This window comes from Hesperophylax consimilis, chromosome 16, assembly GCF_061612785.1.
Source record: "Hesperophylax consimilis isolate HC1 chromosome 16, BYU_Hcon_1.0, whole genome shotgun sequence".
In the NCBI taxonomy this organism is placed as follows: domain Eukaryota; kingdom Metazoa; phylum Arthropoda; class Insecta; order Trichoptera; family Limnephilidae; genus Hesperophylax; species Hesperophylax consimilis.
In genome coordinates, this window is record NC_142851.1 from 28,192,991 (window position 1) to 28,680,577 (window position 487,587).

The 487,587-nt window shown below is 35.5% G+C and overlaps 23 protein-coding genes and 2 long non-coding RNA genes across 34 annotated transcripts; 11 read left to right on the plus strand and 14 right to left on the minus strand.

Annotated features, from left to right (window-relative positions):
• The first annotated feature begins 12,300 nt into the window (after window positions 1-12,300).
• sro (SDR family oxidoreductase shroud) lies at window positions 12,301-20,992 on the plus strand. The gene is made up of 4 exons (XM_089640716.1): window positions 12,301-12,485; window positions 16,638-16,954; window positions 17,145-17,462; window positions 20,393-20,992. Exons 1-4 carry the CDS (start codon window positions 12,481-12,483, stop codon window positions 20,758-20,760), a joined length of 1,008 nt encoding a protein of 335 aa, XP_089496842.1. The 5' UTR covers window positions 12,301-12,480; the 3' UTR covers window positions 20,761-20,992.
• Window positions 20,993-32,574: 11,582 nt separating this feature from the next.
• TTLL15 (tubulin tyrosine ligase-like 15) lies at window positions 32,575-40,087 on the plus strand. Its single transcript, XM_089640717.1, has 7 exons — window positions 32,575-32,693; window positions 32,836-33,569; window positions 33,660-33,822; window positions 33,935-34,021; window positions 36,254-36,474; window positions 37,758-37,968; window positions 39,622-40,087. Exons 1-7 carry the CDS (start codon window positions 32,688-32,690, stop codon window positions 39,733-39,735), a joined length of 1,536 nt encoding a protein of 511 aa, XP_089496843.1. The 5' UTR covers window positions 32,575-32,687; the 3' UTR covers window positions 39,736-40,087.
• Window positions 40,088-40,821: 734 nt separating this feature from the next.
• On the minus strand, window positions 40,822-44,030 carry IntS11 (integrator complex subunit 11). Its single transcript, XM_089640718.1, has one exon. The coding sequence runs from the start codon at window positions 43,794-43,796 to the stop codon at window positions 42,009-42,011; it is 1,788 nt and encodes a 595-aa protein (XP_089496844.1). The 5' UTR covers window positions 43,797-44,030; the 3' UTR covers window positions 40,822-42,008.
• Window positions 44,031-47,096: 3,066 nt separating this feature from the next.
• On the plus strand, window positions 47,097-64,799 carry Atg14 (autophagy related protein 14). The gene is made up of 7 exons (XM_089640719.1): window positions 47,097-47,325; window positions 47,828-48,253; window positions 52,193-52,341; window positions 58,357-58,552; window positions 59,784-59,969; window positions 63,664-63,808; window positions 64,099-64,799. The coding sequence occupies exons 1-7, from the start codon at window positions 47,129-47,131 to the stop codon at window positions 64,225-64,227; spliced, it is 1,428 nt and encodes a 475-aa protein (XP_089496845.1). The 5' UTR covers window positions 47,097-47,128; the 3' UTR covers window positions 64,228-64,799.
• A 1,364-nt stretch (window positions 64,800-66,163) lies between these two features.
• LOC149416984 (uncharacterized) lies at window positions 66,164-67,777 on the minus strand. 2 transcript variants are annotated; one of them, XR_016303421.1, is made up of 4 exons: window positions 67,343-67,777; window positions 67,123-67,203; window positions 66,944-67,020; window positions 66,164-66,852 (listed from the first exon to the last, which is right to left on the minus strand). It is a non-coding gene; the product is annotated as an uncharacterized LOC149416984 (long non-coding RNA). The 2 variants fall into 2 exon arrangements; XR_016303420.1 differs by having other exon boundaries at window positions 66,164-67,020.
• Window positions 67,778-76,581: 8,804 nt separating this feature from the next.
• alph (protein phosphatase alphabet) lies at window positions 76,582-102,957 on the plus strand. The gene is made up of 4 exons (XM_089641115.1): window positions 76,582-77,814; window positions 82,900-83,017; window positions 94,519-94,612; window positions 97,408-102,957. Exons 1-4 carry the CDS (start codon window positions 77,011-77,013, stop codon window positions 97,484-97,486), a joined length of 1,095 nt encoding a protein of 364 aa, XP_089497241.1. The 5' UTR covers window positions 76,582-77,010; the 3' UTR covers window positions 97,487-102,957.
• A 4,999-nt stretch (window positions 102,958-107,956) lies between these two features.
• On the minus strand, window positions 107,957-125,049 carry LOC149416986 (microsomal glutathione S-transferase 1-like). Of its 3 annotated transcripts, none has more exons than XM_089641118.1 (3): window positions 124,824-125,049; window positions 109,635-109,711; window positions 107,957-108,820 (listed from the first exon to the last, which is right to left on the minus strand). In XM_089641118.1, the coding sequence occupies exons 1-3, from the start codon at window positions 124,953-124,955 to the stop codon at window positions 108,568-108,570; spliced, it is 462 nt and encodes a 153-aa protein (XP_089497244.1). In that variant the 5' UTR covers window positions 124,956-125,049; the 3' UTR covers window positions 107,957-108,567. The 3 variants fall into 3 exon arrangements, with proteins under 3 accessions (XP_089497244.1, XP_089497243.1, XP_089497242.1); XM_089641117.1 differs by lacking the exon at window positions 124,824-125,049 and adding an exon at window positions 123,028-123,305; XM_089641116.1 differs by lacking the exon at window positions 124,824-125,049 and adding an exon at window positions 110,479-110,769.
• Window positions 125,050-129,355: 4,306 nt separating this feature from the next.
• On the minus strand, window positions 129,356-135,967 carry LOC149416987 (microsomal glutathione S-transferase 1-like). The gene is made up of 3 exons (XM_089641120.1): window positions 135,725-135,967; window positions 133,852-133,928; window positions 129,356-130,657 (listed from the first exon to the last, which is right to left on the minus strand). Exons 1-3 carry the CDS (start codon window positions 135,857-135,859, stop codon window positions 130,405-130,407), a joined length of 465 nt encoding a protein of 154 aa, XP_089497246.1. The 5' UTR covers window positions 135,860-135,967; the 3' UTR covers window positions 129,356-130,404.
• Window positions 135,968-154,490: 18,523 nt separating this feature from the next.
• LOC149416988 (microsomal glutathione S-transferase 1-like) lies at window positions 154,491-165,468 on the minus strand. Its single transcript, XM_089641119.1, has 3 exons — window positions 165,281-165,468; window positions 156,089-156,183; window positions 154,491-155,865 (listed from the first exon to the last, which is right to left on the minus strand). The coding sequence occupies exons 1-3, from the start codon at window positions 165,401-165,403 to the stop codon at window positions 155,619-155,621; spliced, it is 465 nt and encodes a 154-aa protein (XP_089497245.1). The 5' UTR covers window positions 165,404-165,468; the 3' UTR covers window positions 154,491-155,618.
• A 7,782-nt stretch (window positions 165,469-173,250) lies between these two features.
• nac (GDP-fucose transporter nac) lies at window positions 173,251-194,537 on the minus strand. Its single transcript, XM_089641122.1, has 5 exons — window positions 194,371-194,537; window positions 190,553-190,754; window positions 185,335-185,560; window positions 184,134-184,426; window positions 173,251-177,752 (listed from the first exon to the last, which is right to left on the minus strand). Exons 1-5 carry the CDS (start codon window positions 194,457-194,459, stop codon window positions 177,528-177,530), a joined length of 1,035 nt encoding a protein of 344 aa, XP_089497248.1. The 5' UTR covers window positions 194,460-194,537; the 3' UTR covers window positions 173,251-177,527.
• A 3,400-nt stretch (window positions 194,538-197,937) lies between these two features.
• Window positions 197,938-212,739, minus strand: Mcm5 (Minichromosome maintenance 5). The gene is made up of 14 exons (XM_089640720.1): window positions 212,491-212,739; window positions 212,244-212,391; window positions 210,888-210,995; window positions 210,635-210,807; window positions 210,355-210,433; window positions 209,897-209,973; window positions 209,637-209,721; window positions 208,679-208,922; window positions 207,896-208,089; window positions 206,353-206,493; window positions 205,013-205,189; window positions 200,975-201,219; window positions 199,100-199,242; window positions 197,938-198,680 (listed from the first exon to the last, which is right to left on the minus strand). The coding sequence occupies exons 1-14, from the start codon at window positions 212,643-212,645 to the stop codon at window positions 198,451-198,453; spliced, it is 2,199 nt and encodes a 732-aa protein (XP_089496846.1). The 5' UTR covers window positions 212,646-212,739; the 3' UTR covers window positions 197,938-198,450.
• A 27,511-nt stretch (window positions 212,740-240,250) lies between these two features.
• On the plus strand, window positions 240,251-244,819 carry TBC1d7 (TBC1 domain family member 7). The gene is made up of 6 exons (XM_089640721.1): window positions 240,251-240,529; window positions 241,785-241,969; window positions 242,577-242,755; window positions 243,189-243,284; window positions 243,615-243,744; window positions 244,488-244,819. The coding sequence occupies exons 1-6, from the start codon at window positions 240,340-240,342 to the stop codon at window positions 244,614-244,616; spliced, it is 909 nt and encodes a 302-aa protein (XP_089496847.1). The 5' UTR covers window positions 240,251-240,339; the 3' UTR covers window positions 244,617-244,819.
• Window positions 244,820-246,108: 1,289 nt separating this feature from the next.
• LOC149416992 (G2/mitotic-specific cyclin-B-like) lies at window positions 246,109-251,626 on the minus strand. Its single transcript, XM_089641357.1, has 7 exons — window positions 251,500-251,626; window positions 249,675-249,902; window positions 249,172-249,332; window positions 247,985-248,140; window positions 247,026-247,187; window positions 246,638-246,801; window positions 246,109-246,280 (listed from the first exon to the last, which is right to left on the minus strand). Exons 1-7 carry the CDS (start codon window positions 251,624-251,626, stop codon window positions 246,109-246,111), a joined length of 1,170 nt encoding a protein of 389 aa, XP_089497483.1.
• A 561-nt stretch (window positions 251,627-252,187) lies between these two features.
• Bruce (BIR repeat containing ubiquitin-conjugating enzyme) lies at window positions 252,188-323,725 on the plus strand. 4 transcript variants are annotated; one of them, XM_089641123.1, is made up of 60 exons: window positions 252,188-252,412; window positions 254,267-254,454; window positions 256,897-257,031; window positions 257,628-257,878; window positions 258,928-259,129; window positions 260,750-260,996; window positions 261,743-264,761; window positions 264,926-265,180; window positions 266,254-266,432; window positions 267,150-267,322; window positions 268,065-268,271; window positions 268,740-268,889; window positions 268,986-269,144; window positions 269,239-269,393; window positions 269,602-269,731; window positions 272,463-272,699; window positions 277,261-277,472; window positions 279,138-279,376; window positions 279,612-279,814; window positions 281,364-281,489; window positions 284,386-284,652; window positions 286,066-286,197; window positions 286,558-286,762; window positions 287,644-287,785; window positions 288,427-288,688; window positions 290,206-290,366; window positions 291,603-291,675; window positions 291,749-291,877; window positions 292,716-292,959; window positions 294,748-294,998; window positions 296,667-296,808; window positions 297,479-297,565; window positions 297,657-297,779; window positions 298,517-298,789; window positions 300,442-300,693; window positions 301,675-301,811; window positions 302,256-302,380; window positions 302,778-303,007; window positions 303,484-303,879; window positions 304,403-304,535; window positions 305,882-306,090; window positions 306,211-306,333; window positions 306,706-306,862; window positions 308,275-308,423; window positions 309,083-309,322; window positions 310,491-310,754; window positions 311,788-311,937; window positions 313,036-313,238; window positions 313,616-313,802; window positions 314,425-314,624; window positions 315,526-315,696; window positions 316,661-316,868; window positions 317,717-317,891; window positions 320,514-320,631; window positions 321,170-321,305; window positions 321,535-321,752; window positions 321,872-322,111; window positions 322,230-322,418; window positions 322,627-322,761; window positions 322,851-323,725. In XM_089641123.1, exons 1-60 carry the CDS (start codon window positions 252,238-252,240, stop codon window positions 323,016-323,018), a joined length of 14,046 nt encoding a protein of 4,681 aa, XP_089497249.1. In that variant the 5' UTR covers window positions 252,188-252,237; the 3' UTR covers window positions 323,019-323,725. The 4 variants fall into 4 exon arrangements, with proteins under 4 accessions (XP_089497249.1, XP_089497250.1, XP_089497251.1 ...); XM_089641124.1 differs by having other exon boundaries at window positions 310,491-310,748; window positions 322,851-323,724; XM_089641125.1 differs by lacking the exon at window positions 281,364-281,489.
• A 59-nt stretch (window positions 323,726-323,784) lies between these two features.
• On the minus strand, window positions 323,785-331,460 carry LOC149416994 (WD repeat-containing protein 20). The gene is made up of 3 exons (XM_089641127.1): window positions 330,917-331,460; window positions 330,277-330,459; window positions 323,785-325,553 (listed from the first exon to the last, which is right to left on the minus strand). Exons 1-3 carry the CDS (start codon window positions 331,184-331,186, stop codon window positions 324,159-324,161), a joined length of 1,848 nt encoding a protein of 615 aa, XP_089497253.1. The 5' UTR covers window positions 331,187-331,460; the 3' UTR covers window positions 323,785-324,158.
• Window positions 331,461-335,135: 3,675 nt separating this feature from the next.
• LOC149416995 (uncharacterized) lies at window positions 335,136-336,871 on the minus strand. Of its 2 annotated transcripts, XR_016303398.1 has the most exons (4): window positions 336,786-336,871; window positions 336,399-336,618; window positions 336,089-336,239; window positions 335,136-335,649 (listed from the first exon to the last, which is right to left on the minus strand). It is a non-coding gene; the product is annotated as an uncharacterized LOC149416995 (long non-coding RNA). The 2 variants fall into 2 exon arrangements; XR_016303397.1 differs by having other exon boundaries at window positions 336,399-336,870.
• Window positions 336,872-336,957: 86 nt separating this feature from the next.
• On the plus strand, window positions 336,958-341,636 carry LOC149416996 (uncharacterized). The gene is made up of 3 exons (XM_089640722.1): window positions 336,958-337,288; window positions 339,693-339,843; window positions 340,013-341,636. Exons 1-3 carry the CDS (start codon window positions 337,106-337,108, stop codon window positions 340,984-340,986), a joined length of 1,308 nt encoding a protein of 435 aa, XP_089496848.1. The 5' UTR covers window positions 336,958-337,105; the 3' UTR covers window positions 340,987-341,636.
• A 105-nt stretch (window positions 341,637-341,741) lies between these two features.
• Window positions 341,742-365,607, minus strand: mIF2 (mitochondrial translation initiation factor 2). Its single transcript, XM_089640723.1, has 13 exons — window positions 365,556-365,607; window positions 365,254-365,395; window positions 365,029-365,155; window positions 364,621-364,781; window positions 362,770-362,953; window positions 356,464-356,640; window positions 355,005-355,054; window positions 352,252-352,466; window positions 347,742-347,946; window positions 346,721-346,946; window positions 343,761-344,066; window positions 343,098-343,238; window positions 341,742-342,427 (listed from the first exon to the last, which is right to left on the minus strand). The coding sequence occupies exons 1-13, from the start codon at window positions 365,588-365,590 to the stop codon at window positions 342,252-342,254; spliced, it is 2,145 nt and encodes a 714-aa protein (XP_089496849.1). The 5' UTR covers window positions 365,591-365,607; the 3' UTR covers window positions 341,742-342,251.
• Window positions 365,608-365,746: 139 nt separating this feature from the next.
• Window positions 365,747-373,237, plus strand: LOC149416998 (RRP15-like protein). The gene is made up of 4 exons (XM_089641130.1): window positions 365,747-365,960; window positions 367,568-367,998; window positions 371,471-371,799; window positions 373,092-373,237. Exons 1-4 carry the CDS (start codon window positions 365,921-365,923, stop codon window positions 373,192-373,194), a joined length of 903 nt encoding a protein of 300 aa, XP_089497256.1. The 5' UTR covers window positions 365,747-365,920; the 3' UTR covers window positions 373,195-373,237.
• Window positions 373,238-374,204: 967 nt separating this feature from the next.
• LOC149416999 (RAB6A-GEF complex partner protein 2) lies at window positions 374,205-379,812 on the minus strand. The gene is made up of 5 exons (XM_089641129.1): window positions 379,532-379,812; window positions 377,821-378,050; window positions 376,321-376,601; window positions 375,107-375,440; window positions 374,205-374,495 (listed from the first exon to the last, which is right to left on the minus strand). The coding sequence occupies exons 1-5, from the start codon at window positions 379,651-379,653 to the stop codon at window positions 374,284-374,286; spliced, it is 1,179 nt and encodes a 392-aa protein (XP_089497255.1). The 5' UTR covers window positions 379,654-379,812; the 3' UTR covers window positions 374,205-374,283.
• Window positions 379,813-380,957: 1,145 nt separating this feature from the next.
• On the plus strand, window positions 380,958-401,299 carry sip3 (septin interacting protein 3). The gene is made up of 10 exons (XM_089641128.1): window positions 380,958-381,211; window positions 383,323-383,415; window positions 385,762-385,914; window positions 387,072-387,266; window positions 392,304-392,488; window positions 393,237-393,379; window positions 393,945-394,334; window positions 396,149-396,267; window positions 396,800-397,266; window positions 398,139-401,299. Exons 1-10 carry the CDS (start codon window positions 381,083-381,085, stop codon window positions 398,200-398,202), a joined length of 1,938 nt encoding a protein of 645 aa, XP_089497254.1. The 5' UTR covers window positions 380,958-381,082; the 3' UTR covers window positions 398,203-401,299.
• A 1,522-nt stretch (window positions 401,300-402,821) lies between these two features.
• mRpL37 (mitochondrial ribosomal protein L37) lies at window positions 402,822-407,379 on the minus strand. The gene is made up of 5 exons (XM_089640724.1): window positions 407,067-407,379; window positions 405,156-405,503; window positions 404,641-404,930; window positions 404,041-404,210; window positions 402,822-403,419 (listed from the first exon to the last, which is right to left on the minus strand). The coding sequence occupies exons 1-5, from the start codon at window positions 407,237-407,239 to the stop codon at window positions 403,168-403,170; spliced, it is 1,233 nt and encodes a 410-aa protein (XP_089496850.1). The 5' UTR covers window positions 407,240-407,379; the 3' UTR covers window positions 402,822-403,167.
• Window positions 407,380-427,212: 19,833 nt separating this feature from the next.
• Window positions 427,213-452,736, plus strand: LOC149417002 (L-asparaginase-like). Of its 3 annotated transcripts, XM_089640726.1 has the most exons (15): window positions 427,213-427,378; window positions 429,733-429,757; window positions 437,066-437,525; window positions 438,242-438,364; window positions 438,732-438,844; window positions 442,281-442,406; window positions 442,885-443,009; window positions 443,568-443,797; window positions 444,938-445,092; window positions 445,312-445,425; window positions 445,882-445,935; window positions 446,876-447,023; window positions 447,525-447,654; window positions 448,677-448,902; window positions 449,159-452,736. In XM_089640726.1, exons 3-15 carry the CDS (start codon window positions 437,156-437,158, stop codon window positions 449,318-449,320), a joined length of 2,076 nt encoding a protein of 691 aa, XP_089496852.1. In that variant the 5' UTR covers window positions 427,213-427,378; window positions 429,733-429,757; window positions 437,066-437,155; the 3' UTR covers window positions 449,321-452,736. The 3 variants fall into 3 exon arrangements, with proteins under 3 accessions (XP_089496852.1, XP_089496851.1, XP_089496853.1); XM_089640725.1 differs by lacking the exon at window positions 429,733-429,757; XM_089640727.1 differs by lacking the exons at window positions 427,213-427,378; window positions 429,733-429,757; window positions 437,066-437,525; window positions 438,242-438,364 and having other exon boundaries at window positions 438,805-438,854.
• A 2,087-nt stretch (window positions 452,737-454,823) lies between these two features.
• LOC149417003 (uncharacterized) lies at window positions 454,824-475,537 on the minus strand. The gene is made up of 6 exons (XM_089641358.1): window positions 475,510-475,537; window positions 472,703-472,884; window positions 470,860-470,937; window positions 469,812-469,950; window positions 456,705-456,879; window positions 454,824-454,992 (listed from the first exon to the last, which is right to left on the minus strand). Exons 1-6 carry the CDS (start codon window positions 475,535-475,537, stop codon window positions 454,824-454,826), a joined length of 771 nt encoding a protein of 256 aa, XP_089497484.1.
• Window positions 475,538-475,563: 26 nt separating this feature from the next.
• Desi (DM4/DM12 domain-containing protein Desiccate) lies at window positions 475,564-485,376 on the plus strand. The gene is made up of 5 exons (XM_089641359.1): window positions 475,564-475,652; window positions 477,210-477,405; window positions 479,112-479,274; window positions 482,788-482,974; window positions 485,223-485,376. Exons 1-5 carry the CDS (start codon window positions 475,564-475,566, stop codon window positions 485,374-485,376), a joined length of 789 nt encoding a protein of 262 aa, XP_089497485.1.
• Window positions 485,377-487,587: the final 2,211 nt, after the last annotated feature.

The following is a 487,587-nucleotide window of genomic DNA, read 5'->3' on the forward strand; positions in this document are numbered from 1 at the left end:
TGAGATTAACGCGGATAAAAAAAGGGCGTTTCTGTTAAATCTTTTGGAGCCGGATACACTCTCTTTGTTGATAAATTTGTGTTTTCCACTTAGAGTTACGGACGTTTCATTTGAAAAATTATGGGCACTTCTTGAAAAACATTGTAGTAAAAAGCGTTCAGTATTCAAAGAACGCGAAGTATTTTTTTCAGCAAGACAAGAGGCGGGCGAATCCATTAAAGATTTTGGGGTTAGATTACGGTCTTTGTCAACTTATTGTGAGTTTGAAGCTAGGTTGGAGAAAAATTTAGTAGATATGTTTGCCATTGGATTATTACCGGGTCGCATTAAAGACAAGATTTATATGATTATATGTATACAGACGTAGAAACACAAGTAAGATGCACATCAGGGATGTCACCAACATTTCCAATTAAAGTGGGGGTACACCAAGGATCTGTCCTCAGCCCATTGCTATTCATAATGGTCATGAATTACCTAACGAGTCAAGAAATGAACAGTATTCTCAAGACTATGCTTTTTGCAGATGATGTAGTACTGATAGAAGAAAATCATTATGATCTACAAAATAGCCTGGAAAGGTGGAGAAAGATCCTGGAGGATAATGGACTAAAAATTAACAGGAAAAAGACGGAATATTTGTATTTACCATTTGAAGACCCAAATGCTGTAACTCCTTCGATGCAATTGGATGGAGTAACATTAGCCAACTGTGACTCATTTAAGTATCTGGGCTCACTCATCCACAGAGACGGAGGATGTGCAGCGGATGTCAACCATAGGATAGGAGTGGGATGGATGAAATTTAGATCCGTAACAGGAATTTTGTGCGACACGAAAATGCCAATAAAACTTAAAGGAAAGACATACCAGACTATTGTTAGACCCGCGATAATGTATGGCTCCGAATGCTGGACTATGTACAACTCTTACTCTAGGCAACTCGAATCAGCAGAAATGCGAATGCTTAGATGGACGGCAGGAGTATCATTAAAAGATAAAATTAAAAGCTCACGCATTCGTGGTAGCCTGGGTGTCACTGACATAAACAGTAAGCTAGAGGAACGACAGTTAAGATGGTATGGGCACATAAGACGGAGACCACCAGACCACACAGTGAAGCAGGCAATGTCTATAGAGCTTCAAAGACAGTCATCCAGAGGTAGACCAAAGAACTCCTGGATGATCCAATGCTCCAAAATCCTACAAAGAAACGGCCTAGATGAAAGCGACACTCAGAACCGAAGAAGCTATAACCTGAGAACGAGAAGAGCCGACCCCAACAGCCTACCTAGGCAATGAGTTGGGATAGTGCTAGGAAGAAGAAGAAGAAGAAGAAGAAGAAGAAGAAGCATTAAAGACAAGATTTACTTGGAAGGGCTGAAATTGTCACTTAGCGAACTAGAGGAAATAGCTAATAGTATGTCAGTTTTAGACGTTCCAAATAATTCAGTTAAATCAGAGGTTAACATCATCAGTAAGAATTCTAGCAATAGGCATTTTTCTAAGGGCAATAAACAAAAATTTGCCGCGAGTTCATCTGTAAACAAACCGACGTATACAGTACCATCGGGTGCGAAAACCCAGTGCCTAATTTGCAAGAAAACGAGTCATTGTACTAATTCATGCAAATTTCGCAATGCGAGATGCTACAAATGCAATGAAGTAGGTCATCTGCAAAAATTTTGTATGAATAATAACTTTTCAAATAGTGTAAATCCAATTGTTGAGGATTTTTGTTGTAATAATCATTTGATAGCTTCAATAAAACCGTTCACAGCAGACATTATAATTAACGACAAGCATTTTAGAGCGATGGTCGATTCGGGATCTTCGTTAAGTGTAATGCAGGAAGAAATCTTTAAGCGTCATTTTGGTTCATTAAAATTATTGGCGGATAACCGTATCATTACTGGGTACGCAGGGAATCCTTTGAAAGTTATTGGCAAAGTTATTTTTGACGTGAAGTTCAAAAATAAAAACAATAATGTTACATTTATAATTGTTGCGGGAGGTTCAGATCTAATTGTAGGTAGAGATTTCATGGATATTTTTGGGTTAGAAATCGCTTCAGTACAAAATACAATTAATTCGGTGGACCCTGAAGAGGAATATAAGGATAATTTTATTCGTGAATTTCCGGATGTTTTTACTGAAAAGCTGGGTAAATTTAATAAATTTAAGGTGTCTTTTAAGGTTAATAAAGATGCGAGTCCAATTTTTTTTAATGCTAGGCCGGTTCCCTTTTCAATTAAAGAAAAAATTGAGGCGGAATTAAAGTCTATGGTAAAAGACGGGATAATATCACCGGTAACGAGTAGCAATTTTGCATCACCGATAGTACCTGTCGTAAAGAAGAACGGTAACATTAGGGCTTGCGCTGACTTCAAAAGAAGTCTTAATCTGATTACGAATTTGGAAAAATATCCATTACCCAAGATAGAAGAGGTTATTCATAAGATAAGTTCAGGTAAATTATTTGCGAAACTGGATCTAAAACAAGCATACTGTCAGTTAGAATTGGAGGAACATTGTAAAAGATTTACATGCATTAATACGCATTTGGGATTATTCCAGTTTAATAGGCTGGTCTTCGGTTTTAAATCGGCACCGGCAATTTTTGCAAGAACTATAGCAAGTTGTTTGCAAGATTTAAAAGGCGTGGCATTTTATTTAGATGACATTATAATTTCAGGGATCAATGAGCGGGATCTCGAGAATAATATTCGCGCGGTGTGTAATCGCTTAAGAGAATGTGGTTTATGCGTCAATACGGAGAAATGTGAATTTTTTGTTAAAACAATTGATTTTTTAGGATACGTAATTTCGGAAAAGGGTATTCAACCTCAAAGTGACAAATTAGAAGCTATTAAAAAAGCACCGTATCCAGCAGATGTTCAACAATTAAAAAGTTTATTAGGATTTTTTAATTTTTGTAGGAATTTCATTCCGAATATGTCTTCAATCTGCGAACCGTTACATAATCTCTTAAAGAAAAATACGAGGTTTGAGTTCGATCAGAGGTGTTCAGACGCTGTGGACAAGATTAAATGCCTAATGAGTAGTAATAGGATACTAACGAATTACTTTCATAATTTACCTATTAAGCTATATACTGATGCAAGTAGCTCGGGGCTCGGAGCTTCCTTGTTCCATAGTTTCGCGGATGGATCGTCGAGACCAATTGAATTTGCGTCTAGAAGTTTAACAAGTGCGGAAAAAAAATACAGCATCCTTGATTTGGAAGCTTTGGCTATTGTTTTTGGGTTAAACAAGTTTTTTCGCTATTTATATGGAAGAGAATTTACATTATGTGTAGACAATATGCCACTAATGAGGATTTTAGGAGAAAATAAACATATACCGGTGTTAGCAGCTAATCGGTTGCAACGTTATGGGATCATCTTGGCAGGGTTCTCATACAAAATTGATTACGTCAAATCAGCTAATAATCATGCGGATTATTTATCGCGTTTGCCGTTGGAAAACTCAGAGGAAAAATCGGTAGACGATCTAGGTTCCGATTTCATAGGCTATATAGAAAAGTGTGAACACTTAGATGTAAAGCGTATAGTCGCAGCGACAGGCTCAGACCCAGAAATTAAAGGAATTTTAGGACATCTTCGTAGAGGGTGGCCCAAGTGGGTAAATCGCGATAGTTTTTTATGGAAATTCTGGATGAAAAGGAATGAATTATCTATTGAAAATGATTGTTTGTTTTGGCAACATAGAATTATAATTCCAAGTTCGCTTCAGAATATAGTTTTAGATTTGTTACACAGATCGCATTTGGGCATTGTAAAAATGAAGGGATTAGCCAAAGGTTATTTTTGGTGGCCGTCAATGAACAAGGACTTAGAGAAAATCGTTAAAAGTTGCAAAGATTGTGCAGCAGTTAGGCCGTTACCACCTAAGAGTCATTTATCAGTCTGGCCTAATTCAGGATCAGCATGGAAGAGGCTGCATCTGGATTATTGTTGGCCAATTTCGGGGAAAATGTTTTTAGTTATTTGCGACGCTTTCTCAAAATGGGTAGATTGCGTGGAAATACCGAAAGCAGACTCAAGTCATACGATTAATGAGTTGAAGAGAATTTTTTCAAATTTTGGGTACCCGGACTGTATTGTAACTGATAATGGAACCGTTTTTACTAGTCAGGAGTTCAAAGATTTCTTAGAGTATAATAATATTGAGTTTTTAACAACGCCAGTGCGTCATCCCCAAAGCAATGGGCAGGCAGAAAACTCGGTAAAAACAGTGAAGAATTTTTTAAAGAAAATTCTTGTTAATAACGAATTAAAGTCAAATTATAAAGATAGATTATATGAATTTTTAAGTGATTATAGAAATATTCCACATTCCACAACTGGAATTGAACCCTCAGTGCTAATGTTTGGTAGGAGATTAAAATCAACCTTTAGTAGCCTTTTACCTAAAAGTTTTGAAGGAAACGTAGCAACCTCGACAGAGAATTTAGCGAATGCGAATATTAATAAAGGTCAAGAAAATCAGTTTAGGAATTTCGGTGGGGTTGTTTGTAGAAGTTTTCAGATAGGTCAGAAGTGTTTAGCGAGAGACTTCAGACAAGTGAATAAATGTTCTTGGGCAAAAGGAATTGTTGAAAAAAGACTGGGAAAAAAACTGTATATTATTAAAATTGTGGGGACACAGATGTCGTGGAAAAGGCATATTGATCAACTGAGAGGATGTCCGCAGCATAGAGAGGAAGAGGCAGAGAGTGAACCTTTCGCGTCTGATATGACGAAATGCTGGGCAGATGAGGTTGACACGTCACTCCTTTTGAGAGATTTTAACCGGAGTTCTCTTGATTTCAGGTCTCCAGGGAGAAACAGAAGCCCACCACAAAATGAACCAGCACCATGGGCGGGACGACTTCGTCCCAGACGTCTTTGAAATGACCTCCAGGGAAATAATCAGCTACTTATAGAGTCAACATCTTTTTGGAGTAGAGTCAGTGCTTAATGAATTATTTAATTTTGTGTGTAATGATATATTTTCAAATATTTAGTTCTTGATTTTAATAATATTGATTTTAGTGACATCTGTTTGCGATTGTATAGATTCGTGATTTTAAAAATAATACTGTAACAATGAAATATCGTAGACAGGTTTCTAGTTAGCAGGGGGAAGATGTTGTGTATAAAGCTTCGGGCTTTTAGACACAGATGGCAGTGCTCTTAGTTTTAGCCTCCGACGACAGAGGGCGTCTCAGCTTCAGGTTAGGTTTCATTTGGAATCCCTCTGGCAGACCGAATCTAGCTAGGACCGATAAAGGTTGACCAACGCGGTTATATTGTACACGCGATATTCTAAATAAACCAGTTAATAACAAGTAACCTATTTATTACTGAAAGAGGTATCTTCCATCCAAGGAGTGTTGGAAGTCTGTGGCAAGAAGTCCACGGCTGACTACCCTGAAGGGTAGAACATCACACTAAACAAATTATCATAAAACTCTTTATCCATAACCAAATCCGCTTCGGTACGGTAATATTTATTTTATGTTATTTGGAGTATAACCAATTAAATTAAAATATTTATTTTATGTTATTTGGAGTAAAACCAATTAAATTAAAATATTTATTTTTTATTTATTTATTTCTATACACATATTACAGTGTCTACCAAATATTTACATTTGTATATAATACATAAATTTAGAACTGTTGTTAATATGGTGTTTTATGCTGGGTGTGAGGTAGGTTTGAGTAGGTGACACTGTGGTGGGTAATGTTATATGTTTCGTGAACACCTCACTGGGAGAACCTGTGCTGAGGTGTTTACGTGGTTATGATTAAATGGTACATGTATTTATGTGTATTGGTTAAATTTTCTTATATAAGTGTAAGTTGGGATTTTAAATAAAAAAAAATTTTAATGGTTATTGTACATTGTTATAGAAAAAGGAAAAGAATATTTATTTATATGCACATATATACATACACCCATGTATACATACATAAATACACATATATGCATGCATACACACATATAAGTAAACACATGCATACATACATGTATACACATTCATCCATGATTATGTTTGGTTTGGTGTTAATAATGTTTTGTATAAAATGGATATCTTGTTTTTTGATCCAGGCTGTGATCAGTTTTTTGTGAATGTTTGTGTATGTATTTCCCATTAGTAGTAGTTTCAGAGTGGTGGGCATACAATTAAAAAGTTTTGTAGCGTAATACTGGAAGTGTCCGTGTGTGGTGTATGTTATCGGTATGTTCAGGGTATTGTTTGTTGTCGACCTTGTTTTTATTGTTGTTTGAGGTGGCATTGAAATGTGTAATTTCTGTTGGAGGAAATTTAGTAGTGCAGATTTGGCATAAAGTTGTCTTATTGACTTGACGTCTAATGTTTTGAAAATTTCGCTTGAATTTGTGTAGAATGGTACTTGCAAGAATACTGGAAATACTGCGTAATACTGGAAGTGTCTTTGTCCGTGTGTGGTGTATGTTATCGGTATGTTCAGGGTATTGATTGTTGTCGACCTTGTTTTTATTGTTGTTTGAGGTGGCATTGGAATGTGTAGTTTCTGTCGGAGGAAATTTAGTAGTGCAGATTTGGCATAAAGTTGTCTTATTGACATGACGTCTAATGTTTTGCAAATTTCGCTTGAATTTGTGTAGAATGGTACTTGCAAGATGATTTTAATTATTGCCTTTTGAATTTTTTGTATTGGGTCGATTGCAGTGTGTGTAGCGCTTCCCCAAGCCAGTATGCCATATGTAACAATCGATTGACAGAGTGCGAAATATATAGATCTAAGTATTGAATGTGGGAAAATGTTTTTAATTGACTTTATTAGGTGCATGACTCATTTTAGTTTATTAGTAATGAAAGTTATGTGGTCAGTCCAGCGTAAGTGTGAATCAATAATGACCCCTAGGTATTTTGTTTGGTTTACCCTTTCTATATGCTCGCATTGGCAATTGTGTGAAGTTTGTTCACAGTCATGTAGAAACAGGTCTATGTTAGGTGGAGGTTGACCTCTTTGTGTAATACTATGTGTGATGTACTTTGTTTTTATTGTATTAACGGTAAGAGTATTACAGTTTAGCCATTTTTTGACAACTGATAGACTTTTTTCGGCAATTATAAATACATCTTTCCATGTGGCTGCTTGACAGAGAAGTACTGTGTCGTCAGCGAAGGTCTCGATTTTACCTTCAATTTCAATGTCACATAGTTCGTTTATGTAGATGAGGAACAATAGAGGGCCGAGTACACTCCCTTGTGGGACTCCGTACGTGATCAAAAGTGTATGACTTGTCTTGCTGTCAATTTTTACTTGTTGAGTTCTGTCAGACATGAAGCTTTTAATTAGATCGAATTCTATTCCATTAATGCCCATTTTTTTAGTTTTTTGAATAGTTTTTCGTGTGAAATTGTGTCGAAGGCTTTACATAGATCTAAGTAAATTGATATAACTTTTTTCTTTGTGTCTAGATTTTTTGTAATGAAGTCCGTTACAGTAGCTATTGCATGTTCTGTGCTCATGTTTTTCCTGAAGCCATGTTGGTTGATCGAGAGTATGTGATTTGATTCTAGATAGGGTTGAAGCTGTATTTTAATAGTTTTTTCAAGAATTTTCGAAATGGTATTTAGTAGCGTTATGGGTCTGTAGTTGTTTACATTATTTTTTGGTCCTGATTTGTAAATTGGAATAATAAGACCCTTTTTTAGTAAGCTAGGGAAGATTCCTTCTTTTAGACTAAGATTAATTAGGTATGTGAGTGGTTTTAGTAGTTGTTGACTTAGTGTTAAGATAGTTTTAGAGTCAACACCATCCGTTCCTGTAGTTGTGTTATTCTTTAATGATTGAATTATTTTATTAGTATCTTCTAGCGTAACATTATGTAATTTGAAATGTATATTGTAATTATCATTACTGATGTTTGTTGTTGTTCGCGCAATATATAGGGGATTGTTAGGTATGCATCCACAGGCTTAATGGACAAGTGTAATGTCAATACAAAATCCTGCAAATGTCCTACCCACCCTTTTACCCAACCCAAAATGTCACCATAATAAAATGATTGTTGCGACACACGTAAAATCGGACAAGTGGTGTCATTTGCTCATCAGAGTTCGTAGTGATAATTAATATCAGACAGGGCGATTATATATTTGTGAAGTGAAATCATCCAAAACTCCTGGAGACGTGTGATAATCTTCAACGGGTGAGTCCATCTTTCCTGCATTCCAATCTGGGCTTATCTTGTGCTCCAGAAGCCCAGATTTATACCTTTTTGACTATTGCACTGTCCATCGGGTTTGTCGGATGCATAAATCGTCCCATAACCAAGCATTCGGTGTAGTTTGGGACTGGTCCTTTGGGCGTGTGGCATAGGGCTTTGCTCTGCACCACCTTTAAAAATATACTGGAGTCGCAGCTTCGCGACACCAGTTGTATTGTTTTGAGGTTCCTGGATATCTCTGAGAGGAAACGTAGTTTTTATATTTTCAGCTAGGCTAACACCAATATTAGTGTAGTGTTTTTTTATAAAATTGAGGATACGTGTAGAATTTTCGTGGAAGTGGAGTTCTTCATCATCAATTAGTATTTTTTTTATGGTATCATCTTTGTTCTTCTGTGAATGCGTACTTTCCCTCAAAATTGACCATACGGTTTTAGGGTCATAATTTGCTGTTATCAGTTTGTTTCGGTAGTATAATTCTTTGGCTTTACGTATTGTAAGGGAACAAATATTTCTGTACCTTTTATAGAAGAAATAAAGTGAGGTATCATAAGGGTTCAGTTTAACTTGTTTGTGTAGTTTGTCTCTTTTTTTAATGCTATTTATGATGCTTTGAGTAATCCATTTTTTAAGTCTAACTTTGCGGTGTGGAATAGATGTGGATGTTTTTATGGTATTCTGTATAATGAGAGTTTGTAGATATGTTAAAAAATAATTCCAGGCTTCTTCTGTTGAGTTAATTTTTGTAAGATGTTCCCATGTCTGTTTTTCTAAACACTGTTTTAGGTTTACGTAGTTAATTTTTTTTTGCGGTGTTATTTTGGAAAGTTGATTTCATAGTTGGGGAAGTCAGGCCTATCATTGTTGTGTAGTGATCTGTGATTGTAGATTCGTATACTGCACTACTTATTGCTTTTTGATTTAACCATAATGTGGTCTATACATGATTCTGAGTCTTTGGTTACCCTGGTAGGAGTATTAATGGTGCTTATAATGCCATGTTCCAGAAGCATCAGTTTGTATTCAATGTTTTGAGGGTGACCATTAGGAAGTATGTTTATGTTTAGATCACCAGCTATGATGATATTTTTGAATGAAGTTAATTTTTTTAGGTGAGAATCCAGAGCCATTATAAATGGTGTAATATTGGGTATGGATGGTGATCTGTATAGGGCGAGGATACATGTATTACAGTCGGTGATTATTTGTAGACAGTTTGAATTTACTAAGTCAATTTCTGAAACAGAAGCGTTAATACTATCATTTATGTATACAACAATGCCATCATTTTGATTTTTATTATTTAATGTGTGAAATGAAGTATAATTTTTGAAATGAAATAATGTGTGAAATGAAGTATAATTTAATGTGTGATATGAAGTATAATTATTTTTGTATTTTTTTGTAAAAGTTGTTGAAATCCAACATTCTGTTAGGATTATAATTTTGAAATCTGTTTTAAAATTGCTTAAGAGTATGTCAAGTTCATCATAGTTTTTGTTCAGGGATCTTATATTTTGGTTAAATATTGTAAGAGAACCTGGGGTGTTAATAATAGAATCACATAGTTTTGTATCATTGGTTGTGTGATGTTGGTGTGTGCTATTTAAGTTCATTGTGAGTAGATCAGCCATGGTGGTATGTTAAATAAGAATAATGTTATTATGAGGTCTGAGTAACCTACAATAGTTACACCATTTTTTTAAAATCATTTTCATTTTTAATTTGTATAATTTTTTCCCCGGGACCTTTCCGGATTAGCAGTTTGCCACTTTTTGACACGTTTTTAAACCACACGAATTGGAATTTTTTTTCTTTGGCCGATTGTTTGGTTTTCCATAATAATTCTTTGTAGTACGGTGAAAGCACTTCACTAATGAAAATGGGAGAGTTTGTATTTAAAATCTTAGCCTTGTTTTTGAGTGATAAAATAGAATCTCTGGTTTTTAGGCTGAGGAAGGTAGCACGAAATAAGATTGTATCATTATATATTTAAAAAAAAAACAATTTCTTTTTCTGTCTTCTGTAACTCTGGTTCAATGAACTCTAGAACTCTAATGTGCTTTGAATTTAAGTGTCATTTTCAAAATTGGAAGGGTTTGTTTGGAGATTTTAGACAAGCGATAAAGTATTTACCTACATTCTAATATTTTCAACAAAAATTTATTTTAATTGTCATTTTAAAAATGAATGTAACTGATTTGTCGAAATCGACTATCCGTGATTTTTCGCGGGCCTGAGCTAGTAATTTATCTTCTATATATATATATACACAGGGTGTATCGGCACGTACCCGACAAACTTTAACCAGCTATTCCTTGGCATATTTGGAGTAAAAAATCCTATGTGCACTTTGCTGTCCGGTAACGTTTTTTTTTAATAAAAAATTTATTATTCATATTTTCACCACAAGTCACCACTGTTTTATCCTTTGTCAAAGTTTGAAAACCCATCTGGCAAATATTTTATTCGAATTCCGTTGAATAATGCACGATGTACCTATATTGGCGCACACTTACAATCACAACGAAATGGCACGGCACCATTCGTCTCATTTTTAACTATTATTATTTAGTGTGTGCGAAAGAGCGAAGACGCTTTTTGACATACTTGCTTATAACAGCTGTTGAACACGAAACGCAATGCCAATGACAGTGATGTAGTGTGGAAATTTTATTTTTTTTTGTTTTTAATTGAAAAAAAAAATGCTACTGGACAGCAAAGTGCCCATAACATTTTTTACTTCAAATGTGCTAAGGAATAGCTGGTTAAAGTTTGTCGGGTTAGTGCCGATACACCCTGTATAAATAAAAATATAAATGTTCGTTTGTTCAAAATGTTAAATCTCCGTGTTTTTATATACCTATATGTGACAGGTAAAAACATGCTTCTTTGCAAAACAGCGCCATCTGTTGGACAAACATATGCCACTTGTTGGACGTAAAAGCAACACACGCTATGTTTCTCTATCTGCACAGACAGACTGAGCCACAGCAATGCGTGACGGAGTAGTTTCTAGTAATATAATAATGGAAATGAATATGATAATGACAATGTCTTAGTAAATAAAACCTAATCATTAGACACGTGTCTGCTATTTGATATTTTAGTATAGTTGCCAGTGACCAGAGTCTACGACCAAAGTTAGTTGTGAGTCTTTCATGTTCGGGTATGATTTATTGTGCATTGAATTATTGAAAATAAACATTTTTTATCAACTTCCGCTGATTGTTGTGGCATCTCAATAAATGGGTACCTATTAATTTTCCTTACTAAACAATTCGATAAAATACATTTTAAAGGAAATTTTTATATACACATAAATAAATATTTGAATTTCACGTTCTTTTCTTGAGTGAATGAAGTGGAACCTTGGAAGAGGAAATTAACCCACTTTCTGACATCCATGGCAGATAGACTTGTTGTCGATGACAATGCATTCTATCAACTTTTGGTAGCAGTAACACCCATACGCTCGCGCACACACGCATTACTGTGAAAACTGGATGACATTTAAAAAAAAATAATGAAATTAATGTCGGTCCTACCCAATGGAGATTTGGCTCAGTTGTTAGCGCGGTTGACTCTGGTAAGACCAGAGATCCTGGGTTCAATTCCTAGTTGTGGCCGTTATATTTTTACGTTTCTGAGTCTTGTTCTGTTTCATGTTTCGTTTAGACTTCAATGATATATCTTTTCGTATTTTATAAATCAATACCAAAATTTCCTCTGCGCGTGCATTTAGCCTTGACGAAATGCAAAAATATTCGGATTTCATGAATACGTGTTCCGACACCGTTTTTTTTTAAGTTAAAGACATTTTACAAGTTCAAAGCAGTGAATAGCCCGTCCCTGGAGAGGATGGTTCAAACCTCAGTCAAACCAAAAAAACAATATATTTTTTTAAATGGTACATCTATTAATAAAATAGATGTATTCTATTTAAAAAAACTTAGTTTTTTACAGGTTACTTTGTGTTTACTTTGGTTACACAGCATTTCAGCTACTGTATAATACCTTCGAAGCAGTGTCGTGTTTCTGCTAGGCATGCATTATGGGCATCGTCAACGGAATTTGCATTAATTTACAAAAGGTCTACCTAAAAACAAGAGGTATTTGAGAATCACTTTGTATCCGATTTCATATATTATGTCTACCTTCAATTCGCGTTCAGTTCATAGTTGATATCAAGTCACAGCGGTGTGTTGACGGAACGTGGCTATCTGTGTGATCTCAAGTGCCAGCATTATGAGGTGAGATATTTTAATACTTTTTTCTACATTATATTATTACTTAAGCCCCCGCTCAAGTCTCGTCAACTCTTTAAGTTTTAGTTTCCAAATAAAATGTTACATTTGAAGATAATATCTATACAATTCATATATCATACGGCAAATATTCTGGTCTAGTAATGTGTAATTTCTATCACCTAAGAAATTCTAAAAAAAAGTACTATAAGATTCATATGTCTTATACTGATTTATAAATGTGGAAATTCTAACTATACAATTGTTAAATGCCTTGGAAAGAATCTCAGACTTGTGATGTCCCGAAAGAAAACAATCATCTATTCTGAATGCAATTACCAATGTTATCCAAATTGACCCTGGTAATAAATTACATCTTTGCGATTCTTTCAAGGATAAAGAAACCATCCTGTCACTTCGGATGCAATCAAAAATGTTCCCAAAATTTGTTTTGACAGCATCGCCATTCCATTGTAAGAATATTATGTACTAAATACACAATTTGGCTGTCCTGAAACGGGAATCCTTCCCAGTTGGACAGACAAAGGTTCATTTTGTTATGTATTATTTGTAATTTATGTGCATAAAATAAATAAAATAAATAAACATTTGGAATGCCGAAACGTTAATTATATGAAATTCCCTCAATAGAGAAAGATCGCAAAGTAAGCTACAAAAATTATTAAAAATACGTTTTGTTCTGTTACTTAAAATGTTATCGGCATGAAAAATTCACAGTGCAACTAAAGAATTTATCGAAAGATTTTTGCTTTATTTCAAACAATTCGTGTTAGATTAAATACTTTCAGCATTTTCGCTTAAATATTATCGTTTTTTTATTAGCGCGCTCCCTCTAACATTAGTATTTACATATCTCCCTCTCAAACCTTCTTTGAACGCTTACTACGGGGCCTTAAATTGGAGGTCTATCGAAATAGCGGCTTAGAACTAGTCCTTATGTGGACATTAGAGTCCTCGCGTCCAAAAAATTAGTTTTATAATTATATTTTCATTAATATTGTATTTGTATGCCTTTCTCGAAAGAATTGAGTGTTTTAACGAAGAAAACTATTTATTCATATTCATATTGCGTATGTACGGACGCAAATAAATAATTTGTCTTAATATTGTAAAGCAGTACCTTGCAAAAAGCGTATTTTAATAAAATAAATTTATTAACGCCATCTATGAAAACGTAGAATATAACGAGCGTAGCTTTTAACCTTAATTCTGAATTTGAAATATGCGCTTAATAAATAGGTCCCAATGGTCGAGTGGTTTAAGACGCCTATCCAGATAAGACAATTCTAGTTGTGACCGTTATCTTTTTATTTTTCTGTGTCTTGTTCTGTTTCATTTTTCATTTAGATTTATTAATATTATTTTCTACTTCGATGATATATTTTATGTTATTTAATAAATCAATACCAAAATTTCCTCTGTGCGTGCTTTTAGCCTTGATAATATATCACGACGAAATGCGAAAATATTCATGAACACGTGTTCCGACACCGTGATAATATATAATATATTACCTGATAATATATGTACACATGTTACGGCCTGCAATCCCGTGTTTAATCGGATTACCGATAATTTGAAGATATTATTAATAAATTGGCCATACTCATTTTTCTCCGTGTAGGTAGGTACCACAATATTGACAAAAATTCGAATAAGGAAGTCCAAATAAATATGAAGATATTACTTTTGAACATAGAATCTTTTCTGAACTATTGTCAAAGTTTAGTCAAATGAATGATAAAGTGGATCAAAGTGAGCAGCAGATTTTCGAAAACGGAAACAGAACTTGGCTAAATCAAATAAAATCAAACTTGGAATGTTTTAACAAGTAATTTTTTTTATATAACTATGATTGATAGGTAAGAAGCATAAATAAACCACTCACGTAGGAAGTTAGGAAGCTTAGGAAAGTACTAATCATAAATAAACCACTCGCTGTCTCTGGGCTTTTTGTATGAAACAAATTGGTCCTAAAAAACCATAGATATGCCAATATTTAGACAGTAAAGTTTTCATTCGGCCTACTTATTATACTGAAAATTCTGAAAGTTTATTCCATAGATTTTCAGAGTTTTTTCATTGGTGCATATAGTTAGGAAATCATATGACGTCACAATAATTCGGTTCCAATTTTCGATCGGAGTTATACCCCCTAATACTAATCATAATATTTTTATAAAACCAACCAGGAATTATTAAATTCCTGGTCAAATAAAATTTTACACGTAAAACACTTCAATTATCTCAACCAATCGTATGTTGACAAATTTTCGTCAAATAAATGGTTGAGTATAGAGTATTGAGGATAGAGTCATATTTATTATATAGTATAGATAGTTACTATCACTATTACTATCACTACAGAATTTCATTGTATCACATTCTAACTCATATTAACCACTGTTAAAATGATTGTACCTAATATTTTAATATTACTTGCGTGGCAACTTTTCCTCATCCCTCTCCTCCCCTTTCCCGTTCCAACCCAAGTCTATTTAAGTATAGTTAAAATCACTTTTATATATTGCTGTTTATGGTAGGCATATTATAGGTTTATCGTTTACAGGTTAGTTTTATGTTTCTATATATATCTGTGAACATTAATAATTGGTCTATTTTTTGTTATTCTCTTATGTACATTATATTACTAAGACTGTTTATGTTCCTAAAATAAGTAAAAAAAAAAATACTAAAAATTATAGGAAGCATATAATCAAAGATACAAATCAAATTGATGATTTATGTAGAAAATTTTTGGCTTTTCCGGAAACTATAGAACATATTATATCGGGATTGTTCTATATTAGCGCCGTCCGAGTATACATTTAGGCACAATCAAGTTTTAAAAATAATTCACCAAAGTTTGGTAATTAAACATAACTTGATTGACTACCGTAATATAATACCATATTATGAATACGAACCAAATTCACTTTCAGAAAATGAATTTTATATAATATATTATGATAAAACTATACTAACAGACCGAACGATTGGTCATAATAGACCCGATATTGTTTACATGACAAAAAAAAAAAAAACTTAAATCATTGATGTCGCTATTCCGAATTCCTGTAATATTCAAAAATCTGTTTCTGAAAAAATTCAGACTATAAAACTATTACCATTTGTTATTTCGGCTACTGGCATTATACCTAGTTCTCTCATTCAAAATTTAGGCCTATTAGATCTGTTAAAGAATTTATTAATTTATAAAAAACGGTCATTTTAATTAAATACATGTAGGATTACGAAAGATTTTTTTATATATTTATATTGAGGGATCAGTAGGATTTATAGGTCCAATTAGAAGTTCTACCGAGTCGAACCCTCTGATATGAAAATATCTGGAGTCGGTGAATTATTTTCCCATTTGATCTCTGGTGATTTGACGTGTTGTTTTTGTATTATTTTGTATTTATTATGCTTATATAATGCACTTGCAGAATGTGGATTGACTAGATGATCATTTGTGTGGAAGGGTTTAGTTTTTCCTGTGGGGAAGATTTAACCCGGACATAAAGTCGGAAAAAAACTAATTATAATCATAATCATCGTTTATAATAACTAGGCAATTAGGTACTTGCCTCCTGAAAATATATGCCATGTCTTTACTAAAACGTTTATAGCGAAATACCGGTAAAAAAGAACGATTATGATTTTAATTGACTATCCAATTTTATTGGTCTTGAAAAAAATATACATTAAGACAAATGACCGGGTTGCGTATGTAACAATATCTCACAAGAGTCTCAACTTCTCCCAGCCGTCAGGATCCAGCGGAACTATTGCATCCCCAAGTGGGGTATATTGGCAGTTAGAAGATAGGGGAAGGAGATGGAGAAGAGGAAGGTTGAGTAGTATCTGTCTTTTCAGATCTGGTCACCAATCACAGCTAAAGTAATTTCAAGCAATGTTTCGATTCTGATTGGTGGTCTTACCAGAGCGATACTGATAATGTGATAGTATATATACTGTCTACCAATCTGAGTATTACAGAAATAACAAATTTAAAATTTTATACTATGAAAGGTATAAGGTAGGTAGGTACAAGTATAATTTGATAAACAATGTTGAGAAAGAGTCGAAATTTCATGAATGTTTTTCAATGTGTTTGTCAATCCTTTCTTCCAGTTTAACAAAATGGATTTGGCGCCTCAGGTGCCTGCTGGGCACGCGCTCCGCGCTTGTGCGTGCTCATCCCGCCCTTGTGGTGGTCGTGTCGGGCTGCGACAGCGGACTGGGCTTCCAGTTGGCGAGGGCGGCGCGCGCGCGGGGGCTCACCGTGGTGGCCGGCCTGCTGCAGGGGCCCCAAGGACCAGGGGGACGGAGCCTCGGAGTCGCCAAGGACCCCCACCTGCATCTGGTACAGTTGGACGTCACCAGTGAGGAGAGTGTTGAGAACCTGAAGGACTATGTGGAGAAGCTGCTGATAAATAATCCGGACTATGGTGAGATGGTGCAGTTTATTTTACATACATCAGACCCCCACCTGCATCTGGCACAGCTGGTCGTCATCAGTGAGGAGTCACCATCGGCTCACAACGTCAATTAACTAGATGGCTAGACATAAAGAAGTATCCATTGTTGCAACTGTGTACACAATAGGAATGAAAAATTTACAAATTGTTTTGATTTCAGGGCTACACGCGGTGGTGAACAACGCGGGCGTCATGGTGATGGGCGAGTTCGAGTGGCAGCCCAGTGAGCTGTGGCAGCACCAGCTGGCAGTGAACGTGTGCGGGGCGATGCGCGTGTCCCGCGCGCTGTTGCCCGCCCTGCGCGCCTCCGGTCAGGGCGGGGCTCCCCGTCTGATCACCGTGGGCAGCCACTGTGCAACCCAGCCGCTGCGGGGCCTCGCACCCTACTCGGCCAGCAAGGCGGCACTAGCGGCCTGGGTGGAAGCGATCAGACCGGAGTTGAAACCGCACGGCATACACGTTGTGAACTTTATCCCCGGTAAACATCCCTTTATCTTTCGGATCTACACTGAACTTATTCCCTCCGGTATAGCACTCAGAATGGTCAGCGGAATTTCGTCACCAGTGACTGTTCTATGAAGATTAACAAAAATTCGATGTAAAGCCCATCTCATACGGACTTCTCATTCTATCCCATTTTCTTAATTCAGGCAGCTCATTCATCATCCTGATTTGGGAACTGCTGGGTTCCCATCTTATCTATTTTATGGTCTATTTCGTAGAAATTTAGAAAGTTGAATTCGATTCATTTTTCGGTTTCTATCACATAGAAAGCCCGTTATCACTGATCTACTAAAATTTCATAGATTCTCCGAATGGATCATAGAATAGATAGGGATGCGTGTGCGTGGAGCTATACACTGATTCATAAACTGCTGTAGTTATGTTCGGTATTATTTTTATTAATAAATAACTACGAAATAATACATCCGGAAATAATAAATAAACGTTGAAAATACAACGAAATGATTTACGAAAGGAAGGTTCGAGAATGTTCCGAAGCGCGTCACGTAGGCAAAATAATTCGATCTCGATGTCGCGGTTGCTTGTACTGTACTGACCATTTCGTTCACGTTTTCGCTCATCTAGGTGGAAAATAAAACATTCTCGAACATTTCAGTTACTACAGAAATAAATATTAAAAAAATAAAAGAAAATCCAAGAAGCTTCTTTAGAAACTTCTAGAATAATGTTCGAGTCAAGTAGTGGCGTACCACTACACTGCTATAACTTTGTCTCGTTATTATCTCTGCTTTCTGTATCACAGAGAGGACGCAGCAGGACAGCACCGCTTGCCGAACCTATTTTACAGCCATTTTATCGTCTAGCCCGCCATGAAGGGACGTCGCCAGCTTCCAATCTACAGAGAGGGGCAGCATAATTTTTTATAGAGTTTACAAGCAGAGGCGGATTTGCCCTTAGGCCTATGTAGGCCCGGGCCTAGGGCGGCCAGATATTAGGGGCGGCCAATCGTGACAAAAAAGTCACAGATGATAACAAGAAATTACTTCCTAAGTACCTAAATATTCTACGTACGAAATAGCGATATGCAAGAGCGTGTTCACACACAGCACACAGCGCACGACATACGACAATTATACAGTAATTGAACTAGCGAATTTAGCAAGCGTATTTTTTTACATTAATTCCACACAGGAGGCTTTGAGGAAAATATTTTCCCTCACGACCTATGTCATCTTAGGTGATGCTGTGTGGAGGGTCTTTTTAAGGAAGGGAAGGATAGGAAGTTCTGAAAAGGAAAATGTATGAGGGGTGGGTAGGAATCTGGAGATTAGTGTGTCCAGGAGTGACATACGTATGAATACATGCCTCCAACTACGGTGCAAGGCGATGGGTCAAGATAGTCCGGCTGGAAAGGTCAAAAGGCCTCCCTCACCCAGTCTCTCTCGATCCAGCCCGCCACGCAGCAGGTGGGCAGACGTATCCGCCGCCAAGACCTGGACAAATCTCACCCCATGAACCATGAATGATAATGGCAGGAAAATTAAAACGGTTTTGACCCTAGGAACTTACTGAAAAGTTTGGATACTCCTGGTCGATATGATGGGTACTGAGAAAGGGGCGGCTACATGGTCTGGGGCCTTAGGGCCTAGGGCGGCCAAGACTGCAAATCCGCCTCTGTTTACAAGGAAGGAACAAGGAGATTAGTCAGAATAAACTATGAAATAAACACAAGGTTACGTGTGCAAGCGTTGATCGGGGTTATGAACAGGGCAGTTTTAAGACGCGAAAGGCTCGTGAGCATACTAAGTTTGGGAACGTAAAAGAAAACAACAAAAAAATCAAAAATTTTATTAATTAGATTCGGGCGAGACAGTGCTATGCCACCTAATCGTGATTTGGAGATGTAACAGCATTTAAAAAATAAAACAGATTGTAAATACGGCTATTATAATTTTTGTGTATTACACAATTAAAATTTAATTGAATTTTCAATTCTATGAAAATATTATTTTGCATTTGAAAGTTAAATAGAAATTAGATGTATAAATTTGTTTTTAAAAATGTGTAGATAACCTACATAGATATAAAAAATATATTACCACACGTTAGTTAGTTTCAATTCTTCAATAACCTCGGAGCTTGTGGAACTATGGCATCCCCAACTCGAGTAAGTGACGAGAGCGAAGGGAATGGAAAATAATTTACTTAATTAATAAGTCTCACACATGGTATCCAAAATTGGGGTAGGTATGTGGTATGGGTAAAGGCAGTGGAATATGAATTATTGCATTATCAAACGCATGTAAGAAGCGCCGTAGGCGAAATTTTTTTGTAATTTTCGGAGAGTCAGTATTCCAAGTTCCAACAACATTTATACGAAAATCTTAACAGAAACCTAGCTTAGCCAGCTAATAGCCTAGTGGACAAACGCGTCGGATTCCCGGGCGTTCCCAGGCGTTGCGAGTTCAAACCACTGCTACCTAAGCCCCCCCATCATTACACAAGCAACATTTTTCCTCTTACATAATAGTGTGAAATTTTCCGTGTCCTCAATGTGTACCATTTTCATATCATAATAATAATAATATTTGGCTAATTTATATAGCGCCGTTTTCATGAGAAATCACCTCAAGGGCGCTGTCCTAAATCATCATGATATGTATCATCCCCAAAGATGACATATTATGCCTTAAAAGGAACTTATTTCCTATTTGGGCTTCCTGCGTGGAGTAAATGTTAAAATAAAATAAAAATCGGTCCCTGGCCCGAGACCCCACCCCAAGGTTGGAACCTAGGCCAGGGCCTCTCGGACCTAGAAGGAAGTCCGGACCTGTACGAGACGACGCGTTACGTTGTTTTCAACCGAATAATGTTTTATGCCCATCTCCCTTGATTCTATTACACATGAAACAAGTCAATAAATAAATAATTTTATTTGTCCAGGAAGAATGGTAGCTTCAACCAATCTGATAACGCAGCAGAACGCGTACTCCGAGATGATGAGATCATCGCTCACCCAGGAACAGAGCACGTTATACGGGGAGTACTTCGAGCGGTTCGTGCGGCACGTGGGCCAGGTAGGCGGCGAGGTGAAGGATCCTGACGCGCTTGAAGACCCTACCCTCGAGGAGATGTTCGCGGCCGCCCTACTGGAGGAGGTGCCCGCCCTGCAATACAAGCACGAGCCGCTGAGGTACACCATATTCTACAGCCTGATGAGGATGGCCCCGCTGGCAAGCCTGCGCTACTGGTTCATGGAGAAACTATTAATGATGCCGCGGTTTACTGCGCCCGAACGCAAATCCGAGTGAAGGACAATAATTATTATGTGTGATGGTAAACAATACAAAAACATGTCGTAGAAATGACACGTTCTCGTGAAGCCGTCATCAACTCACAGGGACCGTTGAGTTTAATTAAATTAAATAGTGTAAATTGAGTATATTTCTCCATGATTGTAATAAAACAATAAAAAAATTATAACTTTTCTGGGCTATTAAACTTTTTTAGGTGCACGGTGTCTGAAAAATCAAAGTATATGCAGGAAACTTGTAAATCAAAATTACATATAGAACCAAAAAATATATATATATATTTTGATCTGAGCATATCGATTTTTGTTTTTTTAGTTTTTTCCAATTTTTTCGGCAAATAAAAAAGCTTTGTCTGCGCTTCGAAGCAGTTTAAAAGATAACAAAAAGCTGAAACCCCTAGCCAATATTTTTTTTCAAATTAGGCCAGCAAAATTCCAATTTCGAACTCGAAAACGAAAGCTCAAATCAAAAAAGCTATGGTACAAAATCGACTTCAAATGTGATTTGAAGTCGATTCATTCAGACTTTACATTTAGATACACACAGACTCCCAAAACAGATCCTGATGGACCACGACCATACCTGGTCCGAATCAGTGTGGATAAGTAACGAACAGTAGGTATTTCCTAATATCCCGACTTCCCTCCCGAATATATTATTTTTAAATATCTATTTTTATAATATTTTATAATGTGGATGTTTATTCATTTTCTTCCCATAATTATATATTAACATAAAAACAGACACACACACACCTCAAAATGCAGAACATCATATACCGATGTTACTGAAGGCCGCCTCTGTTTCAAGTTGACAGACGGCCGTTTCCTCCTGGATATGGTTTTCTGCGATTTCCCATATTCCCACAGGCGAATTTGGAGGAATTCCCTACGATAAGGCGCAGCTGAATCTCCCCTCCGATCAAAACATAACACAAACATACACGTATTTATATATTATGTATGTATTATAGTATATGGCCGCTATCGGCTGCTAGTGATGCTGAAGAAAAGAATATGATGCTCCAAAACATGCAATTTTAGTAGGGTTTTTAAGGTAACAATTTTTTCCCTACCGAGAAAACACAAGGCCTCTAAGTCTATAAAAGCCAGGTAACATTTTAAACACCCATATGAGGTAAAAATTGTGAGGCGCATATGACGCCGCTCTATTTGTATAAAGAACATTAACTTTAAATTCAGTAAATTTAAATGATTCACCACTTCATGGAATATAAGAATCTAGAAAATCAAAAAAAAAAATACGTATTCGGCGGTTTGTGAAATTCAGATTTGAGATGAGTTGGCTGATAAACGACTGAACGAGATATTTGAAATTCAAACGAGTCTACACAAAAAAATATCCCCAGGCACGCTTACCTGAGTTATATAATGTAGGTAGGTAGCAGGCGCGGTTCGTCCATACCGCATCCCTTGCATTTTAGAGTAAAAATATTTGGACTTCTAGCCTGAAACAGCAATACTGCAATTTAAATATTTTAATATTTCTACAGCGACCTTCATGTGATATTTTTTTTACAAAAAACGTAAAAAAGGGAAAAAAATTTCTCGGTAGGGGAAAAAAATGCTGAATACGTAAATTGCTGTACATTATATAGCTTGTCCACTTGGTATACTGACTATACCTATACCGACTATACGTAGTTTTAATAATATTATTGTCCCACCACTGAGAACTCCTTCGTACCTCTCTTTGCGTTCGCATTGTTTACAACAGGGGTAGGGAACCTGCGGCCCGCGAGCCTCTTTAATAACGGTTTTTTCACGGTGTTTCAGATAAATATTTAAAGATCCATTGTTTGCCAATTACTGTATTTTTTATATCTTTCTAAAAATATTAGCACACACGACGATGTGAGCTAACTTAAGATTAATAAATAAATAACACAGGCCTGCAAATTGACACTTTTTGATGGTTTTTTTCACCGTAATGGGTGAATCGTATGTATTTTGGTGCGCTGAGTCCAAATATTCCCTCAGTTTTTCTCCAGCACGTAGGGATTTTCCGCAAAATGAAAATGAAAGTTATGCAAAACCCGCAGTACATATAGGTAAAAATGCATTTTGAAATGAAAAATAAATATTATTGTAGAAAGCAATCACTTTGTGGTTTGACATATTTAATAAAATAAAATACTTTTTTGTTTTAAAACCACGATATTTATTAATTTAAGAACCGACCGGTTTCGCTTTACTTAAGCATCATCAGGGTACAAATTAATACTAAACAAGAAGTACATAATGTGTGTATATATATAACAAAATATAGAGGGAGACAACATGATACAAATATAAGCAACACAAAGACGGTCATAAAATACATTAACATAAGTGCACAAGTAATGGAAAAATCGCTAGATAATTATGTAGACTAATGGGTTTTATCAATAAATCGGGAGAAACAAAGCATCAACTGGCATGGTGGTAAGGAGGTAAGGAGAACTGGGATTTTTTTATGGGTTTATTGGAAACAGACCTAATATTGGACTACTTGATATGTCTAATTGATTATTAAGTATCTGACTTTTGGTTTTTACAGCTTTTTTAATTTCTAGTGCCTCTAAGTTGTTTAGTCTGTTACCATGCCCGTTTTTATGTAAGATGTTAGCACCGGTGCTATGACAGAATGTATGATCTTTATCGATCAAATGATTTGTCGATATCATATCGAAATCATTTGATCGATAAAGATCATACATTCTGTCATAGCACCGGTGCTAACATCTTACATAAAAACGGGCATGGTAACAGACTAAACAACTTAGAGGCACTAGAAATTAAAAAAGCTGTAAAAACCAAAAGTCAGATACTTAATAATCAATTAGACATATCAAGTAGTCCAATATTAGGTCTGTTTCCAATAAACCCATAAAAAAATCCCAGTTCTCCTTACCTCCTTACCACCATGCCAGTTGATGCTTTGTTTCTCCCGATTTATTGATAAAACCCATTAGTCTACATAATTATCTAGCGATTTTTCCATTACTTGTGCACTTATGTTAATGTATTTTATGACCGTCTTTGTGTTGCTTATATTTGTATCATGTTGTCTCCCTCTATATTTTGTTATATATATACACACATTATGTACTTCTTGTTTAGTATTAATTTGTACCCTGATGATGCTTAAGTAAAGCGAAACCGGTCGGTTCTTAAATTAATAAATATCGTGGTTTTAAAACAAAAAAGTATTTTATTTTATGAAAAATAAATATATATTACTAGTGGTTTATTTACATTTTTAAATACAATTTGATAAAAATAATATGTATATACAATAAGGATTTATAATTCTCTATATTGTCTACATCTTTTTCCCTCAAAACTCCGTTTTGAGCTTTTCCGTTTGTGTGGGATGTCTGGAAGTTCTCTATGAAGCATCCAACAGTAGTCTCCCATCATATTCACATCCCATCGTCCTTGGTACCTCCGTTCCATATCTTTGATGTCTTGGTGGAACCTCTCGCCCTGATCTTCACTTACGGCACCAAGGTTTTCTGGGAAATAATTCAAATGGGAGTTCAAAAAGTGAAGTTTCAAGCTCATGGAGCACCCCAAGGTTTTAAAATATTTCAACATTTTATTTACAATTTATTCATAATCCGGGTCCTTATTGTTCCCCAAAAACTTAGTCACAACTTCTTTGAATGATATCCACGCCTCTTTCTCAGCTTTTTTCATCACCTTTTCAAACTGATTGTCTTTCATTAGTTTCCGAATTCCGGACCAACAAAAACACCCTCCTTTAACTTTGCCTCAGACAGTCCCAGGAATTTCTTTTCAAGGTACTTGAACGTTTCGCCATCTTTTGGCAATGCCTTGACAAACTGCTTCATCAGTCCAAGCTTGATGTGAAGTGGGGGTAAAAGCACTTTTTTGGGATCAACCAAAGACTCAAAGTGAACATTTTTTTCTCCAACCTTCAAAGTTCTCGTTGGCCACACTTTTTGGCTCCAGTGCTGTGCTTTTGCCCAGCTATCCCACTCACATAGGAAACAGGGGAATTTCGTATAGTCACCTTGTTGTCCAAGCACCATAGAGATGACTTTGAGAATCACCACAGATAGGCCATCCAAAATCCTTATATTTCAATTTATTAAGTATAAAAGCCATGTTGTCATACTTTTCTTTTAGATGCACAGAGTGCCCCACGGATACAGAAGCGTATTTATTGCCGTTGTGTAGCAAAACTGCTTTTAAACTTCTTTTTGATGAGTCAATAAAAAGCCTCCAATCATCTGACACATGTTGAATGTTAAACATCTACATCGACTTGGGAACATCAGAAGAATATACAAGTTCGCCATCTTGAGAAAAATTTGGCTCAAATACTGGGAAAATCCAGGTTTTACCATCTTAGTCACTAAGCAAGACACCTTTCTACTGGGTTTCCATGATTCATACGCTGACTAATACTGTTAAATATACTAATTTTTATCATATTTCATAGTTTCTGATATAAAACTATAAAGCCGAATAGGAAAAACAACTTTTTTCGGCATATTCATAAATGTACGCCTTAAGGTAGGCAATCCCGCAGAAAAATGCATTTTGCGGAAAATGCTTACGTGCTGGAAAAAAAACTGGTGGCATTTCTGAACTCAGCGCACTAAAATACATAAGAATCACCCATTATTTTAAAGAAAGCAATTTGGTCGCAGGCCTGTGTAATCTATAACATGGGTAGCCAACCTTTTCAGCAGACGGGCCAGATTTTAGAAATGAGATTTCCTACCCGGGCCGTACTAGAGGTGAGTCGTACTAGATCGTCTTGATACTTGGAACAACTGTTACAAGTATGACTAAATACCTAGTCCGAATACAGGTTCCATAGTATTTCGCACTTGTACTTACTTACAAGTAATGGTATGCCGAAAGGAATTATTGTATGAGGTATTGGGGTATTGCTCACTCGGTGCTGGATTCCCCACAATGATTTTTCAAAAATCCATGAGGGTAGCTGTTGGCACCTAGCATCGTGCTACCTACCTTTATATCCTTTATAAAATTATTGTGGCCTATCGACCTCTCCCCTCCTCTCCTCTCCTATGCCGACTTTAGTTGATTAAAAATATTCGTCCTGTCAACATCGTTTGATTACGGAGCCCCCTTTATCGACCGTGTCGAAATCAAAGCCATCGTGAGCTCGCGCATGGTGAAATTTGTGAATTGTTGTGAACCAGCGCAAAGAAGAATTGAAAACCGTGGAAGAATAGAAAAGGGTAAGTCGGCATTCCGAACCTTTTCCAATCCTATTGTTCCGCGTTGCGACGGTGCTATATCCGTCCCCAACATTGGTCATTCGAGCCTGATAATTTATATTAATTGAAAAAATTGTGGTTAATTTAATTATTTTCAGGTTAAATTGTTCATAAAAGTTGATCTATGTGTAAAATTCGCGTCAGCCGTGCTGTTCGCGAAAATTGCCTGTAGGTAGTAAAAAATACTTAACTGGTGACAAATTTGTTAATATTTAAAATAAATTGTTGTATTCACTCGGCATTTTTGTGCAGATTAATTTCTCAATACAATGGCTGAGAAAAAAGTACTTTTGTTGCAATCCCGACGTGAGCGAATAGTATCTCGTATTCGTATTACGCAAGAGCTCATAGCGAGCACTTATGATGATAGTAAGAAAAAAGATACGTTTCTTGCTAGATGTGAAAAGTTAAAAGATTGGTTACAAGAATTTGAATCAGTTCAAAACGAGATTGAGGAACAATTACTGTCATTAGACAAGATTACAGAAATGTCAGAACTAGGAAACATTGCGAATAATGTTGATTCAATGTATTTCGAGATCATGCAAATGAAAAGCGTTATCACTAGTAATAATCAAAATTCAATTCCTAAAACGGCAAGTAATTCGGTGATTCGTGCACCAGTGATAAAGCTGCCCACTTTTGATAGTAACATTAAAAGTTGGTGCTCATTTCATTCATTATTTAAAAGTCTTATACATGACAGCAATGCATATACTAATGTAGAAAAATACCATTATCTTTTATCGGTAATTACAGGGCCGGCACTGGCACGTATACAATCATTGCCTCTTATCGAAGAGAATTATGACATTGCCTGGAATATTCTGGTAAATCAATACCAAAATTCTAGAATTCTTTTCACGCATTATGTTGATGAAATTCTTAATTTCAAAATATTACAAAACGAGTCTGCGTCAGGTATAGCGCAGTTACTCAGTACGTTTCAAGAGAATTGCGCCGCTATAAAGGCGATGAAGATAGAAAATATCTTTGATAAATTTGTTGGTCATATTATGATACGATCGATGGATCTGACAACTAAACGTCAATTTGAATCCAAATTGCCCGGTGAAGGGATTCCAGAATTGGATTCAATTTTCGAGTTTCTGAGAAATCAAACGCGAATTTTAGAAATGTTATCTCCACATACTACAAAAGAGAAAAAAGGTTCGTTTAAAACATTGTTATCTGCCAATAAGAATTATAATAACCTTAATTGTCCATTATGTAAAGGTGCACATTTTCTTTACAAATGTGCATCTTTTACATCTTTAAGTCCCCATCAAAGGAGGGACAAAATTAAAACTTTAAACCGTTGTTTCAATTGTTTGAAACAACACCATGTAAAAGATTGTGTATCAAAATTCACATGCCAGGTTTGTAATAAAAAACACCATTCAATGTTGCACATTGCCGCCGAACCATCGGGCGAAAATGAATTTAATAATTCAAGTGCAACCCTGGCCGCAACAACGATTCCGAGCGTTTCTACCGTGTTGTTAGGAACTGTACAACTTGAGGTCCGAAATCAATATAATGATTATATACTTATCCGCGCCGTCGTAGATTGTGGGAGTCAAGTCTCTCTGATTACGGAAAGATGTGCTCAGCTTTTGGGTTTGTCAATTAAAAAACATCGTATTTCACTGAACGGTTTAGGAAATTCTAGTATAAATTCTTGTCATGGAAAAACAAAATGTTTTATAAAACCTCGAAATAAAAAAGGGCCTATTCTTCAATGTTAAACTGTCGTGATTACAGAAATCACTTCTAATCATCCGTCATATGATTTACCATCGAGTGGAACGTCACAATTTAAAAATTTAAAATTAGCTGATGAATCATATTACAAGTCGGGCAAAATAGACCTTTTGTTAGGAGCTGACGTATACTTGGATATATTTAATAGTGGCCATGAAATAATTCACGGCTCTCCATGTGCTGTAAACAGTGTATTCGGTTACATTATAATGGGGAAGATGGAAAACTCGTCATTTCAAACGCCTTCGTCTTTATTTGTTGAAACAAATTCGTTAAGCAATACTCTTAGAAAATTTTGGGAAATTGAAGAAACACCTTCAATTGTGACGAGTAATCCGGACGACGAATTAGCCGAAACAATGTACGCTTCGAATCACTATCGAGAATGTGATGGTAGATATGTTGTACCATTATTAACAAAATCTGAAATTATGCCTTCTCAAAATTCCTTAAAACTTGCGGAATCGCGATTGAACAAACTAGAAATTCGTTTTAAAAGGGATCCCATGTTAGCAATTAATTATGGAAATTTTATACAAGAATATGAGGGTCTGGGACACATGACACGGGTACCTCGGAATTTAGATGCATTCTATTTACCTCATCATTGTGTTTTGAATCCTGACAGTAAAACTACAAAACTACGTGTGGTTTTTGATGGGTCGGCAAAAACCCAACCAAATAACTTATCTCTAAATGACTTATTATTGAACGGTCCAAAATTGCAAACTGAAATTCCACGTATGATTTTAAATTTTCGTTTTCATAAGTATGTATTTACAGCTGATATTTGTAAGATGTATAGGCAAATATTAATTATTCCATCTCAGCGTAAATTCCAAAATATTTTGTGGAGAGAATCTCAGAATGAACCGGTTATTGATTTCGAGTTACAAACTGTAACGTACGGGTTGTCTAGTTCACCATTCTTGGCCATTCGTACCCTTCGCCAGCTAGCACAAGATGAAGGATCAAAGTATCCTGACGCTGCCAAGGTTCTATGCGATGATTTTTATGTAGATGATTTGGTAACAGGGACAGAAACGATTAGCACAGCCCTCAGACTAAAACAAGATATCATTGGATTGTTAAATCTTGGGAAATTAGAACTTAGTAAATGGCAATCTAATACACCGTCACTTTTGGATCACGTTTCGCAAGAGCACCAGCAAGATGGTCATTCTTTTGATAACGCCGGAACTGATCAAATTGTTAAAATATTAGGCATTCAGTGGAGTCCAACGACTGATAATTTTACCTACAAGGTTGATCTACCTTCAAATAAGATATGCACAAAAAGAACAATTTTATCAACGGTAGCTCGTTTATTCGACCCACTTGGGATCATCACCCCAGTGACATTTTTCGCAAAATGTCTATTACAGGAACTATGGAAGTTAGGTGTCGATTGGGACGATCGTGATGTTCCACCACATATTCATAATACGTGGAGTAAATTTGTAAGTCAACTTTCATTACTTCGAACATTGAATATTCTTAGATATTACAACACGGTGATGACAAGTCGTCTTTTCCTCGTAGGGTTCTGTGACGCTTCACAATTGGGTTATTCTGCAGTGGTATATTTATTAGAGCGTAATAGCAATACCACTCACATCTTAATGGGAAAATCGAAGGTCGCTCCTTTGAAAACCCTGTCAATTCCACGACTAGAATTATGTGGGGCCGTTCTTCTCACGAAACTTGTAAAGTATATTATGTCATCTGTAAAGTTTGCCGAACAAATAGAAAACGTTTTTCTATTTACAGATTCGACTATTGTACTAGCGTGGCTAAAAACGCCACCATATTTATTGAAAACATTTGTCGCTAATAGGGTTGTACAAATACTGGAAAATACACCAAATGCTGTTTGGAAGCATGTTGTCTCGGAGGAAAATTGTGCCGATTCTGGTTCAAGAGGGCTTTTCCCAGCAGACATTATATCACACCCTTTGTGGTTTACGGGACCAAAATGGCTTCACCAACCAATAGCACTCTGGCCTTGTTCAGCTGTGTACAATCAATCTGACGGAGAAATACCAGAACTCAAAACATGCAACCTTAAAACGTTTGTATCATCTCAAATAGTACCTAATTCGATTATTAGTAAATATTCTTCATTTTATAAATTGCAACGCGTCGTCGCTTGGATAATGCGTTTCGTAAATAATTGTCAGAAACGTCCTGGTAGTGGAAATTCAAACTCGACTTATCTAAGTTCTCGCGAATTAAATGATTCGCTTATGAAAATCGTACGCATTGAACAGGAAACGTATTTTTCTGTTGATATACGTAATATGCGAAATGGCAGTCCATGTTCAACGCAAATTCAAAATTTGAAACCGTTTCTTGATAGCCACGGTATTATCAGGGTGGGCGGTCGACTCAAGTATTCAAATTTGTCATATGAAAGTAAATTTCCGATCTTACTTCCGAAAATCTGTCATTTAGCTTATTTAATTATAGATTATTATCATAAACAATATCTTCATGTTGGGCCACGAAGCCTTCAATTCACTATTCAGCGTAAATTTTGGATAGTGGCTGCACGGAACAAAATTCGCTCACAACTGTCTAAATGCATTGTCTGCTATAAAATGAAATCTTCGGTGCTACCTCCCCTAATGGGTGATTTACCTCCCTCTCGAGTGCAACAAAGCCGTGCTTTTTCTCGAGTTGGTGTAGATTTCGGAGGACCTTTCACCTTGAAAGATCACAAACGTAGGGGAGCAAAAACGTCAAAGGGTTATTTATGTCTATTTGTATGTATGGCGACGAAAGCAGTTCATTTAGAGATCGTGTCTGATTTATCTTCTGAAGCATTTATTGCAGCCCTTAGCCGGTTTACAGATCGTCGAGGGTTATGTTCTGAAATCATAAGCGATAACGGAACCAATTTCGTCGGTGCAAATCGGTACCTACTCGGTATAAATAAATTCTTGGCATCACAGCGTGATGTTATATCTAATCATCTTATTCAGAGCGGCATTATTTGGTCTTTTAACCCTCCAGCAAGTCCTCATTTCGGAGGCTTATTTGAGGCAGGGATAAAATCTGTAAAATACCATTTAAAACGGGTGATAGGTGAGACCGTTCTAACTTATGAAGAATTTGCGACAGTTCTCACTAGAATTGAGGCCATCCTCAACTCCCGCCCTTTGTGTTCAATGAGCTCAGACCCCGAGGATGTGAATGGACTCACCCCGGGCCACTTTTTAATCGGTGGATTCCTACTAGGTTTGCCTGAATATGACTTTCTTGACACCACGTCTAATCGTTTAAGTAGGTGGCAACATCTCCAAAAGATGTCGCAACATTTCTGGAAACGTTGGCATTTAGAATATTTAAATACGCTTCAACAACGATCAAAGTGGTGCAAAATTAATCCAAACATTAAATTAGGTCAATTAGTGTTAATAAAGGACGATCGAATTCCACCGATGAAGTGGGTATTAGGACGAATTATCCACGTTCATCCCGGTAAGGATGGAATAGTTAGGGTAGCTACTGTTAAAACTCAATCTGGTTCGTTGGTTCGACCAGTGATAAAGCTTTGCCCGTTACCGGAAGAATAAAATTATTATTAGTGATAATTCTTAAGATATACATCTAAAATAGAATACGTTTTCATTTTCCAGTTTTGTTGTATTTTATTTTTATTTTATTTACCATTGGGATCTATATATATTTTTTTGTTGTTGTTTAGATGTATATACTCTAATTCTCGTTTTGTTTCTTACTCAGATTCTAGACCAAAGGAATATTACCAATTTTAAATATTTTTCAAAACCAAAATTTTTGTTATGGTCCAGGAACCATTCTTTGAAAAGTTATACTTAATTTAGTAAAGAGTTATTTTTTTTATTGTTTTCTGCGAGGCATTACGGATACAACTTGAATGAACAATTTACCCATGTATATATTTAAATTTACCTTTTATTAAATTTTGTATCATAATTATTAATTCGTTCAAATTAGGTGGGCGGAAATGTTGGCACCTAGCATCGTGCTACCTACCTTTATATCCTTTATAAAATTATTGTGGCCTATCGACCTCTCCCCTCCTCTCCTCTCCTATGCCGACTTTAGTTGATTAAAAATATTCGTCCTGTCAACATCGTTTAATTACGGAGCCCCCTTTATCGACCGTGTCGAAATCAAAGCCATCGTGAGCTCGCGCATGGTGAAATTTGTGAATTGTTGTGAACCAGCGCAAAGAAGAATTGAAAACCGTGGAAGAATAGAAAAGGGTAAGTCGGCATTCCGAACCTTTTCCAATCCTATTGTTCCGCGTTGCGACGGTGCTATATCCGTCCCCAACAGTAGCAGTACCCCACATTTTGTTCATGTCCTCTGGTGCATTTGGTTTACGGATAATCCGTATTTCGGTTAGAGGAACACCCTTCTCAACGTCATGCGGCTGGCGAGTATTGCGTATACGGGACGCAAAATATGTCTATGACTTGAAAGACTTCCAGTACTCGCAAGAAGCGCAATACTCGCAAAACATGCAATACTCGCAAGACGCGCAATACTGTCAAGACGCACAATACTCGTAAGACGCGCAATACTGATAGTTAAATCAACTGGAATGTTTTTTTGTGGTTTTATGTACACTAAAAGAAAAAAATATGTACATATGTCATTGTACCTATTGTGAATTTCATGTCGACCCGTGGGGGAGCCACCTTTATTCGAAGTGAGCATAGCAACAGAAACTTTGAGCATTGGTACCATACTTCAGGAAAGTGACAGTTGTTTACATTAATCGTAACGGGATTTTGCCGCTCCAAATTCTAGTTTGAGGAGATGAGATAAATATTTGGTTATTTAGTTATACGTGTTCGTGCGACTTTAATCGGATTGAATTTTCAAAATGCCGGTAAGCAAACTACAAATTCTGTTTAAATTTAACAAAACTTAAATTCTAAGCCCAATGTGATTGAATTAAGAAATAAATTTCCATATATTTTTTTGTTTTCTTACGAACTTCTCAATATTACTAAATTCTCATAAACTTGCAGGTTTCAAAAGCAACGAACACAGATGAAGACATTATTAACCGGACTAACAAACAAAAGTTTACTTTGCACATTGTTTTGTCATTATGCACATTATTTCTAAGTGTTCTGTTTGGCATTCACTTCAGTCAGAATCCAATGCAACAAAACTGTGATAAATTAGTACAAGAAATAAAAGTTGTAGAAAAGAAGCCAATATACTGGGTATTTAGTCAACATTCCAATGTGGAGAGCAAGTCTGGGATCCTAAAGCATGTGCATTTAGTTCTGGATAGAATCGGATTCGATTATGGTACAAATCAATCAGATTGGAATCTACTATGGTCACATGACTATCCGTTTCGCACTTTATACCAGCACATCAAGTCCATGAAACCAAATCAATTGGTGAATCATTTTCCTGGAACAGGATACATAACTAACAAAGTTGATTTCGCAACTTCCACTTCAAAATACATTCCAAAAGCATTCAAAATACCTCAAGACAATGAAAAATTACTAGAATACTCCACTTTGAAACCCGACGCGTTGTTCGTTCAGAAAGACAACCAGCACAGAGGAGTCACCATAGAAAAAATATCTGAAATAGATTTGAAAAAGGATGGAAACTTTGTTCAAGAGTATGTGCAAAAACCTTATTTGGTCGACGGGCATAAGTTTGATATTGGGGTTTATACCATTGTGACATCTGTAGATCCGTTGCGTGTTTATATTTATAAAGGAGACGTTCTCTTCAGGTAAAATCTCATTGCTATTAACTTATAAATTGGATTAAATTCTAATAAATATATTGCACAGTGGAAACTATATTTAACACATTTGTATAGGTACTGTCCATCGAAGTATTACCCGTTTGATGCAAAAGACCTGGACAAGTATGTGATCGGAGATGATTACCTCCCCACGTGGGAGGTTCCTTCCCTGGCCCCCCTCTACACTGCCATGGGCTACGGAATGAAGGATTCCTTCGAGGCTTACGTCAGGGAACAGGTTATTATGATATTGATCCCCGCTTTCACAGTAGTACAGCCCGTATATCTTTTGTGAGGTGTCGAATCATATTGAAGTGTGTGAAATTGAATGTTTGCTTTTCCTTTTGCAGGGCAAAGATCCATCAGTCATTTGGGAGCAAATAGACGAATTTATCGCAGAGATTTTCTTGGATAAGGAGCATTTAATTGTTTCTGCTGTAAGTAAAATGTGTTGACAGTCTTTACTATAAAATACTAATATTGTTTTCTGTTACATACTTTCTATAACACGCTGCAGGGGCGGTTCTACACTTTTCGTCAGCCGACTTATCAATTTTGGAAAAAATATAAATTTTTCAGCTACAACAATATCAATAATAATATTATGTCATATTTTTCAATCTTACCACTTTCACTGAAAAGTCACGGGCCGAAACTGTTACAGTGACAACTCTTCTATACTGCCATCATAAACAAAAAGGCAGCTAGGAATTTGTGTAGGTCACATTCTATTGTACTTTTTTATTATAATAGGTGAAAGGTCTTGTTTATCAGAATGTGACTTGCAAATTCCTAGCTGCCTTTTTGCTTATGACGGCAATATAAGCTTACAACAATGGCGCTGAATCTTACAATACCAATTATTACAATCATAAATAAACCACTCACATTAGAATTATTCTTAGGACGGGTTGTTTCGGAGAATCTGAACAATTCATCAAATTTCAACGTTCATTTTCAAGTTCTGTGAAAGATTTTTTCAAGTTCTGTTTTTATTTCAGTTTTGTCAAGCAACTAGCCTACAATGATATAAAAACAGAATTTGAATAAGTCTTTCACAGAACCCGAAAATGAACGCTGAAATTTAAATAATTTTTCAAATTCTCCGAAACAACCCGTCCTTAGTCTTCTTCATGATTATAAATATTATTTATATAATTGCAACAACAATATAAAAACTGTGACATTGTTGCCAGACACACCAATGTGAAAAATTTTACAGGAGTGTGGTAAAAACAATTTCAAAACAGGAAAATGATGATGGGCCTCCAAACAATATTTATTTGTATTAACTAAATAAATAAGAAGAAATGGAAGTTGCCCTTCATTTTTCTGCCTTAACCTATAAGATAGTGAGTTTCTTATAGAAGATAATGTTAAAAAATTAGATTTTTTGCTTAAAAAATTGTATTTCTAATATGTATTATAAAAAATCTATCTTTGTTCAAAAAATACATACATAATGTCAAAATAACTCAATTGTTTAGATATTAATATTATTATTAAAAAATAATATTATTAAGGCGAAGCTTAATGCTAAATCACTATTTTGATTAGTCTTTATAATAAATTGGTGTACATTATGAATACCAAAAAATATGCTTTAGATAAATTGAAGGTTTTCCTATCGTTACCCTTATGTAGAATGCAAATAAATAAAAAAAATTACTCATTTAAAAATATAATAAAATTTTTCAATAGAAATGTATGAACGCGTAAAGGAAACAACTTTAAAAAATACAGTATTATAGATAAGATTATCTGTCACAGTTTCCCTTGATTAACTTTTTTGCTTCATTATAAAAGTATTTACAAAATAAATAAAAACCACTTTTGTGCTTGAAATCGAACGTTTGTAGACTCCGTTTGTCAAGCGATTTTTATGACTATTACCTACATTCGTGACAATATAAGGCATATCAAGAATATACACGTTTTTGGCTTGTAACTTCCTCTTAAAGGAGGATTTCTAAAAGAAACTGCCATACAGTATATGTCCATATTCCTTTATGCATATTTTCTTATAGACGTACGCAGTACGGCCGTACCTCTCCCAAAGGTTATAATTTATTTTTCTCTATCCCGTAAATAAGCGACAACATGCCAATATGCAATTTATTCTACCTAAATTGCACAACATATGTATGCATACAGTAATTAATGCATTGCATTGCCAATTGCGCACACTGCCAATGCGTACACTGCCAATAAATACACAGAGGTAAAAGATCTACTGAATCTGATCATAAAAAGACTATATATAATATTACATGTATATTTGTTTTAGGTCATCTTTAATGGAATTAAATCTTTTGTTTATAACATTACTATTATGAATTACTATACTTTTCTTTTGGTGTTTTTATATTACCTCTACATTATGTTATTACATATAGAGGCTTTTTTTCTTCTTTATCGTATGTATTAATATATATTTATATTCAATAATGTTCAGATTGGTGTACTGTTTGCCCACCATGTTAGATATAATATAATATATAATCAAACCATGGTTGAAGCTAAAATATTGTCAATTGTAATTATTTTCAAAAACATGTTTCAACATATTTGGGTGTACTGTATAATTATGATACCTGTGTAATGTGGCAAATAAACCTTAAGTTTCCAGCATTTCCAACATTAATATAAATAAACATAAATAATTCCAGTTGAAGAACTTTCGCACCGGCGCCAACTTCTTCGAACTGATGCGCTTTGATTTTGTAATCGACGAGGACCTGAAGGTGTCAGCTTTGGAGGCCAACATGTCCCCAAACCTCAGCTCCGCGCACTACCCCCCCAACCAGCTGCTTTACGAGCAGGTCCTCTACAGCGTGTTGTCCCTCGTGGGGGCCGGCCGCTACACCAGAACTCCCTCACTGGCTGATAGGTAATGCTCATCACATGGGCGAAATTCATTCTTTCTTTCCTGCGCCAGATAACCTAGTATCATTGAGCAGACGCAACCTTCCCAGCAGGCCTTGCATTGATATTCTCGGTGTAACCTTAAATAACAGGCTCATGTATGGGGGTACATTGAAGCCTAAGTTAAGTTAAGTTAAGTTAAGTTAGCCTTAAATAGTTTGCAGACCGGCTGACGGCTAAGACAGAAATATAAATGTAATGTAGATCTAAAATGCAGCTACGAGACTCAACCAGTTCCAGCCAAGTAGGAACAACAGTCTTTTTCACAGTCGAACTTGCACTATGTTCCACTCTTCAAACAGTTTCCAACTATGTAATAGTGATAGTTACCACAGGCGGTTCCTTGGTATGTGCATTTGCATACTGCACTGCTTGTCTTCAGTCTTCACATAACTTATGACACATGTGCCCCAGTCATCGATATACGAAAGTACACTTTAGTCATAATTCCCGCCAAGCAGTTATTTAAACGAGTCATGCATATTCCGATGTGTAAAAAACTTTGTTTTACCATACTGTGGGAACAGCATCAGGCAGTATCGAGACAGCTCGGCCCGCCGAAACGCTGACATGAGCGAGACAGATTATACTCTAAACGTGGTAAAAGCAGATATATAACTCATCTCATGCTTTATTTACGCAAGCGTGAAGCTCCTTGAAGGCAAATGTATTTTGCACCACTTTGATCATGCTTAATCCATTGCATCTGGAGTTGATTCATTTAGAAATACTAATTTACAATGTTAGCACTACGACGCGGTAAATTTACAAAACAGTTTTGTGAGATTCAGTGATGATTTTGCGAACCCTGACAGAGCAGTATTATTTATTCAATTACTTAACAAATGTAACTTAACAAAGTTAATTAATTGCAGTACACCTATTAATTAATTATACCTATATTACATGCTAGGAATATTTTTAAAGCGAAATGCACGGCTGGTAATTTAAGTCACAGGTCGCCTCTGATTGTTAGGAAAAGCTACAAATAACCATGTTCTCATTTCTAAACCCAACATAATTTTATACACATAGTTATTATTCCATCTGAAAGTCAGTCCCTCCTTATTGGCGGATTCATTTGATACTTGTGAACATATTCTCCCCTACTTAAAATCTTAACTTATTATTTTATTACCGAAGTATAGTTAAACTGGCCTTAAGGTCTTATTAATTGCACCAACTCTGATCCAGCTCATAAGAATCTAAGAAGTAAGACGGCTTACCTTTGATTATTATCATACCCAGGAATCTCGGCGAGACTTCAATGCGCGTATCTGACAAGAACCTGGGTGTTTGGTCCAAGGAGTGCTCCAGTAGCGCATGCAGGGGCTCTTGTGATGGTACGTGCTCGGCCTGCAGACACTGCCTCACTCCCGCCACGAGGGCAATACTCACACGCGCCTACATAGAGCATGTCAACAGGAATGACTGTCGAAGAGTATACCCACCGCCAATGGTAAGGTCCGACGTTTCCTATAATTTTTTCATTGTATGTGCAGTCCATCAACTCATATGTGCGAGATATTAAAGGAAAAAGAGGCTGGCGTGCAAATACGCACATTCATGTGTAGATAATCAGGTTAATGTACCACAAAATAATGAACTAAATTTTTAAATATGTAGGTTATTAAAAAAATTATTTTCTTACCTAATAATGTTCCTTCATATTGGATTCCAGAAAGGTAATAATTTGCGATGCATTGGTACTAGTTAACTATGATTATTTTTGTAGCTATTGTTATATAATATATTATTTAATTATTGAAGACAATATAAGTGATTCCTAAACGAAAATCTGACCCAGAAAAATCAGAAAAAGATGCGGTTACATCTAGGACTCGAATCCAGGACCCTTGCCTTGCCGGGGCACCGCTCTACCAACAGAGCTAATGGGACACTATCTCCTTCGGTCATATTTAACTGTATCATAAATATAATATATTATATTCATCCTAGACTTGCAGAAAAGTCAATAGATGTCGCACATTAAAATAAAAATACGATATGTTTATCTAAAGACACTGTCTAGATTGCATTTAGTTCGGGTTGAATCTTGCAATCATACATAAAGATAGTTGCCAATAAATATGTGCGGTGAAAAAAAAAAAGACAATGTTGGTAGTTCTTATTCGAAGTATGATACAGTTAAATATGACCGAAGGAGATAGGGTCCCATTAGCTCAGCTGGTAGAGCGGTGCCCCGGCAAGGCAAGCGTCCTGGGTTCGAGTCTTAGATGTAACCGTATCTTTTTCTGATTTTTCTGTTTCAGATTTTCATTTAGGAATTGCTAATATTGTCTTCAATAATTAATAATAATAATAATAATAATAATATTTTATTCCAGGATGTGGGGAGGTTTGTGCAATCCCACACGTCCCATATAGATATACATTTTTTTTTTTGTACAATAGATATAATAAATTATCAAATAAGGAAAACTATGCAGGGTGTGGTCTTGAGTGCGCTTGGGCCCAGCGCTCACTCAGGAGTGGCGCTTGGTGCTGGTAGGCACCAGCATTACATTAAATATTACAATTTGAAGTTTTACTCATTAAGTTATTCAAAAAAATAAATATATTATTATGTTATTCCGGTTTATATCGATTCCTTATCGGCCCATGTAGGGGAAACATGTAACAAACTAAAGATTGATTAATTTTTCTTGAAATTATATTGCCTCGGAAGGATATGCATTGCTTCTCAGGTACACAAAATTGAAACAGTGATAGTTAAAAGAGATAGACAATAGGAAGGTCTTCAAGCAAGGGATAATTCATAAACTGTTTGTTCAAAATAACATATTGTCTAGTACATACGTCACGAAGTGTGCGAACCTATCATAAAATATTTGTAATTTTTGTGTACACTTGCGTAAAATAAAATTTTGGTGACATGTACCTTTCTTCGAGATGTGTGCGAAAGATGAAAACATGTATGCGGACAAGTTTTAACAGATGTGCCGCCGCACTCCCGCACACCTTAGAGGGGGGAACATTGGTAGTCTCTAACCTAACCTAACACATTGTTTTGTGTTCAGGAGTTTGTATAAACTTATACATAACCAAGACTACTTGGACTTGCGTGTTTCATGTTCATATTTAATTTCAGAAGCAGGGAGTTGAGTCTGACAAATTGGATCTCTCCCACTTGACGCCGAGGAATCAGCTGATGTACTTGTGGACTCAGGGAAAATGCAATATCGACATCACGTGGTGTCATTAATTGATATTATATACACATTCAAATTGTTTGCCAAAAACCTTGCACAATATTGATGAGATTATTTTATCCATATCGTATTATTTTTTGTCAACTAATTTTATGCATCGAATGTTTTTTCTTAATTCTTGTTACATATTATTTAGTTTTAGAATATTCTTTCGTACCTTTTCTTTATAACTGCTTTATTACCTGTAATTTATTTTCTCATAGTGGTAACTTAAAAACCAGTATCTAGTATTAGTGTATGTAGTTATTATTTGTATCAATAATCTCTTTTAGAGAATATAAAATTTCAGATCCGTCCAAAAAGGTGAAGCTTTATCCAATAGTGAAAAGACTGCTGTTATGCCTATTCTACTTAATCATGTATTATAGTTTATGTTAAAAGTTTTAATAAATTTTCTACACAAGTCATTATTATTTTAGATTTTATTTGTTAAAACCTTAATTGCCGGTGCTGTCAACTTAGACATGTCTGTAATAATAATTTCAATATCTGCTAATCGCAGAGTTCATATTTCAGGTGTTTTGCAGCAATACATTTATGTATCAGATAAAATAATTGAAATGTATGTATTAATTGAACGCAACAGAAAAAAATGTTACGTCGAAAAAACTCGTAAAAATTCATTAGTACCATGGAATTATGCGTACTTTGAAAACTTGAGTGGTGTGGTAGTGAGTGAGATGGGTACAGGATTTCGCAGGATACCGTGCCACGATGCGCGGTTGTCAGTAGTAGCCGGCGGTCTGCCGGCTGTAATGGATGTATCTTGCGTTTTATGCGTGGCCAATGTTTTTTCCGCATTTTCAGTACTAATACATAATATTTAGATGTGTCCATATTATGTATTATTAATAAAACGATTTACATAAGTAATAAATGTGAACTATTAATTTTCAACTTAAAAATGGCAAAATTCTAAAAATGTACCCTTTGTACTATTACACAGCACCGGAGCTCAAGTGATTTTCCAGCACCATAAGGGAAGAGTTAAAAATGCAAGACTGATTTTAAAATATTGTTTTCCATAATATAAAAAAAAAATCTGCAAGAAAACACAAATAATTTATAAAACATACCCACTTTATTCTTTGTAAATGTATAATACACATAGTTACAAAAATAAATGATTTTCACATCCCAGAGATAATCTTGTTCTCACCACATAATGTGTTACAATAAATTGTAACATACATACATAGAATAAAGCAGAACACAGATCCCATTTGGGCATGTTTTTTGATCCAAAAGTCCGACTGTTTTTTGCTTAAATTTCATATTCAGAAGTGTGTTCACATCACTGTGAAATTCAAATGAATGGCGATATACAGTGTCAAGAGATATATCCATGTGTTTCCATTCAAATACATAATATGGAAGGCTTTTCTAGTGTTCTTCTTTATTCTACGCCATGCACACAACTCATTCACTTCACCGTCTAATCTACTTAATAGTATTTATTTTCAAACTTAACAAAAAATATTATTGCTTTGGACATTAACAACATTTCCAAACAAAAAAAATTCTGCACTACTTTTTAGGGATGTATGTATATACTCTTGTGTGTATTGTAAAAGATTGGAAATAAAACTATAGGTATGTAAGTATTTCCAAAATGAAATATAGCATTCTTAGAAATCTCCTGTACAATAATACATAATGCAATGTTTTGGAATGCTTTAAAAATGAACAAGTGTTTGAAAATAAATTGTGCATGCAAAGTTTCAATGATTATTATTACTACATATTCAATTTTTATGTTTTCTAAAATCTTTGCACAAACACAGTACCAGAAAAAATTACAAAACATTATCACATTGTCAAATGCGATTGACTTGATTGACTTTCAACATGTTATCTGGACATTATAATCGCCCTGGCTTCCAAGAAATCTTCTCCACCAATAAAAATATTGTGAACACTCAAAAAAAAAATTTGTAAAACAGCTATCATCCATCCAATCCTAGGAAACACTTCCTTGCAAATAGAGTAGAGGATGCATGGAACAAACTTCCACAACATGTCATCAATTCTACTAATATTAATCAATTTAAAGCTCGATTGGATTCTTATTTGGGGAGAAGAAAGGTTTAACTTTTTTGTATTTAAAACAACTCAATTATGTACTGTTAAATTAATGTGAAATCAGATATGAGCGCGTCAGCAGAATACTGCCTGCTCATTAAATAATAATGATAAAATTAATTTAATCGTTTTACTTGATTATTGAATAACTGAATTGGCCGCACATCACACACAAGAGATATTCTCACTGGCAAATCGACTGCAACAGTCCTAAAATGTAACTTCCCAAGTCCTCGTCTTGATTGGTCCAAGATACATAAATGCTTTTATTCACATCTTCGTCCCCCTCGACTTTAATTAGTACAGATTCTACGGAGATGTTTCCATCAGTGAGGTGAATGGTCCAGGAGGGCAGTCTCTCAATCAGAAGCTGCAATAACCGCTGAGCAGTTCTAGAAGCAGGTCCCTGAGCCTCCAAGCGCACGGTGCTGGTAAACCTGATGGTGTGTCGGTTGATTCCCGCTTCTTCGCACACCTCATCTATATCCATCACAGACAGTTTGTTATCTCTCACGCACAATACTCCGTGCATTATTCTCCGTCTCTTGGGATCTGGGGGGTGCGCGTTGTATCTGACAGCTTCAGCCTTCAAAAGCCTCAAGGAGACATCCACGGGTATCTTGAGCGGTGTATTGATAACACACGTCTCTCCATTAGCCGGATTGTAACAGTTAATATTGAATTCTTCTTTAATTTTCTGCATCAAGAATTCCATTTTTTCCGCTTCTCCGTGTACCAGCATTACATTTTTGGGTTCGCAATATTGAATCAGTTGCATGATGCCTTTAGCATCCGCGTGCGCTGAAAAAGACATATATTCCACGGCCATTTTAACATCCACGACTTGTCCATTTTCAAATTCTACTCGCTTGGCTCCGTTGAGGATCTTGTGACCGACAGTTCCTTGTACGCAGAAGCCCGGCATGATGACCATGTTGTTCTCGTTGGGGGCCCATTTCTTGAAGATAGATAAAGAGAGACCGGCGTGCAACATACCGGGAGTGGCAAACACCACCATCGCTCCAGGGTTGTCTATATTGGACTTGTCAAAAGGTTTAATGTGTTTGAAATCAAACATGTTTCTCTGAACAAATGTTTTGCGAATCTTTTGATTTGTCCAGGTTATGAACATTTTGTAGTAGTTGTTGGCCTTTTCGGTAAGCCCTACGGCAAAGTATACTGGATACTTGAGGTTCATACGCTCCCAGTATGTCTCCAACAGAATGCAGAGCTCTTGCGCCCGCCCCAGAGCAAACACTGGGATGAGAACCTTTCCTCCATTCTCCACGCACTCGTGCACTTTCTTCAAGAAGTCTCTCTCTCGACATCTTTTAGAGTCTCGAATAGTAGTAGCATATGTGGACTCCGATATAAGCAGGTCTGGTCGGCACTTGTCTATCCAGGCAGCTCCCAAGTGACGGTCAGGAGTCATGTTATAATCCCCCGTATAAACGACTGACTGAGATCCAACCTTAATCCAAAACATAGCTGCACCCAAAACATGACCAGCATAATATGCTTTAATTTCCAAGTCGTTGTCCACCATAACTGATTGGTGTAGGGTGACCGCAGTTACCTTCTTCATGCAATCCTTGATCATTTGAGAGGTGAAGAAGTTCGATTCGCCCTTTCTTTCGACGGCTACTTTCCGCATATCCTCCAGCAGAATGGGAGCAATAGCCTTAGTAGGATGAGTCATGTAGATAGGACCCGAGTAGCCGACTATCTCAGACATGTATGGAAGGGCACCGCAGTGATCTAGGTGAAAGTGAGATATGATGACACAGTCGATCTGGCTAGTGATCGGACCTTCGGGGACGATGTAGGAAAAGTCTGGGAATCTCCTTTCGTCATTGTAGCCCATATGCATTCCACAATCGAGCATTATGTTCTTTCCCCCCATAGATAAGAGAATACAGCTCCTTCCAACATCTTGGCCGGCTCCAAGCGGCGTTATTTTGATATCAGGCATGTTCGATGTCAAAAGTTATTGCAACTAATATTAAATTAATTAAAGTGTTGCAAAGCAATATGGAAAATAATCGTTGTTATATAAAGCAGAAACTACGCATTCAAAAAAATATTGTAGAATAACCAGGTAGACTACCGTGCGTACTTTTCGCTCATTTTCGCTCTTCGCAAGTTCTTCACCTCCTGTTTCTCTTCATTATTATTTTCATAGAAAAATAATCCCATCATTTTTGACAGTCATAGACAATAGACAATGCACCTTAAGTGTTACCATAGATATACCAGTGACCAGCAGCTAAACAGTCATGGGCCTAAAAAGTTTTCAGCATTCAGATCATTATGATTCAGATTCATGTTCCAAGTTTTCAAGTTGTAACATTTATTTTTATGACGAAATGAACAACATATCGGCAATATTATGTTGTTTCAAACTGTAAACGTGAAGACAAGTGAAAACCAAAAATTTAGTTGGAAGATTGTTCACATAAATAAACCACTCTCATTGTTCAGTTGTGTAGTATGTACATGTGAGTTTAGTGGAGTGAGACAGAGATGCAAGAATGAGAGCACAAATGTGTTCATTTGGGGATAGGTGTGACAGGTTGGGTGTGTGTCGTATATTTAAGTCTTATATTGTGAATTGTTAAATATATGATTCAGAGAGAAATAATGATGGACGGTGAAGCTTTGAAAGAAGTGCTTGAAATAAATATTTAGAAGTAATATTAGACTCCCAACTAACTTGTTCTCAAAGCACAAAACATTTTTTTTTAATTCACTCTTGGGAAGAACAAGAAGATTTCTAAACAGTCTCCAATAAAAATGTATATATACAACTCTTCTTAGTCAACGATGGATTAATGAAACCAATGACAATACTACAAAATAGAGCAATGAGAAAAATACTGGATATACGAAAATCAAGGAAATGTCGAATTTTACAAAACTGCTATTATAATCAATTTTGGGAATAAATTTGGTTTAGGGGAGTCACTCGAATAACCGAAATTGAACTTGATTTAGACTAATTTAGGGCTGGGGAATCCGAATCTGAAAGAATTAGGTGGGGGTCGGCACTATTAACTGAGTTATAGGGTCAAGAGACAAATGCTGGAGCACGTGTTCGCTTTGGTCTTTCTGTGAATTCAAGTCATGTATATACCTAGGGACCACAGACATAGGAATTAATAGACGAGAAGATAATGGCGAGGGGTAAAATCAACTGTTGAAGAACGAAGGGGGTTAAGCTGACTGTGATTCGTCAATAAATCAATCTGACAGTAAATAGGCATCTCGCATTATAATATCACCATCTCGCATTATAATATCACCGGCGGAACCGCTCGTGCGGTGATCTTCTCGCGTATGTGACGCATGTTTGAGGGCGGTGCCTGGAACGTCACGGTGAGACCCAAACGGTCGCACTAGACATATCCAAGGCCTTTGACCGGGTCTGGCACCGAGGACTTGTCAACAAATTGCATTCTTACGGACTTCCCGCATCCCTGTGTACGTGGATTGCTGACTTTTTAAGGGATAGGTCGATTCAGGCGGTTGCTGACGGTTTCACCTCTTCCTCGCACTCCATAAATGCTGGCGTCCCACAGGGATCGGTTCTGTCTCCAACTTTGTTTTTGTTGCACATCAATGACCTTTTGACATGTGCACCGATTCATTGTTACGCGGATGACAGTACAGTTCATGATAGCTTTTTGTTTGACAAGCCCCCAAAGGGCACACAAACTCCAACGGCTCGGAGGGCTTTGAAGCAGAGAATGGACGGTTATCTCGAGAGTATTTCCTCCTGGGGTAAAAATAATCTCGTCGAATTTAATGTTTTAAAGACCCAATCCTGTCTGATTACGTCTAAAAGGGATCCAAATGATAATCTAGTCTCCTTCAACGGAAGCAATCTTCCGAACAGGCCTTCCATTGATATGCTTGGTGTAACTATAAGTGACCAGCTCAGGTACGGGGGCTCCATCGAAGCTAGAGTAAAGTTGGCCTCTCAGAAGCTGGGCGTACTGTACAGGGCCCGCAGATACTTTAATAGTACACAACTGCTCACCCTGTACAAATCGCAAGTGCGCCCTACTGTCGAATTTGGCAGCCATCTCTGGTCTGGAGCCCCTAAATACCTGAAAAAAACCCTTGACTATGTGCAGAAACGGGCGGTCCGTTTGATAGATTCCCCAATCTTAACAAACGGACTGCAATCTTTAGAGCACAGGCGTCAGGTAGGTATGCTGTCCTTGTTCTATCGGTATTACAATGGAAGATGCTCTGAAGAACTAGCGTCATTGATCCCTTCGGCACCGGTGCGTAGTCGGGATACACGCCAAACGCGCGCCCAACATTTGTACACAGTTGACACTTGTCACATGAGAACGGGTCGCTTCTACGATTCGTTCTTAAGTTCAACAGCTCGGCTGTGGAACGAACTGCCGGCCTCTGTGTTTCCTCCCTCCTACAACATGGGACTCTTCAAGACCCATGTTCACTCCTTCCTCTCCACAAAAAGACCCTCCACACAGCATCCCCAAAGATGACATAGGCCCTGAGGGAAATTATTTTCTTCAGGGCCTCCTGTGTGGAGTAAATATAAAAAAAAAAAAAAAAAATTAGTTCTTAAAAGTAAAATCTGCCTTTGAATGAATAGACATTTTTACATGGGAGCGCAAATTACTCGCCACGTTATGAACTAATTTGCGAAGTCCAAATTCGGCAAAGTAAATTTCTTCTGTTTGCAGAGTCGTAGTTAGTTTCAGAGTATTTAGTTAAGACACTTTTATAAATGTTCATAATTTACTTCCCAGCAACCCACCAGCTTTGTGTTTCGCGTCCAGACGTTTCTCGATGTGATAGTAACAACTGATTCATATTATACGATGTGAATATGCTTAAAATAAAGTAAAATAATGCTTATATATGGAATGTAATACGACAATTGGGTTTATTCTCTTTTTCACATCTATTTTTACAAGTTTTCATAGTACAAGTCAACATTTTGCCGTGTTATTTCGTAAAATGAACCGATGATGCCTCGACCATAGTTCGCACAAGAATGATGACGTCACGTTTTCAAATTTCACTTGAGGCCATATGCGAGCCCAGCCGGCTCAATGGAACCGGTATGGGGAGTGGGGATAATACGCTTTTAATCACTTAGGGCAGGTCTACTAATATTCATATGTCTATGCTAGGGACATATCAAGCTTTCAGTGGCTTTCAGTTAAAACATTCGTTGAAACATAAACAACCAAACCATAGACAAATTTTCTCCTGAAACTGGAAAATTGACAGAAGATTCTGAAATCAAATTCATAAATCGTTATGGCGGAAAGTCGATCAGATGATAGTTGTGAGGCTCCAAAAGATTTTCAATTATCGTCAATAGAAGGAAGCGAGAGTAGATTCAGTGCAACACATCGTAAATGTTATTTATGCTTTAATTTTAGAAAAGTTTTCTACTGCAAACAATGCATAAAAAACGGAGACTTCGTACATTCCACTTCCCACTTTTCCGAAAGGTACCCTTTGTGTTTACTAATAAAAATACTGATAAGTTCTTTGAATAGAATGATCGTCTACATACATGTTCGAATAATCTACATATAATTGCATTGATCTCTAATTTAGTTAATTTTATTTACTATTGGCATTATTTTAGACGTATATACGATTTTAATCGCTTGTGACATTTTACGCGTAATGTGTTTACCGATAATATTTTGTGTAAACAATAATATTATTATTCTATCGAAATTCGTAGTATAATTTTTTGAAACATTAGCAGGACTCCTTTCTAAAATATATGATAGCAACCATTCCAAAAACATTGTTTTTTCCTTTTAGACGTAATTTGACCTTCAACATGACTGATCTTTTCGTAATTGACGTAATTTAGTTTTCGTTGTAGTAGCTACGTTTTATTTAAAAATATTTCGTATAATCCGTGTCCAGCGATTCCGAATAATTACCAACTATTTATATTTCATGAATATTATAAACAATTTTGTTTTTGTTTTAAAGGTATGGAGACAAGCAGATAAGGTTGATTCAAACCAAATCGAACTGCCATATAGTTGAGGAGTCATGTGTATTCTTACTAAATAAGCGGTTAAAAAAAGAAAATGTTTTAACGGAGATAAATCGCTGCAAAGAGAAAGTGGAGCTGCTGAAATTGGCCATTCAGCAGAAGAAAGACAATATTAAAAACAATTCCGTGAAGTTAAAATCCTTGAAGGATGACAACTTTCAAGTGGCCATTAAGCTGCCCAAATATAAGGAGAAGATAGAGAAGGTCTGCAAACATGTTCACCACAAGAAGTCCATCATGGAGAGGCACGGCAGCCATATTGAGTTAGAGCAGGAGTCGCTAAAGGTCCTGCGGAGGCATCGTCTGAGGCAGTTGGTGGACTATATATTTCCAATCAAAGAGATACAAAATTCACACAGGTAAAACATTGCACATTTTAATTAAGGGTGATGAAATCGTTCTGATGTAATTTGTACGGAGTTTTCCTCATGCAATGTTTTTAATAGATGCTGTATGAGACTAGTGGTGGCGGTTGTACAGATACTGTATTTCAAAACGGGTGTAGGACACAATTGTCACACCAAGAGTCTTTTAGAGAGTTCAGCAGTGAAGCGGGATGAGTTTAAGTCATTTGCAGACAGGATCTGAATTCCAGATCTGGATTGAAAACGAATTTACTACTGGGCAAAAACTGATTTTAAATATACTGGGAAAGAATTGAATGTACAACTAAATAAAACACTTGTAAATATTTCAACTTGTAGACTTCGTTTGTAGGAGAGTTGTTATTTCTTCGGTGGTTGGTTTCAACTGACTTGTGAGGCCAGGCGTTTGTTGAGGTGAAACTCCCTCTTAATTGAGGTGGATTTAGTTAGGTATTTTTGTTAATTGTTGTGTGTTGCGACTAGAGGTACAGAAGTTGTATGCAATAGTTCTATCCAAGTCACTTCATCTCGCCTGAACCATCACCTCCAATCTTTTTTTATTAATTATATAATAAAATGTACAGTTTTATATATTAGATCCAATGCTCAACATTTTTGGAATAAACATTTTTTTCAAAGAGCAGAAAATACAGGAATATGTCAATTTTCAGGAGGCTATTATTTTATCATATGTACATTTTTTGGTGCTGATATTTATTTACTGTTATAATTACAGTCAGTTTTTCATAATTTAGTTCGACTTTATCAGAGATGGTCATTTTAAATCGTAATGAAGCTCGTCTTGAGATTATTATGGAGATTTTCTGTGATTGGCTGTCGTTTTTGGGCCAATTATAGTTCGTATTTTCGTCTTGTAGGTAGTGGTGGGGGAACAATGTAAATATTGAGGCAGTTTCTTAGTCGTGGTCATTTCCTCATCTGGTAGCTCCGGGTGAAGAGTGCGATGGTTATTTGGATGCGATTCAGAATCTGTTATTGCACGTAATATTCATTACCAATTACCAGTAGCGGCTCTCCTACGGGGGTCTTTTGGTCGATGACCTCCCAAAATATGCTGCAATAGTATTAATATTAAAAAAAGATTTGACAAACTACCCGATTATTAATTTAGTTTTAATATTCGTGCATATTTGTATGGTAAAAGCGGGTTCCAGTGCCATCTATCATCCAAATGAGAAGCTACTGTATGTATCTATCGTGGGTCACTTCAAGTTTTGTCCCCAAGCTATCTCCTTTCTTTCTCTTTGCTATAGTGACAAAGGAGGTAAACACTAGCATGTTTGATGTATGCTTAGTATCATACAAAATTTATTTTAAAGGGATTTTCGGACATGACCGCAGTGAGATGGAGATATCTACGACTTAAGATTATTAAGGTATTAGAGGGGGATGTGAAAAAATGTCAGTTAAAAGTTTTTTTTTGTGATAAGTGATAGCCTGAATGCTAGATTGAACTTGAATATTAGTTTGCTAAATTATTTTTATCATTGTTGACGTAATTTGTATGGAATAATTTAAAATGTTAAACTCTTTTGATATCATATCGAAAAAAATCGCAAACAATTCATTGAATCATTACAAAAGTATTAAAATAAAGTGACAATTATTTAATGTTACAAGAGAGAAAAATAAAGAGGTTGAAAACAAAAGTTATAATTTTTATCAGTGCATTTACGGGTGCAATAAAATGAATGTATAGGTACTTTTGCTTTCATTGTTTACTTTCTAAGTCTACTGATAAACAATGGACTGAGTTTGGCGTTGGTGATTAAAAAACTTTTAATAGGAAAAGATCTTTAAAGAAAAAAAAAACATTAATTAGTTATATGTGTAAATAATCTTAAATTAAACAATATTATGCCACATATCGGCTTCGGAATAAGTGAGTACCGGCAAATTAATTACATATACTGGTGTTTTATAATATTCACTACGCATTAGCAATATGTATTAACATTTCATTTTTTTCGACTGACCTTCCACTTCTGGACCCCTAGAGCCGTCTCTGCCAATTACATTATGTCCTTGTAATTGATAAAGTAAACTGAAGAAATATTAAAATGTGTCAGCGGCACGTTATCCCAGGGTAGAATGGGTGCGGGCGAGACAATATCCTTAAATTGCAGGGTCTGCTTTGTAGAACAGGCGCCGGCGAGACGGTATCCTCAAATTACAGGGTTTGGTTTACAGGATAGGGCCCAGCGGCATGGTATTGTATATTCACATAAATACATTTCATTTCAAAATAAGTTTAACAAAAATTGAGTTTTTTTAAATTTATTAAAGTTAATCCTTTTAAATTACAGCAGTTAATATTTATTTATTTATTTATTATTTATTAACGCCGATTATAGCGGCTTTTACAAAAAAATAACATTTGTTTTACATATTAATACAGAATATACATAGATAAAAAAAATATAAAATACATAAAAGAGAACAATAGAAATAGTTATTATAAATACAATACAACAATTGTTTATATATTTATATATATATATATAAATATATAAACAATTCATATACAATAAATCCCGGATAAATTAATACTTTAAAACTATATTTGATTATAATCAATCTGAGAAGCGCTGACATACAGTTTTAATTAAATAGTGTTTGTATGAGGTTAAGCTAGTAATGTTTATAGATTCATCCAAAACATATTTATTACCAAGTACATGTAGGCGATTTATTATGGAATTGAGTTCAGCGTTAGATCCTGTATTGTTGCAATGATAGGGTAATTTGAAACGAACTGATCGACTAGGTACATGGAAACATATTAACGAAAGAAGTTCAGGGGAGTTCAACAGGTTGGTAACGATTTTAAATAAATAAAATAGGTCAAAACAAATTCTTCTTTCTTTTAATGTATCGAGTCCCAATAATTGTAACAGAGAGGGGTAATTAATGTTTTCGACGAATATTCCCAATTTAAAATTAATATAACGTAAAAATTTATGTTGGACTCGCTCAAGGGAATTCTCATGTACACTGTAGTAAGGACTCCAAATGGTGGTGTTAAATTCTAGTTGGCTTCTAACAAGTGAAGTGTAAAGTAATTTGACAGTTTTTAAATTTTTAAAATCCTTTGAAATCCGTAAGACAAATCCTAACATTTGCATTGCTTTACTGGTTATATTATTAATGTGTTTAATGAATGTTAATTTAGTGTCAAATGTTATACCAAGGTCTCTTATTTCATCCACAGATAATAAGGTGTGATTATTGAGAAAGTAGGTGAACAAAAATGGGTTTTTTTTTCTGTGGAATCTCATAAGTTGACATTTTTTTACATTAAGAGTTAATTTGTTTTTAAGACACCAATCGTAAAAGCTATTAATATTAGATTGAAGTGTTAGACAGTCCTCGATATTGTCAATAATTCTATATATCTTCATATCATCAGCGAACATTAGAATGAGAACACGGGTGAATATGTTTGTTACGTCGTTAATGAATAAATTAAAAAGTAAAGGACCAAGATGCGAACCCTGGGGTACGCCACTGGTAGCTTCGAACATGTAGGATAAGTGATCATTAATACAGACAGTTAACTGACGCCTAAGTAGGTAACTCTTAAACCAAGATAAAAGGTTTCCATTAATGCCGAGTTTCAAAAGTTTATTAATGAGGATTTTATGACAGACCTTATCAAACGCCTTACTGCAACAAGTGTCAGTCTTATTCAATCGCGACTTGCCGTTTGGTAGAGTTGTCGACTCCAGTTCCTGGGTAGTTGTTTTTTACGGGTTGTTTTTTTTTATTAGTTAGGTACTTTGATATTACAATGTGTTATTTCAGGGTTTTTGGTTGTGTGATCCATAAAAATTCTCATTTGCGTGTAAAAAAACGCCACGTGATGTGAAGAGGCCTGCATTGAAAGTGATAAAATTTCCCTTTTAATTCCAGCATGGGTTTGGGCAGCGTGGGGTGCACAGAGCGGGCCCTGGCGGAGGCATCGAGACCCACGGAGGGGGGTCAGGCCTTGGCCTCCCTGCAGATCCTCTCCGCCTTGCTGCCCATAGACATTGCGGACTATGGGGCCTACTGTCACTGGGGTAAGATACCTACATACTGTTATCTGATTACTCTACAGCCGCAACCTACACTTTCCACACTACTTATTCTGTATTCATATACAGTTTATACTAGCAGTTTAGTGAACAGTAGACCTCACGTCCAATCAAGTATGTTTCTAATTTTCTCGTATTTAAAAAATCAATACCAAAATTTCCTCTGAAATTGCTAGATTTGTAAGTAGGTACTCAAATTTTTTTTTATATTTTTATTTTATATTAACTCCGCACAGGAGGCCCTGAAGAAAATAATTTCCCTCAGGGCCTATGTCATCTTTGGGGATGCTGTGTGGAGGGTCTTTTTGTGGAGAGGAAGGAGTGAACATGGGTCTTGAAGAGTCCCATGTTGTAGGAGGGAGGAAACACAGAGGCTGGCAGTTCGTTCCACAGCCGAGCTGTTGAACTTAAGAACGAATCGTAGAAGCGACCCGTTCTCATGGTGACAAATGTCAACTGTGTACAAATGTTGGGCGCGCGTTTGGCGTGTATCCCGACTACTCAAATGCCTGCGTACTTTTTTATATTTCAAACTAATGGATCCCCCGCAATGCTTTGCTATTGCTAATGTCTTTCTCGGGCGCCTCTGACTTCTTCCACCATTCACTATTGTATACCATAATGTTACTGTTAAAAAACTACACTACATGGACTTTAATTCGACTCCGTATCTCATTACGGTGCAGAGATATTGCGTTAAGTATTCCTCGGTCGTACCCGAATTCTTCTACCATTTAAACATCTCCAAACACTCCTGGCACTAATAACAACAAACTTTAAAATTTCCTGTGATATCGACTACTTTTCGAGTTTTGCGAGCACAAATATAAGCATGCTGAATTTTTACATATTAAGATTAGAAACCATTTTATAATATAATACTTTGTCCTGCTACAGACTGCCTTCTATGTAGGGAAGTTAAAATTTGTGGTTGCATGTATTTTTAGATAAGAAATCTGAAAATAAAAAGACTCGAAAACAGCGCCACTTATCGGGTCCAAAACTCTGATATTTCAAGTTGAAACCAACCGTACACATTCACAAAATTTCATTGAAATTAGTTGAGCAGTTTCAGAGATTAGCGTGTTCGTACACAAAGACATGTGATTTTTATATATTAAGATAAGGAATTATTCAATTTTTTCAAGGTTATGAAACTATCTCAATGAAAATTCTTTTCTCAAACTTTCTTCAGATAGGTAGGCAGGTACCATAATATTAAAAACTATTTCACATTTGAAAAAAGAATCCTTACTGAACCATTAAAACAGCCACCATCTTGAACTGGAAACGGAATGTACAAACAAATTTACTGACATTCGAAATGCAAAACGGTTGAGTTAAATAGAATCCTTCTTTATTTAGCCAACGTTTCGGACTACGTTACAGTGTCCATCATCAGGGCAGATGTGTGAGATGGACACTGTAATGTTGTCCGAAAAGTTGGCTAAAGAAGGAGTTAGCGCAACACGGCATAACACCCCAAAAACAAATAAGAAAAATACTTTTGGCCGTGAAAATCTTAAATCATATTTGAGTTAAATAGAACTTCTCTACGCTCAGTCAATTACGGCGTCTGTGGGATGCATGAGGAATAATAGTCTCGGACTTAACCTAATTCAGAGGTTGGTTTATTACAATGTAAATTACATTTAACAATTCAGATCAGTTTAACGATTAGAAGCAAGCGACGCGCACCAATACAGAGTTGGGTGGCAGTCTATCCTCTCTGCTTAGGGGCCGTTCAAGTATTATGTAAGCACTATAGGGGGGCAGGGGGGTCTTTGCTTTGCTTATTTTTGATGACATGGGGGGGTGGGGGGGTTGAGATAGTGATTACGTCAGCACTGCTCAGCAGTAGTTATTTTTTTTTACACATTGGCAACCCACACCCCTTACCTCTGCTCAAACGGCGTGATGGTTACTTAGTTAAGATTAATATAAATCTATAATTTAGATATCAGATACACGTGTAAGCAATGGAGGTAAAAAGAAGCAGCTCTTCCAAGTCTAGAGTCACGGAAGCCATTGTTTTTTAATAACTGCTTTCAGTACTGTTTCCACTATTGGCGCTACAGGCTGTGTTGTAGGCTGTTATTTGTTTTTGTCTGTGGCCAAGAGCGGCTACACAACAATAAAGTATAATTGAAAAGAAATATCCTTAAAATGATCTGTAATACTGATTTGAAAAAATCTGATGTTGCTAATTTGCATAAGACATTTTGACCCCAGGTCCCCAAACAGACCAATGAAAATATGAAACAGAAGAAGACAGTGAAAGCAAAAATATAAGTTTGATATTTTATAGTATTATCCCATTATTTGTTTGTTTAGTCAATTATTAACGCCCTTTTTAGAGGCCTTTGTAGGAACAGTAAAAATTATTCAGTTTTTTTTTCATTCTTACATATTGATTTGTGGAAAAATGGCGTAACATTTTGTAATAGCAGTTGAAAACACACAGGCCCAGTTGTTTTCCAGAAATTCAAATGTAACATTATCATCAAATGGCCATTCAGCACCATTTTGTTTTTTGTAATTTGAAAGGTCCCAGTTAAACGCCGATTCTATGTGCATTTCAGCTTTCTATCAAATTGTAATAAGCTGACAAGCTTAACAACAAGTTATCCTTTTCTGCTGTTCACATTTTGTTCAAAAGCTGAAACATACCTAGAATCGGCAAAAAAACATGATGGGGCTGAATTGCCTTGCCATGATGACTTTGCCACACGTGAATTTCTGCAAAACAACTGGGCCTTATTGATGAATTTGAATTAATGAACTTCAAAGGCAACATCACGCATTATTGTGCTCGATTTACAGGCATATAATATGTACACTTTACCGATTACTGAATTTACCAAATGCACCGAATTTACCGAATGTACTGAATCTACTAAATGCACTGAATGCACCAAATGTACTGAATGTACCAAATATACTGAATTTAATAAATGTACAGAATGTATTAAAAATACACAAGAAATAAATAAAACAGAAAGGCACAAATCAAATTTATAAAACTGGCTCATTGATTACAATTCATAATGAATAAATATTAACAAATAATGTCATTAATTACTCATATCTTTAAACAAATTGTTGTGTTAAAAAAACATTCTTCAAGTGTAAAATGATGAATTTACATTGGTAAATAATAATAAAATTTAATCACCTACGTTGGATGCAACAGGCAAAACTCTAGTGAAGTGTAAAGCTTCAGTAAGTGAACCCTAATTTAAATTAATATTATCTATCTGTTTAAAACATCATTTGCATATTTGAAAGTGCTTTGTCAATTACACCCAAAGTAAAATTAAATTGATCTTTCTCGGGGCATTGATGCAGGACAGTTATAAATAAATGACTTCACAATGTCAGATTGATATGCGTAACTACCAAAGATATTAGAAGAAAGAGATATGCTATGTTGGCCGCCGGACCGTAGCCGGAGTACTACCTAATTAGGGTACTTTGAACGGTATCGGGACGTGTACGCACAGAAATCTGTTCTATGTATTAGTGCGGATACCTTAGCGCAAGCGAAGGTGTGCAGTAGTATTGGTGAACAAAACCGGCGACACTCGGCAAAACAATTCCACTCAGTACGAACTGCGCGTAGCACATCTCGTTCTTCTAATATCTTTGGTAACTACCGATGATTTTATACCGATCCATCAAGCCCTATTTCAATACGATATTGATGAAATCTGTCATCTAGGGTCTGTAAGCGGTGTACGCAAGCAGGGTCAAAATATGATTCCGATAGTCTGTAGACAAAAGCCACTGCTTTTAGCGAGGCCTCCAAGGTGTTGGATAAGCTGTCAATATGCATGACTTTTTGGATAATGTCTTTCGTTATGCAAAATAACTGGCTAATTAATGAATGAAGGCGAACTAACAAAGTACTTAAGTTAAAAGAAATTGTATATACTCCATGGACGATCGAAACAATTGATTCCGTTCCAACTTGGGGGAACAAAAGTTGTTAGTCATACCTAAAGACCTCATGAATTAATTAACTCCCTCTTTTGTGTCAAAAAGTACATGCGGACTGCCATGCAGACAATGTATATTATAGTTATTATTCAAATTCGACATTGTAATTTATTTTTTTTACTTTTGCGTAGCCGTCTGACGTTAATTAATTTCCCTCGCCAGTATTGCGAGCATATATCAATTTTGCATTACGATATTGGTTGGCGTATCAATAGCTCAACCATGCTAGCTAAATCGCTACAAATTCGTTGGTAGTTCCGTCTGTTGATCCAATATTGTAAAGTTATTGATATATACTGGCAACACTAGAGTAATCATCAATCATCATATATGTATTTATGTAGAAATATTAACAAAATGGGAAATTTTAAATTGAAATACTAACCTTAATATGCATTGGCAGTCCGTATTTACTTTTTTGCATTAAAAAGGGAGTTAATTAGTTGATGAGGTCTTTAGCCATAGTACGAGATATACGAAACGAGTGTCTGAATTTCGGCTCCCCAAGTTCGAACGGATTTAATTGATTGCATAAATGACGTTTTTCAATCCTAGGAGCTTCGTTACTCTGCCTCCGTTCATTGACAGATTTGGCAAGGTTTCTTTGTCGGTATTTCTCATCAATCGTTGGTCGTGCTAGGGAATGTTACTAACTGACCATAGATCACGAATTTAGTCAATATCGTATTAACATAGGGCTTTATTGATCGTTCGTGCTAGACCTCTAGATATAACCTTCAGAGATAACTCTTCATTAAAAATGGAGCAACATCACTTCACATAAACGTTAGATCTTTTGCATTTAGTTTGTTAACAATTGTGTAAATAAAACTATTTTTATATTAAATCTGTTTACAAGTTGATAAAGACATCAAATTATTAAACATTGTATTCTTTAACGCAATTAATATTCACTAGTGCAGCTAGTAGCTATCCTGATCTTGAAGTTTTACGAGTATTTATCTATTCAAGTTGCTGAAATTCTTAAAAGATAAGTAACCTCATGCTTGGTGACCCCAGATAATAATGAGAATCAAACAAATCCACCTTCCAACAAACAATGTCAGATGTGCAAATTGTTTCCTTTGCATGAGAACTGTTAAAGTTGCCATAATATATCGAGCCTTTCCCGCGTAACATCGTAAGCGTAAAAATAGCATTTTACAGGAACAGGTTTTTTTCTAAAAATCTAAGGTTTGATATTATGGCAGGTCATTCCAAGAATCCTTCGTCTAGTAAATTACTCATTTGTATCAGGCACCAAGTCCACCGGCAACATTGTGTGTCCTGGGAAAGGGATACTTATTTCCTTCATAAATAGACCACTTTAGTGTAGGTCGAGTACAAGGTCAATACTAGTTAAAGTATTAACACATTTCTGGCGGATATTTTTTGCGCTGGCGCTACGCTGTCTCCGGGCGAAAATAAAACTCCCGCATGAATTTTTTAAATTTGTTTTGAATTGCTATATCTAAATATTTTAATAAAAATTTCTACATAGTAACTCAGCATACCCAAGCTATAAAATTACTAAACGAAAATCGAATATTATTCAACTCGATTAACTTTGTAATATGTTTATTACGGTTCGCCTATCGTTATTTGCCTATACCTACTTTCTTTAATTACGCCCAACATCTTTTGCTCGCTTGCACATAGGAGTTGAGTGGTTGTGGTTAGCCCTATGTCAGAGATAGAGGTCATAAAAACCCTCATTCCAAGAACTGAATTATAAAGAGATTGGTATATGATATTCACATAAAAACATTGAATAATTCCGTCTTTTTTGCCATTGAAATGAGACCGGCGAAAAAGGCAGAACTACCCTTCACGGCATTAAGCATCAATCGACCGAACGGGTAGTATTATCTTTCCCGGCCGAAGTGTGTTAATATAAATAAAGCTATCTTTATATTAAATCTGTTCACTAGTTGATCATAGTAAAATGCAACAAAATTTTATTTTTTGCAAAATATGAAACTTATTGTTTTGTATGTACAGTTGCAAACAACAAGTGCCTGGTGAACAAGCAGACAGGCGGGGGCGGGGGGCAACCGGGGCCGGGCGGGCAAGCCCCCGAGCCCGTGAAGCAGAACCCGGCGCACCGCATCAGCGCGGCGCTCGCCTACAGCGCGCAGCTGCTGCAGATCATGGCCTTCTACCTGGACGTCAGACTGCCCTTCAACATCTCCTACAAGTCAGTTCATTCTCTATATTAAACTTATAATTGGTTTATATTATGCACCGGTAAATGAACAAATACTCTCTCACTAATCCGCTACCCTAAAAACTGGGTAAGTGTCCAGTTTGCGAAAGCGGCGGATTATAGTGCATGCATACAAAATAATATGCTAAAATTTAAAACAGATTTTTCGTAAAAACAAACACCACTGTCGATCTATAACGAACATATTCAAACAAAAAACATAGTAGAATGAAACCAAAAGAAACATGTGCGACAGTTGCTAGAATACATAAAGGACTAACCCAAATGTTCTAAAACAACAATAATGCTAGAGTCTAGGCACGCGGCGGTCTACTGAATTAGACATACAAATACCAGTGAATTATAGAGCTTGATTTTGTGCTTTCAACTAGTCAAAATAAGGGCGGATTATTGTAGTTTTCAGATAATCAAGCGGCGGATTACTGAGAGAGTATGTATTACATATGTTAAGTCTATACACATCAAAAATGTTTGAGGCAAACTGACCTCACAATATGCAGCTTAACCAATGAGGTTTATCCGAGGTGCGATTTATTGCTAGTTGAAAACTTTGCTCATGGATTGCGGGAACTTGACGACAAATCCCCACAAGCATAACTCTCCTGCATACGTTTTCTGTCCTTTAACCACAAGGGGCTGGACCCCTGCGTTTGCAGGGCTGAAGAATCAGGGTATGAAGCACTGCAATTGCAGCGATGACCTTATGTGCTTATTTTGCCTTACTGGGTTAGTTAAAAACAAAAATAAAAATGATAACTTTAACAAAAATATTTTTTTATTCATTGAAGTTTCTTGTCAGCCTCTGTGGTTAAATAGTGCAATTATATGTGCAACTTCTGTCATTCAATAAATGACATACGCTTTTTTATAACACATAATGCGTGATTGAGTTTAAGTGCAGTTCACAATGGTTATCTTTCACCAGGGCGATACTGATAATTTCTGCCTCTCTGGAACGTACCGCAAATATTAACACTTACAAATGAAATAAAATTGCACACGCCGGGTTTCGAACCTGCAAATCCGAAGTCAAGGATGTTAACGGCTCGGCCATAGAGGTCGTAAAATTTTCATTTGCTTGAATCATGCATAAGTTTGGTTATGAAATTATCTAAATTTATTCACCTTCCTTCCGTCTACAAAAGATTTATGTTATGTACATATCTACTGTTGTTAAAGACTTACCATTTACTGTTTCTAGCGACTTGTGCAGTTCAGAGCTGGAAGAGCGACGCTTCAAACGGCGCGTGTGGCGCCTGCAGGGCTGCGCCGCGGCCGTGGCGGCAGGTGCGGGGCTGGGGGCCATAGGGGGCGCAGGGCCCGCAGGCGCCGGTCTGGAGCCCCCGCTACACGTGCTGCTTAGGGCATGTCCGCTGCAGCTCAACGGGTATGCTAAGCCATTTCAAATATAACTAACTGGTTAGGTTAGTTAGCCTTCACACCGTTTCAGTTCTCGCAGGGGTAAGCAGACAGAATGGACTGCCACACAACTCTCTGTCTTGGCGCACACTCCTTGCTTCAATTACATTCATACATCGTATTGTACAAACACTTCTGTTATTCTGATTCAAGTATTTAATTCACTTGGTCATGCCATGTCTTTTTCGAGTGTCCCCAACTTCTTCTACCATTCACTTTCGCATTGTATTTATATTCTTCTTACATTCCTCTCTTCGTTCATCCCTCTACACCTCTACACGCTCTGTACACAAATCATCAACATAGTCGTTACTTTCTTAATCTCATTTATTATGCCTACATCGGCCTTGTATTCTTTTCAAATGGCGAATGTCCACATTTTTAACAAAGTCGTGCACGGTTTTTCACACATATGCCTCAGGAATCTCATTTTTACAGCATTCAGTCTACTTTTATCCTTCCTGTGTCGGTTCCATGCCTCACTTCCATATCTCGGGGTTTGTATGACACAATGCTGATGCATTCCATTGTAACATTTTGAAGACATAAATATAAATATTTATGTGTTATTATATAAATATAATAACAAATGATAAATCGTCATTCAAAAACGATAACTGCTGATTGATCACAATCAGTCTGTGTGAGTAATACACCTTTGCCCCATAAAATCCACAGAAAGGTTGCTAATTCGTGGAGAATTCCCCAAATTCCAGGGAATCTCTAAGATTTTTCAAGAGTTGGATTTTTTGCGGGGAGAACATTTGTGTGTGTGTTTTATGTATCTATATTATGGTGACCGGATAAATCATCAAAATGATAATTCATCACATCTCTAAAAAATTATATAAAGTCATGGAAAGTGATGAAACAAAAACTTTTTTAACTGGGTTAAGTAGGTAAGGTTAGGTTTAAATTTTTTTTTTCATCATTTCTAATGACTTTATATCACCTTTTAAAGGTGTGTTGAATTGTCGTTGTGTTGATTTATCATGGAACCCTGTATTATGTAGATGGTAAAACAGGTAAAAACATGATTTAAAATTAAAAAAACAGCACCGTCTGTTGGATGTTAAAGCAAAATGCGCTATTGTTTCTCTATCTGCACAGACAGACTGAGCCACAGCAATGCGCGGCGGGGTACAGCTAGTCTTAAGAATAAAAAATCACGGGTCAGTCCACAGATTCAATGCGTTTTTTTGGAGACACGAAATGTTACAACTTTGTAAATTTTTTCACAAATTAAAACTTACTATAACAATTTTTTTTTTAATATACAGATATTTAGGTTAGAAGTTATATTATTTATAAAAAAAAAAAATTAAATTGACTACAGTTCGTCGTTCTCTTCCTGCACAGCCATGATATAAATATATTCAGTTAACCCTTGAAATGCCATCTATTTCATTTGTAGCTTACTAAAATAAAACTTTTTCGATTGACAAACAAAATAAACAATGTGATAAGAGTTTCATTTCGTAAAGAGCAGCCATTTAAAAATAATAACAAATTTAATATTGTGTTAATCGCTTAACTCGCAGTTTGTGTAGTTTATTTTACGTTTTATTTATTTTGTATTGTGAAAAACACTTCTTTAGCTTTACGGAAAATAAGATAAAACTATAAAATATTTTCGTATTTCTTTAAAATATATTTTCATAACATGAGAGAAAAAGACATTTCTCTGATTATATGTAGCTATTCTGGGAAAACTACTTATGGTAGCAGCGCCCTTGAGGTGTTTTTGCACAAAAACGGCGCTATAAAAGTCATCCAGGTATTTTTATTATTATATAATATTTTTAATAATATATGTATATAAACACAAGATCTTGTATGATGGTACAATTTACAAAAACATCATTTTGCAAAAACAAAAATTTCGTAAAAAAAGACTGTACACGACGGAGGTATTAGGTCGCAGGAGCTGGATGTTCCAAATGTGAAGGAGTAATTAACTACATCCAATGTTTTAGAAATTTTATTCAATAGCACCATTCTTCTTGTCTTGTTATGCTGTGTTAGAACATCTATTCTGCTATGTGGTATCTTGAGCAAGTCATGGCAATGACTACAGCTGCAGTTTTCAGGCACGTATATAATATGAGATGTAGTTAGCATTAAGCCTCCACTACTCTTTATACTCTTGTGGCGTTGAGAGAATAATCCAGACTAATTCATTATAGTAAAAAGCTCGACCTACTTAGGTACTTACAAATTACTACCAAGAATTAATCGTAAACAACGCGACCTACCTACGATAATACGTTGCGAGCAAATCATGCCAACTCGCTAGAAGGTTCTAGCCTATCGCCTATGCGTAACGGCAGCGCCGCCAAAAGTTCCCGAAAGGTCCAGACTGAGCGAGTGTCTCCGATTTATTTGCAATTCCACCTACCTACTGTTGCCGCCGGCTGTACCGTATAAATAAGCCCGACGCAGCGAGCAGTCAGTCAGTCATCAGTCAGCCGTCAGTTAACAAGGATCAACGAGTGATAACCCGCGCTCCTCTTACTCGCGCGTTAGGACAATATTCCCGGCTCTGCCCGTACTCAATCGTGGACTCCATCGGGACATCTTCATAGCGCCTTGGCCACCATCCCTGGCCAGTGCTACACGGATCATAGCGCCCTGGTTCCAGCGCCTCTGACCAGCGCTTCATCCACGCACCATGACCACCACGAGGACACGCAGCATCCTCACTAGTCTACGCACCTCCCGCTCAACTGCCTACAAGGTCCACCGCACCTTCGGCCTTCCCGTCAGCACTGGAGTACCTGAAGACCCACGTTCTTCGCCAGTGTCTGACCATCATCGAATCCGGTCACCAGCGCCCGGCGTCGACTCACTGATCCGCGCTTGACCAGCCATCACAGCCAGCATCCGGAGAATACTACATCTGTCCTACGTCCACTCTCATCACGGCTACCTGACTCATCAATAAACACTGTGACCTTCACGACCCGTCTTTCATTTCGTGCCTCTCACCTCAGATCCCCAAACTCTGAATACCAGAAAGCGACTTCCACGCAAAATACTGACGGCAATTCGACAACACAGATGATGATTCCACAGAGGATACTCTCAGTAGGTATTGCCCTGGTAAAAGACCACCGTTCGAAATCGAAATGTTACTTGAAATGGCAGCAGGCTTGTTTGGTGACCACCCACCTTCCTCTCCCCATCGCCTTCCGCTTCCCATACCCTTCAGCCTCACAACATACCCCGACTGGAGATGCCATAGTTTCGCTGGCCCATTGGACATCTCAGTGGCACTGCAGTATCGGGACAACCCAAAAAACATTCGGTACGAGTTGGGTGTATTGTACTTCCATTGTTTTTGGAGACACTTTATTATAGTAGCTCCGAGGTATATAAGCTGGTGCAGTATGTGTTAAAAGGTTGTTTTTTTAGCTTCTGGGCTACACTTAATAAATCTTTGAGAAATTATATTTGCCCTAATGCAGTGATATTCTGTGTCGCTCAATATCTGAATCATCATTGGCTCCGTTGTTAAGATGTGTCCTTGACCTTGGATTTTTCTGTCATTCTCGTATCTTTTAGGCTGATGGGTAATACTTCTGTAGGGCCTGCGTCCAGCAACACAGATATAGTATAGTTGTAAACTGTGTTATTTATATGTATTGTTTAATTGTTTCTAGAATTCACTGTGAGGACATCTACCAGCGCCAGCAGGCGGCCTGGCTGGAGCGGGAGTGGTGGGGGTGGGGGGGTGCTGATGCGGGTGCCGGCTCCGACGACGAGGAGCCCGAGCCCCCGGAGCACCTGCAGTGGGACTGGGAAACGGTGAGTGCCGCCATTATATTTATTTTACAATGATATTTGTATTTCAAGGTTATCTCAGAATGAAACTTTGAGTGAAGATTTATTAAGGTGGTTAAATTGCCCCAATATGTAAATTTTAAAAACAAAACGTACCTGAAATAAGTGATTTTCATGACTGAGCAAATTTCCATTCATTCTTAAATATAACACTTTTAGAACTACTACATTGAGTTTGACTAGTCTCAAATCAATATATTATAAAAACTTAAGTGTTAATGCAAGGAAATATTCAACTACTTGTTCGTTTTCAGCTGGGCGATGCGAATCAAGTCAACATCCGCTCCCCTGCGACGACGGCCTCCGTCCCCGTGGCCGCGGGGCTCGTGGCCAGCACGGCCGCCTCCATCGTCTCTTTGTGGCGGGGCTGGACCGCCAAGTAAACTAACTCCTCCCCTCTCCACCCGCACACACATCTTCCACTACCTAGACGAAGCTATAGATTGCCAGTACAATCATCATCATCATCATCTAGGCCCTGCATCCCAGGGTGGGATTTAACCTATTCAACAAATGTTCTCCACTGGTTCTGGTCCCTCGCCATCTGCTCCAATCCTCTTCCACGCATCCTGTTCACCTCTTCCTTCGTCTGCGTCATAATTTTCGGCGTCTAATATCAATATTTTCTATAATATTTGTTTTGATTTGCTACCAAAATGACATATTCAATTTTTATCGTGAATGTGGCGTAATTGATTGCACACCTCACAAGTCGGTGACAGACTCCTTACCAGCCAGTAGCGTTTTGTGCATCATAATGATGTTTTAGCCACCGACCGTTTCGAAATGCACGGTTTTAGATTGAGAGAGTATCATGTTCTGAATCAGAAAAATAAAATTTTGAACAATATTCATATTATATAGTTTGTGAAAACACCCCACTGCAGATGCTATTGTTTCACTGGCTCCGGATAGCAGGGAGCAGTTGGGACTATTGTGTGGTATTCATATAAAAATAATTGAAGACCCCAAGGCAAGAAGTTGTTAACTTACATTGAAGGCATTCTGAGATATTTAGACTTTTGCGTTTTGCCTTATAATTTTTTATTTGAATGTCATATACAATGTACTGATCCTTCATGGTGTAGTAAACAAACCAAATTTACATTACATCTAGTAATATTAAGTAGTTTTGCAGTCTAAAAGTTAAAATAAACATGTTTTCTACAAAAAAATGTAGTTAACATGTTCATGCCATCTTCAGGGATAGGTGAGGAAGATACAGAATTGAAAGGCAAGAACATGTTAAATTCTTGTTGTTTTATTTAATCAAACAAATTAAACATTTTTTTTATATAAAGTAACTAAATAATAATTATTATTGAAAAGAAAAGGTAGCAGAGCATGTGTCAATTTTTTTTTGAGACTTAAGTCTATCAATCCACGAAAAACCTCATCCAGGTATGGTAACAATTTTTGGATATCATTCCATTTGGCCGCATCGATTTCTTTGTTATCTCTCACTTTTGATGACAGCATTGGCGGGGAAGATAATGTTTCACACCTTTTTTTAAGATCCACTTCTTTCCAAGGCTCTTCTTCGGAGAGTGATTCGCGATATTTATAAATCCCGAATTCCTCCACTCTTATCCAGCGAATTCCTTTTTGAAAGTTAACCTTTTTCCGATAGTGTTTTTTGTATTGTGTATAAAGTTCAATTGCTGCCCTAATTCTTTAATATTAACAAACTTATCAGCCATCTTTGTCACGATGGGTATATTTTTTGTGTTAGCCGACATCATTAAATTTACATATTGGTCCACTGATTGAATGGACTGGCATCTATTAATTTTTTTTCTACCAATGCAAAATCTCTATCAGAGTCCATATATGAGTGACCAACCTCAGGAAATTTATGGTCAATTATTTTGAATTTTTTTGCTAGAATTAAATATGACGGCCGGCATAGTCCAGTGGTAACGCATTGGACTGCCATTCCGAAGGTCGCGGGTTCGAACCCGGCGTGCGCAAATAAATTTTATTTGATTAATTTGTGTTATTTCACAATTAATTAATTAAAATAATATATAGTATATTTGCGGCACGTTCCAGAGTGGAAGATACTACCAGTATCGCCCTGGTGTAAGACCACCATTCAGAATTGAAACGTTGCTCCAAATGGCTTTAGCCGTGTTTAGTGACTAGATCTGAATAGCCAGGTACTTCCCCACCTTCCTCTTTCCCTTCCCCACTTACCTTCAGCCTCACAACATCCCCCAATTGGGGATGCCATAGTCTCACTGGCTCCAGACGGGAGCAGTTGGGACTCTTGTGAGGTATTCACTATAAAAAAAAAAAAAAAAAAAAAATTCCAAAACATAATAAATTATATTTTGACCGGCACAAGAGTCACTCCTCGCAATAAGGTGAGACTTGTTGCTCTGAAGTTGCATGGTGTTGACAAAGGCCATTAAACAACTGGCAATTTCCTCGCTCCCTCTGCCCCCTTCGTTTTCACTCCAAACATGGAAATATGACCTATTTAACTCCTTTGTCACACAATGTAATCCCAAATTATAGAACCACAGTTTTCTTAAATAGAAAGCCACTTTGTGGATATCTTTGGGAGAGGTAGCGTCTTTTCCAAATCAAATGTGATGAAACAAGTTTCATCACATTCAGATGCCTTTTTCTTATCATGTTTTTGCATTTCAAATGCAGCTTTGTACATATTTACATGAATTTGGTCAGATTTTTTGCTAACGCAAGTCCCACAAGTGTCTGTCTTAGGCACACCAAACGACAAGTTGAAATCCTCTGTAAAGATTCTAGTGTAACGATTCAACGAAAGAGGGGCATACTCTTTTTCTCCACAAAACATATTATAGAGCTCATACAGTTTTGGGATTGACAAATCGGATGCGAGGTACAATTTACTCAATACTTTAAATCAAACTCACCAGTTTGATTTAAAGTATTGAGTATCTCATCTTGTTGTACGTATTCCAAAATTATATCTCCTGTACCAGTGGTAGTAGCGATATACTCTAGACTACTCTGATTATCTTCTGAAAATACAAAGTACAATAAAATAATCATTTTTAGTTCAATGTTCAAAAGAATTTAGTGTCACAATAAAGTATGTTTAAGTTTACCTACCATTAACATGACATCATATTGAGATATTCCTAATAATATCCCAAACTCAACATCAGTCAAAGAGTCTTGAACACTTTCTGAAACGAAATATTGTAAAGCATTAATGAAGGAATTTAAAACATAAGAAAACATAAAAGAATATTCAGAGTCACAGAGTAAAACTTTTTTTTTTCATTTACCATCCATTAAAATTACATTATTTTGGGGTATTTCTAAATGCTTCTCAGGTTGTACTAAATTAGTGGACTCTTGAACACTTCCTGAAACAAATTAATAAGCATTACAATAAAAAAATTGTTGACTTTTAGACAGAAAAACACCAAAACAAAAATGATTCACCCATTTTAAAACTACTTTAAGGATAAATTAAGATGAACAATAATGTTTTATACAGCTTACCTGATTCCCTGATCATCTTTTGACACATCTTCACCATTTTTTCACCTCTGGAACTCATTTTCGATGATTTTTAAATAAAAAAACACCCACTGCAAAACTTTTTAAAACCACCAAAGTAAACGTTAAAGTGAGTGAATAACATGTTAACCATAGAAATCTAAACCAATGTAGATGGGAAGAAGTTGTTAATTACATAATTACGGCAAGAACTTGCTAACTTAGTAGTTAACAAGTTCTTGCCCTGATTTTATCAACTTAATGTCACAGAAACACGTAGTTAACATGTTCATCACATTGATTTAAGCATGTTCTTGACGTTTTTAAGCTCTGGCATGGTGTTCATTGGAAAGAGCGTATGCGAATTAGTTTAGAGAGCATTCTAACTCATTTTTTACGAAAATGTAAGTTAACAACTTCTTGCCTTGGGGTCTTCAATTATTAACTTTTAAACCTAGGACTCTTTTCCACAAATTGAATTTTGTTTCAATTCACCAATAAAGTTTGCTCCGTTTTGACGAATTCGAGCTATGCACATACCAGTGGTTAAATGAAAGGACACGTGAATTCTTTGCAGTTTGCTTGCAATTGTCCTTAAATATTTTATTGCTGCGTTATTACAAATTGCGCTGGCTGCTATACATTTTTCGAATTTTGTGTCACAAAGTATTGGCATCTGTAATAAAAACACTGGCAGATTGTAGTATTATTTTTAGTTCCTATAAATAATTAATTATTATTACAAACATGCGGACAGTGAAATTTACACTACTCTGATCTGAAATGAACAAGTTTATATCGCTCGGGAAAATGATGATTATAAAATTTGCAGTGTTAATGTCAAAGTAAGGGGTTGAATAACCACTAATAATAATAGATTCCATTTTATATATTCTCAGAATTCATTTAATCACCGACATGTGATTTTCCGTGATTCCGTGATTGTGAAAAATGGTATGCGACTTTGGTAAATTATTCAAACAGCCAAATTTGGAGTATAGTAACAGGGTGGCCACATACCTGGAAAACCGGATATCATCAAGGAAATGTCAGGGCATTTATAAATATTTTTGGAATACAGTAGAACCCCGTTAATTCGAACCCTGATAATTCGAAAAAACGCCAAAAATATCCACAGAAATTTTTTTTAATAAAGTAATTCGAAAAAAATCGATTTTTGGGAAAATAAATCATAAAATTTCGTAAATCTGAATCTAAAAGACAGGCGTGGCGGAAAACGCCGAAAAATGTATTTTTATGTGGCTATACATCGACCTAATTAGTATTATTATTTTGTAAATCTGAATCGATTTACTCTGGAATGTTGTATTTTTCCCAATTTATTTTGAATATCCGAGTTTGAAGGGCCGAGAAAATTCATTTTACACCGAAATATATCTTAGTTTTACGAATTTACACCAAATATCTTAATTTAAAGGGTCGTCCGCGACGAAACTCGGCCACGAAATTTCGATTTACGCGTAAATATATCGTACTTTAGAAATATTTCGATTTAAAGGGTAGGCCGCGACCGAAATCGGCTGCGAAATTTCGATTTACCCGTAAATATATCGTATTTTTACGAATATCTGAAATTGAATGGTAGGCGGCGACTGAAATCGGCTGCGAAATTTCGATTTACGCGTAAATATATCATATTTTTACTGAATTTACTTCGAATATCAGAGTTAAAAGAACCGGCGCGACGGAAATCGGCCGAAAAATTTCGATTTATGCGGAAATACGACATATTTTTACGAATTTACTTCAAATATCTGAATATAAAAGGTCAGCCGCGGGGAAAATCTGCTGAGAAAATTCGATTTACGTGGAAATATATCATATTTTTACGAATTTACATCAAACATCTGAATTTAAAGAATCGGCCGCGATTTACGCGCAAATATATCCTATTTTTACGAATTTATTTACTAATTTCAAGAAAAAAAAAACTACTTACCCGAACACACCTTTAAATTTCGATAGGTATTGAAAGTAAATTAAAATTTTCATATGCGCCCCAAAATAAATCTCGAAATTTTTTTTAAATAAAATTTTGAATAATGCATTCTTTCAAATTTTTAAATTTATTCAAATCTTCTGGTGTGGGTGAAACTTTAGACAAATATTGCAGTTTCTAAAATAAATTTTTGAAAGATATACCTTTCCTAACTAATACTATACATATGAAAGTGTAATTGTTTTTAATTATTTATAAGCAATAATTATTAGCCTGAAACACTGAAAAATCTCCTGATAAAAGATACATGACGCCAATGGGACATGAACCCGTGTCCTTTCGATTTCCGGTCGACAGCTCTGACCACTGAGCTATGGCGGCTTATCTCTTATCCGCGAAATAATTCAATATATACTAGTGTTTCATTCAACAATTACTGCTTGTTACATTTTTTTCACCTGAAACAACCAACTTTATTTTATATGAGAAAGGCATTGTAAGTGCTAACTCTCTCACTAGATGGCGTCGAGACAAATTGTCTACATTTTTTGGTGAGAATACTAGAACTTGTCAAATATTAATTATTATTTTTTTTGGTAAACTAATGTTTAAGACAAGATTTTTTATGCATAGCACAAAGGGTAACAATTATTTTATAAGCAATAATTATTAGCCTGAAACACTCATCCACATTGAAAAATCTCCTGATAAAAGATACATGACGCCAACAGGACTTTATCAGGAGATTTTTCAATGTGGATGAGTGTTTCAAGCTAATAATTTTTGCTTAAAAATAATTGTTACCCTTTGTGCTATGCATAAAAAATCTTGTCTTAAACATCAGTTTACAAAAAAAAATAATAAGTAATTGTTTTTCTTTCACATTGCAACGGAGCGCCTGATCGACATGATTTTTTGCAAAAGGATAATTGGAGGAGTGGGAAGTGACATAGGCTACCTTCAACCCCGAAAAAAATTTCATTCTTTGTACAGTAATTTTTCCCTAATACCACACGAGAAAAGCCGCGGGAAAACGCTAATAAAAAAAAAAATATATCAGGAAAAAAAGTAAAAATGGCTCTCGAAAACTTGGAATTATCAAAGAATTTTCAAATCCGTTTACTGTGGCCACCCTGAGTAACACTTTGGAGGCTGCTCTCTAAATGCACTCCTTCGCTTGAGGGTGATAAGCACCAAATTCTGTTTATTCCCTTGCCGATATATCATTGTTCCTTGCAAGTTTGTAGAGTGCAGCTTTTCCTCTAATAAAAGCAGCAGAATTGTAAGCGGAACTACAATAATATATATAGTGTAATAAATTTTCCAAAGCACAATAAACAGTTTGTGGTTGCACCAGAAACATCTTTTAAATTATGTGATTAAAATAAATAAATAAAAGTGTATAAATTGTAGATAAGTTTGTGCTATCGTTTGAGATTTTTTGTTATGTGATAGTAGCAACAATCTTTGAATGAGAAAAAAATATGTTTTGTGAGTTGGCACATGTAATATCTGTTAAATATTTGTAAGTTGAAAGTGTAATTTAACAGGTATTACCGCTATGTTGATATGGTCCCTTTACAAGTCAAATTATGCACATATTGGCTATACTATTTTAATTATGGCACCATTGAATAAATACTTTCACTCAAAAAAGGAGTATATATATAACTGTAAACTTTTTGTCCGATATGATCAAAATAAAATTTCGCCTTATTGTCATTCTTTTAAAGTTAAAATTGCCTTACTTTAATTTTTAATCAATTATTTGTCAATCAAAAATTTACTACTTCAAAATGACAATATTTATTACAGAAAGATTGTAATCGTTTTTTAAAATTGTATGTTAATATGTATTATGAATGTGTTGAAATATTAATGATATTTATACAGGGCCGGGTCATGTTCGTTACGCTTATGTGTTGCCCCGTTTTGCCTCTCCCGACTGTATAAGTCCTAAGAAGCTAAATTAAACATATATAGTCACATTTGTGCATGCCTTTAATTCACTTCAACATAGTGTTCACAAAACCCATAGATAATAGAAATAAAGGGAGATATGGCATAGAAGCGTGCCGATGGTCGTCGGAAACGGTGGAGCCAATAAGAATTATGCATTTGATGTTTAGGTAGTAAAAGGCACTGCTGTGCATATATTATGCAATTCGTCATAGTATGTATGTGTAAAAATGTTGGTGACACTAGATATAAAATTATGTTAAATTTTATATATCTATATCATGCTAGGTATAAAGATTACGTGTCAAAAAAATTTAATTTTTGATTACATATTTAATGTTTTCCATCTTTGGGACAATGTCTTCACTTGGTATGAAAATAAAAAATCTCAAAAATATATTTCAATTAAAAATAGGCATTTGTTACTTAATCACCCAATAGAAGTAATCACAGTTTATACATTTGAAATGGCTTTCCTGATAAGTTGTTTTTGACTTGTACTCTTTATGCTTAGCATATACAGTAGAATCCCGTTAATTCGAACCCAGATAATTTGAAAAAACGCTTTACTCGAAATTTTCGCCAAAAAATATCCACAGAAAATATTTTTCGTACAAAATGGTTTTTTATTTATAAATTCGTTAATTCGTAATTTAATTCAATTTGAAGGGGCGGCCGAGGAACTCAATTTTCGGCAAATTTCGAATTACGTGGGAATTTGTTAATTCGAAATTTGATTTTTGATGTCCCGTGGATTTCAAATCAACGAGGTTCTACTGTATATCAAATATGGTTTATGGCCTATCTCCCTTGTTTCTCTATTATCTACGGAAAAACCATGTGAAAAATCAAACTAATTACCTATGTATGCATATATAAATCAAAAAGTATTTACGTATTTGTGATGAATGCTTTATTCTTTCAACGAAACTGATAAAAACAAGAATATATCTTTGAATTGCTGAATTTTATAATTGAAATTTAAGTGTGAATATAATTTTTATTTTGACATGCTTGCGTTTTACTGAGCATCCTTCAGCTCTGAAGTATTTGTGACATTTTCTAAATTGTATACATATTTGAAGTTTTTGACCGAAGCGTAGATATTATAATACATATTTCTTTTTAAAATTAAGTACGGGTTAGATATTTGAATGTGATAGCAATTTTTAAAACATGAAGATTGTAGTTTATATTAGTGATAAACACAAGGGAATCAATTTGGTTTATTGCAAACTAAAATTTGAATGCTTTTTATTTATGTATGTAACTGATTAACTTTTATTTTAGTTGTGCTTTTTTTCTTCTGATATTAGAAAAATAAGAATTATTTTTTTCACTCTATTATTTTACACACAACTTTAAATTCAAAACTTAAGCACACAATATTTTTAGTTTTATATTATTATAATGATTTGGGAGCAATACACAACTTGTTTTATTTTTCAAATGTCTTAACTCCTAAGGCTATTTTGTTTGGTTTTGGAACAAACAATTTTTACCCATAGAGTCAATTTGTTCGCTTTTGGGAACAGCTCATGTGTTCTCCCTTACTATCATAGTTAGAAATATAAACTAACCGGTGTGTCAGAAAGAGAAAGCACCATGCTTTATATTCAAATCTAGAAGTTAACCACAGAATAATTAAAATGTACACCTCTATGAAACCAAAGGTTCCGAACATAATTTGAGAGAAATTTTAGAAACTTTGTGAATTTTATTTAAAAACAATAATATGTTATGTCTGCTATTTTGCTGTGAAGGGAATTTGGTGAAAACTGGGTTGCATATCAATACACAAAGAAGAGACGGCTAATCAAGTACAGAGGACTTAGAACCAAAGGAGAAAAGTGCCATTCAAACAGAATGCTATCGCTATCTATTATATCTGAAGAAGATGTGGCTCGATGGAATTTGTAGTCTGTCAAAAAGTATAGAAATTTAATAAAATGGAACAGAAAAATTTTCATTACTGTGGCAACACCTATTTTAAAACAAATTATAGTAATGTGACAGATTGACAATGGACGGGAAAAATGACTATAACTCAATATTTCTGAAGGTTTTTTTGCAATGACCCCACATAGTAGGCCCTGAGGAAAATAATTTCCCTTGAGGCAAAGACATCTTTGGGGATGCTGTGTGGATTATTTGATATGGTTGTGAAATTCATTCAGTTGAACCATAATGCTTTTTTAAAGCTACGTTATTTTTCCTTTCAACTGTCTTGGTGTTGCCATAACCATTTAAACGATGGCAGTGCCCTCCATTTTTGTTTACAATTTCTTGACGGACTGTAATTATTTTACATGAAAATTAGTGTGAACTTCGTGCCTCCTGTTATGTTTTACACATCAGCGTGAGTGTGTGTGTCTCTGCTTGGTATTAGTCCGTGTAAAGTACCTAAAGGAGTTAAATGCCCACATGTGTGAATGAGTGTGGCTGTGTGACTTTTATTAATTAATTAACCTTAAGATCTCCGAAAAAAATAGTTCTGTAATTTTGGTAAATTTCTAATTTATTTATGGCCATCTGCTCTTGAAATTGTAATAATACTATTTTACCATAGATAGTTTATATCTTAGAACTATATTACATTTCTAATTATGTATTATAATTTAAATTGTTCAAACTATGTTTAATATGTTGAACGCCATGTAGGTCACCGGTGACCTCATAACGAAAATCGTCATTTTTTTCACATAGCGCCATTATAGTCACTGGTGACCGCAGTTAATTTTCTTGATTTTCATGGAAAATTTTGGTAAAAAAAAAAAGGAATACGTTTGGATGGTCGTCGATGCCATCTGAGTATTTTTTTTTTTCAAATTTAAAATGGTAATTTTTCTTCATTTCCACTATGGCGTTCAACGTGTTAATTAACAAAATGAGGATGCAATGCTGTGAAATTTTAGGATAAAACGTTGAGAAACATGATTTTAAATGTCTTATTGTATTTACCTATGTATTATTAAGTGTATAGAATAATTATTATTGTCTATTATATTATACAAATAAATTCCATATTTTTACATTCTTAGTTCTTGTTTTATTTCCTAGCCTTTTCAATTATAAAATTTTATGTCATACAGGATGTCCGGGGGTTAAGTGCACTAACTATGTGAGGTTATTTTATACATGATGGTAGAAGTAAATAAGGTAAATAATTTTTTTCAAATCAACTTTTTTTCCAATACTAAATTATTTTTCCATAGAAGAATATTTATTTTCCCATACAAACAATTCAACTTTTTAACCTAAAAAACTACCTTAAAATGTTGGAATTTCGAAAAAAAGTGTTTTTTTTCTACTTCGACAATCATGAAGAATCACCCCCTGAAGTTAGTGCACTTTACCTGCGGACACCCTGTATATATGTTGGTGTATGTATTTGCAAAATATGTGTATACCTGTATATTTTTTATGTGAATACCGCTCAAGGGTCCCAAGAGAGAGAGATTTATCCCCCTCTGGATCCCCTTCTCGGCAGCCCTGGGTCCATGGTATCCCCAATCAGGGCCAGTCAGTGCTAGGTGTTAGGTATTATGAGCGCCTTGGCAACTTGGCAAGTCGACACCCGGAGCGGACTGCTCCAATTGCATATGTTGTGAGGCTGAAGAGAGTGGGAAAGGGAAGGAGATGCAGGAGAGGAACACTGGGATGCACCTGACTGTTCTGATGTGGTCACTATACACGGTTGAAGCCATTTTAAGCAACATTTACGTTTTGAATGGTGGACATTCACCAGGGTAATAATTATAGTGTGCATCACTCTGGAATGTGCCGAAAATATAACTACATATTTTTTCAAATAAATAAAAATTGCGCACGGCGGAATTCGAACCTGCGATGTCTTGTAATTTATATTGCAGGTTCTAACTGCCTTGTTGAGCTATTCTCAGTCTTATTACCAGGGCCAGGAGTACCAGCCTAATTTACAAGTTGGACTGAAAATGAAATAAACTTGCCCAATCCGACTAGAATGAATTGATAATGAATTTGACTTGGAACTGGTGGATACTTATTATATAATATGATTTATATGTACATACATCCATGTTTGTTTCTTTGTTTGTTTTCTCTTGTTGTTTGTTCTACTTACCCTTTATTTTTTATTTTGTACTGTATTGCATGTGAAATTTTTTATTTATTTTTGTCTATTCTTGAATACACATTTTACAAATGATTACAGTGGTTTATATTGTAGTACAGAGAAAAAAGGTATAAAAAATAAAGAACGTAGGTTGATATAGGTAAAACTGTGTGTGGGTGATATTGTATGTTACGTGAACACCTCACTAGGAGAACCTGTTCTGAGGTGTTCACGTGTTTGTGAGTAAGGGTGACAGGTTTTTATGTGTTGTGGTAGAAAGTTATTATTATTTTTTTTTTTTACAGACATATTGAAACATGAAAACACACTTTTATGTGTGAGTGTATGTATTTTTGGATAATTCTTGAAGAACGTGTATAATATTTAATTTTACTTATTATATTTTAGTTATGTTTGGTTTGGAATTATAATCTTGATTTTTTATCCAGGCTACGATATATTTTTTGAGAAAGTTTGTAGATGTGTTTGTAATTAAAAACGCATCTGTAAAATTGTACCTACTACCTTCCACTTATGTATTGTAAGTTTTTTAAAATGAGTTTTGTAACTCATCAGGATTGCCTCTGGCTAGAAATAAAAAAAATATATGTATTTTTACTCACTGGGGAGTCCACTACATTGACCGACGGAAAATGCATTGCATTCGCATTCGCAGAAATAAATTTATTTGAGTATTATCCTATCGATGTAATTCTTTATTGTTTTATTACTATCAACTTCAAAAAATGATCGCATTATGATGCCCGAATTTACTTCCAAATTCTTTTATCACTCCAGCTAATTTCTAAGGTTGAATTAATAAAATATACAGCCTAAACATGAAGGGGAATATTTTTTTTGCCTTTTCAAATTAAATGAAAACATGGTTTTTAGTATTAGAGCAAAGCATAAGGCGTTTTTATTGAGTGTTATTTTTTGGCTTTCACCCTTTAGGGCCATCATGGCCATATTCATGAATAAACGTATTATTTTGATTGATGCATAAATAACATTTATTTGGGACTCTTCTATTCAAATTTCAAATATCAATGACAACTCATTCTTATCTATTTTTATTTTCGCGCATGCGTTTCTTGTTCAAGGTTCGTTCGCTTTTACTACGATCTACGTTTGAGATTGAATAAAATTGACCAATGGAGGAATGAGCCCACAGCCGTAGTCACTTCGACAGCCAATGAAACCACAGTACATTCCGCGAGTTAGCTCGAGCCTCGTAAGATCAAGCGACCGAACACAATATTGTATTTTTATTCGCCATTCACGTTTTCGATTTTATTTGTGTCGCTTTCGGTTTATCTCGCGTATGTGCGCGTATATGTGTGAATTATTTATTTAGGTTAGGTTGTTGTAATAGTTTTAGGTGAATTCGTGTATTTAGCTTATCCCATCTGACAAACGCCACCCGAGATTTCAGTGTTGGAGTGCTTTTGCTTCGGGAGTTGAAATAATATATTTTTGTAATCTGTGCATAATTCCTTTCCTGGCAGTTGTCGACTATTATTATCTCCTCGATGTGTCAAATCGCGAAACAGTCGCCAGTGAGAAATCACGCGTAGAAGTATTCATCTCCGAGTTTAAGATGTGTAGATAGTGAACGGTATCTTTAGGAGTCGCGGAAACGAGTTGGTCGGAGCCAGGATGGGGGTATGTTTAGATAAACCCATTACGGAGAAGTTCAACGAGCAAGGATCGGGTAACGGCTTGAGTTATGGAGTGGCCTCTATGCAAGGCTGGAGGGTCGAGATGGAGGACACTCACGTCGCCAAGACGGGGCTCGGGAACCTGCCCGACTGGTCGTTCTTCGCCGTGTTCGACGGGCACGCGGGGGCCAGTGCTTCTGCTTACTGCGCCTCCAACCTCCTAGAGACGGTATTACAGACTGAAGACTTCAAACACAACCAAATAGCCAAAGGTATTCGGTCGGGGTTCTTGAGATTCGATGAAGAGATGCGGGAGTTGCCCGAGGTGGCCAGGGGTTCCTCGGGCTCCACGGCCGTGTGCGCTTTTGTTTCTCCCGACAAAGTGTACATCGCTAACTGCGGAGACTCCCGCGCCATCATCTGCCGGGACGGGGTCCCCGCGCTCACCTCGCACGACCACAAGCCAGTGTTGCCCGAAGAGCGGGAGCGTATTCTGAACGCTGGGGGCTCCGTCATGATCAGCCGGGTCAACGGCAGCCTGGCCGTGAGCCGAGCGCTGGGGGATTACGCCTACAAAAGCGTGAAGAACCTGGGCCCCTGCGAGCAACTAGTGTCCCCCGATCCCGAGATCCTAGTGTGGGATAGAGACCTGGAGAGGGACGAGTTCCTAGTGTTGGCGTGTGATGGGGTATGGGACGTCATGTGTAATGAGGATGTGTGTTCGTACGTTCAGGCCTTGCTCAAGATCACCAACAACCTGCAAGAAGTTACCAACAGACTAATTGACACCTGTCTCGCCAAGGTATGGATAGAATAATTATTATCTTTTTGTTTTGTCAAATACCAGTCATTCATGTCAGATTATTGCAGCTTATTATATTCATTTGTTTAATGGAATCCTTGGAACACGCAGGTACCGATATATCATTTTTACTTGTTATGCTACTTCGGAGGTTGTGAAAACATCATAGTTGCATTGGGAAGTTCATGCTGATTTTGCTCATTTTATAGAACTCTTGAATGACCGCAATCATATTAAAAATAATTCTTGAAAGCCAATTTTGTTATTTAAATTGCATGCTGATTAGTCATTGGAAAAATACTACTCCTGATATTTAATTACAAAATTTTCCAGAAGTCATAATATTTGTAATTGAGGTTATGTTGGCCATGTTGTTTTTCCAATACAGGTAAGCCCCTACTATTGATTTGGAAGGTTTGTGATAAGGCAGTATATTTAGTGACTAAGGCTTGATTAATCTGGACCCCGCATGTTATGCAATTTTGTGAAAAAAAAACATGATTATGTAACTTACATATTACAGGTAATTTCTTAGCAATCTAAGATAATCACTATATTGTTATAAATTGTGGATTAAAAACCAACAATTATACTTTATATGTACTGTTATTACTTATTACACACTAACAAAAGATTTGTTTCATTTCTGATGGTCAGTCATATTTATTCAATAACACGGGCATGTGCCTAGCATGGTGGTCGAAAAATTCCTCAATGCATGTAACAAATAATTTCATTGAATAAAGAAACTTAAAAAAAAAAAATGGGTTCGTCCCATTCTGATATTTTTATCATTAGTAATGTGGAACATTGATTGAGATTTGCTGCAGCAAATGAACCCATAATATTTGTTGAGAACTAAACAAAAGTACCACGCCATTCAGTAAATTTAAATGATTCAATACTTCATGGAAAATAATAATCTAGAAAGTGAAAAAAAAAACCTTGCCATCAGTCCTACCTATATTGCTGACTTCTAACTGTTGGTATAAATGTGTGACGCATAGTCGAGCATGGTAACTCGGTGCCATAAAATAAGAAGAAGAAGAAATGCAATGCAATGTGGGCGTTTTTGATGTGCCAAAAGTATGTGAGATCTGACAATTCAGTCTCGGTACAAATTCAACTGTTGCCCTGTTTGTATGCTGCTGCGGTATCTGAAAACACTGGGTTTTTATTTACCATGAATGTATAGTCCAAAAATAAATGCAGGTTTCATTTTGGGAGGTGCATATGGGTACCACCGCCCCGGGAACCGTTCATTGGATAACCGATTCCTCTGCCATGGGTGGCTAGATTCATGGGGTGACATCTGTCCAGGTCTTGGCAGAGGATGCATTTGCCCACTAACTGCACCGCAGTGGAGGGATGGATTCACACGTCTATAACTCCTAGACACACTGACCTACCCACCCCTCATACGTTTTTCCTTCTCAGAACTTTTTTTTTTCCTTAAAAAGACCCTCCACACAGCATCCCCGAAGACAACATAGGCTTCCTCTGTGATAATATTAAAAGTACTTAAACTTAAAGATAGGTTGCATCTCATACCCCCGGTAAATAGAAGATATTGTTTTGTGTGTTTGGAGCTAAGGGATTTTTATTATCAGTGATTGATGCATTTGATTTTAGTTGCACATTACATAATAGAGTAAGTATGTGAAAAGGGGAGATCGTTTATGCTTTTTTTTCCAAACCGGGTACTAAACTTAAAACCTTCCAACAAATTTGGAATTTGTTGAGAAAATAATATTTTCTTCAAGTTTTGTATGACCTTTTTTATTGTTTCATAATTTACTCTTAACTAAATTCAGTTGTGTGCCATGCAGATAGTGCCAAATTCACTTGTTTTGTAATGTATATGACAATAACAATGGAAATTAACTTACGTAAACATCTGTGGTCTGTAGAGCAACCTTACCTTCTATTTTTGTTATTTTTATACATTTTGATTACACGGAATATTATAATTTATATCATACCTTTAAAATACGTAACATAACCTCCAAAAATGTAGCTGACTGCCACTATTTTTTTTTAATTTTGGCACAACCTAGTTGACAGCAAATGTGTGTATGCGTAGGAAGGATTTGCCCGCTGGTTTGAGTCTACGCTTCCTTTATTGTGTGAACCAAAACCTCGGTATTTAAAGCACTTAATAGTTAGAAAACCCTGGCGCAGTATCTAAATTCTGAACAGTGCCAAAGCTTATTTAATTTTGCACAACTCTCGTCTATACTTCCCGTCTCGATTTGAATGCTTCATTTATCATAAGATCTATCTCTCCATTTGCAGAGATCTCATCGTAGTTAATACTGCAGCCAACATAAATTGAAGTATAGTGGGATAATAAACTTTGAATTTTTGCATTTTACTGTGTATGTATGTGAATATTTTGTATAAACATGAAGATTTTTGAGTATTGATATAATATTTGAAAGTATGAATCGCTATTATACTAAAATAAAGTTGCTACCTGCATCTGTCTGTGCACTTAGTTCTTCTAAACTATGCAACGGATTTTGATAGGGTTTTCACTATCATTTAGAGAACTTCTTCTGGAATGCTAACATATATGATACATGCAAATTATATTTATAGAAAGTAGAGAAAAGTCGATGTTTTACAATCAAGATGTAAAAATATATATTTTCGGGCACTACATTGCTAACGCTGGCTAAACCTCATGAGATTCATCAAAATAATGTACTACGGAATTGTATATCTTAAAAAGGCCAACAGAAAAGTCTGTGATGAAATATGTCTATCTCCTAAAGGTAACCCCCAGTAACGCCGGGTACACATTAGCTAGTATGTAATAATATAATCCAGTGTTCAGTGCTCTAAATCAGCTCTCCGCAACGTTTTATCACCACAGCTCTTCCCAGAATTCCCTTGGCACAACAAAAGTAAAAACGTGTAAAAATTGGATACTCCAATTAAAGATTTTTATGTTTATTTGATAAATTATATACCTACATAAAATACATATGAGGAACTATAACTAGGTTACCCCCTTTTTTCAAAACGCGACAATGAGACAGGCTATGTTCAAAAAAGCCCTTTTGAACTCGCAGCGTAAAAATCCATTTCATTGTTCTTATTGAAGCTATTTGTATACGCAAAAAGTCATATTTATACAAACATGTGCTGAATCATTAATGCAATTATTACATCACTGAACGCAACTAGCCATGTTAGTATTATGATTCAATCTAGCCAAAAAAAATTCTGAGAAATGCTGATTACTTCTGTGTAAAACAATAAGGATTCATTCATTACAAGTTTAGTTGTCTTGTAGTTTGGTTTCTGTCTGTGAAATATTTATTATTTTGCGCACAGAACTTGTGATGTGGTTTAGCGTTATTGCGTCTCCGAGAACGGACAAATTAATATTATTTTTTGTTTGCAGAGCAGACATATAACTGTGTACTGTGACAGTCGATCAGAATTCAAACAAACAAATCTCAAATTTAACCATAGAATAAAGAATAACACAAGTGGGCCATGTTTTGTTATCCAAAAGTCGTCACATTCTTTGCTAAAATTAACAAATTAAAAATCGATTGGAATGGCAAATACAATATCGGGCAGTGTAAGAGAGACAGACTATGAAATGTTGATTGGATGGTAACCTGAGAACTCAGGACCGTGACTAATCAACAGGCTTTTGAAAAGTGATGTCGAAAAGTGAGCCGAAACAGAACATCACTTTTCATGACTATATCACCTCAAAAACTTGTTGATTTGTCACTGTCCTGAGTTGCTGGGTGTTCGGTCAAAGGTATGCATTTCATTTCAGTGTAGTCGTGGGAGTGTTACAAACTTAACACAAAAACAATAAAACCTGTGACAGACAACGCTATAAGCGCGCTATATTTTCGTCGCTTGGCCTCTATTTCAGTATATCGCTCGTCATACATTCCCATTGGTAGTGTATGGTATTGGGAGTGATATGCTAAAATAGCTATCTAAATAAAAAGTGTTGTGCAAAAGTCACCAAGCATTCCACAATAACAGTTTAAATGTATTTTTAGTTGTGTCGATTACTTATAATAATTTAACATGTCTCTTAAGAGGTTCATTTCCGATATACTATGGCTTCCTTCTAGCCTGGTATTTGTCGTTTCATAAACACACAGTAACATGCATTGTTTGCCCTCCATTTGATATTCATACATATTAGTAGGACTTCAGAAAAACTCAATACATAATTATTAATAATCTTTATGAATTGAATTACTGTGTCCTAATGTCTGCTTTTGTATGATGTATTTTATTATATCTTTCTGATTGTCCTATCAGACATATTTCACCTTTGCCAGAATCATCTGAAGGTGAGTTACATTAATTTGTATTATATCCAATTAAGTGATTTTTGGGGTATTATTCAAATTTGCAAAAACGTTTTGAGCGATTGATCGTCTTAATGTGCCAAATTTAAATAACCTAAAATTATGGGAAAAATGGAGAAATCAATGTGGATTCGTTGGCTTCAAACTGCAGTAAGCAGTTCATTTGTTTCCATATTATATAGAATGATATTAATTAAATATCATTCTATGGGATACGTATTTTTGATCACATTTAATAATAAAATAGTGCATTGTCTTGACAGAAAACCTGTGCAAATTTCAAGATCCCAGAACTCACTGTTAAAGAGATTTTTTGTGGGTCTTAGATTACCTGCTTTATAGATGCAATTATTAACAGTCGGATGGTATTGACATTGTCACAAATTAATGGGACTAGAACCGTTTAGTGGCTGAGTGCTCCACAGAGACAGGTTCTGAGCATTGTTATTTGTAACCCGGGAATGTTTGGCCAGGCGCGCACGGGTGACTTTTGACGCGGCAATAAGTTTGTCACTCTCAAAATCTACTGCAGTATTACATGGAGGTGCGCATGCGTGTAGGTGCTTGTAATTAGGGTAACTTTTTATCGATTTTGAAACTGTTGCCTGCCCTTGATCTTTCTTTTTATAGTAAGGTTATCGGCAAAAAGGGACTTCTTTTTGGAAGTACGATATTTATGTCATGTAACATTAGTTTTAATTTAACATGGATTTTGTTGGTTGTGTTCCAGGGGAGCTACGATAACATGACGGTGGTGCTGGTGAAGTTCCCGGGGGCGCCGGGCGCCTCCGCCGAGGGCCGCCAGGAGGACGGGCTACTGGAGGACGCCATCCGGACCCGCATCACAGGTTGCTATACCATGCTGCCCGGCCTGACGTTGAGGCGCCACCGCAAGCGCAAGGGGGAGCTCTGACAGCCCAACCTAACTAGCCCTCACCACAACCAACACCCTCACACACCCCACTGGACACTAACACTAACACCGTGGCCTTGCATGATACTCTACCCTGTTCACCCAGAAGGAAACTGTTACAAACAAATTAGAATTTATAATAGACACAAGGGAGATAAATCTTTATTAGTACTGAGCTGCGTGCACAGAAGTGTCGCCAACGTCTTTCACCTACTATTGCAAATCGCATCTCGGAACAATGGCACCCTGCCTTTATTTTTACCTACACAACACATAACTTACATTGGCTCCGCCGCTTTGATAATCCATACAGTTTGGTCCTAGCTCGGCCACAGTCAGTATGTTCCCATGCCATGTCTCCCTTTGTTTCTATTATCTATGGCCTGGCAATTCTACCAGGTTGACTCCAGCTGAATGTACAAGCGAGACCGTGAATATAACGACTATCTATTCCCTCGGCCTGAGCCATTCTGCTGGTGTCAATACCTATTCTTTTTACGGTTTACGTACGGGTTTTATTAGGATGTAAGTTACCCAAATTAAATATAGACTTGTTATTAATGGCAATATACATGCATTAGGTTATATTCCCTTAACGTTGCAAGGTATTTGATGCCTTATTATTCAGCCTTATGCCCTTTTGTGCCTAGTTTGTTTTTGGAAATGTTTTCTTCTTAGTAAACGGATCTAATATATTCAACCCTGTGCCTGTTTGTGCCTAGTTTGATTTTGAAAATATTTCCATCTCTGTGAACAAATCTAATGTATATAGCCCTGTGCCTAGGTTTTCTTTCGGTGAACAGCTTTGATTTATTCAGCCTTGTGCCTTTTTGTGCCTAGTTTGTTTTAGAAAATGTTTCCTTCTCGGTGGACAGATCACTAATATTAAGTTTTAGGGTGTATGGACCATTTGAATAACACATTCTAGAATAACATTGATGTTTAAGAAGATATTGACTGAAATGGCAGAAGTATAAAATTTTACATAGATGTGTCATATTTGCATTCTATTAACCCCTAAGGTTATTTGTTCACCTTTGGGAACAGAAATTGTTATGCCTTCCTTACCGTCATAGTGAGAAATATGATCTAGTGTTAGAAAAGAAAAAAACACTACGCTTTATATTCAAATCTAGAAGTTAACTACAGAAGAATTTAAATGTGCACCTGTAGGAAACCAAAGGTTCCAACTTTGGAAAACCTGGAATTATGAGGGAATTTTCAAATCTGTTTTCTGTGGCCACCCTGATTCTGAAATTATAATTTTCAAACATTCATGGGTAATTTATGACGATACTAGGGGAAAAAAATAACTTAATTGTTGGCTCTTGTTCGTAACACATTATCATACTTAATGGATATTTATTTTACCACAGCAAAATAAGCAAATGTAATGGTTATTGCTTCCTGCCTTTTCACCGTCAATAGGTCCATCAATATGGACACTTCAGAGCGACGAACAAAACGAACAGATCTTCCAGGCCGCCACGCAGAAAAGTTCACAGTGGACTGCGCTGTAAACTGTTACTTTTCTTTCGGACTTTACTTTTCTGCGCGGTGGTGTGGAGCGGCACGCGGTACCGTCACTCCGAAGTGGACGTGTAATAACCGCAATTATGTAGTCAAAGGAACTCTGGTCATTGTTCAGTAGCTTAAAGACAAACTGCCAGCCCTGTTTGTCCAGCTAATAATAATAATAATAATTGGATAAATTTGTATAGTGCCATTTTGGAAAAAATCGCCTCAAGGGCGCTAACAATCCATTCTTTGTCGAATTCTATTAATTAACACGCATCACCGTTTAAATCAAGGCGGTATGTAGAAAGAGTTAGATTTTTCATGGTCTGGGGGTTAATAAAACTTTATTTGAACAATAAATTCAGTGAGAGTAAATGCCACGGCAGAAATTTGCAGTTATGACGTTATGTCAGGGTCGAGCCGTTGCTACGCCATTAGCTTCGTCCAGACTCTGAGGGGTGTGCTACGTATAAACAGAATCAAGCAATAGTTGAACACTAATAGAAGTGTCCAAATATAATTTATTATTATATTTAATCACAATTGATTTCACACACTTTATTTCGCCCTTTTGGTGGCTTCACTATTTATTTACTCTGGACGAAGCAAATTATTGTTTTGTTTGCATGATACCACTTTACCTGTAATTACTAATATGTATATATATACACTTGTATGGCAAAGGGAATCCTATTTCTTTTTGAGATTAAACACTGGTTGAAATAATGTGCCTTAGTATTTAACTGTTGATAGCCGTTATCAGCTTCGTTCTTGTTTAAATGGAAAGTATAGTTGGTGACAAATAATATATAGTGGAAGAGGGATAATTTTACCTATCTGCATGAAAAATATTTACCAAAAAACCAAATTATTATATATTTTACCTTATCAGTTAACCACTTACCCATTAATCATATATGCTGACTTTTAATTGCGTATTGATTATCTGATATACATTAGATTGTTTTGTTTTAACCAAGTTGAACAACATCCAAATTTAATAATGTCCAGTAGGATTATTATTCAAATTATACACAGAACTGCAGAAGTTTTATAAGTATCCAGTTAATAAACCGTTAATATACCGGTCAGTGGTTGAGTGGGCATAGCGCTTGGGTCTCACCCGAGCGTCACGTGTTCGATTCCTCGGCTGGCTAAGTCCTCCATCACAACACAAGCAACATTTTCGGCTTTCTGTGGTGGTAGTAAGAGATTTTCAAACATTGTTGGGTTATTCGTAACCCGGGAATGTTTGTCTTTCTTTTAAAAAAAATAAAAAAAATATATATCAATTAGTTCTTCTCGCTGAAGAATCTTCAGAAAAAACTAATGATATTATCAAAATTGATTCTTCTCAATCGGCGCTCTGTCTGTCGCCATTTTGGTGTTGGCACCGTTTTGTCCCAAAATACTTTGTAGAAAATCTTAGGTAAAAAATAATGATTCATGCCCACGAAGCGCACATTCTGCCTATCGGTCAAAAATGATTTCTGGGTTATTTTTTAATGACATACACGCAACTTCATTTGGCCGATATAATATGTGGTTCCATGGTAACTCCGACTCTTCCAACCCGGGACAGTGGCAATTCAACACACCTTTTAAAAGTTAAATAGAGTCATTAAAAGTTATGAAAAAATGCCTATAAACCTAACCTAGCGTAAGCCGTTTAATTTTTTTTTTTTTCATCACTTTTCATGACTTATCACTTTTCAAGAGTGTGTTGAATTGCCACTATCCTGAGTTGCCCTGTTACCGTAATATGCACTGAATACATTGTATCCCGAACCATTTAATTATATTTATTTTCACCGTGTGATATATTCTGCTAAGCAGGGATTACAGCAAAAAAAAAAATTCTTAGAAAGGAATATTATTAACCAATACATAAATAAAATTCCTCAAGATCATTCTTTGACTACATCCTTAGTATTTTATCGTGATTAATTTTTAGGTTACTGTCCCCTGTTTCGCTTCCTTCTTCTTTAGGCCACTGTTTTGGACACCATTTTTGCCCTGATGATGGACACTGCAATGCTGTCCGAAACATTGGCTAAAGAAGGAGTTAGCGCAACACGGCATAATACCCTAAAAACAAATCACTATAACATTTAACCTGTTAATATTTTTGACATAATATGTCAATGTATTGCAATTTATTCCTTGCCCCAAATAAATAAATAAATATTATTATTATTATTATTATTTATGTAGTAGGTTACAGGTCTATTTGTGTAAAAGTGGCTAAAGTCGAACCAGTATAAATATGTTTATGACGTTTTCATATTGCTCAACCTTTTTCAGAGCAATAAAGACAGAAGATACACATGTGAATAGTGATGACTCATCATCACGAAAAAGCGGGTTCGACTAAAAATACTATAAATTTATACTAGTAAAATAGGTTACAAATAATGTTATTGTCAGTTGAAATTTTATTTTATATTATTATTTAGAAAACAGCTTATCATATTTTTAATGAAAGTAATGGATCAATACAAGTACATGGTTATTTCCGCTCTACATCTTCCTAACTACTTTTTAAAATTAATTATATTTATATTCTTTTCTTACCTCTTTCCCCGATTTTCAAAATTGTTTCCTCTCTGGGAATAGAGCATAGTTATAATACTGCTGTCTAATGAATAATAATATTGTATTCCCAATAATAATATGCGGGTTTGTTTACATTTAAAAATTTACTTAATCAATTAGGTAATATAATATGTAAAATTTTTTAAAATATTTTATACTTATCTATTCATTTACGGGTTATTAAAATAAGTCATTTTCTTTTTTGTATGTGCGTACCGCACATAAATCCCAACTGCTTCCAACCGTCTGGAGCCAGTGAGACTATGGCATCCCCAAATGGGGCATGTTGTGTGGCTGAAGGTAGTGGGGACGGGAAGGAGGTGGGAAAGTACCTGGCTATTCAGATCTGGTCACCAAACATGGCTAAAGCCATTTCAATTCTGAATGGTGGTCTTTCTCCAGGGCGATACTGAGAGCATCTACCGGATAATTTTATAGCTGAGATTAATTTTGAACAAATTTCTCTCTCTCTCTATCTCTATCTCTATATGTTTTTAATACAGTAGCAATCTAGTAATATAGTGCCTGCTACTTCTGCATGGTGGCAAAACTGATTTTTTCTTTTCAATGCTTTTGTCACCTCTCTCAGACCAAATGTATTGGGCTTGGAAATGTGGGCTACTACTTTAGTGTCACCTAACGTCTGATATATCTTATCGTCCTGAGATACCACAATTCAGAATCGAGAAGTTGCTTCAAATTATTTCAGTTATGTTCAGTAACTAGATCTGAAAAAAAAACTAGTTACTTGGAAATCTTCCTCTTTTCCTCCCCTGTTTAGTTTCACCTCAAAACACTTCCCAATTGGTAATGCCACGGTGCCGTTGCTCAAAGCGAGACTCCTGTATATATACTCATATTTAAATATACTTGGGAAGACAGATATTTAGTTCACTCCTCCGTCCAATGTAATGTTCCCAAGACCCAGCTTTCAATCCTTAATTTGATTTCTTTAAAAACATTTAGAAAAATATCTATTTTTCAACTGTTAATACTTACTTGGTGCTGTATTGATAAATCATAATTAAACCAATAATTTTTAACTTTATTAGACTGTTATTTATTTATAATCATGTCCATCTTCAGACTGGTACATTTTTGCTTAGAACTATGGTATTTATAAATACCAGTCTGAAGATAGCTTAACCTAATTGTCTGAAATCAGTCCGAAAAGAAATAAAAATGGAATAAAGTTGAAAAATTATTGATTTTATTATACTTTATTAAAAAAATTGTTTTTACTTTACATAAAATATATGTTGCCACTGACAAATAATTCTAATGCATTGTGCATTTTAACCACCACGTGATTACACTTTTGTTAATGAATAACATCTTGACTATGCAGATGTTAATTGTTCCTTGCCAATTAATTGAACTGCAACAGTTCATTTTTATTAATGCCATCAAGTTACTTTGAATGTCACATATTAGTTCAAAAAATATATCCCTTAAAAATATCTTATATTTTTTATTAAATTTATTGTTTGCTTAGGTATTTAATTAAAACTCTGATAATTTCAATTTAAACATTGTTAGGTAATCAATAATACTCATAATAATTGTCAAATTGACAAGGCTAGTGATAAACCTAGTTATTAAAAACACTTGCTTACAAGTTCTATATATCTCAGATTCAAATAAAAGTACTCAAAACAAATGGTGAAAAAATAATATCAATAACTTTGTTACAACCCAATCTCAAGAGGGTTATGAAGCAATACCCTGAAACAAAATAATTTCCAAAGGAATGTTAAATCTCAGTAACAAAGTATTCAATAAAGTACCAATGGAAAATGACAATAAAATACAATATATTTTTAATGGATTTATTTCAGACAAAGTTAATCCCACGTAATCCTATTTGCAAATAACTGATTCGTCCAAATCTTATTTGTATGAAACGGCTTGGAATTTAGGTGGGTCTATGTTATATATTTATTATTTTTTTCTTCAATAGTTGCAAAATTACTTAGTGACGTCTTACCTACTTGTCTACTTTGTATTTCATTTTAATATTATTTTTCTGTTTTGTGTTACTCGCTGTTATATGTTATTTATGATATTTTCCTAGTTAGATATACAATACATATTATTTCTAAAGTTACGACAGAATCCTTATATATTTTTTTAATGTTTTGTCGAAGATGTATCCATTCCATTGGTTTTGAGGAATCCAATATTCGTAATATGTGTTTGTACTTGTGATAATTGTCAATGTGCCAAAAAAAATAAAGTCAGAATTTATTAAAATAAAATATTACTTTAATATTTAAATTATTATAGGGTGTACCTTTTTGACACTTAGGGGGATCTAGATCTCATTATTAGATCCAGGTCAACCTAATTTCGTAAGTAAGAAGTTTATCAGTAGAATCCTTTTATCCTTGACCAAATAATTACGTTATCCTAGTGAGGAAAATCTACAATAGTTAGCTTGTTTTCCTCGTACTTTCTTCAAGTGCCAATGTATTATATTTAGGACAATAATTAAATTATTTTTAAATGTGTTATAATGTTACATTATTTGTGTTACTGTTGTCTTAGAAATTTATTGTGAAAGAGTCTGGCGTAATTGCAATCAATTCTATTGTTATTTTATTTTAATTTTTCAAGAGTCTTTGGTGTACTTGCAATAATTCTATTGTTATTTTATTTTAATTTTTCAAGAGTCTTTGGTGTACTTGCAATAATTCTATTGTTATTTTATTTTTTCAAGAGTCTTTGGTGTACTTGTAATAATTCTATTGTTATTTTATTTTTTCTAGAGTCTTTGGGGTAATTGCAAACAATTCTATGGTTATTTTATTTTAATTTTTCAAGAGTCTTTGGGGTTAATGGATGTTTATTACGCCTCTGTATGTTTTTTTTAAAATCTCCATTTGGGTTTACCGTGGATTATGGGATCTCATAATGCCACTTAACCTGAATGAAGATTGAAATCTTATTGGCTCCAGCTTGTTAAAATGCAATAAGATAGTTGTATTAACAGGTTAGTCCTACTTTGTTTGAATGTATTTTTATGTAATTATTATTGTAATACATGTAATGGTTTCCGAAGAAAACCAACTGCTTGGGCCAATGCAGTAGGTTTGCCACCATTTGTTTGTTATTTTATTGAATTATTTGCAAGTCCTCGGATATGTAGAGACCAAAATGCAATAAATTTTTTGATTAGCATGTCTGACTGCTGTTTTATTTTTGATGATTTTCGTAAACAAGTGGAGATCAAGAAACATACAGCTACCTGACGCATTGGCCCGAGGAAGTATTCTTATTATTTGAACGAAATCTCAAAAAAGTGATAGTAAACCAATTTTCAGTTTTAATTGAAAACACACAATCTATTTTAGCGCTATCATCTTTCATGACGCACTTGATAAGCGTTAGATACCTAATGTCAACAAAAAATAATATAATTAGATTTTTTATAATAAACTGATGATTTGTGCCTTCTCTGAACAAAGAATTTTTTTTTTTAAATTTTATAAATCGGCATTCCACAACGAGATTTTTTTTTTGTAGAAATGTTTAAAAAAAATATATATGGTTTTGGCGGCCTTGGTTGGAGTGGCTTCTGACATCATGATAAACAAAATCACAAGACTTTATGGGTCGATTTTAATTTGATATTAAATAGTATCTTTTCTACTTTTGGCAAAACTGAAAATTAATGTTGACTTTAAGCTCTATAATGGTGCACTACAAAAACAATTAGTGACGAGATGATGAAGTTTTATAATTGCTTCTTCAATTAAAAGCAGTTAAATTTAAGAATAAAAGACATCTCAAATTTGACATTCAAAATCCAGTACCATCCGATGACAAAATTCTTTTGCCGTGACGTCACACCTTAACCCACCTTTGGCGGGACTTGAAAAATGAAAACTTTGAAAATATTATAAATAACTATGAAAACTAACGTTAAAAAATTTATTATATATATGCTGGTATTTAAGTTAGAAGGTTTGAAGTTGATTAAAAAATATACATATAAACAACAGCCTTACTAAAAAACATGGTGTAAATATTATATTATTAAATATACAGTATAAAACTTAACTTATTACCACGGCGTTTGTTTGGTTAAAACGGTCTTAACCCAGGCTCAAGGCCGGCTTTAACACACCATCGTTGAACGGGCGTGGAAGAATCTAATTAGTAAGACAGATAATATATATGGAATGGAGTTCCTTATTTTAGAAAATTGACAATTGCTTTTTCCATACTTGCAAGTGTGTAGCTTTAAATATTCAAAAAGACAATTTTTATCAGACTACAGCCCTTTATGCATTCAGATCATTTGTAAAATCAAAGATAAAAATACATAAATAGGTATTCTGATTAGGTAAGCAAGCTAACAACTTATGTTTATCAGAAGCCAGCATGATTTATATCATATAACACTAACATCAGGAGTATGTCATTATAACTTTGCCAAACTTTTATCTCCTAATTAAATGTAATTAACAATCTCAGACTTTTCTGATAAATGTGATTGGCTTGCGATGATGACAGATTTGGTCTAGATCGGTGTCAATAAGTTTACAAACTATTTTTTCAGATTCCTCCATAGATAATTTTTCGCACTTCAAGACATCCGATCAAGCTAAAAGTCGGCAGATGACAATGCATTCTATCAAATTTTGGTGGCTATCATGCACACACACGAGTTTTAAAAGAGAAAATAGATATATGTAATATAGGAGGATTGTCATCACTTTAGTAAAAATTACGCTAGCAGAAAAAATAAAATGAAACCTTTTTAAAATCGAATGATTTCACTGTGTATATAAAACAAATATGTATTGCTTTATTTGGAATATCCGAAAATGAATAAAATAAAACATTACAATGTTTGTAATTTAATTATAATTAATTCACTGACAAATTAACAATATTATTATTCATTATTACTGTACTATTTGTTTCACCAATTATTAATTATATAATATGAGATTACCACACTTTAATAATTAAAAAAAAAAAAACAAATCTTATCACAAATTTTTTAAGTTAAATAAAAAAATTGAAAACAACACCATGGGGTGACCGAAGTTGATTAATTCTGCGAGATATGAATTTAAAAATGGACTTGTTGAAACGGAGTGCTGAACAAGAATGTCAGCACGTTGGCTTGTTTTGGCTCTAGTTGGTTGATTGAGTTTTGGCAAGCGGCCATACCTGATTGGCCGGACTCAGCAATAATAATGCCTTGGATGATATTTTCTTTCAAAGCCACTTGCCTGGCTTCCTAATTCTAGTAAGCCAAGGCTACCAACAAATACCTACACAACATGCCTATTGATTTTGTACTTATGGATGTGTAAATTGCTATGTACTTATTTGTAATAGAATAATAATAATTTAAATTCAACAACCAATGTGTGCCGTGGTTGTCACTATGTATTTGATTGATTTCCAGGAAAAGTTTTGGAAATATGAAAATAGTTCATTTTGCAGTTTATTTTTAAGGCGACGAATGCAAAATCATGTGTTTTTGGTTTGAAAATTTGGTCGCCTAGAAATGATTCAGATGCTTTAATTAAATACTGCGAGTAGAATACATCTTGGCCTTTGAAATAATCGAGTATTTTTTAGATAGGTAAGTCTTTTTATAAGCCCAGAAAAAAATAATGTAAAAGCCTATGAAAACTGCTTTAAAGTTCAAAATCTCCTACTTACGAACCCATTTTCGGTTATGATTTTATTGTATAATGTGGCAAATTAAGTTATTTATAAAATGATCGAAAAAAAATTAAATATTTATGCCTGAACATCCACAAAATAATATAAAATGCACTTTTTGGCCATGTTTTTTTCTTGCATAAATCAAAACATGCGGATGGTGTTAAGCGGGAATTTAAACCTTATCGCCATCTACGTAAGGGTTGTTATTGATGCCGGCTCAATTTAAAATATTACAAGACGTAGTGCATCGCCTTAATGTGAAACATCTTTTGGCGCTTCTAGGGGAGTAAAACCGATTCTTGCGAAGCAAACGTGGCAAGATGGGACTAAGCTCCTTCATGAAATTACGCTTCATTCAGCCAGCCTCATAACTTGTCGGCTCTTTCTCCCCTCTGCCAAAACTCTGCATGGAAGACCGATTCTTGTACGGCGTGATGAAACGACACTTCTTTCGGCCAGTCTCGTGATACGTCGGCTCGTTCCGCCCCGCCACCAAAACTCGGTGCTTTCCTCACTCCTCCTATATTGTCATTTCTTCTACTCCGCTTCATCTGTGTATATCGGAGTGAATTTAAAAACACAAGCGTCATTTCGAGCAGAGCGCTGTTTTCGTTTCTTAAAAGAAACGATTCGATTTTAAATATGAGTGACAGTGACATTAATATTGTCAGTGAAAATAAAAAAATCATCACAAGTAAATGCACTGCTCCCCGTTAAAAATAAAAATCATTTTCGGTGTTTTAGTCAGCCATCCCGTGACAGGTATTTTTTTTTTTTTTTTTTTTCTAACCACGAGTTGATATTTTAAAATACCGTTTAATGATAATAACAGCTTACAAAATTAGTGATATGTTATGTTAACTATAAAGAATTTTCACTTCATTTGTAATGAACTGCTTTTAAAACCCCAAGCTTAATGCTGTCTAACATCTATTGTATTTCTTTAAAAAAATAATCTGTTGCACAAGTCACATAACCAGTAAAACTAACAATTAACAAATATGTATTGCTTCCTGTTGAACTATTCAATTTATTGTTACAATACTCTAATTAAATTGTACATATTTTCAACCATCTGTTTGTCCCCTTGTCAGAAGGTTAAATTTATTATTATCTTGACTGATGCTATACTTATTGTGGTGTTGGTATTAATAATTGTAACATTGACGATTAACATCTTTACCGTCTCATTTAATTGTATGAATTATTGTATACCATGCCAATTTGCTCAACTTCTATCCCATATTTACTGATGAAATGAAGAAACTCAGACCATAGACCAATTTATATTATTCTCTTTACATTGAGAATTTCAAAGTTTGCCTTTAATGCCTGCTCTACACTCTCAGGCGCTCACCTCGAGTCGTACACGTGGCTCAAGAGCGAATGCCGCTTTTACTCAGGAGAGTGTAGAGCAGGTAAATATTAATGCCTGCTCTACACACTCGGTCAGACTATCCTAGACGCTCCCCTCGAGTCGTAAGACACGTGGCCGAAGAGCTAATGTAGCTTCTTCTCAGGAGAGTATAGAGCAGGCATATATTCTGAAATAAAATTGTTTTTGAGCATGATACTTAAAAAAATAATTAATGTATTGTCCGTGTGACTAATGTAATGGTTTATGTTTTTCAGAGCTGGTCAATCACAACCTGAAGAATCCGTCCACCATAGCAACTGAACTGCGGAACCTTCCTGGACTTCTCCCTGGCGGAGGAATTCACGACAAGTACTTATTACTCCTTTACTTGATTAACGTAGTTTATGGTAACCATAGTTAATAGAAGCAAAGAGCGATATACCGAGCTGCAACCAAACTCACGGACTATCAATTCAATTTTCAATGCTGGCGACACGGGCGTTTATTTTGTTATATTATTTATTTACATAGATACTTTATCCGCCTAAATAGACAGTCTGTTCCGAAGCGGGTAATTTACATATTTATTCTTGGGTAGAGTGTGTACAGTTGTTGCATGAGAGTTGGTTCGAGAATAAATTAATTGTGAAAATTCATAAATTTATGAGAACAAGCCTATGTATAAATTAGCCAAATATTATTATTATTTATAAAATCAAAGCAGCGGAGTCATTGAAAGTGTGGTAGTGTGTAGATAGAAACAAACACGGGATGTCACTGCGTAGATTCAATTTGCAGTGGAACAGTATAACAGAACAAGACAAAGAAAATAAAAAAGCTAACAGTAACAACTAGGAAAGTTAAATGTTATCTTTTTATTTTCTGTGATAACTTTCTAACTTAAATACCAGTATATTTTTTATTTTTATAGTTAAAATAATTTTTAAAAGTTTCAATTTTTCGGGTCTCCTGAAAACGCACCAATTCTGACGTGACCTGTGACGTCACCAGTCTCTAATAGCTTACTTTGTTTTTTATTCTTAAGATTACCCAAAATGTTAGCATGTCATCACTAATGTTATTGTATTGAACGAAAGTGCAAAAATACCGGTATTTAAAAACCTGTATTACAACATTTTTATAGGTTCTAATGTGAACCAGGGTTGCCAATGCATATGATCTACAAGCGATGAAGTGTAGTCGCACATTGCATGCGAATCAATATGTTTTGGTAACCTTTCAAGTTGACACAACTATTTGGGAAGCGGGTTAACATTTAGTTACAATTGGGAACAGATTTACCCCTGGTCTTTCCGAACACGTCTTGTGAGAGCACATATGTAAACTTTCCAGGTTCTTTTAGCAGACTTGATATTACTCGATACACTCCGAGGGTCACTTAAAGGTGGACACTGCGCGGTTTGTCTTAGTATAGTGGCAAGGTAATGATAAATTGTCACTGAGGTCGGTAAGTTTTTAGATTGTTGTCAGAACAGTATAGGTAATTGGGTAAGGGAAAATGAGGTGAGGGAATGCAGGAACATATGTTAGTGGGATATGCATAGTTGCGTCATGTTTCTAAATGAAACAAAATTAAGAATTTAATTTTTATTATACAGTATAATAATGTATGTATATATGTTTTATTATATTATTTAGTATATCTAGTAATTTTATGACTTTCTCTTTCGTTAAGGCTTTAAAAATAAAATTTGGAACTTCCTCACAATTATTGTAAATATTATTTTTCATATAAAATATCAATAATCAAGAAATGTTCAGAATCCACCCATTTTCCCCACAAAAGTGTTTTCCCGAAAAAAAACCATATTCTTGAAAAATCTTAGCAATTCTCTGCAATTTGGAGAATTCTCCACCAATTGGCAACCTTGATGTGGATATTCTATACCATAGATATATTCGTCACGTAGACTGGTTGTTATGAATGAGCAGATTCAGTTGTACCAATCAAACAATGTGTTTTAATATGCTGGTGTTTTGTTAGTTTTTAATTGACAATTTATAAATTCTACATATAATAAAACTTATATAGCGTTTGTTGATCGATCTGAATATTCTTTTTAAGCCATAATATTTTTCACCGGAGTTCCTTATTGTGTTCATGTGGGATATAATGTTTAATTTAGACTTGAAAATTATGCCCGTTAATTTTTTCGACAGAGAGAGTTAATAATTGGGTAATAAATAATTGGCCGACTTATTTAGCAAAATCTTATTGAATAACACTTATTTATGTTAAGAGTACACCAATCAATTATCTCGTTTAAGTTACTTTGTAGACAGATTCAATCTTCAGCGGTTATAATTATTTTTAAATTGTCTGCAAAAAGTAATACGTTAATATCTTTATCGAGTATATTAACACTTTCCTGGCCATGCTCGAAGCCTGTTCGGTGTGCATTTTTCTTCCAGTTGGCTGGCACTTTACTCACCTTTTATCGAGTACAAACTCCGTTCGTATAGATACTTTCGTCTAATTGGCCGAGTCCGAACTGTGTTCATGTTTGGTTTGCATATTTTTCCTATCTAAACTTCGTGTCATGTTTGTGAGGTGTTAAGTTTAGAGTCAAGTGGAATTCATAAATCACACATACACCCAAATCCTCGCTGTATAACAAACCGTTTCCATACAGCGAGAGTTCAAGTGATTCAGTTACCACGCAAGTTTAGCGTGTGATAGACATGTGCGACTTTTAGCGTGAAAATGGTTAAACAACAAAATTAAAACTAATTACAAACTACATTGTTTTATTTTGAAAATATAATAATGAAGAATCATTCTAACATATTCTTAAAGAATAACCTCAATTTAAATAATGGTTACGCAAATATGAATTATTGAATATGTGCCAGAAAGCCCGGCCGGATGGGGAATGATTACTCAAAGGAACCCGGCCAGTCAGGTGATAACTGCGTCATAAACTGCATTCGGACGTGGCCGGATACTCTTAGCACGCATGCAAATTCGCAGCCTGGAAAGTGTTAACAATATTGTTTATAAACAGTAAAAACAATATTGGGCCTAAATGAGACCCTTGTGGTACACCACTGATAGCAATAAATTGGTTGGAAAGATACAAATTACTTGATTAACGTAAGCTGATGAGAGCTACAGAAATAATCCAGTGTTTGTTGTGTTGCAGATGGGCCGTGATGGAGTCGCGCATGAACGAGCTGGGACTGTCTGACAATGAGGAGGAGGTTGGGGAGGAAAACAAATAAATTAATTTTTTATTATAATATTGTCAAATGTTAGTGGAGGAGATTTCTAGAATCTTTTCCTTCATTTTCAATGCAATTTTGTTTTTAAGTTTCCACTTCTTGTTAACTATTGTTATCTCGGTAATAGAATGATTATTATTATTATTATAAAAATTACCATGTAAATGCATTTCTAATCATGATTTTCTAATTTTATCTCTCGGGTTTTCATTTGAAAAAAAAAAAATTATATTTTTTAACCATTGACATTTTGTCTTCTGTATTATTTTTTATTGACTGAATAAAACCGATTGAATCATTTTATAATGGCGTAGTATGGAGAAGGGTAGTTCTGTAATATAACTTAAGACTAGTACAAACTTTCTACAAGTTGGGTGTTTAAACTAATATTATTCATAATAAATACCAACATGTTTTGATGTTCGGTGGAATGTCGTCAATGCTCTCCCGTGCCACATTCCTTAATAATGACAATTATTATTTCATCTTATGTATATAGTTGGACGATTTGAGTATTAATTTCATTATCTGCTCGTTGTCTGTGAAAATAGCGTTAGAGAATTGACGCCATTGCGCCGGGACCCGGGATCTGGAATCTTTCAAATACCAAATAAAAGCATAGCAGTTAGCACAAGGAGACCTCTCCGAGGCTCCGTGGTAGTTGTGTTAAAACTACATCTATATATTATTATATTAGAAAATTATTATTGTAATGTTAAGTATTTTTTATGCCAGTTGAATTTCCAAACTTTAATACCGAATACATTATATATTGATTATGGTTACCGTGTCGATGCATGTAATTCATATCTTAGAATAGATCTCCTAGAAAATAAAACTAACAGATTGGTTGAATAAAAAAATTATTACACAATCGCTGTTTGTTCAATGAAATGTTGTTAGAACAATGCCCCCTTTTGTTCTGGTTCTTCATTGACACGAGACAATGCCACGGTTATGAAAAACAATGAGGTTGATCATAAGCTGAGATGCAGACCGCGCAGCTCACTGCAAAGCAGGCAATGCAGATTTTGTAGTGTATGAACGAGTATATCTCTGTCCTGCGTTCAGTTGCGATCACGGCACAGTTTCAGCAGGATGTGTGCCTCGGCGGGCAATATTTTATTCTCACAAACGACCAGCGTCCAACCAGGCACAATGCTCCGACATTCCTACTCTGTACTGAGCTGTACGGTCTGCATTTCACCATATGCTCATCCTCAAACATGGAAATAACAACACTTTTATAATCACCGTTTGTTCAATGAAATGTTGTTAGAACAATGTCCCTTTTTGTTCTGGTTCTTCATTGACAAGAGACAATGCCACGGTTAAAAACAAAAAAGAAACACGGAAATAACAACACTCTTAAATAAATTATCAAACAATCGCTGTTTGTTTAATGAAATATTGTTAGAACATTGCCCTTTCTTAATAATAATTGGATAATTTGCGTAGCAACATATTTGTGAAACATCACCTCAAGAGCTCTGGGCTTTTGTTCTGTATCTCAGTGACACGAGACGATGTCACTGTTATGAACAACAATGAATATTGGAAATATACAAATTCTTTGCATTGTTTAGTATTTGTAGCTTGGAGCAGTGGGTCAGGTTTGTTTCAGAAGGATTATGTTTATTAGTCCTTTATTTGTAGAAAGCAATCATTTTGTAGTTTGAAATATGTAATATAATTCAAATATGCATTTGTTGCCTACCACTTTCACTTATCTTACTTATACTTATCAGTGCCGTGTTTGAGCTTAGTAGCTATCAATCAATTATTTTAATCAATCATAAACAGTCGCCCTTGGAAAATAAATGATTAAAAACATTTGCAAAGCTGAATTTCTCAAAGAATGATTGTCCCGTGTTAACGGAATGCTTTATTAAGATACTAGCTGACCGTTAAGAGACTGTACCCCGGCGTTGCTCGACTTTTCTCTACTTTCAATAAAAATAATATCCATGTATTATATATATAAACCTTCCGGAAGAAATTCTCTAAATGATAGTGAAAACCCTATCAAACTCCGTTGCATAGTTTAAAATAACTAAGCGCACAAACAGAAAGACGCGGATAGTGACTTTATTTTATACCATTTAGAGATTATAGATATGTCTTGTACATACCTGTTTGGGCATTTACTCAATGCCATGGATAGATTTTTTTTATCTGTCAGCTAATCATTGTTATAGTTAGACCAAAACAAAAGACCGTTGTCCACAATGAAGCGCGGTGTGGGAGACGAGTGTTTGGTTGCAAGCCACCAATGAACGCTAGCGAACTGCTAATAAATCACGCCCTTTGGCAAGAGACTTGCGTCTACTCACCTTTGCTTTCGGTTTAGCTATAATATCATATTTCATTGCTTGTTTCTTATTAATTTCACGTCTACCATATTAATTATGCAAAATTTTGAGCACGGTGCACATGCTCAAGAGTTGATTAACTTCTCCACTAGCAGTCTACAATGGAGTGCTGGTACCTACCCCGATGTATGAGGCATGGAACTGGCAGAGGAGGACGAAAGCAGACTGAATGCTGTAAAAATGAGATCCCTAAGGCATACGTGTGATAAAACCATGCATGATTGTGTGAGAAATGTGGAGATTCGCAAATAATGTAAGGCTGTTGTAAGTGTAAAGAGTAAGATTAAGAAAGGGACGCTTACGTGGTTTGGGCACGTAGAGCAAATGAACGAAGAAAGGAGTAAATGGAAGTTGGGGATGCCCGAGGAAGACATGGCAGATAAGATAGAAGTGAAGCAGATACTTGAGTCGGAATAATAGAAGAGTACGTATGAATGTGAATGAGACAAGGAGGGTGCGCCAATACTGAGTTGTTTGGCGGTCCGTCCTCTTGGGGTAGGCACCCCGGGCTGAGTGGCATCACGTCTGGGACCCATCCAGGCGTCATGAGTTCAATTCCTCAGCTGGCTAAGTCTTCCATCAAGACACAAGCAAAATTTTCCACTCATTGCGGTGTTAGTAGGAGATTTTAAAATTATTGTCAGGTTATTCGTGAACCGGAAGTTTGTCTTTCTATTTAAGAAAAAAATAAATACATAACAATATTTGATTTCCAATCTTCCATCAGGTGTTTTCCAACGTTGCGTTTCAACACATCTTGGTAGTCGTCAAACTAGTAAGTAATTACCTTTAGGTTTATAACCTGCGTCTATTTGAGATATCGCATTACGCGTGTCAATACATAAATATGTATGTAGAAAATCGAACAGTTAAAAAATTATTCTCTGTACAATGGGCCATGTTTCAATCAATACTATTAAATACCTTTAAAATAACAAGGAAAAGTTTTTGAATACATTCTCTGAATTAAATTATGTTCACTCACTTGTTGACTACTATGAGTTAGCTATAATGCAAATCTATTGTATATTCCTTATTGTCGTGGTGAGAAATATGATCTAAAATATTCAAATATATAAAAATTAAACACAGAAATATTTAGAAGTGCACCTTTTTGAAATCAAAGGTTCCAAACGCAATTAAACAAAAAATTATATCAAAAGCGAGGTGACATTATAATATTTGGCTAATTTATATAGCGCCGTTTTCGTGAGAAATCACCTCAAGGGCATTAAAGTTTGCAATACATTTGTCTAATAATTTTCTATATTTTTTCATTGTTCAAAATTTGAACATATCATAATTTTTATTTTTATTTATAATAATACATTTTGAAAGCGTATTTTATCACCTTTCAAACGCAGTTTTATGTTTTCGGATACGTTTAGAAATATTCTATTTATTTGGATTTTATTGCAAAACAGAAATACTCCGATCTTCTCTCAAAATATGGCAGAGGCCTGAAGAGTTAAAAAAACACTGTTATTGTACTTTTTTAACTAATTTAGTGCAGTTAATAAGTCTAGAAAGTTCTAAATACATGTCATGCATCTACAGTTAGTATAATTCAATTCAGAGCAGTTGACATAATTAAAAAAATATTTTTTCCCGTAAAAATTCCACGTGGTAATGGTTTCCAAAAACAATAATAGACACGGTAACAGTTTCCAGTTTCTACTATTTTAATAATCCACGGTAACTTTATGCTCCCGGTCTCGTAAATTATTTGTTTTTATTTTGTGTTATATATTCAGTTAGGAATGCTTTTGAAAGAGATTAGTGTTTTAGAAAATCAATAGAGATGCGCCATGAATGTGAATAGTACAAATGTTTATTTTTAATTATTATTTTTAACACGTCTTACTTAAATAGGATACACAGCCTGCTTTCGTGCCCAACGTGCGTTTGGCACAACTGCTTTAAATACCGCCACATAACTTGGTCAAATTAACCCGTTTTTTTTGTTAAAGTCAACACATAGACAATACTGTACTTGATAAAGCAACATGTTTATTTTTCATCTTTAACTAACAGTAGGCAGAATGAATGTATAAGGTTGACACTGCAATTGCAGTGCTTCATACGCTGAATAGACACAATTCTTCAACTCTGCAAATGCGGGGATCTGCCCCCTAGGGGTTAGGTACATTATAACCATAGACATTCAAATTAATAGACTTGCCCTGACATGAAATCTGGGCATGTCCATTGTGGAACTTTTCTACGCAGGATCTGAATATTCGTTCTTAAACGAATCGCCTGGCATAGCGACCCTCAAACTGAGTGAGGTGGCTAAATTATAACACATTTATAATAGTACCTTAAGTAAATAGTATAACAATATATCAATCTTTAGAAACAAGCCCTTTTTTTTTACCTGATTTGGGATATGCACCTGGTAAATTTTTTTACACGCCATTGTAAAAAGGACTAGTAATTCGTAAGCAGATTTTATTTTCGAAGACCGAATGATGATATTACAATGCGAGTTGCCTGTATACTGTCAGATTCATTTCTTGAAAAATCACCGAAAGTAGGACGGTGACGCCGCCTCCCGTGTTCTGCACACGTTGGTTTGTTCCCCTTTCCCAGATTGGCTCGTCTATTAATTTGGATGTCTATGGTTATAACACTGCTATACTGCCGTGGTAAGTAAAACACAGTAATGAATTGTCGAATTTTTACAGTTTTCTTTAACTTTTTAGCATATTTACAATTATTGGCCTAATGTACTAATTTTTTGCTAAAACATTTATTCTATATTATAATTTTTTTAAAGTTTGCTAAAAATAAAAATGTCTGTTGAAAATATGCATTTTTACTTACCGATGGTAAGTGCCAGTGGTAAGTAAAAAAAAAAGGTATTTTTTTTTACTTTGTTTATACTTACCAATGTTGAATTGATTGTGGTAAGAATAAAAGCAGTATTTAATATTGTGTTTTTATGCTAATCAAAAGTGGTTGCGGTCCTTAGCTACGAAACCGGAGGTGAAATTGCTATGACATCAAAATCTCACTTTTATTATTGCAAAAACACAAGTCATATTATATCTCTTTTGTAAAACAAATAGAATTAACCTCGCATATTCAACTCATTTTTGCTAAATACTGTGTTTTTGCTTACCACGGCAGTATAATGATTTAGAAATTCAATGTGGAGTTTGTGATTTGTCGAGTTTAAACCACGGAGTTAAATACTTCTGTCTGCCTAAGGGTAAAAATAAATCGTTGACTGCGGCAGAAACGAGAAAAAATGTTCCTCATAACAACAGGACTATTCGGTGCCCTTTTTCTTCACTTAATTCTCTCCATCAGAAATTTGAATGATTATGACCAAAGATATTAGAAGAACGAGATGTGCTATGAGCAGTTCATACTGTGTGGAATTGTTTTGCCCAGTGTCGCCGGTTTTGTTCACCAATACTACTGCACACCTTCGCTTACGCTAAGGTATCCGCACTAATACATAGAACAGATTTCTGTGCGTACACGTCCCGATAGTATTCAAAGTACCCTAATTAGGTAGTACTCCGCCTACGGTCCGGCGGCTAACATAGCATATCTCGTTCTTCTAATATCTTTGATTATGACCAACGGATTCTCGGAATTCTCGTTCCTAGGGAACCGCGATTTCGAGCAGAAAGGACATAAACGGAGAGCCGCTAGGATAGTGACTTATCTTTCTAGGTCTGCCCATATTTTGAGTTCCATAACGTAACAAAAATATGAAATATATTCTAAGCGTGAGCAATAAAAATTGTGTCACCGCTAAAACTAAAGCACTTCGTCTAGCAAATGCTATGACGCTCTGTTGTTTTTATTCCTCCGTGGTTTAATCCTTGCAAAATTGTCTTTACAGTTGCTCAGATGATAAACAAAATATTATTAATACAATACATATTGACAAACTGCAATTGCCCTACACCATCATAATATACATTAAAATGAAAACTAGCGATACAAAAGACACTGGTAAATGTACACATTTGGAGTTGATTTTGTGGTACCACATTTTTGAATTTTCGTTTTTGAGTAGTTAGTAAGTAAGTTGCAATTTTTTAAATCAAATTTGAAAAAAATCAGTTACTACCTATCAGCTATTTATTATATTTCAAAATGTGTTGAGGTGCAACCAACGAAAAAATAATTATTTTGATTTTTTACGTGATGTAGATTCACTAGTTTCCCGCTTGTACCACTTATTTCCATAGAGCTTTATATATTGGGATCGACATGTAACAATGTCTTGCAAGAAAACTTTGTTGATCGTTTGAGCATTTTAAAGTTGTTGTAAAGCCTGGTCTCCTGTACACAAAATGTTTTAAAAAATTTCATTGGCCATGCAAAGCAAAAATATTGTGTATGTATACAGGAATGTGTATAGCCACGCTACAAGGTTTCAATGGTTTGAAAACATTTTGTGCGCATGAGACCCGCTTTCAGGGACACTTAATTAAATAATCTGTATCCCGCCATTACATAATGTGTTATGTCCCTTCACATTGCATGTCACCAAGTTATTTGGCCAGGTACTTTAATGTATATGAATAGATACTTCTCTGTAATGTGCATTTTAGTGATTTTTTTCACATTTATGTATTTTCTGTGTGTCCTTGTTCCATTTTGTTTTTTCACCTCACTTGTTGGGCTTAATAAATGGTTTTTTGTTTGTTTTAATTTTATCATTGTTTTCTGTTTTTACACCCATTATTCTAAATGTCACGATGATGTATGTAAAATAGTAGATAGTGCATTATTTACAGCATTAACCTGTAGAAATGGAATGTTCTTTTATTATTTACTAGTAGTTACACTTCATCACTTCTCCCTAGTTTCAACACTATCTGAAATCTTTTTTTTCTATTTGAACAATTGAAAAATATGGAACAAGTAATATTGTCCCTAATATCTAATATTAAATCAACATTACGAAGCCCGTAGCTATTATTTAGCTCTTAAATTGACATTTATAAAGCCTATATCTATTATTTTGCTCTTAAATTGACATTTATAAAGCCTAAATCTATTATTTTGCTCTTAAATTGACATTTATAAAGCCTAAATCTATTATTTTGCTCTTAAATTGACATTTCCAAAGCCTATAGCTATTATTTAGCTCTTAAATTGACATTTCCAAAGCCTGTAGCTATTATTTAGTTCTTAAATTGACATTTATAAAGCCTATACAATCAATAGATTGTATATTAAAGCCTATACAATCAAATAATAATTTGGCACTTAAATTGACATTTCAAAGTCCCTTGCTATTATTTGGCTCTTAAATTGACAATTCTAAAGCCCATAGCTATTATTTGGCTCTTAAATTGACATTTCCAAAGTCCATTGCTATTATTTGGCTCTTAAATTGGCAATTCTAAAGCCCATAGCTATTATTTGGCTCTTAAATTGACATTTCCAAAGTCCATTGCTATTATTTGGCTCTTAAATTGACAATTCTAAAGCCCATAGCTATTATTTGGCTCTTAAATTGACATTTCCAAAGCCTGTAGCTATTGCTTGGCTGTTGAATTGCCAATGGAAATGACACTGCAAAATGTAGACCTATGAATTCCTGATTGAAAATTTAGTACAAATTTCGTGACGCCTTACTTACCGATTGTGTTTTTGCTATTTTAGATTACTCGGAGCTATGATTGTGTTAATAATATTAGAGAACTGAGTAGAGCATTACTCAATAATATTTGATATAATCTGTTTATTAGTATTTGGGAGGTATTTTCCCGCCTCTGAGTTCAACTATTGAGTAACTAATCGTCAAGTAAGATTACTCGGAAGTGGTGAAATACCACCTTAAGTTTTTACTTACATACACAAAACACTGCTAACGTCAAGTAGGTTCATCCTGTTTTGTAGTGGTGAAGTGAACATACATCTGCCCTGATGATGGACACTGTAACGCTGTCCGAAAGAAGGCGGAGGCACAACACGACATAATAACCTAAAAATTAATAACGATAATACTATTTGCCCTGAAAATCACAAATATCAAAAGATGTTAAAAAGAAAACTACCCTGCTGTAAGTATTAAACTTTTTTTATGAGGTCTGTAATTTTTCATCTTGCTTGAAAAGAAGAAAAAATCAATTATTTATCTGCTAAAAAAAAACTCTGTGTTAAAAACTGGTTATTATTATTATAATATATAGCCACTGCGTTCTTCTACCAATATTCAGCTGCTGTCGCTTCTTTTTGTTTTCAATGTGAATATGGCGTAAGAGTCCCAGCACTGGTGTGTTATTTCAGAACTTCGAGGAAAAACAGACATCCTTGTAAATGTAACCGGTTTACCATAAGGACTTTTACACAATAAATTTTAAAGTATTGATCAATCATCTGCCAAGTTTAAAATTATCACGCTCAAACCCTCCTCAAATGATATGATTATGGAAAATCTTGATTGTTTTTTCTCTTGTGATAATCTATAAAATTTCGTGGGCCTACTCTGTGCAGAAAATTAAGTTCTCTATAAGTAAGGTAACCGGTCTGCAGCACAGCTTAGTGTGGAACTTTTCTGCGCAGGGTCTTAGAGCATTTGGTTTATGTCAATTGCTTACTGACCCGTGGAACGACGGGCTAATTATATTAGGTTGTTTGATTTTGCATGTCTACACTTCTGTAAACATGACATAACATTGTTTTTGTTTGACAGTTTGAGTTGAATATCATTTTTTAAAGATTTAATGCAAATGTGTAGTGCATTGAAACGAAAGTGAAGCATTCAATTTGAAACAAATACCTATCCGACAAAATGTACTTGGTAACTATCATTATTGGCCTGTTGTTTCACAAAACTGAGATAATAACAGAACTTGAATTGAACCTCTATGAAACAAAAAATATTCTAATTGCTACCATTTTCGAAATAAACTTAAAAATCAGCTATTCGTAATTAAAAATCAATCAGATTGAAATTAAAAAGATATTCTTAAATGAACACACAATCATCATATCAATTTTATATCAACACAAAACTGCAATTTAATTTGATAAAAAAAGTTTGAAGTTGGTACAAAACTTAAATGTTTGTTTTCTCAAAACAGCAATTTTAGAGTTAATGTTTTTTGCCAGTGTAACCAAGATTTATTAAATCAATTTAGGTTGGAACTATTTAGCACTCAACAATTATCTGAATCTGTTGGTGAATGACTTGCAAAAGTATTATATTATGCCATCAGTGTTTTATTCAATGACGGTTGGCTACAACCTTTCCTCTAATTTTTTCATTGTGTGTGTGACCCGTCGAACTAATCTGTGCAAGATATTAAAGGAAGAAAGAGACTAGTGGTCAAATACACACATTCACTTGTAGATAAAAAAATAAGTAATCATGTTAATTTACCACAAAATAATAAATAATTTTTTTTTTAAATATGTTTGTTGTAATAAAATTGTTTTATAATTTTCCTTCGTATTGGAGTTTATTAGTTAATAATTGGTAATATGTTGGTAGTAGTTAACAACGATTTTTTGTGTATCTACTGTTATATAATGTACATCGCCTCGGAAGGATGTGCATTATTTCTCAGGAACACAACAGCCAAACACTAGTCACAGTAAAAAGAGATAATACCTCTGTTTATTCTTCTATACATGCAAAAAACATGAAGACCTTCGAACTTCACACAGGAGATAATTCATAAAGGGTTTGTTCGAAATACTTAACATTGCAAACACAGAATGTATCATAAACTCTCGGTTATATTTGTCATACGTTCCTTTCTTCAAGATGTGTACAGATGATGAAAACATGGGTACGGCTGCTCACCCACATGCCTTAGAGGGAAGATTGGTTGGCTCCCATATGAAAAGTTCTTTGTCCAACACTGACTATATTATACATGTTAATAAATATAGAAAATCTTCACAAAATCGTCTACAATATGGTAATCTTCTTTTTATGGCAAGCAAAGTTCCTTAAGATGTACTTTGTCCTGACAAAATTAATAATTTATGCCATGTTTGTGCAATTTTTATGTAAATACATAAATACACGTAATATGTTCATCACCTCCTTTGCCAAAAGGTGTCGTACGTAAAATGATACAAAAAAAACATTGATAAATAAATAAACTACGTATTTAAGTTGTAACAAAATTTTATTAAAATAACACTGATCTTCCCACTGAAAAATATGGGAATGTTTATAAAAAAAACTATTTATTTAATTAAAAGCAGTGAATATTCAGTCTTAGTGCTTAGGGTTTCTGTCCTTACAAAAATACAATAATTTATTCAAGCAAGCGTGAAATACACAAATACAAATCACAAGCGTATAACAATATTTTTTTTTTTGTAAAACTATTTTGTTCTTACTAATCTACCCTGTCATTAAGCGACATGTGCAGTCGTTATTATTTAAACATTGTAACCAAAATGTATGAAAGTAAAAACACCACTGACAACTTTGATTGAATTATGGCAGTAATTATCTTTGCTTATCTTTTGCAAATACTAATTTACTTTGAAACTGGCCAAAGGAATGTTTACTCGCAATAAGAACTCAACTCAAACATAAAATTATGGCCATTTTATTAGAATTAAATAGAATTGGATTCCCAAATTCCACATAATTCCCCAAGTGGGCTTTGGAAAAATAACGAGTCACTTATAATTTATTGTGCAATGTTATTTGACTCCGCACTCCCAACTGATTTTTGTTGTTGAAATGAGATATTTGGCTGATAATGTTTACATGCCAGATGCGAAGGAAAGCAGGGTGGAGATGGCCATGTAGAGGGTGATGGCCACTCCGGCTCCCCATGCGAGGCCGCGGGCGGGCTGGGGCACCACCACCACGGCATACACAATGGTGTACACAATCCTGGCGGCCGCAAAGGAGCGGAACAGCATGGTGGCTAAGCCCACGCTGGGGTTAGTCAGGATGTACAGCCCTGACACAAACAGGAACAGAGGAATGTTCTCGATATCGTTGAGGTGGGCCCTGAAAAACGACAATCAAATTTGACATGACTCTTTCACCATTTCTCCGCAGTGGATGGAACACCTGTTTTAGTAATTTGGTACTGCTGAAGAGAAGCGTTTTGGGGTCGTTTCCGTGTGACCAAAGTGAACTGATAATTAATTCCTTTGGGCTGTCTGGGGACTATCGAAAGGTATTTTATTTCAAATCAGTATAGTCGACACTTCCAGGGATTTTCTATTCAATGTCTTGTACACGCTTACAGGCCCACCGTTAGCCGCCTATGTAGGATAATTAACAAAATAGTAATTGCGATACTGCGCTTACAATAAATGTATTTACATTTACAATGCCGTACTGATTAATGAGTTTGAGCGTGATGAGATGGCTGTATTTGCTGCCCCTCTGAATGTGTCGCCTGCATGCACTCTTCTTGCTTTTTCATATTCTGTACTATTTTTAGTCCCGAAACCAGACCTTGCAAAAATATAACTTTGTAGCTTTTACAGGAAAATTAACACAAATAAACCATGAATATTAATAAATAATCTATAAAATCAACATTTAGGAGAAAGTAAAAATTCTTTCCATTGCAAAAGCATTCCGCCTGTTTTTTCAAAACAAAATAAATGCATAGTCATCATGATGCTGTATTAGTACCTACCTAACAAGGTGCTTAATATTATATAAATGTTTGTTTTGCAACTCACAGCTGAGTAAAATGTGAAGTGTGATAATAATTATCTAATCATTATTGTAATGTAAGTTATGATTTAATAGATTTTTGAACATGATAATACAAATCTCACAAATAATAAAATGTAATAAGTCTCACCTCCTGACACGTTCCACATCATCATCCAAACGGACCTTGCCTCCAGTGGACTTGGCGTCCTCGGGGTTTAAGAAAGCCTGCAAAATATCATTATATGTAGAGCAAAGCAGATGGTGATAGCAAGACGAAAATTTAATTGGATTTTTCAAATTTAATTTCATCACAAAGCATTAATTTTCTTGAATCAAACAGAAGTTCTAGAAATTTCTAGTAAGTAACCTAAAGAATAATACTAACTGAATCAACATAATTATTTGAATCGAGTATGAGGATGTTTTGCATCATATTATATTAATAAATCTTAAATCTACTTGTCCCTCCCGGTTTATTCTGGAGGCGGTTTTTAGTTATTTTTTTAATTCAAGCTTCGATTTTTCGAGTCTCATAATAATCGATAGTCTTATGGACTAACGGAATGTTTAGTTTCGATTCGAGTCGAGAGGAAATAAGGAGAAAACCGTTTTTTTATTACCTCCGAGAGGAAGATAACAACATAGTAATAAACTAAACTGACGAAATTTTCTGCTAATTTTAGAACCGGCCATATTGTCAACACCGATATCCACTGCCGCCGGTCATAGTAAACATGAAAACATAAGCATAGCAACAATTTAAAACTTCTTTCCATTTTTTTATTGACCGTTACGGGTTTCAGCCCATTACGGTCATCTTAAAAGTTTTCAATATATTATCACAATAATAGATTTCCACCTCATCAGTATCAACAACAGAAATATTTTAGTTATCCTTCTTTACAGAAAAAAGTAAGAATCAAAGGTTATCGGGAGGCATCAAAGTAATACAATAGCAACACACAGATATTTAAAAAATATATACTACTAACGAGTTTTTTGAACCTCATTCTGGCAGTCAAAAAGGACATCGACAGCATCTTTATTACCAAAACACAACTGTAAAAGATGTACGTTGAATACAGAGGATTGTTAAAAGAGATAATATCACCAATAGCCGCCATTTTCACTTAATTTTTGTAAAGGTTACTATGTGAGTTGTGAAAACGCCGACGGGGCAAAAAATCACGACCGAACGTGGCAAGGCAAAACGAAGAACGGAAGATATGATGTGTTATTAGTAATTATTAAAGGCGTTTCGGGATGTGACTTTGACCGGAGCACGTAACATCGAACATAAGCACACAGAGTAGCATCGCAATACGGGTTTTACCAGACGCGAACTGGGCGCTTACAACATGGGAAACTGATGATTCTACTTCATTCTTTTAAAGATTCTAGTTTGAATTTGATTTTTTAAACTGATCTTGAATTTATGTTTCGAATGAACATTTCGTTGATTGCATAATAATTATTTTCATTCAATAGGAATTTATACCCGCGAAGCAAATGAACCTTGCGCTAAGCTACTGGAAGTAGCTTGTCAGCAGATAATCAATTTAAATTATAATTTTCAATATGATCATAATAGAAAATCTACTTAAGGCGATGCACTACGTCGTGTAATATTTTGAATCAAGCCGCTATCAATAACACACCTTACGTAGATAAGATAGCGATAAGGCTTAAATTCCCGCTTAACACCATCCACCTGTTTTGATTTATGCAAAAAAAAAACATGGCCAAAAAGTGCCTATTGTTTTATTTTGTGGATGTTCATGCACAAATATTTAAATGTTTTTCGATCATTTTAAAAATAAATTAACTAGCCATATTATACAATAAAACCATAACCGAAAATGGGTACGTAAGTAGGAGATTTTGAACTTTAAAGCAGTTTTCATAGGCCTTATACATTTTTTTTTCTGGGCTGATAAAAAGACTTATCTAAAAAATACTCGATTATTTCAAAGGCCAGGATGTATTCTACTCGCAGTATTTAATTAAAGCATCTGAAACATTTCTAGGCCACCAAATTTTCAAACCAAAAACACATGATTTTGCATTGCTACGTAGTGAATCGCCTTATTTATTTTTAAACTTTAATTTTCTATTTGAATTTCACTTTTGTTTTCGTGAATGATTTAATGCATACCTATCTTGAAAATTGAAATTAACCCACTTTCCGACATCTGATCGAGATCTGAATCGATCAGCCGAAAGTCGGCAGATATACTGGCTGTCGATAACAATGCAATTGGGTTTAACCAAAGATATTAGAAGAACGAGATATGCTATGTTGGCCGCCGGACCGTAGCCGGAGTACTACCTAATTAGGGTACTTTGAACGGTATCGGGACGTGTACGCACAGAAATCTGTTCTATGCAGTGGCGGATTAACCCTAAGGCAAAGTAGGCACGTGCCTAGGGGCGCCAGTTACAAAGGGGCGCCGGCGGGCGCCCCTAGAATTAAAAAAAAATATATATATAAACTTAATTTTGTAAGTAAGTATGCACCTGCTTACACAATATAAAAGATTATTTACTTCTGTAGAGATGCAGAGCTTCCAAAGCATACTCGCCTTCTTGATTATTCCTCCATGCCTCCATCGCATGATTTTTTAATAGAAGACCGCTCGCTCGTGGATTCGTTCGCGGGCGTTGCTAGATTGCAGGGCAAAGGGCGCAGCGGGGGCAGGGGCTAAGCGGCCGGCACCGGACTTCCGAACGGATGACGGGGTGACAGTCACACTCATCACTTTCAGCTTGGATGTCGCCGGTTACGCGCGCTTCTATTGATTACGTACTCGCAGCGGTATTTGTGTGAATTAATTAGTACATTGCGTTTTAGTTCATTACCCAAATAATGAGTGAATTGAAGAAGAAACCTAGTGGTGCAGCTTATAAAAGGAAGGCTAAGGAAAAAGAAGAAAAAAATCAAAATATTATAAAGCATACGAAACATATTGAGACATTTTTTTCTAAATTAAAAAGTGATGATTCGGAATTTTCTAACGCAATTCACAGTGCGTCTTCTACCGAGTCTATTCAATGTGAAATTCCTACTAGTTCTAAACAACACGATTTGTCCATGCTGCCTACTCCGTCAGCCGTAGAAGTTGTGAGGCAGTCGCAAAATAGACTGTTTATCGTGGGATGTGACCCAGTCAAGTGGGATATCAATAACGAAACACAAGAATACATTGCAATTAATGGATTTAATCAAAATCAAAATGCAGATTTTTCATTGAGTAAGAGAATATATGAAGATAAAATCTCACGTTTTTTAACAAAAACAATGTTTGAAAGAAAGTTGTTAAATAGAGAAAAACTTCCAAGGAAATGGCTTATTTACTCTCCAAGCACAGGTAAAGTTTATTGTGGACCTTGTTTATTATTCGGTGGTGGAACTAGTTTTGGAAAACAAGATGTTGGTTTTAATGATTGGAAGAACGCATCGAATAGATTAGAAAGCCACGACAACTCATGTGAACATAAAACATGTATTTTGAGCTTGCAACGTAGATCTAACATTGACGGTCGTGTCGATCATGAGCTCGCCGCTCAATTTCTAGAAGAGATGACTTATTGGCGTGAAGTTTTAAAACGAGTGGTTGCCACTGTAAAATCTTTAGCATCGCGTGGTTTACCTTTTAGAGGACATGACGAAAAACTTGGCTCTCTTCATAACGGAAATTACTTAATGACGCTGGAACTCATAGCGGAGTTTGATCCGTTTTTAAGTAAACATATTGCTCAATATGGCGGCAAGGGAAAGGGATATACCAATTACTTAAGTTCTACAACGTGTGACGAATTTATTGAATTGATGGCAAACAAAATATTAACACAAATAAAACATGAAATCAAGATATCAAAATATTATTCAATAATAGTGGATTCAACACCAGATATTTTCCACATTGACCAATTAACTTTCGTGATCCGATACATTCAAACCGACGGTACGCCCGTTGAACGTTTTCTTAAGTTTATCGCAAATGTCGGTCACAAATCACAAGACATAGCAAATGCTATTATTAAAACATTGGACATGATTGAAATTAATATATTAGACTGTAGAGGCCAGTCGTATGATAATGCCGCAAATATGTCAGGCATTTACAATGGATTACAGGCCAAAATAAAAGAACTATGTCCCCTAGCAGAATATATACCCTGCTCTGCACATTCGCTTAACCTAGTGGGTGAATGTGCCGCTGAATGCGCTCAAGAAGCTTGTTGGTTCTTTGGTCTCCTTCAAGAAATCTACACATTTTTTACAGCTTCAACTCAAAGATGGCAAACTCTACAAGCACAAATAATCCTAGGTAATGATAAAAAAAATAAAACTACTGTCAAAAATCCACCTGACACACGCTGGTAAGCTCGAGCAGATGGATCAATGATGCTAGTTCCTTGGAGCATCTTCCATTGAAATACCGGTTAATAAATATTTTCCGTGTTTGATGTTTTTTCTTTAGGGAATTCTGAATTTGGAATATATTCGGTTTATGGGTGAAATTCCTAAAAATTAAAACTAGTTATTTTTATACTAACTTTGGGCCGGGGAATCCGAATCTGGAAGAATTAGGTGGCGGCAAGCAATATTAACTGAATTACACGACTTTAAAATTTCGACGCACAAAAAATTTAACTGGCCATTTTGAACGCTTTCTGACAATAAAACTAGTTATCTTTATACTAACTTTGGGACGGGGAATCCGAATCCGAAAGAATTAGGTTGGGGCAAGCAATATAAACTGAAATATACGACTTAAAAATTTTAGATGCAAACAATATACAACGGCATTGCCGATGCGTTTTTTTGACAGTAAATCCATAGAAAAATAACCAAAGATATATAAAATTAAGTGTTGCTAGTAAGCAATAATATCAATAACGTAAAATAACATGTTTATAATTTCAGTAATATTTCATATTCAAACAGTTAGATTTAGGTTTATTATCACGAAAGGTGAGTTTTTATGTCGGGGGAGACGAAAAAATATGCATTTTATATTTTAATTTTGCTAACATTATTTCAATTACGTAAGTATTTACGTATTTCAGTTTTCAAGTAGTTTAGCGGCTACGCTAGGTTTGTGTAACATGGTTTGTGATAGAAAAGAAAGTGCCCCCTTCGTAGCGCCTACTCGCGTCAAGGCAAGAAAACATCCCAGTTTCCAAGTAGTTTAGCGGCTACGCTAGGTTTGTGTAACATGGTTTGTGATAGAAAAGAAAGTGCCCCCTTCGTAGCGCCTACTCGCGTCAAGGCAGGAAAACATCCCAGTTTTCAAGTAGTTTAGCGGCTACGCTAGGTTTGTGTAACATGGTTTGTGATAGAAAAGAAAGTGCCCCCTTCTTAGCGCCTACTCGCGTCAAGGCAAGAAAACATCCCAGTTTTCAAGTAGTTTAGCGGCTACGCTAGGTTTGTGTAACATGGTTTGTGATAGAAAGGAAAGTGCCCCCTTCGTAGCGCCTACTCGCGTCAAGGCAGGAAAACATCCCAGTTTTCAAGTAGTTTAGCGGCTACGCTAGGTTTGTGTAACATGGTTTGTGATAGAAAGGAAAGTGCCCCCTTCGTAGCGCCTACTCGCGTCAAGGCAAGAAAACATCCCAGTTTTCAAGTAGTTTAGCGGCTACGCTAGGTTTGTGTAACATGGTTTGTGATACAAAAGTGAATAAAATGTATCTGAATACTTTACGTAAATGAAATAATGTTAGCAAAATTAAAATATAAAATGCATATATTTTCGTCTCCCCCGACATAAAAACTCACCTTTCGTGATAATAAACCTAAATCTAACTGTTTGAATATGAAATATTACTGAAATTATAAACATGTTATTTTACGTTATTGATATTATTGCTTACTAGCAACACTTAATTTTATATATCTTTGGTTATTTTTCTATGGATTTACTGTAAAAAAAACGCATCGGCAATGCCGTTGTATATTGTTTGCATCTAAAATTTTTAAGTCGTATATTTCAGTTTATATTGCTTGCCCCAACCTAATTCTTTCGGATTCGGATTCCCCGTCCCAAAGTTAGTATAAAGATAACTAGTTTTATTGTCAGAAAGCGTTCAAAATGGCCAGTTAAATTTTTTGTGCGTCGAAATTTTAAAGTCGTGTAATTCAGTTAATATTGCTTGCCGCCACCTAATTCTTCCAGATTCGGATTCCCCGGCCCAAAGTTAGTATAAAAATAACTAGTTTTAATTTTTAGGAATTTCACCCATAAACCGAAGCTTACCCCTGAATTTTAATAAAAACGTCCGTAGTTGTTATGGCGGTGTGTTTTCTTGCAAGTTTCAAATCATCAGGAATATCAAATAAATGTTCATCGGGTGACTCGATTGAAGTTATGCAGTTCACACCGGTTTTTCCACCCAATGCTGCTAACACTGTAAATGTGAATCGTAACTTTTCCATTTTTCTTCACTAAAAATATCGTTTCATAAGACAAATAAAACAATGCGTTGCTCTGAAGTACAAAGAAACGACATTTAAAGTTTATTTGTCGTCCTTTTTATATTAAAAAATTACATTATTTTTATTAGTCACTCAGTCAGCCACATAGCGAGTACACAATGCTGTTCATAAATAAATGCTGTTTAAGTGTAACCAAGACAACACATAAGTGACATTTGAAAAGTGCATAAAATAAAATTCGTAATTTAAACACAAAGGGATCCTAGGCATTTCTAGGTAGGTACTTATTAGTGAGTACTTATTCCTTTACTTAAATAATTGATCATTTAAATTTTTTATGTTTTATTAATTATCCCTATTAATATTATAACTGCGAAAGTGTATATGTGTGTGTTTGTATAGGTATATGTTACTTCTTCATGCAAAAAAACTACTGAACCGATTGTGATGAAACTTGGTATGTAAAATAAAGATAGCTGGCAGTGTTGCCAACGAGGGCGGTATATCGCCATTTAGGCTACTCAGAACGAGAATCGGCGCTGAAAAAATCTAAAAGGCGACTGGTCGGGCTACTTCAGAGTCAAGTTAAATACATAATTTTCACATAAAAACATCAATTTTAGCCACCCCCCCCCCCATGAATTTTTTTTTTCGGGACAAATTTTATTTTCTTGAAATTCTCTAGCCACCCCCCCCCCCTCCCACGAAATTTTTATTTTCACGTAAAACCCACCTAACTACAAATTCGGCTACTTTAGGTACTTGTTAAAATTTATAATATGTGGTCACTAGAGGGGCGCCGATGAGGTGCTTGCCTAGGGCGCTCTCAACAGTTAATCCGCCTCTGGTTCTATGTATTAGTGCGGATACCTTAGCGCAAGCGAAAGTGTGCAGTAGTATTGGTGAACAAAACCGGCGACACTCGGCAAAACAATTCCACTCAGTACGAACTGCTCATAGCACATCTCGTTCTTCTAATATCTTTGGGTTTAACAAACCAAATAGGAAAGTTTTGTGTGAAATCTTTTATTAGGAGTATGGTGGATACGAATCATAAGGAATGCGTTAGGGAACATAGTTATCGAAATCGGTAGGTTTCCAGGTAATGACAATGACCATAAATAAATCAATCACACAATGACTAACGACCTACAAACTACAAAGTATTTAATTACCTTCTACCACTCGCATTACAAAGTAGCTACCGGATTTTCCCAGGCGCGGACTGGGCAGTCGCAAGTTGAGCACTAAATGCGAGCGCCATTAGCAAGGTGGGTAACTGACAAATTCTTCAGTTTTTAATAAAATTATTTCATTACTATCTGTACCCCGCCACACGTTGCTGTGGCTCAGTCTATTATTTTTTTCGGGAAATCGACAGTTTAAATTTAATCAGTTTTTACATAAGTATTATATAGTAAAATAAAACCGATTATGGATTTCCTCCTTATGACTTTAACTGAGACAGCATAATATAGAATAAGTTATTTAAATTTGTGAGAAAGGAATATGAATTAAAAAATTTATACAAAACAAAAGATTATATAAAACGAAAAATGTACAAAACAATACATTTATAGCCATGGAGAGAGGTTGTAGATATAAATCAAATCACAATAGAGATATAAACAATAGAGACATAAACATTATTCACAAACCATCAGAGAAATTCTTTTATGGACCTCTTGTATTTGGTAAGTTCGCAACTGAAAATATCAACCTTAGATAAAATGCTATTGTAATGTAGTGTAGAGAAACAATAGCGCGTGTTGCTTTTAAGTCCAACAGATGGCGCAGTTTTTTAAAGCATGTTTAGTCCAACAGATGGCGCTTTTTTTCAAGTCACAGGAGACATCTATATTATTTTCTTAATGAATAAAAATCACGTGTCACTGTGTTCGTACACGCTAATCTCCGAAACCGCCCAACTGATTTCAATGAAATTTTGTGAATGTGTATAGTAGGTTCCAGCTTGAAATATAGGATAGTTTTGGACCCGATAGGTGGCGCAGAAATTACATTTAACAAGTTTTAACTTCACTACATAGAAGGCAACGACAAAATAAAATTAATTCCAACTGGTTGAATTAAATTCTAACTAGTTTCTAATCTCAATATATAAAAATTCAGCTCCGTATGTTTGTACTCGAAGAGTAGTCGACCGATATCGCTGAAAACTTCAAAGTTTGTTGTTAGCAGTGCCAGTGGTGTTTAGAGATTACTTTGCGATATTTTTCAATCTAAGTAATTTCATACAATTATCGTTTCGGCATAAAAAATGTATCGATATTATATTAAAAAATAACATATACATTTTTAAGAACTTATAAACTTAAAGAGTTAAATAGAAACTTGGAATTTAGGAATGCGGGGACTTAGGAAATCATTCTACATAATAATGTGAAAATTCTGCTACTGTTTAGGCGAATTGTATGATATGAAATGATCGACTTGTAGCTGAGTAATCCAAAGCGTTGCGTCCCCTCGGGAGTCCTAGTGAAATAAGGCGAGGCGATGCCGATCCGATGCCGAGCTGTTACGTATGCCATAACCTTTGTCGCCCTGGCACAAATATCAACATTTGACGGCTTATTTTGTCATCTACTTACACGACCAAATTTGGAATTAACTCCTTACAATACATTGCACATAAACAATATAACGCATTACCTAGTAATTTAAAACTTCCGGCAACGAACAAAAAAACATTGGCAAAAGCTCTTAAAAGCTATTTTCTTAGCAGTTTCATTAATGACTAACACAATCTTTCTCTGGAACTCCATAATGACATCTGCGTTTATTTATTTTAATGTATTTTATTTATTTGTCTTGTCCTTTCTAATGAGTTTTATAAACTCACTGGGAATAATACATTATTACTTTGTTATCATTTTGTAATGTGCTATCTTGTAATAAAATAAAATAAATAAATATATCTTTAGTTCCTAATATTCTGTATTTTCAAGACTCCTCGGAATTATTTAATTAATATGATATATTTGTAAAAATCATGAAATTTAGCTGTGGGAGACTTCACAATTTTGAACAAAATTCCCGCAATATTCCCTTTTTAAGATAAATCTCCGGGAATTTACCCTATAGTCTGAATGTATAAGTATCTATTTATCTATAATGAAGAATGTCTGTAGCTGGCGGCTGAGAGGATTTGATTTTCCTACAAATCTACAGTTTTATTCCGAAATTGATACTCGATGACCTTCAAAACAAGAGGAAGGTCACTGTCTACATCTGACTTCAGCCAGCATTAAATTTCAATTGAAAACAACTCGCGTAACGTGTTTCTAGTCAACAGGCGATAAGAAAAATAATAACACCGCGAGATACCTGTAACATAATTGGTTTTATTTTAATATACATATAATACTTATGTACAAACTAATTAAATGTAAACTGTCGATTTCCCGAAAATGAATAAATAAAAAAAAGTGGGTGTGTCAAGCCTACGCAAGACAGAAGTGAAACTTCTAGTTTCAGCTGATGCTTGGCGTGGCGCAGTTCGCTGGTGTCTGAGAGAGAGGAAAGAAGAGAAGAGAGAGAACGTTCGTGAGCGGCTCCCCCACCTCAACAAGGTTTCACTTCAAAAATGCCACAGCCGAGAATCGAACCTCGCTTAACTGATTGAAAGCCAACCACGCTGAGCACCAACTGTAAGCAAAGCCGCATAAATTGATTATATTATGTAGGTTCTGAAAATATGAGAGCTTGTTATGTTTTATAATGTTACCTACATCACACCCAAAATATAATATATTTTTAAAAATAATGTACAATGTACAGAAATAGAATCCCACACAAGATCGCGTAGTGCGCTCTAGCGAACGGATATTTTATCAGAGGGAGATAGTTTTAATTTTTTTTCTGTAAATTATTACATATTATCAAAATAAATAAATTAATTAAATAAATGTAATACAATTATCATAATATACGGATTAGATAATAATTTTAATCCAACACAATAACGCAAAGCGCGCTCTAGCGGAGTAATGTTTTATCACAGTGAGATAAGTGTTTTTATTATTTTGCAATATTATTTTCTTTAAAAAAATGTTCTGACCTACTAAAAAATAAGATATTGAATGAAAAAGGCGTTAAAAACAAAAAAATAATGTGCGATGGCCGAGAATCGAACTCGGATCAACTGCTTGGAAGGCAACTATGCTGACCATTACACCACCAACGCCAGTTGTCGGGATGAGCTAAGAAGCATTTATATGTTACTTCAAAACTTTGACTAGATCAAATGAACTTTAATCGGTGGTGGGGGTACCCGCATTTTCGTTTCGGTCATGAGTCGGTTTTACTCCGGTCCTCGAAATTGCATGACGCGCGTAAAGAAGTTTCACTTCAATAACACTTTAATCAGTTGTCGTTTTGATTGATGAACTTATTTATTTGATTCTTTGATTGCCTATGATAACGTTTTTGTGCTGATAATAATGATGGTCATAATCGAAACAAATGTATTTATCGTAGTAAGTATTCGTTTTAGAAACATTTTAACAGGGTAATTACAATAATAAAACGGAAATTTGTATAGCACCATTTTTGTGAAAAATCACCGTTGGATTGTTTCAAATCAATGGTTTCGATTCGGGTGGCGTTAATTTATATTATTGCGCACATAGAAAAAATGAAATGCCATTTTTGTATGTAAACAACCATAAAGCCTTTGACACATTACGCTATAAAACGATGACGAACTATGCTCGATAACAACACAATATCAACTAAATTCTTTTCGTATTAAAATCACGCTCAATGGACCGTTAACCGCCGTCGGTCGGGCATTTCTCACAGCATATTTCCTTGTTTTCTAATATCTTTGGTTTATAGTCAATAAAAATGTGGTTTTATCCGTTAAATATTATCATTGAACTTGTAAAATTGTGTGTGTGTTTTTTTTAAGTTCAAAAGTAATACAGAATATTTATTTTTATGTTATTCGAATGCGCTTCTTCGAGAAATCTGACTTATCCAAAACTGAAAAAAACCTTGACGGCCCGCCCTAGTAGGCATTGTGTCCAAACCCTAAGGTTCCTAGGATTCTGGAATGTTCCACCCTGCTCAATGGGTTATCGGGACTTTTTATTCCATTTTCAAATATTCAACGTGTAGTCACTTTACACCTTCTCTCTATTTGACATAAATAATAATAATAATAATTGGATAATTTGTAGATCGCCGTTTTTGTGAAAAATCACCTCAAGGGCGCATATTATTATATATAATATTTCATAATGCGTGATCGTCCTTACCAACCAAGAAAAATAAATTTTACTGTTCCGTCATATTTCGAATTTACAAATATCGGCAACATAAATAATATCTCACGGTGAATTTTTATTCATATTCTTTCTTTGTATTCACATTTATTAGGAAGAGTATGGATTTCTTTCTCCTGTGCCATTAGGAGTTGAAAATTTGAACACTTATATGTTTTCAAAGTTCACGTTCCATGTCGCATAATAAAAGTCGTTATAACAAAAAACCCATAGGTAATAATCCACATTGTACTTAGGTACAAAATATTTAGTATTTTTGTTTGCGAATTCCGGTATAGCTCTTCGAAGGGCTAAATATTTCTACTGGGGAATTCTAAATTTTGTTGAGACTAGCGTGACTTGTGAAAAATCAAGGTATATTATAATTATTGTAGGATTTAGAAATGCATATTAGCTCACGAAATCTATCTTGACTTGTCATGATCAACCCTAAGAAATTTAAAAATTAGAATTAGGCCTTAGACACATTACGCTATACATGCGCGCATAAATTGTAAATACGTATTATTTGTTGGGCTGACACACTACGCTATAATCTTCCTCAGTCTCCTGGGGGTCAAATCAATTAGGGAACTGCCGCAGAATATCATATCTTTGTATGGGATCTGTCACTTTGACAGATGACAGACGCAAAATTATGGCGCTTTTTTATTTTTAAATATCGCACGGCTAGCAGATCATGGCGCATGTCGTTGCAACGCCAACACTTAAAACACATCATTTTTTAGGTGTGACAGATCTGTATGGGATTATATGACGAGCAATAATATGGAGTTATATAAAACGCTTTGAACTTATAGCTTATAGCGCAATCTGGAAGCCCCCAATTATTTAGATTTCAAACATTTTTATAGACATCACACGGTGTACTCCAACTCAGTTACTTCACTACAAAAAATGCACCTCGGTAACATTAGGTATAATATCTATATTTCAATTGTTCGAGCTATCGTCGATTATTTTGAAATTAACTTCGATTGTTGTATAAAAATAATTCATCACTAGATAAACCTGCTTATAATGAAACCCTAGGTTTGCTTGAACCGTAACCACGTCACTATAAAAATACAAGCAAATTACCCATATCATGATTTTAACGCAGAAAATCTGTGTTTTGAAGCAGAAAAAACTCACGGTGTGCTGTGGCATTATTTATTAATAATTACGTGTCACAGAACACAAACATAATCAAACACTAGTAATAATTTAAACAATTAACTATGGAATTTGATCATAAAATGACGACAGAAAGTATAAAATTAATCATAAGTACACACAAAATATTATAAACAAGTATGAGTAGACTTAGGTTCAATTAATAATGATTTAGATTCTAAATTTTAGAAGATATAATAGTATAGCCTTTTGTACCTAGCTTCTGTTACATCTGCGTACCTATACTAACTTCATGCATTCTATGTACAAGCGAGTGTTTGAAATGCTCAGCTCAGTCCTGGAATTGTTACTTTAAACAGGGTTTTAGAACGAGTAGTTCTTATGGGTATATAGTTATGAAATTTGTACAGTTTTTCTGACTGAAATGTATGCTTCAACGCAACTTATAACTTCACTTCATCATGGGCAATATAGCTTTGATGTATCCCTGTCGATAGAACTGTCAAAAAAATTAAAGCCGCCCCGCCATGTTGTTTGTTTCATAATATAATTAGGTAGATCCATGTGGCATGTAGGTCATAGGCAATCGTAGGTCTGTTTCAATGATTTCTGAGTGAGAAAGTTAATAATAAACGTTATATTAACTGCACTCTTGATGGAAACTCAGAAAAAATACTTACTTTCTTGCTGTACCGCAGTCTGCCTGTCAGGAACGACATCGTCATCATTTTGATAATAAGAACACATGAGTAGAATACATATGTGGAGTACAGAGGATTGTTGAAAGAAATAATATCACCGACAGTCGTCATTTTCACAGAGTTTCACGTTATTCGGTTCTTTCCTGGATAATTATTATAAAATTTAGCTCACGAAGCACACCTGACGCAACTAACACAACAGAGAAGATGCCGATTTTTTATTATGTTTATTCCGCGATGTGGAATGTGTGGACGACGTGCCACGTCACACAAACGCCAAAATTTTATCAAGATATTAAAAAAGACAGGGTTGTCACAAATGTTTTTTTCTCATTAATTTAAGGATGAATTAACAAAAATTAAAAATGCACTGTAATGGCGGAATCATTTGTAGCCATGTACCTACACCAAATGATAACTAAACAGCCATGACGATTTTCAGACTTCAGTCATTATTTTAACAGACATACACGGTGAGTTGAACATGTCGGTCGAATATTATATGCTAAAGCGATCCATTCAGTACATTATAAAATTAAATTACGAAAAAAAAAACAAACAAAAGTTAATATTCGAGTTATGTGAAAGCCCCATTCAAGTTTTGTTTCTATACCACTTTGAAACAACGGGTCCATGTCGAAATATAACAGGAATTAAATATAACTTTTGAAATTTGATAAATTGTTCAAATTATTTGAAACAACCCGGAGAGTACCTACTTAATCATTATTTCAATTATTCCCAACACTTGCTCACCAAAATATCAAAGTATATGATCATGATGAGGTTCACAATATCAGATGTCCCGATTTCATCAGTCCTAGTTCTTTCTTCCATGGTTCTAGCCGAAGGAAACATGACGGAAGGTTCAGCTATCCGACCGTCCTCTCCAACCCTTGGAACCTAACCTAACCCGACCCTTAGAGAAGCCATTGGGCGGGTATTTCAGTTGCTTTTTAAGCTCGGCTTGTGAGATATTTAGGTAGGATTGCGGTAAGAGCCTCGGCAAGATAGATAATCCTACTGATAGTAGTGATACAGTTACTAAAAATGACTGATTTTACTAAAAAAAATTCATGTGATTACCGCACATTCATGTGAGTCACAACTGCTAACGACCGTCTGGAGTCAGTGAGACTATGGCATCCTCAATCCGGATATGTTGTGAGGCTGAAGGTAGTGGGGAGGGGAATAGGAAGGTGGGGAGTACCTGGTTATTCAGATCTAGTTACCAAACACGGCTGAAGCCATAACGAGCAACGTTTTAATTCTGAGTAGTGGTTTTACACCAGGGCGATAATGAGAGTATTTTAATGGAATCATGGAATGAGAAAGTGTTTTAATTAGTTGGCAAACACAAGTAAAAGCCAAGCAATAACTTCATTCGTAAATACCTTATTTATTAATTATAAAAAACTCAATTATTTCCCGAAGACTTTCACCACCACCAAGCACCACTATGGAGAAAGTGAGATATAGGACGTAGCAACACATAAGTGTAAGAAGGAAAACCTACTGGCAGGATGTCGTCTCATAGTCTCAACAGCATTGTCTCAATGTAAGCGAGAGTGTATCACATCAGTGACATATAGTATAGTATTCGACGCAACTCTTAAATTACGAAAACAACGCCCGGCCTACAATTTGTTTTCAATGTTTGAATTGAGAATTTTCTGGAAACATGAAAGTGTTTCTTACTTGCCACATTTTTCCACAATTTTGTGAGACAATGACAAATCTAGATGTATTGTAACGTTATTGCAAAAAATACTTACTTTCTTGCTGATTCTCTGCCTGGCTGTCAGGAACGACATCGTTAACATTTTGATTACGAGAACACATGAGTAGAATATGTATGTCGAGTAGAGAGGGTTGTTGAAGGAAACAATATCACCGATGACGGCCATTTTCACAGATTTTGACGTTTTTAATTTTTTTAAATAACCGTACGAGCGATACCTGACGCGACCAAACAAGGCAGGAAACACCGGTTTTTGATCTGCGATTTCCAATTCCACGAGGTATATGTAATCTATGCATATAACCTGTTTCGTCATGCAACCATGTTGATATTTTTTATTATCAGAGATGTTAAAAATAGGGATGTCTCTAAAATTTTAATAAAAAATTATAATGACATGAATCTTTTCTTCTTACCTGATTCTTTTGTGTGACTAGATTCCATAGGTCTATGCTAATTATTGATAAATTACACATTCAATTTTTTAATTAAAATATATACTATACATTTATCATACATGTTACATTATTAAGCAGGTACTAACGCAGACAGATAGTCATAGAGGCTCTAATGAGTACTAATATCTAGTCGAAACGTGTTCCACTATTAATTATCACGCGAGTAGCAGTGCACGGGGACCGGATTAAATCGTTTCCAATCGTTCGGAATTAGAACGTTGGAGGTCAAGTTGGACTAATTGGAAGTTCAAAAGTGTAACCAATGTTGTCGTTTCGTGTCATATCTAAATATAATATATCAATGAGGATAATCTGAATTCCCAACAAATCATTTGAATTTTTGAAAATGGCAATGGCGAAGCTTAAATTCAAAGCAAACCTTCTAGAGTTCATTGAACCAGGGTTACACACTAGCGATGGGTCATGACTCATTTTATTAAGAGCGGGAGCCAAGTTTTAGAGTTGGAGCTGGTACCCTAGCTCAATATTTTCGTACAGCTTAAAGAGTCGACTCAATTGAACGACGGCTCAATTTAACGGGAGCCGTGAGCTTAGATCATATGCGCAGTGAGAATACTGTGCTCGCTCAAAACGGCTCGCCCGATACGGCTCTCAGCTCCCAGTATATGAATGATCGTGCGATCAATACCGATACGCCGTCTCGTAACACGAGATAGATAGTACGGTTAACCGGGAATCGTACAAATACGGCTCATCAAAAAGAGCAAGCTCAATTGTGCGGCTCGCTCACATACAGAGGCATAATCGAAATTAGTATTTTTACTGAGTATAAACGTTTAATAGAAGTTATTTATATTCACAATCCTTACTAGGAATTCCTGTTCCGAGGTGGATTATAGATTGTTGTGTTCGTGTTTTTTTCCTCGTTATGTCTTCATCTTCACGCTAACTTAGACATATTTGAATGTTTAAAAAAAAAATTATCTTTATGATATTTTTGTACTTTTTATAATTTCCTGATCTTCATGTTTTCTTAGCCATATTACCAAACGAAAATGTAGCAGTGTATGTAAGTTTAGACATTTGTAAACTGTAGTTGTGTTGGTCAGTAAGGTAATATTTTTATCTTTCGAAGTTGAGTACTTATAGTACCGATTTTTCTTTTTTTTTTGATTATTTATACTATTAATTTTGTGTTATATGCGATGTTTGAGGCAGATACATCCAATAATCCTAAATTCTATTTGTGATTTGCAAATACATTTTGTTTTTACGACAATAATAACTAATACCTTTACAATAATAACTAAATTAGCTACAAACATATTATTCCAACCCTGTTTCGATATCGTCTAAGTATAGTAGCTACTGTGAGATTGCTGTGATGATAATGTAGTGGTAATCGAAATAATGATTAAGGTAGGTACCTAACTATGTCGATGTTAGTGAGGTACCTATTATGTAAGTTGTGTTGCCAGGTTTATCATCCCAGAGTATTTGACCATGACCTCAAGGTTCGTAGAAAATATATGCATAACAAGGTTGGCTGGGTAGAGCGGTGATTGGTTAGAATGTCGTGACGTAGCTTGAAGCCCATTTTCCACACGTTTATCACACGTTTCATCACTAGTTTCATCGCACGTTTCATTACCAGTTACATCGCATTTTTTCATCAGATGTTTCATCACTATGGGATAGACTTTGATCTACGCCAAAAGCTCGCGAACGGCCGTATGCGTTTTGTTCTTTTCGAAAAATGCCTGTATGAGCGAACCTCGTTAAATGCATTTTCTACCAACCTTGGTCATGACCATATTTTGTTAGCTTTTTGCTTCTAGCGATTATATTAGTCCGCGTGGAGTAAGTAGGTACCTAATTTGCAATTTTATTAGTATTTAATTTTTACAATGACAATCAGTTATTAAGTTGTTTTCGAAACACGTAATAACTGTAGGTATATTATAATACTTGATGCTGGGAGTTATCTTTAGGAGATAGAAATATACCATTGCTTACTTTTCTGTAGGCCTTTTTAAGATATACAATTCTGCAGTATACATTATTTTGATGTATCTCATAAGGTTTAGCCAGCGTTAGCAAAGAAAGCAGAAATTTTCTAAATGAAATTGAATAATTTATCAAAATATGTAACGTAGTTTAGAGAACTAAACGCACAAACAGACATACTTGGATGGCAACTTTATTTTATACTATTTAGAGATGATAAATGATAACTGATAAGTGATAACACTAATACGTATATATTTATTTTTTTCATTTTTATTATTCCATAAAGTGCAATCCCATTAAACCGCAATTAAGCAGTTTGTAAACAGGGTTCATGTTCAATTACAATAAAACATATGTACATAATATCATTACTAATTGAATTACAATACAACTAATACATAATATTTATCTCTAACCACTGCCATAATCAATAGTATTACTAATATAGAGTATCTGCTTAGTAGCCATTCAGATAGATTCAGCGTATTCTGAATCTCTTAGGTAATTCGCCATTTTTTATATTGCTTGGCAACATGTTGAATATTTTGGGCACGTTGTATTCCAGGGTTTGTTGTCCGTATTTATTGTTATATTTTGGTAAAAGCATTCTTTAATTTATTTATTTTTAAATACATCTATTTCAATTTCGATTTGGTTTTCGTGAACGAATGAACGAATGCAAATCTTGGAAGCGGAAATTAACCCACTTCCCGACATCTGATCGATCTGAAACTCGGCAGATAATTTCGCTGTTGATGACAATGCATTCTATCAATATACCTACACCCACACGGAAATTTACATTTTTTTTCTCTGAATATGGGCGACATTACATACAGATAGTATCAGTTAATACGTAATAAATTTCTGTCCTACCCAATCTGGATGTGGCGCATTTATTAGTGAGATTGTCCCCAGTCCCTGGGGAGGAGGGTTCATTCCTCAGTCAAACCAAAAAATAAAATTAAAAGTTCTTAGCAGTTTAATAACCTATCCGTGGGGAGAAAGTTTATATTTAATTACAACAAAATAAAAAAAGGAAATTGGCTACAAGCCGGCCCAAGAGATGACACAACTAGTGAAATAGATGTAGGTACTTATTATAGTGAACAAAACCTTTTTTATTCGGGCTATTAAATGGTAAGTCGTAGTTGAAATGAATATTATGGTTGGCTATTAGATCGGACCGTAAAATAATGTAAAGGAACCCCTATAAATAAGTGGAATTTTCTTATTAAATTTATTGAAAAATATGTTCCCAACCCAGACGAGTTCCTAGTGTGGAGGGCATTATACGCCGTGTACTTTATAAAAATATGTTCCCAACCCAGGCGAGTTCCTATTGTGGAGAACATTATATGCCATGTACCTACTTTGTAATATATTCCCAACGCAGGCGAATTCCTAGTGTGGAGGGCATTATACGCCATGTACTTTATAAAAATATGTTCCCAACCCAGGCGAGTTCCTATTGTGGAGAACATTATATGCCATGTACCTACTTTGTAATATATTCCCAACGCAGGCGAATTCCTAGTGTGGAGGGCATTATACGCCGTGTACTTTATAAAAATATGTTCCCAACCCAGGCGAGTTCCTATTGTGGAGAACATTATATGCCATGTACCTACTTTGTAATATATTCCCAACGCAGGCGAATTCCTAGTGTGGAGGGCATTATACGCCATGTACTTTATAAAAATATGTTCCCAACCCAGACGAGTTCCTAGTGTGGAGGGCATTATACGCCGTGTACTTTATAAAAATATGTTCCCAACCCAGGCGAGTTCCTATTGTGGAGAACATTATATGCCATGTACCTACTTTGTAATATATTCCCAACGCAGGCGAATTCCTAGTGTGGAGGGCATTATACGCCATGTACTTTATAAAAATATGTTCCCAACCCAGGCGAGTTCCTATTGTGGAGAACATTATATGCCATGTACCTACTTTGTAATATATTCCCAACGCAGGCGAATTCCTAGTGTGGAGGGCATTATACGCCATGTACTTAATAAAAATATGTTCCCAACCCAGGCGAGTTCCTATTGTGGAGAACATTATATGCCATGTACCTACTTTGTAATATATTCCCAACGCAGGCGAATTCCTAGTGTGGAGGGCATTATACGCCATGTACTTTATAAAAATATGTTCCCAACCCAGACGAGTTCCTAGTGTGGAGGGCATTATACGCCGTGTACTTTATAAAAATATGTTCCCAACCCAGGCGAGTTCCTATTGTGGAGAACATTATATGCCATGTACCTACTTTGTAATATATTCCCAACGCAGGCGAATTCCTAGTGTGGAGGGCATTATACGCCATGTACTTTATAAAAATATGTTCCCAACCCAGGCGAGTTCCTATTGTGGAGAAAATTATATTCCATGTACCTACTTTGTAATATATTCCCAACGCAGGCGAATTCCTAGTGTGGAGGACATTACACGCCATGTTCTTTATAAAAAAAGCAATGATCTAACAAATTGTTATGATTGTTAAATATCACAAAAACACAATGATTTTTATTTTTTTTATTTATTAATATTATTATGTTAATAATAAATCTAACCTTCATAAAGACATTTTTTGAAGCAATCGTCACAGGAACCTATCCTCGATTACATAATTATTCCCCCAGTAATTTGGTCAGCATCAAGCAATGGCAGTTCAAATAATATTAATAATTTATTTTATTTTATTATTTCATATATTTTTTACACATATTGCAATTTATTTGATTTCTCTCAACTACCATAACATGCCCGGATCATGGTAGTCGCACATAGATTATATGTATTATAATGTAAAAACTAGGATAATGATAATTTATAGTTTTTTTATTCAAATGACAAAATACATATTTAAACCATAATAAAAATTAAAACTGAATTATAAAAAAATATATTTTAAAGAAATAGAAATAAAAATATTTAAATAATATTTATTAAAGTCATATCGAAAAACATGCAAAAGCGTAGGTACCAAAGATATTAGAAGAACTTCTTTTAAAAAGTTTAAAAAGTTTAAAAAGTTCTTCTAATATCTTTGGTAGGTACCTAATAAAATATTGTATTACAAAATTTAAAAAAATATACTTATTATAACGCAGGTTAATATAGAAGATTACCTACGTGTTTATGGTCACATTGATTTATTAATGTATGTAATTATTAGTTTCACATTCCAGATATGAAGTGCAGTAGGGTGGCCCCCGCCATGTAGGTGGTAACCGTAATACTGCAGATGAAAACCAGGATCCTCGTTGGCTGGGGGGCCACCCAGATGGCGTAGACCAGGGTAAACACGATCCTTGAGATAGTGAACATCCTGAACAGGGCGGTGGCCAGGAACACTGAAGGCCCGGTGAGGATGTACAGCCCTGAAGTTATCAGGAACAGAGGGATGTTTTCAAGGTCATTTTGGTGGGCTCTAAACAGAGAAGGGTATATAATCAGGTTATTCCATAGATAATAGTCAATACTGTAGAATAGTTACAATACTCCAGATTTATGATATTTCCCATCATACATTCTGATAACAGTATGCTACAGCAGTAGTCTTGGCGGCACAAGCTCTGCGAGTTGGTTTTCATACATTTTGAATTGTATGCCATGCTACACTAGCGCCTCCAGCGGCCAGCGTTGTCAGTCAATACTAGTGTCTACTGTCAATATTTTAAGTAAGAAGGGAGATGGGCCATGAAACAATTTATTATTTACATTATAAGACGAACGCACATAGATTATCGACTCCCGGGTCTCACGACCTACTCTCATGATCTACTCTCACGACCCACTCTAGAAACCCACTCTCATGACCAAATATCGAATCCCGGGAGCCGATCGCCTTAGTGGCGAGGCGAACGCACATACATTGTCAGCTCCCGGGTCTCACGACCTACTCTCTTGACCTATTCTCGCAATCCGGATGCTGGCTATGGGAATGGCGTGGCAAGCGACTATATCTGATATAATAGAAGATGCATAAGTATGAATTTTCTAGACCGGAAATCGCGTCTCGACTCTTTCTCGCGACAGACAAATAGAGGCAGATTCCTTAAATCTAAAATACGCCATGGAATGACATTTAGGAATAAACGAAGTTCGATGAAACCTGAAAAAGCCTCACACGTATTGTTTTTAAACCATAATTTAAAATAAAATAACACCATTCTTATTTAAATCACTATACAAAAATCTATGTACTTGCGTGCAACAGGAAATGTTTATATTCTTATTATTATTAAACTTGAAATAAATTAATCGTTTCAAAAATGGTTAACCATCTCTATTTCTGTGTTGCGAGAATGATTTTCAAAGACTTGAGACGCCCGGTTTACATTTACAGCAGTTACAGTATCTACCTACTACCTAGTTATAGGGCATAATGGTGATTTGCTGGAAAACAGCTCCCTAAAACGGCTTAATACTACCTTTCGTATGTCATTCTCAGACTTCATATTTTTTTATACCAATTAATGGACTATTATTTTTCAGTCTGCCTATTTTTTTTTGTAGTTGTTGTAGGCATTCGACTATAAAAAATAAAAACATTGATACACCATACAACCCACTTTTAAAACTTCGATCCATGATTATCGCATTAAAAACGCTTTTACACAATATTTTTAATTTAAAATATGTATATAATACACACATCTGTAGAAGTACGGCCTCTTATTATCGTTATGATATCTGTGGATATTAACAATTAAATAAATACTTCATCTTGCACCAAATTTTCAAGACATTTCACAGTATTTTACTTATTACGGGTGAGAAGCCCCCGTGAACGGTACTGAAGCTATCGCTCCCTGTTTCACGGCGTATATATTTCGAAAATGCCATCAAAATGTTTCATTAATGGGTCTAAAAGTAGAATACCGACTCACTTGAAGCATTGCAATAATCTAATGAAGCTACAAAAACAGTAATTACTCACAAATTCTCTTTTTTCATGTAAATTTGACGTATTGTATTTTTTCAAGTGTCATATTTTAAAACTCAACATTTAATATGCGTTCCTTTTCCTAACGGTTAGCACTAACGTCATGTTGTTTACTGGCGGCATCTTTATGCAAGTGTGTGTGAGAGAATTCATTGTCTTTACGCGCTCTGACCAAGTGGGAGAGTGAACGTTTTATCATAGGGCACGTTTGGTAATTGAACCAAAAAATATATAAATAAAAAAATAAAATTTCTTTCATTTCTCGAGGTCAATTTATTAATGATGGTATTAATATGTATAGATATTCTATCAAATATAAAATTAAGAAATTTACCAAATAAATCCACCTTCGATTTTCTCGAAAACGAAAGCTCAAATAAAAAAGTCATAACCCAAAATTGACAATAAATGAATAACTGCTTTGATAATTTTAAAGAGAAACTGACCAGGACGCGATTTTCGTAAATTTACTCAACATGTGAGAACTTTGGGCGGTTGGTTCGATTCAAGACCTCTGTGCGTTACCTCAGAATGATTACAACCCAAGGGCTTATAACTTGTAAACATAAAGAAATATAAACCTTAATGTTGCAGGTTTCAAAACTATCCGTTTTTAGCTTATGACCTATAAAGGGTTTTACCGTTTATACCACGAGTTTCCGAACACCGTGTAAAACAAACTATATGTATCGGAAATGTTCCTCAACACTAATGACAACAGCAAGTGAATGATGAAACATTTATAAAAAATGTCAAATTAAATGCTTTACCAAAATAGTAGGTTCTGCAAATAAGTCATACTTTTTTACTAAGTTGTTTGTTTTACTTAATATTTCACATTCATATTATACGTTCATTGCTTTGCGACAAACGCACGTGTGACGTTATATTTTAACAAGTTCATTAATGTACAACTACCGCCCTCTAGTGACATAAAAATGAAGACATTTTGACAGTTTGCGAAATTTCGCTATCATATAACAAGCGCTTAAGTCAAACGAAAGTGAAAATAGCCGGATGACGGGTAACCCGGTTGCAGGTCGTGAATGACCCGAAATCCGATTAAGAGGAAGCTACAAGCCAAAAATTCGTATATTAATTCTTGGTATTATTTATACCTTATATTGTAGGCAATAGGCATTAAAATCGCTTGACAAAAAGAGTCTAGGAACGTTCGATTTCAGGAACAAAACTGGTTTTTATTTATTTTGCAAATAATTTAATAACAAAGTAAAAAGTTAATCAAGTGAAACTGTCACAGATAATTATCTGATAGATTATAATCTTAGCTATAATACTGTATTTTTTTAAAGTTGTTTCGTATATGCGTTCATACATTTCTATTGAAAAAAAATTTTTTTTAGTAGCTTACATTTACATTTTTTATTGAGTAATTTTTTTATTTTATTTGTTTTTTATTCAAGCGAAACGATAGGAAAACCTTCGATTTATCTAAAGCATATTTTTGGTATTCATAATATACACCAATTCGTTATAAAGATTAATCAAAATAGTGATTTGACATTGAGCTTCGCCTTAAATAGCGGGTTTACGCGACCCGCTCACCACACTAGTGGGTCGCGAGCGACCCGGGTCGTGTAAACGATCGATTGACCTAGCTCACAGGTCAAAAAAGATTGAGGAAAACTGCAAGTAAATTAAATAATTAACCTTACCTTCGAATACGTTCCACGTCATCGTCTAATCGCATCTTTCCTTTAAAAAATTCAGCATCCTCGACGTTTAACGTGGCCTGGAAAAGGTAAAATAATTATGGCCTGGAAATAATATTATTGTAGATTAAAGAAATCTTTTTTTGTTGGGGTATCCACTGAAAATATTTTTAATTAGTCCTCCCACGTAAACCGCGAACCGTGAACCAGCGTGCCTATATTGTTTGGTTTATTCTTTAGTACCTAGGTCCTACCGTGGTTCTCCTATAAATAATCGGGTTATATTTCAATAACACTTTCTTTCGGTAACATTTTAGAATAAATATGCATAATACGAATAGTTTGATTTTTAGATTCAACAAAAATAAACGTAATTTAAAAAATAACTTGTAAATATGTATTATTAGCTGACATATACCCGGCGTTGCTGGGAGTTATCCTTTGGAGATAGACATTTACCATCCTGAACTTTTCTGTAGGTATTTTTAAAACATACAATTCTGTACTACACACAGACATAGGAATTAATAGACGAGAAGATAATGGCGAGGGGTAAAATCAACTGTTGAAGAACGAAGGGAGTGAAGCTGACTGTGATTCGTCAATAAATCAATCTGACAGTAAATAGGCATCTCGCATTATAATATCACAATTTAGTTCTTAAAAGTAAAATCTGCTTTTGAATGAATAGACATTTTTACATGGGAGCGCAAATTACTCGCCACGTTATGAACTAATTTGCGAAGTCCAAATTCGGCAAAGTAAATTTCTTCTGTTTGCAGAGTCGTAGTTAGTTTCAGAGTATTTAGTTAAGACACTTTTACAAATGTTTCATAATTTACTTACCCCAGTAAACAACGATGAGCACACTTGAGAATCGCTACATTGTGATGTGATAGTATATGTTTCTAAAACTGATCCATATAATACGGTGTGAATAAGCTTAAAATAAAGTAAAATAATGCTTACTTATGGAATGTAATACGACAATTGGGTTTATTCTCTTTTTCACATCTATTTTTACAAGTTTTCATATCACAAGTCAACATTTTGCCGTGTTATTTCGTAAAATGAACCGATGATGCCTCGACCATAGTTCGCACAAGAATGATGACGTCACGTTTTCAAATTTCACTTGAGGCCATACGCGAGCCCAGCCGGCTCCAATGGAACCGGTATGGGGAGTGGGGATAATACGCTTTTAATCACTTAGGGCAGGTCTACTAATATTCATATGTCTATGGTACTACATTATTTTGATGTATCTCATTAGGTTTAGCCAGCGTTAGCAAAGTAAGCGCCCGAAAATATTATTTTTACGACTTTTACAAAACATCGACTTTTCTCTACTTTCAAAACATGTACATGTTTTATACATATGAACCTTCCAGAAGAAATTCTCTAAAAGATAGTGAAATACATATCAAAATCAGTTGCGTAGTTTAGAAGACCTAAGCGCACAAACAGACAGAGGCGGATAGCGACTTTATTTTATACTATTTAGACATTATTTTGAAAACAAAACTAAATATCAAAACAAAATCAACCTTTAACCCAAACAAAGTATTGGGCACGTCAAAAATACGATAAAATTATTGCATATTAACGATATCAATACACTTTATTGAAATGTTTCTGTTTGTCTGATGTCTGCGTTATCTTTCACAATTTTATCAAATAATCGTGAGGTAATTTTATTTGGAAATTCGTAATATGATTTTAAGATTTCACTACACTACAAATTTTACGCAGGTGTATTCACATTATTCAATTTATTTCACCTTATTATCTTAGCAATCAAGTTTTTTATTCTATGACCATAACATTGTCTTATTTTACACAAAGAAAAACAAATATAGGTAGGGTAGGTACTAACACGTTTGATTAACCGCATTCTTCCAGTCATAGGTGACATTGCTAACATCTTCAAAACGAGGACACAGGCATAGAATATGTATGTTTTGATGAGCGGATTCTCCAACGACAAGATAATATCACTGGTCACCACCATTTTCACTATTTTTCTTGTGGAAATTGTGCAGATCAGCGTAGATTAAATAAATAACACGACCACTCTGTACAGAGACCGAACGTGTTTGTGATCGGCAAACCGTAACCTCTCGTGTGCCAACGTCCTAATTGAAAGTGGTTAGGTTAGGTTAAAAATAAAATTGATAATAATGTTTCTAAGTAGGTACTTTTAGGTAGGTGTTTGAATATTTGTATCAATAGGCCACAGTCACTCTAGGTAAGTACTTTTAGGTAGGTGCTTGAATATTTGTATCTATAGGCCACAGTCATTCTAGGTAGGTAGGTGCTTGAATATTTGTATCAATAGGCCACAGTCATTCTAGGTAGGTGCTTGAATATTTGTATCTATAGGCCTAGTGATGTAGACCCGGGAATATTCCCCGACCTGAAATAAATTCCCGAAAACGGGGAATTTATTTCAGAAATTTTTAATAAAATGGTTTCTACACTTCTCTTGGATGCTTTATTGAGTGTTAGCGTGTAAAGTAAGCCTGCAAACATTTGCAGTAAACGAAGCTGCCTCATGATATGAAGAACAGCCTGTTGGATGATGATGTTTACTGGACAAGAGTGACATCATTAGCCGATGTTCTGCGACCAATTGTTTCCTGGATTACACAGCTAGAGGGAGACGATCCACTAATACACAAAGCATTGTATGCTTTTGAGGATATTGAGAGCAGTCTAAGTAAAACTCTTCCAGCGTCTCTACTGTCACATGCCGAAGAGAAGCAAATACTGGAAAAGGCGGCGCTGCGCAAAGAATTTGCTATTGCTCCAATACTGGTTGGTAGGGCTGCTGCCTTACTAGATCCGCGTTCCCAAGGACATCTGCTAAGCCACGCACATCAACTTGAAGCACTTGAATTCATTGACCAAGTAGCGAGTCATATGGAGGCTGTTGATAGTGCAAATGTTCTTGTTGATTTAGCCAATTATAGGACTAAAGAAGAATCATGGAGCAAGGCATTCCTATGGAAGTGTGTCGATAAAATCACGCCAGTGACCTGGTGGAAAGGGGTGTGCGCATGTTCTGATTTGTCACAGGTTGCCATAAGAATATTGACTGCTCCCATTACTTCAGCAGCCACTGAGAGATCTTTTAGCACGTTTAGTCGCATTCATACAACACGGAGGAATCGTGTTGTATGAATGCGACGACAACTCAAAGAGCAGGGAAAATAACATTTGTGGCACACAATTGGAAACTTCTTTCCTCTGAAAGAGGCTCTCAAGTTGCTCCTAAGAAAACCCTTTCTTCCGCGGATGAGCAGATTGCTTCGCATCATAACGTTTCAAACCTATCTGGTACTGAGGAAGAAGAAAACGTAGATAATTCTGAGTCGGCAACAACTTCGTCAGGGTCGGATGAAGAAGAAGAATTTGAAGGTGAAAGTGGAAGCGAAGTTGATAGTGTCGGTGTCCAATCGGTATCATCAGACGAACAGTAACGATCTGTGAAGTTGTGTCATTTTTACAGTTTTACGATTGATTTTTTATATGTACGGTTTACTACCATAAAGTATATACAGGGTGTATCGGCACTAACCCGACAAACTTTAACCAGCTATTCCTTAGCACATTTGGAGTAAAAAATGTTATGTGCACTTTGCTGTCCGGTAACGTTTTTTTTTAATAAAAAATTAATTAAACATATTTTCACCACATGTCACCACTGTTTTATCCTTTGTCAAAATTTGAAAGCAACATCGCAACTCTCGCGTGTTGCTGCGAACGAAGCCCGTATTACATAATCCAGTACCAGAAAAGAAATATTTTATTTAACAATAATGATTATTCACATTTTTCGTATGCGAATCACTGATTGTCTTCTTGTATTGTACACATCAGTTTTATTTTTGTATCTAAATTGTTTCACCTCTGGAATGCTTTGGTTTCACCTCTTACGCGTTTCACGTATTAAATAGTCTAATTTTGAAACTAAGAAACTAATTAGTAGATTTCCTGAATTTATAATCGAAGTCCAATAATTCTGAGCACTTTTAAAAACAATTTTCCTCACTTAGGTACTTATCAATAATAATAATTGGATTATTTGAACAGCGCCGTTGTTTTTTAAATCACCGTAAGTGCTCTGTCAAAATGTTACTTGCTAGGCTATCCTACAACGTATATTTTTTAATAAATTTAGTTATTTACAACTTCGCGGAATGTGATTTATGAATATTATTGCTTATGTTAAAAGCCTTCCAGAATTACCGGAATATAACGAGCAGCTTGACACACTTAAGTTTATTTCCACTAATTTGAAGGTACAAAGAATGTATAGTTTTAAAAACAATCCCGATGAATCAAAAAACGGTTCATATAAAACTGCTGCGCAACACACTGAGACAAAGGAAAGCACTCACACAAACGTCATGACTGCATTGGATTGACCACCTGCAAATGAATGCTGCCAGATTGCTAATTTATTTAAACAATAATTATTAAATTTTATTTAAAATATCGCAATTTTTTTAAAAAATCGACAATAAATTACAACTATAATTTAAAAAAAATATTCTTAACCCCACGCTTTTTCGTAATTGATTAATTAATTCAGAATTTAAACGTTGCTTGAAATGACTAGCCGTATTTGGTGACCAGATCTGAATATCCAGGTTCAGAATTTAAATGTTGCTTGAAATGACTAGCCGTATTTGGTGACCAGATCTGAATATCCAGGTTTAGAATTTAAACGTTGCTTGAAATGACTAGCCGTATTTGGTGACCAGATCTGAATATCCAGGTTCAGAATTTAAACGTTGCTTGAAATGACTAGCCGTATTTGGTGACCAGATCTGAATATCCAGGTTTAGAATTTAAACGTTGCTTGAAATGACTAGCCGTATTTGGTGACCAGATCTGAATATCCAGGTTCAGAATTTAAACGTTGCTTGAAATGACTAGCCGTATTTGGTGACCAGATCTGAATATCCAGGTTTAGAATTTAAACGTTACTTGAAATGACTAGCCGTATTTGGTGACCAGATCTGAATATCCAGGTTCAGAATTTAAACGTTGCTTGAAATGACTAGCCGTATTTGGTGACCAGATCTGAATATCCAGGTTTAGAATTTAAACGTTGCTTGAAATGACTAGCCGTATTTGGTGACCAGATCTGAATATCCAGGTACTTCCTCACCTTCCACTCCTTCCCTTAGCCATAAAACTTACCCCAATTCAACATAAAAATTGTTTAAATTATCGGATGTAATGAAATGCATAATAATTAGACCCCAAAATACTTAATTATTCAGGGAAATAAACCCCTGAGTCATCAGTTGGAAATACCAACGACATTAAGTGAAATTAACAATGCAATAATCCTATTATTGCATTGTTTAAAATTTCACTTAATTATTAGCATTAGCAAATAATATTGGGATTAGCAAATAATAATTTACGACAATTTACTCGGAAATCAATAAAGCCAGAATAATAAAAAAAGAAAGTTATCACTTACGTCGTCTGTAAGTGGCTTTACCAAAGTTTGATAATGCCGTCAGAAGGTGAAACAGCTGTCACGCGTAATAATAATTACAACTAGCAGAACTTGTTTATAAACACACTGTTTTTATAAATTTTTTAATAAGACTGTTAAAATAAAAAAAATCTCTAAATTGAAATGGAGTTCTACAAACTAAACTTAAAATCAAATAAATTTATTGCGAAGGTTCAAAGTACTGTACTGTAATATTATATTAAATAATTTTTACGTGTTTAATTATTGTTTAAAGTCAGATTAAAGCGATTAAAAAACCCACCTGGCAATTCTTATTCGAGTTTCGTTGTTTTTACGTATTGGCGCGCTTACAAGCATCAGTCGTCTCATTTTTAACCATTAATATTTAGTGTGTAGGAAAGAGAGAAGACGCTTTTCGACACACTTGTCGAAAAACTTGTTGAATGCCGACGGGCATACTCTTCTACAGATTTTATTAAATATTGATATGTAGGTAATATTGATGTGTAAATGAATGACATTGTGAGAATTTTACCAATAAATAATAAATGAAAATGCGGACATGTAGTTTATGTTAATTTTTTTATTGGAGCATTTGTTCGAAGTGACTACCATTATTTTCGATGCAAGCGTGTAGTCTTGTTATATTTTGATTATTTAAGTTTGCAGGATTTGCTTTAATTTCTGCAGCGGCTTCCATCACTCGTTCGAGCAGTTGCTCTCTTGAGGCTATTGGCTTAGCATACACTTTTTCCTTGAGAGCCCCCCACAGGTAGTAATCCAGGGGGGTCAGGTCGGGTGATCTTGGTGGCCAAGCAATGGCCGGACTTCCACGGCCTATCCAACGACCAGGAAACTCGACATCCAAGTAGTTCCGCACGGCAATCGAATAGTGTGGTGGGGCTCCATCGTGCTGGAACCACATTCTCCGTAGTAATTCGAGGTTCACATCTTCCAGAATCTCGCCCAGTTGCACTTGTAAGAACTCCAAATACATCGGTCCATTTAGTCTGGGAGGCAACTCGATTGGACCGAGTATTTGATTTCCCAGGATTCCTGCCCACATGTTGATGGAAAATCTGTCCTGGCTCGACGACTCCCGAACAAGCTTGGGGTTTTGTTCAGCCCAATGGTGCAAGTTGTGCACATTTAGCACTCCTGTTTTAGTGAACTGTGCTTCGTCGGTAAACAATATGTTTTTCATGAAGTCTGCATCTCTTATGACATTATGCAGCATTCTTCTGCAGTACACGACTCTGGAAAAGTGGTCATTCTCCATGAGGCCTTGGCAGCGCCTATAGTGAAAAGGTTTGAGCCCGTGCTTCTTCAGAACTCTCCATACCGCCATGTGTTCCCTGTGTCCTATCATCAGAGCGACCCGACGCACGGACAGCGTGGGGTCTTCGGTAATTAAGTTCAGGATTCTCTCCTCAACTGCCACAGGAACGATGTTGTGTCCTCCGCCGGCGCCTTCAATCCGTCCGATGCCACAGTCACGCAATTGTTGATACATCTGAAACAAAACAACAAATAACAACTGCTTTTATTATTCAGCTCAGTAATAATGTCAAATAAACAATCGCGGGCTTTTTCACTCATTTTATTTTTAAAGAACACTTATTTTAGGCACATATCAGAAAACTTACGTTTTCTCTTCATTTATTTCATTTTTTTATAGTAAAATGTATAACAAAGTGTTTTAAATTATAATTTTCTTAACTAGGTACGGTTGATATCTTGGATTCACAGGGGTGAAATTGAATTCAAGTAATTTAAATAATCCCATGGTGAGAAAGGGAGTGAATTCAATTGCAGTGAATGATGCATTTATTAGAGATTAAAATTAATTAACTTTTTAAAACGCCGTTTAGTGACCACTGAACACAAATCACCTAAAGTACAATTTACATTTTTAAAGTTGGTGGCCCCTTGTTATGTTTTTAATGTTCCCAGTTTAAATTTCAAAAGCGCTTTTTGGCATTATCAATGAATGTAAATAGTTTCAATAAACAATTGATAGGGTACAAACCTGGACAAAGGTAGCATGGTGTGGGACGCGTCTTCCAGGAAACCTCATGCGATACTCCCTTACGGCTGCTCGTGAATTTCCATTGCAAAATCCATAAACAAAAACAATATCTGCTTGCTCGGCAGGTGGATAATTGAGGGGCATATTTCAACAGTAAAAACTTAGATAACAAAACAAAAACGAAACTAGAAACTTGATGACATGCGAACTCCCAAAACAGCACTGACCACTGATACGAGACGGGGTGGCGGGAACCACACGGGACTTGAGACAGAATATGTGTGAAAGAGATGACAGTAGCGCGGCGTTGCCAATTATTTTACCCCTATACTGTGGGCAGTAGCGGAGTGTGGAAATTTTATTTATTTTTTGTTTTTAAAAGAAAAAAAATGTTACCGGACAGCAAAGTGTACATAACATTTTTTACTCCAAATGTGCTAAGGAATAGCTGGTTAAAGTTTGTCGGGTTAGTGCCGATACACCCTGTATAGGCTACTAATACTGTACAGTATACAATTATATAGAGATACTACTCACTTTAAAATAATTTTGATCGGTGTTTTTATGTTATTTTTCTCTTGGATCCTATTCCTATATATATGGGAATAGTTTTTATGGATCTATCCTGCTCTATATGTACCATATGTGTGAATATTTTATTTTTTATTTAATAAATATTATTCTTTTTGAGGTATTATGTTGTGACAATACCTACCGTCATTGATTACACAGATAGTGAATACGCTCCACATTAAAACTTCCAAAACATTAGAAAATTGCAAGTAAACACAACATAAAGTGTCGAAGTAGTTAAATCACTTCATCTTCGAAATATTCAATCAGTTAGATTTTTAAATTATCGTGTGTGCTGTGGAGTGCTGTGTTTTAAAAATATTAAAATAACAATTTTCAACTGGTAAACATACCAAACGCGCAGGCGCATTATCAGTCCGTCATTACTATCGCCATTGGTCGAAAGTGTCGTCACTTTTGAATAGTGCTAAACAGTTTGCGGGAAACAGGCGTTTGTGTATAAACTAATTACGAATAAAGTTAACATATTTTTAACTCTTTTTAAATAAATTTTAATATGGATTTAAACGAGAACTCTCTTAACTATATGACCAAGGCCAAGGATCTACTCTGTTCGCTGATAAAAATTATTAATGACCCCGGCAACAAATTTACGAAGGAGCAAATGGGTAAAATTACCCCGATAACAACGGATCTGTTAGGAACCACAGGATTGATGGCTGTTCGTATGGGAATGTTGGAAGGAGAATTGTCAACATTAAAAAGTGTAACGGATACTCAGTCTATTGTTACTAACCCGACAAATACTTCATCTTCAATAAATGATTTGCTCGCAGAGGCCGAGGAAAGAAAAACCCGGTCAAAGAACATTATTTTATTTAATGTTCCCGAAAGTATTTCAGAATCAACAACAACAATTATTAAAATGGACAGCGATAAAGTAGTTTCAGCGATTAGTGATATAAATAATGAATTAATACCGAGTGTGGTTAAGTCGTACAGACTTGGTGTAAAAAAGTCCAACAAAATTAGACCGATTAAGGTCGAATTCAATGACTCTGTCTCGGCTCGTGAGGTTTTGACCAGGAACGCAAAACTGAAAAACGGTATAAAGGCCAGTAACGACCAAACACCATTGCAGAGGACTCAACTTCTAGATTTACGCCAACAACTCGAGACGAGGAAGAACAACGGTGAAACCAATATAACTATCAAATATGTGAACTCTGTACCTAAAATTATTGAATGTGCGCCAAAAAACTGAAACAACAAAAAATAAAATGCTACTACCAAAATGTGAGAGGGATCCGCACTAAACTTCCCATGTTGCTGACTTCGGCGGCAACTATCAGCAGTGATATCTTCATTTTAACCGAAACATGGCTCGACTCAGGAATCAATTCCGCCGAATTAGGCTTCCCTAATTTCAACATCTACCGTATGGATAGGAATTCTAAAACAAGTGCCAAAACGAGAGGAGGTGGTGTAGCCATTGCTATCTCCAAAAATCTCAGTTCTTCAAAAATATCCACAAAAAACACATCCATCGAGCAACTATTTGTCAATGTGAACACTTCTAGAGGTAAAATAATAGTGGGATGTGCATACTTACCTCCGAATTCTGATGTCCAAAGCTACAGCAATCACTGCGACGAGGTTGAATCAATTTGTGCTAAATATCCTAATACTAAACTACTTCTAGTTGGTGATTACAATCTGCCACATTATGATTGGTGTAATATGAATTCTGTCAATTCTTGTTCTAATGTTAATATTCGTGTTATTAGAGATATGGCACTGTTCTTAGGTCTAACACAGTGTAATAATGTTCTTAATATAGGAGGTCGTACGTTGGATTTGGCACTGTCAAATGTGTCTGACATCTGTGTTGTGAGAAGTACCGAAATTCTATTACCTGTCGATGTTTACCATCCACCACTAGAAATATGCATGTCCAATCTTAAACCAATTCCTATCGTAAAAAAGGTAGTAGAAACTCGAAATTTCAAAAAAGCTGACTATGTTAAAATTTCAAATTTCCTTAAACAGACTGACTGGTCATTCTTTGATAGCGACGATGATATTAATGTACACCTTAAAAAATTTTACTTCATCGTTAATTCTGCAATTGAACAATTTGTTCCTTTAACGACTTACAGAGAAACTCTATACCCAAAATGGTTCTCAAAAGACCTTTAAAAGACCTTCAAAAGACCTTCAAAAGACTTAATTTACCTCAAAAAATTATCTCATAAGAGATTCAAACAAAGTCGCCTGGCCATCGATTATACTGCGTTTCAAAAATTGAGGGCAGAGTGCAATAAGCTCTCCGCAAAATGTTACAAAAATTACATTAGTGATGTCGAAGGCTCTATCACGGACGACTCAAATTTCTTTTGGAAATATGTTAAATCCCAAAAAGAAAATGGTACTTACATACCTAGTAGTGTGTCATTCGATTCTAAATTATCCCAAAATCTTCAGGAAACTGTTAATCTTTTTGCTGATTTTTTTAGCGGCGTTTACATTAATGCAAGTGAAGACAGCAATATTTCGTGCTTTGATTTGGTTGAAACTCTTGATATATCTGACTGTAATGTAACCATAGACGATATTATATCTAAGCTGAAGAGTCTTGATTCCCGAAAATCCGCAGGACCTGATAATGTTCCGCCCAGGTTTTTAGTAAATTGTATGCATACATTGTCATATCCTATTCATAAGTTATTTACAAAGTCACTCTCATCAGGTGTATTCCCGGACCTTTGGAAGTTTAGTCTTTTAACGCCCATTTTCAAAAAAGGTAATAAGAGCGAAGTAACAAATTATAGGCCAATATGTATAATGTCTACTTTACCCAAACTTTTTGAAAGCCTAGTACTAGATAAGTTGATATCCCGAATCAATCGAACCATCTCTCCCCTTCAACATGGATTCATTAAAGGTAGATCTACTCTTACCAATTTGATATTGTACACGAATGATATTGTTAATGCCCTTAATGCATCACATCAAACTGATTCCATATATACTGACTTCAGTAAGGCATTTGATAAAGTAAACCACAAAATATTATTACGTAAACTAAAATTGTTGGGAATAAGAGGGAGCATGTTGGAATGGTTTAAGAGTTATCTATTAGGAAGGTACTTAGCAGTCAAGATAGATTCGTTTACTTCTTATACATTTGCTGCCTCGAGCGGAGTACCACAGGGATCTCACTTGGGCCCAATATTATTTTGTTTGTTTATCAATGATATTGTTAATATTTTTACTAATGTTAAAGTCCTGTTATTTGCCGACGATCTGAAGATATACAGAATAATCAAAGACGATGACGATCGCGCAATTTTGCAGTTGAACCTTAATAAACTATGTGCGTGGTGTTCTGTCAATGATTTGCAACTAAATTTAGGTAAATGCCAGATTATCAGTTTTTACAAAGGCAAAAATCCACTTAATTTTTCCTATTTTATGAATGGTGCTAATCTTCTTCGTGTATCACAGATTCGTGATCTTGGTGTTATATTCCACGAGAGTCTACAGTTTAACGAACACATCGATGAAATAACAAGCGATGCGATGAGAATACTAGGTTTTATTTTGAGAATGGGAGCAAATTTTAAAAGTATGTCAACATTAAAACATCTGTATTGCTCGTTAGTACGAAGCAAATTAGAATACAATTCCACCGTATGGTCACCGTACTACAAGGTCCATTCTCAATCATTAGAAAAGGTACAAAATAAATTCCTTCGGTACATTAATTTTAAAATGAAAATTCCAATCGAATTTATAAATTACAATAACTTGCTTGCTGAAACTAAACTTCTTAAATTATCTGATAGAAGAGTGTTAATTGATTTGCAATTTTTATTCAAAATTATTAAATCTTTAATTGACAGCCCTAATTTGTTGGAACTTATTTGCATTAATGTTCCTGCTAGGCAAACTCGCAGTAAAGATACTTTTAAATTTAACAAGAACCTCAACACTAATTATTCTATTTTTTCACCAATTCCTAGAATTCACAACCTTGCGAATAAATACTGTGAACTTATAGATATGTTTGGTTTTGACAATTTTGTGAGCTTTAAAAGGCAACTTATTTCGATTCTATCGGCTAATAATTAACTTTTATAGCTTTAATAATTTTATTACATCTTCTCCCATTCGAAACCTTTCAAGTAAATTATATCCATATTTGTTTGTTTTTTATTTGCTCTACTATACACTTATAATTGTATGCATATACCTACTAACTAATTTTATTCATAACACTATGTTCCATCTCAGATCTTATTATTTCTTATTCATGTCGATATTGCTAAATTCTATTAGTTTTTGCTTTTTACAGGTGCAACTCTTATTTTGTTATTTTTTTTTTTTTTTTAAATCTCTGTTATAATGTTCTTTACCTCACGAGTAAGTTACACTCTAATTTATATTGGTTTATCGATTTGTTAAACTCACAATTAATACTGGGTTTAAACACACCCACTTACTTACTTTTTATGTTGAACTTTCTTTTACTTACTATTTCATGCTTGGGTATATTTTATATTGAATCCATCTTATTAGTGTTTTGCTAATTTGCACAAAATTTTATTATATGTGTTGCTTTCTTACAATTAACTCCATTTATCTTCTTATGTTCAATTATTGTAATCAATGTAAATGTATATTTTCATGTAAAAGCCCATTAGGGCGTAAATAAAATAATAAATAAATAAATAAATAAAAATCAAAATTCCCAAAATTTCCCGTCCAAGGGAATATTTCCGGGAATATTCCCGGGAATATTCCCCAGAAATAAATTCCCGCTAATTTATACATAACTATGCATAGCTAAGAAGTAGTGAAGATCGCAGGATCGTGTTTTGGTAGGCGCGAGCAATTGCGCCTTAAAATTCGAGTTCAGGTTTGCTGCTTAGCTAAGAAGTAGTAAAGATTGCAGGATCGTGTTTTGGTAGGCGTGTTTGGTATACGCGAGCAATTGCGCCTTAAAATTCGAGTTCAGGCTTACTGCTTAGCTAAGAAGTAGTGTAGATTGCAGGATCGTGTTTTGGTAGGCGTGTTTGGTATACGCGAGCAATTGCGCCTTAAAATTCGAGTTCAGGTTTGCTGCTTAGCTAAGAAGTAGTGAAGATTGCAGGATCGTGTTTTGGTAGGCGTGTTTGGTATACGCGAGCAATTGCGCCTTAAAATTCGAGTTCAGGTTTGCTGCTTAGCTAAGAAGTAGTGAAGATTGCAGGATCGTGTTTTGGTAGGCGTGTTTGGTATACGCGAGCAATTGCGCCTTAAAATTCGAGTTCAGGTTTGCTGCTTAGCTAAGAAGTAGTGTAGATTGCAGGATCGTGTTTTGGTAGGCGTGTTTGGTATACGCGAGCAATTGCGCCTTAAAATTCGAGTTCAGGTTTGCTGCTTAGCTAAGAAGTAGTGAAGATTGCAGGATCGTGTTTTGGTAGGCGTGTTTGGTATACGCGAGCAATTGCGCCTTAAAATTCGAGTTCTGGTTTGCTGCTTAGCTAAGAAGTAGTGTAGATTGCAGGATCGTGTTTTGGTAGGCGTGTTTGGTATACGCGAGCAATTGCGCCTTAAAATTCGAGTTCAGGTTTGCTGCTTAGCTAAGAAGTAGTGTAGATTGCAGGATCGTGTTTTGGTAGGCGTGTTTGGTATACGCGAGCAATTGCGCCTTAAAATTCGAGTTTTGGTTTGCTGCTTAGCTAAGAAGTAGTGTAGATTGCAGGATCGTGTTTTGGTAGGCGTGTTTGGTATACGCGAGCAATTGCGCCTTAAAATTCGAGTTCAGGTTTTCTGCTTAGCTAAGAAGTAGTGTAGATTGCAGGATCGTATTTTGGTAGGCGTGTTTGGTATACGCGGGCAATTGCGCCTTAAAATTCGAGTTCAGGTTTGCTGCTTAGCTAAGAAGTAGTGTAGATTGCAGGATCGTGTTTTGGTAGGCGTGTTTGGTATACGCGAGCAATTGCGCCTTAAAATTCGACTTCAGGTTTGCTGCTTAGCTAAGAAGTAGTGTAGATTGCAGGATCGTGTTTTGGTAGGCGTGTTTGGTATACGCGAGCAATTGCGCCTTAAAATTCGAGTTCAGGTTTGCTGCTTAGCTAAGAAGTAGTGTAGATTGCAGGATCGTGTTTTGGTAGGCGTGTTTGGTATACGCGAGCAATTGCGCCTTAAAATTCGAGTTCAGGTTTGCTGCTTAGCTAAGAAGTAGTGTAGATTGCAGGATCGTGTTTTGGTAGGCGTGTTTGGTATACGCGAGCAATTGCGCCTTAAAATTCGAGTTCAGGTTTGCTGCTTAGCTAAGAAGTAGTGAAGATTGCAGGATCGTGTTTTGGTAGGCGTGTTTGGTATACGCGAGCAATTGCGCCTTAAAATTCGAGTTCAGGTTTGCTGCTTAGCTAAGAAGTAGTGTAGATTGCAGGGTCGTGTTTTGGTAGGCGTGTTTGGTATACGCGAGCAATTGCGCCTTAAAATTCGAGTTTTGGTTTGCTGCTTAGCTAAGAAGTAGTGTAGATTGCAGGATCGTGTTTTGGTAGGCGTGTTTGGTATACGCGAGCAATTGCGCCTTAAAATTCGAGTTCAGGTTTTCTGCTTAGCTAAGAAGTAGTGTAGATTGCAGGATCGTGTTTTGGTAGGCGTGTTTGGTATACGCGGGCAATTGCGCCTTAAAATTCGAGTTCAGGTTTGCTGCTTAGCTAAGAAGTAGTGTAGATTGCAGGATCGTGTTTTGGTAGGCGTGTTTGGTATACGCGAGCAATTGCGCCTTAAAATTCGACTTCAGGTTTGCTGCTTAGCTAAGAAGTAGTGTAGATTGCAGGATCGTGTTTTGGTAGGCGTGTTTGGTATACGCGAGCAATTGCGCCTTAAAATTCGAGTTCAGGTTTGCTGCTTAGCTAAGAAGTAGTGTAGATTGCAGGATCGTGTTTTGGTAGGCGTGTTTGGTATACGCGAGCAATTGCGCCTTAAAATTCGAGTTCAGGTTTGCTGCTTAGCTAAGAAGTAGTGAAGATTGCAGGATCGTGTTTTGGTAGGCGTGTTTGGTATACGCGAGCAATTGCGCCTTAAAATTCGAGTTCAGGTTTGCTGCTTAGCTAAGAAGTAGTGTAGATTGCAGGGTCGTGTTTTGGTAGGCGTGTTTGGTATACGCGAGCAATTGCGCCTTAAAATTCGAGTTTTGGTTTGCTGCTTAGCTAAGAAGTAGTGTAGATTGCAGGATCGTGTTTTGGTAGGCGTGTTTGGTATACGCGAGCAATTGCGCCTTAAAATTCGAGTTCAGGTTTTCTGCTTAGCTAAGAAGTAGTGTAGATTGCAGGATCGTGTTTTGGTAGGCGTGTTTGGTATACGCGGGCAATTGCGCCTTAAAATTCGAGTTCAGGTTTGCTGCTTAGCTAAGAAGTAGTGTAGATTGCAGGATCGTGTTTTGGTAGGCGTGTTTGGTATACGCGAGCAATTGCGCCTTAAAATTCGAGTTCAGGTTTGCTGCTTAGCTAAGAAGTAGTGTAGATTGCAGGATCGTGTTTTGGTAGGCGTGTTTGGTATACGCGAGCAATTGCGCCTTAAAATTCGAGTTCAGGTTTGCTGCTTAGCTAAGAAGTAGTGTAGATTGCAGGATCGTGTTTTGGTAGGCGTGTTTGGTATACGCGAGCAATTGCGCCTTAAAATTCGAGTTCAGGTTTGCTGCTTAGCTAAGAAGTAGTGTAGATTGCAGGATCGTGTTTTGGTAGGCGTGTTTGGTATACGCGAGCAATTGCGCCTTAAAATTCGAGTTCAGGTTTGCTGCTTAGCTAAGAAGTAGTGTAGATTGCAGGATCGTGTTTTGGTAGGCGTGTTTGGTATACGCGAGCAATTGCGCCTTAAAATTCGAGTTCAGGTTTTCTGCTTAGCTAAGAAGTAGTGTAGATTGCAGGATCGTGTTTTGGTAGGCGTGTTTGGTATACGCGAGCAATTGCGCCTTAAAATTCGAGTTCAGGTTTGCTGCTTAGCTAAGAAGTAGTGTAGATTGCAGGATCGTGTTTTGGTAGGCGTGTTTGGTATACGCGAGCAATTGTGCCTTAAAATTCGAGTTCAGGTTTGCTGCTTAGCTAAGAAGTAGTGTAGATTGCAGGATCGTGTTTTGGTAGGCGTGTTTGGTATACGCGAGCAATTGCGCCTTAAAATTCGAGTTCAGGTTTGCTGCTTAGCTAAGAAGTAGTGTAGATTGCAGGATCGTGTTTTGGTAGGCGTGTTTGGTATACGCGAGCAATTGCGCCTTAAAATTCGAGTTCAGGTTTGCTGCTTAGCTAAGAAGTAGTGAAGATTGCAGGATCGTGTTTTGGTAGGCGTGTTTGGTATACGCGAGCAATTGCGCCTTAAAATTCGAGTTCAGGTTTGCTGCTTAGCTAAGAAGTAGTGTAGATTGCAGGATCGTGTTTTGGTAGGCGTGTTTGGTATACGCGAGCAATTGCGCCTTAAAATTCGAGTTCAGGTTTGCTGCTTAGCTAAGAAGTAGTGTAGATTGCAGGATCGTGTTTTGGTAGGCGTGTTTGGTATACGCGAGCAATTGCGCCTTAAAATTCGAGTTCAGGTTTGCTGCTTAGCTAAGAAGTAGTGTAGATTGCAGGATCGTGTTTTGGTAGGCGTGTTTGGTATACGCGAGCAATTGCGCCTTAAAATTCGAATTCTGGTTTGCTGCTTAGCTAGTGATGTAGACCCGGGAAGCCACCCACATCAACTTGAAGCACATGAATATTTGTATCAATAGGCCACAGTCATTCTAGGTAGGTGCTTTAATATTTGTATCTATAGGCCACAGTCATTCTAGGTAGGTGCTTTAATATTTGTATCAATAGGCCACAGTCATTCTAGGTAGATGCTTTAATATTTGTATCTATAGGCCACAGTCATTCTTGGTAGGTGCTTTAATATTTGTATATATAGGCCACAGTCATTCTAGGTAGGTAGGTGCTTGAATATTTGTATCAATAGGCCACAGTCATTCTAGGTAAGTACTTTTAGGTAGGTGCTTGAATATTTGTATCAATAGGCCACAGTCATTCTAGGTAGGTGCTTGAATATTTGTATCTATAGGCCACAGTCATTCTAGGTAGGTGCTTTAATATTTGTATCAATAGGCCACAGTCATTCTAGGTAGGTACTTTTAGGTAGGTGCTTGAATATTTGTACCAATAGGCCACAGTCATTCTAGGTAGATGCTTTAATATTTGTATCTATAGGCCACAGTCATTCTAGGTAGGTGCTTTAATATTTGTATCTATAGGCCACAGTCATTCTAGGTAGGTGCTTGAATATTTGTATCAATAGGCCACAGTCATTCTAGGTAGGTGCTTGAATATTTGTATCAATAGGCCACAGTCATTTTAGGTAGGTGCTTGAATATTTGTATCTATAGGCCACAGTCATTCTAGGTAGGTAGGTGCTTGAATATTTGTATCAATAGGCCACAGTCATTCTAGGTAAGTACTTTTAGGTAGGTGCTTGAATATTTGTATCAATAGGCCACAGTCATTCTAGTTAGGTGCTTGAATATTTGTATCAATAGGCCACAGTCATTCTAGGTAGGTGCTTGAATATTTGTATCAATAGGCCACAGTCATTCTAGGTAGGTGCTTGAATATTTGTATCAATAGGCCACAGTCATTCTAGGTAGGTGCTTGAATATTTGTATCTATAGGCCACAGTCATTCAAGGTAGGTATGTGCGTGAATATTTGTATCAATAGGCCACAGTCATTCTAGGTAGGTGCTTGAATATTTGTATCAATAGGCCACAGTCATTCTAGGTAGGTGCTTGAATATTTGTATCTATAGGCCACAGTCATTCAAGGTAGGTATGTGCGTGAATATTTGTATCAATAGGCCACAGTCATTCTAGGTAGGTGCTTGAATATTTGTATCAATAGGCCACAGTCATTTTAGGTAGGTTCTTGAATATTTGTATCTATAGGCCACAGTCATTCTAGGTAGGTAGGTGCTTGAATATTTGTATCAATAGGCCACAGTCATTCTAGGTAGGTGCTTGAATATTTGTATCAATAGGCCACAGTCATTTTAGGTAGGTGCTTGAATATTTGTATCTATAGGCCACAGTCATTCTAGGTAAGTACTTTTAGGTAGGTGCTTGAATATTTGTATCAATAGGCCACAGTCATTCTAGGTAGATGCTTTAATATTTGTATCTATAGGCCACAGTCATTCTTGGTAGGTGCTTTAATATTTGTATATATAGGCCACAGTCATTCTAGGTAGGTAGGTGCTTGAATATTTGTATCAGTAGGCCACAGTCATTCTAGGTAGGTGCTTTAATATTTGTATCTATAGGCCACAGTCATTCTAGGTAGGTGCTTTAATATTTGTATCTATAGGCCACAGTCATTCTAGGTAGGTGCTTTAATATTTGTATCAATAGGCCACAGTCATTCTAGGTAGATGCTTTAATATTTGTATCTATAGGCCACAGTCATTCTTGGTAGGTGCTTTAATATTTGTATATATAGGCCACAGTCATTCTAGGTAGGTGCTTTAATATTTGTATCTATAGGCCACAGTCATTCTAGGTAGGTGCTTTAATATTTGTATCTATAGGCCACAGTCATTCTAGGTAGGTGCTTTAATATTTGTATCTATAGGCCACAGTCATTCTAGGTAGGTGCTTTAATATTTGTATCTATAGGCCACAGTCATTCTAGGTAGGTGCATTAATATTTGTATCAATAGGCCACAGTCATTCTAGGTAGGTACTTATAGGTAGGTGCTTTAATATTTGTATCAATAGGCCACAGTCATTTCAGGTAGGTACTTTTAGGTAGGTGCTTGAATATTTGTATCAATAGGCCACAGTCATTTCAGGTAGGTACTTTTAGGTAGGTGCTTGAATATTTGTATCAATAGGCCACAGTCATTTCAGGTAGGTACTTTTAGGTAGGTGCTTGAATATTTGTATCAATAGGCCACAGTCATTTCAGGTAGGTACTTTTAGGTAGGTGCTTGAATATTTGTATCAATAGGCCACAGTCATTTCAGGTAGGTACTTTTAGGTAGGTGCTTGAATATTTGTATCAATAGCCACAGTCATTCAAATTCTATGTGTTGCTTTTAAAAACGACGTTAATAAAAATAAAAAAGGATTATATACCATTGAATAAAAAATACGTTCTGATATAAAAAAGTTTTTTGAATTTGCAACATACGAGTAACGTAGAAAACCTCAATTTGATTAAAAATTGACGTAACCAGTCAATAGGTAAGATAGAAACAACTTTTGATAGTAAAATTCAATGAGTGTTTCTAAGTTCATAGAATTTTCACTCTTATGCATTTAGTATATCGCTGTTTAAGCTATTAAACGCTATTATTTCAGCTGTGTATATGTTTTTGAAAAACATTTTAAAATACATAATTCTTAATATATGTAGTTGGTGATGTAAAATGGCTGGCACAGTTGCCCTCCAAGCAGTCGATAGGGGTTCGACTCTCGGCCAGGGAATTTTTTTTTATATGAAGGTATATTTTTTATTGTTTTCATTACGGATTGTCTGAACTTGTATTTAACCTAGCTGGTGTTGGGTTGAACACGATTTTAAAATGCAGTTCCTACCTCAAATATTTAAATGAGGTGTCCCAACTCAAATGAGGTAAGGTCTGCCTGGCTACTTTGAGGTTCAAAATACCAAATAAAAAATAAGGTGGCGAATTAAAATTTAAAAAATAAGCATCATATTAAATTACTTACATTATAAAATAAAACTCTTCCAAAACAAAAATAAAAATTAGGTAGGTACTACCTAGCTACTAGATGTAATTAATTAATTGTTTCTGTATTTAATTCGTAGAACTCCATTTCATGTTTAATAAATGAATATGAATCGAATTTAATAATATTATTATTAAGTTTCTGCAAGTATTTTGGTTTTCATTATTGTTACAGCTATTTCGGCTTTCAAGGCCATTTTCGAACTGTAATAGCTTAAAAAATATTAAATTTAAAAAAATAAATAAAAATAGAAGAGACAACACAAAATTAAATATAAGACCATTAGTAGAAAAATCCTCAAACTTTTTTTTTCAGCACTTTTTTACGCATTTTCAACCGGCTCGAAAAACCCCAAAATTCAACTCACAATGCCTGCTACTGTATTGTAGTCTACACTCTACTTGTTAAGAATTCCCGAGGGTAGTGTGTCGGTTTTTGTAACCTACTAAAATGTCGTGAGGCTAACCATAAATAAGAGTAATGGTACAGGGGGTAGTGGGTGAATGGATCCACTGCATAAAACTAATAATAAACCAAGAGCAATAACTGCTACAATTTGATTGTAGCAGTTAGTAGTACTCGTGAAAAGCCGTACTGAAATTGTAGAGCCGGCATTATAGGTAAAGGCTATATGACTGTCCTGAAACGGGAAACCTTTTCAGTTGGACAGTCAAAGATTAATTATTCTGTAATTGTATTTTTTAGAATCTAATAAATAAAAGCTAATATATAATACTAAGTAGTAAGTACTTCTAAATTAATGTCCTCTGACAGGTCACAGGAGTACCTAAAGACAATAATAAACGTTACTAAAGTGAGTTCTTTATTTTATAAAATTCATAAACACATAATATTATTAAAAATACATTTCACGAACGCTCACATGCAATATAGAAATAAAATGGATTTCAATTAAAGTCTCTGTAACAAATCCCGCCTCGACATTAAATGTCTCGACAAATTAGATTGGTTAGGCGGTTGTATATATTGGTTAGACTAATTTTGTCTAACCAATATATACAACCGCCTAACCAATCTAACATAAATTCATTCCGCTGATAGACCATTCTTTCTTCCTTCGGCCCTCCTTACATTTCGACGTTTTAATTTCAAACTTTCATTTTCCTAGATTTCAATGTTTTAATTTCTAACTTACAATTCCCTACATTTCGATGTTTTAATTTCAATCTCACCTTTTACTAGATTTCTTTTCTCAATTTATTACTTACATTTCCCTGGATTTCCATGTTTTTATTTCTAGCTTACATTTCCATGTTTTAATTTTTATCTTACATTTCCCTAGATTTCGATTTTTCAAATTCAAACTTACATTTCCCTAGATTTTAATGTTTCAATTTCTAACTTACATTTCCCTAGATTTCGATGATTCAATTTAAAACTTACAATCCGTTAGATTTCCATGTTTTAATTTCTAACTTACATTTCCCTACATTTCCATGTTTTAATTTCAATATCACATATTTATAGATTTTTATACATCAATTTATTACTTACATTTCACTAGATTTCGATTTTTCATTTTCTAACTTACATTTCCCTAGATTTCGAGGTTTTAATTTAAAACTTAATTTTCCTTAGATTTCTATGTGTGAAATTCTAACTTACATTTCCCTAGACTTCCATGTTTTAATCTACATTTTCGTAGAGTTCCATGATTTAATCATAAAATTTGTTAGCATGTTTTCCCAATAAAAATATTTAAAAAAGTAAAACATTTTAAAATATTATACATTGAAAGGTGGAAGGATTTAGAGATTAAGAGGCCAATTTAATCCAGGCACGGCTTAAGGTGGTTTTGATTACATACAGTCCCATATTTAGACCTACGCAACCCCAGGCAACTGATAGGGCGGCAAATTTTTGACAAAAATCGTTTTGTAATGTTAGATGAGTAAGATTTAATTATCACGTTCCTGTTCACAAGACGGCATGGATGGCCACTTGAGACGCCATGAAGAGGGTGATCGCGAAGCCGCCAGCGAAGCAGATCATTCGCGCGGGCTGCGGCTGCGGCCATACTGCATACACCAGGCTGTGTCCTACGCGGCACAAGGTGTAGGCAGAGAACAGTACGCTGGCCAGGAAGGGGTCCGGTTTGGTCACCACGTACAGCGCCCCCGTGAACAGGAACGCCGGGATGTTTTCCAGGTCATTGAGGTGAGCTCTGAAAAGGATAAAAGTTTATTTTATTTTTGTGTGTGCCAGTGAGACTGGAAAGATGAACCTGGATCAGATCTAGTCACAAAACAGGCTAAAGCCATTTCGAGCAACGCTTCAATTCAGAATGGTGGTCTTTTACCAAGGCGATACTGAGAGTAGATATCCTGAACTACAAAGATTTTTTTTTAACATGAAAACACTTTATTTTATTAAAGTATAGTTGTTACCTTCGAATCCTTTCGATGTCCACGTCATCGAGTTTAACTTTTCCAGCATCCTTGGTGGAGGAAAAATACTTAGCGTCCTCTTTATTAGCGAATATCTGAAATCATTATTATTATTTGCCACTTATATACAATAATATTGTTCGAAAATTATATCTAATTTTTGTTAAAGTGTTTGAAGGTCATTTTGAGAGTTGAATGATTTATTTACACATGCGATAATGTTTTTTTGCGCTGACCGCAACCTCTGAGATAGTCGGTTTAACAGGTTATTATTAGAACCGAATAACTATAGTACAACTTAAAAAATTATGTTACACAATCCATAATAAAAATTAGATAATACATTTTGTAGGCACCAATAAAATTGGGTGCGTTATTTTTACATTCAAACAAACATTTTTTTTACAGTTGCTAAGAATTATTTCATTTTCCGGTCCATGAAAATAGGAGATATTATATTATTATATTCGGTGTCCGGAAATTCGAGGTACAAGTGAATAAACTGGAGAATCTACATCATAGAAAACCCATAAAAAATATTCCGGCTCTAGAATTTTGATTCTTTTTTTCAGCAATAGGCCTCTTGCATCCCATTTTTTTATTTTATTTTCCGGTTTAGGCAAATATTCTAAGACATTCTGTATTTTTTTTTTTTTTTTAATCGTATTTTTGAAACCATGGCGATTTTTTGAAAATTTTAATCCGAAAAATCGGACCATTTTTTCATAAACCGGAAAGACGGAACATAATTTATGGGTGCGAAAACAAAATAATTACATAGCCCAAAAACATTTAAAAAAAAAACGACGCATTTCACACGAATGGCAGAGGAGAATAACGAGGCATACCAAAAATATTACATCTCATAAATATTTTTTTCCTTGAACCTTCTTATTGATCATTAATCCTTATTAATTTATTTAAAGTTTTATTCCAGCAGTACTGGGAGGATATTGCAATCTCAGTCTGCCATATTAAATGAGATGACATATAATATAAATATACTTATACACAATATTATAGGATTGATGAATATATACGATTATAATGTTCAGTCACTTAATCCAAATATTTTACAATAAAACCTAATGTACATAAAATTAAATGAATTAAAGGGGAAGGTTTATCAACAATATGAAATATATAAACAAGTATAAAGAAGGTTCTCATAAAATATATTTAGTTGGTCGAAGTACCTATATATTCTATATGTACCAAGGTTGGTTTTTGTTTTTGCAATGAGACTATTTTTAACAGCTGCACATTCTAGTTATATAACATATAACTTGATATTGTACCTCTTGTTTGATACTATCCAAATGTTGCGATTTAAATTATTCTTGTACTCATAAACTCATAATAATATATTATTAAATTTGATTTTGTTAAAATCAGGACCATCACCATTATACTTCTAAGACAGCCGCCACGGAAGGATAATCTGTACGATTTTCACATCATAACATCTGTCACTTCTGAATAATATCTGTCATGTCAAAACGAAGTACTTCCAATTCTAACGCTGCGTTTTGTTACTGTTTTGTTATTTAATTAAACATGGATTCGTGTAGTAACCGTAGGATCCGAGATCGTAAAAATAATTATAAATATTGTATGGTTCCTTTGTGCCCAAATACTTCGGCGACTACTAAGGAAAAAAGATTTTTCGTTGTACCGCGAATTTCAGCAATTAGAAAACAATGGTGTATTGCAATTCATAGGTCCAGTCAATTGGGTGAACTGTCAAATAAAACCGTACGATATGTCTGTGAAGATCATTTTAATGTAAGTATATTTTTTACAATATTATTGTTTGAACACAATATTTAAAAAATACATATTTTTCTTTGTTGCATGCTTCACGAATAGTTTGCTGTACAGTACAGTAGGTTGAGTAGGTGGGTCTATTACCTAGTGACAACAAGCCTACACACATTACAATATTGTTACACTTTTGCAGGCTATTCTCAAATGAAGATACTTATTATATTTGCATTGTTAAGTTTGTATTGAATAAATACAATGTCTCTTGATAAGTTGTATTTTTATTTTCAGTTAAGCGTGGATGCTCGGAAATGGCCCCAACATCTAAGTAAAAGGGTGCTTTTAAAAAAAGGAACCATTCCTCATAAATTTGAATGTCAAATTGGAGCTGATGGGCGAGATCTACTCAATGTGGTGGATCAGCATCCAAGCTCATCTAAAGGCGGTGAAGTGTTTGTTGCAAGTCTCGAGCCAATGTCTCCTTGCCTGTCTGATGTGGATGAGTCTGTGCCACAACAGATCATCAATCAACCTCAAGACTACGTTGAACTGGAAGTGTCGTTTCCTCTCGAGAAGCCTCAATGCTCTGGACTCCAAATACTTCAACAACATGTGGATGGACCACAAGATACATCAAGCTCCGAAGAAAACTTTCACATGTTGATAGTTGAGAACGCAACTGATTCGAAAGCCATTCAATGCAATTTGAAAAAGAAATTCAAAAGTAAATTGACAAATACAGGAAAAGAACACAGTAGGGGTCCAATCGAGTGTTTAACTACTCGTGACGTAAGTACTTCTCCTGTGAAGCATAATAAAAATACCAAGAATGTACAACTAAAGCATGTCACTCTTCAGCCAGACAGTTCTGCCTCGGAATCGGCATCTGGTTCAGAATACTCCCAACAAGCTACGTCAGATTCGTACGTTGATAGTAGTTCAAGTAGTGATTTCAAAAGTCTGTCATTGAAATTAACTCTGCAGCATATTGAAAACAAACCAAAGCTGTATTTAGGAATCCTTAAAGATTTTTATTGGATTGTTAAAACCCTAGCACTCCTTGAAAATATAAACATTTTAAATGTTTTAATCGTTTTAAAAAAAATTAAATTAAACTCTAGTTTCAGCATTTTAGGTGATGAATTTGGCCTTTCTGAGGCTCAAGCTTCAAGAATCTTTAAGCAAAGTTTACCGAAGTTATCTCGTCATCTTGCAGAACTGGTATTTTGGCCTAAGTCAGAAGCAATAGAAGCCTTACTACCAATTCCATTCAGAGCAAGATACAAACATGTCGTATCAATCATAGACTGTTTTGAAATTCAGATAGAGAAGCCATCAAATCCACTGCAGCAGGCACTAACTTGGTCAGAATATAAAAAATGCAATACACTCAAGTACCTAATATCAATCACTCCTGATGGCTTTATTAACTTCATTTCAAAGGGCTTTGGTGGACGTACTACAGATATGATGATTGTGGAAAAGTGCGGCTTCTTGGACAACTTGTCTGAAGGCATGTCGGTAATGGCAGATAGAGGTTTTAAGCAACTAGCTACTATTTTAGAAGGCAAACATTGTCAACTTGTGCGTCCACCAAGTGTTGTTACAGGTGTAAATAGCACTAAAAGAGAGGTGAAGTTATCCAAGCAAATAGCAGCCCTGCGTATACACGTTGAACGTGTAATAAGCCGGCTCAGAGAGTATAATATTCTAAAGCCACATTCTTGTATAGACTTCCATTTGACTCAACAAGTTGACCATATTGTTATGATTGCATGTGGACTCATAAATCTACAAAAACCAATAATTTGATCATATTAGTCTTATTAATATTATTAGTCTTTTAGTGTTTTGTGCTCTACGCTAATGTTTAGTTTAAAATGTTATGTGCGCTTCATTATCATATAAACTTTAACTTGAATATAAATATTCATAATATGTACCAGTGTAATTTTGTTTATCCTTCATGTAATGTATATAGAATAAGTCTAAAGTGTATAATATTATGTAATTATAGCGCCAGTATGTGTTTTTTATAAAAACATATGTTGGAGCTTTTACTTAGAGTTTATAGGCAATGAAGCCACCAAAAGGGATAATATCAAATACTGTAGAATAATTTATGTATAACACCTTCAACTTCTTACATTTACCATACATTCTGATTATGCTATACTAGCGCCTCCTAGCCCCGTGACTTCTGTGGGTTGGTTTTTTTTAATGCATGTTATTTGAAATGTTTTCTTTATTTTACGTTAATAAATTATATAAGTCGAAAATAAAATATTTAGTAACCTACATACGACCTTACTGTTCTTATGCTCACACGTAAAAAGAATATTAAAGCCCGCCATTAGGTTTGTTTGTATTGTCCCGAAGAAATGCAACATGCTACACTAGCGCCATCTAGCGGCCAGCGTTACCAGTCAGTGCAAGTACTGACTATAATAATGCTTCCAATATTTTACTGAGAGTGGATTGATTGCTATTCATTCATTACGCCTTACTTTTACATCAAGTTTATATAAATACAGTTGTGTTGTAGCAAAGTGATCATGTTCCACTTTTTAATACATTTCTATTTGTGTTAGAATTTCCACTTTGTAATCATTTTCTTACTTCCAATAATAAATACAAAAAAAATCTATGCGATAATACAATAACATGTGTACGTATTATCAAATAAATACTAGGTATAAATGTAAAAATATGTCTTATGTAAACTTTTTGTTTTTGTTTTTCTGTCACTTTATACAAATACATATTATACTATGGTGGATGGGATGAAAATAATATGATGCTATTGTACATAATCAATATAATCATGTATTATTATGAATAAAGAAGCGAGTGTAGTGCAGTAAATACGTGATTTATTTCAAATAATGTATACCTATACATTTTTTTTAAGTACAGGAAATATAGCTCTGGACCAAAACAGCATGGCTTTATTAATAGCTTCGACACAGAATTCTTCATCGTAATCGATGTGGAAAACATTTATTTTGCCAGATGATTCAAAGTTGGGTTCAGCAACACAAAACACTCCCTTGAATTTGTTCAGTACAAACATTTGTATTTGCATTTGTGCATAATACTTTCTGGCAACAACACCCTCAAAAAAGTAATTTTTCATTGTACTATGTTTGACTGGACACTTGACCTCAACAATATAATCATCAGTGACTGCATCCGGGGAGCCACCGATAATTGGTAATTTGCAACTGATTTTGAAACCACATTCTTTATATTTGTGTCCCAGTTGGTTTGCTAGTACCTTTAACACCAAAGGTTCTAAAAGCCGACCTCATTGCATAGCCTTTGTGTCTGGAATCTTGGCTGCCCCTAAGATGACTTCAGTCAATGTTCCATCCAATGTTTTGCAGTTAGCTGCCTCGTATAGTTTGGATGCAGTAATTCTGCCATATCGCATTTCGTACCATAACGGGCAGTTAGCCTGCTTTCTTGTTAATGAAAAAACTTCCTCGAAGATATTTGGAGGAATATTTAGATCACATGTAATAAAATTGATGAAATCTGTAGCACTTGTATTGTGCAGGTTTCGTGTTTTCTTAAAAGCAGAAATCATCCTGTGCATGGACAAACAGTCAGTGGGCTTCGGATCCATGTAAAGTTGAGTCAGTTGGCATCGAAGCCCCTCCTTAAGACTCCTTTGGAGTACTGCTGCCAGGAAATCTCCATTACCTTTTTCCACGCTTTTTACTGCGTTCTTGCCAACTTGGGATGCCAGAATGAACTTTTGGGAGGTTCCGACACACGATAACTTTGATTTTCTCCAATAACAGTCGACAGATGTCGACGCTGGTTCTTCACTTCTCCTATGGAGCCATGTTAGAAATGCCAGTGCATGTTTACAGCCACCTGAAAGCAAAATGTTCCAAATATAAATTATTTGTCAACAGGTAGCTGGCAGAGACCCTCGCAATGATTCTGTGTTTGTTACATCACACAAGAGTTTGCTCTTCCCCACATCTCCATAGGGTAGAAGAGTGTAGAGGTTAGAGGAGAGAAACATATTTTACAATATAGCGACATACAGTTCAACTAACCTCTAGAAGCTGCACAGTCTTGACATTCTAAGACTTGTATTTCATCTTCCATCTCATCACACAAAAGTACAACAGAGTATGCTTTTTGGCGGACACGGTGCTCGGGGGTTATTTTTGCTTTCACTGTGCAGATAGGACCTTCTCTTTTTACCTGCACATACCCGATAGCATTATCACCATAACTTTCACGTGCAGACCTTTAAAATATATAATAATAACACGTTGAAAACAAAAGACAGTTGCATATAACTGAATGTTAACAATTGTCTTAATAATAATAATTGATGGAAACATAATATATAAGTACATATTAAATGTTGTCAAAATATATAACATAATATTCGTATATTAGAAGATACAGAAAAAATACTAACCTTTTTGTTTTGACATTTCTAATTTCGCTTCCAATGAAATTCATATTATTACTTAGAAAAGTAGCCATCATAAATGAATCTATGTTCGGCAAATTGTCAGACTGACCCTGAACAAAACCTACTTCAATCATTTCCAAATAATATATGCTTAATTTCTCAACAAAGTTAGCGGACTACAATACAAACAGCCAAACCCCAAACAAGTGTCAATATTCAAATTCACAAGTCGCCGGAAATCAAGGTGTTGCCATATAAAAAAAATAATCAGTGTGGAATTTTACAAAAATTAATTCAATAATATTGGAGACGGAACATTTTCAAGTGGTGACGTCACAAGCCAAAAATAACAGATTTATTTATTTTATTTAAAAAAAACTATACATTTCAAAATTTTTTGAGTAACATTTTCGTAATCTTAGTAGAGAAATCTATCCACTCATTTTTTTCCAAGTCATTAGAAAATCCTTGCAAGTGGCCTATTAAAAGGGTTAAAAAAATCTTTTGGAGCCGGGTCCACGGTTCGACACATTTTAAAATACATTAAACAGCTGCTACTCCAAAACGATAGCTCAAATAAAATAAAAATTCACTACAAATTTGGCTCCAAATGTGATTTAGATTTAGGGCCGGCCCTGTACAGGCGCAATTGGAGCAATAGGCTCTTTGCGCCGACTCGCCAAGACGCCAAGAAGCTAAGGCGCTAATTATACCCAGCGCCCTTGAGATTTTAACTAGCGCCAGACGCCGTTTGATTCGGGGCCGGCCCTGTGTAGATTCACCAGTTTCCCGCTTGTACCACTAGTTGCCAGACACCGTACATATAATGTATGTTAGAGGGAATATTCAAGTCAAAGCCTGGACAAGGTTTTGGTAGAGTCCAATGATATAAATACGGGTGTAATATTCGTTGAAAACTTGTCATTCATTGAACACATCAACTATATAACTAATAAGGCTTTAAAGATGCTTGGCTTCCTTTGCAGAACTTTAACCGATTTTAAGTCCATAGATTGTATGAGAACCCTCTATACTTCATTAGTCAGAAGTCAATTGGAGTATAATTCACCTATTTGGTCCCCTTTACATAAAGTTCACTCCAATAATATAGAAAGAGTTCAGCACAAATTTCTTAAGTACGTAAATTTTAAGCTCGGAATTCCTATTGATTACATTAATTATGTCAGTTTGATGAATCAATTGCATCTAATAACACTGTCTGACAGGAGAATTATTTCAGACCTGGTTGTGTTACACAGAGTCATTAACAACTTAATTGATAGTCCTGCCATCCTTGCCACTATTAAACTACATGTGCCGACTAGGAATACAAGGCAAAATATAACATTCTTCTGTAATACATACTCGACCAACTATCAGACACACTCACTGACCAATAGGATGCATGATCTGGGCAACAAGTATGGGGGTGTTATTGATTTATTTATTGACTACATATATAGAATTAAGCATAATCTACATCAACACTTTGTTGAATCCTACAAATAAGAGTAGCTTTGGTAAATTAGTTTTAATGATTTGTTTTATATGTAATGTTGTTGTAATTTCTTTTTTACTTTATGTTATTTTTTTTCCTTCCTTAAAATGGATTACATCTATTTACTGTCAATATCTCCTGTATAATACATATTCTCTTATTGTACTGCATCATGTATCACTTCTGTGTAAAAGCCTTTTTAGGCGTATATATATATAAATAAATAAATAAAGATTTTTAAAGACCTACGAAGCTCATTTAGACTGACGACTGGCAACCAAGAATTGAGTTATCAAGTCTCGATATTCTGGACAGTGGCGAGTGGTACTTACCTATAATAATTAGTAGAGTATTGATTGACAAAAAGAAATTTAATGTTTCTAAGTGTACGGAAGGAATGTTGAACTGGACGAGTTGCACCAAAGAAGGAGAGTCAATATGAGAGATACAAGTCTTTTCTACGTTTTTCTAATAAAGACATGTTGTTAAAATTGTTGAATTCCGCCTTTGAACATTTGATTTCAACTTAATTACAGCAGTAATAGTAAATATCTATTTTATGTCGGGGATATGTAAAACATTTAACGGCTAATAAATTGGGACCGTATTTATATTGTCTATGGTAGTACCGTTTTTTTTTTTACTTTCCTCTATCTTTGGTCGATGGTTTGTGACGTCGTGACAACATATTCCCTTCTCTTTCTTTTTCTCTTAGTTCCAAAAAAATCCGTCGGACGAAATATGTTCAGTACTAAAAGCACGAAGATGACGATCTAGGTGTAGGTTCATTTATGGGCAAAGCTATGATGGGTATTGCGTAATGTGTCTCCACCCTATCCTCTTAAGGAACTTTCTCCTTAAGAGGAAGCTAAAAGCCAAAAATGTGTATATTCTTGGTATACCTTAAATCGTAGGTAATAGGCATTAAAATCGCTTGACAAACGGAGTCTAGAAACGTTCGATTTCAAGCAAAAAACTGGGTTTTATTTATTTTGTAAATAATTTTATAAGAAAGCAAAAAATTTAATCAAGTGAAACTGTCACAGATAATCTTGGCTATAGTACGGTATTTTTTAAAGTTGTTTCCTTTATGCGTTCATACATTTCTACTGAAAATTTTTTTTTTTAGTAGTGTACATTTATATTTTTTATTGAGTAATTTTTTTTATTTGTATTCTACTCAAGCGAAACGATAGGAAAAACTTCAATTTATCTAAAGCATATTTTTTGGTGTTCATAATTTACACCAATTCGATATAAAGATTAATCAAAATAGTTATTTGGCATTAAGCTTCGCCTTGGGTTTAAAACAGTCCCCGAGTCAAGAAATATTGTTTTCGGAATATTCAAAGTGATTTCCTCGAGTTCTATCAAATTCTCAAGTGTTTTAGATGTTACCCTTTAAGAATGATCTAAAGAGACAACTGTTTTGTGGTGAAATTCTACAAAACATACGAAAAACGAATACTTAGATTTATTTATAACTCACCCCTTTAGAAAGACGGTAGATGCTAGTAAAGGTAGACATTAATAACATTTTCACAAGCAAGATTGACGCATTTAGCATGAAACTTCGAACCACAGCCTCGTCTAATGAAACGTGGAGACCCATTCTAACTAAGTCAAAGATATTAATAGAATTTGATAAATATTGCACAGAATCTAACAGCTGATTGCGACGCCTATCAATAAATACTGACTCGAGTATTCTTCGAAGGTCTACAGGTAACAATAAACACGCACATAAACAGGTTCTGTAGTTGCGAAATGTCATAAAAACAATAGGTGAGTATAACCAAAACCTCCTAGATCACAAGGCATCATCAAGGATCACGTTGAATCAAATCAGCCTCCTAACTTGTATGAGAACCTCCAAAAAATGTATTATTATTTTTTTTTAAATTAACTAAAACATTTTAAGATTAAAACATCTTATAATCTTATAAACATCTAATAAGAATAAATTGAAAAAAAATTAAAGCGAAATTTTTTGTATAATCCCATACAAATTGGGAGGCTGATTTGATTCAGTGAAATATGATTTGGCCTTGTGATCTAGGAGGTTTTGGTACAACAATCTATGTGAACAGATTTAGAGTACAGAGGTTGCACGGTGACGGAGAGATGAACGTTCAAATAAAAAAAAGTTAACCAGTAAAAAACAATTTACTCATTTATTTAATAACAAACAAAAAGCAAAAAATTGGTTTGACTGAAGATTAAACCTCTCCAATGAATGGAATCAACAACGCTAATACCTAAGTCAAATTCTATTTGGATGGTACCGACATTTACTTCGTATATTAACTGTTGTAATTTTTTATTTATTAAATGTGTGTCATCTAATTTCGGTAAAATGTGTTTATGCGCGCGCGTGTGTGCACGAGTCCCAACAAAAGTTGATGGGATGCATTGTCATCGACAACGAGTTTCAGCTCTATCGGATTATGGGAAGTAGGCCAATTTCCATTTCTAAGATTCCTCTTCATTAATTCAATCATTCGTGCAATCAAGAAAAAAATATCGAAATTGAAATATAATATAAATATTTAAAAAAAAAATTAAATATTTATTTTGCTAAAAATTTAGTAAAAGCAATAAATACTTGGGTAATACCTCTATTAACGTACTCATTTGGCATAATTAAATGGTCCAATACAAATTTAGATAACTATAAATAAATTTAGAACGATTAATTAGAACTACTCTAAAAGAGTTTAATTGCAATCATCCAAATTCGGCTATAGAACGAACTAATTTACCTACAAATTTAGGAGGTAGGGGTATAGTCAAAATAACTTCTTTGAAACATAATCAGGTAGAAATTATAAGAACTTTTTTCCATAGGAAAGCTAATTGCTCATAAATGCGTAATATAATTTGCAAGGCAGATAGAAACATTACACCAGAGGTTCCCAAAGTGGTCTATATGGACCCCCAGGGATCGATTTCGGCTTGCTGGGGGTCTATTGTCAGCGAGAAAAAAATTTGGGGGTCCATGAGATTCAAATGGGGGTACATACGAGCGAACCCCCATTTACCTCAAGTCAACATTTAGGAGTTCCGTAAATGATACAATAGACCTAACACAAATATAATAGACTGAGAAATTACTTATTTGATATTTGTATTTTTATATTTCGTAAAGTTGTTAATTGAGGTATATAAATAGAGCCTACGTCCCTTTTCTCGTCAGAATTAATATATTCAAGCAAAAAATTGCACATTGGAAGCCGCGAATTTTCCTAGTTCCCCAACTTGTTTTTGGAAACGTCCAGGGTAATAATTTCTTCAGGACTTCAAAACTAAGTTTGAGGACATTTTGACTATGGAAATAGAACGTTGAAGAATCGGATATCATGTGACAAGAAGAACTAACCGGAATAAGCACTGACAAAGAACTTAAGGGTTAGTTCTGTAGGGCTACCTACAGAAAGAGATTCCCGTTGCTTATCCTGATTCATTTTCATTTGGTGTAATACCTCACCAGGGCTCATTCTAGGGCGCCCCTGTCTGCACAGTGTAAAGTCAGAAGAACTATACCACCACCCAGTTGTTGGACAGGCAATGATAGGGAATCTTTTTAAGATAAAAATAAATGATTATCACATGGGACGTTAATAGTTTTAGGAAAATTCAATATTCGACAAGCAGGGGGTCTACGGAAAAAAAAAATTTGGCAAGTGGTCTACGGGGCAAAAAAGTTTGGGAACCTCTGCATTAAACCTTTAAATTTATACGACGAGAATGCCAAAATTTTTATAAATTCCAACCAGGAATTATTAGATTCCTGGTCAAATAAAATTTTACACGAAAAACACTTCAATTATCTCAACCAAACGTATATTGACAAATTTTCGTCAAACAAATGGTTGAGTATTGGAGAATTAAGCGCAGAAATAGAAGGATTTATGCTTGCCATTACCATAGAGTCATTAATACTAAAAAATATAGGAAGCATATAATCAAACATACAAATCAAATTGATGATTTGTGTAAAAAATGTTTGGCTTTTCCGGAAACTATAGAACTTTATTTAGTATTTTCTGTAAATATTTTTTGCCCACGGGTACTGGACCCTTAGTTTGTTATTATAATAAAATTTTTAAGTGAAAACCTATCATTAGATATTATATGTATTTTTTATAAGTTGATTATTTAATAATGTAAAAAATCTGTTGGTTTTCCTAAATAAACAAAATAAAATAAAATATCGTGATGTTCTATATTAGCGCCGTCCGAGTATATATTTACGCATAATCTAGTTTTAAAAATAATTCACCAAAGTTTGGTAATTAAACATAATTTGATTGACTGCCGTAATATAGTACCATATTATGAATACGAACCAAATTCATTTTTAGAAAATGATTTTATAAAATATATTATGATAAAACTATACTAACAGACCGAACGATTAGTTTTACATGACAAAATTAAAAAAAATAACTTATATCATTGATTTCGCTATTCCAAATTCCTGTAATATTCAAGAATCTGTTTCTGAAAAAATAAGAAAATACACAGATTTAGGAAATGAAATTAAAATAATTTGGCATTCGCAGACTATAAAAATATTACAATTTCAATTTCAATTTCAGTGCCGGCAACCCGGGCGTTTATTTATTATTAGTTATGTACATACATGATTTTTCTCCTTACCCTCCTCACTAGACAAAGTCTGTTCTGAGGCTGGTAACTAACAATTTCTAATTACATAAAAACAAATAAGTGGTAAAAAAAAGGAAATATATATATTATAGTAAAAATAATAATAATAAAATAAGAGGAAAATCAGAATTTAAAAACAGAGTAGAAAAAAGAAAATATATAATTTTAGATATTAAGAATATTACTTATCTCTCTTCTTTCTTTGACATTCAACCAGTTTAAAAATCTTTTGAATACCCAATTCAAATTATTAGATGCGACGTAGGTCTTTGTTTGGGCTACAAACTTATTGAATATATGTGGTGCCAAGTAAGATTCATGTTTTTTTGCAAAATTTGATTTGATATATGGTACTTGTAATTGATTGTGTGTGTTTGCTCTTGTGTTTTGCGAGTGAGTTATGAAGTGTGGTGATATTTTTATGCAGTTTTTGTAGATGATCTTCTTTATGAATAGTTTATTTATGTCTAATAGGTTATTGTTGATCATTAGCTGTTCTGTCGGATGTTGATAAGGCTTTCTAAACATAATTCTGATTATTGTTTTATGATTGATTTTAAGTGATTTGAGATGAGTCTCTGCTGCTGCTCCCCATACTGAAATACCATACATAAGAATACTTTGACAGAGTGCAAAATATATATTTTTTAGCTGAGGTAGTGACATAATGTTTCGAATTGTTTTGAAGATGTAAGAGAGTTTCCGTATTTTTTTTGTAATTAGGTTGATTTGGAGATCCCATTTTAAGTTATTGTCAACAGTTAAACCGAGATATTTAATATTTTGCGCATAATCAATTTTGTCACAAACACAGCGTGAGTTACCATTGTTGAGTTACCATATTACCATTTGTTATTTCGGCTACTGGCATTATACCTAGCTCTCTCATTCAAAATTTAGGCATATTAGATCTGTCAAAGGATTTATACAATAAAAATGCAAAAATCAGTCATTTTAAATACCTACATGTAGGATTACGAAAGATTTTTAAAATATTTAAATTGAAACTGGACCAGCTGCTGCAGCGAGAAAGACCACCGTGTCAACCAACAGTACCAGCACGAGGTTCGTCATCCATCCAGGTATGTGTCTGCTGCTAATAAAGCGCTGACACAATATCCTCATTTAGATAACAGACCTTGGCATCACCGCTGTGACGTTCGGCGAGTCCATCATATTTAGTCTCTATTAATCTCTCCTAGTCTCTTTTATTCTCTTCTAGTCACTTCTTACCTATTCATGCATCTTACTGCATCTTCTCGACCCTTTTAGGTTAGTCTTGTCTCTTCTTGTTTCTTTTAGTCTCTCTTAGCCCTTCTAGTTTAATCTTGGATTTTCTCGCTTCCTCTTGCATCTTGTAATTTCTCGCCCCGTTTTGGCTAGTTTTGTCTCTTCCCGGCTCTTGCTGTGGCTAACGTATTAACGTCCTGGTGTATCAGTTGATTTTAAGCTCGGCTTGGTTGGAATGTCAAGCTCAGCGTGGCATGTAACATAATCCGTCCGTAGATCGTAAGCCTAGACATCACCAATATTACCATGGACCTGAAAAGCCCTGGACAGAGCATTAGTGCGATTTTATTTTAATCGCATTGAAGCCAAATATAGGATGATGGGAAATTGCCTGGCAGCCATCTTGTATGGCAAAATTTTGAAACGATTTGTATGCAAAGTGGTGCGTAATGAATTATTATAATTATATTTTTGTGTTGTTAATGCAGTTATGACGGCTTATATTTTTTGTTGGGTATTTGATGAGACAAGGAATGGGAAATATCATTAAAACATGCAGTTTTTGCATTTTTCATAAATCTTCCCCCTCACCCTGAGGTTTCAAATTGTTCTCAGATAGTATAAATATGTCCAGGGTTTTTTTAGGTTCATGAATAATTACACATATTATATACGATTTTAATAGAGAAATGTATTTCTTTTTTCTTTGCGAAACCAATTATCTGTATATATGAGTGGTAGGTATAACTATGCTATCTACTGTCATTGCCATCTTTCAAAATGTCAACAATAGCAGTTTATTTTTAGGCGGGTTTATTCTACGAGTTGATTTTTGGTAAAGTTCCCCACTTCATTCAGCATGGTGCATATGCTAATTTAAAAAAATATTTTTTTTGCTGGAGTTCAATCTTCATAAAATTATGAATCACTAACCGCTGAAAATAAACTGTTTTCTCGTTGAAGCTTTTAAAATCCCCCATAAAACACCTCACCAGACTAGATTGATAATAAATTAATAACACCAATATTCCTCAGAGCTCGATGTTGAGTGTTACTGCCTTGTTATTGCTAACGCCTCGGCTTCTGAAAAGGGAACTATTCTACGGCTTATCAGGGATTGAGCCGATTTAGCCCGCTTTTAATTGTGCGAGGAATGTCGTACATAGTAAGGTTACATTCCTCGCTCAAATTTAAGCGGGCTAAATCAGCAGCTGAATCCTTTACTGACATACTCACGGAACTCCAGTCAATTATTATTAATTATTTAAAAAAATCAATTTTGACCCTCTAACTTAAATTTATAGCTGACGTGTAACCAGCGTTGCTCGACTTTTCTCTACTTTCAATAAATATAATAACCATGTATTGACTATATATAAACCTTGAGGAAGATAATCCTCTAAATGATAGTGAAAACTCTATCAAACTCTGTTGCATAGTTTAGAAGAACTAAGCGCACAAACAGATAGACGCGGATAGTGACTTTGTTTTATACTATTTAGAGAGACTAATGTATTGTCACGATTACGAATTTACTAAAAGCTTATCAGGAAACGGCCTGTAATCCCGTTTTTAGTTCACTATGATCTGAAATGGGACTATTCCCGAACATTCCAGAATGTTCTGGGATGTTGTGAAATGTTGTGGAATGTTCTTGAATACTCTCAAATGTTCTGGACTGTTCTAGAAATTTCTAGAGGGCAAAACTTCCAGCCCTTATATCTTCAAAAGCACGCTCTTCAGGTAAAAATGGGAACTTTCTTCATGGATGGGGGATTGAGGGCTACCACTCCATTTAACTACCTTAATCGTACCGGAACTCGTTTCAGAGTTTTAGCAGCACACACATTACACTTACTTTTATAATATATGTTTATTATTTTTTTATTGTTATAGTTTTGATACTTAAAAAATAATTTTCAAATTCTAGTTTAATCTTGGATTTTCTCACTTCCTCTTGCATCTTTTAATTTATACTTATTATATTTATATTATTATAGGCGGCCCATTCTCGAGCAAACATATAGCAAAAATTGAATATAAAAAATAATTATTTTTATGCATAATTGTATTTATTGAAATAACTAATGATTTTTGAGTACATACGAATGGAAACAAACAACATCAGATTTGGTTTTTTCTCAAGAATGATTTGTGCACCTCTCAAAAGCACAGGAAGTCATTTTTCTCACAAAAAAGAGCCTAGAGCTATGTGTTTGTGGCTAATGAATCAAACACTATTTCTATTTGCGGTTATTACGAATAATGAGCACTAAGCTATAATGTTTCAATTCGCTTCTAAATATTTTTTGTTTTGGAATAAAAAATAGCAAGGAATATAATGTACAAACTTTATTTATTTCATCGTATTAGATTACATCATTTAGGATTTTTTAAATCTACAAAATGTATTATTATCACTGTACACAATAGTTTTCAACTCCTTAGTAACATTATGTAATACTGGCACAGAATACAATACACCTACACTTCATCCCACAAGACAAGGCTATAGAAAACAATAAGGAAGTTGAGTCCATTTTTTTTATTTTTTTTTATCAATGTTCGCATTCAAACTTAAATACTGGTATTTTTTTTTTTTTTTTAAAGTTTGTTTTCTTAATTAAATTAATTCTCAAAGTTTAAATTTTATTAAGCCCGCCAAAACGAGCGGAATCCGAGCGGTAAGAGGCGGGGTGTGGTGTGACGTCATTCGAACTGTGAAAACCACGTCGCATAAGCATTTTGTATCGAAAAATTTGTAATTCTTCAACAAGGAATTCCAGTAATTTTTTTACCAATGTTAACCGTCTATTAGAATTGATGTTATTAAAAAAAAAAGAAAATTGATTAAGATTTCATAGTTAAATTAATATTTTAAGTTAGAATATTTGCTTTTCTCGCCCGGTACGGTACTTGTACGGTATTGCCGTCGCTACTTGTTGACGTTCCCCGCGCGAATTCAGGACCACCGCGCAGAAAAGTAAAGACCAATAGTAAAATAACGGTTTACAGCCCAGTTCACTGTTTGACTTTTCTGGGCGGCCGGCGGCCTGAAGTGTATCACATGCTATGTGACATGTATAATAATAAAAACTTCTAAGTTATGCAATAAACAACATATTATTATAAAGCACTATACGAATATGTATCTTTAGAAATCCATTTCATATAATAATAACAACAAATACGTACATATATTTGACAAACCCAAATAAACCTTTGGCCTATACACCTCTCTCATCTAAACCGACCATCTCTCATGTAATAGAAAGAGATGCACCATAGGTGATCTGTTGTACGTACAATCACGACACATGTGACGTCAGAATTCTTTCGACCAATCGTGGAGCGTATACAGTCTATTGCTATTGAATGCTTTTTCAAGAACGTTTAACTAATTCTAAAAATAATAATATAGAAATATATTTATATATTTAGAATCGATATTTTTTGATCTACATGAACATATTTTTTATAAGTCAAAATATTTTTTACTCAACTTCCTTATTGGGATTAATTCTAATCTAATTAAGTGGCCATCTTGGAACACAGATAGGTTTTTCCAAAGGTTTATTGTAAAATGTTTATACGCTGGGACTCAAATAATCTATACAGTTTGGTCAATTAATTTTAAAAAAAATAATAAACTTTAAAAAATGTTGTCATTTTTTAAATTTTGAATTTTTTAGAAGTAGTTTTCTTAAGACCTCCGTGGTTGAAGCGTAAGGCTTTCGACTAGCAATCTGGAGGTCGCGGGTTCATATCCTGGCTTGTGCAAGTTAATTTTATTCTATGAAATTGTGTTATTTCACAATTTATTCATTTAAAATAATCTAAAAGCAGTGTTTGGTGACCAGATCTGACTGGCCAGTTACTTCCTTTTGCCTTTCTCTTTTTCCCTTCCCGCTACCTTCAGCCTCCAAACACACCCCAATTGGGGATATCAAAGTCTCACATACTCCAGAGAGTTGGGACTCTTGTGCGGTATATACATTAAATAAATAAGTTTTTAGACAGTTCTAAATATACATATACATCAAAATAACAGAGCCCTACCAGTCTTACCACAGTTTATTAACCGAGTTACTTTAATTTTAGTTTTTTTCTACATTATTAAAACACATACGTTTTTGGAATTTTTGCACAATTTGTGCTATGGATACAATGCTATAATAATAATTGAAGTTGATAATCATAAATAAAGTAAATTAATGTGAAAATTATCTTGTCAAATAAAACTAAAATAATAATAAAGCCAGTGGCGTAACGGTGAAGGCTTGAGTTCGGGGCAAGTTTTTCAACTAGGTCCTAAACCATTACGCGAGATGGGCCATGTACCATTATTAGTATAAAATGGGGCACAAAAGCATCGCCAACATCGTTCACGCATACTACAGCAGCGCCCAGCCTTTTTTCATACCTACACATCAAACGCACAACTATGACTATGCGGCATTGATAGGTCGGTACGCTACCATGCCATATCTCCCTATTATTATGATTACCACCAATGTAGATTGGTTGCACTATTCAAATTATTTATGAATGTTTAGCTTCGCTGCAGATGAAAAGCTGAAGGTAGATATTTAGGAAACAAACATTAGTAATGCATTCAAGTCAGTTTAAATCAAGAAAAGTGAAGTAAATTAACCTTTTGAACGCGTTAATTTGCTCCGTTTTATCTATACCCGTACGCGGTACATATTTTCAAATACCTATGCATGCGATTAAATGTCAAATTATAGCATTCTGGCATGATTTATTGGACTATATAGACAGAACAGATTATTCTCCACAATATGAAAACAAATCCTCGTGTGTCAACACTCTTAGATGTTTATAAAAACAAAAACATAAAATTTCATACAAAGACGTACCGTATCTTTTGAATGTGGTCCCGCCATTCACTCGGCGTCATAAATAAACCATTCTCGGTGTGTGTGTACTTAGGCCACTGTGTTTATAGACACAAGTGGGACACCATGATCACTTATCATTCTTAGTTATGAAAAGTTGTGAATGACAAACTAGTACTAACGCCATCCGTTGACAAAAATGTAAACTAAAGGACTAAAAGGCGCGAAGAGACGCACTTGGTTATCGATCTTTTTTTATGAAATACAATTTTATTTTTGAGAAATTCTTGTAGATGTCAGCATCGTGATAGTTCTACAAATGTCCAAGTGAGCAAGAAATACATTTATGACGAAAGAGAGCGGGAATATCGGCCGTCAAAGTTGCCGTATCAACTGTTGATACAGCCGCGTGTGAGTATAGACTTTTTGCCGTAACAACAGTTGATACGGCCGCGTGCAAAGAGTTAATAATGTAGAGAGTAAATTTACATGTTTTCAAATAATAATATAAACCAACTATTTGAATGGTATGGCACTGGGTCACTTGGAGGAGCGAAGAGTTGCCCTGGTTGCTGGCTGACGTTGCATCACTGACTTAGCTCTCTGTTTTAACGTGAGGCAACATAATACAGAATTAGTAAAAACTCAGAAATCTCAAAATTACTTCCACAATTTCAGCAATAAAAAATTGTAAATCTGCTGATCAGATTTTAAGTAGCAAGGTTAGTTGAAAAATAAACATTTAATTCTTATTAATTTTACGTGATATGAAAATAGCTGATCACTTATAAATGCTTTTTTAAATGCAAGCATTTGAGAAATTAAATGATAATTATATAAATAGGTATGTATATTAATTATTAAAAAATTAAAAAAATATATTCATCATAATTTTATTTATTTCTATTTTAAAATCCTATTTATTTATACGTAATACAATGCAGCCCAAAAGTCTTTAACAGAATAATCAATTGCACCAGTTGTGTTCCAGTTACATAATCTTTGGATAAAGTGCTCCCTTTTAATAAGAATTTTAAGTAAGCCTCTTAAAATAACAACACAACACACTTAAATATATATTCATTACATCCTATAGATATGCATTCCAACATTTGCACCTAAATATATCATAAAATATAAGTTTTTTTTCCGTATTACGCTATCGGGAATACACAAAGTTTACAGTCAAATAAAATATAAAACTATCATTACTCTTTCTGTTGTCACCATATTCCCGTAAAAAAACATTCTTGAAATTCACTTTGACAAACATTAAATTCCATAATCGGCATAATCGAAAACTTTCATGAATTATATAAAAGAAAATGACAAAAAAAACATCGGGGAAAAATTATTCAATATTTAGGTATCATTTACTGAAAGGGTTAAACGTTAAAGGTTTTCACTTATTGTTTTGTGTTTAATTCGTAGAACTCCATTTATTTATTTTTTTAAATTTAATCAAAATCAAATTTAATAATACATTATTAAATTCTGCAAGTATTTTTTGGTTTTTGTTATTGTTACAGCTGTTTCGGCTTTCAAGGCCATTTTCAAACTGTGGTTTTAACCACGTTTAGACAACTTATTTATATGATTCTATTTTACCCCCTCCCAATTTAAAATGATTTATTACTGGTTAATAGTAAGTTAGTTTAACCGGTAATAAATCATTTTTAAAATTGAATTATTACGGGTTAATAGTAAGTCGTTTAACCGGTAATAAATCATTTTAAATTGGGAGGGGGTAAAAAAAACAAAAAATTGTTGTCATGGTTTATTTAGGAATCTAATTCAATATTATCCAAGGTGTTAATTCAAAACATTATACGATTATACACACCATTGTGAATAGGGTTTAGAAGAACGAATAAATGGCATTTTTCATATGAAACTTAAATACATATAAAATTGTGGCCAAAAAACCCAATCAAACTGAATAATAATAATTTAATCATAAAAGTTGTAGCAAATATCTAGTACGGATATGAGCTATTTTTTTATTTTTTATTTGTGTTTTAAATTTGAAAATTCAAATTTTAATGATTTTAGAGGCAACTTTGTAAATTATTTGTGAGTTAATTTCAAATAAAATTTTAAAATTCAAAATTTTAAATATATAACTATTCCCTACCTACAATGGAAACATGAAGAAATATAAAATAAATAAATAAATGTTTTTAAAACGCATTTTGATAAGCTTAAATTTAAATTACAAATGACCCATTTTACATTGGAACACAAATTTGACATATTTTAATTTTATTTACATATTTACAATATTCATGGTATTTAATTGACATTTACAAGACATTGATAAATTGAATCACCATACTAGGCAACTGCCTGTTTCATTGTCATTTCAAGTGTCAACAATATAATGTAAGATGTTGGGCCTTACTAATAAACCCTACACAACCGATAACCAACCCTTAATGTAGAGTAATGGTTGTTTCTCAGCTGCACAAAATCTAAAACACGCCCATTAGTAAGGGGCCAAAAATATTTAAATTAAAATTCGAACCAACAAATGCTTCTTTTACAATGTTATTTTTTTAAATTTTATATTGCATTACATTATTAACATTAATGATTATTTTTTTTTAATAATTACCCTTAATTAACAAAAAAATGTCAGAGTTGTCTCTAAAACCATGAAAATAAAATTCTTTAATGGCCTATATGTGTTTTATAATTTACAATACAAACAAATAAATAGCTCACATCCGTACTAGATAATTGATATACCTTTTGATTTAAAAAATATATTATTTAGTTTGGCCTCACATCCAAATTTAAGTTGTATGATAAAGGCCACGCAGTCATTTCTCTTAACGTAAAAGCTTGCTGCCTATCACCAGAAAGGTGATGCTTTACATGGAGAATGCTTACTAGAGAATAATATGTTTATAAAGTGTATCCGGTACTTATGATTCGAGTAGGTTACGGGTGCTTATCTCCTGGCAATGTCCTCGGTCAGACTAAATTCTCTTTCTCCTCCTTGTCAGCGATGATGACTTTGGACGCCTCCTCCATCTCTAGCTGCTTGAAGCGGGCGTAGATGGCGCTCCCGCCCAGCACGAACGTGTTGGACATCCACCAGAGGAAGGGCTTATGCTCGTTGTACCAGTGCGTGGCCAGGACGGTCTGCGTGCACGCTTTGGCCGTGCCCGATATGTTGTGCGTCAACGGAGATGTTACCTGCAAAATGGAGAGTAAAAACATATTAACATTAAGGCTATGTTAGAAGCAAAAGTTACATTAAGTTATGATCAAAAAGAAAAAGAAGATTACTGAAGATCGACTGTTGTGAAAAGACTTGATACAAGAGGACTTATTTAAAATAGAGTAAAAATCTCTTGATATTTGAGTTCAGTAGCATTTAAAGAAATACTGTGAATTTTTTCACATCTATAACATGTTAAATAAAAGAACTAGATGTGCTTTTTTATAATTTCATATAATTATTTTCAATTAGGCATCTGAATAGAGATTATCTTAAGAAATAATGTTTTTTTTTTTTTAAGTGTTCAAGGGAAGTATGTTGAGGTGAGTTTGCACAAAAACGGGGCTATATAAATCATCCAAATATTATTATTACTATGTTATATCCCAGCCATACGAAAGAAGAAGAAAAAATACATAAATTCTGTTACAAGCTTTACCAATCAATAGCAAGATTATTTTTAAAAAATAAAGAAATTCAACATTTCCGGATTACAAATAACCTGACAATATTTGAAAAACTCATACTACCACCATCATCATAAGCGGAAGATGTTGCTTGTCCAATGATGGAGGACTTGAAATTGAACCCACGACTCCTGAGCATTTGTTAACCCAGTCACATAAAACTGGGAAGACTCTGCTAGGCAGGACATAAAGCACATCACCAAATAGGATTCTCTATAATAAGCAGAGATGTGCTTTATTTCAAATAAATCCATTTCAAATGGAAATGCAAAATGCAAAATGGGTATTTTTCATTTTGCATTTTAAATGCTTTTTTAAAAACCATTTTGCATTTTGCATTTTAAATGCTTTTCTCAATGCATTTTCCATTTTAAATGCTTTTTTGCAACATTCTTCCTACTATCTCCACTCATCTTTTTTTCATAAGCCCCAAATATCAGTCGGTCCTCAACCTCGCTTTGAGAGATAATTTACATTTGTCAAGTTGCTCCCTGGTAGGAGCCCTGGCAATTGAGTGATACCATTACAAAAAAAATACTGATTCAAATACTGAACATGGGGCCATGACGCTGTAATATTAAATGTTAGATAGCAGTTTCTATGTTTTTACGTTGGCAACATTAGTCCCGCGCAAATTTTTTGTGGTTTCATAATCTGTAGTCGTGGTGTTTTTGGATTTACCATCATGTAATATGTTTGTTCTACATTGATGTCCATTATTAAATGACAAAATTGTTTAAAAATTCTATAATTATTTTAATTGTTTGACCTTAGAAACCATTTTGCATTTTCAATGCATTTTGAAAATAGGTATTTTGCATTTTGCATTTGAAATGCTTTTCTAAAACCCATTTTGCATTTTCAAATGGAAAAGTTTTGACCCATTTCCATTTTGCATTTCAAATGGTTTTGGGTACCCATTTTGCACATCTCTGATAATAAGCCTGCAGGAGTAAGGAGTATTGGGAGGCCTAAGCTTGGGTGACTTTTGACAGTGTGAAAGTGACTCTAATGTACCCTTAAGCACAAGGAATTGAAGGGAGACAGCAAGAGTGGAGGCGGTCAATGATGAAGAATGTCTTCAATAGCAAAAAAACTGCTCAAATACAGCACTTAACACTGTCTCGATGTGAATTCATGTTTATATTTACGTCATCATGTTTGGACGGGAGTAATGATAAATTAATTTTATTAAATTAAAATAATGTGTGAGCAGCCATTAAAAATAAAATATGCAAGGAAGTAGCGTAATGGAAAGAAAAGCCAGTTTATTATCAGGTGGCGTTGATTAATTTGCATTTACACAGGTGACTAGATGTTTACGAAGCAGGCTTTGTTTAATTATGAAGACTGCTTAGACTAAAAAATCATTTCTTAATCTAGCGTAAAATAGATTTAAATAAAAAATTAAATAGAGCTAAATTATATTTTTATTATGTTCAAACTAATAGTTACTAACTACCTAGCTGTGCCTGATTTCTTATTGAAAAATTGAACATCGATGAAACAAACAGTATGGGCATATTGTCTATTTTTAGGTAAAATGGATATTTCAAAGCTCCATAGCTCATAATGAAATTGACATTTGGATGCTGAAAACAGTTTCTTAGAAATTCTAGACAGAAAAAATTGTGCATATTTCAAAACGCCACAGATCACCGTTCAGGAGTTTATGCTGCTTCTACACACATGTTTTCTGTTTTTTAGTTAAGATTATGACTTACATTAGAACAATGCTTATTATTTTTTCTTAACCCATAAACTGATTCATTAATTCCGCCGTGGTGAATTATTTTTCAGAACTACACGATTAGCAAACAAACATGTTTTTACCTTCCTGGAAGTCATCCAATATTCTATTTTAATGTTTACGAATAATACACCATTCATATCAAATATGTATACAGTTTTTGCACAGTACACCATAATAGTATAAGAATTGGATAATTTGTATAGCGCCGTTTTTCTGAAAAATCACCTCAAGGGCGCTGTACAAATATTACTAGCTAGGATTTATCTTAATATATACAAACAGATACAGAAACATACTTACCTTAACATGATTAACAATAATCATTCTTTATATTACATATTTAGTTACTTACAATATGGTGGACTGTGAAAAGTTTTAGGTTTTTTGTGTGTAAGTCAGTGTATCGCCCCACTCGTACATACAGTCACCAAATCTGGATGAGCATGGTGTATAAGTCAGTGTATCGCCCCACTCTTACATACGGTCATACAGTCACCAAATCTGGATGAGCATGGTGTATAAGTCAGTGTATCGCCCCACTCTTACATACGGTCATACAGTCACCAAATCTGGATGAGCATGGTGTATAAGTCAGTGTATCGCCCCACTCTTACATACAGTCACCAAATCTGGATGAGCATGGTGTATAAGTCAATGTATCACCCCACTCGTACATACAGTCACCAAATCTGGATGAGCATGGTGTATAAGTCAGTGTATCACCCCACTCGTACATACAGTCACCAAATCTGGATGAGCATGGTGTATAAGTCAGTTTATCGCCCCACTCTTACATACGGTCATACAGTCACCAAATCTGGATGAGCATGGTGTATAAGTCAGTGTATCGCCCCACTTTTACATACAGTCACCAAATCTGGATGAGCATGGTGTATAAGTCAATGTATCACCCCACTCGTACATACAGTCACCAAATCTGGATGAGCATGGTGTATAAGTCAGTTTATCGCCCCACTCTTACATACGGTCATACAGTCACCAAATCTGGATGAGCATGGTGTATAAGTCAGTGTATCGACCCACTCGTACATACAGTCATCAAATCTGGATAAGCATGGTGTATAAGTCAGTGTATCGCCCCACTTTTACATACAGTCACCAAATCTGGATGAGCATGGTGTATAAGTCAGTGTATCGCCCCACTCTTACATACAGTCACCAAATCTGGATGAGCATGGTGTATAAGTCAATGTATCACCCCACTCGTACATACAGTCACCAAATCTGGATGAGCATGGTGTATAAGTCAGTGTATCACCCCACTCGTACATACAGTCACCAAATCTGGATGAGCATGGTGTATAAGTCAGTTTATCGCCCCACTCTTACATACGGTCATACAGTCACCAAATCTGGATGAGCATGGTGTATAAGTCAGTGTATCGCCCCACTTTTACATACAGTCACCAAATCTGGATGAGCATGGTGTATAAGTCAATGTATCACCCCACTCGTACATACAGTCACCAAATCTGGATGAGCATGGTGTATAAGTCAGTTTATCGCCCCACTCTTACATACGGTCATACAGTCACCAAATCTGGATGAGCATGGTGTATAAGTCAGTGTATCGACCCACTCGTACATACAGTCATCAAATCTGGATAAGCATGGTGTATAAGTCAGTGTATCGCCCCACTTTTACATACAGTCACCAAATCTGGATGAGCATGGTGTATAAGTCAGTGTATCGCCCCACTTTTACATACAGTCACCAAATCTGGATGAGCATGGTGTATAAGTCAGTGTATCGCCCCAATCTTACATACAGTCACCAAATCTGGATGAGCATGGTGTATAAGTCAGTGTATCACCCCACTCGTACATACAGTCACCAAATCTGGATGAGCATTGTGTATAAGTCAGTTTATCGCCCCACTCTTACATACGGTCATACAGTCACCAAATCTGGATGAGCATGGTGTATAAGTCAGTGTATCACCCCACTCGTACATACAGTCACCAAATCTGGATGAGCATGGTGTATAAGTCAGTGTATCACCCCACTCGTACATACAGTCACCAAATCTGGATGAGCATGGTGTATAAGTCAGTGTACCACCCCACTCTTACATACAGTCACCAAATCTGGATGAGCATGGTGTATAAGTCAGTGTATCGCCCCACTCTTACATACGGTCATACAGTCACCAAATCTGGATGAGCATGGTGTATAAGTCAGTGTATCGCCCCACTCTTACATACAGTCACCAAATCTGGATGAGCATGGTGTATAAGTCAATGTATCACCCCACTCGTACATACAGTCACCAAATCTGGATGAGCATGGTGTATAAGTCAGTGTATCACCCCACTCGTACATACAGTCACCAAATCTGGATGAGCATGGTGTATAAGTCAGTTTATCGCCCCACTCTTACATACGGTCATACAGTCACCAAATCTGGATGAGCATGGTGTATAAGTCAGTGTATCGCCCCACTTTTACATACAGTCACCAAATCTGGATGAGCATGGTGTATAAGTCAATGTATCACCCCACTCGTACATACAGTCACCAAATCTGGATGAGCATGGTGTATAAGTCAGTTTATCGCCCCACTCTTACATACGGTCATACAGTCACCAAATCTGGATGAGCATGGTGTATAAGTCAGTGTATCGCCCCACTCGTACATACAGTCATCAAATCTGGATAAGCATGGTGTATAAGTCAGTGTATCGCCCCACTTTTACATACAGTCACCAAATCTGGATGAGCATGGTGTATAAGTCAGTGTATCGCCCCACTTTTACATACAGTCACCAAATCTGGATGAGCATGGTGTATAAGTCAGTGTATCGCCCCAATCTTACATACAGTCACCAAATCTGGATGAGCATGGTGTATAAGTCAGTGTATCACCCCACTCGTACATACAGTCACCAAATCTGGATGAGCATTGTGTATAAGTCAGTTTATCGCCCCACTCTTACATACGGTCATACAGTCACCAAATCTGGATGAGCATGGTGTATAAGTCAGTGTATCACCCCACTCGTACATACAGTCACCAAATCTGGATGAGCATGGTGTATAAGTCAGTGTATCACCCCACTCGTACATACAGTCACCAAATCTGGATGAGCATGGTGTATAAGTCAGTGTACCACCCCACTCTTACATACAGTCACCAAATCTGGATGAGCATGGTGTATAAGTCAGTTTATCGCCCCACTCTTACATACGGTCATACAGTCACCAAATCTGGATGAGCATGGTGTATAAGTCAGTGTATCGCCCCACTCTTACATACAGTCACCAAATCTGGATGAGCATGGTGTATAAGTCAGTGTATCACCCCACTCGTACATACAGTCACCAAATCTGGATGAGCATGGTGTATAAGTCAGTTTATCGCCCCACACTTACATACAGTCACCAAATCTAGATGAGGATGGTGTATACGTCAATTTATGATCCAAGCTGCCCAAATGAGATTTACGAGAAGAGTGACAAAATTTACAAAATGGGATCGAATAAGAAACACAACGATCCGAGATGTGCTTAACATCGTACCCCTGCTACTTTTCATAGAAAAATCGCAACAGCTTGCAGGTTAAACTGTAGAATAAAGAAGAAAACTAGAAATGCCTTCTAAACAAATGTTCTATTTAACCCAATAAGTTCTGTCTCACTTACACTCGCCTGACATCCCAGATTGAATTTTGTAAACACAGTTTTGAATTCACACCTCCGAATTGTTAAGATAAAAAAAATTGGCACTCACCTACAAATTAATTCTGTATCAAAACGCCGATCACTAACAAAACTTAATTTGTAAATATCAGGGAAAAACTTTACCAACGTATTATTGCCAATAATACAAAATGAATGCTTCATTATGTATAGAGCGATTGGAATTGAAAATTTGAAATACATATGTCACTTGTAAGTCCATTTTTCTTTTTTAAGCCATACTTCAGGCCTGCCGTGCTGGCGAGATTGAAGTTTAACAGCAATGCACCCACAGCGGGCCGGCGAGGTTCGAGGCCAATAGGTTAAGCCCCGATTGGATAAATATTTGATTACGAAACATGTCCACAAGGCATTTCTTATGTTCTTCATTACTCTATGGGTTAAACAATAAAAAAATACCTATTTATATACATACCTTAATTTGTAACGACGTCACATATCCTATTGCGAATCCGCAAACTCCACTGCCGAGCATCTGCAGCCAAAACACCGAGTCAGTGAGGTGCTTAAAGTTCACGATGGTGCTGAGTTCCCCGCTGAAGATGATCAGCGGCAGAAAGAGGAGGATGGAGTAGGCGTTGTTGTAGTAGGACAAAAGCCAGATCTCCTGGTTTACGTGCGGCAGGACTTGCTTCGTGTAAATAGAGTACAAGGAGAGCGTAAGTGACCCCAAAACTCCGAATATGGTCCCATATAATGATAATGTTCCTGTTAAAAAAATAATGTGTTAAAAAGATATGTAAAATTACCTAATATAAGATTCCAGGACAAGACAAAACTTAGGCCCAGTTGTTTCGCAAAAATTGAAATGTAACATTGTCATCAAATGGTCATTCAGCGTCATTTTGTTTTTTGACAGTTGAAAGGTTCCTGGAGAAGCAGTACACTAAAACTTAGTTAACTTAAAATTAAAAATAGTGATATTATAGACCTCTCTGGGAATTCTCGCATAGATCTAGCTCTGCAGGGAGTGACAATGAAATTCAGTCATCTGTGCATTTAAGCAGCTGGATTCATCTGAATTATATTGTTTGACAAGAGAGGGCACCACTAGTCCTGATTGTCATCTTCTGATTTTAACTTGAGAGCTTGTCGTGACAGATTATTTTATCATGGTGCGAATGCAAGTGTTATTGTGCTGATTGCCGTCCGCTGCCGAATTTGGAGATTAAGGAATCGCTGCCAATCTCAATGCGAGTAATATATTCGGTGAGTTCTCTGTTTTTTTGTATTTAGTGGCTGGATGATAAGTTGTTACGTTTAATGCAGAGTGAATTTTGTAATCAACCCATTTTTTTCATAGGGGATTATTTATTCCCTGATGGTCTGTGTGGCTTACAAGCCAGATCATCACCAGTTCCGGTTATTGCCTTAACGACCTTAAGTCAAATTTATATTCTCGATACGGTAATAACCATCAATAATTTCCGACAATTTACATAGAAATAAATAAGGGCATTGGTAATAAAATTAAAAGCAATTTTTGAAGGTCTCAATTCCATTTCGAAAAACTCTGCATAAAGCCCAGGAAATGCCAGGGACTTCAGCTAGTTAAATTAAAATGGAGTTCTTCAAAATAGACTAAATGAATTAAAAGAATATTTGAAATCTCTCACCAATCAGTTTTTCTTGATCTATCCCGAGCCAAAAGCCTGACACGATCAAGGCGCAGCTGGCAACGCACTTCATGGACGTCTTTTGGCCTAGGAGCATGTAGCCAAAGACCACGTTGAACACGGTGGTCAGCGACCGGCTGATCGTGTAAAACGCAACTCCCACATACTGAAGGCAGATGTTACTGGATGCAATCATGCCAGTAAACATGATGGACAATGGAAGAACCTGAAAAAAAATCATTAAGTTGTAAAGAATTCACTTCTTTAATAGTTGCAAAATTACTTTGTGGCGTCATTTTAATTATGTGTAGATGAAATACGTTGTATACACCACTTTTAATTAATAATAATCTACAGGAAGATCGTGTCTAGGAGAGTAATGGTGTTTGAAAGAGAGAGTACGAAAACAGTGTGCAATATAGTTGTGAATGAGGAATACTTGGAGCAGGTGGATGGGTTTGTGTATTTAGGAAGTATTTTTCTGATGAATGGGAAGGCTGACAGAGATATTGAAAGAAGGGTAAATGCAGGTAACTCGATTAATGGAGGACTGAATGCAGTTGGCGCTTAGAAAAAATTGGCCAAAGAAGCGAAGCTAGCAGTCCACAATGGATTGCTGGTACCTACCCTGATGTATGGAAGTGAGGCATGGAACTGGCAGAGGAAGGATGAAAGTAGACTGAATGCTGTAGAAATGAGATCCCTGAGGCGTATGTATGGTAAAACCATGTATGATCGTGTGAGAAATGTGGAGATCCGCAAAGAAAGCAACTCTAATGTAAATGTAATGAGTAAAATTAAAAAGGAACGCTTAGATGGTTTGAGCATGTAGAGCGAATGAGTGAAGAAAAGAGTGTAGGGAGAATATATAACGCAAATGTAAAGTGGTAGCAGATGTTGGGAACGCCCGATATAGACATGGCACGATCAAGTGAATCAGAACTTCAGTCGGCCCATGTCAAGAGTCAGAATAATAGAAGAGTATGAATGTGAATGAGGCAAGGAGTGTGTATAATACAAAGTATTTCATAATAATATAATTATTATCCTGACGAAGAAACCATTGACTTTGAAACGTGTAGATTATTATTATTTAAAAGTGGTGTATACAAAGAATTTCATTTTCATATAGTGTAAAGAATTCATTCGCAGTGTCAAAGACAAGTCAAAATTATTCCCGCTTTATATTACAACACGTAGATAGATCTGATCTATTGACAAATTTGTGTAATGGGACAAAAGATTTGGTTTATTCTAAGTCTGTACTTTCTTTGATTTGTAGGTGTTGTTTGAATGACTACATAACTGACTAACCATCATGCCGTTTCTCCACAGGGGTAAGCAAAGAGGACCCAGTCTTGGAACACACTCCTTGCTTCATTCACATTCATACATTGTCTCATACATACTCTTCTGTTATTCCAACTCTTGACATGACCGGACTCAAGCATATTTTTTATTTTTTTTATTTAATATATGTATATAAGTGGGTACAGGATATAATATGAGTACATAAAAAAATATATTTACATTACAAAATATATTTATGTTCGCAATCTCACCAATGAAGAAACTGGTTCTTGTGCTTGGCGAGAGAGTTACACTAATTATAAGAAAAATAGAATATCATTATGCTATAAGTAAGTATATATATATATATATATATATGATAGGAACAATATATAAAGAGACAAAATCTAAATACAGTGGCGATGAGTATAGACTGATAATAAATATCAATGAAGGGAAAAACAGGCAATTATTTAGTTAATTATTTCTGAAAGAGTAACTTCAGTTTTAGTTTGTATGTTAATATCCTTTAATTTCTTTATTTCAATCGGAAGGTTGTTGAAATACTTTATTCCTAAATATTTATAGTTATTTTGCATTTGTTTGGTATTACATTTTGGAATTTTGATATAGTATTGATATCTTTTAGATAAGTGGGTTTCAAATTTTTTGATTATATTAACTTTATAAATTTGGATAATTGCATTTTTCTTGAATATATCTTCTACTCGGGGCACCCCGAAATCTGTGAATAGCGTTTCTGTTGGATACGTGGAGGGTTTCTTGAGGATTACTTTGAGGATTAGCTTCTGGACCACTTTGATCGGGGTTAAAATCTTATTGTATGACCCCCCCCCATCCAATAATTCTGTATTGAACTAACGACTAAACGTCAATGGCTAGCGGCAGCCGCGTTCAGTCCTCCATTAAAGGAGTTTAATGAAAACACCCTTCTTTCAATTCTCAGCTTTTCCAATTCTCATCTACTGCTCATACACCCGATCCTAGTATTCATTATTAACAACTATATTGCACACTGTTTTTGTACTCTCTCTTTCAGAAAGGTAAGAATAAATCATATGAAATCAGAACTTTTAAAGCCATAGATGACTGAAAGATAGAAAGATTAAAATCTGGTTACTTAACATAGCTGAAGTAATTTCGAGCAATTTATTTATGGCAAATATTTAAAATACAAAAATTAACCTTTTCAATAATAAAACACGAATACCACTTTACCTATATTTTACCTTAAAAAATACTGCACCTCTTTTTAACTAAAGCAGTTACTTTTTATGTGCTATAAACAATTTACATGCTATCCATGGCAAAACTACTTAAATTAACATTGTTTAACACAGTCATAAAAAACGTTTCCCTGAGCAATTCTGTGGCAACTACTTATACTATTTTTATCAATACATAAACACATTATCTGGTTAGATTGTACAATTTACAAAATCATCATTTTTAAATTATTATCTTTCCGTCATCTATGGCTTTAAAAGTTCTGATTTCATATGATTTATTCTTATCTTTTTGAAAGAGAGAGTACGAAAACAGTGTGCAATATAGTTGTTAATAATGAATACTAGGGGTGGGTGTATGAGCAGTAGATGAGAATTGGAAAGATAGATTATATAATTATGTACATATAGTTGGAACCTTTACAAAGAGATTGGTATATAATATTGATATAAAAACATTGAATAATTCCGTCTTTTCTGCCATTGAAATGAGGTCAGCGCGAAAGGTAGAACTACCCTTCCCGGCATTAAGCATCAATAGACCGAACGGGTAGAACTACCTTTCCCGACAGATGTGTGTTAAAATTTAGGCAAATATCCATTATTTATCATGACGGAAAACAACATCGCCAGCAATTGCACAATAGCTATCCCAGCCTGTTTGACGTGTTCAATGCTCAATCCATCATGTTCTGCTGATGTTCCGGCTTTAGCGTGGTCCATTGCCGCTATTATGTATCATGTTCTCGGTAATCGAGAGGTCGATGTCTTCGTACGTGGTTGATGGTATTTCATTTGAAGAAGTGAACAGTGCTGGAATAGGGAAGGGTGTCTTGAAGATATTAGCATGGCTTCAGGGTTCGTCTCTCCATTTATGTTACTCGGAATTTACATAGATAAGCACCAGCGGCAGCTCGTCTACGGAGGTATTTTGGTCAATGACCTCCCAAAATATGCTACAATAGTATTAATATAAAAAAGGATTTAACAAACTAAACGATTATTAATTTATTTTTAATATTCATGCACATTTGTATGGTAATAGCGAGTTCCAGTGCCATCTAGAGTCCAAATGAGAAGCTGCTGTATGTACCTAGCGTGGGTCACTTCAAGTTTTGTCCCCAAGCTGTCTCCTTTCTTTCTCTTTGCTATACAGAGAAAGGAGGTAAACACTATCATGTCTGACATGTGCTTAGTATCATGACCGCGGTGAGATAGAGATATCTATGACATTAGATTATTATGGTATTAGAGAGAGTTGTGAAAAAATGTCAGTCGTAAGTTTTTTTTGTTATAAATTTTAGCCATCTTGAACTTGAATATTAGTTGGCGAAATTATGTTTATCCATTGTTGACATAATTTGCGTGGAATAATTTAAAATGTCAAATTCTGTAGATATCATATCGAAAGAAATCGCAAACAATTCATTGATTCATGACAAATGTATTCAAATGAAGTGACAATTAGTTTATGTTACAAAAGAGAAAAATAAAGAGGTTAAAAACAAAAGTTATTGTTTTTATCAGTGCATTTGCGGGTTCAATAAAATGAATATATAGGTACTTTTGATTTCATCGTTTACTATTTAAGTCTACTGATAAACAATGGACTGAGTTTGGAGTTAACACAAATTAAAATTAAAACTTTTAATACGAAAAGATCTTTTAAAGAAAAAAAACTAATTAGTTATATGTGTAAATAAATAACGTTAAATTAAACAATATTGTACTACCGGCTTCAGAAAAGGTGGGAACTGGCAAATTAATTAAATACATTGGCGTTTTTATAATATTCACTACGCATTAGCAATATGTATTAACATTTCATATTGATTTTTTTTCGTTTGACCTTCCACTTCTGGACCCCTGGAGCCGCCTCTGATAAGCACATACTTTACCACATCGATTATTATCTGCCCTGATGATAGATACTGTAATGCTGTCCGAAATGTTGGCTTAAGGAGGAGGTAACGCAACGTGGCATAATACCCCAAAAATGAATCATAGGGTTTAAATATAAAGGTTTTAAATTTTATGTAATGGAAATTTTAAAGTTTTATTTACCCACTTAACAATAGAAAAAAAAATTAAAACATTCAAATAAAAATGTTTCAGAAACAAATACATTAGATTCTCAAGTCCGGACTAGCTTTTGGAAACACAGTAAACATTTTAATTATTCAGCCTCGTTGTTCAGATAAGAATTTATTGATTTTCGTAACACGATTTTTAACAATGAGACATAATAATTGTTTACACTATAAAAGTGGAATTGCTACCAAAGCATTATTATTCTACTGCAGTTAGCATATTTGAAATAAAAACCTTATTAAAAGAAATTATGCATATTTTCAAACAATTATAATAAAGAAATAAATTATTACATTAGTTACGATACCATGTACCATAATTTTTGTTAATATTGTATAGATAAATTATTTCCGGAAATAAAAAGATAAGAATTATTGATATACAATAATCTGCTTTGCACAAGATTTACAAATGGCATTAAAAGATAATAAGCTCCAATATAGATAAGTAAACTATTTATCTAGGTTTAATCTAAGAGTGGAGGAGCCTTATTCACCAGGGAAAATGGAGAGCGGATCACAATGATCACAGTGCTATGTGGAAACAACCAAAGAAGAAGGCTTAATCTGGAAGTGCCTTAAGTGGCGTACCTTTTTAACGGTGTCCCAATTCCAGGGAGTTCCTTCGGGAAACTTGAACACCCCTGGAATCCCCTGAGTTTTGCTCATCACATAGCATATTGTGAAGGAGACCACGCACTGGAACCACGTGATGAACAGGGGCGCATTAAGGCCCAGAGTGTCGCTGCTCAGCAAAGTCTTGTTGATGAACACCGTCAATATGGAAATGACCCTAAAGAAATGAAAATAGGAAACTTAAAGAACATAATTTCATGTAGATCAACAAATGATGATTCTGAATATATAAGTTTTATTATATTTAGAATAATTAAAAAGGTTAAAACTGTAAGAGAGTTAAACGCCCTGTGATTGGTGGGCGGGTTCTGATAGACGTTACACCGCTACCTCACGGGTCGGTCGGCTATGTGTATTAAAATTTGGTCAATTTTGTGCCAAGTTGCACGGCGTAGACTCGCACATGGTTCACAACAGTGGTATATAAATTATTTCACGTTTTTTGGAAATACTTAAAATGGTATTTGTTGATTTCATTTGGAGTGATCTACGCCCAGCGGTTCCCTGCCTTTGTTTCTCTCTATACATCAAACTCATAACTTTCATTAGCTCCACTGCTTTGGTAGTCCGTGCAGTTTAGTTGTAGCTCGGCGACATATCTCCCTTTGTTTCTATTATCAATGCTGGCAACTGACAACAAGAGATTGGCCATGCTGGGATTGGGATTTTTATAATTTCTAATTTATTACTAAACTGCTAATCTGTGGTGATTTCATTTTTTAATAACAACATAATTACTGTGGTTTCTGATTTTTCTATAATCAATCACTCGGTGGCTAGACAATAATAAGATTTCAAACATCAAAGAGATTGGGAGAAAAAACTTACCAGGTCATAAACGTAAATAAACATGTAATGATAGTATTATTTGTAGCCCTGGATACAAAATGACCGTTTCCATACAAGCAAAACTTATACATGGTTCATGGAAACAAATAATTCAACATCATAGTTCGACACCAGTGTTGCAGTGAAAATGATGGAAAGACTTTTATACCTTTGAAAAACTTTCGGTAAAAATGCCAAGTAATTGCTTAGAAAGACTCAATTACAAATTCATTAGCTGGATTTAAAATCATTGAGTTTCATCAAGTGGTGACATCTATTCATTGGCCACCTGGATTTCGAAACTCAATTCCACAAGACTATGTCAAGGAAAGTATTTATGCTAATAATCCACAAACAATTCAAGAGCTGAAAGATAATATTCAAACACAGCGTCAAATGTCAAATGGAGAAAATGAAAATCTAAACTTCGTCAAAGAAGAATACTATTTCATAATATTTGATCTGGTCATAAATTTTGTGTTGAAATCTATATATGTAAAATACTATTATTAATTAAGATAGCGGCCCTAGGTTGTGGCAGCTCAAACAGATTTTGTTTAAAAAAAAACACAACATTATTTCTTCACCAGCTGTACTCCGCCACGCTTTGCTATGGCTCAGTCTGTCTGTGCAGATAGAAAAACAATAGCGCATGTTGTTTTTACGTCCAACAGATGGCACTGTTTTATTAAAAAAAAATGTTAGTCCAGCAGGTGATATCTATATAATATAGGTATATTAAAATACATGTGTATTGAAATGCATCGTTGTGTCAAAATTTGAAAGCAATCAATGAAGAACTTTCGGAGATTTAAGACTGTAAAGAAACAAACATTTACATTTTTATTTATATACGAGGGTGGTCTGAAAAGTTTCCCACCTCAACGCAAAAATGGCGGTACTCGTCAATAAAAGCTAGTGAATATAGTTGTGCATCTTTTGATAGTTACTCACCAAAGTTTCGGCCATTTTGGACGCGCAGTTTTTAGATGACAGTCGTTTGAGTGAGTCGATGTGAGTGTTTTTGTGAAAATGGAAAAATTGAGTATCGAGCTGTTATTAAATTTTTGTTTTTGAAAGGCAATACGCCTACGCAAATCAAAGATGAGTTGGACTCTGTGTATGGGGACTCTGCACCATCATTTACCACAGTAAAATTTTGGGCAGCTGAATTTAAACGAGTTTGGGAGACGATGAACGTTCGGGACGTCCAAAAACTGCAACTACTGACGATAAACTTCACCAAATAGTGTTAGACGACCGCCAAATTAAAATGAGAGAGCTAGCAGCGGTTATGAAAATGTCCAAAAAATGTGTCTGTCATATTAAATCAAGAATTAGACATGAGAAAGCTGTCCGCGCATTGGGTGCCGCGTTTGCTCACGTTAGACCAAAAACGTGTTCGAATGAACATTTCCAACGCTCTGTTGGCGCAGTTTAGGCGCAATGAATCCAAATTTTGGCGCCGATTAATTACAGTGGACAAAACTTGGATACACCATTATACGCCCGAAACAAAAATACAGTCAAAACAGTGGACTGCAAAGGGGGAACCGGCTCCAAAAAAAAGCAAAAACTGTTTTCTTGGCTGGGAAAGTGATGGCAACTGTTTTTTGGGATAGTCACGGAGTTATCTTAATTGATTATCTTCATAAAGGAAAAACTATAACAGCATACTACGCATCAATACTTGACAAGCTGAAGTCAGAAATTACGGAAAAACGGCCACATTTGCAGAAAAAGAAAATCCTATTTCACCAAGACAACGCACCGTCTCACACCTCAGCGGTTGCCATGGCAAAAATCCACGAATTACGGTTTGAACTGCTTGACCATCCGCCTTACTCACCAGATCTAGCCCCAAGAGACTTCCTTTTGTTCCCTAATCTAAAAACTGCCCTCGAAGGGCAGAGATTTTTGTCAATTATTTTGCAGAGAAAAACGCCGAGTACTACTTGGATGGGTTAGAGAGATGGGAGCATCGCTGGGAGAAGAGTGTAGAGTTACAAGAAGATTATGTAGAAAAATAAATAAAAAACTTAGGAAAAAAACCTTTTTTCATTCTTAGGTCGGAAACTTTTCAGACCACCCTCGTAGATCACCTGTGACGGGTAAAAAAAAGTCAGTTTTGGGCCATTTTTAAGTGTAAAAAATGTATACATTACAAAACATTAGTTTTCACTATTGCACAAATCATTACAAATAAAAATAACAATTTCCGCATCTCCTGTGCCACAAGTGCAAGAATTTATTACCCAATCTACTGGCTTAGTATAGTTTACTTTGATTAAATATTCTTCCTTACAAGAGACAATAAGATAATAAAATGGGAGACTTGTATTTATACATGTAAATATGTATAGTTGGGACCCTTACAAAAAGATTGGTATACAATATTCATTTGGAATTATTGGTCAGCACTGCCTTTACAGGAATTCAAGTAGGACCAGCGTAAAAGGTAGAAATACCCTACCTACCCAGAAAGTGGGTAGCCACCTAGTGTTAAGATATATGTATTTTTAAATTCAAACAATATATTTTTTATATTGTAAAATAAATTTGTATTAAATAAATACAAAAACAAAAAGGAATTTACTAACGACATCAATAAATTCAAGACAAAATTTAATTACGTTGGTGTGGTCAGTTTCAATCGAAACAACTTCGGATGGGGTTAAATGACATTAAATTTTTTCTTGTACACGTTTTTTTCACGGAAGGCGTGTGAAAAAAGAATACCATTTAAAAAAAGGATCTGGACATTTATATAAAATAATTTTACATATTTAATTATTTTGTAAACTAATGTACATATTTTCTAAAAATTAAGCAATGGAAAATTCGTTCTGCAAAAAAAAATCATAAAACACTTCAGGTTTAACAATTATTAATTCAGATTAGATAGATAATAATTTATTATTACTAATATTATGTAAATCACTCACCAATAAACAGAAACTACAACAAAAATGTGTAGATATCTAAATGCTAAACTTTTCTCTTTAGTCATTTTAGAATTTAATCTAATTTTCATTGGGGAAAACTAACACGTCAACTAGAAGTTGCAGTTTAGAAACATTTCCTTGAAAACCGACGATATTTTGCCGACAAATCAAACGCGAACGTCAAAAATGTGTGCGGTTCAGGGTTGGCATGCAGATGTGCTAAAATACCCACAAGAAATGTTCAAATTACGAACAAATTCCTTTAACTCAGAAATGAAACAAAATAGCAATTATTATGAAGTCATTTTCGGATTTTGTTTTTCATTCAGGCTTTAAAAATAAAAATATATTTGAAAATTTGTTGCGAAATAAAACGAATTTATCTTACATTCTGACAATTATTATAAATGTACTTAAAAATGAGGTTGGATAATAGGGTGACTCACGACTGTATAAGAATTTTGTTTTCTCTTCAGTATTGCTCTGTGTAACAGTGATAAAGGGTGTTAAAAGGACACATATAATGACCTATTTTTTTAATAATGTTTGCATATCATATTTTACCTTTGGATTGACATTGAAATTTCTCAATATATAGAAAAACCTATTCCAATAAAATCTTAAAAAGGGATTAGTTAAGCCATTCGAAATACACAATTTTATCGATAAACCTTAAAGGGGTGTGGGTTATCCAATAAATGGTTCCCGGGAGCCACAACCATCAAGATGTGCGAACAAATGCCGAAATGTTCGTTCATGTGAAGGAAGCAAAATATCCATTGTCAATGTTTATCCAAACGTTTTCCAAGCAAACTTACTATATCCCAATGTTTTCTGTCTATCAAAACTGGGACGCGTGGCTCATGACTTCGTAAATATTTACTATATTTGCTATAGAGATGACAAGAAAAAGTTTTGTTCGTCAGATTCATAGTAATAACTGTTATGCGCCCTAGAAATAAGCCCTAAAAATGTAAATTTTCAAAACTTGTGTGGTTAATCCTGAGTTAATTAGTTGTGTTAGAATTTCTAAAGAATTTAAACATATATTTATGTATATAATTTTGACCTCATTTGGCACCCTATTATTGCTATTAGAATTAGCGCATTTTTTTATAATGACTTACCTTATTGGAAAATGAAAAAAATACCCAGGATCCCCGAATTAAAATCTTAGAAATTCCCCAAAATTTAGGTAATTCTCCATAAATTGGCAACCCTGTTGCTGTCAAAATATGAACAGAACTTCTGATATGACTCTGTAAATGAATTGCAAAATAGTCTTACGAGAAAATATAATAAGAGCTATTTACGCATAGCAAATAATATTTTGGCCATCACATTGGTAACCCCGTCTACGGATTCTACGGAAAACAACTTGACCGATTAGAAAAGCGTGTCTACTTCGAAACGTCAAAACTGTCAAATAAATAATTTAACCTCGAAACGAAAACGAAAGTACGAAACAGATGTAAACAATGGAGGCTGTTAATGTTACGATTCTAAAAAGCTCAACAAAAGTTGTTGAAATATCTTCAAAAACCAATTTACTCGAAGCAATAAAAACAGTACAAGAGAAAACAAACAAGTTTTTAACCGAAATTATTGAAAGCGCCAAGAGCAATGGGGAAAATAACATGGAAAGTGGACCTGCCGACAACGGTACGATATTTTGTACAAAGATAAACCATTTTTTCATAATATGATATTTATGACCGGAAAATTGACAGTTGCTGTCTCAAGAAAACGCACAAATTCAATTTAAATATTTTATTTCTATTACTGTATGGTAAATCTAATATCACATTTACATCTTTCTACTCGAACAGCGTGAAAATTCTATTAATTTCTCTGTCAGACTCCATTTTTAATACCGTTATAATGTCACCTTGAGGTGGATGCTATGTCAACTCTTATTATATTTGGGTTCTTAGCTATATCGTCACTGTACCTAATTATAGTGTAATGGGAGGTTAAAGAATAGGAAAAGGGTTCTTAGCTACATCATCACTGTACCTAATTATAGTGTAATGGGAGGTTAAAGAAAATAATAGGAAAAGGGCTCTTAGCTACATCATCACTGTACCTAATTATAGTGTAATGGGAGGTTAAATAAAATAATGGGAAAAGGGCTCTTAGCTACATCATCACTGTACCTAATTATAGTGTAATGGGAGGTTAAATAAAATAATGGGAAAAGGGCTCTTAGCTACATCATCACTGTACCTAATTATAGTGTAATGGGAGGTTAAATAAAATAATGGGAAAAGGGCTCTTAGCTACATCATCACTGTACCTAATTATAGTGTAATGGGAGGTTAAAGAATAGGAAAAAGACTCTTAGCTACATCATCACTACCTAATTATAGTGTGTAATGGGAGGTTAAAGAATAGGAATAGGGCTCATAGCTATACCGTTACTATACACATTAATAGGAGATGAAAGAATAGAAGGAAATTAAATGCATAAATTAAGTTGTTAAGCGCCCATGAGGTGATTTTCTCACGAAAACGGCGCTATACAAATAATCCAATCATTATTATTTTTATTAAGGGAAGGTTGGGGATAGAATCTAGTTCCTTAACTTTAAGCAAGAAAAATATCCATTGGATATTGGTATCCGTATGATTTTCTGAAAATAATACTTTCTTCTTGTGGGATCTTTATCCTTGGCACGCTACAGAGGTATTGTTAGGCATTTCAAAGGTTAATGCAACAAAGCCATTATCATATCCAGTATCTTCTACAGAATGATGGCTGCGCACGAGGTGAGTGTGCACTGAAAGTATTGTACTAGCAGAACTTGCTTTTTTTTTTTAAATCGTAAAAGTCCTTGAAACTCTAACGAAATCACGCACTCCTTGTACCGGTCGTGCATGAGGTAAAATTGTCCATAAACAAACAAATGGTGTTACATTACCTACCTAAAAGATTTACAAAATTTTAATTTTCCAGGTGCAGAAGAAAGCGAAGATGATGATGATGATGCCGACCCCCTAAATAAGAAAATCAAGATGTCGTGATACCAACTTTCTCAAAAATAAATAATAATTAGAACTTAAGTAATCAATCATACCATTATGACGGCTTTCACCAATCAAAACTAAGCAAACAAAAGAGAAGTAAAAATATACAATTCTTTCACTTTTCATTTGCGCAATAATATATTGCTGATTGAAACTACTGCTAGCCGTGTCGGTGACATTGGAACTATTTTAACTTAGCCGTCACTCAGTTTGATTTCATGTATTATTTTTAATAACTTTTTTTAACCGTAATATTAAGAAAGGAAAATAAGAATGCTTATTAATGCTTATTTGACCGGTCAGTGGTTGAGTGGGCATAGCGCTTGGGTCTCACCCGAGCGTTGCGTGTTCGATTCCTCGGCTGGCTAAGTCCTCCATCACAACACAAGCAACATTTTCGGCTTTCTGTGGTGGTAGTAGGAGATTTTCAAACATTGTTGGGTTATTCGTAACCCGGGAATGTTTGTCTTTCTTTTTAAAAAAAAAAAAAAAAAAAAAAAAAAACAACTTTAAAAGGAAATAATAAAAACTTATGCAGAAGAAATCATTTAATTATAAAATTTGTACATAACATCATGTAATACAAAATGTGTAATAAAATTGGTAGGTAAGGTACAACCGAGTGAGAAAAATAATTAATTACGGTGAAACCCTCTTAAAATGTTTTTCAAGGGACCAAAAAAAAACCTCAAATGAAAACTTCTTCTTAGGGGACCCTTATAAGTTGGTTTCACTATAATGCAACTCTCTTATAAAGTTTTCCAAGGGACCAGAAAAAACTTTTTTATGGGAAAACCTTATATTATATGTTTGTTTATTCGGCTCATTTTTTTTTCTACAAGGGACTGAAAAAAATACAATCCTTTTTATATGGACCTTTAAGTGTACAAGGTTTTCCAAGGAACTGGAAAAACTTTCTTCTTATTTGGGTCTTTTTTCCTCAAAGGAGCGAAATATAAAACTACATATTTAAGAATAAAACTTGTTTTGTGGGTGAAGGTTTATAAGAGGGTTTCACTGTATTATTAGTGTCAAGAGATTCTAGAGAATATTTTAAGATAATCGGTAAAGCATCTTGCGCTGCATGCGATGTTGCAGCTCCCCCCGTCTGATCATTGTGTGGACCACCTTGAGGATGGAACGCTCAGGGTACTTTTGACGCAGGAAGTCTTGGATGATGCTCTGCTCCGAGACCTGGGATCCCACGGCGAAGCGGCGCTTCAGCTGCTTCTCAATGCGGGACAGGGTCTCGTGGTCTTCATCTGTGGTGAAACCCTCGGCACCTGAAATTATAATGGTTTTATGAATCTTCTTCATATCGTTGCCAAAAGCGAATGTATAACCGTATTGCTTTGAAGGAAATTTTATTGTAATGGTAATATCCATTCTAATTACACTGAGTCTTACGAAAACAAAGTCTAAGCAAATGCAAAAAATACTGATTTACAAAATTATAAGATTTATTTTGACAAAAATAGAATTTTATCGAATTAAACAATCAACATATCGTGCGTGGATCAAAATAAATTTCAAATTACGAATTTTGAGTAAAAAATTTTTGGGGCCTTTTTTTGGCGAATTTCGAATTATCAGGGTTCTTACTGTTTTGAATATGTTCTTTATTAATGGTAAGAAAAAGAGATTATTAAGATACATTAAAAAGAGAAGATTTAAGCTGGAGATATTGTAATGAAATAAATACCCGCTAAGCTGCCAGACATGGCAGCATCCAAGGTTGAGACTTGGAACAGTCGAAGAGCCTCGTTTACGTGGACTTCCGTGGCAAAAGGCTGCAGCTGCATCTTGGCCAGAGATTCCGAAATACGGATTATGGCTTCCAGTTGTCTGAAACAAATCGGTTGACATCCATGAGTTTTCCACCACAGATAATACATAGAAACAAGAGAGATGGGACATTAACCAATATTAGTATTAAACCGAGAGAGCAAGTGGTGCCAACATCGTTCACCCAAACTACTGTAAATCGCATCTACATCTACAACATATGGCGCCCAGGCTTAAAAAAAATAAATTATGTAAAACTGCACGAGAGTCCCAGCTGCTCCCAACCGTCTGGACAGCGAGACAATGGCATCCCCAATTGGGGCATGTTATGTAGCTGAAGGTAGTGGGGAGAGGAAGGATATAGGGAAGAGGAAGGTGGAGAAGTACCTGGCTATTCAGATCTGGTCACCAAACACTGCCAAAGCCGTTTCAAGGGCAATGCTGAAAGTATCTTCCACTATGGAATGTGCCACAAATATACTATATATTATTTCAAATGCGTAATTAAATTTACTTGCGCACTTAGGGATTTGAACCCGCGACCTCCAGCTTGCTAGTCGAGAGCCTTACCACTCAACCACGGAATGTGCCACATTTGTTTCTACCTACACACCCAACGGTTGACTTTCATTGGCTCCGTCGCTTTGATAGTCTATGCATTTTGGTCGTAGCTAACAGTTGGTACGCTTCCATGCTATGTTTCCCTCTGTTTCTATTATCTACAATTCCCACAGTGGAGAAAGAAAAAAAGAAGCACTCTTCACTAAGCATATTGTTTGGAATAATCTTCGTTACTAATAACTACTATCTCAGAGAAAGTTTTATTAATTTTTCCATACAGCTAAATAAGTGTTTATCACAATAAAATACACAACAAACTATACGAACTGCGCATTTCTTTTGCACATTTCTATAAACAAAATAATTTTACAAAAGCCAAAGTGTGTTGTATATCTGTAGATACTTGTATAACGAATTTCTAACGTCTGAGTTTTTAAAGCTTCTATTTATTTTACAAGGTGAATTGCCATTTGTTTGTGTCTGACAGTTGATCGTTTTTATGAGGCGCAGTGTAGTTTATCGCTTTTGTCGGATAGGGTTCTAACTCCACCTTACCATGTTCTGTGGTGTCAAAATTTGCAAAGACGAACTCTCATAATCTTCATTATTGTATTTAACAATTTCATGAGATTGAAGAGATTTCATGAGAAGAACACTTTACATGAGATTCAACCTCAAAATCAGTAAATAGATGGAACCTTGTCCAACTGAGGTGACATACTGTAAAAGGAATAATACTGTAATTGGAACGGGATTCCAAGTAAGAAAACATTAAACTTATTACACACCCACAACTGTCAGTTTATCTCTTAACTATCACGCCATTTAGCCGAAGAGGATAGATGATCACAAAACTCTGTCTTGGCACACACTCTTCGCTTCATTCACATGCATCCTCTCATGCCATGATCCGATTCAAGTTCCCGACTTCTATCATTCTTATATTCTCCTGGTACTCCTGTACATGCTCTACATGCCCAAACCATCTAAACATCCCTTTCTTAAACTTGTTCACTATGCCTTTTGCACTTTTGCCCCAGAAATTTTATTTCTAGAGCATTCAGTCCACTTTCCACTGCCAGTTCCATGCCTTACTGCCATACATCAGGGTTGTTAGGTAGAAACTTTAGGGATCATATATTATGCAGCATTCGCATACGGGGATAGGCCACCAATGGAATATGTGACAGTCACTTATTTCAGGTTAATAACACAAAATTGAGATACGCACCTCACAGTGATGGGAATGGAGAGCCTCTTTTCCGTGGCCTTCTCCTGCGCCAGGGTGCCGCTCCTCATCAGCACGTACCGGCTGCGCAGCTTCTCCCCGGCTGTGGCGGAGAGGCGGGGGCCGCAGCGCATCCGGCAGAAGCCCACCAGCCTCCGGAGTGTCTGCAGCGACAGTTCCCCTTCCTTTTGCTCCTCTGTTACCTGCCCGGCGTTCATGTGCACGTTCATTATGTGCTTGGCCAAGGTCTGGAAGTCATTTATTTATTTATTTATTAACGCCGATTATAGCAGCTTTTACAAAAGAATAACAATTGTTTTACATATGAATACAGAATATACATAGATAAAAAAAATATGTATAAATATAAAATACATAAAAGAGAACAATAGAAATAGTAGTATCAACATAAAAAAGTACAATGAGTAGGTTATTATAAATACAATACAACATATTATAAATCCCGGATATTATGTAATGAGTGTTAAGAAATTAATACTTTAAAACTATATTTGATTATAGTCAATCTGAGAAGCGCTGACAGACAGTTTTAATTAAGTAGTATGAGGTTAAACTAGCAATGTTCATCCAAAACATATTTATTTCCAAGTACGTGCAAGCGATTCATTATGGAATTGAGTTCAGCGTTAGATCCTGTATTGTTGCAATGATAGGGTAATTTGAAACGAACTGGTCGACTAGGTACATGGAAACATATTAACGAAAGAAGTTCAGGGGAGTTCAACAGGTTGGTAACGATTTTAAATAAATAAAATAGGTCAAAACAAATTCTTCTTTCCTATCTCAGAAGCAATAAAGGGCTTAGTGCCATAGTGACAATAAAGAAATATAGCAGCTGTTTTATCTTTCCATAATAGGGATGTGACAATGTTCAACAAGGCTATCGAATTTTTAATTTATTTATTTATTTATTTATTGTTTGTTTGTAAATATTACATAATACAATTAATGAACTTAAAATGTCAACTAGGCGATTGCCCGTTTTAGGACATTCCAATATGATAATGTTTTTACATGTAAATTATGGTACATTATAGTGTTGACTATTCTGTTGTTAAAAAAAAATACATATGTATATTCATATTCTAGAATACTTCCAGTTATATCACGACATATTTTACTATTATTTAGCTGACATAATAACTGAATTAACATAACATAAGCTGAATTAATAGATAAAAACAAGAAAATGAATTTGAAAATGAAACTGAATTGAAGAAATTCTGTTGGTAAAGTAATACAAATGTATATTCATTTTTTTTTTTTTTACTATTGTTTAGCTGATATATTAAACTAAAGAAATATTAATATATAAAAAAAGGAAATGAAAAATAACAAAAAATAAAAAATGAAAGTAAAGAAGGAACTTTTCCTTTAAGGAGAAATATCACGAAGAATTGAACAATTTTCGAACTTTCTTTATGTACATAATTACTATTTTATTCTCAAGATGTATTTTTTTAAATTCTATATAATGTTGTTGTAATGTTTGTGTTCTTGCGCATGCAAGTAAAGTATTAGATTCATGAGGTCTTTTTTATTTTCTTCAGTCCATTCTGTTTCTGCAATTCAGCGCGGGTAAAGAATAGTTCTTTAAATCAGATAACTTTATGATCTTTTTCAATAAGATTTTCCAGGGCTTCATAGATTTGTGGGTCTCTTCATTTTGACAACAAACGGGTAGTCGCTTATGAATTTCAAGCAATGAGCCTTCGTTAGCTGCATGGTAGTAGTATTTAAAAATGTTTCGGCAGCCATTTTGAAAATTGTCTGTTCTATTTTGTTGTAGGTATGTTATACATAATTAAATATTTCGTGTGAATTTCATGATATGTATTGACAAAAAATCACCAGCGCATGTCGAATGACAGGTAACCTAGTAGAGACAACATTCGAGGATCCCACCACTTACCCGCCCCGGTATAGGTAACTTATGGTTACCCCTTCAGGGCTCTTGCAAGGACGCTAATTTTTTTGTTAAGAACGACTCTACATTTAATAAGAACGAAGCTAAACCTCGAATGTCCCCGCATACGTTTTTAGGGAAGCAGTCTGCGAGTGCTTACTGTGTACAATGTTAGTTTGTTAGTAGAGTACTTGCCTCTGTTTCTATGTTAGTAGAAGGGGAAAAAAAATAAATACAAAAATAAAAACAACTGGTGTAGACTGTTTGTCTACATAGTATGTGCATAGTAATTTAGATAAAACAAAAGTACAAATGAAAAACATCTGGTGCTGGTCCGGAGAGGAATAATCCACATTCTTTTCGGCGGTCCCGAGGCGAGTCAGTTGGTGATTGGGTTGATCGGTTACGAAGTCAGGGGACCGCTCCCCTTAGCCGATTTCTCGGTGGTGCCCTGAAGAAAGTGTAACTGGGAGATGGGGGAATGGATACCCGAAGACCCTAGGGAGAGATGCGTCGAGTCGTCGGAGGTGGGGAGGAAGATTCCCTAAGGTCGACCGACCATCCCTCAAACCTGCTACTGTCCTCGGGGGAGGCGCGGTAGGTTTGTGGATATCCTGTTTCCGGGGTCTGTCCTTTGGCCGTATGAGGCGACGAGGTTTATCCACCCCCTTGTGGGGAAAATGGACATTGACAGAACATTGATGTTCAGTTTCATCCCGGACTCGTGTTGCCCCTAAAGGTTTCTTCTATATGGGTGTATAACCTGAATAACAAAATATAAGAAAAGAAAGCAGAAGAGAAATGTGAGGAAACAATAAAAAAAAATGTTTTAATGGGATGGTGTTTTATTCATTTTTAAATGACGATTTATAAAATCTATGCATAATAATATATAATAAAAGTTATATATTCAGAATCAGCATTTGTTGATCTATATCAGAGGTTCCCAAAGTGGTCTATATGGACCCCCAGGGGTCGATATAGGCTTGCTGGGGGTCTATGTCAGCGAGAAATAAAATTGGGAGTCCACGAGATTCAAATGGGGGTACATAGGGCGGACCCCCATTTACCTCAAGTCAACATTTAGTAGATGACACAATAGACCTAACACAAATATAATAGACTGAGAAATTACTTATTTGAGGTATATAAATAGAGTCTACGTTCCTCTTCTCGTCAAAATTAATATATTCAAGCATAACATTACACATTGGAAGCTAAGAATTTTCCTAGTTCCCCAACTTGATTTTGAAAAACGTCCAGGACGTTCAACATTTAAATGCACTTCACACAGACTTCAAAACTAAGTTTGAGGACATTTTGACTAAATGACTGGAAATGGAACGTTAAAGAATCGGATATCAAGTGACAAGAAGAACTGACCGCAATAAGCACCGACAAAGAACTTAAGGAGCAGTTCTGTAAGGCCAGCTACAGAAAGAAATTCCCGTTTCTTATCCTGCTTCATTTTCATTTGGTGTAATACCTCACAAGGGCACCCCTGTCTGCACAGTGTAAAGAAAGAGGAACTATACCGCCACCCGGTTGTTGGACAGGCAAGGGAAGGGAATCTTCTTACGAAAAAGAGAAATGATTATCACATGGGACGTTAATTGTTTGTGGAAAATTCAATATTCGGCAGACAGGGGGGGGGTCTACGGAAAAAAATATATTTGGCAAGTGGTCTACGGGGCCATAATATTTTTCAATGGAGTTCCTTATTGAGATATGTTGTGAAGCTGAAGATAGTTGGGAGGGGAAGGAATTGGAAAAGAGGAATGTTGGGAAGTACTTATTCAGGTCTGGTCACCAAACATGTCTAAAGTCATTTCAAGCAAAGTTTCGATTCGTGGTCTTTCACAAGGGCGATACTGAAAGTATTTACCACTCTAATAGTTTATACCTAGTCTGCTAGTTGAGTGATAATGTAATTTTTTCTAATCTGTATGCTAAATAATGTATTTTTCAAATGAGACTTGAAAGTTGAGTAATTGTTGAGTAATTTTACTGTAGGAGAGACAATATTTTTATCGGCAATGTTTGTCGGTAGTTTTTAGGAAGGTTGTCGCCTATGTATGCTTATTAACCGCAGATAAAAGGAGTTATCAGCTCACCATATCTCTCTGTTGATCGTGTTCATCCTTGACGATGAAGATCATGTCGAATCTGGAGAGGATGGTCGGCATGAAGTCGATGTTCTCCTCGCCCTTGGTGTCGTCCCAGCGCCCGAAGATGGAATTGGCGGCAGCCAAAACCGAACAGCGGGAGTTTAATGTTGTCGTTATTCCGGCCTAGGACAAAATATTTTATATAAATTGCACTGCATTGAAACAATAAAAGAAGAGTACGTAAAGAAAATATGTTTAGGTAACTGTATAAAACAGAACAGGTTAGGTTAGGTAAGGTTCGTTGTTTGTTTTTTATTCTAAAGGTAGGTGACACATAATACTATAAGCATAAACAAGCTAAAGCTGAATCTATCTAAGACTGAGTTTCTCTGGGTGGCCACAAACAAATGTCAACATTTCATAGACAATTCACCTATTTCTATTTCCGGCAGCGATATCATCCCAAAAACAACAGTCAAACTTCGCGGTGTTAATTTAGATTCGGACTTTTCATTTAAAGGTCAAATAAATCGGACTGTAAGCACCGGTTTTTTTCACCTAAGACAACTCAAGTCTGTCAGAAGAAACCTTCCTACAGAAGCAACAAAACTATTTATCAATACGTCTCGATTATTGCAACGGCATTTATGCCAGCCTTCCAAAATTTCAAATTGACAAACTTCAATCAGTGTTTAATGCAGCAGCACGGCTCATAACCGGGGTTTCTAAATATTCGCACATTTCATAACACCTTCGTAACCTTCACTGGCTCAAGTGCCCTAAAAGAATCCAGTACAAATTGTGCTGGATAGTGTTTAAATCCATCAATGAAATGGCCCCACCCTACATCTCTGAACTATGCGTCCCCGAAAACACTGGTCTGAGGAAGTCAACTCTTAGATCAGCAACATCAGCTATAGGCAGACTGATAACTGATGAGTGGAACCTAAGCGCAAGCCAAATACTAAGTTTGGTGATCGCGCTTTCGGAGCATCTGGGCCAAAGGCTTGGAATAAACTGCCTCCGGAACTAAGATCCATAACAAGTCCAACAGAATTCAGGTCTAAACTAAAAACTTACCTTTTTAAGCTATAAATTAAATATAACATTCCTGAGAGAAAGTCCAATTATATCCAATTTTCCAATTATGTCCTAAATCCTGTATCTAAATTTTGCTAATAAACAATTAGTTAATGTTAATTGTGTTAATCTCAAGTGACCTACCAGGTAACTATGGTACTGTATATTATCTCCGTAATAACATATATCATTGTAGAAATGTATTATATATTTGTACAAAGCCCTTGTGTCTAGTGTCAGGATCATATAAAAGTAGTTGAATTTACCTTAGCAATAGAGATAGTCTGCTGTTCCATGGCCTCGTGGATGGCAACACGGTCGTCTTCCCTCATCTTGTCAAACTCATCGATGCACACCACCCCTCCGTCGGCTAGCACCATGGCACCCCCTTCCATCACAAAATTACGCTGGAAAGGAACGCAATATACACAGATATTAAAATCCAAATAAACATAAGATTATGTAGGTAAGACCATCAGGAGCTAGCTTTAAGGCCTATTCAAATATAAGTGATATTCGCTGCCTCTGTGGGTAAAGAAAAACATTAAGCAGGATGCCACTAGCGCAAATCTAGAGCCCCGCCAACTCCGCCCGGGTAAGCGGTATCTTTTCGGTTGTTTTGCAAAACAGGTGTTATCGCTATCCATTTAAATAATAAGATGCATTTTTTTACTGGTCACCACAATTACAGTGTAGGTATTTCTTCACGGACGTCAGGAATGTGACTGACTAGACAAAAATCAATAACGTTTCACTACCCATAGCAGCAGCGAAATCCGCCTGGGTTTGTTGAACAGTGAGAATACTGCATACCAACTCGCTTTTCGCTACTCACAGCAGCAGCGAATATAACCTATATTTAAAAAGGCCTTTGATGGAAGTTGAAACAATAATATTTGGGCTGCTAAAAACTGAAGGCTTGCTTGCTGTAAATTTTTGTGTCCTATTTCACCAGGCATCAGTGTGACGCCACCAATTTAGGTGACATCGGCATCAACATGTGCCAACAATAAAATTTGTAGCGCTATTTGGCAGATTATTCGCTCAGTCAAGAGTGTCTGGGGGAATAGGGACCTTACTGTGTCAAATAAATGTAATTTTAGGTAGGTACTTCTAAAATTTATTTTTTAGATAGTTCTTACCTCTTACCTTACCATTGGTTTTTACAAAATACATATTTATAGAATTTTATTATTCGTACATACTAATTTAATTGTGTTACTGAATTTAGATCATTTAGTCCAGTTTCTTCACCACCTAAGATTCTTGCTGCAGAGTTTCCATCTTCTATCTTCATATCACCTGTTCCTGTACTTCATCACCTGTTCATGTACTTCATTTTATTTAACCCTTGGGACCTTCTAAGACCCAAACAGTCCCAAATGCCGTGCGCGCATTATACTCTCCTAAGACCATATTTGTCCCAGAACGACCGCACATTATTAAAATGCATATATCTCTCTTCCTCTCATCTAAAAATAAATTATTTCTTTTATGTCAGAAAGAGAACGAAATAGTGCTTGTTATTGTCTTTGAAAAAATGGAAGCTTGTAGAAGGTTCGATCCGTGCAAATCAACAACGTCTCAAGGGTTAACTTAAATTTACTTATTTTTTAATATTTATATTTTCGTCAACTGTAAAGCGCCCCTGAGGTGATATCTCACAAAAGTGGCGCTATACAAATTGTCTAGCGCCGCTTTTGATGAAGTTGAAGAAGTTAGGTTTACAATATAAAAAAACTCAAAGTTAAGTAATGTACATAAATTGGTCACAACTAGGAAGTAAAGTATAGTGATAAAGAAACTAACCGTGACGGGGTCCCTGATGACAGAGGCCGTCAGCCCGGCGGCGCTGGAGCCCTTGCCGGAGGTGTAGACTCCGATGGGGGACACCTTCTCCACGAACTTGAGCAGCTGTGACTTGGCCGTGCCGGGGTCCCCCAGCAGCAGCACGTTAATGTCTCCGCGCCGGGTCAGCCCATCGGGCAGGCGCTTCCTAGCACCTGAGGAGGAAATGGTGCACTTTAATTTAAATTAATTACTGGCAGATTAAAGTTGAACCTTGTCCTTTATGCATAGGTGGCGGTGAAGGTGCTGTGTTCTAATTGGCTACCGTTATTTCAAATCAGCTCTTGACTTAGGATCAGATCGTTTTGATAATTAAGGTATTTTATGTTAATTTACAACTTCACTGAACAGGGATGACACATCAGTAACAGGTGTTAAGTCTAGGATTCCGGCGATTTGCAAGACGGCGTACAGTACATCCTTCAGCAGGTAGTGGGAGTAAGGGCAACTATTCAGTGAACTGCAGAGTGTGTAACCAATCAGAGATCTATGTCGACTGTCGTTTGTAGAAAAGGATGGCACCTTAGGCAGTATCGAGAAAGCATTCAAAGCCGCACAGTTTGGTCGCGTTATGAGTTGCAATAGTTTTTCAAACATAGAATTTTTAATAATTCATTTGCCTATTAATATCTAGCAAGGATACAAAGGTGTTCTTATTTCTGATCATAAATAATTAAACTTAGGAATTCAAATAAAACTTATAAAATTTTCATTACTTTTTCATTGTTAACAAATAAATTGTACCTCCGAAAAGCAAACAAGCTATGGCCTTCTTGATGTCCTTAGCCCCGAAGATGCTGGGCGCAATGGAAGAGGCGATCCTGTCGTAGATATCGGGAGAGGCGGCCAGGCGGCGGAACTGCTCTTCCTCGGCGGCGGAGATGGGTTGGCTGGTCACCGTGCCTAGACCTTCGCCCTCCACCTTGATGCCCACCACCCGCAGGTAGGCAGAGCGGACACCCACGATCGCTTTCTCTTTTCCTTCGCGCTGGAAATTGAAAAGATATTCATGAAACAATCACAATGGCTCTACATTGCGGGATGCGATTTGGCCTCTTCCACGAATGTTCTCCACTGGCTGCGATCCCTCGCCATTCGCCTACGCCCTTCCCATCCTGCTCCAATCCTCCTCCACCCAGTCTTTCCACCTCTTCTTCGGTCTGTCTCTGGGTCACTTCCACCGGGATGACCTTAGACATGACGCAGTCTTTGGGACCTACAGAACCTTGAATAGTCGCATGATTCATCTTTACCCTGTAAGATCCAATATCTAGTGTAAGTCCATTCATCCACCATTAGCAGCCGTCAATGAAATGGATGGAGCTGGTAAGTTTTTAGATTTTCACGGCCAAAAGCATTTTTGTTGTTTGTTTTTGGGGTGTTATGCCGTGTTGCGCTAACTCCTTCTTTAGCCGACGTTTCGGACAGCGTTGCAGTGTCCATCAATGAAGGAAGGAGTTAGCGCAACACGGCATAACACCCCAAAAACAAACAACAAAAATGGATGGAGCTGTTTTTAAAAAAAGCATGTTATTACCTGTCACAGGTACCATCTATATAATATAGGTATACAAAACACATGCGTATTCGAATGCAATGTTGTGTCAAAATTTCAAAGCGATCGTTGAAAACTTTCAGAAATTTAAGATTTTGAACAAACGAACATTTACATTTTTATTTATAGAAATAGATAATCACTTACTCTGGTAGCATTGGAAACCTTCTTGATGGAATAAATAGCCAGGATACAGGCTCTGGTTCCTGGCACAGCTCTCTCACAAAGATATCTGGAATATTATACAACACAAATTAATTATTGTGAAATTAATGTATGCATCTATTTACATGGTTTGTACATTATTTCCTTTGTCGGCCATTTGAGTTAATTACATAAACGTTGCACATAATTTATTCTCTAGTATGAATGAATCTTCCCATGCCTAAAATGTGTTAATTTGGTACCTTTCGCAGTAAAGCTGGACATGTCGGGGAACTTCTCCTTGGGGAATGCTTTCAGGCAACTCTTGTAGTTTGAGGGTCTGAAAATATAACAAATCAGTATATTCACTCAGTCTTTTCGCAAAGTGTTTATTTACATATATGGCAACACTTTCAGGGCATCCCTGGAACCATAAATAAACCATTCACTAGATCTTCAAAAACCATAGATATGCCAATATATAGACAGTAAAATTCTCATCTGGAGCCTACTTATTATACTATACACCAATGAAAAAATGTGAAAGTTTATTCCATAGACATTCAGAGTTTTTCATGGGTGGATATAGTTAGGCAATCATATGACATCACAATATTTCAGTTCCAATTTTGATCAGAGTTATAACCCCATTACTGGAACTGATAAAGTCATTGAAATATTTTAAGAACTGAAAGATTAGTAATAAATTTAAAAAATGTACCTGATAGTCTACGCAGTGGCATTTGTCTGGAATGATGAAGTAAGGATCAAGGGGGCACTTTGGACGACCAGTTTGTTCTCTAAAAAAATTATATATTTTAATATCTACCTATTCAGTAAAAAAAAAAAGAAAAAATAAAAATCTCCTATTCAGCCAACGAAGATTTGAAAATAATATATTACGCTAAACATAGGTACCTACTTAACTATCAAACTTTTATGGGATTAAAATATTTGAAATTAAAGGAATAATGTTAAGGGCGGTTTCAACAACTACTTACATGTTGCATTTCCTAGGCATCAGGTACCCCTCTAGTCCAGGCTTGACTTGCAGGTTGGGAACTACATTCTTGCAAGACCGGCACTGGATGGAGATCTTGGTGGCTTTAGCCTTTATTCCTGACGCTGATACAATAATACCCGGAATTTTTACTAGGCGGGAAACTGTGTCAGACTGAAAAATTAAATAATTAAAGAAATTAATTTAATATTGTATTTTAATAATATTACACCTGTGAAATATAAATAGTTCACCTTCATATCTCGCAGAGACGCTGGGTTGGCATCTGAAGACAAGAGAACCTGAATATCTTCAACTTTCTCTTCTCCTTCAGGCCTGGGGGAAGTTATTTCATCTGCAACCTAAAAAATGTTTAAAAAAAAGTTTATTGAGGGGTACTTATGGCGTACCTGTAACGTACTCCCCATACTTAATAGGGTAGATTACCAATTAACGCTGGATGAATTTTGGAACACAGAATTCAAAATACCTATTAAGTCCAATTACCCTACTAGACATAGAGAAGCACAAATGTTTATAATTAATAAAGCACAAAATGTGTACGGAGATAGAACAAAGAGGCATAATATCCCTGAAATATTTAATGAATTACCTGAAGACATAAAAAGAGACATCTATCTCTAAAATAAAAACAAAAATCAGGTCTTTCTACCTCCGTAGAACATGAAAACGTATACCTAAGTTAAATGAATGTATAATACCTAATATGCAATATGTAAAAAGAGGTACTGTACTTATAAGATGGACATCGTAGAAATCAAACCTAGTTTCAGTATACTGCATAAATTTAGTATAATGCATCACATAAATTTTTTTATTATTTATGTAATTAAAACCTAAATCCAATTATCAAGATACAGTAAGTATCAATGAATAAATTAAAGTTAATGGTTAGAAAAAAACTTTATGATAATACCTTTGTATATTGAAAAATTGTAAGAATGAGAGATTTCTTACAATCAAACTGAATTCAATCAAACTGAAGTCAGTTTTGTAAGACAATACAAAAAATACATTTTGAAACATTTAAAAATTGGAACTGAGAGAAAGCGTTGAAAAATGGACTTCACTAAAATTTTACGTTAGGAACATGTTTGGAACTTGTTCTTTTTTACAATGAGTTAATTTATCAATTAATCGTTGGTGCAAATAAATTGTGGAGTAATCAATATAAAATGTATACCAAGCTTTATAACGTCACATGTTACTTGAAGTGCAAACGGGTGGATATGAAGCTAATAAACATAGAATAAAGAATAAGACAAGAAGTGCGTTGTGGGCGTGTTTCATGATCCTAATATTTAATATTTGCGTACACGAGGCTTAAATTTATAATACAAAACTGTGTTTACGAAATTCAAATCGGATGGAGATCTACGATGTAAGTGAGACAGAGCACTGGGCTACAAGGCTAAATGGAACATTTGTTTCCATTCAAATTTGTGTGGAAGGCACTTTTAGTGTTATTTTATTCTATCCTAATAACGATCGATGTTTGTTTTTTACATTAACTCCACATAGAAGGGCCTGAGGAAATCCTGTTGGATTTAAAATAGTATAATGCCTCCGGCGGCCATACAAAGACTAACCTCTTTTGCTGCATCTTCCAATATAGGCAAATGTTCGGCAGGTTGTTTGTATAATTTTTCAGCCAACATTTCATCGAAGCTCGATAGATCTTCGATGTTAATCTCGATCCAGAACTGCCCGAGGTTGTACTGGCGTTTCAAGGCATCTCTGAAGGAAGAAATAATAATAAATTTACAAAAATGAACATACATTACCAACAAATGTGTTTTTGAAATGTTATTTAGTCAACTTAATTTCATTATTAACCTGTATTTATAGTTGAAGTTGCCTTCGTGAAACTGCCTGATGAACTCTTTAAACTTTTTCTTTACACCTTGAAGATTGATATTGGATGCATTTGAATCTTCTTCTGCAGCAAAATTATCAGAGAAGAACACACCGGCATCATCAAAACCTTCCATTGTATCAACAAATTGAGAAAATGTAACACAAACTGTAGAAGCACGTAAATTATGATAAATAACCTATGATAACTGAAACAAGCACCCGACAAATTTTGACAGTACAGCACGTTTTGGCGCGAACTCCGCTGTCCGCGAACCATAAATAAACCACTCACCGCGAACAAACTTTAGTTCAAGTCAGGGGCATTTCTCTCAGCTTTGGCCATGAAACTCATTTGAAACCGCCACGCCCACCTCAAAATTCTTATAGAAAACGAATAATATGGCTAAAATCTCAGATCTCATTGGTGAGAGCAGAAGGATTGGTTTGATCTCTCGCTCTCTACCATAATGACTCGTGTAACAGAAAGAGATGACGGAATTTTGCCGTGAATGGTTTATTTATACACGCGGGTTGTCATTTGCTGCCGAAATACTATCATTTCCGTCGTTTTAAAGTTGTTCGTGATAAAAATACAATATAAGCTAGTATAGTGTTAGCGAGTTACAAACATATATTCAACCTACCTACGTAAGTTCAAGTTTAAAGTGAATTGACAGTTTTTAGGTTATTAAGTAACATACTTGGCATATGTCTTCCTCCACAACGTATAAATGTTATTTATTATATCGACCAACTTATTCATGTTATTGATTAGTGTTATCCTGTATTATCTTATTGTTTTGGTGAAATTAAAGATTTTTAAACATATGTAACCAGGAGTTCATGAGGCTAAAAAATGTCGGAATTCTTCGTCGTACTGTCGGACAATCATGTTTTGGAAATTTTCTTCAGTGTTGTTGCAAATTTCTTGTCATTTTGGGTTTCTTCTTCTCAGATTAACAAGTTTCATCTTAAGGAAATGCACTGTAAAAGTTTATTTTCTTAGTCAGATGAACCTTGCCCTTGGAAAACATTTCGACATTTTTCTGCTTCAAGGATATTTTTATTTTTAAAATATTTTTTTGGGCTAGTGAATGAATGGAGTAGGCCGAGAGCAATTATATTGTCTATGGTTGCATCTTACTTTTAGATGACCTTGAGTTTTTTCTATCTTGTCTACTGCTCTTTTCCGCACGGTAGGTACTGCTTGTATATCTGTGGTTAAGTACTGTATAATTCTGTTGTATACAAAAAGCCCGAAGATATCGATCTAGAGAGTGGTATATTTATGGTTCAAGTATTCCCTTCACTAAAAAATAATTAATACCAAAGTAGCATTTTTAAAAAAATTTTATTTATCAAGTGTTTTCAAAATAGAAGCTATTTTAAATTTTAATTATTAAAAAGGATTCGAACTTTGACAGTTGAAGAAATCTGTTGCTTTTTTCCGTTCGAATACGAAAAAATCTTTGTTTGTAGCCTTTTATAGGTTAAAGCTATATTTTTTGTCCTCTTTGAGTGCCTTTATTGCTGACCAAGTCCAGTAAGTGTTATTTTCTCTTAAAATACATTCTGTTTTGCCCCAATGGCTTTTGCCGTGGGAAAGAAGCCACCAGATGTCGTCCCCCCTGACCCTGACCCTATTAATTTTGAAAATGATATTGCTAGCGAGGTAGAAATAATGACGGATTCCTCTACTCCCAAAAAAAGAAAAGTTAGCGTCCTTCCGAAAAAATAATCTTTTTAGGTTACAATTCCTGTAGAGACTGTCGCTCCTCCACTCGTTTCACTGTAACCGACTTTAGCAAAAGCCCCCTTCATCGTGTATGTGCAAAACAACACACAAGGCTACTCACTGCATCCCCTTGATTTCGGTAAATTTGTAGGAAAAAACCCACTTGGCATTTCCCCAGGTGGTATCAGATCGGAGGGAAGATTCCGCATTTGTGTAGTGTTCACAACTGCACTCAATGCCAATAAATTCTACTGACTACCTCTCAATACAAGGCTTAAATCCCTTCATTTAATGTCTCGCGCATGGGTCTAGTGAGAGGTATCCCCACAGACCTATCCGAGGAAGAACTCATTGCGGAACTGATTATCCCAGCATCTGCGGGGAAAGTTTAAAGACTAGGCGGCTCAATTACAAAGATAGGACTTCCGATTCTATAGTTTGTACACCCTCCAAAACTGTAGTTCTTACATTTGAAGGCCAATCTCTTCCCTCTCATGTTTACCTTTTCCACAACTCTCTCCCAGTGGCAATTTATTCATACCCGACAATTCAGTGCTTTAACTGTTGTCTGTTCGGCCATTCCAAGCAATCGTGTCGTTCTTCTCCTCGCTGCTTTAAATGTGCAGAAAGTCATTAATCAGACCAATGCCCCTCCCCTTCCAATCCCCCTACTTGCATCAACTGCTCAGGCTCTGACACAGCTATAAATCCATCCAATATGGCTTCCAATAGCGTATCATACTTCCACGCTTCTAAAATAATAGCTCCCGCTAAAAAATCTTTTGCTGAAGTCGCCTCTCAACCTCAGCTATCTCAAAACATTACTCCTTCAAACTCATCATACAGGAAGACTGTAATGACAAAATCTGCTTCTCGTTCTCTTAAAACCCCTGGATATGATCATCTTGGCCATAACTCCCAGCTCTTGTTCACAAATGGTAACATCAGCTCCCCATTTCCACAAAATACCGTCTTTCCTAACAGCAATACTTTGAACTGCAATTCCTTTATCCCTGATTCAAATGGCAATTCTTTAAACAACATCATTTCTAATGACAATTCTAATATTATTCAAACTCTCATCATGTTACTTATCTCTATAATTAATAACAATGATTCCCTACCGTCCAACACTGCCTCTTTACTCTCCTACTTAAAATTCTCTTGTTTCCAATGGCTGCCCTGACAGCAGGGATTCTTCAGTGGAATAGTAGAAGCGCCTTCTCCAAAAAGGCCGACCACATCCGCCTTCTAAAATTACACACAATTTCTATTGCTGCCATCTCTGAGACTTGGTTTAAACCGTCTCAGCTCTTCAAGGTGAGTGGCTACCAATATCTGTGGGACGACCGCATTAATGGGAAGGGTGGTGCAGCCCTTCTAATCAAAAACTCCCTGTCCTTCACCCCTATTTCCATTAAACCCCCAGATTCAGCCTTCCAATTAGTGGCAGCTACTGTCTCTAATATTACATTTGTATCCCTCTACATTCCCCCTTCTACCCCATTTGACATTTCATTATGGATCCACATGTTTAGAAAAATATCTTCTCCCCTGGTCATTCTGGGTGACTTCAATGCCCACTCCCCTCTCTGGGGTTCTTCATCAACAGATCCCTCAGGAATCAAAATAATTGACCTTATGGACTCCTTGAACATATGCCTTCTAAATGACGGATCCCCAACAAGGTTAAGTCTACCTGGGCAGAGCCCTAGTGCGGTGGATATAACTCTTTGTTCCCCAAGTATATATCCACTAATTTCCCGGAGAACTTCATCAGACCCCTGCAGCAGTGACCACTATCCAATTATTCTAAATCTGGCTCAAGGGTTAAATACTAACCTCTTTAAAAGAAAGCCAAATTTATCACAAAAAAGTCGACTGGTGCCATTTTGGAGAATCTGTCCAGGGTCATACCCTTTTCCTACCTACTCCTTCTTCAGATAACTGCACCTCCTCTCTCCTCTTACAAATCTTCGTCTGATTCCATTCTAAAATCTGCTGACAAGTCTTGTATCAGACGTAATCGTATGACACACAAGACTGTAAATGGGGCCGGTGATCCCAATCTGTGGAGGCGTGAGATGTCTTCCTTCAGTGGCGTGGAGGGGTAGAGCGGGGCGTCTCTGTAGCCGTTGTAGCTGGTCCAATCGCTTGTCGCTTCTTCTTGATGCTGATTCCGAGTCTGGTCCGAAGGGGTAGGCAAGTCCGTGGTCCAGGGTGAGGCGGGGGTCAGAGTGAAAGAAGGCGAGCAGAGGCAGAAGTCGGAGCGAGGTAGAGGGCAGAGCAGAGAGAGAGGTGTAGAGCTGGTGGTGGTTTCTGGAGATCTGACGTTCGAGGGGATGTTTCACGTTTTATAGGCCACCGGCGGGCGCGCGACGCTTACACGGGCCCACTTTCTCTTTGATTCCTGGAATCGAGGGCCGTGTTTGTGACGCTATCGCGGCGCGCCGCCGGTGTGGTTACCGCCTCTCGGCCGGTAACTTCGGGCCCGTGGTCGAACGTGACCACGGCCTTTCTTTGTTCAGGCACGGTCCTCAGAATCGCGCCTGTGGAACGTTCTGACGGCGAATCACCTCGCACGCCATGACGGCGCACGGCCCTTTGCTTCGGGCCGGGGCCGAACGTTCCCTCTCGTATAGCACGATTCTCATAACCGTGCCCGAATTAAATGCTCTCATGATTTTACCAGCTCTCACAATACTTCTCTGTCCGTATACCTCTAGCCAAGCTCCGACGTTTCGTTTATTGTTTTTACAGTTTACATTACATTCTTACATAATTTTACATACAATTTAACATTTCGGCAGTATATTTAACATGAATTTTTATTTATATTTTTTAATTTAGAATTTTATTTTTGATCATTTTAACGTGTGCGACCGCGGCCGAACCCGGCGCAGTACGTCCGTTACAAGTCTATTCCCAAATCATCCCTGTAGGCACGAAGGCTCACCCTCACCCCTGGTGGGATGAAGAATGCCTTCGAGTGCTGAAGGAGAGGAAAGCGGCCAATAAGACATACTGCCAACAGATTACAATTGAAAATTTCTTGAAAGCTAAGAATGCCCAAGCTGTTGCTAAATGTACATTCCGTTTTAAAAAAAAAACAGCTAGCGTAATTTCTGCACTAATATATCCCCTGCTGCTCCAGCGGGGGAGGTTTGGTCCATGATTCTCAGGTTTAGGTCTTCTTTTTCCCTGTCGAAGTCATCTCACAATTCTGGTATTTGGATTTCTGACTTCTTAACAAAATAGCTCACCCTTATGTACATAATCTTGACGAAGTGCCTGTTTTATCTTACAACCCTAATTCTTCTTGCTTAGATGCTCCATTTTCCATAGACGAGTTAAAAAGAGCCACGGAAGACCTAAAAGACTCAGCTCCGGGCAATGACGAAATCTTGAACATATTCATCCGCCACACTGATGACGATTCCCTTTCCTACTTTCTCTCTCTCATCAATATCTTCCTGGACTCTGGTATTGGTTCCCCGGACTGGAAAATTCAAAAAATCGTTCCCATTTGCAAAAGTACCAAATATTCTAGTCTAGGCTCAAGTTACAGATCGATTGCTCGCTCTTCAACACTTTGCAAAATAGCTGGTTGTCAGGTTATTCGTAATCCGGTAATGTTTCTTTCTTTAAATAAAAAAAATATTTCGTCCAAATTCGAAAATCATTTGTTGAGGTTTTAACCCACTTGACATAATACATTTAATTTTATCCATTGGGTAAATTACTTGTACAACTGTGAGTAATTTCTAGTACTTTTGTGTAAAAATCTCATAAGTCCTTCAAAGGGATAGATATAGATGGTCCTTGTAAGAGGACATATAAGATTCTGCATGGTGGAATTTTGTATGTTCTCTAAGAAATTTATTAACCTCTCCTAATGTTTTTATAAAACGTATCACCAAATCATTTTCACCAAGTATTTGGCAGCCACCTCTGGTCTGAAGCTCAAAATACTTGAAAAACCCTTTAGACTCTGTGCAGAAATGCAAGTTCCATATAGATTCCCCTATGTTAACAAAGGGTTGGCAATCTTTATGGCACAGGCATCAGGTGGGAATGCTGTCCCTATTCTATCGGTATTTCAATGGAAGCTGATTTTAGGAATTAACGCAATTGATCCATTCGACACCGACGAATAGTCGCCCAACATTTGAACACGGTTGATATTTGTCACTAGATTGTGCACAATTTCCTAATTGTACTGTCAAAAGTAGGCTTACGACTGAAATGCTGATGCACGCTGCAGGAAAACCACTAACATTATCTAAATCCAATTATCAGTGATGGACATAATAAACGGAGAATTTAGAAATGGACCTTGTGACAAAAATCCTGTAGAGGAAGATTTAAAAAAAATCAAAATGCAAGAGACTGTTCAAAATGTTTATTTGAACATTAATATATCCATAATACGCATGTAAAAGCATTTATGAGTATGTAACGTTAAAGGTAAATATATATATGTACTATGATGATAACAATCAGTCCCTTGGCATAAAACATATTTATTTATATTAAATAGTTCCACTTCCAATATAAACACACATTTTTACATTTTAATATACATTTTGCTTATTTCTAAACTTATTACATACATAACTTTAAAATATTATCTTTAAATATGCTTATAATGGTGTATAAGACAAGTGGAACCCGCACCGGCATAGATGGGAGGTGCCTAAACACTGTAGGTTTTCGGAATTTGTAATGCGCCTAATAAAACTTTGGTTTTTTTTAAGTGTGTTGTTTTTCTAATTATGTATATTCACAAAGCGTTAGCTACATGTGAAAATTTCATAATTATTACGCCCGCTCAGTGCATATAACCTCAAAAACTCCTGCGATGCCTACAATATTTGTCAATGGGTTTATAGTAATAATCTACACAGTACTGCTATACAAATGACCAAAATAAAATAATATGATTTTTTATAAATTAGCAATGATAATACTTCATTTTATTAGAATGACTTTTGAATGTTATACCCATCAATGATAGTTAATATTAATAGTATTAATAAATAGGAGTTAGGAGTTCTACCGAGCCGAACCCTCTGGTATGAAAATATCTGGAGTATCTTTTCCAAGGGTTGTTGTCGATGTTATTGGGTTCCTGTTTGGTAACCACCGTTGTAGTAGACTTTTTGTTTTCCCAAACAGAACACTGAGTTGCGCCGCATGCTCCGTTCTAGATGTGATTGTTGTGTGGGTAGATCTGCAGTACTGCTTGCAGATAACCTATAACAATAACATTCATAATGACATCTTAAATTAATCTTTTAAACTATAAAATATAATACCTAGGACCTGCTGTCAAAGCTGAGGAGTGTATACTGATATCTTATATGAATCTTTTACATAAAATTGACACAGGGATGATTTCTACGAAAGAAAAATAAATTACAATTACGAGATACACGGGCATGGAATAAGAAACGCTAAACTAGTTAGATTGCCAACAAGGAATAACACTAGGTACCATAGAATAAACAATATAACACTTGAAAATGAAACAAGTTTTACAAGTAGCCCAACCACCCAGCATTCTGTCTCTCTTACACTAGCCTGACAGTAAATCTCCATCCCATTTGAATTTCGAAAGCACAGTTTTGTATCAGTTCAGGCACCGATTAGGCAAATATTTGGATCATGAAACACGCCCACAAGCCACTTCTTTTGTTATTATTTATTCTATGCTAGGTAACATCATAAAAACTGTAACTCGGTAAACAAATGAAAATATAATTACAATTAATAATAAACCAGGTAAAATAATGGAACTGTTTTGTTGAGGCAGAACCAACCAACAACGTAGAAGTGATTTGATAAGGGTTATAATTGATTACAATTATATTTTGATTATCAATTATTAAGAAATCGGAAAATCAACAGTTAGGCTTTTGTAACGAGTTTTGCATGAATTAATGAAAATGTCAAAGTTGTGGAGTTTACTTAGGCATTTCATTCATCAATCTTGATGTTCTTGGTATGAAATTATTTATTTATTCAAACGCCATAAAATGGCTTTTGGGTCAATCCGCACCAAATCATCCAGAAAATTTTGGATTTGTCACCCACCATCTCAGATTTTGATGAAACTTTAAATTTTTAATCCTTCCATATAGATAAGAAAATATACCAAATTTTACCTTCCTACCTCAACTCGTTTTTTTTTATGGGCAGTTGAAGTTTGGGCAAAATAAGCGTTTTTACATATTCCGAGCACTCCGGAAGAGCTTGTACCTTCAATGAAAAAAAATTGTATCTTTGTCATTTATAGTGCAAATGCAATGAAAATTTTCAATATTATCAAGAAAACTATGCTGATTGCAGAAAAAAATAAATAAACCCTTTACATTTATCTACTTGACTTTAAAAAATTACCAAAAGTAATTTTTTAAGTAATTTTTGGGACGGAAAAGGTACTTTACAAAAAAGCAATATCTCGGGAAGGTACAGTGTTAATGAAGTAATTTTTTTTTTTATTCATATCTACAAATAGCATAGAATCACATACAAAAATAAAATTCATGGCATTTTACTTGCTTCAATAAATAAAATCCATTTTAAACTTTTTGTATTTTTTTTTTTATTCTTATCTACAATAAACATAGTACAACCTAAAAAAATAAAACTCCTGGTATTTTGTGTGCTTCACAGTGTAGAAACGTTTTTAAAATGAGAAATCTTAATCATACAGAATTGTTCCAAGTTTTTAAAAATCTAGATACTGTATTTGCAAATAAAAAAAGTCAAACTTATTCGATCCTTTACAACATGCTGGTAAGCTTGCAATGTAAGCTTAAGGCACCAACAAAATAATGTACCTTGTTCCTTACCCTGAATGCATACACCATAGCAATATTTTATAACAAGATCAACTTTTTAACTCTTTTCAATACAAAGTTAACTCTTTAAAAAACAAATACAATAAAAATAAAACAGGCAATGTAGGATTAGGTTAAATGAAAGTACATTACAATAATATTGTTTACAAATAAATGTTCAAGTTCATTTTTTACTTTTATTCTTGATCTGACCCATAAGATGGTTGAACTTTTGATCAGCATGATGAACGTCTTTTTCAAGAAAGTAGTAAGCTCTTCCTGAACCTTTTGTTGTGGGAGGGTCAACGATATTAAAAATATTTTGTAGTGGAACAAAACAAATATCTTCTTTTTGATGTGGCCAGTAAAAGGATGGAGCTGGGCCAAAAGGATGCATAAACTTGATTGATACATTTATTTATTTATTTATTTATTGTAAGAAACAAACAGCAATTTTATACAGGATAATTTATACAAGAGGTTAAATATGAGGTAAGCCAAAATAGTTTCTTATGCTAATGTTGGTTAATGTGATATAATACAAAATTGTAATTGGTTATAACCATTAACTGAAAATGAAATTAACAAAAAAATCATATAAATATATTAGAAGGAAGAAGGAATAGGAAAGGGCAAGAGGCAGAGGAAGATGGGATGGGGACAGGAGACGCTCATGTTGTACCTTTTCTATTACTGTACATTAATTTAATTAATATTTGTGGTCGTGCGCTTGACTTCGTTTCGGTATTTCACAAGAGTATTATTAAGAATATCGATATTGTTAAATTGCGTGTTATATTGCGCGCATATACGGGGGATTGGAGAATTTTTTCTAAGGTTGGTTCTGCACGCGGGCAAATGAAAAAAATGGTTTTGTCTGGTTGGCCTTGTTGGTATGCGAATTCTTAAATAATTTACGAGTTCTGGAGAGTCCAGGCCGTTATTCAGAATTTTGTATAAAAATATTTGATCAGATATTAATCTACGTGTTTGAAGTGGAGTAAAGTTGTGAAATTTTAAGGATTCGGTGTTATTTGCAAAGAGTAATTTAAATTTATAATTTATGTGTTTAAAAAATTTGTTTTGCACACTTTCGATTCTGTCAATATGGCATTGGTAGAACGGTGCCCAAATTAGTGTGCCGTATTCTAAGTGGGGGCGGATATACGTGGTGTAAAGGGAATACATGGTTTTAATGTTGCGAAAAGGTTTAGATATGCGAATTATAAATCCCAACATTTTATTGGCTTTGTTGATTACTTCGTTAATGTGTTTGATAAAATTTAGTTTTACATCCAGTACTACCCCAAGGTCACGGATTGATTCTATTTCATTGATATGTGTATCATGAAAGTTATAATTAAAATAAATTTTATTTTTGTTGCGCGTAAAAGATAATTTGTTGCACTTAGAAATGTTTATGATTAATTTGTTTAATTTACAGTATGCAAAAAGACGATTTAGGTCTTCTTGAAGTTTTATGCAGTCATTGATAGATTTGATTACTAAGTATATTTTTTTGTCATCTGCATATGCAAGGTAGTTAGCATGTAAAAAACATTTATAAATATCAAATATATATACATTAAACAGTAATGGTCCCAGATGGGAACCCTGCGGTACGCCAGAGGGCACAGTTAAGAAACTAGACTTAGTTCCCTCAACTGATACGCACTGTAGTCTTTTCTGCAGATATGAAGTTAGCCACCGAAGTAAGTCGCCATGGATTCCTAATTGGTGTAATTTTTTAATGAGGATAGAGTGGTTAACTTTATCGAAAGCTTTCGAGTAATCTGTGTAGATAACATCTACTTGGTGTCCATTATCCATATTGCTTGTTAAGTATTCAGTAAAGTTGACTAAGTTTGTTATTACTGACCTTTTTTGTAAAAAGCCATGTTGTTGATTTTGTATGCTGCGGACAATAGATATATAAATTTGATCGTACACAATGCGCTCAAAGAGTTTACTAAATACTGTGAGTATTGAGATTGGGCGATAGTTTGCAATGTTACTTTTTGAGCCAGTTTTATGGATGGGGATTATAATGGCTTCTTTGAATTTTGTAGGAAATATTCCTTTTTTTAAAGACATGTTAAATAAGTTAGTTAAAGGAAATGCAAGATTTTTGGCACATTTTGAGATAAAATATGGCGAGATACCATCACTGCCCGCACCCTTTGTAACATCCAATTCATTCAAGTATTTATTGACCAATGAGTTGTTTATTTGTACGTCCCCGATCGGGTTAACATTATTAACGCAGGTGGAATTATCTATATTACTGGGATCATCCGTGCCCTCATCGCTTACGTAAGTAGATTGGAAGTGTTTACAGAACAGTTGGCACACTTGATGAGCACCGGTGCCTGACTCGTCTTTTAGGTTCATGATTTGTGGTATGCCATTTGTCCTATTTTTGTTCTTAGCGTAATTCCAGAGACTTTTATTGTTAGTTGGAATACTAGACTCAACTGAATTTATATATTGGGTGTAACAATGTTTCTGTAAGTGTTTTTGTTGTATTCGTTTGATAGAAAACTCTATGTAATCTACTGGATTATTACTTGATTTCCATTTTTTGTGTAGTCTTTGTTTCTCATTTATAATTTTGATTAGGGGAGGTGAGTACCAGTTGGGAAATTTTTTCTTTTTGATGAAACGTTTAGGGACAAACTGGTTAATGGTGTTATTTAAAATGTCATAAAAAGTATAAATTGCTTCGTCAACGTCAGCATTATCGTGAGTAAAAGACCAGTCTGTTTTAGACAGGTGTTGGTTTATTAAATCATAATCAGCTTTATCATACCGATAAATTTCTTTTGGTGGAGCATTGATAGTTGGAAGTGTGTCTAATTGTAGTATGATTTTGAGCGATGGATGGTGTAAATCCTCTTTGACAAGAGGGTTGTATGCTTGAGATACAAGGCATTCCTCATTACAGATAACTAAATCTAGTATACGTTTATTGGTATTTTCGATGGAATTGTATTGGTTCAGTTCAGAGTAATGGATTGTGTCAGTAAGTAAGGAAGTAATTGAATTTAAATTTTCAGGTGTTAAGTGTGAATTTTTATCTTGTGGTTTCCATGTTATGGTGGGCATATTAAAGTCTCCAATTACGAGAATAATATCATCTGGGTTTTGATCTTTGACGTTAGCAAGCAAACAAAGGAATGAACTGAGAGCATTTTCATATTTATGTCCCTGTGGTAAGTATAGACAAGAAACATGGATGGTACGTTTTGAAGTATAGTTAGACGGGGGAATAGTTACCCAGATGCATTCAGCATTACAGACCAAGTCTTCGCGAGGGATACATCACACTCGTCTTCATCTTTGGAAACCACAAGTCCAAAAAACCAATGGTTGTCATATACGCAAGCTACATAAGAGTTTGTACAAATTTGTACCATACTTAGTTGCTCAGAGCGATTTCGTTCCCCACTGAAGTTAAAAATCAAAGCATAATCTGAATCTGAACTTATCCTTTTTGTGCCAACTTCATTTTCAGACAGAGGAACAAAGCAGTGGAAACCTCGAGTGCCTGGTATTGTTTTAGCTTGTGAAAAACGCTGCTGTAATTGTTGCCTGCAAGTGAATAAGCTTTCTTTTCTCAGCAAGTAAAAATATATATTTTCTACTCTCGACTGACAAAACTTAAAAGTTTTGTCTACAGTTGTGATAGTGTTGCCAGGGCCAAGTTGCAAACTTTCTCTAGTTAGAAGACGTTTTACTGTTCCACCTATTCCATCACAGGGAGATTTCCCATGACTCGTAGCAAAAAACGACCAACATGCTTTCAAGTTGAAGTCTTTTTGATGGTGACACAGATTTAAAAAGTTTTTGCAGTTTTTATATTGCGCTGCGCAACCATCAGTAAAATAATGAACACTTTGAATTTGGGGAAATTTTTGATTTAAAAATTGAGCAACAATTTTTTGAGTTTCGTAAACGAAACTTACATCATGTTCCAAGTCATCTGAAATTACACACAAGCTTGACACTGTGAGATCTTTGCCAGGCTCTTCACAAGTGTAAATTACCACTGGGTGGAGTGAACAACTGTCTTGCGTCCAGTGGTAACCCTGGACTTCATTCTGGATAACATAGGAGAAGTTTTCACTGAAGTCTAATAACACAACAGCTTCATTTATCTGAAGCTGTGCTTTTAGGGACTCTTTGAGATATTTTGATTGAGACTTTGTTATAAAAGAATGAGGAAGAAGTTTTACAAGACTCTTCACAAGATGTTCTACATATTCATGAAAGGGAACTGTAACTGAAACCTGCTGTGTTCTATCAGTAGTTACCCATGCACTGTATGTAATTTCATCTTCTTGGTCCCATTCTTCAAATTTTTCTAACAAATGTTTCTTAAGATTTTCACTAGATGTTGAACACTTATCGCAATGTCGAAGCATACAGTCTCTATTGTTCTTTGAGCACACTAAGTAGTCCATTAAATCATTGTACGTTTCTTCACTGTCACAAGCATTAAGAAGCAACACTACATTTTGATGAATTGCACAAACGCAGACAGAATGAGAGCCTGGAGAACCTACTGGCACACACCATTTGGGACGCAACCAACAAAATTTCGAAATCCCAATTTTTGAAGCAGGGTTTTCAAACTTGAAGGTAGCATAAAGTTCATTCAGGTTACAAAGCAATAGTCTTTTTTGTTCATAAACATTTTTGGTTATGCTAACTTTATCTTTTTTCCCTGGCATAACACGAGAAAATTCATCGTTTTGGTAGAAATTTTTAACCAAAGTAACTGTTCCTTGGTCTAATGGTTTTCCTTTTTTTGGATCAGGTAAAGCAATGATACCATTTTCATTTAGTAGCTCTCGTGCTTTACGAACTGAGTATTCACCAACACTGAATTCTTCAGCAACCTTTTTTCTACTCCACGAAGTTGGAGCGAGAGTTAGAAGCTGAATTCTCTCACGGCGTGTAACTTGTGTTTCCAATTTTTTTTTAACCAACTCAACAAGCCTGTCCATGTCATTAGCTTTTTCTTGAATACATCTTGGTATTTTTGCATCACATTTTACTGGGGAAAATTCTTTTTCTAAAACTTTACTTACTTTTTTCTTTAAGGTTGAACAAGCAGAATCTAACTTCCGTTTAGCGTAACTAGACTTACTGTGGGGTGGTATTGTATGTAGTTTAAATGGAGATTCTCCAATGTCAGTTAAAGAAGTGTTGATTTCTTGTAAAAAAATTTCTTTGTTTAAAACATTTTCAACTTCACTTATGTCTTCTTGAAAAGTGTTAAGCTCTTCAATTTCATTGTTAAGGTTTTGGCTCTTACTAATTTTTGCTCTGCATGCATTACAAATTTTTTGTCCAGGGATTGCTTTATTAGTTACTTTTAGAATGGTATTAATGTTCTCTGAAAATTCCAAGGATACTGTTCTTAAAGTTTTTGTAATTTTCCTTTTGTGGCTTTGGGACGGGTCAAAACAAGCTTTTTGAAATGTTTCATATTTATTTAGGTTAAATATTCTGTGGTGCTCACAAATGTTGAAAACCAAGTCTGTAGATACAAAACTTCTTTGTTGAATAAGCTTTATTTCAAATTCACTTAACAAATCCACACTCGTTAATTTCTCTGACTTAGTATAACTTTTTTTGTGACATTCAGTACCATTATGTTGTCCCACACTACATTTAACTAAACTTGTTTCGATTAGAGACATTTTAACAACGTACACCATAACATGAAACAACTACTGTATTTATATAGATGATCACTGCTTTGAAGCTGACTCAGAACTAAGCATGTCAGAGGAAACAAAGCATGTAGTATCCTGCAAACTTAGTGATGAGGCAGATAGTAATTTTCATGTTCTGTCTTGTTCTTGTTGCAGATACATCATTTCCATGTAGTGACTTGTCTCTAGGACTGTTTCTTTGATATTAGTCCATTCATTCAACCTATATTACTAGCTATATTACTAGCTATATACCTAAACTATAACTTGCCCAATTACAAACTAAAAATAGATATAAAAAAAATCACAAAAAGTTTGAAAAAAGTTTAAAATGGATTTTATTTATTTTTGTATCTAGATTTAAAAAAACCTAGAACAATTCTGTATGATAAAGATTTCTTATTTTAAAAACGTTTCTACACTGTGAAGCACACAAAATACCAGGAGTTTTATTTTTTTAGGTTGTACTATGTTTATTGTAGATAAGAATAAAAAAAAATTACAAAAAGTTTGAAAAAAGTTTAAAATGGATTTTATTTATTGAAGCAAGTAAAATGCCATGAATTTTATTTTTGTATGTGATTCTATGCTATTTGTAGATATGAATAAAAAAAAAATTACTTCATTAACACTGTACCTTCCCGAGATATTGCTTTTTTGTAAAGTACCTTTTCCGTCCCAAAAATTACTTAAAAAATTACTTTTGGTAATTTTTTAAAGTCAAGTAGATAAATGTAAAGGGTTTATTTATTTTTTTCTGCAATCAGCATAGTTTTCTTGATAATATTGAAAATTTTCATTGCATTTGCACTATAAATGACAAAGATACAATTTTTTTTCATTGAAGGTACAAGCTCTTCCGGAGTGCTCGGATTATGTAAAAACGCTTATTTTGCCCAAACTTCAACTGCCCATAAAAAAAAAACGAGTTGAGGTAGGAAGGTAAAATTTGGTATATTTTCTTATCTATATGGAAGGATTAAAAATTTAAAGTTTCATCAAAATCTGAGATGGTGGGTGACATGGCCTGGATGATTTGGTGCGGATTGACCCTTTTACAATACAGTGATAATTGAATTACAAGCGTACAGTGGAACACAGGATAATAATAGCAATAAATTACACATCAATTAATGTGTACACAAAAACACTATTGCAAGTGATGCAGTTATTAATATAAGTGCAGTAAGACAATGCATAATTCGAAATAAATATATACCAGTGTAACAATAGTTACTAATTTATACTAGGCTTGTATAAGACCTGTCATAAGTCGAAGGTGTCTATGAGGTGTCTATGATAATAGTCAGTAGTGAGTTTATTGTTATCCACAAAATTAATTGTACTTGGAATAGCTGAGTAGGCATCGCAACTTGGCATTAACAATTCAGGGCTGTCAGCGATTCAATGGTACTTATGGATAAGAAATAATAATTTTATTATGAATTATAATTTTTTTTAAATTTAGGCGTATTGGATCTATCAAAAAATTTATATACAAAGATGCAAAAGTCGGTCATTTTGAATACATGTAGGATAACGAAAGATTTTTAAATATTTATGTTGAGGGATCAGTAGGATTTATAGGCCCTGTTAGGAGTTCTACAGAGCCGAACCCTCTGATATGAAAATATCTGGAGTCGGTGAATTATTTTCCCATTTGATCTCTGGTGAGTTGACGTGTTGTTCTTGTATTGTTTTGTATTTATTTTACTTATATGTATAATGCACTTGCATAATGTTGATTAACTAGATGATCATTTGTGGAAAAGTGTGTGGAAGGGTTTAGTTTTTCCTATGGGGAAGATTTAACCCGGACATAAAATCGGAAGTTTAAAAAAAAAGTTATAATATGTATATATGTTAGCTAATACTATAAGATATCTGAAGTTAATAGTTTAGGTGTATTTATTTATTTCACATATACGGCACAACATGTGCCATTCACATACTAATTTACAGAGAATAGTACAGCAACATAAGGAATGCAACAATATAAATGTAAGTATAATGGTATAATCAGTAAATAGTAAGTAAGGTTAAAAGTATGAAAAAAAGAGATATGAATATAATATAAGTAGCAATCTGTAGTATATTAATAAGTCAAAGTAAGATATGTAGTAAAATATGATAGGATAGGAGCCATGCAGAAGAATATTATCATTCCTGACATTGATTATTGTGATTGAGGTGTGTTATTATAGCCTTCTTATAACTATATTCCGTGCAGTTTAACACATCTACTACTTCTGAGAAAACATTGCCAACTGCATGCAGATCAGGTATAAGCGAGTATCTAAATGACTCAGTCCTGATATTTTTGTTGCAATTAAAAATAATTTTGTATCGACTAGTTCTTATAGGTAGATGGAATTATGATATACCGAGTTATTTTAGTGTATATCTAATCTGTCCAGAACAAATCTAAATTTCTTGTACATCTTGGTACGTCATTAGGGTAAATGGCAATATTTCCAGGTTACTTGGATTATGCGAATTCGTTAATAGCACATTGAAGTGCCTATATTGCACGATTATCAAAATGTTTCTTTCACTGGACAAGTTAACTACCTTTGTTTTATTCAATTTTAAATACAGCTGTAGTAACATCTTGAATTTGAAGCGAGAAATGTTGACATATCGCGCCAAACATGCCGAATCGTCCCAATTATGCATTTTATTACGCGAAACATAAAACAAGCAAATAAATTGACTGAAGAACATTTAGGGGAAAAGGCTTTAGTCGGACGATGGTCGGACGCATGTCAGCATAAATAAACCACTCATGTCGGTGACAGTTGGCTTGGAGTTGTTATGGTATTGTTTGGCATATTTTTTTGAGTTATCTGATCACCGTACCTTATAATATATCGTATTGAGATTTATGTAGATTTGCAGCGGTTTTCACTTCGGTAAATAACTCTTCAATCATAATCTTCAATTTTGAGTCGATAACGGTCATGTGACGGTTGATTGCTTCCATAAGGGCCGGTTTTATAACCATTTATAACCATCCGTTAGTCACGCTTGATACCATTTTTAACAAATATTTGGTCTACTGCTTGATTTCGCCGTTTTATAAACATTCGCCAGGCTACCGGTCGGTTAAGTAGCGGTTAACGCTTTACCGACTGATTTCGGGCAGTTAAATGGATAACGATCCGTTTGCTGTTCATTATGCTGACGTTTTTTGACAGTTCTGTTATCAGTAGTTGTTCCCGGCGCTCACTTATTTGGAACCGTGCACTATTTTTTTTAAATAATATTACTATATAATTTGTGTTTGTGCAATGGATTCCTCATCGAGCAGTGAAAGTGAAGATGGGCGATTGATAATTCTCGAAGATAGTTCATCGAGCAGCAGTGAAGACGAAGTTGCAAGACGCAGACAACCGCGTGTTTTTATGCATAGACTGGACTATTTTAATTATTTCGCAGATATAGATTTCAAAATGAGATTTCGTTTGTCAAAGAGGACCGTTCCTCAAATTTTAAATATAATTGGAGCTCAATTAATGCCGGCGACATATCGAAATCAGCCAGTTACGCGAGCCCAGCAGTTATTATTAACACTACGATTCTACGCTCTGGGATCAATGCTTCAAGCAGCCGGCGATTTTACAGGAGTCTCCAAGTCGACGGCGTGCATTGTTGTATGGAGAGTGACGCAATTAATAGCCTCCATGAGAAACGTATACATAAACATGAATAGTGACGGAGTTCAAGACTTGTACAGGATAGCAAGATTCCCAAAGGTCATCGGTGCCATTGACTGCACCCATGTCAGGATCCAGTCACCCGGAGGAGACCAAGCGGAAACTTATCGTAACCGCAAAGGTTATTTTTCTTTGAATGTGCAAGCTGTGTGTGATGCTAAACTTGTGCTTAGGAATGTGATGGCCAGGTTCTGCTCATGATTCAAGTATATTCAATAACTCCTCTCTTAAAGCCAGATTTGAACAAGGTGAATTTGGCGACAAGACCTTGGTAGGTGACAGCGGTTATCCACGAACCAAGTATTTAAGGAAACCACTGAGCAATCCTTTAACAGAAGTGGAACGATTGTATAATGAGTCCCAAATAAGAACCCGAAATTGTATCGAGCGTTGCTTTGGTGTGTGGAAACGTAGGTTCCCTGTGTTATTCTTACCAATAAGGGTGTCGTCGTGGCTACTGCAGTACTGCACAATATTGCAAGAAAGGAAAATGAAGACGACTATCCCATGGAAGCACCCCAACCACCGGACCAACAAGATCCTGCCAATATTGTTGATGAGGATATGACTATTGATAATGAACTATATAACTTCATTAATACTTATTTTGGGAGTCTGCTTTAATAGTGCATCTGTGTGTATTGTGTACTTCTAGCTACTAGGAGTTTCGTTGGTATGAATGACGCTAAACGTTTCCCTAGATCAAAGCAAAATTCTGTACAATCATTTCCAGGCCTTCAACGTTATTCACAAAAAGTCACCACTGGTATGTCTTAGCAAGCATTCATTGAAGGCCCTTGAATTATTGCTATTTAAATATATATATATTATTTATAGATGACATTATTTGACTTTTAAGTCCTCGATTTGTGGTCCTAATTTGAATCTGACGCTATCTGAAAAGTGAACTAGACTGGCCACCTCGCCACTGCATTTCCAATAATTAAAATGATATAACTAAATCACCAACAATTACCGCATGTAATCACTTACCAGCTTATCATGGATGTGAGATTATGATGACTGAAGGAACATTATATTTTTTAATTTTTAGTTTCGCAGAAAGCTAATGTACCCAAAAAATGGCTCTAATATATTGTAAAATGCTATTTTTCATCCAATGTTTCACATTACTTCTAAATATATTGTAAAATATAACATTCTTTTGCAACACATACACAACCAACTATCAATCAGTAATCACACTCACTTACTAATAGGATGCATGATTTATGCAACAAGTTTGGTGGTATTGTAGATATATTCGCTGATTCCCTTTATAATCTAAAATGCAATTTAAACAAACACTTTGTGAATTCCTACAAATTATTGTAACGAGGGTATAATGTATTTAATAATTTGATGTGTTATTATAATGTTTTATATTTTATTTTGTTCTATGTTATTGTCAAACATTATATTGTTTAAAATATGTCACGGTTATTCACTCTATATTCTTCAAAAACATATCACTGACAACACTGATTTCTATATTTTTCAAAAACTACTTGTATATTCTTAAAATTTTTCACTTTTATAACTTTTGGTATAAATTCTATGTATGTGTAATCCTCGATAACTTATATAATATTGTTTTATAATCTATGTAAAAGCCCCTATGGGCGTATAACAACAATAAATAAAATGCTATTTTTCATCCAATGTTTCACATTACTTCTAAATACATATATTGTAAAATGTTGTTCTTCATCCAATATTTCACATTACTTCTAATGCTATAATATAATTACAGCATGGCTCATATTTTTATAAAGAAATATATTATTTCAGACAGACTATAGTTTTATTAAAAGAAAAATTCTCTACCTTATATACCCCTATTAATTTAGCCTTAAAAATAGTTCAAATTTGAATGTTACATTCAATACTCACTTTAAATCCCTCTCCTCCGGGTAATCTAATTGTATATAATAAAATAATTCATCTTCAATAAACTTACTTTTTATTTTCAAATACAAAGTATACAAGCGAAGAAAATAAATCTTAATCAACATATATTTTAAAAGAAAGTGTTGTACAATGTGCGTGCCGATAAAACGCTAAAGTAAGATACAATTGTAGAAGATAGAATTTTCAGAAGATCATCGACTCGTGTTGGAATAGACGTTGCATTGGACAGGAAACGATAAAAGACTAAAAATCAAATAGTTGAAGGGCCTCAAAGATCCTCGAGATCAGAAATAACATCACAAGCAACAGGGGGTGACAGCACTTGCTCAAGTGGGATGGTTGGTATCTTCTTTAATTTCTTCTTGCTCTGCTTTAATTTGGCGTTAACCGGAGTCTTCAGAATTGTAGGATTCCAACAATCCCACTTATTACCTCCAACAACTGTTGCCACCGCTACTCTTGGTGTTTATGTTTATTTCTGAAAAATTACAATAATTTCATTAAACACGATAAAATCACGATAGTGTAAAAATATGTCAACCTTTTTAATATACGTAGGTTAGTTTACGCGCACATAAAACTATAAAATAATGTTGATCAACACTATATGCATTCGTATCCACTGTATTATAAATATAAACTTACTTATTTTTGATGTATATTGAAGATTTATAAAGTTATTTAAACTTATAGCTTAACAACGATTGGCAACGATCTTGACAGCCATTTGACAGCTGACTAAATCCATAGATGAAAATAGTATCACAGACAATTATTTACCAAAAACATTGCCAGTAAAAAAACTTTCGGACTAAATGTAACCGATGACCGCTAGTAATGCAAATATGTTTATAGAACGCAAAATAAGATAACGAACGGATAGCGGCCCGTTAAAGAAAAACGGTTCGTTACGTAACCGAAATTTGGTACTTCGTTTATAAAACCGGCCCTAAATGAACAACTCACTAGATCAATATCTTCGGGTTTTTAGTACTGAGCCCATGGGTCCTAATGTTTGCCATAGATAAAAGTCTGTAACTGAAAAATATACGTCACTACTACACATACTCACCATCGACTAGGATAGAAACTATAAAAAAGGCGTAACCATAGACAATATAATTCTCATTCGGAGCCAACCCATTGGCTAGCCTAAAATCGGCCAATGACAGTGGCCTATAAACATGCATGAAGTTCGTACTGGTTTGTGGAAAATATACGTCACAAGTTAGCCATAGAGATTTACGTGTCTTTTTTTCTGACCCACTTTTTTCTCGGAGTTATACCCCCCTGATTGCTTCTTTCCCATAAATAATGTTCTTTGTTCTTTTCATAAATAAACCAAGATGCATAAATATACCACTCTCTAGATCGATATCTTCGGGCTTTTTGTCATAAATCAACTATCTCTTTTTGTATCCAACAGAATTATACAGTACTTAACCACAGATATACAAGCAGTACCTACCGTGCGGAGCAGAGCAGTAGACAAGGTAGAGGAAACTCAAGGCCATTTAAAAAAAGATGCGACCATAGACAACATAATTGCTCTCAGCCTACTCTATTCATTCACTAGCCCAAAAAAACTATTATAAAAATGTCCTTGAAGCAGAAAAATGTCGAAATGTTTTCCAAGGGCAAGGTTCATCTGACTAAGAAAATAAACTTTTACAGTGCATTTCCTTAAGATGAAACTTGTTAATCTGAGAAGAAGAAACCCAAAATGACAAGAAATTTGCAAAAACACTGAAGAAAATTTCCAAAACATGATTGTCCGACAGTACGACGAAAAATTCCGACATTTTTCAGCCTCATGAACTCATGGTTACATTTGTTTAAAAATCTTTAATTTCACCAAAACAATAAGATAATACAGGATAACACTAATCAATAACATGAATAAGTTTATCGATATAATAAATAACATTTATACGTTGTGGAGGAAGACATATGTCAAGTATGAAGCATTGTTCAAAAAACCGAACGAATAACCTAAAACTGTTAATTCACTTTAAACTTGAACTTACGTAGGTAGGTTGAATATAATATGTTTGTAACTCGCTAACACTATACCGGCTTATATTGTATTTTTATGACGAACAACTTTAACACGCAATATTTTCGACGGAAATGATAGTATTTCGGCAGCAAATGACAACCCGCGTGTATAAATAAACCACTCTCATTTTGTTTGAATGATTTGAAACTGTCAAACGCCAAAATTCCGTCATCTCTTTCTGTTACACGAGTCATTATGGTAGAGAGCGAGAGATCAAACCAATCCTTCTGTTCTCACCAATGAGATCTGAGCTTTTAGCCATATTATTCGTTTTCTATAAGAATTTTGAGGTGGGCGTGGCGGTTTCAAATGAGTTTCAAGGCCAAAGCTTAGTTAAATCCCCCTGCCAAGATGCTTCCTTGCCGCATTTTTCGCTAGGTGTCATCTAGGACCATAAATAATCTACAAAAAGAAGTACAAAAATCAAGCGTGGAGTTTGAATTTCTACCCTATGGTTAGCGGGAGCATAACAAATGACAATAACAAAGCTAATAATGTGGCGTAGACAGAAAAAATATTTTTTATATTATTTATTTAACGCCCAGAGGGCTTTTACATGTAGGTGGGGTAAAATTTTGTAACATAAGAAAGAAATAATAAAAATTACATTCAAACATTCGTACAAGAAATAAAAATAAAAACAAGAACAAAACATTAAAAAAATACAGCGATTTGACTGGTTTACAAAAATACAATTACTGTTTAGGAATGGTGTTGGAATAAATCTTTTACGTGATCCACAAAATTCGCAAAGTTAAAAAGGGTTAATATTAAATATATCGACATCACCCAAGTATTGGTTTCCCATCGTGTGATTTGATATTTTTAATACAAAAGTTAAGTCGTTTATTTTACGCCTGTCTTCCGATGTGTGTATTTTTAGAGTATTTAATAAGAAATTATATTGTAAGTCTTCTAGTGGGATATTTAATTTAAAATTTATAAAACGTAGAATTTTTTGTATTCACTCAATGTTATTAATGTGAATTTTGTAAGAGGGAGACCAAACTACTGAGTTGTATTCAATAAAGGAGGAAACACATTATTAAAACGCGACGCGACGCCACGTCTCGACACCCGATGTGCACCGTGCACATTACCAACACGCGACGCCACGACATACTAGCAATTTCTGAATACAGTTAGCTAACAGCAGTGGAAGTGAATGGTTTTGTACTATGGATTTAATAAATAACGAGTCAGATGAAGACTTTGAAGAAGATTTGATGCAAATTATGGGTACATATATGATACTTAAACGACTCAAGAAAAAGAGAATAACTAGGCGTTACTGGGTTCATGAAATAAATCAAAGGAGAAGTATGTGTGGTGAATATCATACTCTGTATCCAGACTTACTTCAAGATAGTGAAAGATTTCATATGTATTTTCGGGTTACTAAAACACAATTTGAAGAAATACACGAATTTATTCAAAGTGACATACACTACACAAGAAAGATAAGATAACATAAGATCCCTGTATATAGCTAAACTCATGTCATATATAACAGGATATCGTTTTACCAACTCAATTAATTGTTCGTCGGTCATTTCGCTAAATAAATGCAAAAATAATATTAAATTGGCATAAATTCCTTATATGCTCTGTGACAGTTCTCGAACGACTGACGCGTGGCGTCGGGTGTTGTCTAGAAACATACTGCGCAGGCCGCGTCGGGTAGCGTGTTTACCCCCACCATGGGCAACACACCGACCTGGCACGTCTGGATCGGATGTCGTGTGCGCGCATGGCGTCGCGTCGGATGTTCATAGTGTGATTCTGGTCTATAGAAAACAATACATTTGATTCGACTCAACACGCATCGCGTTTCATCGGGTCGCGTCGGGTTTTAATAATGTGTTTCCACCTTAATGCTTTTAACTAGAGATATGTATAACAGTTTAATGGATTGTATGGAGTTAAAGTTTTTAGTTGTTCTTTAAGAAGCCTAGTGTTTTCATGAAACTTAGTTTTTCATCCAAAATATTTCCGAGATCTCTCATTTCCGTGACTCTTTCTAAGGCTGTATTATGAAAGGAATATTCAAATTAAACAGGATTTTTATTTCTGTAGAAAGTCAAGGTTTTGCATTTTTGTACATTTAAAAATAGATTATTTTGTATGCACCAATCTTTAAACTTACTAATATTTGTATTTGGCAATGATTTACATAATTTATTTTTTGTATAGCTTGATGTCATCAGCAAAGAGCAAAAATGACAAACGTCGTAACGGAACAACATGAATTAAATAATTAATTATAAGATTCATAATCTGGAAAACAAAATGGTCCCTTAGACAAGTGATTAAAAAATGTATTGTAATGTATTCTTGAGCATCGTCCTGTATAAATGCACGTTTATTGCAGTGGGGACTTTATGCGAATTACCGGAGAATCGTTGCTTTTCCTTGGTTGAACCTGACCGTCCCTGGTTCAAAAATCAAATAGATTTCGTGGACTTAGCTAACCAGGGAAGTTGCTTGTTTGCTTGTTTAGTTTTTCATTAATGTACATTTTCTTTCTCTGTGGAGTCCGATATTTTATTTCTTTTGGAATCCTTTAATTTTTTCTTTGTTTTACAACTATTTCCTTATGATAGTTCTTTATGGAGTTGTTTTTTTTTACTCTGTCTTCATTTTTCTTCACAGCAATTCCTTGGATTTTTTTTATTGGAGCAAACACAGATACAGACAGTATTAAAAGGAAAGCTTTTTTCAGCCACATATATACAGAGATGTGCAAAATGGGTACCCAAAACCATTTGAAATCAAAATGGAAATGGGTCAAAACTTTTCCATTTGAAAATGCAAAATGGTTTTTAGAAAAGCATTTCAAATGCAAAATACCTATTTTCAAAATGCATTGAAAATGCAAAATGGTTTCTCAGGTCAAACAATTAAAATAATTATAGAATTTTTAACAATTTTGCCATTAATGGACATCAATGTAGAACAAACATATTACATGGTGGTAAATCCAAAAACACCACGAATACAGATTATGAAACCACAACAAAATGCGCGGGACTAATGTTTTTTTTTTTTTTTTTTACAGTATTACCGCACAAGAGTCCCAACTGCTCCCGTCTGGAGCCAGTGAGACTATGGCATCCCCAATTGGGGTATGTTGTGAGGCTGAGGGTATTGTGGAGGGGAGGGAGATGGGGAGGAGGAAGGTGGGGAAGTACCTGGCTATTCAGATCTGGTCACCAAACACGGCTAAAGCCATTTCAAGCAACGTTTCAATTCTGAATGGTGGTCTTACACCAGGGCGATACTGAGAGTATCTTCCACTCTGGAACGTGCCGCAAATATACTATATATTATTTTAAATTAATTTAAATTAATTAATTGTGAAATAACACAAATTAATCAAATAAAATTTATTTGCGCACGCCGGGTTCGAACCCGCGACCTTCGGATCTGTAGTCAAAAGCGTATACCACTAGACCACGCCGGCCGTCAAACGTAAAAACATAGAAACTGCTATCTAACATTTAATATCACAGCGTCACGGCCCCATGTTCAGTATTAAATCAGTATTTTTTGTAATGGTATCACTCAATTGCCAGGGCTCCTACCAGGGAGCAACTTGACATATGTAAATTATCTCCCATAGCGAGGTTGAGGACAGACTGATATTTGGGGCTTATGAAAAAAAGATGAGTGGAGATAGTAGGAAGAATGTTGCTAAAAGGCATTTAAAATGGAAAATGCATTGAGAAAAGCATTTAAAATGCAAAATGGTTTTTAGAAAAGTATTTGAAATGCAAAATGGAAAATACCCATTTTGCATTTCCATTTCAAATGGATTTATTTGAAATAAAACACATCTCTGCATATATATTATATATGAAGGCCACTTCACAATAAAACGAAGTATCAACCTCCAACGTGAAGCCAGAAAAAATGTCGCAACGGTATATCGAATTGCAAAAATATTGAACCTTCTGTCCGGAACGTGGGTTTTCTCAGGGCCACCTGTTACAGCCGACGGATGTAATTTTCTATTACCGAGAGCAGTTAAGCAATATATTTATATCAAATCTAATCTAATATGTATTATGCGGGTAGGGAAACCCGTGTTTCCCTACCCGCCTAATTTTCTTCACAACCAGCCACTGTCACCCACCTGTAGTGATTTTAATTTTATTTTTTTAGGAAACAAACAGTCATTTATATATTTAGCAAAAACAGCAATTATTTACATGATCTAGACCAATAATTTTCCATTAAGTCTAGTCGTTGATTCAATATTTGCGCCCCCACAATACATTTATAAATGACAAAGAAATATAAAAAATAAACAAAATAAGAAATTAGAAAATGCTATAAAACAAGTAAAGGCAGTTAGTAGTAATACAGTTTTCGCATGATTATACTAAAAACAATAAAATAAACTAAGATATAATAAATTAAGATGATAGGATTATTTCACAAAAAAAAAAATAAGTTTAGTAAGTACCTTTTTATATATTTTCAAGTTACACTTGAAAATGTCTACATCTCGTAAGGCATTGTGAGTTTTACAGATACGTCCTATTAAAGAGTTTTGCGCATATTTGGCTTTACAGTTTGGTGTTCTAAATAAGTCGTTCGATCTGGTGTTGTGTTCAGGGCAACGAAATGCATTCTTTTCTAGCAGATGTGATGAATCAACAAGATTGTTCATGATTTTGTATAAGAATATGGCATCAGAAAGTTTTCTGCGTTTATATAAAGCAGTAGGGTCAAACCGGTCACTAATGCGATGCGAAAGGTGTTTAATAAATTTGGATTGTATATTTTCAATACGATCAATCATAGACTAATATTAGTCTATGTGCTATATACATTTTGTTTATTTCTTACTTTATAATTTTTTTTTATTCTTTTCTTTACCCTATGTATATTGTAATGGCACTACTCCCCAACTCAAACACGAGAAACGTTTTTCTCTGTTGAATTGGGTAGTTACGTTAAAAAGAAAACATTTTTATTGTAATTAGTTTTTTTAGTATAACATATTTATGTTTTTTATATAAAAGAAATATATTTTTAAATGAGAAAAACAAAAAAAAACTCACCCGCTCACTGCAGGCGTGTTTTTCGATCAGCAGTCAAACGAGAAATAATCGGACGAACTCTGGTAACTAACAGGACGCTTCAACCTCCCCCCCCCCCTTTTTAATTAGGAACGTTACCGGTAGGGTTGCCTACCTTTAAATAATACCCACAATACAAGCTCAAAATCCCCAGATTGAGGAGAAGAAAATAACAATTTCCCGAAAAATGGGAAATTTTTGAATAATTTAAACAGCATTCAGTCTACTTTTCCTCATTCTGCTAGTTCCATGTATCACTGTCGGACATCAAGGTAGATACCAGTACTCCTTTGTAGACAGCTAGCTTCACTTCTTTGGACAATGTTTGGTTAGCTCCAACTGCATTCAGTCCTTAAAATTCGTCAATTCGTTACTCCTTATAATCCATTTTCTGGCACACATACCACGTTTTTTTACGCTTTTTCATATTCTCAAGTTCGTTCCGTAAAAGGTCCGAAATTATAGGCACGTACGCAGCGATAATTTCACTTGACGCCATCTTGATTTACAATATCGGTTCAAGTTAAACTGAAACGTCTGAATAGAATCTTGTTTAATTTTTGTCGTTCCATAAATCGCTGTGTCTGAATCGGACAATGGAGGTGAGTGGTTTGTTTATGGATTAGAGTATGGCAACACCATCCTTTAGCTGTCAGTGTGACATTTGTGTCAAACAAAGTTATTTGTGCAAAAATAATATAATTTCTCTTCTGTTTTAGAAAAGTTAAATATTAAGCTAAATTATATACAAAATGGCAAACGACGAGAGAAACTTCAGATCTTCTTACTATGAAAAAGTCGGCTGCCGAAGCGTCGAGGAAAAGAAGTCTCTAGAAATATTACTAAAAGAAAAACCATGGGACAAAGTGAAATTAAAACAGTTCGGATTGAGATTTACAATCCCAGCTACATATAGGAATTTGCTATGGAAAGTTCAACTAGGTGGGGAATAGAACGACCCATTTAATATTTTTTATGCATGCAAAAAATCTTCTTACCCACCTAATAATATCATGGGATAATTAAGCCTTTTCATGTTATTTATTAAAGTTGTCGAATTTTGCTTCATGCAAAGGCTCTTTAAAAAAACACCACTTGATTTCAACCTAAATATCTAATGGACACAACTATTTAAGTCGGTGGTTTAAGTGAACATGCACAAAATAGGTTTAAGTTTGGGTTATTTTAATAATTAATGCATATTTCCTAATCTTCAAATCTAAGTTTTATTTTATTTATATACCATCTCCCAAGCATGAATAGTTGTTTCTTGTAGTAATTAAATTGAAACCAAGGGCTATTTATAATTTTTTTGCGTATTAATCGTGAAGCGGAATTCAACGAGTTTATTTGTATTTTTTCAAACAATTATCGGTAAAGTTGCCAAATTCCACTGTACGCTTACAAAAAAATTAAAATAGCATTAAATTTCAACTTACTTACAATTGGAAACAACTATTAAAGTAGGGGGTGCTGGAAGACGTTCACAAAATAGCTTATTAGGTTCTTAGTCAAAATTGTGTCGTCAAGATCAATTGAAGAGCTGAATGCAATAACAACTATGTGCAAGCTGTTTTTGCTCCAATCGCCTTTTTGGTATCTCCAATCTCTTCTTTATCTGCTGTTTAAATATTACTTATGCAGGTTTTGAAAAATGTACACAAAATAGCCCGCTAGATTAGCTAAAACTAGATTTTAAATCGCTATGTCTTCAAAAATAATGTATATATTTGAATGTACATTACAATTTTTCTACTTACTACTCACCATAACCAAGTTATAAAAGTATAGTTAGGACTTTTCCAAATAAATTCGTATACAATATTCATACAGCATCCCTTTTACACTGTTAAAGTAGAACCGGCATAAAAGGAAGATCTACCCTTTCCGCTGTCGAGCACCAGAAGATCCAACCGATAGAACTACCTTTCCGGCACAAAGTGTGTTATGATTTTTTAACAAAATAGCTACCAAAATGAATTATTTTACAATTCTGGAAACTGAAATACTTCCTTTTCGTTATTATCTAACTGACACAAAGTGTTTTTAAAATAAAATGTGCGTAATAAGCGTGTGCCTCTTTTCTGTACATTTACCCAGGTTTGAAGGTTAAATCCCCTCCCCCTGGAGTCCAACAGTGATGTCCTTGCCACTTCAAGCATTTTCCTAAATTGATATAACTCATTTGACATTTCAGGTGTTCTCCCAGTGTACACAGATTCTCATGTATTTGTGACCTCTCAGAGACAGACGCAGTTTAATGACCTCTTTCACGCACTTAAAGTGATGAGAATAGTCGATGACAACACTCCCAAACCACAGTTGTTTATGGCCATGTTCTTTCTAGAGATGGGGCGACTGCACTATGATTTTAATTTGCAGGTTTGTATTTAACTCATTGAGTGCCGCAAGTATCCATCCGCCATGAAAAATTAGTATTTTATCTGTACGCGGCTGCTGTGGCCGATAGGCACATTCCAAACTTTCTTTTCATGAGATTTTGCACTGTAAAAAATCTTGTTAACTTATTAAACTAAATTGGCAACAAAATAAACAATGAGACGAGATACTTGTGGATGGAAGAGGAGTGTACATTTGGAAAAAAATACAGATTTACAATACATGTTACATGCATATTTTGTGAAATAATTAACATTTTTGTTTGAATCAAGCATTAAAAAAAATATATATATATATATATTTATATATATATAAAAAATCATGATTATGAAATTAAAAGACATTCATATTAATGTATTAAGAAGAAAATAATGATTATGGAGGATAAATAGAATATTATAGGATAATTTCTGTGATTTTCAGGTGGAAATAGGGAAGTAGTTTTTTGTTAATAATTTAACAAATATTTTTGATATTGTAATCTGTATTCTTCTTCTAGTTCCCTATCCTATCGGAGGCTTGTTTTAATCAAGGCAAAATATAAAAAAAGTCCACACATTGGAAAGGTTTTTGATTTTTTTCTTTTCAGATGGAAAGTGGAATAGTCCCGATATCGGAGACACTTTTGCAGATGTATGATGATGACATAGATGTTTATTGGCTAGCCAAGGGATTCTATAATTTAGTTCAACAGTTTGGAAAGGATATCCCAAGACTTATTGAATCCACCAAGAATTTATTAGAAAAGGAAGATCAGGATCTTTACAGGTTATTATAACATCATCAATGTAAGTCCAATACTGCATAAAAATCATTTGTAAAAATGTTCAGGAGGGATAAAAACTGTCTAAGGATGTATACGGTCTTGCTACCTTATGTACTACGGGTGGTTCATTGGCAGTATTGACCTATTACAAGTAGTCTACTAGTCTTATGCGTTATTGAACTTACATAGACGATATATTATAAGATAATGTTCTGTTTACCGAAATTCCATCTTTTACTGACCTATAACATTACTAGACAGTAGTGTTTTGAAGTTATCTTAGTTTTTGTATTTTATTGGTCTGTTTTCGGTTGTCATATTTTGTGATTTTCCTATGCTCACGTCAATTTTATCATCAAAGTAGTATTACAGATGACATTTATGTTCAATGCCACTTAGGTTATAATATTAATAAGTTACCTTCTATGCTTTCAGATACTTGAATGAGAAGCATTCATTAGATTCCATTCCCTTGGATAAATGGTTTAGCAGTTGCTTCGCTGGCGTCCTCGATGAATCTGCTTTGGTCAAGTAAGTCTTCATTTGGTTTCTATTTTAGTTTACTTAGAAACACGGTTACTTAGGTTGGGTTGGGTTGTTTCAAACTTCTTCACAATTGATATCCATTGAGTCGACGACTAGTGTCATTTAGAATTTTAGACAATTTTGAACCCGTTTCAATTGAAATTGTGATCTGATAACAAGCACAACAACACAATGTTTATGCTTGGCAGTTGATCGCAAATTCATCAAATAACTGAAACGCACCGAGAATCAGAAAATGAAAAAGGTGAATACTACAATAAAATTGTTTAGAAAATAAATGGAAAACCACTGATTGTAATCTTTTTTCTGTTCTAGAATATGGGATAAAGTGTGTGGAGGATCATCCAATATTCTAGTGTATGTAGCAGTCACATTAATAGTCACGCTAAGAAGAAATCTACTCAAATGTAAAAACTGTGAACAAATCATAAAATGTCTCCAGGATGTAAGTAAACTTCAATTATATAAGAAAAAGGCAATGTTTGTATATTTATGTCCCATAGACTCAAAACTACTCGACAGATTTCGCTGAAAATTTCAAAGTTTGTGCCAGTGTTTTGAATGGTAGAAGAAGACGGGAATGCCCGAGGAATAACAAAATATCTCTGCACTCGAATAAGATACGGAGTCGAATCAAGAGACCGGTCGGTGGCCGAGTTGACATCGAGCTTGGGTCCCACTCGGGCGTAGTGTGTTCAATTCCTCGGCTGGCTAAGTCTTCCATCACAACACAAGCAACATTTTCAGCTTACTGTGGTGGTAGTAGGAGATTTTCAAATATTGTCAGGTTATTAGTAACCCGGGAATGTTTGTCTTTCTTTTAAAAAAAAAAAAAATAAAATCAAAAAAAAAAGTCCATATAATATTTTTAATTGTAATATTAATGTAAACAATATATATAGTGAATGGTGGAAAAAATCAGAGATGCCCGAGGTAGATATTCGCAATAGTGAAGTATTACCGGGTTCGTTAGTATTTAATATAATATTTATAATACACTCTTCCTTTGATAATACTATTAAGAGATTTGAAAAGATTCTGAATACCTTATAAATTCTTCTTGAATCAAAAACATTAAGTTAAAAATCGCCACGCCGGAGACTCAATAGTATATAATTATATGTAATAATATTTGTACTACTAAATATTGGGCTTAGAATTTAATTGGTGTCATTGTATTTGTTTAAGATCCCCGAAGAAACAGAAGAAGTGATAGCTAACAAAGCTGTAGAACTCTGGCAGCATTATGGTTATAATTTGCCTTCTCAAAATGATCTCAGTCAATCCAAGAGCAAGCCAGACATTCACCTGCGTTGAAATTTACGTCACAATAAGATGTTTAATTATATGTTATTTATCAATTGTCATTGAACTTGCAAAGCTGAAGAAATTTTATCATACAAGCTATTTTTAATGTTATGCAGATATTTTTTTATACTGTGCTTGTTAATTGCAAATTTATTTTAAAAATCAACAAAAAACACATTTTGTTTATATGTATAACTACCTATTATTTTTTAATGCATTTTTATTAATAAAATCAATTATAATCATTATTTCTAATTCTTAACCCCTCCAGCGTTTGAGGGTCATATATTACCGATCGTCCATATTTTATAAAAGTATTTTTATATTTTTTCTATCATGCGAAAGTGCATAATTATTTGACGTTAGAAAGAAAAATAATAATTTTTTACACATTGCCTCAAATATTTATAATGGAATCCATTAATAAAATCCTAAAAATAGTCAAAATAAATAATTCATATGTCGCGTCGATATCGTAACAAACTTGAGTTTGAGTTTAAAATAGTTTTTTTTTTTATATGAACGAAATAAAAGTGAAGGCACAGTTTTTTTACAAATTCTTCAAAAAAAAACGAATGTGTTTTTGAAATATCGAGTTCTTTTAATCTTTCTATGATTGGAGTAAAAAATTAAGTACCATCGTTTTTGACATTTTCCACGTTTGATATTAAAATTTTATTATTTAGAAACAGTAATGTTTTTTTAAAATGCATACACCAGAAAGATAATTTTATCTAATTTCTAAAACAGTATTTTTTTACAGAAAATTTTAAATAAGATGCATACAATAAATACACAGAAAACATTGCGAACTGAACAAATGTGATGAAAGTACTGAAGGGTTAAAACTCTTTTTTCATTTAATTTGAATGATATTAGAGCATTATTGCTGTAAGATTGTAAGTACTTCAAGAGTGGAAGGTATTCTCAGCACCGCACTGGCAAAAGACCACTATTCAGAATCCAAACACTGCTTGCCCTTATTATACGTTTGGAAAGGGATTTTCAAGTTTCAAATTGATAAAATATCCGCTGTATCAAAACTTTTGACAACTGCATAATTTTTTCATGGCTTGCTTTACTGAAAAATTATGATCAAATAAAAATAAAACCAACTTTCAACTTTTTTTATACTTTTAGTGATCATGAAAAAAATTCAAATATAAATTATAAAATACAAAAATATAAAATTAGGTTACATTCTCCTCATTAACTTACAGACATACCATTTATCAATTGTAAAAAAAAAAAACAAAATTTTCTGAATGTTGACAAATTATTATGGCATGCTCTGCTATTTTTACTAAAAGATTTTTTTTTCCAGCAAAAATTATAAATCTTTCAATAAATATAATACTATATTATGTTTAATATTTGTTGTGGGAATTTGACTTCAATATTTTAATACAGGTTTTCAAACACACATTATAACACAATAATAGTATGTATATGGGTAAACTGAGAGTGAAATCAAAAAGGTTTTTTTATCTTGTGGTTCCATTCACAAATCAAGCTCAAAAAGGACATCCAAAATGATGTTTGAAACTCCACAATAACGGCTGCTACAGTATTTGTAATAAGGTTCCCTACAAGGGAAGGAAGGATTATTTACTTCTTTTAATACCTCAATAAGATGTTTTTTAATTGTTCTCAGTTCATCGGGTGGATAATAACTGCAAAGAAGCATAAATAAATTTATATGAATAAAAATGTAAATGTTCGTTTGTTCAAAATCTTAAATCTCCACCGATTGCTTGGGAATTTTGACACAACGTTGCATTTAAATACACGTGTGGTTTTATATATCTATATATTATATAGATGTCACCTGTGACAGGTAAAAACTGCGGATTGTTGGAAAAAACTGCACCATCTGTTGGACATAAAAGCAATACACGCTATTGTTATTCTATCTGCACAGATTTAGCCACAGCAATGTGTGGCGTGGTACAGCTAGTTAGATGAAGTTTGCAACAAAGCCCTTATCAAGTTAAATAAAGTTATTTTTATAAAACTATTTGGTTTCTTACCCGCAATAAAAGCTTAAGTTCATCCATAGTTTATCAGTGTATTGTTTCATCAAGTGTAAGGATGTATAGACAGCTGCAGAGGCCATCACAGAAGGCAATATGCGGACAAATCGGCTGCTAAGTAGTGCGCAATCTAACAAGTAGTGGGCGCATTGCGCTATTATCTACAAATCAGAAAAGACAATCACAGACATACTTTCACTAGTATAATAAACAGGGTTACTGAAAACTGCGGGACGGCAGAAAAATGTGACAATTTAAACAGCTCCCCATGGGGACCGAGTTTTTTAAATTTTCCCTGTAAAACTCAACTTCGAAAGTGATTTACTCCAAAGCGAAAGCTGAAATCCAAAACATTTGTATCCACCGAAGAGAATATTTTTCTTACACTCGCATTTGGAAGCTCCAATTTCAGAACATAGTAATGTATCAATGTGCTTGGATCCAAAGCGTATACATCTAATTTGTTTGCTTGAAAAACTTTTTGTTCCATGTTTATGAGTTCACCTGCGGTATATGCACCACCGGTTTGTTTTACCATCCATTTCACCTATGAAGAAAATGTTTTATTTTATTTATTGTAATGCAGAGAAAGCTATTATATTTATACAATACTAAAAAATCATAAAATATATATTCATGTTATCATATTATATTGTCACGTCATATAATTGCCTAACTACATCCACCAATGAAAAACTCTGAAAGTCTATGGAATAAACTTTCAGAGTTTTTCATTGGTGTATAGTATAATAAGTAGGCTCCGTATGAGAATTTTACTGTCTATATATTGGCATATCTATGTTTTTTTAGGACCAATTCGTTTCATACAAAAAGCCCCAAGATATCGACCTAGTGAGTGGTTTATTTATGGAGATTATTCTACCTCATATTCTAAGGAAATTTAATATTCGAATTCATTTTTTGACGCTTCTTCATTTAAGTCGTTTTTTTGTTTTTACCAATAACTTTAATTATGTACTTTCTTCCTAACCTGTAACCATAAAAAATATTGTAAATGGAACTTAACTGGTTTATTTTATATTCAACTTAAATGTAAAATTAAATCAAATGCACAACTGTCTGCTTCCTAAATAAACTTAAATAAAAAATTAACATCAAATAACCTAAAATAATTTGTTCTAATATCAGCGTTGCCACAGTATTGAAATTTTTTTGTTCTATTATTTTTAAATTTCTAGATTATGTTGATGGACTCTTATCTACAATGTAATCTTATCTGTTAGATACTTACATAATAATATACATTAGCTGGAATAGTTTTGAATAGGTTAGGTTAGGTTTTTAATTACGAGTATGTATATAAGTAACTCTTGTTATAATTACCTCCTTTTGATCTACAGAGTGATATTTAATGGATAACCAGAAGGAAGCGAGGGCCACCAGTTGTAATTCATTTAGTTTTATCTCCATTGAATCTATCATGTGATCCATCATCCTTACAGCAGTGTAAACTAAAACATGCTGCACTCTCATGTATGTCTGCAGGAAAATAAAAAGTTATGCGGAGTAACTGGTTCTTGCTACGAATCATTGAAGGATGTAAAATTAGGTTAATATGCAAGTTTATGAAATAAACTCTGAAAGTCTATGGAATAAACTTTCAGAGTTTTTCATTGGTGTATAGTATAATAAGTAGGCTCCGAATGAGAATTTTACTGTCTATATATTGTCATATCTATGTTTTTTTAGGACCAATTTGTTTCATACAAAAAGCCCCAAGATATTGTATCAGAAAATATTGAAATATTTATATCAGTATCCGAAAATAACCCACCTGATGAGTGAACAAGGAAGAATCTGTGGGATTGACAAACTTTCCCAATCCCATCTTGCTCTCTTCCAACAAATCATTTTTTCCATCAACAAATAGTATACATATATGATTAAATTTTAAAACATTTTATGTAGTAAAATCCAAAGAATAAATAAGAACACATGAAATGCGATGGGGCGTGTTTTGTAATCCAAAAGTATGAATATTCTTTGCAATTTCAAATACAGACCTTTGTTTCACCATCACTGTGAAATTTTCATATCAATAAAATGAGATGGTGATATTCAATGTCAGGCAAGCGTAGGAGAGACAGAGCGCATGCCAAATGGGCTATAACCAAAAAGTACTAACTATGGTGATATTATGCCTAATTATGGAGGCAATTGAAATCCACAAAAAGGATGATGTGTGATGGGGTTAAGCTTAACACTTTTTGGTATGTGGTACTTGACGGTTAATTTATTATACTGAAATACCGGTCCTAAAGGATTAACGCACGCAACACTGTATTACTTCTACATACATAAACACACCATTCGCCACAATCTACACAATATCCCACCCTTATGAAGGACACTGTAACGCTTTCCAAAAAAATATCACCATAAGTAAGGAGGATTCCCATTTTCCACTGCTAGCATCAAGAGTGTTATTAGTTTTTCCTATTTTTTTTCTATCTACATGGAAGGCATTACTAGTGTTCTTCTCATTCTATATTTAAAAAAAAACCACTTACCTGCAGTTTTATCAACCAATTTACAACTATTGAACGATTTAAGTCAGTTATTAAAGACTTCTTTAAGAAATTGCACGAGAGCTGGTATTTTGTCTCTTTTTGCAACAGATATTTGACTATACTCTTCAAATAAGTTGATGAATACAATACTTGGTGGAAAACTGAAAGCATAAAAAAATTGTTAATAATCTGGGAAACTTAATTGGAAACTTGGAAAAATTATGCGTATTATAAGTTATTTTGTTATTATAGCAATCAAATGTCGGATTATATTATACATTTTCATATTTTAGCTGACGAGACTATGACACATGTGAAGATTATATTGCTGTTTAATTAATGAATGAATAAATATTAAATTTGAAGTTATTCAATAGTTAAAATAGGATAATGGCCATAAGGGTCGTAATCTCGTCAAATGCATATAATCCGATGTCTAATAATAATTAAATACAAGTCAAGAATTTAATCACTTTTACATATCAACTAAAATGAATAAATACCAAAATTTTCCTGATTATCCAAATAGATAGCCCCCGGTACTTTGTAAAATGATGTAATAAATGAGTCAGCTTTTTGTTGTTTATCAATATATATAAGTGGAGACGGCACATTTCTATTGATGAATAGGGTATTTTGTGTTCCAAATTGTTTATTTTTAAAATTTGTGATCAGAGTGTTGTAATGAAGATTATTGTTTTTAACTATGGCGTTGGAAGTTTCTGGCAATGCTGAATTAACGTTATCTGTATTAAAAGGTTGAGATAGAAAATTCTTCCGTGTTAGCTTAATTGCTTGAAACTCTGGGAGACCATGTGCATTTGCGGGTGTGCTTTCAATTTCTTCACACTTTGGTATTTCTAGAACCATGCATTCCAATTCCTTTGTTGATTTTTGTTTAGATTCTTCTTTATCCTTGGGTTTCTGAGTGTCCTCAGAAAAGTTATAACTCTCATCGAAGAACAGGCTATCGTCTTCAAAGTTAGAAAAACTAAATGAATCATCTTTTAATAAAGGTTCAAATTTTCTTTCCCAAGTTACATATTTGTAATCGGGATTTGTATTGACCTCATCTTCCGAAGCCTTGACAATGTGCAATTGCTTATGTGAGAGTGAAAAAGTTTCCTTGGGATCTTTGAAGGATAGTTCTTCCGGAGGAAACTCAACATTTTTTAATCGTTTAAGCGAGAGTGGTAAAGAATCCCTGGACACATGTTGTTTGATGTGTGGTTCTTTGTTCAATCGTTTGTATGAGAGTAACAAAGAATCCTTGCTTATTGAAACAAGCTTAGAACATTCCCCACTGTGCAATGAAGACCTTTCATTTGATAATAACTCAGCTGGTTCTACGATGTGATGAGCCTTGTGTTTTTCTTTATGCAGTTGATTTTTGTCAGTTTTAAACGTTTCATACCTGAATTCTATGTTGGAAAGAGAATTTTGTGATGGCATATTATTGATGTCTTGCAAAGGAACTCTTCTGACTGACGCACTTTCAACATAATTTTTGTCTTGCTTCGTTCCTTTGATTATATCTTCGTCTCGCTTACTGCTTGAAAATAATTGACTGTAGGTTTGTTTCCCCTTCTTCATTTTATTCTGATCTAAAATATTTTCTTTGTTTGGGTCACTTTTAATATTCGAAAAAGTTTTTAAAATACTATTTTTTTCAGTTTTGATTATTTCCTTTCTATTTGTTTCCATCATAAATAAACAATAACAATTGCAGTTGATATAAAAAAAAAACAATTGTTACAACCACATATTAAATGTCAGTATTTTTATGTCCTATTCGATGAGACGATAGACAATATTTTTTATTGTCACAAAAATAAATATATTCCGTGTAGTAATCTTTTTTATATTACAAAAGCAAAACCTGGATACTGTAAGTTTTTTTTTGTGGTAAGTACTAAAAAATACTGTAATATGAAAATAATGATAATAATGTAATATTCATATAATAATTAATAAATAACATGACATTGCAATAATAAATGAGTTTATTTTGCCTCTATGACAAATTGGCCCATTTAAAATAAAATATTTCATCGCTATAAACTTACCAAGATAGAAATAAAGTTACGAATACACCAATCAATTGAAAATAATGTTTTATTTTTAAATCAGGTACCTACCCGTTTTTTAAATATTTTTTGTCAATTTGGGAGGTAGGTTGTGGGTACTGCCATTTATTGAATAGCCAACACTTCTGCCGTAGGTCTCCCCGAGTGGTTTGCTACGTTTGGTGACTTATCAGGGGGTGCCCGGGTTCATGAGGGGTGAGGTTTGTCTAAGTCTTGACGGTGGATGCGTTTGCCCACCTACTGCGTGGCTGGTTGAATGAGACCTTTTGACTTCTCCTGCCGGACTCTAACAACCCGTCACTCCTGGACACATTGACCACCAGATTCCTACTCACTGGACTCCTCATACCCTTTCTTTCCCAGAACATCCTCTCCTTTCTTTCACTAAAAAGATCCCCAACACAGCATCCCCAAAGATGACATAGGCCCTAAGGGATTTTTTCCCTCGGGGAAAAATCCCTTAGGGCCTATGTCATTTTTCCAGCTGTGTGGAACTAATGTAAAAAACATCAAAACCTTATAGCGCTCCAGGAAAACCAAAAGGGAGTGGGGCTCCCATTCTAACTAACATAAATATTATAAAAGGTGTATTTCGGAATTTGTATCCTGTGAAAAACTATGAAGCCGCGTGTGAACCGGCATTAACGTGTGCGAGGCGGGGCATATTTTTATAGGGCCGCATGTATGTGGTGCGGTAGGCGCTAGGTAGTGATGAACGTGTAAAGTCTTACGACGGAAAAATCCCATTGTAATATTTTCGTAGAAAAAGTTTTACATCCTAAATTAATATTTTGTGCAAACAGCGCTGGAAAAATAATTTAACCTGTTTTTTGCAAGTAGGTACCATAGCATGACTATTTTTAAAATAACTAATTCCAAAAATGTCTATGAATAGTCGCACCTCTTTATTTCTCGCTGTTTGTCTTTGCGTGAAACAAATGGCGATTTCTCGCGGCCGTCAAATGTATTTATAAGCATAATGGCTGATGATTCCTGGTTGCTGCGAGAAGACGGCTATTTGAACATCGATACCAGTACTTCCAGTATTATTTACCATCCAAATTTAAATGTTATATTGTTATCTACCGAATCTGGAGAAGTGCATGTATTGGACGTCAACTCTGGAGTCATTCTTCAGTCAAGTTCTTTATCAGGTGGGATTCAAGGTTATAAATCGCGACAACCTTAAATATTATTCTTTTCCCGTACATCCTTTTCATAAATATTCAAGCTGCTTGGAATTCTTTTATTTAAACATAACAAAAATGTCCCCTTTCTAATGATTTAGTACATGCTCTTTCATAATGTTTTTGTTTTGTGTTCACTTTTTATACAATAATCCGTGTCGTGAAAAGTTTGCAACGTAGTTTTGTACAAAATTTCATTTTTAACAGTTTTTTCAATCAATTCCTCGATTTTTTCTCAGTTGACCCGTGCCCCAATACGTAGACAGACGATTCCCTTCGATACCTAAATCATAATAATTGCGTATATCTGGATGAAAGACTGGATGTGAAACTTTGTAATTCAAATTACCCTGTTCGTAATCTGCATCACATTATGTTGGAATAATCAATGAACGAAGCGCTTTATTTCTGTGTTGTCTACTTGCTTTTACTTACAACTATTTTCGAGTATTTTTTTTCAATAATTTTTATCTAAATTCCGAGCACTCACAAAAGTAATCAGTTAATCGCGATAAATTACATTGTCATACAAATCTAAACAAAACGAATCATTAAAAAATATATTTCAATACTTGTAAAAAGTACAACAATATTTCGCAAATACAATAATATTGTGCAATTTAAAAATATATCTTTGAAGGTATTTGTCATTTTCCGAAATAAGTAGTGTTTTATTTATTCTGTGTCACACTCAAAGGCATTACATTTCATTATTTATTTGGTGAAACAGATGCAAACAAATTTTGTAAAAAAATCACAAAATTTATAGTTCTGGAAAAAAATAATCAAATGCTATTTTTTTCTGTATAAGTTTAGTTGGCCCTGTAAACAATATCTTCTATCGTTTACGAAATATCATGGTACAAAATCTAAGCAAACGTATCTGAACAATTTTTCCTTTGTTTGATAGAAATAGTCACACTGTATTATATTATATGACTCAGATCTAGCTTCATTCGATTGTTGATAAAAATATAAACCTTATGTTATATATTAAAAATATCTTAAATTCCCGCCACATCAGTATTAGTGAAATATAACAACAAGTATTTATTGTATTTGATCAGAATTGTTTTATTATATAAATAATACTAGCTGAGGTGTTCCTGGCGTTGCTCGGGGTTTGTTAATGATTTGGAGTAAAGTTTGAGGTTGTGAACTCTAGGATAGACATGGACTCTTCTCTACTTAATATGCATGTATTTTATATATAAACCTTCCGGAAGAAATTCTCTAAATGATTGTGAAAACTTATTGAAATCCGTTGCGTAGTTTAGAAGAACTAAGCTCACAAACTTTATTTTATACTATTTAGAGATTACTGCCAAAAGTAAGTAGGTCCAATGTTTTTATGAAACTGTGATGTCTGTATCTTGGTAAAATTTTACCAACCTAATTGCATAAATGATTTTGACTTACATACTCATCAATACCTACAATATTGCAATGTTTAGCTAGATAATAAAATATGGTATCTGTGAAAAAATGTGATTATTTGAAAGTAATTACAGTTTCAAAGATTTTGAATTTTGATACTGAAAATATTCTCAAAACATGATAATGTAATACATATCTAGATAAGGTCTGTAGTAAAGTATTCGTTACATGTGTTGTTATGAGAAAGAGATTATAAAGAAGCTTTTATGAGAAAGAGGAGGAGATTATAAAGGAGCTATCAGCGGCCAACGGGCAATTTTTGTAACAATTAAAACATTTGTTAACATACATAAGTTGACCGAAATACATGGCAGAATTTTTTTGTTTACTAATAAATTCCTTTTTTTCAATTGATTTCTAACACTGGTTGTGTTTGTATTCCAGGCGAAGGAAATGGCCCGATTGGAATACAATACTTGCCCGGTTCTGATCGAATAGTGTTTTGGGATGGCAATGGTTTGGGAGTACGCTCTGACTACAATGGAGTACTCCTCCTTCACACGGTATTGCAACAACCACTTAAACCATCGAACCCGGACCAGATAGTAAAGATTGAACTGTTTCTCTCGGAAGTAAGTTTCTGTTATTTATTTATGTTGTAATATTATTTGATTAGATACACCGTACTTATCAATTTAAAAAGGTTTGAGTCTTTCAAACTCGCATTTGATGACCATTAAATTGTCAATCAGTGATTCTTTGACATTGAACGGTCCCTTTAAAACGCTGATTCTTAGTTTATTTCAGCTTTTGAATATATTGCTATGATTTTTATTAAGCTTGACAGCTGTTAATTTGATCAAAATTTTCTTCATTTTCCCCATCTCATTCCCCTCCCCATTACATTCAGCCCCAATTGGAGATGCCATGGTCTCACAGGCTCCAGACCGTTGGGAGCGGTTGCGACTCTTGTGTGGTATTCACATTAAAATAAATGAAGCCCAAAAAGTCATGAAAATTATTCTCAATATCCCCGAAAGAACTCACTCAACCTCACTTAAGAATAATATTAATAAAACATGTTACAAGTAAAGAGACATTCTATGTTACAGTAGTTTAACAGGATAGCTTTTTTTATTAATAGTAGTGGCTATTAACTACTGTTGAAATAAATAAACTTGACTCCAATTTCATATGTTAAGATGTGTAGTGCCAACTACATTCTTCTGTATTTACTTAGATTTGCTTGATATTTGTGGTGCTAATATTACAAAAAATACCATTATTGATGTTGTAGCTGAAAACGATTTTTTTTTCGAAAATTCGATTTTTTGTATTAAAATTTTCAGAATATTTTAGTTTGGCTGTGAGCCGCACGGATTTCATGAAAATCTTCATACAAAAAATCGTTTTCGGCTACAACAACATAAATAATACCATTTTAGTAATATTAGCACTCTAGTACACCCAGAAGTCACGAGCCGCCACTGTTTGTGGGTATCCACAATTTTCTTCTGTTTTGTTTTTCGTTTGTGTTTTGTAATAATAAATATAATACTCATATTGGAACTGTGAATTATTTGTGGTAGAATTCTATTATACGATTTGAATGTTAAGAATAGTACAAAATCTCATATATATTGTCAATCCTCTTTCCGTTTTTTTTTTATTTAACCCCCAAAAGATTTCTGGGCGTTTTGGATTCGGCCGCCCTTATTCTAAAAATCATAACTCTGAACAATAATACCGAAACATATTGACATAAATATAAAGACGCATTATTTTATTTATTTATTGTTTCTTTATATTGTATCTTTTTTTGCGTTAGAATTTTTAACCTCACTAGGACAAGCCTGTGTTGAGTTACGTTTATACTGGTAAGTTTTTAGATTCTCACGGCCAAAAGCATTTTTGTTGTTTGTTTTTGGGGTGTTATGCCGTGTTGCGCTAACTCCTTCTTTAGCCGACGTTTCGGACAGCGTTGCAGTGTCCATCATCAGGGCAGATCCGGTAGATCACAGATAACACATCTTCGGATCTACCGGATCTGCCCTGATGATGGACACTGCAACGCTGTCCGAAACGTCAGCTAAAGAAGGAGTTAGCGCAACACGGCATAACACCCCAAAAACAAACAACAAAAATACGTTTATACTGTTTCTAGATTGAAATCGAATAACGAAACGCATGAGAAAAGAATAGCTACAACGAATTTGAAAATGTGAGAATGAATGAAATGGCTACAAATAACATCATACATAGCTAAATGAACGGTATGCATTAGAAAGAGATAGCCATGGGTCACAGTGGGCCTATTTCTTGACGACCAAACGAGCGAGCAGAGTAGTAGAATATGATGTACTGCCACTAGGTTGTCCTTATATGTTTCTGCATTCGCTGTCTCACTTTATTTTATTCGAAAAGCATTGTGAATAATTGTATTTATTGAAATAATAAGTGATTTTTGAGTACATGCGAAAGGAAAGAATCTCAGGCTTAGGTTCAGATTAGGTTTTTGTTCGAGAATGATTTGTGCACATCTCAAAAGCACAGGAAGGCATTTTTTCACAAAAAAGAGCCTAGAGCGACATGTTTGTGGCAGCCGGTGACGGCTTGTCTGACCGACGGACTTATGTGCGATACTAAATACAGTAAATCACCAGTTTGTCCACTGGACCCAGTTCAGCAAAACCACTAGCGCTGTCTCAGTAAACTATCTTCCTTTTTAATTCATCTAAGATATAAACTTCTTATTGTGGTTTAAAGTCAATGATTCCACTTATATTTCAGCATTGATCCCATATTTTTAGGTTTTATAAATAAATAAAAATTGTAAAATTTACAAATGATTAATTTTTTTTTTGTTATTTGCTACTACACTACACACACTTTCCCAGTTAGTTGCAAATTCTCAGCCTATCTCAGCATTTCATCAAATGCCTTATTAATAGCCAAAAAATGATTCTTTTCTTGGTTTTATGTGCAGAATAAATAAATTACTTGGTTTTCACTACTAGTATGTTGCCGCTGCGTCTGTAAACTTGAATATGTATAACGTTTGTTTATTTTTATAGGCCGTTCTTCTGTACCAATGCCTTCAAAGCATTGAATTGATATCAGTAGAATGTTCCGGGGAGGTGGTGAAGGCGTTAGGAGAAGCCATTGAGCAAGCAAACGACCAGCCAAAGAAGGGTATAAAAGCTCAGAAAGTAAGTTCTTCGTTTATTTAAATTACAGTGAAACCCCCTTATAAGGTTTAAACTTAGAAGTTTTGTTTTTTGATCCATTGAAGAATGAAATTAAAAGAGCCCAATAATTTGTCCCAAGTGTCATTTTGAAAATGCATTTATATTGAAATATTGATACTCCATCCACTACTGTTGTGGGAAATACCACAAATTGGTTTATATTAAGCCCGTGACAGACCACGCTATAAGCCCGCCATATTTTCAGGGCTTGGCCTATTTCAGCATATTGCTCGCCATACACTACCAATGGGAATGTATGGTTGTATCTCTATCTCTGTTCCGCACCCACTCAACTCCTATGTGCAAGTGAGCGAGAGATGTCGGGAGTATTTAAAGAAAGTAGGTATGTATGGGCAAATACTGATAGGCGGACCGTAATAAACATATTACAAGGTTAATTGAGTTGCATTTCAAATATTATTCGATTTTCGTTTAGCTTGGGTATGCTGAGTTACCAGGTAGAAATTTTTATTAAAAATATTTTGATTATTTTCGCATTATTACACATTTAACGAGTTAAGAATGTAAATAATATGAGATATCCCTGTAATTTTCAGTGGAGCACCATATGTCTGGAACTGCCGCACCTGTCCCTGAAGCTGGTGGCGAGCAACATAGTCTCAGAGCTGAAGAGGCACAACCGACACGTGCCGGCGCTGGCCATCGCCTCGGCCCTAAACCAGAGGATCTCCGACCTGATGCCCGACTCCCAGAGTGGTTCCAAGCAGGACGCCAATGACCGCGGCCTCATGTTCTCAGAGGCGGCGCGCAGAGAGACCTTCAAGCGATGGCCGCATATGGATTATAAGTGAGTGGGATATCAACAGAAAAGGCAGAACCCGCACTTTATAAATTGTAACAAACTATTCAGTAATACCCTCATATAAGGTTTCCCCATAGTTTTCATGCTTAAAAAATGTTTTTTGATCCCTTGAAAACTGAAATAACCAATATTAGATTTTATCATGTCTTCGGTTCCTTGAAAAACCTTATATGAAAAATCTTCAATGTTATAAATGGACTTTAACTTATAATAATGAAACCCTTAGTTTTAACCACTGTTTTTAACGGTAAAAATTAATTTGTTTCTGAACCAATTACAAAGTATACTTTTTATCCTATATTTATACTACAATATTTTTATATTAAATTTTTTTTGTTACAAAAAACGGAAGATAATAAAAAATGTATTATTATTATTACTTTGTATCCTGATGACCGAAACAAGTTGATTTGTATAATTAAAAACAGTCGTTAAAACCAAGTGTTTCGGTATTATTTCATTAAAAATGGTGCCACAAAAGTATTTCTACTAAGGACGGGTTGTTTCGGAGAATTTGAACAATTCATCAAATTTCAATGTTCATTTTCGGGTTCTGTGAAAGTCCTATTCAAGTTCTGTTATTATATCATTGTAGGCTCTAGTTGTTTGACAAAACTGAAATAAAAACAGAACTTGAAAAAATCTTTCACAGAACTTGAAAATGAACGTTGAAATTTGATGAATTGTTCAAATTCTCCGAAACAACCCATCCTAAGTATTTTAAACAACTCAAACCTTATTATGAATTAGTTAGTGAAGTTTTACTTATTTCTCAACATTTTCTACAAGGAACAGAAAGAAATGTAAAATCTTAGTGATTGGTACATTTAAAAAAAATAAATTTAAAAGACTTCAATTTACGAAGAGTAATTATTTTCACAAGAAATTTCTAATAATGACACTTAAAGGTTCAAGTGATTGCTAATTTTGATGCAGAATTAAGCGTTTGGCCAAAAACCGCTTAAATCAAAATAGCATAAGTTGCATTTCACCAAAAGTCTTGTAATTGAATAATTGATGTTGTTGTGTTGCAGATGGGCCCTGCCATCCCAGATGGCCCAGGCAGGCTTCTACCACCAGCCTTCCTCCAGCGGGGACGACCGCGCCATGTGCTTCACCTGCTTCGTGTGCCTCGTCTGCTGGGAGCGCACCGACGAGCCGTGGAGTGAGCATGAGCGCCACTCGCCCAACTGCCCCCTCGTCAAGGGGGAGTACACGCACAACGTTCCGCTCTCGGTTAGTAACGCACCCCTGCTTTTGTTCTAGTGATAAATACTGGAATTTCTTCATTCTCTTTTCTACTTTATGTTAGTAAACAATCAAATTTCTGGAATATCAAAAAAGGGTTTTCCATTCTAGAATAAAGAAAAGATTTAAATTCCTCCAGATTTTTAAGCATCTACACAATAATTACATTTCTTTTAGTTTGTTTATTATTGAATTTGAATCGGTTTAACTCTCGGGCCTCTGGCATAGTCACCCGTTATGTTTCTTAAAGACGCTGTCAGAAAGTTTCATCAAACTCCTCAAATCAAAAACCTTTTCTGGAAAGAATTCACCTGTGAACCTTCAATGAACCTGTGTAAACAAATATTTTCTTTTTTTGACTGGAAATATTTACATGACATTAAATCTGTTGATGTTGCACTGGAATATTTTTACTCTGTATTTAGTATTTTTGATCTATGTGCACCCATAAAAAAACCACGCAAAGTAAATGTCAACTATCCGGTGTGGTTTGACAAATGTATAATTGATAAAATTAAATTCAAGGAATCTCTTTGCAGAAAATATAAAGCAACTAAAAAGCAATTTAGATTACTCATTATTCTCTGCAAAAAGATCTGAACTAAAAAAAGACATGTTTTTAAAAAAGAAACTTTACTTGGCTAATGTTGAAAATGGGATTAAAAGCGATGTCAAAAACTTTTGGCAATATATCAGGTCACAAAAATCAAGTGAGGGTACTTCTATAGAACTCATGGACGCGGATGAAATCATCCAGTGTCTCAGAAATTTGCAGACTACTTTAAATCGGTCTACAACCGAGTATGTCCCAACTTAGATGCGGAAAGTCTCCGGCAAGAGGTGCCGAAATTTATAGATTCAATCTCTCTTGAAAAATTTAGACCCGAGGAAGTAAAAATATGCATTAAAAACCAAAAACCCGACAAGGCTACGGGATCGGATGGAATTCCACCTCATGTAATTATCATGTTAGGGGAATATTTATACAAACCTTTATGCTTCATAATCAACCTCAGTATTGCTAATTCCACCTTTCCCCAATCTTGGAAACTCACCAAGGTGAGCCCAATATACGAGTCGGGTTGCAAAACTGAGGTACATAATTATAGACCGGTAGCGGTCTTACCATCTTTTCCAAAAAAATTTGAAACACTAATTTGTGAAAAACTGACAAATAAAATAAAACCATTTTTAGGAGGAAATCAGCATGGTTTTCTGTCAAAAAAATCTACTGTTTCCAATCTCCTCGAACTTTCACATAAAGTAGCAAAAGGATTGGACGCACAATATCAAACTGACGTGATTTATACTGACATTGCAAAAGCATTCGACCGTGTAGATCACGACGTACTCTTACTAAAGATCCATAGAATAGGCTTTGACCAACTTCTAATACAATTTCTTGCAACGTATTTAAAAAACAGAACACAATATGTATGCATTGGTGGCCATGAGTCCAGGGAATTCCCGGCATTTTCAGGAATACCACAGGAATCAAACTTGGGACCTCTACTATTCTTGATATTAATAGATGATATTCAAGAATGCATCCAAAGTACCACTTGCTTGGATGTTTACTTGGATGACCACTATGTTTGTTTTGTCCAGGTTACATACGCAACAAGTCCTGCGTTATCCCACCCGGCTATATCAATAGTTTCAAGAGGCAATTCTGGAGATATCTTCCTGACTGGTACCAGAGATGGAAAAGTATCCATTTGGAATATAGACTGCAAACTTAAACAGCAACAAGATTTTACAATTACTTTAGAAGAACCTTTACTAAAAAGTAAATGCTATGGACCATATTCCAATGTTAAAATTTCTTGGGATGAAGATTTCGATAAGGAAGAAGGTATTTATTAATCTGGTTTCCTTATATAATATATAAATATTTATTTTGCTAATGTAGCTGAGGTTTTTAATATGCCTCTATAAATAGATAAAGCTGTACTTATTATTATTAACCTTTTCGAACCGTATGTATATTTGAAAATACATAGATCTAAGAATTTTTTCCTCCCTGTCTAGAAGTGAATAAAAATTGCCAGTATTCGTTTTCCAATTAGTAGCCATTTTTATGTTTAGAAATGTGGTTTTTTGTTCAATCTAGACTGAATTTAAAAAAAAAATTGAATTTTTTTTTCTATGTTTAATTTTTATATAATTTTTTTTTTATTGTATTGTATAATATGTTATATTTTTTTCACACAGTGTACGATTTTTATTTTATGTGAAACACACACCACTAATGTTCTTTCAAATGAAATTAGCAATAACTTCTAAACTAGGAATTGAAAAAAAAAATAAGAAAACAAATAATTTCAAATGACTACCACTTTAGCAGTGCATATTTTAATGAAGTCACAGCATAACAGGTTTTTTGTTTTTCTTCATCAATTAATTCATTTACTATACTAATGTATATTCTTTTTTGTTTTGTTCTGTTTACTTATACATTTAATCTATTTGATAATTTTTCTTTTCTTTCATTCTATACTTCAAATTATTTGTTCTGTGACTGTCAACTATGTACTGCTGTATAATTATCTAAATGGCATTTTTAATATGTTTAACCTAATCAATGGTGAATAATTTCAGATGTGGAGCTTCAGTTGTCATCTGTAGCAATAGTAGGAAGATGTCAGAATAAGGATCAGCCATGCTCCAAGAGCTCTACGGCCAGCAGTAGCAGCAGCAGCGGCCAGCAGGCTGTGGAAGGCAAGGAGGGCAGGGAGAACAAGTGCCGAGTGCGCCCCGCCATTGTGTGCGCAGTCAATATGAACTGCCCCGACTTGGGCTCCAAGGGCTCTATCTGGGCCAAGGTCAACAGCGACTCAGATGTTATCACCACCAAAGCTCTCGTGCATTCCAGTCAAGTAGTTAAAGCTATGAACCATCACAACGAAGCCAAAAGCAATAGTTTGAAGAGTAGTTCCTTCCTCCTAGTGTATGATTTTCAGGGCAAGTGCGCACAAACCGTCTCCCCCCTTACCAACGGTAATGGGTGTGTTAGCTTGAAGAATACTAGTGGTAAATCTGGTGGAAGCAAGAAGTGTGCCGGCGTAGCCAACCCCAACTGTCGGAGCGGAGACCCAAACATCTACGACGACATCTACCTCTCCAAGTATATGTGTCTGGAGGATGAGCCCGAGCTGTCTCCCGAGGTGGCCTTCGTTACCGGCCTCAACGACCAAGTCACAGTCATAGATTTCAAGAGTCTCGTCGGCTCTTCCAGTAAGGATCTAGTGGGGCAAGTCAATGATATGCTTCCCAAGAACTCATTAAAATCCATGAATGGGAGCAATATTATGCCAAAGTCTATAGAATTTCTTTCAACCGTGCTCCCTAGTAACATGCAACACCCTATCGCAATTCACCCCGCTGGTGATATTGAATCCAACTTTGAGACCTATACTTTGGAATCCACTAAGAAAATTAGCATTCCTCAGTACAGCCCATATGAAGAAACTTCCGAAGCGGACTTCAAAAAAATTACTGACGAAATTGATGCCCACAATGTGAAACACAATGAAACTCTGAATTACCATGATCATTCGTTTTTAGGAATTTCGGACATTCTTTATGAGTTCAAAAATAGTGGAATAAAGATGAAAGTGCCATACAGTAAGCCTTCCACGGCTAAAAGTAGCAATGCCAAGAGCGCATCCAATGAGTCGACGGAGAGTGAAGCGCTGCTGGTGGAGTACAGCCCCCCGGCGGCCTGCAGCGCCGTGCAGTGCGTGGCTCTGCCCAGCGAGCTCTCGGCTCGTAGCGACCTCTCTATCACGCACGTGGTGCCCACTAATGACGGAGACCATTTACTTGTGGTTCTCTCCAGTAATGATCCAGGCAAAAGTGCATTCCTAGCTAATGGCTTTGACGATGGAATGGAATTAGGAATAGAAGAAATCGACCTAGAAAGTGAACCCTTTAAGAAAATGACTTCCTTCTTAGTTATGTACTCCTTAAAGTTTGATTCCACTGTAACTTTGATAGACGAACTACCAGAATGTGTTCAAGAAATATATTGGGAAGAAACACCTTTAGAAGTGTGTTTGCTGCCAAATCTCGAAGGAAATGTTCCTGGCATCGGCTTGGCCGCCACAATAGGCCGCGATGGAGCCTTGAGGCTGCTGGAGCTTACCACCCTAGAATCCATTGCAGAAGCAAAAGTAGACTCATCCAAGTTCATTTCTGTGGCGTTCTGCTCCAGTTTGGAGAAACTGTGCGCTTGTACTGAGAAAGGAGCTATGTACTTTTATGCAGTGAGAGACAGTGAAGGTGACTCGACAGAAGAATTGGACGAAGAAGAGGCGACGTCAGAGAATTGGCTCAACCAGCAGGCTGCTCAAGGCACCGCTGAAGACCCCGCTCATCCGCCTCTGAATCCATCCAATCTAATTGCCCAAAAGTCAACATTGGACGGTGAAGACTTGGAAAACTTAGTTCAGTTAGCCGGAGTCGGTGGTAAAGGAGACAATATAGTTGCTTATAGTGCCGTTGTTCCAAGCTGCTGGTGTGAACTGTTGCCTGCTCAACGACCTCGCTCGGAGAACCAAAACCTGAGTAGAACTTGGAGGTTGCAGAATACCGCCTCCACGTGGGATGAACACGTTCTGGAGCTAACCCTGCCGTGGAGTCTATCCATAGCCCACGTAGAACTACGCTTTACATTGCATTCTCCCTGTCCAACCCCACCCAACATTCAGGTCACCCTCCTGAAACAGCATTTACATGGCATTGGCCACAGAAAGGAATCTTCTAAATGCTTCTCCAAGGTTGATGACCAAATTAACTTTCATTTAATAGACTCTGAACATAAAGGACCTGTGGAAAACCCAGTAAGGAGCACAGAATATCTGAGGGCTCATAATGCCGAGATACTAGCCGGACCACTCTCCTTAGCTCAAGGTCTTGATCTTACTCAACAGTCTGGAACACTGACCCTGACTAGTCCCCGTCTGTTCAAAGCACGCGGAAGGACTTTACTCCTGCATATTAAGACCCTCTTCGATCCATCCAAAGAAATGAGCTCTGGGAAAATTTCATCATCGAAAAAAAGTAAAACTTCGGAGAGTTCAGATCAGCTTTTCACTCTTCCGGGATCGACGGTAGAACGCTTCGCAATGCCTGCAAATAATAAGAAAGTTGAATTCTACATCGGCTGTGACTGGTTACATGAAATTTCAATAACCGTCCGAAGTAACAAACACACAGATCTCCCTCTAGAAAGAGTACAACGTATTGCAATGTTAGAATTTAATGGGTTTTTAGAAAATCTTCTAGGCATAGCGTCAACCAATTCTGATAAAGAGGCACAGTCCAATGCACTGGACCTGCTGATCTGGGTGGTATCTATCCGCCTGGCTAGATTCAGGAACGCCAAACCGGAGACTGCAACCGAAGCAGAGTTCCAAAATATGAACGAGGATTGCTCTCCCTCTGATAGAGATAAACCAAAGAATTCATTCAGCTCCCGGACTGACTCCGAAAACCAGCAATTTGAATGTGTGAAGATTGTGCAGCAAAATGTGTCGGCTTTAGTGAAAAATTGCATTCTGCTCTCCAAAAGAAGCATCGCCAAAAAATGCATCAAATTGATCTTGATATGCAGCGAGTAAGTCACTTTTATTTATCATTGTCTATTACATAACACCTTTGTATTCTAAAATGTGACATTATAATTCTCCAACTTGCCATCGCTCAATGGGTGAGATATCCTTTTAGAAATAACTTGTTAGATTACAACCCTAAAAATTAAACACACCGCCTGCTTTTCAGGGGTGCCAAAAATCTGGACGAAGAGACATCCTCCCAACTGGAACTGGCCATAATGGAGAGTGTTACTTTGTGCCTGCCCCTGATTGGGGCTGTGCGTTCTGCCGGCTCTCTGCGTTGGTTCACGCAGCTCGCCATGCGTGCCGCACACCTCGACACGGACATGCGGTGCGCCAACGTGTGTGTGCAGCTGCTAAGGGACATCGCGGCCATCATGAGGGATCTGGCCAATCCGTATCATCTCATCTTGAGATCCAGGTATTTTAAGTTTTTAGTAGTTCCCCTCTATTCCAATTTTCGTTGCAAATTCTCTATTCAAATTTCATCCAATTTCAAATGTTTTCTGTGCGGGTGGTGCCCGCTTGCTCAAACTTTCAACTTTCTTTTTTCTGAACGATTATTGAAAAATATGAAACAATTTTTGAATTGTATAACTCCATTTTAATTTGAGTTTAAAAAAAAAAAACGATACAATAATGGATCTTTTCTTATTTTTAAAGCTTCATAACTCATGATGGAAATGATGTTGGGACGTACATTGACTAATAGCTACATTGACATAGAAATTAGTGTAAAAATTTCATTTTTTTAATTTTCAGATGAGCATATTTTCTGCTTTATACTTATGTTATTATTGCTCCTTAATAAAGCCATTTTCACTTGAACCTTATCCAGGCTGCCAGCTCCAGTAAATTAAATGAAATATTATGTTTATAATGTGTCCATATAATTTTGATTTTGCATTATCTCAACTCAATAAAATATGTACATCATGAACATGTTGAAAAAGTAAAAAAAAAAGGCAGGCTAGTATTTTCAGAATCGCACGCTAATTACTATGAAGAAAAATATCATTATGTACATTATTATTTACATTTATTTCATGTTTAATCGTAAGACATTTCTTCAGAATACTTAACTTTATAGAAGAAAAAAAATCTCCGATTTCAGAGACAACTGTCAAAAAAATATATTTATACGAATATATAAACAGCTTTTATTATTTCTACGTATACCTCAATACATTTCCTACATGAAAGCAACCATCAAAAAGTGTTTTCAAAGAAATAATTAACTTTATACAACTTTGAAAACACTATTTGGCCACGCCTTTTTATGTAAACGAATTTTGATTAAATTCCATCCTAATTAGCTCCGGCACGGATGGTACTAGAGCTCACACATGTGCGCAATCGCCAAACACGGTCATGAAAAGTGGAGCACGCATGTGTGTAAAAAACAGTCCACTGGTTAATCTTGCCACATTCCTGACCATCAATGCAAAAATAGTTTAATTGAATTCCTTTTAATGTTATTATTTAAACTTTCAGGTTTGGACTGTACGGCTTGCCGATGGAATCAACGATATTTGACATAGAGGCCCCTGTACTGGGCAAGTCTTCCTCTATTACCCTAACCTACGCCAGCATTGTGGCGGGAGACGCGGTGGGGGGTAGCAGCAGCAACACTAACCAGGAAATTGATCTCAGAGACCTCTACAACTATACAGGTACATACAAATTCTGAAATTTCTCTCTCCAACCTTACCAAACCACTACTACCGTGGCCTAGATTTTATTTCCGATAGAATGAGTAATGACGGGTTGTTTCGCAGAATTTGAACAATTCATCAAATTTCAAAGTTGAAATTCGAGTTTTGTTAGTATTTCACAGTACTAAACAGGATTTGAACTTGAATATTAACTTTGAAATTTGAAGAATTGTTCAAATTCTGTGAAACAACCTGTCATAAGTTGTTCATGTACCATTGGTGTTTTGTAAGAAGGACGAATAAGCCATTTAAAAAAAAATACATCCTCCACTCATGTTGCATAAAAATAACGAATTTGTATCTAGCAAGGTACATCAGAAATACCAGTTTTGGAGATATCATTGTTGCCAAATAACCGCAAAGATCGAAACCAGAAAAATGTTCCTTAGTGGATTTTGCGACACCGCAACTATTTTCGATGTGGTTCAACATCATTAAGTTAGTGTGAAGCAACAAGTCTTTGAATGACAAAAAAAAACTATTCCATTATAATGTATTGTATCTGCATGAGTATGCAAATGAACAATATTATGGCGGTCACTTAACCTTTGGAATGCCTGATTCCCGTGAGCTACGACTTCCGTTATGTTCGGCCATAAAAGGCATTCTGTGCGCTTACTGACAATAATTTTGTAATAACCTTCCGACCAATCTTACGTAATCTTTTTGTCCCAGGCAAGAGCAGCGCCGGCTGGTGGTGGCGAGAGCGCGGAGGCGGTACCGGGGGGGTGGCGGGGCTGGGTGAGGTGACGGCGCTGCGCGTGTCGTGCCACTCCGCCTCGGACGGCACGCAGCTCGAATCCGCCCCCCACCAGGGAGTCATCACACCAGCCGCAGATCACTCGCAGGTATTATTCTATGCACTTTGTCGATTGTGTTTTATTGTGCAGTTGGTTTTATCATGTAGGTGCTGTTTTGAGTAATTCTCTCTAGTCCTCCATCATGACACAAGCAACATTTCCGCTTAGTGTGATGGTAGTAGAAGATTTTCAAATATTGTCAGGTTATTCGTAACCCGGCAATGATTTGTCTTTTTAAAAAAAAATTGTAGTTTTGTTCATTGTTATTGCTGGTCCCGGACCACAATAGCTTCGTCCAGACTATCCCCACAACGCACGTGAGCCAATCCCAACTAACAAATAAATAATTAAGCCGTAGAAGGGCAAAATAAGGTGTATGAAATCATTTGTGGGACCAAAATAAAATATTCAGATATTTCCATAATCTTCAACTATTGCTAGACATTCGTTCGCACTTGTCTATCTTATGCGTCACATGCCTCTCAGAGTCTGGACTAAGCTAATGAAGCATCGACAATCGAACCGCTTGCATGAATACTTATTTGAAATGAATAAATGGAAAAAAAGGCTTTTGTATGTACGGCAAATATTGTATTTGTGCACACTGATGGTATCGCTAGCAAGAATCTCTTTATTCTGATTTACCTGTAAATAGCTCTGTGATTACATCTAATTTTTAACCCTTTGCACTTCCCAATGTGTACGTAGTACGTGGGTTAGATTCTCAACTAACATTACTGATTGTGTAATTCTTCACCTACTAATCCTCTTTACCCTCTCACTATTTTAGTTTTGGGACCTGATGGGACCGAAAGAATTTACCGATTACCTACGCGCTTCGGCCGAAACGGACGCGATGAAAAACGTAGCTTCAGAAATGAACCAAAATGACAATACCGAATGTCCCCTGATGGACTGCGAGTCCGCCTGGCCGGACCAAGCCAAGCCTCCCCAACGAGCAGACGGCTCTCCCTTTCATTATAAAGATGGCTCAAAGGTTCCAAACATTCTTATTTGGAAATACATTTACTTGGACATCACAATTCTAGTTTTATCCATTTTTCAAAATTATCTTTCATTTCTTTGTGCTTTTTATTATTATTTTTCATTTGTTAAAAAAAAAATACTTTTTTTCCCACTTCTAACCTGGGTTGGTGTTAACTAAATTTTACGTAATATTTTGTTTTGTATCATTATTGTTCATGCATCCTGTTCTGTACTAACATTGTGATGTCCTATTCCTAATCATTCTAACACTTGAATCCCGGTGGAATATTTAATTAAAATTAAAACTAACAGTTATTTTTTGTTTACCACTGAAATATGTTTTTGTCAATTGATTTACCTATAAAGACAATTCAGCTTGCTACTCTTATCGGTAAAGGCAAATGAATTAATCATATTAGTCGAGTGAAATACGTAGATTGAGAATGAATTTCTTGAATGTATTTGTTGAATGTTTCAGTGCACTAACGGCAATGGGACAGGTTCCATTCCCTGGCAGCAGTTGGTTCAGCAGCCTCCTCAGCAAATACTTGTCATAAAGCGAATGCATTCCGGAGCCAGGCACTTTGTGGTCTTAGACTTTGGATATCCCGTTAAACTAACAGACTTGGTAAGACTTGAAATCCCCCTCAATTAATACACGCTACTATGCAACCATAAACACTACAACATAATATCATGCTGTCAATGTTTTATCTGATTCCAGATTATTCCGGCGTGTCCAGAACTAGTAACCTTAAGCATCCATATATGGCTAACCAGTGAAGACCAGGATAGCACAAGGCTGGTTATGGCACCAGATATATCTGCCAAGAACCTCATCATGACGGACATCCAACCACCGCCGTTATGCCGATATTTGAAGGTTTGATAACGCATTCCCCTCAGCATTTGTAACACTCTAAGCAAAGCAGGCTATTTCATCAATATAGTATTACATTTATTGGTAAATGTTTTAGATAACTACCATCGGTCGGTACAATATGTCGACCACCAGGTGTAAAATACCACTAGGCTGGTTCTACGGAGAAGTAGCCGACTCGGTTTCCAACTGTGAACAACCCCACATCAACACTCTCACTGCCTTGCATCAGGATTTAACTTGCAGATTCAGGTAAACAAACAATCTTCTTCAACCCTTTAACCTTATCTATGCCGCTGCCGCGTAAGTATCCCTTGCCGTATGCCACAGATGTCACCATGATCAGATATAATCCATGAAGTTACACTAAAACATGGGATAGATTGCGTTGTAAAGGTTAATACAATATTGCGAATTGTAACAACAACAACATAATGGATTGCCGTATTCTTTCTGACAGATTGGCAGTTGGCAAGCTGACAGATTCATTGGACCCGTATTTGGATATGTCTGGAGGAAATGCAGCTCACATGACAGCTTATTTAGACCAACAAAATGACACCGATCCTCGTGTTCTGTCCGCCTACCAGGTAAAACTGCATTACTTAAAAATTACAGAGAAACAACTATGCTTATTCCTTGTTGTTTTTAGCGCAAGAGGGATAACAATTGTTTGACATATATTTACAAATTTGAATACAGTACTCTCTCAGTAATCCTCCATTCTAACCGACAACTACTACAGTAGAATCTCGTCCAAAATCAACGGGACATCAAAAATTATATTTCAAATTAACGAATTCCCGCGTAATAAAAAAATAAAATCGCCGAAAATCAAGTTCGAGTCCGCCCCTTCAAACTCAGGTAGTATCTTTGGAGTAAATTCATAATAATACGAATTATTCCCGTGTATATCGAATTTTCGCAGCCAATTACCGCCGCTTCAAGTTCAGTTATTCAAAGTAAATTTGTAAAAATACAATGTATTTCCGCATAAATGGCGATTTCGCGGCCGATTTCCGTCGCAGCCGGCCCTTCAAGTTCAGTTATTCAAAGTAAATTCATAAAAATATGGTATATTTCCGCTTAAATTGAAATTTCGCAGATGAATTCTATCGCGACCGACCCTTTAAATTCGGATATTTGGTGTAAATTCATAAAAATACGACCTATTCCCGCGCAAAACGAATTTTCTCGGCCCTTGAAACTCTAATATTCAAAATAAATTTGAAAAATATGACATTCCAGTGTAAATCAATTCACATTTACAATAATAATACTTTTATTTATTTTTCGGAATGACTTTATTGAGTAAAACCTCATATTGTAATATTTAAATATTGAAGACAATATTAGTGATTTCTAAACGAAAATCTGAAACAGAAAAATCAGAAAAGGAAACGGTCACATCTGGGACTCGAACCCAGGACCCTTGGCTTTCCGTGACAGTGCTCTACCAACTGAGCTAATGGGACCCTATTCCCCTCGGTCATTTTTAACTGTATCATACTTCGAATAAGAACTACTAACATTGTCTTCATTTTCGTCGATCATACATAAAGATAGTTGCCAGTAAAAATGTGCGGTGAAAAAATGAAGACAATGTTAGTAGTTCTTATTCGAAGTATGATCATACATAAAGATAGTTGCCAGTAAAAATGTGCGGTGAAAAAATGAAGACAATGTTAGTAGTTCTTATTCGAAGTATGATACAGTTAAAAATGACCGAGGGGAATAGGGTCCCATTAGCTCAGTTGGTAGAGCACTGTCACGGAAAGACAAGGGTCCTGGGTTCGAGTCCCAGATGTGACCGTTTCCTTTTCTGATTTTTCTGTTTCAGATTTTCGTTTAGAAATCACTAATATTGTCTTCAATATTTAAATAATAATACTAATTAGGACGATTTATAACCTGAGTGAGCGCTGGGCCCAAGCGCACTCAAGACCACACCCTGCTTAGTTGTCCTTATTTGATAATTTATTATATCTATTATACAAAAAAAAAAAATGTATATCTATATGGGATTGCACTAACCTACCCCCACATTCTGGAATAAAATAATAATAATTATTATTATAACCATGTAAAACTACATTTTTCGTCATTTTACCACCACGCCCGTCTTTCCGATTCAAATTATTATATTAATTATCGGGGTTCGAATTAACAGGGTTCTCCCTAACAGTCCGCTGTTATTTTTACTATATAGTTGAAAACTCAAAATCAAAAAACCATAATTCCCCTGTATTCGTATGTCAAATTCAGTAATACGCCGCATGCCCAGACTTGAGTGCCAAGCTTTGTACAGCGACGGGATAGATTATCTAACTCCTACACACTCAATTACTATACTTACTACCGTCTAGCTTGTTCTAGCTGACTATTTTACCAGCCACCGTGGTTAATTGTTGTTTTAGGATATTTCGGTTAGTCCTCTGTGTACTCTAGCAACTGTCTTAGGAAATTAATCAACTGCAAGCTGCGTTTCGCGCCATTTTACGGTTGCTTTGTTTCTTTCCCGTAAGTTGAGGTTGAGTTCAGCAGTTCGGCTCGCGGATGTATACGTAGCATTATGTGTTTTCATTCTGCCACGTTTTTTGTTTGAACAAGTTTTTCAAAATGGTGTCTTCTCGTAAGCGTAAACATGACACTTACCTTTAACGAGTGCAGTGCCGATTGTACTCCGGTGGTATTTTATTTTTACGACTGAGCGTGCCCATGGGTCCGGTGACTGCCCGAATATCATCCGTGCTGGAATTTTTTGATCTCGGCCTCACAAAAATGAAATTATTTGAGTTTACAAAGTAGTTTAAAGGACATTATTTGTTTGAAAACACCTTTTGTTTTTCCTTTAGCAGTATTATAGAAATAATAAAACCAGTTTATATATTTGTATCTATAATTTTTTTTTTGACAGTTGTCTGCCAAATGGATTTTTTTTTAGTTGAAGTTAGCTATTCTAGGGAAACGTCTTATGATGTTAACATGAAACAAATATGATAACACTATCTGCAGAAAAACAGAAAACAATAACAAAAATAAATAAATCATTGTTTTGTTCCGATATTTGAGCAAACCTCATCAAGGTAATTTTTGCCCAGCTCTGCGTATTTTCATCTGACAATGATGTGTATTCTGTATTTTTTTTGGATAAGTGAGAGAGTACTGAATTTTAAAAGTTTTACTGTTCTGCAAAGTGTTATTTTTATCATATAAATATATTTTTTCCATTTCACCATAATTTTCTTTACTGAAGTTGTATAACGAGTTAGAAACACATCTGTGTTGCAATAACTAAGACACTTGTAATTATTTCCCCAGGAATGCCTAGAGCTCCAGCAGCAGATGAACACCGTGGAAAGGATAATGGAAAGGTTCAGGACTTCTTCCCGACGCAATTCCGATGACATAGAAAACACAATATTCGAAGACTTGCAGAAACACCCGCCCGCAGCTCTGCTAAAGCAGGCGTCCACAGACAAACTTAGAACGATAGCCGAAGAAATCACAGATATTCTTCTCTATATTTGTTTCGAGTGCGAAAATAATCTTGCCAAAGTAAGTTATAACATTAATCTTCGAGAATACAATCTCTGTGGTTCAATGACAAATAGAATGTTTAACATAGGACGTAGCTAACCTAACCTATTATTTTATTATGTTGGGTCTAGCATGTTTAAATTTATAACTTAACAATATCGGATCGAAAGACTTAACTTCCAATATCGATGTCCTGAGCATGGTTGCGCTGTCGATAGCCAAACAGATACAAAATAAATAAGAATTTGTTTTACAATGGCAACACTGACGGATCTGTCTATGGATAAGCATTCCTAAACTACGGCTATTTAAAAATACAAATAAATTGACAATGTTGAGTTGATATACTAACTTTAACCTCTCAGACAAAGACTTTTATTTACTTTGCGAACTGTCAAAACGTGAAAATTTTCGTGTTATTTACGAGTTTTGTTAAAAGCTTCATAACTCACGTTTTGGGAAACGTAGCCTCATTCTAAAAAATGTTTTGGAAAGATTATGAAATTCACTATCGTATTGTATTGTTATACGTAAATATTTGCATTTCTAAATATACATTTTCTGAAAACGTCAAAAATATGTAAAAATCGCTGACCATTATTTCAAAGCTGTGAAAAATGTATTTTTTTCTGAGTATCATAAAGAAATAACACTTTATATATTGAAGAAATATAATTAAAAACTATTAGTCACCTCAAAATATTAACCGTCCAAACTAAAATATTTTTAATAAATTATTTAGAAACGCAATAAATTATGAACGAACAAGATGACAGATCCAATCGACTTAGATAATGCACCTCTACATTCCATAGATATTCTTGAATACAGACGCGTAGCGTTATTCATTATCGATACTCTGTTTTTTAAATCATGGCAGTCCGTATACTAGTGATGGAAATAAATCGATTTTTGTAAAATCTCGCGCGTTTACGTGAAAAGACGTTCTAATGTCTTGACCGCTATTATCATATTTACGTCTTTTGACGTTCTAATGTTCTGAGGTTAATCCATGATGGTTAATATGGATTGCCAGTCCTCATATACTTTTTGAGTCTAAAAGGGAGTTAATTAGTTCTTTAGCCACAATTGTTTTATTCAAACAACTTTCGTTTCTCCAAGCCCGGACCAATGTAACATCATTGGCCTGATCGTATTCAACTGACCGCGTACACAACTTCTTTCAATACTAAAAGCTTTATTAAATCAACTCCATTCATTAACACGTTGAACGCCATGTAGGTCACCGGTGACCTCATAACGAAAATCGTAATTTTTCTCCCATAGCGCCATGACGGTCACCGGTGACCGCAGTTAATTTTCTTGATTTTCATGGAAAATTTTGGTAAAAAAAAAGGTATACGTTTTGATGGTCGCCGATGCCATCGTATTTTTTTTTTCAAATTTTAAATAGTAATTTTTCTTCATTTCCACAATGGCGTTTAACGTGTTAATAAGCCAGTAATAATAATAATATTTGGCTAATTTACATAGCGCCGTTTTCGTGAAAAATCAACACAACACTTGAACGGACGATAGGATAATTATTAAAAAAGATGTGCATATTGACAGTTAACCGAAGCTTATCTGACCCTTTGGAGGCCGGCATAAAATTTGTCTATCGACGGTCTGTTTTTACATTTCTTATCAATTGTTGACTGTGTTCGTAAATATCGCTAACTCATATAGATGTCGATATCGTATTGATATAGGGTTTTACCGACCGTGCTGGATGCCCTGTTTTCTCACTGTTCTTTTTTTTTTTTATCTGGTTACCGATCACTTTGCATCAATTAAAAATTAAACCTCTCACATAGCTCCATTATTATAAATGTTGCACTATTATCATGCGAGTAGCAGTCCGCGGTGACCGGATTATACCTCTCACATACCTCTATTATTATTAGTGTGTATCAGTGCAGACCTGTGAAAAATCACGGGATATTTATATTCACTATTGCATACAAATATCATTGAAAAGTGTTTCACTATTATCATGCGAGTAGCAGTCCTCGGAGACCGGATACGTTAGTTTCTGGTTGTTTGCGTTATAGCATTGTAAGGGTTGGAGTTCGAATTGGATTAATTAGAGGTAAAAAAGTGGATCCAATTTTTTTCACTTTGTGTCTCATCTAAATATAATACATCAATGGGGATAGTCTCAATTCTCGACAGATCAGTTCCAATTTTGAAAACGGCAATTTGCAAACTCAACACACTTTTAAAAAGTGATATAAAGTAATTAAAAACGAAGAAAAAAAAAATTTAACCTAACTTAACCTACTTAACCCAGTTAATAAAGTTTTTGTTTTATCACTTTCCATGACTTTATATAACTTTTTAAAGATGTGATGAATTATCATTTTGATGATTTATCCTGTCACCGAAATTACGTCCTTCGTAGATCGTCAAATTGTGATGAACTAAATTTTATACTGAACTAAATAATTTTTGTGTGTAATAACTTATTAAGTAAAACGTCAAATTGTAATATTTAGTCATTGAAGACAATATTAACAACTCTCAAATGAAAAATGTGAAACAGAAAAATCAAAAAAAGTTTCAGTCCCATCTAGGAATTGGACCCAGGACCTCAGCCTTATTGGGGCTGACTTTGCTCTCTGAATCCTTTTCTGATTTTCCGTTTAAGAGTTGTATATTATGTTTAACCGGTCAGCAACGTAAGCAGATATACACGATAAAATAACGATAGCAGTCAAGTACAATAAGCGTGTTTACACGTCAACGCGTGTGTTTCCACAAAAATCGTCATAACTCCGTTATTCTTCTAGTGACATCCCTAAAACAAAAGTAGAATATTCGTATTGAATGAAGCTTCACATCTCTATTCAAAGTTATCCATAGAAACCCGTAAAAAGACCTACTCAGTGGAAGCAAATTTTACCCGCCAAATCGTAAAACGACGCCAAGAAAGCCGTTTGACGTGCCGACCCGCCTCGCAAGTTTAATTATTTTTTTAAAAATATATTTTGTATGAAATGGTCAAAAAGTGAAGTGACAGAATTGTTTATTGTACATTTGTACGATGAAATAAGTGTTTTTTTTTTTTACATTATCCGTGATTTTAGTATCGTTTTTACATAAAACATTACAGGTGAGTCATTTTTACAGTTTTTTCATGTTTCCATTCTAAATTTAAATATTTACAAATGTTAATATTTATTTATGATACAACAATTTGAAAGCCTATTTTGTAACCTTTCTAAAACAGTTTTTACTATTCGGCTCCGTTCAGTAATGTTTCATTTATAGAGCTTTGATTGTGAGGCGGTAATAACACAACGTTTTCGTGAAATTGACATTTCGATAAAGACATTTTAGCTTCAAGTTCGCGAAAAGTCGGAGGGGTTAATGATTAAATAAATAATTTGGCTTCTTGTCTTATATTTTGACTGCTAAGTGAATAGTTCAAAAATGCATAGCTCATGATAGAAAAAAATTATGCTGTGATCTGAAAATAGTTCTAGAAATTTTAGACAGGAAAACTTTTGCAAAATTTCATGATGCCAGTGTTCACCGTCCAAGAGTTTTTTTCTGCGTCTTTCTTCATAGTAAAAATCTGAGCATCATATTTCACTTAACCTTGGACATGCCAAGATGCAAAACAAAACTCATGAGGGGTCACTGAAGTACTCCACGTATTTTATTAGATTGGATTTCTAATTAACGGGGTTCTAATGTAATGCCATCAGACATAAATTAAATTTCGAAATAACGAATTCCAAATTAATTCAAAATTTTAAAAAGAAAAATAAATAATTGGGAAAATCGGGTTCCTCGGCCGCCCCTTCTATTTTGAATTCGGGTCGGTTGTTCGGAATAAATTTATTATAATAATTAATTAATTGATTACCGCCGCACTCGGCCTACCAAGTTTAGTTGTTTGAAGTAAATTCATTTTTTGACATTTTTCTGCGGAAATCGAAATTTCGGTCAATTATCGTTGCAACCGGCCCTTCAAATTCAGTCTTCAAAGTGATTTCGTAAAAATACTACACATTTCCGCATAAATCAAATTTTCGCTGCCAAATATCGCCGCGGTCGGCCCTTTAAATACAGATATTCAAAGTAAATTAGTAAAAATAGGTATATTTCAGTGTAAATCGAAATTTCGCTGCCGATTACCGTCCACAGGTTCACGTTTTGACATTTATTTCATGTATAAAGTACCTAATGCAGACCCGTGAAAAAACGCTAGATATTATAATTCCAATTTCGAAGAAAAAAAGTTAGGTTGGTACCTACTTTATCGTTTGAAATTAAAATGACGATTAAATTCAAAGCAAATGCAAGTTCTAGAGTTCTTTGAACTGAAGTTACAGACACACAACTTTTGATTTTAGAGATTTTGTATACCCCCTGTTGGCAATGGGGTGTGGGGGTCACAATCTTTAGAAATCAAGAAACGTCAAAAGAAGAAGTTTTCAACGGGAAGATTAAAAGCTTATGCTTATTCTGACTTTCCTCATGGCGAGATTTTATTTTACAATAGTTCTTGTTTAACCTGATGCATGTATTGAAGTCATTCCACTTGTACTAATCATATATGATGTTCCAGCGCCCCCTGGTGAGCATCAGCATGTCTTCATGTGCCCTGATGGTGCGCTGGCTGGTGGTGGTGGGGGGCAACGCGGGCCCCCGCCTGCAGGCTGCCCTGGCCTCGGTGCTGGCGCGCCTGTGCTGCACCCAGCCCTGGTGGGGCTCCTTCCTGGCCGACACCACCGCCCACTTGTACAGCCCCGACAATACGCTGATATTCCCGCAGGACAGGTAACTAACAGCACACATTTATTACTATAAACATTGGATTATACAGGGTGTCCCAAAAATTACGACTCGTGACAGACCAGAATATGGCTAGTATGACTGTAATAATAATAATAATATTTGGCTAATTTATATAGCGCCGTTTTCGTGAGAAATCACCTCAAGGGCGCTGTACAAATATATTTCTTAAATAGTTAATACTAGAACTACTGACTTATCTCTAAGACTTATATCTAGTGACTTACGACTAAGGCCTATACATCTTAACGACATATATACGAGTATTTACATATTTAGCAACTTACACTGTAGTAATATGCTTAATGCTTACTTGACTGTAGTAATACATATGTCCTCAGTTTTATGAATTTGTGAAAATCGACACATTAAATCAGTTTTTTGAGTGCCACAGTTACGAAATTCCATATTCTGATTTTAAGATTCTAATTTTTACTATGCAACTCTGAATAACCCTGCAGTGAAACTAAAAATAACACCCACAGTGCCTTTACCTTTGGAAAGTAAAAACTTTTTGCCTGATTCATGAGTTATATTATATTAAATGAAATCTTCGACAATCTTAATATATTAAATGAAAACTTCGACAATCTTAACATCATCAATTAAACAATTCTATTCTAAAACAATACTTCTTTATATTAAAATAATCAGGAACCCTGCCCTAAACTGACAAAAAAGTGGTTAATAAATGAACAAAACGTTTATCTATCCTAAACATTATATTTGGTATTAATATTTTTACTTAAGCTAATGTGTATTATATTATAACATTAAATGGTAGAACCTACAGACAAGCTGATTGTCACAGCTTTGTGGGACTACCCATATCTTATATTGTATTAAATGTAATTATATTCAATTTAATATATAAATTTAAAAAATATTCATAAATAAAAACTAACACATTTATTAGAAACACTTGATCTCTAGGTCAATAACAGATCCTACAAGCATCTACAAATAAAACATTTGGGCAAAAAAGTTTCTTATACTATGGTACTAAACTCTACAACAAAATCCCACTCTTATTTAACCTTTCTGGGAGTAAGTTACGTAATGCTGGCCGTGCTCTGGGGAGTGAGTTTTTTTTACATAAATAATTTTTTTTTTTTTTGATTATATGTATGCTTTATGCAAAATAAATAACAGTCGATATGTCTGTCGATAATGATGTAAAATGTTTAAAATTAGTGTAAAGTTACAGGAATATGCCCATTGATGGCAATACGATGCATATTTACAGAATATGCATCGAATATGAATATGCGACGCCTGTCGTCCATAGCCGTCCATACTCTTTTGGCAAAAGTGTGTACCGTCGTTCATTAGCGTCCATACTCCCGGAAAGGTTAAAACTCACAATAATATTATAACATTTAAATCTCAAAGAAAAAGCTGGATATATAACATAGGGAGATTAGAAAAAAAAAGATATTTCATCAAAATGACAATTAAACATACCTTTGAAAAGTGATATACAGTCATTAAAAATGATGAAACAAAAACTAGGTTAAATAGTTACCTATGTAACATATTAAATGAAATCGTCAGAACAGAAATCCCAGTGATTTATTTATTTTTTAAACTTTAATCCGATGTAATAAGTACTTATGCTAATGATATATTTAACTGTAAAACAATTTCCAGGGTGCTCATCCTGCTGGTGTACATGGGCCGCAAGAGCCTGTGGCGCGGCGGGGTGGTGGAGTGCGTGTCGCGCCTGGTGTCGCGCCTGCTGCCGCCACCTCTGCCCGCGCCATCGCCGCCGTCCACACCCGCGGCACCGCCGCCACCGCCCGTCTGGCAGCAGGCCGACTTGTCGCTGCTGGCCTGGCTGCTGGTGTACCTGGCCGCCCTGTTGGACACCGCCCAGCCTAAAGATGCATGTTAGTACACCCACATTCATGTCGAGATTCTTTGATACTTTGATAGTGATATGAATATGAACATATTAAAATATATTTAAAAAAAAACTTTTTTCGGCAACTAAAGGGTTGAAAAAAACTTTTGAAGCCATGTCTTTGATTCTTTTTTTTTTGGTTTGTTTCCCTTTTGTACTATGAGTTTCCAGATACCGTGTATTCAGTATTCACAGAGACTAACTGCTTTGTTCCATTACAGCTGTGAATGCCTGGGCCCGGTGGGACTTCCTCTCGGGCAGCAGTGGCTCGGGCGCCCCCTCTGGACCGGGCGCCGGGGGCTTGGCTGGCGTGGGGCGCGCCGGGGGTCCGGCCGCGCGTCTGCACCGCCGCAAGTTACACAAGCGACTCTTCCATCACCGCCTCGAAGAGCTGGAGGCTGTGCGCAAGGCTTTTCAAGTGCAAGTATGTAATCCAAATAATTCAAATACATCCCGTATTAAAAATCTTTATCCAAGTAAAAGTATTCATTTTTATTAGTATTTACCAGTGGCGACTCGAGCACTATCACTATCCGAAGAATATATAAAATTTCTCTAACAAAAATGTTTACAGATAGTCACGCACCTAATCAGCTGTCTAAACACAAATAATTTATAATACCGAATAATAAAAATAATCCCATATCTTGCAAGATTATCATCAAACTTAATTACAACATGCGCGATTCCCACCCGAAACTAGCAGGCCTTCTAATTCTTGCAAGAGGATTTTCTAAGACTCTCCTCAAACTCAATGAGATTTACATACTAGTTGCGCATGCACGGTAGGGTGTAATTTCTAGCGAACGAATCCAAATGCACTAAATACGAATTTCAAGCGAAAAACACGGTGACATCCCCTCACTGTGCATGGCCATTAGCTTCAGCGCCTTGAGCTCTATTATATTATACTTCTGTTTGAATAGTTCATTTATTTTGATGAAGACACTTTTCAACTATTTTTCTCTTTAAATAGGTTTCGGTAAAATCTGGTGAGGATAAACCCCATCGTCCCCCTATGAAGAACCGCTACTGGTTTAATAAAAATATATTTTTTAAAATCATAATTTTTTGCTTGGTACTTTAACTTATCCCTGGAATAATATAGTTGTGCCACAACTGAATTTCACCACGTACAAGTCTGAAACTGTTCATCGACTTATTGGTCACTATCCCCTGTTTTTGATCAACCTATACGCTGCTACGCGCACATATGTATGCACAATTAAATTACGTATCCAGTTCTGTGTGCATATATTTATGCGTTTGACTTTTGCGGCTGTATACTACGTAAAAATATGTGAACCAAAAATAGTTTGAAATTTTATCTTATTGACATCTGGTTAAAATTTTCTTATATTAATACGGAAGTGGGCCTGAGCGGTTCTAGGATGATTTAAAAGAAAAACGAACATTCCTGGGTTACGAATAATCTGACAATATTTGAAAATCTACTACCACCACAGTAGGCCGAAAATGTTGTTTGTGTTGTGATAGAGGACTTACCCAGCCGAGGAATTTAACACACTACGCCTGGGTGGGACCCAAACGCGATGCCAACTGGGCCGCTGACCGGATAATGATGCATGATTATTTGTTGTGCCCCACTGTTTATAAAATTATAACCGTATCCTGCATCTTATCGTTTATTTATATATTTCAATAATATGGGCGAATCAATGAACCTTTTAAGATAAGCAATTCATAAAACCGTTGAGAAATTGGAGAGTTAAGCAGTTTAAAAATTGAGTTTTATAGTCAAAAAGAGTGCCTTGTACAAGCGATATTGAATGTACACCAAGTAGTGAGTGAAAAGGTTAATGTAGAGATATTGTCCTAAGTAAGTAAATAAAGGGTAAAGGAATAGTAAAAGAGTTGAGTCCCAATTTAGTTGCATCATTTGGCTTGTAATCTCACTAGTGGCTTTTTGTCTTGATTGAAATGAATACCGAACCATGTTTGTCTTTTGGCAGGCTCTCTCTGCACTTTCGAGTCAAGCCGCTAGCCTGACGCTGCAGCATGCTGCAAGTGATCTGTCCCACGCCATCAAGACTCAAGAAAATATTTTCAAAACAACTCTCAAGCAACATTGGGTCAAGGTATCTATCTCTCTTTTATATTCCTGAATCCTCCCGAGCACACTTCAATCAAGCCATTCTGTACTTGCACCCTCCTCCACTTTCAAGTCATTGTTGATGTTGTTTTCAAATAATGATCATCTCTCTACCAACCACAGTATAACCCCATTGATGCTAAATCCACGGGACGGGACGTGGAAATTCTAATTTCGAATTAACAAACTCTTAGGACGGGTTGTTTCGGAGAATTTGAACAATTCATCAAATTTCAACGTTCATTTCCGGGTTCTGTGAACGTCTTATTCAAGTTCTGTTATTATATCATTATAGGCTAGTTGCTTGACAAAACTGAAATTAAAACAGAACTTGAAAAAATCTTTCACAGAACTGGAAAATGAACGTTGAAATTTGATGAATTGTTCAAATTCTCCCAAACAACCCGTCCTTAATATAATTCGAAATTGTAAAATTCAGGTAGATAGATATTAGTAGTAAATTCGTGATAGTACGGCTAATTCTCACCGAATTTTCGCAGCCGATTACCGTCGCGGCCGGCTCTTCAAATTCAGATATTGAAAGTAAATTTGTAAAAAATACAACATATTTTCATGTAAATCGAAATATTTCATTTTACCTTTCTTCGTAAAACGTCAGCCTGTCTGATTGAGAATTACGAAGTAATATGATATATTTTCGCACAAACTGAATTTTTTCGAATTACAGTTACAAATTTTCACATGTAGACAGAAATAAATTATAAGGAATTATACTTTATTTTAAATTATCAAGGTTCAAATTAATTGGGATTGAAACATTTTATTTCTGTTTCCTATGAAAAAGATGGTTCCCATATTTGGAGATCAAAATTTTATACAAGCATTACCCTCGTCTCCATAACCGTTCACAAATCTTTCTGACTGCCCCCTTTGTTCCCCTCTCTTCTATTATACATGTAATATTGCGGGGTTTAGGATCACAGGGGCCTCTCTACAAAAACATAGTTTTGAGATAAACGCAAGCAAAGATTGGAATGATCATATGCCCAACTGACACGAGATTTGTGTCACTTTTAAATATGATTATGGCATTACTGAAACCAAGCTTAACTCAAAACACTTGTTTTTGTAGTTAGGCCCCTGTGATCCTAAGTCTCTGATTGAATAGTATGCTCTATATCTCTTATTATTTTTTTAATGATAAAGTAATGTTTATAAGACAAGGTTTTTTTATGAATAGCATAAAAGATAACAAATTATTATAAGCAATAATTAGTTACCTGAAATATCCATATAAATTGAAAATATCTCGAGAGTAAAAATAAGTGCCGCCGACGGGAAATAAGCCGACGTAGCTCAGTGGTCCAGAGCACCTGACCGGATATCAGAAGGTGCGGGTTCATTTCCCGTCGGCGGCATTTATTTTTACTCTCGAGATATTTTCAATTTATATGGATATTTCAGGTAACTAATTATTGCTTATAATAATTTGTTATCTATACCTCTTGTTAATATTTCAACATGTTTGTGGGCAATTTCGCCAAAGTTTGTAAACATATTGCGTTTTTGTCATATCGTGCATGTTTGTGGTTTTTTCATAAAAGAATTATAGAATATTCTAACATCTATTTTTAAAATGCAAATTAACTAATTATTTTCTTTATGTAGTCAGTTAAATACAGCTGCCGAACTTGTGTACATTTTTAATCAATTATTTAAATCAACAGGAAGTGTTTTTTTTTCACCATGTCCCATCTCTACATTCATTTAAAGAAAGTCTATTTTCGTAATTCTTTTTAGATGCATATGATTAAATTTGTGGTGTCTTAAATAGATTACTTAATATATTTTTGGAAATATACAGTTTTTAAGTAAATTTGGACCAATCCTTTAACATTTCTGAAATAGAATCTGTTACTTCCATTCCGTGATTATATTTATTTATCACCTTTTTTACTGGCTTTTACATAGGAATACAGTGGTACCTCGACATACGAGTTTAATTCGTTCCGCAACTTTGCTCGTATCTTGAATTACTCATATATCGATACAGATTTCCCCATACAAAACAATTAGACTACCATTAATCCGTTCCAACCCCCAAAATGTCACCCCAGTTATTTTTGTTACGTGGTTTTGAATAATAAAAACGTATTTATAAATGACAAATATTTATTGTACAAAAACAAAAAAAGAGAATGTAAATAAATAAATTAGATATCCTTACTGGTCTTTGCTCTTTTCGCTACATTTTTCTCGCTTTCACCTGTAGGCCGTTTAGAAAAAAACATGTCCAAGGAGGTTTGTTTCTTCCAGCTATAACAGCGGGAGCATGCTGCTAACTGATTCACTGGCCGTGGTGGGCGTGGCCGCGCACGCGCGCTACCGGCCGACCTGTTAAACCGAACTCGTATCTTGAATTTCGCTCGTAACTCAAAGCAAAAAATCACTCGCTCGCCGGCTCGTATCTCGAAAAACTCGTATGTTGGGGCACTCGTATGTCGAGGTACCACTGTAGTTTATAAAATTGTACTGAATTCTATTGCTATTATACAGTTTTTTGTTTAATCTATGCATAGCTGAACTGTCCCAGCACCAATCTTTTGTATTTATTAAGTGGTAAATTGAAGATGTCCACTGACTCAGTATAATTATTACCATCCATTAGTATTATGGTAGTTAGTCCCTGAATTTCTGCACTGAAAAAAAATCCCATCTTCTAGTAATCTAGTATTGGTGGAAACCTATAAGCGAAACGTAAAAGTAACAGAATGAAATGCGTCAAAATGATAAAAACTTTGCCAAAAATGTCCTTGTGTAAAGTCAGCTATTTTTGACCAGAAAAGATTGAGGATTATAAGTTAATTAGTATCACACTCTCCATAAAGTAGAGTCTTGACCTTGATTCTGTTCCATTCCAGCGCTTCGAAGACTTCATCCAGAACCGCATATCCGTGCTGAACAAGCGGGTGTCCAGCGGGGGCTCGGGAGGCTCCAGCCGCGCAGGGGGTGCTGGTGGCTCGGGCGCCGGCCCCGGTGGAAGAGAGGAGCCGGCCCCGGGGGCAGAGCCCCGCCTACCACCCATACTGCCGCAGGCCCTAGCTCTGCAGCTGTCCAGAGGACTGATCTCACTTATACTGTCCATGGACTTCACTTGCAATACGGACCTGCTGCTTCTTGCTTGCAAGGTAAATTATATTCAATTTTATGTTCTATTAACAAATTGATTAGTAAAAAAATAAGCTTTTTTGAACAATAATAAACCTAATCCTAGACTTAATAAATAACACCGACAAAAACCGAGTTATAGCATACACTATAATAGTTATAATAACTCCAGATTCTGACATTTCCCGTTCACTATGCTACACTATTGCCCCCTGGCGTGTGTTCTGCTTTTTGATTTTCCTTCATACTTTTGATGGACTTAATGCCATTTTTTTTATTTGTTACACCTCACAAGAACGCCCCCGTCTGTACAGTGTAAAGGCAGGGGAGCTATGTCGCCACCCGGTTGGGCAGTGTTGTGAGGTGGGTTAAAGTAGGGGGTGTAGAAAGGCTTTATTAATGCGGGTCTTGAACAGGCCCGGATTATATGAAGGAGGAAAAACACAAAAACGAATCGAAGATTCAGCTGTTTTCATGAGCCCACATCAACTGTGAATGGGTGTCCTGCTCGTGTACATTGAGTTTCACGGACGTGCATTGAGGATCAATGCTGCTAGCTTCTTAGAGCAGGCTCCATTAAAATACCTGTAGAACAGACTCAGCTTGCTCACATTGCGTCTGTGCATTAGAGATGGCAATCAGTCTGTTAACAAATGATTGTCAATCATACGTCCGCCCACCTTTGCCCAGAATCAAGTAGGTTAATCAAGTATTGTGGGGCTCCAGCCTAGAGGTGGCTCCCAAATTCAATTGTTGGGCGTACTAGAGATTTGTATACGGTTAGCAGCTGGTTACAATTGAAGAATCTGCTAGCCTTATACAAGACACCCAGTTTCTTGGAAGACAGATTTAGGCTTCTTTAGAACCCTTACATACTTACTCCAAGCATTTCAATGGAGCCATGTTGCTCTAGTGCCTCTAGTGGCCAGCGTTGCCAGCCAATACAAGTAAATACTGCCATTATTTTAATGGAGTTGGGCGCACTATTAAAATTCTAGGGTATTTGGCTGTAGTGCCCATAATTGAAGAAATGGTTTTCTATTGAATTCAATAAAGATTATTTCTTTACGACTATTGCGCTTCCTCCTTCGTGAGCTAACGTTTTGCATAGCCTTGCAGTGTCAACAATCAGAACAGATGTAATGAAGGAAGCCTAAAACCACTCAAAATACCCCAAAAGTAAAAACACGATAATGTTGCACACAAGTACATTTTTTTTTTTTCAATTTAGTTAATATTTTCTAAATTTTCTGTTCACTGTTCTAAAGACTTGCCTCTGATAGCTCCACTGTAACCTCTGCCTCTCTCTCTTAAACGAGGCATGTAACAGAAAGATAGGTTACAACGGAGATCTCAGTAGCTGGTCCTTAATTATTAATCTTCATCCATCTGCTTGCTTGCGTAGTATTTTAAATAATAATTTTCCATTGCAGGTCGTCGGTCGGCTGAGTGGTGTGTGCGGAGGCCTGCCAAACGTGGTGAGGGAACACGAGGTTCTCGGCCTGCTGAGGGCCGCATGCTCGCCCGCCCCGTGGCACCAGCACACCATCCTCACCCTTCTTCAGGTAACTAAAAACTACTTTAACCCCTTTTTTGGGTATTTTTGTGCCGTTTAGTACACGGTACTTTACATCATAAACTGAGACTTGCTCATAAAAGTCGTTCTCCTTTTATATTACATAAGGTATATGATATAAGCAGTGTTAGAAAGTGGCAACACCACGCTTTATATTTTACCGTGGACTCTTTCAAATGTAATACATATATATATTCCAAAAAGTCATCGACCACCATTTCTTACATGTTTGCGAAAGATTTGTGAATTTTTTTACTAATTTCATTTATGTACAAATTGAAAGAAAAAGTGAAGTGAAAGTAAAAATGTTTTAGGTATTGTCGCTTAACACTACGTTTTCCAATTCCAGGATCTCGTAGAATATGACCGCACAGGCTGGCGGGGTCCCGTATTACCGCCGTCCATCCTGCCCCTCATACAAACAGAGGCGCCCGATGGCACCATCCAGTGGCACACTGCACAGAACATCCCCATATCCTTTGCCCATGACCTCGGCAGCGAGCCAGTCGACACGGAGATGGCTACCTCTCCATCCAACAAAGAAGACAGTGCAGGTATGCTATTAATTTATTTAACGATACCACTCTTGACACCTTCCTTGCAAACACAATCAGGGCTACAACCTTGAAGAGTCTTTAGTGAGTTGAAGAAATGTCTCCACTACTGCGGGCATAGGTAGCAGTTTCCTCCACACATCCAGCCACCTAAGTTTTGACCTCCCGAGAATCTTTTGTCTAGCAGTTTTTTTTATATATTTATTATTTATACAATTACTTTACATATTATAAAAGATTATTTAACAATGTATGCCAAACGGACAAATGGACAAACAATCCAGAACCCAGTGACCAAGTGACCAGTTAAAATCTGTTTATTTTAGCTTTGGTGAAACAGACAATGCAAATACATACATTGAAACCCATATTTAAGGTTCCCACGTAAGAAGTTTTCTTGCTTTTTGGTTCCTTTAAAAACTTTATGAGATTGTTTCTTGTACAGTCAAATCTGAAGTTCTTGTTTGTTGTGTTTTTCAGCCTAAAATAGTCCTGTTTTTAACCCCAAAAATTCCCATACAAATGAAATAATTAATTAATGCTGATGTTTCTTATGTTGAGACAACTATTCTTGTGTATGTAATTATTACATTTGATTGTATTTGATTAGTACCATATTATGAGAACATTTAAAACCCTCTGACACACTTTGAGCGGGAAAGATAGTTCTACCCGTTCGATCCATTGGTGTCCGACAGCAGGAAGGGTAGATCTACCTTTTTCACCGGTTCTACTTTAATAGCGTAAAAGATATAGCTATCCGATATTTCTATATGAATATTGTTTACCAGTCTCTTTGGAAAGGTCTCAACTATACTATTATAGTTGGGGGGGAAGGGGGTTTCAGTGTGTTTTTTTAATACAAATCTATTTGTTTTCAGCCTCTGGTAGTGCAGAACTACTGCCATCGCTCATAGAATCAGATGATTCTGATATGGAAGAGTTCCTTGACGAAATACGTGAAATACGCTCCACGTCACAAAAGAAGGTCGTTCCTAAGCCTCCGTTGAATACAAGCAATGGGTAAGGATGCATTGTTTAAGCCTGATGTTTATTAAATGTTAGGAGTTATTTTTTCCTTAATTTTGTTGGGCAAAACAGTAGGTATAGTTATGAAATGCATTCCCTTGGTGGTTTTCTTGAATCGAATCCTCATTTTTGAGCTTTATGACCACTCCAATTCCCTGGTGGACACGGCTCCTCCACTCCTCTCTGTCATGTGCTGCGCGGAGAGCCAAGGACAACGATGCTGCTATGTATATTTTATGAATTTATCTAATTTTCAAATCATAAACAGTGAAACCCTTTTGTTTTTCTGTTTGTTCGAAAAATTATGAGAGAGTTTCAACTAACTATTAACTGAAAATGTTAATATTTTTACTGAATAAGCAGGCAGCATCCTGCTGCTGCGCTCATGTCTGATTTCACAATAAACAGTAATTGAGTTGTTTTAAATTTTAAAATAAGTTATTCCTTTTCTCCGAATAAGAATTCAATGGAACTTTAAATTCGTTTATATTAGTACGTATGATGATGTGTTGTGGAAGTTTATATTCAAATTCTGTTTTAGTGTCAATCTTATCTAACGCTTCGGCAACTTGCTCTTGGCACACACTCCTTGCCTCATTCACATTCATACATCAATATTTAAGTATTTGCTCCAGGACTTCCATCGCCGTTGACGCCCGTCTGGAATCAGGCATCGAACTTTCCGGAGAGGTATTAGTCCGCAGGCTAGCACTCCTCGGTGGTGGGGCCCTTGCGGCCGCTGTCCACACACCGGCGCCCCCGCCCTCATCTCAGTCTTCTAATCAGGGGTCTACTGCTGCGGCCCCCGAGGTCTCTACGGAGCCCCCGCCTAACAAGGATCTCACTGCGATGCTGAAGCAGTCATTCCATTTACTGTTCACAGAGCTGAATCAACAGGTAATAAATTCAGCACTATATAAATTTTCAGAGTAATGTTATTATTAAATTGTTCACGTCTTTGTATTCAATCTAAAAGCATTTTTTAAATTTAAAAATATACTTATTTATTTTATTTTAAAATACATAGTATATTCACAGTCCTTCTCACTAGTAATTCTTGTTCCGAGGACTCTGGATTCTTGTTATTCCTTCTTCCTCATCTTCATGTTTGTCGATTTCCTCCACTTCATGTTTAATTAATAGAAAAAATCCTCTCACTTTAGAATACTAACTTGATTAAGGGCCGTCTGTTTCAACAGAATGCTAAATCGTGAGCTAAGTTAAAAATTTAACTGTCAGTTAAAGTAACAAGAATGTTAAATCGGATCGCGCGCTGTTTCAAGTGCCTTTATGCAAAAGTAACAGTTACTAGTGTGGCCAGTCTAAAAAGCAGAATATTCCTCGAAATTACGTGGAAAAACGCACGGCATTATTTTTTGGTACGGCCACACCAAAGATTAAATATGATCTCTGGTTAAGTGACTGTCAAAATACAGAAGTTTGTTGTGCGTCATTATAACCTCTTCTGACTTATTGTTTGTTTTTGTGTACGAATTTTTTATTTCAGAATTTAATTTTTACTTACATGATGAAGATCGATTTATAGTTTTAGGAATAATTTCTTGAGAGTATTGGAGGGGCTAGTTTCCTTTGATTAATAATTCCAACCAAACTTTGTAATAAAAGTTATATATTTATTACATAGTTTATTTTCAATTATAATATGTATATTGAAACATTATATACAGGGTTTAATATAATAATAAGTTTTATACCAAAGTTTATGAAAAAAGATATACTTTTATTACATTGTTTTGTTCCTAGAAAAATATTTCTGTGAGTATTTAAAAATAAATGACGAGCTGTTATAATATATACGATATTACACGGAAAAAATATAATTTACCTTCCAGTAGTCGTAATATCTCCCTTAATTTGATCCGTCACAAATTTTGCAAGCTCTTTCGACATGCGATACCGTGCCAAAAATTCGGAATCATCCCAAATGACCATATTATTGACACGGGGTCGAAATGTTTTTGGGTTTCGCTGTAAAACATATTGCATGACGAATTCATCTTCACTACTGTCATCTTCGATAATATTAATCATGATTAATAATCGTTTCGTAACAACACTCAACAGAAGAACCTTACGTATAGAACTGTCAAATATGTCAAAATGGTGGAGTAACTCGAGAATCACGAATAACTCGCGAGTAACTCTCGGATTTCGGGAAGTTAAAACTAAAGTTAAAAGTGACGTAAAACCAGGAGTTAAATTGATTGAAAAACGCATTTTGGTGAAATTTAACTTTAGCATTTACTTTTATTCTTACTTTTACTATAGCTAGCGTTGAAACAGACGGCCCTAGAACAGCCGGCATTAGCTATTGTGTGTTATAAAATTAAAATTATTAGAAAATTTTACTACCAGATTAATCTAATTTTTCTAATTGTTATTTTCTTCAATAGGACGACAGCAGTTACCTAGAACGAGTCCTCCAGCTCTGGATAACCCTGAACGGCTGCAGCTGGGGCGTGTCCAACACCACGCCACCGGCAGACTGTGTCCTCACACCCAAGATCAAGCTGTCCACGCAGGCGGTCATGGCCCTCGTTCAGGCACTAAACCAGTGAGTCCGTAATGGAATATCATCATTATTACAAACTTTAAAAAATTACTTCAATTCTATGGTAAAAGTAATTCAGTGGTCTTAGGTCAAGGTAATGACTGGTTTACAGTGAGTAACTAAAATACTGTCCTTGTGTGTCCAGTGACCGCTTGCCACTAAACGTACTGTTTACACAGTGAAAACGGTTTGGTTACCACTTACAACTGTCCATATGAGCAAAATTGGTAATTTTGTAATAAGTATGTCATTTTGTAATCCACACAAATGGTCTACCAAAGTAGTGTAAATTATTATTTTTCGATTTTAAAGTTTCAAACCTATTTATTGATAATTTCCATTTTTACACATTTCATATTGGATAACAAATTATTATAAGCAATAATTAGTCGCCAGAAATATCCATACAAATTGAAAAAATTTCCCGAGTAAAAATAAATGCCGCCGACGAGAATTGAACCCGCACCTTCTGATGTCCGGTCAGGTGCTCTGGACCACTGAGCTACGTCGCTTATTTCCAAAATGCCAAATAATTCAATACTAATACTCCAATCAAAAATTACTGCTGATATATATATTTTTTTAATTCCATTTAAAGATCGAACGGTAATAAACCTAATTCCTTGCGACTGGGTGCGGGCAGGTTGCAGGTTCGGGATGAAGTGGGGGACATGTCGGAACGACAAGGCGACAAATGTGAACAGCTCATACAAACCTGGGAACAAAAGTGTGAAGTGGTGTCAAAGCTGAACTAGCTTGTGAAGTTTTGATGGGTAATTTTGTACTTTTTGACGGCCGGCATAGTCCAGTGGTAACGCATTGGACTGCCATTCCGAAGGTCGCGGGTTCGAACCCGGCGTGCGCAAATAAATTTTATTTGATTAATTTGTGTTATTTCACAATTAATTAATTAAAATAATATATAGTATATTTGCGGCACGTTCCAGAGTGGAAGATACTACCAGTATCGCCCTGGTGTAAGACCACCATTCAAAATTGAAACGTTGCTCCAAATGGCTTTAGCCGTGTTTAGTGACTAGATCTGAATAGCCAGGTACTTCCCCACCTTCCTCTTTCCCTTCCCCACTTACCTTCAGCCTCACAACATCCCCCAATTGGGGATGCCATAGTCTCACTGGCTCCAGACGGGAGCAGTTGGGACTCTTGTGAGGTATTCACTATAAAAAAAAAAAAACTTTCAGTGCCATTTATTAAAAGACCTTTCCTACTTTTTTCTAGGCAAACAAACATCTCGTTGAGATGCTGGGTGCTGGCCTTCCAGTGCTTGTCTTGGGTTGCTAACTCTCCAATGGTAAATATAATAACTCAATAATAAATTATTTTATTTAAAGCGATGTCTTCAACCCATGTGTTATTATTTGTAGGATAATGCGATCCCTGATGTCATGGCTGGCATGGTGATTGAGGGGACACAGTTCAGTGAAATGCTGGTCAAGTTCCTGTCATCAAACCTCTCCAGTGATTTGTCATCGGCTGGTGGAGAAAAATCATGTGTAAGTTTTATTTAAACATCTCTTTGCTAATAAAAAACTCAATTTGAAAGATCCTAGTTTTTAAATAACGAAAAAACTTTCCCGGCTTATGACTAACACGACAAACTGATGATGAAAGACTTAGCTTCCGGAGGATTGAACCTAGGACCCCTGGGTGAGAATCCGATGCTGTGGACCAAGCAGCTTCCAAATCGTCAAATGTTAAATACAGTAGGATTGTAATAATACAGCAAAAAATTCGTTCGTTCGCAATTCACGGGGCAGAATTTAATGATGTTAGTTCTTCAGAGCACCTCACATTGAAATAACGGTAAAACAAACGGAGCATGTCCACCTGACAAGTTTGTTCTAAATTACAATCCATCAAGCAAGTGGCAGATACTATTTGTATCGCCCTGGTGAAAGACCACGAAATGTTGCTTGAAATGGTTTTAACTTTGTTTGGTGACCAGATACTATCTGTATCGCCCTGGTGAAAGACCACGAAATGTTGCTTGAAATGGTTTTAACTTTGTTTGGTGACCAGATACTATCTGTATCGCCCTGGTGAAAGACCACGAAATGTTGCTTGAAATGGTTTTAACTTTGTTTGGTGACCAGATCTGAATAGCCAGCTACTTCCCAACCTTCCTCTACCCATCTCCTTCCCTTGGTCAATCCCTCCAACCTCACAAGATACCTCAATTCGTGATGCAATGGTTCCACTATCCTGTGCAGTATTCACATTAAAAAAAAATCCGTTAAGATTTAATCGATCAGTCAGTTTGCCCGTTTTTGCATAGTCTAAATATTGTTTATTGTATAATTTGCAATATTTTATTATATTTTTATATTCCAGGTGGGCCCAGTAGCCTGTGCCATGCTGTCTTGTCTTCTGGGACGCATAGTTTCACGGGCCCCCGTGGTGGGGCGCACGGCCCTAATTGGCTGCGTGCGTTCGCTGGCGGGACCCAACGGGGCGTTGCGCACCAGTACCGGTCCCATCGACGCACAGCGGGAGTTGCTAAGAGTGGCGCATTCGCATGTCTACTCCTACAGCAATGAACACCTCGAAGATGCGCTGAGCCTCGTGGAGAGCATAGGTACAGATTAATTTCAGTACCGCATGAGAGTAACAACTGCTCTCGACCGTCTGGAGCCAGTGAGACTAGGTCTTCATTTCCAATGAGATCTATCCATCATTGTGGTAGAGATTAATTCCGAAAACCTATTACATCGAAGGTAATGAAGACTTGGCTCATCAGTTTTGGCCCCCGAGATTTCCTGATCTCGTGCCTGTGACTTTTCTTGTGGGGTTTCATAAAAGAAGCACTTCATGTACCACCTTTATTAATTTTCTCCTATTCCGCTTCACTCTTAATACGCAATATTTCACTTTCAAATAAATGGATTTAGCTTTATTAATTCAAAACATGATTTATTATGTCGGGGGAGACGGTAATGTACGCACTTTTAATTTTAATTTCGTTTATTAAGTCACTTACGAGATATGTCAATTAGTATGCGGCGCCGCCGAAAGCGACTATGTTCATATCAAGAGTTGGATTATATTCATAATATCGTAATTCATACCTACAAAATATTTCATAGATATTGCTGCCAACCAAAAAAATTAGTATTGCCATATTAAATAAATAATATCATCGTGTATAATTAATCCATATTAATATGTAAGTCAATGTATTATTTATAACAAATAATCAACAGATAATTAAATAAAATAACCCGAATAACAAACAAATAGAATAAAATGTGATTAAACGTATTCCGTTTAGGTTAGGTTAGGTTAGAACATGGAAAATAGGTATTAGAATTAAATCACAAACCAGTCTATACAAACCTAGCGTAGCCCACATACTATTTGAAAACTGGGATGTAACTCTAAAGGGGACGCGAGCAGGCGTTATTAAAGGGGCATTTTTTGCTATAGAAAATCACAGTTAGATTAGGTTAGGTTATATATATATTAATTTAATATTTTCAAGATTTTATTTTCTTTAACTGAATTAGTTAGTAGGTAGGTACTGTACCTAACCCGCGCACTGGCTAGGTAAATAACTAGTTGTGGTATTTCCGGCAAATGTCACATTATTTTGTTTCTTTGAAATCTCGTGTGACATATCGCGTAAGTGACTTAATAAACGAAATTAAAATTAAAAGTGCTTATTTTTCCGTCTCCCCCGACATAATAAATCATGTTTTGAATTAATAAAGCTAAATCCATTTATTTGAAAGTGAAATATTGCGTATTAAGAGTGAAGCGGAATTCGTAACCTTTACCCCACCTTTACCAGCAACTGCGGTGAACTCATTAACACAAGACATTTTATTTTAAAGAAAGACAAAACATTCCAAGGTTACGAATAACCTGACAATAGACGTGATGCCAACTCAGCCACTTACCGTTCATGTTTCTCTGGGCACTGGAAGAGTTCAGCTACCGATTTGCAGTGAAGTCAACAAGGGTCATATAATGTTTATAAACTGTATTTATTAACTGTATTGTTAGTATTATCAAATGTAATTTACTTCATATTTTGTCACTAGTTCACAGTTTAAAATATGAAGTTACAAAAGTAACTTATGGATAAAGTTACTAAAATATAAAGTTACGAAAGTGAGTCCATCATTTTGAATAACCCTATATTAATATCTCTGCCTGGTCTGGAGTGGTCTCAGTATCGTTTTTCAGAATTGAAACATTGTTTGAATTGGCTTAGGCCATGTTTTGTGGCAAGATCTTAATAGCCATTCTTCAACCTCACGCTCTTTTCAATCTCGCAACATACACCAATGTTGTTGCCTTCAATTTGTAGGGACTAAAAAATTTTAACTTACTAAATACGAATCAATCAATTTTTTTTTTTCAGGTATAATAGCCCAGTCCACCTGCGCCACGTCGGGCGTGGATTCCTACGGCATTGGCGAGTCAGTGTCCGGTGCGGGGTCGTCGAGTGACTCGAGTGGGGGAGCGGGGCTGGGAGGCATGCTGGCCGAGGCGCTCAGCGGCGCCGACAACACAAGGCCGGCACGGCCACCTGACCGCCGCGAGCTGGTGGTGGCGCTCATCGGATTTGCAAGAGCGCTTCTGGCCATGCCCCTGCAGACGGAACAGAATCAGGTAATAATAATAATAAATAATAACCACTTTTTAGACAACATCAGTATGCTCAATCTTTCCAATATCCTTTCTCAGCTCAGGCACGGTTAACCTTTTGAACGTGTTAATTTGCTCCGTTTTATCTATACCCGTACACGGTACATATTTTCCAATACCTATGCACGCAATTAAATGTCAAATTATAGCATTCTGGCATGATTTATTGGACTATATAGACAGGACAGATTATTCTCCACAATATGAAAACAAATCCTCGTGTGTCAACACTCTAAGATGTTTATAAAAACAAAAACATAAAATTTCATACAAAGACGTACCGTATCTTTTGAATATGACATACTAGTACTAACGCCATCCGTTGACAAAAATGTAAACTAAAGGACTAAAAGGCGCGAAGAGGCGCACTTGATTATCAATCTTTTTTTATGAAATACAATTTTATTTTTAGAAATTCTTGTAGATGTCAGCATCGTGATAGCTCTACGAATGTCCAAGTGAGAAAGAAATACATTTATGACGAAAGAGCGCTGGAATATCGGCCGTCAAAGTTTCCGTATCAATTGTTGATACAGCCGCGTGTGAGTATAGACTTTTTGCCGTAACAACAGTTGATACGGCCGCGTGCAAAGAGTTAAGTTGGCAAGAGTCAAATTAGCCTCTCAGAATTTGGGCGTACTGTTCAGGGCTCGCAGATATTACACAACTGTTGACTCTGTAAATCGCAAGTGTTGAATTTGTCAACCACCTGTTGTGGAATATGTGTACTCTGTGCAGAAACGGGTGGTCCGTTTGACAGATTTGTACATGGTTGTTATTTGTCACTTGAGAATGGGTCATTTCTACAACTCGTTCTCGAGTTCAACAGCTCGGCTGCTTCTTTGTTTCCTCCTTCCTTTAATTCTCATAAAGCTACACAAGTAGTATGTATAGCAACTTGAGTGAAAAAGATTTCCGTGTGTTCAGTCTTCGATTCAGCCATTCGATTTAATCAATACCATACCTCCAAATATTTATACGCCTAAAACGGCTTTCACATATTTTTAAGGTTTTTAAATTATTATTTTCTTTAAATCGATAAATTTATATTTTCTTAAAAATCCCCTTCCTAAATTTTGGTAGCCATTGCTAACTAGTAGATAACTAATGTGAATCTAAATAAATATTGTAATATGACTAACAAAACAAGAAGACCGTTGCAAAGTCGATGACACTTCCACAGATAAAAAAAAGTATGTTGGCTAGTCAAAATATTATAAAGTAAAAATAATATTGTATTCTAATGATAATTATTATAAATTTTTCCTTCCCAAGCGAATAAAATATATTTTAGTATGCTAGGAGCGTTTTTTAAAGTACAAAATCCAAAATTTGAAATTGCTAGTAGGAGTTCAACGAATAAAAATTTAACATTGCCGAAAGGAGTCAAGCTTTAAGCTTCGGGCTTCAAGGAATTGTGAAAAGTACCTAGTTTATTTATCAACTGTACACAAATGTTGAGAACACATTTGGCAAATCTTAGGACTGCACCGGAGAGGCCTACGGTGCTAGTTCTTTAGAGCACCTTCAATAGAAATACCTCGTTAACAATAATACGTTGTTAGTTTTAAAAGTCTGGTCTTTTCAATTTGATTGTGCATATCATCTAATGGTTTAATATGTTATTATCAGACGGATCCCATGGAACAAGTGACTGAACCCTCGACTGCCGAGAGCCAAACTGACGAGAGCAAAGCTTCGCAGCAGACGGCTTCCGATGGGGCGAGCACTTCTGCATCCACCACCAATGCCATCCCCTGCTTGGCCGATCGAGGTATTTATTGTTCCACATTCTGACACAAGCATTCCCAAAGGAGCAGGATAGAGATCCTACTGTGAAAAGATGATTTCCCTTATGAGGAAGAGAGATCTTGCAGTGGAGTTATCAATGATGTATCTTATTAATGCATACCATTTCTATATAAGTATTAATAATTACTTTTTTAGTACAGTGAAACCTCAATATAACGGACTAATGCAGGTGAGGGGTGTCCGTATGCTAGTGAAGTTTCCGTAAATTAATTGAAAATGTAATGAGAGATTATGAACAATGATGGTGTAAAACGAAAATACACTGTATTTCTATATATGTATAAAGTAAAAAAATTATAAAAACACAAACCAAATCCTGTTTATTATTCGTCTTCGGGTGATTCATCTTGCTTTCTGTAATCCAGCTTCAAAAAAAGAATCGGTTTTGATTGCACTTTTTGTTTATAATCAACTCTCTAAAATTATGGAAATGCATGTAGACGAATAGTCAATAAATTCTGTCAAGTCATCGAGGTGCGATTTTAGAATTGATATCTTTTTTTGCTATCTTCACTTCCATCCTGATTTTTCAAAATCATAACTTCATCTAATATTTCACTTTCAGACATTTTGTCCAATATATCCGAGGTCCGTTATATCGAGGTTTTAAGCCTGTTCGTTCTTCTTTTCAGTGTTGCAACTCTATCCAACGATGAAACGGATTTTCAAGACATTATCTACCTGCTCTGCGCCAAATGTTGCACTTCTTTCGAATTATGGTAAATAAAATCTATATAAAATTTACATGATAATTGTCATTTGACATTCTATGATATTTGAATGGTTTTTATAATGTTGGTTGCTTTCTAGCCATCAATGCAGACCACGTGGACAACTTATCAGTGGGGGATGCCCTGTTCAAGTTTGTGTCCGCATTAGCCGACTCTACCACTCATCCCAGTTTGATGTTGATCCCCCTGCTTGACTTTATTGGTGAGAATATAATATATTAATTTAATTTTTAAAAAGAATAATCTGACAATATTTGAAAAAATCCTACTATCATCTTATAAGTGGAAAATGTTGCGGACTTAGCTAGCGGAGGAATTGAATCCACAAAGCCAGAGTGGGATACCTGATGCGTTTGTCAACTAGGCTACTAACTGGACAAATAGTATTATATTTACAGTAAAATCCTATTATAAGTTTTCTAAAATGACCTGTCTTAAACCAGCTTATCCTCTTTTTACAATGCAGTTTCATTTGAATTTTATACACTTTTTGTCATTTTATTTTAACTGGTACATTCATATTCAAAAAAAAAAGTTGTATTTTTTTCCTGTATTCTTTTGAAAGTCAAAATCATGATTCAAAATGGTAGTCTTTTACCAGGGCGATACTGAAACATTCCAGCAACACTAGAAATATCAAATAAATTGCCTTTTCTATGAACTGCTAAAATTTGTACAGTCCGAGGCAGTTCCTAACAAACAAATCATTTTTCCAAAAGGGTGATTGAAATCAATTGTGTCTATGAATATATTTTGGCCTTTGAATTAAATTGCTTGATACTTGCTCGCAGTTTTCTTGCGCATTCGTTGCACTCTTCTCGGAGTCTGGGTGAAGCTATTTATCACAGCACATTCAATATTGAATTCGGAAAACAGAAATTTTACAAGTAATAAACATTATATGAATAATTCAAAATTAAATGAATAATTCTTTTCCAGGAAACGAGCGAGGTAGCCTCTCGGAAGCGCTCGTGTCGCTCCTCCTTCGTTACCTGGAAAACAGCTCAGCCCTCCAGTGCTGGGTAGGGCTGGGGGGCTGCGAGGCCCTCTGCGCCCGCCTCGTGGGGGCGCAGCGGTCCGCCCCGGGTCCCCGTGCGGGGCTTGTGGCCGCGCTGCACACACATCTTCGAAGGCCACTTCAGCCGCCCACCCTGAGCGACAAGCAGCCGGCCACCGACCTGCCCGAAGGATTGATCAATTACGCCCCACTGAGTAAGTGATAAATTTATTCATTTATGACTAACTTAACCTAACCTTACCTAACTACAACATTGTCTGTATTATGTTGGTACAGTATTTCCCACAGTATTACCAGACCGGTAAATTTTACTTAAAACTATCACAGTCCTCCTCATACATAACTACTACTATTTAACCCCTCGGGTATTTTTGTGTTCTTTAAGGTACAAACTGAGACGGACTCATAAAGATCCTTCTATCTCCTTTTGTACCACAGTGAGATATTTGATTTCAACACTGCTAGAAAGAGGCAACACCACACATTGTATTTTCATCTAAAAGTTTACAATATGCTTTCAAATAATTTATTGTAATATATTCCAATATGTCATCGGCTGTAAAATTTTAAAGTTTACAAAACATTTTTTAAAGTTTGTGAAATTTTTGGTGACCGGGTATTTCATCAAAATGACAATTCAACACACCTCCAAAAAGTGATATAGTCATGAAAAGTGATGAAATAAAAATTAGGTTAAATAGGTTACATAAGTAACTATTAAACCTAGTTTTTGTTTAATCACTTTTACTGACTCGTATATCACTTTTTAAAGGTGTGTTGTATTTTCATTTTGATGAAATATCAAGGAACCGAATTTTTAATTTTTATATAAAAGCTGAAGTAAGTTAAGGGACAACAACCTTTATAATACGTATGTGTAATTAAATATGTTTTTTAGTTTCGTATAAATTGGTATTAGCCAGTACTCAGCTGTCAAACAGTTTTTTCTAAAGACATTCAGAGTTTTTCATTGGTGGATGTGGTTAGTCAATAATTTGACGTCGTAAGCAATGGAGATTACCGTGTCTTTTCTAAGGTTCCAATTTTCGATCAGAGTTATACCCCCCTGGTATGACAGTTTTTCCAACCTTATGGGACCGTCTTTCATAGTGCGGCACCTAGCGGCGAAGATCGTGCGAAAACAGCTTATTCTAAAAAAATTCCCTGTATTTTTTAAATCAGAATTTTTATTTGCATTATGACCGTTTTTAATATTAAAATCTGAAGTTTTTCACATGCTTTCAAAAACAGTATTTCATTTTGTATACATTAAAAAAAACGAATCTCCTCACATACATACTCTTGTATTCTGACTCTCTACATGGCCCGACTTTGTATTTGATTCACTTGATCGTGCCATGTCTTCTTCTCCCATTAACTTCCTCACATTGATCATATATTGTCCGAATTCATATTTCAACTGCCTCTGCAATCATCTTCTGAGATTAAAAAATATAATGTAGTTTCTTCATTTTTACTTAACGGTTTGAGTGCCAATCGTCGATTTTCGTTGATTCGTGTTTTAACGAAGATTGCCGATCGTCGATTTCCGTCGATTGCGTCAGTCGTGTTCTGATTCGCGCATACGTCGGTACGTAAAAATCTCATTTTTTCGAAACGCCTGGACTTCGGGATCCTCCTCCGCGTGATTCTAAACCAATATTCTTTAATAAAACACCGAAAAAATCATCGAAATCCTTGAAAATTCAAAGAATTTATGGGGTTTTAAAAAAATATATAGTTTCATAAAAAATAATGTTTTTTTGGTGGCATTTTCCAAGCAACTGCATGAATTTTTTTGGCACTCAAACGGTTAATCTAACTGGCTCTAATGTTTCTTTTCCAGGCACCATAAGCTCAAGCAACCCCAGCACTCAGTCTGCGGAGGCCCTCCTAGGGGGCGGCGCTGGGGGCACAGCCGGCCCCGGGGGCGCGACGAGTGGCGGGGGCGGTGGTGGCGCCCACCGGAGAACCAGATCCGCCGCCTGGTCGCACCACTTCTGCCGGGCCGAAGGCTCTGTGGACCTGGCCGTGAGGTTGCCGCACGCGGTGCTGCTACATGAAGTGCAGTTACAGCCCCATCTGACAACACTCTCGAGTAAGTTAAAGGGTAATTATAATTTTATACATCCCCTGTATTGACGTATTGTTTTTTTTACACTACTACTACTATGTGATCCTGACGGCCTCCATGGTCGAGTGGAAAGGCCCTCGACTAGCAATCCGGAGGTCGCGGGTTCAAATCCCGGCGTGAAAAAGTTCATTTTATTTGAATAATTTGTGTTATTTCACAATTTATTCCTTTAAAATAATGTATAGTACACGTTCCACAGCAGAAGATACTCTTAATATTGTCTTGGTGTAAGACCACTGTTCAGAATTGAAACAATGCTTGAATTGGCTTTAGCCGTGTTTGGTGACTAGATATAAATATCCAGGTACTCCCCCACCTTCCTCTACCCCATCTCTTTCCCCTCCCCATTACTTTCAGCTTCACAACATACCCTAATTAGGGATGTCGTCTTACTGGCTCCAGGCATTATACAAACGTGGGTTGAAGAAACAACTTGTTCATTGAACAGGTTTTTGGGGATTGCGGCTATTCAAGGGATGAATGTTGCTAATTTCAGCAGTCAACATTGTAATATCAGTAACAGACGCAGCATGCCTACATTTCATCTGTATTAGGTGATTGTGATGTATATTACATTCTCGTATCGTATAATGATACCAGAAAGTATAAAGTGAATACTAGCTCTTGAAGAATATAAAAGTACATACAAAACATAAGGTTAGGTTAAATTAATATTGATTGAAAAGATACAATAGTTTAGCCTTCTCGTGGATACCTTCCGTGCAGTTAAATAGACCCATCATGTAATCTAGGTACAAGTGAGTGTTTGAAACGCTTAGTTCTGGTATTGTTACACTTAAACAGGATTTTGGAATGAATAGCACTCGTAGGTAAATAAAATTCAACGAGGTTAAGTAAATCAGGGCTGTCTGTACTAACATTTACAATTTTGGTTTACAACATAAAAATAAGATCAGTGATAATGTATTTTGTAATTAATTTCAGCATGTCCCAGTGCTGTGAGCCTGGAGATGTGCGCTCAGGGCTGTGTTATGACCCCCTTGGGACCCCCACAACCTACGGCCGGCATGACTTATATCCGCCTCAAACTGGTGCAGCCGCAGGTTGTCAACACCGTGCTGGTAAGCTTATGCATTTTTATTTTTTTAAATGATAAACTAATGTTTATAAGACAAGGTTTTTATGCATAGCACAAAGGATAATAAATTTTTGTAAGCAATAATTAGTCGCCTGTAATACCAATAATAATAATGTTGCTTTGCATAAACTCGCACTCTGGTATACAAATTATTTAAAACTAATTGTTTTTTGGAGATGTTAAAATTATTATTTTAAATATTTAAATTGGGTATTGTTGACTTCATACCTACCCGACTGGGAATGACCTTAGTGTTAACCGACAAAACTGAGGTACGTACAACGTCACTCGTGCCCTGTCAAATTTCAATCGTTTTGCGGGCTTTGAAAATTGCAAACTTTTTTGAAAATTCCTTATTGAGCAGAAATGTACAATTTTATATACGATTAGCCGTGAATGGGGCTAATAATTGTTTTTTTTTTTTCAGATTCGATTGTACAGACCGAGAGACAGCTCCAATATGGGTTTACTGAACATTCGCATTCTGGGGACAGCTGCTTTTGCAGCTCCTTCTTCACCAGAGCGCTTTGATGAAAAGTTAGCGGGAACCAGGTTTGTAGCCTAATCTTTTTTAGATTTATAATATAGAATCCTTCCTGCTTAAAAATTTCTCTAAAACATTTCAAATGAAAAATTATAGGATAAAGATCTGTCCGATAAAGTCCTCTGATAAGGGAGGACTAACAGCAATAGACAAATAATTATAATTAACCTGACTAAAATTTTTATTACTTTGATAACTTGTGCTTGAAAAACTTTTCTGCTAATGACAAAACCATAGGAAAAAGAACAGTGACTAAATATAACATGATAGAATAATAGTTTAGGTTTGTGTGTTTATTTAATTTTTTTTAATCATTCATTCATTATTTTTGTTCACTTTTCTTCAATGTTCTCTACTACTGCATAAACAATATGACTACTATAGTAATTTTATAATTATTTGTAGCGTGGGCTGGGCGCGCGTGCTCGTCTCGTGCGTGCTGGGCTCGGCCGAAGCTCGTGCGCGGGCCGCCTGTTCCCCCGGGCTGGCCGAGGCCGCTGCGGGACTGCTGCTGGGCGGGGCTGCCCCCCCCTCTGTCACGGGCCCGCTGCTGAGAGCCCTCGGAGCCGAGCCGCCTGCCGCTCTGCACGTGCTGGATCTGGTGCTGCGAAATGCACATATTCCAGCCCATCATGGTAAGTTCATTCACTTTTACTAATAAATGGTTTTTAATACTAACATGGCCACTGTGCCTGTCAGAGGACAATATTTTTTCAATGGCTGGAACGGGCCTACATTCGTCATTTAACTACTTATCACCAATGCTATATTTTCACTGTGCGTCTATTTTCGTAATACGTTGTTTTTTTTTTTCAAAATTATTTTTTTGTAAATTGTACCATCTTAGTATCCTTCAGGATACGCTGGCGAACAAGAGGTTAAGAAGGACTGTTAAAATGTCAAGAAAATAAAAAAGTCGTTAAATAAAATTTAACATTTGTATTGTTACATTTGAATGTAAGGCCCAAAGGTACTAAGAAAAGTCAATCGAGTAATTTGGGACTCCAGCCAAGTCACCAAAAATATTTGTGTTTGATTTTGAATGTAATACATTTTGTTTAAACAGGCTCTTGTTGAATTGCTTTTTACTAAAGTATTATTTGTTTTGCAGGATACCACTACTCCTCGCAGCTCTCGGTGAACACCAACTCGGCCATAGACGCCGCTTGTGACCTGCTCTACCAGCTGTGCACCCTGCAGAACGAGCTGTCCTCGCAGCGCATCAAGCGCTACATCGACTGGCTCCAGGACTGTGGCGAGTCCGCCATCACCCACGCCGAGCAGCGCAGCTCCGACACCAGCTTCTCATCCACCAACTTCACCTACAACACCAAGTACCTGAGTAGTGTCTACATACAGTGCCTGTCCTCGGTGCTGTGGTCCGCCAAGGAGCAGCAAGTTCAGTACGAACTGGAGCCGCTCATCACCATACAGTTGTTTGACACTGTCTACAAATGGATTGCCATTCTGCCCAAAGACGCCGCTATTAAGAAGGCACTCGATGCAGGTTTGTTTCTTTCTTACTCTTTCAATATTTTAAAATGTTTTACACCACTCAATAATTTGCTGCCCAGAAGCAGTAGAATTACGCTCGAAGGAAACGTGGGATGGGAAGAGATGTCTGTTTATTAAACAAATAATTCACTCTCCGGGATAATACTCTGAAGTGTCTCGTACTCTCGAATGAAAAGGAAAAATATTGTTTTTAATTTATTTAAATTGTATTCGCAGGGGTTGGAATTAAACCCGTGTAACTCACTTCTAATCAATAATGGAGTTATCTCATCCAAAGTATGAAAAACCATTAAGCTCCCAGTTACATATTTTTTGCCAAGAGAACTGCTTGAATGGTCCTGAATGGTCTTTTTGTTAAATTTTTATGCTGTGGCCTCAGGACCCAGAGCCAAAGATCTTACGATGATTGTGCTTTGTTATTCCGCAACTAAAACATCATAATACATATGCATATTCCTCTCAGTTTCTATTGAATCACAGCTCTTATAATGTATTTTGTTTTTTTACTGTTTCAGTAATGTGTTCAATATGCTACATAAGACCAGAACTATTTACAATGATGCTAGAGAAAATGGGCGTTCTCACGCTGGATACTCGACCGTCATCGTTCAACACCGTGAACGTGGAAGCCTCCATATCTGACGACAGGTTAGTCCACGAATCAACAACTATTTTCTCACACAGTGAAACAAGTCTCCTAGCTTCCCTAGCTCAGTACAAGCCACAAGATGGGTTCAATGTTGATGGTTGTGGATTGTTTTAATTGCTTCCTGACGAGTGTTACGGAGGAAAAAGAAGCAAAGAAAGAATCTCTGTTCTAGAAAAGAGGCCTATACTCATAGAGGGTAAAGCATAAATAATAATAAGAGTTTATTCCAGAATGTATGTAGGGGTAGTGCAATGCAATAGATTCCATATTTTGAAATAAAACAAAATAACAATACATAGATATCTTGCCGTTTTAATACTTGAGGACAATCAGCAATTCCTCTGCGTGAATTATGTGCGAATTTTCCATCAATTTCTTCTGATTGTGGATAGGAAGATGGTTGAAGTGACTGGAAAGTGTTATATTTTTTTGGATTAGAGTGCTGCAAACCGTAACAATGTTTCGCTCCTACATAATGTGCAGGTTGCGTATTAATCTGTAAATATGATATCAATTTTGAAGCCTTGGACCAAGGAATTATACAGTCTCCGATGGAGATTTTCAGAAAAAAAAATGTTTGTAGGCTGCTGCAAATGTTAACAGAGACCCCCTTAAGGTTCAAAATAAATATTCGCTACAATATTTGCTTCCTGTCTTCGTTGTGGAGTGGAGTTAATTCAACTCATTCATTCGTTCAACTTGGAGAGACTTCCAGAATAATGAATCTCACAATGTCATTTCATGATTTTTTTCGTGTAGTCCAGGCTGTGATACTTTATATCTTGATGAATCTTGGATCCAGAAAAAACCCATCCCTAAATGCACAAACCCTGCAGTTATTAGACGACTTTTAAACTCATTTAAATGAAGTGATAATCTGGAAAACTGTTGTGTTCCCACAAACAGTTCTCCAACTCGTTGTGGAAGGAGATTTTAAATAATAGGTTCTTTGTGTTAAATCAGGAATTTATTAATACTTACGTATTACAATGGTGACTCGATAGTCGACCTAACTAGGAGCTGGCTAAATGAGATTTGATAACACCAAATTTGTCTGGGAGCATTCTAACTGGTCCTGGCGACTACTGGCTACTAGCTGCCATCTTGCGGACTTCCACGCAAGCTCTATGCACTGCCCTCTATGAGTGCATCTGTGAAGCTCTTACTTCCCAACATCAACATTCTAAAGTAAATGCGTGAGTTGGAAAGTTTCAACAAATAAATGAAAACCCTCGAGGTTTTCCCCCTTAAAATGTTTTTTTTTGGCTGGTTCCTTGAAAAACTTCTTTACAAAGACTGACTGTATTCTTAGTAATATTATCTTTTTTTTTATTTAACCCAACAGGAAAGATGTTGAAGGCATGTCCAGTATGACAGACGACACCAAAGTGTGCCGAGTCCCAAGTCACCAGAGTCTGAAGCCGACATCCCTGGAGGACCTGATTCTGACACCAGCACAGCTGATGACCATCGCTGCGGCCTGCATGTCTCCAGATGCCATCAAGACCCTCATGAAGTCGGATCTTCCACTCAACGTCGCGGAAGCTATCAAACGTATGTAATAATAATGAATTTAATTAGGTACTTACTACTTATGTAAGTTGGTTGGCCTCATTGCCAAGAATATGAATATAATGACCCAGCGCAACATCATGTAATTTTATCATGTTTCAGAATTCTGTCTTCACCAGTGTCAAGTAGACAGAAGAAGTAGCAGTAGTGACTCATCTCTGACTGACTCCGACAAGGCTAACACAAGAGAATCATTCTCCCGCTACTACCAGAATGCAGACACAGGTAACAATAACAAATAAACACCTGCTGTCTTAACTCAAACCTCCTACTCCTAAAGTCCTAAAAACTCAGTGCACCCTGCCCTGCATAAAATACACTTTCTGGAAATATACTATGCTTTAAAAGAGGACAGCTAATTTGGAGTAAAAATGTAGATGTCATTTTGCTGTCCAGTGACATTTTTTTCAATTAAAAACAAACAAAAAAATGTTGCCTTATGGTCCCACTGGTTAAAATTTAACGCAACATGAAGTATATGCTCCGTCTCGTCTGAACAGCAAAAAGGCATCTACAGTTTTACTTTAAATAAGCTCGGGAATCGCAGGTTGTTGAGTGTCGTCTACATCCTGATACAAATTTGTAAATATTTTAAAGGAGGTCTTGGGTCACTGGAAATGATGCCCATCCTTGTGGAATGGCTCTCCTGCCTTTGTATGGACGCCGAGCTGAAGAACTGGCTCGGGGGACCCCAGGGGTCCTGCTTCTGGAGCCCCCTGCTACTGATGCTCTGTCTTCCTCAATCCAATTCCAGGTAAACAAAACTCACTGAATATATGACCAACAAATTCCACACATAATAATAACCTGCTCTATAATTGAGCCCTTACTACAGTAATTGTCAATATGCTTTATATATTTTAATCAATCTCTAAATAGTATAAAATAAAGTCGCTATCCGCATCTGTCTGTTTGTGCGCTTAGTTCTTCTAAACCAGAGGTTCCCAAAGTGGTCTATGTCAGCGAGAAAAAAATTTGGGGGTCCACGAGATTCAAATGGTGGTACATACTAGCGGACCCCCATTTACCTCAACTCAATATTTAAGTACTGATCGGAATAAGCGCTAACAAAGAACTTAAGGGGCGGTTCAGTAGGGCCAGCTACAGAAAGAAATTCCCGTTGCTTATCCTGCTCCATTTTCATTTGGTGTAATACCTCACAAGGGCGCCCCTGTCTGCAAAATGCAAAAACAGAGGAACAATATCACCACCCGGTTGAAGGGCAGGCAAGGGAAGGGAATCTTTTAACGAGATTATCACATGGGACATTAATAGTTTTAGGAAAATTCAATATTCGGCACGCAAGGGGTCTACGGAAAAAAAATATTTGGCAAGTGGTCTACGGGGAAAAAAGTTTGGGAACCTCTATTCTAAACTAAGCAACAGATTTAGATAGTGTTTTCATTATCATTTAGAGAATTTCTTCCGGAAGGTTTATATATATAATACATGCATGTAACACTTATAGAATGTTTTGTAATCAAGTCGTAAAAAAATATTTTCATACGCGTACATTGCTAACGCTGGCTAAACCTTATGAGATACATCAAAATGATTTAGGACGGAATTGTATATCTTAAAAAGGCCTACAGAAAAGTCAGTGATGGTTTATGTCTATCTCCTAAAGATAACCCCCAGCAACGCCGGGTATATGTCAGCTAGTTTATTCATAAGTTTTTAGTACAATAAATGTAAAAAAACGAAAAGCTTTTTAGTTTTCCATCAATCAACATTAATTTGCGATTTCTTAACATTGTGTTTCCATAAAATTCAATAGCTCACTAGGTATATTTTGTCCTTAAATCCATGTAAAAGCCTAGCTGGGCGTAAAACCAAATAAAGTAATTTATTCAGTGTCAGTGCTTAGTTTATTAGGATCATTTTCATTAGTAATTGGATTAGCAACTAGCATATAAGCATACTAGCACTGCCCGCACAAACCGTCAGTTTCTAATAGACTTGACTCGACAATTGTACTGAAAAGGAGCATGCGCACGCTACTGGATGTAACTCTAGGCCTTTTACTGCCATCTGTGGTTGGAGATTTTAAAATGATTTTTTGTGTGAACAAATGGCGTGTAATTTGAATTTATGTGCATAAATGTATTTTTTGTTATTTCGATTAGGGATCAATTGATGTTTAATTAATCTTTTTGTGGATTGCAGAATTTGGCAGAGAAACGAGTTTTACACACAGTTAGAAGAGAAAACAATTCGCTTCTTCGGCTCCGTAATGACCTGCCATCTTCCCAACCAACAACTGTTTGCCACCACTCTATATCATGTCATCAATTCACACCCCGATAGTTCACCAGGTGAGCTTCCCTTCAATCATAATTCACTTCTACTTACTTGCAGTTGTCATGCCATTATCTGTAAGAGAATTAGAAAGGGTATCTCCACCTTGGGATAATATTGCACTAAACTGCTGAACAATATAAATTTTGTCATCTCAAAGATGCCTAGTTTAAATGCTGATTTTTATTTATTGTTGGCTAATTTATATAACGCAGCTTTTGTGAGACATCACCTCAGGGGCTGAGGTGCTGAGGTGGTGGGCTGATTTGCCTGATATCCACTTGAACAGACTGCGAAGTGTTGTTCAACTAAGCAACCTGCATTACATACAGCACCCCCAAATCGCTCCTCTACGAATAGTAATGCAGTAACTCTGAGATCATAAGAATTATAATGATTGATTTTTGAGATTAAAAAAGCTTTACTGCTCTAACTCCTCCATTAGTAAAAATTTCGGAAAGCTTTGCAGTGTTCACCATCCCTGTCCATAATTGTCGACACCCTGATGATGGATACTGCAAAGCTATCCAAAACATTGGCTAAAGGAGGAAGAAGTGCTATTACCCAGAAAATCAATCATCGTAAAATTCTCTTGGCCGTAAAAATATTATAATCGTATCTAATTTTTAATGGAGTACAAAAAATTACCTTCATTGTATTTTTGTGATATTTCCAGGAGTAGGCGCTCCAATCGGCGGTTTCACCCGTGGTCTTTTGCTCCGTCTGGTTCTCAGGGGGGAGCGTGTCAGCGTGGGAGTGCAGGGAGCGGCCGGCAAGCCAGCCCCCCTGTCCCGGGGGCCCCCGGTATCAGCGCCTCCGGCCCTGGCCGCTCACCCCGCACTTAGAGGGCGCATGCTGCTAGCGCTACCGCACCACACGAGGCTGGCCGACCTAGTCACACAGCATCTGAGTTTTAGTGAGTTGAAAAGATGGACTAATATTCGATTTAATGTTTTCATAAAACTTTAAATCTCTTCTTCATTAGAGGAAAGAAAGTTGTGGAAATTCGTAACTTTGTGTTGTATTTTATTTGAAAAAATTATTTAATGTGCATGACTGATATTTTGACAGAACTGCCTTCTGAAATTATGCATTTAATAATCACAATAGCAAGTGCTAAAAGATAGACTTAAACCAATGAAATGGGGATCTAGGATTTCTAGGTAAAGTCTTCTATAATCGAAGTAAGTGCTATCAACATCTTTGTCCAGACGGTCCACACGACGTACAACAAACATTCCCAACTAGCAAACAAATAGTTAAGCCTTCATAAAGATAAAATAAAGTGTAAGAAATCATATTTGACTATACAGTAGAACCCCGATAATTATAAAAAAATATGCAAACCGAATTGTTTGTCAAAAATTCTCAGAAAAGGATTTGGTGTAATATTTTCTATATTATTCATAATTATTTATTTTGGTCAACACACGAAAATTTGCACGGGTATTTCGAAAAAATTCAATTTGTGTGAAAAAAATAAATCATATAAGTTCGAATCTGACAGGCCGTAAAATGTTGATATGCTCATCTCTATACATCGTCCTGTTTCATATTATTATTTCCGAATCTAATAGGCCGGCTGCGAAAATTTCCATTTACGTGGGAATAAGTCATTTTACTTTAAATACATACCAGAATCTGAAGAACCCTCTATGAAACACAACTTTTCGGTGAATAAGGAATTTGAGTCTATTTTTTTAAATTAATATTATCTATGTCCACATTCAAACTTAAATACCAGTATTTTTTTAAGTTCATTTTCATAATTAAATTGATTCTCAAAGTTTGATTTTTTTTAAACCCGCCAAAACGATCATAACCCGAGCGGTAAGAGGTAGATGGGTGCGTGACGTCATCTGTGCTCTGCACGTCTACCGTGGGTTAGTACTGGGTAGGCATTTTGTAAGGAGATTTTCTTTATTCTTCATTAAGGAATTTCAGTAATTTTTTTTATCAATCATAATAATAATAATATTTCGATGATTTGTATAGTGCCGTTTTTGTGCAAAATCACCTCAATGTTAACCATCTAAGTAAATTAAGGGTATTTAAAAAAAAATCATTTTCAATGTTTTTTCCAGGTGGCAGCGTGTGGATAAGTGGTGATGCCGCGGCCGCCAGCAAGAAATCCAGTGCCATGGCACGCGGCGCCAGCGTGGAGTCAGGCGGCCAGGAGGCAGATCCCTGGGGCCTGACCGTGGCCGCTGCCAACACTGCGAAAGACAAGCGCAGTAAGGACGTGAGGAACCTGTGCGCCAAGCAAGCCATGCTCAGCAAGAAGAAGGGAAAGAAGGAGGAGCAGCCCAGCGGATCCACGTCCAACGCTAACAGCTCGCAAGGTGGGGGTTTGTACCTTTTTCTTAACTTACTGGGTAATGAAATACGAACCTAGACTCTACCAAGATACATTACAGGCATCTAACTGCAAAAACTGGCGTTTTGAGTTAAGCTTGGTTTCGCTAATGCCATAATCATATTCGTTAGTGACACAAGTTCTTGACATCTCGTACATACAGTCGGGCATTCCAATCTTTATTTGCGTTTACCTCTAAACTATAGATAGGGCCTTTGATCGTAAACCCCCGTTATATAACTTTGTTTGATGACTCCACAGCCGTCGTAAGAAACTTTAACCCCTTTGGAGTCGGTCATTTTTTACAACATTTAATTTTAATTTGGAAAAATTTTACAAATTGTTTTAATTTTTTTTAAATGTTATTGTCTTTTATTTTATTGTACAAATCGGCTCTGTGAAGTTTTTAGCTTATTTTAGGTGCGGCGCTATCGGCACTTTAAGGTTATAAAGGTTAAAGAAAAAATAAAATAACTACACATGGTGTCCGGAAACTCGTAGTACAAGCGGGAAACTGGTGAATTTACATCACATTTGGATTTTGTGCTATAACTTTTATTGATTTGAGTTTTCGTTTTCGAGTATGTAGGAATTTTTTAGGTCAAATTTGAAAAAGAAATGGTTGGTAGGGGATTAATATCAGCTGTTTAATGTATTTTAAAATGCGTTGCAGCATAGACCTGTATCAAAAGTTTTGTTAACCCTCTAGTTAAAAATGGAATAAAGTTTAACAACAACAAAAAAATGCTCAGATCGATAAAAAAAAAAAAAAAAATGAGTTCTCTATGTAATTTAGATTCACCAAGTTTCCCGCTTTACTCCGAGTTTCCGGACACTGTATATTATGAGATTTTCTTACAATAAGTTTGTAAACATGAACCCAGTGCCATTTTTTTACACAGTGAAATTTTTCTTCTTCTATTTGAACTTTTTGTGTGAAAAAAACTCTGATTCATATCCTTTGAAGTTTTCGATACAGAAAGTTAACATAGGAAAGTATCTACAATAAAATCATTTACTTTCAGATTCGTGGAGTCTGCATGGAGTGAAGGTGTATGTGGATGGGCTAGAAGGACCCGTCTCGCTCAACACAACTCTAGGAACATTGTGCGCTGTCACCGAACACAAGTTTGGGCCGAGCCTCAACCTGACAGTTATACCGCAATCCAGCAATGGTGAGTCTGCATTTTTAGTTTACGATCAGGCATTGTCATTTCTCAATGAAGTTGAATATATATCCAAGAAAGAATTTAAATACATATTATTTGAAAACGTTTGATTAATTTCACCCAAAGTTTATTTATTTATTGTTTATTTGCAAAAACAGTATAAACCAGAACATTGCAATATCGATAATTAAAATTTACAAAAAAGTGAATAACAAATACATTTACAAGTGGGACAAAGAAAAAAGTTTCAAATTTAGGTTTACAATGTTAAGTCTTGAATCTGAAATATTTCACGTTTAAATACGTTGTAGGACATGTGGAAAATATCCACATTTCCTGCGAGGCAGTTAATTAACCTAGTGATTCTTCCCAAGGGCATCACCATTTATACCCTCTGCAGTCCGCCTGTTGCCGGCTGCTGGAATCTAGCCTAAAACTTTGGTGAGTGGTGCAAAGGCACTGAAAAGATAAAACACTAGAAGTGTGTTGTTAGCGTGTCTGTGTGCCCAGAGTGGAAGATACTCTCCAGTATCCCCCTGGTGAATTAGCTTTATCCTTTATACTTCTCCTCTTCCTCTTCCCCTCCATAATACCCTCACCCTCACAACATACCCCAATTGGAGAGTCCCACTGGCTCCAGATAGTTTGGAGCTGTTTTTTAATCTGGACCTACTCGAAATTTCTTGCTGAAAACTCACTTTTTGACATTAACCAGCACACACGAGGTTAGAGGTCTAAGGAAAATAATTTATCAGGACCTATATCATCTTAGGGGATGCTGAGTAGAGGGTCTTTTAAGGAAAGAAAGGAGAGGAATATCTGGGAAGGAAAAGGGTGTGAGGGATGGGTAGGAATCCGGGGTCAGTGAGTCCAGGAATGACGTATGAATCCATCCCTCCTACTGCGGTACGGTTGGTGGGCAGATGCCTCCACTGCCAAGACCTGAACAAGCCTCACCCCATGAACCCGGGCACCCCTGCTAAGTAACCTACCAGGTGACCTACGGTAGAGGTTTTGGTTATCCAATTAATGTTTCTCAGGGCAGCGGTACCCATACCCACCTCCCAAATTGTATAAACTTATTTGAATGTATTATTTTACTAGACGGCTGGTCAGAAAACTCCCTGGAAGGGGTGCAGTGCCGACCCCCACTGCTGGGCGTGTTCGCCGGGGCGGGCGGACTGGCCCTCCTAGCGCGCCACCTGCCGCCCGTGTGCCCTGCCCCACCGGCCCCCGCTCCACCACCACCGCCTTCCACCTCCAACAATGCCGACACCGACTGGGTCAAGCTTGATGAGATCTACGAGGTAACCCTAAAGTAACCTAAACTAAAACTGATCCAAAACAAATAATAGGACTAAATATTCAATATACTTACATACCAGTTCTTCACGACTGGGTCAGATGTCCGGTAAAACGATAGGTACATAGTAACTAATAACTGAGTGTTACTGGAAGAGGCAAAGGGAATATTAAGAGAGCCGATTACTTCGCGATATATGGGGGACACTAGCGACCCCCTTCGAGTGATTTTTTCCAGTATTCCATAATTTTAATTTAAAAAATTACACATTGCATGTAGGTGATCTGGAGCTAGTATTTTGTAGTTCGTAATATGATTTGAACTATCTCACCCAGCGTTCGTTGTATTTATTCTTTTTAATTTTAGAACATGTCATTTCAGGACGTGGGCGAGACGAGCGGCAACACGGCAAGCGAGGAGGCTAGCAACACGGTGCCAACGCACTCGCTCGTGGCACTGGGGCTGCTGCTGCGCCTACCCGGGTATGCCGAGGCGCTTCTGAAGGAAGGGCACAGAGCCGTGCACCTGCTGAGATTGCTGCTCGGAGTCACAGACGACGGGGAAGGAAGTAAGTATTTTATTACCTAACCTATCTGTCCTGGGCCAACTATTTACTAAATATGGTTTTCTTCTTTTAATCCTTGCTTACCTGATTTACCTTATTTGAAGAATTTTAGTGCTGTTTTTTTTTCAGGATTTTAGAAGTTATTCCTACTTTTATTTGAAATAACACTAGGACTCAAAGGGCGTATTCAATTAAAATGACAAATCTTACTATGTATACCAAAAGTATAACATTTTATTCAATTTAAAAAAATGAAATAAAAAATATACATTGAAAAAATACCCTCAAAACTTACATTACAAAAATATCGGGGGAAAAAATCAATCTAAAAATTAAATAAAAAATATAGCAGCAAAGCCAGTTATACCAGCAATTGTAAAATGAAAACTACTAAATTTTCTAGATAGTAAAGAAAAAATTCTCAAATCTATGTATTTTCAAAAATTCACACTGTATGAAAGGTTTAATAATGGCAATAGAAGTTTTTCAAATATTGTCAAGTAAAAAGAATTTCGTTAGTGTAAAACGAAACTAAATCAATTTTATTCGCTTTATTTGTCCAACCTGTCCTGTGACCAGAGCATCATTGATCTACCTACATAATTGATATTTCCAATCATTCCAGAAGACATAATGATGGTGTGCGGGCCGGGGCTGGGCACGCTGGCCTTCCGTGTGCTGGTGGCCCTCCTGGACGGCTCCCCGCTGCACACGGATGACGGGCAGCTGTTGCGGGGCACGCTCCTGCGCTCTGGCAGCATGCGGCTGCTGCTCGCCTGCCTAGCCGTCTTCACGCACCAGCAACCCGACTCTCCGCCGCAGGAGGTAATCACATATCCTTATTCTCCACTCCCGCAAGTAGACTTCACCCATTCCAGAAGACTTAATGGTATGCGGGCTGGGCTGGGCACACTGAGAACGAGAATCACATATACTTCTTACTACTGCAGCATAATTCTTTTGCGAATGTATCAAAACCAGCAGAATTTTCCGTGGCGCGTTTAGCAACTCCACGACTCATAGCTTCAGAGAGTTTATTTTTGTGTTTAAGGTGACGCACTGTGTTGCAGAACATTCGGAATCAGGTGAAATCACGAAGTCCTTCTGTAGATGAGGTTGAAATTCCCAATTAACTCCAGTCAGTCAGTCGCCTGTTTTGATTTATGCATAAAAAACATTACCAGAAAGCATGTTTGTTTTATTTTGGGAAGTTCAGACAAAAATATTAAAATGTTTACCAATGATTTTTTAAGAGGACTTACTTTATACAATAAAACCGGTTCCATGGTAACTCCTCAAAATGACAATTCAACACACCTATAAAAAGTGCTACAAAGTTATGAAACAAATACTAGATAAAATAGTTACATGTGTAATCTATTTAACCTAGTTTTTGTTTCATCATTTTTCATAACTCTATAGCACTTTTTATAGGTGTGTTGAATTGTCATTTTGATGAGTTATCCGGTCACCAATAAAACCACATCCAAAAAGGGGTTCGTAAGTAGGAGATTTGCACTTTAAATGGCATTTTTTATGGGCCAGATACTTTATTTGGGCTTACAAACAGACTTTTAAAAAATGTTCAATTGTTTCAAAGGCCAAGATGTATTCTATTTGCCTTAATTATAAAATATAGGTCACATTAAATGCCCATTTTTTAATGATTTAAATGGCAACTTTGGCAATGACTTGTGACTAAAGGTGTGTAACTTGGTATTTGCAGGCTAACAATGCAAACGGATCCTCGTCCAAAGCCAAGGCGGAGGAAAAGAGCAAGCTGTACTGGGCCAAGGGAACCGGCTTCGGCACTGGCTCCACCCAGCAATCCTGGAACGTGGAGCAATCCCTCATGAGGCAAAAGACTGAAGAGGAGCATGTCACAGTATTACTGCAGGTACTTACATAGGCTTATTATATCTGTACTCAAGAAGCAAATGGACTCGAGTCTAAAACACAAAATGTTCAGGAGAGCCAGAAAACTATGTATTTTTTGCAAATCTCTCATAATTTCCACAAATATTAAGATAGATAATTATTGTAAACACACAATATTAATTTATTTCAATTATATATCAAGAGTTTTGCTAAAAAAACATTGTTTTTTGACTTGAGACTTGAGTTTGTATGCTTCTCGGGTACAGATATTAATTCTTTCAATGCTGGCCTTTTCAACGCAGTCTATCCCTCCAAGCGGCACATTTTATACCATACACATGTATCTGGGGGTAAAGTGCACTAACTTCGGGAGAATTCTCACCACAACAGTAAAAGAGACTACGATTTCTGTGAAACCAAATGAGTTGTTCCCAAAAAATTGCCTGAAGGGTTGAGGTAGTTTTCAGGTAAAAAGCGTTGAATTGATTTTATGGTTAACTAAATATTTTTCTGTGGGAAATAAGTTATTTATGTTTTTTACTTCTTCCATCATGTAGAATCACCTCCCGAACTGTATTATTTATTAATTGTTATTGGAACCGTATTATTTATTAATTTAATTTTTTTATTTTATTACTAGCTATGATTTTATTCTGACTTATTATAATCATAAAAAGGTATTATGTTTTCGTGTTAATATGTATTAAAAAAATGTTAAAAGGTGGCATTCTAATCTCAATTTGATAAATAAAATCTAATTTAATCACAAATTAAACTGATAATATTTGAACCATCAGCGAATATACGCATTCAAGGTTATCGAATAATATGTGATTCACGAAGTTTCATCACTAAAACACATACATTGTGTCAAAACATGTTGCATGATAGGGTAGATTGCATTGAAAAGGCCAGCGTTGTCAAGGTTTAGTGGGAGTGATGTTGAAAAAAGTATATGTACTAGTTATGTGTTATAATTTCAGGTTATAGCGTCGTACATCCAGCCCGGAGAGCAGTGGGGTCGAAGACAGTCCGAGGGTTCGGAAGCCGGCTCCTCGGAGTCCTCGTCTCCCTCCACCAGCTCCTCGCAGGGACAGCAGCAGGCGCCGGCACTCCCGCCCGACTTCACGCAGATGCTCCAGCGCTCCGCCCTGCTGCCCGCCATATCCTCCTACCTGAGAAACGACTCGGGTAAAACAATCAATTCTCTTTAGCTAATGCAATCTCACACATCCCATAGGGAGTATAAATACGTAGGTAAAGCATTCCTAGGCAGAGCTCATATCCACATCATCATGGCGCATTCAAAAGGAACGTACGTCGTAACTTGCTTCTTATGATATTGATGGGCGACGTTGACCATTCTTCTATAATTGACAGGACCTTTACAATATAATATATATTTATGTTATTAACGTAGTAACAATAAGTACCTACATCGATGATTCATATATGTAATATTTTATTGGTAGACATACATTAATAAAAATGTAGAATCGAAAAAAAAACGCAAGTCAGTACAAGAATTTTATTTATTAACGTGCAGATATTTACTTGTTCAGTTGAAAATGTATGTCTGAAGAAATAATTATGAATACCGTAGAACCCCAATAGTTCATGGGAATTAAATTTCGAATTAATGAATTTCCACGAAAATTTAAACAAAAATCGTGTTCCTCGGCGGCACCTTCAAATTCAGCTATTCAAATTGAATTCATAAAAATACAATATTTTACCATGGAGAAATTTCCATGTAAAATCGTAATTTTTTAAAACTTTTTTCGAATTTGTAATTTTGTGTGCGATTTTTCATTTTATGTAAAACATGCCCCCTGAGACCTAATATTATTTCAAATGAAAGTAGCAATAACTTGTTATAAGTCACTGCCAGTTTGCCACTTGTTATATATCACTGCTAGTTTTAATTCAAGTCTGAAAGGCGAAGGGCAGTTCTGTATATTTATTACTACTAGTTCTGTATATTTGTTATTCAACATTATTTATTGATGTTTGAAGTAATGTGTGTAACGTTTGTGCAGTGCTGGATATGTCCCGCCACATCCCGCTGTACCTGTCCGTGATGCGAGTGGTGCGCGCCGTCATGTCCTCAGGGGTCCTGGCGGGCCCTGAGCCTCCCGCGCCCGCACTGCAGGCCATCCCGCCCCTGCTGCATCAGATGAGCCGCACCGTCGACACCTACGCCACCAAACTCAAGTGAGACACAAAACACATCATCAACATTAATCATATTATGAATAAATATTATTAACGTTGATTGATCTTTTGCCGTAACCTGTTGCTTGTTATACACGGTGTCCAGAAACTAGTGGTATAAGCGGACTGGAGGCATCACTGTGGCCCGCACCCCCACCCACACATATACGCTTTTCTGAGGTAGCGCAAACGCAAATCATATTTGATGGGAGATTCGTGGCAACTTAACTTATATAGAAGGTGTTGTGTTCGTACAAATAGGGTATCTATTCCCCAGTCTCGATCGCTCGCAATTTCCGCCGAAAGTACATACACTGGTAGAGTTTGTTATTCTTGAGTCTCACCGAAAGTACATACTACACGCCATACGTCAAAATTCATTCGACTTAAACAACGAGTGGGTCGAAGCAGTAGAGATCGGCAAAACTGTCAAATTGCATCCTGGTGAATTGCCTTATACAAAAACAAAAATATCGTTTCCCGCGCGCTTTTCGAAGTTGGTATCGGATTCGTTTAGTTCTGCAAAGTTGTTTTAACCATTTTTCTGACATTTCGATATGTATCCACCACCGCCATTCATTTCAGAAAAAGTGCGGTAGCAAATAAAAACGTTGACAGAACGACGCGGCAACGGTTTGTTTTGACATTTCAAATTAACTCCATAGAAACCTCAAACACATCAGAAACATAGACAATATTCACAGGGTTGCCAACACAGTCATCTCTTCAACCGTGCGACACTCAAGAATGTATAAATATAGAACTTATGACAAAAGTCGTAGAGATTTTCGTTCGTAGATGGCGCATAGCGAGTAATTCGTGGTAGAGACTCTGGAATAGATACCCAGGTCTCCAACTCGTCTTGGAAGGAGTTTATAAATAATAGGTTCTTTTAGATTAATCAGGAATTTATTATTACTCCGCGTATTATAAAGGAGACTCGATAGTCGACCTTACTAGAAGCTGGCCAATTGGAATCTGAGACAGTAAGTTTCTCTGAGATCCTTCCCACTGGCCCTGGCGACTACTGGCCACTGGCTCCATCTTGCGGACTTCCACGCAAGCTCTATGCACTGCCATCTGTGCGTGTTTCTATGAAGCTCTTACTTCCCAACAGAAGGGTTATGTCTGGTTATTAGATTAAAAATTATGATGTTATCAAACTTTAAGAAACACACTGATTAAAAATGAATGTAATAATAATGATATGGAACATGGCAGCTGCACAACACCATTAGGAATACCTAATGACCAAAGCTATTCTAAATATAAAAAACTAAGTTTTTTTTACTATAATACATCTATCAAAACTTTAAAAAAATGTTTTGGCTGAGGATTGAATCTTCCTTCCCAGGGACCGGAGTCAACTGCGCTACCGACCTTACCCGCTACCGACCTTACCCGATACCGACCTTACCCGATACCGACCTTACCCGCTACCGACCTTACCCGATACCGATTGTGTAGGACCGACATTTATTTTGCATGTTAACTTCTGTAATATCGTCAAATTTCAGTAAAATGTGTATATTTTTCCATTTGTGTGTACGTGATTGACACCAAAAGTTGATAGAATGCATTGTCATCGATAACGAGTCTATCTGCCGAGTTTCGGCTCGATCAGATGTCCGGAAGTTGGTTAATTTCCACTTCCAAGATTTGCATTAATTCATTATCGAAAACAAAAGTGAAATTCAAATAGATGTATTTAAAAAAAAACATTCATGTTACGTTTTTACCCAAAACCACAGATTGAGTGGTATTTTACCCATTATTTTCAGATATATTCCGTTGCTGTTTTCACTTATTCATTTATTGTCCAATATTTTAGATACTGGAATTTATTTTTAACTGCAAAGGGGTACCCAAAAGAAACTGAACTGATTTTGTGGTGGGCGGAGTTTTTGTAAAACCGCGCTCTATTGCTAGGAGCGTATAGAGCTATCATTTCTGAGTCGAAACCAACCAACGAAGGTTCTGTTCGGCTTGTCTTGATTTTTTAGTGACCGTTGTTTTATGTGCTCGGCGTTTTTGCAATGGCTGATTCTCGTGAACAGCAAACTGCCGTAAAGTTTTGATTCTTGCTCGGAAGAACTGGCACAGAAACTCTTGAAATTTTAAAAGGATGATGCTATCGGGAAAACACAAGAATGGTGTTCCTGATTCAAAAGAGGTGAAATATCATTTGATGACAAACCTCGCTTTGGGCTCTTTCCACAACCCGAACTGATTTGTGAAATCATCCTAAAAGATCGACGACGGACCATTGAAGAAGTGAGCTGTCTGGAGTGACTTGGAGTTCCATTCCATTCCCGAATGAACAGAGACATGAAAGGAAGGTGTTTTTCCGACATTGTTGAAGAAAAAAACGACGAAGTCAATGTCGGGTATCACAGAAGTGGAGAGTACTTCGAGGGGGAAGGAGTTTTTGTTAAAAATTAAAAAAAAAAAAAATTTCCAAAAATTAGTTTTTTTAGGTACCCCTTGTATACCTACTATATTTAAGCAATACCTTTTGGCGGAGTTGGAACTCGGTTTGAGATTTCACGAAAGCAATATAAATTAATGCACACCTATAAATTAGTGATATAATGGTGACTCATTCATGTATCTTATGCTTAGGATGAACAAAAAGACGATTTACGGAAAATCCAGCTACAGCCACAGGTTTGGTACTGCCACCACTACCGACGGGGGAGAAGATGATGAAGGTCTAGCAATGCTCATTCCGGATATACAGGTAATAATTCCTTCCTATTCATTAATGATACCACATGTTCATACATGCAAATGTCCTGAGTGACAGCCGATTGAGCGGTGGACAGGGCGTTCTTGCCCGTGTTCAGCGGGGTGTACGCGTTAATGTCTAATTAAATTTTCTTCTGAATACATATCGATAATATCATATGAAGCCATGATGGGAATTTCAATTACGTGTGTTTCCTCAACTGCTGACTGTTCAATGAGGCCAAGCAGCGAACGCTCGATGGTCGCACGCTCTGGTCGCTGCTCGCCCCGCAAAACGCTCTACCACTCAGGCCTTACACTTACTATTATCATAAACTCGATACCAAACAGTCACAATAAAATAAAAACAGAAACAAATCGTATAAGAAAATGAAAACGTATTATTATTAATTGTTGTGCGGCTGAATAAAATGAGTAATAATTTTGGAAAGAGGAAGGTTGAAAAGTAGCCTAGCTATTGAGATTCGGCCACAAGTCCAGTATAATATTGTATAAAGTATGTATCAATAAATGGTGATTGAATTCCTCAGGAAACCTCCGCTCTGGTGCAGGCCCGGTTAGGACTGAGCGAAGAGGGCACGGCTCTGGTGCCCTCCATCCCCCGCGCACCCTCAGCCGCCACCAGAGAAGCCCGCTACCTTGAAGTTATGAAGCGACTACAGTTTGGTGAGTTTAAATCCACCTTCCCAACATACAATACGCCATCTTGTTTTACTTTTAATGCGATCAATTAATAATTGTATGGTCAATTTAAGTAAATAATCATTTAGTTTAATGGGGGCTAATTGAAAATAATTATTTCAAATAAGGATTAATTATTTTCATAACAGGGTCTGAAGTCATTAAATCTATCTGTCATCATAATAAATAAAACAATATTGTTTTTGAATTCTAGAAACATTTGAGATGATATCCGAATGCCCCGACAATGGCTACAAGTTCACGGTGGCGTACCACTTCGAGGGCACAGTGCGCGCGGCGGGTGAGCGATCCCACCCGGCGCGCATGAAGCGCCTCGCGCAGGAGGCCGTCACCCTCTCCACCTCCCTGCCCCTGTCCTACAGCAGCTCCGTCTTTGTCAGGACGGATCAGGACAGGCTCGATGTCATGAAGGTAACCCCAGCAACACATGCCTGCTATTATTAGCTCGAAAGGCAATATTGCCAATCTAACTAAAAGCGTATTTATCCTGCTGTCTCCCAGACTTGACAATACTATCTATTTGGTTCCAGGTACTCATCACCGGCCCCTCAGACACGCCATACGCCAACGGCTGCTTTGAGCTGGACGTGTACTTCCCGGTGGACTATCCCAACACGCCCATGCTCATCAACCTTGAGACCACGGGGCGTCACTCCGTGCGCTTCAACCCTAATTTGTACCTGGACGGCAAGGTGTGCCTGTCCGTGCTCAACACCTGGCACGGCCGGCCTGAGGAGCAGTGGAATGCGCAAACCTCCAGCTTCTTGCAGGTACAACAAATAGGTTTCAAATAACCGCAATGACTAATGTATATGAATATAATATTATTATCCTATCAGTGTCGTCAGATAAATATATAATGCTCTGAACATTTTCTTTCCATTCCAGGTGTTAGTCTCCATCCAGAGTCTGATCTTGGTGCCGGAGCCTTACTTCAATGAGCCAGGCTTTGAGCGCAGTCGGGGCACCCCGGGGGGCACCCACCACAGCCTGGAGTACAACTCTAACATCTACCAGGCCTGCGTACGCTGGGCTATGCTGGAGCAGCTGAGGAACCCCACCTCGTGCTTCCAACAGGTCAACATTTTATATTCTATTTATATCAAAATTTTATGTATACGGACGGGTGGGTCAGAATAATTTATTATGGATCAGGTCTTCTTATCCTGAGATAAAGTAACCTCGAGTTAAATACTGTTTGCGAAAGCCATACATTCTAGTGAATCATTATTATTATAGTATAATTGTTATTGATATACCTAATAATTATTTGTTATATCGACAGGTCATTCAAACTCACTTTTGGCTGAAGAGGGACGAAATATGTTCAGTGATTGAAGGATGGATTGCCGAACTGGAGATGCAATCTGGTGATAAGAGAACGCAGAGAAATATATGCTTAAATGCCATTTCATTGAAGGTACGCAATCCTGCTATCATTAACTTTTTAAACTGACTTTAATTTATTGGTTTTCGGATTATAATAATGAATTATAATTGTGTTTACAGCGCCACTACAGCAACCTGCGCGAGGAGCTGGCCAAGCTGCCCGTGCCGGTGGGGCTCGAGGAGCTGGAGACGCCCTTCAGCGCCGCGCCCTCACCTCCGCCCAGCGCTCCCCCCCCACAGGACATGGACCAGGATATGGAGAAGCTGGTGACGCAGGTCTGCGAGTGAAGCAAACACCACAGCTCCAGCACACCCTACGCCACCCCGAATGCATTTATGCCCAAATATTATGTCATTCTTTTCTCCTCTATTTATTTAGCGCTTAGAATTAAATTATTGCAGTAAAAATATTCCGTTTGCAGCCGCGACAACCATCGCGGCGGGCACTTTTAACCAATCTCGTGAGAATCTTTCCTTTGAATTATTTATGACCGTGTGATGTTTGTAAAGCTGTTTCTTTTTTTAATTTTTTTTTTCAAATTATTTTATCACATTTAACATTATATAGCATGTGTAATCTTTATACTGTTTTTATTTCCAATGTTACGATTGGGCTTCGGAAGTTCGCCAGTGCAATTCCGAGCTTAGAAAGGCAATTTTATACATGCTGTTGTTGTTTGAGTGGTTGCTGCAAACATTGATAGGTCACGTAGAAGCAGCGGACCACACAAATCCACATTCTAATATTTTATATTTTGATTGGAATGATTATTTCATTAACAACCATATATTATATTATATATATATTTATCGTGAATTAGTTACAAGTTACAGTTTTCTTACAACAGTTTGTAATTACTCTGTGAATATAGCAAGAATTACGCCCCATTATTTTAAGAATTGATTGTGCCCTCTTGGATTTGGGCACAAAATACTTGTGAAAATCTTACCTAAATTATCTGTTAATGTAACCAGGTAATTGTAAATAAATTTATGTATGGAAACATGTGTGTTATTTATTTAGTTGATATTTGAGGAAAATAATGCACAGAGAAAATTCATTGAATCATTTGATGAGCAAGTTTTTATTACTATTTTAGACCATAGTATAAAATCTCAAACAATTGTACAGCAGTAAGACTGATGAGCCAACAGACGGGCTCGGATATTATGCATTAATTAATATAATAGTAAACAGATCCCAAACACGTTGGGAAGTAACACAGTCCGATCATCACGCAGATATATTATTGTACACAGTTCTGTTCAATTTAACCCACAACAAAACTATTAAACAATCGTTATTATTACATCTGGCTTTCTCATTAAATATTTTACATAAAGAACGCATCGATAAAAATTATATAGTATTTAACTCAAATATTCAACAATTAAAAACAAAACAATAATTTAGATTTCAGTGACGGGTCAGTCAACCAAGTCAATTCTTTCAAAATGTCTATCTCTTTCAAAGAGGTGCGACGTGTCAGGGGCATCCGGCGGGGGCGGCGGCAGGCCAGGCCGGGCCCACGTGTACACGCCCCCGTCCTGGCATGCCGTCAGAAGGCAATCCTGGCGGAACAACAGTGCCGTTAGCCGCTCGTGCGCCACCTTCTTGCACACCAGCGGCTCCAGCAGGGGGCACTCTTCCAGGCGGGGGCAGGCCGCTGTCCCTATTAGCCGCATGGGGTCGCTGCCGCTGCCCAGCTTCATGCGCAAGGCCACCGAATTTGATATGGAATTATTTTTGCTATCTGTCGTAGAATTACCACTTTTGGAAGTGAGACTAAAATTACGACGATGGGAATTATCTTTGCGATCTCCGAAAGAGAATCCCGCCAGCCGTTGGGTCACGGAGCTGAGCGTTCCGGCCTCGCTGGGCGGGGGGCTCCTCCCTCCCACCGTAATGTTGACCGTGGTCACGCTGTTGGATTTGCTAGCCTTATTCATAACCTTGATGTCGTGGCCATTAGTTCCGGGATTCTCAGTGCTGACCTTGCTGGCTGCGGGGGTATTGGTCCCTGTTTCCCAGAGTTTAAGTCCTATTTTATTATTTTTTAAACACTTTACAGGGGGTTTACCTAGAGCACCATTAGGTGAAGACGGGTGGGTATTGGAAGAAATGTGAGCTGAAACTCTGCTCTTCGGGGGTCTCAAAATGTCTTCGGTAATATCCCAAAGGCAGAGTTGCGTATCTTGCGACACACTTCCTAAGCGATAGCAGACCCCCGGTCGGTCGGTCTTCAGAGGACGCACTTCATCATCAGAGCAGGCCGCTTCGTCGGATTCAAAGATGCATGACGTATATGGATCAAATGCCACCACAGACACCCAGGAGCGGTGACCTTGCCCTCGTGCCACCACTTTGCTTTCACTGAAGGACCAAATAGTAACTAGATCGTCTTCACCGCCAACCACCACGTACCTTCCGTCAGGCGACCAGCACACACACAAAAAACCACCAAAATATGATCTGGCATGACCAATTAGTTCCATAGTATCGTAGTGAAACACTCTAAGAAAACCATCCTGGGAAGCGACGGCTAGGTGAGCGCCGCACGGAGAGAAGGCGAATTCATTAATGCAGCAACCGTCGGAGCCAACCACCCACCGGTACAGCGGGTTCCTGGTGGACTTGGTCTTGCAGGTGTGTATGGCGTAGCCCTCACCCTGCTTGAAGGGCTGGTAGTGCGGTGCTGCGGGTCCACAGGCCAGCTCTTCGTTGTACACATACAGCTGTCCAGAGGCGTGCGCCGCCACAAACAGGTTACACGAGCCCGGTACCCAGCGGATGCATGTTACTCTGCTCTTGTCTATTAGCCTCTGAAACATTACACAGATTGTCATCATTCAAAATGATCAAATAACTTGTATGAAATCATTGGCTAAATAAGGCCTTGCCGGGTGAGGCAAGTTGGCCTATTACCAAAATAGTGCAATTATTTATAATAAAATATGCAGAAATTTACTAATGTTTGATATGGGTAATTTGAAATTCAGGTTTATCACGCTGCTAAAAAGAAACAATATTCACACAGTTCTGATAATATTATATAGTTTAAGCTCATTGAAGTTTGAAGACGCTACATCGTTTTTGTTTGACAGTCAATTTTTAAACATGGAATAGATTGGTCATCGTTTCGTGATACAATACTTTCATTGGAAAGGTCTCAGTCCAACCAAAATCAAATCCAAGCTAGATCTACTCTAGGGGAGTCTGCTTTTTCATTTACAACAATAAAATATTGGGTGGCAGAGTTTAAACGAGGCCGTACCAGCTGCCAAGATGAACATCGCAGTTGTGGCCAAATGAGGGTGACCTAGCCAAAAATGGTGAAAATCCAGAAAATGGTATTGGATGACCGTCGACTGAAAGTACGCAAGCTAGCAGACATGGTAGGCATTTCAAAAGTGCTGTACATCGCATATTGAATGAAAATTTGGACATTAGAAAGCTGTGCGCAAGATTGGTGCCGCATCCATGCCAACAAAATCAGCGTCATGAGGATGTTTCAAATGAGTGTTTGGCGATGTTGCGTCGCAATAAAGCTGAATTTTTGCATCTATTCATAACCATGGATGAAACGTGGGTTCATCACTGAGATGAAAGAACAATCAAAACAATGGGCTGAAAGGGGAGAATCGGCTCCAAAGAAGGCGAAGACAGTTCAGTTGATTATCTTCAAAAAGGAAAAACAATCAATGGCAAGTATTATGCGAACTTATTGCAGCGTTTAAGTGATGAAATCATAAAACGGCCACATTTGGCGAAAAAGAAAGTGTTGTTTCATCAAGACAGTGCACCAGTTCGCACAAGAGTTATAGCGATGACCAATATCAATAAGTTAAAATTCGAATTGCTTCCTCACGCCCCCTATTTGCCAGATTTAGAACCTTAGGATTATTTTCTCTTTCCAAACTTGAAAAAATGACTGGTAAAAAAGATTTGCCAACAATGAAGAGGTGGAGTCTGCAGTAGATGGATATTTTGAGGAGCTCGATGGTTCTCACTATAAACAGGGTATCGAAGCTATTGAACATCGCTGGGAAAAGTGTATCAAGCTAAAAGGAGACTACGTTGAGAAGTAAAGAGTTTTTCCCAAATTTTTTTGTGTTTTCTTTGTTAGGTCGGGTACTTCTGGGACAACCGTCCTAAATGTTTCACTGAGTTCTTTCTGTCCTATTTATTATAGCTTAGCAGACACAAATTTTAATATATGAAAATTCAACCTGCGTATGTTTGCCCTCGCAAAACTCGAAAAGTAGTCCACCTATATTGCCAAAGTTTGATCTTATTAGTGCGAGGAGTTTTTAGAGAGTGGTTTGAATGGTAGAAGAATTCGGAGACACCTGAGGAATACTTAACGCAACATTTCTGCATCGGAATGAGATATGGAGTCGAATTTAAATTAAATTTTAAAAAAGAAAGACAAACATCCCGGAATATGAGTAACATGACAATATTTGAAAATCTCCTACTACCACCACACTAAGCAGAAAATGTTGCTCGTGTTGTGATGGAGGACTTAGCCAACCGAGGAATTGAACACACTACGCCTTGGGAACCAAACGTGATGCCAACTCAGCCATCATTCACATTGTGGTATACAGTAGTGAAAGGTAGAAGAAGTTGGAGACGCCCCAGAAAGTAGCAGTAGCGAAGAAGCATTGTGGTGTCCCTCGTTAGGTATATTATCTAAACAATATTATTATGCAAATAATTTAACAAAAACAGCAATAAAATAAAGTGTCAATGCCAATATTTGAGTAGGGATTCAAACCCTTGAACATTAAAATTAATCTAAAGTTTTTTTAGCACATTGGTCAAACCTAGTCATAGAAAATTACTTTTTAATTATTATATAAGATAACTAGCTGACGTGTACCCGGCGATGCTGGGGCGTTATCCTTAGGACTTAGACATAAACCATCGCAAACTTTTCTGTAGGTCTTTTTAATATCATTATTTTGATGTATCTCGTAAGGTTTAGCCAGCGTTAACGAAAATATAATAGAGTCTGAAAATATATTTTTACGACTTGATTACAAAACGTTGACTTTTCTCTACTTTCTATAAATATAATATGCATGTATTATAGATGTAAACCTTCCTCTAAATGATAGTGAAAACCTTATCAAAAATCGTTCCGTACTTTAGAAGAACTAAGCGCACAAACAGACAGACGCCGATAGCGACTCTATTTTATACTATTTATAGATATGAATTTTTGTTAATTAATTTGAGAATTTAAAAGCTCAGTGACTTATGGCAAAACTACCAATGTAAGTTACCAGCTTACTGTAACTTATAGCAACTTACAGATGTCAAAGTGGCATGAGTTCTTCATAGGTCTAGTGTGTCTGCGCAAACTTACAGCTTATGAAATCAGTTTGATGAGTTGAGACGCTTACCGTGGGAAATGGTACCTAAACGTGCTGATGCGAGATACTAAAAATTAAAGGACTTTTTTCTTTAAAAACCTGTATTTTTATTATTTTAACTAAAATCGAATTAGGATACGAAATGATCTCCCAAAAAATTTTAAGAATTTTTTTTTTCTGAATCCAATCATTTTATAGGTGGTAAAAAGCTTTCCGAAAATAAACATCCATCTTTTTGATTAGCGGTCCAATCCTTTCTAACCTTAATTCCAAGTCGTTTGCTGTTATTTGGATAAAATTAAAAAAACTGCTATTGGTCCTCCATTCTTAATTCTTTTTTTATACTTATTTATCTATACGCCTAAAAAGGCGTTTTAATTAATTCATTAATACTAATTCTGCCGCTAACGGAACGAAAGTATCTAGAGATTTTTACTCTCAAGTCAACTTCTGTTCAAACACTCTTTGGGCCCTTTGGTCTTTATTGACAACATTGCGTAAATTATGATAGTAGCTACTCGTTGATGGGAAGCCATCTTACCGCAAATAAACTTATAAATGTATCAGTCACTGTGAACACTTGCATAAGTGTTAAATTCCTGTAAGCATTAATTACCGTAAGTTGAATGAATTTGTAAAATCTCAGTAAAATCCAAGTAAATGGGATATTTCTGAATGTATCCGAAAACTAAAAACTGTTTTTAAAAGGTGATAAAACATGCTTTCGAATTTTGTTATTAGAAAGAGTAATATAATTTTTTTGATATTAAAATTTGAAATCAAAACAAAACATGTTTTATATATGGCGCACCTTATGTTTTTTACATCTAAACACTGAATTAAAACTACTGATAATGCATAAAAACACTTATTGTATTAGAGAAATATATGTATTATCAACATTACGGCCTCCTCACTTTTTTGACGTTTCATATAAAAATAATTCATAAATTTTTCTGAAATTACAGCCAGAAGATTTGGTTTCATAGAAGTGTACATTTTAATTCTTCTGTAGTTATTTTCATGATTTGAATATAAAGCGTGGTGTTTTCTCTTTCCAACACTGTTTAGATCATATTTCTAACCATAGCAGTAAGGGAGACAACAATTTTTATGAGATCGTATGAGCTGTTCCGAAAAGCGAACAAAATTACTCTACAGGACCCACAGACATAGGAATTAATAGACGAGAAGCTAATGGCGAGGGGTAAAATCAACTGTTGAAGAACGAAGGGAGTAAGGCTGACTGTGATTCGTCAATAAATCAATCTGACAGTAAATAGGCATCTCGCATTATAATATCACCATTTAGTTCTTAAAAGTAAAATCTGCTTTTGAATGAATAGACATTTCTACATGGGAGGGCAAATTACTCGCCACGTTATGAACTAATTTGCGAAGTCCAAATTCGGCAAAGTAAGGCAGCTTCTATTTTCAGAGTCGTAGTTAGTTTCAGAGTATTTAGTTAAGACACTTTTACAAATGTCTCATAATTTACTTACCCCAGTAAACAACGATGAGCACACTTGAGAATCGCTACATTGAGATGTGATAGTATATGTTTCTAAAACTGATCCATATAATACGGTGTGAATAAGCTTAAAATAAAGTAAAATAATGCTTACTTATGGAATGTAATACGACAATTGGGTTTATTCTCTTTTTCACATCTATTTTTACAAGTTTTCATATCACAAGTCAACATTTTGCCGTTTTATTTCGTAAAATGAACCGATGATGCCTCGACCATAGTTCGCACAAGAATGATGACGTCACGTTTTCAAATTTCACTTGAGGCCATATGCGAGTCCAGCCGGCTCAATGGAACCGGTATGGGGAGTGGGGATAATACGCTTTTAATCACTTAGGGCAGGTCTACTAATATTCATATGTCTATGACAGGACCTGTTTTTTCACAAAACCGAAAAAATTAGCCCGGGGAGTTAAAACTTACAAAAGTTGTAAATTTAAGTTAGGAATGTGAAGCTAGCCTAAAATTAATTATTAATCTAGTATCAACTCAACAGACACCTCGCCTATAAACCATCCATCCATATCACCAATGTTGACAATAATAAAGTGAGATGACGATGAGCGTGTGACACTAGGGTAGGGAGGGCTGACCTCAGGTTCAATGCAAGCAATTAAGTGAATGATTACTTACTTCCTCGTTGTACAGTTTACTAATCTCCTTCTTAATTGGATCTAATATTTGTATTTGTCCTGTAGAAAATCCTATCAATAATGAGACACTATCAGGTGTCGGTGTCACCGAGTTGAAATCATGACATGTCGGATTGGTTCCTTTATATATCTTCTTATCCACTGGATTCTTCAGATCGGCCGCCTGGAAAACACAAAAACAATCAGTGTCTAACCATAAATCAGGCTTTCAGATTATTTTTGCCTTGTGCAAAAATAAATCAATACATGTCAGAAGCCGTTTTACATCAAAAAGTTCTCAGTTGTATCGTTAACAATATGATTACATTGTTTTTATTGATAACCCAACCCAAATAGGATATTGTTGATTCGACTCAGGGTCGGGCTTTGTTATCAATGAAATGTTTAGGACGCAGAATAATAACACTTTGATAATAAACATTTGTTTTTACTAGATTAGAACAATATCAATATCTGAGTGACATTACAATACGCAGACTACCGTCTAAGCAAATGTTTCTTTATTGATCTTAAAATTAAATAAATAGCTAAAGAATAAAATATTTGGAAAATTTGGTAAGTAATTTATGAAATTTGTAAATACTGGAAGGAAAACAGAAAATGTTTAGTAAGGAATTTACCTTTTTGACGCCTTTGTAAACATAAACATACAGCTCCTTGCCGTAGTTGAAACAAATCCTGTCGTCACTGACGGAGGCGTCAGCATTAGGGGAGCCGGGCGGCAATGTGACCAGGGACACTCGGACCTGGGAGGACCCTTGGGTGTTGGTATAACCAACTCTATTAGGACGGGAATATTCCGATAACGTCATCAGCCTGTATGTACCTTCCCTTGTGACGAATTGGGTTTTTAAATCGTCCTTTCCACCAGTATCTGCCTGCACAGCCATTTTTTCTTACGAAATATCGTTTTCCTGTTGAAATTCATGGGAGTATGCACTCTTCACAAACGCATTCAAAAACAGTGACACTATTTTCGCAGAGCTTGGCGCCGTAAAACGTTAAAATAAATAAATCATAAATACAGTTTCACATGGAATCATCTTTAAATTAATTGATAAAACTAAATAACAGAACCCCAACATCGGTTAAAGAGTGCAAAGTAGACCGCCCTATCATGTGTAATTTTTGACAATCTAGTAAGTAAGTAAGCATCCTGTCGTATTTTATTTGTCAAGAATCGCTATTTCAAACATAGACAATTAACGTGCCAGCACATATATTTTTAATTATTTATCGGCTACTCATCACGTCTATCTATTATTGCGGGGTGTTTTTGAACTATTACGAAAAACAACTAACGGAAGAATTCTTATTTCGCGGTGAAAATAATGGTCGAGACTCGATATTTTTCCCTCCAATTAAAAAAACTGAAATCACAAAATTTGAAATCAGAGAATTTTTCACTGAATTCCGGTGGCATAATACACCAAGGAAATATTTTGACTCGGGTAGTATTATCAGGATAAATAATAGTTGCTCAGTGTCGTAGAGTACTCAAAATTAATTAAAATATGTTAATTTTTATTGGAATAACCTTTGAAGGTTAAACCCATCAATGTAATATATCATTGAAGAAGATAATACTCGTAAATCTAAATGAAATATGACACGGAAAAATAAATAACTGGTCTTAATTGGGAATCGAACCCAGGATCTTGGTCTGGTCGGGACAACGCCTCTAACCACTCGGCCACTCCAACGTTATCTCCAACTAATTTTTCCCATATTTTTCGCTATCTTTTTGAATAATTACAAAGTTCTAAAGAATTTGTACGTAACCTAGATAGTGTTTCGAATTATTTATGGTATACGCTGACTACGAGCAACTACGAGTGCCCAATAAAATTTAACACTTTCCCGACATGATTACTAATTCCTGATGATCTCAAACTGTGCCCGTGGTATTGTTCTCAGGTGCAAAGCTTTCACTTAGAACAAATTTCACTCCAACGTTATCTCCAACTAATTTTTCCCATATTTTTCGCTATCTTTTTGAATAATTACAAAGTTCTAAAGAATTTGTACGTAACCTAGATAGTTTTTCGAATTATTTATGGTATACGCTGACTACGAGTGCCCAATAAAATTTAACACTTTCCCGAAATGATTACTAATTCCTGATGATCTCAAACTGTGCCCGTGGTATTGTTCTCAGGTGCAAAGCTTTCACTTAGAACAAATTTCACTTCGTTTCATTTTTACACTCAAAATAAATATGACATATTTATCAAAATATCCCACAGGTTAGGTTAGGTTAGGTAGTATAGTAAACTTGTAAAAATAATTACATCATTAGAAATCAACATGGCCGCTTATAATTTGTTAATAAATGTCTATCTCAAGCTATTTTCTGTTTTTTTCCATGTTTTTCCTTTATTATTTCAACTAAAATGAAGCATAATACGTTTGCCCCAAGGTAAGTTCATAATTACTTCTCATACCGTCGAGATTTGGCTTAATTTGACAATTTTAGCGCAAAAACAGTGAGGGCACTGCTAGATGGCAAGTTCCTTATTTATATGGGTCACCTAATGATTTTTTCTTAGTCTAAATACATTGCCTTGTTATTTTTCTGCGTCTTGTTCTATTTCATGTTTCGTTAAGATTTATTAGTATTATCTACTTCTTCAATAAAATATATTATTTAAGTTTAGCAAGTAACTTTTTAAATTCCAATATGCTCAGAATCTCAGTTGCTCTTTAAGCTCGCTATTCATCTTTTGTATGGTGGGGGCGTTCAGAGTGGGACATATAGGTCTACGAGCCGGTCTAGTGCCTCAGGCGTCGCTTTGTAGACGTTATTAATTTTGCTGGGGAATGATTAGAGCGGGCATCACATTGCAGACTCTTTAAAGCTCCTACCATGCATCCTGTGGGGACAACAGCTGCAGGAGCACTTATTCTTATTGATGAAGAAACAGAGTTTACGAGGCAGTGAGAACCCAGGCTGTCTCTCAGTGGGTTCATGTACGAGATGGGCATTTCTCACATCAGCCACTCAAGGTTCCATCTATCTTCTTGATCAAGGCTATCTGGAGGAATCCTTTCCATCCAGAATGGTTTTCGGAAATTAAAGCCAAATAAAACAGTAGGACAGCTTTCCATTTTAGAAATTCAAAGGCGAATGACAAACTACGTGTTCAGTTTAATGGAAAAAATATTTATCATGATGCCCATCCCCTGATATCTTGGAGCTCGCTGTGAAGAAATATTTACATCCATCATGTTGCTCTCTGGTAGGAGCCCTGTGACAAGATAAGCTGACCGATATCATTACAAAAAGTAGTGAAATACTGACAGATAAACAGATAGCGTCACCATACTGCAAAAACTGTAGGTATCATTGATGTATTAGTCTATGCAAGTCTATGGTAGGTATACATAACTACCAATAATTTATAATTGGGTTTTTGTATAATTGAGTTCCAAATGCTTGCTAAAAATGTCTCATGGATATTAGCCGCCTAAAGTTGATATTAGCTGACTAAAGTTACATATTTTGGTTTTACCTTTGTTACCTTTTTTTCTTTATCAATGAGTGGACCCCGCAATGTTTCGCTATTGCTAATGTCTTTCACGGGCATCTCCGACTTCTTCCACCATTCGCCACTGTATTGTATACCACAATATTACTGTTAGAAAACTACATTACATCGACTTTAATTCAACTCCGTATCTCATTCTGGTGCAGAGATATTGCCTTAAGTATTCCTCAAGCGTCCCCAACTTCTTCTTCCATTCAAACAACACTCCTGGCACTAATAAGAACAAACTTTGCAATTATCAGCAATATCGGTTGACTACTTTTTGAGTTTTGTGAGCGCAAACAAACGCAGGCTGAATTTTTGTATACCTATTAAGATTATAAAAAATATGTATTGTTTTGAATAAACCAAAGACATTTTTAATTATGTATGACGAATATGATCAATTTCATGCAAACAAGAAAAAAGAATTTTAGTGTAATACCTGAAATAATTCCTAAGATGTTGTAAAGAGCAAAATGTTTAAATCGCCGTCCTGTATAATTTGTCAATTTTAGCGACGATATATTTATTAGATTCATACCATTTAAAAAATACACCAGTAAGCAAGAATATATGGTTATGGCAAAATATAATTCAACTTATTTTTTTTTTAGCATAAAACTTTTGGTCTAGGAGATTAGTAATAAATAAGCAAGTTTTGAGAAATTCATTAGTTTAATCTTCTTGGTGTGTTTTTATATGAGCATTAAAAATACATTTATTTGGGAATGATTCATCACAGAGAGAACACACATGTTCCTCAACATCGGTGTGCGTGCTAATGTGCTTAGTCAAATCATATTTCTTATAAAAAGTCTTCATGCAAATTTCACATTGGAATCTTCTATCCCCTCGGTGTCTCAATATATGTTCTTTTAACCAAGTGCTGGTAAAAAATGCCTTCCCACATTCTGTACACGCGTGATTCCTCTCTTGCAGATGGTGCTTACGGACATGCGCAGCTCTGTGGTGCGGAAGACTGTAGTTCTTAGGGCACATTTTACACTGGTATCTTTTCCTCTGTATACCGTGCACCTCTAATAAGTGTTGCAGCTTCACCCCATAGGAAGCAAACCTCTCTGGACAGTGTGGGCAGGTCATGTTATCTGTTTGTCCGTTGTGCTTCTTCATGTGTTTCAACATATAACGAGGTATGAGTTTCACATTACAGATTTCACAAGACACTTTGTCTGTTGCGTGAATTGTTATATGATTTTTAAGATTATATAAGAATAAAAATGCTTTTCCGCAAATACTACATAAGAAATTGGGAAAATGTGTTGGTGCGTGAGATACTAGTTCTCTGTGAGAAGAAAAGGTCTCCATACATCTGTCGCAAGTAGAAGCTGATTTATCTAGAACATATTTTGGAATTTTAATTTTATTCTTTCCTGATTTCAGGATTTTCACAGAATCATCAACATCGCTATCACTGAAGTCAGTCTTTAGTTGATCCATTTCATTTTTTCGGAGAATTTTTTTGGATTTTGGTGGTTTTAAAATATTAAGTGAATTGTAAATTTCTCCCTTGATTATTTCGCAGCTTGGATTTGTTTTCTGTGAATTTACCATATCTCCCGGCGCTAGTTTCCTGCTTTTTCCAGGTCTAAAAATTACAGTTGAATCATCAATATCACCATAAATTATTTCACAAGTGGTTTTTGGTTTTGTTCCTATGAATTTGATTGGTTTAATAATTCTGGGACCTATTTCATCAATTTCAACAGCATATTTTCTAGTTGACCCTTTTTTCAGTTCTTTTCTTATGGAGATATTTTCTTGATCGTATATCGAATACCCATCCTCTCGTTTCACATGTATATCTAGAATATATTTTAATTATTTATTAGTGAAGGGGAATGCTATTGCTGAACAATGAGAGTATTGCACAAACATTCGCAAACACCTTCTTATCCCTTTTACACATTGATATTTTTTGGAATACATTACATATACATTACTGGATAATTTATATAATGCCATGGTTGCTAGGTATTGTTTTGATATGATGAAACTTGTAAGGTAATGACATTATGCTGTAAAAATTCTATATATTTTATACAGGGTGTCCAGGGGTAAAAAGCGCTAACTTCGGGGGGTGATTTTACATGATTTTAGAAGTAAAAAAAGATAAATAACTTTTTAACAAAATCATTTTTAAAAGAGTGGAAGAAAATTGAAATGCGACCGGCAAGCCTGGATATAGTTTATAAATATGACAGCTGGGTTGAATCCTGTGAAATATATTCAAAAGTATAGTACCTTCTGACAGGAAAGCTTGATAAACAGTGTTCTTCAATTTTAACTGCACTTCTTCTAATAGCTTACGGAATGCGTAACTATCTCTAAGTTTTATAACACACGAGTCACAAATCAGATATAAGACATCATTTTTTCCCATATCCTTAATCAACTAAAACAAAAAAATTACATATAGGTACATATATGATGTTTGGCAAGTTATTTGTTTGTTTTAGCATGCTGAGTGACCAAAATATACTCTAGGTTATTCCACTACATTAATTTATTGTCAAAATTTGGATGTGCTACAAGAAGATGTTTAATTAATTACCTCCGTTGAAAAACAAAAGTTTATCATTTCGGCATAATCTTCAAACATCTCATCACATTTATGGGGCTGTAGCATGCTTCTCAAGTTGTTTTCTGATAAACAACATTGACAAAATCCTTCCAACGATTCAGCCTTTAAATTGTATTCAGTTTTAGTTTTACAGTGGCGTGAGGAACTCATCTTAGAAATATTTTCGTGCTTTGCATTAAATCCTAGAAACCTTCAAACCGCACGTGAAATATACACATTACAAGACATTAGAGAATTAATAGCAAAGATTTAATAATTTAAAGGGTTTCTTGCATGTACGTGATGTGCATAAATATTTTATTTTTGAAACTGATCAAAAAAGTTGGAAATAATGATACACTGATAAAACTTATTTACATTGGCAGATTTGACATCGACGTTTGACAGCATCTTGACAGATTTGAAAGCATAAATAAACCACTCCATAGATATACCACTCACTGTCACCCATAAATAAACCACTCACTCTTTGAATGACCATGTGACCATGGAAAAATATCTGAATTTCGTATTGTCGTTGATTTTATTCTAGATTTTGACATAAGTTTATTTATGATAAGTTCATTCATGGCGAATGCCTACATAAATATTTTTATAATTATAATTTACGTAGATTGGTCTACGTTAATCTAAATTCATTTGTATTATTGTACATAATCTTGTTTTCCAAAGGAAAAATGAGTAACTTAACTTGTAAACCTGAAATTGAATCCAAAATAAAAAGTGAAGGTTTGGGTTTGGAAGGATTTTGTCAATGTTGTTTATCAGAAAATAACCTGAGGAGCATGCTTCAGTCTTACGAATGTAACGGTGGTGTTGAAATTTATATTGAAATGGTCAATTCTTGTTTCTCGATTGCAGTAAGTAGTTATAATAATATTGAACCTTATCTTTTTGGTGATTTTATTTGCAAAATAATCTCTTACATACTAAGTTGCCTGTAATAAGAAGGCTAATTTTTATTTAAAAAAATTTCCGTACTCCGCATCTAAATAGCCCAAATTATTGAAATATTACTTGGTTTCAACTTAGAGCAAGAAACAACTATTGACGTCGAGGGAGATGGAAAAATATACGCTAAATAGGTTCTTAGTTTGTATTATTTAAATAATTTGTGTACAGTAATCTATCCACCGCCCCAAAACCGGGCAAGTGTCCAATTGGTGAAAGTGACGGATTATAGTGCATACAAACATATGCTGAAAATTAAGACAGGTATTTCATTAAAACGAAAACCGCTATCGATCTTTAAAGTAAAGGTGTCATGGTGTATCATGTTTACGCTTGCAAGAATACTCCATTTTGTAAAGTTATTCAAACAAAATTGTGCTAGAACGAAACGAACAGAAACGAATGCGACAGTTGCTCGAATACACAGAGGACTAGCCGAAATGTCCTACAACAACACCCCCGGTGATGGGTAAAATGGTCAGCTCTAGCAAGCTAGACAGTGGTATCCTGATTGTGTGAGAGTAAAATAACCCAACCTGTCGGCGAACAAGGCTTCTCACTCGAGTCTAAGCAAGCGACGGATTACTGAATTTGACGTAAGAATACCGGAGAATTATAGAGTTTCATTTTGTGCTTTTAACTAGTAAAAATAACAGCGGACAATTGAGCAGCGTTTTACTGAGAGAGTACTATTTAGATTGAAGCGGAACCTTACAGCAAACATCACAATCATACTAACAACATAAACATGGGAAATTTTGAACTTTATAAAACAATTGAATTTTAAAACTCTAACGCAGAGGTTCCCAAACTTTTTTGCCCCGTAGACCACTTGCCAAATATATTTTTTTCCGTAGACCCCCTGCCTGCCGAATATTGAATTTTCCTAAAAATATTAACGTCCCATGTGATAATCATTTCTCTTTTTCGTAAGAAGATTCCCTTACCTTGCCTGTCCAACAACCGGGTGGCGGGTATAGTTACTCTGTCTTTACTTTGTGCACAGGGGCGCACTTGTGAGGTATTACACCAAATGAAAATGGAGCAGGATAAGCAACGAGAATTTCTTTCTGTAGCTGGCCCTACAGAACTGCGCCTTAAGTTCTTTGTTAGCGCTTATTCTGATCAGTTATTCTTGTCATATAATATCTGATTCTTCAACATTCCACTTCCACAGTCAAAATGTCCTCAAACTTAGTTTTGAAGTCTATGTGAAGTACATTTAAATGTTGAACGTCATTATTACCCTGGACGTTTTTCAAAAAAAAGTTTGGAATCTAGGAAAATTCGCGGCTTCCGATGTGCAATGTTTTGCTTCAATATATTAATACTGACGAGGAAAACATCGTATAATTTTATTCATATACCTCAATAAACAACTTTACAAATATCAAATAAGTAATTTCTCAGTCTATTATTAGTATTACGTAAACTGTGTTATTTGTGTTATGTATATTGTGTCATTTACGGAACTCCTAAATGTTGACTTGAGGTAAATGGGGGTCCGCTCGTATGTACCCCCATTTGAATCTCGTGGACCCCCAAATTTTTTTCTCGCTGACATAGACCCTCAGCAAGCCGATATCGACCCCTGGGGGTCTATATAGACCACTTTGGGAACCTCTGCTCTAACGGGAACTAACTAGTTGTAATTAAATTCAAACAAAGTGTTATAATAAATAATTTGTGCATATAAAGAAGCGAGCAGAGTACTGAAATTTTATCAAAATTATTTTTGTCGATCTAAAATATTTGTATGTTTGTACTTTAATATTATTTACTTTTACACTGATTTCATGGAGATGTAAACCCAACCTCGATATTGAATGTACCTTATAGAGCTGGGTCGATCGATCATTTTACATGACCCGGGTTGTACTGTACTTGTACCTGTACTGGCGAAGTGGTCGGGTCGAGAAGAGAGATCGGGTTCCATGATAACTCGTCAAAATGACAATTCAACACACCTTTAAAAGGTGATATAAAGTCATTAAAAGTGATGAAACAAAAACTAGGTTACATATGTAAACTATTTTTAACCATGTTTTTGTTTCATCACTTTTCATAACTTTATAACACTTCTTATAGGTGTGTTGAATTGTCATTTGATGAGTTATCCAGTCACCGAGAGATCGATGAGAATAGTCCGCTCCAGGCACCGACTTGCCAAGGAGCCAAGACGCTGATTATAACCTAATACAGTGCCCTTGAGGTTTTTCTGGCACCAGGCGACGTTTGGCTCAGAGCCGGCGTTGAAAACAATATGTGTAGTACGATACTTAATCATTTATCTTATGCTCTGGTTGCTTTCAGTTAATCAATGAGATGGAAAATCATGATGTCCTTTATCTGATTTGCGACTCTTGTGTTGGAAAACTTCGAGACAGCTTTTCCTTCAGAAAGCAAATAGAAGAAGTACAATTGAAATTGAAAAAATCTCTCGAAGGTGTTGTCCTCCATGAAGGTATGTTTCTTTATAATCTTCCCTTGCCCAAGCTATATACTTCATGTCATAAAATATTCTTCGTGTATTCTGCTTGTCACTGTTGTATTTGCCATTTTTCCTTCTTTGTCTTTAAAAATTCTACATTAATTTTGAATTCAAGAATTAAATTTTGATTTACGTTCTTTAGGTATGTATGTGAAAAAAGAGGAGCTATTGCTGAGTGACGGTTCATGGGAAGCAGACGTTATGGAGCCTCAAGACAATTTCAAAAAGTTCAAATTGGAATCTAAATCAAAACATATTAGAAATTTAAAGAAGCCAAAAAGTAAAAGCAAAAAAAGAATAAAGTCAGAAAGTAAAAAACTAAAACACAATGAGACAATATTCGATAAATCGAAAACATCAAAAATTACCGTCCCAAAATGTGCACTGGATAAATCAGCCGTTACATGTGAGATTTGTATAGAATCTTTTCTTTCTCATAAGGATCTATTATCTCATATGGCCACTCACTTTCCTAACTTTGTGTGCGATCTGTGTGGCAAACAATTCTTATTGTTGAATGGATTGAAGAATCATCTCAGAAGCCACGTCGAAGACAAAATCACTTGTGAAGTTTGCCATAAATCTCTTAAAATCAACAGTATGCGGAGACATGTGAAAACACATAATGGAGAAACAGATATCTACGCCTGTCCATATTGTACTAATAGATTTTCAACCTTTGGTCTGCGGCTTCAGCACTTGTCAGATGCGCACAACATAACAAGAAGAAGATATAACTGTAATCTCTGTCCTAAAACCTTCAGCCTGTCGCATCACCGCTCGGCACACGTGAGGCAGGAGCACCTTCAGGAGAGGAATCACGTCTGTTCAGAATGTGGAAAAGCATTCTTCTCCAGTTCCGGGTTAAAAGAACATACATTGTCACACACGGGAGAAAAGAATTTCCAATGCGAAGTTTGTCTAAAGTTTTTTAACAGGAAGTTTTCTTTGACAGAGCACTTGAAAATACACAACAATGTCAAGAACCACGTGTGTCCCATTTGCGACAAAGCTTTCATACAGAAATGTACGTTGAAGGGGCATCTGAAAACACACAATAAAGAATATTCTCGATTGATTCTCAAAGATTGCCCTGGCACTATACTCAATGACTAATTACCTCTATTTATTCTAAAATAGAACCCAGGATATTACCATAAACTTCAATTAGGGCATCCAATTTGAAAACATCTACCCCACAAGTCTCAATTTCAATTGAGACTACGGCATCCCCAATGTCTGAGGCTGGTGGTAGTGGGGAAGTACCTGACTATTCATAACCAAACACGACTTCGAGCAACATTTCAATTCTGAATGATGGTCTTTCGACAGGGTGAAACTCTTCTACTCTGTATCTTGTATCTTCTAAATATTATTTTTACTTAATGAATTGTGAAACAACCAAATTTACTTTCGCCCGCCGGGATTTGAACCCGCAAATTAGTCAAGAGCCTTACCCTTTAACCAAGAAGGTCATCATTGCAACTCTGATGACATGATTTGAGATACATGCTCGAAATATAATATTATATAAGTGTTTGGTTAGAATTGTGCTGTCCTTATATAAGTTCATATATATTTGTTCCCTAGTGAAAGTTCTGTGTATATTCCAATAATTTTGTGAATACGTATCACACAAAAATTAAATATGTAGCAGATAGCAAATGTACAAATTTATTTCAAAATATACCTCCAAACATGGTCTCTCTTTCCCTCACAAGACGGTAAAGTATTTTTTTCTTTATGTCTATATACATACTACAATATTATATGTACTACAATATTATATATACTATAATATTTTAAATCAATGAAATCAATTTATGAAAAACTAAACAAATTAAATAAATTTAAAAATAAATAGTCTTATTTATGTATGCACAGTACTCTCTCAGTAATCCGCTGTTCAATTATCCGATGACAATTACTATAATCCGCCATTGTTTTTTACTAGTAGAAAGCACAAAATCAAGCTCTATAATTTGTGTGTTAAATTCAGCAGTCTGCCGCGTGTCTAGGTTGGGTTATTTCACTCTTACACAGTTACTATTCCGTCGTCTAGCTTGCTAGAGCTGACTGGTTTATCCGTTACCAGGTTTGATTATTGTTGTTTTATTAATTTCGATTAGTCTTATCATTAGATAAGTTTAAAAAATCCTTCTCACGGAGTATGTACCTGTTGCGCCCTATAATCTGACATTTGGCTGGTTGTTGGGGTAACAGATTACCGAGAGATTATTGTACTTGTATTCTTTCTGTTCGAATAAGAATTTTCATAATAGGCACAGTATCATAAATAAACACTCTAGAAACAATTAACATTTAACTCTTATATTTGTATAACTTGCATTCTACCTATGCATATAATTTTAACAAAGTTCCTAGAATCCTGGAGGATTCCAGTTGGTTTCATTTTTAACATCAACCATCTCGTAGCAGACTATTGTATCTCCGGGTTTCACTTCAACAGAACTGTCGGATAGCTTTAAACCACATTCCACATCTTTCTTTATGGTGTCTACTTCATTCTTTAGATGTCGCATTGATTCCAGTGTTCCTGCAAACATACCAAATGTGTACATAAATATACTTCCTTACTTTTAACAAGTTATCTTTGAAAGGAGAGACGGCTTTTGATACCAACAATGCAATGCGTATGTGTAGAAGTTCAATAAAATTATAATTACTATCTCTAAGTAGTGTGTGATAGAATTTATGCACTTTTCGTAATATTTATATTTTTTATTGCTGGTTTTAGTGAGTTTTTTTTAACTTGAATTAGAACAGGCACGGCCAATTTGTTCTCTATTGAAAGTACTGTGTATATTCAAATAATTTTGTGAATACGTATCATACAAAAATTAGCAGATAGCAAATTTACCAATTTGAACACACATTTATTTCAAAACTAGCTGTACCCCGCTACACGTTGCTGTGGCTCAGTCCGTCTGTTCAGATAGAGAAACAATAGCGCGTGTTAGTTTAACGTCCAACAGATGGCGTGTTTAAAAAAAAATGCATATTTGTCCAAGAGATGGCTCTGTTTTAGGTGACAAAAAGCAGGATTTTACCTGTCATAGGTGACATCTATATAATATAGGTATATAAAAACACACGCATATTCGAATGCAACGTTGTGTCAAAATTTCAAAGCAATCGTGAAGAACTTTCGGAGATTTAAGATTTTGAACAAACGAACATTTACATTTTTATTTATATAGATATACCTTCAAACACGGTCTCTCTTTCCCTCACAAGACGGTAAAGTAATTTTTTCTTTAAAATTCCTTTTGTGCACCGACTTCCAGCAACGTAGCTCTTCTTCCTGCCTTCATTAATCTGGAACCCTTGCAGAACGTTTGCTTCTCCTGGAAATAAAAAAAAATAGTTAAAATAGAGACACGTTTTATATCTTGCAGTGTAAAAAAATTGGCACATACTATTGTTCTCAATCAAGGGTTTTATTAGAACATGTACATATCATTGTTGTCCTTGCAAAAGCTATGTACCAGATTTCAAAAAAAAATTTTTTTCACCAAAAATTTCTTAAATTAAGGAATCGGGCCCAATCTCGGCTATGTGCATAAGTTTAACCGTTATCGCACAAAACTCATCCAAACTTTGTTTGTTGACGCATTTGAATAGAAAACTGGAAAGTTTTTTTACTTCCCCTATAAATTTTGGTAAAACTCACAAAGCCAACTTGAAAGCACAACGACGATATGTAGTATTTTTATTTTGTCAGTCACTGCTGTCATAAATTTAATAAATTAATCCGTGGTGAAAAACGGTCGGGTAAAGCCAAATGTCCGACTCATCACTTTAGTTGCCGCTATGGACAGATTGGATACAGCTGCAGATAAGATAAGATAGCTTGAAACAGTGCTTACCGACTAGCTGTTCTTCTTGTGTTATAGGAATGCGGATGTTCAGCTCATTTTTGATATCTTCAACCATCTTGTAAATGATGTTGTGTTCTTTAAGGGTTACATTCTTCTGTTTAATTAATTGTTGAATACTCTTGGGACAATCGACATTAAAGGCATAAATGACGCCCTTGAAGGCTTCAGCCATCTCCACATCAGTCTCGTTGACATTTCCGACTCCGTAGTGGATGATGTCGAATTTGCAGTTCTCTTGGTCATCGTAGGTATCCAGCACATCTAGAATGGCTTCCACCGAGCCATCAACATCCCCTGGAAAAATTAAAGAAACTTTGTAGCGACATTACGAAATGTTAGAATGTTTAAATTTAGGTTATTTCAGTAGAAAATCACACACTATTTATTAACACCATTTTTTCAAAACTCATAAAGTTTATGCCCAAACGCAAAAGGTAAAGGGTCTTAACCGTTTGAATCATAGACATATGAATATTAGTAGACCTGCCCTAAGTGATTAAAAGCGTATTATCCCCACTCCCCATACCGGTTCCATTGGAGCCGGCTGTGCTCGCATATGGCCTCAAGTGAAATTTGAAAACGTGACGTCATCATTCTTGTGCGAACTATGGTCGAGGCATCATCGGTTCATTTTACGAAATAACACGGCAAAATGTTGACTTGTGCTATGAAAACTTGTAAAAATAGATGTGAAAAAGAGAATAAACCCAATTGTCGTATTACATTCCATATATAAGCATTATTTTACTTTATTTTAAGCATATTCACATCGTATAATATGGATCAGTTGTAGAAACATAATATACTAACACATCGAGAAACGTCTGGACGCGAAACACAAAGCTGGTTGGTTGCTGGGAAGTAAATTATGAACATTTATAAAAGTGTCTTAACTAAATACTTGAACGAAATATTCGACTCTGAAAATAGAACCGAATTTTTTTGCCGAATTTGGACTTCGCAAATTTGTTCATAACGTGGCGAGTAATTTGCGCTCCCATGTAAAAATGTCTATTCATTCAAAAGCAGATTTTACTTTTAAGAAGTAAATGGTGATATTATAATGCGAGATGCCTATTTACTGTCAGATTGATTTATTGACGAATCAGTCAGCTTCACCCCCTTCGTTCTTCAACAGTTGATTTTACCCCTCGCCATTATCTTCTCGTCTATTAATTCCTATGTCTGTGGTTTGAATGCATGATATCCTTTTTTAACCTACAAAAAATTTTATACGAGTAACAATAGTTGCCTCTTCTAAAATTTGTTTATGTAATAATATAAAGAAATTAACACTGTAGCGAATTTGCTAGGAACTCTCCACACTGCCTCAATTTTATGGTATTTTGAACCTTAAAATATGCCCCTAGCATACTATAATAAATTTTAATCAATTGGCAAGAAATTAATATATCTTAATATTATTCTAGCTTGTCGTTTTCACTTGTAAACATTGAATTTTATCTGTGAAAAAGCGCAACATAAATTTCGTGTCAAACTGTCATAATTTTCATAAAAATTCCATGTAATAATTTTTCCTTTTCAAAAGTCACAGTACTGTATTTATTTACAGAAAAGTCTCATAATATGACTTATTTTTATTGTAAAGAAGGCTTGTAGCTGGAAAATATAATACAGCTCAAAAATGTTTTTGTATTTCTTCATTATATTTATTGATAGACATCCAAATTGATTTACTAGCCCATCAGCGAAAGGGGAACAAAAAAAGTTGCGTGGAGGGTGCATTTGTCAAAAAATGAATCTGGCTTTGAACAGGCAACTCGCATTGTTGTATCACCATTCAGTCTGCCAAAAATAAAATCTGCTCACGAATTACTAGTCTTTTTTAGAATGGCGTGCAAATTGCAGGCTGCATAAAAAACTTAACTACAAATCCCAAATCGGGTGAACAAAAGTTCGGGCAAAAAATATTTTGTTAGACACTTTTACAATTGTGTTTACAATTTACCCACCTCACTCATTTTTAGCATCGCTATGCAACCATTTTACGAACATTCTGAACCTGCACAGAAAAGTCTCACAATAGACTGTGCTGCAAACAGTTGCCTTACTTTTCTGCGCAGGTTCTGGTTATTTGAATGTGCGCTCTTTGGCGATCAACATACGACTGACGTTGTAGACTATTCAAAGCATTCTCAAAACCTCCTGGTGCCAAAAATATGGTCACGTGGTTTGCCTCCAGCTAGTCGAAACGGTACCCGAATTTCATGCTAGGGCAAGTCTTTCAAATTGGATATCTACAATTATATTATTTTTTACAAGATTAGAGAAAAAAAAAACATTTCCCAGATATACAGGGGAAAGTACACAGAATATATTAATACGATTTTTATAAATAAACTAGCAGAATTCCCCAGCTTTGCCACATTTTATACAAAGTTTTTCAAAATCGGTACAGTAATTTTCTTCTTATTTTGAACGTTAAGTGTGCAAAATTTCATTAATGAGTATCAAAATACATACTGCTTTTAGGGGTGGGAAAAGGGGATGGGGTGGTTTTTCGAAATCTTATGTAGACAAAAACAAGTAAGTTATTAAGAAAATATTGTCGGCGCATGGCGGGCCGCTTGGAATTTTAGCAGTCACACTAGGGGTAAAGAAAGGATTGTTAAGAGAATACACAAAGCGCAAATAAATGGAAGAAGTCTGGAACGCCCCGGGAAAATGTGGCAACTATTGAGTGGAATTATATCGGTATGACAGTTTTAAGTTGGTTATAGTAGAGCGCACTTGAAGTGAAATGACTCTAAACTGCGCTATATAAATGCTATGTTATTATTATTAATATTATTACAGAAGAATAATATGTATAAATGTGACTGAAGCAATGAGTCAGTGCCCAGCAGAAATTTTACACGGTGACTGCTGTTTAGTTAGTACATATATGTTTTCAATGGAGGAATGATAATACAAAATAATGAAGGTACCTTTGACGACAACACTGAGGGTGGGGTCAGTGGAATCGGTGTACAGTTTCTGCCTGGGACCCTCCGGCCTTATCCGGAACCTTCCCAGGAGCCGCTTCTTCTCCAGCCGGGCCCGGTACTCTGCCTCATGCTCCGCCTCCTTGGTAGCGATGATCTGCTTGTCCATCTCTTGTTTGTCTTGCATGCGCATATTCAAACGCCATTTCATGACTTCCAAGGCCCGTCTCTGCAATTTAAATACCATTATTTTTATTGGTTTGTTATTTCTTTAGTAGTCTGAGTAACATTACCTTTTTATTAGTATGACTTAACTATGTAACAAAAATAGCTCATATAATTCAAAAGAACCACATGTGCGAAAATCGCGATTTTTAGTTAAAAATGCTAAATACATTTCTGTTTATTCACTGACTTTGTTGTGTAAAAAGACCGCATCTGCTATTATCTAATTTCACCGTTATTGTTAGATATTTCTTAGCAGTTATTACAAATTTAATGTATTTTTTTTTATTTAAAAAAGCTTTTATACTGATTACAGAAAGAAACATCTGTGTGTTGCAGTTGATTAGTTTTTGAAAGCTATAATATACTTAAAACTACAGTTAAAATATAATACTTTTAACATTCTACTATATTATTGATGCTTTCAATGAAATATACAGAACTAGCGTCATTGATCACTCGGCACCAATACGCAACCGGGAAATACTTCAAAGGCGCGTAAAAATTTGTACACTGTTGAGATTAATTTTCCACACAAGAATGGATCGTTTCTACAACTCGTTCTTGTCTTCAACAGTTCGACTGTGAAATGATTTGCCTAAATAACCACAGCCACAGTAACCGACTTAATTTCCTTTGCTTTGTGAAAAGGTTCTTTACTATAATACATAATGTAACCTTATGGTTTAATCTTCTTTAGTCGTTTCCTCATTGCCGAGGTTTGCTTTGCCAGTGACCATGAGTTTCTCCAGGTTTGAGGAGTTGAGTAAGAGAAACGTATAAGAGTACGAAAGCTCACCTCAGATTGCACTTCGATCATGTCGTCTCCGGCCGCAGGCAAGTCCCTCCAGCCCAGCAGCTGCACGGGCGTGGCGGGCGGGGCCTCCTCGATCGGGGCCCCGGCCTCAGAGAACATGGTGCGTGCCTTGGCCCAACCCAGCCCCGCCACCACCACGGTGCCCCGTCGCAGTGTGCCCCGCTGGATTATCACCGTGGCCAGTTTTCTGCAAATGGATAGGAAGGTTATTACAATAGTTAGAATATATTATGTTGTGTAGATGGTTGATCTTAAAACTTGAAATTGACTGAGCATATGTTTAGATTATTAACCACTTAATGCTTTTGAACGAGCGGTGTTCGCAGACGGCGCGTGTATCATACTGCGACAACCCGAACACTGCTCTTGTCTTTTGACTTGTATAAACAAACGAACTGCGCTCGCCAGATTTTTGTATTTTTTATTATAGTTAGTCTTGTTTTATTTTTTTAAATATGGTTAAGTTTTTTTACATTTTTTATTGCTTCTGTTTTGTTTTTTTTTTGAACTGGTCAATTTTAAATTATATTAACTCTTTATAAAAAATAAAAAAACCTGATGTTTTAAATTTCATTTTTGTTAAAAAAAAAACGAGTATTAAGTGGTTAAGGCAGTAAAGTTAAGTTAAAACTATGTTTAAAGTAAAAACATTATTGAAGACTTGCTGAAGTCTACGGCTTTGCACAATCGGATGGTTTTTCGAAATAAGATGTAAACAGTAACCTTCCTCTTGTTTCGAAATTCAATTGTGTAAAATTTCATCAATCTCGGAATAAAACTGTAGATTTGTGTACACATCAAATCCATGCCGCCCACTTGCCCAAGATTTTCTTCTTTATAATATAAAAAATACATTGATTCAATAATATATCCCTTTCAGACCCGAAGACGAAAAAAAGGTTTATGTCCAGAATTTTGTTGTTTTAATAATAATAAGATCCCACAAATGCACAGAAAAATTCGGAAAATTCAATTTTCCCAGTAAACTCACCCGTACGATAGTGGAGGTCGGGACTTTATACAAACCAAAATTATTTTTTTCGTAAAAATTACTAAAATATTTTTGTAAAATGAAGATTTACTATGGAAGAACATGAAAACAACAAAAACTACTTGGATTTAGTGTGAAATAATTTAAAACAGTGTTTATTTTGTGAAAGAAACAGGTAGGTTTTACATTTTTCACTCAAAATTTTCATTCTGATTTTATAATTTTCCATTAGACAAATTCTTGGTGTAACAATATTATTATCAAATATTTCCAAATGGTCATAACCGTTATATCTCATATCTGTAAATGGCAAATTCACAGCCTTGTATTGTTTTCTTTGGTTATGCTCACACTCTTCTCGCTCAGATATTTTTCCTTCTGGAGTTCTGGTAAGCGCTTCATCAACCTTCAAATGATATTTTAATTTAAGTCCAAAGGCTTTTTATTTGTAGTTTTCTTGGCCTTTTCACGATACAGCAACCAAGAATTTACCAGAACCAAGTCTAAAAAGTGTGTTACGGGTTTTAGGTTCCATTTTTGGATTTGATTCAAGTGCAATCCAAAGTGCTCCATTTGCTGGTCGCAAAGATCTACACCTATCAGCAACACGGTCCTTATCTTCAACTCGAATATCCTTCTATCTCAGAAACGTTTCCGTCTCCAATACCATTAATGTCAGATCATTTATCAAGTGGTGATATTTCAGTAACTTCACCTTTAAAAATTGTATAAAAAAATAAAAATATACTCGAACACAATGACATTACGTGCTCAAACATGGCTAAAATTAATATCTGTTATTATTAGAGTGACATTATCAAATTGAAAATTTAAAAAGATGAGAAAAACATACAGTGAATCCAGCATGTCTAGAAATGTATTAAATTGGAACTAAATTTTTCATTACTATGGCAACACCGAATTAGTTGCTTTGTCTATGACGTTTCGTATGTCTGTCATGTTATGGTCATGTTGCTCCGATTTACTGTCTTAAATCCGTGTATGATCCGCTCATTTAATAATTATTTTTTCATTGTTTGCCTGTATATTGTTTGAATTTAATTAAAATGAACAAACCGATACGTAGTGGTGCAAGAGAAGTTATATACAGCGTTTTTCAACGCTGCCTAGCCGAATATCGCGCGAAGATGCTCCTATCTAATTTAGAAGATGTTTACAAACGAACTGCAGAAATGACTGGTACGTAGTATAGTTTTTTTAATAAATTTCATTAGTATTAGAAGATTTATGCCAATTTTCGAGCGATTATAACCGTTACAATCTGATTTGAGGTTATGCTTAACAATCCGAATTTGACATTTCCTTTTGACAGTTCATATGAGGCCACAGGAAAAAGGGAATAACTCAATTAAAAAAAAAAATTTGCAACTTCTTTAAACTCATAGAAAAGTAACTTTTTTCTTAATTTTATCTTTCTTTCTTTCTTTCTAAATGAATATTATCTAGTATGTGTTTTTTTAACTATAATTTTTTTCTATAATACTAATTTTAATGATGTTTTTCACACACAGGAAAATCTGAATCAACGGTAAGACGAATCGTCAAGGAAGGGGAAAAGGCAGACGGAAAATTTGAAACACCGGGAAAACGGAAAATAGGACGCCCTAAAAAAGAGTTGGATGATTTTGATATTTGTGCCATTCGACAAAAAATTCATTTTTTTTACATAGTGCGAAAAGAAGTCCCAACTTTAAGAACATTACTAACTGTACTCAAAGAAGACATTGGATTTGATGGTAGCCGGGAATATTTAAGAAGAATTTTGCATTCCATCGGCTTTGTTTATAAAAAGTGCAAAACAAACAGAAGTGCTCTTATTGAAAAAACAAATATTGCGGCGAAAAGAGAGCATTACTTAAAAATTATCATGGATAACCGAAATTTACCTGAAGAACTGCAAAAAAATATTATTTACTTGGATGAAAGTTATATCCATTCATCCTACAAGCTAAAGAAATGCTGGCAATCTATGGATGTGACAGGAGTTCAACACGATATTTCAAAAGGTAAGCGCTGGATCATTGTTCACGCTGGAAGTGAAATGGGTTTTGTCCCTAATGCCCTATTAATTTTTAGTGGAACAAACAAAAAAGAGGATTACCATTCTGAAATGAATGCACATAATTTTAAAAAGTGGGTTGTTGAGAAGCTCATACCCAATATAGCAGAGCCCTCCATTATTGTCATGGATAATGCGCCTTATCACAGTGTTGTGAGAAACAAGGCACCAACAACCTCAACGAGAGTTAATGACATAAAAGCATGGTTATTACATAACAACATTGTTTTTGACAATTCATTAAGGAAACCATCATTGTTGGCTCTGGTTAAAATGCATAAGCCAGAGCCTGTATATGATATTGATGAAGTATTAGGAGAGCATGGTCACACGGTTGTAAGGCTTCCCCCTTACCACTGCGACCTTAACCCGATTGAGCTAATTTGGGCACAGGCCAAACGAAAAGTTGCATCTCAGAATATTGGAAACACGGTCAATATAAAAGAGCTGACAGAAAATGCTTTTAATAGCATAAGTGCTGATGATTGGAAAAATTGTTGCAAACACGTGATGAAAATTGAGGCAGAATATTATGCACGAGGCAGTACTCTGTATGATGATATCGATGAACTGATAATACGTTTAGATGAAGATGAAGATACGGAAGAAGAAGAATCGCATGAGGACGAAGATAATAATTACATGTCAGGTGTTGAATTAATAGACTCAGATTTTTAAATACCTTTTGTACCTACGTTTTTATAGCGAAATAAACGCCCACTTAAGACTTGTTTTGTTTTATTTTACTTCCATTTAAATTACAGTTTTTTGTGCAAAATTTTTGAAAATACAAATACGTTATGAAATATGCATTTTGGCTGAAGTGTTTTTTTTTTAACATACATTCATTGTCCTATGAGCCATCTTGGTGTTGCCATTTAAAACCTAGAAAACGATTGCAGCGCCATCATTTGTTTTCTACACTTAAATGTCGAGCTGTAACATAACACATCGCAAATATTTATCACACAAAATTGGTATGAAATGTATGAGTTTAATCCTGACCGGCACGCTCGTATAGAGGTTGGCTTCATTGTTGGCGCAACATTTTGACAGCTTGTAACGATGCCCCTAGCGGGTAATTTCGAAAACATAGGCCAGTACGGTTTAGATATGAACCCGCACGGTCATTGTGGGTGGGAATAACGCAGAAATTTAAAACCGTTTTCGAGAAATATTTTTATAAAGGGACCCTCACAATCGTATTAGCCAGTTCTGAAAGATATATATAAATATCAAATATCAGTATAGAGCCACCATGCAATATACATTGTAACTAATGTCATAGCTGTAAAGTCACAAGGAAATAATTAATTAAAAAACAGTTATGTTTCAACCTATTAATCATATGATCAACCTACATATTTATCTCTAGTTATAATAAGTCTTTAACAGTGCTACAGTCCATAGAATAAGCTTACCCTCTGCGGGGGTCTGTCTGTGCCTCCACCACCACCCCCTCCACGGGCCCCGTAGGGTCTGCCCGGAGGTCCATCAGTTGCGCCTGCAGCACCACGGCCTCCACCAGCTGGTCAAGATTGGTGCCCTTCAGAGCCGACACCGGTACCGCTTGCACGTCACCGCCCAGGTCCTCCACCATCACTCCGTGCTGCGACAGCATCTGCTTGGTGGCCTCCTGCAAGTTTCACAGTGTTGGGTCATGGGGAAAGGGAAACAGACTCTCAGTTACTTTCACAATGTTGGGTCACTGGGAAAGGGAAATATACCCACTGTGCTAGTTTCACAGTGTTGTGTCACGGGGAAAGAGAAATATATTCTGTGTTATTTTCACAGTGTAGGGTCACGGCAAAAGGGAAATAGATTCTTTGTGTTAGTTTCACAGTGTTGGGTCACGGGGAAAGGGAAACAGACTATGTGGAAGCAATGATGAATGACAACTTCTGAGGTCGCCTCTTGCAAATTTCATTCACTCTTACTTATTAGAGTCTTAAGCACCGGTTCAACTTTGGCATAGTTAGCCTCAAGCCTGGTTTAACTGGTTTGGTAATAAGTCAAGCTTTCACTATTCTGACCTTACGCGCAGCATAATATTTACACCGCGTTTATAAGTGGGGTTGTGTTGTGTCGTGGGGAAAGGGAGACAGATTCTCCTTGTTTGGCAATGCGGAATGCCACCAGGTGTTTGCTTATAATTTAGGAACTTGTGATGCAAAACGAGACATAAGGTTTAGAGCCTGACTTGTATTTCGAATAGGAAATTTTAAAATACAAAACAAACAACATGATCTTGATCGCTATTATTAGATCTGTATTGGGTAAGGGGCACTGTAGGAATAATTTTAAGAACATGTACTAAATTACCTTTTTTAAGTTTGTTATAGTAAAGCGCACATGAAGTGAAATGACACTAAACTGCGCTATATAAATGCTATGTTATTATTATTATTATAGAGATAAACCGATAGAAGCGTGTTATGGGCGTTTATGATTTGCTTGAAGTAAGGTTGAATTTCTCTTACTTCAGTCGAAATTGAAATTTTTTTTCGAAAAACCAAAATTCCTTCTACGTAATGTATACACGGTGTCCGGAAACTCGTAGTACAAGCGGGAAACTGGAGAATCTACACCACATGGGGAACCCAAAAAAACATAAAGTTTTTTGATTTGAGCATTTTCAAAAAAAAAAAAAAAAAAACCAAAAAAAAATATTTTTCGGCTATTTTAGGGTTAAAGTTTTTTCTGGTGTTTAGGGTTGAATAACAGATGTTTTAACCCTGCAGAGCAGAAATATTTTATGATTACACCGGGTTAAATGAAGGGTGAATTCAAAATAATGCTTCAAATCCGAGTTTCTTCATTTGTTTTACTTTCAAATAGTTTTAATTAGTTGGGTACTTTGATCTTAAGTAATAATTTATAAGAATTTGATTAAAAAAAAAAAAAAAAAAAAAAAAAAAATCAACTTCAAACTTGATTTACTCGATAACGAAAGCTCAAATAAAAAAAAAATATACTACAAAATCGACTCCAAATGTGATGTAGATTCACCAGTTTCCCGCTTGTACTACGAGTTTCCGGACACCCTGTATATAAATTCCTTCTAATGAATACAAAATAAATTTCATTGGCCTCTCTTTCATATAGGTATACAGAACCCATTTCTAAGGATTTTCTATTCAGTAGTTTTGATGATGATTTCTGCTCTATGGTAAAGATTCGTAATGAGGAATCTTAATATGGAATCATATGCTACTTAGAAACTTTCAATTTTGTTAATAACAGTGGCATTAATATCATGTTACAACTAACAGCCGCTTTCAGCAATCAAACAGGACGATCTCTAATTTTAAAAGCTCAACAATAACATGACTGAGCACAAATTTCGTTCAGGTTTGTGGCAAGCGAAAACTTCACGAACATAACAGCTCGCTATTGGCGAAGCGTTAACCAATGAGAAAGATCATTGCGACAATCAGAGCTAGCCGAAGACGAACCATTCCCTTCTTAACTGCCGGTAATGAACAGTTTAGATCGTGTTAATGCTAATCATAATAAAACCTGTAAGTAACTGAACTTTTGTATTTTATTTGTATTTATTGATGAGCACTATCAACTAAGTGATAAAACTAAACTTCAGGCTAATTTGTTTGCTTTTGGGAACAACTCAAATGGACTCATAGAAATCGTTGTATCTCCCTTACTCTCATGGTGGGAAATATGATCTAAACAGTGTTAGAAAGAGAAAACACCATGCTTTATATTCTAATTTAGAAGTTAACCACAGAAGAATTAAAATGCGCACCTTTATGAAACCAAAGATTTCGAACGCAATTTGGAAAAAAAAAATTGTGAATTTTTCATTAATTATTTTTATATGAAACGGCAAAAATGCCAGTAACATTTGTATTGTGCTTTTATATAATTTTTTCATTAACAGTAATTTTAGTTACAAAAAACGTGGGGTAAGCTATTAAAAAAATAAATTTATGTTGGCGTATTTATCACCTTTCAAAGGCAGTTTTTAGTTTTCAGATAAGTTCAGAAATATTCAATTTATTTTATTCAAGAGGAAATATTCCAAACTCGTGTGAAAATTGGCAAAGGCCTCAGGGATATATTTTCTATATTAATTGGCCCTGCGTGTGATTGGTGAAAGCGGCTGAAAGAAATTTAGATATAACTCAAGAAAAGGAGTTTTAACATGTTTACCTACAATGTCTGCTCCTGGCTTGTCGATCTTGTTGATGGCCACAATAATAGGAACTGTAAAAGACAAATATTCATTATTATTAAACTATTATTTTTGTGGCCATCAACAAGATGGTCAAGCCATCTTGGCATTTTGCCGTCCATCTTGTTGATGGTCACAATAATAGGAACTATAAAAGACAAATATTCATTATTATTAATGAATAAAACATATTTTTAATGATAAACTACTGTTTACAAGACAAGATTTTTTTATGCATAGCACAAAGGATAACAAATTATTATAAGCAATAATTTTTAGCCTGAAACACCCATACAATATGAAAAACTCTTCAAAGAAAAATGACATAGCGTAATGGTAGAGCAGCTGACCGGCAATCAGAAATCTGCGGGTTCGATTCCCGTCGGCGGCATGTGTTTTTTCCCAGAAGATTTTTTCAATTTGTATGGGTGTTTCAGCCTAATAATTTTTGCTTATAATAATTAATTATTAAACATTTTCATTTCCGATGTGATGTACGTAACATTCTAAATTCAAAAATAAATAATTATTTTATTTTTAGTACATATTACAATGAATTTATGTACAATAGTTTGTGGTGTAATGGTTAGCATAGTTGTCTTCCAAGAGGTTGATCGGGGTTCAATTCTCAGCAGTGGAATTTTTTTATATACTGTTATATTTCATGGGTCTGCGCTAGTTATTAAATAGAAAATAGGCTCTGTAAACAAGTCACACTTTTTAACTAGGTTTTAATTATTATTTATGTAAGTCTAAATGATTTTTGCTGGTCGTTATGCAATTAAGTACAAGTTCTGTAAACAGTAGACCTCGCATCCAAAGTGAATGTCTCCAATTTTCTCTTACTTTATCAAAAAAGAAAATTTCTCTGAAATCATAAGATTTGTAAGTAGGTACATAAGTACCTACCTAATAATAGACATGATGATTTCTCATTTGAAAAAAGAATCTTTACTGAAACATTAAAACGGACACCATCTTGAACAGGAACATAAGAAACTAATCTACAGACAAATGGTTGAGTGAATATAGGACTTTGCTACTCAAAATCAATTACAATTTTAATATATTAAAACTCAATTTTCAATTGAATTCTTTATCAATCCCTTGATCTGGACTTGACTTGACATTATCTTCTTTAGGTATATATTTATGTGCTCTCCTTTCGGTGTCATCACTTCCGTTTGTGTGATGTTATATTGTTAACGGACAATTTGTCCGTAAAATAATAAATAATTATTTCCGAATTGTGATTGTGTATGTTTTTATGTCCTTTCATGGGAGTAATAATGAATGTTTAACAAAATATTTTTAAACTTTGTAAAATGATGTAAATGCATTATTTCCGGTTTTGTTTGACCGTATAACACATATAATGAGAAAGTTTATTATGTGGGAACGTTATATTATTAACTGTAATAATTAAAGTAAGTTTAGTAACCTTGGGCTTCCTTGGCCATCCGAATGGACTCGATAGTCTGCTCCATAACTCCATCATCAGCTGCCACCACCAGGATGACCATGTCGGTGACGTTGGCTCCTCTTGCTCGCATAGCGGTGAAGGCTGCATGACCAGGGGTATCCAGGAATGTCACTGGTTCCCCACTTGGAAGCTTTACTGCAGAGTAACATACATTTCATTTTTACCTCCTCAATACTCTAATTTTCTTATTCAACAGTTGAAAAATATGGAACAAATAATACGGCGACATGTCTCACTTTTTTTAATTGATGTTCTAATGCAGGGGTCTCCAAACTTTTCAGCCGGAGGGCCACATTGACTACTCCAGTAAGTTCGGAGGGCCAAAACTGTTTTAATTTCTAGACACCCATATTTTCGTCCACGGGGAGGGGGGGGGCGGGGGGGGGGAGTAAAAGTAAAAAGTGGAGAATAAAATTTCCAGGGATCATATTTCTTCATAAATCATTTCACGTGATATGACGTGAAATCCGTTAAGTTGGCAACACTGCGCTTACGCTAGTGTTCAATTACTAAATTGTGTTGTATTGTATTGTCACAAGTGCGACGCTTGCGACATCTCGTGGTTACACGCGGAAGTAAGTAGTGGTAGTACCCTATATCCATCGCTAGCGGCGAGACCGGCGACCGCGAGTCAGTCCACCTGGGGAAACCGAATGAAGCGGACCCAAATATATTAGAAGAACGAGATGTGCTATGAGCAGTTCATACTGTGTGGAATTGTTTTGCCGAGTGTCGCCGGTTTTGTTCACCAATACTACTGCACACCTTCGCTTACGCTAAGGTATCCGCACTAATACATAGAACAGATTTCTGTGCGTACACGTCCCGATACCGTTCAAAGTACCCTAATTAGGTAGTACTCCGCCTACGGTCCGGCGGCCAACATAGCATATCTCGTTCTTCTAATATCTTTGAGCGGACCTGTCAGTGAGGTAGTGCGTAACTCCTTTAAACGTGTTTGTGTGTTTTTAAAAGACATCTGTGTAACAGTTTTTTGATTAGACTGTTTTTTTGGTGTGATTTACTATGGCAAAGAAGCGAAAAGTAGACCGCGAGTGCAGAGCATTCAAAGATCAATGGAACTTTCAATATTTCGTAATTGAGTCCAATAAGAAAGCGCTATGTTTGATTTGCAATGAAGCCATAGCCGTTCTCAAAGAGTATAATGTTAAACGTCATTATGAAACGAAACATTTTCAAAAATACTCACAATATACGGGAAGTTTGCGGACAGAAAAATTTGAAGCTTTGAAGCGTGGATTAAAATCGCAGCAATCTTCGTTTACGAAACTCAATAATGAACAAGAGGCTGTAACTCTTGCCAGTTTTCGTGTGGCTCTTGAAATCGCAAAACGTGGAAAACCTTTCACCGATGGAGAAATGATCAAAGAATGTGTAATTGCAGTAGCCGAAGAAATGTGCCCTGAAAAGGTAAATTTATATAAAACTCTCAGTTTGTCAGCAAATACTGTAGCGCGGAGGGTAGAAGACCTCGCAGAAAATATATCATCTCAACTGTCTGACAAAAATGGACATCTTGAGTGGTATTCTCTGGCTTTGTATGAATCAACGGATGTGTCAGATACTGCTCAGGTGTTGATTTTTATTTGAGGAGTGGATAAAAGCTATGAAGTGTATGAATAACTTCTTGATATTGATAGTATTCACGGCACAACTACTGGTGAAAATATTTTTAAGGGTGTTGAAAATGCCATTATTAAAAAGAATCTTCGATGGAAAAACTTGAAATCTATCACAACTGACGGAGGAAAAAACATGTTTGGTAAAAATAAAGGAGTAGTGGCTCTTGTGTCAAAGGCTGTAGAAAATGATGGTGGTTCAAAACCATTAGTCTTACATTGTGTCATTCATCAACAGTCTCTATGCGGAAAATGTTTGGATATATCCGAAGTTCTAAAACCAGTCATATCAATTGTTAATTTCATCAGATCCACTGGGCTGAATCACCGAGAATTCCGCGAATTTATTAAAGAGATCGGAGAAAATGATTTGCCATATCATACTGCCGTACGCTGGCTAAGTTGCGGACAAGTCCTTCAGCGCTTCTTTGAACTTCGATCAGTGATCGAAATTTTTTTGAATGAAAAGCATCGCCCTCTTACCGAATTGCTAAATAGCGAATGGCTGTGGAAGTTAGCATTCTATGTCGATTTGACAAAACATATGAACGAACTGAATTTGAGATTGCAAGGAGAAAATCAGCTTCTCCCTGATTTATATACTAATGTCAAATCCTTCCGGCAGAAAATAATGCTGTTTCAATCACAATTAAATAAAAAATGTTTCACACAATTTAAAACATCTGAAATATTTAGCCACACTACTGAGACTGAGTTTCCCGTCGATTTTGCAATCGGAGCTTTGAGTGCTTTGAAGATAAATTTTGATACTCGTGTCTCAGACCTTGATATCATTGCGAATCAAATCAAGATTTTTCAAAATGCTCTTGATATCGACATTGAAACCTTGACCCCGGAACTTCAAATGTAAATTATTGATTTACAATGCAGTGATATAATTAAGAACAAATTTCAAAACTAATCTTTGTTGGAATTTTACAAGAGTCTTCCTCTGGCACAATTTGATAATTTGCATAAATTTGCTCGTGGGCTATTTTCTGTTTGTGGTACTACTTACTTGTGTGAGAAAACATTCTCCAAAATGAAGTACACAAAGAATGTTTACAGATCTAAGTTAACCGATGAGCATCTTAAAGCTCTTTTGATAATTGCTACCACTAAGGGCGTGAGCACACAGAGAGCGGTCAGAGTTCTGCGTTCTAGTGACCGTTGACCGCTCAAGAGTTCCAACGCACACAAGCGGCGTTCAAATTCTCGCGTTCTACTTTCGTTTGGGTCTTTGCATATGCAACATGTCACTAGAAAGTTCATCATCAGTGAAAATATATTGCTCTTGTGGAGCTTAACAGCTTCTAAAAAGAAAAGAAAGTATTGGGTGCACCCAATCAACACAACGCGAGAAGAACAAGGCGAATTTACTAATAATAAAATTTAATTAAAATTTAAATTTACTAGTAGCAATTTCAAAACAAGCTTCGACTTTTTTTTCGCGTTTGTTATAATTTACATCACTTAAATCGTATAAAAAACTCCTTTCCCTAACCAATTCAATTAACTTTTCTGTGTTTGTAACCTCAAACATCGCGGCGTTCTGGCGTTCTCTGCCTCGGCGGCAAAAGAACTCTTAGAACGCGGCGTTCCGTTTTGACCGCCGCGGTCTGACTGCCCGCTGTGTGCGTTGTTGTTATAGTATCAGTACATTCTAATGAACGCCGAACGCGGAACTCGGAACTCCTGACCGCTCTCTGTGTGCTCACGCTCTAAAATTGATCCACAACTACAAATTATCGTCAGTGGAAAATCACAATTACATAAATCCCATTAGTATTTTATATGTTTATGTGTTTATACTCGTATGTTATAATGTTTTTATATGTTTATGTGTTTATACTCGTATGTCATAATGTTTTTATATGTTTATAAAGTTAGTAAGATTCATTACACTTATTTGTTAGTTACTATGCTTTAGTGAGTCTTCTTTTTTTTAAATTTAATATAAAACATTACAGGTTACATTTTGACGAGCTAAAGGGGAGCTCTTGTGCCTGATAAGGGAGCCACGATTCTTACATAAGTTACATTTTAAAATAAATTTTGTATAAAATATTTATTTTTTAATGTAAGTTTTTTTTTGAAAAATTGTTTAATTTTATTTATTTTTTCTGATTGGTTGAAAATACAGCGCAATTCAGAAAGAAGGTTATTATAGTTTTTTATAGCTTGGTAAATATAACGGTTGTGCATTTGTGTTGTTTTAAAATTTGGTGTAATAAATTGATTTCCATTTCTCATTAGTGTGTAAAATTCTTCATATTCTTTATTATTATTTTTTTCTTTACACATTTTGATAAAAGAAGATTGCTTAAATATGTCATCGACATTTGGTACTGGAAATAATTTAAATAGTGATTCTGTTGAGAATGTAGATTTTTTTAAGGATTACTTTAATTATGGTTCTTTGTGAAACTTTTACTGAGTTTAGATTGTTTTTGTAAGAACCTCCCCAACCTAAAATTCCGTAGATAAGCAAGGAGTGAACAAGCGTATTCTGCGTATTATACTTATCACTAAGCTTTGCCTAGTATGTAAATAAAACCAAGATACTATCATTCTTGATATCGAGTTTTTTATCCACCTTATCACAATCACAATTAAAACAATAAAACCAGGGGGCGATTTTGCCAAGTATCGTTTCGCGCGTATATTGCATCCAGAAGGAGCGTGAAACGCGCGAGCATTTGGAACCATTCCTTGTCACAATTTTGCCGCTCCATTTCCCTTGATACGTGTACTCGCTCTGCAGTTCCCGCGTAAACTGGACGTAAGTCTGGCGAACTACACACGATTTGCGCCCGTATTTTTCGCGCGATACTTGTGGACGCAATGTATTGGTGCCCAGTACCTCGCCAATGAGCATATATATTCGCACGAAAAAATTCGCGGTGAATTCGCCCCTTCTGAGTAAGGTCTTAGCCATTAGTTGTCGCGGGCCTGATTGATGAAAGTGGTCATAAGATGTCGCGGGCCGGATGGATGACACTGGCAGGCCGGACACGGCCCGCGGGCCGTAGTTTGGAGACCCCTGTTCTAATGCATTATAGCTTATGAAGACAACTACATTGCGAGTTGATAATAGTTGCAATTAGCTAAAAATTGGAGACAAAAAAACTGTGCTAATTTCAAGATGTCAACTCATTTTTCAAGAGTTTCTAAAGGTACATAAAAACAGGTTTTCTACTACTAGAATTCTTCAAGGGGAATCTTAAAAAAATTCAGCAACAAGCATATTTTAATATGAATGAATGCATGGCCCTGCCATTGAGAGCTCCATTATGGCCACTCTTTCTGTTACATGCATAATTTAGATTTAGAGGGAGGTAACAATGGAGTTATCATGCAGCATTTAAAAAAATGTTATAATGGAAACAATATTATTTCCTATAACCAGGTGGTGGATGAGGACACTCGGCTAGTGGTTGGACAGATTAAGTTCAATACTCTCTCTTCAACACAAGTGATGTTTAGTGAAAAGGTCTGTACAGACTATCCTACACCTTCTTTGTTGTTTGTTTTTGGGGTGTTATGCCGTGTTGCGCTAACTCCTTCTTTAGCCGACGTTTCGGACAGCGTTGCAGTGTCCATCATCAGGGCAGATCCGGTACAGAACTTAGCGCAACACGGCATAACACCCCAAAAACAAACAACAAAAATGCTTTTGGCCGTGAGAATCTAAAAACTTACCTATCCTACACCTATTTGGTCCCCTTTCTTTAAAGTTCACTACAATAATATAGTAAGAGTTCAGCACAAATTTCTTAAGTACGTAAATTTTAAGCTCAGAATTCCTATTGATTACATTAATTCTGTCAGTTTGACGAATCAATTGCATCTAATAACACTGTCTGACAGGAGAATTATTTCAGACCTGGTTGTGTTACACAGAGTCATTAACAACTTAATTGATAGTCCTGCCATCCTTGCCACTATTAAACTCCATGTGCCGACTAGGAATACAAGACAAAATATAACATTCTTCTGCAATACATACACAACCAACTATCAGACACACTCACTGACCAATAGGATGCATGACCTGGGCAACAAGTATGGGGGTACTATTGATTTATTTATTGACTCCATTTATAGAATTAAGCATAATCTATACCAACACTTTGTCGAATCCTACAAATTAGAGTAGCGTTGTTAAATTAGTTTTAATGATTTGTCTTATATGTAGTGTTGTTGTAATTTCTTTTTTACTTTATGTTACTCTTACGTTTTACTAATATTGCTTCATATTAAGTTTTTTTTTTTAAATTATTTCTTAATATTTTCTCATTATACTTGTAATCACAATTTTACAATTGTGTATTTTGTACCTTCTTTATAATGGATGACATCTATTTACTGTCAGTATCTCCTGTATAATACAGATATTCTCCTATGTACACTGCATCATGTATCACTTTTATGTAAAAGCCTTTTTATAAATAAATATACTATAAATGTTAAGGTATATTCTTTTTCAGTCATTTCTTCATTGCTGAAGATCGTGACCCCCACTCCAATTAACTGTAATTGGTCCTCCACCCCCCGCAGTCTTGCGATTGATCATCCTCTACTTCTCTTCCCTTCCTGGGGTTTACAGCTTCTTAAACAATACCTGAGAAGGCCCCAATGTGTTGTGTGATGCCCCCAAACTCGCGCTCTACCACGCTGGTATTCCTCAAGGTGTCCAGCAGCGTGGTCTTGCCGTGATCCACGTGCCCCATCACCGTGACTACCGGGGGCCTCTGCATCAGCTGTTCCTCGGGGGCGGGGGGACTGCGAACTGCATCCTTGTTTACCTGAAATTTTCATTTAATCAATTCTCTGCATAATTATTTGTTAAAGTACAATAAAGTGACCTCCGCGGCAGAGCAGTAAAACTCAAATTGGTAAATAAATTAATATTATATTGAATTTTTGAACCTGGTTTCAGAATGAAAGATACTCTCAGTAAGAGACCAGTATTCAGAATGTAAACATCGTTTGGAACGTTTAGTTACCAGACCTGAAGAGTAAGAGAGGAGTACTTCCCAGCCACCCACACCCTTCCTTCAGCCTCACAGCATTCGTTAACCTCTTGTTCGCCAGCATAAACTTTTTTTAAAACTTTTTGATATAGTGTTACACAGAGCTCCGGCCCATAAAGGCCCCTTTCTCTTTCATCATGAGTTTGAATTATGGTTTTTGGAAAATATTTGATTTAGTTTTTGTGAAAAATTATTTACAATGGTACATGACTGCAGTTAGGGGGGTGCTTTACGTAGGATTGAAGATGTGGTCTTTAAGGAGAGGGACTTCAGAGTCCTGGTGGATCTGGGAAACCCTCATCCACTTGGGGGCTCCCAGGACTGTGCGAATGGCTTTATTTTGGAGTGTTTGTAGTCTTTTTATTTGGGTTTTTGAAGCGTGGGCCCAGAATGGGCTTGCATAGGTAATTTTGGTCTTATCGTGGATTTGTATACTAAAAGTTTATTTCTTGTTTCTTATGCATATCATGGGGTAAAGGGCTGCAAGGGTTTTATTAGCTGAGTTTAGTGTTTCAGTGATATGCTTTACTCAAGTTAATGTTACTATCAAGGGTAATTCCGAGGTATTTAATGTTTTTTAATAAAAAAATAATTTTTAAGGGACGTTTTCTCCGAATGGGTGGATATTGGGAGGTCTTTTAGGGCGTCTAAGGGAGAAAACACAGGCGGCGCTTTTCGAGGCATTTATACTAATTAGCAATTTTTTTTTAAATGATTCTAGTTCTGAGGCGTGGGCTTGGACGCGTTGTGCTGCGGTTATTTCGCTTGTTGAAGTCGACATGACTTCAGTGTTGTCTGCAAATTTGCCGATTTTTGTTTTTTTTTGCGATGGTCGTAGATACTGGGGCGGGGGATATCGCTTAAGTAGATTTTGAAGAGGGCTGGCGAGAAAATAGAGCCTTGAGGGACACCAGCTCCATCTAATTTGATTTTAAATTCACGGTCTTTTATAAAATTGGCTTTGAGTTGAAGCATTGGCAGGGGGATACTGAGGAGGTACATTTTATAAATGAGACTTATGTGCCAGACTTGTCAAATGCTTTGCAGACGTCTAGGGAGAGGAGTACTGCGTGTTGGCGATCATTAAAACCGTTAGCATATCCAAGGATACTATTAAAAAATCATTTCTGTGAATATTAATATTATTTATTTATTGGATGATTTTTATAGCGCCGCTTTTGCGAAATATCACCTCAGGGGCGCTATACTAGCTATTCTGGGGAAACTACTCATGGTAGATTATATATTAATTTTATAAATATATGTACAAACAAATTATCTGGTAAGACTCTTTTAAGAAAATTAAGCATCAGGGATCACGTAGTTAAACCTAGTTTCACTGATTCTGACCAATTTTGTGCGATATCACATAATGCAGTGCCACGAAGTCACCCCCAATACAAAATTACAATATAATGGTATATATAGTCATCTATTACCTTTTGAGTAGTGTCAACTTCATCAGGTCTCTGAACTGAGCGGGCCTTATGGCCGGATATTCTGACGACTTCTCGGATAACTTTAGGATTATCGATAACTGACGATCCCTTCGTATAGCTGGCAGAGTTGTCCACATAGACCATGCAATCCAACACGTGATCTGTAAAAAACAACATTACATTGCAAATGGTAATGGCCAAAGCCCGAAGAACGACCGGGGCTCGAGATAATGTTTCAGAAATGATAATGCAGCAAGGGTGAAACTTCACCCCAGTTAATATATTCATGAAAGTAAATACCACTTGGAAAATGTTATCTCATTTTCAATCAACGCCCAAGTTTTATAATGAATGCAAATTAGATGTTCTCAGTAGAACCCGTATTTTATGAAGAAGTCAGTCACATACCTATATTTTTTCCAAGGGCTTTGGCTAATTCCAATACTGTCATATTTCGCCATATATCTATGACTTGCGAGGCAGCTTTAGATTTGGGTGTGTATCGTATGATCCTTCTTCCAGAGTTTTCCATGGTCTAAAACAAAATGAAACGTTTTGTGTCATGCACACAGATACACATAATTATGCATGGCATAACGTTGAACTTGCCAATTGGCATGAAAATTGCCTTACCTTTTCATCTTCTGTTTTCCTCTTCTTGAACAAAAAACTTGAAGTGTGAAAATTCTTACAAACGACACAATTGAAGACGCTTGTCGGAATGACATTTTTGTATTTTGGATAAACCAAAATATCTTTTAACACGGACGATGCCCTGAAAGAAAATAATTGTAACCTCAAATTGTAAATACTTATTTTTTCTTAATTTTGAGACGGCATTACGCCGGAGAAGATTTAATTACAATAAAACATTATAGGTTGACATTACCATAAGTAAAATGTCACATATTATAACGTTTAAAATATTAATTTACCTAAAAATTACTTGTCCTCTAATGACAGATGCCATTTTAAAGTGTTGCCATAGATATCATAGATCCATAAATATACCACTCTCCATAGATCATAGCTTACATTGCAATATGATTGCAATACAGTTATTTTACCCCAAAACATGGTTTTTCATTTTTGGGAATTGGCATCACTGATCCGAACTGTCAAAGAGACTGCGTCAAAGCATGGTCAAAGCGCGTCACATAACCTGAAAGTCCTGAAATATTACGACAAAAACACGCATGTGTTTCCTGTTTACGTCCGTTTGTGGTGTTATTTTATGTTAAAATAAACTGCAACTGTTATAAAATATCCCCATTCAAGTGAAATTCACAGTTGTTTTACAATGACGTCTTATAAAAATATAAAAACGGCTCTAATAGAAGGTAAACACAATTTTTAAACATATTTCAAAACTTACCCCGAAAGTTGGCGAGCAGTAGTTTTATAGAACCGTACATCAGTGGTATTCTGTTACTAATTACTTGATATTTTCAGCTTGCTTATGTTTATTTTCACCCTAATCTTAACACACAACATACGAGTGATTTGATTTGAGGACCGGATAGGTTAGAACTCGACGGTTGTATTTTATAGTTTGGAGAACGCACGCATAATGCCTCCTTATTTAACAAGAAAACAAAAAATTGCCTTCATGTTAGCAGTGTTAGCTGCTACTTGTGGTATGTTATATTATTATGTGTTATAGTAGAACTTGTTATGTTATCAAATACTGCAATGAAGAATTGATTTCATTCCTTCATGTCTGGTTCTATCTATCTAATAGTAAAGTTTTGGTTATTTAATTACTTTAACTAAGAAAAATCTTTGAAATCCTTTGGAAAAATTATAAACTTTTACCTACAACTACCGTTTTTAATATGCATTTAAAAAATAATGAACCTTTTATTCAACTTAATGACGGTAAACAACAACTTTTTGCATTAAAGATTTTGAAAAATAGTGCTATTTAAGATTTTTTATGTAAATATTAATTTACCTGAAAATCTGCAAACTGACTAATACCTCCGTAGTGTGCTAACTAACTAACCATCACGCATTCAGTGATTAAAACCTTCATTGCCTTGTGTTATAACAACATTGTATCTTTAGTAAGCGCATTTACCTGAAATCACAGCGCTTATACCATTTTACATAATCTTTTCCATCCCCTTCAAGTAAGGCTCCTAACCTTTGGAATGTCGAGCTCCTGTGACTTAATACCTCCGTAGTGTGCCCTGCTATGCATCGGCCGAGTCTATTTTCGTAACAACTTTTATTTTTTTTACTACTCATAGCTACTTATGTTCAAATAAATTATTATTTCTCCCTCCTTGGTAATTTTTTACTGACTACCACACTTAATATGCAAACAAACAATATTTCTATATGTTATAGAAATATCGTAATTATATGTTATAGTTATATCAACATAACAGTTGGCCGCCATAATAATGCCGTAAAATATTAATTTTGAATTGAAGGAAATTGCACTATGTTTCATAATTTAAATGCAAAAAGTTGTTGTTTATTGTCATGAAGTTGAATCGAAGGATTGTTTTTTTTATTTAATTCGTTTTATAAATGGTAGTCTTAGATAAAAATTTACAGCCTTATTTTATATACAACAGTGAAATAAAGGAATCTAAAGATGTTTTTATAGTTTATTATATTTTCATAAAGTTAAATAAGTATCCTTTACAAAGAATCTAAATAAATGCAGTAAAATAATATGACAAACAAAAACCAGAAGACTGTTGCAAGGTCTATGACGCTTCCACAATGGCGGCACACTTTTTCACAGATAAAATAAATATGTTGGCAAGTCAAAACGACAGGATAGAATATATTATATCCTTACCAAGCTAATACAATGTATTTTAGTATGCTAGGAAAATTTTCTATGGTATAAAATTTCAGGCCGATAAGCAATGTGGTTGCACAAGCGGTTAAACTAACCTAATTAATGAAATGTTTATTTCTATGGTTGTAGATGTTGAAGACAATGACAGCGATTCATCAGTTGAAGTAGAAGAAGCAGAAGTAAACGATGAAGAGAACTCAGATTCATCTCAAAATGCTGAATCAATGGATGAAGATGATGTTGAATCAATGGATGAAGAAGATGATGATCAATCTGGAAGTACAGAGGAAGGTGGGGATAGCAAAGACGACCCAAATGAAAACGCAGGATGGGCAGACTCTTTAGCCAAGATTTTAAAGACAAATAAACCCAAAGGAAAGAGGTCCTTAGTGCTATCAAGAGCCAAAAAAATCTCTGACATTAAGAAGGCCAAGATTGCAGAGAAGGATGCTTTTGAAGTTATCGTAGATGGAGAAATCAAGGAAGAAAAACCTGACATTGATACTTTGAAGTTACTTATTCCTGGTGAGGAAGAGGAGGACTCAAAAGACAATATTAAGGTGAGAAATACAGTTTCTTATTTTGCCTCATTTAACATGTGGTTTACGCAAGTGGCCACCTGAAAATTGTCGCTTCCCCGTTGCTAATATAACATTAGGATTTATAAATGTTTATACTAAACGTATATAAAAAATACCATAGATATTGTAGCAAAGTTTATTAACTATGCAAGTTATGTGCATAAAATCAATTTAGTATAGAAATAAGGTGAAAACGGAGAATCGAAAAAATTCTGGTTTCTGGTCGAGAAATATAAGGATTGCATAGATACTATTTCGTTATTTTCATAAACACGAGAACTCGCAATGCGTTGAATAATGACACCGAATTAATGTTTTTTTTTTCTAAAACCTTTGTGGCAATAATTTGAAATACATTGGCCTATAGCCATTTGAGCCATAGAGATTTTCGGGTGTTCGGTTTTCAATTCGGCCATTCGATTTAATTAATATCATATCTCCAAACACTAATACAGAAACATATGAACTGCTTACTTCTCTTTAAATCCAATACGTAGATTTCACTGTTTATCCCATATTTTTAAGTTTTATAAAAAATAAATAGTTAATTTTATAATTCATAAAAATCACCTAGTTAAATTTGGGTAGCTACCTCTCGAGTGGATAAGAATGTTCCATTTAACAGGCCGTATCTCTGAACCAAACATACTTTAGAATGAAATTCCTGTTCCAACCAATCAATGAAATTTAAAAGTACTTATCAGGGCTCGAATTTGAAAGAGTAAATTTTAACAACTCTGATTGGAGTTGCGTGCTATGTGGTTTGCACATCAACCTTATCATTAAAGTTCTAATGATCTGAAATGCTAGTTTCAGAATATGATAATCATTTGGCTGCGCTTGCTACGAACTATCGATTCTAGTAACCTCCCTATCTTAACCCATTCCTCAGAACCACAACAATTTAGGGCCTCTCTCTTAGAAGCCTTTCCCCTCCGGGCCTCCATAATTTTTGCCTCTTGACAAAATGTTTATTTTTACGTAAATAGTAGAATGCATCATCTTATAGATTTTTTAAATAATTTTTTTATTTTTATTATTTAGTATAGAGTGCCACAAGGCTCTCATTTAGGGCCCATTTTGTTTATTATATTCTTAAATGACATTGTTGATATATTTACTAACATAAAAGTATTACTTTTTGCTGATGATATGAAACTTTATAAAGAGATTAATAACATAAATGATTGCATTATATTACAAACTAATTTGAGAAATCTTTTTGAATGGTGCTCTATCAACAAACTTGCATTGAACATAAAGAAATGTCAGTTCATTAATTTTTACAGAATAAATAATCCAATATATTTTCAATATACATTAAATGATAAAAACTTAAATTGCGTCAGTGAAATTATTGACCTAGGTATATTGTTCGATAGCAAACTAACTTTTGTGTATCATATTAATAACATTATCAATAAGGCTCTTAGGACTCTTGGATTTGTTTTGAGAGTTTCAAAAGACTTCAATAATTTAGGCACATTTATCATGTTGTACAAAACCCTTGTTAGATGCCAACTAGAGCCTCTACGTTATGGTCCCCCTTTTACAATATTCATTCCGATAACATTGAAAGGATTCAACATAAGTTCCTGAAGTATATAAACTATAGATTGCATATTCCTGTAGAAAACATTGATTATAACTACTTACTAGATAAATTTTCCCTATTAAAATTTTCTGAAAGAAAAATAAACACAGATTTAATAGTATTACATAAAATACTTCATTACAAAATTGACTGTCCTGAGTTACTCCAATTAATCAGCATCCACATACCCAAAAGATCTTGCCGAAATTTACTACCCTTTTATTTTTACAACACCAGGACACTGTCTTATCAAAATTCCCCGATTCCAAGACTTCACAGTCTCGGAAATAAATATTCTGATCTGGGAGATATATTTCATCTTAAAAATAATCAATATAAATATTGTTTATTTCAATTCTTTTATATATCGAGACACAAATAGACATCTATAATTTCCGCAATATATATATTTTTAAATATTGAAGACAATAATAGTGATTTCTAAACGAAAATCTGAAACAGAAAAATCAGAAAAGGAAACGGTCACATCTGGGACTCGAACCCAGGACCCTTGTCTTTCCGGGACAGTGCTCTACCAACTGAGCTAATGGGACCCTATTCCCCTCGGTCACTTTTAACTGTATCATACTTCGAATAAGAACCACTAACATTGTCTTCATTTTTCACCGCACATTTTTATTTTTATTGACAACTATCTTTATGTATTATTATGTGTCTTCAATATTTAAATATTACAATTTGAGGTTTTACTCAATAAAGTTATTCCGAAAAATAAAATATTCATTCTAGACTTGCAGAAAAGTCAACAGATGTCGCACATTAAAAAATAAAAAAATAAGATAGGTTTATCTAAAAAGACGCTGTCTGGATTGCATTTAGTTCGGGTTGAATCTTGCGATCATACATAAAGATAGTTGCCAATAAAAATAAAAATGTGCGGTGAAAAAATGAAGACAATGTTAGTGGTTCTTATTCGAAGTATGATACAGTTAAAAGTGACCGAGGGGAATAGGGTCCCATTAGCTCAGTTGGTAGAGCACTGTCCCGGAAAGACAAGGGTCCTGGGTTCGAGTCCCAGATGTGACCGTTTCCTTTTCTGATTTTTCTGTTTCAGATTTTCGTTTAGAAATCACTAATATTGTCTTCAATATTTAAATATTACAATTTGAGGTTTTACTCAATAAAGTTATTCCGAAAAATAAAATATATATTTTTATTTTTTATTTTGAATATCTATTTATATGAGATTTCTTATCATTTTCACTAGTGTATCTTATTTTATTATATGCTTTTGTTGTAACATTAAATATTTTTTTCTTTTTTCGTTGTATTATGTTTCCTTTATTGTTTTAATTTTGTAGAATTTATATTATTTAGCATCGGTGAAGCTGCCTTTAAAAAGCAAGCTCTGTTGATGCTGGTATAGTTTATACACCGCTAACTATTATGTAATACCATTTTACAAATGTACTTAAAAACGAAATAAAATGTAATTTTGTAATGTTTTTAAAGGAATAAACAAATTGAATTGAATTGAATAACTGTGATACTCAACTATTAAACTTTGTAGTGTGTAAAAGCCCATTAGGGAGTGTAATAAATAAATAAATAAATAAAAAATTTCTATTAATTCAAAAACAAAAGGTTATGCCATTCTTCACAAAATTTAATTCAGTTTTTGAGGTCAGTTTCAATCAAAATAACTTTGGCTGGGATGGGTTAACAATCTTTCCTTTGACAACATTATAAAATAAACTTGTCTTTCATTTCTCTGCTCTTTAAATAAATGGCTAAGAACATTCTTGAATAGTGAAGACCAAATACCTGCCCTAGTAAAAATCTCTTGTTTAATAATTCACATATTTCAATTAGTTAATTTTGTATTTTTGTTTTTAGCGACGAGACAATCTTCCAAACTTCAGAGTAAAACCCACAGTCCTTGAAAAGGAAAGAGAAAAAATCTTATCTAAAACTGCCACCCGAGGTGTTGTGCAGTTATTCAATGCCGTCCGAAATCAACAAAAGGATATTGAAAGGAAAATGTCCGATGCGGGACCTCTGGAACGTAAAAAGGATAAGGTTATGAAATCCCTAGACAAAACGAAATTCTTAGATAAACTAATGGGACAAAGTAAATCAGATAATGTTAATCAGTCAGAAAGTTTAAAGAGAGAAGCTAAAAAAGAAGTTAAAAAGGAAGAACCATCGACGTGGAATGTATTTAGGTGAGTTTAACATTTACTATAACTAACGAGCCACCACATGTTATCATGGAATGCAATATACCTCTGTCCTAGCACATTCCTTGCTACTTTCGGTTGCATGACCGACCAGAACATTGAAGAAAATAAAGTAACAAACCTAATCTATTCTTTTATCTTGTTCTGTTATCCGGTTACCGCTACATTCATACACAAGCCTATTATAATATATATATTGCATGATATTTGTTCATAATTAAATTTTTTTGTAACTTTGATGTAATATTAATTTTCTTATAATTAAATTATACATAATATGTAAATGAAATCCTCAGCACGGAGATCCCAGTGAGGATATCATTATATCTATTTGTTACACAAAAAAAAAGATAATAAAACACTTATTATTATTATTATATTATTATTATTATCCTATATATCCAGTAGCGGCTGGCGCTAAGGAGCGGTAGAGCGAAGCACTTCCTGAATTTCAGTCAATCTAAATAAAATATATAAATGTAATATTATCTAAGTATATAAATGTAATACTGGGGAGTTTTTCTTCCTCGGTTAATTTTGGGCCTCACTTCTATACAACAGGACTAATTTCAGAATTCTGCTGTGTTCTGTTCACCCCTTTCCTTTGATAAAATCTTATTATTGGTTACTGCATTCAGTCCTAATTGGTGGACTTAAGATGATTCGAAAAAAACCATTACTTTAAAGGCAATTAATTCTTCCACAGGTATACACAAGTATCCAATACTCCTGTTGTGTATTCACATTGCAAGTTGTTGTGCACAGTCCATACATGACACTACTGAAATCACGAGACCCACGTCACCACCTATCATTGTTGAATTCTCGAAACGTCAAAACTAGAATGCTCACATAACCTCACTCACAACCAAACAGTTGCTTTAGCTGTCATTTTTATATCCTTTCATTTTTTGTTGACTGTTCACACACATTGTTACAAAAGATCTGACACAAGTGACGCCATGTTTAAAGTCTCGGATCAAATTGCTGACGAGTTTACGATGTACGGCGGATGTCGCCAAGACACTTGAATCGTCGAGTATAGGATACTAGCGTATCCCCGTGGAAAGGGGGCCGAACCCAGTGCCTGTTTTTGTGATTGTTAAAATGTCACATTGTTTCATCTTAAGTCTTGCCAGAAGGCAAAATGATGAAGAGCGAGTTTTACAAAAATTAAAACCATTCATTATAATGCTAAGTTTTGTGTACGTTTCCCAAATTAATCTTTCCATTATTTACATAAATTGTGATGTTTCTTATTTCCTTACCTTTTTCAGAGAGGACTTCATGATGGGAGCTAAACTGAAGGATTGGGATAAGAAAGAAAAGAAAAATGAAGAAGAAGAGATGTCTAGCTTAAGTGATTCTGATTCCGATTAAAATTATTTTACCTGGAAAAAAACGTATTTTAATCTTAAAAGGAACAGCTGCGCAATCTTCCTCATACTAAACTTAAATTAAAGGAACTGAGACCAATATATTTGAACAAACGGAGAATTATTTTTTCAATCAAAATATATGGCAAATTTGTAGTACGGATATTTGCTGTTTTGAATTAGAAAATAAAGACCATAAAAGAATTAAATTTTTTACCATTTTAGAGGGAACTTGGATAATTTTTTGTGAGTTAAAGATAATTATAAAAAAATAAAAAATTCTGAAAACAGGTTTTTTTGTGTCGGAAATTAAAATGTATGTATGTCAAATATGTGCTCTAACGTAAATCGGTCGTTTGAAAGTTAAATTTAAACCCATCAAAAAAGTTTTTTTAATAATTCATATTTTCGTAGTAAAAAAGGTATAAATAAAGTTGCACTTATCCGTACTAGATTTTTGCTCCACCCTTTAACTAAAAAAATAAATATTGTAATAAAGGGCTGCGCAACCGTTCCCCTTAATAACACTAGAAACGCCTTGACAAGATTTGAATGGAAGCCAATGTTCCGCAACTGACTTTGTATCTTTGGTTTCTAGCCCATTTAGTATGCGCTGTCTCTCTTACACTTGCCTGACATATATCGCCATCCCATTTGAATTTCATAATGATGGTGAAACACATTTCCGCGTGTGAAATTTAAGCTAAGAATGGTCAGACTTTGGTATTTCTTGTGTTCTTTATTCTATGATAGCTGAAGTTCCCGGCATTTCCCGGGCTTTATCACAGACTTCTCCTACCATTCTCTAAACACTCCTAATAAGAACAAACTTTGAAATTGGTAGAGTAGTTTTGAGTCTATAGTAAACCCACATACGAACATTGCTTTTTATTTACGCTGGTAGAAGAAGAAAACAGGGACAGAAATTTTATAATAATAATATCCTCTTTGTGGAAGGTATTTACGATATTAAAAAATTGCTAAGTTTAATAAAGCCAGCAATAAAAAAATGTATTTGATAGATAAACTATATTTTTAATACTTATTTTCATAGAATTGTTAGAGCATATTAATTAATTAAGGTTATAATATATTATTTTATAATTAGAGTACAGACATTGCTGGGTTGGCAAAAGTGTGGAATTTGTTTTGGAATTGTAGGGTAAATCCGTACGGGTAAATTCCAAACCATCGTCTCAATGGGAACGTTTATGGGGGCGTTCCAATCACCTCCGTCTTCAGATAGATTCAGTTCCTGGCAAGTACTGGTCACAAACTCAAAGTGGAGCTTCCACTTCAATGAAACTGAAAAAGAGAATGCTTATTACATGTCAACTTATTCATAATTTTTTTTTTACCGCACAAGAGGTTCCATTATCCGAAGCCAGCATTCTCAATTTGGATGTTTTGCGAGGCTGGAGGGAGTGGAGATGGAGAAGAGAAAAGTTCTGGCTATTCAGATCTTCACACTTAATGGCTAAAGCCATTTCAAGCAACGCTTCGATTCTGAATGATGGTCTTTCACCAGGGCGATACTGAGAGTATCTACCACTATATTGCTGATTCTCTCTAGTATTTAGAATTATACATCATATTATTTGACACCCATATTACGTAGCAATTAATAACATCCACAAAGAAATTAAGTTTGGCCGCCATATTGGCTGGTCAGTCTATGGGCCTTTTATACAGGCGACATTGGAAAAGTCACAGGCCTCTCAAGTCCCAGTGGTTACAAATGGGGCAGCTGATGTAATCCTGCTAATTAATTATTACGAGCAGACAAAAAGTCTTAAAGGCATACCACTGGTAGCTCCATTGTAAGCTCTCGCTCTCTCATAAACAATGCATGTGACAAAAAGAGAATTTACAATGGTGCTCTCATTAGACAGACTATATTACAAAGTATAGGTTACCTATGTCAGTATCGAACGCAGGTGTGATATGCAGAGGAATGGGCAATATAAGCTGTGATCTGCTCAGTCCAAGAGTGACCTCGTGGTGTCTTGCAAAGGTGATGGCTCTCAGAGCACCCTCCGCTCCGTTGGGGACGTCCTTGTTCTTCAGCTCCTCTTCCGACTGTAGGGCCACCGACACCTGCATACACTTAACGGTGCCGATGGAGAAGTCAAACGTGCCCACAATGTCCTCGCCCAGTTTGTAGGCAGATTTGAAGAGACAGAATCGAGCCACCTTGCCTCGAGCGTTGGATATCATGTAGAAGTTCGGACTTCTTCTGGCTGTGATGTTCTGGAAATATTAAACATAATATATAATCATAATCAATGTCATAATCACAATAATATATAATCAATGGATTTTCCAATAAGAGCAGCTTTGCATTGTGCGCCATTTTCGATTTCTCAAACGCATTGCAGATTTACAAAATTGCTGTGCAAGAGTCCAAAAGTGGAACAAATAAACTAGATTGTTTTGCACAAGTAATCACAAACATACAGTAGCGATCAACTGCCCTAGTTCACATCTGTGACTGCATGTTCTCAATAACATATTCAGGATATTTGAGGATTCATCCAGTCCACCCTTTTTGATTTGCCGAATTATTTTGATAATGCTTTATGTTCATCTTTACATTGTGTTACCTTTCGAAATGTTTTTAAATTATTAGAAATTTCTGGTTCAGCCGTCATGTTTTAGTAAGCTAAAAAATGAGTAAAATATAACATCGTTGTTGGTTCCTTCAGACTGACATTATTGTCACCCAGAGAATATGAAATGCGAATTCAAGGTGCAAACAATGTGAGTATTCAAACTGTCTTAACCAAAACCAACTTGGCAGTGGAAAATTGTGTTGGGTTCCCAAACAGGCATCAATTTCTACGCTAGCGAAGTCCTTCAAATCTTACACAAGCAACATTTTCCACTTATAATGATGGTACATAGTAGGGGGAATTCAAATATTTTCAGGTTATTCATAACCCTGGAATCCGTATGTTTGCAGTGTTAAAGAATCGTTGCCCACGCACTACAATTGCAATGTACACCTTACACATTCATTTTGCCTTCGGATATTATCTCTACTGGATTAGGTAAAGGCAGTGTTGCCTTTAACAAAAATATCTTTTTATTTATTGAAGTTTGTTGTCAGTCTTAAATAAAATTAAATTACCTGTAATACTTGCAGTGCAATATCCAATGGAGTCTCAACTTTTCTCTCTTCCAAGAACGGGTTCGCCGGCTGAAGTTCCTCCGTGGTTTCATTGCAGCACAGACCCGCCACGTCCGGCATGTTGGTGATGGGGCTCACGGACAGCACCCTCAGAGGGATCCTTATCATCTTTATGGGGGAGTTCACTCGCTGCGTGGCTATGGTGATTTTGTAGGAGTACTTGGCGCTGAAGCCTCGGTAGGATGGGGGTGCTTCCATGGGTAATACTTCGCGATATACAACTGGAATTTAATACACAAATATATTATTCTTGTAGTGCTCTGCGGGTTTTTCGCTGCTAGGCCCTGCGGGTGGCTAGTAGTTTTGTTACAAACTTCACATTTAAAATTGAAAACTTATATGATTATTTTAGAAAATAACAGAGGACGCCACTTCCATTTACAACAATGCAAACTGTACAGTCATTAAGATATTTATGTTACAAATTTACTATGTAGTAAAGTAATAACAAATATAAGGTGATGCACCTCGGCGTGTAACATTTGAAATCAGACGAAGTCACGCACCCCTTATGCAGATGGCGACAAGGTTGAAATTCGTACTTAACACCAGCCTGCATGTTTTGATTTATGCAAAAAAAACCATCACCAAAACGATTATTTTGTGAAGTTCAGGCATAAATATTAAAATGTTTTCTGATCATAATCTAAAGAACTTAATTTGCCACATTTTACAATAAAACCATATTCGAAAAGGGGTTCTTAAATAGGAGATATTGCACGTTTTATAGGGCTGATTTAGACTTTATTTTTTTCTAAGCTTAACGTTTTTTTACATTACATAAACTATAATTTAGGCAATCCTAGAAGAACTTTTCGGTAATTAAAAAAAAATTTCCTGTTACTATTTTTTAATATCTATCCAAGTCCAATGAAATTACTCTTCCCTCAGTCCTCCCTCCGCATCCCTATTACTTATGAAAATTCCTGGCCGCGAACAAGCCACGAGTATGGATGTAAAAGCGCATTTTACTGGAAAGGGCTACAATAATATATTATGTAATTGAGTTACGCTCGATTTGCAAGTACCTCTTTTACCATTTTGCATTACTTAATGATTGACTGCTGGGTGATAATAGGCCTCTTCCAGTTACATAAAAGGTATAAAAAATAAAATTGTGACCAATAATATCCGAGTGTTACATGAAAGGGCAAAAGGAATATTAAGAGTACAGACAGTAAAAAACACGGGAGCACTGACAGTAAAATTGGTGAATATCTTTTGGGATCGCTGGCCATGCTTAATACAAATATTTTTTTAAACACTTGATTCAACATAATTACTATTTCCATCCGAGAGAATGGAAAATACTGCATTAAAGTAAATTTTTTGTCAATCAAAGTAACAAATTTGACTGCGATTTGACAGTTCGGCCATGTTTTTTGATGTATTTGTATTGAGCATGGCCAGCGATTCTTAAAGTTTACCAATAAAACTTACATGATCTGGTTTCACCAACAGGAATGGTCAGGTCGCAGAACAATATCTTGGGATTGGTCTGCAGCACCAGCTGTCCCAGGTTCCCGTTTGAGGTCTGCAGCGAGGTGCTGGTGCTGCCAATGGAGCCCACTCGGTGTAGTCCTTTCGGAGACAGCGGCTCATTTTTATCTTTAGTGGAATAATAGCAGTGGATCTGCGCTGATGCCCATCCTAGATTCTCCAAAATGTCACTAGAACAAAAATTGATAATGAATTTAATTAGGAAGAGTAAAATACAACTAAACTAACTTTCCACCTTCACTGCATGGTCTAGGGGGGTAGGCAGAGAGGATAGAACACCACATAACTAAGTTGGCATACACTCCTAGCACCATTTATGTTCACTCACCGTCTCATATTTACTATTCTGTTATTCTGACTCTTTGTCATGACCCGATTCAACAATTTGATTCGCTGGTAAAATTTTTAAAACTGGTAAATGTTTGTTTGTTAAAAATCTTAAATCTCCAAAAGTTCTTCACCAATTGCTTTGAAATTTTGACACAACGTTGCATTTGAATATGTGTGTTTTTATATACCTATATTATATAGATGTGACAGGTAAATACCTTTTTTTTATTTTTTAAACAGCGCCATCTGTTGGACGTGAAAGCAATACACGCTATTGTTTCTCTATCTGCACAGACAGACTGTGCCACAGCAACGTGTGGCGGGATACAACTAGTATTTGAAAACTATAATAATAATATTTGGATGATTTGTGCAAAATCACCTCAAGGGCGCTGTAGAAATATATAATACATTTCTACAGTGATCTATGTTATTACTAACTATATATGGAGATAATATACAGTACCATACTTACCTGGTAGGTCACTTAATATTAACACTTAATTAACATTAACTAATTGTTTATTAGCGAAATTTGTATGCAGGATTTAGGACATAATTAGATATAATTGGACTTTCTCTCGGGAATGGTATATTTAATTTAAGGGTGTGACAGCTTAGAAGTTTTTAGTTTAGACCTAAATTCTGTTGCACTTGTTATGGATCTTAGTTCCGGAGAGAGTTTATTCCAAGACTTCGGCCCAGATGCTCCGAAAGCGCGATCACCAAACTTAGTATTTGGCTTGCACTTTGGTTCCATCAGTCTGCCTACACCTGACGACGTTTCTGATTTAAGAGTTGACTGCCTCAGACCAGTGTTTTCCGGGAAACATAGTTCAGACATGTAGGGTGGGGCCATTTCATTGATGGATTTAAACACCATCCAGCACAATTTGTCCTAGATTCTTTCGGGGCACTTGAGCCAGAGAAGGTAACGAAGGTGTTCTGAAATATGCAAATATTTAGAAACCCCGGTTATTAGCCGTGCTACTGCATTAAACAATGATTGAAGTTTGACAATTTCATATTTTGGAAGGCTGGCATAAATGCCATTGCAGTAATCGAGACGTGAGACTACGTAAGAGTTGATTAGTAGTTTTGTTGATTCTGTAGGAAGGTTTCTTCGGACAGACTTGAGTTTTCTCAGGTGAAAAAAACCGGTGCTTACAGTCCTATTTATTTGACTTTTAAACGAAAAGTCAAATTAATAGGATAGATAGGATGAAGATATAATGCTTATTAAATGTATTGTACCACTTAAAAAATTATAGGTAAATACATATATAATACGGACAAAAAAAGCAGTAAAAGGGTGCTCTACCTGTGGCTTTGAGAGATTTTGTGTTCCGGTTGAGTTGTGTGGTAGAATGTTATAAGACATTCCACCAGTTCCCCTGATAAATACACTGAACCATTCAATAACTTTGCAGTTATTTCTATCATTTTGTTTTTATTGTAAAATTATCATTATCAATATGTAATATAGGTAAATACTGTGGTTAATAGTATATAAGATAAAAAAAAACTAAACAATTTTAACAATAAAATAATAGGATTATGACAGTCCGATTTGACACTTTTGGAACCTGTAAATATCATAGAGAAACACGTCATAAAAGTGGTGCTGCCAACTCCATTTTTAAAGTAAAGCTAACAAAAATAGCCGGTTCCTCAAGAAGACACCTAGTTTTCGAGGTTGGGTACTGTATAAAAAAAGAGCTAAAATATCTGAAAAAGTGTTATGTAGCTAAACTACTTATTTTGGAGCTGACAATCACAATTTAGAGCTAAATATAGCACTAAGAGTTAGCAGCACTGCATAAAAGGCCAGCTGAAAAAAACCAGCTCTGAGTCGAGTCTAATTAGCAACTAAAAATATGCAACAGATTTCGTCAATATTGCGCATTACAAATACTTAATATTAACCATCAAAAATAGTCACACGATGTCGGGTATAAGTCTATTTTTTTAATACTGCACAAGTCCCGACTTTTCCCATCTATCTGGAGTCAGTGGGACTATGGAACCTACAATTATTTTGGCACCGTGTTTTGAGGCTGAAGGGCGGGGAGAAGGCGATGGGAGAGAGGAAGGTTGGGAAGTACCTGGCCATTAAATACGGCTAAAGTCATTTCAAGCAACATTTCGATTCTAAATGTGTTCAGTAGAACATCTACATTCTGGACTCTGGGACGTACCACGAGTATTCTAGGTACTAAGGTATTATTTTATATTCATTAAAGTTGACAAAACAAAAATTTATTCTTTTGTGTTATGTATAATGCTCATAATAATTTAGAATTTTCTTAATCTAATTTTCCCATCTCAAACACAATTTAGCCAATCTATGAGAAAACATATTCCCATTTCTTTTAACTTACATTCTTACTTCTATCTTCCCGCTAGATTCGGGCACGATTCTTGTGTAGTTGAATATTAGAGCAAATACAAAAATGGCCAAGCGTTTTATGTTTTAAATTAATTTTACTATAGTACACGAGCTAATCAAAAACTTTTCGGTTTCCTAAAAATCCATGTTAGGCGCCCCGGAGTACTTTCAGCAAGCAAAAGTTTGTGGTATTAATTGGGTAGAAATAAATAAATAATGTTGTGTTAAATAAATACTAATAATTTTAATTTTCCGCGCGATTTCAAACACACCTCAACCAAATGGCCAATGAGAATTGATCCACGTAACAACCTTAATGTCATTGGTCTGAGTCTCTCTGCGATTATTTGTCGTTTTGTCTGTGGATTAGCCTTTTTGTATTTGTGTGGCTGACATTTGACAACTAGGAAAAGTGAAATTGTGTTGTGCCAATCTGATGAGTTTTATACAATAACTAGGTTTTTATATCGGAAAAACATCAAAATGAGGGCACTAGGATTAACGATGTTAAGCCTGACGCTAACGGCGGGCGTGATTGGAAATGCATACATCCAAAAGAAACAGTTTTATCCATCTGTCGTTTATATCACCAAATCTAATCTTAGCATGGCTGTAAGTAAAACTGCTTTTAACGGAATGTAAAAAATATTTAGACGTTTAAAAAAATATTAATCGGTTCCCTTAAATGTCTGAAAAGAAAATATTTTGTCGTATGGTACAAAAATGTTTACAATACCCTTCTAAAAATCCCTATCTTCTTGATGCCAAAATCGGAAAAATTTCTGCCGATTTCATCTAGTTTTGATTTTAAATGACAATATCAAACTATATTATGAAATACAGTACAATGTTTCTTTCGATCATGGTACAGCATTATCTTATTTATAGTTACTGTGCAGCAAAATGATATAAAGTGATCCACATCCACATATTGTTATTTTCCTTCATATGTTGCATTTTCAAGAAGTACCTACCATCAATTCTTTTACATTTTCATGTTGAAACACCAAACACCCATCAATGTTAATAGTTTCTTATTGCTCCAATAGGAATTGTTTAAAACACCATGGTCCGTAATCTGGAAAGATAGGAAATGGGAATCATTTTCAGAATAACATTCGGATTTGCATTGATGGGAAGAATATTGTGTTTGATAGGCCTCTCTGATTCGCATTAAATATGAAGAGAGTGACAATATTGATGACCTCTTTCAAATTTGCAAACCCATCGGAAGTTCAGAATTTAATAGGATAAAGTTTCCGAATTCCGCCTCACGCTTAATACGCAAAAAATATCGCTTGGTTTCACCTTCATTACAACAAAAACAACTATTTATGTTGGGGAAAATGGTAAAAGACGCATTAAAGTTACATTTTTCTCAATCAAAGTTAAGTTTATGGTTAGGAGGTATTCATAAATTATTAAAATAACCCAAACTAGCAACCTAAAAAACCATTTGGTACATGTTTTACATCTCCCCTGACTTAAATAGTTGTTTTCCAGTAGTAATTAAATTGAAATAAAGAAATGTTTTAAAAAAAAATTTGTATACCTGAAGCGAAATTAGGCAACATGCCATATCAAGAATCAAGAAATTTAAAAAAAGAAATAGAATAAAAAAATAATGAAACTTCGCGATTTTTTACTAATTATTTTTATACCAAACAACAAAAAAGTGAGGTAGCAATAAAGTTTGTTGTACATTTGTCTAATAAAATCTTTACCTCAGAAGCCAAAAGTCTGTTGTCCAGTTTTTTGTGAAAATGAGTTAAGTATGAGACCTTTATAGTTTTTTCAGTATCTATACAGAGGTATAAAGACGGTTGTTCTACGACAATGTGAAACTAAGTTAGGTCAACATAAAAGGTCTGCTATCCCCACAATGTTCAAAGGAAATTTTTGACTATTTTCTCTCTCCTGAAAAATTTCAAAAATGTGATAACCAACCTTTGACTTCCGAGGTACAGAAATGCATGTGTTTTATATACATATTTTTCATTATCAGTAATTTTAGTTACAAAAATTTAAGGTGAGCCATTTAATTTTTTTTTATGATCCCATTCAATATTTTAGTACATCACAAATTAATTTTTATTTGCAATAATAAAATTTTAAACTGTATTTTATCATCTTTTAAAAGCATTGATTAGTTTTCCGATACATTCAGAAATATTCCATTAATTTGGATTTTATTGCAATGCTCCGACCTTATGTCAAAATATGGCAGAGGCCTGAGGAGTTAAGGAATATTAGACATTATAATAAAAAATTATTAATATTGTAATTTAAAAACCGATGAGACCAAAAATGACAACATTGTGTGAGTCAGAAGTCTGGATAATATACAGGACAAAAAATAAGTTTTTTTATATAGGTACATCAAAGTCCAAGAATATGAATAATTTCACATTTTTCTGCAAAGTTCATTAAATAACTTAGGAAAATGCTGAATTAGTTTGTGGCTCAATTTTACCGCTATTGAGAATTTCTGCTATTTCCTTATTTATTTGAAATATTAGAAACGATTATACAAAATAATTTTTTTTACTTTGGAATTTTCATGGACATTAACGAAATGCATTCAAAACTTATAAAACCTAGCTCAACACACTGCACACTGCAGTGCATCTCATGGTAGTGCTAATTTCACTGGACTGCAAATGTAGCCAGCCGCACAATAAGGGTTAAGGCACTGCTAAACAATAATATATTAAACATTTCAGGTAATCTACATACAGGCATTTATAATGGTTTTTCTGATGGGAAAATTAATGAAGAAAGTGTTCTTTGGTCAATTGAGAGCCGCAGAGTTTGAGGTAAGTTGTGATTTAGTGATTTATTTTAATGCTTATTCATGTGTTTACTACGCAATTCATGAGTTGTATTTATTTCGTAAAATATTGCAAAATATCTCAACATCTTGCCGAGTAAGCTAAAACTGCATGAACTACCACGGCTTGAAGCTTGGAAAAATTATAAAATTGGTTAATCCGTAATGGAGTGTAGTTTTATTATCCATTAATGTTATTAAAAGCTTTTATGATAATCAGTAATCACAATATCTTCAGATATCTAGTTTCTAGTATTTTATGTAAATGACTAGTACCTACCTAGTTACTATCCAGCTTCGCTTGAATTTGAACTTTTTTTTAATTGAAGCTCACCATATGATGGTTTGTTTTATTTTTTGACAGTTTAATGAATGTTTATAAAATTTCACGTTGGATATCGGGCAGAAATCCAGGCAGAACATGATGCCAGAGCTCAGTTTTTCTGTTTTATCACTAACCCTCAGGCTAATTTGTTCACCTTTGGGAAATCGTTGGAAATCTCCCTTACTGTCATGGTGAGAAATATGATATTAACTGTGTTAGAAAGAGAAAACATGCTTTATATTTAAATTGAGAAGTTAAACACAGAAGAATTATAATGTACTCCTCTTTGAAACCAAAGGTTCTGACCACAATTTAAATTTTTTAATTAATTGTTTTTATACTAAAAGACAAAAAAGTTACGTGATAGCAACATTTGTCTGATAAAATATGTGTGTTTTTTTATTATTTATTTCTTCATCATCAGTAATTTTAGCTACAAAAAAACCTAAAGTGAGCCACTTAAAAAAAAAATAATTTTAATTTATGAAAAATTATATGTTAATTTCTGACAATAAAATTTGGAAGCGTATTTCAACACCCTTTAAAACAGTTTTTAGTTACATTCAGAAATATTCCATTTATTTGGATTTTATTTAAAAGGGGAAATACTCAGACCTTCTAACAGAAATTGCCAGAGGCCTGGGGGTTAAAGTGATGGCCAAGTACACACATATTGTGGAAGATTTTACTATGATATTGATTGTTGCATTATTTTTTTTTCAATAAGGAAAAGATTTAGAAAAAAATGTGGCTAATAAATAATAAACTTAACACATTTCTGGTGGGTATTTTTTGCGCTGGCGCTATGCTCTCTCCGGGTGAAAATAAAGGTACCACACGAATTTCTTTAATTTTTTTTAAATCGTTATATCTTCGAAAATAATTAAAATATTTTAGTAAAAATTTCTACATAGTAACTCAGCATACCCAAGTTATAAAACAACGAAACGAAAATTGAATATTATTTCAAATACTAATTAACCTTGTAATATGTTTATTATCTCTCTCTCACTTGCACATAGGAGATGAGTGGGGCGGAACAGAGATAGAGATTCAAATCGGGTTTCACGGTCATAAAAACACTCATTCCAGGAATTGAAGTATTACAATAACAAATAATATAATATCCTTTTGTTCAAATACCGATGTAAATGAAAGGCTCAAAGATAAATATAAAAAGAAGACTTGCATTACGATTTGATAATTATGCACATATAGTTAGGGCTTTTACAAAGAGATTGGTATATAATATTCATATAAAGACATTGAATAATTCCGGCTAGAAAAGATAGAACTACCCTTCCCGGCGTTAAGCATCATTCGACCAAACTGGTAGAACTACTTTTCTTAATAGAAAGAATTCAAAAAAAATTTTTTAAACACATAAATTATAAACTAAACTTACACTTCTCAAATTATACCGAATCCATTTAATTTCATAATTTTAACTCCCTCCAAACACAACCTCTAATTTTTGATCAAATCTTATTATTTAAAATCCTAAATAATTGTCTGGACTCACCAGAACTTACCAATTTAATAAATCTTCATATTCCGTCTAGATCAACCCGACAATCTGATTTATTTTATCTACCCTTGTGTAGAACAAACATTCGAAAAAATTCCCCAATTCCTCGTATTTGTGCACAATATAATACAAAATTTTACAGCATTGACATTTTTGGTAATAACCTAAAGAAATATCGATATGATGTAATGCGTACGATCGATTATTAATATGAGAGTATGGAATGTATCGGCAGCATCACCTATCCTCTTCCTATTTTCCTCTTCCTCTCCCCTTCCTTTAACACCAAATTAATTTTAAGATACTAAAACTTCATTTCTAATGCACTTTAACATTAGAAACTTCTGTGGCTTGACTTCAGTTAACTTGTATATTTATATCTATCATTGTATATTATATAAAAGCTGTTTGTTTCTTACAAAATAAATAAATATTTTGTTTAGCATGTATTTGATTGAGCTTTGTGTATTTAATTTTAGCACTTGATGGAAAGATCCTGGTATGCCATCACAGAAACCTGTCTGGCTTTCACCGTTCTGAGAGATGACTTCAACCCCCAGTTTGTGGCTTTCTTCACGATGCTGCTCTTCCTCAAGTCCTTCCACTGGCTTGCGGAGGACCGAGTTGATTTTGTAAGTAACTTGTGTAAGGGTTAATATTTTTACATACTGCCAGACACACAGTGGTGACATGAAACTGAAAAGTGTAGATTCAAAAATAATTTTTACACATCTATATATATATATAGAATATTCGCAAAAAATCATAAAACTGGCGCATGTAAATATTGTGAATAATATTTATTATTCATAATATGATTCAAACATCTGGGTCAAACATATTCAGTGGTGCTCTGATTTTAATAATTCATCATTTGGACTGAATTATTACTTAAAACACTAAATTGAAATTATTTAAACTTGATTTCACGATGCCATTCTTCAAGACAGTTGATGCTGTTTTTGAAACCTAAATATTGAAAGTCACTAGCTGTACCCCGCCACTCAGTCTGTCCTTGCAGATAGAGAAACAATAGCGTATGTAGCTTTTACGTAGTCTAACAGATGGCGCCTGTTTAAAAAATAAGCATGTTTTTACCTGTCACAGGTGACATCTATATAATATCTTAAAATATAAAAATCATGTGTCACTGTGTTTGTACACGCTAATCTCCGAAACCACCCAAACGATTTCAATGAAATTTTGTGAATGTATATGGTTGGTTCCAGCTTGAACATAGAATAGTTTTGGATCCGATAGGTGGCGCTGTTGTCGAGATCAAATTTTTTATTTTTAATGAATTTTTTTTTTTTAGATCTCATCCAAAAATACATACAACTACAAATTTACACCCCCTCAATATTTTTTAATGGGATTTTTTTGTAGGAAAATAGTGTTGTTATTAATTTTTAAGTTGTATAAGCTTTCAATAGATTGCGGTCTGTGGCAGGACAACGTCTGCCCGGGCCCACTATTAGGTATATAAAAACACATGCGTATTCAAGTGCAACATTGTGTCAAAATTTCAAAGAAATTGGTGGAGAACTTTCGTAGAGTTAAGATTTTGAACAAAAAAACATTTATATTTTTATTTATATAGATAGATATATTTGTTTTATTTATAATTTGATAATAAGTAAGAAACATTTAGAATTTTTTTTTCTATTGAATATTGTTATTACATTCAAAGTCCCGATAACCTGAATCATAGGGGCTGATAGATCATATGCAACAGCGGCATAGATAAGGTTAATAGATTGTTATATTCAAACAAACATAACATTTTCAGATGGAACGAAGCCCCGTAATCGGCCTGCTCTTCCACATCAGAGTGCAGAGTCTCCTGCTGGTGCTGGCCGCTCTGGACCTCTTCTTCATCTACTACGCGTACCAGTCCACCATCGCCAAGGGAGCCTCGGTCCAACTGGTCTTCGGGTTCGAGTATGCCATACTCCTCATCATGATATTCAACATCTCCGTCAAGGTAAGCTCAGTTTAGAAATTTTAGTACTAGTAACTCTATGTAATTTCCCTTAACCCATAGGGGCCAGCAAGAAACTTCAATAAATCAAAAGTTTTTTTTAAAGCCAACACGTATACAATACCATACTTGATAAAAATACATTTTTATTTTTGTCTTTAACTAACTCAGTACTATCCAAAGGCAAAATGAATGTACAAGGTCGACACTGCAATTGCAGTGCTTCGCACTGTGCATGGGTACGATTCTTCAACACTGCAAATGCATTGCTCCGGCCCCTAGCGGTTAATATAATAATAATAATAAAATGTTTGGCTTTTCCGGACTCTATAGAACATATTATATCGGGATGTTCTATATTAGCGCCGTCCGAGTATACATTTAGGCACAATCAAGTTTTAAAAATAATTCACCAAAGTTTGGTAATTAAACATTACTTGATTGACTGCCGTAATATAGTACCATATTATGAATACGAAATATTTTTAGAAAATGAATTTTATAAAATATGTTATGATAAAACTATATTAACAGACCAAATGATTAGTCACAATAGACTCAATATAGTTTTACATGACAAAATTAAAAAAATAACTTATATCATTGATGTCGCTATTACAAATTACTGAAATATTAAAAAATCTGTTTCTGAAAAAATAAGAAAATACACAGATTTAGGAAATGAGATTAAAAGAATTTGGCATTCTCAGGCTATAAAAATATTACCATTTGTTATTTCGGCTACTGGCATTATACCTAGCTCTCTAATTCAAAATTTAAGCGTATTAGATCTGCCAAAGAATTTATATACAAAAATGAAAAATCAGTCATTTTAAATGCATGTAGGATTACGAAAGATTTTTAAAATATTTATGTTGAGGGATCAGTAGGATTTATAGGTCCAGTTAGAAGTTCTACCGAGCCGAACCCTCTGATATGAAAATATCTGGAGTCGGTGAATTATTTTTCCATTTGATCTCTGGTGAGTTGACGTGTTGTTCTTGTATTGTTTTGTATTTATTATGCTTATATAATGCACTTGCAGAATGTGGATTGACTAGATGATCATTTGTGGAAAAGTGTGTGGAAGGGTTTAGTTTTTCCTGTGGGTAAGATTTAACCCGGACATAAAGTCGAAAAAAAAAAGATTTATTCCAGAATTAAATGTCTTTATAACATAATTATTCATACTATTGTTTATTAATGGGCATTGTTGATAATTCAAAATAATGTCAACAGCCACTATCGTTGGCGATTGTCAACTGTTTGGAATAACGCCGACTTTGGATTCAATTCGATATCTTTTGATATAGTACTACTATGAATTGTTATTTTTAAATTATAGTCTATAGGTTGTAATCAACACAATGTATTATCTCGAGTAGCAGGTGATAAGGAAGCGACATTGGACAAAGGTTCACACTCATTTATGGTATTTTCTTCTCACTCTCTCCATAATTGGATAACTTGTATGGTGTCGTTTTTGAGAAAAATCGCCTCAAGGGTGCTGTACAATTTATTACGAATTCCTAATCTTTATCTAATTTTATTATATACAAACAGATTCAGAAAAACATACATATTATTTACAAACAAATATAGAAAACATACTTACCTGGCTGGTCACTTCAGATAAACACACTTTTCTTAAAAAAAGTTTACAACTTTGCACACAGAGGACACTATAAGTAAACACACTGGACATTTATTTTACATTTGCTATTTTACCCTCCATTACTAATGATATTACATTTATTAGAATATTAGTGGCAAGAGTAGAGTTGATACAGTTGAACTTGATTATAACGATTACGGCAATAGCGAGTTCATGGCTATAATAAGAAATTACAAAACGATATTTTAGTTTGGGCTTATCTTCATATAATTGTTGACCGTTGTTGAGGTCGATTCATTGATATACCGAGCAAATAATTTTGTCAACACAATTTCTGGGTCATTGGGTCATTGGGAAAATATTCTCGAAGTAAGTAAAGTAGGAACAAACGAAGATGCTGCATAGCACGGCGCGCAACGGTGGCTGGCAGGAATTTCCTATCCCATTAGGGACGGATTCATATTTTTATCGCACTACCTGTGTAAGGTGTATCTGCAACAAACACCAAGTTTGTCTGGAAGCAGCCTAACTGGCCCTAGCGACTACTGGCTACTAGCTGCCATCTTGCAGACTTCCAACCAAGCTCTTTTCACTGCCCTCTATGAGTGCATCTGTGAAGCTCTTAGCTAACTCACTTCCCAACACAACTCATCGTGAATTTTGTTTTAAAAATCAATAAATATGTTTATGAACGTACCTAGTTACGAGTACCTACATCCCTGCACGGGGTAAATTTATGATAGTGATTCACAACTTTTTTAGCAGACGGGCCGCTTTGCGTATTTCTCAAACAGGCCGCAACCAACATGCGGTTTTTTTTTTTCTTTGAGAGGGAGGGGGTTGACAGTGAAATTCAGGAGTTTAGGTTTCTGTTGAATTTTGTGTTATACAAACCGGTTCTTCAAATTTGGTTCCATTTAGGAAATGCAACGTAAATTAACCAAAACTCTATAACGCCAGGGTTTACAAGAATTACCCCAAATATTTAGATTTTTCTCTAGCCAACAGTGGCTCGACTTTTGAGTGTACTAGAGTGCTAGTTTTCAGCTACAAACACATCAATAATGCCATTTTTGTAATATTAGCACTCTAGTACACTCAAAAGTCACGAGCCGCCACTGATAGCCAAGTGGGCCGTATGAAATTGACATGCGGTCCACAAGAATGGAGCTGCAAGTTGTGTATCACTGGTTTGTACATAAGTAAAATTTTACAGCCGAAAACCAAAACAATCCCGCAAGCTAGTTATTTATGACAAGTGCGATTTTACAAGCGGTAGGTACAGTACGCACAAGGTAGTGATAATAAGATGGACAATTTAGTGATATTTTTCTTGGAAGCCTTGAACCAGGTGACGATTGTTATAATGCGTTGATTGTTTTGAAGAGGAAATTGAGAAGCATGAAAGCGAAATCTTTAAAACAATCATTGATAATTAATTTGAGTAATAAAAGTGTATTTTTCTAATTTATTTTTTTAATGAGTAACACCTACTCTAATTTTGAAAATATACCGTACTTTTGTGAATATATTAATAGTAGAGGCAGATAGGTAGGTAGGTACATACGACTTTTAAAAACCTATTTTGAATATAAAGATAAATGGCTATAAGGAGCAAATTTAGTCAGTCCCCTCGTGCTCGTTATAACTAAGTTTGACTGTATTTCTTTCAAAAGACTGGAGAATTAGTTTAGTCGTTGCGAACTCCAAACTGACTCTTTAGGACTGGAAAATTTTAATAAAATGACCTTTAAAAGCTTACAAAATATATTTTCATTTTTTATACATTTAGTTATTTACATTTAGTTGTTGCGAACTGTGAAGGTGAAAAGTTTCTGACTCTGGATATGATAAAAAGGTGAGTTTTGAGTTTTGCTCTGAACTCTGTCTTCTGTCTCTGAGTCTGTAATCATTCTCAAATTATGTGACAGTCCATTCCAGGCTTCACTTCCTGACACTCCGAAAGCAAGCTCACCAAACTTAGTATTTGGTTTCTTCAACCTTCTGAACATGTAATCTCTTTCGTACTGGAATCAGTCGCACGGTTATTACACACTCTACATGAAATTACTAGAAAGAGTTTATGTTTTTATGAGTTTATAATGTGTGAGAAAATGTATTACGAGTATTGAAATAATTTTTAAAAACAAATTAACTTGCCTTATCAATATTTCTATTTATAAGTCCTCTATCAGTGATTTATTATTTCAGCAGAAAACCATTTTAATACCATACTTTTATTTAATTTATTTTTATTGAATTAAATATTTAAAGTTCTGCTAGGTGTGTATTACTATAATGGTAATAGTTTCGCCTTAGAAAGGCTGGAAAGGGAGTTAACAGGAAGAAGAAGGTTAGGAAGAACCTGGCAATTCAGATCTCATCACTAATCACTGCTATAACCATTTTGAGCAATAATTCGATTCTAAGTTGGTGGTTTCTCATCAAGGCATTAATGAGAATATCTTTCACTTTGAAATGTGGTGCAAACACATTATTTTCTTCTAGATTTGATAGGTGATTTGCTTTCATCAGGGCAATCTTCATCCATCGAATCGAAAATTCGCATCCAGGCATCCCCAGCGGCCTCCGTCCATAGCAGACCCAGCCTGTGGATTTGTTTCTCCCAAATATATATGGGGCAGCCCACTGCCATACTCGTAAATACCAGATGCATTATTCATTCTGGATATTTCTTCAGCGCTCCGGAACTCAGTAAATGCCCAACGTCTCGTGACGGTACGTCAGCTATTTACCTCTTTTAATCAGTATGGTTTTAAAGTTCAAAGGTCGTGTGTTGTTTTTAACGGAAAGAGTAAATAATAAATATGCATGTATTATTATAATACGTTTGTTAATAAATCATAATAATTTTTTTAATAAACAATCATAAAAAATGTATACGAATTTGCGAACTGAAGAGCGAGCCGAATCATGAACCACGGGAAAGGAACGAATCAAATACAAGCGGCGTTTCGCAGCGCAGTTCCGCAAATGTACACATTAGATATAAACAAACAAAAATTGCTTGTTTAATAGGCCAATTGACAAAAATTGCTTGTTTAATAGGCCAATTCACAAAAATTGCTTGTTTAATAGGCCAATTGACAAAAATAAGTAATTAATTTAGGATCAAATCAACTGGAGCCTTTTTGACAAATTTTTACAAAATATTTATATTTAAAAAGGCATTCAACCTTAACGCACATGCATATTTTTATTTATTTACTTTTCACTTTACAAACAATGGACGACCTTTGAACTTGCTAAATAGCTGACATGTCATCACGATACGTCAGGCATTTACCGAGAGCCTGAGCGATGCCGAAATATCCCAAATAAATAACGTGTCTGGTATTTGCGAGTATGCGGCCCACTGGACGTATGATGCATAAAATAAATAATTATTCTAATTTGTTTTCCAGTATTTGCTGCACGCTATAGACGCCCGCTGGGAGAGCCCGTGGGAGAACAAGGCGGTGGTGCTGCTGTACACAGAGCTGATTGTGGGCTTCTTCAAAGTGCTGCTGTACGTGTCCTTCGTGGCCATCATGGTGCGCAAGTACACCCTGCCGCTGTTTGCCTTCAGACCCATGTACTACACCATGAGGTAGGAGAACCGATTCCATGACTAAACGGAACAGAGACAAAACAGAACATTGAAGAAAAGTCGAGGAAACTAACAAACAAATAACATACCTAAACTAACCTTACCTACCCTTTTACCGTGTTCTGTTTTATCTAATAAATAAATAATCTGTATACGAGGAGGTACCCAAAAGAAACCAAACTGATAAAAGATAGTAATATTTGAATTAATTAATTAACAATTATTGCCATTTTCATGGATAGACATGTGTTAAAAACTTCTAAAATGTAGCTCTACTGTACGTAGCTCTGCTCTATCTATACAAATGAAAATATTCATTTGTTCAAAATCTTAAATTTCTGAAATTCTTCACCGATTGCTTTCAAATTTTGACACAACGTTGCATTCGAATACGCATGTGTTTTTATATACCTATATTATATAGATATCACCAGTAACAGGTAAATAAATGTTTTAAAAAAAAAACAGCGCCATCTGTTTTACGTAAAAGCAACATTCACTTTTGTTTCTCTATCTGCACAGACAGACTTAGCCACAGCAACGCGTAGCGGGGATACAGCTAGTAGTGGAATAAATTAGTACTAAACATTAAGAATCGTTTACTTTCTATAGAATGCGCTGGAGACTTCGATTTTATTTTATTGCTTTCTCTAACATAAATATTTTTTTTTTCTAACTTAGAAATATTATTTCTAAACTAAACACTAAAATGGACAAATGAAATTGAAATTTATTTAAATATTTTCAGAAATTTCAAGAAGGCGTTCAATGATGTAATATTATCTCGGCGTGCGATACGCAACATGAACACGCTGTACCCGGATGCTACCCGTGCCGAACTTGCGGCAGTGGACAATGTCTGCATCATTTGCCGTGAAGAGATGAATACAGGTATGTTGATTAGTTTTGAATAGTACTTACATATCGGAGAGTTCAATGGCGGAATGGTAAACACCTTGATTTTCAACTCAGAAGTCACTGGCTCTCCAAACTGGGGATGTTGGGGATGCTATGGTTCATGTCGTTGTTTGGCATCTCAATAATAAAATAAATTGTATCTAGTTTTTATAATCATTTCTTTAAGATCTAATTGGGATTAATTAGGGCATTGTTACTCATATTCCAAGGGCCACATTAAAGGGCCCAGAATAATAAGTGCAATGAATGTGCGACTAAAATTGCATGAGAGAGACAGCATTAAAGAAAGGCAACAGTGTAGGTGTATATGATCGTGCAAGTTCCGGCATCCCAATATTACAGTAAGTCTCAAATACAAAAGGCAGGTTATGTTTATGTTCTTTGTAAAAATTGGAGATCTGTCCCTGTAAATCGTGAATACATTGCAAACGCTGTTCCACAATTTTATTTATTTACATATTTACAGCATCTATTATCTTATCTCTCCAAATATATACATAAAATTGAATTAAATATTATTCCATCAAATTTATTCCAGGTGCTAAGAAGCTGCCGTGCAACCACATATTCCACGCTGCCTGCCTACGTTCCTGGTTCCAGCGCCAGCAGACCTGCCCGACCTGCCGCCTGAACATCCTGCAGGGCACGGCCCCCGCTGCTCCTGCCGCCCCCGCTCCCCGCCCTGCTGGAGAGGGGGGGCCCGCACCTCCCCACCCACCCCCAGCCGCCCCACAGGCCCAGGCACCCCGCAACCTGCAGCAGTTCAGGGTGCAGCAGGGGCCGTTCGGGGCCATCCCTACCATGCCCAATCCCAACATACCCAGCATGCCCGGAATACCGGGGATGGGCATGCCGGGAATGCCGGGTCTGACGGGTATGCCAGGCATGCCGGGAATGCCAGGTGTGGCTAACATGGCTAATTTACCACGTGAGTTACGTTGATATTTACCCATAAATAAACCAATCACTAGATTGATAACTCCGAGCTTTTGTAGGGGGAAATTTTGTCCACTATTTTTTAACCGATGACGTCATTACAGCCTTTGATTTCATAGACAAGGTAGCCGAAACAATAAAAAAAAAAGGCGCGGCCATAGACAATATGATCTTTCCTAGGTGCCTACCTAGGAAAGATCATATTGCCATTCATCAGCCTAAAATATTATTTTAAAAATAAATGTTAGAAATGTTAACAAATTCTCTCAGGACGACAAGGTTCCAACTCACAAAGTGCGGTCCTGCAAAAATGAGCTATAAGGTATCTTTCCTTACGGCACATTTTCTCAGGACGGCGCTTTGTAAGTTGAAAATCTGTCGTCCCGAGGCCGTCGTAAAAATAGCTTCAAATTACTAGAAATTTGAATTCCTTTACTTTAAAAGGAAAAACATTTTCAAACAATTATTGTGCTTTTCTACGACAGTGTTGAATGTTAACATTTCTCTGTTTATCAGAAAAATGAAAAACTTTGTTACATGTGAAGTATTTTTATTTTATTTCACTAATATGACAGAAACAATAATGATTATCAAACAAGAAACTATAAATATTCTTACACAAGGAAGCATTGTTTTTTCGTGTGGCGACTGAATTACTACCGCTGGGTCCTACAGGAACACTTGAATCTGAAAAAAAATTATCTTTTAGATCGAGGAAAGGAATTAAGATCTGCATAATGGATGAAGACATTTTCGAATATTTTCAAGTAACATAGAACAGATGTTTACCTTCATAATCTTCCTTAATCCTTTTGGAAGAAGGATTCATATCTCGCAAGACGTAATATGGTCTTTGGTGACATCACACGGTCCTGTAATGTAGGGTCCTGGCGGAACATGATTAGCACTTGTATTTTCGTCACAACGGGTCCGATACTGTCGTAAATCTGGATAACTACCAATGCCGGGAAGATTTAAAGTCGGCAGTGCGGAACTTCGAAGTGATCCATTCGGCTTTTTGTTTCTGATGGAGAAATGGCAGCCACAAACGAATATAGGTTAAGATACGAATTCGATTCTGTCGATTCTACAGGCCCATTCGCCGAACCTGCGCTCCTCAAAGCTTCCGTGTTTTGGATATTTATGTCGAGTCGATTGTCTGTCAGTATAGCCCTTCACACAACACGGCTTGATAACTTTTAACTTTACTTTCAGACATTTCACATATCAAACAACTCAAAACAACAATATGAACTGTCAAGATGGCGTCACATTCACATCCGTCACATGGTTTTAGGCATTTCCGGGGAGGTGGAACGTAGCCTCTCTTTCTGTTACACGGGTCTTATGCTAGAGAGAGTGAGAGATCAAACCACGACGGCTTTTCATTGGTCGGGCTGTAGCGACGTCATCAAAAACCAAAAAAAGTATCGGAGTTATACCCCCCTGTATTTACCTATATACTGGTTTTACCTCATAATTTGTATCTCACTACATGATACATCTGTCAGAAGTAATTCTATTGCTTTTATTTTTACAAATTTTAAAAATGGAAACAAATTCAAATTTGCTGGTAAAATTTTACAGAAAAGTACCTACCTCAATTTATTATTTTATTCCATTCGCTTATCGACCTACCACAACTTACTGTATTGCCTAAAATTTCCATTAGTAGAAATAAAACACATTTGAATTAGATGGAAAATATGAATGTAGGTACTTACATCAATTTTGTTACATAATACACCCATAATGTAGGAAATAACAAATCACTGCATCACACATATTTTTTATTGTTCTTTCTAGCCTTTATGGGATTCCCGTTCCCGCCCCCGGTCATGCCTCCAAATCTTAATACCCTCACCCCGGCTGAGCTGGCTCGCATGGAGGGCAGAGGGAGAGAACACATTGAAGCTAGAATTCAGGTAATAATAACGTTCTAAGTTTCATGTTAAAAATCAAATCAGATGTGGCACAGTACTAGAAGCTTGCAAGACATTAGGTATGATCTTTGAAAAAATTAAATACCAAAGTACATCAAAGAGGGACTGGCCCGTATTTATAAATTCACAGTTGATGGCAGTAAATTAGCTCTAACATCAAATGGGAGAGTATATTTCAGAAAATTGTGAATGCAAACTTGAAAAAGGTCTTGTTGTTTTTGCACATTGGTTCAAGCATATGATAGAGCCTTAATATTATTATAAGAAGATTTAATATTGTTTGAGGAATAATTATTGCATTTAAAGCCGCGTCTGTCTAGTTCTTCTTGTACTAATTCTTGTTTAGTGCATAAGATGAAATCATTTTTACAATATAATAGAAATACTGGTCTATTATATATTGTGATGATATAGGCGTACCGCTCATAGGTTCATTCCCTCTTTCTAATATGTGAATAATGTAAAGCATTATTTTACATGAATTCTACCAATTTGGACATTTCTTTTATTTCAGTGCTTGCAAAACATACAAACAATGCTGGATGCATCCGTGATGATGATGCAGCAGTACTCTTCCATCGCCAATCGTTACCCGACGATATGCAAAGAAGTCGGCACTCAAACTGCCACTGAGGAGGCGGCCGCCGCAGCCGCCGCATCTGCCCCTCCGTCCGCCAGTGATCCGGTAGACCCCGGGCCTTCCGGTGTCAGCTCCGAAGCTCCTCATGCAGAACCTAAAGATGCCAAAGAGGCGGAAAGTCATGTATCTGTCAACGATGTTCCCGGCACTTCAGGAGTGCAGAAAGAGGAGGAGGTGAAAGGGATGGTGTTGAATAAGGAGTCTGGTGATGCAGAGGTGGTGCGCGCGGCGGTGGAGACTATTGAAAACAAAGCGGAGGAGGTTTCTGAAGGACAGATGCTGGAAGAGAGCTCAGAAATTAAAGCTGCTCAAAATATAGATGATAGTCTTAATTCAAAAAGGTAATTGACACATATCCACCATAATATTATTTCCGAAAATTTTTCATGACGGTTTTGACATATTCAACATGCTATAACTTTGAAACTAGAGTAGGTAGTAAAAAAATACATACGAACAACGCTTTAAGATTCACTGAAGCACAGGGTCATCATAAAAACAACAAATAGTTACCAGATTTTCACTGATTATTGAAAGATTTATTGACGCACGCGCCATTTGGCGGGTTCTGAGTTTCTTCAAACATTCCAACTCCCAAATGGCAGAGTTGCCAGTGAACATGTTAATGCTAAACTTACACATATTTGAAAATTAAATAATATATAGTAAAGAATAAAAGGTAGATGTTGTCGTAAGCATGATCATTTGTATCTTATTAAGGACGGGTTGTTTCGGAAAATTTGAACAATTCATCAAATTTCAACGTTGATTTTCAAGTTCTGTGAAGGATTTTTTCAAGTTCTGTTTTTATTTCAGTTCTGCCAAGCAACTAGCCTATAATGATATAATATCAGAACTTGAATAGTACTTTCACAGATCCCGAAAATGAAAGTTGAAATTTGATGAATTGTTCAAATTCTCCGAAACAACCCGTCCTAACACTAACAGTAGACCATAGCTCACAGTAAACATTTCTTGCTAGGTACCCCCTAACTTTAAAGGGCTAAAACTTTGAATTTTCAAGCTGTAATTAATATATCCCACACTGTGTGATAATCAATATTTAATAGAATATCACCAATACACTTCACGTCTGCCCCGGTGATGAATCACGGCAAGGTTGTCCTTCTAATAACTTAATTATACAATAAGTAATTTCAATTGTAATTTAAAATGTACCGTTTTTACTTTATTCTTCATTTTAATTTTCTAGTGATGATGATGAAGCCAATGAATTGAGGCGACGCAGGGTAGAGAAATTCACCCCGGAGCATTGAAGTTCGCCACATAAGTGCACCGCATCTCAAATTATACAATGGACCTTAAACTGAATTATATAAGTGATCGCGTCAAGTTCGTCTCAAAAGAATTTACATGTCGATTTATCGTACTAATGACAGGTCTTTTCCATGGAATTTGAAAATATCTAGGATGAAATCTAAAGCAGTTGAAAATACATTATGAACTGTCAAGGAAATTCTTAGAGAAGATGTGTTAAGTGCCGAGATCTCAGGTGCTTGTGGAAGTGACAGCTATTACGCAAGCCCTTATTCCTTAAAGGAATACCTTCTTTCATCACTGCCAATCATTTCCTGAATCGTAACGCTTTCCTTTCCCGCAACTGTGAATCTTTGAGACTTAGCGTGTCTACATTTAACAATGTCGTCGACTGTATTCAACCTTCAGAAAAGATTATATTAAAAAAGAATTTATATTGAGCTTTAGGAAATGCTTGAGGGACATAACATGCAATTTGTTTCAGAAATGATTTGTTATTTATTACTTAGTTTAATGTCGAGTTTTAGTGAACAGAAAACTGCAGAGCTATATTTTAAATCAGTTTTTAAATTACGTACTTCTTATGTCCAAAATATTATTCAATCCAAGCAAATTCCTCTATTTTCAATGTACAGAAGTGTTCTAAAAGATATATCACTAATTTTGAGATTCTTCTTGGGGCAAAGCCAGGTAATTCAGAGGGTAGTGCGAAATATGTCTGACAAACTATATACTTATACATAATTATTATATTTAACTTTGTTTTCCTGGCAGCAATGTTGCCAATAGATGGATTAATTAGCTAATAGACCAGAGCTACCCTTAAAAGTACCAAGTGAAATACGGAGATATCAGCAACATGGAATGGAAATTCATCAGACCCTAATTAATTTGTAATGATTCATATATATTTTTGTAAATAAAATATTAAATAGGGTGTTTAGAAAGATAGATTGTTTTTTCCAATTTTATGTCCTGTGTCAAAGAGAATGCAGGTATCTCATTTGGTTATATTTTTTATTTGAGAAATGATAGAATTAAATAATTACATATTAACTACGGATGTTTTTGTTGGCTGGTGAGCTGAAAATTGAGAAATGTGTCGATTGGGAGTCAAGCAGTACATACAGGTATCGCAATCAGAGTTGATTCGAACATAGTACGAATAGATGCATTCCTTGCATACAGCATGTTTTATATATGCACCAGTACACACAATCCTTGGTTTGGGTCAACTCTATTTGCGCAACCTATATCTATGTAATGATGTATTCAAGTTTTAAAGGAATCAAGACATTCCACTGTCAAGCAGCAAATACATACTAAGGATTCTGTAAAATATTCTAGTAGATCGATCAAGTCCTCTACAGCATTATAAATATGTTTTAAATTCGTTTTTCGTTGTGTAGTTTTAAGGGGATTATTTATTTTGATTTTAATTTGTATCTTAACCCATAGCATTCGGTTCAAGGCAATTGACACTAAAATCGATACTTGTTGTTTTCTTGATTAATAAATTACATTTTAAATGTTAATACTGACTTGTGTCGAGGTACAACCATTTTCTGACTTGAAAATGTCTTCACACATAAAGGGCATCATTTGGTGCTTGATGTGAAATATTGAATAAAATACATGGACCTCAAATAATATATCTTCTCTAAAATACCGTTCAATGTTAGATATTGAATATCTACTACATAATCACACCATAGACAATAATTATGTCTTCTCTACAAGGCCCTTCAATATTTCAAATCAAGAACATACCTACTAATAATCACCTCATAGATATCAAATACGTCTTCTCTATTTTACATCAAGTAAGTACTAATCTTGTAGGTGTCAAATATGTCTTCTCCACAATGCCCTTCTCTATTTTACATCAAGTAAGTACCAATCTTGTAGGCATGAAATATGTCTTCTCCACAACGCCCTTCAATATTTCAAATTGGGTTTTAGTAGGTATGTATGCATATTTAATAAGTAAATGTTATGAAACTTACAACTGGGAATTACAACAGAGTATTTTAAACTGAAATTTTTGATGTATTTGTTTGGAGGCTGGTGACTGCATAGGTAATATTATCATTACATAAATCTTTCATTTAAAAATATTCAACAACCTAGTTTTATTGGGCCTAAAATATGTAAGATTACAATTAATAAATGTTCCCTTGAACCCAATTTATAAAAAAATGTTAAATGCATTTATCTAGTCAACCACCACTTGAGACTGGAAAACAAACTACATAATCCACCCTTTTGAGAGTTATATAAACCAGCCTGTTATTGTTTGGGATTACATGCTTCTATGATTATCATAGAATAAAGAAGAACACTTTGAACGCCAGAAATGCCTTTCGTATAGATTTAACTGTTTCCATTGACTTGATACCATTTAGTTCTAGCCATAGTCATTCAAATTAACAGACGATCCAATCAGGATGCGCAGGAGATTTTTTCACTTTCGGTGATTTGTCAATAAATGAATCCGACAGTATACAGGCAACTCACATTGTAATATCACTATTTGGTCCTCATAAATAAAATTTGCTTATGAAACACTAGTCCCAAATCGGCTAAACAAAAGTTTAGGCTTATTTCCAAAATTGAATATTTTCTTACACTATTCAATTAAGACACTTTTTACAATGTGTTATAAATTATCCACCTCACTCGTTTTTAGCGTCTGATGATAGCGTCATTTGCCTGTCATTGTATATCGCCCATTTAATTTCATAATGATGTTGGAACACATTCCTGCATGTGAAATTTAAACAGAATCCTGACTTTTGGATCATGAAATACGCCCACATGGCATTTCTTATGATCTTCTTTATTCTATGATCATCATAATTAAAGAGGGTTTTACAAAGATAAAACAGTTTATTTAAAATGATCCTCCTAGAACTGATATTAAGAGACGTGCAGAATCCATTTGTAGAGGTTATAAAGTTGTATAAAACAATAATAAATAAGATGTGTGGTCATTTCCTAAATATTGTTTAATAATTTATAAATCAATATCACATTTATGAACTACAGATTTTTTAAATTATACTGTTTTCTTTAATAAAGAAATAATGAAAACAATTATTTACTTATTCCATAATCGACTGTAGTTTGGTAAAATCCTTCAAGCAACATAATAAAAATTTTCAAAGAGATTATATATTTTTTATATATATAAAAAATCAAATGCTTAAATTTAGTTTTAAGTATTAAAAAAAAGCAAAAATTACTTTATCATGTTTGAATACTATTCCTTATGAAACAACCGAAAAGAATATTCCTAAAAAATGTGGCTTGAGAGGTTTTACCAAAACACAGTTGAATATATATATAATATGAATTACAATTATGTATACAGTGAAACTCACAAGTTTTGTTTTTTGGTCCCTTGAAATTCCATACAAAAAACACCTTTTTTCCCAGATAAGAATTTTTAGTTCAAACTGCTTCCTGCCTAAGAAGTTTTAATAGTTCGGCGGTGAATGCATCACAAACGAAAACTAGTGGCAAAATATACCTGAAAATATCCCCTTTTCCCGAAAGTCATAAAATTTATCACTTTACTAGCTGTACCCCGCCACGAGTTGCTGTGGCTCAGTAAGTCTGTGCAGATAGAGAAACAATAGAAAGTTACATCCAACAGATGGAGCTGTTTTTTTTTTTCAAAAAAGCATGTTTTTACCTCACCTTTTTGTCACAGGTGACATCAGCATAATATAGTTATATAAAAACACACGCGTATTCGAATGCAATATTGTGTCAAAATTTCAAAGCAATTGGTGAAGAACATTCGGAGGCTTAAGATTTTGCACAAACAAACATTTACATTTTTATTTTTCACTTTATTTTTGTCGGAATCCATCATAAACCACAACTAGTGTCACAACATAGGTATCTGAAATGAACTTTTTTCAACAGCCATAAAATGTACAACTTTGTTGAAACAAAATACTCAAATTACACAGCTCAAGATTTTTGTGTTTGCTATGATTGAAAAAAAAAACAAAAGTATTATTGATGTTTTTGTTAGCAGGAAATAATAATATATTTTTAATTCAATTTACCTCCGAAATTTAAAAAAACTTACATATTACTAATAACTATACAATACTAGAAAAAATCTTCATTTAAAAAATTGCCACTTAAGAAGCTTTTTTGTTCTTCCTTGGAAACTTCTTAAGAGAGTTTCACATGTAGTATTAATGGAGCACAATGACAAAGAATGTCTCCTTCACCAGTTTCCCGGAGGCACTTCTGTGGTGAACCGAGTGACTCCTGATGCCGTTTATTGGCCGAATAACCTCAGCATCCCACTTTGAGCTCCACCGACTACTCTGCCCCACCATACGAACTAAGTAACTTGTTATCCGCTGCCATGAAACTTGAACAGTTTTTTCCTGTTTGGGGAATAGAACAAATGATCTAATTTTAATTTAGAAACGAAGATGTTTATAAATCTAAGGCGAAGCCTGAACTATTTTACTACGCATAAAATATAATACATATATTATGGTGATAGTTTTTACTATTTGATAGGGATTAAAAAAAAAACAAACAAAATTATCTTTAAAACATTTGCTTTATTTTCAAATAGAAACCAGTGATACTCTTTACACGGTAGAGTATTACAAAGATTCAGATTATTTAGCCTATTTGATACCAAAACATTAAAAATTATGACAATATCTTACAATGTTAAAACTAGAGTCAGACTATGTATTTAAAAAAAAAAACAATTTAATTGTAAAAATGCCACTTTTGTACAATGTTAATTATTTATTGTACAGAACCATTGATTCTTGTACAGAATCATTGGTTCTTATATACAATCATTGGGTTTTGCATAGAATCATTGGTTTTTGTACAGAATCATTGGTACTTTTACAGAAACATTGGTTATTATACAGAATCATTGATTTTTATACAAAATCATCGGTTCTTGTAAAGAATTATTGGTTCTTGTACATTGCATGTAGGTAATTGTACACTTCGGGATTGTAACCTTCCAGCACAGGTATGGCTTTGGAATATCCGGAGTTCTCATATAATTTCATGATCGGTGCCTTGTACCACACATTCTTAGTTCCATCGTTTCCATTCACGTCTAGATTGTTCAGCTGCAAAACTCCTAAGTAGAAATTGCACCCATCAGTTTGTACGCACTGAATTGTAACTGGTTTTGGGAGTAAGGTGACGTCTTTCTGGAATTAGATAAATCATAATCTTTAGGATACAAGGATGACATTTAACAAGTGATAATGCAGTTATTGTGTTGAAATTTTTAAACATCTCTTTAAAAATTCAAAATAGAAGTAAGAAATTTGTGTGATATAATATAATATGTATAAGGTTGCTTTAAAATCGTTGAATTGGGTGAAGCCTACAGAGGGTAACAATGAATAATAAAAGAAAAGACCGCCATCCCGGGAACCATTTAATGGATAACCAACACCTCTGCCATAAGTCACCTCAAGTGGTTTGCTATGTTTGGTGATTTAGCAGGGGAGCGCGGGTTCATCGGGTGAGGTGTGTTCAGGTTGCCCCTGCCCACCAACTGGGTAGCGAGCCAGATGAGACCTATAGACCTCTCCAACTGGTATCTCTTGATCCATCGCCTTGCAGAGAGATAAATTCATAATTCCGTCACTCCTGGATACACAGATTCCTAGATTCCTACCCACCCCTCATATTTTTTCCTTCACAGAACTTTGTATCATTAAAGACCACCACACAGCATCCCCAAAGATGACATAGGCCCTGAGGAAATTATGTGCCTCGTGGTATCCTGCGTGAGGTAATGAAAAAAAAAAAAAGTAACTTACTCCGTATAAAGCCTTGGCATAGGCAGAAGCAATAGTGAAAGAGTGAATGAGACTTCTCCCCAATATCTGATCTTCTGATACCTTGGATCCATGAAGATTCCTTACTTGGCTTTTGTTGTAATGCAGGAAAGTTGTGTGCGGGTGGTATGACTTGATGCTTTCTTCAATGGCTGTAAAATATCAAACATTGAGTTAGTGAAAACATTAAAGTTATAACTTCTTTCAATGTCACAAGTCTGCTACAGGCACAACAGTGTCATATATCTATCTACCCTGGAAAAGTTGTGACTGCAAAAAGTTTGCTTCAATCAAAATAAAGTGGTGCTAACGATAAGTTAATGTAATAACAAGATTACATTATACTTAGATGAATGCTAAGGAGCCATACAGTAAAATGGTGGTCAGCAGGCAAAGTATTTCACTGTACAGAACAGTAGGGACAGCCTATCACCAAAGTGGCGCCTATAAGAAGCCTGCAGGACGAAGGGTTATTGAGAGGCTAAATTTAGTAAGCCGGACAGTGTGGAGGCGAACAATGCATCCTTCAGAATAAGGAAATGACAGGAGACCAAGTGTGGAGAAAAGTGTTAAAATACTTACGATAAAAGTCTTCAAATTCATAGAAATGGTATTTGGCAATTGATATCGAATGGTGAATCGGATACAGATCTGGTATTTGTGCATCATTGAAAGTTTCTATGTTGCGTACAGCCGGCTTTAACGGCTTGGTGGACGTGAGGAGGACATCCGACTTGAACTGGAACTGAAAAAGGTCTCCATCTTTTTCGAAGCTAGTCACAATGTTAGGGTCTCGAGATACAAATCTCTCCTTTGCAATGCCGTCAGAATTTCTTTCCAAAATGGTCAAAAGTCTATTGGTTGTTATGATGCTGGAATCAAATTAAAATAAATATTAATAACAGGTAAAAACAAATCATCTTATGAAGAAACAATATTTTAATAACAGTATTTTTGTAACAGAAAAGCGAAAATATACATATTTGTACTTTATGTCATTTTCCTCTATCAGTGCTTTGTTTCAAGTACCACCTAGCGGCAGTACAGATTTTTTTGGGAAACACAGGTTTCAATTATTAAACATTTTCTATACTAACTTTTTCCTAATATCACCAATGCCCAAAGTTCTTGCAAAATTGTAAGCAGGCCTCAGAGGATCTTTGATTTTGGGCAGTCTGACCTGCTCACAATCAAATACGTTTGCCATTAGGATGGCTTTCTTCACCTGACTGTGAACCTCATCTGGCTGTGGAATCCGCGCCGCATCTTCAATTGCTTCGGGAAGGGTATCTTCGATAGTTACAGTCTTGGTGAGGACTTGTGCTTGCTTTAATGCTTCTAGCAGGGCATTATTTTCATTGTAAATGTGGCACTCAGTCTCCTTCCAGTCAGGGTGGGTGTGGTCTCGGAGGACAGGGGGGTCAAACATACCGACTACATTGTACCTGTTAACAAATATTTATTTATTACACGGCCTGGTGGGCTTTTACATAATAATTTTGTTTTATCTCCTTTTTATGCTGTCCACATTCGACGCATTGAATCTGTTCAACATTGGTTCTTAAGAGGGATTGCTAGGAGGCTAGGATTAGAAAAAGGCAAATACTCATATGATGATATTGAACTAACTCTAAACCTCTCTCCTTTGGAAGTCCATCGGGAAAGAAATGACCTCATTTGCTTCTTCAAAATTATAAATGGTATTATTGATTCACCTACTCTACTGCAACTCATTCCCTTCAATATCCCCTCGCACAGACTCAGAAATAATGAACTGCTCTTCCTCAACCATCATTCCACAAATTATGGATATTATTCACCATTGTCAAGAATGTTTAGACTGGTCAACTCAAGTCAAAACCTTAACTTTTTTGGGATGAGTCTGAATGATTTTTGCCGGTCGCTAAACAAGTGACGGAATATTATAAGTGTCCCGTGGTCCTGACCCACGGCGTAGTCCTGACTTGATTCGACTTGTCACTTTATTTTCTTATATTATATCTGCCTTATGGCTTTGCTTTCATGTACCTTTGTCTACTCCTGTATTTTTCATTTTACTGTATTTGTGTTATTATTTTGTAATTTGGACGATGTCCGTTAATAAATAAATAAATAAATTTGCAAGCTACTTGTATCAATGTAAATACTTACAAATTAAAACAATAAAGGAAAAAAAAACTAAACAACAAAAACATTAAAAAATATATATATAGGTAATAATTTTAACCGAAAATAAGAATCCACATACGGATAATTGAATTTAAAAGATTCTAAACAAAAATAGAAAAGAGTAGAAGATATGTACCTACATAGATCTATTTGTGTCTAGAAAAATAATTATATTGACTAATTTTAAAATAAAATATATCTCCCAGATCAGAATATTTATTTCCGAGACGGAGAAGTCTCGGAATCGGGGAATTTTGATTAACTAGTGTCCTGGTGTTGTTAAAATAAATAAATTGGCAAACAGTAGCACGTTTATGTCAGTAAACACCTCGACAATATTGTTTATGAATATTATAAACAAAATGGGCCCTGCATGGCAGCCTTGCGGAACTCCACTTGTAGCTATAAATTCGTATAAATTTGCTCCATTTATTTTTATTCTTAAGACTTCTTTCGGACAAATAACTAACAAACCATTTTAGTAAATTACCATAAACTAATTTATTAATTAATATTTTGTGGCACACCTTGTCAAAGGCCTTGCTAAAGTCAGTATATACTGAGTCTACCTGGCATATGTTTGCTAGAGAGTTAGATATAAAGTTGTTGTATATTAGTAAATTAGTTAATTGAAAGTACCAGTCTGTTGTACAACATGAAATTTTTGGAAAATTTACATCGTACATCGATAAGCTAAAACCGGTCACGGTCAAAAAGTAAAAAAAAGTTTTAAATTTGTAAAACAAAAAAATATATTTACTGTACAAATAAAATATAATAAAGAATATGAAACCGATTAATTAAGAATATATCGCGATAAAAACTTAAAAATAACTTACTTGATAGGTGAAAATTTCTCTTCAACGAATTTGTTAGCATCAAGAACTTCAATTCCTTTAGATTTAATGTAATCAACTCCATGTTCTACTGGTACCCTTTTTCCCTGATAAATCCAATGCTTTTTGAACATAAACCCTATGTGTTGTTTGCATAATACTTTTGTCAGGCGCATCTTGAATCAAGCAAGGCTCTGTTATACTTGTTTATTTAAATTAAGCAGGCTATCATTAATATTAAACCTAGTAAATAGCACACAGCCCGTCACAGCGTAACCTCAAAAAAACTTCCCGATTTGACGTTTGGCGAGATCGGCCATAGATCGGCATAAATAAAATCGGGAATCATAGATATACACTCGTACCAAAATAACATCTGACAGTGGCATAGCTGGGGCAGGTTGTTGCGTGAAAATGGTTGATCCAAAAAACCTGAGTGGTACCTATATAAATAAGGTACCTACGTAATTAGGTAGAAAAAAAAAATCAATGGTGTACAAATATATAATTGACCTAAAAAGTCCTGGACAGAGCATTAGTGCGATTTTGTATAAATGGCATTGAAGCCAAATTTAGGGTGAGGGGAAATTGCCTGGCAGCAGCCATGTTGTATGATTTACTTAACTGATTTGTATGGAAAGTGATTTATAATTTATAACGTGTGCATAATGAACTACCATTCTTTTATTTTTGTGTTGTTAATGCAGTTATAACGGCGTATGTTTTTTCGCGCTATTTTATGATACAAGGAATGGGATACGCCATTTAAAAACTTATGTAAGTTTTTGCATTTTTTTACATCTTTCTCCTCGAATAAGGAATTTCAGTAATAAATATTTACTTCTTCTAACTCAGCAAACTTATTTTGTGGCACCATTTTAATTAAAAATTAATAAAATACTTCGTTTTAACCACTTTTATTGTTTATTACCAACATGTTTCATGAGCAACGCTCACTTCTTCAAAAAAACCCTGAAGAAGTGAGCAAAGAAACAAAGGTGAGTTGAAACAGTACCGATTTCTCCAAACTTAAAACCGTTGACGAATTGGCAACGTCACTTTTCAACCGTTTACCTCCGCCTGCTGGCTCGTCAGTTCGCTTCGGTGCCGATAGTCGAGCGGTTGTGGAGTTGTGCGTGCCGTGTCACAAAAATCGTCAAAAGTAAGTTTTTAACGTTTTTTTACGATGCCTATATTTTGATAATGGTTTTGTATTTTGGTTTAAGTTATATGTGTTTCGAAAGCTCATTAACTAACGATTTATTACATATGTTTGGTACAATTGATTTTTGTGTATTTACTTCTTGATTGTGGATTAAATAAAAAATGGGAGGTTTTTTCGGACTGAGGAGATTTGAAACAGACTGTTTCAACTTTCCTCGTTTTCAATTTTATTTGTTTTTATTTTACGGGCACAAAATAAAATGTTTTTTTGTGTTGATTTAATTTGCTTATTTTTTTTCAGAATGCCTACTTTTTATAAAAGAAAGACTGACAGAGGTATGACGAGTCTCGAAATATATGATCTCGCAGCAGAAGAAGTAACTTTGCGACAGAAAAGTCTCCGTGACGCGACTTCGAGCTACAACCTGAACCATACTTCCCTCTACAGGTATATTAATAAAAACTTCTTATGAAGCTAAGGAAATGGCGACTGCTCCAACGGTTGGATATCCCGAAAAGACCGTTTTTTTAAATCTTCAATTTACCGGCTACTCCTCCTCAAATCAGCTACGAAATAGAAGACGTACCCAAGTCTGCAGAAAACTCTGATAAGAATTCACCTGATCTGGCGATATCTGAAGTAATGCTTAATACTTTCACGATGCCTTCAACCACTGAGGATATAATACCTGTAGCATCTACATCACGAGATACTTCAGTTACTGTGACAGCAATTCCATTCTCACCTGAAACTCTTAGACCCTTGCCAAAAGCTCCACCAAGGAAAGGAAATCAAACAAACAGACGCAAAGTGAAATCCGCTGTCTTAACTGACACTCCCGTAAAGGATGAACCAGCTGCAATCGAAGCAGCTAGAACGACTAAGAAAAAGGTGAAAAAACCTAACTTTAAAGAAACAAAAACAACAGAGATATCAAAACCAGGCACTAAAATTAAAAAGGTCAAGGTTGTCAAGAAACGAAGAGGAAACGAAGACAATGCAGAAGAAGAAGAATCCCTTTGCCTTTGTTGTTTAGAGCCATATTCAAATAGCAGAGCCAAAGAAAAGTGGGTGCAATGTCTGGAATGCAGCAACTGGGCTCATGAAGCTTGCACTAGTGGGGAACTTTCTTATGTTTGCCACAACTGCTTTTCAGACTGACGTTTTTTTATTTTCATAATATTTTTATTTCTGTTTGTTTGTTTTGTACTTGAAAAGTTTAATTTTTATTAGTAGGAATGAGGAACTTTCTTATGTTTGCCACAACTGCTTTTCAGATTGACGTTTTTTTTTCATAAGATTTTTATTTTTGTCAGTTTGTTTTGTACCTACTTGAAAAGTTTAATTTTAATAAATACCTTTAAATTATATCATCATTTTTATTTTAAAGCCCTTAATACTTCTCAAAAATCATATGTTTCAACTCTCCTCGACCCCTGTTTCATCTTACCTCGGTATGAGGGGAGTTGAAACAAGTTGACTTGTTACGGTTAAGTCGATTTTTAACCACAATATTTAACGCTTACAATTTCTTTATGTTAGTCATTCGCAAGTGTAAAGAATGACCTATCGATTGGTATTAATATCATACGATTTCTGTCTATAGTATTTGGTGTATGAAACAAAATGTGAAAATTGTTTCAACTCCCCTCGGTCTCCCCTACACTTATATATTTCTATATTTTTACTCCCAGAATTAATAAATCGTTCTTGAAAAATGATTTAAAAGCTATACTTGTGTTTGTCTTTTTAGTTTTATCGCTCGTTTCAACTTACATTCTAGTATCTCCTGATATTTTAGATTTTTTTTTTAAATGTTAAAGCAGTAAAATTGAAGCAATTCCACAATATAATGTAACTCAAACAACTAGCGCGACCGCGAATAAAATCACCTACATGACAATTTAATAGGAACTCATTTAAAATTTACGTAAAAGCAATGACAATAACCCTGCTGTTACGTAGGTACATCGATTATACCGTGTAGACTTCAGTGAACGGCTTTTCTGGCGATGTTTTGGGCAAGAATCACAAATTCTATCGTTGACAACTAATTTCAGTATGAAATTCTTATATTAAAAACAAACAAAAAAAATACCCTTAATTTAGTTAGACAGTAAACATTGATAAAGAATGTACTGGAAGTCCTTACTAGAGAATAAAAAAACTCCCTACAAAATGCACTACCCACAGGAAGTTCAGCGCACCGATGACGTCACGCACCCTCCCACTTCTTACCGCTCGGATTGCGATCGTTTTGGCGGGCTAAAAAATATTCAAACTTGGAGAATTAATTACCATGAATATAACTCATTCCGGCTAAATCTACACACTGCCACTGTGGTCACTAATTGGATGGGTTGTTTAGGAGAATTTGAACAATTCTTCAAATTTCAAGTTCTGTAAAAGTTATTTTCAAGTTCTGTCACTATTTCAGTTCTGTCAAGTAACTGGCCTATAATTATAGAATAACAGAACTTGAATCATTCACAGAACTCGTAAATGAACGTTGAACTTGAATTGTTCAAATTCTATGAAACAACCCATCCAAGTGTGTCGATCTGTAACAAATGATTGTTATTTTTATGAAAGGGATTAAAAGCAGAAGTCCAAATATTCGAAAGATGTTTAATTCGGCTATTAAAATGACGAGAAAGTAGCGACAATGAAATGACTTATTAATTCTAACTCTTAATTTATTCAATATTAATTTAATAATTTACGTGTTAGAGGGTATTAGTTCGCCGGTTCGAGGCTTGGGGTTGGCGAATATTTTAGGTATTTAATTTTTCTTAATTAATTCACATACCTCCATATACACACTGAAGGGAAAATCGTTGAATCGAGTGGAATTAATAAAATTGCAGGTGTCGGTATTTTTCGTTACTTTTTTTAACTTCTTCAAATGCAATTTGTTTTTTTTTATTTGCTTGTTTGGGGCCTAGGAGTTGAAAGGTCTTTTGTAAATTTGGTGTAAATCAGTTAAAATTTCAAATCGGTAAATACCACACTTATAGGGAATTCTGATCAATTGTTCAGTGGCTACATAATATACTACTGGTACAGGCTACTGATATATTTTTCAGAGAAAAATATATCAGTATCACCAACAGAATTAAAGTATTGCTTGAAATGGCTTAGCTATGTTGATATAATAGATCTGAATTGCCAGGTACTTTTTAACTTTCTTTTCCCCGTCTCCTTCACCTCATCAGTTTTTTTTTTGTTTTTGTTTTTTCCACATCACACAGGAGGCTTTGAGGAAAATTATTTCCCTTAGGGCCTATCCCATCTTTGGGGTTGCTGAGTGAAGGGTCTTCTTCCTTCACATGTAGCAATCTTTCAACATGTCCCGTCGCAGTCATTGTAACCTAGAACATACAGAATCTTACGCTAGTCTCGTGCTCTATTTTGTAGTTTATTTTTAACTAGCTGTGCCCCGCTACGCGTACTGTGGTCTGCGTACTCAGTCTGTCTGCGCAGATGGATAAACAATAGAATGTGTTGCTTTTACGTCTAACAGATGGCGCTGTTTTTCATACAGCATGTTTCTCAAAGATATGGCGTTATTTAAAAAAAACATGTTTTACCTGTCGCAGATGACATCTATATAATATAGGTATATAAAAACACACGTCCGTCGATGAGGCCGTCGAAATTTAAACTTAAGGCGATGCCATACGTAGTAATGCAAAATCATGTGTTTTTAGTTTGAAAATTTGGTCGCCTAGAAATGTTTCAGATGCCTTAATTAAATACTGCAAGAAGAATACATCTTGGCCTTTGAAATAATCGAGTATTTTTAGATAAGTCTTTTTATTAGCCCAGAAAAAAATAATGTATATGGCCTATGAAAACTGCTTTAAAGTTCAAAATCTTCTACTTACGAACCTATTTTCGGTTATGATGTTATTGTATAATGTGACAAATTAAGTTATCTATAAAATGATCGAAAAAAAAATATTTATGTCTGAACATCCACAAAATAAAATAAAAGGCACTTTTTGGCCATGTTTTTTTCTTGCATAAATCAAAACAGATAGATGGTGTTAAGCGGGAATTTAAACCTTACCGCCATCTACGTAAGGGTTGTTATTGATAGCGGCTCAATTTAAAATATTACACGACGTAGTGCATCGCCTTCCATCATCACCTACTTCATACATTTCGTTTTCGCATTCAAACATCGTTCGATTTACGAGTACCATACACATTAACAATGCCTTTCTTTCAAATTCCATTTTTTCAACAGAAATTTAATATTATTAATAATCATAATGTAGAAGTGGGAACTTTAGATCACATATTTTTTGGTTGTCCCTCTCTTAACAAATATCCTCTCTTCTATCAAGCCTTATCTAAAATTGCCTCCCCTCCATTCAACATCTCATCTCTTCTAAGTCTGAACACGATTCCAATTTTCATTATAATTTTGAAATTTGCCAATTTAAATAAAATTAATATTTAAATTCACCTTTCATTTCTCAATAATTTTAAATGATGGCCAAGAACACCCTTGAAGGGTGAAAGCCAGAAATAATGGAAAAAAAATAATCATAGAGGTATATTTTTAATATTATTGGTAGTGAGTTAAATAACAGCATGTACTCCTGACCAGAGATGTGTTTTATTTCAAATAAATCCATTTCAAATGGAAATGCAAAATGCAAAATGGGTATTTTCCATTTTGCATTTTAAATACTTTTCTAAAAACCATTTTGCATTTTAAATGCTTTTCTCAATGCATTTTCCATTTTTATTTATTTTTTATTTTTTTATTTATTTAACGCTCAGAGGGCTTTTACATGGTTGGTAGTATAATTTTAATTTGACAAATACTTTCAAACATAAAAAATAAGAATAAAATTACATTTGATAAAAGCTATGTAACAAGTTATACAAACACAAGAAACAAAAACAGAAAATTACAGCTATTTGTTGGTTTACATGATGTGTTTAGGAGTATTGTTAAAATAAATGTTTTAAATGATCCACAAAACTTGCCAAGTTGGTATTGAATATGTCAATATCACCCAAGTAATGATTTCCCATGGTGTGAAGTCGTTGTATCGGAGAGTGGGCAATGTAGTTACGCTTATGTGTGCTGCTGTAGAATATTGTATTTTGTCGTGTTGTTACTGTGGGTGTATGTATGTTTATAAGTTGCAGGAGTTCACAACAGTCGAATTTAGAGTTAAGTATTTTGAATAAGAACGTTAAATCGTTTATTTTACGTCTATCTTCTAATGTATGTATTTTTAGAGTATTTAATAAGAAATTGTATTTTAAGTCTTCGACAGGGATATTTAATTTAAAATTTATAAAACGTAGAAATTTTTTTTGTATTCGCTCAATGTTGTTAATGTGAATTGTATAAGATGGAGACCAAACTACTGAGTTATATTCAATTAGACTTCTTACTAGAGATACGTATAATAGTTTAATGTCTTGCAAAGAATTAAAGTTTTTAGTTGTTCTTAATACGAAGCCTAGTGTTTTCATACCTTTGTTCACAATTTGATGGATATGATTGGTGAAACTTAGTTTTTCGTCCAAAATAATTTCAAGATCTCTCATTTCCGTGACTCTTTCTAAAGCTATGTTATGGATGGAATATTCGAATAAAACAGGATTTTTGTTTCTGAAGAAAGTCAAGGTTTTGCACTTTACTACATTTAAAAATAAATTATTTTGAACGCACCAATCTCTAAACTTACTAATATTTGACTGTAGTATATGGCAATGATTTATATCAGTTATTTTCTTGTATAGTTTGACGTCATCTGCAAAGAGCAATACCTCGACATCGTTGAAGCAATTGGTTATATCGTTGATGAAAATGAGGAACAAAACCGGGCCAAGGTGACTACCTTGCGGTAGGCCACTGGTAGCCCGGAAAGCTTTCGACATCCAAGATTTTATTTTAACGAACAGTTTACGATTTGACAAATAGCTACTAAACCATTTTAGCATGTTATCCCTTATTCCTAGAGCAAATAGTTTTTGGATTAGTAGTTTATGGGATACTTTGTCGAATGCCTTCGAAAAGTCTGTATATATACAGTCGACTTGTTTATTTTCTGCAAATGATTGTATAGTGAAGTTTTGAAATACCGTTAAGTTAGTTGCGGTGGATCTTCCTTTGATAAAACCGTGCTGTTTTTGATTAATTAATTTTATTAATTTGGGATAGATTTCATCAAGGACCAATGATTCAAAAAGCTTTGGCAGTACTGACTGTATACAAATGGGGCGATAATTAGCTATGTCAGTATCGTCTCCTTTTTTGTAGATCGGTGTAATGAAGCTAGATTTTCAGCGGTCTGGAAAATGTCCAAGGGACAAGAGACGGTTAAATAGTAATGTAAGTGGTTTAGATAATGTATTAGAGCATGTTTTGAGGAATATTGGTGGAATGTTGTCTGGGCCAGCGGATTTGTCAGTGTCTAAGGAAAGTAATTTTTGTTCGCAACACTTTTGTGTGATTTGGCAGTTTGTTAAGTTTGTGGTCATATTAAATTTGTATTCGGGTATTTTATCATCTGGAGTGTCTTCATCATATACATTTTTGAAGAAGTCCGAAAAAAGGTTTACAATATCCTGTGTATTGTTTGCACTGATTCCATTCATATGCATTATTGGCAGGTAGTCTGTGTTTTCATTGTTCATTTTTTTAAGAAATTTCCAAAGGTTTTTGGATTTAAAGACAGTGTCCTCGACAGAGGTTATGTACATTTTGTAACATTGTTTGGAAAGATCTTTACATTTTTTCCTAGTTTCGCTAAAGATTATATAATCATTTATGGATTTACTTTGTTTGAATTTTTAGTGTTGACTCTTTTTTGGTGAAGAGAGGCTGTAAGCTCTGATGAAAACCAAACCGGGTAGGTATAGCTTCTTGGTGTGTAAAAAGGTACATAGGATTCAATAGTATTAGAAAAATATAAATAAAGTTTATCTAACGATTCATCAACGCTTTCATCGGATAAAAAAGACCAGTCTGTATTTGAGAAATGGGAGTTAATTGAGTTGAAGTCGGCTCGTTTAAAGTTTAGGACGCTTTGTGAAAGTTTCCTTTCATTATCACATATCATTTTAAATGCTTTTTTGCAACATTCTTCGATTCTTCCTACTATCTCCACTCATCTTATATTCATAAGCCCCAAATATCAGTCGGTCCTCAACCTCGCTATGAGAGATAATTTATATTTGTCAAGTTGCTCCCTGGTAGGAGCCCTGGCAATTGAGTGATACTATTACAAAAATACTGATTCAAGTACTGAACATGGAGCCATGACGCTGTAATATTAAATTTTAGATAACAGTTTCTATGTTTTTACGTTGGCAACATTAGTCCCGCGCAAATTTTTTGTGGTTTCATAATCTGTCGTGGTGTTTTTGGATTTACCATCATGTAATATGTTTGTTCTACATTGATGTCCATTATTAAATGACAAAATTGTTTAAAAATTCTATAATTATTTTAATTGTTTGACCTGAGAAACCATTTTGCATTTTCAATGCATTTTGAAAATAGGTATTTTGCATTTTGCATTTGAAATGCTTTTCTAAAAACCATTTTGCATTTTGCATTTTCAAATGGAAAAGTTTTGACCCATTTCCATTTTGCATTTCAAATGGTTTTGGGTACCCATTTTGCAAATCTCTGCTCCTGACCATATTTGGAGTAAAAAATGTAGACAATTTTGATATCCTATGATCACACGTCGAACCACTGATCACATTAATAAAGGCGCGACCCGATAAGCTACACCCAAAGTTTGATGAAAAAAATATAAATTTTTTGTTTTCAAAAAAACTTTTCGTCATACAGCAAATTGACAACTACTCTTTTTTACTCCAAATATGTTACAGGAATTCATGGTTCGTTGTTAAATTCTGCGTGATCCTTGGAGGAATTTTTGAGGAATGTGGTGTGATTCATTTTCATTAACCCATCTATCTATGGACTGTCATTGGACCAATTTTATTTATAACTAACGTTAATCAAATGTTTAAATTATCACTTCATGGTAAACTCATATAGTTTGCTGACGTCACTGCAATCACTATCGAAAACAATACTTGGACCGAGATTACCAATTCAGCCAATCAAGACTTGAAGATTATTAAAAAATGGTTCGATAGCAATCTATTATCACTCAACACAGAAAAAACTTATTATATTCCAATAAAACACAAATAACTTTGTTTATATCTCTTAATTATATACAACCTCTGAATGTTTCATGAACGAAGTTCACCTCATCAGGAGTAAGTATACATTACTCTTACCTACTCCTGACGAAGTTCACCTCATCAGGAGTAAGTATACACTACTCTTACCTACTCCTGACGAAGTTCACCCCATCAGGAGTAAGTATACACTACTCTTACCTACTCCTGATGAGGTGAACTTCGTTCATGAAACATGTAGAGGTGGTATATAATAAAGTGATCTAAAGAAAGTTATTTGTGTTTTAATAAAATAAATAATGCCATCACAAAGTGATAAGGTTTCAGAAGAAATTTTCTTCGAAAAAATGTTATATTCCCTTCTCTCTACAAGAAGACGAACCAAAAAAATAATTTATATGACCATTCATTCAAAAATTGTATAAATGACATTAAAATAGGTAATACAGACTCCGGTAAACTAAATCATAAATCTAATGTTAAAATCTTAGAATCTTAACAGATAAAAATGTTGAATGGAAAGACCATAAAAATCTCACAGTAGAAAGAATAAGAAAACTTATCTGTCTTCTATGTATAACCAGGGCTGGCCCTTTACGGGCACAATCGGAGCAATCCGCGCCGGGCGCCGAATTGCCAAGGCGATGGATAATACCTAAGTGGATAATACCCTTGAGATTATTTTTCATATAAACAGCGATATACAAAAATACAAATCATCATCTACCTTACCTAGCGTCTCCTGCTTTTGACAAGGAACACCAAAATTTTACTCGCGCCAGGTGCCGTTTGGCTCGCGGCCGGCATTGTAACAGCCTATAACATACGTAACATGTTAACCATGAAAACTATCAAAGTTGTATATTATACATTAATCCAGTTCCTATTGCAGTATGACATCATTTGGTGGTGTGGGGCCCTTAAAGTTACCTTACAGTCCATAATAACAATTAAAAAAATAATTATTAAAGTTATCCCTAGGAAACCAAACTTTAGAGATATTTCGGGAATTTCATGTACCAACTATCACAGAATTGTACCAAAGAAACGCAAATCAAATTTATTAATAATATTTCAACAATAAATTTCACCCCTTAGATAGCATAAGGAAAAGATTCAAAACAAATGGTTTAATAGCAATCCCAAGCTAAGAACGACCACGACTCAGCACATACTACTTGTATTTAGGTGTGAGATGGTACAATTTATTATTGTCCAAAAACAAAATTAATGTGACCGAAACTTTTAAATATGAAAAATTCAAAAAACAAATTAACTCCCTGAAATTGGATAATGATATATTGTACCCTTGGCATATATTGCATAGGATATTGTACATAGGCGATGCCATACGTAGTAATGCAAAATCATGGGTGTTTGGTTTGAAAATTTGGTCACCTAGAAATGTTTCAGATGCTTTAAATAAATACTGCGAATAGAATACATCTTGGCCTTTAAAATAATCGAGTATTTTTTAGATAAGTCTTTTTATAAGCCCAAAAAAAAATAATGTATATGCCTATGAAAACTGCTTTAAAGTTAAAAATCTCCTACTTACGAACCCATTTTCGGTTATGATTTTATTGTATAATGTGGCAAATTAAGTTATTTATAAAATGATCGGAAAAAAATTAAATATTTATGCCTAAACATCCACAAAATAAAATCAAAGGCACTTTTTGGCCATGTTTTTTTCTTGCATAAATCAAAAGAGGCTGATGGTGTTAAGCGGGAATTTAAACCTTATCGCCATCTACGTAAGGATTGTTATTGATAGCGGCTCAATTTAAAATATTATACGACGTAGTGCATCGCCTTAATATACGTTTGCTTAATCTATACTATCTAGAATTTACAAAAACTTTGGCTATTGTTATATTTTTTCCAAAACTAATTCTCTAAAATTGTGTATATTGAATTACATCTGTAGTTAATTTGAATATTGAATTATGTTAATTTGTAGTTTCAATTACGTTGGTAGTTATTTAATAAGTTTTTGAATATTGTTTACACATCATATTTTAAGCATTTTTTCTTTTTTTAATGTAAATACCCATAAACATGAGCTAACCCCTAAAGGAAAATTAGGAAAAAAATTATATTGCATACTGTTACAATTTGAAATGTTATGTTATTTTGCAATACATAAATTTAAAAAAAATATCCACCAAGAATTGATAGAATTAGAACAATTACCACTTGAGAACAAGATAAAATTAGAATAATTAGATACCCATCAAGAATTATTCTCTTTAAAATAAGTATTGCATATTCAAAAATTCTAATAAAATGGCCAGTTAAAAATCTCGTTATGCCCGCCGTAACCTAAATGAGGAACTAGGCCACTTTAATGTTAATGGACGTCCTTCAATTATTATTACAATAAAAGTAACATGGCAGCAAGCCGTAATGTCAGTACAGTAAATACCTCATAATAATTGCATCAAAGCGCACTGCTTTCTATAATGAACTGTAATTATTGCTTGTCGAAATGGTCATTATTGGTTCGTGGAGGAATTATATTGCCGTGGAGATATCTCAGACTAGTAATCAAGTTCAGTTAAAAGTGCTTCAGTGTATTATTAAATAACTTTGCCTGCAAAAAATATAATGTAATTCCAATTCCTACACTACCCATTCTATAAAAAAAGTTGCAATCTCTTTTCTGACATTGTGCCTACTTTTGTGATAGGTTTTCTGACGCATTTATTGAACATAGAAAATGAAATGGAGTAATTTCGTCTTTGTGAAAACTGGGAAGGTAGGTACCTACTAGATCATATATTTTCAGTGACAACAAATCTGATGATTGAAAGTTTCAATGGATTTCTAGTTAGGTAGGTACCTAATTAGAAATTGGAATTGCTATTTAATCCTAAGCAGATTTTGGTAGTTAACTCTCGACTCGGTAAATTGTTGAGACAACGAAATTGTCAACAAAGCCATTTGATTCATAATAACCACAGGCAAAGTTATACATGGGCAGTAAAACTTATTTAACTTTTAATTGAAAAATCGTTCTGCAGGGACGGACTGGAATTAGACTAAAATTAATTTATTTTTATCAAAATTATACCTCAATACAGGTTCGCCTAGTGAGGCAGGTTATGTCCACTTTAAATATACCCACTATTATTACCTCGTTATTACTGTGCTGTTATATATTTTATCATTTACTATTCTTATATATCTAATATAACCTTGAATGTATCTATGTTTACATTCCTGTTATTTTTTTGTTAATAAATAATTTTATAAAATGTGTCCCTACACTATAATTTTTAAGTTTATCTTCTTGTAATTTATTATTAATTGGAAGTTCTGCTGGAATAAAAACATATATAAATTATTATTATAACTAGTTGTACCCCGCCTCAGTCTGTCAGTGCAGATAGAAAAAAAAAACAATAGAATGCGACGATGTGTCAAAATTTCAAAGCAATCCGTGAAGAACTTTCGGAGATTTAAGATTTTGAACAAACAAATATTATTGTTATCACAGACGTAGGAATTAATAGACGAGAAGATAATGGCGAGGGGTAAAATCAACTGTTGAAGAACGAAGGGAGTGAAGCTGACTGTGATTCGTCAATAAATCAATCTGACAGTATATAGGCATCTCGCATTATAATATCACCATTTAGTTCTTAAAAGTAAAATCTGTTTTTGAATGAATAGACATTTTTACATGGGAGCGCAAATTACTCGCCACGTTATGAACAAATTTGTGAAGTCCAAATTCGGCAAAAAAATTCGGTTCTATTTTCAGAGTCGAATATTTCGTTTAAGTATTTAGTTAAGACACTTTTATAAATGTTCATAATTTACTTCCCAGCAACCAACCAGCTTTGTGTTTCGCGTCCAGACGTTTCTCGATGTGATAGTAACAACTGATTCATATTATACGATGTGAATATGCTTAAAATAAAGTAAAATAATGCTTATATATGGAATGTAATACGACAATTGGGTTTATTCTCTTTTTCACATCTATTTTTACAAGTTTTCATAGTACAAGTCAACATTTTGCCGTGTTATTTCGTAAAATGAACCGATGATGCCTCGACCATAGTTCGCACAAGAATGATGACGTCACGTTTTCAAATTTCACTTGAGGAGATACGCGAGCACAGCCGGCTCCAATGGAACCGGTATGGGGAGTGGGGATAATACGCTTTTAATCACTTAGGGCAGGTCTACTAATATTCATATGTCTATGATTGTTATATTATTTACATAGATAAAGATAGTATTATCCTTCAACGAACCAATTTCACATCTCTGATAAAATGACTATTTATGAAATTATTGTAGTTTCACAAAATACAGGGAAACATGAAGTCTATCCTGTAATTTTATTCTTACAAGGAGAAAATCGATTATAACATTCCTAGTTAATAAACCAACAATGTTTTTATGTCAATTAATTGCGAATGTTTTATCGATTTCTTTTGATAATATATCATGAATCATGTCAATACAAAGAATTTTCGTTTTATTGCAAAAATATTCGGATTTTCATGAACATGCATTCCGCATCGTGATAATATTAAAAGTTTACCCTGAAACCCGTTAATTCTTTCGTAAGTCCCTCAATCCCGTTATTAACCGGAATTTCCCATAATTTGAAGAGATACTGAATAAATTGGCAATAGTTATTTTTCTCTTGAAAATGACCGGTTCTCCTATGAGAAAAATTGTCAAACGTGTACATGTTGGGTACGCATTTGGCGTGACTTGATACAGTTTACCCGTATCTAAGAGATGATTGAAGCTGGTTCTTATGAGCACCTTCCATTTAAATATCGCTATAACAAACACAGCTTTTCCGTGTGTATTTTTTTGGAATTCTTGAGTTTGTCATCGAGCGGGGAGGATGTCAAATAAGAGCCTCGAAATTCACTCAACGGAAACGGTCATATGAATTATTCGTGCGTCGTCGTGTAGATCTTGAGGTGCTCTAAAAAGTAAGCTTAGCAGAAATATATTAAAGTTGTGGAGTGAAAAATTGTGCCGGATGGCAGTCATTATAAAATGAACAGATAATATGAATTATATTTCACTACCACGTATTTGATTTAATGTAATTGTAAGATTCGCCAAAACAAAGTAAATAATTCATGGAAATGTGACTTTCCCCATAAACTTTGTGATTTTCCCCATAAATTATGCTCAGTGACGAAAGAAATACGTTTTGTAGAGACCCAAACCAATCCAACCTAAATTTTATAATGCCCATAATATAATAATAATAGGCCAAATAATAAATATAATAATATATGCCCATTAATAGGCCAGTTCGTCTCTGATTTATTTTGATTGGCAGCAACAATAGTATTAATTTAATGAAACGTTTTAGACCATTGCTGATATTGGCATTGGACCATCATTGGACGATTGAACGTTCAATCGGTGATCAGTGTAAACAATTGATGTAGATATATCCAGTTTCACCAACCATCTGTCAAATATAGTTGCAATTAATTGCTAATATATTACATTTATTGCCAATCAATCATACTAGCGGTTGTTAAATTGAACTGGAAAATACCGCTATGTTTAACGATGCACATTATTATTTTGAATAGTGCATAAGTAATGATTATTGTTTTACGCTAAAGCTTTTAAAATGCTTAAACATTAAATATTTTTTACACTAAATCCAGCAATTTAACTAGCAACCGAATCGATAGCAAAGCAGGTATACGGTGATCGTAAATTGCTTTAATTTAAGATGAAGTTTCGTGTGGTACATAAAAAAATACATAATTTAGTACCTATATTGTTAACACATTTTTATATCCAAATATGCAATTTTTTTATTAAAGTAGGGTAAATATATAATACAAGTTTATACAAAATTAACGTTTCGAAAAAACAAATGTATAGATATTATCTTCAAAAGTAACATATATTTTTTTCGGAACTTAAAAACTTAAGGCGATGCACTATGTCGTGTAATATTTTAAATTGAACCGCTATAAATAACAACCCTTACGTAGATGGCGATAAGGTTTAAATTCCCGCTTCACACCATCCGCCTGTTTTGATTTATGCAAGAAAAAAACATGGCCAAAAAGTGCCTTTTATTTTATTTTGTGGATGTTCAGGCATAATTTTTTTTTTGATCATTTTATAAATAACTTAATTTGTCACATTATACAATAAAATCATAAACGAAAATGGGTTCGTAAGTAGGAGATTTTAAACTTTAAAGCAGTTTTCATAGACCTTATACATTATTTTTTTCTGGTCTTATAAAAAGATTTTCTAAAAAATACTCGATTATTTCAAAGGCCAAGATGTATTCTACTCTCAGTATTTAATTAAAGCATCTGATACATTTCTAGGCGACCAAATTTTCATACCAAAAACACATTATTTTGCATTACTTTCACTTATAAAGATTCCCTGCTGGTATAGCTATAGTATTCCCTCCTCTCAGCGCGGGTATAGCTATACGGTGAGGAGGGCTGCATATTGTTCAGGTTAAAATATTCTAATTATTTTTTTAAACTGGCACCACTTTGTTCCAATCCTCAAAAACACGGTAATTTTTTGCATTTCGCGTTTAGTTGCTCACTTCATGTTTCTTCAGATGACATTTGCGATGTCATGGACACGGTCTGCTCAGCATTGTTTTTCGCATTTACTTTGGCAAATCGATATTTCGATTTACAATATTCCTCTGATGTGCTGCCAATGGGTATTGCTACTTTTTTGCATTTTCATTGAGCGACCGATCGATATTTGTCAAATCAAACAAAGTCCGCGATACACAGTAATAATGACAGTAATACATCCCTAATCCTGGGTCGGGCGTTTTAAAAATTCGTCAGCCACTAATACTGCGGTATTGCGGCCGGTATACGCAGTACGCATGCGTGTGATTATGTGTAAAGTTTTCTACTAACCTATTCTTATGCCACCGTATTATCTGGAGGAGGCCCACCACTTCCCCGCCCTGTTTTAGGTACTGATGGTACCCCTTCAGAGCTCTCGCAAGGACGCTAATTTTTTTGATATAACGAGTCTACATTTAAAATTTCAAAACAAGACCTCAAAATGTCCATGCATACAATGTTATTCGCAGTATGCAAGTGCTGCGTATTAGTAACCTGTTGGTAAAATCTATTATCTATTATAATCTATTATCTAGTAAGACGAAAAGTGTTGACGAGAAACTTGTTATAAATCGGTAGAAATTAGGTATGCGGGGGGCTTAAGTATTCCTCGGGCGTCGCCGACTTCTTCTAACATTCAAACCAATCTCTGACCCCTCTTGGCACTAATAATAACAGGATGATATCGGTCGATTGCAAACTGAATTTGTAATAAGAACAAGAAGGTAATAAATACGGCGTTTTTTTTGTCAAAGTAGTTATGTTTCAATCATGCCTATTAATTTAAGAATATTCGTAACCACAATAACGATAGTTTAAAAACATGTACACGTATAATAGCAGGTAATACCTGTGTAGGTTCGTCTGTATTATACCTAGTAATAAATCCACAGAACGATAGCCTCCGTGGTCGAGAGGTAAGGCTCTTGACTGTGAATCCAGAGGTAGCTGCTTTAAATCCCGGTGTGCGCAAGAAAATTTTATTGAATTAATTTGTGTTTTTTCACAATTAATTCATTAAAACAATATATACCTAGTATACTTGCGGCATATTAATAATAAAAACAAATGGATGATTTGCATAGCGCCATTTTTTGTGAAAAATCTCCTCAAGAGAACCTCATACTAGACAATATATGTCTATAGTGATCATATTATTAACTATAGACTAGAAAAACTATTACACTGCAGTATACTATCAGTATTGCCCTGGTGAAAGACCACAGTTTGAATTTAAACTTTGCTTGAAAAGAATTTAGCCGTGTTTGTTGAATACCCAGGTTAAATACCCCACCTTCCTTTTCCGATATCCTTCACTTTACCACTACCTTCAGCCTCACATACTCCAATTGGGGATGACATAGTCTCACTGGTTTCAAACGGTTGAGAGTAATTACTAGTTGGGACTACTCTAAACAAAATGGCGTCTTGTCTTATTTTTAACAGTGATCTTGACATTTCAAAGTTTTATAGTTATAGTTCAATCTGAAAATAATTGCACACATGATAATTTTAGGTTTAAAAAGCGTTGCAAATCTCACTACGCCAGCGCTCATTCTAGAGGTTTGCTGCTTCAGCATACAGATTGTCTGCTTTTCAGCTAAGATGCTAAATATCTCACAGTGCGAATATTATTAAGTACCTAGGAACCAATTATTATTTTTCTCTCTAATAATAATAGCCGTTTTATAAAATAAATTTTAAAACATTAAAATATGTTTAAGTACAACGCAAACCGTCCATTACGCGAGGATTTTATAAAGAAATAATGACTCCACCAAAATAATAATTCTAACAAGATTGGTTTTTCAGCTCCTACTAGATTCAAGAAGGAATCAATTTCGAGAAGCAAGATTTTTATCTCAAAAGTTGGTAATCCTGTTTCCATGGAAACGGGATGACGTCGCGACGCCCTCCCGTTTTATTCTCTCCCGCTTCCCCCCATTTATGATGCCAGACATAAGTGGCTTTAGATTTTTACATTTTTGCCTGCATAACTTCCTACGTATTAGACTTTCGAGAAAAAGGAATATTTTCCAGAGAAAGTCCATTATTTTTAATACGTCATTTTTATTTATATTTTGACCGTCTTGGGCCAACGTTGTGTATTGTGCTTCCTCTGTCATATATAGGGTCCATCATCGTAGAGATGTAGTGAAATGAAAAAAAATAAGACTAAAATATTGTCTGAAACACAAAACGTTTCAGCTCAAAAAACAGTCGACTTACATCATATCTTGTACCTCGTTACCATTGACTTTATTTTTTATCATTGCGTTAGTTCTATTTTATATTAGCTGGTATATTAACTATTATTTATGATTATATTAACGGTAATCCAGTGATACTATATTCTGTACTTATAATTATGTAATGTATCCACCTTAAAATGTAATTATAAAAAAAAATCTTTTCTATTTTTCATTAAAAACCTTCGAACGATAAAGCTCTGAAATTTGAAATTTTGTGCATTTTTCTTGTCCACAATTTCCACGTCAACGTAACTTTTTTAGATCCCAACATAATTTCCATGAGTATTGGAACTTGAGAAAAAATAAGAAAATATGCCATGTTATTTGGTTTGAATTCCGACATGAAAAAGTGGTTGTCATCCTATCTATCCAATCGCTTACAAGCCGTGAAGGTTGGAAATAAAATGTATAACAACGCAACATTTCTTCAGGGGTACCCCAAGTATCCATTTTGGGTCCACTTCTCCCCATCCTTTTTACAAATGATGTCGCCAAAATAATCGAGTCATTTGGTTTCTTGTCTCACTGCTACGCTGACGATCTGCAAGTTTATTTCTACTGCGCTCCAAACGAAATCAATGAGAAACTGATGAAACCTAAGCGCAAGCCAAATACTAAGTTTGGTGATCGCGCTTTCGGAACATCTGCCCCGAAGGCTTGGAATAAACTTCCCCGGAACTAAGATGCATAAAAAGTTCAACAGAATTCAGGTTTAAACTAAAAACTTACATTTTTAAGCTCTCATACCCTTAAATTAAATCTACATGCACGAGAGTAGCATTCTTGTATTGCCTATAATACATCCTAATCACACTTCTTATTGGAAATATGTCTTGTACCGAGGAACGAATTACATTTAGGAAGATGAATTCAAATGAAAATCTTGTACTGCAGTTCCGCCCAGAAATAATAAAATTTCCTTTTCCTTTCCTAAACACGCCCATTAAAGAACATAAATACAAATTATTAAAATAAATACAGGAAAGTCCAATTATAAGTTTCTGCTTGCGAACCGTATCTAAATTTCTCTAATATACAATAAACAGTGTTAATCTCAAGTGACCTACCAGGTAAGTATGGTACTGTATATTATCTGCCTGTACAATATATAAATTAATAAAAATAATAACATATGTATTTTCTAGCATAACGTTCATCAATCAAATGAATTGTACATATAGCATTGTATTATTGATCAACGAACTGTTGGATGCAATCTGATATAAATTGATAATAGTTTGACTAGTCCATAGTTGGTAATAACGGTGACCGGATAAATCATCACAATGATAATTCATCACATCTTTAAAAGTTATATAAAGTCATGGAAAGTGATGAAACAAAAACTTTATTAACTGGGTTAAGTAGGTTAGGTTAGGTTAGGTTAAAAAATGTTTTCATCGTTTCTAATGACTTTATATCACTTTTTAAAAGTGTGTTGAATTGTCACTGTGTTGAGTTATCATGGAACCTTATTATTATTATTATTAAGGCCGGACCTGAGTCAAACGACGCTTAGCGCTAGTAAAAACCTCAAGGGCGCTACGTTAGGTGTTAGGTATTTTTATTTTTTTTTAGGTATTTTTTCCTTGGCTCCTAAGTTCCTTGGCGCCTTGGAAAGTCGCTGCCGGGAGCGACTACTTCAATTGCACTAGCACATTCTTGATTTTTATCTTCATCGTGAAATTTCAGCTGAAACGCACTTGTTTGACAGAATCATGTTATTTTTTTACTCGTGCGTGACGTATTGCTGACGTATTTTTGCAGAAAAATTATTATACAATATTTAAATAAATGGTGTAGATACATAAAATGTATCACTGACCGAAGACAACCTGTAAGTTATATTTACACTGGCTGGTCCAACACTACTCTACTCTGATATTTTCAGTACACCACACGTGTTTGGTCGATACGGTCGCTGGTTGCCTAGTCCCTGGCGTTCTGTGTAAATAAGCACCTATCTAGTTAACTCGGTACTTGCCTACTTTCGTAAAAGATTTTCGATAAAGTCAATTGTCTGTGAATTCTTTTTTTAATTTAACCGCGCATTTTTTAGCGCTCAGCTGTTTTGCAGAAGTGAGTAGTTCTTTTGTCAACTTCATTTTCTTCTGCGTTCTAGTAAACTGAGCGGTATCGTTTTATTTATATCATTATAATATTTGATCTATCAACTGTGGTTAATTGTGTTTGTCAAACTGCCGATTCAATGATAGGTAGAATAGTGAGATTATTAATGTAATTTCACCGGCCGTTGCGTAATGTATTGTGTTTGAGTTATTGATTTTGTATTCGGTTGCGGGTGTGTTATTCAAGGGATTTTGAATGAAAACATTAACACGTTTTCAAAAAAAATACTTAAAAATCGCATTATTCGGCAGAAATAAATATTATATCATAAATATAACCCAATATTCATTAAAATAATTAGTTTTTTGCAGTTTTCTTTAAAGTTATCCACACATAAATTTGAAATAATCTCGAAATTAGAGTTCACTCAAGCAAAATAGGATTGTGTTTATTTATTTGTGCATATGTGCACATTTCTGAGAGTGATATCCTTGTGAAAGTCACAGAGAAACAGTCTTTTGTCTTTTTTATTATTTTTATTTAAAAAAATTTAATTTTACAATTTTCTTTGGAATTTTTTTAAAATTCGAATAACAAGCTTGAAACATGATGTATGCAAGCAATGTACATGTGTGAGCGATGTGTTCGACTACATCTGTTTGCGATATCCTATAAGTTTTGCTGAATAAATTACGATAATAGGTTATTGAACTATTTATTCTGGGATGTGGTATTTTAAGTTTGTTTTCAGAGTTTTAACACGAAAAAGATAAAAAAGAGTAAATGGACAGCGTTGTGTATTTCATAGTCTGAGTTATTTTGAACGTGTTCTCTTTTCAGTTACCTCGAATCTAGGGTGCATTTCTCATTCATACTGATGCAATAGATATCATAATATAATAATAGTTTGAAAATATATAACTTTGTGTTACAAAAAATTATAAATAAAAATATAATTTGCCTACAAAAATATATTTATTTATAATTTTTTTTTGTCGTACGCAAATATGCATATATTTTTAAATTTAATTATTAAAGCTTTATTTTTTGTGACAAATGGGACAAAAAATAATATTAATGTAACATTTCTGGAAAATCAGTTTTCCTCAAATTGGTGAGGAATTTTTTAAACTATCTTTGCTGTCTGGTATAATAGTAGATAGAAATTAAATGATAACGCCAAGATGGCTCATAAAAAAATGAAAATATTTTTAAATAATCACAACGGTCCGGGTGCATATTTTTTAACTTAAAAAAACAACATTCGGTTTAGATAGATGTTTAGTCTATCCAAATCAAATACTATAGATTGATAGCTTAGGGTATATAAATATATACGAGGTTAATCAAGGGTTTCTTGCGCTAATGTTGGTTAGATAAGAGTTTTATTATTCCTTAAAAATAATAAGAAGGTAAAGTGGATAGGAAGAGGAATATAGGATGGGGATAGGAGGTGCTCTCGATACAATCTATACTCGTGCATCGTACGCATACGCGTGTTATCGTACAAATTACTCCGGTTTGATATTTCCGAAGGTGTCGATAATAACTAATATTTTTATTACATAACTAATGTTTAATATGTATCTAAATGTCCTTGGTCGGGCGCAATAGACGTAAATTCATAAATGGGCCGGTTTCACAATAAAAAAGCAATCTAACTGATTTTTGAATTTGTATAATTAAGTCCTAAATATACATTTCGCGATACTTAAATTACATGGAATTAGTTTGATTTTCCAATTACTTACAACATTAATGAAGTATACAATAATAACTAAGACAGAAGCTGTGACTATGAAGAAAAGGCTAGGCCTGCAATAGACAATAAACTAAGGCACATACAGTGGCGGATCCAGGGGGGGGGTCACGGTGGTCATGACCCCCCCCCCCTGGGCCCCAGCCCAGGGGGGGTCATGACTACCTAGGTCCTGGGCCCATCCAGGACCTAGGTGGACCACTAATTAAAATTGTTAAACATAATGTTTTTATATATTTTTTGTCACAATATAAATTTTATTTAAGTACTTTCAATATTTAATTAATTTAATATAATACTTTGTTTGACGGCAAACGCATTATTCGGGAACGAACGCATCGAAAATTCGAATGTTACCGCGTCACCGCGCACCGCCACCGGCGCGCGCTTCGGCCGCCACTTTTCATATTATTATGACACATTTCGTGTAACCACGTGTGACGCTTGCGCGTGCTTTGTTTCGACTAACGTCTAGCGTCTAGCAAAACCTAACCTCAATCGGAACGACTAAACTTTATTAATAAAGTGTTTACTTTTATTTGTTTACTATGTTAAAAAAAATAAGTTCCAATATAAGTAATAGTGTTCTTAAAAATTGTTGCAGCAAATTCAATTCATTACAAGAAATGGTAAGTAATCTAATCAGTTTCTTCATTATGCCAGTGTATGTGTGTTTAAACTCAAATGTTATTTGTTAATGTTCTAAGGCTGGGGTTAGACTCGTAAGTTTTTTTCCTGTAAATCGCTCTTGAAGGCGAGTTTGGCCAAATTCCCAATGTAAACGACACCAAAAGTCACTTAACGTAATTTTAGTAAGTTACAGAACTTATTCTTTCGGAAGTTTTTTGACAGGTCTGGACAGGTCTAACGCGCCCGCGCGAATTACCAGCCTTCCTATACTTCCTAAAGCAATTCTTAAGGCGAGACACAACCTCGTTCATCGAGGTTTTGCCCAAGGCTAACATTTTAATTTATTTCGGCGAAATTATAATTGAATTTAAAAAAAATAAAATTATGCCGCACGAGGGATGCAAGTATTTTATATTTTATATTTTAGATTAATAAAACAATACCTTACAATTAATATATTTTACGTTCAACGATTTTAAAACTTTATAACCCGTGTATAACTATAAAGTTAGCGGACTTAGCGGTAAGTACCAGATTTTATTTTTCTAGATGATGAATTAATAACTTCGGAAGTGGACACATTTTTAATATTTGTAACAAATTCTTCAGAATCAATTAAAATGAAGGCTAAAAGTGTGGATAGATTTTTTTACTAAGATTACGAAAACGTTAGTAATTTTTTTTAGAAATGCATAGTATTATTTTTAATGATGGATTTTTAATGATTTACATGAAAATGTTCCTTCTCCGATTATGTTCCCTTAATTTTGTAAAATTCTACACTGATTATTTTTTTTATACGGCAACACTTTGATATCCGGCGAATTTTTGAATTTGACGTTTAACGTTCACTAGATTTATTGTTTGTTCTCTGCGAACTTAACCACTTAACCTTTGATTTGACTTTTTGCATGAGTAGGTGGTTTGGTATATTTATGCTTTTTGCTAAAGATGGCGGTGTTTTGATAGATGTTATGAACAGAACTCCGTACAATTTCATGCCATTTTTGGGACATTCGTGTGGAAAACGTTCTTTTTTAAATGACTTTCGGCTAGTTAATTACCGTTTTTTTGCACATATAAAATTATGTCCCGTCTTTCCGGTTTATAAAAAATGGTCTGATTTTTCGAGTTGAAATTTTAAAAAAATCACCAGGGTTTCAAAAATACGATTAAAAAAAATACGGAACGTCTTAGAATATTTGCCTAAACCGGATTTTTTTTTAAATGTGATGCATATGGCCTATTATCGGTCCAATCCTTTCTAATCCTAATGTTTCTGTTTTTAACATTTACGTATTTGAAATTTTGAATACGAAGCCGGTTGCCGTCAGCAGATGTCAGGATTGTCGATAATTATTGACTACGCTGCCGGCTCGGCCGCTGCTGGCAAAATAGAATGGACGGTATTCATCCACCAGGTAACAAGGTATTAACAAGCGTATGGAAGCATCGGCGAACGGAGATCTCGCTGGGCGCTTCTTACGTATTGCAAGCACCGCGTCATGGCAACAATATTTATTTCAAATTACTTGCCTCGTGCAAATCAGGCCAAAATATGACGGTGCAAGGCGCTCGGTTTTAAAATTTATAAAGCACAAGAATCGAAATATTTCCAGCGTTTATATTCCTCTTAAATATGGAAGTACAGTACTTACATTTATTAATAACATTTGCTGCACACGATTGGTCCTAAAGGAGTTCAAAAATTCATTCGGCCTCACTATTGAGAAGAGCACGCTGGAAGGCATTATTCTACTCTTCGATAGACTGGATAGACACTTCATACCTACAGTGAATATTACAGTGGAACGATTCAAATTCTTTACCAGGAAGCAAAGAAATAACGGTCAACAAGCTGTTATTATTTGTCTATTTTGTCGTGACAAGCAAAGTGTTACAATAATAATGTCGAGTCAAATTCTGCAAATGCAGAATGCTACGGATATGGTTGGCGAGTGGAAACGTTTTAAGCAATCATTTCTTTTATATATGATGGCGAATAACTACAACGAGGAAAAGGAAATTCAAAAAGTTGCAAGATTCCTACACACAACACTATGTTGAAGACACACCTGACACCATGTTATATTGTGGTGAAATAAGAACACGATTAATAATTGTAATCTGTACTGTATTGGTTGACAATTGACATTACACGAGCCTACGACGCCCGGGCTTGCGGAGCAAAAGACAATCTTAATGATATACCTAGTGTTACCATATCCAACAATACCTACTTTTTACTTGTATATATTATTATCAAAATTAAATTATAACTTCTTGTAACTGTAACTGACCGGACCTAAGTCCTCCATCACAACACAAGCAAGCATTTTCGGCTTTCTGTGGTGGTGGTAGGAGTTATTGTTGGGTTATTCGTAACCCGGGAATGTTTGTCTTTCTTTAAAAAAAAAAAAAAAAACTTGACCACGACTACGTGACCCCCCCCTGGCGCCAAAGCTGGATCCGCCCTTGGGCACATAGTAGCCCAGGACAGGAATACGTGGATGCTCGTCACGAATAGTGGGGGGAATGGAAAAAAGCTGAAATGAGATTAAAGTATAAAATACGATGTAATCATGAAATCCATGTGTTATGTATTTTTTTATGACAAACTACCCATAAAAAGAAATTCGCATATCTCTCGCTAAAAAATGCAACTTAGACCGGTCTGTGGCTAAGTTGACATCGCGTTTGGGCCCCACTCAGGCGTACTGTGTTCAATTCTTACGTTCAATTCCTCGGCTGGCAGGTTATTCGTAACCCAGGAATGTTTGTCTTTCTTTAAAAATATATTAAAAAATTTCTTAAGATATATATTATATATCTTGAGTATTTTTTGGTATCCCGACAACAGTTTCTGAAATGAATATTCTTTATCAAGTTTTTCACACTTTTATGCATCTACCTCTTAATCCTGAGTCACTGACCTGGATTGTATAATATTACATTATGTTAGACGAATTATATTTACCTTTGAAATGCTGGGTCAGTGGACGCTTGCTTGCCTCAAAACCTACCGATTATTTCAGTGCAGTGGTGACGTTTAATTTTGGTAACAGAAAGTTTATAACTTAAAATTATACTCAAAAACCAATTGCAAGTATACAAAAATAGATTAAAAATTAGATGATATATTTTGTTTCACGCGATCGCATACTAATATGTACATATACGAGTATGATAATGGCCAAAAATCTTTGGGAGTTTTTTTTTATGGATGATTCACAGTGGGGTTCTAATCAGGTCAAAAAATATCATAAATGTATTGATGGTTATCAGAGTTGTATAGAAATGGCCGTAGCAAAAAAAGTTGTTTCGGAGGTAATAAAAAACTCTATTAAGGTCTATACCTTCTTGGAACCAAAGAATCTTTTCACAAAACTGTGAAAGCAAAAGTTTATTTGTGAGGACATTTTCCAACAGGTGGATAACATGGAAATTAAATTCAAAAAAATAATTTAATTTAAAAACACGGAAATTAATAATGAGTTTTATCTCAACTCATTGGGAATAATGTGTTACTTACCATGTTTTTTGTAATACATTATAAATAAATAAATAAATCCATTCTCGACGGCCTCTCTGGTCGAGGGGCAAGGATTCTCGACTAGCAATCCGGTGGTAGCGGGTTCAAATCCCAGCCGGCGTGCGCAAGTAATATTATTTTTTTTAAATTACAGTATATTTTTTTCAATCAATTATTATGGTAATCACAATCATTACGTTTTACAATTAATTCACATAAAATAATAGAACGTCTATTTTCGGCACGTTCCAGAGTGAAAGATACTCTCAATATACCTTTGGTGAAATACCAGCATTCATAATTAAAACGTTGCTTGAAATGGCTTTAGCCAAGTTTGGTCACCAGATCTGAGTAGCCAGGTACTTCCCCACCTTCCTTTTCCCCATCTCCTTCCCCTCGCCACTAGCTTCAGTCTCACAATATACCTACCCCAATTTGGGATGCCGTAATCTCACTGGCTTCAGACGGTTAGGAGCAATTACGACTGTTGTGCGGTATTGACATACAATTATTGATCCATGGGATGACAAAACCCAATTAAAAAAAAATGCTTTGTATTTATTTTGCTAATCAAGTATTACTTTAATTTCTGTAAATTGTTTCGAAATTCATGGAATGCAATAGTTTTCACAAAGTTTTTCAAAGAAAACAAAACATTATGTAGAATAATTTTTTTCAGTGAAAATTGAAATGTGCAATTCTTGTTATTGATCATCACGAACCGTTTATTGGCAAAAATGTGTGCAATAAAATATTTTCCCACAGTGCAGGTGGCAGGTAAACCCGAACCGGTCTGAAGATTGTTGACTCGTCACAAAAGAATGTTTCCTTTGTGATGAATGCACCATTTCTTTACTTATTAGGGCTCCTAACAAAAGCTGTAGGGACATTTTTGTAAGGTTCGTCAAACTTAACAATCGATTCACAAGACCAAACCTGGCAGGGTTCATATCGGTCTTTTAAAACCTTTTCAAAGTTTTGTGGGACTAAAGATATAAATACTAACTTTTCCATTATTCCTTTTGATTTTGAAAAAAATGCAAAGCACTATGTCACATCATAAATGAAACACACCATAATGACAAAGGTGAAAACGAACAATAGGTAATATCTATGAACCTAAAAAGCACTGGATGGAGCTATTCGAGAACAATTTGAAGCCGTATGGTGAAGGGATGATACATAATTTTTTTTTTAATGACTTATCCTGTTCCTTGTCTCGCCAAATACCCAAAAAATCATAAGCCGGTATACCTGCGTTAATCTAGACAAAAATGTATGTATAGTTCATTATGCACCACTTTTCACACAAATCACGTAATGCAAGATGGCTGCCAGGCAATTTTCCTTCATGCCATTCCTACAGAATCGCACTAATGGTCTGTTTAGGGCTTTTTAGATCCTTTTAGACCCTTCAGTGACGCTACATGGGTGTTTATTGCCAAATATTATAGTACCTACCTACTACCTACAGTTTCCTAGAGAAAAAAATGATAATGATACGAAGTAGGTGTATGATTGTGTAGGTACGTTGGGATTTGTCTTGCACTATTGCTAATTCATATGGTTGTATCGTCCCACCCATTCAAATAGTTAAACTTCTAAGATTAGGCACTGATTGCACCAAGAAAAAAAAAGAGATTTTCCGAAAAAAGGAATTTTGCGCGCGGTACTTACCTACCTGAGCTCTTTGGCTTTATAAATATAAGCAAACCATATCGAGTCAATGATATAGTCATTCTTTGTATGTAGTAGTTTCAAATTACCGAATCTTAAATTGGTAAATTATTAGTTTTTATGATATTTTTCATAATAATTTGGCTAATAACGAACACCTGTGGGTTTCCAAGAGTTTCCTAAAAACCTTTAATTACCCATTAACCATTAATTAAAAAATCATGAAAAATGTTGTTGAAAATTAAAAACTAAATAAATCACACCCCCCATACTCATAAGCATGGCGTTTTAGGGGGGGGGGGGGGGGTACATCTTTAAATAAGAATATGGATTACTTATAAAAATGAAATATTAATCATATTACACAATATTATAATTTCTGTACTTAACTATAAATAGGTAGGAAATAATGGATATTTTGTAGGAAACAAATTATTTGGGAAATTGGGTGACACCACTTACCAAAGGCAACTTTCGCTCGGCAGAGTATGTGCAGAGTTATGCGTCAACACTATCAACAGCTTAAGGTTAAACGCAACGCTCGTTGTATTTTACGTGTTCACAGATGGCGTTAATTAATTAATTTTGTTTAAATACGCTTTTGCAAGGTATTGCTTTACAATATTAAGACAAATCATTTGTTTGCGCCCGTATATACGCAATATGAATATGAATCAATAGTTTTGTTCGTTTAAAGACTTAATTCTTTCGAGAAAGGCACACAAATACAATATTTTACCGATGATTCAATCCAATATTGTATTTGTATGCCTTTCTCGATAGAATTGAGTTTTTATATGGACAAAACTATTTATTCATATTCATATTGCGTATATGAGGGCGCAAACAAATAATTTGTCTTAATACTGTAAAGCAATACCTTGCAAAAGCGTATTTAAACAAAATTAATTCATTAACGCCATCTGTGAACACGTAGAATACAACGAGCGTTGCGTTTAACCTTAAACCTTTTCTTACGAATTTGACCAATTTGGGGGGACCCGGGTTCTTGGAATACAATGGAATGCAACTGGTATTGAATATTGTAAAATATGTCGGTGATGACGGAATCATTAATTTGTATGCAAACATCCATAATTAGTCATCCATAACGATAACCTACTAATTTAATTAATTGAGTTTTAACTTGACCGTTTTGCATTTAAAATTTTCTATAAATTCGTTTGTACGTTCCGTTTCTGATTCAAGATAGTGGCCGTTTTAATGCTCCAGTATTTTTTTTTCAAATGTGAAATCGGTGTGCTTATTTGAACATTCTTATGGCATTTTTTCAATATTATGGTACCTACCTGCACGAAGAAGAGAATTGTTTGAAAAAGAATTGTCATTGATATATCGACATTTTTTGAATAATATCTTGTTGCAGTATAATTTTTTTTGCATAATATAATGGTTAAGTAGGTAGGTATTTGAGGACCTACTTATAAATCTTATGATTTCAGAGGTAATTTTGGATCTGATTTACTAAGGACGGGTTGTTTCGGAGAATTTGAACAATTCTTCAAATTTCAAAGTTAATTTTCAGGTTCTGTGAAAGATTTTTTCAAGTTCTGTTTTTATTTCAGTTCTGTCAAGCAACTACCCTTTGCTGATATAATAACAGAACTTGAATAGAACTTTTACAGAACCCGGAAATCAACATTGAAATTTGATGAATTGTTCAAATCTTCCGAAACAACCCGTCCTAAGTAAGAGATAAATAGAAGTGTACTTCTTTGGACGCGAGGTTTCTCCTGATCACAGAACTACTAGCTTATGTTCCTTACGACAGTGTAAAGCAGTTTGACAGCCACCATATTATATAAAATAAAAAGTCGCGCTAATATGCCTACCTATTTTAGTGTTTCCACGGGAATCGAACGTGAAACCTCCTGAATCGAAATCTAATGTAGACCATTACGCTACGGGGGATGTCTCGTATGTTATATCGCCTATAGAACAGAACACAATCTTATAGGCACCTACCCACCTACCTTAATATATGAATTCCAGTGGTCACGCTAAGAAATAATGCATAATGCAAGAATTATTCGTAATCGTTATTTGTTGATAAGTATCTACTATTATTACTTTCCAGAGCACTATCGAACAAAGGAGAAGGGAGGTCATTCCAAATACCTAAGTCTTCATACCTGTGCTATTGAAATTGTTTACCACTTGTAAAATAATGAGCGGGAGCTATAGACAAACGAACGGCAGCGTGGTTCCAAATGGTATACCTGGTGCCACTTCCATTAATGGTACGAACGGTGCCAATCCCATCAATGGTACAAATAGTGCCAATCCCCTCAATGGTGTAAGTGGTGCCGATGCTAACGGTGCTGTATCAAACAACACAATCCCCAATAATGACACAAATGGCACCAAAGCCAACGGTGCCATCTCCAAGAATGGACATAATCAGATTAGAACCGAAAGCCTGAAGAGCAAGAATAGCATTGAAGACGATGGGATCTACCAGGTTCGTGCCCAGGAAACTAGGGTCTTGGTGATCTACACTGGAGGGACGATAGGAATGCAGAGAGACACCACTGGAGGTAAGAGTCAGAAGATTATAGATGTTTATTTATTAATTGAACATTTATGGATAGTTGTGATTGGTGATTTTGTGTTAGTGTAATGTTTTTCTTTCTCCTTCTGGTGCCTTCTCCCATTGGATATTGTCATCATCAGGGCAATCTTTACCTTGCCATATTTTTCTAGAACGTCTTCCAACAATCTTTCCATGGGTTTAGTTGGGTTTTGTATTTTATAGTTTCTTGTGATCTAATCAAGATATTACAGTTTTCTTCACAGGCTTTCCCAGATTATCAGTTGAGTTATCTTGTATTTGTCGTTGAAGAACCTCCACATTAGTCCACCTTGTATCCGGTAAATTCACCGACCGTAATCAACCTAAACTAACCTAACCTGTGGTCGGTGAAGAACTATCCGTCTAGGGAATTGTGCGAATGCGCCTGTAGATCCAAATTTCATAGGCTTCTATGTTCCGTGCCAGCGCTTGGTGGATTGGTTCAGAGTAAATACAAATCTATTGATAATAAACAGAGAAGGCATTTCGGATGGAAGTTGGTACCTTCATTACCAATGGGTTTTAAAAAAAATAATGTTGTGTTTTAATCGTATATTTGAGAGTTTGAAAAACCTGCATAAAGTTGCATTTGAAGAAAAATAATAAATTTAACAGGCTAGACTTGGTTTCGGACAATTCCTTCAATGTATGAAGATACTCAATTTTTGATGTCATCTACAGCTCTGGCACCAGCATCCGGAGTGTTAGCTCAGCGGGTGAGGGTCCTACCGCAGATGCATGACGCTGAATATGCAGCCAAAATGATCGGAGAGCCTGGCTGGGAATCTACGCTAGTTCTTCCAGGTTAGTTTTTATAGAAGTTGGCTCTTCCACAAAGCAGCTTTTTTATTAAACATGTTCCATAAAGTTTTTTACACTCAAGTTTAGTCGTTTTAAACTTGGTGTGGTTTTCATTTTGTATGTTAAATATAATAGATGGTTTCCCTGACCTTGACGAGCCTTATTTACAATAATTTGACTCACGTGACGGCTAATGGTTTTTGTCAGAAAGCAAACCCTTTGTGGTTTGACATTGTAATTAAAATGAAACGTAATAACTTTATTTTCAACCCTCATATCATATTTTTATCACAATACCATTAATAACTTACTAGACTCATGTTACGTCCTAGTGAAGTTTGTGCCTAAGCTAACAGTTGCCTGTTTTCAGATATTGAACATCATGGAATGAGAATAATTTATAAGATATTCGAATGGGAACCATTAACAGACTCCTCCAACATGTCCATTGATGACTGGATCAAAATCGCCAAGGATATTGAGGTAAGAATAGGTTCGTTAAATTTATTGAAGAAAATGGTCAAAAACTCTATACTAGCTTAGTGGGGATTTTGGATTACCCATATCGTAGGTTTTGTCATAAATCACCTTAGAAATCCCATATTCGATATAATCCATCAATGTATGTATTATGTATTTTACTTATTTGATTAAATATAATTGTAAAGCTGCTCATCTCGACACAGGAATTCCCTAGTGAGATGAGCAGCGGAGGAAATAAAAGGTTATTTTTTAAGTATTTCTCGTACATAAGGTTAGGCATGTACCCAACATCACCTTCAGTTAAATTAGTTTTTCCTAATTAACATTATTATTTCCTTATTATTTAACTTTATTTAGTATTTTATATACTACAAGCGTTTTTGGGTTCTGGGTTCATTCTTTCAAAGAGTCATATAGGTCAACGTTGAAAACCGTTTTAGGTCAGACCTTAGACCTTGTGCATAGATAACCATATTAATGTCCATTTCAATAATAAAGTACCGATTTAAATGCTTATTAAATAAAACAGTACTACATAAACCCAGAGTGAGTTTGCTTAAATATGCAGATTATGATTATTATTATTATTATAGATTATTACAGATTATTATCTATTATGCATAGATTAATTTAATTTATTAAATTTACATAGTATTATGTGTTTACAGTTTGCTAGGTCAAAATGTTAACATTAATATTACCATATACCTTACTTCTCTTTTCAATCTCAAAAAAATATTTTTGAGCTTTTTTTTCATTAGAATAATTATAAAATTAAGAGCAATAAAAAAATAAAGGAAATATTTTTAAAAATTGTGTAAATAAACAAATCCCACAAAAAGGCAAAGCCTGTGCGCGGGTATTATAATCTTAGTTTTCCAGGAAAAATTATATAAAATGGAGTTATAAGCGAGATAAAATTCAAATAAAAGAAAAAATGGTAAAATTCTGTCTATATCATCATAAGAAATCATGCCATCTTATCACTTACTGTTTATTATATTGTCTGCTCTACAATCAATATTACTTGTTGACACCTTGCCACTTTTATTGTATTTTTTAAACAAAAGATTATAGCCTAACCAGGTTTTTTCATATACCTAACCTAACCTAACCTGACCTAATGTAACCAGAACCGCTTTCTGAAAAATAAATCTATGTAGGTAATGGCTTGGGAAAACAACTGACTACACCATAGGGCCAAAAACCACTACGAATGATCAGATCACCTTATGAAGCTGTCCTTGTATTTTTTTTCTAAATTATATATTAATTATGTTAATCTAATATATTTTCTGGCCCCCTATTGTTTTATCCCAAATCGTCACTCGTTGACATATTGTCGATAATTTTCTAAAAGCCTTCCAGTTAAGGCGAGACAAAACTCCGACAACGGGGGTTTGCTCGAGGTTCACATTTTAAATAATTCCAACAACTTCGTAACGATAATTTATTATATATTTTTAAAGCGATCCCTATGGGTGTAAGTTATTTATTGTTAAGATTAATAAGAACGGTATCTTACCATTAAAATGTTTGTTGTTAAACGGTTTGGAAATTTTAAAAAACGTTTTTCATCTATAAAATTGGTTATACGAATCAGATTTTATTTTTGTAGAAGATAAATTAGTAACTTCTCTATATATTCCTCTAGAAACATTTGAGATTTTAGTAATATGTTCATCAGAAATAATTAAAATAAACCCCACGATAAGATCAATTTTCTAGGCCTGTCAAGGCAAATTCGACCACAGATCGGTACATTACGCCGGGCCGCGTGCCGTATATTATTTTTACACGACTTCATCACTTACGTCGTTCAGCTTCCTATTTTATTTTATATATTAGTTAGGGAAAATTCAACCGTAGGTCTGTCTGTCGAGCGCGGCATATTTTGTGCATAGTTTCTTCACTTACGTCGTTAAGATTCCGAAGTTATTTTATAACATTTTCTCAACGTAAGTCATTCATCGACAATATATATATATATATTATTATCTTCACGAATACATTTTTCCACTTGATTATCACGTCTCATGTTAGTGTCCCTTTCACATCGTTAAAAATTACAATAAAATCATCAATATAGACGGGTCACGAGTTATTTAAGTAGTTCTAATAATGTAATTCATAGAAAACGCAATAATAACATTGTAATTTACACTTAATATTAAACCCATTCGACAACACGTTGTTATTCTGCGATTCACGACCATAAAACTGTTTACAATAAACTATTCACATTGAGAGAAAGAACACACTAATGGTGTCAAATAGGTGACCAATCTTACTAAGTATCTTTACCTGATTAACACTACGTACTTCGAAAATCGCATCCATTGCCATGAATTATCTTATTTACCTACTTGTTATCTTTGGGTATTTTCATTCACGACTCGGTGTAATGTTTTATCTCTCAGGGGGGTTATCTTCTAATATTATGGACCAATGGGATTGATTGTTAGAAAGATTATCTGATATAAAGGATGATTGTGCAAATAGGTAGGATGCATCACGCTTTTTCTTAGTGGCATTAATATAACCTGTGATTAGGACTTTATATAGGTATATATGTATTTGAATTCCTAATTATTGGTATGGTACAACCAATGCATATATGGGTTACCAAGAGAATTAAAACGGTCATCTAACAAAAGACAGACCTGGTTGGAAAATTTGTTGTAAACCTGTATTTTTTCGGATATTGTTTGGCATTCCGGGATCACTGAATCTCTTACTAAAGTAGTGACCTTGTAAAGTATGTGTTGTACATGACCCAACGCAGCAAACATGCATCTACCTTGGTCCTACTCGCGGCCAGGAGGGTGCCATACGAGAATTATTATTATAAATATATTTTTCTAAAACAACGAAAACATTCAAAAAATAAACCAAGGAAATAGATTTATAATTTTAAAGTTTCCCAAAACGAATTCATGATGTTCATTGGATGTCTTGTCCGATCCCCGGGCTCCAATCTACCTTTTGGATTGTCTGAATACCTCTATTTGTATATCAATAGTAAAACCTGACTCCATGGGTATTTTTATAAACGCATTGCTATAAATATCCAATCAAATTTAAAATGATTGATTTTCGCACTTACTGAACCAGATGTCAGTATTTATAGTAATTTGTGAATCCATAATATTTCTAATACTACCTACGCGTGTAATTTTAGTAAACGCGAACAATATCCTTGTCACTTTTATGATTTTTCATATTTTTGTGATGTATAAAAAAATGCTTATAAAAACTTGTCTGAAAATAGTATCAACTGCCGATCAAAACCCATAGCTCTCGCGTGTCTGTCGTCGGGAAATTTACACAGTGTCTCATCAGTCAATAGGTGAAATCTAAATGCGGCACTACCGAATGAAACTTGGAGTCATGTCGAAACTAGTAATTTTCTCTGATTGTTGTCTTTTTTTCTCAGAAAAATTATACGTTATTCGACGGTTTCGTTGTCCTTCACGGAACTGACACTATGTCCTATACTGCATCAGCCCTCTCCTTCATGCTGGAGAATCTTGGAAAGCCGGTTGTGGTCACTGGATCTCAGGTAATCTCCAAAATATTTTTGTCAAACGAAACGAGCTTATAATTTATCTTTATCTCTAGCATTGTAACTCTAACCCTTTTTATAATCCTGGACGATAATAGGATATACCTTCACCCTTGTTATCACTTCCGCTGCTATCCAATTCCTTGTACCTAGGAATGCGGTGTTTGACCCCACATCGCCCAGACACCAGTTTTGGCCTTCGTTCTGTAGGCAGCCTACAGATAAGCCTTTTTAGTGGTCGGCTATCATGTCATATTTCCACATGTCCTGCCCAGTGGAATCTTCCCAGTTTTATAAATCTTATTATAGAAGGTGCAATTGGTGCAGCTGGTGATTACACATACTTTGTCCACAGTTTCTCGACATCGTTTTTAGTTATGGCTGTAAAATTACCACTCAATACCCTTTCCCTGTTTTTGTGAGGGCTCAATACTCTGTTTGATATCCGAGTCATGATGAGTTATTATTCTTTCAGATTCCCATATTCGAACCTAGGAGTGATGGCGCTGATAACTTTGTATCGGCGCTTATCATAGCCAGCACTCACGATATTCCAGAAGTGACGCTTTTCTTTGGGAACAAACTTTTCAGAGGAAACAGGTAAAAACCGGCGATTCTTCGACGGTTCCGATAAACTAAAGGTGGCTAACCAAACTTTCCGGAGGCTGGTTAAGCCATCTACATTGTTCCATTTCTACATTAGTTTTAGTTGTATATGATTAATTTTGTGGTTTTTTATATAGATTACATAATATATATTTGGAAAATATACACTTTTTACGTAAATTTGGACCAACATTGATAAAAAACTTTTAACATTTCTGGTATGGAGTTTGTAAAACTATAAGCAATTATGCTATCTGTAAACAATTTAATTTTTTTTTGTACATAACTGAACTACCCCATTTTGCCTTTTTAAAGTGATAAATTGAAGAAGTCCACTGAAGAATCTCCATTATTACCTTCCATTAGTATTCTCGGCGATAAGGCTGGATAAGAAGTACGTATTATGGTAGTTAGTCCCAGAATTTCCACACGGAAAAAAAATCCCAGCATCTGGTAATCTGGTATTGGAAATAAAATGTGAAAGTAATGGAAATCATAAAAATTATAAAAACTTGTGATCATTTTAATTCAGCAATTGTGTTCATTAACCAGGTCTTCCAAAGTGTCGGCGGATAACTTCGACGCGTTCAACTCTCCGAACTGCGAGCCGCTGGCCGTGGCGGGCCTGACGCTGAAGGTTGACAGCCGCGCGGTGTTCCGTCCCTCAGCCATCCAGGCCTTCCGCGCGCACACGCAGCTCAACCGGGACGTGGCCCCCGTGCGCGTGTTCCCCAGTATCACGGGGGCTGCCGTCAATGCATATCTCCAGCCGCCTATCAAAGGTATGGCTTACTGAAGACTATTAATTAACCTTTGTAGAAATAACATCATGGAGTTGCCATATAGTGGTCACAATTTATCGTATTGTAACATTTATAAACAGTGCCAGGGAACATTTATCCCTCATTTTGTGTCAATAATGGGTAGAGGTGCATAAATGAAGTAATCATTTTTTCTACCCGGTGAGCGGGCTGCCCATTGCTACAAATGTAAGGTGACGTTGAAAAAGCCTCGTCGCGTCGGCTGCCTATTCTAAATTAAGCAATAAAAATGGCCTAGAAGCATACATAAATGTATAAAGTAAACAAAATACGACGCCATACAAGTATAGGTAGGTATCGAGCAAATTAATTGTTTTCTAACCTTCTGAAGACCGCCCTTAGTGACCCATTTTACTACGTGCGTTATTTGGCCGACTCTTTATCAGTGTGATAATTGAATTATTTACAACGTAATGATTTCCCACTACCAGAAAACAGAAAATATAGTTATAGACTCATTAGTTACCTTCTGCTAACCTGTGATCAAACACACGCGTTGAAAACATTACAAACGAATATGTGCTGATTGATGGTAACAGTGTCTGGTGATTGACTTCGCCGTGCCTCTTTGTTGGTGGGGTCCTCACGGTTTTAAGCAATATTTACAATCGGTCAATATTTTTGTGGTACCTACTCTTATCTCTTTTAGTTTTTGTTTACTTGGTGTGGGCGCTGCCTGCGTAATTTGTATCCTTATCCTGAAATGCAAAATTCTGTCTGTGACGTGCCACTCTATTTGTGATGTTCACAAGGCTCTTATCCTAACCAGCGTAATTACAGGAGAACCTCTCTACGCCCACAATCTAAACCTGACACGCCAGGTTTTCTAGGCGTGACTTTTATATCAGTACCTACCTACCTAACATTGTCGAACGTAGGTATTTATTCACAAAAGCAGCAAATAACACTTTCCAACATTCCTTTTCTCCACACTCCTTCAATTTCACAATGTACCCCAATCAAGAATTCAGTTATCCTATTGTCCTCAGGCAGTAAGATAACGGATTTCTTTACTCAGTAAACCTCTTTTGAGATATTTACGTAACAAAAAAAACACCCGTCTGTAAATATCTTTAATTTCTTGTTCTTTCTTGCATTCAGGAGTTGTCCTGGAGACATATGGTGCTGGAAACATCCCCTCCAACAGGGCAGACATCCGCGAGGCGCTGAAGGGGGCCGTGGATAGGGGAGTCCTCATAGTCAACATCACCCAGTGCTCCAGGGGAAGTGTCAAAGCTCTTTACAAGACTGGACAGGTACACAAATCAAAATCCTTTATTAAAACGTGTAAAAATGTGCTCAAGCCCTGTGGGAGGAGATCTCCATTTAGTCACCGAAAACTATCCGGAGTAATAATATCACTTAATTATTCGAAATATTTTGTTTGTACACTTCTCAGGCAGGAATATGTATCAAAAATAGCAAACATGCATAAACCAGCATCCAGATAATATTGTTTAATTTCATTGTTTCAGTTTGCAAACGAGGTCGGAATAGTATCTGGGTATGACATGACCCCAGAAGCTGCCTTGACCAAACTTTCCTATGTACTATCAAAGGATGAATGGGACTACAAAACCAAGTGCATGGTGAGTCCTCTTTATATGAGATATTATCTATCTTAGTTAGTCCTCTTAATATGCGATAGTATCTCTTCTTGATAAAATTATACTTATTCAAATAAGCAAAATTGAATAATAAACCAAAAAAATGTCGTCATCATCTTTTTTACATATTTTTTTTTATTTTTTTAAACGATATTTTATTTTATTTTATTTTATTTTATTTTTTTTATTTTTTTATTTTTTTTTACATAATATAACAATTACATACTATAATTACACAATATAGTAGGTTATTAATTACATAATATAAGTATTCGATGTACCCCCATAAATAAGCAGCAATAAATAAAATTATTAAATAAGCATATGAATAATTAAATAAGCATATGAATATCTTTTTCAGCTCACTTTTTTTGAGTTCAGAAATTGGTTGTCTATTATAGTGTTAAAAATATTTACTAAAGCTTTCTTTCTTTCCAGATGATGGAGACAAGTATTCGAGGAGAATTGACGAACGGAAAGAGTAAAGCAATGGTACGTCAGACAGGTTAAATTTATCATTAGGAACGTTAGGCACTTCTAAAAAAGTATGACTTCATGAATGATTACTATTTTACAATACTCTGGGTATATTATGAAAGAGTTGAATGTATATCATACAAGAAAGCAAGGTAATGTATCATCTAGGTTCAATTTTTATGGGAGATTCTACAGCACATTCTCGTGGTATAAAAATTAAAATGACCGAGCAGACTCCAGGAGTGTTTTTAATGTTTCAGGTTGCCAAAGGAAGTGTGATTGGGCAGGGAGACCGGCAGCAACCCGCTATGTGTATTTCAGAAACCTTGAACTCAATACAAATATTAGACGTTAGCTTAAGCGGTTGGACAACAAGTCTTTGCTCATGCGCCATCTTCTGTATAAGGGGTCGAATATAGAAAGATATCTTGTGGAGTTTGTGGTACTTAATAAAGTCGGTTTTTAATGGCGTTAGTTATTTATAAATACAATAAAATGGCGTTTTATTATATTTCCCAAACAATACACTTCTTGAAACAATAACTGATAGCAGATAATACAAGGTAGACTTGCAATAAATAGCCAATTTGATAACAAAAGAAAAAACCTTTTGTAAGAAATATTAAGCAGATTTTCAAGATAAATTTGGAAAAATGTTTTAGCAACATTAGCTGTTTTTTTTCTATGGTTTGTTCACTATATATTTTTTGAGGTTTTTTTTAATTTACTTTTATTTTATTTATATACCAAGTATAGTAGTTTATTCACAGTCATCCTCACTAGGGTTTCCTATTCCGATACGGAGTGTAGGGACTTAATTACTAATTTCCTCATCTTTATGTTTGTTGATTTCATCATCTTCATGTTTGTTGATTCCCACATCTTCATGGTTGGGCTTTATGTTTCTAGTATTTTCTAATATTTTTTCCATACGTAATTTTGGTTTCGTTTGTAGGATTTCTCAATAATAGACGCCGTGGGTAGGTGCGTTGGGGTCACAGGTGCCAATGAGGCAGCTTCAGTGGCCGCCAGCAGCGTCATGCCAGCTTTGCTCACATACGCCGCTGTCAACTCCAGACCAGACCTCATTGATAACCTGCTGCGTAAGTAAAAGATACTATTGTTCGTATTTTTATTTAAACTTTAAAATGCTCCTGTTGTCACTGTATTAAGTAAATTTATATCATGTAAAAGCCCATCAGGGCGGTTATGATTAAAAATAAATAAGTAATATTTCAATGCAGGATTAGTCTGCAAGCGGCATTCCAACTAGAGCGCTCGACGGGGTCGATTTTTTATTTGGTCTGGTACCAAAATTTCCCGTCTTTTAGAGTGACTTTATTGGTAAAACATATCACAATACCACAATTGTTGGTATCTATCAATTATCTATGAACAAAAACTGATATGTTTTACTTTGATACGTATCTACCAGCTAGAATTGCGGAGCCAATAACTAAGCCACAAACTGACCACGTCTACCTACTTCTGTAGCATAATTTGAATTGACCCACTGTGGCTTTTGCTAACCTTGATTATGTTTGTGTATTTATTGTGCAAGCGATATTCAATATTCATTCATTTATGTAAATCTTTTTTTTTAGATTTCGGCGCTGACGTCTGTTCGTCCAATTTTGATGGCAGATCCGCCCTCCATGTTGCTGCCTGCCTGGGAGAAATACCTGTGATGGAAAGGCTCTTGCACGGTGGGGCGAATGTTCATTTGAAGGATAGGTAATGCTGGTTTCATATAATAATATTTTTAATTTCTCACATTTAATTTTTTTTTTGCCAAACCAACTTTAGTCCTGATCAATCGTTGATCAACAATTTTTTGAAAAACTTATAGTTAACTTATGTAAGATAATTAAAGTGATCCTTATATTTTAGTTGGGGTGGTTTTCTTTCATGCTTTTTCGATTTTGTTGAACAAAGAAGCAAAACTATTACATATTGATGATGAGAAGAAATAAAATCAGAAGAAAACATAAAAACATTTAAAATTAAATTAAGAAAATATGTGATTGATTCATTTTAAATGTGTTACCATAATTATATGTATATTTATATGTATATAAGGATTGTATTAGGACATAGATAACTATGTACCTACTTAAAATACCACAATAAACAATATACAAGATTGCGGGAATCCTGACAAAAGTTACTTTAACTCAATACGCGATGAGGATGAAACCAATAAATCAGAATTCCCAGGAGTCCTCCCGAATATAAATTTGGCAGAATGCGATTTTTTTACTATTATTATTTGGAGTGAATGCCCAGCACTCATTTGGTTGAGGTGGACTATCGGATATAATTTTTACTGTCATCGCTAGGACTATTAGGATGAAACCAAAAAAAAAACTATTTAAAACCCTTTTTAGGCTTTGTTTTGGCATTCTTTAACCGTTTCTTGCAAATCAACCATAAGTTGAGATTTAATTGACTTAAGTTTTGATTAAAAGTAGTACAAGATTGAAAGCTTGTGACTTAGAATGCTTTTGGTGTTGACAGTTTCAAATCTTATTATTCCTGAAGGATTGAACCAGAACAGGAGTGATACAAGATTCGAATTTTGTGGAACTCCCGATTAATACTTTTGTTCGTAGGTAGGTCTTAGTAATATTCCTAAAGGATTGAACCAGGTCAGAAAAAAATGATCAGGAGTGGTTCAAGATTCGAACCTTGCGGAACTTCAAATTAAAATGCTTTTGGCGGTGTAGACCAGATCATTAATTTCCGGTTCATGACAGGTACGGAAACACCCCTCTGATGGACGCCATCCACTGCGAGCAGGAGGGCTCGGTGGCCACGCTGATGAAGTGCGGTGCGCACCTCGGCAGCGCGGACTGGGAGCGCACGGCGCATGAGGTCACAGCGGCCGCCTCTCGAGGGCTCGTCCACCGCCTCAGTCTCTACAAGAAGGCCGGAGCTTACCTGGCCGCCACGGACTGCGCGGGCAGAACTGCGCTCCATGTGGTTAGTAGTAGCGAGCAGGTTATCTCCCTCGACTGCTTATGTGGTGTACAAAGCTCTAACTTTTCTAAGAATTTGTATATTCACTGTTCTTTCACAAATGTTTTATTTTTCCAGTGTTTGAGAATAATAAATTCAAAATTACGAGAGAAGTAAGACGATATAGTAAGGATATGACATAAGCGTCAGTACCTACCTGCATGTCTGGCTAGCCATTCTGTGTTTCATCTTTCATTCATTCTCAATATTTTTTCCACAGGCGGCCCTTCTTGGCCACGAAAAGACTGTGGAGTACCTTCTCTCGGTTGATCTCTCTCATCTGCAGCAAGATGCCTTTGGCCTCACTCCAGTGGACTACGCACAGAATGGTGGACACTACCACATCCTAAACATCTTCAAAACAGCCGTGCCTCCCATGTAATAAATGCGAAAAATAATTTGAAAAAAGCTACGGTTCAATTAATGTAAAGGTATTATGTTGTATGGAGATTTTGAAAGAATATTCAAAAGATGTGAGTTTAGGGAATCTCAGCGGAAATTTTGCCAAGATAGTTAAGCTAACAGCAACATTTGTTTGTAGTACGTAAACATAAATATTTACTATTTACGCAAAAATAGCTGTTACTTGGAAAATACTTATTTGATTTACGAACTACTTGCGTGGTATATTTTAGTATGCGGTTTAAACGACTACAAAGATATAGTATATTGTTCTCCACGCTAGGAGTTGTGATGATTCTATCTTTCTACCTGAATTTTAAAGAAATCGGAAACCTTTTTCTCGAGTAACAGATCTATTGCAACCCTGTCTCGCGTCGTCCCATCCGGCGCTAGGCGTTTAAAAGGGTTGTGAATTCCTCAACAAAGTCAAGTTAATCAACCTTGATTCTGAGTGGCTCTAGCTAGTGCATTCACCTAAACATTCGGTGGGAATATTTTCAAGGTCGATGTCATATAAATCAAAGCTTAAACCTCGCCCCTCTCTTAAGATATCCTTTGTCCTGTCAAAAGTCGTACTTCCTTCTTTCTCCCTGTAATCCGATTGAGCAATTCAATTCCTCTGATAATCCCTGATAGAAAATTCTTCACCAAGTATGCAGTTCCCTTTAATTCTGTTCCGATAGAGGTCACCTTGGTCCATCATAGAGTTCACCTGTGTTGTGGAGGACTTTTTCAATTGTAAAGTTATATAATAGTAAACAATACAGTGGAGTTAGTTAAACAGAGAAACAATAAAAATTTAAATATAAAATCGATTTTTACATAGGTTTAACAAAAACCAATGTGAAATATAACAAAATTAAATATTAAATATTTTGGTAGGTATTTTGCTATATAGCATGGTGTGAGCTTCTCAAGGGTAGCGCAAATAGAATAAGAAAATGGTTTGAGTTACTGAAGAGTGATGCGAGTAGTTTTTAAATATTGGTTCAGCCAAGCCAGGGTGGTGAGAATATGTAAGAAATATCGTGTGAGCTACTCAAAAGTAGTGCGAATGGAATTAGAGAATGGTAAGAGCGACTAGCGAAAGTAATAATACTATGAGCTTTTCTAGGATGCTGTAAAAGTCGTATGATTTTAATAGGAATGGTGCGAATATGGTAAGAAAATCGTATGATTTCAATATGAATGGTGCAAATATGGTAAGAAAATCGTATGATTTCAATAAGGATGGTGCGAATAGAATTAGAAAATTGAGGCTTCGGCTAATGTTAGGCTATATCTAACATGGTGAAAAAAAAAATGCTTCCATCTTTAGACTAAGTTATATTTATGTAATTGATGTCTATAGAAAAGCAACAACTTACTGATATAAATAAATATTGCTAATTTATTAAGAAACTCTTTAAATTGTTAACATAATAACGTTAAAATATTGTAATACCGGGATTTCAGGCCTTTAACGAATGAATTGACCGGTTTCCTAATAAACTTTCAGTAAAACACATTATTTTCAAATTTCGTCATTGTATATTATCAGGACAAACGTAGGTCCATGAAAAAGTGTTCTCATATATTATGAATGTAATAAATATTTATTAGGAAACGGCCTGCATTCACGTTTTTGACAGGATTTTAATAAATCAGCAATACTCATTTTTCTTCGTGTAGTTTTAAGTGTAAGAGTAGAAATTGTAATAAGAAGGCTGTTAGGAAAATATAGGTAAATGAATATCTTTTATTAAAGCAATCTTTTGAAATCGGTTGTTACCTATATTGGTGTTTAGTTGAATAGCTATAAAATATAGGTCAATGAATATCTTTTTTAAAGAAATCTCTTGAAATCTGTTGTAATCTATATTGGCATTTAGTTGAATAGCTATAAAATAAATTATGTAGAAGAATGTTTTATTCTTAATTTAAAAAACTCTTTCCTATTAGCATTTTTTTAAATCACAACTCCAATCTCAGTCCAATGTTTATCAGTTGATTTAAAAAGTAAACAATGAAAGCAAAAGTGTCTATACGTTCATTTTATAGCAAGCAAAATCAAATCACGGTCACGGCCGAAACCCTCTTCAAAATAAATTTTGTATGATACTAAGCATACGTCAGACATGATAGTGTTTACCTCCTTTGTCTGTATGGCAAAGAGAAAGAAAGGATATAGTTGTGGGACGAAATTTAAAGTGACCCACGGTTGGTATATGAAAAAGCTTTTCATTTAGACGCTATATGGCACTGGAACCGATAAGCACGAATATTTTAAGCTAAATTAACAATCGGGATGTAGGATAAATCAATTTTTTTAAATTTAATAATATTGCAGCATATTTTTTGGAGGTCATTGACCAAATGACCTCCACAGAAATGTCGCCACTGTAAAAGGTTATGAATACAACGTACAAATTTAAAAAAATTACGTTTTAAATACATCTCAAAATATATAACATTCACACTGGTGTACTATGAACTATTTGTTTTACTAACCAGTGATTCCTGAAATTTTTGATTTTTCTCCATCTTAAACCATAAATAATCTGTAGTTATTGGACAGTTAGGTTTTTATTTACATTTTTAAGTATGTCAAGTACTTCCCTTAAAACCTTATATTTAGAAATGACTGATTTTTGGGGATTTAATTTTTTCAGCAAGGAAGTGATATTTTTTGTACGAGAGTAAGAAGTGATGAGTTTTGGATCTAAATGTTATAACTATTAATATGTCATATATTTATGTCCTTTTTGGAATTAGTTTATTAAAAATAAATGTTAATAATTCCGTGGCTTGCTCTAAAATGGCCAACGTCAATTTTTCTACTAAATCTAAATTTTTGCGATTTTGCCTCAAAATTGAATTATCTTCCGAATTCCAAAAGAACCTTTAAATTTCGAGAAATGATTTTTCGGTTTTCGAGGGCCAATATAGAAAATCACTTTTCCTACAATTAAAACTTGTTTGAAAAATAATTAACATTACTTTACGTTATTTAACATTCCGATACAAACTTATAAAATTTGTTACTAAAAAAGCCTTTCGTAAAGTTTAGTTTATCCACTCGAGTGATGGAGATTTCCGGGTGTTCGATTTTTTATTCCAATCCATTTGATTTAATTAATATCATACCTCCAAATATAACAACAAATAAACTGAAATGCTCACTGCGGTTTGATTAATAATAATAATGATTATTTAATCACCTGGATTTAATCGTTTATCACTTATTTTTACGTTTAGATATCTTAAAATTTATAATGCATTTTAATATATAAATATCACCTACCTAAATTTGGGTAACTGTCGCTTGAGTGGTTAAACAAACCTAGAAAATAAAAAAAGTACAAAATATATATTTTCTAGTACACATTACTATCATATTTTTACTAAAAGACTAATAAGAATAGTTTATTCCCATAAGTTAGTGCTTTATTTTATAATAATATACCTATATGAAAATAAAAAATAAAATGTTGGAAATATTCAGTTGATTTTATTTACATTTACACACAATTATATAATTACATCAAACACAGGTAAATATTAAGATTTTAAATTATTTTAATATTTTCGATGGACGTACTATCATCTACTTATATTTATATCATAATGTTAATACAGAATAAACAATCATATCAATGCAATAATGATGACCCCTATTGCATAATATTTAATTTACAAAAATATCTGTGTGCCACAAGTTCTGATATTGGGTGAAAGTTAGAAATACCGCCTCCAACTTCTGCCGGCAGTGAAAACAAGAACTAAAAATATCATCGTACATTTTTTTAAAACTACGTATTATTGGGCAATGGTAAGCTTCACCATTGGCAGAAAAAGTTGGTTTAGTCAGACCGCCGCTCTTTGCATAGCCGTTTGCGGTTCTTCAGACATCATGGAATGCACTTTGACTCGAACAGCATCAGTGTTGCTAACTCAACAATTTTTTTTTCAGAGGTTCGAACATTGTTTTATACAGTACCTACTCATTTTACGTAAATGAAAATGGAAAAGTTATTAGTATTAACCACGCTCAAACGAAAAATTTGAATCAGAAAATACAGAAAATGGTTTAATCGCATCTGGGAATTGAACCCAAGCCTTTCCAGGGAATCGCTTTGTCTGCTGAGCTAATTCAACAATACCAACTTAAAATACCGTCACTTTTAACTGTAGGTATCATACTTCGACTTAAGAGCAACCAACATTAAATATAGTTTTAAAAGTTATAAAAAAATAAATTACACTAGCTTCACACAGGAGGCCCCGAGAAAAAACATCCCTCGCGGCCTTTGGGGATGCTGTGCGGAGGGTATTTTTATGGAAAGGACGAAGAGGAAGTTCTGGGAAGGAAAAAGGTATGAGATTTTGGTAGGAATCTGGGTGTCAATGCGTCCAGGAGTGATGAACTTATGAATCCATCCCTCCAAGGCGGTGGATCGAGAGAGTCCGGCTGGAGAGGTCTACCTCTACCAGTCTCTCCCGATCCGTTCCACAGTAGGTGGGCAAATACATTCGCCGCCAAGACCTAAACACAGCCCACCCCATGAACCTGGGCACCCCTGCTAAGTCACCAAACGTAGCGAATAGCTGGGGATGACCTATGGCAGGGGTTTTGGTTATCCAATAAATGGTTCTCGGGGCAGCGGTACCCATACCCACACGCCACCCAATTTCAATTGATTATTTGTTTGCGGAATTGATTACTTCTGCGATGAAATATTTGTTTTTATCACAGAATTACTCAAGCCACTCTCCCCTCTCCCCAATTACAGGACTTCCTTTGCTATCCCGTTTCCAACACAACTTGGCTTTTCTCACTTGAAAGTCAGCCAAACTCTGCCTAACGCATTCAAGCACATCTATACAGGTGGCTAAAATAGGAATTAACTAGCGAAGAACATTTTTTGCACTCGTAGGCCTAATATTTAATACATTATCACGCCCCCGACGACACAGATATCTTTGTAAAAGAAAATTGGAGTGAAAGTTTTATAAAATAAAACGTAATTATTACAATGTAAATTTACAAGGTGTCTAGGGGTAAAGTGCGCTATTTTCAGGAGATGATTCTACATGATGGTGGAAGTAAAAGTTTTTTTTTTACAAAAATATTTTTAGATTGAAGTATATTGCAATTCATCTATTTTAACTAAAAACTACCTAAAATGTTGGAATTTAGAAAAAAGTAATTATTCTTTTTCCTTGTACTATCGTGTAGAATCACCCCCCGAAGTTAGCACACTTTACCCCCGGACACTCTGTATAAACATATATTCTATTTTTTTTAAAGAAAGACAAACATTCCCTGGTTACGAATAACTTGACAATATTTTAAAATCTCCTACTACCATTACAGTAAGCGTTTATCTGTTTTTTAATTAATATCGTATATTTATACGTGTAATAATATGTTTGAATTTTCCCCTCTTAAGAAATCAGTCAGTTATACGTCTGGTGCAGACAATCTACGAAGAGCCGGAAAATCAGTCGTTGGCGAAAATACTCTTGGAAATAGCCCTGGCAATGTTGTGCAGGGCCGCCTGGTTTATTTTACAGCGGGGAAACCTGGCCGTACAGCTCTCGCCACTGTAGCCAGAAGCGATGGCCTCTGACAAGAATGTCCCTTTCATCAAATTTAGCAGCCATTCATTACTGAAATAACAAAAAAAATTAATAATATTTTAAAAATAACATTTTGTATTCTGGTTTGCTTATTTCATTGAATTTGGGAGGCAGGTTTGGGATACCGCCACCCGGGAATTATTCATTGGATAATCAAAACTTCTGCCATAGGTCAATGTAAGTTCTGGAAAGGTAAAGGTAAGAGGGTTGGGTAGGAATCTAGGATCAGAGTGTCTAGGAGTGACAGAAATATGAATATAACCCTACCACTGCGGCGCAAGGCGATGGGTCGAGAGACCAGTGGGAGAGGTCAAAGGGCCTCCCAAAACCAGCCTCTACCGATCTGGCCCCCCACGCAGCTGGTGGGCAGGCGCATCCTGAACACACCTCGCCTTGTACTAAATCAGCAAACGTAGCGAACAACTTTCGGTGACCTATGGTAAAGGTGTTGGTTATCCAATGAATGGTTCCCGGGGTGGCGGTACCCCAAACCCGCCTCCCAAATTTGATGAAATAAGCAAACCACAAGGAAAAATGTAAAAAAAAATAGAATTGTTGAATTAGCAGGGTTGCCCGGGTTCATGGATGACGTTTGCACAGGTCTTGGCGGCGGATGTTCCTATTCACCAGCAACACTGAATCGTCTACTTGCTAATCCATTGACCCATATTGATTTCAATTTAGGCGGGTATGGGTACCACCGCCCCGGGAACCATTAATTGGATAACTAACACCTCAGCCATAGGTCATCCAAAGTGGTTCGCTACGTTTGGTGACTTAGCAGGGGTGCTCGGGTTCATGCGGTGAGGATTGTCTAGGTCTTGGAGGCGGATGGAGGCGGGACGGGTTTGGAGAGACAGGTTGAGCGAGATCTTTTTACCTCTCCAGCAGGATTCTCTCGACCCATCGCCTTGCACCACAATTAGAGGGTGAATTCAAACACCCACCCCTCATATATTTTTCCTTAACAGATCTTCCTCTCCTTCCCTCCCTTATAAACGATGACATAGGACCTAAGGGAAATTATTTCCTCCGAGCCTCCTGTGTTGAGCTAATGTAATTTTATATACAGGTTTTCCAATAAGAGGTGTTATTTTAAATAGCCCGCTATTTCGGTAGATGTTACTTTTGAAGCTGTCATTTTTTGACATTTGACAAGTAAAAACTACGCCATTAATAAAAATGGAACGATACACGCTTCAACAACGCATTGAAATTATTAAAATTCACTTGAGTGAATCAAATGCAAATCCCATTTCCACCTCGGTGGCTTCGTCAACAAGCAAAATTGTCGCATCTGGGGCTCGTAAAACCCAAGAGTTATTGTAGAAAAGCCTCTCTATCCTCAACGTGTGACTGTTTGGTGCGGTTTATGGTTCGGCGGAGTCATTGGACCTTACGAAAATGAGGCTGGAGCAACAGTTGAATGGATTGCGCCATCGAGAGATGATTAATGATTTTTATGGCCGGAATTGGATGGTATTGATCTGGACAACGTTTGCTTTCAACAAGACGGCGCTTCGTGCCACACAAGCAACGAACCATTGAATATCAAAATAACACCTCTTATTGGAAAACCCTGTATATTGATGGGGAGAATGCTCAGATAGCTGATAATACCATGGAATAAATAGACTCCGCCAAAGACCCAAATAACAACTGTGAAGGTCTTCATAAAACACCAGACTATTGTCATCAAATAATGCTTCTGTAACGCAATAATTCTACTTATTTCATCTTACCTTGCAAGCCCGTCCACAATTTTTTCCGAACTGGTTTGTTGGGTCGCTCCCGAGGATTTGCGCACAAGGGCGCAAATGATTCTCTGCGCACACACGTCAGCTGGGGCCCCGTGGTCGCTCAGGGCCCGTCCTAATTTGTAAGCTATTGATGGATCCACCTCGTCATCACTATCACCTAAGAATAAAGCAGACATATTTTAATAGTACGAAAATTAAATTACATATTTTTAAAAGTAGCTAAATCTAACCCTCTCTTTAAAGTTTTTTCCAAACTCAAACTAAAAAAGAATAGATATTTTATAGGTAAGTACCTTAAAATATATTCATAAGAAATTCGCATTTTGAATCCTGATATATTTTTAAACAATACATTGAATTTTTGTTTTGTTGAAAAAATCAATGGTCTAAGTTGAAATGTTGATTTGGCCCGTTACGAAATTTAAGTGTAAATTACATTTTTGTATGTTATTTTGGATTGATTTTGGCAACAAATCTATTTGTTATCGTCAGCAAGGAAAAACACAGGTATTATTTGAAGTATTATGAAACAGTAAAATTTTCTAACTGCAGTTGTAGATACGTAACGTATTTTCTCATTGAACACATCAACAATATTATGACAACTAAAAGTAAACATTGCTCGGTTTTATCAGTAACAAATTATGCATTTAAAACATTCGTAATTAAATGTTAAAAATAAAACAAAACAATGAAATAAACAAACGTTTACAACATTCCAATGACCTGAAAATCTTTCAACAGGTTGGTCAGTATGGAACAACTTTATCTGATTGAATTTCACATTAATACAATTTGCCTAAAAACTCCACCCGGAGGAGCCATCCCAGCAGAAGATAAGAAATTAACCGTGAACATCGATTTCGGAAAGTTCGCTTCTTTAATCGTAAATGAAAATGAATTTGCAAACGACATATTGGTAGATGACATCTCTGACGATGAAATGGAAGTAACTCCTCCACCACCATCTGCCCAGGCTACCCTAGACCAAACTATCTCTGCCCCAACCATACCGGAAAAGTGTTGCTTGGTAACCAATGAAACGAAGAAACAGGAAAATCCCAATGAATCGGATAACGAAGACTATACCGAAAATACCGTGACTGAGAGGACATTCAACTCGGGAGCTTCGTTGATGTTTGCTCACAATTCACCGGCACTGCAACAAACTTTCAAGCTTTTTCCTCTGGACTTATCAGTGTGGACCGATGATGAATCAGAGACGAGGGCTTGTGTCGGAACCACGAAAATATTATGGGCTTCAGAGTTCATCGATATGGTTGGGAAATGCCCTAATAATCCTGCACCCAATCCAGAAGAACCACTGCGACAAATTCCATTGACACTACAGATGCGAGAAGATCTCAGAAGCCAGATCAGTGGTTCTGTGATCGGTCAGGTTTGCTGCATGGTTCGCTTGACAGTATTAGGACACAAGATAATCACTCGTTTCAGACAAGCGGACGATGGAGATGGTTTTATATTTAGGAATCGCATGGCGGCATCGTCAGTTAAGTGCAAAAAGTATGGAATTAACACTGTCTGTATACCAGATCAGATAACTTGCTCCCTACAGCTAGACAACTTGGACACAGACGGAATGGACGTTTGTAAAATAATAGCGGCCAGCAAAACGGCCTGTGAACCCCCGTACGCAGCTGGAAATCAAATGAGAGGACTTGAAAAGCTGAACCGCACTATGACGATTCCTTGCAGTAACCCGTCTTGCAAATTATCAGAACTAATCCAGAGAGCTGCCGGTGAAGATCCAAAATCGAAAACAAAATCTGATCCCCCTGGAGCGTCTTGTCCACTGGGATTAAAGCATAACGACGACTGCTGTTGTAACTGCAAATATTTAAATATTCCTTTGGAGAAAGACGCCATACCAATCTTCTCGGATAACCAGAAGTCTGTCGTGTGCGAAGTCTGCGGAGGGGTATCGTATGATGGTAAGACGTGCAAGGACAAGGATAAACCTGAGTGCTCTGGACCTTGCAACCTCGACAAGGAGGGACGGGAAAGGAATCCTAATATACAGAGGATGCTCTACGAAGGACTCACCAAGATGTTGTCCAATGCAAGAAGTGGAAACCACAAACAGTTCTGCCCAGATTTCAAGCACACGTCGTCATGCCCAATAGGAGGAGCCTGTTGTCAATAAATTAAAAATAATAAAACACCCGAAACAAAACGTCAAAAATAAATATAAAACATAAATAAAAAATTTAAATTTTAAAATCACGCAAAACCGTTATTAAATGCAGTGAAGTTTAGAAATGTGCGCAAAATAATTTGATGAAACTTTAATTATTAATTTATTTTAAAAATAATTGTTTAATTTCTTGCCTCCAAATGTATTGTTATAAAATTAAACGTCTCTCTGCAGGTCTCCCACCATGGAAGAAATGTACATGATCGAATTTTTCATACAAAGTATAAGTCTTCAGTGCAAATCAGGAAAACTAAAGACGAGTGATAAAAAGTTAACGGTGAATTTGGAATTTGGGAAATTTGCTTCATTCATCGTAAATGAAAGTGAATTCGAAAATGATTTATTGCCGCAGGGTGTAAATGACCCAAACAGTCCGACAGAAGACTGGCAAATTGATTATAAACCCCGCAGCCAGGAAAAATACACGGATTCGACTATCACATTAGCATCAATGAACCCTGATGCAGACGAGCTACGCAAGGGGAAAGCGTTTAAAGCTGGCGCTTCCATTGTATTTGCTCATAACCCGGATGGCCTCAAACAGACATTCAAACTATTTCCCCTTGACATATCAGTATGGACCAACGATAACACAGAGAAAAGAGCTTGCGTGGGAATAGCTAAAATATTGTGGGATTCCGAGTTCCTCGAGCTAGTAACACAAAGCTCCAGAACTTGCAGGTTGCTACCACCAACGACGGTTAAAACTGTCCAACAACTTAGGAGCGAGATCAGTGGCTCGATCATAGGGGAAATGGCTGGTCTCATTCGCTTGACTCACCTGGGTAAAAAGGCTGTTACATGCTTTAAAGTTTCCAACAGCAGGAAGGGGTTTATGTTCCGAAACCGAACTGGAAATGCGTCTAACAAGTGCAAGAAATACGGAGTGAACACGGACCTTGATCAGCTGGCCACTATTGGAGTTATATATGAAAGTTTAGAAATGGAAGATCCGGATATTGTCAAAGCTAGTGAGAGGAAAAAACAAGTGTCTGAAGAATTAAGGGCTGCTGGTTTGGATAAGGATTGCATCATGTTTGTCACGGGGGATCAATTACGTAAACCGGACATGGACGAAGAAAAGGGCCCCCTCCCTTGTGGAAATGCCAACTGCAAGCTGACAAAGATGATCCAGTCGTACTTGACCCAAGGAGAGACACTGAAGCTAGGGGATCCGAAGGGTAAGGAGGCGTACCAGATAGGCGGAGCTGCGGCAGCGAAGAAACAGGCGAATGAGTGTAGTGTAGGGTGCTGCGGATGCAATTACAATGAGGTTTCTGAAGAACCTATGGAATGTGGAGCGATCGCAGCTGACCAACCCAAGTATGTCATTTGCGAAGTATGTGGCGGTTACTCCAACACCATCACTTGCAAGGACAAGGCGTCTGGTATGGGGGAATGTCCCGGCCCATGCTATCTGTGCACAAGTCCAGCGCAGTCCAACAAGCCGCCAAACGTCGAGAGGATGCTGTACGAAGGACTCACCAAGATGCTGAGTGGATCTAAGAGTGGCACTTGCACTAGTAGCCCAAATTCAAAGCCTCCTTGTTGCAAATGATTTGAAAATGTACAATAATTATTTTCTATCCTACAGATAGCAATATTACTCAAACAGCAGCCAATTATTTTCTATACTATAGATATAAATTACTCAAACAGCAGCCAATTATTTCCTTATAACTTGTGTAGTTAATTTCCTTTCAAATTTAATGTATGCATCAAAACAATAAAACAGTTAAATAACAAATCCTTTATTTCCATTTACCTTAACTTGTGGGGCGGGTAGGGGTACCGCCTCTCAGGGAACCATTTATTGTATAACTAACACTTCTGCCATAAGTCACTCCTAATGGTACGCTACGTTTGGTAACTTAGCAGGGGTGTCCGGATTCATGGGGCGAGTTTAGCCCAGTTCTTGGAGGCAGATGCATCTGCCCATCAAAGGTCCTGAGAGGCTGGTTGAAGACTATCACCTTGCACCGCAGTGAGAGGGATGGATTCATATATGTCCGTTCACTGGATGGACACACAGACCCCCTGATTCCTACCCACTTCTCATAACATTTTCAATCCCTGTACTTCCTCTCCTTCCTTTCCTTAAATAGACCCTCCACACAGCATCCCCAAAATATGTCTTATTGTGGGTTAATGTTAAAAAGCCTGCGTTTAAATCTCACAAATAGGTTTTTTGATAGTATTCGTACAATATGGTACTAATGGACTAGAAAATTAAATATCTCACTACCATATTATGAAATGGAACATACATTATAATGTAGGCGTTCATAGATGGCGCTTATTTTATTATTTTAGGAAAAACCTTTTCGCAGGATATGAATTAAATTAAAAGGAATTATTTGTTTCCGTATGTATATTAGGGTGTCCCAAAAAAATTAAAGTTGTTATTTTTGAACGCATACCTACTAATTTTGTTTTAATAGTGAAAAAAAAAAGATTTTTTTTTTTTCGTTTACTTTGGACAACTGCAACCCGTGCCGACTTGCATCGAAAGATGTCAGTACTTGTACATTAAGACGCCAGCGAGCAAACGTGTTGATGAGCTTGTAGTAACTTGCTATTTTGTTAGTAAACGAAAATCACTCCTTCAGGCAAGATGTTGTTAGATTTACGCACTTCTAAAAAGAGTATATTTTTATTAGGAGTCGGAAAACACCAAATATCGGGTTCTAAACTGCCATCTAATGGACAAGTTCTTGAAGTTTTGTTCTACAATATCCGGAAAGTGAATTTAACTGTCAATATATACCAAATATAGCCATAGTTGGTATTAAAAACTGTGTTTGAAGCAAAAATCAGTCAAGTGACTACAAGCCCTGACATACCACTCTTCAAAAAGTTTCGAGATAACTGGAAAAATGTTGATCCCGATAAAATTCAGTGCTACAGAGAAAATCTCACAATGCACCTAACCGCTTCCGAAATCGATGATTTGCTTGACTTTTACCGTACTGCACTGACAACAGAAATACTTGGAGATGACTATTGAGAGTTTTGAGAGCTCTGTGTGATAAAATTTAAGATTCGGCCTCCAGGTGCTCAATGGATGGCAAAGGCGCTTTATTCCTTGAAAATATCATTAATTTGTGCGTAATTTAAAATTACCGGTAAGAATAAGGGCTGCATTTTTAGACGTTAGCCTGTTCATAGTAACATCCTATGTCAAGCCATGGTTACAATGTTTTATAGCAGTTAAAGCACCTTACCAGGACTTGTACTTTTTGAAATCGATGAAGGCTTAAGAAAAAATTGATGAAAAAATCTCAATGGCAGCTTTATTTCTGTTCAGTAAGCAGTTATGGTATTTGACCGATGAAGGATCTATTTTATCGCTGTTTGACGACGCTGTGGATCAAACAACTAAAATAAAAAAGTTCGAAATATCAAAAAAAAAAATTTATCAACCCATGACAAACGTTCCATCCCATCGAAGGAAGATCTTGATGGTAAATTGTATGGTAAGTTTATTAAGTAGTTTAAATTATGTTTTGTATTGAGGTTTTTGTTTATATCATAATTTAGTGACTTTTGTTTCAGAGAAAAATATTTACGACTTCATTTCAGTCAAGAGCAAGTATTTGTTTGATCGTCTGAAAACAGATGCCAGTTTTCTTAACGAATTCCTTACGATGTGGTCAAATAATGCTTCGTATCAAGAAGTCAGAAAGAAGGTGTCGCCGCTGAGGGTAGCGAATGATACAGCTGAAAAAGCTGTTAAGTTAATGCAAGATTTTCATGGTTTAATCTTACGGTCGAAGAGGAACAAAAATAATTTTTGTTACGATGCGTTCAGCAACACCGGAAGATTTATCCTGACTGTAAAAAACAAACTATGAAGAAAAAATTTAATTAATAAACCATTTTTAAATATAAAATACTAGATAATTGAACATTTGTGCATTTTTAAATTTTATTTATCCGACAAAAATGAAAGTTGAAAATCCTTCCATATTAACTCTGTACCATATGTTTGGCATCAAGTCGGCACGGGTTGCCGGTGTTTAATCAAAATAATATTTATTATTTGAGTTATTGGGATCAAATGGAATAAAATAAGAGGGTATGCATATTTAAATTCATGAAAAAAAAATTCTTCCTTATGTCCTGGGACACCCTAATGTATATACGTAATAAGAATATATAGTTTTGTCCGTTTAAAAAGTAAATTCTTTCAAGAAAGGCATATCAATATAATATTGTATCATTGATTCAATCCAAAATTTGAATTCGTATACACATCTTGAAAGAATTGTGTTTTTATACGAACAACTATATATTCATATTACGTGTGAACATAAAAGATAAGAAGAGCCAAGAAGAAATAAGAAAAGACCAGAGGAGACAAGCAGAGAAGAGGCAAGCAAAAAGAAGACACGAAGAAAGAAAAACACAACGCTTAATTGATTCCTTTATTCCTGCCCGGCCTAAATTCCAATATTGGCTTATCCAACCTCCTTCCAATCCTCAGGGCACGTATTCCAATTCCTAATCAATCAGTGCCCTATGGTGTACCGGTCGCGCCGGGACAGGAGTGCTCCTGGCTGGGGTGGTACAATCGTATCGTATCGAACAAAACAACATATTCATATTAAATTATTTGCATTATATTACAAACTAATTTGAGAAATCTTTTTGAATGGTGCTCTATCAACAAACTTGCATTGAACATAAATAAATGTCAGTTCATTAATTTTTACAGAATAAATAATCCAATATTTTTTCAATATACATTAAATGATAAATACTTAAATTGCGTCAGTGAAATTATTGACCTAGGTATATTGTTCGATAGCAAACTAACTTTTGTGTATCATATTAATAACATTATCAATAAGGCTCTTAAGACTCTTGGATTTGTTTTGAGAATTTCAAAAGACTTCAATAATTTAGGCATATTTATCATGTTGTAAAAAACCCTTGTTAGATGCCAACTAGAGTATAACTCTACATTATGGTCTCCCTTTTACAATATTCATTCCGATAATATTGAAAAGATTCAACATAAGTTCTTGAAGTATATAAACTATAAATTGCATATTCCTGTAGAAAACATTGATTATAACTACTTACTAGATAAATTGTCCCTATTAAAACTTTCTGAAAGAAGAATAAACACAGATTTAATAGTACTACATAAAATACTTCATTACAAAATTGACTGTCCTGAGTTACTCCAATTAATCAGCATCCACATACCCAAAAGATCTTGCCGAAATTTACTACCCTTTTATTTTTACAACACCAGGACACTGTCTTATCAAAATTCCCCAATTCCAAGACTTCACAGTCTCGGAAATAAATACTCTGATCTGGGAGATATATTTCATCTTAAAAATAATCAATATAAATATTGTTTATTTCAATTCTTTTATAGATCGAGACACAAATAGACATCTATAATTTCCGCAATATATATATTTTTATTTTTATTTTGAATATCTATTTATGTGAGACTTCTTATCATTTTTACTTATGTATCTTATTATATGCTTTTGTTGTAACATTTAATATTTTTTCTTTTTTCGTTGTATTATGTTTCCTTTATTGTTTTAATTTTGTAGAATCTATAATAACTGTGATACTCTACTATTAAACTTTGTAGTGTGTAAAAGCCCATTAGGGCGTGTAATAATAATAAATAAATATGTACATGTTCAATCAAACAATTCGTCTAAATATTTTAAATCATAACTTGCAAAACGTTATTTTCCTAAAATAATAAAATTAACGCCATGTATGAATGCGTAAATTATAACTTAAGTTAAGTTTACCCTTAATAACTTCTCACCCTCCAAAAAAAGATATCAATTGGTCTAACATCAAAGTTTTCGCAGAATGTCGACATCTACTGGACCTGACAAAGGCGGTAAAAATAAAAGACGTAAGTCGTACAGAAGCAAAAGGTATATCTATACCGTGGGGGATGAATATCCAGGTGAGAAAAGTGAAACGTTCGTCCAATTTTACAAAACATAATCTAGATACTTTTCTTATACCTTAAACGTACTAGTACTTAATATAGAAAACCCTTGCGGAATCTAATTGGATTTTCTCATCATCCTATTTCAGGTATAGTTGCTGGACATAAGGAGTGTGTTGGGTCTCGAGTGGGTTTCAATGGAGTACCTTCAACCATGGGCTGGCTGTGGAATCTTGCTGAGGTTGGATTTTTTGATAACTGTGTACTTACATAATAAAATACTAGTAAGTTTAAAAAAACAACGGATGTTTTTTTTCGATTTCAGCCTAGAAAGGGTTGGCGACCAGGTGCACTAGGCAAAAGTGTTCTTAAGCTAATGAAACTCAAATTAGCACAGACGTCTTTAGCAGAAGCGTCGGCGGGTAGGGGGAAGAAGAAGAGGGTTGTGGAGAACAAGCAGGAAGGTGAACAGAGTGATTATCCATCAGATTTAGAGGATGATGTCATAGAACCAAAGGCAGCCCTTCAAGTCAGCAGGCAGGGAGATGTCATCACAGTTACTGTACATCCTCTGAGGGACGTTTGTGAGATAGAAGACGGAGAAGACCCCTTCATGAGTTGTGACCCCATCATCTTCAAGATAGTCCAACAGCCAACCCCAGAAAGAGCAGCCAAGAGAATAGCAAAAGAACGTAAAAAATACGAAGAAGATATTAAAAAATCACTAGAATCAGCATTAGAAGAGATATGCCAGTGTGCCTATGAGGATGTTTACTGCACGGACCTCAATGCTATAGATGCTGTTATCGAAAAGGCCCCAGCATTCGTCGAAGGACCCAAGTGTAACTGCAACGAAGACAGCGAAGAGGATAGCGGTTCAGATTGGGATATAGAGTACACTCCTCCATTTGCAATGACCGGGTTGAAGCCTAGAAGGCCGACGGTATGCCACCAGGAAACTCAGTACTCGGAAGCCGACTATGCCAGGAAGGTGAAGATGTCAGCTAAACAATTGGCAGCAGAAGCTTCCTCACTGAAGGTAGCTAAATCGGGTAGTGGGAATAGTCAGACCAAACCACTCAAGTAAAGCGCTGAAGCATTCTGCTGAACAACAGTGAAGTGCAATCGCAAGGTGAATCACTCCTTATTTTGCGTGTTCTATGGGTATTTATTAATTGTCTTGTGTTTTGTATTATGTTGACCCGTGTTTTTAATGTTTCCGTGTGTTTTGATATGTTTGTACTTCGTAATATTAAAGAACGTATAAAAACGATTGCGTTATAATTGTATCTTTGTTTTGGTGTTTACAGCTACCCGCAGAACTTGAGAGATGCTTTTGCTTACACAATATAAAATGACTATGGTCAAAAATATCCTGTGAAATTCCTCCTCGACATTATTAGTTCTGAAAGTATTTTTTGGGAATAAGTAAAGAAAATCTGCACAAGCTCAATGTTAAAACCTTTAACAGAGTGATTTGCTGCTCAGTCTTGTACCATGTACCAATTTGTGGACCATTCAACTTATTTATTAACAAAAAAACATATTATCAAAAAGATACTAATTTGTACACATTTTGAAATTAAGGTACTATACCAAAATGTACCAAATACTGTACCAAAATGGTTTTCAATAAAATTTTTTTTGATAAAAACATTTGACGATTGTTAACATTTTAAGCATTTTGAATAGAGAATAAAGAATGTTTTATTTAGTCATTTTTTGTAAACAATTGCCTGCTAGATAGGTACAGGGTTTTCCAATAAGAGGTGTTATTTTGATATTCATTCGTAAAAGATCAATGGTTTCGTTGCTTGTGTGGCACGTAGCGCCGTCTTGTTGAAAGTAAACGTTGTCCAGATCAATACAATCAAATTTCGGCCATAAAAATTCAGGATAAAAAGGACTTTTCAACAATAACTCTTGGGTTTTCCGAGCCCCAGATGCGACAATTTTGCTTGTTGACAAAGCCACCGAGGTGGAAATGGGCCTCATCATTCAAGATGATTTGCATTTGATTCACTCAAGTGAATTTTAATAATTTCAATGCGTTGTTGAAGCGTGCATCGTTCCATTTTTATTAATGGCGTAGTTTCTACTTGTCAAATGTCAAAAAACGACAGCTTCAAAAGTAACATCTACCGAAATAGCGGGCTATTCAAAATAACACCTCTTATTGGAAAACCCTTTAGATACCTATAGGTACACGTACATACGTAAAAAAATAGATAACATAAACAAGGGAGATGGGCATTGAACCGTTATTTGACAGTCCAGAATTGATTGCAATCATAAGTTTTCGGATTCCACTATGGGTCGGGATTTATTTCAGTACATAAATTCTGGGACAAACCGGCATACGTATTCCTCGGTTCCATGATAAATCGATACACTTTTAAAAAGTGATATAAAATCATTAGAAACGATGAAAAATTTTTTAAACCTAACCTAACCTAACCTACTTAAACCAGTTAATAAAGTTTTTGTTTCATCACTTTCCATGACTTTATATAACTTTTTAAAGATGTGATGAATTATCATTTTGATGAGTTATCCGGTCACCGTATTCATCATTGCTCAGAATACTTATGGAGGGAAATAATTATACTCGTATATATTCAGTGGACATCTTCAATTTATTTATCACTTAACAAATACAAAAGATTGTTAATACTGACGCAGTTTAAAACTGTATAATTTTTATTATTCATGTGTAAAAGTTCCTAAAAACGACCTTAATAAAGATTTTAGATTTATTAGTATTATCTTCTTCTTCAATAAAATAAATTAGTCTATATTATTAAAACCGCGCTCACAAAGTGTCTCCAACATCGTTCACCCATACTATTGCAAATCGCATCTACGCACAGCGACACCCCTCTTTTGGTACTACCTACACACTAAAGGCACAACTTTAATTGGCTCTCCCGCTTTGATAGTCTGTCCAGTTTGGTCCTAGTTCAGCGACAGTCTGCACGCTTCCATGCCATATCTCCCTCTGTTTTAATTTTATATGTAGACTGGTTGACAGAACGGAGCGAAATCCTGGTTTAACTCTACCATTTGGCATTTCATCTGTATGTATATTTGTTGGTTCAATATGGTGGTTTTGTTGAACACTTTACCACGTTTTATCTTGCAAGAGTTCAAATGACCGTGGTTCCTATTACGAGCCGCCAAATCGAAATAATCAATATTATTGTAGGAACGTACCGGCCTGAAGAAATTAAAAAAAAATGTAAGTGAGATTGTGACATTTATTTGGACAAATTGTATAATTCTTCATTTAAAATCAAAAAAAAGGTTTTGTAAAATATTTATGGTTTGTCAAAGGGTTTGTCATTAATTAGGTATGTATTTAAATTTTCGATGAGATTTATTTAATAAGAGAAAATAAAAAAAACATACTTTTTTGGACGCGAGGTCTACTGTAACTGTTCACAGAACTACTAGTTTATTATTGTAGAGATAGGGTTGTTTCGGAGAATTTGAACAATTCTTCAAATTTCAACGTTCATTTTTGGGTTCTGTGAAAGTACCAATCAAGTTCTGTTATTGTATCATTATATGCTAGCTGCTTGACTGAACTGAAATAATAACAGAACTTGAAAAAATCTTTCACAAAACTTGCAAATTAACTTTAAAATTTGAAGAATTTGTTATGATGCGGTTCTAGTTCATATTCTTTTTACATACTTTTTCCATGTAGTACTGCATCATGATATCTCCACCCGTCTCAATGTTTATAAAGTAGGAACTGGCCTAGTATTGTTGAGTGCAACTTCTAGTTTTTGTCTATTGATTTTAGGGTGACATCTGGGTGAGTTCCGGGAGAACTCACTTCCTTGCCTGCGGAGAAATCAGATGGTGGGCCCTGATTTCTCGGCAGACGATAGTCACAGTTTTTTTGGAGTGAAATTGTTTGGGAATGGTTTCCCTTTAATCGGAAAGGCGAAGTATAATTTTATACGCGGAGATTGTATAAAAATATCGTGTAAATGTGTAAATACGAAGTTCCATAGTAGAATTTTAGTTCCGTGGATCGTTTGAGTATTGTAACCACGCAGCAAACATGAATTGCGAACAGAGTCAGACGTGTTATCGGGTGTAATCTGCCTTAAATCCGACCCATCCTTTACTGGATGAAGAAGCCAGAGGCTTAAATATTGTGCCCTGTTCCCGGAAACATAATGATAGTATTCTGTGTCGCGGTAGTTGCACTACGCCGACCGCATGTTCACCAGGGCCGTGGAGTGGCCTATTTTTCCTGATGGAGCTGCTTACATAAAGGGAATCCTCGCCAGGATACACGGACGCGGCCGCGGGCACCTGATACCTCTTCCTCTGTCGCCAGAATACACAGTTTCCTGCCACGGTCAGTCGCCAGGAGGCGGAACTGACTCTTCCTCTTGCTCCGGCTGGAGCCCCTAGGAGCTCAGCCTGAGGAGGTGCCGCTACAGCTCGAGTCGGATGTTTCCTAGTTAGCTAGATAGATAAAGTGTGGTCGGAACCTTGGGGGTAAGATTATATCTAACTGTTATTATGTTGTTTTCGTTGTAACTCATACGGTAGAGTGTGTAGACTTATATTGTATTTGAAATAATATACATTCATGTTACTCTAAATCGTCTTTCTTTGACTCTAAAGAACCTACATATTGTAATCTGACACATGTTCTGGTTTCGTACCCAACCCCCTGAGAACCCTGGGATCACAAACATTCTTGGGTAACTAACCCTCAAGAATTGGCGCTTCCAGTACAGGATAAAGTTTGTGATTCCACATTTATTAACATAACCTAAATACTGACAATTTGGTTTGAACATTGTCTGGTGAGTATTGTAGGCTACACGTAGCAAGTTACCCATAGCAACTACACTACATAGCAAATTGTTCAAATTTCCGAAACAACCCGTCCTTAGTGTTAGGTACTCACTCCTCTTGAACATGTTTCCCTTGGTAAAGTGGTCCACATGCATGAGTTTGGCCAGGGTGGGGATGATGAACACTGATCCCAGCACAACCACCCCCGCCAGCCCAAACGCCCCGAGGTTCAGGTTCGCCGACGGGAACTTCTGCAACAACAACAAAACTTAACTCATTACACACCTTACTTTACATGCGCTTATTACTAACCAGTGTCGTTTCGGCTACGCACTAAAAAGACACATACCTGTTAATGGTCGCAATTATTGGGGATTCAGGATTACCAGGACAATACTTGAGACCTAATTTATTTTTATCGATCTTGTATTTAATTTAAAAAATTTACAACGCTATCCTTGGGATAATATTGGTTTGTGATATATTACATTGTGTAACCTTCAAAAGTTATTCCAATAAATTTAATTGAATAAAATTGTCAGAAAAATTCATTATTCGTCATGTGAAAATATTACTGGTACATAGTTTCAAAATGTTCCATGAATCAAACATGAAGTCGAAAGATTAAAAAATATAAGTATAAAAAAAACAAATTGTATGTGTGAATTTGCAACATCACTCCCGCAAATTTTAATAAGTTAAACGTGACGTTATTACAAACCTTCGTCGATACTCGTACGACAAAGATACGTTAAGTCGACGCACAAAAATGTGTACCAATCTTTAATACAGGTAAAAAGATTACACGAAAAAAAAAACAATAAAATGTGTTTCGACGTAGTCGATTCGACGAAGGTTTGTAATCAAGGGTTAGAATAGAATAAGGTGAGTCGGGATATCGTATTAATTTAAACAGGGTGTTAAGGAACGTACTTGACTTACTTTAACCAGTGATTCCTGACATTCTTTGGAAAATCTGTTGCACAAGGATCGCCAACAGCAGTGGAAATATGACAATACTATTTTAGGAATATCTGTGGCTGAAGAAAACTGGAAGTGAAGCAGATGGGGAAAGAAAGGCTGCGTAGTTCACGCTATTTAGATTCAGATTATTATCGTGAAATAATAAAAAAAGAAAGTTAACAAATATGAAAACTCACCCCCATGAGTCCTGTAGCAGAGTCAATTGTTTTCTTGATAGGAATAGTTAGAAAAGGCACTGAAAGTTGCATTTCCACCTGGAATTAAAAAAATGATGGAAAATGAAAAAAAAATCTGCAGGATTTTTAACACTCCTCGATGGGGAATGGAGCAGGTGTCTAATGGGATCTCTTTTATTCCAGGGTCCCGTAGACTGCTTCCCGAAAGCTCAACTTCTCTAACCAGTGGTGTACGAAATTACATTACAACATCTGTGACTATATAAAAATGTTAATATTTATTCTTTCTTTATTATTCGTTATTTAATCGTTAATAGACACGAGCATACAATGCTAAAAAATCATCACTGTTGATGTTTAAAGCAAATAATGATCCGGCTATCATTCCGCTCATATACCTCGGCGGAATAAATTTCAAAATATTTGGGTCATGTCATGATGATCTAAATGATAAAAATGACAGAACGTCAAAGAAGAGTACTGAGCATGCGAGCCAACGTGCTCGCCAGGAGATTGAAACAGGTGACATCCTCAGGTGAAGAATTAACTATTTTAGACATACTGCATGAGCTTTTAAACTAGCGAACTATGGAAAAGGTACACATTTACAGGGCGCTGTTCTGCCTCCCTTGGCGATGCAGCGCCTCACAGATGTTCGTAAAGGGAAGGGTGCATGGGTTCGCTGCCTTGATGTGCCACAGAGTAGCTGGGATGAGCCGGCGCTACCGGAGATCGGAAAACACTCTTGTCCAGGCAGTCGCCCAGTGGCGCGGCCCTACACCATAGATGGAGAATTTCCCTAAAGCCACCCTAGTAAAAGTGCTAAATATGTTTACCATTTTATTTAATTATCATGTAATTCATTTAGATGTATGCTTTTTTATGGCAGATAGTATTGCACTCACCGCTCTGTTCAACTGAAATAAACAAATATTATTATTATTAATAAAGTATATAGGTACTCACGTATCTACTTTAATCAAAATTCATTAATCACTGAAGAGAGATTCTGATGGGTTGTTTCACAGAATTTGAAAAATTCATCGAATTTCGTATTTGATTTTTTAGCTCTGTGAAGGTTATATTCAAGTTCTGTTATTATTTCATTTTTGTTAAAAAACTGGCCGATTATGATATGATAACAGAACATGAATAGAGGCTTCAAAGAACTAGAAAATCAACTTTGAAAGTTGATGAATTTTTTTAAACAACCTATCCTAAGATCAGATTCAACACAATATTTCTGGTCAAGTGTGACCAGACTAGCACACCAATTAAATAATCTCCCTCAAAGTAAATAGGGTTTTCAAAAAATAGTCATGCAAAACTAAAGACTGATATTACAAAATTAATAAAACAACTACACAATATCATCACATTACAAAAACTGACCTACTCATTATTCACAACCTAACCCAATCTAATCAAAAATAGCCACTAATTATAACGAAAAAAATATTTGTGATACTATAAAAATAGTTGTGTATGAAAATATATTTCAGTAATTCTAATACGAAAACATTTTACCATATACCTAATTCCGGATATTTTAAAAGGTTTCTGAAAATATTCACCTCAAATTCATGTGAAAAGTACAGATAACCTTTTTTTACTATCCATCTCTTATCAAATAACATTATCATATTTTGTGTCAAGTTGTATCTAGAATGCATCCCACTTTCATCATTCCCAGTTTCAACGATCGCTCAATTTTTCAAAATATATCTTGAACAACCTACAAATATTATTTCGCCTTTGAATTTCTCTGTTGTTTGAACCTATGACCAATGACCATCCTTGAAAGATGAATGCCAAATACAAAATACAATAAGATTTAACTCACAGTGATCTCGTTGTCCAAAGTGTTGAAACTCAGGAACCTCGGTTGCTTCCCCGACCTTATTCCCAGGAACCTGCCCTTCATCAGGTGATCTGCATCCATCGTTAGGAATGGATCCGAGGTATTGCTGGCTGCAGCACTCACATAACCACTTAAGCACAAAGCAACGGCCACGATCACAAACACTTTGGGACATTTTAAAAATAAATAACACTCAGACATGATTTATGTTTTGATAGCACTGTCTCATTAAATAATAAACCTGAAATATCAATCAAAAAAACAAGTACCTACTAATTAACCACCAGAAAGACCTTATGAATTAACGTCTTTAAGAAATAGGTAGGTACCGCAATAAACTTAAAATAATATTTATTAAAGGGGAAGGCTATCAATGTGTTTTTCTATGGAAACTCGGCGGAAAACTGATATTATAGGTTATTTTGCGTTAGGCATAATATGATTTTAAAAGGGAAATGGATTGAAAATACTCATAAAAGCAGATAAACACTTGATACTTCTTCCTTTGCTCAGATCAACGAAATGAAAATGGTAACTTATAGTAACTTTAAATAAAGACAATTGTTTCGGAAATGATTATTTGTTTGTTGTCGCATGTAATGCGGAGTGCGTGAAATGTTAAATAAACAAGACAAACAAAGCTGCTGTAGGTTTGCGTCAGATTTGTCAGCTTTGTTAAGCATTTCATGTTTAGATGACAACCGTCACAAAATTACACAGAAATCGGAGTGACCATGAGGAATCTCATTTACGTAATTTGGTAAGTACCTTCCTATGATTCAAAAATTAAAATAAAACAATTAACCCCGTAATTCACCAACCCGTGACAAAAGTGGGGTCAAAAAATTATTTAAACTACATAGTGATTTGATCTAATAAGCTGTAATTTTTTTAAGCACTGGATTAAAAAACTATTTGACATGACCTTTAACTTTTGACCTTGAACTCATTCACTGGCTCAAGGTACCTACCCGGCCAATAGGTACCTAACCTACCCGATTGCAACAACTTTAAATATCTTACATCACCACAATAGTATTTAAATTTCGAAGGTTGGCGCGACAATCAAATTTTGGAACAAACACACTGCGGTGTTGCTACAAAAGAATATTTAAAATAATAGCAGGGGAGGTATTCCAGTACCTACTTAAATAAAGTGTGTTGTAACCGTCACCCGCGAGAGTTTCCTGAACACTGACAAGCTTTTCCGCTAGGCGGCGGTTTTCCAAATGAGTACCATCGTTAATTCCAACTTATTTTAAGGCAATTTAAAAAAATGAATGTATCTTTCTTCTTCAAACAGTAACATTTTATCTGGGCGATTATACTCTTATCTAAGGTTTGATCGGCATTTTGCGCAAATTGCGCAATTGTTTTGGTAAATAAATGTGGGGAAAGTCAACTCGCAAATAAAATGTAAACAAGTATGTTTTAGTTTTTACGGAAAGACAATGGAGTGCTAATAGCACGGAAGGAAGAATGATCGAAAATGTCTTTGTCGCCGAAATATTTTCCAGTACTTAGGTAGATCGTTATCTGGAGAATGCTTTTGGTTTAAAATTACAAATAATACGGACAGATCTTACGATGTTGGTATCGGTTTGTACTCGTAGTAGAAGTTCCGTGGAATTTCCAATGTTGTATGACGGGAATGCAGTGGAGTAGCGACAAAATTGTAGAACCCTGAGCAATAGTGGGAAACCGTGTTGAACGAGCCCCATCCCCTAGAAAGACGAGTGTTAAATGTTATATTCTAGATGTAAGAATCGATTTAAAACTTATACTTTTCGCCTAATCAATCAAATATCTACCAGGTAATGGATGTAGTAGGTTTCGTTTTTATAATTAATAAGGCAATCAGATGCATTGTACTAAATAATGAACGGAGACAGTCAGTGGACTCGGTATCCTTTTGAGGATTTTTTTCGGATCTTAATGTACATACATGTAAGTTGAGCATATTATCTGGACAAAATCCAGAACATATACGGTATGTTACATAAATCGACATTTTTAAAGATACGTAATCGACAAGAGATGGACAAGCAACATCATTAGATTTATAAATACTACCGAGGACGAAAAGCGAAGACGACCAACGGGAAACAATTGGCAACGCAACGCTGAGAAGATAAGAAGCAACTTACGAAGGCAATGGATCGATACTGTAACTTTACTGACATTATTGACATATATGACAAATAAGAAAGAATAATTGAATCTAATGACGAAAACAAAATTATGTAGAAACTTGCCATTTCCTACTCTAGGATAATAAGCTTTTCAGATGGAACTCCGTGATACAAGTCAGCTTCCGAATGCGCGAGCTTGTGCAATGATTGCATTTCGAAGAGATGTCGAACACCTCAACGAAAAATATGTTAATTCAGATGCGTAAATCAACATGGTTATGGGGGAGATGACTTGTGCAAATACTTCACAATAAAACAGTGCCAATGACTCTGGCCGGAAACCCAGAACGATCATCAAACGACTTAATAATAATATGTCAACGGCTGTGCCTCCGCAGAAGATAATCGGAACGGTCTCGCTTCGTGCAACACACATGCATTGTGACACTGAAAGCGAGATTATGACAACATGTTGGAAGTCAGGAAGATGAGACATAATGTTGGCGGAATCAAAACAAAAGAAAGGAAAAGGCATTATAGAGAATTAGATCTAACAATACCTACAGTACTTACTCTGGGTTACTTCATCCAACCATTGTTTCTGTCTAAAATGTATAACGAATCGTCATCTATATAAGGCTGTTTTGATAGAATTACGGCTCAGTTGCAGGGGAGCGTCCGACATCCGATAAGCAAATTAACCATCCGATAATGTTGAAGAGTTTTGTGGTAGCGGTCGTGGTACTGGTAGCGCTGAATGGCTCGGCGGACGGGGTGTCCAGTAACAGCTATAATCCTGAGTAAGAAACTTATCTTTTCCTCGTCGTTGGACAATCGGTGGATCGAGTTTTGTCAATCCGTGGATCTCGCCAACAACGGGTTTCAAATAAAACTTTCCGTATTCTAAAAATCTTTCAGCGGTTACAAACACAATGTTTTTTAAATTGCCACGTCCTCTTAAGGGTACCTTGGGTAAGGATTTGCAGTGAAACACACCTCACGAATGTCGTCGGACAACTGAATCGTAAAACGAGTCCCAACCCCTTTTATTGGGTTAAAATATTAACAGTGCCTACACATGTAACCTGTTAATCTATTGGGAATAAAGATTAATTTAACATTTACCGTCTATTATAGCCCATAGAACCCACGTGTTAATGGTTACGCATGTCAACATCATTTTAATTAATAAAGTCTCACGATTGTGGGCATAATCCTTCTCCAAAGGCTACCGCACACGTGTAGGTCCATAGGGTGATTTAATCCAAACAAATGAAACAAATATGTCATACTAGAAAAGTGTGATAACAGCTAAACATAAATTTACTAATTATTTCAAATCTATCGTGTTTTAGGCATGTAGGTATAAATTCCTGCTGTCCGATGCACCATGACAATGCGGTGGAGATATAACTACGTAAAATATGCAACAGTTCCTCCTTTAGTACTTGTACATTGCACATTCAAACCCAATTTTATTTAAATCTAGTAGTTATATGAACATTAGATTTGCGTAAAGTTGATTACTCCTATTTGACAGCTCGCAACAGTCGCGAGCATAGAATAAAGAAGAAAACCAACGAAACCAACGTCGCCGCAACTAAAGTTTCTCATGCATTCTTACAATACACGTTATTAACGGCTTTAATGAAAAATGCATTTCTAGATACCTACCCCCTGAGACCCAAGGTCTCGCTACTATTCTTGTCCAAAAACAAAAGTACCTACCTATATTAAAAATACAATGATGGCAAACAAAAGTAATTTATAAATTAATTATTGATCATCATGTTTTAGGAAATAAAAAAGAAGGGTTTTCAAAAAAGTTGACTTTTTTCCATGAATAAAATTGCTGCAAACCAACACACCAAAATTCATGGAAAAATATCTTTTTTTAGAACAGCAATGGGTAAACGTGTTGAATTCCGCTGCATGCAAAGGATCTTAAAAAAAACAACGCTTTATTTCAACTTAAATATCTAATGGAGACAACTATTTAAGTCGGGGGTTTGATTAAACATGCACAAAAGAGGTTTTTAGTTTCTAAGCTTGTTTATTTAAATAATTTTTGGTTATTTCCTAACCTTCAAACTTAACTTTGATTGAGAAAAATGTAACTTTAATGCATCTTTTACAATCTTCCACCACATAAATAGTTATTTTTTTGTAAAATTATTAGGCTGAAATCATGTGCAATTATTTTTTTTGCGAATTCGACAAGTTTATCCAGCAATGTTAGTAAAATCTTTTTTTGGATTTCCGCATCATGCCGTACGAACCTTGTCAAAGTTATGGGTAACCGCCCTGACGATAAAAAGTATATAAAAAACTTTATTACGATATTGCATTTTTTTCAGTAATGGTTTCCACCCAAACTCCGGCTACTATCGCGCGTTGGACCAAGTGGCAGAAGCCTCGGAGGGGGTGGTAGTGAGGAGACAGGGGCAAGGGGAGGAGGTGAAGCATGCACACCAGGAGGGGGATGATAGGGACACCCTAGAGCAGAGAACGCAGAGGTTTGGCATCTCCAGCTACGGGGGTAGCGGGATACAGGTAAGAAACGAGCAAGTTAGTCAAGATTTCCATATTGTCAGGCACGATCGTGCTAAATTGACGTATATTGCCTATTCTTTTCGGCGTGTTGTCATGTCTTGCCGGTGAGCTCGCTTGGCTATCGATATTAGGACAATATTGCCAAATCTAGTTTCTTCTCGCTCTGTTACACAATGAGTGTCTATTTTCGCCACATATCCGCCACCATAATTGTCATAACTTCAGACGCGATTAATATAGAACAATTTATCGATTTTTCTTTCATCATGAGACTGTGTTCTGTGTTGTGAATTTGACTTACTATACATTTAGGCAATACCTAGGTACTCTGACGATAGGTAAAAAACAATATTGCCGTGACACTGCCCGGCAAGGCAATATTCAATAATAGGCGATAGCTTATCTTGCTCGTTTGGCAGAGGGATGGTGTTTGGAATGGAAATGATGGTGTTAGTGGAAAGGAAGGTGAAAGGAATTCCCGGAACAAAAGAATGAGTCAAACTTCGGAGCAGCGAGAGTTGAGTCGGATTGGATTTGAAGGGAAAGTGGTCAACCGAATGCTTCCCCTTTTCAACCAACCTCTGAACCGCCGATCTTATTCAGATAATAAAGACAGTAACTAACACATAGTTTTCTTTTAAAACTGTTTTTTTTTAAATTTATTTAAGTCTTACAAAACTGAGGATAGTATTCAGTTTGATTCTTGATAACAACATAATATATTTTAACACAATGTTCACCGATTGGGAAAGAGATAGGTACCTACTTGAAGAGGTATAGAGATTGTTAGGAAGGCATCATGTGTTTGCCCATAGTTTCTATGGCGGCGCGCGGTGATCACTTGGATTTTACTGCATAATACAGGGTTTTCCAATAAGAGGTGTTATTTTAAATAGCCCGCTATTTCGGTAGATGTTACTTTTGAAGCTGTCATTTTTTGACATTTGACAAGTAAAAACTACGCCATTAATAAAAATGGAACGATACACGCTTCAACAACGCATTGAAATTATAAAAAATCACTTGAGTGAATCAAATGCAAATCATCTTGAGTGATGAGGCCCATTTTCACCTCGGTGGCTTCATCAATAAGCAAAATTGTCGCATCTGAGGCTCGGAAAACCCAAGAGTTATTGTTGAAAAGCCTTTTTATCTTCAACGTGTGACTGTTTGGTGCGGTTTATGGTCCGGCGGAGTCATTGGACCTTACTTTTTCGAAAATGAGGCTGGATCAACAGTTACGGTGAATGGATTGCGCTATCGAGAGATGAGTAATGATTTCTTATTGCCGGAATTGGATGGTATTGATCTGGACAACGTTTAATTTCAACAAAACTGCGCTACGTGCCACACAAGCAACGAAACCATTGATCTTTTACGATTGAATATCAAAATAACACTTCTTATTGGAAAACCCTGTATAAGCTTTTTGTGGCTTTCATTGAGTCTCGAACGAATTTCTTTGGAATTCGTACCTGGTTTGCAATCCTCTTTTCCTAATCAAGTGATTCGATTGTGATTGTGAGAGCAGGACCAGCCATATTAAGGCACTGATAATACCTGACACCTAATACAGCACTCTTGAGGTTTTGACTAGCGCCAGGTACCGTTTGATTCAGGGCCGGTCCTATGTGAGGGTATTCATAACAAGATTAAGAAAAAAAAAACAAATTAAAATGTCCCTAACAAAGTGTTTTATTTTGCAGGGAGGCTACCCTTCAGGATCCGGGTCCCCTGGACTCTACGGCCCACTGAAGATTGACCTGGGCGGGATCCTGTTGGGGTCCCTGATCGGTCTGGGGGCCGTGCTGGTCCTGCCCAAGCTGGTGCAAGCCTTCTCCTACTCCTATGGCGGAGGATATGGAAGGAGTGAGTATTAAATATTCTTATATAATTTACAATTTATATAATTTAAATATAACTACATACATCGCCGAGGATGAAACCAAAAGCCAAACAAATGGAAAATAGATAGTATAAGTATCTACCTTATGATATTTTAAATACATCTTTTTGAATTTTACTTTTGCTTTCGGAATAAATAAATGAATCTACGCAAATCTTGGAAGCGGAAATTAACCCACTTCCCGACACTCAATCAAGCTGAAACTCAGCTAATAGACTCGTTTTCGATGAAAATGCATTCTATCAATTTTTGGTGACAATCGTGTATACACACGCGGACATATACGCACTTCTCTGAAATCAGATGACATAATAGCAGTTAATATACGAAATCAATGTCTATCCTACCCAATCGGCATTTGGCGAGGTTGGTAGACTACAATTCCTGGGTAGTAAGGTTCAATACTCAATCAAGCCAAAAATTTACAATATTCTTAGACATTTTAAAATAGATGTATTATTGAAAAAAAACTTTGATTTTATTTATTGACTGAGCGTAGCTAAGCCCTGTTTTAAGTCGACCGTTGGAATTTCATCAGTCTGTAATTTGTTTGCTACGTTTCATTTCCGGTTCAAGATGGTGGCTGTGTCGGACTTACTACCTTTTCATACCGCCAGAGTTCACATTAGCGTAAATCGTACTACGAGCTGTCAAATAGGAATAATCAATATCATAAATAAAGCACTCACATCAATATTTATGGTGCTTACCTGCATGAAGAAAATTTAAAAAATCATTGTCATTGAGAATGTCACTTTTCTTTGGACAAATCGTATAATTCCTTATTTGAATTACATAGAAAATAGATGAATAAGTACGTATTTAAGTACCTACTTACAAATCTTATGATTTCAGAGGAAATATAGATTTTGATGTGTTAAATAAGAGAAAATTAGAATCATACTTTTTAGGACGAGAGTTCAACTGTTCACAGAACTAATAGTTATTTATTTCAATGATTTTAACTATTTGAACTAGTGTTCTAGTCATACCTCATGCCATGCTCCGATTGTTTGCGATCTCTAGTGGGTACCTATAGGCAGGGCCGAGCCAACAGGTGCCTGGGACTAGTAAAAACATCAAGGGCGCTAGATTTTAGGTATTATCAGCGCTTTAGTGCCGTCAGTGCCGGCCCTGCTGTAGGCTATTTATCGCAGTGAACGTAGACGCGAGCACAGTACTCGCAGATGCATTGCTTGCGTAGAACATATTTCAAACTTGTTATTCTACTTCAGAAAAGAAAATTCCAGTGAAATTGAAAAAAGTCTAAAATTAGATTTATGAAAAAACATATTGCAAATCTTTTCGAATCATTAAATTTTTTTTTGGAATTTTTGAATTCGAGCGATGCTTTTCAATGACATAACTGTCGGAAATGTTTACTTAATATATGCACTAATACAGACAATCTGATGTATGTGTTGTTCGCTCTAACTCTAATTATACCTAAATTTATTATTTGAATTTAGGCGTATATCGAATTTTTTTAATTGGTAAAAATTTGAATGGAAATTGGTATTGAGGTTTCACGTAAGATAACAGTGGTCAAGTGGTACCATGTAACTTTTTAATTAACTTGTATGGCAGTCTGCGTGTTTACCAAATATTTTACGAGTATAAATTTCAATAATCTTTTATTATTTGTCGTTTACATAATCTTTTTTCAAGTCTTTACTGGTTTACCGGTACACTTGTTTTTTACTATTTTAAATCCTAGTTTATTCCCTTAGCAACAGTTCTAATAATAACTTATATAATATCTGAATCCGGAAATTTCTGCTTTATGCAATTTTCTAAATAACGATGGAACCAATTCTGTTCTCATATGGTATGGAAGAAAACTTTCAGCTTACTCATTTAATAATAGAAATACCTAAATAATTGAATTTCAGTATTGAAAATGTTTCTTTTCGTGCCGGGAAATCTTTTAACATTTTCTGCGGCGGCATGTACCTAATATAAATGCACAACTTTCTCTGGCTCCTGCCACAAAACCGATTGTTAATATTTCGCAATATTGTCACTGTAACTTCACACTTTTTGAACCAGCTAACGCGAAATTAAAAATAATTATAAACACGAGTATGCGATTGTTAAAATTTGCAAGAGTCTGTGTTCTCTTCGATGACTGTCATGAGGGCATCATGAGACTCAAAAATAATGATGAGACTAATTATTAAATTCAAATTATTAGGTACTAGATGTAATACTTACATGTTATTTAAACGGGAGTCAGGAGTAGCCAGTGGACATATTGATTTCTTATTTAGGGGTCCGGAGCAGGTTGGGAAGTAGGTAGAACCTATTTCTATAGTTATTTCGATTGTCATTGGAGTTCTCTTACGAAGGTAGGTATCTTCCTCTCCATAAAAAGGCGCCGTAAAAAATCTTGTAGAGCTTGGCTAACTAAAGAATGCGCTTTGCCACCACCCTCTTTATTTCTGTCTTTCCTCTGTCTCAGACTTGGCGGGAACAAAAGATTTAAAGTAAAGCAACCTATTTTCCCAAAAAGGCAAGTAGTAAAAACAATGTATATTTTTTAAAAGATAAAATTTTGTTTACAAGTCAACGTTTTTATGCAAATCACAAAGGATAACAAATTATTATAAGTAATAATTATTAGCCTGAAACACCCATATAAATTGAAAAAAAATTCTGAGCAAAAATAAAAAATGCCGCCGACCAGAATCGAACCCGTAGCCATCTGATCACCGCACGTATTGTGACGTATTGTCACCTGGTAGACAAGTAGGTGCTTGTAGTAAGTAGACTGCTTTGTTTACGATGCGATTTCGACTGCAGGTACATAATTCGGGAGTAGGTACTAAGTAGGTCGAGCGGTTTATTATTAATTAGTTAATCTAGATTTTTCTCGACGCCACACTTGTAAAGTCTATACAACAATATTTCAGCTTCGATTTTAAAGATTTCAATAGAAAATGTCAGTGAATAATAACTATTTTATGTTCAATATACAAATGAAAAACATAAAAAAATGATTTTATCCATTTGCATGATCTCTGGCGGTTCACAAAATTCACACTTGACCCATAGAACAAACGGTCCAACGAAGTCCAAAAACAGGTCACTTGCGTCACTTGCTGTCCAATGCTGTCAGTGCGGCTTGAGAAATGAAGATGGCGGTGGTTTTAAAATGATGGTAAATAAAAGAATAGTGATACCAAAACCAGTTTCTGCGTAGCTACCATCGGGCGCATTGTCTTATTTTCCAGACTCTACGGTGAGCTTTGGCGTCATGAAATTTGCAATGCTTTTCTTTCTGAAATTTCTAGGTCAACGCAACTACTTTCTGCTGGCAACCTCGTTTTCACTATGAGCTTTGAAAAATTCGTTCATTTTTACTATCAAAAAATCAGACAAGTTGAAAAAAGAGAAACTTAGGCAAAACCAGGCTGTAACATTTAATTTATTTTAATGAACTGATTAATTTTATGTAATTTGGTTATCTTTTCCAGGCATAGAAGCTGAGATGAGTGCCTTCACGGAGTTGATCTCGAAGGTGGAGCGAACGCTGGAGAAGAACAATGTGGACTCTTCGTCTTGTGCCCAGAGGGTGGCCTGCTCCTATATCCAGTCCTCCCTGGACAACATGGCTGCGGGCAATGCCACTGATGTCGATAGATTCATAGCCAGCCTGTCTAGGTACGCTATTAATAAAATAATATCAATAAATTAAATAAGACACAGAAAATAAATACAGACCGAGACTCGAACTCAGAACCTCTAGTCTATACGGGACTGGCATCTATACCAATGTTGATTTTCATTTTCATCAAATTCCATTTTTCATCTTTGTACCTCTTCTGTTTCATATTTTTATTGAGAATTATTTTTGAATTTATGAAAAAATAAGAAAATTCACAGATCTAGGAAATGAAATGGAAAGAATTTGGCATTCTTAAACTATAAAAATATTACCATTTTTTTATTTCCGCTACTAGCATTATACCTAGCTCTCTCATTAAAAATTTAGGCGTATTAGATCTATCAAAAAATTTATATATAAAGATGCAAAAGTCGGTCATTTTAAATATATGTAGGATAACGAATTTTTTTTTAAATATTTATGTTGAGGGATCAGTAGGATTTATAGGCCCTGTTAGGAGTTCTACCGAGCCGAACCCTCCGATATGAAAATATCTGGAGTCCGTGAATTATTTTCCCATTTGATCTCTGGTGAGTTGACGTGTTGTTCTTGTATTGTTTTGTATTTATTTTGCTTATACACGGTGTCCGGAAACTCGTAGTACAAGCGGGAAACTGGAGAATCTACACCACATGGGGAACCCAAAAAAACATAAAGTTTTTTGATTTGAGCATTTTCAAAAAAAAAAAAAAAAAACCAAAAAAAAATATTTTTCGGCTATTTTAGGGTTAAAGTTTTTTCTGGTGTTTAGGGTTGAATAACAGATGTTTTAACCCTGCAGAGCAGAAATATTTTATGATTACACCGGGTTAAATGAAGGGTGATTTCAAAATAATGCTTCAAATCCGAGTTTCTTCATTTGTTTTACTTTCAAATAGTTTTAATTAGTTGGGTATTTTGATCTTCAGTAATAATTTATAAGAATTTGATTTAAAAAAAAAAAAAAAAATCAACTTCAAACTCGATTTACTCGATAACGAAAGCTCAAATAAAAAAAAAAATATACTACAAAATCGACTCCAAATGTGATGTAGATTCACCAGTTTCCCGCTTGTACTACGAGTTTCCGGACACCCTGTATAATGCACTTGCATAATGTTGATTGACTAGATGATCATTTGTGGAAAACTGTATGGAAGGGTTTAGTTTTTCCTGTGGGGAAGATTCAACCCGGACATAAAATCGGAATTTATATGTAATAGTCAGAGATGTGCTTTATTTCAAATAAATCCATTTCAAATGGAAATGCAAAATGGGTATATTCCATTTTGCATTTTAAATGCTTTTCTCAATGCATTTTCCATTTTAAATGCTTTTTTGCAACATTCTTCCTACTATCTCCACTCATCAGTCGGTCCTCAACCTCGCTATGAGAGATAATTTACATTTGTCAAGTTGCTCCCTGGTTGGAGCCCTGGCAATTGAGTGATACCATTACAAAAAATACTGATTCAAATACTGAACATGGGGCCATGACGCTGTAATATTAAATGTTAGATATTTATTTATATTGTTAGATATTATTATTTATATTGTTAGATATATCAGTTTCTATGTTTTTACGTTGGCAACATTAGTCAGGCGCAAATTTTTTGTGGTTTCATAATCTGTAGTCGTGGTGTTTTTGGATTTACCATCATGTAATATATGGTTGTTTTACATTGATGTCCATTATTAAGTGACAAAATTGTTTAAAAATTCTATAATTATTTTAATTGTTTAATCTGAGAAACCATTTTGCATTTTCAATGCATTTTGAAAATAGGTATTTTGCATTTTGCATTTGAAATGCTTTTCTAAAAACCATTTTGCATTTTCAAATGGAAAAATTTTGACCCATTTCCATTTTGCATTTCAAATGGTTTTGAGTACCCATTTTGCACATCTCTGGTAATAGTTAGGTAGGTACTTACCGCATAAGAGGGCCAACTATATAATTTTTGGGTAAATTGTTACACTGAAGAAAGTGGAGGAGAAGGAAGTACCTAACTAAACACAGTTAAAGCCATTATCAATAATACTTTGATTCTGAATAGTGCATTCTCAGTGTAATGTGAAAAACCCAAAAAGAAACTTGAGTCCAAGAGAGAGGAGCTTACCGCTGAAGGTTTCATCCTCAGACAAACCATTTTTTTAAAGTTTAAAAACATTTTAAAGGTTTACAGCAGTAGGAAGGTTCAATCCTTTGTTAAGGGTTCATTTTTCAATGATTTACATGTAATATTGTTTCTTCCCTTCTTGCAGTAACTCCCTGGTGGAGAACATGTTGGATGGAACAGCAATAAAGGAGGCTGTTGAATCTGGAAAGGATATCAAAACCAATTGCGTGACCCTCTATCCCCGCTGCCAACTCGACAAGCAGACCCTGGTGAAGATCATGGCCAACATTCTGCCATAGGACAACCACTCAGAGAAGACTCGATTAATTAGCTAATTTATATCATTTTGTAATACTTTTTGTTGAGATTTAAATAAAATATTTTAAAGAGTTTTTTCTTGTGTAATTTTGATAGGTAGGTAGATACTTACAGCCTTATAGAAACTGCCATAAAATACTTAATGGGAAGATTATATACATTGCTTATACAGCCAAAGAGGGTTGTTCATCTGATGTATAAACTGGAAATTTCGGAATATTTCCAAGGTATTTTAAATATGCTATACATTTTTTTTTTGGAGATGTCACAAAAAAAATACCATTTTAAAAACAAGATAAAATAACCTTTTAGATGTTTTATTTGAAAAATACTTTAACAGTATATGTCTTAATTTTAAACATTGAAAACTTATATTAAATAAACCACATATATTTTTACTCCAGATTTAGAAAAATGCAGAAAATATGAAATTTAGAATGTTGAAATTATTGTTGGAAGGAAATCTGAAGAATATGAAGAGACTCCAATTCACCTTTGGTGCCAATGTCCCGCCCTGTTGGGAACAAGGCTCAGATACCTGGGAAGACACATTGTAGATCCAGAACACATAGCCACATATCCAATGACAACCCTGGTGAACTTTATTAAAAGGACTGGGTTGTTGTTAAAGGAATGAGGTAAAATGGGATATATCACAATGGGCCTATGGCTCACCGAAACCTTGCGTGTCAGTCTTCCAAAATGCGACGTTGCCAGCTCTTTTAGAGCGCAGTTCTAGACATAATTAGTACCAAATTGAATTTGAGCTTGTACAGTCTTTATTCAACGTGTGTTTTTTTTATTAGCACGCTGTTAACCTTTAAAATGCTGGCAGTTTTAACAGAATGTATCCAACCGGGTGGAAAGTTTTGACTATGAAACTCTTGGATAACGTAATGAGAGACATTCACATAAATCAGTGAGATCATTACCATCCTCACAACTACTATTCTTTCATTACTACTCGAGAATCAGAAGATTACATTGAATAAATTGTATTCTATTCTTCTGTAAATAGTATAAAATAATGTGCGTATGTGCTCTTAGTTCTTCTAAACTACTCAACGGATTTTGATTCTTCTTCTTCTTTCGTATTGTGGGGGTCTCAGGCGTCGCCATGTGTACCTCATCAATCCCGCCGGGGAATGAATGGAGCGGGCATTCATTGACCACATGTTCGGTGGTCTGTACCGCACCACATTCACACATCGCCGAATCTTTAAGGCTCCATCTGTCCATCATGGGGGCGCAGCGGCTATGGGAGCACCTTAACCTATTGATGGCGGACCAGGTTTTGCGAGGCAATGAGAACCCAGGCTGTCTCTCGGTGGGGTCCTGTATGAGGTGGGCATTTCCCACGTTGGCCGTTTGCCATTCAAGTTTCCACCTATCTTCTGGGGTGAGAGGTAATCGGAGGAGCCTCTCTCCTTCCGCCCAGAAGGGCTTTCGGGACTTCACGGATTTCGATAGGGTTTTCACCATCATTAGGGAATTTCTTTAGGAAGGTTTATATATATAAAACACGGATATTATATTTTATAGAGTAGAGAAAAGACAATGTTTATCCTAGAATTCACAACCTAAAAACTTTACTCGTCTCGTACACGTCACCTAGTATTGAATAAATAAAAATATAGTGTACATTCGAACTTATTCGTCAGAGCTCAATTTTTTAATTCTTTCATTAGTTTTTACAGCTTCAGAAAACATATGGAAATAGAATGAAAGGAAATGTCAGCAAAAACTATAAATAAAAAGATCAGTTGTCAAATATGTAAACGGTTAATTTATTTAAAAAATATATACAGTGTTCAATATTTACGATTTGTATTGAAATTATTACAATCTAGCAATATTATGCTCCCCTAGCTAGGTACAGGCAGTAATGCTTATCGAAGGAACCATTTTGTTCCTTATTCAAATAATTATAATGATTTAGGACGGGTTGTTTCGGAGAATTTGAACAATTCATCAAATTTCAACGTTCATTTCCGGGTACTGTGAAAGTCCTATTCAAGTTCTGTTATTATATCATCACAGGCTAGTTGCATGACAACACTGAAATAATATCAGAACTTGAAAAAATCTTTCACAGAACTGGAAAATTAACTTTGAAATTTGAAGAATTGTTCAAATTCTCCGAAACAACCCGTCCTTAGAGTAACCAATCTGAATGTTTTGAGAAAAAAAAA

Coding starts and splice junctions, on each gene's coding strand:
- sro (XM_089640716.1), top strand. Junction 16,955..17,144: donor GATAAATAATCCGGACTATG/GTGAGATGGTGC, acceptor TTTTGATTTCAG/GGCTACACGCGGTGGTGAAC. Junction 17,463..20,392: donor CGTTGTGAACTTTATCCCCG/GTAAACATCCCT, acceptor TTATTTGTCCAG/GAAGAATGGTAGCTTCAACC.
- TTLL15 (XM_089640717.1), top strand. Junction 33,570..33,659: donor AAAGGAGACGTTCTCTTCAG/GTAAAATCTCAT, acceptor ACATTTGTATAG/GTACTGTCCATCGAAGTATT. Junction 33,823..33,934: donor AGGCTTACGTCAGGGAACAG/GTTATTATGATA, acceptor TTCCTTTTGCAG/GGCAAAGATCCATCAGTCAT.
- IntS11 (XM_089640718.1), bottom strand. CDS start 43,796: ATGCCTGATATCAAAATAACGCCGCTTGGAGCCGGCCAAGATGTTGGA.
- Atg14 (XM_089640719.1), top strand. CDS start 47,129: ATGGCGGAAAGTCGATCAGATGATAGTTGTGAGGCTCCAAAAGATTTT. Junction 58,553..59,783: donor CCCTTCAACATCTCCTACAA/GTCAGTTCATTC, acceptor TACTGTTTCTAG/CGACTTGTGCAGTTCAGAGC. Junction 63,809..64,098: donor TGCAGTGGGACTGGGAAACG/GTGAGTGCCGCC, acceptor GTTCGTTTTCAG/CTGGGCGATGCGAATCAAGT.
- alph (XM_089641115.1), top strand. CDS start 77,011: ATGGGGGTATGTTTAGATAAACCCATTACGGAGAAGTTCAACGAGCAA. Junction 83,018..94,518: donor CATCCGGACCCGCATCACAG/GTTGCTATACCA, acceptor TATGTTTTTCAG/AGCTGGTCAATCACAACCTG. Junction 94,613..97,407: donor GGCGGAGGAATTCACGACAA/GTACTTATTACT, acceptor GTTGTGTTGCAG/ATGGGCCGTGATGGAGTCGC.
- LOC149416986 (XM_089641118.1), bottom strand. CDS start 124,955: ATGGCCGTCATCGGTGATATTGTTTCCTTCAACAACCCTCTCTACTCG. Junction 109,712..124,823: donor GGCAGAGAATCAGCAAGAAA/GTAAGTATTTTT, acceptor GATATTTTGCAG/GCTTTCTTAAACCCCGAGGA. Junction 108,821..109,634: donor GATGTGGAACGTGTCAGGAG/GTGAGACTTATT, acceptor GTCGTTTTTCAG/GGCCCACCTCAACGATATCG.
- LOC149416987 (XM_089641120.1), bottom strand. CDS start 135,859: ATGGTGGTGACCAGTGATATTATCTTGTCGTTGGAGAATCCGCTCATC. Junction 133,929..135,724: donor GAATGCGGTTAATCAAACGT/GTTAGTACCTAC, acceptor TACCTTTTCCAG/GCCACGTTAAACGTCGAGGA. Junction 130,658..133,851: donor GACGTGGAACGTATTCGAAG/GTAAGGTTAATT, acceptor TTCTCTGTTTAG/AGCCCACCAAAATGACCTTG.
- LOC149416988 (XM_089641119.1), bottom strand. CDS start 165,403: ATGGGTCTCCACGTTTCATTAGACGAGGCTGTGGTTCGAAGTTTCATG. Junction 156,184..165,280: donor TCTACCGTCTTTCTAAAGGG/GTGAGTTATAAA, acceptor TAATGATTTCAG/ATATTCGCTAATAAAGAGGA. Junction 155,866..156,088: donor GACATCGAAAGGATTCGAAG/GTAACAACTATA, acceptor TATCCTTTTCAG/AGCTCACCTCAATGACCTGG.
- nac (XM_089641122.1), bottom strand. CDS start 194,459: ATGAAAATTAGATTAAATTCTAAAATGACTAAAGAGAAAAGTTTAGCA. Junction 190,755..194,370: donor GTTGTAGTTTCTGTTTATTG/GTGAGTGATTTA, acceptor TCATTTCTTTAG/GGTCATTTCCATATTGACGG. Junction 177,753..184,133: donor TGACGTCGTTACAAATTAAG/GTATGTATATAA, acceptor TCCATTTTGCAG/GTAACATCTCCGTTGACGCA.
- Mcm5 (XM_089640720.1), bottom strand. CDS start 212,645: ATGGAAGGTTTTGATGATGCCGGTGTGTTCTTCTCTGATAATTTTGCT. Junction 209,722..209,896: donor GTCCAGCTTTACTGCGAAAG/GTACCAAATTAA, acceptor ATAATATTCCAG/ATATCTTTGTGAGAGAGCTG. Junction 199,243..200,974: donor TCCATTCCCATCACTGTGAG/GTGCGTATCTCA, acceptor GATTTGTTTCAG/ACAACTGGAAGCCATAATCC.
- TBC1d7 (XM_089640721.1), top strand. CDS start 240,340: ATGGCAAACGACGAGAGAAACTTCAGATCTTCTTACTATGAAAAAGTC. Junction 242,756..243,188: donor GAAGATCAGGATCTTTACAG/GTTATTATAACA, acceptor CTATGCTTTCAG/ATACTTGAATGAGAAGCATT. Junction 243,285..243,614: donor GATGAATCTGCTTTGGTCAA/GTAAGTCTTCAT, acceptor TTTCTGTTCTAG/AATATGGGATAAAGTGTGTG.
- LOC149416992 (XM_089641357.1), bottom strand. CDS start 251,626: ATGTTCTGGGAAAGAAAGGGTATGAGGAGTCCAGTGAGTAGGAATCTG. Junction 249,333..249,674: donor GGATAATCAGGAAAATTTTG/GTATTTATTCAT, acceptor TTATGCTTTCAG/TTTTCCACCAAGTATTGTAT. Junction 246,802..247,025: donor TGGAGCTTCCAAATGCGAGT/GTAAGAAAAATA, acceptor TCTGATTTGTAG/ATAATAGCGCAATGCGCCCA.
- Bruce (XM_089641123.1), top strand. CDS start 252,238: ATGGCTGATGATTCCTGGTTGCTGCGAGAAGACGGCTATTTGAACATC. Junction 269,732..272,462: donor GTGTTCTGTCCGCCTACCAG/GTAAAACTGCAT, acceptor TTATTTCCCCAG/GAATGCCTAGAGCTCCAGCA. Junction 311,938..313,035: donor TATACCGCAATCCAGCAATG/GTGAGTCTGCAT, acceptor TTATTTTACTAG/ACGGCTGGTCAGAAAACTCC.
- LOC149416994 (XM_089641127.1), bottom strand. CDS start 331,186: ATGGCTGTGCAGGCAGATACTGGTGGAAAGGACGATTTAAAAACCCAA. Junction 330,460..330,916: donor TTTACAAAGGCGTCAAAAAG/GTAAATTCCTTA, acceptor TGTGTTTTCCAG/GCGGCCGATCTGAAGAATCC. Junction 325,554..330,276: donor GTAAACTGTACAACGAGGAA/GTAAGTAATCAT, acceptor GTAATGTTTCAG/AGGCTAATAGACAAGAGCAG.
- LOC149416996 (XM_089640722.1), top strand. CDS start 337,106: ATGAGTAACTTAACTTGTAAACCTGAAATTGAATCCAAAATAAAAAGT. Junction 337,289..339,692: donor ATTCTTGTTTCTCGATTGCA/GTAAGTAGTTAT, acceptor GGTTGCTTTCAG/TTAATCAATGAGATGGAAAA. Junction 339,844..340,012: donor AGGTGTTGTCCTCCATGAAG/GTATGTTTCTTT, acceptor TACGTTCTTTAG/GTATGTATGTGAAAAAAGAG.
- mIF2 (XM_089640723.1), bottom strand. CDS start 365,590: ATGGCATCTGTCATTAGAGGACAAGTAATTTTTAG. Junction 362,954..364,620: donor AAGTTGACACTACTCAAAAG/GTAATAGATGAC, acceptor TGAAAATTTCAG/GTAAACAAGGATGCAGTTCG. Junction 344,067..346,720: donor CCTCAGTGTTGTCGTCAAAG/GTACCTTCATTA, acceptor TAATTTTTCCAG/GGGATGTTGATGGCTCGGTG.
- LOC149416998 (XM_089641130.1), top strand. CDS start 365,921: ATGACGTCTTATAAAAATATAAAAACGGCTCTAATAGAAG. Junction 365,961..367,567: donor AAAAACGGCTCTAATAGAAG/GTAAACACAATT, acceptor CTATGGTTGTAG/ATGTTGAAGACAATGACAGC. Junction 367,999..371,470: donor ACTCAAAAGACAATATTAAG/GTGAGAAATACA, acceptor TTTTGTTTTTAG/CGACGAGACAATCTTCCAAA.
- LOC149416999 (XM_089641129.1), bottom strand. CDS start 379,653: ATGATAGAAATAACTGCAAAGTTATTGAATGGTTCAGTGTATTTATCA. Junction 378,051..379,531: donor AAAATCTCTCAAAGCCACAG/GTAGAGCACCCT, acceptor TTTTTGTTCTAG/TGACATTTTGGAGAATCTAG. Junction 376,602..377,820: donor TGTTGGTGAAACCAGATCAT/GTAAGTTTTATT, acceptor ATTAAATTCCAG/TTGTATATCGCGAAGTATTA.
- sip3 (XM_089641128.1), top strand. CDS start 381,083: ATGAGGGCACTAGGATTAACGATGTTAAGCCTGACGCTAACGGCGGGC. Junction 394,335..396,148: donor TAACATGGCTAATTTACCAC/GTGAGTTACGTT, acceptor TGTTCTTTCTAG/CCTTTATGGGATTCCCGTTC. Junction 396,268..396,799: donor ACATTGAAGCTAGAATTCAG/GTAATAATAACG, acceptor CTTTTATTTCAG/TGCTTGCAAAACATACAAAC.
- mRpL37 (XM_089640724.1), bottom strand. CDS start 407,239: ATGCGCCTGACAAAAGTATTATGCAAACAACACATAGGGTTTATGTTC. Junction 404,931..405,155: donor ATTGGTGATATTAGGAAAAA/GTTAGTATAGAA, acceptor ATTTGATTCCAG/CATCATAACAACCAATAGAC. Junction 403,420..404,040: donor ATGCCAAGGCTTTATACGGA/GTAAGTTACTTT, acceptor ATCTAATTCCAG/AAAGACGTCACCTTACTCCC.
- LOC149417002 (XM_089640726.1), top strand. CDS start 437,156: ATGAGCGGGAGCTATAGACAAACGAACGGCAGCGTGGTTCCAAATGGT. Junction 438,845..442,280: donor AAATCGCCAAGGATATTGAG/GTAAGAATAGGT, acceptor TTTTTTTCTCAG/AAAAATTATACGTTATTCGA. Junction 445,093..445,311: donor CTCTTTACAAGACTGGACAG/GTACACAAATCA, acceptor TCATTGTTTCAG/TTTGCAAACGAGGTCGGAAT.
- LOC149417003 (XM_089641358.1), bottom strand. CDS start 475,537: ATGTCGGACGCTCCCCTGCAACTGAGCC. Junction 472,885..475,509: donor CGCTCCCCTGCAACTGAGCC/GTAATTCTATCA, acceptor AATGTCCCAAAG/TGTTTGTGATCGTGGCCGTT. Junction 470,938..472,702: donor CTTTGGACAACGAGATCACT/GTGAGTTAAATC, acceptor TTTTAATTCCAG/GTGGAAATGCAACTTTCAGT.
- Desi (XM_089641359.1), top strand. CDS start 475,564: ATGTTGAAGAGTTTTGTGGTAGCGGTCGTGGTACTGGTAGCGCTGAAT. Junction 475,653..477,209: donor AGTAACAGCTATAATCCTGA/GTAAGAAACTTA, acceptor CATTTTTTTCAG/TAATGGTTTCCACCCAAACT. Junction 482,975..485,222: donor TTCATAGCCAGCCTGTCTAG/GTACGCTATTAA, acceptor CCCTTCTTGCAG/TAACTCCCTGGTGGAGAACA.